This window comes from Lagopus leucura, unplaced genomic scaffold, assembly GCF_019238085.1.
Source record: "Lagopus leucura isolate 7727_CA_CO unplaced genomic scaffold, USGS_WTPT01 Super-Scaffold_73, whole genome shotgun sequence".
Classification (NCBI taxonomy): domain Eukaryota; kingdom Metazoa; phylum Chordata; class Aves; order Galliformes; family Phasianidae; genus Lagopus; species Lagopus leucura.
Genome location: NW_024962252.1, coordinates 69,022,305 through 69,599,020, shown reverse-complemented (window position 1 = coordinate 69,599,020; position 576,716 = coordinate 69,022,305). Strand labels below are relative to the sequence as shown.

The 576,716-nt window shown below is 39.1% G+C and overlaps 4 protein-coding genes across 9 annotated transcripts in view; 2 read left to right on the top strand and 2 right to left on the bottom strand.

The window, feature by feature from the left end:
- SMYD3 (SET and MYND domain containing 3) overlaps positions 1-192,450 on the top strand; it is a 360,402-nt gene extending 167,952 nt beyond the window's left edge. For 3 of the 5 annotated variants that reach the window (XM_042895284.1, XM_042895285.1, XM_042895287.1), the window contains 7 exons: positions 118,179-118,246; positions 119,601-119,703; positions 127,444-127,554; positions 145,433-145,520; positions 148,880-149,054; positions 185,640-185,748; positions 190,973-192,266. In XM_042895284.1, coding sequence (XP_042751218.1) covers positions 118,179-118,246; positions 119,601-119,703; positions 127,444-127,554; positions 145,433-145,520; positions 148,880-149,054; positions 185,640-185,748; positions 190,973-191,074 — 756 coding nt within the window. In that variant the 3' untranslated portion in view covers positions 191,075-192,266. Of the gene's footprint in view, positions 1-118,178; positions 118,247-119,600; positions 119,704-127,443; positions 127,555-145,432; positions 145,521-148,879; positions 149,055-185,639; positions 185,749-190,972; positions 192,267-192,310 lie in introns of those variants that run through there. The other 2 variants (XR_006183097.1, XR_006183096.1) reach the window with 2 other exon arrangements.
- Positions 192,451-208,590: 16,140 nt separating this feature from the next.
- KIF26B (kinesin family member 26B) lies at positions 208,591-492,606 on the bottom strand. The gene is made up of 15 exons (XM_042892546.1): positions 492,544-492,606; positions 492,052-492,453; positions 406,410-406,943; positions 377,742-377,908; positions 310,712-310,895; positions 270,774-270,980; positions 269,419-269,512; positions 267,532-267,794; positions 264,642-264,825; positions 260,487-260,646; positions 229,724-229,886; positions 225,132-228,570; positions 213,335-213,537; positions 211,817-211,967; positions 208,591-210,172 (listed from the first exon to the last, which is right to left on the bottom strand). Exons 1-15 carry the CDS (start codon positions 492,604-492,606, stop codon positions 210,024-210,026), a joined length of 6,363 nt encoding a protein of 2,120 aa, XP_042748480.1. The 3' UTR covers positions 208,591-210,023.
- An 18,314-nt stretch (positions 492,607-510,920) lies between these two features.
- Positions 510,921-534,180, bottom strand: EFCAB2 (EF-hand calcium binding domain 2). 2 transcript variants are annotated; one of them, XM_042885374.1, is made up of 7 exons: positions 534,113-534,180; positions 521,592-521,676; positions 518,594-518,666; positions 513,767-513,846; positions 512,112-512,154; positions 511,950-512,016; positions 510,921-511,170 (listed from the first exon to the last, which is right to left on the bottom strand). In XM_042885374.1, the coding sequence occupies exons 1-7, from the start codon at positions 534,135-534,137 to the stop codon at positions 511,040-511,042; spliced, it is 504 nt and encodes a 167-aa protein (XP_042741308.1). In that variant the 5' UTR covers positions 534,138-534,180; the 3' UTR covers positions 510,921-511,039. The 2 variants fall into 2 exon arrangements, with proteins under 2 accessions (XP_042741308.1, XP_042741315.1); XM_042885381.1 differs by lacking the exon at positions 534,113-534,180 and adding an exon at positions 526,695-526,735.
- Positions 534,181-553,715: 19,535 nt separating this feature from the next.
- Positions 553,716-566,674, top strand: HNRNPU (heterogeneous nuclear ribonucleoprotein U). The gene is made up of 14 exons (XM_042881084.1): positions 553,716-554,482; positions 555,337-555,448; positions 555,579-555,652; positions 557,832-557,971; positions 559,384-559,483; positions 560,540-560,652; positions 561,037-561,300; positions 561,519-561,638; positions 562,057-562,185; positions 562,540-562,708; positions 563,245-563,484; positions 563,976-564,178; positions 565,375-565,446; positions 565,831-566,674. Exons 1-14 carry the CDS (start codon positions 553,750-553,752, stop codon positions 565,882-565,884), a joined length of 2,523 nt encoding a protein of 840 aa, XP_042737018.1. The 5' UTR covers positions 553,716-553,749; the 3' UTR covers positions 565,885-566,674.
- The last annotated feature ends 10,042 nt before the right edge of the window (positions 566,675-576,716 follow it).

Below are 576,716 nucleotides of genomic sequence, written 5' to 3'. Positions count from 1 at the left end.
AATTCCTATTACAGTTGCTTATTTGGACCAGGCAAATTGCCGAATAAAAGGTTTGTAAATTATCTGCTTTATATTTGTGCTGTCCTCAAAGGACTGAAATTTGCTTTGGGGAAAAGCAAAGGACCAAGTAATAACATTTTCTTTTTTAAAGCAGTGCCAGAAACTTAATTTCAGAGAGCTTTTTATTATTAAATTTCCCAGCCTTCCTTTCAAGCACTTTATTAGGAACATGCTCATTTATTTGGGAGCAGGACTAAAGCACTGAGGAAGGGGGAGATGAAGATGAAAAGCAAGCTCATTAATTCATATTGTGATCTAAGTGTGCTGTTCATGTTGGCAACAATTTCATTTTTCTAATGCACAGTCATTGTCAAAGATCAATTTTAATATGGAAACCTTGAAGAATTGGGGAAATCGTTTCTTTTGCACTTTTTTTGGAAGATATTTTATACAGAAATGTTTAAGGAATTTGAAATTTTTAAGTGATTTTCCTACAACAGGTAAAAAAGATAGACCTTTGTTGCTTTACTGGAGGGAACATGAGAAATCAAAGGTTTGATTGCTTTAATTATGAACTAGATTAAGCTAGAAATGTGAAGGGGAGTCTGAATAGTAGGTACAGTGTTAAGAGAAATTGATCCTGCTTATGGGTTGCGTTCTGCGAATGTTCTTTTGTTCATTTAAATCCAAGCCTTAGCAGGTCTCACCTGGATTTTAAGATTTCGTTTCCAGACTGCAAAATAAAGATGTCGTGTTAACATGCAGCAGCAGAAGAGCTCAGTGACTGAATTTTGTTATACAATAAATGCATGAATTTTCTCTGTCAAAGACAGAAGATAAGCTGTGAGCCCGCTTAAAAAAAAAATACAAAAACCTTAGGTGCTGGGAGAATCCAGAGTGTTGGTCAGTCTCACCCATGTATAATTTGAGTCTTGAGAGCAAAATACTGATTCCGTGTCAGTGTGCTGTTTTGACTGTAGATACCAAATTGAGGAGTTTCTTTTGGTGGTGCCTCAGGGAGCTGACTGAAAATGAGAATTACTCTTCCCCAGGAAATCTGTACATTTGGAAATCTTGTATTGTTACAGCTTAAGACCAAGCCTAGCAAGAAAACTATATGATTTAGGATTTCTTTGGTTTGATGAAGGAAGCCTTTCAGCTTTAGTATTTTCTGAAGAAATTAGAACGCTATTTCTGTTTAAATGTTTACCAAGCTTACTATGATTAAATTTTTCAGCAGCAAAACAGCTCTCTTCAGAAGCACCTTCACTATTTGATATTCTGTGAACTGATGGCATGCCTCCTGTGAGAAAAGGCCTTGATCTTCTGCTCTTTGAATTTTACTTTCTATCCTTTCTGCAGCTGTGCGTGCTGGGCTGTGGTTGAGCTCTAAGCCATTCAGCTCTCCTTCTTAGGCAGCTTTTTCTGAAGTGCAAGGTTCTTGTCAAGGAAAATGATGGAATAAATTTCCGCTTCCCTTAGCACCTGTTAATGAGTTGTTTCTAGCATCCTGAAAGTAAGGCATGAGGAGACCTCTGCTAAATCATGTGCGTCTTTGATGCTTTTAGGACTTGAGATGAGGAATGTTCACTTCTACTCTACTTTTCATTCACTTGCTTTAACTCTTTCTCTAAAATAATTGCTACTGCCTCATTATATCACTTGTTAAGCCTCCATTACTTGTTTCTGGTCTTGTCTATCACAGGTTGAGGTTTTTGACTGCGTGATTTGTATTTCACACGCTTCTTCTCTCTGAATGTGAGGAACAGTCCTTCAGCAATTACTGTGGTGCAAGGCTTAAGGGTAGGATTGCCTTACATCTTTTGCTCCCTTGTAATGGGAAAGGATTTATCTACCATGGTATCAAGGTGGAAGTTGCGGTGCAAACGATGTATTTCTTCTATGTGGCACATTGCATTATTTGTAGGCTAGAGAAATGTGACAGGCAGCACAGATATGAAGGAATACACCATACTGTTTTATAAATTACAAAAATAATAGTAGTCAGTTGAGAGGATGCAGCTGGAAAAAAGCAGAGTGGGCACATCTGGTTTCCTGTGTTGCAGAAACCTTATGTGGGACACAGCATGAGATGAGCTGTCAGTAGTACCTTCAGATGTTGGAGCAATATGCCATTACAGTGTTAGTGTGTGACTCGAGAAGCTATTTCACTTTTGCAGGAAACATAGGGGAAAAACTTACTACTGCTCTTCAGAAGGGAGATTATTTTTGATGGATATTTGCTGCAGACAAAAAAAAAATGGATAATAATCTGATGCTAATATGTGGTATATATAGTGTAATTTTCTTACTGTAAATCCAGCCTGTTTCATCAGGTTTACACTCAAAGCCTTTCTATGAACTCTATAAACCCCACCAGATAATTTTGAAGCCTATTTCTGGCCTCATTTTCATTTGAAGGACTTATTATAGAACATGGCTGGTACTGTGCATACAGCTTCAGAGGAGGAGCTTCCAAAGGAGCCTTCACCATGGAAAATAATCTTTCTTTGCTCTTCTGAGAATGTATCACCTGATGGGTTTACTCTTTTCATGGCTGTATCATACTGATGACATGCAGACATCCTGTATTCCACAAATGTACTGCCTTCTATGTCGCTCATCTAGCTGACAGCTTTGTAGTTATAGCAAAAAGTCTCATTATTAGTTCCAAAGCTTATGACCTTGCTCACTACTATTAAATTTCATCCAATTTCTATTACCCCTCCCAATCATCCAGCTCTTTCTGAGTGAGACTCCAATCTTCCTGGTATTGACAAGGCATCCAATCATTTAGACTTGGGGAAACTTGTTAGCTTTTATACTTCTTTTTTTTCCCAATGTCATTAATACAAGTATTAAATGAGACTGGTCCCAACACTTGTCATTAACCAGCCTGGCCTGCACCAGTTTCCCTCCACTTGCAGACCCTGTGCTCCTTCAAAAGGCTACGGCTGGCATGCAGAGGGGAAACCTGCCCAGCCCTTGTGCTTCTGTTTCAGTGGATGCTTTCAGTGGTACCACAGCAGGCTGCCCCATCCCATTCCAAGCACCCCAGCCAGTGGAGGAGGCACACTGGCTGCCACTGGTTAGAGCACATGGTGAGCAGTACAGACAAAGCAAGGTGGAGTTTGCTTCAAGGACATGTAAAGGGATGCAGCCACTCAGCCTTCAGATACTGAAGGCAGAGACATTTGCACTAGGCATCAAGAAAGTTGTTGCAGAATTTGTTTTGATCCAAAAAATAGCTAGATATTGGTCAGCTGAGAGCTGGACTGGAGAAAATGACCTGCCATGGTGATTCAGGAGAGACTTAGTTGTAATGCCACTTGCTTTTTCTCTTCCATTTGACAGAGCTGAGGATATATATTTCTTTTGTTGATATCGTTTAATGTTCTAGCTGCTATTCAAACACAGCTTGCTTTCTGAGATGCTGGAGTATTTATTGGGGACAACATATCTCAGTGTGTCTCCCTAAATCCTTGTGTTGAGATCAGGTCTGCAGTTTTGAAAAGAATTATTCTGAACTGTGGTCTTTTAATCAAATAAACTAAAAAAAAAAAAAAAAAAAAAAAAAAAGTAGATAAATGAGGAATAACCTCCCTGTCACCAGTTATACAATATAAGGCACCTGAAAATGACTGAAGATACTTTAACCAGCACAGCACCTACTTAGCTGGGCAGCTCCAAATGTACAGGTTTTGTGGGTTGAATTTGTCAGCTTGTAGGTGATAGCAGACACTTTGTCTTTTAGAAGAAATGAATAGCTCAGCATTACAGTATCTGCTGCTGGTATCCATTTCTTTCCTGTTTTCAATGGCCACAAATGATGTAGAGAGACAATATGCTAAACGCTGTCGTCCATGGGCATTAATTATTATGATTAAAATGTGTTTTATTTTGTTACAATGCTTGTGAACATGTCAAAGTGGAGAGAGATTGTTGATGCTTGTGTGATACTTAGCACTTTGCTTGTTCACAGCCTTGTACAAACATTAATGAACCAACATAAACAGTCATTTTCATAATGTAGCTTAATATAATACACTATTGTGAACCTTGCTTCACCTTTGTATACTCAAGGGATTGTAATTTATATCCTTCTGCATGTGTAATGAAGGCTGCACCCAGCATTTACCCTTTCCCATTCATCCATTTCCTGTGGCTTTCCTATGAAAAGGGAGAACAGCTTTGATTTTAGACAGAGCTCCAAAAAGCTCAGGCCATAATTTGGCTGGCTGGCTTCCAAGTTCCTCAGTGGTGCCAGTTTGCTCCAGGCTTCCTCTGGTGCTGTTTCATTGCAGCATTTGCTGGATAGAGCAGGGGACAGGAGTGGTAGTTTCTGCACATCTGGAGCTACCACTGGCATTGCACCGGAAGACATAAAAACCCACCTGCATTTCCAAAGCGCAGGCCTGCTACATTGTCTTGCATGCAAAATGCTGTCTGTCTTGTGCTTGCTTTACTTTCAAAAATGCTAAAATGATCCTTTTGCCTTGAGTTAAAATTGTGAGCATCTATTTTGACAGCATGACTTCAAACAGCGGTATTTCAGATGTTAAAAAGTGTGTGCTTTCAGGACTTGCAAGGACCAGAAGCAAGTGAATGTGAAATTAGCAGATTGGAACAAAGACAGCAAAATACTGAAGGACTCGAGTCAGGTTTGAGCAGAGAGTGCAGGGTTAGAGCAGAGAGTGCAGAGTGAGGGCCAGTTCTTCCAGTTGTTGACAGTGTCCTTATAGACAGCTGCAAGAAGAAAAAATCTCCTGCTGCTTTGCCTACTACTGCAAACTAAGGTAGGGAATTGTCAATTTATTTTACTGCTAAGTGACTACAGATTTCTCCATTGGCTAAATGTGATGAATTGAGCAGAAATAATTTAAGCTTTCACCCTACAGTTTGTTGAGGGGAGACGTGTGCCTGACAGCTGATAGAGTTAAACGTTCACAGCTTAAAGGTGTGGATCCTCAACGCTTCTGACAAGCAAATAGGAGTTGAATTATTTACGTTACGGAGTGCAGATGTCTGGCTGTTAGTCTGATTGTTCATCATTGCTCAGTGAGCACCTGTGTTCAGACATTGCATCATAAATACTGCAAAATGAGTATGTAATCTTATATTCCTTGAATATGACTCTGACTCACAACCGCACAATGACGTGCACGACAGCCATATTGTATTAGTTGTCATGTTTAGGGGAATGATGGCTGAACCCAACTATTCCTGTATATGAGAGATTTCTCTACTTAATAGATAGAAAATGTAGATAGTATGTAGGATACTCTGAAAGTAATGCCTTCTATTTATTTCTATGAAAACTATGACAGATACGTAAAGAACCAGATCTTAGAATTGAAAACAGGGACCCTGTATAACAGTATAAAACTGATGGTCATCCTTTTGGATACCTTTACTTTGTCAAGGCTGCAGGTAGCTTGGGAAGGCACAGAATAGGAGAGGAAGTGGAGAAAGCATCACAAAGAAGCAGACAGGTGCACCTGAAAGCCTAGAAGCAATTTGCACATGTGGGGGCATGGGGAGTGGAGCAAACGCTTGCCATGCTTCAAACACACACATGCTGCTACTGTGTCCTCCAGGTAATCCCTGAAACAAGCACTGCATCTTCAATACCTTAAGCCTTTCCTGGCAAGTCAGACCCATTGGTGCCTGCGTGGGCAGAGCTGCCCCACTGCCCCAAGGAGAGCCTTTCTCTCCTTCCAAGAGCTGATCTGGGTTTCAGTGCCTTGTGCTGTGTTCAAAGCAGCACAGCGATGCAGCAGGTGCGTGGATGCTTTCTGATGAGCATACTCTGGGGTTGTGCTGATGACTTTACGGCACTTGCTGCTGCTGGGCCAGCACAAGGCTGCTAGCAGGATGCAGGGCAGGTGCTGCCTGCCTGTATCTCGCTGTGGTCCAGATGGAGCCAGCAGGGGCTGCAGCCTTGCTTCGAAGCACAGTGACAGTGCAACAGAACCCTGCTGCAGAGTTGCTGACAGAAACCACAGTGGAGCACAGCTACACGTGTTCTGTAATTCCTGAGGAAGACCTGTTTACATAAAGGAGTTCTATAACAAGCCCAGGTAAATCTGCAGCAATACATCAACAAAAACATTAATACGGTCAAATTTAAACTGATGGAAGAAGGGCAGAGGGATTTGTTTCCAAACTTCAGAAAGACATGTTGCCATCAGCCTAAGGCTGCTCTAGGGCTATTGCCATTGATCAAGCTCACCAGCAGACAAATGTTCCAAAGGCTATTTTAGCATCTCAACTAGAAAGGATTGCAGTGTCCTAAATCAGCAGAGAAAACTGCATGATATACAGAGAGAGGCTGGTAAGGCAGATGTCATCCTGAGATGCTCCAAGGGAAATGGATGCCTTGGTCTTGATCAGCACTGTGCAGGATAGAGTCATCTGTTGCCAGTCATGCCCCTGATCTGCAGAGACTAACACAGCCCTGGGATGCCAAATTTCGCTGTAGAGGTTCTTCTGCTTCCTCTGCATAGATGTCAGCTACACCTGTACAAGTTTCCACAACATGGTGAATGTCAGCTCCTGCTGAGCTCTGTGTCTGAAGCCTTCTTCTGTAACTAAAGCACATCGAAGAGAGTATTCTACAGCTTCCAAGCTAAAGATGGTACTTCAAGAAAACAGGACGTACATAGATAGGTAGGATTCCATGGAAACTACAACAGATACAAAGAGTACAGTAACGTAGTTTGACAGAGCAAAACCTATAGAAAGCTGTTTTTTCATCATAGTTACCATTAGCTATGTATTTTTGCCACTGAATGAATGATCATTTCTAAGCCAGACATTTGGGTGTTGACAAGAAGCCTACAGCAAATGGAAAACACAGTTTTGTTGTCGAAGGCAGGAAATACAAGAAAAAAATGAAGTTACTCGAGCAGTTTAAATCCTGCAAAAGAAATGTAAGGAGTATCTTACGTATGACAGCATGAACAGTAAATTAACAACTCAGCAGACATGGACCTACTGTATCAAGAAGTGGGTTAGGATTAGGTTTCAGCTTATAATCAAAGTAATGAAGGCTAATATTGAACTGTTGGAATTAGCAAATTTTGTGATGCTTAATGTGGGAATAGAGTTAGTATATTCCCCAGGATGGAAATGGTCACAGTAACTTCAGAGGAGGAAGCATGTAGAACAGTAGATGATGTCCACCCCTTCATTCTGAACAGGCTAGCGCATGACTATTGGCTGCAAATATATTTAATAAAATACTGATTTGTGTGTTCTTAATTATTTGTTAGCAGTGGTTTCAGGAAAGGGAGTGGCAAAATTAAAAGTTACCAGCAAGAGATGGCATTGTTCACCCGTCTGAAGAAACTTGCTCATCAAGTCACTGGAATAGAAGAATGTCACAATAATTTACGTTGAAGGTCATCTCCTGGAGTCCATCTAATTAGATCAGGTTACCCAAGGTTGTGTCCAGTCTGGTCTTGAACAGCTCCAAGGATGGATTATACAACCAGTCTAGACAAACTGTTTCAATATTTAATCATCTTTTGGTAAAGAAAAAAAATTCTTCGATCTAATTGGAATTTTATGTGTTCTGACTTGTCCATGGCCTATTCTCCTACTGTTGTGCACCTCTGAGAAGAGTCCGGCTCTGGCTACTTTGTGGCTTAGGAGAGGAAACAGTTCAAGTTGTTTTGCAGTGGCCAGGGACAGAGATAACAAGTGGAGTGAAAGTCATCAGCTCTGGAGATTTCCAACAATCTGGAAGTGACTGCTCAGTAGGTATACACTGCTCAGCCGTAATATGAATTACCTACATCAATCACTGGTGAGATGCCCCCGTAAGAAGGAAAATGTATTCTTGTAATGTACTGGCACAGGAATTTCCAGGGGTTCTCCTGAAGCGTGATTTAAATCGTACTAAAGGTAGATGAAATTAGAATGGGACAAGAACGAAGAAGGGACATGAAAAAGATTGTGGGGAATAGAGAGGAGTAAGACAGCTTTTTTTTTCTCTCTTTTTTGTCCAGATAGGTGAAATGAAGACTTTGAAAGGCATCTAACCTTTCTTCTCTAAGTACATTAGCGCCATTAGTATAAATGGGAAAGGATAAATGAAGACTTACTTTCATGTTGAAAACATTTTTCTAAGTGAGGCTTTTGAGCAGGCTTGGGTAAAAGCAGTTGTAAAAATATGTGAAAGAAGAACCAATCCTCACTGTGGCATGGGAACTCTACAGTGGTACCCTTTTTCTGAATACACTACTTGTTTTTTCTGGGTAGACATTCTGTTCCGGAGCAGTTAGCCTGGCATTTCAGGACACTTGGTTGCAAGGCAAGCTTGCTCATGAATTTCTATGGAGAGAGTGCAAGATAAAAATATAGTAGCCCACAGCAGGAAACATCTGTGAAAGAAATTGTGTAACATTTACTTAGTTATCCTGGGACTTTGTGCTTTCCAAGCCAGGTCTGTCTTATCCTTAAGCAGTTGCAGTATCATGACTAAATAAAAATAACCATTTTCATAGAATGTAAATTATTGGTTTTTTTTCCCCAATAAGTTGTTTAATTTAGCAACATTCTATGCCCTTACAAGCAATTTAAACCGCATGATGAAACTGTAAGTTGAATTAGTGCTTGTTAATCCCCGTAAGACTTTTGCTTTAGACACCCTGGTTCTAAAACAAGCTCAAATTAAATTGAATTCCAGCTGAGAGTCAGTTCTGATGTTTCTATTTCTGAAGTCATGATTTGAAGTTCTCAGTTGTTACAGCATTTTTGTATTTTATATCTAATTTAGAAACTCTGAATAGAGGTGAAAAATTGGATATAGTGCTGTGAGAACATGCTGAAAAAGAAAGATATTCTGGTGTAAAATAACAGGTTAGTGATAAATGTATCGGGAGTAACAGAGTGGGATTAGATGGAGCACAGAAATAAGCAAATGGATGAGTGGCAGCAGGTGACATTGAAGCTCAAATTAAGCAAAACATGGAAATATTAAAGGGATATTTATGAGTGGGTTTTGTTTTGTTTTTGAATAAGAGAGCATTAAGGTGGTTATCAATAGAATAGTTACTTCTATCATTTAAAAATCAAAAGCGGACAGAAAATAGTAGTGCTAGTGAGAAGTTGCATGAGGAATGATTTGGAGAGGCATATGCTGCTAAAAGAGAAACAGAAGCTGCCTGCTCATAAAGAGGATGTCTGACAGAGAATCAACTGACGTTTACATCAAGGTCAGTCACTGGCAGTGACTGCAGTGTCTAAGTTTTTAGATAAAAAGTCTTTCTCCCTGGATTGATCCTTAAGTGTATTTTCACTGAATTAATGGAACTTCACCCTGGGTTGAATGAGCCCCTGTTGTTTTGATTTAGATCAGATTTTGCCTAGCAAAGCACAGCATTATTGTATTTTGCATCACTGGAAGAATTTCTAATGTGCAAAGGTAAAAATAATGGGATACCTGCTGCATTTCATCTCATCTTTCAGCTTAAACACAGACTTCCAAAAGCTAGTCAGTGATTTTGCTTCTGGAATTATGTGTTGGGATGCATGATGTTGTCCAAAGAACATACTGGATAAATCCGTACATATTTGCCAACTTTCTGAACAAAACTTTCATCATTTTTATGTAATGTAGTTGTGCATATGATCACAGCTACTACTGAACTGTTTCTAATTGCTTTTTCAGCTGGTAACATGTACAAACAAGTGTTTGATGTTTGGAGAAAGGAGTGCTTTTGAAAAATGAAATCTGGAGCTGTAGCATTGTTGTATTGGGAAAAGGTGGAAGCAAGGAGATCAACAGCGCTGCAGCTTTCATGTACCTGCTTTCATCTTCACACTGACGACTTTTGACACAAGGGAAGGGAACCTGTTTATAGGGAAGAGATGCACATTTTCTAAAACTAATTGGCTGAGTTTGTATAATCAGAAATAATTCAGCAATACACGTGAGAACTTATCCAGATTAAGCCAGATGCATAATGCAATATGTTACTTAAAGATCTGTTGGCAGGAGGAATTTCCTTAACCAGCTTTCCTTCTGAATTTGTGGCCCAAATCTGAAGTCCTTAATCCGGTAAAGCTAAATGCATGATTTTTTTGTCTTTGACAAAGCATTATAGGACTTTGCCCTATAAGATAAAGAGATAAAAGGCTTTTTAGTAAAAAGAAAAAGGAAGCTCACTGTTATGATAAATGTTCTGATAAGGTGTATATACTGTTGATCAAGAAAATCATTAGGCTCGATATCTAAGTTTTTACTCAGTGTCAGTATGTGGATAACAGTTGCTGACAGTTTGTAGGTGGATAGAACAATATGAAATCTGTTCTTTGGTATACAATCAGTGTGATTATTCCTCCCTGTGTGTAGGGCTCTATGCTTGCCCCTTTTGAACCTTGTAAGGTTCATCTCTGCTCGACTTTCCAGCCTGTTGTGTTAAGTCAGATCAGGAAGACTCCTGGCTTTTTCTAGAAGGTTTTCCTGTCCTCCAGATGCGTTGTGAATTCAACAAATTCAAAGTTTTCCTGTTCCCTGAAGACTCTTATCTCACCCTATGACATGAGCTGCAGCCCGCTATGCCACCCTTCAGCATCACTTGCTGGCTCCTTACCCAGTCTTCCCAAGCTTTCTGAAGTGCTGGATTGAACGTTATTATAAGTAGCCCCTGGAGCCACAGGGGTGTTGGGCACTGGGATGCATGCTGTTTGCCCAGAACTGGTGTTGTGGCAGAGCTCTTCACAGAGTGAGGCTGAACCCTTTGGGGCGTATTTCTGTTTTTCATGGTGAGATGTCTTTCTGAATGCTAATCACCAACTGTTTTAATGTCTGCTGAGGGACTTAGCTCAAGGGGAGCAAAATGATTACGATAACAGTTTGAAAAGAGTACAAAGGCCACATTTTTAGCAAAGCAGTTGGCTTGTTTTACATTAAACATGCCCTCAAGTTCCATATTTATTTTTAACATATTCCTTCTGCAGCTTTTCATACTCAACAGTGATTTCTCCTTTCTGTATAGCAACCACTCAGGTTTCCTTGTCCCAAGCAGAGCTGTCAATCTTAAAGATTAAATTGGCATCATCCTTTCCCCAGCTCCAGCTGTCCTTGGCTTTCTTCAAGTTTTTGCCAGTGCAATCTCCTTATAGTGCACCATATAAATACAGAATATACGTATTTTAAATCTATACTGGTTTTGTTTCCTTTGGATTGTACCCAGTCTATTACAGTGGTAAAAATTATGGATTGATTGTTGTGGTTTTTTTTTTTTTTTTTTTCGCATCCATGGAGGTATTTGCAGTGTATCAGAATGTTTTAAACTTTACAGTGCATTAATCTGCTTACATCACCAAGGGAATTCTGAATATGGGTTTATAGTTAGAAATCTAAAGACTGCCCTTCTTTTAGAACTTTTTGTCATGATTGATAAACAAATTTGACTTTAAAGAAGAACATGCATAGACCTATACGGGCCTGTTTTGAATTATGAGCAGAGTTGAAATGCAATGAATAAGAATCAGTCTAAGTTAATCAACAAGAATCCTGGAATAATGAATGGCAACACCACTGGGGTGAATGTCTTTCTACTTTTAAGTCTGCATTGCTGATTCTATCTTCACCCCAGTGGGGTTTTTTCCAATTTATATTTCTTCCCAGAATATAACTTTGGTTTCTGACAAGCCTTTCTTTTTTCTTCTTTTTTTCTTTAAACAATTCTTCTATTTTAAATGTTAAAAGTGAAATATGCCAATAGGAGATTGTGACAGATTATATTCCCAGATGTTTTTCTGGCCCACTGGCCCATGTTATGAAAGGACCTCAATATGAAAGCAGAATGGGTTTGTGAATTTAGTCTTAGAACATTGTGTGTATGTTGTAGAAACGTGGATTTGGTACGTGTGTGGCTTGTAGATATATTCCAAAGATTTGTGTCATATTCATGCTATGTTTGAAAAGAAATAAGCTATATTTGACATAGCAGTGCTAAAGAGGTCAGAGTATTCAGATAATTTTCTGTGAACTTTGTGTTTGCATGAAGAACCCGTTACCATCATTAAGCTCAATCCATTGTACACCAAGTACTACGGTAACAGATTGCTTGTTGTAATAGGCTGTGGTGTCTGACTGTAGTCCATATTTAGAACAGCTTAATTACAGGATTGTATCAATAAAACATGGGTTGTCTTCTTATTTAACTTCTTCTTTGTGGTTCTATGTCAAATAACACCAAGCACAAGAATTTCTTTAACTTTATGAAAACACATTTAGTCCTGAAAAGGAATACACTAGAGACTGTATATTTGAAGCTTGCATCCTGTGTTACAGAGGATGTGTGAGCAGAAACAATGTTGACGCAGAGCAAACAGCTTCTTGTGCAAGATCTTGATCTTAGCAGTCTCACCATTACCTTGGGGACAATTCAAGATATATGGCTTTTTTTTTTTTTTCTGAGACTGATGTTTGCATAGCCCATCTGAGTATTCAACCTGAAACTTGTAATTTGTGTTCCTTTTTTTTTTTTTTTTTTTTTAAACTAAATCTTTGTTTTGCTCCATTATTCCATCTAACTCTAGCATTTTGTTTTAAAAATAGGAATGATTACCAAACCAACTAACTGATAGCCACTTTGTGCTTTTAAGTAACTGTTTGTTTTATTTGTTTTTCAGGTAAGTAGTGCTTGCGAGCTGTTTATCAACAGTTTATGGTAAGTGTATTTTATATTTAGGAAAGACTGAGGTTAAATTTGTGTTTTGTTCTGTAAGGGGGGGGATAATATGGTGCACCATAATAATAATAATTTGTGGTGCAGAGTCCGGTTGGAGGCCTGTAACTAGCGGTGTTCCTCAGGGGTCTGTGCTGGGTCCGGTCTTGTTCAACATCTTCATCAATGACCTTGATGAGGGGATAATGGCCACCCTCAGCAAGTTTGCTGATGATACGTAGTTGGGAGGATTGGCTGACACGCCTGAAGGCTGTGTTGCCATTCAGCAAGACCTGGATAGGCTGGAGAGCTGGGCAGAAAAAAACCGGATGAGGTTTAACAAAAGCAAGTGTAGAGTCTTGTATCTGGGGAGGAATAATTCCATGCACCAGTACAGGTTGGGGGATGACCTGCTGGAGGGGAGCTCTGCGGAAAGGGACCTGGGTGTCCTGATGGATGACAGGTTGGCCATGAGCCAGCAGTGTGCCCTTGTGGCCAAAAAGGCCAATGGCTTACTGGGGTGCATTAAAAAGAGCGTGGCCAGCAGGTCAAAGGAGGTGATCCTCCCCCTCTACTCTGCCCTGGTAAGACCTCATCTGGAGTACTGCGTCCAGTTCTGGGCTCCCCAGTACAAAAAAGACAGGGATCTCTTGGAAAGAGTCCAGCGGAGGGCCACGAAGATGGTGAAGGGCCTGGAGCATCTCTCCTATGAGGAAAGGCTGAGTGAACTGGGTCTGTTCAGCCTTGAGAAAAGGAGACTGAGAGGGGACCTGATTCAGGTCTATAAATATCTAAGGTGTGGGGGGCAGAATGGCGAGGCCGGACTCTTTTCAGTGGTGAGTGGAGACAGGACAAGGGGAAACGGCTGGAAACTGCAGCATAGGAAGTTCCGCACAAATGTGCGCAAGAACTTCTTTACAGTGAGGGTGACGGAGCACTGGAACAGGCTGCCCAGGGAGGTGGTGGAGTCTCCTTCTCTGGAGATGTTCAAGACCTGCCTGGATGCCTACCTGTGTGACCTACTGTAGGGAACCTGCTTTGGCAGGGGAGTTGGACTCGATGATCTCTGGAGGTCCCTTCCAACCCCTACAATTCTGTGATTCTGTGATATGGAAGTTACTCATGCAGTAAGATTTGTTTCAGGTGCTAGCCCATGCCCTGAATCCTCACAGATGTGGGTTTACAATGTTTTTCTCCTCGTGGTATTACTCATCTATTGTGGGAAGAAATAAATATAAATAAATACTCAAAGCAGTATTTAAGGAAGTTGATGAAGGGATGTTTACTTCAAACAAAACAAACGTTTCTGTTTTATTTTCAACTCCTCTCAACTATACTAACGTTGGAGATATTTGTAACTAGAATAAATAAGAACCTCACCAGCAAATGCATTACATAAATCTTGGTGTCCTTGTAACTTTTTGAAGCCTTGTCGCAGGACATTTCCTAGACTCTCCTACTTATCCTGTGTCTGTGCCTTGACGAAGATAACATTAATGCTTACTTCTTACCTACCTCATTTAATTAATTGATGTCATTATGCCTCTTGAAAGATGCTAGCGTCATCATCCTTATTGTCCTGTTGGGGAACAAATACAGTGAAGAGACTTGTCCCAGATCGCTAGCAAGTCTCTGACAGGGCTTAGTATCCTCTGTGGGAGCACATACACTCTAAAATAAAACTGATTTTTCTAACATACATCATTTAATATTATCTTTATTTAATATAATAATTAAAAAATAAAAAAATTAATATTTAATATTATCCCATTAGTTTTAAGTCTTAATGTATTTACTTTTTGTCCATGCAGATTTTGATATTTAATTTCTCTATTCATAGCTTTTTTTTTTTTTTTTTTTTTTTTTTTACTTTCCAGCCTCTCCAGAGTATGCTGTTATACTGTTGTACTGTGAGGTGTATAACAGCTTAGTGCTGCAATGTTTGAAATTTAATAAGTGTACAAGGGGTGTTTGTTCTTGTGGGAGGACTGACAGACTCTCAGCATTAGGCACAGTTGCTGTTTGAGCATTTGAAAAAAAAAGTCTTAATGTTTCTGTGTTTTTCCTCCTCATACTTTTAATTTTGTAGCAGGTTGTTGTTGTTGTTATTTCTAGACTGCATGCAATTCTTACTTCTTTTTTTCAACATCTATCTTCTCTTTGTAGGTCCTGTTTCTTGTCCTGGAGCATATTTATTTTGAATTCATATTATTATCTTCAACTGATGAACAATGCAGTCCTCCTTAGTCACAGAGGCTTTTTCCTTACCATACCATGACAACGCCTGTAAGTTTATGATCCAGTCTGTGTTTATTTTAAACTCTGCTCCTTCAAAGGTGTTTGTAATACCATGGCTGATTTAGATGATTTTGCTTGAATATATTTTCTTGTTTTACCACAGCATCTTCTCTAGAGGTTTCTTTTGCTTCTGTTGTTTTCTTTTTGTCATCTTTTGTAAAATGTGTTGCCAGAGGTTTATTACTCTATGTCAACTATCATTTTCTTCCTAAAGATTTTTCTAGTGCATACTTCTGCATGTGCATGCAAAAGCGAAGTGGTTGTATCTAAACCAACAGGGATATAAGATGTTTGTGTCTGGACAGATATAGCAGACCTGGATGCAGAGCTGCATATTCTCTTTAGAGGACAAATCAGAATTCCTTCTGCCCCTTGAGACATCATTATCATATTGCGTCCCTATTCTCTCTGTTCTGTGCAAAGTTGTCTGGATTGCTGTATTTCTGTAATTTAAAGTTTTGACTGCATGTTACAGTGCTGGGGTGGCCAAATAAGGTGGCAGAATGGTTGCTTTTCATTTGGCTTCTCCTTTGTTCTACTCACTCTGGGGTGGGCAGCCCTCTCAGGAGCTTATCTTGTCAGAGTCTTGGCTCATGGTCCAGCTGCAGGGAAAGGCTTCAAGAGGTGATTTCCTAGATCTGATGCCTCAGCCATAGTGTCTCTACATTTACAATGAGTTTTAAAGTATTCAGATGTATCAGGCGATTAGTTGTGAAAAATATGCTGTAGCTCTTCAAAATAATATTCCTTACTGTTGCTGAATATATTTCTGCAGGTTTTCCAAAATACTTATCATTTGAAATGAGATAAAAATAATGCTTAAAAATTTTCAAGAAATTTCTTGCATCTTGAGCTGCTTTTTGTTGTTGCAAATGATCTCAGCTAAAGAGAATGCCTTACATGCATAAAAATTCCCAGAAAAGTAACTAGTGAATAGTTAATGAAAATATTTCTAGAGGTACTCTTATTTCCTTTTAACTAGGAGCTTCTGTGCTGAAGCTGCTAAAAATTACTTCTTCAAACATACTCATAAAGCATTGTCAGCTCTGAAAGTGTTTTTTACTTTCTATTCTGGATAAGCATATTAATTAAGGACAGGCATATTAATCAAGAGCATCTCTGTACTGTGGCCTGATATTGGGCACTGTTATGCATCTTCCTCGGACAGGCTTTCTGGCTGTGACAATGTGGGAGAAGAAGACCAGTCTATTCTAATTTCTGCTGGCAGCAGGAAGCAGCCACAATCACCTGTCCTTTCACTGTAAAATTTTGTGCACTGTTTATCTTTTCCGTTTTTCTTTTATATCTATTTTGCTGTTGTATTTTTTGCTATGGAACAGACATTTGGCTTCACGTTTCTCCCAAAATACTGTCACCATTACTCTTAATGCAGTGAGATTGAACATTAATGGAAATAATGGTCCTGTTTCTTTTGTCCCAGTAGTTTTACAGTACTTTTCTACGCAGTCAAGATTATATCTCCTACTGGCTTTATTTGGCAGGGATTTACTCCAATATAGTAGCAAAAACCATAAGCAGGTTGTTTCAATAGAAATAATTAAACTGAATCCAACACATTCCATTTCACATCTTATCTAAGTAAAGCAGCTAGATTATTAATATATTAAAATAACCATAAAATGCCAGTTCATCTCTGTGTAACTCCCTTTTAATACACATCCATTGTTATGTAATTCTTTCATTACTCTAGTTTCTTCAGTGAAAGAAAGAATAAAAATGGTGGCTGTCTGACTTACATATCCATGACTCTACGTTCTTGATGAGTTACACTGTTACATTTATGTTTGGAAACCATAGTGTTAACTGACATTAAAACATGAACTTCAGTGTATGTGGCCACAAGACTTTTGCTAGCACTAATGTATTAAATAAATTGTATTATTGAATGCCACGGTACATCTGTTTTTTGGTTTTTTTTTTTTTTTTTTTTTTTTTTTTTTGTGGGAGAAAACACAGCATTTCATTAGAGTTTACGTAAAACTCATGTAAACTGTGAAAGACATTTGAACTCATTTATAATAACTTAAAATATACTGACATTTTCTCTCTTGACCTTCAGTGTTTAAATGCAGTTTTTTGTAGTCCACCTTCTCTACTGCTAAGCTTTTCTTGGCAGACTTTTACTAATACCATCAAACTGAAAAAATATCTGTAATAGTCTTGGGGTTTTTCTCAACATTTTTTGCTAGCTGCCGTGATGAATTTACATGAGAATTCATATGCAATCTTGGAAGTGTGAAAGGTGCTAACAGCAAAAGTAAATAACCTGCCTTTCTTAACATGGTTTGGTGGGATCGAGACTGTATTTCAACCTTAGTGTTCATATGACATCTTTGTGTGCTTTGTGATTCTTTTTGAAACTTCATGGTTATTCAGAACTTTCAAAAGGAACTATGAGTTTGCTTATAGTCTGGACAGTCACTAGGGATGAATCTCTCTCAAGCCCCCACTTTCACTGGGCTTTCTGAAAAGTTTGGGAAAAGATATGAGAGCAGAAAAGATATTTTATGTAGCAAGAAGACAAGGTACTAATTTCTAACATCCAAAAATTAAAAATCCTTCTTTCATATAAGAGAGTAACTTTTGGAAAGATTGATCTGATAAATGTTTGTAAATATCTAAAGGGAGGTGGGGTTGGACTCAATGATCTCTTGAGGAGCCTTCCAACCCCTTTGATTCTGTGCTTCTGTTATTGACAGAATGGAAGAAAACAATCAGAGGTTTTGTTGTTCAGTAACTGTGGAAATGTAATAAATTACTAATGTTGTTTTAGTTGTTCCAAGTATTTCATTTGGCAGCCTTTAAAGCTTACATGGTTTTGACTAGCAGAGATAAGCGTGATTGGTTTCCTGAGAGTGGCAGGGTCTCAATCTGATATTTTTAAAGTTCCCAGTCACCAGATTAAAGAACGATGTGCCATTTAAAGGACGGTGCTAGTGGCAATTTCTCTGCTCTTTATCATCATCATGTCTTAGGAAACAGGTCTGAGGGTTCAGATGTGGGTCCGTGAGATGATGTTCCCATTTTATGTCATTCACCCTTCTCACTGTCTGCAAAACCTTTCCAAAAGGTTGCAGATTAATGCTAACATGCTAACTTCAGTAGTGACTTTGATGCTGGGTACTTGTCTACAGGCTGGATAGATACTGCCAAGGTGCATTTAATGAGCAGTCAGGTATTTTGGAATTGTACTGGTGATTAAAATGGCTCATTGGGCCAGATTCACACTAGTACCTTACAGATGACATTTTGAAATTCTGTTCCTTTTTCTTTTTTTTTTTTCCTCATTTATTTATTTATTTATTTTCTGTGTAATTTCTAATGCTTTTGAAACAACAGCCATTTTAGTAACTTTACTTTAAGGCTGAAAGCTACAAGCTGCAAACTAGAACCAACTGGTGTGATGTCTGCAACACTTAGAGTTCTAGGGTTGCCTGGATTCTGGTGCTGCTCAAGTTCTCTCTTCTGCATCAGTATTGCATGAGAGCAGTGTAGACTGGATGTGAGCGGGGATGCTGGTGTCTGTGGTACTCAGCTTGTACCTGATATCCTGTGCCCTTTACTCCATGCCTGAGAGTAATTAATGTGCAAAATTTGGCCATCTTTTGGACAATAAAAATAAGAAGGGTCTTGGAAAGAGGATAAGCGAATTGCAGCATGAATGTACCTGGTGATATGGTAAGCTGTGGTGAAACAAAGTTTGACAATTCAATTTTATGTGGAAGGAAAGAATTCAGCATATATATGCTTTACATTTTGGGGGTTTTAGTCATGATCTTTTCTGGCAACAAAAAATACAAAACCTTTCACTATGGTGAGTTTCCATGTGGTTATTACTGAGATATACTCATTTGTCAAAATCTAATGGGCTGCAAAAAATTGGAGTGTCTTATCAAGTGCATCTGAATTCATGTTCTAATTTAGACTAGGAGAGCACTTCTCAAGTGAATTCCCCTTTGGTTGATTTTGGTTGAGCAGGAGTCATGAAATGCATGATCGTGATGTGTTTTTGATGAAACTCAACTGGAAGATGTGCTCTTGGAGTCCTGAATGCAGTCCAGATGCAAGGTAGCTTCAGGCCAAGGCACTGGAGCAGAGCTAATATGAAGGTTAACTGAAGAAAGACAAATACACAAAGAGGGTGTACAGTAGGGATAATGTATTCTCAGCAGTATTTTTTCTCTATGGAGCTGTTGTTATTTGTCTGTAATACCTGATATGTATATCTAGCCAGTATGACCACATGTCTTAAGGGCCCTTATTACATTGTCGGTTAGAAGCATCTCTGTTTTGGACAAAGATACTGAGTCTACTTTTATGATTTATACTAACACAGTTCCTGTGTAATGTCTAAACACTTTTCTTTGCTTGATACCGATGCAATACCATGGAAATCTGCATCAGTCTTCAGATGGGGAAGATGCCTGTTAAAATGTGTCAAATCTGAGGATTACGAAATGAATGTTTCTGACCAGTGTTTAAATGGATTCAGACATATTTCCATTGAAAAGCCCCCTTGTACATTTTGTCTGCAAAGATTAGTCAGGATCCTTGTACTAACAACAGAGATAAACAAATGTCTTTCTTCAGTTGCACGATGAGTGCTGTGTGTTGGGTACTCCCAGGGAGTGGTCTGTACCTTGTTTATATGTTGTAAAGTATAAGTCCAAAGCGAGAATGACTCTATGGAGTTCATGGCTGATAGGTCAACCCTTGCCTCTGTTTCCTCACAGGTGTCATTAATATTCAGAAAAACTGGAGTAGCTGATTGTGTTACATCATTGTTGCTGTTTCTTTGGATTATTTTTTTTCCTTGTTTGTTTTAGTACTTTGGAGAATTAAATGAGGCTGCTGTAGGTTTTTAGTGATAGCCTTTTCTAGGCACTGTGCAAAGCTTCAACACCTTTCCATATACCAGCTGAGTGTATGCTGACTGACAGCGCAATGACTGAACTCATGACATTCTTGAATGAAGTTGAGCATTACTGAATATTGGGGGAGGATGTCATGAAATTGCCAGTGTGACAAATGTAACCCAGTGTGGTAGTGTTCAGCCGCTGGTGAATGAAAAACTGAAAAAATCATAAGTAAAAAAGCAGAGGAGATAAATGCACTGTAAAAAAAAACAAAAACAAAAAAAAACAAACAAAAAAAAAAAACAAAACCAAAAAACAACAACAAAAACCCCAACAACAAACAACGTGTGTGTGTGTATACATATAACCCATAACAAAGTTTTTTTTTTTAATTAGTAATGCTACAGACAAATTAAAAACTTGTCCCTAAACAATTGTTATTCACATAAGCAATGAAGATGATGAGAATTTAATTACAGCAATAATTATTTTCTCTTATAAATAACAAACTGCTATGCAGAGGAGGTTGCTGCCACTACCCCATTCATTTGTGTGAAGAGATGAGAGGATGAAGGGATGAAATGGCTAGTCTCAGCAGTCGCTCAGCAGATCATCCACGTTGAGCAATAGTTCCCATCCCAGACCAGTGCTCGGTGCTGACAGTATCTAGAAAAAAACAAGCACCAGTTTATGACTCTGCAAAGTAGGACAGGTCTACAAGGGTCTTCTCACCAAGATTCTGGGAGCTACGGCTGTTCTGGTGACTTCAGCCTATGTAGGCTGCATATAACTGGTTTGTGACAGGGAGGAGGAAAACTAGGGTTGGATTCTTCCTTCTCCTTCTCTGATAGTTGGCTACTGCAGTTGAGGTGTGCTACTGGAAGTTATGTGTAGTCATGCAAAATTCATACATAAACAGTCAGCTGTTTTACTTGAGTTACCAGGATGTTCAAAGTTTGATGAGTGGCAGTATTGTTAGCAAGTTGTTCCTCATTACTTTGTGAGTATTAATAAGTTAATTTTATGTTCTTTGACAATGCCTCATTTAAGTTATTTTAAATGGTTGGTCAACTCAGTAAATAGTGGTTCTGATTTAAAAGTATATTCACAGGTGCTTTACTACATTTGCATCCAAGAGGAATATATTCTGAATCCATTGGATCCAATCACATGTGTGAACTATATGGATGTGCAGTTATTTTCAGAAGCACATGTTTCCATCTGCGTACTGATGGATTTCTGCAAGATGAAGTAGAGTCTTCTCTATCAGAGACAAAGGCATTGTCACTGTCAAATTCTTTATTTTTGTAGCTCTCCTTCATCTTCTCTAACCTTTAAATTTGATTCCAAAGTGAGCAAATGACTTCCAGATGTGGAAGGAGGTGATAAACATCTCCAGGAAGCCCTTGTAACTTTGCATCAGGAACATGATCCAAAGATTTCCTTTTGTCAAAGTTAGTGGAAACTGAATAATGTGTGTGTAGCTTACCAAGGAAGTGTCAGGCTTTACATCACTGTTTGTGGTCGTCTTACGACTGAAACTATACTCATGACTTGATGGTGGGCTATATGCCAGCTACCAGTTCACACCTTTAGTCTGGTTATTTTGTAAAGTTGAGAGGTAGGTCACTTTGTTCAGATAGGTGTGTGGAGTGTGAAGGTGAAGTTTGGATATAAGAAGGCAGCTTTACAGGATTTCCTGACAGATCTGACAACTCTTTTTTCAGTCCGGGTGACCATTGCTGGGTCTTGTTTCTCGTCTGCATTTTCCTTCGTGTCCAGTAGATGGTGATGACATGTTTAAAAACACCACATCATCCATATTTTGTTTGGAGGAAATACTGTTTTCATAACCATGATGTACTAGGTTCCAGACATTATATATAACTGATTCATTTTTACTTTTCTTTAGAAATTGTTCTTAGTTTTAAACTTTTTTCTTGTGACTCTTATGAATTAATCGAGCTGCTATGGTAGTAAGGTATTGTTCTTTCAGAATTTGTTGGCTTAGATTTTGTTAATTGCTTTCATAGGTGCCACTGATTCTGTATTATCTGCAAACCTCTTACAAAATATTATGATAAAGGAGGATGAGCTACGTGATTTAGTAGTCCCTTTCAGACTTTACAAATCTTCCTTTTATGATATATTGAAAAGAAAACCAGCTCTTCCTACACTACAAAGGAAGAAAAGAAGATTTTCTCAACTAAAACTTGCAAATGTACATCTCCTTTTTTCACAGAACTGTAACTTGCAGATGTATGACTCCTGATTTCACAACCTTGGAGTCAACAAATTTTGGTAACTGCTTGCTAGAGACAAGCTCTATATATTTACAAGGCATGTCCATCACCTTAGTGAAGCCACAAACGAGCTGCTCTTGGGAATAGCTTCTGACATCTAGCTTTTATATAAGTATCCAAAAATACCAGGATTTTGCAAATGTTAGGATTTTCCATGTACTTTTTAACCACATGAAAATGAGACTACATTTTGCAAGGCTTCTCTACAAACCATTCTTTCCATTCTTTAGAAATATTAACTAATAAAAATGAAAACAAAGCAGACAAAAACTAATAGCACTGAATACATTGAGAGTGAATTTAAAAGTAGAAATAAGCTATAGATAATATCTCCCTGAAATGTCTGTCCATATGTTTATTATTTAGGCTTCTCCAAACTGTCTAAAAGCATAATCTCCAAGTCATTTAATACAAAATCAGCATTATAGGTTTGCTGGACTCTGTCTCTTTCAATGGTCATGTTCTTCTCCTGTAGAAGATATTTATGTAGATATATGCGGTGTTACGAAGATAAGTATTTTTGATTCCACTGACTGCTAGTATTCTTACAAAGCTGTTGAAGTTGTTTTTGTAATGTGGCTCTTTTAAAGCCATTCTGAAAACAGGTCCAGTCACCATTATTAATTCCTGTGTAAATTAAACATAATCACTAGGAGAAGAAACCCTTTATTTAGTGAGTTTAAAGCTCATTATACAATTTTGTAGGGTGAAAATTACCATGCCTGTAAATTAACTGCGTTTCCTAATGAAATAACTTGGCAATTTTTTTTAGCTTCCTTTGATAGGAATAAGAATTACAGTGGTGCTGTGAAGTAAAATCATGCTATTCCTACTGGCAGTTTTCCCAGTTCTAGAAGACATAACTGTGAACACATTTTTGATTCAGATTTATCTCATTTTCTAACAAAAGCATCTTTTGTTCTGGTGTTTTTTCATCTTCTCTTTTCCATCTCTTTTGTTAAAGCCTAAATAAAGCCAGCTCCACCAGCCTTGCTTGTGGCTTGTGACACACATTCTCTGGGGGCATGTGGCTTTCTCAAACAATAAAGTATCATTACACTCCTAATTCCTGAAGATAGTGTATTTCAAGGGATGAAATAGCAGAACTCACTATGCTCTTTTCCAGCAAAAAATGAGGGTTGCACCTTCCCATCAGGCTTGCAAAGGCAGGCATTTTTACAATAGGTCTTTGTGCTTATCTAGTTTTGTGCTGATATACAGTTTTAGATGGCAGCAAATTGATGGTGTTTAAGTGCATTGGATGCAGCCACTACCAACAGGCATGGGAGAAGACAAAGTAATTGTTCTTGAGCAGACTGTCCTCTCCCTCGTGTGTAAATTAACAAGACAGCACAGTGTCTGTAACCCTGCAATGCGCACACAGCTGTCTGTGAAGCCAGTTGTGGCTGCATATCAGCTGCTGATCCATGACCTGCTGTAATTTTAAAAATAATTTTAAGAACTCCTAATAATTCTATTTTCCTGAAATTGGTTATATTTTATAATATGAATAGTAATTATATGTTAATAGATTTTTTTTCTCTCACTTGGGCTAAGAGTAAGTACATTTAGTGACACATGGATTAGAATCCTCAGAGTTCCTTTTCTTCAATACCACTTTGACCAGTTTTCATTAGAGTAAAATAAAGGTTGAGAATAGTTTAGCTTTGGAAAGTAGCATTAAGTCAGACCATAAAGGAGTAGTCAGAAGTAGAAGCCTTTTTTATTTCTTTACACAATTCTGTTCTATGGTAATGGCAAGATGCAGTGGTCCTTGGAGTCTTTTGCAGTGTGTTAAAATTAGTGAAAAATCAAGTGGGCTTGTGTTTCATTTGATCAGGATGAGACTTTCCTTTATATGAATGATATTCTTTCAGCAGCTAGGAGCCGCTAGCTTCATCCTTCAGCTATACTGAAATTCTACTGCTGGCCAATGCTTGCAGGTTGGGATATTTCAGGAGGCTGAGAACTCTCTCTGGACTTGCTCCTGATCAAGCACAGAAAAGCAAGGCTTACTCTTAAACACTTATTCCTTTTACTTTTTTAGAATTAGTCAAATTTAAAATAGATGGCTATCCATTCTTTTCAAACTTGTTGGCAGGGCAAAAAAAAAATATTTCTGTTTGGGATATTGGGATGTAGTTTTTTCAAGTTAGTCAACATAAGTCTGAGTTTTCAGTGCTGTTGTATCTGTACAACTACAACTGTTTTTCAGTGCTCAGTAGTGCTCATCATGTCTCAAAAGTGAAGTAGTTCTGCTTAGCATTTTGGGCATCTGGAAATGAGCTCCTGAGATAGTCTGCTACTAAAACCCATCTTGTTTGAGATGGAGATAAGATGATACAAATTTCCTAAGACATCTATTTTGGGGAAGGAAAAAAAGAGAACAGGAAAAAGGTAAGGCTGAAGTATATATTTTTGAAATGGTCGACAAAATTGCAGGTATTTTTGCATTGATTTTACTCCGGACATACTTTATCTTTTATGAATTGAAAATGAAAATAAGTTCAACTGTTGTGCAGAGCCAGCAATTAACATTAGCCCTGTGAAAAATAGTGCATGTTGCAAAGCACAGAGATTACAAATCAGTATTAGGGAAGGGACAAGGTGGTCTTAGGTTAACAAAGCTTTAGGATGGAGGGATGGAAAAAACAGAAATAAGCAGATTTGAGGTCGAGGGTGCATGATTCCATTGCTACTCTACTAATTAGAGGGGGAAAAAAAATTAATATTTGCCATAAAATATTTTAAATATGAGAGTCTGTTATTAGGTTCTTCCAGAGTGCAATTAATCACTTGCAGCCACACATGCTCTTTGTATAATGGTGTGCAGTGGTAGCACTTTATCAGAAGTGAGTTTAGTAACAAAGGGTCACTTTAGCTGATGCTTTCTTTGAGGAAGGCCTGGAAACTGAAAGTGCATTTCTCCCTCATGCTGTTGTACCTGCTTGCTGAGGTGGGAGGAGGAAGGTGGTGAGAGCCTGGAATTCATGGCCTATTTGGAAATTCCCCAGCCCAAACATGAGTGTTGGTGGGAGCCCCAGGAGTGGTGGGATGAGGTTAGGACAGTGGAATGGCAAACATGCAGTGCTGCAGCTGGGCCAAGCTAGGCCAGGTTCCCTTGTGCTCCTGTCAGGGTCCCAGCCATCCCCGTTGGGCACTGCTGTCAAATGGTGATGGAAAAACAATCACTGGAGCTGCTTGATGATACTTGTTCATTCTTGTGCAACTAGATGCTGAATTCAGTCAGTTTCCTGTACCAGAACACCAAATTAGGCTGCTGAATTGACCTAGCTGTGTGTTGGCTGTGCCACAAAATTATCATGGTCTTGCCTTTCGTAGGTATTTGAAAAAGAGACTGCATGTCACAGTCAAATTCCTATCAGAAGAATGTCTGCTATTATGTAAAAATAAATAAATAAATAAACACCAAACCTGCTAATAATTTAAAATAGATGCAGGTAATCTATAGCTCTTATTCAATTTTTTTGGCTGTAACATTTATTTTAGCAACGATTGTAAAATATACAGCCCTACCTGCGCATTGTATTGGAGAGAACTAGTGGTTGCTCACTATTATCACTCCCTCAAGGACTGAGACGCTAATAAATTTCATGTTACTGCCAAGAGGTGGAATGAAATGTGAAGTGTGAATAAGGGCAAGAAAGTGACTGTAGTGTTCACTAGGACTTGGGAACTGAGAAACACTTTGACAGTGCTCAGTGGCTCAGCTATTACAGGTTACCTGAGGGAAGCCTATCAAAATGTTGTACATTGCTTTGAAAGTATCATCATATGATCCTCACAGGTAATACCACGGTCTCTCATGAAGTAAGCAGTAAATGAAGGATGTTTTCCCATCTATCTAATGGAACTTAAAGCCTCATCCTGCACCATCTTTTACTTCTGAGTTACCTTTCTTTTGAAACATATTTCAATGGCATTACAAGAAAACACATTAAACACCTGAAGTAATATTTGCAATAAATGAAGAACAACACATGTTGTGTAGACACACCCCAACATTTTATATTTTACTTCATGAATTTGTAGCAATTAGCTGTCACTGAAGTCCAAAACTGTTGAACAATGGGAGCAGAGTGTTCTTGACTGGGAGGGAACCTGTCAGTTGCTGAACAAGGATTTATTTTTTTAATCTTAAATATGATTTAATGCTCTGTGAAAAGAATTAAGAATTGCATTTTATACTGAAGCATGCTGTTAATGTGCATATAAAAACCTCAGCAATTTTATTGACAGTTATAAATTCACAGCTGCCACTGGTTTTTTTTTTTAGACTCCTTTCCTTTCTCCATCTCTTTGCAGACTGTTGTCATAGCTTGCTATTAGCTAAGGCAGAGCCTTATTTAGCAGAAATGCATAGGACTTCAATTTCACTGTATACATCTGGAAGAAAAGAAATCAATGTGAAGCCCAGTCTCTGTCTGCTGATGCTAGAGATGACTATCTGTAGAACACAGAAAGGAAAGCAGGCTCAGATCATTTTTTTGTTACACTTTCGATGTTAAAAACGACAGAAGGAGGTTACTGCTAGTGGGAGTTGTTATGACTGTTATCTTACACTGAGATTGGAGGTTAAGCCTGGAGACTGTCACTGTGTGTATCAAATATTTTAAGTACTTACTATTAATTTATGTTCAAGTAAATTGATGGAAAGATGATTATTAACATACAATATGCACATTTGCAGATTTATGTTTGCATTGCTTATGCAGTGTGTATGTGTGTAGATGATTCCCATGCACCCAGGGACGTGTCTGTATGTGTATATATATAAATCATATACATGTTTATATATGTACATATACATCTGTCTAACCTTCTGGTCTATTTATGTGTAAGAACATGGGGGCTAAAAGACTCTAAATTGTGCATCTATGAAAAGTATAAATATCTGAACAAGAAGAGGTGAAGATAATTTTAATTTTAAACAGGATGTTTGAAAACCACAATACTCAGCCTGAGGCCTGTTAAAGCTTCACAAGTGAGCTCTTTGTGTGTTATGTTGCGAACACAACTGTAGCTATACGGTGTGACCTAAACTTGGTGATAACAGCTATTTGTGTGAAGGTTGTGTGTTGCTATTAATTTTTGGTCTCAGTGCAGCTTATGTTAAATTGACTGTTGCTACGAGATATCCTTATAAATGGTGTCCGTAAGGAACAGATTTTGTGAATCTTTAAAAATCTTAGTTGTTCTGTTAGTGGAGTCAAATGGACTTGTTTTCTTTCTGTACAAGAAACATATATATTCTTCTAGTGATTTATTCTCCAGAAATGTCTCTGATGTACTTTCTCAGGTGTACATGTTAATGAAAATTATTCTTCTTAGGAAGAAATTGTGTTTGGTAGTGAATGATGCTCTTCAGTAAAACACTGACAAAAAAATATGAAACTTCAAAAAAATAGGAAGGTAGCAATTTTGCTTTTGAAAAAAAAAAAAAAAGTCTTTTTTTCTTAACTCCTTTTTCTTCTTAATTTTTCCTTAAACTGACATTGCTATTCTGGCCTAATGGAAAGTAGTATTGACTGGTCTTTCCATGAAAGTATGGAGATATTCTTTATGAGTCTTCATCAATGAGAAGTTGAAGCTTCCCAATAAATTATTTTCTACCAATATATTTAACAAAATAAACAATCCTATAGACTTCTCTAATGTTACTTCCAATGTTTATAGTTGATACTCTTCTAATGGTATCAGGACCTGTGTGTCTCATCTACTAACATCTACAATATTTGTAATTTAGAAACTCATTCTATGGTTAGAAAAAGAACTTGGGTTTTCATATATGTTAACTCTGCAGATGTCAGTAATAAACCTGCTTATGATTTCTAATAAAAAAAAATAGTTGGAAACTGAATTTCCAGCTATGCATAGATGTGTATAACTAAACTTGGGAACCCAATTCTGAACTGGAGCTTGGGAGACGCTGATCTTAGACTCAGCTCTAATACTTGCCAGCTGACTCTGACCTCTGTCTCATTTCCTTGAAGTGCCCCAGGATCTCTGTAAAATGTGTGTATATTGTTGTTTGCCTTCTGCGTAAAATTATCTCCTCAAGATGTTGTAGTTTGCCATAGTCCTTCAGATTTTAAGATAAGTCTGAGATATTACACACTTAAGATAACTCTTGTGTGAGAGTTTCTGTAAACTGTTCTCCATTTTAACTTCCTCCATTCCAGTCATGTTTCTTTCCAAAAAAGGAATGCAGAGTTTGATTTTTGAAGGTAAAGGATTTTGAATCGTTTTTTGTCAAATGTAGTTCAACAATATAATTTCACTTTACATCTCCACTGTCTTTCTGGTCAGTTTTTTTCTAACCAGATAGAACTCTGAATTTAGTTCTTCAGCTTTCAAACTGTAATTGTGTTTATGTATTATAGAGCATTCATGATAATGTTTGGACTAGTTTATTTGCAGGATCTCCAACATTTCACGGTTGGACTAGGTGATCTTGTAGGTCGTTTCCAACCTTGTGATTCTATGATTCTATGATTTCCCCATAATCTTCTAAATGAATTTTGATTCTTGCAATGATTACAAAATACTGTAGAAAATTGCTGCAGTAGCATTTACAACAGTTTTATAATAGTGCTAATAATAAGTGCATCATGTTCTGGGCTTTTTGGGATTTCGGAAAGACTTGTTTCATGCACTCATTTTCATTCAGTATTTCATACATGACGACTTTGGATGGAATTTATGGTATTGAATTCTCAATTCTTTACCTGTTTGGTAGAAATAACTTCTTCCCAACAGGATTAGTTGTGAGCACAGTTGTGTCAATTAGGAAATGAATCAAGCTGCTATCTAATCTGTCTGTCAGAGGAATCTGCGTATCCCTCTGAACTCTGAACAAATCCTCAATGCATAGTTTGATAAACCAGAGAGAAGGGATATTTTGGGAACCTAATGCCTTAGATTTTTTTCTGCCTCCTTACTATCCTAGAATCTTAATCTCATAAATGTGCAAGGACCTGACTTACAATGAGGAAATCAGGCAAAGAGAAATGGAGAGCTCTTTGGAAACATTACATGAGAAAGATTTAAAAGTTATTATAGCAACCCTCAACTTGAGGTTAATATAGACCAGAAACGCTCCTAAACAGTGGTTCTGCCAGTTGACTGGTAACATGGGACTCATTCCAAGTCCACAGAAAATACTATATTCAGGCACTGGGCCATGTGAAGTAATTGTGGTCCCACAGTGAAACATATATTTAACTCTGCCACCTGGCCTTCTGTTCTCATTACTTCCAATTTGTGGTAAAATAGCAGAGCACTCTTGTGCTTGTGGAGACCAGGAGAAGCTGGTGGCTGTGCACTGTCAATAACTGTGCTGGCTGATTGCTGGGCTTGCTGTGTTCCTGGGGATGCTGCAGTTCCCCAGGCTGCCCTGGTGCAAACTAGACAGTGCTGAAATTAGGTTGTATGTTCCGTTACTAGCAAGATTTTGCCTCTTCCTCTTCCCGAAGGGGTCACTGTTGGTACAAGCACCAAGTATCTGGCACTTACTCAGCAGTGTGTCTCAGTGGTAACATTGGAGCCCTATAAAATGCCAGGCATTTTTTCTGGATGTTTTTAAGTAGTGTGATTCACTGGCTGAGCACCTTGTGTCTCTGAAGATTTATCTTCTGACATGCTCAATTTCTTATACAGAGCCATTTTTAATAATACTATAAATGAATCATTTAAAAAAAAGCTGTCAAAAGGGATCAGTAGTCTGAGAAACAATAATTTCAAAGTCTTTTAAGGGGCTAAAGAGCAAAATAACTCTTTCCCTCCCATTTTTTATTTTTCTTTCATTTCCTCTTTATTTGCTCTAATGTTCCCAGAACTTTTAAACCCAGTTAATCAATAGTTCATGCTTTTTAATTCTCCTTTCAGAAACTCAGAAATTCCAAAGAAATTGGCCTCAACTTTTCAAATGAGTTTTAGAACTCCCACTCTGTTATTTGAAAATACTTAAAACTCCAGGAGACATCAAATGAAGATTTCCCTTTGTTGTTTTTTGTTGTCTTCAAAAAAACTCCCAAAAACCAAAGGCTCATACTGAACAATATTTCAGGTATTTAGACAATCAATTTGCAAAGAGTTTTTGAATAGTTTTCCATTAATAATTTCCACAAAACCATAGCAATTTATTAAGTTTAAATTATCCGTTTTGCTTGAATTATACAAAAAAAGATGTCATGATGTGATTTTCATGTGAAGTCAGCTATTTATTCTGATCTCAGTGCAGGACTAGTTTTGTGATTACTAATGTTTGAGTAACAAGTGCTGAGAGTTTTAAAGGGCAAAGAAGTATTTGAAAGTGGGTAAAGGGTTGACATCCATGTATTGCACAACAAATCCTGTGATCTGTTGGACACCTCCTTTGCTGCTGTTTACCTTTTCCTTTCACTAATTAAGGATCCAAGCATAGCATTTGCAATAAAGCTTATTATTCAAACTTCAATTTATTGATGGCAACATACTTTCTGAATTTGCAAGCAAGCACCTTTACCCAGTTACAGTGGCATGAAGCATGCTTGCCTGTTGGAAATAATCCAGGGCTTCCTCAGTGTTTCAGATTTCTTCTCTGTTGGATTTCTTTCATTGTTATTTTCATTGTTGATTTTCTTCATTTCCTCTAGTGCAACAAGTTTGAAGAGAGTTGGTTGATTTCTCAATTTGTTAGTTCCCATTTCAAAGCTTGGGTGTTTGCTGATCAACATAACCTTCTTTTCTTGCACAACATTTATTAGAATCTCTTCCCTTTTCCTACCTGTGATACCTCACTACAAGTGTGCTAGTCACATTGTGAGACTCTCAGGAGGAGCCACTATAGAAGCTAGATCAGTAATAATGAGATTGTATTTGAATTTCATAGAGTAAAGGAGTAACTTTAAAGGAGTAACATTTTCTAGCTGTTCTGGAGCTCTGAAGCTATAAGGTGTGGTTGTTCTTCCAGTTGTAATGTCTGGTACTGCTAAGGGGAGTTTGGTGCTGCTGTTGTGAAAACAGCCCTTTAATTAGTTGTAGGCAGTTATTAAATTGCCCTGTGGTTTCCAGCCTGTGTTGACTTCCTCCTGGACTGAGTCTCTGACACTCACTGGCTCATCTATTCCCCACAGCTCTGTCTGAAAAATTGTGTTACCTTCCTATCTCAATGGAGGTCAGTCTGTAAAAGCCTACTGATTAGGTTCATTTCATTTTTATTGTCATAGCTTCCTAAGATTTTCAGCAATGGTTTTAGGAGGAAAAATTTCCATTATCTTCAAGATTATACTCCTGCTTACCTAAAAATGAGGAGGAACTCATGAGTAAACCATAGTTTGGTATTTCATTTCTTATGCAGAAATGAGATTGATATATTTAAGTGAGTGTATGACATTTTAAAATTCACATATGCGTATGGTTTGTTGGTTTTTTTTTTTTTCTCCACCAATGCATTTTCTTTTTGTCATTAATTCACTGTCTGTTTAAACAGTCTTGTCCCTACATTTAGGAATAATTTTTTTTTTTTGAACATGACTTGCTTTGTGTGACAAAGCAGTGAGTTGCATATTGAGAAGGCATCTTCAGGTTAGACCCTCTTTTAGAGATAGAAGACATCTAGTTTCAACATATATGTAGAACTTTGCATTGCTTCTGGCAGTAGTGGGCAGTTTTAGTCTGAACAAGGGAAACTGCTTGAATACTGTTCCATCTTAAAAATGTTTGTAATAAAAATAGGTTTTATATACCCTTGTCTTGTTCTCCAGCCCTGCATTTATTCAGTTGCTTTTTTATTTCATGCAACTTATCAGTTTTCTGGAATCATGAAGAACTTCAAAATCTATTTTACTGTAGCTGATTGCTCTGAATTTTTTTGTACTCCCCTGTTCAAAAGGAAGGAACATTACACAGATGAATATTCGCATTCACGCAACATCATACCAGAATATAATTTAATACTGCTTGGAAGAGTGTTCCTTGGAATCTGACCTTAGAAATAATCTTAGAAGGGTCACAAGGTAACCTTAGAAAACTCAGTCTGATCCTGCAAAACTTTGAAATTTTAGATATTTCCACTATGCAACACGAGGGGTACAAACCTCTAATCTATTGTCTGTTCCACCTACTGAGTCTTTATATGGCATGAATTTGCAAAGGCTAGATCTAAGGAGAAAGTTAAACAAAATAGTTATTTCTAGGTAAGCATGCAACAATTTTTTTGAAAAAAGTACTCCCTACATAACATATTTTTACAAGAAGTGTGTATAAAATATGCAGGGTCCCACATACTAATGCTTGATTGAATTGGCTTAGTTCCAATTTGCAGCATATATTCTTACTTGGTAATACAATACAAAATCTTGTCTGAGGCAAAGGAATGCATCTTTCATTTTTATTTTTTATTTTTTGTGAAATATTGTTTATCACAGATGTTAGCCCCAAGCCAGACACATTTATTAAATTCTTTATATTTGCAAATTTTAATTTAAGCCGGAGAAGAAAACTCTGGCAAAACATGAAAAGCTGCTTTAATCTAATGTATTTGTTTGTTACAGAGTTTTTTTTGTTGTTTAACTCTCATTATTTGAACCCGTTAACCAAATGACCAAGTGCTTCTAACTCCCAGTTTTAAGATAGATGATGGATGTTCTTGTATTATAACCATTATTCTGAAAGAAAGTGTTGCTTTTTACAAGTTAAGAACTGATACTTTTTGACTGAAAAATAATGGTTATACATCATTCAGTGCTCATGGAGCTGGAGGGAAGATGAAGTTCTGTAGAAACCTAGAGGGGGCCTTTCAGGACCCTACAGAGGATCTCTAGGAACTGAGCCCAGTGATGGCCCCTTGCTTACTCTTCCTAGCGACTGCCAGGTTCATCTGAATGGCTAAGGGGGCTTCTGGTCTTGTGTGGAAGATGCATAGTTGTAAAGGGGCTGAAGGGTATCTTTTGGGCAGGAATGGAATTTCTGTGATGGGATTCTACTTTTACTTCAGTTAGAGATCATAATTTCAAGTTAATTCATCAGTAACACTTAATTTACATCTAGACTCATATGCTCAACATACAAATTACCACCAGAGCAAGAAATGCATTCATAAAAGACCTTCCAAGAAATATATTACACTGTGTAAATTTTTGTTTTCTGCCAATATATCAAGCCATAATAGTGGAGACTGTTTAAGTCTGTCCAGTAATGTTAAATAAAATGAAGAAAACTGCAGCTCAGTATACTTCCCAGAACTACAAATACATTACATATCCTACAGGACCACATTAAGAACTGTAATATAATGTATATCTGCATGATTTAAATACCCAGTGTGGGTATTTATGTGTATGTGTGCATTAAAGAAAAACCTAATGTAGGAGTTTTATTATGGTGGAAGATGGCAAGTTGAAGCAGATGGCAGTAATTATCCTTTGGAGTCTAGTTTCATCGTATACAACAAAGTTGTAAAAGCCCAAACCACCTGATGAACATATTGTGTCCTTCCTGGCTAGCAAAATCGACAAAAACAACCATTACTATTAGCTGAGATTGTACATTGTTTATTTCCAGCAAACGTAACCTTCCACACTACTGCAGAGAAAATGGTAGCACGGGCTGTTATTTGAGGAGGAAAGCATTATTCAATCTAGGCTATTTCTCACAGTGATTCTTTTGCCTTCAGCTACTTATTGAGATACACAAAATTATTGAGAAAATAATGGCAAACAGGCTCTGATGGTACACAGATTGTTGACACCAAGGCTTCAAATGAAGTTTAAGTAGGCACGCAGGAGTAAACATAACAGGTAATATGCTCTGGTAACACTGCATAGGCAACATGCTTGGAGTTCAGTACTCTTTCACCTGAAAGTCAGTGCGGTCACACCTGCTGTCTTGAGTGCTAGGGTAAGATATCCAGGTGGTTTCCCTTTTCCTGTACAGGCTAACGCACTTTCCTGGCCATGAAAACAGCATGTTGGCTGCTGGCTGCTTGTTGGCAGTCTGTGATATGCTGTAGTCATATTCACTGCTTTGTGACATTGCTGGTAGTGCCACTGCAATTTATTTTTTCTTTTAATTCAGAAGAATTTTTTATTTTATTCAGTAAGAAAGGACTTACTTTGTAGATTTGTTGTTTAGATTAATATTCTTAAATTGAAATAATTTTTAATTAAATAAAGTTAATAAAATATTTGAGCTTGGTAAAATATTTTGTTTTATGCATTTATAATTAAACACAGGCTAACTTATATAACTGTAAGTTTGCTGATTCCCTGTAGGAAAATGCAAAACCAAATTGGTTTCTTTTGCAAATTCATCCTTTGTGTTTCATGTTTCAGTATTTTCAAACTCTAGCGTCTTATGATAAGCCACTATAAGCACTATTAACAATTGGAAGCCATGTTCTAAAGTAAAAAGCAAATTTTTTGTCTTTGTCAGAGAATCTCCAGAAAAGACCAATGACTGCCATTGCTTTATACCAGTATAAGTGAGGCAAGATATGAGTCCTAACAAATATTAACTTCATACCTTGTGGAAAGTATTGAGATACCTTGGAATTAACTGTGGTATTTCTTTGGATGAACATATGCATGTCTTTTCATAAGATCAAATTCTGTCCTCTAATTTATTTTCCATTCACTGAACTCAAAACAATGCAGACAATATTTTCTAAACAAAGCAGAATAAAACTTCCCTTTAAAATACCCTTCCATAACAGCACTTAGAATAAATTAATTTAATTTCATTCTCAATTAAGACTGAATAGTCTCAAGAACACTAGAAAAAAAAAAACAACGCATGCCATTGTGTTGAAGTGTGGATGGGAAGAAAAGTGAAGTGTTTTTCCAAGAGGCAGTTCTGGGTAGTTCCCACAGAAATGAGAAAGTCGTCTTTTACTTTCTCAAAGATATCTTACTTGAGGATAAGCAGATGTTATTCTCAAGTGTGTCTATAGAAGAATGTAAATTTAATTAGCATGCTGTATGTGTTGCTTATTTTTTGTTACTTAAAGTAACAACTTCAGCTTGCAGACTGTAGATTACACCTATCCATGTGCTCTAGGTACAGAAGAAGGCTTCAGACACAGAGCTCAGCAGGAGCTGACATTCACCATGTTGTGGAAACTTGTACAGGTGTAGCTGACATCTATACAGAGGAAGCAGAAGAACCTCTGCAGCGAAATTTGGCATCCCAGGGCTGTGTTAGTCTCTGCAGATCAGGGGCATGACTGGCAACAGATGACTCTATCCTGCACAGTGCTGATCAAGACCAAGGCATCCATTTCCCTTGGAGCATCTCAGGATGACATCTGCCTTACCAGCCTCTCTCTGTATATCATGCAGTTTTCTCTGCTGATTTAGGACACTGCAATCCTTTCTAGTTGAGATGCTAAAATAGCCTTTGGAACATTTGTCTGCTGGTGAGCTTGATCAATGGCAATAGCCCTAGAGCAGCCTTAGGCTGATGGCAACATGTCTTTCTGAAGTTTGGAAATAAATGCCTCTGCCCTTCTTCCATCAGTTTAAATTTGACCGTATTAATGTTTTTGTTGATGTATTGCTGCAGATTTATGTCAGCCATTTGAATGTGGTGGAAGTGGAACCAGCGTAGGAGTGTTAGCCACAAACCTTGAGGGGATGTGCCTGCTCTTCTGAGATTTCTGGGCTTGTTATGTAAGCAGGTCTTTCTCAGGGATTACAGAACAAGCACAGCTGTGTTCCACTATGGTTTCTGCCAGCAGCCCTGCAGCAGGATGCTGCAGTGATCCTTGTCACAGCTGCAGGGATCCTTGTCAGAGCCAGTGCTGCTGTCACTGTGCTTCAGAGCAAGGCTCCATCTGGGCTGCAGCCACGTGCAGGCAGGTAGCACCAGCCCTGCATCCTGCTAGCAGCCTTGTGCTGGCCCAGCAGCAGTGAGTGCTTTAAGGTCATCAACATAGCCCCAGAGAGTGTGCTGACCAGAAGGCATCCAAACTCCCTGGGTAGCACCTGCTGCATCGCTGTGCTGCTTTGAACACAGCACAAGACACTGAGACCCAGATCAGCTCTTGGTAGGAGTGAAAGGCTCTCCTTGGGGCAGCTCTGCCCACGCAGGCACCAATGGGTCTGATTTGCCAGGAAAGGCTTAAAGTACTGAAGATGCAGTGCTTGTTTCAGGGATTACCTGGAGGACACAGTAGCAACATGCGTGTGTTTGAAGCATGGCAAGTGTTTGCTCTGCTCCCGTGCCCCCACACGTGCAAATTGCTTCTAGGCCTGAAGCCTGAGCCCAGCAGCAATGCTTCACGTGCACCTCTCTGCTTCTTTGTGATGCTTCTTCCTCCATCTCCTCTCTTATCCTGCACCTTCCCAACCTCCCTGTGGCCCTGACAAGGTAAAAGTATACACATTTTTAACTTTGCATTTGTTGTAGTTTTGATGGCAATAGATAGGAGGTATTACTTTCAGAGCAACCTACTTACTATCTGCCCCTCCTGGCAGATGGACTTTTAAGTAAAGAAATCTCTAACAGCTCTAACAAGCTGGGTAGGCTTCAAGTCTATGCTGCTCTATGATTATCTTGAATTTTCAAACCTTGAGAAACTTGAGGAAACAAAAACTGGCGTAATGACTGTTATGTATACATATGACTAGTATTGGATGCCCTTTAAAACTTGCATCTTTCCTTCTGGTACATGGCTGATTATAAAGATCATTAAAATTCTCTTTAAGGTATATTAAATTCTTATCACTGTATCTAGCTGTAAGAACTATTACTAAGTACAAAAGGCTGTCCGTTTTTAATGTTAATAGTGGTAGACATTTGCTTTTCTGTATTGCAGTGTCACATGAGACATGTTTTATTAATTTCAAAGCTAAATGTCCATACAGTGTGCTTGCATTGGAGTTTACAGGAGTTTTGCAGGAAGGTATTTTTGCCTAATGAATCACTGGTGTCTTGTGTTTATCCATGCTTCCCTCGGGATTGTCATGCAAAGCTTAAAATCAGGATGGCAAAAAGTCTCTTGAGAATTAGCAACTGGTGTGCAGCCGGCACATTAGCCACAGATTTTGCTGCCTGGAAATGAACAATAAAAGCAATCTTCATAATCATGATTGCTCAATTTTGCTTTTTTATGCAACTGGAAAAGGTCTTTCTGTTTGATTCCGAGCTAGTAGTTCTATATCTCTTGATAATATTTCCACTTTGGAAATGATTTATTTATTTATTTATTTAAATAATATACTAGCAGCAGTTGTATGTATGTTACTGCAGTTATTATCGGAAAATGAATCCAGCTTTTTTCCTGAAGTCTTCTTTACGGTGGAATTAATCTGATTCCTCTTCCAAAAGATACTTCCAGTTTGAACCTTTTTTTTTTCTTTCTGTGAGAACTAATGTAGTCATGCATGCTTAAGCAGCTCTGAGCTAATCCTGTATTCCCTAGCAACAACTTCCCTTTTATTTCCTTATCTTTTTGAGATAATATAAGAGTTTGATCCGAGGCACTATTAGTAGAAAAGGCACAATGATTTTATCAGCTGATTAGAGACATCTAATGTATTTGCAGGACATCAGTTACTGCTCAGCAAATGATATAGTTCAAAGGAAGAACTGGTGAGTCTGGAAAAGAGAAGTATTATTGTTGAAGTTAGAGAAATGGTACTTTTCTTAGAAGGATGTAGGCAATTTCCCGTGTCCTCTGTGAGAGGTCACAAGTGGAACTGTAGCTTGTCTTTTGGTTTAGCTGTACCCATGTGTTTGGAGTAATTTGTGCAGCTTCCAAGATATAGTTACCCTCTGGATTCTCAGGAGGTGATTACATTGGGATTCTCTTTTCCCAGATTGCATTTGTCTTACTTTGCCAGAGAGATGAGCTGGTGCTTACCGCTATGAATAATACTTAAGGATAACACAGCGCTCACATACTGTAATTGCATCTCTATGCCAGTGTGGAAAGTTGCAAGTCTTGTGGTTTCAAACCTCTTCACAGTAGTAACAAAGGTTTTTCTAGTATTATTTGCTTTGATTTCTGTGGAGCCATATTAATTAATGGCTTATATTTCTTTTTTTTTTTTTCCCTCTGATTTGCTTGTGTTACTTTATTTTTTGGCTCTTGCCAGAATCATTTCCAAACAGCAGTGTAATTTAGTGGAGGAAATCAGCTCAGCTGGACTACGAAAATGTTATTAAAAGGACTGCTCTCTGCATGCAGTGAATATTTAATCACTGCCTTTATTTTCAGCTTCTATTTTCAATTCAGTGAATTCTATAGTTTTTATTTTTATAAAAGAAGATGAAGATATACTCTTCTTTCTCTTTAATGTTCCAAAGATAGTCTGATTTGAATTTGATCCTGAAAACTGTATTTTACTTTGCTTTGATGTTGGTTGTGGAGTCATCCAGAGTCTCAGAATTTTCTATTACGTTCAGTATTTCTAGATTCAGGAAAATACTGAAACCTTAATGCTGTTAAATTCAGTGGGTAATACCATTAACTTAAGTAACGATAGAATTTAATTTGGATTTAGTTGTTTATTTGGAGGTAGTTAATATACCAGCAGAAGTTCATGATAATGTGCAAAAATGATCCTCTCCTATGAGGACATGCTGAGGGAGATGGAGGAGTTAAGCCTGGGGAAGAGAAGGCTTGGGGAAGACTTGGTAGTAGCCTTTCAGTATCTGAAGGGAGGCTATAAGAAGTAAGGGAACAGACTCTTTAGCAATATCTTCTGTGATAGGACATGTGGAAATAATTTCAAACTAAAGGAGAGGAGATTTAGATTGGATATAAGGAAGAAAATTTTTATAATAAGGTTGATGAGGCGCTGGAAGAGGTTGCCCAGAGAGGTGGTGGCTTCCCTGACCCTGGAGACATTCAGGGTCAGACTGAATGTGACTCTGAGCAACCTGATCAATTCTGATCATTGCGGAAGAGTTAGACTTATGATCTTTCAGGGTCCCTTCTAACTCAATCAATTTATGATTCTATGATAATGCAAGATTTGTACTGGAAATTACATAAGGCATATGACTTTTCATTAGTGGATTTATAGGTTGCTATCAAATAAGATAATTTGATTTAGCATCTTAGAAATTTCAAATTCTGGTAGGCACAGTGTAGATTTGGAATATATTTTGGCACCTACCGTTTCCTCATCTCTTACAAGTGGTATGTATAATGTGTGTATATTGTTTTTTTTTTTAAATACTGTGAATTTTATTAAAAAGTTATTGTAAGAGCTGTCGTTCTGCAGTTGCTGGATCTCAATAGTCTCAGCATTTACAATGGCCTTTTGTTCATCCATTGCCTAGCAAACTGAACAAGTAACAAATCTGCTCTGCGCTACAAATGGTGCCTAAATGTTCAAATCCCCCAAATATATACTGCTTATCATTTAGTTTTGGGGTTATCTTAACTGAGGGACTCAAACAATTAGTGCACGCTACACTCATCAGAAAGAGCTTTGTAGTGACTTAAGCACAGGTGTGCTTAAATTGTTGAAGTGATTCCAACTGATGAACATGGTTTTGTGACGTATCCAGAAACAACACTGCATGTGTTGGTGAGAGGAATGGCAGCAGAGGAATTTCAGTTTCTGCTTGATGGTTCCTTCTGCTTGACACGTCTCTAGTGCTTTATTACTACTTTTTTGGTAATCATTTACAAAAAGTGAATTGGAGGATGCAGATGAGGAAGGGAAAATTAGTTATTGAAGCTCCTGCTGAGGCAGTCTTAGTCACACCAGTTGCAAAAGTTTGCCTGCCATCACCTGTTTATAAGGTTCAGGACTTGTAAAGTGATTATTAGGTGGCTGCTAAAAATAGTACTATAAATGAGGGTACATAGGAAGTAGAATGATTTTTATGGATTCTGAGCTAAAGTATGCATAATACATTGGGAAAATTCATAGCTACCTCGGCATCGTAACATTTGCAACATGAAAAGAAAAACTGCGGTTTGCTAGGAAACCAGAAGGCTGAATATTGATTTGCTTTTATTATGAACATTTGTGCTTATATCCCTAGATCACCAATAATTCTGGCAAGTGCTCAGTATTATGAAACTCGATCAATAATTGCTTATTTGCCCCTTCATAATTAATTCAAATTGAGATAACAGAGTTTTGGGATTTTTGTTCTTGTTTTTTTCATTTCCATACATCAGTTTTGTTTTTTTTTTTAACTTGACACAATAGAGTTAGAATTGATCTTGTTTTGAAAGGATGTTGGTATTAACAACCACTGATGATACTGAAGAATGAAAGTTGTCAGTATTGCTTGTAAGTCTCACATGGCCCTAATTGGAGAATAGGATGATGACTTCTTGCTAAATTAAATCTCAGTAATCTTTATCCATGTTAAAGTCAAATTGTTATAGAAAATAACATTTATAAGCTTGAGAACTTTTATGAAAATGTATTTTGTATAACATCTGTACCATGCTAAACCTGGTGACAAATATTATTCCATTGTTTTCTTTACTTTCTCTATTAACATAATACAAGTTGCATTGTGTATTTCATTCTGTGAATAGAAATATTATAAATGCCCAAGTGTGCTGTGCTGATAGTGTTGTAAAAAACATAGAATGTGTAAATACATTTGACAGTATCAATCACAGAGTACTTCGGGATTGCAAGGAACCTCTGGATTAGAGTAGATCTCTCATCCAGAGAACATGAGGTTGTATCCCCTCTCAAAGCAGCATCAAGGAGATTGGGTCGGCCAGGGATTTGCCCAGCTGAGATAGCCTCAAAGGTAGAAATCCTGTATTTGTAATAATTACATTTTGGAAATGCCATTCAGTTTCGTTTATTTGAACATGGTATTTTGCTGAGGCAAAAAATGATGAAGAAAGTCATTGCTTGACTTGAATTAGAACTCGAGTAGCACTGTACTCTTCTTGCTCCTGAGATGGAGCCATGATTTTATGCTAACTAACTCCTTAATGAGAAAGCTTCTGGCATTGCTGGTAGCAATCAGAAAGTGTGTGACTACCTGTAGCACTTTTTGTTAGTTCATTAAAAAGCTCGCCTTCCTAATTATGTTTGCGTGTCTTCCCATAATTTGTACTGACCTCAATAATTAAATGGTTGATAATCTGTCTGCAGAATTGCAGAAAACTTCAACCTTTACGTTTGCAATGCCTCTGGCAGTATTTACAGCTATAGAATGGTATGTTGCATTTCTTACTGGCCATTCTGTGATTCTGTGTCCCCACAACATAACTTCTACAGTTGCAGAGGTGAAGCCTGGAGATTGGTGCTCACCCTCTGAAGGTCAGAGTGCAGACTGAGCTATGGGACTGGAATTACTCAGGGCTTACAAAGCTGCTCCAAGTGCACTCACCTGGTTGCTCTTTCTCTTATATTTTCGTTAGTCTTTTTTTTTTTAGTTGACCTTCAATTTTAGTGTAATTTTACCTTTTCTTTAACACTTCTGTGATTTAAATGCTTTATGTTGGTATTTCTTGCAAGAAATCCCTCTATAAACACTAAATGCAATACTTCAGTGCATTGCTCTCTAAATAATTTAAAGCAAATTTAGCTATCATTAGATACATTTTGTACATGGTATCAGTGCAGAGGCTCTCTTGCTAAAATCTTTCAGACACTCATCCATGAGTCCTATTGCCATCACAGAAGAGTTGGCAGCAGCATCTCTGGTCCATGTGTGCCACCTGCCGTAGCTACTCAGCTCTCCTCTTAATCTTCTCTCAGAGCAATATAGGGTGGTTATCTTTCTTTCTAACCATTTAGATTACATCTTGGAGAGCGAGGTCAGAGCTTTATACCTGCCTCATTATCATGTGAAATTTTTCAAAAGTATACCATTTTAGCACTATATCATACATTCTGTCCCCAGAACAAGAGAACTAAATGGGAGGAAGGAGAAAGGAAGAGAACCACTATGAGGAAGGCACTTGTTGAGGTTGCAAAGACAGATCACAGGCTGAAAGTGACCACCTGTTTAGACAAAGTGATTTCATCTGGGATTTCTGCTACTGGAATTGTCCCTGTGTGTGCAACTATTTGTAACATCCTCTTTAACTTATTTCAGGTTTTGTACCTGTTGTGAATAAAAAATAAGCCAGAATGGGTATTTTCCTTTCCAGAAAAGCATGTAACCTATGACTGATTCCCTCAAAACACTACTTTTCTGTGAAGGGGCAACCATATATTGTACATAACACACAGTAATAACAACATTACTTAGGTAAGGCCTATACATTGAAAAAAAGTACTACAGTTATTACGGTCTGAGAGATTTCATAGTGTGTAAAACCATGTGATTTAAAATTTCAGTGTTTCAATTTTTTAATCACATCTCATTTGACATTGATTATTCTGATTGAAGAGATGCATCTTCTTATTATTACTTATATTTGTCTATTCAACTTTAGTATTGTACTGAACTTCATGTCAGGTTGTACTGTCACATGGATGGAAGTGACCATATCATTGATATATGTAAGAATTTATCTGGTCCATAGCAACATTTTTTCCAGCATCCTGAGAGCTCTGCAGCATCACCTGCAGAAGAGTTGAATGAAATTCAACTTTTATTTCCTATACGCTAATGAAAAATGAACTGCAGAATGTACCAAGCAGCTAACATAACATGATATGTAGACTGTGATATTAGGTGTAAAGACCTGGTTTTGCAGCTCTAAAATATAAATCAAGTGTTTTGTAAGCAGTTGGTCTATGAAATATATTACCTACCTCAGTATTTCTCCCAGTATAGTTCTTGCTCTTCAGTTTAGGAGTTTTGGAAACTTGCCTACCTTTCTACTATCACAAAACCAGCATGAGGAATTAAAATTGGGTGCCAGCATGATGATAGCGTAAAATGGACTGATGATGCTGAGATAGTATGCAGTGGACCATACTTGTTAATGATTTGAGTCAAGGCTAAAAACAAACTTAAAGGCATTAACATTTAAAAGCATGTTATGCTGCTTGCATAAAGGATTTTATTTGATAGTCTGGTGACCCCTAAATTAGATATAATTCAGATCAAGGCTTCAGGAATTAGGCTACTATGGCTTCCATCTATGCCATATTACAGTCTTTTTATAAAATGTTTAGAGCCACTCAAGCTTATTCTTCTATAAATGGCAATAATATTAAATAAATAGTATTAAAGGCAAAGATTTCTGGCACTTCCAATTTTCTGCTATAAATGTCAAATGGAATAAACTTATTTTTCAGCCTTCATAGTAAGTGTTGGTTAAGGTAGAATTAGCTACAGCATTATCTTGATATATTGAAATTTTAACTGTGTGATTTAAGTACAGGCATATCATTAACGTGTTTTTTTTTCCTCCAAGGAAACAGCAAGGCAGTTTACTGTAACTAGAAGCAAAAGCTAAAATGTTGGGGTTTGTACATCAGATTGACTTACAGTACTGGATTATAAATCTTGCCCACATTCAATTTTTTTTTTAATTCTTTTCTCCTTCTTTGGTGAGGCTTGCTTTAGTTTACCAGGTGTTGGCTGAGAAACACTGGTGCAGAATTCCCCATGAGAGCTCCAGTTTTGGTGTCCATTGTTCTGCAACATTGTGTGTCCCACGTGGTCAGTCTGGCCAAGAGTGTTATTGTACCAGTTGTTCTGAGTTTATATAAACTACTTTTTTTCTTTCCTGAATTGAATCCAAGGCATTTCAAAAACTTAGTCTCAAGGGCACAGTTGATTTGTACAAGATTTTTGAAGCAAAAATGGTAATGTGACTAAATTCTGTTGATCTTCTACAGGAATAGGGCACTGAAAGGACTCTGTGCCTTTGAAAGTCCTCTTCCTCTGAGTTCTCAATTTCTTTTTTTTTTTTTATTGCTTAAATATTGCCTGTGTAATATCTGACAATTATAGTTTTTGATTAAATTATGGATTGGGTAAGCTAAGAAAGCATAGTTCTTTATTGTTTCTTTATCTCAGCTGATAGCTCAGAACTGACTTTTGAAATGTATTTTCAAGTTCTTCTTGGAGTTTTATGGCCTCACATTTGTATGTCTAAATGTTCTGATGCAAATAATGATCTGATTCCTTTAAAACGATTAGTCTGCTAAAACAGTAACGTTTTGTATTTTGTCTGTCTGCTATATGCTCAAATTCATTCCAGCATTTTATTTATCTTTGTTTTGAATTATATTATTTTGCTGCATCCTTGAAGGCTCTATTAAACTTTGTACTGGCATATCACCACTGGGAACAGCTGGTCCTTTTGCTGTGTCTGGTACTTTTGGAAGTCTTTTGTTAACTTTGAATAATGTTTCTGTGCCTGGACATTATTTCAGTGTCATGTCATTTGTAGTTACGCAAATACAAATGAAGAGAAGCTTGAGGTGAGATAAAGTTATTGTGAGAAATTAATTCCTGTTGGAACTTCTTTTACCTATATATATGTATTATATATATGTTATATATCAATATAGCCCTCCAGTTTTCTTCATGTCTACATGTAACAAATCATTTCTTTACACCCTGCATATTTACTGCCATGTGCTTCTCCAGGAATGACTCAGAGAAGTTACATGGATTTCATTTTAAGAGTAGTCCCTAAAGATTGTTGCTAGAACAGTCCCTGAAGATTATTGCTTGACAATTGTTTTCAAAACACTACACAGATAAAAGGTGTAAGAATACCCCTTTACAATAGTCAAGTTTTTCATGGCACTAATGGACATGGGTTCAATTCTTTGAAAAGGTAGATAATAGCAGGACAGGGGGAAATGGTTTTAAGTTGAAGGAGGGAAGATTTAGGTTGGATATCAGGGGGAAGTTCTTTAGTATGAGAGTGGTGAGGTGCTGGAACAGGCTGTCCAGAGAGGTTATGGATGCCCCATCCCTGGAGGTATTCAAGGCCAGGTTGGATGGGGCCCTATGAAATGTGGAGGTTGGTGGCCCTGCCTGTGGCAGGGGAGTTGGAACTTCATGATCCTTGAGGTCCCTTCCAACCCAAGCTATTCTATGATTCTGTGATTCTGTGGTTTAATAATGGCACTGGTTGCTGGCAGGACTTGATGATCTTGAAGTTCTTTTCCAACCGAGATTTGATCGATTCTAGGTATATATTGCTTGTCCTCCTACTTCAGCACAGAACAAAAGAAATCATCATGAGATTGCTACCAGTACTAGTGTAATGTGCCTCATCAGAATAGTGCTTCCTGGTTTAATCAGAGTGATCAGTCAAAAATTGAAATCAGGGATTTCAAGGATTTGTATACAGGTAGAAACATGTTTTTTTTACTTTTTTGTTTCTTTTGCACTTCAGTATAAAAGAGTTCATCCAACAATACTGGTAAAAAAAAATTTACTTCAAACACTGACACTGAGATATTGTGCTGGGAACAAAAACAAATGACATCAGAATGAATTAGGTAAATGCAATAATACTTCAATCCATAATAATCTTAAATTAGATATTTTATTAAATGTTAATAACTTTGGGGACTTCATTGGTTTTTACTTAGGTCTTTCAAGTAGAAGTTACTCTGTGTAAAAAGATGCCTGCAATGTAAAGAAGGTGGAATGTGCACCAAGGGTTGTTTCTGACTGCTTAAAACCATTTGAGATTTATTAATTTTCTGGATTTGAGTTAATATGGTTCCATGAATAGGCACAAGGCCTGGAGAGTGGGATTAGGAAGGTTTCCAGAGGCTCTGAACTCATGTCAAGCAAAACTGTCATGCCAAGCAGCTAAGTCAACTGCAAAGGGAAAAGCCTTGAAAGTGCTTTATCGGTGCATAATGTTTGTAAATTTTATTCAATTAATTTACAGCTGCAGGGCTCATGAGGCTGAAATTAAAGTTTTGTAAAGTTTTGATAAGGAAGCAGCCAAAAACAAACAAAAAAGTTTGATTAGCTCTGGATGTTTTTAAACAAGTTGGCAGGGGAACAAAATTTCAAGTGCTGCAAAAAAAAGATGCATTTAGTCTTAGGAAATACTGTAATCAACCAGACTGGTAGAGGAATGCCTACTAGTACCTCATATAAAGGGCCTGCAGGCGTGCTTGCCATTTTTTCCCTTATACTTACAGGTGCCACTAAGAAAAATCATTGTGTCCCAGAGAGAAGCCTTTGAAAGCTAGAGCTATGAAAAATACTTAAGAAATAAACATGCTTAAAATTACTGTTATTTCTTTTACAAGATTAAATGGGTTTAGTTTAGGCAATAAATGATAGTGAAAAAGAGCATATGCCAGAAGACAACCAGAGTACTAAAACACCAGTTTTACCCAAAGTATCAGCGCCTCTTTTGCAGACGTGAAGATGACTAGCTCTTGAGTTGAGGCTAGCCATGCTGCTGCTTCTTCACTTGATTTTCTTTTCATGGGAGGATTAGAGAAACCCTCAATTACTGCAAGAGCCCTTGAAGTACCCCTTGGGAAGATCGGGGCTGGGGCTGCTGCCCTAAGCGTGAGCTTTTTGCAGATGATTTAGGAGGAGTGACGTTGCTTGTTTCTGTCTGGCTCTTGTTCCTCATATGGGATCAGGTCAGAGCAGACTTGTGGAAACAAGCCAAAGTTAGGCTATCCCTCCCACATAGGTCATGGGTCACTCAGGTAGATGTTTCTATTACTTTTAGTCATGTGTTATTTTAAGTTATGTTTGTATTAGTGAAAAAGAGCAGTGTTTTTGTTGTTTTCTTACATGCACATTTTAGACTTGAGATTCCATTTCAAGTATTATTTTTTAAAGTAAGATTAGCAAAGTGGGTTATGCAGTGCGCGCGTTCATTTCCTGTCATTGTGAAGTTTATATTTTACTGGGAACTGTCTGTCAATGTAACTACAATGAAAAGGGGAATTCTGTTAAAACTGAATTTTCGCATGCAAATGAATCCTTTTTTCTGAAATATTTTACTTTGGACAAATCTAAACAAAATTGCCTCTGTTTCAGTCAGGTCATTTATAAATAAGAATCTCAGTTGTTAACAGCATCTTTTAACAACGAGTGGGATAGGTTTGATGCATTCTATTCATGTCGAAGCTGTGTCAGATGCATTTTGACAAGGCTGGTCTGTCTGGAAACAAGCATTTTAACTGAGAATCTCGGACTGTATTTGGGCAATATGTAAACTGCATTTTCTGAGAACAGAGCAGAATCTCAAGGGAAGAAATGTGGCATCATTGTTGCTTGAGTCTCTCCTGCGTTTGCCATTTAAGTACTGTGGTTTTGCAGGGGGCTTACAGACAACGGGAGATTACTGAAGGTTGTGGCCTTCAGAGGTTTTTTGCAGAGGACACAACTGCTGCCCCATTTTCAGTCAGTCACCGCCAGTCATCACCAGTTCACTGGGCTGTTAAAAACTTCTTGCCAAGGTAACTCAGATCATATCCGTACACCAGTGGATTGCTTTCAGAACTTGGATTAGTTTCTGAAATGACAGAAATGATATCAAGTTATGCTCTTTCCCTGCAGTCCTGGTCTGGAAGAACTTGAAATATTCATAGTGGTCAATGGCTCAATGACCTGATGGGGATCAGCAGTGAGTACTATCCCTCATGGGACAGTACTTGGACCGCTGCTCTTTAACATCCTCATCAGTGATATTAACAGTGGGATTGAGTGCACCCTAGCATGATTCTAAGCTATATGCTGTGGTTGAGGTGCTATTCAGAGAGACCTGGACAGGTTTGAGCAGTGTGCTCAGGTGAACCTCAAGAGGTTCAACAAAGCCAAGTGCAAGGTGTTGCACCTGGGTCATGGCAGCTCCTACTATCCATACAAGCTGGGAAATGTAAGGATAGAGAACAGTCCACTTAAAAAAGACTTGGGGTACTGGTGGATGGGAAGCTGGACATGGGCCAATAGTGTGCCCTCATAACCCAGAAGCAAACTTTATCTCAGTATGCATCGAAAGAAGTGTGGCCAGCAAGTAAAGGAGATAATCCTATCCCTCTGTTCTGTCCTGGTGAGGCCTCACCTGGAGTACAGCATCCAGATGTGGAGCCCTTAGTGCAAAAGAGATGTAGACCTGTTAGAGTGCATCCAGAGGAGGGCCACAGAAAAGATCCAAGGGATGGAACATCTCCCTGTGAGGACAGGCTCAGAGAGATGGGATTGTTTAGCCTGGAGAAGAAAAGGCTATGGAGAAACCTGTTAACAGCCTTTCAGTATCTAAAGAGGGGTTGTAAGAAAGAAGAGAATGGACTCTATAGCAGGATCTTCTGTGACAGGGCAAGGAGAAATGGTTTCAATGTAAAGGAGGGGAGATTTAGATTGGGTATAAGGAAGAAGTTTGTTTGTTTGTTTTTTACAATAAGGGTGGTGAGGCACTGGCACAGGTTGCCCAAAGAGGTGGTGAATGACCCATCCTGGAGACTTTCAAGGTCAGTCTGGACAGGACTCTGAGCGACCTGATGTAGCTGTAGGTGTCCCTGTTCACTGCAGGGGAGCTGTACTAGGTGATCTTTTAGGGTCCCTTCCAAATCAAACAATTCTATGATTTTATGCTTTGTAAGTACAAATTTTGGCATACACTATCTCTATTTGACTTAGAACTCATTGTTCATGGTTGGATGCTGCATGTGTTTTGCAATCTCATCTTCATACATACTTGAAAAGAAGCAAGTCTTCTTTTGTGAAGTAATGCTTCCCACAGAAAATCTCTTGACATTCATAGGACTGGAAATGGAAAACAACATGAACAAAATTAAAAACAAACAAACAAACAAAAAAACAGCTTTCAATAATATGTCCTTCTGATCTTAGAATTATAGTGGGATTGAGTGTCCAGATTTTCTGGTGTGGTTTGCATGCCTTCCAGAGATGCTTTTCCACTGAGACTGCTTGTGATAGGCAGCTGGTCTCATGGTTGGAGGTTTTATATACTGTCTCAGAAGACATTTTAAGAAGCTCTACTGACATTTCTTTAATTTTTCCCACGTCCTGTACTCAATTTCATGGTTGTGGTACACGGCATATGGGTGAACATTCATTTGCACTCAACTGTGTAATTTATTTAGATTTCAGAGTGTGTGAGTGGTAGTTAAAATTTAAGCAAGTATATAAAGAAATTTTGTTTCCACAAGACTGCTTCTGGTGTTTCCTTTTGTATAATAGTGATAATCCTCCGGAAGTAAATATATATATGTTATTGATTATCTTTGCCATAGCTTGGGTTTTGGCTGCATTTTTAGAAACCTACTTCAGAAAGGCTGGTGATGTTTTTTTCATTCCAGTCTATATACCTCTGCAGTATGGAATTGATGCACAAAGCCCGTTATCTTCAATAGTTTGGCATGGAAATTTTTGGTTTTATGTACAATTTGCCCTGTTTAATACTGTTTTTCCTTATTTCCTTCTTGAAATCTGTATGTGGATTGGTCCAAAATAGTTTAGAACTTGATAGGTTACTATCTTAATACTGAATCCCGAGAGTTTTCATATATGACAACTTACCCATTGCTCTCTTCTGTCTGTCACCACTAGGAGCAGAATAAACTAGTTATAAAATTGCCTACTTAAAATCTTTTCCTGACTTTATGTGGAGCTGTACATGAACTGGAGTTAAACATATGCCATATCAAACTTCGGACAAGATAGAATTTTTTATATGTTAATAATTCTTAAAGTAGATGCTTTTTCTGAAATCTCTGGAAATATTTGATTCAAGACTATATGTGTACATACAGACAGCTTCAGCACTTGAAAAATGTGCTCTAAAAACTGTATTTCTTTTGGAATCAGTACTCATGACATATTTACTGCTTAATCAAAGTGTTAATTGCAGGTGATTTTTCAGTGTATTGTGGTCAGCCTGTTAACTTATATGTTAAAAAAATAGTTTCCGTGTTATATTCATTAATGATAGGAGAAGTAAAAAACACGCATCTATGATTAAGAATTTCAGAGTATTAAAAGTATTAGAATAATAACCTGTTACAGTAAATCTGTGGTTGATTTAAGTCCTCTTATTTTAGAGGGAAGAAAGCCTTGATTCAGTGTTCAGGAGCAAATTCATGATACAAAAACTAGTTATTTAATATTATATAATGCAGTGATTCTATAAAGAGAATGAATTTTCAAAATTAAAGGTATTTAAAGAAGCCAGTCATGAACCCTTCGAAATACCAGAAGTCATGGGAAAGACTCATAAATAGTGATCTGGTCAGAATTTTAATGAGATCAATTTATAGTCGAAACACTAGAATATTCTATAAATCATGCTGAAAATATTACGAGATGAAAAATGTTATTTGCTTGTACAACGTACCTGCTTTTGATAGTGGTTATAAGATGGCTGACTAGCTCAGAGCTCCCTGGCTCTCTGGTTTACAGTTTGTGTCAGTCTGAAGAGCAGCATGTTTTTGTAGACATGCTTTCTTTTAAACTTTGAGATGCAGGTATGTTGAAACGTGCTGTCTTCATACAATTCTATTTGCTCTGCCTTTATCCTTCTGTTGTACAGATATTGCAGCTCTCTGTAGACTCCATGCTGCATTTAGGATTGCTTTTCACCTGGCTCTGGCCCTCAAACAGCTCAGAAACTCAGGGATGTCAAAAAGCTGCTGTTCATTCTAACCCAGAATCTGTGTCCCCAGCTTGTCAGATTTGGCTGGTGCTGCTTTGAGTGACAGTGTTGCTTGGAAACATTAGTGACTATCAAAGTGCTGTCTGAAAAAAGTGTGTTTGTAAGAAGATATGGAGGTGGACATTGGACAAGGACACTGCTGGCCTCTTTATTTGGTCTTAAGAGGTGTAAGAACAGTATCTGATTGAGGTTGTCTTTCAAAGCACACCTGCTCAGTGGGGAGGTGCTCAGTGAGGCATTCATTTAAGAAATATCCTCCTCAAGGGAAAAGAACAAGATAAACAGCCAGGCTGATGTTGTTTCAGGAAAGTGCTTTATTGATTAATCATGACAATTAAAAATTGTGTTGGGACACAAGCAGTATTTGAGAAAGCTGTTCTTCCAAGGGATCTCTGACAACTGTACTTGGTTGTCTTACAGCTAGGATTTCACCCTATTTTGTAACCTATACTTAAGGAATATTGAGCCTTTTTTTTTTTTCTTGGGATTTCATGAAGTTACTGTGTTCTGCAGCTATCGTTTTCCTTTTTTTTTTTTTTTTTTTTTTTTTTTTTTTTTTTTTTTTTTTTTTTGTGCTTTTACAAAGAATAGGTGTCCATTGGTAGTAGATAGAGTAAGAAAGATAAAGCAGCCTGCAAACTTTTGTCTCTTTTGTCTGGAGAAATATAAATCTCTGTTCAACGAAGTCTGAATGGAAACAAGTCATAGTCAGGGGTGTAATTTTGAGTACAGAGATCTTCCTGCTACAGGGGCACTTGACAGTAACCAGAGAAGGCATGTGAAGAACCAAACACTGCAAGATTGTTTATATCTCTATGAACACTTATCTGCCTAAGCTGAAATCTTTAAATTCTCCACCTTTATTCATCTCCTTGATTTTAAGTAGCTTAATTTAGGATTTCTTATGGTGATTTGCTGTGCCTTTATAGTGTAAAAGTTTCAGTATCTATTTGCTGTGACAGGAGTTTCCCTTACTGAATTATTTTCCTACCTCTGTGTAGCCTTTGTCCTACCTAAAATGGGAACTAAGGAGCAGATCTACCGTATATATGTAGCTTCCTCCAAAAGTAGTGCCTCCTGTTTATTTCCACAGAAATTACAACGAAGAACACCACCATTAGCTGTGCATTTTTGCCAGTAACGAACGAGAGCCTGCATGCCACACTTCTAAAAATCTGCAGAAGTGGAGGTGACCTGCTCTTGCCACTATTGGCATGCATCACCCACCACCTCACTGTGCTCATGTCCACTGTTTGATTTCCATAAATATTCAGCAAGTGTCAGTAAATGTCAACAAGTGCCATTTTTTCTACGTGGAGGAATTCAATGACACACTTTTGCTTCATACACACTTCCATGTCAGGCATGATTTTGCCAGACTGCCCCTCTGCTGCTGTCTGTCACAAGGTGACAACACATAACAGAATATTGCTAGGAAGGTTCAACCACTGCTCCCGAATCACCATCATCTGCTTCTGACATCATGGAACAACATAATAAAATAGGAGGCATTATTTTTGGAGCAACCCTCATAATTTTCCTTTCTGCCCGCAATAGTCTTCTGTTCCGCTTCTGTCTTGAAGTAGTAGTTTAGTCTTATAGCAGTTTATATAGGAAAGAAGGAAGTAAAGATTAACAAAAGCTTTATTCTTAACATTATCCTGTAAACGATGCAGATTGTTGGCATCTATATCAACATTGGAGTTGCATACTGTTGAGAATAAGATCTTCGGCTAAAATCTTTGTCTACCAGCTATAGAGTCACTTGCACTACTTTTTCAGAAATATTAGACAAAAGCTTGTCCCTGAAAGGAATTTTGGAATAAAGGTGTGCTTCATAGCAGCACTGACAGCATGCTGCAGAATTTACTTGCATTCAGTTTAGGAGAACTTTAAGTTCATTACAGAAAAAAGATAAGTAAATAATGTTTGGTAGATCTTTCTATCACTAGATGATCTATGGAATATAGTAATTGAAATGATGAACTGGACTTGCCTCCATTTAATAGTTGGATAAAATAACACAACATCTGCCAAGACGAGGAACTAAAGCATACAGTTTTTGACAAATCTGTCTTTACATGTGATAGCTCATAGACACAGGGTAGGTGAAGGTGCCTGCAGCATGCTGTTCATGATCTGTTCCTCAGGTTGGGACAGTGTGTGCTGTACATCATGTTATTACTGTAACTGACTCAATCAGATTTAAAAGACATAGTAATGGACACGCCAGAAAGAAACGCTGGCGTCCAAGAGGTTAATTAGAGTGGGAAAGAGCAATTAAAGGGACTTGGGGAAGCCTTTACAAAACTGTAACTGAGCACTCTTCATTCCAAGGATCTCATTAAACTGGGCATGGGATTTTTTGTTGTTGTTGTTGAAATTGTGAACCTCTCATTCAGGTTAGCTAATTAGCTTTCTGAAAGAGGAGTTATTACAATACTATAGGTTTTGAAACCTTTTCTTGGTCTCAAAATACTGCTGTGTATGTTTTATGTGGATATGTTTTGCTTTGCCTCAAAATGAGAGAAGTGAAAATATCACTTGGATATGAATGTCACGAGTGTGTCATTTTTATTTGCCCAGCCTATGAGACAAATGAAGATTTAGCTCTTACTTTCAGTAATTGCATAGTTTTATTATGTATGTTGTGTGATAATGTGACTACATGTACAGAATACAAATCAATACCTCAACAGCAAGTAACAGATGGATGGCTTCTGTGAAAGAACTTTGTTGTCCATTTATTGATTGCAGTTAGTAGTTTATGTTAGCAGAGACGTACCATAACTACTGGTGCCAAAATAAACATCAGTCTGAATAGTGGTCCAGTGAGAACAGGTTCTTGCTGGTTTACTCAGCAGTGCTGACTGCCAGACTGTCTCATTGGTCGAACTTAAATGGAGTGCAGGGATCCAGAGAGGAAAATGAAGGACCAGATGCTGTAGGAAAGCTGATGAACATTACATTTGTATTGATATAAAATGCCTTAGCTATTGTGAAGAAGTAAATTACTTAAATCACAACAAATGAAGTTTGTCAAGAAAAAATAGAAATAAAAATAAACAGAGGGCAATACTGCTGATTTAAAACTGAACAAACAATAAGCAATAGCTTCATCCACCAAGTATGCCATTTGTATTACTTCTGTGAATTACTGTGTCAACAATTTCTATTGTTTTTCTTTTCTAACTCTGGATGAAAGACCCACAGAACTGCAGAAGCATAGTGTGCACAAGAATATTGGTGTACATAATGAGCAAAATGTGGAAAAAATGTGTTTCTTTATTTCCCGTACCATGATCTATGGTGCCACGTGCTGCAGTGTCCTCACAGTGATATGAGGATAAATGATTCTTGAGGTTCTCAGTATCCTTTTAAAGCTATTTACACATGTGAGCGTGTGACACGCATCTCCAGATTATGTTGATGGTGTCATTTTGGCTCACTTTGTTTTGTGCCCTGGCCCCAGCTCTCTGATTATTTGGTGTCAGTTATCATCTATCCTTCTCTTGGCTCAAGATCTGTTCCTTCCTTCTTAGAGAAAACCGTAGCTGCTGCACTGATAAGTTGACATATTTTCCACATATCCATGGGGGCCTGCTTTCTACAGAGTAGTGTAAATATAACAAACATGGAACACTGTGGAAGCAGGCCAAAATATGCCATTTGCTGCCAATTTTTCTTCTATATTGCAAAAGCCATCTAGGAGCATCTACACTATATCCTTACTGTAAACAGCATTGCTATGATTAGGCACAGGAATAAGTGCCCATTTTTCTTAAACGACCCTTCAGTGAAGTACTAATTAAATTTAAGGATTTGAGAATCCACATTGTGTTATGTATTTTCTATTACTGACATATGTAATATATTGAAAAAAATGTATATGAATGGGAGAAGAGAGATATGCTGTACATTTTGAAAATGAACAAAAGTAGGTTTTATTCCCAAGCGAACTTCTAGATATAAACAAAGAAGAGACCTGGAGGAAATGTGGCTTTTCCTCTCATGTCAGTATAGGAGATTTGAGGAGGCCTTACATGTGTTTGCTCTTGCCTTTTTGCTTTCAAAGACCAGCAGGATGCCATCACTGCTCAGTTGTGTCCTGGCAGCTGCAGTGGCTGCATTTGCATCCTGAACATTTGGGAAAAATGGCTAATTATAGGGGGAAATACTTGGTGGAAAAGTAAATCAAACTTTTTTTTCTTTTCTTTTAGCATTTATATCTGTTAGCTATTGTCAGTAAATTAGCAAGGAAAGTAGGCATGTATGGACTTGCCCTGAGTAACCGTATGTACTGAAAAGTGGTTGTGGTGAATGCAAACAAAAACCATAGCAAGTCAATTCTTTCACCTTGCCATAGACATGGCTGCCTGTTCAGGCTGCGTCTCTCATTTTCTGGTGAGGATTAGGAAGCTCTGAAACACAACTGAATAGGTGCTCTTCTTTTGTTCCCTTCTTATTGGAGACCTGAGGACATCCATCAGCCACCTTGGTGCTGTGCCAAAATCACGCATAGAAATAATCAGAACCACTCCTCCTGCCAGCCTATGGGATGTACAGTCAGAAATATGGGAGGAAAAAGCAAAGCCCAGACTCTATGATTTGCACCCTCACTACATTGTGTTGTGAATTATTCTCATAGCTGGCTGAATTTGACTTAGAAATTGGCCCTTTTTTATCTTCTGATGAGGAAGAAAGAAACAGCTACTCCATCCTTGAACAGAGATCTTGAATAGGGGAGCCAGAGGCATGCAGCATGTAAAATTGAATGACTATAATAAATAAAACTTGGTACTATTTTTCTGAATGCTTTTGCCGCACACTCTTTCCTGATGCTTTGCCAGCTAATTAGCATCATGTGATAGTAATTTCATTTCTGGGTGATAGCAAAGCTTAATTCGTGCTGTTAATTAACTACTTCCCATCAATTTTCTCATCTATGAATGGACAACATATATATCTATACTACTACTGAATAGAAAAAAAAATCTCTAATGAAGGAAAAAAAAAAAAGCAGTTTGTCTGTTCTCAGTAATTGTAATGTTTTAGAAGAATTATACTGGATTATGAGACATGTAATTTTAAGTATAAAAGCTAATTCAAATTAATTGTAACTTCTAGCAAAAACATAAAGGCAGTATGCAACCGAGAGAAGTATTTCCAAATCAATTTCTGGAATCGTTCAAGATGCAATTAAAATGTTCTAAAACATTAAAAGGTTTTAAGTTGTTTACAAGCAAAAAATATTGGCTCAGAAAAATATTTTTTATTTGATGATTAGCTGGAAAATTTATTTTAAAATATCGAGTTCTGTATAATATGACCTATTAATGATTTCTAATGGAAGTAATTGAGGAGATGGCATAATGAAGTTATTCAGCAAAATCTCTGAAATATATAATGGTCTGAACGAGATGACAAACTGGATAAGTTGGCTGTGTAAGTATAACACAACTTCAGAGCACAGACATATCTGCACACTTCATTGCAGGTTTTGATTTATCTGGACTCGTACTTTATCTGTGCTTATGCTTTCTCGTAGACATAAATGCAGCTCTTTGTGAATATCTCTATTGTGTAAAGGTTTGCCTTGCTTCTTGGCTGTTTGAAAGTGGGGAATTGGGCGCAACTGGTGAATGGAGCAAGGCTGACAAAGTGGTTTGTGTTAGCAGGATCAGCACAGGCCTTATAGAGACTCCTGCTGAGGTGCTACCAGGATAGTTGCTGGAGCCTGTTTATTTTGGGCTGTGTAACTGTGGAAGTTTGTCAGTAGCACTCATAGGTGAGAACCCTGCTTCTGTGCTTTTTTTCTCCATGTATGAATTTGCAAAATGGTTATCCAGCTCCCAATCTGAGGTGACGCTGATTTCTCTGAAGGATGAAGAATGCTGTCTACAGTTTGCTGTTGCTCGACTTGCCAGCAGGGTCCCTCCCAAGGAGGAAATGTGCCTCACCCATCCAAATGGCGGAGGGGTACAGAGGCTTGTGCTTGCTTCTTTCCAAGAGTGTACTGGCAGAGTGTGTTGAGGGGATGGCCAGGCCATTCATCCATGTCCTGCTGCTTTGAACAGTGTCACCAAGAGTTCACAGCAGACTACAGTACTTGTTCAGACTGGTGAAAGCTCCACTCTTGATTTGAGATAGCTTTGGACCAGACTATTAGAGCAAAGTGTGCTTGCTTTTTAAAGGTACACTTGGTATTGTGAGGATCTGCTTCTGGTTTTCTCTAACCCAATTAAAGATATATGTAACCAGAATTGTCTGCGTGTGTACACTGCAAATGCCAAAGTCAAATGAATAACAGCACAGCAGGCAAACTTGGGAAAAACCAAGGCAAGGTATGTTGCTTGGACCAGATTTTGCCTTCCTCATGATGTGAGAATAACTACTTATAATGCAGCTGTTGTGTTAGAGCAAGGCAAGTTATTCATGGTACCTACTCCATAGGCTCTGAGAAATGTATTGTGATGCCATGGGCAGGCTGCCAGTTCCTTCATAGATGACTAAAAGTGCCCCTGAAAAATCCATCTGAATCCTGATGATTCCCTGCAGATGAAGGAATCTGTGGAACCTGCCCTGAGATTGGGTGGGAATTCCTGGGCAAGGTACTTCAGGGGTCCTGTGGGAAGCAAATTTGGGTTGAATGATTGGTTGAGGCTGCTTCGCTGCTAGTTAATATTCACCCAAAACTAGGTGAAGAAAGATGTGGAGGTTAGGTTTCAATGTTATTTATCCTTTGAAGAGTTATAGGTATTGAATGATGGTAAGCGATAGTAAATGAAATTTGCAGGTGACAAAACAAACAAAAGAAAGTAGTTCTGGACTTGATCTGCAGAGCATATTACATGATGGAAATTGCTGCCATGGGACACTGAATATTTAAAGATTACATGAAGTCAAGGTGAGATGTGGCAAATTGAGTATTCAAGATTATTCTCTTGAAAACCAATAAATGCAGAAAAACGTACTTGGCTTAAGAAAAGCTCTAGTTGTAAATGTTTGGAGAACATCTGGCAGAAGTATAGTTCATCCTCGTTATGTATAGCTCTTCCTTGGGTTTTCTCTTACAATCATGAAGAATAATATAGCTATTCTTGTGCTCCCATTAAATGCCTTACCTGCTGGATTTCTCACAAACTTAATTCTGTAGATATTTGCTTTTAGTTTTGGGCATCCAATGATTTCTAGTCGTGAGCAGATGACTATGTTTTTTTTTTCTTTGTTTAAATATGATAATTTCAGAATCTCTTTTCTAGATGAAGTATTGCAGGAAATAAGTAAGAGTTTGGGAGACCTGCTATCTACAAGTATTTTAGAGAAGAAAAGTTTAATAAGAAGAATACAAGAGCAGCAATTGTTTTTACATTCAGAATAGAAGAGGAAAGCCAAGACACATAGGGCTCAAGGGCTCTTGCTCTTGACACTCCTTTCCTCCCACAAGTATACTTACTCATTTCTTGCTCGTATACTTGCCACAGTCTTGCGCTCAATATAAAATCAAACAAATAGACTTTGCAAAGGATAATTACACTTAGAGTATTTTTGAAGTATTCTAAGCATTTTCAAAGCTAGTTTGACCATGCAAAAACAAGCAAACAAACAAAAAATCCAAAAAACTACACCTTAATTTCAGTTTATAGTATGGCAGAATTATATTGGAAGTAGCTGAATAAGTAAAACTGGAATTGTTACACCCTGTGGGCTGCTTACTATTGATTTCATGTTCCCAAATACTATGATCTGGTCACTGTGATGATAGTTAATGTATTTATTTACCATTTCTATCGGCTTAATTTGATTTAAGATTTTTTTAGGAGTTATTTTGCTATGTATTTGTCTTGTAGACTGAGCTATCCCAAAAGGCACACACTTTGATTTATCTGGAATCATTTAAAAAACATTTTGTTGGTTATTCTCCACCCTTTCTTCCCAAGCATGCCACGTTTTCTTAGTTTGTGACAAACAGGCAAGAGAACCTGTAGTGAGTATCATGTCAGTCACTTGTTTTATTTGAATCATCTGCTTTTTAATAATCCAAATGGATAATAAAAACTAGATCATTCTCCTCTTAAAGAATGCATTCACATTGTTAAAATAGATTTCAAAATATCCTGACAAAAATCTAATCAAATGAAGAGTTTATGTGATCTTAGTCCTTGCTATATCTTTTGACTAGTGATTTAAGTCGACAACCAGACTGATTAGGTTTACTTCTAATAGTGAAGATAATATTAAAAGTACCATAGATTAAAATGTTCTGTAGCCAGAGGTACAGTAAAGAATTTCAGTGATACCTTTTATAATATCGGACAGTAAATCACAGAAGTATTTGCTATGTCAGGCCCATGGTTGAGTGTCTGAGTTATAAAACATCGCTGAAAAGATTACCTGCTTTTTTTTAAAGACACCATCAGGTAGTGATAGAACCTCTGCATTTAAGTATGTTGTTGCAGCAGCTCAATTTTGTTTGGCTTCTGCTTCCACTTACGTGAATTGTTGTGAGTTTGTCAGAGGAAAAAGCAAAGAATCACTTCCAGAAGTCACTGCTTGTTGATGGTAATTGGAAAGCACATATAACTTGAGTCTCAGTTGTTGGGACTCATTGGCATAGACAAAGAACGCCCTCAGATTTGCAGGTGTGAATTAATGGTCCCTAAACCTGTGGAAAAGGGAAAGGAGCTTCTCAAAATGGCTCTTTTTCCTAAATATTTTCTGTTGCTGGAGACATCAGCAGCTCTTCTCAGCAAAGTATGGTACACTCATACTGCAAGTCTCAGTCTTCTGACACTTGGAAAGCATAAGACTTAAAGATACAAACATTTTCTTCCTGAATGTTTACCGAAGTTGATATTGCTCTCATGACCCTTTCTGGGTCAAGTGTTTATTTTTCAGTTTTCTTTCTGATCTAATTCCTTCCAAAACTTTATCAATTCTACTTCTAATCTGCTGTGAAATCCTACTCTTTTGTGTTTGTAAAGCCAAGTGGATGATACATCCTTTGTGGTCCAGGCTCACATCCTAGGGAATACTTATCCCATAAGCAGATCTACAAATACCAGTGAGGACATACTGCAAAAGAACCCAAATGACTATTTAGCTATTTCCTGTTTAGTCTTTATCTGATTTAGCTGACATTAAATATTCAAGAGATGGTTCTTACAGTTTTTACCAGCTTTTACCTATGACCAAGGAGCAAATAAAGGAATTATATTTTTTCTGCCTTGATGTAAGGAAAGAATTTTTTACATTTTTATGTGATGCTTGAAAAACATGCCAATTTCTCAGTACATTCCACTGTTCATACTGAAAGGGCAATACGTCACAGTCAGTTTGCAGATCTATGAAAGCTTAGACTGCTTTTGAACTTCTGAGGTATGATGGGTTTGGAGGTCACAATGATTTTATCTGAATCATCTGTCATGTGTATCCTGCAGTCACAGGTAAATTTATCTAGTCTAACCTCACACAAGGAAGAAGAGAAACTAATCTGCTGAAGCTGACATAAAGGGTAGAGATGCAGGGAGTGAGTGATCTTTCCTCTCACCTGTCAGTTGGCTTGATGGAGGACATGTAGCTGTCCGCTTTTCTTGCAGGTCTTTGTAGTGGCCCAAGTGTGGATTAGTGTACTTGTTCTTTGGGTGGATTAATGGACTTTTTGGAGGGGCCGTATCACTTCCTTGCAGCCACTCATGTGGAAAGGAAGAAGTGGCTCTTCCATGTTGGTTCATCTGGGTGGGTTGTCATTGCATTCTACTTCTGTGTATATTTTCATCCGGTTATGTTTGTTAAGTGGAACCTCAGTCTCTTTGTACAATGTGTGGAATAACGTATGTGGCATAGATATTCACGGACATCTGTTAAAATTTGCTGTCTGCAGGAAATTCTGCAGTGTCAATAAATTCTGGAGTATAAATAGATTGTACCCTCCTGGATATGTACTTGCTAAGATCAGCTGTAAGTTTGTGAAACATCTTTGTTTATCATGTTTCCAAATGATATATTTAATTTATATATACACAGTGGAATCTTGGTTTTTATGGATGTTTATCCCACAGGCTGTTGCAAGCAGATCTCTCTGTGCTTTTCACAGCTTTTGTTTCTCGGCATAGCTCACTCCTGCCTAAGTCTCAGCAAAGGAAATTCTGTAAATGCACAGTGCTTTGACAGCTTATGAACTGTTTATCTTTAGATTTGCATTTTTTGTGTCTGGTTTTTATGGCTCAGATCAAAGTGACAGATTCTGTAATTTCATTACCTTTGTGTTCCACAACTTTTATTTGTGCCTGTTCTCAATAGAATAGCACTGGAACCAAAACAGAGATTTGAAAAATCTTTGAAGTTTTGAACATATGGGAGGAAGAATATTCTTGTGACAGAAGACTTTGCTTGAAAGCAAAACAGATAATTTAATGTACAGACAGCATTATGGGCACCACTCATGTTTAAAAGCATCAACAAAGCATCAGTTCTTAAACAAAAACCAAATTCTGTCTTAGATTTGTGCAAACTCTTTGTACTTGTTTTGGCAATGAATGAGCATGGAGTCTCTGTTCAAGACCATCGTGTTCTCCAAGCTTAATTGAATTGTGCTTATTTGGGAGAGTAGAGAGGAGTAAAAGATCTTTGCAGAATCAATTCTTCACAAAGAAAAGCATCTCTTCTACCCACATTAATGAAAATGAACATATGTTACTGATTTGCCTATTTTTCTCAGAAGGATAGAATCAAGGAGGAGCATTGAAAGTGATGAGCAACCCACTCCTATCCACCAATAAGATTTTGGTATATACATATTACCCTAGAACCATCTTCTGAAGTTCCTCATTGCTTTGTATTTTGTGTAGCAGCAAACTAGATATAAAGTGGCCAAGAATTGCTGCTGGCACAGAATCTAAGCTCTGGATTTCATCCTTTTGAACATTTTAAAATGATGCATAGAGAAATGTGCTTTGAATTCAGGTGCATAGTACTAATACACGTAGTGCAGCACAATATATAACATGAAAAGGAATACCACGAAAAGTTTGGTGTGCTTTAAATTCTCCTTGAAATCAGTAATGGAAATTAAAGATCAAGCTTAAAGTTGTCTTGATTTTGTTGGAAAATCAGATCCTCAAATTTGTGGTGGGATTGTTATTTCCAAATTTTTGCACTTTGGACTGTGGTTTTCCTGAAAACTAAGACAAACATAATTAATAAAATTGTATATTGTTTTATGAGTGATTGTAGAAGTATGCGTATTTTAGAAGGACAAATTTTTATTTTAGAGTTCCTAACCGCAAAGTAATCAAATGATCTTTTGTGTGTTTTTTTTCTGAAGACATTTCACAGATTAAGGAGAGACCAAATTATAAAATCAATTAATTTTACTTCAGTTTGTATAGGTATAGATGGTTGAGCAAGAAAACTCCACAGGTAACAGTTTGTTATTGTAAAAACCTTCAAAAATAACTCTTCATGGATCAGTACTTAATCCGTGAAGCTGATTTATCTGGCCGTTTTCAGTGAGACCAAGTATCCTACATTCACTGTGAAAGTTCAGAGAAAACAGGGCTTAAAATGGGGACTGAGTCAAAAGAAAAAAATTGAAAACAACCCTCATATTCTTAATATAAAGTCCTCTGACTGAGGATAAAATTTTATATTCAGATGTGTCTCAGCTATTGCAGTGAGAGCTCTGTATGTCCAGGAAAATTGTGAATATTTGATTGATGAGTAGTGTTGGCCAGAATGTAGTTTTCCATATGAGCTTCTTTTAAATTCAGGAAAAAAAATAAGCATTTTAGTTTTGAGAATATTGAGGCTGGAAATAGATGCAAAATGGTGAATGAGACCCTTATTCTGATCCCATTTCAGATGACATTAAAGTTAACTTTAAAGTCACTGCTTTGGCAGGTGATGTGTTTTGAAAAGAGCAGTTTATGACCGATATGTTTTCTTATTTTGGTGTTTCTGAAAATAGTTACGTGACACACTGCAATAAGGAATTTAGTTGTTTATTTTCAAATTAAGAAACTAAATGTTATGTATTCTTCTGAACTATGGAAAATCGCCTCCCCTGTGCTATAGGAAAATCTACATTAGTTGATTGTTATCTCCTTAAAAATAAGTAGGTATAAAATCAGGCTGTGATTCATTTAGCGTTTAGTGATGTGCAGTGCTTTCTCTTGGTGCTTCCAGCTTCAGCCTCTTCCTGCCTGAAGGATATTATCGCTTTTAGAGCATGTAGCTTCTCTTCACCACCTCTAGGGCACTGTATCACTCTAATAGATACAGACGCAATGCAGCTATGACCATAATTTACCCAAGACACTCATGAAATGTTCTTAGTATTTAACTAAAGGCTACACCTAGAATCGAAAGTAACCTCCATTGTACTCTGTCTGTGGAAACAGAGACCATCCCTAATTCCAGTGGAATAATGAAACCTTGGAATGATGAAATAATGTTGCCTGCTTCTTGTGCAGGGAGTGCTTTCATCCTGTTTCAAAAATCCAGGTGGTCCTGCATCTGCTGTATTTCACAATCTTTCTTCACAAAGCAAATGAAGGTTTGGGTCTTGCTCCCTGACTTTGTGGAAAAGAGTCCTTTTTTTCTTCTCAGGAACTGAGTTAACAGATATATTCTGTCTTCTAAGTCCTCATCTCAGGTCAGTCAATTAGTCAAGCTTCTCAGAGTGCTCTCCCAAGTTGTATCACTCCCTCCTTCTATGCCTGTCTTCTTGATATATATCCAAAGTAACTTCCTATGCCTCCCTAAGACTGTGTGCTCAAAAGATGTGATGCGACTGCTTGTTATTGAGAACCTGCCTCTTTCCACTCATTTTGACACCCAATACTATGGTGCTACAGTCAGCATCATGGAAACAACTTCCTTTCTTGCTGTATCTCCTCAGATGTGTTTCTGAGCTCATATGCGTGTCAATAGATGCACCCTTTCATTTTTACTGGCATAACTGGCATTACAACATACACACAAATGTCCTACAGGGTGGAACTCTGTTTATTTCTAAAAGTCCTATTCATTACTTGCACAGCAGAAAAAATGTGCATATGAAAATTTTTTTTTCCCCCCAGATAATCAGATTTTGATTTAGTCTGAAAATTCTGTGTTTATATCCGAGCTTTTTATTACCGATCTATCCTGACCCCCTGTGCCACTCCACTGTAATGAGATTTTGATGTCTGCAATATTATATTTCATATATATATATTATTTATAACTATATTTTATATATATTATATACATTGTATTTCATAATTATTTCAGATAGAACTGATAAAATCTATACAGCTTATGGATTTGGCCTGTATTTAAGACTTCTTAGATCTCTGAATTCTGAGATTTCGCAGCAGTTTTGTCCTCTGACAATCTAGCCTCCATGAAGGAAAGTGGAGAGTAAGATAAACTTGAGTGTATTTCAAATTTTAACACTTTTTAAATTCTGACTTGTGTCTGAATACAGAACAAGAATACTCTCATGATTCCTACTGGTTCTGAAAGGAGCCCTTTGTGAGCACTGATGTTAACACAGTAAGAATGATCTCCATCAGCTTCATCTATAAATAGTGGAGGGAGAGCCATTTTTCCTCAGCCGAGGGACTCAGAATACTTAAATGAAGCTTCAGTCACAAATGCTTTTTCTCTCCTTTGGCTGTCAAGGCTGGTTGTAGATACATTAGCCACATGGATTTAAATTAGCCTCAATGAGTATTCTTTCTGATGGCTTATCTAATAACTAAGTTCTAGTCATTAGGAAAGCTGATATCCAAACAGCATCTCTGTATCTTAAATGATTTGTTCTAAAGATGGGCAAATTAAATAGCAGAAGTTCTTTGTAGCTGATTTTTATAGAATTGCATATTTCATAATAGATTTCACTCCCTATTCCAGGATTGAAACAGGATGTTTTAAAGGATATGGGAAAAGAGAAATAAGTATTTAAAATAGATGGAAGAGAGAAGGGTCTTTCTTGATTGGTGTCTGAAAAAAGATGTATTTTTTTCTTATTAGTCTAGATGTACATATAACTTTCATTTATTCAGTGAAAATTGGGAGGTAGAGAAAGTGCTCTGATAAATGAAGGAGATGTTTGTGGTGGGAATACTCTCCAACAGTTAGAAAAACTTCAGGTGGAAGCTGCCCAATATCTTGAAAACTGACCCTGCATGGCATCATGGACTAAAAGGGGACTGCTATGAAATAGCCAGGGCCAGAGTGGTGGATGCCAAAGGAATGTTAAATATAAAAAGTTAAATTCTTGCAATGTTACGACTATAATTATAAATTGAAATTGGAAAATGCAATACAAATTATCCATAACATGCATATTATACATTATTTTCATAATTTATTACTTTTGGAGATACAGATGTTTATGTATTATGTTACTAAAGAAAGGCATGCTTTTTCTTATCATATGAATGGGTGGTTCAACTCAGTATTTATATCTGTATTTTCTTACATGAAGATTTATCCATTACATGGAACTTGTAGAATAGAATGTGGATGACACAAAGACTATGTTTCATATCAGTGTAAAAAAAATTGAAGTATGTTGTTTTGCATGATGTGGTTGTTTTTTCTTTTCTTTTCTTTCTTTTTTTTTTTTTTTTTTTACATTCTCTCTGGTATAGAATGACTTTATTTTAAATGTACATGACTTATCTTTCTGAGGGTGTTATGGGAAACCCCTTGCCTGGAGGCTTCCCTGGAGGGGCACTGATGCAGGAAATATGCTTTCTTGCTTGGAAGCCCAACTCGTTTGGAAAATTGAGAATGTCATGTGCTCAAACTGTCACTCCCATGAAAGCAGTGCATCACAACAGAAGAGCAGTACTTGTGCAGTATTCTTAGGTACAAGTCAATGGGAATATTGCGTCAAACCGTGTAACTTTAATATAACATGTAATCCAGCAAACATTACATCTCATGAAACAAAGACATGGAAAGGGCTCCAACATTCTACCCTCAGAGTGCTGTTGTACGAGATTGTCTCCTACAGCACGTACATTTGTGTCTGACGTGGGATTTTATTGTAGTTCTGTGCTTCCCACATACAGACAGGGTAACAGGAAACACTAATACTGACTTCACGTAAAATATTTCGGATTGGCATAAGAAATAAATATGAACTGTTATCACTTTGGGAGTCATAAAATAGGTTTTAATTAGGACTGCTCATATTAAGTACTTGTTACTTGCTGTTTAAAAGTGTTTTGGAGAAAGTATGATGCAAAATATCAGAAATTGTATTTCATATTTGTAATTAAAAGAGGGAAATATATTTCCTCTTTCTGTGTGTGTGTGTGGATATGTATGTATATGAGGCATGTTTGCAATTCAGTGGCCTTAAGACTTTTTCAGGTGGATAGCACTCTAGTGATGCTTCAACTAAGCCCTGAACTCTATGCTAGTTTTTACGGGGATTATAGCACCAGCAATATTTAAACATTTTGCAGATTTGATTTGATTTGATGGTGTTTAGGAGTATTGCATAGAGCCAAATTTGTGTATAATAAGATACTTTTGGGAACGGTGTAGAGACCTTGTCATTCAATGACCTCTATGTAAGTAATATCCCATGAAGATCATGTGAAGCTGATCCATTGACTGATAAGGACTCAGATGAGCAGGATGTTAGCCTCTAACGTGCCTCTTCTCTACTGCTCCACAGTATTCACAAGAATGAATATCTTTTTTCAGCAGTAACAGTGTTTTTTGATTAAAGACCAGAAAGACAGAAAATGAGACAAATACATGGATCCTAGGTCTTACTTTCATGGGAATGTTTCTTGCTTAAGAAAGGACCATTTTTATATTTAAAATATTATTCTCTGACAAGTGGTTCAGAAGAAGAGATAATTAGATGAGGAGATTTACCTAAGCAAATGCTATTTTCTCCTGCTCCTGTCACAAAGAAATACTGATACTGTTGAATTAAAAAAACAAAAACAAAAACAAAAACAGATCCAGAAGTGTCTTTAAAATGTTTGTATCAGCAATTCAACCTACACCGTTCATTTCTCCTACTTTATATGATTGTAGTAATTAAGCAACTCTTTATATATGATAAAATTGCTTTTCCTATAAATATCATGTTAATAAATTGCAAAAGAAATCTATTAAGAAATTTACAATATTTCATCATTTCAATATAGGTTATCATTATCAGAGTGATGTATAGGACAATAGCATTCAGTATACCAAATACATCAGGACAGAAATGGTGAAACTCTTAAGCTTTTGTTATTATATTCTGATTAATTCTGCTGTTGCATCTAGAGGCTTTGAGTCAGATTTAGTACTCTGCTGCCCTAGCACTGTAATTCAGTGCTCAGTCCATTACTCAGTCCGTTACATTGTCTTCCCTCTCATTCCTACTCTTTATTCTGGAGTTCAGTGTTCATTCTAAGAATTGTGATGTTGGCTCAAAACAGCATGAAGTACTTTGGGTGTTGTGTAGAAAAGCTTTACAGCAATTTTATGGATTCACTATATGCAATTTGATACCGAGGCACAACAGATAAGCTGAGGTACTAGCATTTCAGTTTAGCATGTAATAATTCAATTGAATGTGAATGAAATCAATAATATATTACAATCTCACTGAGACAGATGCATATTAAAGCATATAATTATACCATTGGGACAAATTCTGGTTAAATTTCCCCAATACTAATAAAATGACTCCTAAAATCTGTTCTTAGACCTTTATATAGTTTTGTTTATTACTAGAGCAGACAGAAAACCCAGCACTGTGACCCCTGCTGTCACTGCTAGAAGTCAGTTTACACGGTGGCAACTAGTAATCTTCAGGTTCACAAGCTGTTTTTATCAATACTGTCAATCAAATGCATAAGAAAAGGTTAAAAATGAATAAGGACCTGAAATAATGATCTGTGCCTGCTTTGCAAAACCAAGGCAAGTATGTGCAATCTATTCCAGAACATCCTGTTCCTGTCAATATAGAAAAGATGATTTTTCTGTAGTGATAGGACAAGGGGGAATGATTTTAAACTAAGACAGGGAAGGTTTTACACGCACAGGGTGGTGACACATTTTGGAACAGGTTGCCCAAGGAGGTTGTGGATACCCCATCCCTGGAGGCATTCAGTGCCAGGCTTGGATGTGGCTCTGGGCAGCCTGGTCTGGTGGTTGGTGACCCTGCATATATCAAGGGGTTGGAACTAGATGATCTTTGTGGCCTTTTTCAACCCAGGCCATTCTATGGTTCCATAACAAAAGGTAAGGTACCTCTCCAAGGTGTACATCTCGAGTTGGCTTGGCTACCCTTTTATTTTTAGTTACTCATGCTAATTTTCTGAGGTAATGTGCCTTTGTGAAGAAAAAAACCCCAACATTTAGAGGTATTCTTCTGTCTTTGATCTGTAAATCTGGCTTTGATCTCTTTGTGCCTCATAGCCAGTTTGTAAATGCTATAAAACCCTGTTGTCTTTTGTGAAAGTTCTAATGTTACCATTTTTGGCAGTACCATGGTCTGCAGCTTGCAAACAGGCACTGAAAAGTAAGAAACAAGACAATATTTCCATTACCAAGTGTTCAGAAGTCCTGTGGGTTTTTCTGATTGGTATATGTGGGGTTTTTTAATCTCTGCATTATCTGTAGCAGACAATCTGGACTCTCCAGTAGATGTGGTTCATATGACAGTAAGAGAATTGCAGCTCATTCCTACTTCAATTTCCTCCCAGACAGTAGTCTGTATTGCAATTTCTGTCTTTTCCCACCATTTTAAATGCATCTCAAGTCTTTAATTTTTTAATTTACTTTAGGTTCTACTTTGTTACCTTGAGGGCTTTTAGTATTTTGTTCTCTGTGTAACTTTGGACATGGTTTTGCCAATCTCATTAATTTCATACTGTACGTTCTAGCATTGGCCCAGAAAGTTTTCAGTTCTGATCTTACCTAGCATAAAGAACTGTGGTAGGGAATATCGGGTCTCCAATTCACCTAATTCATTCTCTAATTCAGTTATCTTTCCTTTCTGGAGGAAGAAAGCGTCACAATTAAATACTTGCTTGGCATTTACACCCAGGGCTAAAAAGAGATGGGAAGAGATATCCCTAGCTGCTTTATAGGTTTGCCTACAAAGGAATATACCAAATGTCCCATGTCCACTTCCTAGGATCAGTTCTGATGAAAGACCTAGTTATGAAACCACTGTGATTCCTGGTTTGCCATCTGGGGGGATGCAGAAACTTGTGCTCTCAATTCAATTTGAAAATTGGTCAAATCAGGTCATGATGAGTAGCTTGTTAACATCAGAACAGCTTTATAGGTGGTATACAGGAGTATACTCCTCCTCTTCTGGAGAACCGAGAAGATGGAGAATACGTACTCACCATAATTTGTGCCATCACCTAGCCTGAAGTGTACTTCTAGTTGTTGCCTGAGAATTAGTTCACTTCTCTCTGGTCTGGTGCTCAGAGAGCCCTACACCTGCTTCCTAGGTGCTTCTAGACTTGTTTCTAGACATCCAGGACCCAATGTGCCTGTCTCTTTTACTTTCTCCTGTTGCTTTTATCTTCACTTTAAAAAGAGATTCCTGGGAGACCATGGAATCTAACCTTCATAAGAACAGAGGATTTTAACACTGGAAAAATAGGGATAAACACATTTAGTGTCCAACTGTTCTGTCTTTGGTCATTTGCATTCAGAGCTCTCTTCTTGATTGATCTAAAAAGAGCTCACTTGAGAAAGCTTACTTGTGCATTAGAAATTTTTTTCTTGTCACACACTGTCAGGTTGCACATGTTAAGAAGCTTATAATGGCTTCCTGCTTCTGGAAGAGTGCCCCATTGTTTTTTCAGGTCTTTTTCCCTAAACAGTCTGTTTCATTTGCAGAAGTAGTTACCTCTGAAAATGAAATGTCGCTGTTAAATGTGTGTTTCTGTACTGATGGAAAAGAACCCTTTGGAGGACTGTTCACCTTTTTGTGTCTATATTAGGAATATCAGACAAGCCCTTAGTTTCTTCAAATGCATCACTTTTTTATTTTGTTCACAGCATAGCTTTACTAATCCCCATGGACTCCATGGCGCAACTTGCAGGATCCTGGGTGATGCTGTTCACAGAATGGTTGCCCATACAGACAGACATTCAGAAGAGAAGGCTGGGATACTTGCTTGTGTCTCTTCTGTTTTGAAATGTGCCGTGTGCATCTGCAACCTTTCTACATGTTCAAGCTCCCTTGTTGAAAAGTATGATCTGATCTCCAAGTCCTCTGCCTGAGAGGAAGGGTCCCCTCTGCCTCTCTCATTACATCTTGTCATCTACTCTCTACACATGCAGCTGGGACAGAAGCCCTCCAGGTGCCAGATACATGCCCTGTGTGGGAACTGCATGTGGCAGCACATCTGAAAAGAACTGTTAAAAGTCAGCAGCATGTCTTTTTACCTTGGCACCTACCTTTACTTCCAGAGCAGCATCCAGACCGTTTCTGTGCAGAAGCCTTTGTGTGGGTATGAATGCAAAAGTTTGAGTTGTCAGTTCACCTGTAAAATCCCTGAACTACAGCAGGAGTCAGTCGTTAGTTTAGAAAAAAAATGACCACATATGGGTGGCATTAGTAATCTAGGCAGCTGCATAAGATTCATTCTACTTCATTTCAGAAAATAAATCTCCATCTTTTATATCATCAAATGTTCCACAGAAGCAGGTAAAGAATAATTTCACTGACAAGCCCTGGCAGCTTGGCTGAAATTTGAAACAGTAAGCCTATGAGATGTGCCATTTCATAATGTTGTATTCTCATTCCCATTGTTCGCTCATGTGCACACACACACTTGTGCACACACTCACTTGCCCACACATACTTCAAACATGCAGTGAACATCTGCCTGCAGAAAGACTGTACCAATATTTGCTCCCCACAATTTCCACCTGAGAGTGTGGCATCTGCAACCTTTTCTAAACCTAGTGGTATCCTAGGGAAGGCATATGTAGGATACTTGGTTTTCTTTCACACAGCTTATGTTGATCCTTTATTGGAACATTTTTCGTATATGATGCATTTTCCAAAATCCCAGTTGTTTCCTATTTACTCTATTACAGAAGTTCATTATGTACATATGTTTTTTTTTTATTTAAATGAGATAATAAGGGCTGATTTAAATAATATATTTTTTGCAATTTTTTTGTTAATGGAAATTATCTACTTTAAGGAGTTTTGTGGCCAGCAGCAATGTCACCTTCAGTTAGTAATTTGGAGCAAGCTCCTTGTTCAGTTGCCTAGAAGGCCTCAGCACAGAAAAATGTTGCCTAATCTTTAATAGAACTCAGAAGTCTTGCTGAGAAGTTGAAACAGGATTAGAAAACTCAGTATCTGATCCTTTGAGGACAGCTGCTTCAAAGCAACTATGCAAAGCTGGGAAAAGAGAATGAATGAGCAAGCTTGAACCCTTTGAAATATTTACTGTTCAGTGAGTTTGGAGTGAAAGGCAGAACATGATGACACCCTCCCTCTCTTAAAAGTTGAGAGCATCTTCTTGTTTTATTAATAGAAAAAAGTTGATGCTACTACTCTGATGTTTCTTTTGTGGACAAAAACTGAAGACACTAACCTAAGTATTATATGTTGCATATATATATATATAATATACATATTTATACTTAGTAAGTATTATATTGCATGAGTGTAGTTGAAAGAGCTGTAGGAGCCCTATTTGTTCCTAAATAATGTCAGGCTGTTTTGGGATTTTTGTTGTATTTTGTATTTTTTGGTGTTATCATTTTTTTTTGTTTGTTTGTTTGTTTTGGAAGTACTTAAATTCCCAGCAAAACATATTCAATAACTGGATGAATAGCCATCAAAAATCAAATACGAAGCATTTGAATAATCATTTTGGATGATTTGCAGTGTTTGTCAACGTCATGTCAGCAGTTCATAACAATTTCGGCTCAGCCTGATAATGAGTGTCCCAGTAATCATGTACGGCCTTCCTGTGTGCATGGCATTGTTTCTTTTCTTAAGTATAATCAGAGTTTTCTAATAGATTTAGGAAAATAATTATTGAAAAGAGAATGTAATCTTGAGTCAAAAGTTTGTTGATTTTGAGAGAACTGGCAAGAAGTATTTCTGGGTAGGCCTTACATTTTTGAGTGGATCGTTATTTATCTGTGGTTGTGCACATGCTAAATAATGATATTGCATAAATTACTCTCCTGCTGTGTTCTCTAATAAAGCAAAGCCTTCCAGTTATGTAAACAACACCTTATTTTTCCAGAATTATGGAATAAAACAGGGAGAGTTGGCCTTGTGGTTTGACTATTTGAGGTTCATGACTGCATAGTAATTTCCAGAGCTGTGCCTTATTGTGATAAATCTTGCCTTTTTAGCTATGCTCACTCGTGAATTATGGCAACTTTTGAACAACCTGTGCACATTAAATTTCATATTTGGTAAGCCTTATATGTTTCCCATCATGGTGGATGGAGCCTCCAATATTTTAAAAATGCAATTTGTTTTGCCCTCTTTGAATTACCTGGTGCATTAGTAACCCTGTCACCTTTTAAATTAAGCAGGATTTTGTCTGCAGTTTAAGCACTCTGAAGTGTCTTCTTGTTTTTAAATTTTATATGAGTATGGGAAATGCCTTTAGCTCTTTTGCAAATGGGTTTTGTTTAATGATTGCTGTTGTTTCTAAATAGGTCTTGGCATTTTCAGACACTTTACAGTGAAGTAATTATTTTTGCTAATTGAATTTGCAGGGGAATGACTTGGGATAGGGAGCAAACAACGTCACGTTGTCATGGGCACTTTAGGGTTGATAAGGTCATTCAAAATATGGGATAGGAGCCTTTTTATTTCTGCTCATAAATATCTCTGTGTATGAGTAGTTTAAACGTCCATGATCCAAAGCTTCACTACTTCCTCAAAGCAGAAGTGAAATATTCACTTTACGTATGTAAAGCTTGCAGCAGAAGTGTCCTAAATGATGTGCAATGAAACCAGTGTGTTTTGGCAAACTGCTTACTTTCATTAACTGCTCAAAGCCTACATTGGTGGGTGCAAACACTAGAAAGATAGAAATGTTTCAGATCCCTCTGATCACCTGAGCTTTTTCACCAGCAAATCCAGGCAATGGAGGAAAAGATGGCATTGCACCAGACCTGCGAGTCTCAGCTGTTTGCAGCAACAGTAGATGTTCAAACATGTTGGGAATACAGTCCCAGTCTTCCCTTCCAGTTTCTGACTGACTACATCAGCTTTGAGCAGAGTTAAAGATGCTCAACACACCTACTGCAACTCTCTGGGTACGGACTACCAGAAGTTGTGGAACTAAATAAATTCTAGGATTAAGAAAGGGAAGAAAGGAGCTTCCTAATCACACAGCAGTTGAGCAGTGAGATTGCCAAGAAGTGCAGGAAAGATAACAAGATAACCAACCTATCTTTTTTTTTGTGAGAACCTCCTTATACTGCAGTGCTGAAATCTGCTGGGGGAGTATCTAAGCATTGCAGATTGATTATAAAAGACTGATTCTTAGAAACCGCCAGAAAATAACATGAAAGAGAAAGAAAATCCCTTTAAAATATGCTAAACAAATCAAGCAAGGACAAGAATCAGGTGACAGAAATTGCATTTATTTTCATGAACGGGCAAAAATGAAATTTTGCTTCAAGCAAAATGATGCTTTGCCATCACTTAGCACCATTATTGCTGCACTAACATTGCCTGAACAAACTCTCTTTGTGAATGTGTTTCTGTTAATTTGACAGCCTCCAGTAACATTCACATCTCTCTTGGGATGTTAATATATCCTGGGCTGAAATGAATAGTGTGTTTAAGCATAGTTTAGAGCTTGTTTTTAAATAATTTTCTTCTTTGGCAATTAAAGAAAATCTGTGCATGGTTTGAGATCTCCACTATGCAGATGATGAGGAAAGGGACAAACACAAATCAAAATGGGTCAATGTCTGTGTAGTACGGGGTGGGACAATGTGTGGTACTGGGAGGGCTGCTTGAACTCAGCTGTAGCACCCGGTGGGAATGGGGACATTGCTGCGGAGTAAGGCTCCAAGTGGGGCTAGGTCAGTGTGTGTAGAGCTGTGATACAAGTTTTCTTTCATCTGCCCACAAACACTGGTCCCCACATTGTTGGGGGTGAGGTTGTGTACCTAACAGCTGCTTTGAAAATATCAGCCCTTTGAAAATACCATGGCTAAACTGACCAAGTCATTGTGCTCCTAAGTAAGGCAGTGCCAGTAATGATTTTTGTCTTCCACCTGATAGTTGTAGTCTTTCCACATTTCACACCCTTGTGAAAACGAAGCTAGGATGTGTACAGAAATGCTGCCATTCATTTTGTATTCTTTCCAGTGTACTTTTCATCTACACATCATGAAGCAGAAAATGAGAGACATGCACTAACCCAATTCTCACAGGGTATCATTAGGATTCCCCGCTGCTGTCTAATCATGTGCTGTCCTATTGATGTGTAGTCAATTGGTAGGGTAATTGTGTTTTGTGCACCGGATCTTGCCTGAATACAGCAGTGTTTTGGTTTTAGTTATGAAAACACGGTATGATTTTAGACTTTAAAATGAACAGCAGATCTTTCTGTGCTTTACAAAGCATAAGCACAAATTAGGGAGGGATTAAGTAGTGGAAAAAGAAATGCTTCAAATACATATGTTTGCAGATGGGATTTTTGTATTAGAGTCTATCACATGCATGCCTGTTGTGGTTTAACCAGGCAGGTGGCTCAGCACCACACAGTGGTTGCTCACTCTGCCCTTCCCAGTGGGGTGGGGGAGAGAACATGGGGAAAAAAAGTAGGTCTTGTGGGTTGAAATAAAACTATTTATTAAAATACAGAAAAGGATGATAGTTATGCCTATACACACACACACACACACACAGAATGATATGAATATATATAACAAGGCAATTGCTCACCACCCCCCGATGATGTGCAACCAGTCCTAATTCTTTTTCCTCCTAGCTCCTTGGGCCCTTCACTGTGAATGGCTTTGGCTCTGTACAGCATTGCTTATCAACATTGCTTTTCCCCTAAAACCAAAACATAGCATCATACCAGGCACTCCAAAAAGCAGAATTCCATCCCAGCTGAAACTAAGATAATGCTAAATCCAACTGGATTTTCAATTGTCATAATGCTTGGAGGAGTTGGTGAATGAGGCTGTTAGTCAGTTAAGGTGCTTCCAGAAGGCTGAAGTGGGTCTGTTCCCGCAGCCCAGGTGTGTGGGAGCTGAAGGGTCTGCTGCAAGCCTGGAACTTCCAGCCTGAGCCTAGCCATAGTGGGCTGGTGGGCAACAGGGAAGGAGGACATTGTCTGGAGCCTTTTCTTCCTTATGTAGAGTTCATGTTCCAAGCTGCAGAGTATTATCCGACGGGACTGTGAGTAGACAGTGCCACTTATTAACTGTCACTGATTTCAACTTATTATCAGGTTACCATGGGTATTTTCTTGTAGTGACTTTTGAGGTTGTATTTGAGATGAAGGCACAAAGCAGGGCAGAATGTCAGCAATGGCTTGATGTGTTATGATAAGACATGAGCTAGCAATGGCAGAAAAGCAGGCAGATAATTGTTGCTTTCTTGTCTCCTAGTGGTATGTTACTGTGTTTGTGCAAAAGTACATAAGCCAGAATGTTGAGGAGTGCTGATGGGAAGCATGCAAACACTGGCTTCAGTTGTACACAGAGATGCCACAGTAAAGACTATGAAATTTGCTTTTAGCAAGTTTTGCTTCCTGTTATTTTAATGTAGTTTGTATGCTAATGCGTTCTATTATAAAACTCTATTTTCATTTACCATACGTTTTCCTTTGATGTGTGTCACCTTCTCAATCAAAGCAGGCGCTGTGTTTTTTTTCAATTGTTTCTGCAAAAGCAGGGGAAAGCAGTACATGGTGACAGATTTTGGATGCAAAACTGCATCAAAAATTTAGTAGAAATAAGATTTAAATAATAAGTTGCTCAGTTGTAAACAAAAACAGCTTCATTTCATCATAATGTTTATTTCCTTTACCCCTAGTTCTTTTGTCAAGACTGGGAAATTCATAATAGAATATAATTGTGAGAACAGTCTGATTTCTACTGCCCAGGCAAAATCATCATGACATGAAAATGCACAATTGCATCCTTCTGCTGACTTAACTGATTAAAAAAAAAAAAAGTATCACAGATTCAAGGAACTACAAGGGTAACAAGGGTATTATAAGATTAAGAGGCTTGGTTTTTTTGCTGTGGATTTTTTGTTTTTGAAAATTTAATGACTGAATAAACAGGTCTCAAGAAACTGATTGAAACTGACGCCAAATGCTTAATTTAACTATTGAATTCATAATTCCTCAGTGAAGTTTTTTTTACTGCTCTAACAGTAAACTTTACTGTACTTTACTGTTACTTTATTAAACATCAATGACTGTTAAACATGGAGGTAAAAGCAGAGTATTGATGCTTTGTGTAAAGGTGGCGGAGAAATACAAGAGATTCGTGAACATTATTCCATATTTTTATTCCTTAAGAGAGCTGCTGAAGGAATATAGAATTACTATATTGCTTTTTAGTAGAAAATACAGGCAGATATGCCAAATAGAAGTGGTTCTACATTGCTCATTGTGATGTTTTCAAGATATCTTCTAAGCTTGTGTTCCATTCACCACACTCTTACTGCCTGCAGATAATTTTGCTAACATGCAGTGAAGTCATCATCTGTTTTCTTAATTAAAAAATAAACATTCATTTGATGTGAATGAGGCTCTTCCCACCAGGAGAACTCTGTGGTTAGTAGATTTGTCTCTAGCGTACATGTTGTATCTTCAGAATATGGCTTTATATGTTTATGTAAGGATGAAGAATGCAGTCTATTAGTACCTCTTGACAGATAGCAAAACCAACCTGTTGACAGGAATGGTTGTGTGTTTGAGGTAGCCAGCATGCTAATTACCACTTCATCAAATTGGGAATTTCTGCTTGTTCATCACATACAAAATATCAAAGTCTGACATTTAACATTTTCATATTATCATCTCCACTGTTGTGAAACTGGTGTTTTTTTAGGTCATATTTTACATGACTAGCTGCAAACAAGAGCTGGTTTTTGGTGTGCGAACAGCTGGCAACAGCAGATTGGGAATGAAGGAAAGCAGAGACAAATTGCCCAGGCCTATCAGTTGCACACCAGAGGGATACAGGAATTAAAATGTCACTGCTCTGGAGCGGAGGTGATCAGTGTGATTTTCAAGCCCGCCTCCACCTCACTTCAGGTTGACAAAATATTTTTGACATCAGTGTTAAAAAAGAGACATTTCTATTATGCTGTCTGTGAATTGGCTGAAAACATCCTTGTGAGAACCCTTTGACATGTCATCAACTGAAATTGTCATCAGACTTGTAGGAGAACTGCAGTAGTGTTGATACAAGCTCGCTAAGACAGCATTCTATAGCATAGGGAAGAAAATGGAAATCTCAGTGGTAGACTCATACCGCAGGAAAGTCACTAAAGGGTGCCAAGCCACATTGTGCGCCCCAGTACAGAAGCCTAAGTTTACACCCAGAAAGCGGTCATCTGCTGACTGGAAAAATAAAAATGAAAATGTAATAAATTGGGGTTGGTGTAATGCTATGTCAGAATCCCCAGATGTATAATTTTTCCATCTTACCATGTTAGAAGATAAAACAAAATAGAAGAAAAGAGAGAAACGCCAAAAAAGCAAACCAGAAAAAATCTTGCAGTCTTATCAAATGAACTGTTGCTTAGGACAATTCAATTACCCATTATGTATACATAATTAAGTATTTCAAAAATCGTTACAAATCAAGTACATTTTTGTTTCCCTGTTAAATCTTACAGTCAAGATTTCTTTCTTCTATAAGGTGTAGTAAAATTATAAATATAAAACATATAAAACATTGTTTTATATCATTGAATATTCCTTGTAGATGATAGCTGTTTAAGTGATACAATTGACTTGAGTGTATCCATTAAATCCTCATACCTCACGTCTCCTTAACTTAATGAGATTGTGGACATAATGTAAAAGATGCTCATGGATTTCACCGACTGATAGAGGCATTTGACTGTTAAAACAGAAACAAAGACTCTTGGTGCCTGTTCCCTTCATATCCCTCTGTGAGACAAAAACCAATTGTAAAGTAAGGCAGGGTACCTGCTGGCCGATATAAGCTACCTTTGTGATTAGCTATTTTAATGAAACTTACAAGATTTAAGTAGGTTTTAAAAAAAAATTTGAATGACTAATATAGGTGAAAGACTAGTTCAAAGAAATATATTGTTTCTTTCAGTGTACAGGAGGCAGAGTACAAGAGTAAAGTCTTCCAAGTATCACCAGTTGCCTTCTTGATGAGGATAGTGCTTTGCTATTACACAGCTGAGAAGACAAAAACATGTCTAGGCTTGTAAAAAGGAAACCCTGGTCACATATGCCAGTGGATTGGATTGTCTTGAATATCCCATAAAGTACTGGTCAAAGGTCTGCTGCTCCTGAATGACCAGAACAATTTAATTAGAGGTGAATCTGCCATTTCCCAACACTGAGGTGGACACTGTGGTCAGGGGTGCTTGTACATAAACAATCCAGGAGGAACAAGGAAAAGGAACAGTCATGGGTGACTCACCTTAGGTCAGAATATGGTGAGTCTTTGTCAGATTGAGTTGACTTCTCAAAATGTCAGTCAAAAGGCATGCCCCTTCCTGAGGACTTCAGTGAGTCATGAAGCTCGTAAGCATGACCAGCTCTTTTGCCAGTGGTGCTCTGGCTGGAGAGCTGTCCTGAACCAGCTCAGGGGCGACTTGCCCCAGCGCTATCCAAAAACAGAAGAGTTATTTTACTAAATTCATAAGTGTAGTGCAAATCTGAAATTCAAACTGGGCAAAACCACAGACATGCATAAAGGCTTGTTTGTATTGGTATCCTGGTATGCAGAGGCCAAAAAAGAAGGCCTTTGTTCAGCATAAGGCCAGCTTGTTTGTTAAGTCCTAATATATTTGTACCAGTAAAATTTCTCTAGATATCCGTAGGGATGGATTTCTGTGTGAGTAAGGACTGCAAGATATGGTTTACAAATGTCTATACCTTTTGAGATATATCACTGCTTAAGTCTGTGAAGATTTCTCTCCATAAGCCAGATGAACTGTGTACCCTTTAGAATTTATGATGGTTGCAAAGTTTTTTGACCTAAATGTAGTCTCTGCTATGAATTATTAGTTAAAGCCTTCCTAAGTCTCTTGCCTTACATTTGTGTTTCCTAAATTCATGGCAAAAATGCTAGACTTTTTAGGCATCTATATCAAAGGTCAGCATGGAGTTTTGTCTCAGTTCATATATAAGAAAAATAACTGCAAGAAAGTGTTGTTTTCTGTTGTCTTTTCTGTGTATCCTTTTCTTATATTTAGTTCATTTACAGCATAAGTTTTCAGAATGTAAAGCCAAAGGAGAGTATTATATCAGCTTGTCTCACTTGCACGTAACAAGCCCTTAATTTCTCAGTTATCCTTTATTTTGTTCCTTAATATGTATTTGACAAAAGGATTGCTTTGAGTAAGACACTTGAACTCAGTATGAAAGTGTTTGGAGATGAAAAACCTGTCTGATCATTTGTTCCCTGCTCCTCAACATTCCTGTAAAAAATAGGCATGATTTAGATATCTGAGTGGACCTGGTTTTGCCATACAGCTCTAGCTGAACACTCAATTGTGTTCTAGCAAGAGTTTGAAATCATACAAGAATTTAGGCTATAGAGAGTGAAAAACGTAAGTGATATGAATGTTAATGGTGCTTTAGAATTTTAAGACTTCGCACTATAGATGTAATTAACTTTTTACCTTGTTGCATTTCTGTGATCTGAGCTGAGAGAGTGAAATAATTCTGCTAGGAGCAAGTATCTTGGATTTGTGTGTGTGTGTGTTTTTGTTTTGATATTATTGGACTTGTTTGCTTTAAAGACATGTGCATCTAATAACAAGGATGTCATGTGTTCTGATTTCAATACCCATATGTAGTCTCCTATGGATCAGAAGCAATGCACAGCTGCAGATACTTGTGCACATTAAATGTCCTACAGGATCACTGCATGGCTGGGTGAATTTTACGTGCTTTCCTTCTGATATGGATCTTAAGCTGCCAACAATAGCGTGGGAGCAGCAGAACTGAAAAAGAAGAGAGTAATGTTTTCATTAAAACTGACTCCCTTGCAAATTCTAAATGATGGTAAGCATTCCAACTTTGAGGGCTTTCAGTTGGCAGTGTATTCAAAAATATTTAGAGGTAGGGAGAAAAAGACATATGAAAGTAGGGAGGAAAGGACTGTGGCATCACTGGACTTCATTCAGATTTGCAACCAAGACTGTGTGATGACAACTGGGGGTGATGACAACTGTGAACTTGTATTTGTATTAGTTCAAAGTTTCCCAGACATGCTGTCGCCCATATCGCAGTTTGGGGTGCTTCGTAACAGAGGCTTAGGTTCCAGCTATTAGAGAGGCAAGGCCAACCACAGAGTTCAGTGGAGTAGTTGTTCCTCTGGTTTGCAGTTTTTCTCATCTTAACTATGCACAAAAGTAAGTAACAAAGATTGTTTTCATATTGCATCTGCAATAGTGCAAGTGCCTTAGAAGTTTTGATTAACCAGGGAGTTGCATAAGCTTATTTTGTTTTGTTTTTTAAACAATTCCATTGTTGTTTTTTTTTAAACAATCTTCCTTTATTATATGCCAAATACTTGCTCATTTGTATCACATTTCAGCTTCAAATAAGCCTGAAATAAGATTTTGAGTAAGCACCTCTTGTACCTCCACATTTGATCATGAGCTTTAGGGAGCACCTTGTTATTAGCAGAAGAGAATGAGCTCCTGTCTTACACTAAAGCAGTCTCTTAAAGCCTAGCTAACGAAGCAGAGACTGGCCAGGAGCCTCTGTGCTAGCAGTAGTGGGGCAGCCACTGGCCCTTCAAACCAAGCTTTGTTATGTTGTGGGCTGAGGTGGCTACACTGAGGAGCACTGTGTTGTGGAGTATCACTGCCCTCTTTCTGCCTGATTTCTACCATATTTCTGGGAACTCTGTCTTCCTGACTTGACTAAATGAAGTTGGCAGAATATGCTGAAGATTGCTTTATTTATTTACTTGAGCTTGAGGCTTTGGTTGCTGGAGTTGGTGTGGCAGCTGCCTATGGTCTTCTATCTTGCACTTCTGTTAAGGTAGAAACTGCTTGGTTCTTAGAGGTTCTAGAGGTGCTCTGTTTCTTCTAAAGGAGACTTGCTTTTGCCAGAGCTTACCTGAAATCCTAGAGAAAAAAATCCACAGCACACTGGAGTTCTGCCTGATTTGAGTTCCCAAGTATGTTCAACCATGGACCATCATATGAATTTTAACAAGGTCAGGTCAAGCTGACCACTCCAGACGACAGATGAGAGAGGGGTGAGAGAGGGGCTGAATTCATATTCAAGTTTTTCAGTACTTTATCCCAATACAGTCTACCTATCCTAACTGTACTGCATGTCTCACCTGCATAGCACAGCATTTCAGATCCAAGCCGAGATCGTTTTAGTAAATGGTGTTCATTAAGGCTGAGAGAAGTCCAATACAGAAACAGGTGGAGATACAAATGTCTTGAAAGCTGGAATCTATTGCTGAGGCCATTGAGCCAGAAATGATGTATAACAGCAGATACACATATTGGCAGTTTGATAAGAGAAGTCTTTAAAAAGTCCTTTTGTCTTTATTTGCAAACAGGAGGAAACTTATTAAAGAAGCACTTTTAGTCCCCAGGTTTACCAGGTGAACATAATCATTCAGTGTTTTTTTTTGTTGTTGTTGTTTTTTCTCTTCTTTTTTTCTGAATAGTTCTTCAAAATAGTAAACAAAAGAGCTGAAGAGGATGAATAAGATGAGGGATAAAGTTAAAGATGCTGGAACTGGCCATTGTTTTTCATTTCATTCCATTTGACTTGCTGATAAAACTACCGATGATTTATTTAAATTCGCTTGTAGTTGTTGATCAGACCAAAAGTTGCATTTAAATAATAGCTACAGTGATTCATGAAATATAGCATTGAGCAGATTTTAAAGGTATAGTTTACTTTGTTCTTGTTTTTGTAATAAAAAAAAAAATCTAGTCACTTTTCTTTGTAAAAAAAAATCAGGTAGGTCTGTGTAAATGATGTATGTTCTCTATTTTAAGAATACTACGGTCTCACGTTCCCTCATGTTCTGGTGATTAGGTCACACTTAACAGACAGTCGGGCAAGCACAAGTCTGACAGTAGCTGCTTGTGAGGAGTGGTTCATGGGTTTCAGTTTTTTTTTTTTTTTTTTTTTTTTTAGAGCATCATCTTTTTAATGTAGAACAATTTTTTTTTTTCTTCTGATCTTTCAGCGCCCCTCCTAATTGCTAATTAACTGCTGACTCTGGATTAACATAACTCATTCCAATACAGTCTGTTCACCTTAAGATGCAGAGGGAATCAAAATGATCCTATCTTCTGATTACCACTGTATACAATGTGATTTAGTTAAGGGGTGATCCCTTTTGAAATTGGTCATTAACTTTTGCTAGCAATTACTTTCTTTGTTTCAAAAGCTTGATGCTATAACTATGGTAAGCAATAACTAATTTCATGAGGATTTATCACTATTAAAAGTATAATCAATTTGTAATAGCAATATTTTTTTAAAGGCTGTAGGTTGGTTGGTTGAGCGCACTCAAATTACAGTGGGTATTTTTCTGAGAGATGAGTAATTCTCTGCTAGTCAATTCACTTTTGAGCTCTCAGATTTAGCACTTCAATTATGCATTCTTCGTTTGTTTTATTAATTGTTTGGTTATGTTTGACTATGCTGAACTATACATGCATGCATAATATATGACTTATTCATGAAATTTTTCAATATGACAGGCTCTGGCTACTCACGAGTAATACAGTATCTGTCACATAATAAAACAGAGTAAAACTACTTTATATAAGCTTGTTCTAAGCACTTAAACATAATTATCTGAACTATTGAAATAAGTGTTTAAATTACTCTAGTGCACAATGCGGTAATTTGAGGAAAGAAATTCTTATGCATTAGGTAGAACCCTCCTAAATACATTTATGACAAAAACAAATGAGATAAATATAGATAATCTTTATTTAATCCCAAGACTGAAGCTGGCTGAGACTGTCGTGCCAACCCTTGATCTCACTAATTAGCAGTTCATTTTTTTTCTGGGCCAAATTACCTACTGCTGTAAATGTATACGGCTTTATTACCCTTGGTAAAACTGGATTGAATTACATTGGCACAGAATTTAGTTTGTGAAGAAGGAATTACTGCTGAAGTGTGGGGCTGAAGTTCTTGCAGGTTGATAACATCATATCTGTTCCCGTGTGCCTTTTCTGAAGTTAGAAGGTATCAGCTGTATGCCCCATTGGAGTTAGCCTGTTTACACTTGCTGTTTCACTGGAAAAAAAAAAATAAAAAAAAATCATGTAATGTCTTTTCATCTTACTTCTAGCTTTGCTTAAAAGCAAAAGAATATTGAGGATTTGGCTACAGAGCAATCAAGAAAAAGCATTGATTTGCCATGAAGAGTTGCGTCAGTTAATTTCAGGAGGTTATCAGCCAGCTGGTCACAAGCTAGATATAGCCTGGCCATGAGTACTGAGCGTAGTGAGTACTGGTATTCCTTGCTTTGTGGGCAAGATTTGGGGTGCTCCCTGACTCATTTTTCTCTGTAGTATAGGTATACTCCAGAGAGTCACTTCAGCTTCATTGAGAGAAGGCAAACAAAGTAGTGTGTTTCTGAAAGGGAACTAGAGATTTGTATCTGTTCCCTTGTAAATCTTAAAATTTTATCCAGAGATGAAAGCACTAATAAAAATAGATCATTTGTAGGGTAGGTTCTACTTTAGAGAAGTATTCAAACAGGTTTTCTTTATGTGATTTTAGTTTTGGTTCCCCTTTTGGATTGTTGTGTTTAGAGGCAAGCTGATAATCAGGAAAATGAAATTTAGCCCTGCAGTAAACTCTGATGGCTGAAATCCATGTGTGTTCATTAATATTGGAAGTTAATTTTGGAAAGCTTCAAACATAGTGATACATCTTAAAATGCTTCTAATGAATGCTGTTACTTTTGTTCCATTATTTTCTGGTTGTGAAAATTCATTTCATTCATTACAAATGCAAACTACTGATTGTGTTGTTCATTTCCTAGCATGTAGAACTGCAGTTCAGTTGCCACATCTTTTTTTTTTTTTTTTTCCACTCTGGTGCAATACAGAAATCTGATTTCCTTGAATATTTCTTACAAGCAAAGGGAATTTTAGACACTCTAATGGAGTGAATTCAGTGGCTTTTTATAGTCTTTATTATACTCTCCATTCCAGAATTATGCAGAATTGTAGTATTTTTTCTAGACATATTAGTATTTTTCCTAGAAGTAGGTTACACTCATAGAGCAGTGAACCACAGTTTAGTGGGAAATGTTATACATACCAGTTAATTGCAAAGATAAATAGGATTCTCTCTATTGACTCCAGTGGTGTTGTGCATTTCAGGAGTTCAAGCAGTCAACAGTCCAAGAAATCAGTCACACCAACGATGTATAATTTGAGTTAAACTCATTAGATTGGATAAATGATTTAGCTAGTGTATGTACTCTGTTCTTTCACTATGTAATACCTTCACTATGTAATAGTAGTATATCACTTCCATTGACATGTATGTACCCTCCAATTCCTCCAGTATCTTGACTTTTCCAGCACAGGTATGAATGGAGTCACGGCAGGTTCTGTTTCAAAGAGCACATTGTTGCATTAGTCATGAAATTACACAGTAATATAGCATCTATTATTTTACAGAGAAATATGTATGAATGAAATACACTGTTAGCATTGAATAAGAAAGCATCGCTGTAGCAATTTTTATGTATGAGGAGTATGAGAGGGGATTTGTCTTTCTGCAACACCTTGAATAATAATCCCCAAACCTGCCAAATTCCTAGTAGAAATGTGTTTCCTGGAGTGCTAAATATAGTCTTCTGAGATGGAAGCATTAAATCCGCTTTCAAAGAATATTAGTATTAGGGTTGTTAAAAGATTTACTTTCCATTCACTACCAACGTTTTTGCTCTCACATTTTTCATCTGTTTACCTACAGACTCAGCAAAGAGCCTCATTGTGTGCCCTCTTCCTTCACGCCTATGTGCTGGCTAACAGAAAACCCAACATGAACATTACTGCATTGATTTTCTCTCAGGCCTGAAAACCATGAAATTTCCATGATGAATATAAATCAATATTTGTGGTAGAGCAGAGGGTGATCTGCATAACTGCTGATGAAAGAGAGAACATTGAAACTTTCATTCAGCAATTTTTGTTATGTGTAAATATTCATCTTCAGAGAACTTCTGCTGTACCAAGCTTCATACGGTGGATCCTCAGGTTTTTAGTGTGATGCTGGAAGAATTTCTTCTGCTCTGACCCTCTGAAAAGATTTTTGCAAAAAGTAATTAAGAAGTAGAACCTGCCCGAGATGCTCTGCTTTCTCACTGCTTGGTGGAGGGGAGATGTAATGAAGGCCATTAAATCATTTCTTGAAGACTGACAGAATTGTGCACATAGTGATGATGCTGAGCTTTTTGCAGGCTAGAAAATTGCAATCCTAGCTTATCTGGTCTCCTCTCTGATAACGGGAGGCCCCATTCACTGTTATTTCCTTTTCACTTTCCTCATGTGAGGTTTTTTTCAGTCACTTTTTGCCAATCCTCTGCAAAGAGATTGGAAAAGAACATTGGAAAAGAACAACGGTGAGCTTTGAAATTGTCACTAATACAATATTAAACAATCTGTTGAAGGTGTATCATATATTGCATATATAGAAGCAAGCAGTTGCTACACAAGTGATAGAGAATGAATGTGAGATAAACTAGTTATAGGTATTATAGATGTGATTCATAGTTAAGGCTTCAGCTAAGAGTTCACTAGAAGTTTCTTTCTTCCTGTGCCTCTTTTTTTTCAGAAATAAAGACTATTCCTGTGAATTTGGCATATAATCCTTTTAAATGAATGCATACAGATTTTGAAAGCTCTGGTTTTAAAAATGGAAGGACCTCAGGGAGTGGTTATATCCCACTTTTTTTTTTTTGGCTACTTGTGCAAATTCTGGGTGGAAAACTGACCTGCCACACACATGGCATGATGTGTATTAGAAACAGTTTTGCCATACTATGCTTTACTTACTGTTGCTGACTGGTTTCTGTCAACAAATCCACTTTTTAGAAGGTTAATGTGTATATATTTTAAGCACATAAGTGGCTCAGTTAGAACAGGGTTTTTTTATGGGCTGGGAGCTGGGCTTACTGGAGTTAAATATTGGTTCTGTATCTCTTCAAAGTTAGTTGAAAAGTGTATTACAGCTAAGTTTGCTACACTTTACGGATACATGTGTTTTTAATGTATGTATTTAAGGAGCACCGAGTAGCAAATGGACTTATCTGACTGTCACAAGCTGTCTTTTGACCTGGTGAAGCATGTGAAATGTCTGTACTCACAGTGATAAGCTTTGGCAGTTTGTTTTGCAAGAAAAAGTGTCCAATCTTAAACTGCCATTGGTATTGTAACATTTTGTATAGATTCAGCATTTCACTATTTGGATAGATAGTTTTAAATGTGAAGAAATTAATAAGGAGGAGATGGTCGCATTGTCCTTTCTGCAGTACAAACCGTGTATCTAGATCAACCTGGTGTAGGTGTCTTCCCTAATGGGTCTGTGTATCAAAGAAGAATTTGATTCTTTGTTGCTTGCTGATAGAAATGGAAATTTTGTGCAGGAGGGTGCATTATTACTGAAGTCAGACTGCATGTATTTTTTGCTAGAATTATGACTGAGAAATGTGGAAGTTGAATCCTTGCATACTAATGCTGCTAATTGTGTGAATTATTAAATATGCAAATTACATGTTACTGTAGGTAGTGATTTGTTTTTAATGTTTAGGATACTTCTGTGGTAGCTCCTGTACTTCTGTAATTTGTGTGAGAGTTGTAGCAACTAGTGCAGCAATCTTAATGTTAGACTGATTGAGCTATTGCAAAATTGCTGCCCAAGTCAGTGTGTCCAAGGAACAAGTGATTTGCTCAAGATGGAAATGATGTTTCTGCAAGTCCTGCCCATCCGCACCAACAGTTTGATCACAAAGTCTTCTTAAGTTTCACTGCTTTTTTTATTACTCTCTTGTTTTATTTTTCTTTATATTGGTATTTTTATTTTTATTTTTATTTTTATTTTTAAACAGCAGGGACAGGTGGCTGGGTAGTTTCCAATCAAGAAAGAATGCTAATGAATTACACAGAACTTCTGACTTGCATTAAGCAGCACCATGACATGTTATAACAGCCTGTCAAAGCCAGCATCTCCTATAAATCACGTTTCAAGGGTCAAAGAATCAACCTGACATAGCTAAGGTCTATGCAAAAATTGGTGTTTGAGTGTGACATGATTTGCAACATCTTGTAAAGTAGTACTCTTTCGTGATATATAATTACTTTTTTACCAGAAAAAAATATTTTTTATTCCTGCTGCCCAGCCAAGACAGTGGTGTGCACTTCTCTTTTTTCCTGAAAACCCTCTTGTTGTTTCTCAAGAAGAAAATCCATTTCAGGGATGGTTTGAAAACTCATTGGCAACATGCTGAAAATATCGATGCTATCTCTTCAAGTCTCCGTATGTCTGCATGTCCATGCAATGTCTCATCTCACTTAGCAAGAAATTGACTTAATATTTTTTTAAATGCTGACTGTTCCTGCATACTTATCTTAGTGGCCATAGAGAGGAATTGGAGCCTACCAATACCATCGACAGAAACACTTCTAAAACTGATGATTTATATCTTTACAGATAATTTTACGATTTGTAGGTGTAACATATGGATTGCATTCTGCTTTTTCACTAGGCAGTGATATGTACCCAGCAGCATTAAATCAAGCAGATTGGGTGATTTTCTGATGTAAAGCGGGGAGTGTTTGTTCCACAATTTTTCCTCAGGCATTTGGGTAAGGAATTATTAATCATTTTCAGTTTTCAAAGGAACATAGCTATAAATTTTCTTCTGCAATTTGATCTGATTAACAGATTTAGGTACAGAAAAGCTTGTCTTTTCAAAGAGGTCAAGTCATCCAAGAGTTATTTCTGTGTTACAAGTGAAATGAGCAGGAAGGAAGTGTCAGCACTCTGAGGAAATGTTCAGCCATATTAGACTTTTCTACATTTTTTGTTACATAACTGTATAAAAGATCCGTACAGCTCAAAGAGATGTTTGACTTCATAGCAACAAGACAGGTTAAATCCCCAGCTGGTATAAATTATCCTTGTGTTACTCAATCAGTAAAGTTGCTTGCTGTGCAGCAGCAGACAAGCTGGGTGAAAGGGGACAATAGAAAAGGAAGCTTACGTGCGTGGATGTATAGCTTATTTTATCTACTAGTGGTAATTATCGGTAATAAAATGTCAAATGGCTTTGGGAATGCATTAATATACTAAATATGTTAAAATGTAATATAAATTAAAAAAAAACAAAGACAAAAAGAGGATTGAAATAAGGAAGTAAGCCGCAGTAGTGTTCAGCTGCCACTGGAAGCATTTGTACTTTATGTATGACCTGTGCTGTAATTTAATTCAGACTTTGGTGTGGATTAGTTCAAGGCCTAATTTCTATAGGGGTAAATTGCACTCCTGTGCATTTTGATCTACTGTCAAAATGTTTTGGATTCTTCAAAACTGTAATTCTCTATTAGTTCCTGAAGCTGCCTCAGGATTTATTAGAGCAGTGAAAACAGGATGCTGAAGCCATGCTAGGGACACAAAGACATCAGCTTTTTTGGGAATTCCTTCTGCTGAGAGTTCTATCACTTTCAAACAGTGACAAGCTTATCATAAAATAGGTTTGTGCAGAGGATACTGCTCAGAAGCCTCTGGCTTTTGTGAAGGCTTTGAGAAAGCATTAAAACCAAAGGAAAGAAAAAGGAACTGTCATCACCTCCGCTTGTTTTTCACTGTGCCCTGTTGGCTTGCAAGAAAGACAGGGAGCTGTTGGAGAGGGTCCAGAGGAGGGCCCCAAAAATGAGTAGAGGGCTGGAGAACCTCCCCTACGAAGACAGGCTGAGGGAGCTGGGCTTGTTCAGCCTGGAGAAAAGAAGACCTCATTGCAGCCTTCCAATACCAAAAGGGAGCCTATAAACAGGAGGGGAGTCAACTTTTTATAAGGATAGATAACAGCAGGACATGGGAAAATGGTTTTAAGCTGAAGGAGAGAAGATTTAGGTTGGATATTGGGGAAGTTCTTTACAATGAGAGTGATGAGGGGCTGGAACAGGCTGCCCAGAGAGGTTGTGGATGCCCCATCCCTGAAGTTAAAAGCCAGATTGAATGGGGCCCTGGGCAGCCTGGTTTAGAATTAGGTATGGAGGTTGGTGGCCCTGCCTGTGACAGAGAGATTCATGATCCTTGAGGTCCCTTCCAACCCAGGCCATTCTATGATTTTTGTGATTAATCTTGATTCTATTATCTTCATTCTTCCTAAGAACAAGTTGGGGAATTTTGAGAATATCGTGTGCAGGCAAAACGAGATCACTCCTGCCTCCTCTCCTATGTATCCGTCCTCAAAGCACTCACAAGGCACATCTCTTGGCAACATGTACGTTGAATTGACTCATCAAATGATGTTGTCCAGCAGAGAAAGATATCATTAACTGGGTGAATGTAATTTATACCTAGCAGGCTGTTTCCTGAAGTCTCTGTCATTGCCCTACCTTTTGGACTGATGTGTATGTTGATTAACTAGAGAGAGCTGATGTGAGGTGGAGTTCACGGAAAGAACGAGATTGATAGAGTTGCAATAATAAAGAACAGAACACAAAAAAGAAAAAATGTGTGAATACATACATCATAAATTAATGGCAATAAATCTATGCAATGAACTCCATGTGTTTAAAGATGATGAAAAAATGCTTCGAATATTTTTCAGTTTCCCTGTAGAGTTTCGCTTTTCCTGTGTCTAAACTTGATCTACAGTTCTATAAACACTGTGTTAACTAACACTAGTTTCTCTCTCTTTTGTTTTTGTTTTTGAGGGAGAGAGACGAAACAATGAGAAATTCTGAATTTAGGTTCAAAGCCAGTCCCTTTGCCTTTGTTCTGAAAGTTTAGTCTCTTATGGGGAAGAACTGCCTGGTGATATTGTTGAGTACATAAGTCAATGATGAATCACCCACTGAATTAAATGGAGCCACAGTTTCATCACAAGATATCAAAACAGATCTTTATGTATGGCCTCATTTGCTTTCCACAGTAACTGAAATTGAAACCTTGGTATCCTATAATGTTTCTAGATATTGTTGAGGTGTGGATTAATGATTACCATTTGACAGGTACTTTAACTTGAATAGACTGAGCTGTTTAGCTGCTTTCTGGAATGTTTTGAGTTGTATTCTTAGTCTTTTCTGAAATTCGTTTCCTCTAATAAAGATCTGTTTTTCCTACTTCAGGGCAACTTGTTTTGACCTACGTTTCTTCTACTTTACTCCTCAGTAAGCTTAGAGATAGTGCTTGTGTTTATACAAACAACATATAAGATGCATGTGGAACTGAACTCAGGATAATGGCTGTTATTTTCAGCATTCATGAGCTGTGGTGGTGGTGGAAATTCAGAACAATCTAATTCACTCACGCCCAGATGGGGAAAGAGCAAGCAACATATATCATTTGGGAGATAGTATCCAAGTGAAAGAATGTTTGTATATGACAAGCGGGTCTGCACAGGTGTTCAGATCCAGCTGACAGTCACAATATATGCTATGCTGGTATTTCTTTTCAGGAAAGAGAAACAAGTGTTTTACGAGATGCTATTTATATTCTACCTGCTTTGTGAGAATCCTACAAGCCCCTTCCTGTCAACCAAGGTCACTGAGTAAGCATCCCATCCTGTGCATGTATAACACAAAGCACTCTTTATAATGTATCTCTGTGTAGCTCAGATGTGTGCATTGCACCTGTAAATGTGCCCGGGTGGACTTGAGCCATGTAACTGTCATAGTATATTCTCCACTATAGGCAGTAAAGCCTTATCTGGCCATGCCTAGCTGGCCAGCATCACAGTTCAGCTGCTTTGGCTTCTTCTGGAATTGAACTGAATGTTGATTTTTTAAGTTAATCTGACTTGCTTAGATGCATCTGCGTGAATTGCAATCCATTTACTTTGTCAATACGCCATGAAAGGAGCTGAGAGCAGATGTGTTAGGCAACAGTTACAGTAAGGCTGTCTCTCTACTTGCTTGGAGCAATCTTGTAAAACAGTTAACTCAAAATCTCTATCCCTAAACACCATGTTTCAGTCACAGATACAGACAAAATGCTGAAAGTCACTGAAGAGTGCCCTCAGTGTCATTACAACAGTGCAATCTGTTACTGAAATTGGGATTCTAGTTGAGTTTTCCATTTTAGGAACAAATGTTATGACTTACTATTAGAAAGTATGAATATTAGAGTTGCTAAGCCAGCTGTGTACTTAGACAGTGATAGCTGATACTGTGATTAATAATACTATGATAATTAGCAAATTCAACAAATTCAGGATTATTGCTGTAAGTGCAGAACTAGCTATTGTCAAAGATAAGGACAATTCTCTGAAGGTGTATTCTATCTTATCAAAACATTTCCTATATGAAGAAATAACAGAGAAGATAAAGAGATAAAGGCAATATTAAGCAGTACAAAGATGTGATATGCAGACAAAACAACATGTTACGAGGAAGGGTCCCAGTTATGTAAGACATAATTATGATTACTTGGTCCCCTTGGAGTTCATTAAGAAACACTTAGGAGCTCTGATTAGGGCCTGTATCTCTGTGTTTCCAGTGGCATAACAGAAATAATTAATGGTAAAAATGTGAAAAGTTTGACTAAGTCTTTGGTATTAATTTTTGAAGTATGTTCTTAGCATTAAACTAATTAAAGTGAAACTTTGAAAAACTGCTGCACAGGTTCACTCTGATGATCCTCAACAGTTAAAAATATTCTTTTATGTTGTTTGGAGACCATTTAAGAGTATAGATTTCATCTGGGAATAACAAAATGCTTGCTTAATTTACAACAAATGAGTCTTTACTCTTTCCCTTCAGTGTGTATCAGTTGTTCTGATGAAAGGCAGTAGCTTCTTTTACAGTTTTTGTCTCACTAAAACACCTTATCCAGCGAGAATAGAGGGAACGCTACTCCTTGGTCTCTGGACTTACCCTTTTCCGTATTGACTGTGTCTTAATTTTGGCTGGAATGACTTTGTTTGTCCTTGGATTGAAGCTTCTGAGTGAGCTGCGCAGTTACCTCCCTGCCTCAGAGCAGTTTCTACTCGGAGCTTCGCTCCCTTTCTTTCTCTTTTGTTCCTTTTGCCATCCTTCTTTTCAACTTCCTTCCTAGATCTTTTTCAATAGGAAGGCTGCCTGGGGACTTGCACTAAATAGAGATGTGAAGGATCAGTGTTTCCCTCCCCTGATAGCTGCAACTGGGCCTTGGGATATAATATGCATATCTTGCTGAGGGTACACACCCTCCTTCCTTCCTCTTTGGAGCCAGCGTTCTCTCCTCCATATCTGCCTTTTTAAAAGTAGCATTTCACTTGTATTCTTTAATTAGCATATTCCTTCTGGCTTGGCTGGCTTTTTCCTGTTTACAGCATCTCTTCATTGCTACTCAACTTTATAAATCACACATTTAATGAGAAGTGCTCATTGTGCCTAGATTGCTGGCCAGGCTGAGGGAAAAAAATGTATAAGCAATAAAAAAAAAAGGTATAAGCAATAGAAGCAGGGAGACAGGCAACAAGAGTGTACACCCTCCAATAAATGAAAAGGGAGAGCTGCTCTGCTCAGACATGGAGAAGGATGAGGTACTTAATGAGTTCCTTCCCTCAGTCTCCAGAGACATCAGGTTTCTCACACTTCTAATGTCCCTGAATTTTAAATGGGGATTGAGGGAACAAAATCCTTCATGGTGTAAGAGCAGAGCAAGTCCATGACCACCTCATGAGGCTGAATCTGTACGAGTCTGTGGGACCAGATGACATGCTCCTCAGAGTTCTGAAGAAACTGCATCTTAAACACTTTCTTCAGTAGGGAATGTCACCACTTCTTAAAGGTGGAATTTGTCTTGAGTAAGGGGAGTTATGATGAAGCCAATTAAAAGTCTACAAGCAGTAATATAACTTGAGAAATAGAAGGTAGGAAAATGAACGTAGTAGTGTTTTTTCATTTGAGAACAGTGTGACAGCTTGTGATAAAGAAATATGTTCAACATTGGTTGATGCGCTGCTGCCCCAAGAAGTTCTCCTTCAAGAAATTTCAGCACTGAGCAATGGGCATGTGAAAAACCCTCTTTAGTGAATTTTAAAATACTTTAAATAGAAGACTGTACAAATGGTAGATGGATTTTTACTTCTTTAAATGATATGTAAGGATTATGAAGAGGTTCTAATAAAGTCTCTGAAGTCTCTGTACATGAATTAGCAAATCAGAAAACTGGATTACGTCTCAGAGTGGTGGAATGTTTTTGAAAAAGAAGTTAATCTGTGATTTTACTTTTTAAGATACATGTATTACTCGCATAAAATACATTCAAAATGGTATAGTTTCACTGTAAAATACTACTGCACAGGTTGTAACAAAGTCATGGGTATGTTCTTAAAGGTAGAATTTTGCCCATGTTACTTCTGCAACTCAGTTACAAATTGTGTGTTTGTATGAGCAGGAAAATAGGAATAGGCATTGCAGTTTTGAGCTGTGCTTACTATACAGCGTTATGAGAGATTCATAGAATCACCAAGGTTGGAAAAGACCTGAGAATTCTGTATTTAGGAACTGTGTTGTAGGCATGTTGAATGTGTGTAGAAATGTTGAAAGTATTGATGCTTGTAGGCTGAGGTAATGTCTTTTGCTAGATCATTTAATGGGAAAAAATATCAAAAACTTATCAATTTTCCATCTAAAGTCAATCCCCCTTTGAAAAATAATACCTTCTTCCTACGAACCTTTGCTATTCTGTTGCTGAGTGTAAGGGAAATATATTGTCATGCTATATATGAACTTTTTAATATTGATTACTTGGGACCTTGGATATAACAAAGGTAAAAGAAATGAAGAAAGGAGCTTTGGTAGAAGATTAAAACTTGCAGGCTCTCCAGGCTGTGTGTTATACAGCACAGATCCCTGATGTGCACAGACTGCAGTGAAGTAGCTAGAACTGAATTATGCAGTGATATGAAGCTACGTTTTAAAAGATTTAAAGTGAATTTTTCAGATTTTATTTTGAATTAGTTGTCAAAGCTGGAAAAGAGGTCAAAATATTGTTTTGCATGTTCTGAAAATCAGAATACTCAGAGTGATTTTTCAGTTCTTCTTTCTGTGAAACACACTGCAACTTTTTTTCCAAATCCTTCATCAAGAATGATTATTTAAGGCTGAAATAAAACAGCCCTATTTTGGAAAGATACATTGTCTAGATCTAAGAGTGCAAATGCATGAGAACTTATCCACATCCCACAGAACTTTTCCAGTATTGACTCTGCTAACTTGAACTTTAAACCATCTGCATCTTTTCCCCTGCTGTTGAGAGCTTTCTGATAATGAAAGATTTTTGATAAAACAGGTTTGAAGCAATGCCTTAAAATTTCTGTTCTTTGTGTAGCTAGAATTTAGCTCATTATTCTCAATGACTTCAACCTGTACTTGCAATTCCAGCAATAAGCTCCCAAGAATGTACTTTCATACTCCTGATGTTAGTCTTGTTGCGCTACACACGTTTTGAACAACTCTTGTCCTTATGTAATGCCAACTAAATGGGAGCTAGAAATATCTGAAAATGTTGGATTTCAAGCATGCTGTGTCCTGGATCACTGGCTGGACTCTTGTTAATTTTCATGCTTTCCATTGTGTGAAACAATAACTGAAAAATGTGAGTTTTTGGCCTTTTAAGGATAAAATGAAAGATCTGAAATCTGAAGCTTTCACAGCTCAGCTGAATGACTTGTTTGCTTGCTGAGTGAAGTTGAGCAGATTCATCTCCTGTTTTCCATCAAAATTAATTTCAGACCATAGCTAACCTATTAAAATTGTAAGAAACAGGAATAAGCAGGTCATCATTTGAAAGCTTTGAGGAAGAAATGTGTTAATGAGACAATTTAAATAGAAAATGATCAGGTGGTCCTTGACAGTTGGGAAGAGTGACATAAAAATATAGCAAAACCAGAATAAGTCTGTAAAGAAGACTTATTCTGATTTTGAAAGTTGGAAATAAATTTTTAGTACTGAGAGGGAAAGATAGGAAATGGTAGAGAAGACAGACACAGCCAGAGGAAAAGAGGAAGTCTTTCATGTTTTGAAAAGGAGACAAGCAGTAACATTAGACGCCAGTAATTCTATGCACAGAATGCAAAATAAAATTCTAATGATTGGTTGCCTTGATTTAACCAGTATTATAAAATATTGGGCCAAACTTGTCTTCTGTCACTCTTCTGATTTCAAAAGGAATTATATTCGGGATTGGTTTTGCCAATATGGTACCCCAGGAAAATTCACTTTATACAAAGTAAACAAATAAAGAATCAGATTCTTCATTTTTAAAAGTATCTGTATGGGTAGAAAGAGGTATTCAATAAATGCATCTATTTTCATATAACCAATTATTAACTTTTCATTACTCTATTGTGATGCTGTTGAAGTTACTGCTGTTAAAATACTGTGCAGTTAAATGCCAGTGTACAAGTTCTGCCTCATGTTTCAAAATATATGTTTGCACAGTCCAATCAGATTTTCTTCCCATGGAGTTGAATAGGACACAGTCAGAAGTGTTACTTGTGTGTGTGTATGCGTGTGTGCTTGTTTGTTTGTTGTTTCTGTTTGGTTTTGTTTTTGCCTTTTAGCAGAAAGGCTAATTTCGTAATTGTTCAATAATTACACCCTTCCATTGTATCTGCTTGTAGCACTTAGAATTTACTTTCAGGATGACATCGTAAGTGAATCTCTGTCCTTCAGATTATTTAGCTCAATGTACCCATGGAACTGTGAAGTGCAATTTAATCTTTGAGGAACTGTTCTCCACAGGAATAAATAGTCATAAATGTGTGCTCTAAGGTAAAGCAGAAAGAGCAAAGGCACTTGGTGCCACATATAAGATTAGCAGAGGTTATACTGAAGGGTTATTCTTTGTGTAAGAAGAGTCTGTGGAGTCCTGACGTGATGACGGAGCAATTTAGAAGCAAATGGATAACAAACTGAGCACAGTTAGTGAGGCAGAGAAGACCTTGCAGCATAATTCAGAAGATCAGTGCGATTTCATCTCCAGTTTGCAGTTTAGCAAACTTTTCTTCATTTGACTGAGTTTTCTTGTATTTGTTTGATGACTGTTTTGCTGTATACATTCAGTTAGAAAGGGTCTAAAACTTGAAATCACCACCTTAATAAAGTAGGTCTGAACTTCATCAGTCATGGGCAATTCTAGAACTATTTTTTTCCTGTATTAATGAACAAGTTGGCTTCAGTCTGGATGCGACGTTTAAGGAGAGCAAACGTGTGAAATGCAGTTGTGTTGGTCTCAGTAGTTTGTGGCAAGTGGTGGTAGAAGTGGACCTTCAGTCCCTCCTATCCAAACATGGATAGTTTAGAGGAAAAGTCTCTAACAATGGAACAGCTATCTTCTCTTCAAAGCATAGATGTTTCTCTGCCAAAGATCTCTGTAGATAATACTAAGAAAATGCATTCACTTCATTTTCAGCAAAACATCAGCTCTCAGACTTGTATTTGAAAACACTGGATTAATGGACTTTTAAGACCATGAGACTTTTGCATTGACTGCCATGAGCTTTGTGTTTGTCACTTCTGATTTACAGTTTGTGCTGACCTGCTGGGGATGGGGGATGTGTTTCTCTGCTATTCTAATGCTGAAAAGTGGAAAAATATTATTGTTTTTCTTTAGCATAGGATGCAGGATGGAAGATAGCACATTTTGTGCTGATGAGCAAGCTAATAGTTTCATGATGTCTTCTTTCAATTTGTGAAGAAATGAAGTCTGACGTTTGTTATTCTACCTCCAGCACATGATGGTTTTGAATGTTATAGCCTAAATACTGAAGACAGAAAGTTTAGTCACAGCAGAACTGGGCATCTGCCTGCAGCGGCAGCTATTATATTCTTCCCTACTTCTTTTGGTGGCATTGCACTTCATATATGAAAGGACAAAATGGGCCTTAGAGACAGGATTTACTTCTCAGTACTTGAACTGATTTTGCTCAGGGATGCTTAGCACAAATTAGTAAGCAATTACTTGCAGGAAAGAAAATTTGATGCTTATTACCCACACATTACGATACACTAAAAAACATGTGAAGCTGCTTGGTATTTGTGATTTCGTGAATACATCTCCATGATCTACTTAAGGCGAGGGAACTCCTTATTTTAGTAGGTTTCAAGCATGTAAAGATGTAGCAAGGATTTAGGGCCTCTTCAGAGAGCGCTACCCCTCTTACCATTCTTCCTGTAAACCACTGAGAGCTTCTTTAAGCACTTAATGTTTGATGTTTATACTTTTTTTTTTCCTCATGGATGGAAGTATAATTGAGTTAAAACAGTTGTTCACTGATGAATACTTCATTTATAATAGGCACAACTGTAGTAATTTTACTGTCACTCAAGATGCTGCTACCTTGTAAAGCTGCACTTAGGAAAGCCTGCTGTTTTCTTTGCTAATTGAAAATAACAATTGGTTATGAAGCATTACAGAAGGCCAGTGTTCTTGCAAATAAGCAATGGGAGATAGAATTATCCAAAACAGTTGATATCTTTTTCACGTAGGCTTAGATTTTTATGGAACAGTGTTTGAGAAATTGGCAGCTGTGTATCAAACACACAAGGCCGTCTAATCAAAGTCAATAAATTCTGCTTTGCAGCTGAGATACTTTTCAGGCACTAACATTTAGTTTGCTTGTGTTTGTTCCAGATGAACACTTTTGCATTCCAAGTGGCTTGACTCAGAGCTTACTTGCTGCAGAAAACAGTGTGGCAGGGCAAGGTGTAGGAAACAAGATTAATGCTCAGAGAAATGCAGCTCATTTCTCATTCTCTTCTGAAAGACAATATTTGAATTTATTTATTTTTTGCATTTTTTTTTCTCGTAACAACTGAGATTTTTTTTTTTTTTCCTGTGAATTATAGTTTGGTTTGTTTTGTAACACTGCAAAAGAGAAAAATAATTTTGGCAAAGCAGTAACTGGTATTTTTTAATGATGAGCCACTGTCTCTGTAAGTCCTATTTGCATGTTTTATATTCTTCATTCTATTCCACCAGAATAGTGATTTGTGATTGAATGTATAGCCAAGGGCCTGTCCTAATTTGCATTGTTAAAATTTTAACTAATACGGTAATATCCCTGCAGGTCATTTGCAACCTGCATAATCTATTTGCTGAAGCAATGTCATGTAAATTAGAATTATGAGTAGATGATTGTAAGTGATTAAGTTAGCATGTCTTAAGAAGTTACCACCCTTGAGCTGAGATGCAATAACTGACTGCTGCATGCTCCTATTTCATGACAGGTGAATGTTGGCTAATTTAAATCACTGTGTGGTGCATGATCGTCTGATCTTACCATACAATTATTATTTTTTTAATATCTAGGTAATTTTCTTTTTTTTTTTTTTTTTCTTTCTTTCTTTTTTTTTTTTTTTTTCCTTTCTGAAGTTGTTACAAACTATCTGAAACTGTCAATGCAGGGGTGTGTACTTGACTCTTAGAATCTGTTTCTGAAAACAAATTTTGTTTGGAAGGTGTTTATGGCACTGCATGCAGATGTTGTTTTCTTCTGTTTCCAGTGCAAGTGCATGGCAATACAGCAGCCAGGCCAGTGGCTCTGGCGCAGGCGTTGAGCACTCTGCCCGTGGAAGCAGTGTGGCCTCTGCACCCTCTCTACTACCTGTGAATGTTCTGTTTGCTAAAGTCAGTGAAGTGGTAGAGGTTGACATGTTTATATTCTAGTGGGGAACATGATAAAAAAGGCAAACAGCCAAAGAACAGGGGAATTTTCTTATTAAATATTCATAATTAACATTTCTTTGTTAAATTGATCTATGTAATATTGATACACCTTAGAAGAGCAAGGAATGAGCCAGAATGCTCGTGTAGTATTCATTTACCCAATGTGATACATACTATTCAACATAGGCACTGTGTTTTCTTGGAAAACAGTGAACATAGTACATAGCCACAGAACTCTCAACAGAAGAAAGAGATCTGCTGAAGGGGACATGGAAATGTACTGGATGGGCCAGCTTTTGGGACAAGATGGTCTTCCAGGGTACAGAGTGCACTCTGACGTTCAGTCAGTGCTCAGACACTACAGCAAGAGCTGCCGAAGTGGGACTCCAGCTAGACGTTTTAAAAACTTAGACAGAGATTATATCTGGCTTGTGTCTAGAAAATAATTATGCACATTCTTTAGAATATTTAAACTGATGGTGAAAACTGTCATTCATCAGGCATGTTGGTTTAAAAACCAATAGATGTGTTAGTGCCTGAGAACAGCGATGTATCTTACTGAGAGGTTCACAGGCATTTGATTGCATTTATCCACCCGCGCAGACTGAGATAAGCTTAAGAACATCATTCTTAAGTTTCAAGACAGCAAGTTAGCTGGTTGTAAAAGCTATTATGGAAGTCATGGGCCCTCTACGTTTTTTTATTTGATCGTTTTGATGACATTTCTTAAAGACCACATAAGAGCTGCTTAGGTTTATTTTTTAGTTTTCTCAGAGCAGAGAGTTCACATGTTGAGAAATGTGCTACTGCATATTAAAAAAAGATGCCATCATGAATCATTATGAAGTAATGTTCTTATTGCCAATTTCTTTCTTGTGAAAATGTTTAATTCATTCCAACCTTAACAGAGATTCCTGTCAAAATGAGAGTGAGTCTCAGACAAAAAGAATTCAACAAACTAGCTGAGTCTATGTAGAATATTGAATATTACCAATAAAGCAACCAGCTTCCTCCCTAATTATATTAAATTTTTGTTGCTGTCTGGAAGATACTTCTGTTATAAATTGTAACAGAATCATCTGAAATCTGCTTCAAATATACTGATATACCTCAGCTGAGGAACTAGTCATGTACAGCAAGCATGCCAAAACTTTGCACATATGGCTACATTAGTGCTATCTAACTCAAAACACTATCTTTTCATTAAAACTGCACTTTTTTAATAATTAAGATTCTGTTCTGCTAATGTAAATGCTTTTGTACTCTTTCAAATTCATGGCAAAGCAACACATAGAAGTAAGTTATATCATTTGTCCCAACCTGGTCCTTTGAGAGTGGCAAACAGCATTGATTTCATAGTGCACTTTCAGTGACTCCAAGAAAAACAGCTCATATTATTTGTCCTCTGAAAATGAGTAATACTGAATGTTTTCTTACATGCATTATTTTCCCACGTGTGTTATTTTCCTGCATAGCTATTATATGCTCTACACATATACTTCTCTTGCTTTCTAGACTGAGAAGTACTTAATTTCTTTTAAATTTCATTTTATACACTGCTATAGAGACTGCCTCAGGGTCTCCTGATGCCCATTATGGTGAGAGCCCTTCCCAGGAAGTCTCTGCTCCTGGGAACAGATGCATTTATCAGCTCTGTGGAAGACAGAAGTGGACACAAAGCTTTTCAGTTTCCAGTTAGATTGTTCTGAGAACCTGAGTTCTAGCAGGACATGCAAAAGGCATTCTAGCTGTGTTGGCTTCAGTATGAAATTGTAGCCCTGATAACTTCAATGCTGGAAGCCTTCCTGCCCAGACAGAGCTGTTTGTGTTGGAGGATATAGGCTGGGCAGTCCCTACCACTGTGTCTTCCTTGCCCAGTGTGGCCCATGTGGGTTGTTCTGCACAGCAGGCGTCCATTCAACCTCAGAGCTGCAGGTGCTGATCTCCCCGTGCCAAAGCAGGCTGCCAGTTAGGGTGGCTGATGCTCCATAGGAAGAGGGCAATGTGGGCTGGGGAGACAACCTGTGGTAGTTTGATTGCTGTCATCCCTGATTCTACAGGGTTTTCTCTCATGGATTTATGGTTAAGATTTACAAAGAATTCTGGTGCTTTATAAATTTTGGCTGCTGAACAGATTTCTTCCACTACCCTTTTTGTATTATTTTAATTTTTGCTACATGGTGAATGTACTCTTAGCAGTGACAACTAACAACTAGGCTGTAATCAGCATGAATAAAAGCAAATGCACGCTGAATATGTACTAAAGAAGTGCACTGGAGCTACCAGCTGATTTCACAGTGTTATACAGTTAAGACTGAGGATATGAAATATTACGCAGCCCCCTAACTGGCATAACATTACCAACACAGTGCCTGCAGCACGGCAGCATCAGCATCTGCCACAGAGAAATGTAAAGCCAGAAATCCAATTTCAATTGCAGATTTTATGCTTCTGTTACTTTCCAAAGAACGTTGAGCTCATTTGTTTGTTTTCTCCTTTTATCTGCAAACCATTTGAATACAGTCAAAGACACTGAACAAAATTCTTTTGTACAGCAAAGCGCCGTTGGTTTGCTGTGTGGCTGTGGTGTTACATTCAGCCCCTCCATGACTCAGCCCTGTACTTCTTCACTGGCCTGTTACGATGCTTAACTAATTAATGCATATATATTGCTTGATGTCCTCGAGAAAATAGAAATACAAAGCTACAAATATACATGCAAATAATGTTTTATACCTGCTGAACTCTGTTTTCAACTTGTAATTACACAATTGAAGTGCCAAAAGGAGAAGCAGGAAAGAGAAGATTTGAGAGAAGCTGTAATGAGAAAAGGCTTTCCAAGAAGATTCTTTTTTTCCCTCCCTATATAATGCAATATTCTGTTATTTGGCTTTTATGGATTGGATGCATTATTAATTTTTTATTCCAGTCCTACTCAGAAAGCATTTAAGAAGTTGTTATTCCAGTAATGTGAAAATGATGGGAGAAAAATATTCCCCAAAAATACTTGAAATCGTAGTTCTCAGGATTCTTGAATAACAATTTGTGTGAGCTAAAAAATGAAGAATTAACTTTTTCCAACATTTATTGGTCCATTAACCGATACTATTTTAGAGCGAAGCTATCCTCCAGGGATTTCTGTAGTCTTACCTTTGGGATTGTGATCTACATCCAGCATCTGTGTTGCACAGTATCTGTTACAATAACAAACCACCATATTTCCAGCTTTTAAGTCACCCAGTGTGTTTGCAGACTTAGCAATTGCTGCTGTCTGAGTGTATTTTTATTACTTTGTTCACAATTGATTTATTGAGTTCAAAAGTAGTAACAAGAAAGAAAGATTTGAGCTGATTCTGAATAAATTTTGGCAGGTTTATCGTCTAATTTCAGGCATCCAATAGTAGAGGCAGAAGCTGCTTTTGGACAATGAATACTGGAAATGATCTGCTCAGCTTTAATTAGAATATATATATTTTTTTCATGGAAATGAAGGAAATGTATAGATTCATATATTTATTAATTCAAATATGTAGCAAATTCATTTGTGAATAATTTTGAAATGGATAAATACTAATGTTGTTGTGCAGTTACTATGGATTCTTGGTTTGCAAAATGTGTGGCATTGTGGCTAAATAACGACTTTTTAGGCAAACACATGGAATGATGTGATAATATGTTTGGAGTTGTACACAGAGATATGGCAGAGAAAAGTGTTGGTAAATGTAACTGAGCTTTATTTTAGTGCATCTTCTTGGAACAGATTTGTGCGAATTGTTTTTGTTTGTTTTTTAATAAGGCCTTTACGTAGAGGTTCAGTCACCAATTTTGTTTTCACAGAATTTTCCTTACTTCCATCTTCCCACGTTAGCCAGTGCTAATGCAGCTTTCCTAAAGGCCTGACAGCTTTCTAGCCCTTTGCTATTGCTGCATGGTCTCATGGGAGTATTGCAATATAAAGAGATTATTTTTTAGATGCCAAAACTGAGTGTGCTATGCTTGATTTCTCACTTTAACATACTTCCTCTGGTAAATAACTTATACATTCATTTCATTAAATGTTGCCTGATATTACTCAGTGATTCATTTTTCAATGAGCGGTGTGTACAAAAGCCATCTCACATAGTTATTGTTGTTTCATTCCCCATTTCTTGCACAGGTCCTGGGACTCTTATGGATTGGGAATCTTCCCAGTGGACAGATTTAGCATGAAAATGAACTGATTGTTCAATTAAAAACTAAATTTAGTTAATGTTACTTTTATTAGAGTCATCACAATACACGATCTCTAGATACAGTTCATCTCAACCAGAACTTCAATACCCAAGTGAATGAATGAACTTTTTGTAGGACGTATAGTAAAATGCTGTCAGCTTTCTGGCTGATACAAAAAATCCTTTGTTAATAAGAGGCCATTTTTCTGAATTGCTGAACATGACTTGCAGTCTAGGACCTTGAGAACCAGAGGTGGGTGAAGCTTCACAGAGCTTCACAGAGCACAACTTAGCCCTTTTGTTGTCATGCTGGCACCTTTGAGAGCATGACAGCGTGGGCAAATAACATGTCAGAGCTGGCTTAATGCCTGGAACTGCTGAGCAAATTAAGATGTATAGTAATTTTTAAAAATGATTAGCTCATGGAAGTTCAGTGCCATAGAACCCAGTTGCCATTTTATCAGGTCTTCTATACTCCTCCCATAACTGAACTGTTGGTAAATGGTCTATTTTATTATTTATTTTATTATTACAGAATCACAAGGTTGGAAACAATCTGCAAGATCATCCAGTCCAACCACCCTCCCATTCCTATCAGTACCACAAGCACTAAACCATATCTCGTAGCTCCTCATCCAGGCGCCTCTTGAACACTGCCAGGTACGGCGACTCCACCACCTCCCTGGGCAGCCATTCCAGTGCCTGACCACCCTTTGAGAGAAAAAGTTTCTCCTAACATCCAACCTAAATCTCCTCCGGTGTAACTTTCCTCGGGTCCTACTATTTGCCTGGGAGAAGAGGCCAGACCCTTTTGCACCACAACCTTCCTTCAGGAAGTTGTAGAGTGCAGTGAGGTCTCCCTGAGCCTCCTCTTCTCCAGACTATTATCTACTTGAGCTTATATTTTGAAAGTATTATCTTCTGTGGTTCTCTTTTGTTTAAAATAACAAACGTGTAACTGGAGGGTTGGAAATGTAATTTGTGGAAAGGGATTGGGAGTATGAATTTTCCCCTAACGGATAATTTTTGTGTTTTTTGTTTTTTTTTTAATATTGTACACACATTGAATGGTTGATTTATATGATTCAACAAATGATAAAACTCAATAGACTGTTTTATATGGTGCTCTTCACAATGAGAAGGAAATGTAAAGATGTAATAACAATGAAGTTAAAGAAAAGTGGGTTGCTTCATTTGTGGATAGGAGAAAGCTCCACCAGTGAAAAGGGGTATCTTTCATGGTCACTACATAAGTGATCCTATTGACTCTCTATGGGAGAAAAACTTGAACTCAGTGTGGAAAGACTGGTCAGAAACCCTGGGTCATGAATCAGACTTTGTAAATATCTTATGTTTCTATTGGGGTGAGCTCAATATATTTAAAAAGAACAACAACAAAAAAGGAATTCATGGAGCAAATCATTACTTTCTGTCAGAATGTTAAAAAAAGTATTTCTGCATTTGTTGGAGAAGAAAAGTAAAAAGGTAGAAATTTACCTTGTTTTCATATGGAACATATCACAAGAGTAATGGTAAATGAAACCTTACGTAGTGTGATTTATTTTTTGTTTCAACCGCATTTTGGAACATGAATGAAAATTCTGGATTTTAGGAATTACTTTAGGGTTTTACTTCATTCTATTCATGAAAATATAACAAGTTAAAGATAAAATTTTCGTAGGCAGTCAAATCAAATTGGAGACAATCCCAGATGACAGCAAAATGTGTTCCTAATAGTAAGTTCTTGAATTATCATTATGAGAATATTGAATTTTAAAGAATTCAATTAATCAAGTAAGAATATATTTTGGCACGTGACTTTTTGGCATTGTGCTTGTGTACAGAAACTGTATGAACATAAGAACCAACCTGAGCCAAAATGCCAACTGTGTGGAGTAACGTAACAGTCAATCTGAATAATATCATGCCTTGTGGCTCATATTTCTAACCTAGTTTTGCTCTTTCTCTGGTTTGTATTGTTTTTAAGAGAGCTGTGATGTATAAACTTAGACTATTGGATGTGGTGGTGGGGCATTTCTTAGGCTCCACTAATGTAATACTGACTAACAATTAGTATATTCTTTCCTGTCACCCTGGTTTCATCAGCTGAGGTAGAAACACCAGCTACTTTTCTTTGCTTGCTGAAATCACAATTCCTCTAGCTGATTTACTTTTCTTAGGTGTATCTAAAGATCTGCTTTGCCCAAAATAAAAGAAAAACTGAAAGGAAGGGATATGTAAAAAGTAAATAAAGATTTGCTGTGTGTGAATCTATATCAGTAGAAAAAAACACTGTGAAACACTAATGGTGTTGTGAATTAGAGGGATATTTTATAAATCTGTAATTAGTATTTAAAAACCAACACAGTCATATTTCTTGCTTGAAATATGAAATGCTGCACCACTGTAATTTGCTCAGACTGTAGTGAATATTAGGACTTTGAGGTATAAATATTGTGTCTGTTCTCAGAGTTTCCAAATTGATCCAGATTATGAAAACAGTTAAATTGGCTTTAAAAATCACAAGATAAAGAGAATGAAGTGGAAGCATAGTGGCATTCAACTTCTTTCTAGAATTTACTAGTGGTATTCATTTTTCTTGTCTGTGTGTGAGATGGAGATTGAAACAACTTTGCCTGCAAAGAAATGTCCATACTTTTTGGTAGGCAGAAGTCTCAGTTTAACGTGAAAGAATACAAAGTTATGGAAGTCACTTTGTGAGAACTCGGGCATTTTTGGTAAGCGTAGTTTCAGTGCCTTTCAAGGTATCCCAATGTTACTTTTAAAAATGTATGCTCAGACTTCAAGTTTGGCTAGGCACTTTACAATATCATCACAGCTAATGTCTATTAAAAAAAAAAAAAACAGCAAAAAAACAAAAACCAACTTCAGTTTCATTTTGTATTACGTGTGAACTTGAGGCATTGTTGGTGAAGAGCTTAGGTTAAGAATTAAGGAACCTAAAGTTTGCAGCTGTTTAATGGCAAGGATTTGTTTTGTTGGAAATGCACAAAGTGTTAATCATACTGAGTTAGATCACCCAGTTTCAGTGCTCAGAGAAGTTCTAAATCTAGTTTGACTTGTAAACTTACTGTCTAATTATTGTTTACTGTAATTCATCTAATGCCACTAAAGTTACTATCCATTTACACAAATGTAAGTGCAAATGTTGTGTTAAAAGCTTCAAAAAAGGACAAATGGACATTTGTCTAGTAGATGGATCATTCTGTTTCTAGCTTATTTGTATAAAAATGTATTCTTACCTATTAATACTTGCTAAAGTCATGTTTCTGAATAGATGACAGATTCTGTTCCTGGCTGTTAGATTTAGTTCATCTCACACAGACCCAGTTCTGTTCATCACAGAAATGCTCTTAGGAGATGAAATGCTTTTTTGCTAGTGAGTTTGTGGAAGGGCAAAGGTGAAGGAGTGAGGAGAAAATTCTCTTTGGCATAAGTATTTCCTGTAGACAGCAATTACATACAGGTCTGTGAACTTTAGTTAGCTACCCACAAGCATTTGAATGATGAGCTCAACATAGTGTTTATCTAACCTTCCTTTAATACTCTATTTCAAAGGCATGTGGTAAAGACGCTTCAAAATTAAATATTTTTTTTTCTTTTCCCTCTTTAGAGTGAAAGAGCAATTAATGTAAATGTAGAGGTGGAAAGTCTTTTTTCAGCATCACTGTTATTATTTACAAAGCCTAATTTAAGTTTTATTGTTTCAAGTACTCATGCATATCACATTGGGTAGCAAGTGAATTAGAATCTCATGTTATTTCTTTGAATTACGGGAACATAGTTTGTATTTGCACATTACTTTCAGGTATCTTTCTATCTGTTATTTGTACTCTTGCTTTGTACTTCAAAATTATTGTTCTCTAGCTGATTTCCAAGAACCAAAAGAAAGACATGCTGGGATGGTTTTCAGCTTTCATTGCACTGTGATGCATAGCCTGCCAAAAGAAGGATGCCAGGAGCAATAGAAAATCAGTAAATAAATTGTTGGCTGATACTATTGTGAATATAGGTAAGAACTTTGAACTTGCAGAAACCATAGACAATCTGAAAGTTTCCTGATACCTTCTATTTTTTGATTTTCCCAAGAAGAAATATTCTCTACCAACGGATTGTTTAGTTACAAACTTTATGAAGAAAAACTCACAGAAAACGGTAAATCAGTAAGGGTAAATAAACTGCTTCCATTTTTTCCTTCTAAATTGGGCTTTTAATGTTCTAATGAAGACCATACATTTCTTTAAATTAGATAGATATGATATTTATGTTTACATACAAAGAGCCTGAAATATGAATGTGTGAGAAGTCAGTGGAGATGGAGTTACAGGTTGGAAGGAATCTGGGGGTGTCAACTCATTATGTCCTGCTTAAAGATGGGCCAACACTGAATTCAGAGCAGGTTGCTTACAGTTTTGTCTGGTCAGGTCCTGAAAATTGCTAATTCCCAGTGTACCTAAAACCCTAAGGACTTCTGAAAAACTAATTTTTTGCCAGTTAAATGTCTTCCAGTAAATTTCAAGTTGACCTTGCATTCCTGGGAAGCAGGCAACTGGTTGTGCATTTCAAGCAGCATCTCTCTATCTGGAAGTAGAAATGTAGATCATTTTCTCACCAGTTGAAGTTACTATGAGTTCATTATGTAGAAATTATGTATCGGACTGTGGCATTTTTCCTTCTGCAAGTGCTGCTGTTATAAGTTACTGTATGTGTAACTATTTTGCCATTAATCAGCTCATTGTTTGATGTCACACTGACTACGAGTTCTGTGTTTGAACTTAATGTATAAGCTTATTTTGCAGTAAGTCATTATAATTTCTTTAATCTAATTACTACTTTAATGAATGTAGCTTAATGCTGTTTTCAAGTGTTATCTTTCTTCCCAGCTAGTAATAGCATATAGTAACAGTGCAGAAAATCTGCAGTACTAATTTGATACAGTAAAGAAAAAAATGCTGTTTTAAAGGAAAAATCTATAGTATTCAGATATAGGTAGAATAGTATATTGGAGGTTTTTTCTCTTCTGTTGAAGCAGTAGCATTTCTAATAAGGAGTCCAGATGAATTGGACATAGATATTTCCTCCTACTAGTTTTTGGGGCACAGATATTGTGAGTATTTCAAGTCTTGTTCACCCAAAATATGGCCATGGTTCTTCCCGTTGGGGAAATTGAAGAGTTATCTTCTCCCAGTACTTTCAAAAGGAACAAATGGCCCCAAAGAAAATGTGAAATGGAGCTTCCTCTGTAGCCCTTGCTCTGTAGCAGTTATCCAGGTATTTCTGAATGGAAGAGATTTTAGCATCTAGAGCTTCTTTAAGCAAAATCCCCTGCCCTGGCCAACTAATAGGAAAAGAAGCTCTCTGTTGGTCTGGATTAGATCCTTGGTGTCAAATTCACTCTCAGGTCCAAAGAAGTAATGCATTTTTTTCCTGGCTTACTCTCTGTCACTTCCCAATATGGTCACATGTAGCACACAGTGCTAGCAAATTGTCTTCAGTAATGCTAAATGTCATTGGCTGCCTATATTTTATCATCACATAGAATTGTCCAAGAATGCTGGACTAACATTATTATGGGAATGAGGAAACTGGTGGCATAAGCATGAAAGCTATCCTCACAGTAACTAGAAGCGTATGTCCTCTGTTGAGACTAAACATGTCCAGTGTTGTGGAATTCCAAAAATTAAATTATTTAAACTGTTTCCTGAGTAGAGCTGTGTTTGAAATAGCCCAACAGAATAGCGTTGTAAGATAAATACAACAAAAAGTCTGTCTGGAAACCCTTGTGGAATTGATTTTTTTTATATACTAACAAAGAGTTCATGTGTCCTATGAAAACCTGTGAATACTTTGAATGATGAGTACTTCAGATATGCAGGCCTTTGTGTTACTACATGAGTTTTAATTTGCTGTGTATGCATTAAATCTTTACCTTAAATGTAACAGTACTCTCTTTTGACCCAAGAAGGAAATTGAGTTTGACTTACATTTTCTGCCTTTCTGTATCCTGCTAGTCTCTGATACGGTTTCTATGCCAGCACACACACTCAGAGTGCAATCAGTCTTGCCTTTCAATCAGATAGATCTCTGGAACTGTGGTCTGGATTTAACCATCTCTTGAGTGCCTGGATTTCTTAAAATAATCTCTAACAGGCAGTTACCTTTTTTTCCCCCCAGAAAATGTCTGACTAAGGCAATCAGCTGGGTATTTCATCATTTCAGGGTTAAGAACATAGTGAGCGTTTTGTTTCAGTTTTTTTTTGTCCTGTTAAACTTCTCATTGCCACCTGGTCTAAATACATTCAATCAATATAATTTGGCACTCAAGGCCTTTTCACTGGCCACAGGCAACTCTAGCCTGTCTCATGCAGAACACCTTCTGTGGTATGTTATCATCAATTCACTATATATGATAACCCATTCATACATACTTTTTGGAAGAAATTAGTAAGATCGAGCTTACTAGCATTTTGCAGGGAGAATTTACTAATTTTTTACTAATAAATTGCTAGCAAAGTTACAAATGTTGCAAGTGTTTTATGAAATTCTACTTCAGGATTTCATGAGCAGCTTATACAATTTTAAAATTATTGTTTTTTGTGTAATTCAAAATGCCGTTCTCAGCAGATGATTGATCTGCTAGCTATCTGGAAGGAAGATATTTGCAATTGCCTTATGTACTTGATTTGTAAGTCTTTAGTCAGGAAAAAGAGCCTAGGTATCTGACAGAGATGAGTTTACATAGAGTTATATCTAGCCAACCAGTTTTTAAAAGAAGTAATATTAATACTTTGATAGGTAGGACTAGGTTGCAAAGTAAATTATGTATATATTTATGTTTTGGTATGTTTGGTAAGTTTTCTGGTAGCTACAAGCCTGTCAGTATCACCTCCATACCCAGGAAGGTTATGGAACAAATAATCTCAGGAACCATCATGGACCAATTAAAGGTCAACCAGGGGATCAGGCCCCGTCAGTATGGGTTTACGAATGGTAGATCCTGTCTGACAAACCTGATTTCATTCTGTGACAAGGTGACCTGCTTAGTGGATGAGGGTCAGGCTGTCGATGTGGTCTATCTGGACTTCAGTAAGGCCATTGACACTGTCCCCCATAACATTCTCGTGGAGAAGCTGGCCCAGCTCCGCTGGGTGAAGCACTGGCTGGATGGCCAGGCCCTAAGAGTCGTTGTCAATAGAGTTGGATCTAGTTGGCAGCTGGTTATGAGCATTGTGCCCCAAGGCTCAGTACTGGGGCCGCTTCTGTTTAACATCTTCATTGATGATCTTGATGAGGGGATTGAATGCACTCTCAGCAAGTTTGCAGATGACACCAAGTGGGAGGGAGTGTTGATCTGCTAGAGGGGAGAAGGGCGCTGCAGAGGGACCTAGACAGACTGGATCCATTGGCCAAGGTTAACGGCATGAATTTCAATAGGGCCAAGTGTCAGATCCTGCATTTTGGTCACAACAACCCCAGGCAACACTACAGGCTTGGGGAGGTGTGGCTGGAAAGCTGCCTGGTGGAAAGGGACCTTGGTCGGCTGAATATGAGCCAGCAGTGTGCCCTGGTGGCCAAGAAGGCCAATGGCATCCTGGCTTATTTCAGGAATGGTGTGGTGAGCAGGACTAGGGAAGTCATCCTGCCTCTGTACTCTGCATTGGTGACACCTCACCTCGAGTACTGTGTTCAGTTTTGGGCACCTCAGTACAGAAAGGACGTGGAGGTACTGGAGCAGGTCCAGAGAAGGGCAACGAGGCTTGTGAAGGGCTTGGAAAAAACACCCTACGAGGAGAGGCTGAGGGAGCTGGGGCTGTTTAGTCTGGGGAAGAGGCGGCTGAGGGGAGACATTATTACTCTCTTCCAGTACCTGAAAGGTGCTTACAGTGAGAGCAGGGTAGGTCTCTTCTAGCTGGTGACAGGTGACAAGACGAGGGGAAATGGCCTCAAGTTGTGCCAAGGTAAGTTTAGATTGGACATTAGGAAACACTTCTTTACAGAAAGGGTGGTTAAACATTGGAATAGGCTCCCCAGGGAGGTGGTTGAGTCACCGTCCCTAGATGGGTTTAAGAGCTGTTTCGATGTGGTGCTTGGAGATATGATTTAGCAGAGGATTGCTAGAGTTAGGGTACCATGGTTAGGCTGTGGTTGGACTTGATGATCCTTGAGGTCCCTTCCAACCTGAGTAATTCTATGATTCTAATAACAGCAGTACTCCATTTTATAGAACTGTACGTCAACACAAAAGTAGTTTCTAACCTGTTGGGAAAGCATGGAAGGATAATGGAAGGAACTGAATGAACTGGCAGTTATATGAGTATTCTTTTGGGCCTAGGTATCCAAACTTTGCATAAAACTGAGATTTCATTTGCTTAATATGAAACAGAGCAAGTTGTAGTAAGCCTTACTTACTGTGACCGTGGACACATACAAGTTTACAGAGCCATATAGTGGCACTGTAAATTGTTAGTTACTTTCATGCATTTTTCACCCTGATTTAAAAAATAAAATAAAATAAAATAAAAAAAATCAATTCTAAAACTCCCCAGTTTGTGTCTGTTTTGACGTCTAACCGAAGTAGCAAAGTGGAAATAGATCTGGTTAAAATGTTCATGGTGAAGAAGTAAAGAAGAATTCAAAAAAATTGTGGGAATTTCTTAAAAAAGTGCTTACTACATTTCTAAATGGATTCATTTATTTATTGCCCTTTTTGGGAAAAAAAAAAATCAAATTTTAAATATATGTGTTTTTTTAAAATGTTTTAAAAGAATTTAAATATTTAATTTTATGTGGTTGCATTTTGGAAGAGAGGTTTTAATTTGGTTTTCTTCTCATTTTGAATTTTCTCCCTCTTAAAGAATTCTCAAGCTTTTGTGCCTTCAGAAATTTCCTGTTGCAAGTAATTTTAAAGAAATTATATGAAAAGCTTTATCCCCAGGCTTTATCTTCTTCCCACTTCTTTTTTTCCCAGTTCAAAATACATTATTTGCAAAATAGATGAAGACTGCAAGAGGAAATAGAGGCAAAAATCCACCAAGCTCAACAGATCAAATGAACTTTTGGTTAATGAACTTTAAGATAGAAATATAATTGAAGGCCTTGCTCATCAAACACCTCCAGAAAGAAAAGCAATAGTTTGAAAACTGTAAGAGTGTGGTCAGCAAAACCTTGGTTTTTTTCTCAAGAAATAGTAATATTTGCAGAGGTGAGTGAAAGGTAGAATTTCAACAAAAGGAACATGAGATTGCTGATTGTTTTCAGAATAGAGATTTGTGAAAAGACGGGACAGAGAACACAAAATTTTTAATCGAAATTCTACAGTGCTTCAAGTTACTTAATTTTACCCAAAAGGTGCAATGTTTTTCCATGTTTCAGGCTCAATCTTCATTTCTTGAGTTACTAACTGCATCTTCTACACGCTCTACAAAAAAAAAAAAACAAAAAAAAAAAAACGCGCCCATAGCAAACATAACATTTATCTTACTAATGATACCTTTGAAATTCTTAGTAGTCAAATATATTTAGCTAGCTAGCTAAATGTTTTTATTTGAAGATTGGAGAAGTATGTGTCGGGTAAGAAGAGAGAAGGTAATTTGCCATGACCTATTTTCATTCCATTCCAATTGAAATTGCACCATTTAGCTGAGTTCTAAAAAGGGATGCCTGAAGCACTCTTGCATTAAATCATTTGTTAATGTCAGGACAAATTTATCTCATCTACCTGCTTGTAGGTGGTGACATCCTTCTGCAAGGGAAATTGGTGTTCTGCGTGCTCATCAGGAACTTTTATGTGCTAGGACAACAACAGCAACAAGAGCTGATATTTTGACAGTTGATGAGGAGAAAGACTTAAGTTGAAAAACTAAGAAAACAGGTGGAAATACACATCTTTGCCCTTAGTAGCTCTGATGTAGTCATCTCAAATTCAACCAAAACCTTAATGATTTGCTACAAGAGGTAAAAAGGTATTGTTTTTAAAGAAAAATGAAATAATTGCAAATTCCATCCTGACGTAAAAGAAGCATAACTTCTCTGAATTTCATAGTCTTACAGGAAAATTTGGATTCTAAGCATGTGTCACAAACAGTTAACTACTTGTCCCATTTCCTTAGTCTGAAAATCTAAATAAGATAAAGTGTTCTGGAAGCCTTTCTAATGTCTCTCATCCTCTCCAGTACCCTGTCTGCTGGACACAGCTGAAGTTTCAGAGCAAGGGAGTTCTGTGCCTGTCTGGGTGCCATGGACTTTGGCTATGAGCAGCTGAATGAAAGACATCAAAAACAAGCTTAACTGGTCTGTCATTACTGTGGCATGCCATGCATTTGCTGTTGAGCCATGTTGCAGTGTTTGGTACTGTTTCTCTAGCACTCTGTGTGCCAAATACAGTCATTAGGAGATCTGAGATCTGTCAGCCATCTGTGCCTGGTATTTGTTCATCCTCAAATGGGGAAGATATCAGTACAGAGCTACAGTGGGGGATGGTGGTTCTAGGAGGTCTCTGGGGCTTGTCATTTGAGTTATTGTGTCCCTTGCATTTACTGTCCAATCCTTCTACCTGACTAATGTTTGAGTCTCCTGAGAATAATGAATGTCACAGTGTGACAACTGGTTAAAACACCGTTTCTTAAATATTTGCCAATGGTCAGGAATATCCAGACAGCTTTCATGTAAATGAGAAATTTACTAATCCGTGAACTTGGGCTTTTTGTAATTTTAATTTACATTACATTGGGTTCATGAATTAGGGAAAGAAGTTATGGCTTCCTTCCTGGTGGTAGGTTAGACTATACTAGCTTTGACACACCATTTACAGAGGTGGATTCATTGTGCAGCAAAGCTGAAGATGATACTGACCAAATTTGTGCAAAGTACCCTTTATTAATTCTTCTTGTGCAGGTTACTTGCGTATATTATAAGAACTATCTCACTATGTTCTAGTAATGTATGGAAACCTGTGGAGACAAAATGATTGATTATTAGTCCTGATATTTGTAATTTGATTTGTGCAGCAGGCATTAACCAATACTAATTTCTAATTTTCCATGTTCTTAGTTCTGAAATTCCAAATCTAGATGGTCATGCTATCAGATCTGAGTCTGCTTTGTTTAACCCAAGTACGAAGATGTAGTGTAAAGTGATATTAATGAAGACTGTACTGGGGCCCTGGTCACCCACAGTCAGCAGGAGAGCTTCAGATTGGGATAGGCCTAATAATGAACACAAACGTAGTGGAATATGTTGCCAAACTGAATCCTTCATACTCTGTCAAATGGAAACACCAGAATAAATCTTCATGTCTCTCTGCTGGACTGTGGGTTTGGCACAGGGATTGCTCAGACAGTAGCTCCAGATGCCCTGAGAACAGAGACCTCCTTTGAAGTAAGTTACAGAGTTCTCATATTCCATTCAGAGAAGAAATAGAACGTAACAAATTGAAGCAATTTTCATTTGCTGCTGATTAAGTATATTTGGGAATAGTAGCCAGTTGGACTACCCTGTGTCTTTGCTAGTTTGGGAAAAATTGTCTTCTTCCTGGGTTACCTTATGAGTACAGAATGCCTCTCTAAAGCATGCGCAGTCTCTTAAAAGAGCAAATCCTTTTATTTAAATCCACCAGTATATGTGGTATTGTTTGTTGTTTGTCATAGCAGTTCCTTTTAAATAAACTGGCAAGATTTATTGCCACAGTGCAAACTGAGGGAATGATATTTTAAGTTGTCATTGAATTGTATGGCCAATCAGTCTGTGATGTGAAGCCTTGAGAACTCCAGGAGAGACCTAAAAACATGTTGCCCTGTGGAGACTTGAAAAGTCTGTGAATCTGCTGTGAGAATTTTCCCTCAATTCTCATGCTGGGAAATGTGTTATTTCAGAAAATTTAGAAGTGACAGAGGAATTTGACTTTTCAGCTTTGAAGTTCTGAAGCATGTGAACATTTTTCCTTATTTGTGGGCATGACAAACTCTGAACACTCTGTTCTGTCTCTATGTGTGGATATGTACTTACAGTGCTATGGCACTGTACAGAAAAGAATGTTTAGAGGAATCAAAAAGGACAAGTTGAACTACAACACAAATTAAATAACAGAGATAAATGATGCTGCAGGAGTTAAGATGACAAAGGCCATGTGTCTGTAGGGAAGAAATCATATCTTCAAGCAGCAGATTGCCCTGAATTGTTTATTCTTCCTTATTTTTAAATCTGGGTTCACAGAGAATCAGAACCTTGAAGATCATTGTACTGGGACTAAGACGCGTCTGTTAAGATGACCATGAAACCTGATAGAAATACACATGAGAAAGGCATTGTTTGCTTGATTTTTATTTTCATTTTTTTTTTCCCCCCTTGGAAATAGAGTCAATTAACTTTCAGGCACAACAGGTTTTGATCCATAACTGATTTCTTCACCTTATCTTGGAACAGGCAGTGCACCTGTGCTCTTCTCCACTGCTCTTCTGAGCAGTGTAGAATAATGCAGTTCATCTGTCTGAGCAACACTGACCCCCAGGAATCTAGGAAAATGGATTTTTCTTCAGGTCTTGTGTAACAGAAATTCCTTCTTGCTCTTGTTCCATGCAAGGCACTGCCTATGGCCTTAACTCCTCTGGTGGACTGGAACTCCAGCAGTCCCCTTGGCAGGATTCATTTTTAACTTCGGGAGATTGGAAACCTCTTAAAAGTGTATGTGAACAGAAATGTAGGGGATATTCAGAAGATTTTTAGAAACTTTGTAACAAATCTAAAAGGAAAACAACATCCCCACCCTCAGTTGATGAACTATGATAGACATTTTGTTTATTATGTCTGTTACCATTTGCAAACTGTCAGTGGTGGACTGTCAGTATATCAGAATTTCTCGTGTCATAGGTGATATTATTTATCACCACTATGTCTCATCCTCTCTCTCCACTTGCAGACAGAGCAACCATAACAAAGAACAGCATCTGTATTACATTTTGCATGGGCATCACTAGCTAATTTTTTTCCATACCTGAAATTAACAGTGGGGAAAGATTGTCTGTTAGGAAGCTAATCTGGTCAGACTATGAGCAAAATCATGTAGCCTAAAATTCATAGGAGCAGTTAGACTTCTGCCTGTGTTTAGGTACCTTCATACCTCTTTGGATGTGACTCTGAATGCTTCTGACTCCCAGTTGCATATTGGAAACCATAAATAATTAGAAATTAGATGATATCCACTAATTTATTAGGATATTGAGATGCAACTGCATACCATGAAAACATATGAAACAGGATAAGTGCCTCACAGAAAGCTACTATTGAAAAGACACTCTTGGTATCTGAATCTCAAAGCATCCGTTCATTTCACGTTTTTCTTTAAGTATGCCCTATAGAAAGCAAGAAGTAAAAATGTTGTGACTTCTGTGTGTTAAACTTTTCACACAGATAGTAGAGTACATACCTTTACTAGAAAATGATGAAATTGTCTCTATAACTCTACAGTGATAAAAATTCCTTATTGTTAAATATAAACAGTTTTATGGTAATAATAGGAGATTTGCAAGGAAGAGAGATTCATTTACTTCTAAGAAATGTCTGACCTCTGCTACTTCACAACCCATTAGAGAGAGCTAAGGTCCACATAAGCTGGCATTCTTTCTCTTTTACCTGGAAGGTGTTATTTTTTCAATAAATACCTAAATCAAGTCAATATTTTTAGAGCTAGTGTAATTACCACTTGAAATGGTCTAATCTTTGTACTGAAGTTGTCTGATACTTTGTATCCAGTGCCAGTTAGAAAGAAATAATTAAGATGTATTTGGTAATTTAACTGGAACATTTGAATGGGTTACATAAACAATAGACTAATCATAGAATTGTCTAACCATTTAAAATAACATAAACTCTACTGCATATACTTTTATTTGAATTAATGTTGCTGTCAGAATTTATGAGAAATCTTGAAAGAGGATTTCATTCTTACCTTATGGTTAATGCTCTCATAAATAATAATTTGTCAATTCTGTAAGACAATATGTACTATTAAGTTGTTCAGTGCACCTCTTTGAAATAGAGGTGTGCATTTAATGTTCTGTGCAATTACTCTATGGATAAAACTGCAACTTTCAGATCTCATTTTTAGAACTGCCAAATCATACTCTAACTTATCTTTTAGTTCTAAAGAGAATAAATGCCATTAATAATCTAATGCTATATAGAACAGACCTGAGACTCCTCTTGTATATGCAAGTATCGTGCAGTCTTTTTCTGCATTAAGTATTATATGAGTGTATCATTGATAACTGACCAACAAATAATCAAAAATATAAATAAACAACAGTAAAAAAAATAAATCTGTTTTGCCCCCAGAAAAGCAATCTGATATATTAAAGGTCCATTAGGAGTTTGTTCTGGTTTCTGCTTAGACCCATGAAAGTGATAGTAGCTAATCATTCACAAATTGCTGATCTTTCTTAGAGTTGAACATCACTATCCTGTTTGATATTTTGGAGTTTATCTCCTTGCACAGAACTTTTATTCTTTCATTCTTTTCTACTGTTTTGTAAAGCTACTTTAATTTTGTATGAGTGAGAGGGAAGAATGCAATATCTAGTGGAATATTTGAGGTGAAAGTTTATATTTATCTTTAATTATAGTTTCAAAATTATTTTATGTGATCTTGTATATGCAAACCAAAATATCCAGAGAGCAAAAAAATGGGCAATTGTACCATTTTTATATGTATTTTTGCCTTTATCACATTGCCAACAGTCAAGGCTGCTGTCTACCTTAAAACTGACCCAGCTATATTTGTTGGGCTCCAGTAGCACTCATTATAATGTCTGTGACAGCCTGGCATCAGGAGAACATCAGCATGGAAGCAGCCACTTCTTTTCATCTGCTGTCACTGTCATCTGCTCCGTAGTCTCTGGGCTGAGCTTCTCACTCTCTGTGTAGGGTATTTTTTTTCCCTCTGGACAGGAAAGTAAGGCCTCTGCATGTGTTTAACCCCACATTTTTGCAGGATACTATTATTTCTGCTTTTAATTGACTGCAGTTTTACAGGAGAGTGTGTCCCAGATGTGATTACTCCTAAATGAAAGAGCGCTAGTGTTGGACTCATTTCCCATCCAATTACCAGTTGCCCCTTCATTTTATTTTGAAAGTTTTTTTCACTTGAGTATGGGGTTTCCAAGTGAATCTGGTAATCCTGGATTTTTTCCCTTGTTTTTTCAGGTGACCTGTAACTGTTTCACCATCAGTAATGGAGAGATGCAGGATGTTGGTGTTGGCCTATATCCCAGGTACCATGGACACTGTTTCATTCACAGGCAAAATCTGTTAGGTTTTTTTTTCCTCTTTTCCTAGGTTGCTATAAGCACCATCAAAGTAGCAGGTAACATGTTCAAACAAGAAACTGGGAAATGCAAATAAATTAGAAAAGAATAAAAAACAGTCATCAAATTGAAAGCATTCTTAGGAGTTCTGATTACAGAGTTAAAGCAGGCTAAATAGGATGTGTCTCTATTTTTATGGGGATTGTAGTCATTCTTAAGTAAGAATAAATGCTAACATTAGAAATGTGTGACTAAGGCTTCCTAAAAATTTGAAAGAAATTATGTTCTGTGTTGCTTTGAAGGATAAATATTTTACAACCAGGAGCCTTCTAATTTGTCAATTAAAAGAAAAAAAAAATGAGTATGTTTATTAGTAAATTACTATAACTAAGAAAGAAAGGTAAAAAGGTAAACCCCTTGAAAGATGATATTTGAATTCTTGTTTGCATTAGTTAAGAAAGATGTACCAGGTAATGGTATGCGTTCATAGAATTTTGTTACAGTACCTGTCAATGTTGAACATGAATAATTGAACGTTTTATCTTACTCTAATAATTTATTTGTGTGAATATAGGGTTGAATTGTATTGTCAGGATCTAAAGGGGCCTGTTGCTGTTGTTTCTTTTCCTACTAATGCCATACATACGCAATTTGACTGAGGACACAATCTTGAGGCCTGCTTTGTGATAAAGAAAGATAAGGGAAAGACTGCTATGAGGACAGGGAAATTAATATTATGAAAAACACAGGACAGTCATCTGATTTCAGAGTAGAATGGAAATAAATTTTTTCATGTACTTTGGGAAAAATGGAACAGTATTCTGGAGCATTATTATTAGTTAAAAGTTTTCTTTCCATTGAAAAAAGCCCCTGACTGGCAAAGGTAGCTGTGTTCTTTGATGGTGCCCTGCAAAAAAAGATTTTTTCCCAGTTCAATTCAAAGCAGCTTTAATTTTGCTACTTCAAATCACTCTGAGCTGGGAAAATTATGAATTTAAATCTGTAGTTCCCAAATCCTAGGCAAATGTTCTTCCATCCTCTTCCTCCCATGCAGATTTTAAAGAGAGCAAATTCAGGCATGGCTTCTACTTGAAGACAGACATAGCTAAGTGATATTTTTTCTCCCATAAGCATGAGCAGCCCATCTTCAAAGGATTTTATTTATTAATAACTAATAATAATAATAATAATAAATGATAACTTAATTGCTTGATATGTAAGATGCAATATAGTTATTATATTATATACTTCTAAATTATGTCCACAGTAATGACAGTGTACTAAAGATTTTTTCTTTCTCTTGCTCTACAACCCCTCACAGCATGTCTTTGCTGAATCACAGCTGTGACCCAAACTGTGTGATCATTTTTGAAGGATACCAGCTTTTACTTCGCTCCATCCGAGAGATCCAGATTGGCGAAGAGGTAATTAACTTGTCCTCCCTTCCATCACAAACACCTGCAACAATGACATCTCCCTAAATAAATTCCAGACTGCAGGGCCACCAGCTTAATATTTTGATGATATATTGATGCCAATTTTTAGCACGTAGCTATCAGGGAGAAAATGATTAATAGAATCATCTCTTCACACTGCCTGGGCCCCTTAATCATTACTTCCCATAAATCACTAGCGGTCTTGATAAATTCTTGTTCCTCCTTTCCTCCTCTGGGCACTTCATTTTGTTTGTGTTTGAATGTCTTTACCCTGATGGAAACACTTAGAATATTTCTGAGTGGAATGCAGTGTTCACCAAGTCGCTGCAACAATAAGCATTTGTCAGGCTGCAGCTATGCTATAGTAGTAAACCCTTAATTGGTAGTGAAAGTAGCAATGCCAGGTTTGGTTTTTTGTCCTTTCACTAGGAAAGACTTCAAAATATCACTCATAAGAGATTTCAGATTCTAAATTATTCACAGCTTTGTTTTTAAGACAGCATTCGTATTTATTTTGAAAACAATTCATTTGTAGCTAGGTAAGCATTTAGATGTAAATGTCTGTCAGAGAAACACAGTGCAGAATTTGCTTAGTAAAATCTGCGAAGAGAAATGCATAAGTAATTTGGTATGTAACAATGACCTGTGCAGTTCTAGCTCTTGGTTATTTCATAATCATGACCTCGTGTAAATACGGTTCACATCAGTAATTCAATGTCTAGGAAGATCAAGGGCATACACATTATAATTCAGGAGCAGTATCTCTTCCTCCCTTTAAATTGTTGTTGTGCTTTTTTTTTTTTAATGCATCCTTTTTCTACATTCAGAATCTGTAAATGGTAAAATATATGGTTAGGCAAAATGCTGAGGAGAACCAACACCAAAGCTTTTGCATGTTTAATTTTTCTGACGAGAAATCTTATAGGATGCAGTATGCTTCTGTGGAGCCAGTAAGTGTAGCCATTATTGTCTGGCATTCTTATTCAAGTCGAGTTATATGTACTTATACACACTGTTCATTTATCTTGACTTCTTGATTCACAAAGATGGGTTATTTATTTAAAAATACAAGCAGACTGTAGTGTCTTCCCAGGGTATAAGTGTGTTAATCATTAGAGCTCTACATTCTTATTTTTATGTACGAGTCTATTTTTCCAGCAGTGACTCTGTGACACAAATTTTAGACTTTTATGGATCTCTAAAGCACAGAAGTCTCCAGGTCAAAATCAGTGGTGAAGTAGTTATGGTGCAAATTATAAGTCATTTGTAAGGTAATCAAGGAAATAAATATAAATGATAAAGTAGAACAGTTTGAACTAATTTCTTAGCAGTGAATTGGATGGATAGTTGTGTGAATATGGACTTCAAAATGATTACTCCTTGAGGATATCATGTTTTCTAAGAAACTTTGCTTCAGAAAGTCAGAATTTTCTGGAAAGCTTAAGTTCTGTTTTCTTTGATACTTTAATGGCTTCTAGTTTTGGTTCTTAAAGAAAAGCTTGTTTTAATGGACATATAAGACAGTGTGTATAATAATATCATATAAAACAATATAATTAGAATCATAGAATCATAGAATCACAAGGTTGGAAATGACCTGTAAGATCATCTAGTCCTACTGTCTTCTCATTACCATTGCTACCACAAACTAAATCAGATCTCGTAGCTCCTCATCCAGACACCTCTTGAACACTGCCAGGGACGGCGACTCCACCACCTCTCTGGGCAGCCATTCCAGTGCCTGACCACTCTCTGAGAGAAAAAGTTTTTCCTCATGTCTAACCTGAACCTCCTCTGGTGCAACTTGCGGCCATTACCCCATGTCCTCCTCGTTGCCTCTTCACTACAACCTCCCTTCAGGAGGTTGCAGAGCACAATGAGGTCTCCCCTGAGCCTCCTCTTCTCCAGACTGAACAATCCCAGCTCCCTCAGCCACACCTCATAGGACTTGAGCTCCGGACCCCTCACCAGTTTCGTTTTCCTTCTCTGGACATGCTCCAGGGCAACCAGTTTCATATCCATTGAACAGTCCACCCATCAAATCCATACCTTTCCAATTTGGAGAGAAGGATGTTGTGGGGGACTGTGTCAAAGGCCTTATTGAAGTCCAAATAGATGGTATCAGTGGCTCTTCCCTTGTCCATTGACCCAGTTACATCATCATAGAAGGCTACTAGGTTGGTCAGGCAGGACCTGCCCTTAGTGAAGCCATGCTGATTATCCCATATCAATTCCCTGCCTTCCATGTGCCTTAGCATAGCTTCCAGGAGGATTCGCTTTGTGATGTTCCCTAGCACTGAAGTGAGGGTGACAGGTTGGTAGTTCCCTGGGTCATCCTTTCTACTATTCTTTAAAATGGACCCAACATTGCATTTTTCCAGTCACCAGGGTTTCACCTATCTGCCATGACTTTTCAGATATTGTTGAGAGTGTCTTGGCAATTACGTCAGCCAATTCCATGAGAACTCTAGGATGAATCTTGTTGGAACCTGTAGATTATATTGTCTATGGTATTATACTGTATAATGTCAAAAGTTCTGAGATGGTATGATCAACGTTGTGTCAAGTCAACAAGAAATCTCAAGTAATTATGAGCAGTAGAAAACTTGCCTGATGCTGTTCAAGCATAAAGATTTAGAATGAGATCCCATAATGATTAGTAGAAAGTGAATAATCACTAAGATTCATTAGAAATAAGAAGCTTAGTAGCAAGTCAGCATGAGATTAGAAGAGCACTCGGGCATTACTATTCATAGAGGGCAAACTTGATAGGGCTTCTGAGCACTTGCCAGAAAGGTATCAAACTCTGGAATATGATGTATTCACTATGGCAGTGAAAAGTCAAAAATGTTTTTGTGTGTTTTAGTTCTTTCTGTAAAAGAACGCTACAACAATTTACTCATATTTATCAGTTGTTAATCACCTATAATCGCAGGGAAATCAGAGACAGAGTAACTTGAGGCAACTGGTTGTTGTGGTCATCTCACAATTATAAAGAAAGCTCAGGAGATGTTACTTTAATTGTGCACCAGTAGGATACATGGTATTATACTGAATGTGTCTGCTGTGGTGTGTTGCAGACTTATTTTGGAATCAGATTTATGCCTCAGTCATACTTTAGAGGGTTCATGCTGTAAACAGTAATTATACTGATCACCACTGATAAAATGTATGCAAGACCATAAGAACCTGAAAAAATAATAATTTCCTGATGGAAGTTTTCTTGTTTTAGTCTTGTGTCTGTGCAGATGTTGGCCTTGCATGTTTTTCACAGGAGGACATGTAGCATTTCATGGGTTTTAATTTGATTTATGTGTGGGATTTCAAATTTATTTAGGGCCAAAAAATAGGCAATAGGAAATTAGGACTCATAAGGCAGAAGAAAATTTTGGCCTGAATCCCTGTGGAATAAAGGTGCTAAATCTGATGATGTGTATTTGGAAAACCAATCATTTCTAAAATCACATGCAGAAATTCTAGCCTCTTTGGTCCTCTTTTGTGGCAAAGACAGTGTTACCAGTACTACCTGAAGCACTAAGAAAGTGCGAGTCATAACTATTAGTTTTTATAGGAATTTAAATATGTTATTCATGTATAATCACTTGGTTTTCAGAGCTAAAGCTTTAAGAAAGCAAAATGTGCTTCAGGGATCATCATAAATACAGAGAGCTGGGAAGATGGAGAATTGTCTGTTCCTTAGATTTTACTTTGCAAGACAGAAGTTCAGATTTATCATTGGGTATATTGTTCAGATTTCGTACTATGGTTCTATTAAAATGCATGCTTTTTGAAGACAGAAAGTTACTGTTTTAAACAAAAACACACTGTGTTCCCATTGGCTTCCACAAGTAATTTTTATCAATTTTTTTGTTAATTCACTTTGCCTACTCTCCGATCAGAAGTTGCATAGCCATGGTTAGTTTGGTGCGTAGCTCCAATCAATTAGTCATACTCGAGAGACAGGATGTATGAGATGATGTTGAGTTCTGCTCCAAAATGTGTGCGTGGCTTCATGTCTACTTCAGAGTTCAGTATGAGCAAATTTGTGTATTTTCTGTTGAAAGCCACATAATATACAGTCCTCTTAATTTTTAAATGCGTACTAAATAAAATTTGTAATTTCCTATGACCAGCAGTAAATATATTCTTGATGGATTTTCAACGGAGATGTATAAGATTTTCCTGGAATTCAACTCATGTTGATCATAAATGCCAAAACAGAAAAATCACAGCCTCCTCATGACCTACGTAACTCTGTCTTAAGAACAGATGGTTCTACACAACCTTAAGACCCTGAGACTCATTGCAAAACCAAGATGACTTACTTCTTTTTCCCCTGCCATTTGCATTCATTATAATGGAGTTTAAATTCTTACAGAATCCTCGGTCTAAAAATTCTGTGGCTTATATGAAACAAAAACAACAACAAAAAAGACGCCATAAATTAAGTCCACTGCATGGTAGTACTGGAAAGTCTTGTTCATGTAATTTCGCATGAGGAACATGAGGAACTATCCACCATACCCATGGTTAAAGAATTTCTCTGTTGAAGCAAGAAGTATGGCTTAGATGGTATTGCATTTCGAAAGAGAAGGTCTTGAGAGTCAATACATCTTAAGGCTGTTAAGCAATTCCCTGCTTTCATAAATGCAATTTAATATGTATTCTTCAGCTTGGGGAAAAAGACTTACTACATACTTCATAATCACTTCAATAAAGAGGCAAGCTTTGGTCTGCTGAAATAATGTTTTAATTAATGCCACAAATTCCACATGCAAATACCAATAAGGCAACCTTTGATAAATGGGCGCGTATCATAAATATGTACAAGTTAAATGAAAAAGCTTGTATCTAATGAAGAGATCCAAAATTTAAGCAAGTGTAGGAATGAGACCTGAATACAGAATTTTTATGTTTGAACAGTTAAATGATTAGTATAGATTTAGCCACCGTTAGGTTGGTCATGTTTTTAAATATTCTAACTGCATTTTTCCACTCACCAGCTATAAACATTCTTTTCACTTATGGCAGGAGTGGGAATTTGGACTTAGGCTTCTAATGGCAAGAGAAGTCCTAAATAATTAAATTGTTGAAATAAGATATCAATGTGATGAAGCTTTTTGTCCTCCTCCTCCTGCCTAGTCAGATGTTCTAATCCAGAGCAGATTGTCAAGTGGTTCATATCTTCTTTTCTTCAGTAGCCTTTGAGAAAAGAAATTACTGGTTTCAGACTTGTTGCTGCTTTCCAACTTTCTGCAACACACATGGCAAGAGAAAAAAAAAAAAAGAAAAAAGAAAAAAAAAAAAGATTCAGAAATAGAAAGGGAGAAATGATGAAGCCTTGAAGCCTTGAGGTTGAAGATACAACATGTCTGATGCTAGCTGTGGGTTTGCTGTGCAGCATTAAAACTGAACTCTGCCTAATAATGGCATCAGCAGTAACTAAAGTGTTTAAGCCACTCCCTGAAGCAAAAAATACACTAATCTCACATGATTTTTTTTCCCAGAAGATTTCTGATCTTACACTGTGACTGATGTTGATTAAATGCTTCTTTTTTTTTTTTCTTCTGTATGCCACCTAATCCCAGCCCCATAGGGCATAGATCAGAACCAATGATATTTGTGCAAAGTGGATAAGAGACAATGAGCCATTATGGAAAACGATTTTGAGGGAAACCAATTGTGAATTGCAAGAAAGCATGAAGATCAGGGGCTTATGCTGGGAGAGAACAGTTGGGCTTGGAATGGTTGAAGGATGAGGTTAGGCCTACAGCTTGACTGGAAACTGCTTTGTAAGAAAGAAGAGACTGGTCTTTCTTACCACACCAAGGGGGATTCAGAGGAGGACCCTCTAGAGGAAGAAATGAAAACATATCATCATTGGTTCACTGAAGTTGCTTAAAAGACCAGAGTAGGGGAACAAGGATTGTGAATTTGGCATAGTAACAGTGATTAAATGTGAGGAAAATGTGTAGGATGCATGCAGGGAAAGGAGAAGGGCACATCTGAGACTGACTGGATGACTTAAAGCAGTCATTTGTACCAATAAGAGCTATGTAAGGAGCTAGAACCGTGGGCTGGAAGCCAAGCTTAGATTTCTAGGTATGAAGAATAAGACTGGAGAACAATGCTTGTGTCCAAGGGCAGAGAAGAGAGAATGAAAAGAAGAAGAGATTGGAGAGAATGGGACAGAAGAGATCAAACTTGGCAGAGAAGAGTGGAAAAGAAATAGGCAAAGCAATTTCCACCCATGCCCCACAGAGAGATCAAGAGGAAGCCCACTGTTTCTGTGTAAAGGATTAGTACAGACTGTTCTGCTTTCCACCTGCAGCATGAAACAACTCTTCTCTCAGCTGAGAAGTGAACAAGCTTTGGCAGAACATTATTTAGAAAGCAAAATTGAACAAAATTCTTAAACTTTCTGACTTCTGATAATGTGTGGAACTTAATTTGTCTCTTTAATAAACTACACTGTCAATCTTCAATTACATTACCGTATATTTTTTACACAGGTTTTCTGCTTATGGTTGTTTTAAGTGCTTGACTTGACTATCTCAGTAATCTTGTTTTAATACAGTCCTCCTTCAATAAGTAATCAGAGTGCATTGTAATAATAAATGAAACAGAAATGCATGCATTATTTTAGTTGCTTGCTAATTGCTTGTTTAATTAGAGTACTCGCTAATTTGAAAAATGCAGGTTCTTACAGTGGATTTCATAGTGATTAGTAGAAATTGGTCAGGTTTTCCTGTGAGTACTTTGAGTGGACTCTCATGGTTAAACTGAGAACCATGTGAAAATTCTCCCAATTAGTTGAAGTGGGTAGGCTCAGGATGAAATAATATGACCTGATTTTTTAGCTCTGACCTCTCTGGAGTGTTTCAAAGCATGTTGGGTTAGGTGTACAGTGTAATCACTCTGTAGCATTTATTTCTGAATGCTGGTCTGAGATGGGCTGTTATTTCTTTATATTCGTTCCCTTATCATTAGTTTGTGCCCACACAGCACTTTAAACATTTGAAGAACTCTACAGATGGTTAGCCTTGAAAAATTCCTTCTGGCAGATGTCAAAGTCAACAAACAAGTGTTCTCTGTAATTCACTGGAACATGTTATGGAGCACAAGGAGTTTAAAATAGCACAAATTTAAGCATTTTATTCTATTTTTCATTTTAATACATTTTCTTTTCAATAGTTTCAACAATTTTGACTGCAATACTTTTCTGGCTTTTTTGTCATGAAAGAAACATCACAGAGGGATTGGAGACAGGGATGACGTAAGAGAAGCTTAGCGCAGGCTCGTGTATAGCATAAAACATATATTTGCAAGAAAGTGACTGTTTCCAATACATTTTTTTGAGATAATCAGATCTTGTATAACACAGATGTTACATGCACACTTCAACTTTAGAGCTAGACAAAAAAATTAGATTTCATGCACAGAGATTTCGGTTGCTGAAATTCCATTCTTTTTTTCTTTTTTTTTTTTTTCCTCCAAGGTTGGATGAAAATCTGGAATAAGGATGATTTTTTTTTTTTCCAGGATTAAAAATTTCAAACATTATTAATCTGGAAACGTGAAAAAGTGTTCCATTGAACCATTGAATTTATATTTGTAAAAGTTGTCTTTTTTTTCTATAAGAAAAGATGGTGTCAAAAATGTTACTTTAGCTACACGTAAAATTTCTGTAAAACATACCAACTTGGTTTCTGTATCTGCTGCACACAGCTCACCGTCAGCTATATTGAATCACTGATGCCCACCAGTGAACGACAGAAACAGCTGAAGCGCCAGTATTGCTTTGAATGTGACTGTTGTCTCTGCCAAGATCAAGAAAAGGTAGGTTGAGCAAAGAAATCTCTTTTCCAGTGCAGCAGAATTTTCCAGGGGCATTCAGCACCTTCCCTACCTTTATGTGATACTTATATTTTGCTATTAATTGAATCACCAGTATACAGAAGGAAGTAACCCCTGACCTTAGTTATGTTTATGTTGCCACGCAATAACAGCCATGAAGGAAAGCAGGAAATACTGACCACATGATCAGAATTTCTTGTTAAACTGGGCACTGTCCACAAAGCTAGGAACTGCTTTCAGTTCTAAGGTGTGGTTCAATTATTTTGAAATTCAAGGAACTCTGAAAATGAGTTGGTATGATTTTCAGCTAAAAGGAAAGGTTGATTTTTTGTCTATTAAAAAAAAATATATTGGAACAGAAATTGCCTAATGTTAGAGGAAGGCTCTGCTTATCTTCATAATAATGTTAAATTCTGACAAACACAGTAAATTTTCAAGAATTACCACATACATTTAGCAAATGTCAGAGCTAAGTGACACCCATGGTGGTGAATCTCCTTGTAGAACTACTCATAGCTTTTATGCTCTCTTTTGGAAGTTCTTGGAGCAGATGCTGTTGTAGATAAAATTTTGTTCAATAGGACGTAATTGAACCCATTAGGGTTCAAGCTGGCCTTATTTAATCCTTTTTGGTTTGCTTCATATTTAGACAGCTCAAGCAGAATAAGTCTGGCTGCAAGCCTGAGGTGAGATCAAATGGAATATGTAAAATGAGGCTGTAGAATTTATTCATAGCAATTCGTCCACTTTGTCTCTCTAGTTATAGATACACTCGTTCTAATTTTCAGAAATGAATATTTTTGGAAAGTCACATGCCACAGCTTTGTGTGTTCACAGTAGGTCAAATGTGGAAGATTTTAGTGAAATTATGATTCTGAGGAGCATGGTTTGATTCATGAAGTAATCGCTGTATGGCTAAAAGATTAAAAATTAGTCCAGCAACAGCATTTTAAAAGTGTTTGGGGCAGGACAGCTGTGTAATTTTGTTGAAGTCAGAGTATGCTCGTTAAATGCGTAAGGTATCATTTGAATCATAGATAAGCAGTTCAGAAAAGAAATAACAGAAAAGTTTCAGGTATATGACATAGTACTAAATGACTTCCTGTCTGTGTGCAAAGTTGCTGGCATTTTGTGCCTAACAAAGATTGCTGCAATGCTATTTGGATAGAATGAAGAGAAGAAAAAAACTCTATTTAAAGATGCTCATTCAAGTGCCTGCCATGAAATGATTAGCTCTGGGGAATGGCATCCCAATGCAGATGTAGTGATGATTAAGAAACATAAACATGCTAAAGAGTTTTTATGGATCACTTAACAGTCTGTGGAAGGGGAGACAAGTGAAGTAAAGACCATTCAGTATGTCAAATGTTTTAAGGAATAAGATCCACAGATTGGAGTACACTTGCAGTCACTAATACTCAATATACCACATCTACCAATACTGTATTGATGTTATATATATGCACATTTAGAAAAGTAATAACCTCATAAATAAGTTAAAATTAAGTTTTTTTTTTCTCTTTGAATGTTTTTTAAATGTGTTTTGAATTCATCTTCAATAGATATATCTTTTTTATCTTTTGGGAAAATTCCCTGTGAGGGAAAGATCCTTCTGATTGCATTCTGAAATTCTTTTAACTTTCCTCATTGTTACCATGTAAAGACATCTCTGAAGAGCTAAGAATGTCATCTCAACACTGTTGATGTCTAAGAGGACGTCCTCTTTGTCCTTCATTTCAATACAGGATAATTAGGTATAATCTCCAGCAATCTTCATAGTACTGCATTTTTTTTCTTTGCAACAGAAATGTTACTGTTGTAACATTTTTCATGTCTAAATTGGTAACATGGAGACATGCAGCATTGTAGGTACAATGAAAGAGAGAATTTTTGGGAAATTCTGGTTTTTGACATTACAGAATAGCTGGATTGACATACCTAAAACTTTTCAATAGCATCACTTCTGAAATACCCCTGGTACTGGCCAAAATTTACAGGACCTTGGAAAAAAATTTTAAAGGCAAACTTTTAGTCAACAAAGCAGGCAATGGCTGAAGCTCTGTGTGATTTAGGATGGAAGCTTTAATATTGTTATTCAATAAGTAATAATCAGCTAATAGTAAATTTCTGTATTACAACATTGCATGGTTAATGCAATGGGCTTAGTTAAACAGCAATCCAGTTCATAAATCTTCATTATGGGTAACAATGCAAGTTCTAGTTTGCCTGGAAATGCCTCGTACCTTCAAGTTCTTGTTTGGCTTTCTTCTTTTTTCCTCTTTTCTTTTTTCTTCTCCCTCTTCCCTTCTCCAGTTGTACTTATCAAAACTCACTACATTTCCAATTTTAACACTTAGATTGTATTTTCTTGCTGCTCCCAAGTCCTAGTCTTGCGGAGTATCTCTGCCAGCTGCTGAGTTTTTACTAGAGACCAGTGGAAGCTGACAAATCACTCTTGAGATGCACAGATTTATTTACAGTAAAGTCAAATCCTTTTCATTGTACCTTTTTTTCTACATCTTTTATAATTACTTAAAAGTGGTCTCAAGAATCCTGGGGGAAATATCTATTAAAGAGCATGTAAAGCTTATATATAGTTGTACATGCTTACACATCTGCTTATTTATGCTTATTTTTCAAGATACTTTGCAGCATCTCTTCTGGTATGTTTTCTAAAGAGTTCTTCTCCATATCCAAAGAAAAGACAAGTAAATCATTCTTGCTGTCTTGCAATAGGCATGTACTGGAATGGGTTTGAGAGGTTAAGCAAAATCTTAGAGCAAAAACCCACTCTTTAAACAGATAAAGTTAGATGAGATGGATTACATTACTCCACAAAAACAAGAATCTTATGATTACATGTCTCTGTAGTTCTAGATGGCAGGAGTGCAGTTTCAGCTACATAGGTTACACTTCAAATATTTGTCTCTGGTTGCTACTTTAGATACATTTATAATATAGCCAATGTAGCTGCTGCTTCACTGTTATTTGAGCTAAAATTGATTAAACTGGGATGGTGGTTGCATAGTACTTCTTTACTTCAGTTTAACTATGTATACAAAGAAGAGTAGCGTACCAAGGTGCTCCATTGCTGTTCTAGTTTATGTGATTCTACCAGGGCTTTTTCCAGTTTCCAGTTTTTTTTTAGTTTAATGTGGATACATGTAATATTTTATGCAATAGCTATATAAAATAGCAAAATTCCCTCTGACACCATCAGTGGCTTCGACATTCATAGTCACTTTGTCTTTATGGTATGGAGGCTTTATACAGTGTAGCTCTTGTCTCTATTTGTTTCCCAGTTACAGTTCTTTTGCACAATTGTTTGTATCTCAGACTGTTATATGTCGAAGTCTGCATTTTCAAGTATACTTGTCCATATCCCAATCACAGGGACCCTACTCAACTGCTGTTGAGACACAATGACTCACCCAGTGTACGCAGACACATGGTGCTAGGACAAGTGGAGAGGACCATGTCTGTGCAAATGGCCTGGCACTGTGTATTGTATGAGCTAGTATTCTTCTTTGGTCACTGCTCTTCAAAGGAATTCGTGGTGAGTCTCTGCTTGCTGAGCATTTTTCTGTTTGGCTGTCTCACCACCAGGACAGCCATAAGCAAATCCAGGTTCATAGCTGTCATCAAGGATGAGAAAACATGGAAGGTGAACAGTGGCGACTAGCTTTAGCTGTGGATCTCAAATAATTTTTGATGCCTGGATCCCAGTGTCGGCTTCACTTTAATTCTAGAACATCATACCATAATGCTAGCCATTTTATTTCAGCAACTGGTCAAGTGGCCTGGCTACCGATTTAATGTGGGAAGAAAACCACTGGTTAACAAACCAGTGTAAACAGGTTAAGATTGAGGTGATTCTTTTTACAGTACAGCTACTGCCCCATTAAAAAGTACTAACTGCGAATCTATCCAATATTTTTAATTAATTGTGAGCTGAAATGAAAAACAATTCAGTAACTTAGAGAGGGAGAAAGAAGACTTCTTTTTAAGTCACTCTCAGAATGTTTGCTGGCTCTTGATATTTCAAGATTTTGCTGCTGTAATGTCTTCATTGTATCTCTGACGTATTTATACATTATTATTATTTACTCTAGACATTTTTAGAACAATCTCCACTGTAATTCTGAAGTGTATTACTTCCTAAAAGCTGAACTCCTGGCACATAAAAGCCCCTTACATTAATTATAATTAAAGATGGGATTATACTGATGACAACTATTCTAAAAGGAGGATGTTTTTTTTCAGAGTCATGAGCCAGATTATTGTTCACCTTTTCAGCCAAGGATTTACAGGAGATTTGTGCTTATAGAATCACTTCACTATGAGTTGTCTTTCTCCTTGGGAGCCAGGATTTAATATTTTAGTCTAGCTTGGTTTTTGGAATGCTTTTATTTATTACAAGGTCAAAAGCAATGAATTTGAATCATTTTTACGTTTGGCCAGTGTTTGATACTTGCCAAAGCTAATAATAACATAATGCCAGTAAGTACTTTATTCCTTTAATCAGTTTATTGCTCTGCTTAGCATTCAGTCGTGTTGCACACTGAGTTTTGGTACAGAGCATCACAAGTCTACTTTCCAACTTGAAGATTCTCAGAATTAGGTCATCTGAACAGTAGCCAAACCATCTGCTTCCATACGAAAATGTCATCTGCAATTCTTTAGCTGGTATTACTCTTCCATGCACTCACCAACTTTTTTATAAAAGCACTGAACAAGCTCCTGAAGCTACTAGATTTTTGACTTTTTTTTTTTTTTTTTTTTAATATCCTGAGAAATAATGAAACTGTAGTTTATGATTGTCATTAAATGTAAGTGGTCCTTTAACTCACTCAATCAAATTTTTTTGTAGAACATATACCCATGGTTGACTCGTCTCAGAGGTTTCTGAGAGTAATTTGAATATGGTTTTTTACCTTTATGTTTCAAGTCAACAATCATGTTGAAGAATGTGCTTAAATCACAGGGGAATTGTTGCATGGGAAAGAGGAGGCAGAATGGAGACCATATTTCTCTCTTGAAATACCTGAAAAATGATTGAAGCAAGAATGGGGCTTGTCTCTTCTCACTGGTGGCAGGTGACAGGATGAGGGGAAATGTCCTCAAGATGTGCCAGAGGAGGTTTAGGTTGGATATCAGGAAAAACTTCTTTACAGAAAGGGTTGTTAAGCACTGGAATAGGCTCCCCAGGGAGGTGGTTGAGTCACCATCTCTGGATGTGTTTAAAAACCATTTGGATGTGGTGCTCAGGGACATGATTTAGTGGGGGGTTGTCAGACTTAGGGTAGTATGGTTAGGTTGTGGTTGAACTTGGTGATTTTTAAGGTCTTTTCCAACCTGAGTAATTCTATGGTTCTATAGAAAACAGCAGTATTGACTGTTGTGAATTAGCATATGAAGGCTTCATTTGAGATTTCTACTCCCTTCCCTCTGAGAATTTATATTTAGGATACAGGAAATATAAAATAGTGTGATAAGAATTGCCATTTTAATTGGCTGTGTTGCCAAGTTACAGAAGTTTGTTTCTCATCTTCTGCAACATTCATTTATTTTCAGGTGTTTACATTTTCACTTTTCCAAGTATAATATGAAAGATGAGATCTCCAGATTGATTTGCAAAATAAAGTCTAGGAAGCAAAGAGTAAGCGAGATTGTTGAAAACAAGTCTGCTTGTTCAGATAACTGAACATAAAACCCTTTGATCAAAACAGAGTAAAGAGGGAGCATCTGTATCTCTAATGATTGTTCTAAGGCACTTCCTATTTAAGGGTATGTTGAATAAAAGAAACAAAAAGCAACAGATCAGGACTTTGTTCCAACAAAAAGCTCATTTAATAGACTTGCTAGCAAAAGATAGGGTTATCTTACAAAGTAGGATACCTTATTTTGCAAATACTCTGTTCATTCCTCGTCTTTTTGTTTGTTTCCCACTAGAACTGCCTTTAAAGCAAACTACATCTGGAAGTCAAATCAGCTCTACCATATTTCACCCACCCACCCTTTCTGCTGAACATTAGTATTGCCAGTGGCAGTAATTAGCTGCCCACTAAAACACAATGTTAATTCTTTCCATAGGTAGTTGGCTGATTAACTGTTCCTTCCTTCTGGCAAGACATTTGGTAATGAAGTAAATCCTGGATCAAATCCTGAAATCCATCAGTCTTAGAGTCTTCTGTTCCCTTTCAGGGATCTTACTTTCTTCATGCTTCATAACAGCCAAGGACAAATGATTTGGTTTTTTTCTAGTGCCAAAAATGCCACTAAAAACCAAGGCAACTGTTTCTGGACTCTCTTGTTTGTTAACAAAGGCATCCAGCCTTTGTTAACCTCCAGCCTCTTAACATTTCATACCCGACTTCTGAGGCTTCTTCCATCTTTCAAAATTTTAATTGTTTCCCCATCAAAAGGCAGTCCCACAAACAATGTCAGACAGTGACAAATGGTCTGTGATCATTTTTCCGTGACAACTTACCTCTCCTGGTTGCTTCAGGACTGTACTCTGGTCATGACTTGGCAGCAGCAGCTGGAGCTTGCTTAGATTGTCAAAGGTCATGGAAAAGATACTGCTGTTCATAGAAATAAACTGGAGCTCAGAGCTGTCTGCAGTCTCCTTTTTTTTGGGGGGGGCACCCTCAATAGAGAAACCAGAATCAATTTGGGCCAACAGTTTTGTGTTTGGAGCCAACATAAGAGTTAGAGACTTGGGGGGCCAAGTAGTCCAGCTTTCTGCTCATCTGAGGGGAGCAGAACTTCATTCTTTTCAAGCACAGCCATCTAAGTGGAAATATAAATCTTTTGGCAGATGTCTTAAGCAGAAATATTCTATCGCTAAGGGAAGGGAATCTGCTTCCATTGCTGCTACTCACTACAGCATCCACGTTTCAGTGCCCAACTAGTATTCTCCTTTCCAAAGGTCCAGCTTATTTGGAACTGTCATTAGAACTAATTATTGTTAGGTTTTTTGTTTTCTCTTTTTCCAATGGTATCATTCATCTAGCATTCACTTTTTCAATTCTGCTTGTAAGATAAATAGAAATAAGAAACGTCTCATTCTGGATAAGCACTTCAAAATGAGCTTAAAGAAGATAGAATATGCTGAGAGAAACAGCAGTAATTTATAACATAAAACTAGATCAGACAAAAGCCACAAATAAGATCAGAGGGCTGGAGCACCTCCTCTGCAAGGACAGTATGAGAGAGCTCAGGTTCTTCAGTCTGGAGAAGAAAAGGCTCTGGGAGGACCTGACAGCAGCCTTCCAGTACCTGAAGGGGGCCTGCAGGAAGGCTGGGGAATGAATTTTTATAAAGGCATGTAAAGAAGAGAAGGAGAAATGGCTTTAAACTGGAAGAGGGTAGATTTAGACTAGATATTAGAAAGAAATTCTTTACTGTGTGGATGGTGAGACTCTGGAACAGGTTGCCCAGTGAGGTTATGAATGCCCCCTCACTGGAAGCATTCAAGGCCAGGCTGGGTGGAGCTTTGAGCAACCTGGTCTAAATGGAGGTGTCCCTGCCTATAGCAGGGGGTTGAAACTAGATGATGTTAAAGGTCTCTCCCAACCCAAACCATTCTATGATTCTATGAAATCAGACAAATCATATTCCAAACACCTTTTCCGTCAAATTAATGCATCTAAAGTTTCTGCATATGATACTTGACATGGGAAGTTAACTTTGCTCAGGGAAGTTAAATATATGGTTAATGTACTGTTACTGGACAATGTATTACTGCCCAGAAATATGGTGAAGAGACGTTGTTGTGCCCTGAATATAGCAGCCTGAAAACTTTTTTATCTCATTGGGATTCCTAAAATCTCACTGTGAGACAAACCTTGAGTTCTCTTTCAATGAGGATGCTATAATACCTTTTGTATGTGCACCTGTAAAGGTGATTTCTAATATCAGTAGGACCTAGGGGATGTTTTTTCTCTTGATCTGTGTATCAATTCCTTTCATCTTAGATCTGTAGTACTGTTCAAGGTGTTTTCTCTGGAGTGTTTTGTTACTTTTTACACAATTGAAATGACTCTCCAATGTTTTTTTTCCTTGTATTTGTTAAAAATCAGCACATCTCCTCTTTCAATTTGATATTCTTACTATTTATTTGTTCATGTTTCTGTGGACCCTCTGGCAGAGGGCAAGAAACCCAAGACATTTTGTCCTCACAAGATGTTGGAGTCAAGAGCCTCTGAACTCTTAATCTCTCAGTGTTCCCATAAAGAGGATAAAATTTCCAATTTCCTGTGACAAATAGAAGTTGGGGGTGCGTAGAGATGGTTTCAGAGATTTTTTTCTTTCGAGTTTCTGGACAGAACAAAAAGGAATCTGAGTCACTCATTTGCTAGAACACTTAGCAAATCAATTATCTCCATGAATCATTTTGCTTTTAGATAATTTTAAACGACAGTGAAAAGCATTGGTCACATTTAGCAGAAAAATATTGATACTGATCTTCATAAGTCCCATGAAGTAGATGTTATAATTGAAAAACAATAGTTTTTAGTTCAAAAAATACAGTAGTTTTTAATAATTGATATGCAGTAGGTTTTAATTTCCTAAGCATGTCATGTAAGTACTGGGATATGAATTTAAAAAAGAAAGGAATGGAAGGGAAAGTGAGTGAAAATACCTCTTTTTCCTCAGTTATATGGATGTACTCTAAGTCCTTTTCTGTGAAGGAATGAATGACTAAACACATAGACATGCAGGAAACATTACTTTTTAAGCACCAAATATCAACAGTAAAGGTAACAAACATTTTGAATCACACCGATGTAGATAAAAACCAAGGTAGAAACAGGTTCTTTATCAACAATTTTCTAAGTTAATTTCAAATAGCATATGGTTTTATGGTTCACTGATTTTTTTTTTTCTTTTTGCAATAAGTATGTAGCAAACATTGCAATGAAAATGAAACGTAAGTAAAAAGTTATTTTTGAATCATGAGGTATTTGTCAGTCATTGGCTAGCTATACTTAGCAGTAATTAAAACAATGCTAAATTGTTGTTGTTTATATCAGATATCTTGCCTGTAGATAGACAAAGGCAAAAACAGTCCTTTCAGTGCCTAAATCAATTCCAGTCCTTAATTAATATCCTCTAAGGTCTATTAAAGCAAGAGCAATGAGCTCATGTGAATAGCAAGGAAGTCTATAACTTTTGAGATTGTAAAGATACAGACAGGCTGCTTTGGAATGAAAAATTGCTGTGGTAAGCAATGTGCTGGATCAATTTCTTGCCAATAATTTAATTTACATCACAATAGTGTGATAATTGAAGCTGTAATTATAAATGTTTGCATTGGTAAGTTCAGTTTAGACATGAATCAGAACTGTGTGTGTGTGTGTGTGTGTGTGTGTGTGTGTGTGTGTGTAAAAGGCAGCAAGCTTGAAAAGGCTGAATTCACTCTGGCCATGTGAGTTACAGCAGAGGAATGTGTACATTGTTGACCTGCTGCAAGTTCTCCTGTTATTTTCCACAAGATTGCTCAGTAAATTATATTACTCAGCTGTTGATTACATAGCAAACAGTGATTTGAACTGAGGAGCATGGTAGAATAGTGCATCACAACTCACAAGATTACCTAACCACAAACATTAAGTAAAAAGTGCTGCTGCATCATGTTGCTTTAGAAATGATAAGAAAATGTTTCAGGGCTGACAAGTGTTGGTCATAGACTAAAGTTTCTGCTGTTTCTTTGACAATGTCTGGACAACTAGATTTTTACTCTTAAAATGCCTCTGTATATTAGGGTTGAATCATTCTCAGGCACAAAGAGTCTTTCTGAGCTTTGAAAGCTTTTGATGTGATTCCTGCTTCTGCCTAAGTAACAGGGTAGTTTGAACATAGACATTTGTTATAGGGAAGAAATATGCTGTGAAGCTGTGTTACTTAGGACATTGTATTTCATTAATGAAGGTAGGGTTACATGTTCAGAATGCAAAGTAAGCTTTTTCTCCCCAACCCAAACCCTTACCTGCAAAAGAAATATTAAAAAATGAGGTGCTGAGATACCACGCATTTCTGAGGGACAAAACCCATCCATTTGAATGGGAAAAATATTTTAGGAGAACAGTACATCTCTTCTCTAAGCTCTTTGCACTAAGAAATAGTGCAAAGTACTTATCAGGCAACAGAGAAATACATTACTGATACTATGAACTGTTTTAGACAATTGAAAGTCCAATATTGAAGTATCACCGAATAATATTTTTCCAGCAGGTTCCTTACATGTGAGTCAAGACGTCTAATGTTCTGTATATATTTTAGAAACTAGGCTACCTCTCCTTGCTTTGGATCACTGTGGCTGCTCACCACAGATTGCTGAGACAGATAAACTTGTAATAACGGCAGCCAGCTGCTGCTAGGAGCCAACTGCACAGTAGATTTTCAAACAGTAAATAAAGACCCTGAAAATAATTCAAAGGTGTTATAGTAGTTTCCATAACATTATGTCATATTAGATGATGTCCTGTTCACACTTTGGAATATGACCATTTTCCTTTTTTTCACGACAATTACAAAAAAAAAAAAAAAAAAAAAAAAAAAAAAAAGTATTATTGAATCCGGATAACAGACAAGTAGAAAGGTGCTGAAAACAGGTTGTGTCAAGCAATTGCTTGCTTTACAGAGCATTTTTAGCTGCTTCTGTTAAAGACTTTGGATAGCTTCTCCAGTTTAACTTAGATAGTCATTAACAATTCTCCAGAGCAGGAGTGCTTTAAATGACTAAAATGCTGTATGACATCTTTTAAGGGTATTCATATACCTCTCCTTTGATGCTGTAAAACTGATACTCGGCTACGAAGCAGTCAAATTTGTTGGCAAAAAATTCTACACGAGGAAACTCCAGGTACTATCCACTCATAAGAGCTGTAATTGTACAAAATAAATTCAATCTTTTTATTAATGATCTTCAAAAAACTGGTAGACTAGTCAATGTGGATTTGTGCATTGACATTGAATAGACAAGCAGCATGATAGTGATCTAGGCAGTCAATAGCCATCCAGGAATTTACGCTTTCACTTCTGAAATCTGTCTAATATTTTGAGGTATAGGGTAAACGGATAACTGTATATGATCTTGATCACCTTGCATGTGTTTTTCTGAACCCTAAATTCTGTGTATTTCATATCCGTTCATTCAGAAAACAGTGAATTTATGCTCCAGTGAATACTGTCATTTTACATTGCAGTTCATGTTAAAAAACCTAATTACTAAAGCTACCATTTTATCAAGTGATATATCATGCGTTAAAATATTAAATTGTTTTCCTATGAATGTTCAAAATAAATATGTAACTTCATATCAGTATATATGTCTTCAGGTAGAATCAATTATTCAGTGGGCATAAATTCTTCAAATCATTGAAGCATAAATGCAACTTCGATGCAGGAATAACTGAACTCAGCAAAATGTTTAGTCATCTGCACAAATACTAACTTTGATGGAGTTTAAGCGTCACTGAAACTTAAGTGTACTTGTTATTGTGGATTATGTGTCTGAATAACTACATATTCTGAGAATTTTGGACCTGTGTGTCTCATGCTGATGTACCTGTTGCATCTTCATTTGTAGACTCAAGAAACAATGTAGATTTGCCTGACACTTGTCAGTTGAATTGTTGATAGGCCTAGAGATTGCCTTAACAAATGTGCAATTTCTAAGTCTGAAATCCCAACCCCACAGTTGCTATGGATTGGGCTGAACAGTATCCTTCCTCAGGTAACCAAATTACCCATGAGAATTTTTGGTCTGATAGTAGAAATTACAGTGGAATTACAAATGTGCCAAGAATTTTTGGGTGGTCTGGCATTAAACCCTGTTTCTCCAGTGCAAAAGCGTTAATACTTTCATTTTCCTCCCTTCCTGCCATCCTCTGGCTTTTGTAAGTTGATAACTAGTGAACTTCCATTTATTACTCTTCTCATGGTCTAATGTATTTTTATTTCTGCATGTAACTTACGCAGTTTGGGTGGGAATTTTTTGGTGAGAAGCTTTAAGCATCTGCAATTAGGAAGTTTATAATGACAGTGCTGTCACAAACAACAAAGCTTGGTCCTGTTGCTCATGAAATGAACAACTTCCATCACGGGTGCTGGGGTCTTGGACCTGCAAAGAGCCAATCATCCCACGGTGGTGGGGACCTACTAAGTTGGATGTCCCACAAGGGTTTTGTAAAACAGTTTGGAGAAAGAGCAATGAAAAGAACTGGGATAGCCCTTGTGCAATCATGACTGAGTAACCCAATATCCTACAAGTATGCTGCTTTTTGTGTAAAGAAATACTGCCTGCAGTGCAGCTTAGATTTTTTGTCACAAAGAGTGCGTATAAAACGGAAAATATTTCATAATAACACTTGATTTGTGAGTGTCATCAGTATTGAAAAAAATGAGGTGGCCTGTGAGATTCAAGACTACTGAAAAGCTTTCAGCTTTTTTGGTGTCTTTTTTCTTTTCTTATTACAGGATTTTATACATATGCACCCTAATGATTGTTCTGACACCACACTTAAACATCAGATCACCATAATCATCAGTTATATATAATGCTTACCAGGTAACAAGTATGTGTCCATAATGACTCTGTTCCTACAGTACCCAGAATTTTCATGAATGAATTGAAAGAAATTGCAAAATCGTTGCCAGTTATATTTGTGGTTGACAAAGACTGAGAGAGTAATAAACATATATGAGGACAGGTAAATCATACAGAGTAACTGAAATTGCTTACTAAATTAGACCTTGAAAGAAATTATGTCACCACTGTAAAGGTAGGAAACAAGTCCCACATCTGAAATGGAGTTCTAAAACTATGATTTATTTCACCAAATCTTGGATAGCTAGAGAGCATCTGAGCTAGTTACTCTTGCTTTCTGCTGTGGGTAAAATGGAGAAGAAAGGACTCTCTTTGGCTGCTATTCATCTGATGTGTGATGGCTGCTCTGAAAGTAGTGCCTCCTATTTTATTATGTTGGCACATGATGCCAGAGGCAGAGGTTGGTGGTATGGCAGTAGAGGTTGAACCTTCCCAGCAATATTTCATTACATTTTGTTGCCATGTGACAGATGGCAGCAGATGGGCAGTTTGACAGAATAGCATCTGACATGGAAGGACATATGAAGCAAAAGGGTACCACTGAATTCTTCCGTGTGGAAAAAAATGACACCCACTGCCATTCATCTACACTTACTGAATGCTTATAGAGCCCAAATGGTTGATGTGGGCATAGTGAGGAGGTGGGCAGTGCATTTCAGCAGTGGTGAACAGCAACAGTCGATCACCTCTGCTGGTGCCGCTTTTTATGGGCACAGCATGCAGGCTAGTTAATGGTGGTGACTATGTTGAGAAATAGTGTTTTGCAGCTGAGAATTTGCTCTACCAAATAGTGTTATTGTGCTCTTTGTATCTGTTTTTGTTTCCATGGAAATAAATGGGAGACCTTACTTTCAAAGTGACCTATATATTATAGCACTTTGCTTTAGAACAACACAAGTTGCACCCTTGAGAGTGCCTCTCTTTCTCTGTTGAATAGAAAAGTAGTCCAAATATCTACTTTCAGTCGCATGAATCAGCATGGGTATCTGAACAGAAGTGAAAAATGTTGTATTCTGCTCTATCCGAGAAGGCTAAGATTGGATTTACAAGCAGGGTATTCAGTAGGAGGAGATGTTTTACTTCCCCTGTAACACAAAATATGTAGATACAGTGGTCTTTGAAAGTGCAATTTTAAAAAGTGCGTGTTTAAAAAAAATCACAGAAATGAGTAGAAATGGGTTGCAGTAAATAAGAGTGGAATATGATTCTTAAAGAAATGCTGTTTTTTGTGTGTGTGCAGAATTGTGAGTCTGACACACTGGATTTGGAACTAGAAGAGGCTGTGAGCTGTTTCTCTATTTGTTTCTCAAATTTGCGCTTTAAATTTGATTAACTCTGAGGTGTTGCTGGGATAAATTTATCTTAGCCCCATTTCATTTTGTTAGATTAAACTTCTTGAGATGGATGTTGATTTTAATTTTCTCTTTCTTAAAAGCATGTCATTGTAATAAATTTCCTACTGCAGTTTTTGATGCTTCATTTTAAGTTACTGGGGAAACATAATGTGTAGCTAAGTTACACAATGTTAGTGAAATGATATTCATGCAACTATCTGAATGTACTTGTTTTTTTTCCACTGATTGTATGCAGGGTGTGGGGAAACTTTCATCTTGATCTGTTTGCCTAAGTGGAGTCCTTAAACGTAAATGGTGTGAAGGACTGTTAAATATTTCAGTACAATTTGGAGTATTACTAGCCTCAGTTCTTTTGACATTCCAGACACTGGAATCTGTAATGCATGCAGATAAGTGCCATATGAGCAGCCATTATCAATGATGTGAGGTAATGCAGCCTGCCTAATACTGAACAGTGTACTTCACAGTTGCAATATGGCATGCAGCCACAATGTGTCTTATTTTACTTTCAGAATTCTAAAAATAAAATGTACAAATCCATTTTGTTCTGAATTAGGGCTCACCCCTTCTCGACAGTCTTACTGGGAGCAGAACACTTTTTATTCTGTGGAGTAACCTTGGAATCACTACATATCACAGCCACCCTATTCAGAGCTGTATGGCAAAGAATATGAGTCCTTCTCTTTTGCCAGCTCGGCTTTTGGTGAGGACAGCCTTGTACAAGTTGAGCAGGATAGTTGAACTGGCATTTGTGCATCTGGCTTTTTTTTTTTTTTTCCATGGGGCAGAACAGGGGAGCTTTTGAGACTTATGTCACAGGTAAATCTTGGATGTGACAGTTCATTAGGGCCAGCACTGTGCACTGACCCTTTCACATTCGCATAGCTCTTAACAAAGTCATTTTCAAGAGTGAAAGTGGGTGAAAATTTAGGATTCTGTAAAATGCAGTCCACATGAATCATGTAATGCTTTCGTCTTGACACCAGGTCTAAAACTCTAAGTTAATGTGTTTACTACAAACGTGCTATCAGTAGTTGCTGCACTATTGAATAGAATTAGAAAGTTATTATTTGTGCTTTCAGAGTATAACTTTAAAATGTCATGCCACTATTTAAATGTCTGATCTCTTCAGAAACCTTCTCCAAACAAAACCTGAGAAAACCTCGTTGGTTTTTAAGTTGGTCAGAATTGCTCTTTCAGATTCACATCTGTACTTGGCACTTAAATTTTTTAGAAATTAAGCAAATCATAAAGTTGCGGTCTGCTCTCTATTGTGAAATGCTCAGATATTTGAGGTGTACATAGCTTTTAAACTGTTAAAATATTAAGTTTCATAAAGTTTCCTTATAAAGATATTTTAAAAGCTATCATGAAAAGAGACCAGGAGCAGAATTACATGCTGCTGCCTCAGTGGACTATAATTATTTAGTCAGAGATTTTGTGTCCAGAAGAAACCATTGTCATTTAGTGTGGACGGCAGAAGTGACAGTTGTTTTTGGTGGCCTTGCAGCTCTTACTTGACTGCCAGTTTGGAAGCAGCCACTGTGCCTTGAACAAGAGTGTTCAGGAGAGGGCAGGTCTTCTTTGGTATATGAATATCTGATGAAGAATAGGCAAGACCGGGTCTTGCTTTTTCTTACATAAGCCAGTCCCAAAAATCCTCTTCTTGAAAACAAAGAAAATATCTCTTTGAAACTTGTGACTTAAATCCTTCCCAGGGCTGGGCTAGGTGCCCAGCTCCTTCCATCTTACAAAAGGGATAAAGCCCCATGAATCCAGAGAGGGTTTTAAGATTATTTGACCAACAGTCACTCCTTATTCTCTACCTGATATTTTTAAAGCCTGTGATTGCTTTTCCCTATGCTCTAGTGTAAAGGTTAGAGGAAACTCCAACCTTGGACTGCTTTGTGTTGTAAATGAAATTCTAGAAGACAAAGCAACGCAACTGAAAAAGTTGTCAATGAATGTTTTAACTTGATTCATCCATCAGTCCCACAGCGAGCAAATCAAATCCTGCTGGTGCTTCGCATCAGTCATTTGCCTGTGACTTGTTGCATAGGTTTCTTTCTTTGGTTTACAAATCCATCTCATTTCCCTTGTTTCCGAGTTTTTATTTGTGAGGCTTACTACATGCTACAGAAACACTGAGAATTGTATTTGGACTTCAATGAATTTTTGTTTTCCATGTAGCTCCTTAAACCCGATATTTTGCAGACATCGTTATTAATATCTAGATTTATCTTTTAAATCCCAACAGTGAACAGCACTTATCTACAAAGGTGTTTTAAAATTAGATTGCTACATGTTAGCAGGCTGAGCTCAGAAATGGACATATTCCCTCAAAAACTGGGAGAGGTTATGCTAAAGATAACGGATCAGTGTAGGTTTCTTGCAAAGCAGGAACAGAGCTTGTTATGTCCATTAACTGTACTGACATTTCTACAACAAATGATTGCTTCTCCTAAAGTTCACCTTATGCTCTTCTGGTGGCAAATTCAGCTACATGCAGAATTACTTCCAGATGAGCTTTTTTATCAGAGAATTGATTGCGTGGGAAGTACACATGCCAAAGGCATTGAAGTAAGGCTTCCCTGCTTGTAATTTGTGTCATACAGATATGTGGAACAGCTGATAGCAGCCCAATTTAATCTTCCCAGGAATACACAGAGGTCTGGGGTCTTATGGAGTACATGGAAGAACAAAACTGCAAAACTTGAATGGGAAAGTGAGTGCTGATTCTTACTATAAATATTTTCTGCTTTGAATTCAAGGTAAATAAGGAGCAGTGGAGTACGAAAATTATGCTTTTCTAGACAGATTGCAAGCTTTTTAATAAATAAAGGCAGTCCTCTCATAAACAGTGAGCATCTGTTGGTTACAGAGCACTTGGTTAGGTTCTAACGCATGTTCTCTATTAATCTCCAGGCCTCCATCCCTGCTGAAGGCTGATCTTTCAGAACTGTATTTAAAATAGTCCTGAATTTACACTTAGAAAAGTCTTTTGAGAGTAGCAGAGCCTTTTGTAAGGAGAGAGAGATAATGAACTGCAATGTCTTAAAGGCCAGATTTTTAAAGGTATTTAAGTGCTTATAGCAATGGAAATTGAATAGCTAGATGCTTTTGGAAATCCCTCAAGATGCTTAGCTGTGTCTGTGGGATGCTTTAATAAATTTGTTCCGAGTGGTTTGCCTGAGGTGCAGTTAGTCCCTGCTAGAGAGCTGGAAGAGAAACCATTTCCCTTTCTGCTGTAACCATTAATCATTTTTGCCTTTTTTATAACAAAGTGATAGGAAAATGTAACTGTTTATATAATCGGGTGGAATAAAAAAGAAATAACAATGAATTATGAAACAAAACCAAACTTCAGCTTTTTCTGAGTTGTAGACATTTCCTGTAAGCTCATGCTTGCAATCATAGCCTTCCTCTGCTTGTGAAGTCTCAATAATCAGCATGTGGTTAAACAAAATTATTTGCTGAATACCTTCTACAGTGTGGTTAAGAGTCTGTGAAGTATTAGGTATTGGGTTTTTGAGAGAAATTGATCTTCTCAATGTGTTTTGTAGAAAAAGTCACATGCCACTGGTTCTGTTTCCTGAGTGATCGTAGCTCTTGTTGTAAACCTGGTGTCTGGTTTGAGTATTTGATGTTTCCATGTCTGCATTCACTTCCCTTTGCATCTTCTCCTTTGCTTACAAACACTGGCTAAATATGAACATAAAATAAAATTAATTTTTTGTATTCTTCCAGAAAAAAAGTGATCAAATTCTCCAAATTTGCTTTTGTCAGTGTGTGTTTTTGTTGTTTTTTTTTTTTTTAGATTACTTTTCATCATTATTGTATCCTTTCATTTACTGCTTTTCTAATCAAATGCTTACTTTTCTTTAACCAGGATGCCAAGAAATTGGCAGGTGAAGAGCCTGCCTGGAAGGAAGTCAAAGATGCTGTAAATGAGGTGAAATATCCAAAATCAAAAGAAGGTATCCTTTCAGTGATGTGCGACAGTCTGTCATTCTGTTGTGAACACAATCATGAAGTAAAGCAGTTAATCTTTTGAGATTTCTCCCCTACATTTTTTTTCTTTTACGTTGTTTTAAAAAGAATTTTAATTTGCTTGATGTGAGTACACACAAACCATGTAATATTCCCAGTTGTGCAAGTGATAATAGTCTCTGATTTCTTGGAATGGAACTGCTTCATGGCAGGAGTAGCAGGTATGTAGGGTGGAGAAGGTATAATTTGGCTCAAACTTAGACATCTGCCTTCACAGTGTTCATATAAATCCATTTCTAAATGGAATAAAACTCAAACTGAAATGTTGTTTGTCCCATTATGCCTATGGTGAACAATTCAGGTTCTCATTCCTTGCATAGCAATGAACAAAGGCATAATCATAGTCAAGGTAACTGCAAAAAATTATTGAATCATTGTAATAACTTACATAACAGTAAGTGATAATTAAGCAAATTAAATGTAATAACAGGATTGGAGCCTAATGGCCATCACGTATACATTCATTTCAATTAAAACTCCAGTGAATAGTAAAGACCAAAAAAGATAAGTAAAAGAGAAGTTGAGATTTTTTTCTGGAAGAATTTGTCCATATTGATCCATTTCTCATCTTCATCTATTCAATGGAATTTTGCTGACCGTGAATTTCTCTATGTTGTAGTAAGGTGTCTTGCTGTTTTCTGAAACCTGGGCTATCTCTGGAGCCAGAAAGAATGACATCTTTGAGTACTCTGTTTCATCAGCTTAGAGAGCAATTTTGTGCAGTGGTACTCCAAACTGGAAACGAAATTTCTTTTCTCTAACCGTAAATAAATAAATAGATTTTCTCTCTATTCCAAACATACTCAGTCTTCTAGCAAATGGACTGTTGCTAAGGGAAATGATCATCTAAGCTACACTCATACAGTCTGTAAACCGGTTTGAGTTTCTCTGTAGTCACTGACTTGAGATGGGCAATAGTGAACAAGATCTTCAACTGTAATTTAGGGCCCGTGTTTTAACCTGGACTTCAAATAATAAATATACAACGTGAGACTGAAATAATTTTGGTACCAACTGATAAGGAGCCAAAATACCTTAGAATTTAATGCCCTTATATTTAGTTGCTGCAGAAATTGCACCTAATGAATTTTGTTAGGATCTTTAATATTGCTCATTTTGCTAATATTTACAAATTAAACACACCATAGTAAAAGCTATCAGGTCTGGTTGAAAAATTATGCCACTGTTGTCAGTTCAGTTTCTGTTCTCAGATAATGGGAACTATTCCACTGCAGCACAGCGCTGTTCCACTGCTGATTGTCATGAATTAGTGAGCACAGTGCATGAGGAAGGGGCTTGACATCGGTTCAGTTGCCAAGCATGGACAGAATCCTTCTTTGCTGATTGAGCCACATTGTGATTCCTTTCTGCAAATGTATTTTTTTTTTTAAGCAAATTAAATGAATAGTTTGTACAGTTTAGAAAGGCAGTCATTTCCAAAACCAGAGCTACTGATGGAGTGTTGCAATGCTTAATCTGCAGTTAAGAGAACAGGAAACAACCTGCGTGTTTAAAATTGTCTCAAAAAATCCAGTTTAAGCACAAAAATTGGGATATTAAAGCCAAGTACAGGGGGATTATTGTGTGCTGCTCAACAGCAGCAGAGTTGCTTGAAAGCTGCTTCTCCAGTCTTGGACTAGATCTAAGATAGCCAGCTTCCCCTTTTGTCCCAGGGCAGTTGATAGTGAATTTTCTAGTTTGCAATTTATGTACCTGAAAATTTGTTCTCTACAGGTTTTGTGGTATAACGCTTCTGCTATTAGATGCAAGTGAATGAGCGAAGCAACGTAATGAGAAATAAAAGCAGAGCAATACTACATATCAGCTAAAATGGTAATCTTTCAGGAATGTTAGAGCTTCCCACCTTTTTAAAAAAATTGTATCAAGTAGAAATAATATCCCTCAATTCTTCTGATTGTCTGTCCCTAATCAGTTGTGGAGAATACATTAATGTTGTTCAGAGATATAAAGGTTGACATGGAATTTTATAATAATACATTCCTTCCCCTTTAGTTCCTTCAATCCAAGGACATGAGAGCAATTCACAAATAATTAGTTTAGCCTTGTAACAACCATGCTATAAATCTGGCCCAGACACATACTGGTCACATTCTTAAATTTAAGTATGTAAATATTCCCATGTTCAGGAAGGACTAATTACTTTGTCATAGGGTTATCATTGTGCACTTACATCCATTGCTGGATTGGCACGAATAACATTTGCAGTAATGTCATGAAGATAATTGCTGAACGTCCTTGAGTTGATTGTGTAGAAAGGACTCTGATGCAAGCAGTGCTGTTACTTCTCTTACTGTAACTCTTGCTTGTTTGTTTAATTTGTTGCACTTATTACGGTAACAGTTTTTAGTGTTCAGACTGCTTGCATTCTGGGACTCCCATAAGGTCCCAGATGATAGTACTCATTTAAAATCTTGGAAGATCAGTGTTCAATTTAGCTGTGGTCAAAGAGTGAAGAAGCTGGTCAACTGAGAGGCTAAACCACTTTAGAGTATAATAAAAATAAGTGATTTCTGATAAGGCACATCCAACGGATGTGAATGCAGTTCCCAGCTTACTTTTCCTCTCTGCCAAACACAAAAATCTTCTTGTAGCATTGGAGGTAAAAATCGTCTTCTCTGCCAAGATCCCTAAACACGACCCATGCTCAGACATCAGAACTGTGATGCTTCTTTTTCCACTGCAGGAAGCATGCAGCAATACATGGAAAAAAAACAGTGCTTCTTGCAACTATTTCAAGAAAGAAAAAAGATTAATTGCAAAAAAGGTTCTAATTTATGAGAATTTGAAAAAAACCCTGTGCAGCTTGAAAGTGTGTGTCATTATTTTAGTACATATAAAATTAATTTTCTTTTTTTAGTTGCTGAACCGTTTTTTGAAGGCATATTTCCAAGGATTCCTGCTGTTGAGTGTAAGATTTAAAGGATTCACTTCAGTAAATAATGATTCTTCAACAGCTAAAACAAAAGTAACAGAATTTTAGTTTGTTATCTATTAAAGTATCTTGTAATTTTGTTGGTTTTTTTTTTTTTTTTTCATTTACCTCTTATTGCTGAAATTCTGCCCTCCTTATGAATTGTTTTGCTAAGTGTACACAAAGCACAGTTACCTAAGCTGCTACTCACAAGTATGTTTTCAGAAATGGAAGCAGTCTGAAATGATGGCAGCTTTTTTATCTCAATATCCTGTAGCTTCCACTCCTTTTTAACAACATTTAGGACCTGAGTTTTTGCTTTAAGGATATTTCCTTGACTATGGCCAATAATAGAGTGGGAGAAGGTACTCGCAAAATGCCAACATCTCCTGAGCAGCCATACCAGTCGTCTTCCAGATACAAACATCTATCAGCTGAAACTGCTGGACTGTGCCATGGATGCCTGTATTAACCTTGAAGCCTGGGAACAAGCTTTGTCTTATGGCAGCAGGACACTTGGACCATACAGGTAAGAGCTGCAGCAGGTTCGGCTATTTCTGGCTATGAGTGTGCACTGGGGAGTCTCATTGCAGGGTAAGGTTGCTGACTAGATGCTGTTTAGTGGTTTTTACTTCTTGCTGTAAATCTTGCTTCGCTTTCCAGATAAATGGATGAGGCAGAACTTCCATTCTGCTTGCGTAGTCAGGCTAAGAGTAAATAAAATGATAATGGAAAGTATGATAACTGATTATCAAATCCTTGAGATGTTACCCCACCACTCTGATCAGAATCTGGCTTTGTGGTTCAGACCATGTTTTGTGAGGCTATCAGTATTTTATACTGAGCTGTGTTAAGGCTGGGCGGGTAGTGCTGGCTGAAATGTATATTCTCACCGTGCTCTGTACAGAGAGTTTGCAGAAAAAAAAAAGTTCAATCTTGTAAACTGAAATTTCAGCTCAAAGTGAAAAAGACACTGTTATTTTGATAACTTGTCAGTACTTGATCCTATACTGTGTGCTGGCAGAGTTTCTGAGTCCAATGGCCTTTCTTTGGAATTCAGGGATGCTGTAGAAGATTCTACTTCATGCAATAGATCTTGAAATTGATTGGAGCCTGGAGCTGTAATGCAGCTTTGGTCTTCTAGTGGAGATGAGCAGGTATTGCCTTCTCTAGTCTGTGTTTGCCCTGTTTTAAAAGGTCTGTTTTGAAAGTCTTTGGTTCTGAATATCTGGGTTGTTTATAACCTTGAGCTGGGTGTCTGGATATAGTGTCGTTCATACATGAATGTTCCTTTTGGGGAAGGTATTTGTTAGAGCATCCCTTTCTTCACTTAGGTTCTACTGCTCCATGTACATCAATATATGCTGCTGTGAATATCAGCATTTCAGATTTTACAGATTCTGTAATCAAACCAGGCTGCCATCAGCACGCAGTATTTGCCTGAGGCAATTTCATCTGGAAACCTGTTTCTGCATAAAATTCTGGGCAGCAGCTGAGAAACAATGCAGCATTTCAGAGCTTTCGCCGTAATGTAGTTAGTGAGAAATCTGTGTGGTCTGTGCTAAACCAGTACTGCAGAGAAGTGATGTGTTTGTAGTCACTGTTACCTCTCATACAGGTGAGCAGGAGTGCCAACAAGTTCTCGTGTTTCTTTGGGGTGAAGTTCACGTCACACATGCCCCTTTTAGCCTTCTGAACAGGTGCATTACTGCAGCAGGACACATTTCCTGCTGGTCTTCTCCCTGTGCCAGCTCTGGCTGAGCAGAGCAGCCTCCCGTTTTCAGTGCTCTCTCTTGGGTTTTGTTTTATAACTTGTTAACTCGGTTCTTCACAACTGAACATTGAGGATTTTTTTACAGTGAGCAAAGATTACAGGGAGACCAAGAGCGATTGTACCAGATCATGTAACAAAGCTTTCTGTGTTTTGCTTACTGAATCATACTGCAGTTTTCATGCGGTTTAATGCAGGAGATTGGATATGAAGGAAAGGGTTTGACTTTGTTCAATTAGTATCTCCTAGGACATGCCGTTTGCACAAGGTACTTGACCTTTTTATGTAACTTAAAGAACTCATCCTTATTCTTCCTTCATCCAGAAGCTTATTTAAGAGTGATTTTCACTTGTATTTTTTATATATATATACCTTAAAGTCATCACGATAAGCTCTGACACACCTGAAACAAAATCCTCAGTTTCTCATTACAACAAATTGCACCCTAAGCAGCAGGAGAGCAAATCCTAGGAAATCTTTTGGGATGCATTGAATTTTTCCTGTTGAATCAATCTACTGCTTGGCTGCTCCTGCACTTCCATTATAGCTATCTATTTTCCTTTCCTCAGCTCTGGAAAACATATTCATGGTTCTCTCCACAGGGAATCACCTGAGATTTCTAGCAGTCCATATAAATAGGAAATCATTGTTACAACCTTAAAGGCTCAGGAGAATTGGTCTAAAACAATTTTAATTTCTGGTAATCTGTTTATTGTGCATTTTCCATTTCTTTAGCAGCAGGATTAATTTTCAGTGCTGTGTGATGCACTGAATTGCAATGCATGTTTTTATTTTGCTAGTCTCTGACCTTTTATGAATCATCACTTCATGCAACTGGTGGCTAAATGGATGGCTGAACTGCATAAAACTGATTTGTCACAGTGTATACCAACACCTGAGTTTTAGGTAGCGTCAATGACATTTGCCAAGGAACATTGTTCAAGACTTCTCAAATATTTTTAGAACTTCCAAAGGAAGGGAGAATGGTTGCTCTCAAAATGAAAAGATGCCTCCTCTTCTTGTGCTGAACCGTAACTGTCCATTGTTTGTTACAAGATGTACTTTCACTGAATAGCCTAAGCCAAGTGTATCTACACCGCTTTTCTTGTAAATGTCACAGTAATTGCTGTCTGTCTAAGAGCCTTAACAAAAACTGAGGCATTTGTGTAAGTAAAAGCTGTCCCACATCAGAGTCAGCACTCAGCAGCTTGTAAAAATAAACTTCCTTTCAAAAATCCTCTGAACACAGAATAACAAGAGTATCAGCAAGAGGTGTTGCATGGGTTTGTCGTGTCTCAGCACATTTGCACTCTGGGCTGACTGCTGCTTATGAAGGGCCTGCTTCAGAGATACTGCCCTCATCACACTTTTCTTACCTCTGGGGAAGGAGCCTCGTGTTTGATCCTCTGATTGCAGAGAAGGCACATGTGTTCTGGGCATTTGGCTTGGGGTTTTTATTGCTTTTCTCTTCCCTTTGCATCAAGTACTCAGTGTTTGCACTGGAAACAGTGGCAGTATGCATCTGTTATAAAACTCTGCTAGATGTCCTCAGCTGTTGTAGTATGTGAACCAGAGACAGAAGAAATGTCTAGGTGACACTGTGGGGCTTTTTTGTTTAGAAAACAGAACAGATGAGATGAAGCTCTGCTGCTTCTCTGGGCACTTGTGGCATCAGGTCTGGTGAGATTCTGATGCACCTCTGTTTCCCTTCATGCTTCCGCCTCTCCATTCTCCCTCTGCTGAATCAGCAGCAATGCAGGGCTTGTGCTGATGTGGCTGTTTTGATTCATGGCAGGAGGAAGTTGGGGAGATGCGAGCATCGTAGTAGGTGTGCATCATCCCTTCCAGCATCATTCTACAGTATTCTCTTAGCTGACCTTTTTTCAGTGATTGACGTGTTTCAGGAAACAGGGAAAGCAGTCCCAATCAGCAGAAATTCAGATTATTTTGCAAAGGGCTGTGACCAGGATATGCTTACTGCAGACTATTTTGTACTTCCCAGAACGACTACTGTAAATATGGCAGGTCACAACAGGGTTCAGGATATATTTAAGAACATAGTTGATTTCTCATTGTGTGAATGAAGTGTCAGTCAGGAATTTTTGATTTAGAATTTTATTTCAGTAGATATGATGGACAATAGTTTCTAAATCTATGAACTTCTACCAGAAGGCAGATTAAAAATTAATGGTTGCTATAGTAACTTTTCCATGAGTCATGATTTTGTAATAAAAAAAAAAGCCAAAAGTAGGTATAGAACCTAATATTCTGCAAAGAGGCTCTCAACCTCTTTTTAATTCTTCAAATGCAGTGCAATAATGAACCTGATTTTTGTTGTCTAAATTCCCCCCTTTTAAAAATCTCTGATCTTACAGGTCTGTTTTCTAATAGACACCTCCAAGTTTATCTGTGGTATGTAATTCATTTACTGAGTTGAGAGGACTCTTAAGTACTGGTTAATCTGAGGCACTTTTCTTGAATTTACATGTATGTTGAATGTTGGGGTACCTAGAAAAAAAAAAACATACAGACACACATACTCAAATGAGCTGCAGTGATACATGGAACCACTGGGGGATGCTGATGCTTAAGGGTTAAGGTCTAGACTCAGCACCAATTGGCACCTTAGTTATGGGAGATCCCCTAGGGACTAGTGTATGGCTGGCAGATATCTGAACCTATAGATAGGAGTCATTCAGTGACCAAAGTTCAGTGTCTTAATCATAAAAGATCAGTAGTAAACATACCTCTTACCTGTGGGATTACCTGAGAGGGAGACGAAAATGTGAAGGTGGAGAAACGATTTAGAGAAAAAATGGAACAAAGAACAGAAAGAACAACAGCTAGTCCTGCTTTCTTTTGAACAGTTTTAGAAAGTGGCGTTTGTCTCTGAAAATCAGAGAAGTATGTGTGGGAAGAAAAGACAACTGCAAGACATGAAAAACTACAGCTTATGGAATCGTCAGAATAGATGAGGTGGCCTTACTTTGTGATGTCTAAAAACAACCATGAATTGATTTGTGGTTCATCAGTGGTTCCATTGTTTTGTCATCTAGAGATACTAAAAGGCCAAGTAATCGTAAAGAATTTGAGTAAGAAGGAATGAAGTACATTTACAAAATATTTGTGCAAAGGTGTAAAGCTGGGGGCACCACAGCCCCATAAGGAGCTATTGCAAGAAACCAAGTGATGAGCACCATGCATTTCCCTTCAAGGTAGGGAAATGAACAGAGGGAAGAGAGAGCTTGGTAGTGACAAATTGCTAAAGCTGGAGAGATGGTGGGCAGCACTGGGAGTACTTCTCCACTTTCCTTTCCTTCCAGGTTATTGATAGCAGACCACGGATTATGGAGATAGTGTTTGGTGGGTTATACAACGTTAGTTGGCAGTATTAGCATAAATCAGTGGAAGCCAAACTATGTTTAAAAGCTTAAGAAGCAATTAGGTATCCTCAGGAGAGACCATTGTGAGTTACCTTCGTAGTCTAAAAAACATTCTTCACCTTAGTGACCGTTTCTTTATACTTTCTTATACATCTTCATTGAATCATGTCAGAATCATTAAGGTTGGAAAAGGCTTCTAAGATCATCTAGTCCAATTATCACTGCTGCAAAGTTTTCCAACTGATGGCCAGCTAGTAGTTCTATATATGCATACTGATCATCTTCAGCTTCTAGATTCACTTTTAGTTGCTAGTTTCACCTTTCACTTACACAAATATGAAGTGTCTCCTCGTGTAACTTAAGCCTCCCAAATGCACAACGCAATATATATTGCCATCTTACATAAATTTCCAAAACCATGGAGTATATATGAACATTTACATCATGTGTATGAACATTGTCTTTGTTCCTATTTTAAACCCTAAAAAAGGAGGTAACAAAGGGTTCACAGTAAAATTTAATGTTGCATATTTGATATTTGGACTTTACCTTTGGGGTGATCTACATAATTCCTCCAAATGACAATTTTTTTGCAGCTATGTTTGCACAGTTTCTGGCATTTTATACCTATATAAGAGATAAATAGGGAGCATGCTTGTCCCTGGTCAACATCTTTCGAGATCCCTTAGGAGACTTCAGCCACTCATTCCTACCCTTTCTTCCTCCCAACTTCCTCCCAATCCCAATAGCCTTCTCCAAAAATGAAAGAAATGTTTTATGTCTGAGGTCTGGTGCCTAAGCTATCTATGTCTCAATCAACTCATTTCCTTCTTAGGAAATGGATTTTCTGGTTTGCTGCTTGCTTGATATCTGCACAGCGCCACCACCCTTATGCTTTGATTCTTTTCTAGCTGTCTTGTATCCTTCTATTACAACCATTTGTTTTCCCCAAAGTGAAAATAAGGTACATAAACTTAACTGACTTCTGCAAACACAAGTTCCAGTTAGTGCTTTGCTGTCTACTTTTCTCTATTTTCACATATGTGCGTGATTTAACATTTCTTTGCTATTCTCTCCTGTCATACAATCTATTTTTCCAGACATAATTTATGTATTTTTAGGCTGTCCAATATACTGTATCACACATAAGATGTACAGCAACATTCCTGCTAATTCATATAATCATAGAATCATTAGGGTTGGAAAGATCACTAAGATCATCTAGTCCAACCATCAACCCATCACTTTGCTCCCTAGTATGTTTAACTTTTCTAATCAGGTAGTCTGACTAAGAGCATTTCCTAAACAGCTTCATTGCTACAAGTTGTTCCTAACAGTGCTCAGCCAGTAGCTCTATATACACATACTGATTCTTTCAGTTTATGATTCTGGTTTCTGTTTTAGTTTCTTGTTTCACCTTTCATTTGCACAAGAGTTATGTGAACCTGGATGTTACTAGCAGTGATCTCCTACTGAGGTTAGTGAATCACAGAGATTTCCAGTTTCATTTTTCTCTAACTCAAGTGTTTTTCTTCATCTCCCACCTGGCATTTCCAAAGTGTTTTGAGACATTTCTTGAAAGAACTGTGTTCTTTTCCAATGACAACTTCATCTGTGGAGATTTTCTTTTGGCACTGCTCAATCGCTTTCAGATGAAGAATTCTGCCTCCCAGAACTGAAAGATTCAGATTGCTTTTGTAGCCCTCAAGTGGGAATGCTTGATATCTTTGTCTTGTAATGAGAAGATTCCCCTCCCCTCTTCTCCCCCCCCCCCTTTTTTTTTTGTACTTGCAGTATAATTTATGCGGTCCTTCCTTGAACTCCTTTCATTAGACTGCTTGCTGCTACACAAGTAAAGTAAACAGGTGGCAAAAGTAAATGTGAATATTAGGCAATGTAAAAGCACTGAGTGGGTACAAATGTCTACTATACTGACCTACAAATGCACGAGCAGGTGTTACAAGGAATCTGATTGCTGTGAGAAAAATGCAGCTTATTTTTTCACCTGAAACAATTTGGAGAAAGCTGTTTGGGAATTCACAATGTCTGTGTGAACTTTGGCAAGAGGAAAAGGGGAAGCTGATAGCATATAGATTCTCAGCAAAGGTTTGGTTAGAACCTGAGCTGGAGTGGGATTGGGAAGGGAGTAATTAACAGGTAAAAATATATATGCATAGGACACATGCAGTTTTAGATTGTTTTGACAGTAGCTGAGTGTTATTTTGAAACTCATGGTGAAAAATGAAAACAAAGATAAACTTACAATACTATCTTTGATTAAAAAGTTAAAAGAGAGAGGGCACACAGAAAAGGGCAGTAGAGAAATTATAAGGAACAAAGCATTCTCTAGGGAGAAAATTAGGAAGAATCAGTGACTAATCTTCTCCTTACTGCTCTGCACATCTAAAACCTGGATTATGCAATTTAGAGTGAAAGAGATGACAGTGATATGACGTGACCTTATGGTTACTTGCAAAACTCTTTTGTATGTATTCCCTTGATTGCCACTAAAGCTGCTGCTTTCTTCCTTTCCTCTTCATCTTTTGTACAGAAAAATGTATTTGCTTTTGGCTAGAATCCCCAACAATGCTAGTATCTAACCCTGAGATGTCTGCTGAGCAATAGATTATCAATTCCAGGTTAAACAGATGATTTGGTGATTCACTTCTCCCAGCTTCCTCTTTCCAGCCTCCTCCTGCAGGTGCCCTACTCTTCCCTTGAGTATCCTGGGAGCTCTTCTCTCAGATTCAGTTCATCATTTCATTATCATGCAAGACACAGAAGCCTGAACCACCTTCAGTGGTGTGACTTTGAAAACGAAAGTAAGACATAAGAAATGGAAAGCAAATGACTATTGGTAGAAAGCTGAACTAAGACAGTAACTAATTGTAAATGTTGGAAGGGTAACAAAGGACGTAGCACTGCTAAGAAAAAAAGGCTTCAAGAAATAGAAATTAGGTTGCCCAAAGGACCATCTGAACTGTCAAAAGTGAGAGGAAAATAAATATATCAGCGAGTGAAAAATCACCTTGAGAAAACTATGCAAGTCTACTAGAGAATAGTGAAAAAATATTTTATGAACAAAGATCATCTTGAAGGAAAATTGAGGAATGCTCAGCAAGCTTGACCAATACAGGGAGAAAGGGAAGAGTACAGGCAACCAAAGCATAATTAGAAGAAGCATATAAATATCAAAATTTGAGAGGAAAACCCTTCCTTTTAACATCTCCCATAATCACATAAGATAACAGAGAGGATGGATAAAATGGATATTGCCGTGTTTGCTAATAGTTTCCTTAGGAGGAAAATCAGCTTTCTTCAGCAATACCATATGCTCTTGGATCATATGGTTGATGGACTGCCAGAAGTGAAGATTCTGGAATCAAAGTGTGTTCTTTACAACCTTGTCATGAATACATTTCCATATTAATTCAGGTATGTTGAATAATGGGCACCAAGGATTTAATGTGCTTTTAGGGCTGGTCAGCATTTCAGAAGTCTTTTTAAAACAGGGAAAAGTGACAGCCAATAAGTAGAAGCATTCTAAACCAGCTTTTCTACATGATTAATTGTTGATAAACTAGAAAAGAGGAAAAGAAAATATTTTCTTATGGCAGTGTTTTTGGAAGACTTGGAAAAATTTAATTAGAACCTACATTGCTACAATACAAAAGGCTTGCTATATACAGTCATAAATAGTGAAAACATTTAGGAGATTAATTTTATTGTCATAGAGGGAATTTGCAAGATTTACCGTAGAGTTTTCTGGGAAACTTTACTTTAGACAGTGGCTCAAAATACACGTTTTAAAAATGTTTATGTAGATACAGCTGGAGGTCTTGCTTGGAAAGAAGGGAAAATTGTTGTACATTGTACTGCCTGAGGTGTTCTGAAGCACAGGCGTTTTGTCTGATTGAACACAGCATAACTTCTCAAATCTTTCAAAGTTCATACAAAATAAGATATGGTAAGGAGATGTTTTACTAGTTAGTTATTTGCTCTGATGACAATAGCTATAGATAGCCTATCTTAAACATTTGTCTCAGTATTGTGCCAGAGTAAGCCTGTTTATTTTTCAAGATATTTCAAAACATGTAACCAAGTTGGGTAATATTACCTCTACCAATTCAGCATCTCAAAATTTTGAGATGTAAAGCAGGTTTACGTGCTTGCAGTGAGATAACATCCTGAATGCATAGTCAAGCTTTATCTGCCGCTACCCATCTGGAGTCAGTTCATCTGTGTATTGTCTTACTGGCATGTTGCAGTGCAGGTGAGCTCTACCAATACCTAATATTTATCAAGAGATGCTATCAAATTGTGCAAGGTTGCTTATGCCAGTGGAATGGAGGAGTATGTGTGTGTTAAAAAAAAAAAAAAAAAAAAAAAAAAGAAAGGTATTTTTCCAATAACAGAGCACCAATGTTAAGCTGTGAAACAAATAAAAATATATTGCTTCTCAGTAAAAATAGTTAACTTTTCTAAGTACTCCGTTTCAACCCATTGTGCTCTGAGAGCAGCATTGTCCCAGGGTAAATATATCTTCTGATACCTTGAAGAGAATATGAAAGTACAGCGGTTATACACCTGGGCTGTTTTAAACTGTGCCCATCCGTGAGAAAGCAACTCCATATATTTCAGTGGAGCATGACTCTTCCCCTCCTGTTTGCAGTGACAAGGACTGTCACTGTGCCTGAACATTCTGAAAACATAAGGGACAGATTATCTAATGCATCTAGTGATGCTAATGGGGAACTGCAGCAAACTGTGCTCAGATCCTGCTAAACTAAATGATGAATCTGTGACATCAAATTTGCTGATGAACAAAAAGGACAAAGATCCATAGAAATCTGTGTTTGTTTGTAGACCCTTATTTAACAGATCTCAGCAATATACAGTTCAGTGGCATAAGACCTTTGCTATTAGTAGTAATGGTGTGTTGCACATCGCAGGGCAGGGCTTGTCTTGGAAGAGAATCAAGCACTATTTTTTCTTCTGTTCCACGTATTTCATAAGTCAGAACTGGGTTTAATATTTGCCAGATTTCAAGTAGATGAAAAACCATCTGAATGTGGAAGAAAATATACTTAAAATTTTTATTGATACTCATTGTGAATCTTTCTTTTTTTCCCCCCTATATTTAAAATAAAACATGGTCAGGTTCTTGGCTGTTCTGATCTGATCTAACTTGTTCTACACCAGGTAAGGATGTAAAGGATTTTGCGTGAAATTCTGGCTTTCTCCCAGACACAGATCCGGGTACTCAGAATGTACATTCATGTTTGCATATACTCCTTCCATATGTCAGTTTTCCGTACTGTTGTTACTACCTAGCTAGGTAAATTCACAGGATTGCTGATGACTTTAGCAAGATTAGTGGTATTTTACTTCAATTTTATTGGTGTGGATTTTTATATCTGCCTGTTTTCACAGCAGTTTTATCAAAAACTCTTTGTAATGGTTTACTTCAAACAAATGTATGTGCACTTAAGCTATGCAGTGTGCATTCTAGCAAAAGCCTTTGACAACTTCAGAATGTGTCTCAGGTGGCTCATCCCTAGCTGACAGGGCTACCTTTTGGCAAATTTCTGCTTGTTTTTGTTTAACTGAGGTTTATAGAAGTGATCTGATTTGCAGAGTCCTTGGCAGTGCTACAGAGAAATACCTTAGACTGTTTCTGAAACAAAGTTAGCACACTGTATTTAATACAATAACAGTGCCCCAACTTGTGATTAAGTGCTTAGTGAGTTCCATTTCCTTATAAGAACATGTGTAAGAACCCAAGAATGTATGCCACAAGTGAACTAAGCATTAATCTATCAGCGGCTTAAGTGTGTTTGGGATAGTGCAATGGAAATATGCAGTATAATGACATGGTGTTGTTCTCTGGGAAGCATTTAAGAGCAGATGGAACCTGTAAAATAGACTGATTCATGAAACTGTACAGCTCCTATCAGATTTGTTGGATGCTTTCTTGATTTAACCTAAATAAACACAGTTCCGATATGCTTGCGTTATCAGTAAGGTGCCTGTAGCTGCATATAGAATCATAGAATCATAGAATCACAAGGTTTGGAAACGATCTGTAAGATCATCTAGTCCAACCATCTTCTCATTACTATTGCTATCACAAAGTAAATCAGATCTCACAGCTCCTCATCCAGATGCCTTGTGAACACTGCCAGCGATGGCGATTCCACCACCTCCCTGGACAGCCATTCCAGTGCCTGAGAGAAAAATTTTTTCCTCATGTCTAACCTGAACCTCCTCTGATACAATTTGCTGCCATTTCCCCGTGTTCTGCTCATTACCTGGGAGAAGTGGCCATACCCCTCTTCACCACAACCTCCCTTCAGGAAGTTGTAGAGTACATTGAGGTACCCAGTATTAATGGATGCACAGAAATTCATCAGGGAGGGAGTTTTACTGAAAAGGCATGTTTATTTCCTAGAATAGTGAGATGGGTAAACAGTATGGTATCTTTGTGGAATTATCCAGACAAATTGAAAAAAAGATTAAGGGTTCTACAATAACATAAAGGAAAAAGATGCTAGAATCTCACTCCAGCTTAATGAAAAATTAACTCTATAGCAGGCATCTCTTAAAATTCTAGCATTCATTAGCATCTCTAAAAATGAGGTAGGACTCTACAGAGATGACCATACAAGTCTTCAACATTTAATAGAAAAAGATTAAGCATCCTTCCAATCTGCTAAAGCACGCTAAAATTCTGCAGACACTGGATATAGCTGCAAATTTGCATGTGTGTAAAACGTAACACTTGTGTCCCTAAAGGACACTTTCTGAGCAACATCTCTTGCTAATCCAAAGAAATAACAAGCACCATATCAAGATCAGGGAAGACCCCTATATTTGTACTAAGCACTACCAAAGTCACCACGTTATGAATTTTGAGTTACATGCCATTGTTGTCGTTGCAGTGTTTCAGTATTGGTGTTCCAAAATCTGAACCAAGTTGAACCTTGGGGTGGAATTTGCATAAAGCCTGCATTGATGTTTATCTCTCTATTTTATAATGAACTGGATCAATATATTAACTGAATTTAAAAAAAGATTAGATTTTCAAATTCTTAATCTTGTTTGTTTGGAAGCTATCAAATCAATATGTCTCCAAGACAAATGAACAATTAAAAAAAATTGTGGATTTCTGAAGTCTGTGTAGCATAGTATTCCTGTACCCGTAACATAGATCTTCCTTCAGCTGATTTCAAGAACTTTGCATGTGGTGAGTGGAGTCAGAAATAATATAAAAACGTGTCCCTGGAAATAGAATTTTACTCATGTGAATTGTATATGCCATAGCCTTTAGTTGTCTTTAGAACTACGTTTTATGTATAATTGAGAGTATAGTATCTAATTCTGATCATGCTAGTTTGTATGTGTTTGTAGAGTGACACATCAGCACGCTTCTGAAAGGCTCAAAAATGCCATCTCTCTTTAAACATAAGTGAATCTTGACTATGCAAAAACTGTATAGATGTAACAAATAACAAATACCAACAACTATGCCCCGAGTTCTCCATTTTTCCCAATGATCTGTTTATTCTGAAGCCTATGTTCCTCTTAGAAATGATTTCATCAGAGTTTAACATCTACATTTTACAATGGTACTCCATGATTTTACATCTCAGTGAATGCTTTAGATTAACAGAAGTTGCAGTGTCAGTGGGAAACATTTGTTTTTCCTTCTGCTTTGTGCTACAGAACTGCTGTTGATTTTGTTCCTTTGTTTTGTTTCATTTTTAATGTCTGGAGTAAAAAAATAACTATGATAAAACTAATGGGGAAATTTTAAAAGTAACAAAAATCTTGAATCCTGTCTTCAGACAATTTTTTTTCCAAGCAACATGAACATAAGGAGAAAAAGAGTCCTTGCATACACTGCAGTCCTTACTGCACTTTTTGGATGGAGTTGAAAGAATTTGTCAAGTCTGTATTCCTTTATATGTCAAAGTAAATACACTCTTTGGTTTATGTGTTTGGAAAAAATCAAAGTCATGAGGAAGAATCCTTGGCACTGGTGTATTCATTGATAAAATTCTCTTGGCTTCATTAGAGCTAGAGTTTGATCTGTTTGGTTGGTCTTAGATCAGTCAACTGGAGAGTTTGTGGATGAGTCATATGGAAGTTCCCCCAGTATCTTCAGAACTGTCAAGTCTCATAAAGTTGATAGAAAACTCGTTCATCTAACTTCCCCCTCATGCTCTCTATCCCCGGTGCAGTGGCTATTGCTTGTCTCCAGCTCCACGGTTGTCACATTCAACAGTCAGAATCCTGGGAAAAGTTAGCTGAAAGAATTTGTTGCTAGATTATGCACTGTACAGCAGTAATGCAGTGATAGACCCTCTCTTCTCATGCTCCTGAAAGCACAATCACACACTTGTATCTATATCATCTGTTGCGTGATTCTAGTGTCTGCGGATTCTGTAGTGTTTCTCTGATATCTTTTAAGGCTAAGGATGCTTACATAAAATCAAGACCCGGTTCTCTTTTATGATTCTCTTTCATCATTTTTAAACTAGCAAACTTCTCTGGAAGTGAGATTGTTGTGGATCTGACTTTTGTTCACTGTATAGGTTTTTGTTATGATATGTTGACACATGTTTCTAATTCTGCCTGAGTTCCGTGAAGCATCATCTGCTATTTAATTTTAGTGTGTCCATGTTTTGCAATTTTACTTTGTTCTCAATAGTTGAAAAGAACCACTTTTCATAATTTCATAGAGGTTACAGATTATTTTATCATATAACCCAGGCAAAGCTAGGATTTAGAATGCAAAGATAAGATTTCATGGGTATCGGTATTCTTCACTGTATTACACACTCTTCTCTTCTGTTAAGTAAAAGGGTTTTTAATAAAGAAAAATGCATTATCAAGTCTGTTTTATTTATCTCGTTAAGTTAGTAACCATGAAGAAAATACTAAGGAAGAGCTCAGGGAAATAAAAAGAAAACTTACAATAAACAATTTTGAAACTGCCTGACTATTTTAAAGAGCATACTGTGCAGTATAGGAGTTTATCCTAGGTTTTGGACTTTGCTGAAATGGCTGTTTTAATTAAATGATCTGTATATACTTGAGTAACGTTTTTCAGAAACTTTTTTACAGGGAGATTATATGTGGCTAAAACCATCATAAAGTTGTCTGTCAAAATTGGTTAAGAATGGTTCTTATGTGACTTTTGCCTTCTTCTTCACTGTTTCCTAGCTTTTAGCTTTCACTGACTTTAGTGCAGTGACTATTGCTTTCACAGTATTTTAAAAGAGAAGCTGAAGAGATGCTGGTGGATCAGAGAGACTAGAGTTAATGATGGCATCTAACATTGTGATAGAAAAGTGAAGTGTGTGTATAGTCTAAGTATAGGTCTAAATGGTGAAAATAAATCCTACCTCTGGCTGATACTGGGCGATGGATTTGGTAATGAAAGGGTTGGGAATGGCTCATCACAGTCTGAAGAAGCAAGACTAGATTTATGTACTACTTTGTTTTTAATAGCTGCCACCATTGTTCCTTCTCTAGTGTGAAAATATCACTAATTTTGTACATGATCTATCTTCTGTATCACTCTGTGTTGCCCTGTTTCATTCCTGACAACACTTTACGCGTGCCCTTTGGCCAAGCTATCACTGACCTTCAACTCCCCACTGATATAAATCATACCACAACCACAGTCACATGATACCTATATAAGATGTACTTAGTCCTTTAAGTGTCTAATAAGAATAATACCTTATCTTGGGAAAAAAAAATAATTATATAGACATCATAGAATGTTGTCTGGTTTATTCTCTTGAAGACAGCTTGCTAACAACTGTCCCTCAGGAGATCTGTTTTTCTTCTTTACATTTAAATGTTTGCCTTTTGTAAGCAACAGATTTCCCTGAAGTGCTATCCATAAATGTACAAGCATATGGAAAAGTTGGCTTCAGGCATATGCAGTGCACATATTGCAACTTGCTGTCTGTGGTCTCTTCAAATCACAGGGTATCAGAGTCCAGAGCTTAGGGTAGCCCACTGCGTTCTTCATAGCCTATCATTGCTACACGCAGCAGTCTTTCTTACTAGCTGTAGGCAATACCAGGACAGGTTCTGCCCACAGAAGCTTAGGGCAGTGGCCTGCCAGCTCTAAAGGAAAAGTATCACCAACATGCTCTAAAAATTCAGATGTGCTTAGCAGACTCACTCTCTGAGCAAATTCCTATAGAAAATGAGCTTTATTCTACTTTACTACATGTTGACGTCACTATAGAATAACTCCAGTGACTTGTTATGAGTTCATCATTTGTACATTCATAGCCCTAAAGAGCTCTAGGCACAAATGTTATGCAAGTCTTTCCCTGGCCTCTGGAACTAAGGGAGCTATTTTTCCATTAGACTTTTGTTTCTGACTGACTTTTTATGCTGATTGACTGAAGGATAGCTGTGCTTCAGTGTTTCATGCACTGTTTATTACACGTCAGAGAATTCACACCACAGAGAAAACATAGTGACTTTTATCATGCACAAATTAAAGTTTCACATGGTTGGAGAATTTATAGCATTTTTTTCCTGCATTCATTCCCTCAAATCTAACTTGAGGCAATCTTGCACCACATTCCTTACCTTGAGGAAAGTGGTATTGGTATCTGTGTCTTTTTTTGAGAATTGTACTGCGTTCCCAAATTTAGTTGAAAATGGACAGTGAACTCAGAACTTACTAGAGAAGTACTGACAGACAGGTGATGTCCCCATAAATCATGTTATCAGGCTGAAAAAGTTTTTGTTCTTTCTTTTTCCTAAGCTGTCATGGGAGAATATAAAATTAGCATGTCAGGAAAGGAGCCGCTAAAAATAAGATGGAATATGACCAGACCCTTCCAGCCTTGGGCAGCCTGACTGTTGTGGGCATGAGTGATCTCTTAGTAGTTTCTATATGATCTACATTTTATCCAGGAGCTGTGACAAGGAAGAGTTTTAATGAGAGATTTGCTGAAAGCTAATGAAGTAGTTTTATGGCTTCTCATAGGAAGCTTTTCACAAGTATTGGGAAATATAGCAGGTCAAAATGGAAAGTTTAATCTCAGGAGGGTTGCTTCTCCTATTAGTGTAGGCAGGCAATGACTATTGGATGTCACAGTTTGTTAGGTGTCCTGGTGCTCTTTAGATAGCTTTAGCTAATCAGTATACTGATGGCAGTGTAGCATCAACTTCTTTTTTGCAAAGATTGTTTTGCTGCTGAAGAAACCTCCAGCAGTTACTTACTCTGCCACCTTTGGACACTCATTTCTCTATCTCATGTACCAAATGAAATCTTTCTATTTTCCCACTGTCTTTCAGACACTTCTCATTCCTTCCTTGCATTTTCTTTTTCAAATATGAGCCTTTTCTCTTAAAAGTTAGGCTACAAACTACAAGTTTCTAGCCTCTGAATTTACTCAAAAATACTGACTCCACTTCCCGAGTCCAACTTATGCCCTTTTTACAGACAATATTCATCTGCTTTCCCAACTCTTAAAATTGAGGTATTTGATTCAAGAGAAAGACTCTTTCATAACCCAAAACCACCCCCAAGGGACCACACCCTGGGACTTTCTACATTAGCATATATCACCATCTTGTATTTTGTAGTTCCCTGTAACCATTTTTCAGAAGTTTAGTGTGCATCAGCTCCTCACAACATGACCAAACTAAGCCTAAGTCAAGGGCCTCCATCACTGATGCCAGAACTGCGCCATAGCAAAGCAAATTATGACTAGAGCTGAGTAAGCAAGGAATAACAATGAATTTGTTTCCCATATTTCATTTCTGCTTTGCCCTCAGAATATCCAAACAGACTTCTCAAATTTATTTCTATTGGGATTCTTTAAGCAAATGTATCTCAAAATATTTTACTTTGTGACTGTTTTGTGAACATTTTTAATCCTTAGCTCAGGTTTTCTCTCTTGAATAAACTGCTTCCTTCCATACTAGCTTAACACTGAGGCAGTGCCAGCCAAATGCTGGCATTAAAAAATGGAGATAAAACTTCAGCAAGTTTCTGTGCAAGCACAAACCCATCTTGAAGTCCCTGCTAATGGCTTTAATTATGAGAACCAAGCTTAAGCAGTTCACACATATGTCTGGAATATGCGTGCTGTGAATATTTATTCCAGAAGAATTCAAGTTGTTGTGGACTGTGAAACAAAATCAGAAATCTGATAAATTCAGTTAAAAATGCAGGGAAATATGTTCCACTTGTGGAGGACAAAAATATTGTGAAGGACAAAATATTTCTTGCTGTTTCTAGCGCGTTTCTGAAATGAGGAGAAAAAAAAGAAACAATGTGTACATCTCCAGATGGCTTTTTGGATCCAATACTCTCAATGTTTAGTACAAGACTTTGTGACTACAAGTGCACATTATCTGTAGAATAATTTTTTTTTCTTGTCGCTGTGCTCTGGCTTACTATATGGTCTCATTTGCAGAGATTTATGTTTCTTCTGTAGTTTTACAATTCCTGAATTACTGACTTCCCTGACCTAACTAAGAAACTCTTAAGCTATTGGTAAAGGCAGTGTGATTTTTCTACAGTTCCACAGTGAAGGTTCTTCATTTTCTCTTTGTCTCAGCAACTCACATCAGGGAGGTCATTTGGACTAGCCTCCTTCCTCTCCCAAATTCTTACACTCCTTCTTGCCTGACCCCAGCACATTATCTTCATTATTTTTTTTTTTACATCTTTAACATGATAAAGGAACATTTTGGAGAGGGGTGGGTTGTATTTTTGTAATTTCTATCCCTTATCCCCCATCACCTCAAGCCTGAGTGTATACATATCTGTCATCACTAGTTGCTTCTCTTTTTACTGCATTCTTCCTTCCTTTCCCTGCCCAGACAATGTAGGAACGAGGAAAATAATAATTGTGCTAGAGTATGTCTGCTTCATTCCACATGGGCAGATGAGCATCTTGGAATTTCATTACAGTGAAATGAAACTGTGTGAAGATGTGATCCATGGTCCAAACTCATTAATTTCTGTGGGCATTGAATATGGCTGACAGAGGGTTGAACTTCACTATGGCCTGTGCATTCCACACCCAAATTGTTTGCAGATTATCGTAAGCTAGAAGAACAGTTTCAAGAAAGACACTGTTTTGGAGAGTAGGTACCCTTATCTGCATCCACATCTCAACTGCTGTCTCAATGGGGGGTGGGGCGGGAGGCAAGAGAAGTTTAGCATGCATAAAGGTTTCTTATGCTATAACTGCTAGTCCGTTAAATCAAGTTTTGGCCTGTGTTGAAATCTCTGCAGATTGTATGCATTTTTCCCATTTACTTAGGTTCGAACAAGCCATTAGTTCTCATGGAGCTACAAATTCTGGGTCTATATTACAAAGCAATCTTAGGCTGTAGATGATGTAACAAATGCTCATGCCATAGTGCTGCTGTTGGATTACAGCACTTTTCTGTGTGCTTCAGTGGACAGTGGAGTGTTAAAGGTGTTCCCATGGGGCATGTGCTTTCTTATGAGTTTTCAGAGTTTTTTTTATGAAGATGTTTTCCTTTTACTTCTTTCATCTATTTGTTGTGTATGTCTACATGACCTCCTGAAAATACAAACACAGTCTTCTATTTGCAAAGCCCATTATCAGCTTTGTCTTTAGCCTCATGATAAAGGTCAAGTAGATTAGTTAGGGAGGTCCTTGCCTTTCTAAATCCACATTGGTTATCTCCCTTTAGATAATTACTATCATGTACTTCTCTAATGTGCCTCAGGGTATTGTATCCATTCCTTGAATACTGCAAGGTTAAATTCATCTACTTTTGACACATTTCACCAGGCTTCAGCTCTGCTAACTGATTTAATACCAGCTTTTGTGATTAGTCATCTTGGACTGGGGAAATAGAGCAAGTGCTCAGGAAGAGTATTATTCTCTAATGCAAATCCTTTAAGAAACACTTGTGTTAAAGCAACTAATGTTTCTGATTTCTCTTGTAACTGTTCTTCTGTTATCCATGTTTTAATCTCATATTGCTGTGCTGTATTGCCTATGCAAATTCATGTTATGCACAGAAAACCTGTGGGAATAAGGGAGCACAACAATAAGAAAAAGATGACTAATACTAACCTCCCTGTAACCTCTAGTCAGTCTTTAAAATGCCACAGAAACATTGAAGCTTTCCAGGTTCTCATTTTAAAGAATAATATTCTGCTATTAAGAAATCCACATTTCATACCTCTCAAAAAAAGAAAGGAAAGCAAACAAGGAGGTTGGAACTTGATGATCCCTGAGGTCCCTTCCAACCCAAGCCATTCTGTTATTCTGTGAAAATAAAACTGAAGAAAAAGGAGATACCTAGCAGTTTTGGTTATTTTTTCATTTTGCCTTGTCTTTCATTGATATATTTGTTTTCATTGAATAATTACAGCAGAAACTTGGGGACTTTAAACATACCTATATGTGTAAGATGCAGCTCAAAGTTACTTGCCTCTGGTGAATGACCCTTGTCTACTGAATGATCAAGCTCAATAATGGTGTTTTAATAGGTGCTTTATACATAGGTAAGCATATGCCTTTTGCCTGGTTTTTATTATTAACTTTAATAACCACAGGACATTCAAGTGTTACATAGGATAATATAGCAAAAGCAATATGGAGAAAATATGGTCTTCTTTCAAGATCTTTCTTCTTTAATTTTCAAATGAAAATATTTAGTTCTGTTTCATTTACATTTTCAGTATAATATTGATTCCTGATGTGATATTAAAGTGGGAGCACTTTAATATTTCAGCTTTGACAGTTCTCTGTCTTCAGAGGCCAAATGTTTTCCTGTGGGAGGTATCTTTTCAGCAAAGGAGTGATGAAGATTTATCACAATGAGCACCACTGTTTCTTCATCTCCAAATAATTTATAATGGCTACTGTGTGACTATTTCACTGGTTAACTTCTGTTTTAAAAATGAGAAAACTCAATAATAATATATAAAATGATACATATTTTCTAAAGGTAAAATATCTCCATCCCCAGAGTGCACTTTTTACATTTGTAAGCAATGTTCATTTTTAACGAATACATGTATCCTGTGGTCAAACTAATCTATTATGGTAAGAAGCACAAAGCTTCAAACATACACTTTCCTTCCATCCTCATTCCCTGAGAAAGGATGGAGAAATTATTTCTCCCTATCACACACTTTCTATTCTTTCAAATTCCCCAACGATGTGACATAGTGTGCATTGGATTAAATAATTCAACAATACTCTTAAAGTTAAGAAGCTCTCCTGTGCTTGAGGTCAGCATGAACAAAAGACACTGGGGCCAAAATGAAGACCTGTTGTCTTGTCTCAATTTCTCCATTAAATCTAAAGAGAAACCCTTTTTAATGTATTTTTTAAATTAGTTGTGGGAAAATTTAAATGCTACAGAGACTTTGTCAACATATTGCCATCTTGCATGCTGTTCCATTGACACTCTATGTGATGTATTTTAAAAAAGCCAGGCTAGATTGCAATGTATTCAGCTTAAGGTTTTTCACTGGCTATAAATCTGTTTTAAAAAATCCTACTAAATGCTGATATGTTTTTGTTACTAAGGGTTTCCTTATGTAAGGCGTATTCTGTGTTATTCCTGAATGATTACAACTTCTCTGTAGAAGGATATGTAGTATCTATCTACTGCAGTATACAAAATATTTTTCAAATGCTAAAACTCTGACCTTACAAAACAAAGAAGTAACCTTGAGTCAGCCAGACAAGGGCTTTTTATCAGTTTAATGTAGCAGAACTCAACCAAAAGGGCAAATTTTTGTTTTCGCTTGCCACTGATGTGAACACTGCAGCTGTGCTCATGTATCAGTATTCATTATTGCTAGTGTTCCTCTGTGTAATGACTGATCCAGAAGAATTTGAATCTTCATTTGATTTTTTTTTTTTTTTTTTTTTAATTTTGGTGGAATCAGACAGAAATAAAACTCATTTCCACAATTTCCTGGAAGAAGGCAGAAGCTATTAAAAAATGAAGGCATACATATCTCATGCTATTCAGCTCACTGATAATTAAAGTGCAATTATATTTTTCATGGTGTAGATTGTGTCTCTGTTTCAAAGAAATTAGAAGCTGTAGCCCTCTGAGAATTGTCTATAGGCATTTATTACTACAACATTTACTAAATTCAATCACAAAGTTGGAACACCCAGCATAACTAAAGGAGGAATTTTGCGGCTAGTTGGCTTCTCTTTCTGGAGATGTGATGTTCCTATATGAAGGCACTGTCCTCAAGCTTCTGTGTCAAAGATCAGTAAATTACAAGCAAAATTAATCATTTTGTCTCCATTTCAAGTTGGAGAGTCAGTCTGTGGTGCAAATTACCCCCACAGTGAGAAGTCTGAGTCGACATGACAGATAACTCAGCTCTCAATCTCATCTTGAATTATTAATGCTAGGAAATATTCAGCAGAGTGAGTTAGATTTTCAGAATTTCCTTTTCAAGAAGTCTTTGACTCTGCTTTGACCTGTGAACCTGTGAATATTAAGCTACCCATTTGGATATCAAAAGTTTGATACCTGTTTGTGTGAATATCCTATTGGATAAATCTTACTGTCATGTGAAATTTTTCTGAAGTCATGTTCAAGTATAATAGCAGAACTGACTATTTTGTAACTGTGGAGAACCAACAGCAGGTAATTCTAGGAAGGGTTGAGACAGGAGGATAAGGCTCACAAAGGTAAACTAAGCAGTTATTTCAGTAATTCTTTGAAACGCTTTCTTGAATAGAGGTGGAGTTAGAGCTCAAATGTTTAGATGATGCAATGTAATGTATACTAGAATGGCATGAAATGACTGCAGAGGTCAGATTGGAAAATAGATGCCAGAAGACTGTCTCCCAAAAAACTCGAGGCAAGAGTGACTAGAGGATGCCTAAGTTGTAGGAGCTTGGAGGAGTTTCAGACTATGCTTTCTTCAGGCACTGCATAATATGTGAATTCTGAAGAGGGATTTAAATGAGGCGACAGTGATATTTTGGCAATTTGGCATTAGAGGAAAAAAAAAAGAGATACAAAGAAAAATGCACAGAAATGAAGTTGAAAATAAATGGAAAAGGTGTCTCAAAGGTGTCTCAGGTCTGTTACCATCGGATGATCAGGTAGGATCCAACAGGGAAAAGCCTAGTGGAATGCCAAGTGATTTCTGTAGCACTGTCAGTACAACTTCCATGCCTGAAGTATCTTTTTTTTTTTCACAATAAATTACAAGGAAAATTATTTCAGTAGATTTTGTTTGTTTGCAATTTCATATGAGTCCAAGAAATCGGCGACTTGTCAAAATGCTTCATGTCTTGAATAGAAAGTTTGCTTTCAGTTCAGTTGTTGAACTTAGTAGAGATTTCAGATTTTAGAATTTTTCCTTTCATGAATCCTAAATAATTGTTCATCAGGGATCAAATTTGAGCTCCTTAGATCCTTAGGTGCAATTTAATCATGCATTTAAAGTCATATTTACAGGAATAAAATAGATGATTGAAACCTTGTATATATCAGGAGCTCAGTACAGTGTTTGTCTTGCGCTTCATTTCCTTGCGTAAGTTGAGTAACACCAAAACCTGTTCCTGTAAGAGAAAAAGAGAGAAACAGTCTTTTTCTTCAGAGAGTACCATCCATCTTCCTGTTTAAAGCAACTTAAATGAGAAAGTTTAGTACTGAAGCTGCAGTTGCTGGCACTTTCTTTGTGTTATAAGCATTTTGTTTTGCTATAAGAAAGGGAAAATGACAAATAGAATAGTGGGGACAGTGTCTGAGAATTTAGATTTTGATTTGCTAACAACCTCCTTAATGTTCAGATTTCAGCTATTTTTACAGGTGTGAATATGGAGGATGAAATTCACATGCAGACAGACAGCTTATGCACCGCATAAATCCCATCTAAACCTTTAAAATGTCTTTTAAGAGGGCCTAATTGATGCATAGGACCTGTGCTGGCCCCATACACATGGGGCAATTTCTCTCAGATTTTAGGTTTGCAATAATTAACGAATGTACTTTTCTTTAAAAATCTTCTTTTTTGAAATGATTCCATTTTTCCTAGTAAGCTGCTTTCAACACTTTCTTCACTTTAAACATAAGCATTGAGGAATATTTGAGATCACAAAGTATATATTAGATATGAGCAGAAATGAAACGTATATTGGAAAGGTCAGCATTTAATAAAAATTCAAATATACTTGAATTTGATTAGACACCGTGTGATGTGTGCAGTGTGCACATGGGAATTGTGCAGAAAATCCACTAAATGAGGTGATGAGAAAGCATATTTTGTAAAGGACTAAATTCGTCATAGCCCTTAATGATTCTTAAGACCTCGGAGGAGTACAGAATTACTATAGCAACTGACTGTGTGCTTGCTGGTTAGCATTTGCTTGTACATTAAGCATAATCTCCACTTCTAATTAATAGTTCATAATTTACACTTATTGTAACATGAATTTTGAATCAAAAGGTAGCACAAGAGGAGCATTAACCCAATAACACAAAATATATTCTTGTATCTGGTTTGTGCCTTACTTCATTTTATGTAGCATCTGAAAGGCAAAGCTTTTTTTTCTGATCCCACAAACCAATTTTCTAGCTACCTCCTATCCACTTAGAGAAAGAAATCATCAATTATTACTCTGAAGAGGGAGACAATACGTGATCTTTATCATTGGATTTTATCTTTACTTGCTTTTCTTGAGATGTGTGCTTTTTTTTTTTTTTTTAAGGATACTATTTTTCTTTGTCCAGTACTTTCACCTCAGTAGTAAATAACCCAAATAGACTTTAAAGTACTTTAATTAAATCTTTTCAGATACTTATGTTTCTCTTGATTTAATGCGGCATGGCCCAATTCACTTTGGAAATGGTTCAAATTAGATGTGAAATAGCTTTATGTTTGTTTTCCCTGGGAGCATTTACAACATGGCAGAAAGACTCCACCTTTAATTCACACATTACGTAGTCATAATTTCAAATCAAGTCAACTCAGGGTACATTCAGATAGGCACTGTACGATGGCAAGTGTGGAATTGACTTTTGATCAAATACCCTAAAAAGTGTTTGTAAAATCCTCTTTCAGCCTATTCAGCTTATTAACTCATTTAGCTATTTGTTAGAGCTCATTGAGTTTTGAATAAAGTAGTAAATGTGATACAGTAGAGCACATAAGGTGGGTAGTCATTAATAATTTTGCACTCATAAAATGGTTACTGGGTGACAAAGATACTGCGTAAAGTGCTCTACAAGTATGGAAGGCCTGCACTGCTGTCAGTTTGTTCACTGTTTTGATTTACAGAACATATTCTTCACATGGATGGGTATTCACTGCTTTTAAAAATAAAACTGTTACTTGTAGGGTCATGCTACAGATGTGCTGACAATGAAAGCATCTGATATTTTGATACCCTACTCTGTACATAGGGCTTGTGACGCGGATGGCAGGTCTGATGACTGTGGAGGTTGGTGATGTTGTCAGGAGCATTTTCCAGGTAAAGATGTAAGAATGATATTCAGAGAAAGAAGCCTTGGAGGTGATCAAGCTATAGTGAAAGCTAAAGAAGGTTTGCTGGTGAAGGGTTTGGAGGAGGGTTGACTGAGGAAGAGGTTTGAAATAGAAAGACAAAACTGCTAGAAGAGGAGATAAAAGGAATGGATGAGATGAATGTAAGTCCCCTGGAGTATAGACAAAACAAGACATTCCTGTACTCTTTAAGCCAATAATCTCTCCAGTTAGTGCTTCTCTGTTAAGAGGAGAAGCAGATAACCATTTTCATTGTGTTTTTTTCTTGTATAAATATTTGTCCACATGAAACTGGCTTAAAATGTTATCTTGGATGTTGTATAACATTGTATGACATACTGTATGAGATGACTTAATCTATGTTGTATAATGTAGGAATCAAAAAACTGTAGTGTGTTTATATTTAATCCTTTTTCTCATATTTTAAAATGCCAAAGCAATCTGCATATCTGAATGCCTTCATTTTAAATCTACTTATGTCACGGGGGAAATACTTTTGCTATCCAGTAGTGTTCGTGCTATCAGTGTACTTCCTTGCACAGCAAAATTTCATTTTTGACTCATCTCTATTCATAAACAAGTGTCACAAAAAATTAGACTCTGCAGTTTTTTTAAGCATCTACTGTATAATGTCTCAAACTAGCAACAAAAGGAAAGATTCATATTTTGTATAACTTACTTGCATGGTTAGCATTATTTGTACTTTATAGCAACATATAAAGTCTTATTACATGGGTAAATTATCCAAGCCTTCTACTGAATTGTGATTTAGAAACTGTGTGTTTGGAAGTAGATATCATTCATACTGCTGTTCTGGACATGCACTGGTAAAGAGAATGGTAACATCTAGCAATGCATAGTTTTGGTGGGTTTTTTTTCATGGACTTATATTTTAACTTAAAATTTGATTTGTATGAAAATTACCGTAGTAATCTAGGTGCTTTCTGAGGAGACTGGAAGTTAAGTCTCAAAAATGTGGCCTAATCATCAAAGCAGTGGTCATTCAGCTTTAGGACGGCCTCTTAAACATGACTGAAAAAGGTGGACTGGACATGTGGCAAAGCTGCCAAGAAAAATCAAACCAGGAGCACAACTATATATTCATCTTGCTGCATATCCATAGTAGAGCTGGGTGAAAGCAGATCTGATTATTCAAGACTAAGGACAGCAGCTGATGATAGCACCAGCTAAGTAAAGGCTAGAACTGAGACATATACCTTATCATATGAAGGTACAACTCATCAGCTGTTAATCTGATAAGGGGAAATGTAAAGAACTGCCCTAAATATCAAAAACTATGATAGAATAAATCATAGGTTTTATCCACAAAAACCTACAGGAAGCCAGAAAATAATTAGCAGAAACCTTTGAAGTACTAGTCTTTCCTGTCAATCAAAGTTGCTTTGACAGAGTCTTGTTGAAACAGGGAGGGGATGGATCAAGAACATTGCTTGGTGTAACACCATGAGCAGAAAAAGAAATAACATATCTCAGAAGAAGAGCAATGAATCTGTATTCAAAAAGTATGTAGTGGCATTAATATATGGGTGCAAGGTGACCTCAGGAAAGATCTCCGTGTTTCTAGGAAATAAACTGTCGTCTGACAGGAGAGCATCATTTTGCTAGGCAGGTCTTTTGCTGCACTCAGTTGAGATGCATCTGTTTCAGCACAAGATACAAACCACTACAGAAGTCTTGAGATTGGGTGCCATGAAAGCCAAGAGATATCTAAGTCACATTTCAGAGAAATCACAAATTGACAATGAAATGGTGAAATGCCATTGTGCTACAAGCTGAGCCTGTAACATTTTGGTTTTGCTTGAGGCAAGTAAATGCCATTTTTTTTTGATGCCTGCTTCATCCCTCATGGATTCATAGTTAAAAGTGAAGACTAAGTATATGGTTTTCCTATATGTCACAAAAGAGTATTCACAGATTTTTTTCATGTCTGCCTCCTGTACCATTTTAGAAAGATGCCCTTTAGGCAACAGAAATTTATGGACATGTCATAGATCAATGGGTAGTTTCCTGAGGCTTTATGCACAGTACACTGTTGCATGTCTTAACATGCTATAGTTTTTATTGCATACAGAGAGTTTGAAACAGCTTCGGAGGTACGTATTTTGCATGTAACCCAGCCAAGTGATCAATCACCTTCTGTCACTTTGGTTATTTGTAGGTGGACAGGGCCTAGGAATGGAAGAAAAATTATAAGAAAGAAAAGATGACAGAGGAAGTAAGAGGGGGAAAAAGCAACCTGGTGGTATAAAGAATAGAGAAAGAAGGAAATGTAAGGAATAGGGTAAATAGCCAAGGAAAGAATGATACAGCAAATACAGGAGGAAAACTGAGAAGAAAATGGGAGACAGTATTTGGGAAAAGAGGGAAAAGGTCATTCAGAAATTAGAAATGTTAGGCATGATTTGTGAGATAAACTGGAGGTCTTGCCTAAGGAAAGACTGGGATGTGTAATGGCAAACCAATTGTAAATACTGTGTGTTAAAGGGTTTTTGCTGGCAAGGGAGTATGACCTGTGGCGCAGGTTGATGGAGTAGGCCATAACCTGTCTAATCTAGATAGGTTACCCTAGCAGCTTTGCTGCACTTGCACAACAGCTTGCTGGAGCATTTCCCTATGTGCTAGCTGTTAGTTCAGAGCTAGATCTATGAACCTTGTCTTGGAGTGCAGAAATTGTCAGGGAACCATGGGCCAAGTATCACAGTCTTTAGCTCAATGGGACACGACTGACATTTGATAGAAAGAATATACTCGATAAAGTCTACGTCTGTTTCTTTTGCTCATTTCCTCTCCTATGCCATGTCAGTGTGTTAATTGCATCTACAGAATTGACGAAGAGAGAATGTGGTTGCTCAACATTTCGTAATTTTAGGCTGTTATAAGCATCTTATTCATGTGCCTGTATTGCAACTGAAGCTCTTTATTTGTGTCTGCTGCCCTCAGTGAATGGAATGCAAGGTTAATGTTTACCAGATTGTTCCAGATGATTCTTGTCAGAATTGGGCCTGTGAAAGTACCGTCGTAGGGCCTGGGTTGATCCTGTCCCAGTCATATATCTTCTCATAATTTCCTGTGCAGATCAAAGCTTTTTTCTTTGATTATATTTGTTGTTTTTGTAAGTCTAATGGGCTCATGGCCATTTTCTTCCATGTCATGTTTGATCACTGCAATTGTGGTCTGGCCCAAGGGGGTAGCCGGTGTTCTATGGCTCTCCTCTCAGTGACTAGAGTTCCCATAATTTGAGAAAATGTTATTCTCTCAATAGACCCATTATGGATGTTTATATAGGAGCCACTAAGTGAGAGATAAAACAGTTAATTCTTTGGGAGCTGACTTTGGGCATATTGTACCCCATATTTGCAGCCTGCAAACTATTTGTTTCTGTTTAAAGTTGAGAGATTTACTCAGTGTGTACCCAAATGCATTGCACTTCAGCTTAAATGAATGCCTTCATGCCTTGTCATGCCTATAGAAGTAACTTTGTCGCGTTAAGATGCAAACACTAATGCCCTAATCTGCATGTACAGTCTAGAGCCTTGTAGTGAGGAAATTCTTTGCAAAACTCTATTCTGTTGGAAAGTATATTTTATCCTCTTGTCTCACACATCTCTAAACAAGCTCTGGGTCACTAGGCTGCGTAGCTGCAACTCAGTATAATGTTGCAAAACCTCAGGATCTCTTTGAACAACTATGATTATATATGATTACAGAGTGGTTGTCCCAGTGAGCATTGAAGAAAGAAAGCAACATTTGAACAAAAAGTGAAACAAACATCTTTTAATCCAAAATACTACACATTTTGGGCAATGTTTTGGAAATTTGATTTTGATTCTGTGATGCTGACATTAACGTTGTTTTATAGCTCTTACATGCATGGTGTTCCATGTGCTAGCAAAAGCTGATGTCACCACATCAGTGAATGCACCAAGCATTAAAATCAGTGATATTATACCAATTTACATCAGTGGAAGGTTCCTTGAAATGTTCTGCTATCTGTAACATACAGGTTGGATTTAGCCATTGGAGACAGTAGCTCATAAAGTAAACCAGGTACTGATATGAGATACAATGTAAAGCATGAAAGCTTGAAAATTGCTTAAATTTCTGTGAACTGAAATATTTGTTTCATGGGTCCTTTTCTTCCTCAAGCAAACTTCTCTTAAATTTTCTTGCCCCCTGCCTGTTCTTCCAAGATACAAATGTACTCATTAATCAAGTTGTACAGCAAACATGACTTCACTTGAAAAATACTTGCTGCTTCCTATTACAAATAGAGAGTTCAAGCATCCTTGGTCTAGCCTTGGAAGCTCCTGCCTTAGAAGGATTGCACCTTTTTCCACCTATGAAGAGGTGATGTGGCATTGATTGAAAAAATCTGTTCTTTAAATCAACTGGATTTCAGGCAGCCCTTTAGAGCTTTGGAGATTGTTGCTCATGATTGCTATTCATAAAGTTCATAGCCAGTCTCTTTTTTTTTTTATTATTCCTGTAAAGAATGCTGTTTTCCCTCTCCATTTTCTTGCAGATTGTTTTATTTTCTAAGAAACTCTAGAGCAATTTACATGCTTTTTTGGGCAAGAAATTTTCTAGCCAGCTGAGTGATTAGACAGAGGTTAGTGTTCTCCAGTACAGACAGATGGTCTTGTTTAGCTGTCACATTTTAACCGTGTAGCTTCCTGTTGAACTCTCAAAGCTCTTCACAAAAGTCATTGAATTTAACCCCCAATGAGTAGACTGTTTTCCCACCTTAAAGATGGAAAATTTGACATAAAAGAAGTAAAGCCAGGTATATGAATACCTATCTGTTGAGCTCATTTGAAGTGACAGGATCAGAATTGCATGCAATACTCAAGATGTAGGGGTATGGTGTATTTTTACAACACTTTTATGCTTTCCTAAAAAATATCTTAATGTTCTGTTTGGCTTGAATTTTTTTGACCGCAACATTCACAGAACAAATGCTTTTGTAGAAGTATATATTTTAACTCCAAAATCTCTTCCTCAAGTAATAGAGATTACTTCAGAACCACAATTGTATATGTAAATGCTTACAAGAACACCTTTATGGGTAAAAATAATAATAATAAAAACAACAATAATTCTCTCATCTCCAGAACTGGAAAGTAACAGGAACTCAGTGAAAGAACTTGTAATTCTCTCCTGACCCACGGCTGTCATGAGAACAATGTCTCTCCGAACCCCAGCCATCCTGTCTGACATTAGTGTTTGTAATCCTTTATCTGGAGTTATTGCACCACACCTGATAGTTTCTCCACAGAATTATCTGGAGGTATGATAGAAAAAGAAAAAAAAAAAAGATAATTGTTGCTTAAACTACTGATCTAACTCACATTATCAGCCTTCTCTATTACAACACACATCTAAGGTGATCTGAGATACTGATGAGTGGAGAAAAGGCCTTTTGCACTGATGCTGGTGACACTGCCAGATGCATCCTTTGGTGTGCAGTTTGCACCTGCACATGCTCATGCACACTCACATCACCTCTCTGAGGTTTACTAACTGTAGTTACAATTAGATGTGGGTTGCACTAATACTGGGGGGACTCCTTTCATAACAAGGGGACAGGGAACAAATTAGAGTTAAGTTTTCTGCAGTGAGCATAGGAATTATGGTAGCGCTTCTCATTCTTTCCCAGGTTGAGCTCTCATTCTGTGGCTGAAAAGGAAATGTCACACAGACGTGTAGATTCATGATCTTGCAGAACACTGGAGTCTGAACTTGCATTGCTTGTATCTGCATCCAGTCTTGCAGCTGTATTCTAGCCATATGAGATACCAAGGGTAGGACACTTTTCTTAACATCAGTGACTTGCAGTAGATTAATTGCTCAGGGTAGAGTGTGAACACCAAGGTCTTTGTCACAGATTAATATTTCTCTAGTACACGTTTCCCTTCCATATTTTACATCTCTTCCCATGCATGTTCTTAGTAATTATTGTTCTCCCACTCTTCCTTTGCTGTCTTTCTTAGACTTCATGAGTTTTCTGGCTGTAAACATACTCTTTTTCACTTTCTAGTTGTTCTCTGAATAAGTTATTTGAACTAAATTGTTGACCCTGTCCTCTTCTTCCTCTGGCTATGCAAGGACTTAGGCAGTGTATTCCTCTCTGAAGTAACAGTACATCCTACTATCTTTAGATGATGACCTCATGACAAAAATAGCAAGAGCTTCAAGATACTCTGGAGATCAGCCAGGACAAAGGGACAATTTTTGTAAAGTCCTTTCCTTCTTCCATTCCAAAGTAAACACTATTTCTTACCCTAACATTTCCTAACATCAGAAGACAGAACACTTCACATGGACCACTCAGACAGCATCAGCATTTTAAGTTGAGTAGTTTGATCCAGAGCCAAGAAGAAAATAGTGGTTTATACCACTCCATCATTTTATTAAAGTTATCATTCAACAAGCCAACATCTGGAACGAAATCTATTTTGATGTGGCATAGATTGTCACCATAAGGAATACAGCAGAATGATCAGCAGCCAGAGAGAAATGATTTCTTAGATGGATAGCTAACATTTCTTGTGAATTCAGTCAGTTAAGAAGTGTGATTGCTTATTTGATCACATCAGTTAAATTATTGAAACAAATACTAGTAGAAGACTATAAGACATAGATGTGATGAAAAAGATTTTGAACCATGATTTCACAGATCTAAATTCTGAATTGTTTTTAGTGGCAGTTATTTCACAGAGATAAAGGGACATGTCTGGAGTGAGGACAGAATAAAAAAAAATTAAAAAGAAATTGGCTGTCTGTCACAAAAATTTCTAAACTAATACTACTGTTTCTGCATTTTGTTTGTGAAATACAGCATGCCTTTTAAGCCTAAAAAACTGTATTTACTTTCATTTGGCTTGGCAGAAACAGAAAGACAGACAAGACAGCATGACTCTGAGAACCAGGCCCTGCATGAACTATGAAAAAGATAATATTGCCTGAACCTGCACACACAGTTCTTGAGATCCAGGTTCAATTCTTGGCTTTCCCAGGGGTTTTTCTTTTGTAACGTTCAAGAAATCATTTCACTGACCCATGCCTCAGTTTCTCAATTGTGCAGTGCAAGTGCAGTCATGCTGTTCTTTTCAGTATGATGGCGCACTTAAATGAGTTGTGGTCTTTGATGAATCTTTCAATATTTAAGATAACAGAGGATTTTGTTGATAAAGCAGTAATACAGATAGAGAGCACATGTAAATTAAATTGTAAAAATCTACAGCCAAGATGTATTACAGTCAAGAGTATAGAGACTTCCAAAGGAGGTTTGAACAGAGGTGCAATGTCTACGTATCTCTACTGATAGCTGACCATGGCTGACTCAAAGAACAAGGCTGACTTTCTGTTGTTAGCTAGGGATGTGCACTAGCAGTTACCTCCAGGAAATCCTCCATGCTAGTGCTGAAGGATTGATCACACAAGTGACAGAGGTAATATCAGGGGAAAAAAAATAGAAAAAAAATAGAAAAATGAATGTCTGTTTAAACTGTTTTTATTCCAAGAAAAAAACATGTGATAACGTGAGAACAGGGCCAGACTTCCATGGGGGAACTCTAAAGATTATACATCAGTTAATGTAGGTATACTGCCCTGAGAAATTGTACAATTACAATTTGACTTCTAATACTTCGCATGGAAAACAAAGTCATTTATTCCAGTATCAAAAACATCTTCTCATTTCCTCCAGAAGTAACCCTATAGCCTTGTTTTATTTCAGACGAAACTCTTGTGCAGGGCCAGAGATTGTTATAATATTAAACTAATTATTTATAAAAAAGGATATTTTCTATAATATTTCACTGAAGCACTATTTCAGCTTCAGATTCCTGTTTTTGGTATGGGAATGGATAGGTGAAATTTAGAGATCAGAATGAGCAGCTGTAGCACAGTCCCTTTTTTTAAGTATTAAGATGTATGGGCTCCCAGATGAGCACAGGTAGTTTACCTGTTCTGTATTCCCGAGGAATATGATTTCTTTGACTGTTCATAAAGCAACTGGATCATTCTTGGAAATGTCGATAGATACCAAAGATTTTGTACTTTTTAGCATAATTAACAATTTGTCTTAAATTTGTCCTAAAAATCATCCCAGTCACTGTATGGAAAAATAATCATGTGAATTAAATGACCAGTGTCGCATCAATGAATAATGAAAAAAGCAAATAGCTGGACACCATAAAAATAATTCTTAGACTGCAGTCATGTGAACAGCTTTAATGAATGTACTCAAATATTGATTCAATCTGAAATAAAGAATAAGTTAAAAAAAAAAAAAAAGAGGAAGAAGAAGAAAAGAGGGTCACACTTATCAGGTGGTGTATTTGTGTGAACATTTCCATCCTGCATAGCTAGTGTATTTCTGTCTGGAGGCTGATGCTTTCCTCTTTACATTCGGCTCACACCTTTCCTGAAGCCCAGAAGCCTGTTCTTAATTCCTTCTCTGTTGCTGTGGCTCCTAAAACTGCTTTATGTCTTTTATGCTGTCATATTTACTTGTACTAAAAGGTACTACAAAGCAATTTGCAGTCATGTATGGCATCACTTTTCACGTATCACCATATTGAAGAGCCTTGTAACATTTCCATTTGAAACCCTCATTTCAGGTTTTACAAATCCTGCCTGCTTCTAATTACGTCAGGCTAAAGACAAAGGTGCAAATGTTAACCTTGCAGACAGATTTACAGAGACAGAGGAAAGGGTAGGAATTTATTTTAAAATATGAGGTATCAGAAATGACAGTGATTTTGCATATTTTTTTTTTTTAATAGTAGGCTTTAGCTTCTGGGAGAACACAAAATTTCTGATTATTCATGCTCTAATGGGAGATAATTTGAGTAAAATTAGAGGAATCATAGTATTAAGAAGTAGAAGGAGTTGACTAAAATTTGTCAAGTTTGTTTCTGTTACTTTTTTTTTTTTTTTTTACATTGTTGTATATAAAAGAATGCAGATGATTGCTTGAAGGGATTCAGAGCTGAAATAGAGATATAGAATGAAGAAAATTTTTCTTTATGAAGTGTATGAACAGTGACTGCTCTGGAGGTTAATCAAGGCAAATGTCAGGGCTGAACTGCAAATAGGTGCTATCAAATTCGTGGTGCATTAGAAACTACTATGGCTTTACAGAGTGTTGGCCTTATCTTTGTCTACTGAAAATTGATATCTTTCTATTAAGTGAATGAAATGCAGAAATTGATGGTTCCTGGAATAGTGAAACACTGAAGTAAGCTACCTGGAGACTGAGGAATAGTTTTCATTTGAGGTTTTGGATAGTCAGCTAGACAGTGTTTTCTTTGCCTGTGCAGTCTGTCTGGCGCAACCCAGAAAGAGAGTTGATCTGGGGACTTTCTGAGAGAGTATAAACCATACAAACCCATGGGGCTTGATGGCTGCTTCCAGCAAAAGCACTAAGAGAGCTGGCCACGTTACTGACTATCATATATGAAAGGCCATGAGGGTCAAGGATTTGTCATCCAGGTTAGAATATTACAGTGCAGATGAGCAGACTGCTTGATAGGTAACAAAAGGGTTGGATGGTGGAAGTCAGAGGGTTATGGCCAGCATGTTGCTGACTGAATGCCAGCCAGTACCAGTTGGTGCTGCATGGGACTTGTTCAGGACTGGTCCTAACACCTCCACCAATAACCTGGAGGAGGCACTAGAAGTTGCTTTGCTGTTGTTTGCAGGTGACACCAAGCTGGGGACCAGCAGACAGGCAAGGGACAGGCTGGCTTGGGTGCTGTTAGCCAGAGGCTGAAACAGAGTTGTACTGTCTTAGATTAAGTCTGGGTTTTAAAATCTAAAGATTTCTCCAAGCCTCCTCTAGTCCTCTTGTTTACAATGCAGCTTTACTTGATAGTTATTGCAGTCTGTTTAATCTTTCTTTGCAAGTGAATTGCTGTGCATTGACCAGTGCCAAGGGGCAGGAAACATCACGCCACAGAGCTGTCTTCCTTTATTTTGTCTTTCAATTTGATGCTGTTCCCTTCCCATCCCTCAAGCCTTGGTAAATCTCATAAAATCCTTTTCAGATTGAAATCCTACTCTTCCCAAGCTGCACCATGTTTTGCAGGACGTATTCCTCTATAGTTGTGTTATTTTCTTGCTGACAGTCTTTAGGTGTCTTTAGGTACCAGTTTCTCTGGCTGGTAAATGTCTTCCTTAGTATTAAACATATCCATTTGTTTTGTTCAGAGCAACATACAAGGATAACAGATTTGCTCTCAAGTACCTGACACTGCTTCTTAACTCTTTTTGCCATGCCATCTTTACATAATATTGAATCCTGGGGATGCCTGGAAGAAGCGAATGACTTTCTGCCCACTTACATGTCTTCCAGAAGAGCCGCAAGCTGCCTAAATTTCTCTTATAAACTCACTTAATGTAGATGTTTTCATGAAAGGTGTTCCAGTAGTTTAACAGATTTATTCCAGAATATGATAATAAATAGTAGTTTCAAATGTCAATTTTAAGACTTGCAAATGTAACTATATACATGCATAAGATCTGCACATAAATCAGTGCAGTAAAATAGCTTTGTAAATATTTATGAACTCAGAGCTCGTTGTTCCACACTTAGCCCTCCCATGTCCTCATCTTAAATTTTCACTTGCTTTAGTTTATGGTTGGTAGTCTGGACAGAGTACCTGACATTGTTAAATAGCCTCCTGTTTTCTCTGGGCATTGCCCATACCACAGTGGTAAATCTTTACTGACTGCAAGTGAATGTGCGAGCTATAAAGAGAGACCCATCTGCATGCAGGGATGGATTCTGCACTCTGGTGGATCCTTGTGAAGTTCAGCAAGCCACATCTTGCCAGACTGAAGCGCAGCCTGGATTTGTCCATGTGATCTCATGAAGGACGAGACAGAAAAGAATCAGAGCAGGGTGCAGCAAAGTCTGCCAAGGACTGCAGAAAGTTATCCACGGAAAACTCTTTGCTGCTGCTTCTATGGCCATGATCATTGCCCAAGGCTTCCCAATATTTCAGTAGCCCTGAATTAAAGGGGGAATTACCTTTTTACTGCATTCATAGCCACAGTCACAGGTGAGGGCAGAAATATGCACCCATATTGGTATCATTGTTTTGCAAGTTTTAGAAAGTTGCACACGTCATCACTATTCCCATTTGTGACATGCTATCTCTGCAATTCCCATTTACTCTTTGCTAATCCACATCAAAATCTCAGACTTAGTTGCATTTTTTTCTTTAACTAGTAGCAGAAAGCACCATGTTAATTGATACAGTAATCAGAAAAAAAAAGATCTAAAAATAACCCTTCTGATAAATTTCTAGTGCCTATTCATCTGAATCACTGAAATTCCTTAGTGACCAGTTAGGACTGAGACAAGTACTGCCATTTTTCTTTAGCCTACTGACTCTCCTTTTTGGGATGCAACCCCCAAGAGGGCTGAGAACACCGCTGTGCACTGTTTGTAGTTTTGCAGTCTGAACGGTGTGTGCACATGGGAATTTAGGATGAATTCTTCACATGAAGCTGGTTTCTGCTGCCTCTGGAGAGGCCTTTATAGATCAGGGTACAGAGATCCTACTGGGCATGCTTCCCATGTGTTTCTGTGTCTTCACCAAAGTTGTGTGAAATCAGCAGAAAAAGGGATTTGGGGTGTGCAAGCATTTTCCATGATGCTTACTTATTCACATTTTAGACTTACGACATTTCATGAGTGTCTTGAGGGGAATTAATGATGACATTGCCCTCCATCTACGTCCTCAGGAAAAGAGAACACAGTTCTGCTTTCATCTCAACATATGTTGTTCTGAAAGTAACTCCAGTGAGGTTGATGGAAAACTTCTGCATCTGTGAAATTGAGAAAAGGAGTTTTTCCTCATGCTAGCAAATACCTTGCCTATATTCACGAGTCGAATCCAAAATATTTCCTTGTACATGCATTGCCAGTTCTTTCTGCAATAGGGAGCAGCAAGCAAACCTTCAGAAATGATGACACACTTGGTGTCGCCTGCAGTCGTTTTCCTTCATCTTATCGAATCTAGGACAGGTTTTCCTACTGAAGCACCCTTGCAAAAATTATACCTCTTCAGGGATGTAGGATTGTGAACAACCTCTGTTTGCAACACTAAGTACAGTAAATGCTATTGTGCTATCCAACAGTAGCAAATGAAATAATCCCACTCCAGTCACTTTCTAACAGGATAATGTTAAAGGCATTCCTTTGAGATAGAGAGTAATAATTTTCTAATTCCCCTCAGTATTTCATGCTTCTTGGTAGAGCAGCTAATTTTCTCTGAGTACCTTATTAACATTCACAAGGACCTTGCAGTCCCACCCTAATAGCTTTCCACAGAGGCAGTGACTGTGAAGGTGAGAGCCGACCCAGTGACGCATTTCCCTCCCTTTTCTCCGCAGGCTGTATTATCCTGATTTCCATCCACTGAGGGCTGTGCAGCTGATGCGAGTGGGCAAACTGCAGTACAGTCAAGGCATGTTACATCAGGCACTGGAGACCTTGAAACAGGTCAGTACTTTGGACTGCTCCTTCTTTCCCCACTCCTTTGCTAACCCCAAACCCACCGTGGATTCCCTTCCCTCCTGTCCTGATTGTAATTTGTGCCTTTGAATATTTCTCACCACCTTTTCTATCATTGCTGCTGCTTCCTCAAGCTGCAGCTGAATGCAGTGATGGGTCACTGTTGTAGTGTTTCAGGGACTGCTTTTTTTTGGTATCAGTCACTGCTAATTACAGTTTGATAGCTCAGAGGTGGCTGAGTGAAAAATGACTATTAGATCTAAGAGATAAAAATATCTCAGTGCCTTCTGCTCACCTTACCATAGAGTAGAGAATCCGGGACCAATGAAAGTAAAAAGAAGGAGCAGAGCTGTGGTTTCCACCCTCTTTCTTCCCTATAGGTATCTGTGATTTTGGATAGAAGAACTTTGCCTTTTAGTGCTTGTATTTTATCGTGAACAACACCATCAACAGGCATGCTTCTCGATCCCTTCTATTTCTGTATCATTCACATCTTCAGTCTGTTTTTGCAGTCATTTTACAAGTTGCTTTTTGGTTTTAAGCTATCCCTGCTGGACCTAAACTGATTTTGTATTCGTCTCCTCCTACGCTAGACTATTTGTCCTGCCATTATATTGCTGTTACTATCATCTTAAATACATTGAAGAATCCTCTTTCAGGAGTGATGTGTCTTCAGAACATGGGCTCACTCACTTCCCATCTCAAACCCTACATCACTGCTGGGGTATTTTTCTCCTCCTGGACAACATGCTGCTTCAAGAAGTGCCAGGCTCATTCATGTGTGTTACCAACTCCCTTTTGCTGAAGTTAGCCTGAAGACAATACCAGTTCTGTGAGGTTCTCCAGCTCATCTTCCTGCCCACCTCTGGTGCCTGATTGAGGCTTTTTAATGCCTTAGCTCAGTGCTGCAGACAGGAGCAGGCCCCAGGGCTGACAGTTGGATGAAGCTGGTGCCTTGCTTTAAGTTGATGTTCTGCTCTTGTCTGGATCTCCTTTAGATAACATTCATGACTCTATAGATAACTTAGTATTTTGTGCTTGCTTTTTTTAAGCGCCATATCTATTAGGTTTTAACATCTGATCATTTATACAAACTGAATAACTGATAATTTTCACTTATTTAAATAATAAATTTGATTTTTTTTTACTAAATCCCAGTAACTTAAATCTTCACTTGATAGATATTTAGCTTAAATTGCGGCCAATTCTGATGATTAAGAAGCTGATGTGACAGTAATCAATTATATTTCCCATTCATTATTCAGCAATAAGCTATATATCTGTCATGTGCCAGGTAATCTGCTGTTCTATTTCCCCTGTCATATTTATAATTTCCCAACATTCAGACCTTCCTTTTTAGCAAGCAGTGGGCTCCCAGACAGAGGAGAGATCTTCATAGAGATTTCTGCAATACGTCAACAGATGTACTTCTAGTAGCTTTTCTAATGTGATACAGCATTAAATGAAAATGGAGTTAACTCTCCTAGAGCCATCTCTGTCTACATCTACATCTTTGCTGCTGTCAATGAAGGCAGAAGTTGTGATAGCTTTTTGTATGTATCTACTAAGTTGCCCACTGCAATCCAGATTGTTACTGCATTATTCTTCAAGTGCAGAGCGATATTTAACACAGAAACCTTTTTTCAAGCTTTGATATCCTCTGTCTAAAAAAAAGGAAAGGAACATGTTGTTTACTGTTCTTGCCATGGTTGGTGCATCTCTAATCTTGGTCTCCAAGCCAAAAGGATACAGTAAGGGCTTTGCAGCTGGGATGCAGAGCCACTTACAAACTAATTCTATTGCATCTCCGTCTGCTGCCCTTTCCATCTCCCCCTTTCCACCCCTACATGTAAGTCAGGGAGAGCCTTACCTCCCACTCCCACAGCTGAGCAGAAGGGAAAGGTCCCTGTCACCCTGCATTGCTGTGCAACCTGTACACATGGGTCACAGTGCTTCTTTGAGTGGGATCTGAAGCTGATTCCCTTCACTGCTGTCTACACTGAAACAAATTAGAGCAAAATATAATTCCCAGTTTGTTGTGAGTAAAGGATGTGATTCCTAATACAACTCAGATAATGTCCTGGGGTTATATCGCAACACAGTTTGGTCTTTTGTGATTAGATGTGTCAACAGAGCATGCCACACGCTCAGAGCAGAAACTCGATTGCCTTCTCTGCTTCATTACTCTTCTTAATACACTCTGACATTGAATAGCACCCTGTTGGAGCCCTCGTCAGACTAATTTCAGTGTGGCATTAAGGAGAAGGATGTGGAAGTTGCAGAGGAATCGAGATCTGAGTGAAATTCACCTCACTCATATAAATCCTGTTTAATCAGGCACAGCCGCAGAGCTACTGTGGTTTGACAGCCCCTCTGCATCAGATGTGCAAATGTGCAGGACCCATGCACCTTCACACATGGCTGTACAGCCTAGCCTGTACTGCTCTTCTCTCTGCTGCCTGGAAGTGAAGCACTAGCACAGCCACTATAATTGCAGAGCCCTTTGGTTTTGTCCCAAAGTGCGCTCAGTAACACCAATGTTTGGTATGTGTCTTTGTATACCATAATAGAACTGCAAACTCCCTACTTTGATTGCCCATAACCTGAATGCAGCTGGACTCTGTGAGGACAAGTAGGGTAGAGGGGAAGGCTTGGATCTGATTTCTGACCCCTGCTTCCTTGCAGCAAGTGTCTCTATCCTTCTGTGAGCTGATGGGCATGGTTTTTTTGCCTTGTGAAGGCCTGCAGGAGGTATGACATTGTTCCCTTTCTTGTAATTCCTGGCATGAGGGCAAAAAGCGTAGGAAGAGGAGGAAAATCACTCCCAGGTTTCACAGCAAAGAAATTTCCTTCTTCTAGATGTTTGCTTCAAATGCTGAAATGTTTACCAGCCCAGTACTGATTGGCTTTGTTGTAGCTCTGCCTGCATTCATAAGGGCCCCCCTCAACAGGGAGACGAAGAGAAACATTCCCTCTTACGTGTCAGCCTTCGCTTTATGCCATCTCAGCTCATGGCCATTTGCTTTCTGCTTTCACTGTGATGGAGTGGAGCCATCCTGCATCTGCAGGGAGCTGTGACAATGGGCATCCCATCCCATCCCAATGCAAATCAGGAGCAAATGACTGTGCTGCATTTCATTTGCATTCATGGAGCAACAGTCGTACCACTACTCTAATGGGTTTTATATTCTTCAGGGAGACTGTATAGTTGATGATGCCACGGCCTCTGCGGCTGCCTTGCAATCACTATAGTTTTTCATAATTAGAATTGTGGTGTGTGTGGTCTTCCTCTCAGATGCAAGAACAAGACTCTGCTCAGCCTTGGCTCTGCTGGTTAGCTGTAAGATTTAGAAGAGTAAAGGGGTGTCAGAGAGTTGGCTTATTGCTCCATACTTTTTATACACTCTCAGTAACAAAATCTTTGTTTTGGAGGTGAAATTATTCTAAATTTTGTGCTGATTTTTGCAAAAAAAATAGCTACATAACTTCATGCCAATGTACCTTCAGGATTACAGAAGTCATTGTTATTCTGACTTCAGTACAGCCTGGTTCTTACTTGTAGTTCAATGTATGATAGAATATTGTATGATTTTCTCTCTGAAGGAGACAGAACAACAAAGATTGGGTACATTTATCTGCCATACTGAAGAAAGAAAGGAAATGGAAACAAACAGTTGCGGATGAGAGAGAAGTCAGCCATGGCAGTGTTATCTCAAGGTTAGGCAGAAGTTAGGGAATTTTGCCTTACAATAGAGACGTATCATCATGGACATCTCCAGCTGTGCATCAGGCTGCTCAGGACCATAACTACTCGCCAGGCTTTTGTCTTGTAAGTGGGATGAAGATCAAGGTCAGCTGCCCTGGGACCTGGCATGCCTGTCCTGGTGTCCAGACATGTCCAAATGCACAGCTTGTTAACACAGGCCATTCACAATAGGTCCATCAACTTTCTTGACCAGGCCATCCAAATACCAAATGTGTCTGGACCTGTGGCCAATACACCTTGCCATTTTATCCTGGAGTTCTCCAGTCCATACTTTGCCTGAGTGTGGCTACACTGTGCTGCATAGCGGCATGCACAGGCTCCAACCTTCAGCTATTCTGCTCTGCACCATCCTACATTCCTACACCACACCAGCATTCATCTTTCTCTATGCAAACTGTCTCTACCAGGTAAGGACTGGCTCCTACTGCTTTTTATGCTACTTCTTCCATTATTTATATTTATAAAGTTCTTGTGCAGCCTAATACCTTATGCTCAACTATAATACACATAAGGGCCTACTGTTTACAGCATTTCCTTAACATGTTAAATTAGGGAAAACAAACACTAAAAACATTTCAGCAAATCTTCAGGGAATATAATTATGTCTTGAAAATGTTTTGCAAAACATGAAGGGTTTTTTATTTCTCCTAAAACAAAAATTTGCAAAAATTGAAGATTTCAGATTTTGTTTCACATTTCTCAGGCATTTCTAAAGAAAGTGAATGTGGAGAATTTCTTTTGTTCTATTTCACAGTGTTTTACCATGTAGTAGTAAGGCATTGTGCTGCTCAGAAGTTAACTCTGTAGAGCTCTTTGCACATTGATTTGTTTTGACTGCTATTTCAACTAGTTCTTTCAACATTTTGCCACCTACCTCTTCTTCTAAAAAAGTGGCTAAATGGAAACAAAAATAAGTGATGACAGAATTTCCATGTGCTTGCCCATCTCTAGAAGTTTGAATTTCATTCGTTCCTCCAAAGACTCTTTTTGTTTGAAGCTGTGCATCATTTCTCCATTTATAGTCTGAGCACTTAATTCTAGTTGTTAAGCACTAATTCATTTCTACTTATAGGTCTTTGTGGCTACTAAATATCACATAAATATCACAGTCATTTTTGAAATAATGTATCAAAACTTTGGGAGCCATAGGTGATCAATCTTAAAATTGCCTTCATGCCTCAGTGCAAAAGCACCTTCTTCTGCTATGCTATACATCCTTCTGTGCAATACATTAGCGAAGATTTAACATCTAAGAATAATGTGTGAGTTCTTCCTTCTCTGTCAGAGACAAATTGCTATGGGTTTTGAGATACTTAAGATACTCTGCCATGCACTAAAGCCCGCACCTTGAGAGCTGGCACTTACATCCATGCCCCACTGCAGTTACCAACCCCTGAACGTGGTCTGCACAATGTCTAACTTGTCCCCTTCTGTTTTCTTCTCCAGGCCTATGATATTATGAAGGTGACCCATGGGACAGATCACAGCCTGATGCAAGCCTTGATGGACTTAAAGGAACAGTGTGAGGCCATCATGAAAGTACACTGAATAAAACTCCAATCTGGAAAATGAGACATTCAAGGAGAAAGGATACGGAAATCTTTTTGTTATTAGGAAGCTTCCTAATGTGTTCCTAAGTGGTTTTGGTATATTTTCATCAGGTCCTACTTTCTTTACGAAAATGTTTATTGTTTATTAGTTTTTCTCTATTATCTTCTGGATTGAATTAAGGTTTGGAGGAATATGTGATGTTTTCAGAAAGTTTTTAACTTCTACAAGTCAAAATGGCAGTGAGTAAATCTTAATATTTGCTCTTAGACATGCTGATAAAACTACAAACTTAAACATAAAGCAAGGATAAATTTAATTTGTTTATATTTAATAACCAGAACCTCAAATCCAAGTAGCAGTGAATGTAGGAAGAATTGAGAATCGAATTGGAATCCCAGTGATACACAACACAACTTCCTGCTGAGCTTCTCCCACGTGCTTTCTAGGTATTGATATCTGTATCTTTTCTGTTATCTCTGAATGATCACAAAGTCTAACGGTACATCTTATGCTTGTTGACTAGAACACAGCTATACATTTTTTTGTATCAGACACCTTATTTAGATGGTAACACTTGATTATCCATTTACAACACGTAATTTAATTGATAATAAATACTGAGAAACACATACCATCTTCATTTGCTACAAAATGATATAATTTCATTGAGATGACCAGTCAATTCTTTGTGCCAGTTTATGCCAGCACTTCAAGATGTAGTCATAGAAATAAGTAGAGAGATCATGTTTTTCCCTTTGACTTCCCATTAGATGTGGTTTCCAAAAGCCAGATCCACTTATCTTTAAAAGATTCCCAATATTCTAAGTTGCATCTTGAATTTGTAGAGGTGAATTTATATATGCAGTATGTATCTGCATTCAATAAACAATGAGGATGACTTGGTTTCTAGGGTGACTAGGTTGTGAAAGGATCCTTGTGTCACTGTGAAGTTCTTGGGCTGAAGCCAAACCTTTTGCACAGAAGTGCTGCTTGCCTCTGAACCTCCATCATCTACACACTCAGTCAAGTACCTAAAGAAAAGAATGACATCACATTTGCTTCTGCGTAGCAGACAGGTGCACTGAGCACATGCTCAGGAAGCTCATAATGTGGTTTGTAGACCTTTCTGAGCCTTCAGAGTTTGGTTTTACTATGCCCAGTTTCCCCAGATTGTACTTCAAATTCGAGATTATAGACACTGTAGTACACGCTAAGTAGGATTTTCTTCTCAAGCAGGGAAATGCTCACACTGATTGATGCAGCCAGGTGTGGTCACCTCTTCCCAATCCAGAACAGGCAGCGGGCTGAAGACTGGGGCTCAAGCATATGAGCAGTCCAGCATACCAGACCAGGCTCAAAGCAACCTGATCTAGCTGTGGATGTCCCTGTTTAGTGCAGAGGAGTTTGGACTAGATGACTTTTAAAGGTACCTTTCAACTCGAAGGATTCTATGATTCTATGATACTGGTTAACTGTACTTCTAAGAAAATTCACTTCCATGTTTCTGTCAGGCCAACTATATGTCTTTTTCTCTCTTTGCCATCTCCTTTCTTCTACCTCTCACCAAGCACACATGACCTTGTGTTGAAGCTGTAAGACCTATAGACATCTGTTGAACCAGGAGATCAGCCCTGGGGAAGAGGAGCATTTCATGGAAAGCATATGTGCTCCATTTGTCCACACTCATTCACAAGGGAGTTGCTGTTACCAGAGCTGCTGACTTCCACTTTTAATACAGAAACAAATGTTAACAAAAGCCAAATATTTATGAGGAACATTGAAACCTAGATAATTTAAGGCCCCTGGAAATATCGCTCCAGGTGTGTCTCTCCTCTCAACAATTTATTGCTGCTACTCCAGCCATGACTGTTATTTCATTAATCTGTAGTTGTTATAAAGTCAGGCTTTCTTCACACCAGTCACTTGACACCATTAATTATTATGAGACGGGAACACATTTAAAAAGAAAATGAACACTCTGGGCATAATTTACAGCCCCAGCACAAGAATGCCAACACTGAGGAAGATATCTCTTTTCAAGGCATTTGAATGTGTTCCAGCGTATGGAGTGTTCACTTGCCCAGCAGTAATATGCAAGCAATAACGTATGAAATGCAGTGCACTTCTGGAGTATGTAGCGTGGCTTGAGGCCAGAGGCCGAGTCATATCAGCCACTCAAGAAGTGCAATAATCCTGACAGGAATTCACTGCTTGGTTGGGTCTTCTTGCTATTATGAAAAGGAAATGGTCTGGGAGAGAGTTCAGACCTTTGCATTTATTGGGATTTCTGACAAAGCTATGGCACCATTGATGGACAGTGAGGAAATGTGAGAGGTGCTCAGTCTTTAAGAGCTATTTTCTGATTTTAAAGGGACACATTATATTTGAAAATGTGTGTCTTAGTGTAAAGATGATACCTGCATTATCTTATGATTCTGTATTTACTACTAAGACTTGTAAATGAAAAGAACTTCAGTGTGTGAGCTAAGATGGTGCATTGATTTATACAGCAGGAGATACCCACCAGCGCTCACGGATGCAGACAAGTCTGTATATATGAATTGCAGCACCATCTTTTGGTACAGGACACCACAACGGTGCAAGTACAGCAGCGGGGAGTGACAGGTACTAGGAGAGGGTCAGATTTACCTGGCATCGGATGAGAAAGGCTACAGAGGATCCTGAAGGTATGTGTACTACTATGAGTAGAACTGTAGGGGACAGAATCGTAGAATGGCCTGAGTTGAAAAGGACCACAATGATCATCTGTTTTCAACCCCCTTCTATGTGTAAGGTCCCAACCACCAGACCAGGCTGCCCAGAGCCACATCCAGCCTGGCCTTGAATGCCTCCAGGGATGGGGCATCCACAACCTCCTTGGGCAACCTGTTCCAGTGTGTCACCAACCTTTGGGTGAAAAACTTCCTCCTAATATCTAACATAAACCTCCTCTGTCTCAGTTTAAGACCATTCCCCTTGTCCTGTCACTACCCACCCTTGTAAACAGCCATTCCCCTTCCAGTTTATATGCTCCTTCCAAGTACTGGACGGCCACAGTGAGGTCTAATCAGTCAGCATTGCCCCAACAATGCAAGCAGCTTGGTTGGCCTTAGGCTGGTACAAGGCTCATGATTTTGAGTCAGGGTCCTGAGAGCACTGTCTTGTTGCCTGCCTTGCTTCTCTGGGCTGCTCTGCGGATTCCTTAGTGCAGGGGTGTAATTAATGCTTCGCTTTCATTATTGTTGATACAAAACTTTCATTTCTTTCAGCTTGGTCAAGGAAAGAATCAGGTGTTCTGGTTGGTTTCAATCGATTATTGAGTGGTTTCATTTGGAGCCTCCCAGCACTGCCACCAGGGCTGCTAGTGCTGTGGGGAGATGTTGCTGGCAGGTTTTCTCTCACAGCTTCCCCACTCCAGCTTGTCTTCTGCAGATAAAGCTGGCCTGTGAGTGCAGAAAGATATTGAAAGTGCAGTAGAAAGCAAGCGTGCCAGGGATGAAGGCATGTTGGCTAAGCAAGCAGACATTTCTAAACAAGGTTTTTAACTCAAGCTCAAAGTAGTTTGAGTTATCTTTATACAGACATCATGTTTTGGCCCTTAAGAATATCTGGGAAATTTTTCAGGTGGAATCAGCTTGCTAAGATAAAGATGCTAAAGTCAGAAAGAGGCTAAATTATCAGTAATGCTGGCAGGGTTGCTGCTTGCTTCCAGCAGGTCAGGTCAGAGGCTTTTCCAGCACTTTTGGAAAGCAGTGGTGATTTGGTTTTGCCTGAAGGTTCAGAAATACATTTTGAGTTACTTTTGATTCGCTGCTTTCCCTTAAACTAGTCTAGGAGCAACAATGTCAGATTGCCCTTAAAAGAACTGCACTACATTGTATTTTGCGTTTAGAAGAAAGGGTACCAACAAAACAGAAAAGACAGAGGAAATGTTACAGTTTTTCTGAGAATAATTGATAGCAGTGAAACAAAGACTTCTGTCAGAAATGAAATCAGTTCCCTAAACTGTGCTCTTCAAGCGTGGTGCAACTCTTTGTATTTATATGCCCTTAAGGTGTGCTAGTGATGTTAGAAGTAAAAAAAAAAAAATAAATTCTGGGTCCTTAGTGAACAGAATTTGCAGTGCATTGAGGAGATGGTAGGAAGGAAAGAATCTAGTAAGAAACATGGAAAGGCACCATCAGCTTTTCTCATTGCAATTAGAGTTTCTCCAAAACCAAGCTGCTGCACACAGGGAGCACTCTGTGAGCTGCCCTTGCCTAATCTGTGCCTCTGCCGCTTCAAGAGAGTGGTGCAAAAACATCCCAAATGCTTTTGGGCATTTCAGACCAAGCTCAAGTTAGAGAGCCTCTTTTCTCTTTCCCGTTGGCCTTTTCATTTCTTATTTTACAAGGTTAATCGTGCTGAAAATACGCTTGAGATGAATGCTTTGCAAAATGGTCCCTACAAGAACAACTGAGTGTATTTTTCTTGCCACAAGCATAATGAATACACGTTACCTGAAAATCTGCCATCCTCTATTTCCCAGTCCTGTCTTTCAGCACAGTGATTTCTGTTTTTTCCAATAATAGTGATGTGTAAACCATACCTATATGACCCCCATTAGTGTTTCATGGGGTGAGTTCAACATTTTTATTTGCTCTGCACTTGTGATCAACATGGACAATCAATTCTAATTCCATCATTCTTTAGACTTTTGTAGGTTTTAATAAGGACCTTAGAGATTCCCTCCCCCTCCAAAAAGAATAACTTAGGCTCAGTAATTAGGCTTCATACAGTCACAGCTCACACAGAGGAACCTAACAAGTTCTTTATTGCTCCCAGGAGACCAATTAACCTTCTTTTAAATATATGTCTATATAGCTGCAGACACACACACACAGAGGAACACACATATACACAAGCTTTCCAGTAGTCTCAGATGCTGCAGCTCCTTGTTAACCAAATTCTGATGGGGCTTCCAGCAAGAAGCCAAGGCTGAAGCAACCTGCTGAAGTCCTTTAAACTCCATAGATGCCAACACCTAAAAAAAAAAAGCACAGTATCTCCTGCCTCTGGAGGAGGAGGAAGGGGATAACTATATGACTTCATTCCTTAAATTTCTCCTCCATCTCCTGAGCTTGGATAGGCAGCACACAGTGGTCTCCTTCGTTCACAGCTAAGGAGCCTGCTTCCCATCTGCGTTTCAGATAAGGGCTGATAAGGATTTAGAGAAGAGCAATGTTTTCTGCCTCTATCCCTTCAATTCAGTACCTCTGATTCCCTGTCCCCAGAGGCTGTGAATAGGAAGGTGGCAGTTTTACATAGCTCTTGGAGGAAAGCTTCTCTTTAAATCACAGGTGATTCCTCTTGACAATTCCACTTGACTTTCAGAGCAGAAGCCAGAAGGCCGTTATGGAGAAGGGTGTCTGATGAGAAAATTAGCAGATCTCTACTCTTCCCCTCCCCCGGGGTCTTTGCTCTGCTCTTTTCTGTGCTTGCCTGTTGACATTTAATGAAGCTGTTTCTAATGAAGCTGTTTCTAATGAAGCTATTAGAGCGCTGCCTTCCTGCTGTAGGAGGGGCTAAGTGTGGTGTTGAGATGATGGAATAGGCTGAGGTCTGGCCTGTTCCTGCTTGGTGTTGTCCCTTGCACTACGGCCAATTACCCCAGTGGTGTGTGCAAAGTACTTGCTGAGCAACAGAGCAGCCACGCAGAGGATGGAAGGGGCTTCTGTGGTCATCAGATCACATGAGGATGAACTAGCCTTTGTGATACTGAGAGGCAGCTGGCAGCCTGTGAGCTGAGTTCCTGGAGATATCGGGACTAAAGGTGAGTGACCATGGGCCATTGGAATTTGCCTTTGGTTTCTCTTTGGCAATCCAGTTTCTTTCACTTGGTTCCCTGCCTACTCTTTTTTTCAAAATCACTTCCAGCTCTGAAAAAAACTCTTGGACCCAGCTTAAACCCTACATAGAACGGTAATCAAGGTGCCTGTTACTGTGGAGTGATGCTTCTTGTCGTGCTGACAGGAATGCTGACTGAAGGTGATTCCCTATTACAAACTAGGAATGTTAATTTAACATCTGCAGTGGAAGGCACCAGTAAATACTGATATTTTAAAAGGTCAATGTGATGTGGGTATACAAATAATTATTTTCCCTTGCCAAGTGTTTTCAATGGAGACTGTGACATAACTTGTAAAAAAAAAATCTGATTTTGTATTTTCTGCAAGTAGGTCTGTGCTTGATTGCTGGCCTTTCTGGTTTTTGTTTATTTGTTATGGCAACCCGTAGTGCAACAAGAAAATGTGTGAACTGGGAAAGGTACACTAATCTGTCAGTAGAAAGCCTCTGCAAATCAAAAAGACGAGAGGAATGCTGGTTCTAGATCTGGGACAGGGCTGCCTGCCAGCCACCAGACAAGGATACTGTCTTACTTTTATGGCTGGCAGATGGAAGATGGACCTGACCTTGAATGTTTCTAGGGATGGGGTATCAACCACTTCTCTGGGCAACCTGTTCCTGTGCCTCAGCACTTTTATTGTAAAAAAACCATCTTCCCTTATGTTCAACCTCAATCTCCCCTCCTTTATTTTGAAACCATTTTCCTTGTCTTGTCACAGCAGACTCTGCTAAAGAGTCTGTCCCCTTCCTTCTTGTAGCCCCCTTTAGGTATTGAAAGGCTGCTATCAGTTCTCCCTGGAGCCTTTTCTTCTCCAGCCCCAGCTTTCTCAGCCTGTCCTTGCAGAAGAAGTGCTCCTTTTCTTGGATTGCTTTTGTGGCCCTCCTCTGGATGCATCCCAGCAGGTCCACATCTCTCCTGTACTGAAGATGCCAGGTCTGGACACATTACTCCAGGGGAGGTCTTATGAGTGCAGAGCAGAGGAGCAGGATCACCTCCCTCTATCAGCTGGCCATGCTTCTTTTGATGCAGCCTAGGATAATGTTGACTTTGTGTGCTGCAAGGGCACATTGCTGGCTCATGTCCAGCTTCCTATCCACCATTACACCCGAGTTCTCTTTGGCAGGGATGTGCTCCATCCTTACATCCCCCAGCTTGTTCTGATAGCAGGAGTTGCCATGACACAGGTGCAAGACCTTGCACTTAATTAGATTTGTTGAACCACATGAGATTCACCTGTGCCCACTGCTCAGCCTGCCTAGTCTCTCTGAGTGGCATCCTGTCCCTCAGATGTGTCAACTGCACCACTCAACTTGGTGTCATCCTAAAACTTGAGGGTGCACTCAATCCCACTGTCCATGTCATTAGTGAAGATGTTAAAGAGTACCAGTTCCAGTACTGATCCCCGAGGGATGCTGCTTGTTACCATTCTTCATCTGGACATGGAGTCATTGATCTCCATTCTCTGGGTACGATCTCATCCGTCAAACGGTCCACACATCAAATCCATACCTTTCCAATTTGGAGAGAAGGATGTATGAGGTCTGTGTCAGAGTCCTCACTGAAGTCCAAATAGATGACATTAGTGTCTCTTCCCTTGTCCACCGACTCAGTTACACCATTGAACTTGTCCTGCATGTCAGAAAAAGGCTGTTTGCCAACAAGCTCCTGGCTAATGTTTGCAGAACTGCAGAAACAGTGTAGGCATAGACCTCTGGTGATGTACAGACTTAGCTGAGCCTGGCCCACAGCTCAGACAAACCTTCATCTGAGCAGTTACTTCACTTCAGACCAGTCAGATGAGAAGCCAAAGGGGCAAAGGAGGGGATATTGTTACTCCTGCTTGATGTGGTGCCTTTTGCTAACATGTTTCCTTACTTTTGGTAATGCAGTAACATACAAAGACAACTTCAGAACATACTGTGTTTCTCATAGTCCAGAGGAAAGGTGCCCCAAGCCTTTCATAGACGCTGTACCCAGTGTTTTGAGAGCCACCTGAAACTTCTCGCCTCTGCTTCTGCAAGAAACTGGTGCCTTGCTGACTGCGTGCTGGCTGACATGCAAACACTGACTGGGGCCATCACACCAGTAACCATTTTTGAGGTGACACAGAAATGTTTTGCTTGCTGATCTGCACTTGGCAAGTGTAGGAGAAAAAGGCAGAAGGCCACAGCAACTGTACCGGCTTTGCACCACAGCCGTTTCTCTGCACCCATGGCTCTGCAGTGCCATCTGCCATTAGGTTTAAATTCCACATGCCATCTGCAGCTCCTTTGAAAAACCTCAATCACCCTGCCAAACTGAAATGGTGGAAACCCCAGATTGCTTTGGGCCTGCAGATGATCCCAGGCACAGATTTGTTGGCAGGGGAAGGAGATGGCAAGTGATGCTTATTCTTCCTCAGAAATCAGTCTCCATGTCCTGCTAGGCACCATAAACACACTCATCTCAAAACAGCCATTGTGAGTGCCCCCGCCAGAGCAGCAGCTCGGGACAAGAAGAGATCCACAATCTCACCCTTGCCCTGGAAGAGATTCCTCCATCAGCTGGCAGAACATAGCACCAGCTGAGCTATGCCCGTGCCCACTCCTCACCCAACACCAGAGCCATCTGAATTTTCTTGTAGCAAAAGCTTGTGCAGGAGGTAACCCTCTGCATCTGGACCAGCTCCTCAGCAACCTATTTGGCCTCACATCTGAGTAAAATCAGGATGTGCATGTTCGTGTTTCTTAGAAAAATCGATTTGTGGCTTGCCCATCTGAAACACTTTGGTTATTTTGGGTTAAGTTACATCGGTGTGCTCAAAAAAAAACAAAAACAAAAAACAACAAAAAAACAACCCCCAAGGCATCCTCTGCCTTGCCCAGGGAAGAATTTCTGGGGTCATGGAGGCAATTTGAAGCTCAAAGGTTTACAAGCCCAGCGAGATAAGGCGGTGTGATGGCCTCCACGATTTATGGTGGGAGCTTATGGAGAGATCAACATGGCTTAGTGCATGGGTCAATCTTACACAAAGATCCTGTTTGAGCAGGGAAAAAGATAAATCAGTGAATCTTTGTAGCTAGTTTTGACATTGCTTTTGGATGATAGAGGGTTGGTTTGTTTGTTTCTCCCCTGCTCTTAGTCCCAGTGAATTTTCTGCTCTCAGTGTGATGAGATGAATTCCAAAATGAGATGATGTCCCCACTGCAGGCCCTTGGCAGTTCAGTGCCATGGGGCATCTGAGGCTTTTGCAAAGCCCAGCCTTCAGGAGGAGGCTGCCCAGAGAGGTGGTGGCTGTCCTGTCCCTGGAGACATTCAAGGTCAGGTTGGACCAGGGTCTGAGCAATCTGATCTTGCTGTAGGTATCCCTGTTTATTACAGAGGAGTTGGACTAGATGGCCTTTTAAGTTCCCTTCCAACTCAGATGATTTTTTGGCTAATGTCACATGGGAAGCCTGCCTTTTGGACCAGTCTGTGCAAAAATGTGGGTAAAAGTTGGATAGGAAGCTAGTAACAAGATGTACAAGCAAGGTAGGAACTATTCATAATGGCAGTAAATAAATATTTCACAGAATGAGTCAGTCCTAGAACAGTTGTTGTGCTGAACTATTTTAGTACACTATATTACTCTAGCATTAACTGCAGTCCTAAGAGAGAGTAGAGGTGAGAAGCCCTCTTGCTAAGCTGGGTTTTTATTTATTATGCATATTTGTTCCTGCTCTGCAGATCACTTTATGGCACTGCAATGCTAATTGTCACATAAAAACACTAGATAGAACTGGTGCTTCCATTGTTTCATCCTGATCAGCAGAAAGAGTCCGATGACTGTGAAGTGCAAGCTTAGATGCTTTCCAGAAGCTTTTCTATGGATTTCACAGCATCTTAGTGGCTTTATATATAACCTTCAGAAATGTTCTCCAAGCCTTTGGAAACTCATGGCAGGCAGGAGTCCAAACTATTGCCCCCTGGGGCAGCACGAGTCACTAACTGCAGGGTGAGAAGATGAACTGTTATTTTTCAATTATTTGCCTAGTTGCATTGCCTTCCATTGTCCTTGGAAATTAGGAGAGAATTATGTTTACAGTGTTTTGCTTGGCTCCTGAGGTGAAGCTTGCTGGGCATTGTGGGGTTGCCATAACATCCAGTCTAGGAGGAGGCAGCTTGCTCTTTAATAAAAACAGGGTTGTGAATCTTCTGCAGCTGTCCCCACTCTCCATAGTTGTATCCCTGGGCATGCAGCTAAGAGACAGAAGTGAGTGACTTAGTGCTCTTGTTTCAAGCAAGCACCAGGGAAGCTAGCAAAACAGCGTGCTGGGTGGATGGCACAGAGCTGCTGAAGGCACTGCTGTGAAGGAGCACGGCCATGAGCAGCCTGGCTTCCGCGCTTATGCTTTCATTCTCTGCGTTATTGTAACTGCGATGAGGAATTTATCTTTTGAAAAACTAAATAGAGAAATGTTGCTTTTCTCCCCGTTACCTTGGTTTGCAGTCATTCAGAGAATGAAGTGGGGCGGGGATGAGACAAGGACATTTCCTGGTCCCTTTCAAACACATAACAAAGGACCTCCATATTTGGAGGTGTGAGACCTTCTTTCCAAAGCAAGCTCGGGAGTCCTGCACACCACGCTCACGCATCCGGCTGTACTTGGGCTGCTAGGAGCTAGAAATGGGAATATGGATGTGTGCCAAATGCACACAGCTGTATACTTTTGGTTGCCAGTTGGCTGGCGTGGAATCTGCAATCTAATGCAAAGTATGGATGCCAAACCCATGCAATAAGGTTCCATGAAAGAGGCACACGTAAACCTGCATGAAGGTGAATGCAAATCTTTTCCGTTGACAAGCGTTCCATTGGGGACCGACTATTTTTGGACATTTAGGACTGCAACAAGGTTGCCATTTGCCAGAGTTGCTCCTGAAGGGAAAGCAGACGGGACCTCCAAGCTACCTACGCGTTTTTTTTCTGTCTTTGGGCTCTGTAGAGCATTTGCATGGTCATGCCCAGCATAGCGTTGCTCAGTTAAATAGCAGATGTCAGCCTCCAAAACTGCCAAATTGGCAACTGTCATACAGTTATCATAAAACATGAAATCCACTCACAGATGGTCTTGTTCTAGAGGAGATAAACACTAATTTCGTGTTCATATGAGAATCAGTGAGATTAATTTTTTCCTTCCAATTTCAGTGGCTTAAAGTCAGTGCTACCAACCAAAATGAGGTAAGATTCCATGGCCCTGGTGCGTTACGGGCCAGTGTGAGAGAGGAACCAGCTTTAGCTTCTGGTTCTCACCCTGGTTTTCCAGGAGTGAGGAAGTTCGCTCACAACCACCATCAGGAGACAGAGTCCTGTCAGGTTTCCTTGCTAAACCTTCTGCTTTTATCTTCAGATTGGAAAGTTGTTGGCTTCAAAGATTTGGTTGTGGCTGAGATGTTACTTTACAAGAGGTACCAACCATTTAAACCATGCCTCATTAGGGCACCATGTTTTGTCAGGCATATGCCTCTGCTCTTGTTCCATGTCCCAAACCTTTCCTGACAGTCTTGCTTCAGACCAGAGCTGTGTAGCAACAAGCTCTCCAACGCTTCAGAATTGGCTAGCAGTGAATTGATTTTCTTTTCAGCTTGTATAGAGATCACCATCAGTTCTCTTAGACAAAGTCTAGGACTTGTGCTAACCCATTTTTCTCTGGTTTTGTCACTGTAAGGCACGTTGGGCTCTTTAATACTGATATGGCTGCATGATAGCAGCAATGAAGATAAATTACCTCAAAAATAGGCAATAAGCCTTTTAGCTCTTTAGAGCAAATCAAAGCTACTCTGAACAGCCCACAGATGAAAGAATGGCTGTTTATCTTCATTTACAGCTACCATGGAGAGGCACCAGCATGTAAATTCATTGGCCGAGGGGCAACAGCTGAAGTTGTGCTAGAGTCATAGGGTTTGCCACTAGGAGAGGAGAAACCCCCTCCTCCCCTCTGCCAACCCATGTTATGTGCCAGGCACTGTGTCTGTGGCCACCTTGAGATTTTTAGTTAAGAAGTGGCAGTCACCCTAGGTGATGACATCCCCTGCCACTGAGGCTGTAATCTCTGTCACTGAGCTGATATAGTGCTAACTTGTCCCTCCTAGCACAGGGCATATGAGGGAATCATCTGTCAGCATTTGACAGGTCTTAAAGGAGATGTTTAGTTGGTTCCTTTTTTCTCCTCCCCACAAGAAGTATGACTTGTTTTCTTATAATGTGAAGAGGAGAATTTTCTTATTGGAACTTACCCAGTGGTTAACAGGCATTTTAGGTTTGCCCAAAGAGCTAATTCACATCTTGTCTCGCAAGTGAGGCGCTCTTGATTATCCGTAGGGAGTATCGTATACAAGGCAAGCAGAAATTGCAGACACCTTACTGGAAGCTCAGGGAAGGGCTGAACCTGAATATACTATTGCCCCTCTGAGGGACTAACACGTCTGAAGTAACAGACACAAACTCTGTATTACATTCACCTTGTATAGTATGCCTGCATAGTGGCCAAGGGAAGTCTGACATAGATGTGAAAGTGGATAAATAATTATAAACACATTTTTAGAATTTTTTGTCTCAATTTTGTTTCCTTGCTCATAGATAATGGTTGAGCAATGCCTGCTAATATGAGAAAGCACATATCCACAACCACCTTATATACAAAGATAACCAGTTCAGGCCTGCTGACTGTGTTTTCTTTTTATTTCCAGACAGCAGCAGGGGAGAAGTTAATGGTGCTATGCTTGGTTGCAGTGTTTCTGTCATTGCTATCATACTCTGCAATTCCTTATTGTTATTTTCTGGCAAATCTGCTTCTCAGCAATACCTGTTTGGTAGAACCCTTTTGGGTATTTCAGTTTCAAGATTGATCTAATTCACTCTTACTAACAAGACATCACCTTGTGTTAGGTCAAAAGCACCTTCTCTGCCATTTCGTAAATGTTCTTATCCAAAGCGAAATAGGAGGGGGAGGCAGATATATCGGTAAGATAAAAGTAAACATTTAATGCCACTATAGTTTGATTTTTTTTTTTTTCCAGACATCATATTTTTGACAATGTTTCACACCTCAGATACCACAAAAGGGATATTTTTTTTTTAGCCAGCAAACAATAAACTTTACAATTTTAATGGCAAAAGGCTCAATGCATTTGTTGACCAACTTGGAAATGGCTGTGATGTTCAACATTTTAAACCTGTCCTCATGCTGTTCTTTCTTTTTCTTTTTTTCCCATAAAATTTAGTTGATAAAATATATATAAATATATCTACTACTGATACATCCTCTTCTGGAATCACCCATTGGTGGGGCCAGCATATGTTCTGTATCCATCATTTTGTCTCTTCCTTAGCTCCATTTTATACCATTGTTATAATGAGAAAGAACATAGCCACAGACAGAGTGAAATGAATTCAGCAAACATACACTTCAATGCATAGCACTTAGATCAGCATTTCCAACCATGATGTGTAAATAAATTATAAAATACAAGCAACTCTATAAAACAAGAACATCCTGAGTTTACAAATAAATTATATCCTTCATACATAGAATATGATGTGGATGTTAGTAACCAGCAGTTTCAGCTATGGGAGGGGAAAAAAGTAAAACTTTAAAAAGTTAGCATCTATGCATACATAAAATATATATATGTATGTGTGCTATATGTAAATTTTCACACATACATATACAATAGAGGGTGAATACATCCATATCGATAGTATATAGAGATATGTAATATAGCTGAAACTGCCTCAAGCACCATTTTATTACCATTATTATAAAGTTTGCTCAATACTTAAGTAGGACCACTCAAAGTAAGATGGATTGGGTTGGGGATTTTTTTTTCCTGTCTAAGAGAGTTTTGAAGGTGGTTTGAAATATCACGGATGTTACTATTTCACTTTCAGCACCTCCGTTCTTTGTAGAATAATCACTCCTTTTATGAGCTTCAAAATGTTGCATAAGTGAGATTGAGTCTGCTGTTAGTGAGGCTGTTGGTAAAATCCATATTGACTTCAGTAGGGTCAAGATAAGAGTGCTACATTTTCAAGGGAAAATGATTATTTTTCTTTTTTTTTTTTTTTTTTTATGTTGCTTGAAAAGGAGAAAAGATAAAGCCAATAATAAAATGGTTTATAACTTCCAAGAGCAGGTATGGAGGTTTAGATAACCCTGTGATGAGCACATAATAAATGCAAGAGCTAGAGATTATTACCTCTGCATTGACAAATCATTCACAGTTTTGTTTGCCATAGTTATTTGAAAACCTATTTCAAATCTTGTAATAGCTAGCAACATCCAGCCTTGTGTCTCCAAAAAGTGCTGGGTGTTGCCAACACAAAAGGCTATGGAGTAACAAAATAAGGGCTAGAAGGACATCAGGATTAGGCAAAGTATGTCATCTATCCATGGTTTTGAGAAATCTCTTACTCCTATCATTATGCAGTGGTATAAATTCTTTCATCTCTGATGTGAGTTGATGCATCCCTGATACTGTGTGACCATTCTCCCATAGGACTGGGCAGCAGGGGGTTGCTCCACCTCTGGTTTATGAGAGTATTTGCTATAGGCAGTCATCTGCAACACAGAAACTTACACATTACAATTTTTAGAACAATGAGGACTTGACAGCAGCTTTATCTCATATGGGGCTAAGAGGCCTGGCTTTCAGTTGACGCGACCAGGGTATATGCACCATGGTAAAGCACAAATTGTTGTATTTAGCAGCGGTGATTGTGAGATATCTTGCCTTCAACTTGCGACGCTCTGAAATACAGAGTGATTCTTTTGGATTACTTTGACAGACCTTAACATGTCAATGACAGCCTCTGTGTGGGAACTGCAGTAACCTAGCTTTATAGGCTGAAGAACAGCAAGAATAAAGGCCCTTTGAAGGAAGCCTTTAAAAGTGTTTCAAGCATAAGTTTTCCCTGTAGTATGGAATAAGTCAACTTCATCTTGGTGAGTGATAGGAGAAAGGTTTTAAAGGTAAACCTTGGAGGAGCGGAGGAGCAGTGTTGTTACCATTTGTGAACAGTTAAGCAATCTCCTCGCAGTAATGTGTGTAGGGTTTCTCCCTCCGGCTATGCTCATATGCATTTCTTTGTATGTATATACTGCCCTGCCCTTTGGTTTTATCATTAGTTTTAGATCACAAAAAAAAAAAAAAAAAAAAAAAAGCCACAAATGTTTGTAAAAGGCAGTGTTTGTCAGAAAGTCTATTTCCTTCAGCTGTCATAAAATCTGAATCTTGTGCTATGGATAATAATGCTATGTTAAGATAAACCACATTATTGAGATAAATGAAAAAGAATTATTTTTTTTTTAAAAAGGACTAAGTGTATCCTGTGAGCATTCAGCTCTAATAAAGAGCAAAGAAAGGACAGCTTGGGTATCAGTTTGGTGCCTGTCTTTCTGTGAAATAATACTTCTGATTGCTGAGGTCTGAATGAATTGACAATAAGGCATTCTGTAGCAAATACAAGGCATGGATGGTGGGAGAAAAGCCACAGATAACTATGACAATAGGAATTAGGGTTCTTCTACACCCTGAAGGGAAGCAGAGCTGGTGAATGACCCAGGCTTTCTGCCTACTCCCAGCATTTGTGGGGACCAGTGGAATGGGTGAATTCAGATTGCAGCCAAACTCCCAAATCTAGGGTCTCAACTGAATCTGTTGTCATAGAACAAGTTCTGCCCCTTTTAGAAATAACACTGAAGCACATTAAGATGAAAAGCTTTCACAGTCAGGCTCAGACTACTCAAGCAGTAGGTCTGAACATAGCTATGGTAATGCAGACTAATGGCTGCTGCACTACAGCCGTTACAGAACATGATAATAAGGATACGTGGTCCTCTGTTACACGAGGGAACAAAGATTTAACCTTCACTTCTAATTGCATTAACATTGCTGTTTCCCACTAAAGCTGTTCCAGAGAAATAAGATTGATTTCTGAATATGCAAACAATTAAGGACTCTGTTCACATTGCTCTTGTATATTTTGGGTAATTTGAGATGACTTTTAAAGAAATCAGGAAAAAAGCAGCATTATACTGGCAATTGCTAAAAGAATGGGACTTCCCAGGTGACTTGTAGGAGCGTATGGGTCTTCTGTAAAATGCTGGCTACTATAAAATAACAGCAATTTTAGTAAGGTCATGATGTTTTCAATTATCTGTTTTGCAGGTATTTTAAGTACAATAAAAGAAATTCTAAAGCCACCACAATTCTCAAAAATATAGTCATAAATTTTGAAATGCAGTGACAGAAAGTCAAAAAAGAAGAGATGACTATTGATTTTAGGATACAAATGTGACAGAAGTGTTAATGGCCATTATAATTAAGTCCTCAGAAATGAAATATTTGCGAGGAGTGTGATTCTGCTCAGTCACTACATAATTTTCAGTATGCCAAATTCATCCTTGGTGTAATCCATTTGGTTTCAGGGAGAAATTTTGATCCATCCTGATAATAAGGGCAAACGTGTACTATTAATATTTAAAATAATGGCTAGGTAGACACCATTTCTATTATGCTTCTTTGTCAAGTATCTGTTCACTTTACCTGCACCACTTGCCATTTATCATCTCACAGGAGCACCCCAGTGCATGCAACACCCACGTAATTTCCTTCTGCATGACTGAGGTAGGGAATCTAATGTGGAGGAGTGACTAGGGAGGGAAATTGAAGTAAAACAGACACAAGTGACAACCTGGGAAGTCTATAGGGCTACTTGTGGACACAGGTGAGTGAGAGATGGGAGCAGCTGGGAAAGCCTATTTCCTGTGTATGTAGCCTGACAGCATAATTCTGGGACTCTGCAAGACTGAATCCACAAAAGAAGACATACTCCATATCCCAAAGGTAGTAGATCTTCACCCAGCACAGAACTGCAGAGGCAATTGCCATTGCTTGGTAGAACTGTACTGAAATCATGGAGATCTATGCAGTAGAGATGCCCCAACAAAACCCCCCATAACAAGCACCACTAAAATCATTACAAAGAGAAACAAACCAGAGAAAATTGCACTTTTTTTTTTTTTTTTTTTTTTTTTTTTTTTTTTTTGTATTGAGAAAAGGAGAGAGATCAGACCAAATAAGAAAATGCTGTGGAATAGAACAGGAAGGAACTTTCGTGTATGACCTTTTTTCACTCCCAAATAAGCCTATGAAATGTAAGAAGGATTTTCTACAAAACACAGTGATAAAGCTCATAGAATGAATAAGATTTGTTAATATACGTTATAGAGAATTTGAAGAAAATATATAAATTTTTGTTTGTTTGTTTGTTTGTTTTTTTAAGGTAACCAGTAGTAAAAGCTATCAGTATTTTTGTGGATTTTTTTTGTCCACCAGGAAATGGTGCTTGGCATATTGTAAAATGGCATTAGTATTATGAAGCAGGTAAAGAAAGAGCTACATGTAGGAACAGTAAACTGATGAAGTGATGCATACTGAGTATATGCCAAATGCTGATCTTACTTTCTGATAACCAACAGGAAGGTCAGACAAGGGTATGTGAGAGGATTGTTTTGTGAAAGGAATTATTTCAATATAAAAGAAGAAGAAACCTATACAAGAAAAAATTCTTTATGCTCATACATAATTAACATGCAAATTTCACACACTTTTTTAAGTAACACAAAGGATGTTCTTCCCCACATACTGTTTTATAGATAAAGATGCAAACAAGTAGAATATCTGGTTATGCAGTGAGGCCCAGACCCTCATCCTTTTAATCACAGAATCACAGAATGGTTTGGGTTGGAAAGGACCTTAAAGATCATGCAGTTCCAACCCCCTGCCATGAGCAGGATTGCCACCCACTAGATGATGTCATCCATTGATGTCTATGTGACTTTAGTCATAGTTGAAATAAGGGAGTGCTGATTAGGAAAATATCATAATCAGTGTGCCTGAATTACTTACTAGGTCTGCTTACTCATGACTCCTGCTTATTTGTGGACTAGCTGAGCTGAACAGAGACTGCACATCTCAGCACTTTTCAGGTATGTCTGGACCAGGGACATGAAGAAGGCAAAGTTAAATTTTTATCAGTCATGGAATCAAGAAAGGACAAAAGAAATCATTCATTTTTGGACTGATAAGTATGAGAGCCCTCCCCTGAAAAGTGGTTGTCCATTGAGTTATTAGTCCCAGGAAAAGGGATTGGGATAAAAATACCTCCTCATCCATAGCTCTAGCCAGTAAAAAGCTAAAAGGACATGAAAAATAAAGGGGGAGGTTAATTCAAATGGAAAAGATACTTCACCGTAATGTCACCTCTCCTCCCTCACATACTGCAGAACCTGTAAGTTGGGAAAATTACTGTGCCCTCTAACGCTTAAGATTGTACAGAAGAACATATAAGCAAACCTTGCTCACTGATAGAAATATTTGTGTCATCTGGGAAGCTAAATTTCTCTTTGAGTGGCCTTACTCTGTTAACAATAAAAGACAGTTAACATTTATTCATATGTTGTACTGATTAGGAAATATCTCTACAAACACAAGTTACTTAGAAACAGCAAGTCTGAAACAGGAGAAAACACCAAGAGAAAAACAAGCTGTAAGTACATTTCAAAAGTGTTTTGTTTTTTTCCTTTTTCATCTTTTGACTAGCACCATCTGTACACAAGAAAGTATGAACATAAATGTTTGGATAATAAAGATTTGCAAGGCACTTGAACAGTCTTTCTAGATAGGATTTCTTCTAATGAACCTCTCAAGTGAAAGTCCTACAACCACCTTCCCTCCTCCCTCAGCTAATGCAGGGAAAGAAGTCTCTTCTGCCAGCAGTTCTTATTTACAGACATGTCCTTAAGGGTTCCTCAAAGTGCTCTTTTAGGCTAAGAGAATCAACATCCTTCTATCTCCATTTTTTCATGCGTGTCCTGTTATTTTTTAATATTACTCTTCTATAGTAAAGCAAATCTCTCATACACACAGTTGAGACTTGACTCCAACCTTCATCCTCATTCTGCTGTCTTTGGGATGCTATTCAGAAGGGAAAAGGAGGATGGCAGAGATGTGCATTGAAATTCTCTTGAGATTCGCTCTCTATCTGCGTCTGGAGGTGATGTCAAAACAGGTGATCATCATGAGATGAGCCTTGCAGAAGTTGACACGGTTTTCCAAGCGTTCAGTCACACACTCCAGGGCTTCCAGGTACTCCAGAGAATCCAGCTCAAATACCTGCTCCAGATCAACTGTAGAGAAGAAAATACACAGATAGAAAAAGCATACAAAACCCAGCACTAGTTGCTGAGGGATATGGATCCAATTCAAGCCTTCAAAAACATCTGTACTGTGTACAATGTTATCTTTAGCTTCCCACTGTCACTGAAAGTTGTGTCTATTATTTAATGGCTATTAAAATGGCTTGTCGGTGAAAATACTGTTAAGATTGCACGGAATACTTTCTTGAGTGATATGCTCTGCCATCCTCTCTAGAGCAGCAGATAAGTTTTGCCACACTCCATCTTTCCTTAAGAAAAGCCAACAGAACTGCTCCTCCAGCAACCACACAGCTCACTGTAAGGAAACCGGGTGGGCACAAAACACCTGTGGGTTTAAGGTTAACAGGGAACCCACAAGTTGAACGTGATGGAGAAATTCATCAGTGAAGTGTAAAACTGGCCGAGTTGATTTTAATTATTTCCACTGGTTTTGTTTCAAGATCTTGCATTTATATGATATGTATTGACTTTCTCACGCATTCTTCTGACCAAAAAAGAGATTGATGTAAGTTCTCTTCTGAATTCATAACTCAGAAACCATCCTCCAACTTCCTTGCTTGTCACACCTCTCCCTGTTCTGGGCAATTCTCACTAGCTTGTTCAGGAGTGCTAACGGAAGGTGTGTACATCACACTACCATAGGTTCCCTTTTGCTGCCAGAGACAGCTGGCAGCTGCTTCCATGGAAGTTGTGTGGGAACTATGTGATCTTAGCCAACACTTCACATCTCATCTAAGCCCTGTAGTCTGTGCTATCCTTGTGGCTTCCTGCATGTATCACACTGGAATCAGAAGCAAAGGCATCACACATCAGTATGCAGATGGCATACTGGTCTTTAAATCTGTCTCTTTTGCCTTACATTATGGTTGTTTTGTAGGCTGTACAAATCTAGTATTAACTTATGACAGTTGTTGAGGGAAGAGTTAGGACACAGCACCCAACCTCCTTATACCCCATGCAATTATCATGAGAAAAAACCACAAATATATTTTTTGGAGAACTCTTTAACATGAGTTCATCTGTTCACTAACACTAAAAAATGCTTTACAGTTACTGCAGTATGCTTTTAATCTTTTTCCTTTGAGGTGTTGAGGTTCTTCTGCATCTCAATGTGAATGTCCTTTAAGGTCTGAACTTTACACATCGACAGTTATGAAAAATGGGCCAAATTCATTCTTCATGTAAGCCCGCTGGTGCCAAGGGACAAGTTTGATCTGCAGTGTTATTTTGTGGTATAAGAGTAGATTTATAATATTGCTCATATGTCTTAGTGATCTGGGGACAAAATATAAATATCTCATTTTTATAATCTGTGGACTGAAATGTGTGAATGATAATCTACCAATGGCAATATTCACTATTACAATGCTGTACCATTTTAACATTCAGCTCTCAGGCAAAAAGGATTGTTCAGTTCTATCATCGATTTAGGAAGAATTATTGGGACTAGTTCTAGAAATATAGTCAACCTAAATTTTGTCCTTAGGTCATATGTCAGCTCATTTCAGTTTACAGACACAGTAGCACACATCTCACTGTTAGCAAACCTTTCTTCTTCCTCACAGTGAAATAAAGCAAAGGAAACCTATAAGTTCAAGCAATAAACGTTCTTACATTCACTGAGCCATTTGTTAGGATCCAGCATCAGGTACTGTTTGGTCACCTGCAGTTCTCTCATTAACCACTCATACTTGGCCTTGACCTCAGCAATTCTCTGCTGGCGATGCTCCAGGATTTTCAGCTTGGCATTAAAACATATCACTTCCTGCCAACCGGGAAAAATGAGCGGGGAAGGAACAAGTGAAGAGGAGAAGAAATACCCAGATCCATTCAGCGAAATGATCTTCCAATCAATATTACTAACTTACTCTGGAAGCATATAAATTACTGCACAAAATAATCTATCATCTGTTTTATTTTTATTGTATTTTTTTTCTTTAATTATTATTTTGATGCTTTTGATCAGTGAGCTTTGGAGTCTTTGCAATGATATTTAATAATAAACAGTAATAGCACCACACAGCATTTTGAAATGAGATTAACTGTAGCAAAACATTTCTGTTTTTTGTCAACAAAAGTTTGTCTAAGAAAAAACTAAGCTCTTGGAAAAAGAAAATCCAGTGCTTGGTGCATTAAAATGCTAAGTATATCTCTCCTTGGTGTGTAAGTAATGCAGCAGTCACATCATTAAATAAGAAAACTGGTAGCAATATTGAATTCTGAACATTCTTAAACAAAAGGATGATGTTGGTGTGAAAAGTTCTATCAATTCATAATCATTAAAAATGAAAATGCATCTTCTTTAAAGACAAGGGGCGCAGTGACAGCACAGGCTGCAATGCTGTCTGGATGCACTCCTCGTGGCTTCACGTGACTTCTGAGTGACAGTCATCAAGATGTGCAGTAGGTGAAGCCATGATGATGGCTGGCTACCATTAGCAGTCTGGGGGCAGCCCCACTACTGGAATTTAACTCCTCCAAGCCTGTACTAGAGGCTCAGCACTGCTCTATCTTCTGTTCTGTAGGCAAATCTGCTGCGTTAATCAAGTGTGGTAGAAAACACCACCCCAAGAAGTGATGTTTTTCTCCATGTAAAACTGTATCAAATGACACCACAGTGAACAACCTGAGTGACAGGAGCCTAGAAAGGAAAAATGTCTTAAAATAATAATAAAGCTTATATACACATTTATTGTAAAAACACTAACTTCAGATACTCTTCATGATTGTACTTCTCAAGAGCTGATCTTTACAATTCTCCAACTTATTTTTAAGTTTTGAGGGGTGAGGTTGGCAGGAGAAGCTTCGCTATTCTGGAAACAATGTCATCAAAGCACTTGAGGCACCAATGCTGTGTAGAAAGATAGATAGATGTGAAGTGCTGCTGGAGAACAGGAGTCACCAAGACTATTAGCAAGGACCAAAATACAAGAGACCAAAGTCTGTGAGCTGTTCCTGAAGAAGGCATAACTTGAGTTATAACTGGCATTAAACGAGATACAAGTGTTGCTGCCAGTTGAATTGACCATGTACAATACTACACAGTTCTGACCGCTTTCCTATGAATCTGCACTTCCAACCTGGATTCCTCTCTCCAAGAGGAGACAGACAGCACACGAGGATCTCACTCACCTTGCTGTCTCCACCTCGTCGCCGCTGGAGTCTCTCCACATCATCTATCTCATAGACTTTGATCTCAAAGGGCTCCCCCAGCCCCCTCTGTGCACTTCGCAGGGGCCCATCCACCCAGCGGACCCCAGGGCTGTTGGCAGGCTTCCTTGCTGGGGAAGCAGTGTCAAGTGATAAAGCTGGAATCAGCCTCCGTCTCTGGGAGCCTGTAATTGCAGAAATCACCATGTTGTGTTAGCACAGTTAAGATTTGATCCTCAGAGGGCACATGCACCCTACAACTTCTGGAGTTTGGATCTGCTTCCGTTAGCTCAGGTCTCAGTATGTACAGGTATAATGATGAAGGGGCAAAGCATCAGGTGGTCTGGCTTTGCTATCCTCTCTCTTCACTGGTGCTGGCTTTTACAGCCTATGAATAAGGATCAGCCAGCCTCTCCACAGCCCATTCTGGGAGAGGTGTGGTTGTGTTGCTTTCATTGTTGTTGTTGTTGTTTTGTTTTTTTTTTTTTATAGTAGCATGAAAAAACACTTTGATGCCCAAGTTCCTATACTGCACAGGAACTACTATGGCAACACTTAGTCCTTGACACAACGCCACTCTGGAGTGGCTAGGGCAGTAAAATCACTAGCAAGGACAAAATGCCTGTGGTATGTATTTCCAATCTCAGCAATTGCACGGAATTGAATTAGCTTTGTTCCTGCTCAGTACGGTATTTTTCTAAAACATTCCTCACTTACATGCATAACCTAGCAATGGTGAAGAGCAAGACAGCAGCAGTAACAACTGACTGGCAGAAGGGTTAGTCACTGTGTCTGCATCAGTAGCTCTGCTTTATGATACCAGCACAGCGGATGGGAGCACTGCAATAGCAGAATATTTACCATGGTTGATAAAGCCCAGCCATATGGAATGCATCTGCCATGTGAGTTGCCAAGTCTGGGCCTCAGGTAAAGCAAGGGAGGAAAAGCACGCCACTGGCCTGATGGCAGCAGTAGGGAAGTTGAGCATATGGTTTGTTGGGAGAAAGAACAGACACGTGCAAAAAAAGAAAAACAACTGGTTACATTTCCCTGCTCAGTTTAGTTAAATCAGAGCAGTGGCTGGATTACAGACAAAATAAAAGGGTTTGTAGCTGACAAGTTCTGCACCACCTTTCCTAGGAGACACCAGGGATACAGGGGATGGAAGAAACAAAAACAAAAGCCAAAGCCAGCAAGTCCAAATGAGACTATCGATTGACTCTCTTAGCTGCAAGAACAATACTGATGCCAAAAGGGAGGGGATGAGAATGATCATGCAGATTTTATTTTAAAAACAAGATAAAATCATCTAAAGGAATTCTTAGCACTGTATTCATTGAAACTTGAATGTAAATAGCTTCAAAAAGTCTGCCAATTTCACGCGTCAATGAAAACTTAAAAAAAATAATAATCCATTGGTTGCTTAGTTTTTGGATTTGCAACTATCCAGCATCAGTTTCATTCCTGGGTGTCAGCTGACATTTTCTCAGCTGACAACTCTGTGAGCTATCATTGTTTTGCGAATGCAGCAGTCTGTGCTAGAAACCAACATCTAGTAATTGGCAATTAACCTATAAATGCTAACTTTAACATGAAGGAGAATGGTCTGTCTTGCTGCCTATTTGTAAAAAACTTAATCTACAGAGCTTTTATTCCAGTGCATCCAAAATAATTCCCTGCAAGAAAAGGAGGGTAAAGCCAAGTCATGCAAACAGGCAGCCCTTTTGTACCAAATGGCCTCAGCCCTAACCTGCCCATCCTGTCACATCCATCATACTCGTGCTTCTAATCAAACTGCAGCCCAGCAAATGAGCCCATGCCAGAACAAATGAAGCCTTGCAAATACTAGCAAGCACAAGTTTTTTTAGGCCTTTTGAAACACCACTGGAAGTCAATGTCAGCATAGCTAACAATTGGCAACAACAGAGAGGCAGTTTGGGAAGGCACCAACAAAGTGCTGTACTGAGGGTGACTGTCATCAGTGATGCCAGAGAGAGGCAACTGAAGGGCAAGAGCAGCTGTGTATGTGAAGGGAGATGAGATGGGCTGGCAGACCATTACTATTTGCTGCATGCAAGAGATCCTGCAAAGGGCTCAGCCCACCTGGGAAATGAGCCCTCTGCCTGCTTTGCAGCAAATGTCACTGAATTCTCAAGCTGAGATGAGACCAAAAGGATTTAGGCACTAACTACTTCTAAAAGCACTTTTTTTCAGGGTTTTGGTCTTGACCTCTCACAGGAGTAATCTGAGTGTGAAAGCAATCTCCTTCCTACCTTTGCTGCTCCTCAGCTTTTAGAGACAGCAGTTCCCCTGGAGATGCAAATGAATCTGATTCACCTTGCCACGAGGACACCACCAGGCTCTTACTTGGAGCAAAGCTAAACAGATGTCACTGGAATATTAATTACAGTAAATATTTTTGCATTGCATTTCTATTCATACCCATTTAGCTGAACGACAAACAGAAGCCTGGGGTCTAGGAGAACTCCAGCACAAGGCTCTGTCTAATAGGCCATATCCTTCAGTGAAGAGGCAGAGACCACAGCTGTGGCAAGATGTATGCTAACATAAACTCACTGTGCTTTTCGTGTCTGCACAGCCTGTGGGTTACACCCCCATTGCAGCCAGGCAGTACGACAGGGCTGAGCCATCAGGCACAGCATTGCGTGTTTGCTGGGAGTCAAAAATGAATCTAGTTATTTGAAATATGCACTGATCAATAGGCTGCTTTTTAGCCCAGGTACAGTAACTGACAGTGTCTGACAGGAGACTCCTGCCACTGACTTCTCCATTCAGTCCCTGCTTTTTCTGACTTTGCATTACTTGGGATCAGCCAGGAGATACAACCTAAGCAATGCCACAAAGCAGCTGACAGCTTCCTCATCCATATCAACACACAGAGACAACCAACTGCTAAAATGAATGCAGTTTTCCAAGTCTCAAGCTTAGCTTCAGCACAAATAACCACACTGTGAAACAGCCCTGAAAATGCATAGAATACAGCAGATCGGTTTTCTACTTTGAGCAATTGGTTAAGGTCTGGCAGGTTCAGCTCTGCCAAAGACCAGACAGGGTTTAATTAAGATAAAAGGAGCAACAGTGGAGTGAATGTGTACAGTGTGAAAGTGGATCTGGCTGAAGAGCGGCACTGAAGCTACAAGACACTGCAGCGCATATATGTCCAGAGAAGCCTTCATCTTTAAAGTATTAGAAACACAGAACTTCAAGGATAAGACGACTCACTGACCTCAGCAAAACTCCCAACTCCATAAGGGTATGTGCTCATAAAAGCATCTGTTAACCATGGCAGAACCCCTAAGCAAGCTGGTTTTGTTTACCTGCTGTATATTTTGTGGTGTTCCCTTTCTATTACTTTCTAAGAACGCATTCCAGTTGGAGCATCTTTTCTGTGGAAAAGGTAAAAGCAAAAAGTATATAGAATCAAAGAATTGCTCAGGTTGACCTGAAAGATTATCAGGTCCAACTGCAACCTAACCACACTATCCTAACAACCCTCCGCTAAATCACTAAATGCAAAATACCCACAAAAAGGAGCATGATGTATCTCTTCAAAGCAGAGTGCATCTGCATTGGATGCAAAACAATTGCTGCCCCTGGAATTTCAAGTTGTTGAAGATGAAACTATAATTTGATATCGTATAATTCCAGGAGTATAGTGTGATCTTAAAAACAGGATGCACAGCCAAAGCTATTCTCACTGCACTAAAAGCTTTTGGAGGTAAAACTGCTTTTGTGTGCAGATCTTGGTAAGCATTTTGTTGTGGTTGGTTTTTTTTTTTCCTCACCAGAAAGTCCATACAAACTGAAGGTGATTACAAAAACCTAATCTTGGCTAAGGAGAGCAGTACCTCTAAGCCAACATCACTCCTTCTGTGGCTTCATTTCCAAGGAACAATAGCACCAGCCTCCAATCAAATTGTTTGCTGACTGGCAAAGATTGTTTGTCTGTTCCCCCTGCTGCTCTTCCCTGTCCAACAATGGGGCTGCTGCTTTGTTTGAGCTGAAGATGCTATGCTGACTTCTCTCTTTCCCATTTCCTACAGGGTCTGCCCTCATGGGCAATTATCCATGACTGAACCAAGTCCTCCCATTTCCTTTAACCTCCCTCCTCCTAGTTTATTTTACAGTGCCCTTTCCTCAGAGAAGAGAACAGCTACTCATTTTCACACAATTGCTTGGATTTTCACACAATATGTGTAATGCCAAGATCCTCTCCTGGTTCCTCAAGTCATTGCCAGTGCCTTCCAGTGGAAAGTTGCTGTGATAGCATGGAGGCTTCATCAGAAATATTTAGGGTGCCCAGCTTGAGGTTAGTACTACAATCAATAAAGAATCCTGGCATTTATTGCCAGAAAATCTAAACTGCATTTGCTCATCCTGGCAACTCAGATTGCACCTGAAGAGCTGGAGAAAGAAACGCCAATGGGATTTGTCATTAAGAATAGAGTCTTCTATGACCACCTCCCCGTAAAACAATTCAGCCCTTATTCTGAGTTGGCTTGTATGCAATCCTGCCATTGCAAATCAGTAAGGAGTACAAGGACACTTGGGGCTCGAAAGAACTGCTTGCTGTATGCAGGAATAAAGCAACCCTTATTTATAATTTTCCATTCATAGCTATACTAGACATGTTGCTTCTATATATCTAAGGAACCTCTATAGGTATAATTCTATATGTATAATAAACATACCGAGGTACAGCCTACGTCAATTTTATTTCTACCCATCCTGTTCATTTTTAATCATATTTCTTGAATTACCATCTCACTTTAAAAGGAGCCTTTCAGGGCAGTTTAGAGCTGGTGAATGAGCACTGCTGAAACCAGATGAGGAAGCAGCCCTCCTGCAGCGTGGCAGGTTGACAAGTAATCTGGGAGACGCTTCAGGGAAGATGTACATCACGGGGGCTGCACTTTCAGTGCCCGCAATCCCTAGCAAGAAAAAAAAAACAACTAGAGTCTCTTCTACATCTTTATCTCTCCTTGGTCTGGATTTTGGTTTGTCATGCATTTCTCAGCATTGGGGTGTCACTTAAGAAGCTGGTTACTATTACTGCATTACTGCGCTAAATGTCTGTGCTGCTAGTGGCTTGGCCAGCAAAGACAGAGGATGGAGAAGGAAGGGGCTCTGCAGCCCCAGCGTTAGATCATGGTGAGACAGCGGTAGAGGCATTCCAATGAGCTAATTCTGTGGCAGCGTAAGGGGCAGGTTTTATTTACACTCGGCCTAATGGCGTGCGACTCAGTCATGCATGTTACATGGAGCCTTCACTGTGCACAATAGCCTGCTGCCATTTCCTCTATTAAATCATTCCTATGTTCATGTGGCTGAAAGCTCAGTGCTGGCATGCAGTAGTCAAGCGTGTAAAAAATGATTACTCTGATCCCTTTCAACACAGATTTGCTGCATGAAATGGCCTCGCATTGACCTGGGAAAATCAATGCTGTTGTTTTAATGAACAAAAAAAAAGTGGAGCTGAAGCCCACAGTGCCCCTCCTTCTGCTCTCCCAGCCAGCAGTCATATGCATAAAGGGGTCACCTGCAAGCAAACAACGTCTTGCTGTATGGCTCTAACATCCATTGTCTTGGTAAGGGAATAATGCAGGATATCAATTAGCTATCGTCAATTGTAAGCAAGTTAAAGTGGAAATGCTAGAGAAGCCCTACAGCTTTTTGATTTTCAGCTTCCCACAGTGCCTTCAGCAGTCTAAACATGAACCAAACTCCTTTTCACTTGGATTCAGCAAAAAAAAGCTCAGATTCTTTTTGTGGCGTTTTCTTTCAGCATTATCATTTTGGCCGTTTTTCAAAATACGCTGCTTTGTAATATTGGTTGGAGATGGACTTTCATAATTTACAGTCCCCAGATTCAGCCTCTGGCTTTTTCTGCTGCTTTCATGGACTGGGTTAAGTGCTACCAGAGAGGTAATATGTGTGAATATGGAGTTATCAGGGTTTTCCAGGAAATCTGAAATCTCCATCTTTAAAACCAATCCAGCAGAGAAATCCAGAGCACAGAGGCAAGACCAAAACAGGCATTCTAATTGCAGATAATTATTGGCATGTCTTAACAGTCTGTCTTTTTATGAAAGTGTTTAAAATCATGTAGCAATTTGTTCTACTTTGGTAGCAAAACTCAGAACTGCAAAAGAGCCGCAAGGAGTCATGAAACTTTACTGCAAAAGCAATAAAATGCTGCAGCAAGAAACTTTAATTATCTACAGGCAGACAGGTTACCTGTGCAAAGAAGATTAAAGCACAGACACACACACACACACAGAGGCAAATCCTATCCAGGACAGGTAGGAGCACGGTCCTGCAGATGCCAGGAAATACAACTGCAGCTCAGGACACACATTCAAACATCAGGAAGCCAGCATTTGGAGGCCTTAGCTTTCCCCAGTCTTGTTCAGACTTGGCCTTACCAACAACAGCATCCCTTAATTTTTTGTTTCCCAATGCTCTGCTTCCAGTGTTCAGGAAGGCTGAAGTGGCCCAGAGCAACGCTACACAGAAGCCCTTTACAAGAACTCTCTCCTCTGGGCCTTGACTTTTATTGGCACTGCCTGTGTGAGCCACCTCTTCCTCCCATGTCTTTGACCTTCACTGCCACGTTGCACTGCATGTTGGCTGCTTCCCCAGCCTCCCTGGACACAGAGCACAGCCCTGCTTTACCCTGCTGCCATCAGTCAGACTCAGGCTCAGCTCTGACAAACCTCAACTGAAGGGCATAGAAATTAAAGGAGAGAATCTCCCAGGCATAGTAGGCTCTGGGCTCAGCAGAGTGCTGCAGGCAATGACACACAAGAGCCCCTGTGCCTCACCACATGTCACATGTACTGGGAATCTCTCAGGCACCTGAGCCTGCTCCCAAAAGGAACAACAAAGCAAACAACCTTGGGAACATCCCTATATTTTCCTCTGAAAGCTTTATTTTCTACCACCTTGTCCCAGAGCCCCTCCCCTTCTGTCATCCCCAGGGGATGCCTCCCGGCAGATCTGGCAGTCCCGAATCCTCTGCAAGACAGGGCAAAAAGCACAAGCAAGGCATTTGAGCACATTGCATGGGAACGCAAATGGCCTGGCTATGCTGAGTAAATCTAATTAAAGCCTGGGCTCTTGCACAGCTGCTAGCTTAGAGCTGATGGGATCACACACCTGGAAGCAGCAGCAAAGCTGTATGGCTGAAAGCATCCAGTCCTGTTTTGCATTGAGAGCTTTTCCACAAGGCCATGATCTAGTTCTGTGAGCTGGTTACAGACAATAGACATTACACAGGCTGCTCAAGGTGACAGAGCGAACCAGCAGCACCATTGGGAACACAATACAGATCTTGCAAGTCCTTCCCTGCCTCCCTGCCTGCCTCCTGCTCATCCCTGTTGTGTTCCCAGGGTACAAATACAGCTTGGTTAAAATGGAGTTAAGCCTGAATGCACTTCCTGATGACATGAGAGAGTCTGTGCTATAAAAGCATCCTTGTCATTGCCTTTCCATGGAGCAGCATGAGGCCATTGCACTTGAAATTTCTGAGGTATTAAAAAATAATACATAATTGGTGCTAGTGATGACTGTGCTGTAATACCTCAGTGCTCTGCTCAAGACAGCACTGCCTCCCTGAGAGAGAGACTCAGAGCCAAGAAAATGGCTGAAATGTGGATTGTTTCCTACAGAAAAAGCACTAACAGAGTGAGCAAATAAATGGGAGCAAACACGGTTGCACAGATGCATGTGAATGGAGAGGGGGGAGGGACTGCCGCAAAAAATAACAGATAAAGCCCTCCTCTCTGATGTTCAGCAAGGGCAAGGGAGGATGTGCAGCCAAGTCAGTCAGGTTTGAGGTTAGGAGTCAAGGGTGCCTGCAATTTAATCCTGTATCTGGTTGTCGCTTAGTGGAGGCATTGCGTGAGTCAGTGAAGCCCTCTGCCTTGATTTCTGCACCTGTAAAATGGAGTCTAGAGTAATATGTGCAACACAAGGTGGATGAAAGGGTGGCCACACAAATCTTTGAAATATACAGTGATCCATCACGGCTAAATAGCTCTGTTTTCACTATAAGTGGTCACTTAGGGCAGTATCTGCTGATGCTGCATTATAGGACCAATGTTAAAAGCTACAAAGACAGAAATGTTTATGAAAATAAAAGGTTACTTCAGGGGGAAGGCTTAAGTGGCTCATAATATATACATATGATTTTCAGTAGATATCAAAATATATTGGGCTAATAATTGGGGTGGGTTTTTTTGTTTTTTGTTTGTTGTTGTTGTTTGTTTGTTTACTTTTGTTTACACAGCACTGGGCTGTCTGTGAGTTGTACACATACCCATGCAGAGCCCAAAATTTAACCTAGGGCTACACTGAAGGATATAATCTAGCTTTATCTTTCAAAAGCTGTCAGTGTAGGTCTGATGCGTCATGTATGACAATCAGCACAGAAGCACCTACACATAAAAGTAATGCACTTAAAAGCATTGAAAGACAAGATCTTAATCTCAAGAAAAAAATGATGTCTCCCCAATGTGTCAGAACTTCAAAAGTAATTGTGAGATCTGACAGGGCTGCTGGTGATTCTGCTAAAGACTCTTTATAGCTCCTCTTAAAGGGGCCTTGGGCTGATTCATGATGATCGTGTCTGACAGCTAGCATTTCTGCTAATAATAATCATAAATAAAGTGGACAAGGTTGCCTGACCTGAAATGAGCATATCTATAGTGCCATATCCATTACAGCACAGTGGATCTCTGACTGCAAATCAGGAAAGGTCCAATGCTCTTGACACTATGTATTAAAATAATATCCATCTTTCAAGAGCCTCAGAACCTTTGTATGCTATCGTTTTCATTAAAAAGTGTTCCTTGTGAGAGTTCATTCAGATGAGAACAGACTTACAGACAGGAGAAATTACAAAGGATAAAAGATTGCAAACCTTTGCATATTTTTTTGTTTATTATGCAATAAAAATATGTTTGCAAACAACTCTATTCTTCCGTATATCTCAGATCCTCCTTCATGTTCTCCTGCATTGAGGTAATAATCCCAATTTTATGCCATCATAAATCTGCTGACATGTGAAAAATTATACTATTATCAAACACATCAAAACAGAATTATGATATTACTGCTGCAGGATGAAATTCAAACTGGAGCTGGGTTACAAGAAAGTGAAGAATTATGAATTTCTGGGCAGTGGTTGCTGCTACAGATATAGAAAGTAATAAAGATCTTTTTTTTTTTTTTATTTGCATTGAAAGAACTGGTTCCTCTTAGAAACACAACTCTCTCAATATAGGAATTAATTGCAGATATAGGGAATCACTCTCAAAAGCAAAATAACAAAAAAAAAACCAAACACGCTTACAAATTCTCCACATCAGGTGACAGACTCAATTAAGAGAGAAGCTTTGCACATACTTTGAGGGATGTCAACATGCCACGTTTTGCTGTGCGTAACAGAACAGGCATCTTGCAGGGAAGCCTATGCACAGAAAATGCTCCATCACAGAGGTTAAAATCTAGCTGTGGTAAACACCTGCAACACTGCTGACAAGGGAGAGAGGAACTAAGCCACAATAGAAATTAGGCTGAACGCATACGTTTGTCAGTTAGAGAGAAAGCTGTACTTTGAAAAAGTAAAAAAGAAATTGTAATATGAAAAAAGTCGGATTTTAGTTAGCAATAAAACAGTGGCAAAGCTGAGACTGTCCACATTCCTTGCTAAGGAAAGCTTCCTGCTTGACTACCTTTGCATATCTGCACTGCATGACAAATCACCACCACTGCTCGGCCAGGTTCAAAGCTGGCTAGATCCAAGGGAGGGGGGATAATCTCTTGTTTTTGATACGGATGAATCTACACTTCAGTTTTCTATGCTTTCCCTCACCTGCACAGCTGCTCTGCTTTCACAGAAATTGTTATTTTTTTGCATCTATTCCTAGTTCAAATTTTGTTGAAAATCACCATCTGTGGCGTAAGCTAAAGAAAGGGAAAGTGACCCACCCTGACAGAGACTATTGCAGATGGATTTCTCTCAAGAATGGTTACTGGATGCCTTTAACCGTCTCACTATCAAAGCAATGGGAAAGCAAAAGACTCAATTTTTGCTACAGAATCCAAAGAAAAGGAAATGTCCTATGGAAAAAGTGCATATCATATGGGCAGCTTCTCCACAGCACACAGTCAGTTGACAGTACACTCCCAGCGTTCTGTGTGATCAGCTTTGGATTCCTTTTCCACAATATACAAAATCATCCTTCTTTTTCTTGCAAGTTACCATTAAGAAGTTTATATTTGAAAGGAGCCATCAGAAGAGCAGCTCATTAGAAAGAGGAAAATTAAGTTACTGCCACATATGCAGAAAGGACAGAACAGAGTCTTTCTCATAGGATGCAGAGTTAACATCAGGAAGATTATTTCATCACTTGGCCTTTGCTTGCACAATGTAGAGTGACTTTCAGATGTATCCTCAGAACAGGTATTATCAGATGTGTACTTTTGAGTATGGTTTTAATTGTGGTATTCGTTGTGTTCACATCTGTGTTGCACATGTTCTTCCTGCTACTGCAGCAAAAGCTTGAGAAAAGAGAGGGTAATGCCTCACTCATTTCATTCATTCTAAACAAATCCCAGAGGTAAGTAACCCAGCAAGTGAGAATGGCTTTGTGAATTAGGAACTCTATGAGAATTACACATTTCTGCAGCCAGAACTACTGCAGAATATGCAGCCACTGGTATTTTAAATACTGGTATATACCAGTCCCAGTATCTATATGCATTTTTTAAAAAAGGAAGTTGGTTAGGGCAGGACTTACACTTCTGGTTGAGAAAACAGAACCCAGAAAAAAGTGAGGTGACCAGCTGATGGATGTTCCTCATCCCTTTCCTGCAAACCTATGAAACACTATTGTCCTGGTGAGAAGTACGAGCTGCAACACCATGGACTCCTGGCATGGACCAGCAGGCTCTTTCTATCTGATTAAAAAATGTAGTAAGAAAGCTACTAGGCATTCTGATCCTCTCTGTGATGACTAACTGCTCTCAGACTTGCAAGTACTTTAAAGCAACAGTGCCCATATTTATAATATTAATAGTATACCTTATTAATAATAAAATTACTTGGAGAGGAAGGACTGTAACTCAAAAGTTAAAATGCAACAGACTCAGTGGCAGGATATGATCTTTCAACAGCATGGGCATAACTTTGTTCCATCTTCTAAAACAGGTGGGAAGAAAGAAGTGACAGATCCAGTAGCAAGGCATCTTGCACCTTTTGGGCATTCAGAGTGCATAAGGAGCAAAAGGGAGCTCCCAGCAGTTACTGCTGTTGAGCAGGACTCTGGCCTTGTGCTGCTGAACCACACATGTACCAAGAGAGGAGTCTTTGTCCAAAGTGCTTGAAATTACATTTCACCACCTCATAAAGGCATCTTTTTGGAATCAAATCAGAAGAATATTTGTATAAATAAGTACTTAATTGCAACTAGCAGCATGAAATTACTGTAGAGATAAGCGTTCTGTTAATGTGAAATAAACCTAAGTGAAATGGGTGGGAGAGAGACTCCACTGCATATGCAGTGCAAACACAGACATTTGTGCATGTTGCTCAGAAGAAGCCTGGGGCCTGGGACACTTACCCTGGCCTCTCATCTCTGCTGCAAACACAGCTGGCTCTGATCTACTAGCCTATCTTCAGGAAAGGCCTCTCCACCATGAAGCAGTTAGCTGCTTTGGTCTGTTTTCTCCTTTCACATCCCTTCAAGCTTACCTGTGGTTGATCGTTTCTTCGGTGTTTTGAGACTCCGGCACCTGCCGCTGGCTGAGCTGCTGTTCTCGCTCATGGAATCTTGTGCAGAAGAGGCGCTCCCTGTTGCCTCGCTGTCCCTCATCATGCTCTCATAGCCGCTGCTGCCTCCGCTGTGGTAGAACAGGGCAGTCTTCCCCATGGCGGGGGGCAGCTCCCCACTCAGGACACTGCTGTTGTCGCTCCCATGACCACTGCTGCAGCGATGAGGCTTCCGAGGAGGAGTGATCTTGCTGTAAGGAGATGGCAGCACATGAACTGCTGGCTTCTCCTCTCCATGAAGGCCACCGCGCTCATCTGCTTCCACGTTTCCTCGGGGCTGCAAGCCTCTGGAGCTGGCACTGCCTTGGAGCAGCTCTGAAATCCGTCCATTGACAGCCCGAAGAGGCAATTTAGAAGCAAGGCTAGAGCCTCGGTTTCTGCTGAGGGACTGTGTTGACCAGGACATATTCTTCCCACTTGGAGGCAGACTGGAACTCTGCCCAACAGACTGAGGCAGAGACTTGGTTGAAAAGCTGAGTGTTTTGGTAGCAGAGGCAGACAGGCTTCGGGCCTTGGGACTTGCCAACAGGAGCTTGCTGACTGCTGAGATCTTTGAATGTCCAGCTTTTGGCGATGCTCCTGCAGACTGGGAGAGAGCTGAGTTGGTTGGTGAGGACATGACACTGCGGCTGATGCTCCTTCCAGTCCGAGGCATGGTGGTGTCTTTGCTAGGGTTCATTTTGGAGTTCACGGAGGACAGGCTTTCTGCTCTCTCCAGTGACAGACACTCGTAGTGACTTCCTGTGGATCTTCCAAGGGAGTTGGTCCTGCTGGCAAGCTGCTCCAGCTTGGCACTGAACAGCTTGCTGCTGCTGTTGTTGCTGCTGTTGTCAATGCCAGGGCCTTTTGGTTTGGCATTCAGCTCCTCGGGGAAGCTGGCCTGGAAAGGCACGAACTGGCCAGAGGGACTGCTGGTGGTGCTGCTGGTAGCACTGTGCTGGGGGCTGGCTCTGTTCTTCTGATCCAAACTTGATTTTCTCACTGGAGGCAGAGGAGGTGTCCCTTTGGGGCGAGTGAGGACACAATGTTTGGGAGAGGCCACCTTTTTGTCTAGACTGGCCTTTGAAAATTGGGTGTGGGCAGGAGAAACAACTCCATTGCTGTCAGAGGCAGCAGAATGGAAGTGACTATCAGACTCCTCTGGCTTGCTTGCCTTTGGAGGCAGCCCTCGAGGGAGGCTGCCACCCTTCAAGCCATCACTGGAATGAATGGGACTCTGGGTTGCAGAGCCAGACGCTGCCATCTCACACCCATCCACAATTCTCTTCAGACTATCACATCCTGGGGAGACAGAGGCATCCCCACTGCTGCTACTGCTGCTAAACCTGTCTGCTGGAGACTGCTTTGTGCTGTGCTCAGATTTGGCTGAAATCGTGGTCATGTCAGAACTCAAACCATCACTGCTCCCAGAGCTGTCATTTTTTACATCGTCTTGTCTCTTCAGCCAAGGATCTTCAAATTTGATATCTTTTTTAGCATTGGGTTCTTTCCCCTCATGGGGATGAGCAACCTTTGGGTCTGCATTTACCGATACAGCATCATCAGTGTCTTGTGCTTTGAAGGAATTAACAGCAATACATGGATAAACAGTAATGTTTGTCTTCATTGGGAAGTAGCCCTCACAGCTGTTGAGGCTAGCAGTGTTTTTAATTGTGACAGTAGTTTTCCCTAAAGCTGATATTTTACAGCCTTTGATGGGTGGCACTTTGCTGAAAGCTTGTTCCCCCATTTCTGACAATATAAGCATGTTGTCGGTTACTGGCTTCTGTTTGTCACCTACACAAATCATGCTGGCGCTTTGTATGGTGCTTGCAAAGTCAGAGACAGGAGGTTCTGCCATTGCTTCTCCATGCCCATAGCATGCCTGGGCAATGAAACTGTGGCATGACTGCTCACCGTCACTCCCCGTGCTCATTTCACTCAACCATGAGCTGATAGATGAGCGTCTGCTGCCATCATCCTGGGACTTGTCATCCAGGCCCAGCTTTGGAAGTGGAAGGAACTGTGTGATGCTGACCTCAGACACAGGAGCTGCACTGGAGTAACATTCAAGATCTTCAGATATGCTGCTGATAATACTGACTGGCCTAGACCCAGAGGCCAAAGCCTGCACAGAGCAGTCACTGTTAAAACTGATGATACTGGTTGGGCGCCCATTGTCAAGGACCCCACTAATGGTTAGCTCTTCTACAAGGGTGAACACCAGCTCGTCCTCCCCATTCAGTTCCAGTGGCTGCTGCACAGTCACCATAGTAGTGCTTAGAATCTCCTTCTTGGATTCAGGAGAATGGTTTTGTTGCTGGTCTTCATTGAGAATGGTCTCTTCAAAATCCCCATTGCTGGAAGACACTGACTTCTTCATGATCTGAGGGCTCATTCCTGCAGGTGGAGTCCGTATTTCTGGCTGTAACAAAGATTCAGTAGATGTCATCTCATTGTCCTTACTCAGGGAAGCTGGTGGGGGTGTGGTGCTGGGAAGAACTCCTTTCTGTGTATAGACTTTGCACCTCTGGGAAGGAGAAGTTGGTGGCTTGTACTCAGATGTCTTGGAGAGGCTCGCAATGCCAAGCCGGGGTGAACCCATTGGCCTTGGTTTCCCTTCCACAAAGCCACAGGTGTTGAGACCTTCTCTGCTGCTCTGCAAGCTGGTGCTGTGTGCTAACTGGCAAGAGCTAAGCTCTTTACTAGAGCTGCCTGTCACGCTCCTGGGAGAAGGAGGGGTAGAAATATTAGTAAGAGCTCCAGAAGGAATGGGGGAGTGATTTCTCTTAGTTTTGCTGGGGGTAGCATTTATATTTTCCTTGGCTTCTCTATCAAGATGCTGACATTCTGGCATCGTATCTTCCTTATCTGACTCTGGTAAGTGACTAAGCTCTGCAAGTTGGCTTGAGACAGAGCACTTAGACATCTGGTCTGAGCTAAACTGAGCAGGCATCTCTTCAAAGGGGAATTTGTTAGTCTCTTCACTGCCATCTATACAATCCAGCCTCTCCTGGAGCTCTGCAAAGGTGTTGCACTTCAGGCAATCTCTTTCAGATGTGCTGGGCCCCGATTCACTACCTTCCTCCATCCTGCCCTCATTTTTGGTCTTCTGCAGTGCAGGAACTATAGGAACAAAGTCAGGAGGACCTTCATTATCTGTCAGCTCCTTATCAGAAAGTGCAGTGCCATTGGGGCCAACATAAATCACTGTGTCACAGGACTGCTCACTGCTGGATGAATAATCAGGATCACTTGATAAATGCAAAATAGGGAAGTCTGGGTCAACGGTGTTTCTAGAATGGAAGGGCCTCAGCTGGGTCGGCCGACGCATCCTACCCTCCTCACAAGAGCTCTCTCCTCCAGAAGAACTCGATGTGTACTGCAACGTCAGAGAGACAGAGATCATGACATTTCAGAATTGCAAACAGCTCCTTGCACAAACTGTATGCATACACAAAAAATGATATATCTAAACTGGGAAATCTCTAAACAAAGGCACAGAACTCTGAAGATCCTTATATCCAGTCTTACAGCAAACATACAGCAGTGTTCAACAGAGTACCCAATGCCCCAAATCTAAATGTTCCACACTCAGTCATGAGGCTTCCAAAAAAATAATATACTGAATAAATAGATCAGGAGCCCTCACCTAATTTAGACCAACCAAATAAACTGGTTATTTGCCAAAGGCATTCCTATTTTTGTGTGTGAACAGGAACAAGAAAACTCATTACAGAAATAAGGCGCAGAAAATAAAGACGGTCCCTTTTGGTCGTAATGCCAATGTGTGAAGTTGTATAATATGTTTAAGGGAGTCCTTGGGTACACACTGCAGGGACGGTGTGTGAAATGAATCCCTTCACGGGGACACATTGCTGTAATGGTGTGTGGAACTAATCCCTTCAGTTGTCTCTCTTCAAAGTTTTTTTCAATCCGTAGACTGTCAGTTTAAATCAAACATTCACTGGTTGTACGCAGTTCACATTGCAAGCTATACAGAAGGAACCAGGACTCCATAAGCATGGAATTAGATATAGCCCACCATCACTTTACTTCTTGGAAAATCTATCACTCATATTTACAGGCAGTCAGAATAAACGAGGCATCAGTGCAGGCACTGGACACAATGCTTTGCATTCATTTTGCTCCTACTCTGTGAGAAGCAAAGAGAATCTAATTCTTCATTAAACCCAATTTACTGTACAGTGGCTTCATTCCTTATTATTTCATTAGCACTAAGAACATAACTGAAGATTTACACTCTCAGCTATATCATTAAATGAGGCCAGCTTAAAAACCTGTTAAGACAGATATGTTTGAAAGCGCTCCTCTATTTGATGCTGAAGCGTTTACATTCCCCTGTCTCTGCTATGTGCTCTGAGCCACTCGCCTAGGACAAGGAACATACAATCTTTGCACTTTGGAATTGGTTACTGATTTTGCTATATGCCTCGCTGCCCCATCAAGGATCTTTTGGGGTCCTTCCTGCTCCCTCTTCCAGCACTACAAGAAAGAAGTTATATGTGTCTTACCTTAGTTTTCTTTTTCTTCATCCTGAGGACTCTGGATGCAATCTGGATGGTGGACAGCGTCTCAGCGTAGTTCCCCGCAGTGGCTGAAATGTGAGCTATCATTGTGGTGCGGCAGTTCATATTCCCCAGGGACTCTCGAAGCAACATGGTGAGCTTGCTGTCTCTGCAAAATAAAATGAATTAAGGCTGCATTAGCCAGCGAGGTTTCACTTCGACCACCGTGATGTGACTTGGGTCTCGGCGAAATTTTTTCTCCTCTTTTTAATGGAATTCTAATTAGTTCTGTTCCTCAGGTTTGCACTATCCTGTATCTGCAGCTGAGCATGCTGAAAGACTCTGGACTACAACTTAAACTTCTTTTATGTTCCCAGTTCCTGTTCTACGTCTTCATCTGGTCTCATTCCTTCAGCACTGTTACCACTGGTGAATACAGAACAGCAGACCAGCGTTGCAGACTAAAGAGTCACTGCAGCAGATGGCAAAGTGCTGCCTTTTTCCAGTGTACAAGCAGACTCTGAACGAGCTCCAGTAGACAAGAGTGTAGTGGATTAGATTAGAGGACCCAAAGTTTCTCTTGCCTGCTGGGGCACTGTGTAATTCAATAACGCTGCTACTTAAATCACTAAAATAACTTTGGATGATATTGGTGAAATACAAGCCAGTCAAGCCTTAAGACTTCTCACAACTGTTCTTTCATATTAGAGCTTTTTTTCTGCTGAAGTGGGAATCAAATTTTCTGTTCTTGCAGTTTATTGTTCAGAACAGGATAGTTTTTGAAATGCAGATGCCTTACTGTGGGGCTGTCTGTGACTAGACTAAGAATTGGAATCCTCAAGCACAACAATTCTAACAGCATGATGATGCATATGTAACTTTTGTGCGGTATTCATCTAATCCTGCAGTCAAAAATGCACAATATATACTTTTAAGGGATCTTTAACCATGAGGAGCACAAATAAAATAGCTGACCAGCTGGGAAATGGTATCTTCTTGAAGAGAGCCTCTCCTGTACTAGAGGTTGTGGATAATAGTTACACATGGCTCAAAGCAAAGACAACATTCTGATATTTATTTGTGCTTGATAAACTGCATACAGCAATTGTTTCCTGTCAGTAATACTATCAATGGCTTGGGATTATTTTTTTGTGGGTCACTGTTCAATCTCTGCTAATACTTATGGTGCATGTGTGCCCTTAGTCTTGCATTTAACATTCCCAGCTCATGGGAATTCTGCATAAAGCTGCAACCTGTGGGAAATTAAACTATATCCACTGGATAGGACTGCTAGACAAAGATCAGAATTCTTGATTTTCTCTTTTTAATTGGGTAAATCACAGAAGTCAGGATTGCATATTTTATTGCATTTAGCGTTTAGGTGAGGCATATAGCTCTAGGAAAGCCACACCACAGTGAGCTGATGCTGACTCATAAAATGTGCTACTCCTGAGCTTTATAGTACTTGTGATTTCAGCTAGGCTAGCAATACTAGATGGAAAATATTTTCTATTCCACGATTTCTGCTTCCTTCTGCTCCAGACACACTGAAGACAATCTGGCAGCTTTGAGAAGCAAGCAAACATCCACAAAGACTACAGTGAGACAGTCTCACTCATTTCTCTTGTGACCTAAGGCTGCTTTGAATCCACAGATCCCGAGTTAATAGGCTGCTGTACCTTAGGTTAGTGGCCCTCCTTTCCATCAAGGAATAATTAAGATGTCAAATTTTGTACATCAGTTACTGCCACTCCGATGCAGAGTTACATGGAAATTATAAACATCTGTACAGAAATCAATAACAAGCCTTTCATTTGCTAGTGCTTCTATCCCAGCAAAACAGGAGTCGACGGGGGAAAGGGCAAAAGAATGCATTCTGAACATGTAGATCTCCTGAGAATACATAACCCATGCAGCCATAACCCATCAACACACTGCGGTGCAGCTCTCCTAAACCTATATGCATTATGTATATGAAATAATCTGTCCCATCTGCCTTGCATTGAAATACATGCATGCGAGAAGAATGATGATACCGAGAAAATTCTTATTCTGTAATTCAAATGCTGTGACATCTATTAGAAAGAAAGTAAAGGATGGATATTTTTTTTTAAGAATTAAATCAAGAAAATTAGCAGCAAAAAAGTCCAGCCAATGCTGATTTCTAATGTCAGAGTTTCCTCCAATACTGCCTGTATCTGGACTATCAGTGTAACTTTGGACATAGAAAAAATAACTTGCCTCCTGTCAGTATTGTACATTGAGGAATAAAACAAAGATGAAAAAAATTAATGATCGTATATTTTTGACAATTTTAGACATTGTCTTAAAACATTCACCTGCTCATGGTTCACTGATGTCTCACTAAAGCCCCTCCTGACTCCTAAGGAAAGACTAAAAATCAAAGGGAACATAATAACACAGATGTGCGGCTTAGTAACTATTAATTTTTAACTCATGCTAGCCTCAGCAAATAAAATTATTGGTATTTTGGATATCTCACTGAAATTAGCTTGTCATACTAGACATACATATCTCACAGTGTGAGACATGAAGTTAAATGCTTTGCTCTTGTGTGAGTGCTGACATGGCATTTCTGCATGAAAAAGAAAATTATTTCATTAAGTGATTTGTGAGCTGGTACTTGCAAAAAGCAGAATTTCCTGTGGAGCCACAAGCTTTACAAAGGGAAGGTCTGGACTAAAAGAGCTTTGAGAGGAAAGAACATTTTTTTATCTTCTGCCCATGCAAAACAAACTTAGGCATAGGAAACGGAAGAGCTACTGTTCCTGGGTGCATGCTGCTCATGCACCAATTTCTTCATAGCAAATAGGAGATCTTCAGAGATGCATTACAAATAGAAATGATCCATTTGTGTTCTGCTCTAAGAGAAATGAAGTGGTATGTCAGAGCAGCGCACCGACCCCATTTTATACATCTTTCTTCTTCTTAAATGTAGTTCTATCCCATCCACTAATGTTTTTATAGTTTAGGAAATTTATTGTAACTCCTTGTGAATTTAGGAATAAAAAACACAGAGAACAGCGCATGAAGGTGAGGACAGAAAAGTACCACACTTCAGATGCCAAAGCCTTTATATCCGCAAACCCATTCTGCAGCCTTTTCAGTACTTAAAGGTTATTTGATTTTTCTACCTGAAGCATTTGGCCAAACAAAATACATTGCCCCTACTTGTAAACCCTTCCTAGCCATGGTCCTTATATCACCATGGCTACACTAAAACACTGCTATTTCCTATATTCCACACAGACTAAACTCCAAAATAAACTACACAAAGCTCTATCTTTGGAAAAATCCAGAGCCAGGAACCCTGGGGAAAGAAAGCTACACTCACATCTCTAAAAAGAGTGTCAGTAGTTATGGTACAAAGAAGAAAGAAAGGAAGAACTGTGCAGATGCTAGGCAGAAAGGTTCACTTCATCCCATGAAGTAGCAGCTGTCTGTGCTGAAAGGACAAGAGGGAAAGTTGTCTCTTTTCCAGGCTACTCTCTTATCCTCAGCCTCTCACATTACAGCTGACCCTAGAAGACCCATATTACTGTCTTCTGTGTCTCTTAGTAGCTACTATTAAGGATCCCTAAAATATATTAAATCTCCTAAAAAGAGATATGCGCTGCAGTGTGCACAGTGTTTTCCATTTCTTGTCTTCTGAGACAATCATGCAAACTGGGATCAATGTAAATTACTATTTTCATCTGCTCAGCAAGAGGGAAAAAAGAAACATATACCTCAATGCTCCTCATAAGTATATTCGTATTTTCCTTCTTCACAATTGGTTAATTATACTCAGATTCAAACAAAATAGAATTGTATATCAGAAGAATGAAATACTCAAGATCATGATAAGTTTGTGTGGACAATGCCTAAATCCCACTTGACTGTGTGCATTAAGACTGTGTCTTTTAATTTCACAACTGGATACCAATCTTCCACTAGACTCCTGCCTCAATCCCTGCACAGGATAAACAGTGCTCACTGAACAAGAAGTCATTCAGTCTTTCATTTAATCTCTCTCTTTTAATGTGTGGACTTGTGCTTTGCCTACTGTTAGGACTAAACAAACGCAGCTCTGCATCCAGAATGACTTATTTCTTCAAAGGCCATTCCTTTTTCTTTCTTGTGGAGCTCATCAATGCAGTTTTTGATGAATGCCTCTGAGGTGAGTATATAATCCCCTGTTAACACCTGCTGCACTAAGTATAGGTGTTTGGTTTGAAGCACTGATCTTTCAGAGTATTAAGCATTATACAGTCTTTCATATTCAAGGTACATCTTCCTTTGGCTTCTGGTGCAGAGAAAATGGGAAAGCTGTTTCTCAGTCTGGTCACTTAGCAAACCAAAAACACAGTTAACAGTCCACCTACAAACACTAGGAATGCATTGGCAGAACCAGTTCTGATGGCAGTACCAGCTCCCATTGTAATACCGCTCCCTTCTCTTCCATGTCTCCTTCCACACTTCCGTACGCCTTTCAGCTCCTGTTACAAGTCAGGGTGGAGTTTATTGATGACAACCACATCCCAGTACTGTCCTGATTCATCTCCAAAGCAGGTCCTTCATTTGCCTTTATAAGATGCTAATTTTACAAGGAATAAGTGTCCTGCAAAAGAAAGCACCCATACACATAGCTCATGAGGCCAAAGTAGGTCTGCTAACACAACCTTATTTCTGGCATTTCCTGGCACTGTAGTACTTAATTTCACAATCTCAATGTTCTTATATATTTTATGTAATTTTATGGGGATTTATGTTTACACTTCACTAAGATATCAACAGGCTCAGAGCCTTTATGTGTATTAAAAAGCCTCAAGTGCTGAACTAGCCAACCAGCTGGCAGCAGCAGCCAGCTGCCACTTTTGTACAGACAAGCAATAGAGCAGGAGGAAGTGGCTCACAATTTACCTTGAGGTATTGCTAGCATTTGCTGCTGGTGAGGGATGGTGAAGTTCCAGAGTACTGCAATCCTTTCCTGCGCTACAGAATTTTGCTCTCACATACTCACATCCTTTTTGCCTTTTTGTTATCAGACAATCCTTTTCCCTCCTGTCAGCATTTTCTTGCGGCTTCCCTGATTCATTCTTCAGTCTAAGTCCCACAATATGATTCTCACCATGAGCTCCCTACTGAAGTAGTCCAGCACTGCTCCATTTTATCTTACTTTGACCTAACTATCTGCACCTGTCTTTGCTAGTGTCCAGCATCATTCCTAGCTCATCTCCCAGTACTGATCTTCTCTTTCCTCAACTCTTGCTCCTATTAATGTCCTTCACTGGTACTGTATAACCATCAGGGCCTTTATCTCCACTTACATCCCCTCAGCTTCTCACTGATACCCATCGAAGGCACCCTATAACCCCCACATAATTTGGTATGCTCACTGCACTACTCTGCATGTGTTCAGGCTGGATGAGGGGGTACAGTTTGGACAGAGCCTTCTGACATACTTCCACTGAATGACATGAAGAATCCGTGCTGGTAACGTGTTCCAAATGTGTTACACAGAGCAGAGGCAAACAATAATTGCTTTTGTTTAGGGCTTCAAAATAGAATTCGTGAATGGAAATGAATCAGGAAGAAAATTTTATGCTCAGCAAATTTGAAGGAATTTGCATTGCCCAGCATCTCTTTCTTAGCATGGGAGTGACAAGTACAGGGCTTTTCCACAAATGGAGGGATTGCTGGAAAGGAAGATCCAGCTCAAGTCTTGGAATCCCGATTTTGCTGTGGAGTTATTTAACCAATCCTATTATACACTTCACAAGTTTCTTTTTTTTTTTTTCCTTTTTCAACTACCTTAAAGAAAATATTTTCTTCATCTTCCCCTTCATCTCACCCCACTATATAAGGATTTTGGATATTTAATGACAAAAGCAGAACTATCAGGAATAAAAATAACACTCTCAAGAGGTAGAATGCAATATTATAAATAAGCATTGGGACATACAAAGGTGTGTGCTTGAGCTCTCTATTAATCATACACCTTGGTGTCTTCCTAGGCACTTGGCCAAAAGAAAAATGTTGTCAACTCTCTCAAGGTGTTATTGTTACAGAATAAGACGATGTATGCCCTCAGGTGTCTTGTAATCTAATTATTTATAGAGGTATGTCAAAGGAAAAATCTCTGGAAGTATGGCAGTTAGTTTTGATCATAATGTCTTAACTCTGCTCCCTTGTGCTAATGCAGTGCTTTGTTCATAGTAATAAATGCTTGCATAATGAGAGAACCACATAAATACTCCATTTGGTTTTGGCTCTTATTGCACAGAAATAATCTCTACAGAGGACAGTTCACAGCTTAAAAGGTACAAAACCAAAACGGTATGTTACTAATGGCTGAATTCAGGAAGAACCAGTATTGTTTGCTTAGCTAAATCCTTCCTTTCTGTTAATAATTTTGATAGTAGGAATGAGGAAATTAGAGCAGTGTGTGTAGGCACAAGCAGAGTGAGGCCAAGGGGACTAATAAAGCTCACAGTGGAAATTTCATGTTGCAGAACAATCTTTGTGCATGTGATAGATGCACAAGACAGCATCTTTTCGTTCCTTTCACCAAAAACTGAAAAATAGAAAGATCATCCAAACAGCTCCAGCTGCTCTAACATCTTAAACAGACTGTCCCTCTGACCATAAATGGACTTGTATAGAAGTTGCTCCCAGAGCTTCATGAAACAGGCAAGGATTAGCTTGTTACCCAAAAATGACATAGAAGTGCCCCAGACTAGAGGTTCTGCTGACTACTCTCAGCAGGTCAACTTTACTCCTACACTAGACCTATCTCACAATAAAGCAGTTACTATCACAAAAGTTGCTGCTCTTTTACCTGTGTGAATTAGAGAACTCTCAGTTTCTGATACTTTCAGCCCAGGTCTGAGCTGCACATCTCTATATCAGCCCCAGGAAAGCACAGAGAAAGATGGCCCCACCGACTTCTCATTTCTGCCTTGTGCCAGCAGTAGCGCTGAACCAGCATGGGCTTCAATTAAATAATTAATCCAGTGTGAGAAAGAAGTTCCTCACAGTCTTCACCACAGCTACATGAATGTCTGTGGTTTGGTACAGAAGAACTTCTCACTTTGGGAATACTGAACAAAGACATAACCCCTTATTTACAGGTCAACATGCTTCTTAGATTAGATGAGAGCTTAGAGATGCGAATGTCTTTGACACCACAACCAGAGCACATCTAAGGGGTGGGCAGTAGGGGAAGGCCTGCAAGGCAGCTCTGCAGAGACCACTGGCGGTGTCAGAGAGAGGACAGCACTTAAAATGGACTCCATCTCCAACTCCGAGCACAGAGCCAAACTTCATTCATGAGGAACCATTAAAAACGTGCAAACAAAGCACGAAGATAAAAAGGATCCTACTGCTCTGTCTCATTACAGTGCCAGCTCCTCATAAATTCTCAGCTGAAAAACGAAGCTCAATTAATCTAGGGAGCTAATTAGGCTCTGCAACTCTATGCTGAAGTTAAAGCCAGATTCCCCCTAAACCATCAATGCCAGTGGTTAGGAAAACCTGAACAGTAAACAGACTGTTATTTACAGGAGAAAAAAAGATCCGCACAGTTAAAAACCAGCATTGATACAGATTTTAAATAATTTAAAGATTTTGCATGTGACAAGGCTCTGCTCTAACCTGCACGGAGGCACACTCACAAAGGGAAAGAAAAAGCCTTCCTTCTTATGTGCCCTTTCTTGTTTGCCTCTCCTATCTGGAAGCATTGCAAGTACAAGTTTGCCTTGACTTATCTCATTGAAGCCAATGAGATAAGTCGTAAGCCAAGCCATTTGTTTGCTTTAAATGAGAAAACAACAGTCATAGCCACTGCTGAATAGCCCCTGGGGGAGCTGAGGAGCCTGCCTGCCTCTCCTGGGCTGCTCGTCCTGGGTACAGACAGCATGGAGAGTGGCTGGCCAATATCTGGTGGTATAGGGAAGTGACAGAGGAATAGGGATCCTTTCTTCCACAGCAAGAAAATATAGTGAGGACTTGTCTCATCTCCATCCTCTGAGGACAGGATCCACAAGCCACCTTCACACCAGTCCCAGTGGGGACCAACTGGGCAGATGATGGCCTGAGCACAGCAAAGAGACATCCAGGAAGTGCACTGGGATCTCTTCCCACCACTCAGCATCTTTGCTGTCAGCACTGCTTCCTCCCAGCACCCACAGCCCTGCAGGATTGAGCAGTGGTTTGCAGTATGTGCCCTTACCAAAGGCTGCAATTTTCATGCATGACCAATTAATGCAAGGCTCTCCTCTCTGTATTCAAGAGGCTAAACAAGAGGGGTGTTTTTTAGAAAGCTTCAGATCCTGCAGCTCAGCTGCTGCTACTGCCATCAGCAGACGTGACATATGCTGAAGAGCTACCAGTGGTGACAGCCCCTGCAGAGAGGGCAGGGCAGCAGCCACCTCAGCTCTCATCTCAGTGCAAGCAACAAGCACGTGCCCATCCAACCGACACGACCCTGTGTTATGCATGCCTCACACAGCTAGGGAAACATTTTGGCCAACACAGCATGACCATTTGAAAGGGGTCAGAAAGGCTGCTTGCTGCTGCATACAGCGCTACCTGTTAGCCTGAGGAGCAAGCTACAGCACTGTGCCCTTTTCTTTCAAGGAGCATTATGATTTCATATGTAGTGAGTGGAATACCAGAGTTATTCCCTCACACTAAAACGAACTTCAAATGTTTGTACTTGAACCATGAATATTCATGATATTTTAAGGAGGATTTCATAATTACTTCATTCTGGTTAGGCTCATTTGATCTGCAGCAGTGACAGCAGTAGTTTACACTCCTTCATCAAGATGCCACCATTTGGCAGCATAAGCTTCCTGGTTTCCTGTGCTGGAGAGCAGCTCTAGTTATCTTAATTGCAATCCCAAATGGAGTTGTACCTGAAAATAAACTGACTGTTGTTCAGTTTTAGAAACCATTCCACTTGGAGCTACTCATAGCATAAACAGATGACATCTCCAGGAAACTGGAAGGTCACCTACCAAAATATCTCTCATTTTGATTAGGAAGATTTTATATGCCAGCCTCCTGCAGCCTTCAACCCACAGCATTATTGTAGAGTGTGCACATTCCTGCACAGAATAGAAAGAAAACAAACAGCAGGTTTCACCTGTCACTAATACTATAAAATTTACACAATCCACCTATGCTACTCACTAGAGATATTCCAGAAGAAAGTTAAATGCAAAGTTAATTCTGCCCACGTTTCTGTACATAAGCTTACCTCATAGCAATAAATGTTAAGCTTGTTGGCCAATTTCAAGAAACTCTGAGAAAGCAGTTTAAAAGCTTCAAAGATACTACATCTCTGTAAGCTCTGCAAGAATTGGTGGTTGTGTGGATGGGTAAACTTACGTGTGCTTCCACAGTGACAAGACTGAGACTCTTTAAATCTAGCCTTGAACATACCAGAGAGGGCACACACGTAAGAGAAATTTCTAAAATTTCTAACTACAGGGCCACTCAGCCAGTATTTATAACTTTTTGGATTTCAAAACTAAGAGAGAAATTGTTAGAAATGTGATTTACTTGATGGTGATGATCTCAAAATCATTCATTTAGATCAACAGACTAGAAAATATGCACTCTCGTGAAAGCGGGTTCTAGCTATAAACTTTCAAAACATGAAATAATGCAGAATGTAGTAAAAATATTGAATTAACAACATTAGCAAAATATACAGTCGGAGGCCTCAAGGCTTACTATCATCCCTGGTAATCAATTTATTAGCTCTTTAAAGTTTCACTTCACCTACAACTCTAAACATTCCACAGAGAAGGCTGAAACTGTTAAGCGCTGCTAAAAGAAGCAGTCTCTCTTCATTAGCAGGGATGATGGACTTTGTTACAGCCAAATGACGCTCTTAGGATAGGAATAAAGAAGGTGAAACAAGTTCCAAAACAGGAAATTTCATGTACCATTTTCCATTTCTCAGTTGGGGAAAAATGCATGCAAGTTGCTCAACTCCAAATCATCTAGGAGTTCAGGATTGATAATTTGGAATACTGTATTGGCATGTACAAGTAGTAAGTGCAGATACTAGACACCTGCAAAATTCTACCAAAGGCAGCAGTTTGTGTGTGCCATTTTCCAAAAATCTGGGTAAATAACAAGGTGACTAAGTCTGGACTTAGAGACCTCATCAGAATTGAAAGGTGGGCCCAAGTGAGCCTAATGAAGTTCAACTCAGCAAAGTGCAAGGTTTTGAACTTGGGCCGGAGGAATCCCAGGCATCTATACAGACTGGACGAAGCAGTCCTTGAGAGCAGCCCTGCAGAGAAGGACCTGGGCGTCCTGATGGATGAAGAACATAACATGAGCCAGCAGTGTGCTCTTGCAGCTCAGAAAGCAAATGGTATCCTGGCCTCCATCAGAGGAGGGATGGCCAGCAGGGACAGGGAGGTGATTGTCCACCTCTACTCTGCTCTTGTGAGGCCCCATCTAGAGTACTGTGACCAGGTCTGGAGCCCCCAGTACAAAAAAGACAGGGAGCTGTTGGAGAGGGTCCAGAGGAGAGCCACAAAGATGATCAGGAGGCTGGAGCACCTCCCCTATGAAGATAGGCTGAGGGAGCTGGGCTTGTTCAGACTGGAGAAAAGAAGGTAGTGGGGTGACCTCATTGCAGCCTTTCAGTACCTAAAGGGAGCCTACAAACAGGAGGGGAATCAACTCTTTGAATGGGTAGATAACAGCAGGACAAGGGGAAATGGTTTGAAGTTGAGGAAGGAAAGATGTAGGTTAGATGTCAGGGGAAAGTTCTTTACTGTGAGAATGGTGAGGTGCTGGAACAGGCTGCCCAGAGGTTGTGAAAGCTCCATCCCTGGAAGTGTTCAAGGCCAGGTTGGATGGGGCCCTGGGCAGCCTGGTCTAGTATTAAATGTGGAGGTTGGTGGCCCTGCCTGTGGCAGAGGGGTTGAAGATTCATGATCCTTGAGGCCCCTTCCAACCCTGGCTATTCTGTGATTCTGTGGACTTGGTTGTTTACTTTACATTCTTTCTCTGGCCTAGAAACCTGCAACTTCCATATTTGTACTGCCAACAGCCAGTTGGGATGGAGTGAGCTTCTTAAGAACTGGAGAGAGACCAAAAACTCATTTAAAAAAAAAATTAATGGCTGTCAGTCAGCAACTTCTGCCCAAGATGGGTTGAGCTACTCTCATAATTGGCTGATTTAGAGATGTGATGAAACAGACTGTATAACAACCAGTGAGGATGGTATCATGAACTTCAACTAATGATCACAGATTTTAAAAAAAAATCTCTACCCTTGCCTGGTTTTGGTGATGTCTGAAAACAAGCTCCAATTTTGAGATTTTATGAGCTGAAAGCCACGGGCAGTGTGGTCCAAACCCAGCTGTCACTGAAGTCAACAGAAAGGCTCCCATAAGCTTCAGCAGGATTTATACCGGGCTTCTACAGATTTAGTGACAGGATGCATGAGATGATTAATAGAGTAATCCCTTCTTGAAGTCAAATACATGAGAATGAAGTTAAACCATGGAACCACAGGCAGTTTTATGATGTGCTTAGAAAGTTTTGGCAGGATGGGGCAAAATCTAGCAGCTGCTGCAGGCAGTGGGAATTTTCTCATCTATAAACATGGGCAAAAGAAAAGTACGTGTTTGGTTCTTAGACGCCTCCTAATACTTCATCATACTTCATTCACAGAGGACTCCAAATAAAACCCAAGGGGCCCCAGCCTCCATGCAAATACTTCCTATTCTAAAAGTAGACAAATCAATATGTAATGATTTTAAATGTATATAGATTTATCATGTAAACCATTTGGAGATCATCTGTACCAAACACATTTATCTTCATCTATGCAACAATTTAAAATATTAATGATGCGCATACATTTTTCATATCACAGAGTTTTTTCCTCCCCTTTAAAATGAATTCTTTATTTTAGTGGGATTTATTTTGCCCACTATAATACCATTAATTAGACAAGCTCTTCCATAGACTCTCATATCTCTAACACTTCAGAGATCTCTTAGTAGCCTGTGACAGAAAAGGAATTCTTTTAAACTTGCCTTGTAGCAACTGCTAAATACCTTGCAGTTTTACTTGAGGTAACCAGAGCATGCTTTGGCATTCAATAGGCATCTATTACACCCAAAAAATCAACTGTGAATTCAAGTATTTCCATGCTAATAGCTACCTCTCCACAAGATTGGCAGTCAGAGCAGGCTTGTGAGTGCCAGACAGCAAATTTCAACTACTGCTGTTTGTATGTATTTAGCTTTAAATGGTAAGAAAAAGATACCTATTGAAGAGTTAGCAGTTCAAAATCCCAGAAGCATTAAAATAAAATTTCAAACACAAGCTAAATCAGTCTTTCATAAAAAGCTCCTTTTAACCTTCAACGCTGTTCAGAAAGCCTCAAACTGGACTCATTTACACTGTGCCTGGAAGGTCCCTCTCCTGTTTACAGAACTGCTGCTGAAGCTCAGTAATTCCTGCAGCTGAAACTAGTTGATGTTGCAAGAATATTTTGGCAAATTTCTAATTTTACACTCTCTCCTTGGCATCTGCTATTGAATTTAGTCAGACAGGATACTAGGGGACATTTGGTCTGAATCAGTATGGCCTTTATTTTATTCTTAGTGCTGTGCCATTGTGGTTTACAGCATAGCTCTACAGCCTCCCTTCTGCATCCTCTCTGCATGCCTGCTGTGCTCTCCTAAGGATGAGCAAATGTGTTCCTCAGAATCCCATCAATTCCTGGTCAGTGCATTTGGAGACATAAGAAGCCAAGAGGAATTGTAATCGTTCTGTTAAAAGAGAACATATGGACAACAACCACAGAAGAAGAAGAAGGGAAGAGGAATGCATCGCTTGTTTCTGTGAGCATGGATTCCTGTCACTGTTTTCCAGTGCTCTCCCTCCCCAGGGATGGGAATGTTCCTGCTGCAATTACAGACATGCTGCTGCTCACTCTCTAACCCCTCACTCTATTTGAGTATGCAAGACAAATTCATTTAATCTTCTCTCACAAGAAGAGTTATCTTGCTTCCTTTGCTAGTCTGTCTTGTACTTGTTTCAGACTGAATTCATACTTTAATAATTAATATTTTTATATTGTCATTCCTAATGCCTCTGCAGACTTCATTGCAACATTCTCACTGTTACATCACCTGTGAACATCTGTCATTCTTAACCAATACACTTAAATTGGCATGCACATCCCACTCTTGTGAGTAGCTGATGAGCTCCCAGATCTCAGTAGAAATTGTTAGTAGTCTGTCAAGGCAAGCCCTTGCTCAGACCATTATTGCCTCTTCTCCAACCCTAAAGTCCCACAGCTGCTCCCATCTGATGCTCTTCTTTTGTACAGAGGATGGCTTTAGCTTTGTGCAACCAGCCAGGGTGATTAGCATGCTTCTGCTTTATGCATAGAGGCTGCTGATAATAGCACTAAATAAAATCTCTCCCAAAACTGATCCTTGTGGATCTTCCTTGGCAGTCCACTGATAGCTCCCACTTCAATGCAAGCTACTGCTGTCTCATCAGTCTTTACTATCAGATACATTTTACAGCTCCCCGTCTTCTTCAGCTTAACAAATAATTTCTCATGGGACACCAATTCAGTTATTTACTCAGATCTAGACAGATGACATTTACCACCTTTCTTTCACCTAGAAAAACAAACGTTAGGTATCATTATGCGTAAAAGAGAGTGAGAGTTATATCCAGGGTTGTCACAAAGGAGTGCTGAATGCAATGCATAAATGGCTATTTTATATTTCTGTATCTTGGGAACAGTCTTTTCAAGGCTCCTTCTCCAAGAAGACAATATCTGGCATCTGTATTTACTCCACAGTGAGTTTCAACTCATTCAGGCCTTCAGGACTTCTTCCTCCAACATCTGAATGCTAATATTGAATTTGTATGGTAGCAGGACTTAAGTTTCAGTGCTAACTTTTGCAGCTATTGCAATAGCAAAAATCAATCATTTAATTCAGACAATTCTACAGTGAACTCATTTCAGCATCTCTCTTCTCTCTATCCTCCTATACACACTGATGAGCAAATCATTTAGAGAGGGGTTTGTCTGCTGGCTGTATGGATTTTACTCGGCAGGAAAATACATTCATCTAATTGCACTTCAAATGGTGAGGCTCTGAATAAATGAACAAGTCATACTGTGAATAGAGGAATTAAAGAAGAATGGTTTCTACTGGGTTTGTGACTTATGTTTCTCCATTTCCTACACTTCCGCTGTTCCCTTTTCTCCATACTCCCTATGACCTCTCCTTGTTGCATTCCAGCCTGACTCATCTCCTCCAATTTCAACTCCTTGTGTGATCTTGCACACAATGCATCACATAAATGCTGCCTCATGCCTTCAAGGCCCAGCCTGAGCGGGCACCTGCTTCTGCAGTGTTCCTTGCCCAGTCCCAGAAGCATAGGCTTCAAAGATCTGAAGGTCTATCCCCATATTAAATTTGATTGGAAATGGTCAATTAAACAGCCAATTAAAAAATCTATTGGGATGACTGGAAAAGAGATGGTGCGATGATGTTATGCTTCAGTCACTTAGAAAGTGGATAAAAATCCCTGCAGCATGTATTTCAGAGCCAGCCCCACTCTTGGAGCTTCTCAGACTCCACAGTTATAAAAGATTGCATTGTGCAGAGAAGTCATTTCCAGCGCCAGCTACTGAGGACAGACAGGACATTTCCCATATTAGCATTATGGGAGTGATTAGATATATGGGAGTGATATAGATGTGCAGTGACAAAAATCTCAACTCACAGAGGTCAAGTTAGCCAAGCTTTTAAGTCCATCATGCCCTGTGGCTTAAATTATTCCTGCTTTATAATTTTTCAGATCCATATTATGATTTTATGTCCAATTAATTCTGTGGGAGGATAGCAGTTCTCAAATGAACATGGAGTAAATACAGTCAATAACAAATGGGCTGTTATGAGAGTTTAAGTCATTATTGCCTTGTTAATATTTTCCAGTAGCCCAGATTTAGGGTTTGCATGTATGTGATTTATGACACATTAAAAACATAGTAAATGGTTTAAAGGTCCTGTTCTGTTTTTTGCAAAGATGACACTGTATCACTTTCAAAGAAAAGTAAATTACGATACAAAAGGGACCAAAGATGTTTTGATGACCCACGAATACTTCCTTAGAGCAACAGATTTGCATACAGTTTAGCTAAGAGGTGTATTTAACCTAAGTGTTTATAATTAACTCTTGTCATACATAAAGAGAAGCCTTATTTTAATTTCAATATTTTTGTTACAATGTAATTCCAAGGAACACCAATTAGCTATCAAATGCTGACAACTTGCACTTATCACTGATTAGGGCTAGATATGAACCATAAACCTAGCACTATAGTGCAACAGCTCATTACCAGTATAGCTTTCTGAGCTAATCTTTTCTACTAATTTTTATTTAGGGACCTTCTGGCTAGCTCATCTGAAAATTATACGCTAATGATCTGAGAAGAATTGAGAGCTTTAAATTGTAACAGAGGAGAAAAAAGAATTCTGTTTGATCTCTTACGTTATGATAGATGCCATTTAATCAATTAGCACAGCAGTACACATCATCCCATTTCAGACCTAGCAAACGTAAAAGAAAACATAAAAGGATGAGAGCTTTACACATCTCTAGACTTTCTCCACCATGTAAAAGAGCATCATATGTAACAGGGAATGTTTAGGAGTGTAATCTCTGAGGCAGCAGTCAAGACACTATCTACATTAGGTCTCCTTGTATGGTAACTGCTGGGTCACGGCCTGAACCACTGATTGAGCACCTGGGGAAAGGACCCGGTCAGCCCTGGGAGCACAGGTGAAGGCAATTCAGCTGTGTGACTAGAATGGGTGGAGCATAGCTGCACCTCTGTTAGACCTCATTTAAGGGCTGACTGCTGCTAGGAATGGATCTCTCTCTTCCTGGAGGCTCCTCCTTGGTGAAGCTTTTCTCTGTGAACCTGGAATCTTCTGGTACAGGTGAGCAATCTTCTTCCCTTTCTTTATAGCACCTCTCTATTGTGCCAGTTCTTTCATCATCACACCTTTGTGGTAATGCCTTTCCCATTGTATTGATCTGTCCAATTGCTATGCTCATGCAAGTCTAGCATAGGAGATTGCCAAGGATATGACTGCAGATAGCAGATGGAAAACGTCAGATAAGTTTGTGGCACTGTGTCCCACAGAGACGCCAGATGGGAGGGAGGCCCAACAAGTATGCTGGAGTATCTGCTGCTCCTAGTTAAACCTCCAGAAGGCTATAATTGGGATACTGGGCCCCTGGAATGGCTCTGAATCAGGAACATGGTTGTTTGCTTCGTTCTTTCCCAATACTTCTTGAGGTTATGTAAGTATTTGAGAAACTGGATCTAGAACTTGGATTCTGGACAACTATGGATTACAGATGCTGCAGCAGTGACGGTGATCCTTCATTGTTATTTTCTAGAGTTATATTCCAGAATTATTTAAAAACTATATGATAAATTAGAATTACTTCTGAAATATATTTGAGATAAAGAAGGAAATAAGACTTGCTTATTCATAATTCTTACCACTTTTAATGAGTGCAAAAGTTTAAGGATGGTAAGATGTGGGTAGGAAAAAGTGTCTGATCCATATTCTCTAAAGCCTATGTAAATTAAGGGTATGATGGGATATAAATTTTCTATTTCTAATAATATAAACAGATGAGAGCAGTGACAAAAATGAGAAGTAGCATAAGATTACATTCAGAGGCATCTCATTCCACTCTAGCTGTGTTGGAGTTTACTTTCTAAAAAGAATGAGATTCACCCAACAACACCAATATTGTGACAGTGTTTATAGGATTCTAAACAAGTTAAATATAGAGATGGTCAAAATGCATAGTAATGCACAATGTACTTGGGGAAAACAAAAGTCTAATTCAACCATTCAGAGTCTTCCACTGCAGATATCTACTTGTGCAATTCATAACTTTGGTAATAGCTGACAGCCAGTAAGCAAGTTTTTGAAGCTGACAACACTCATCTAGGCCTGACTTTAAGATAAGAGCATAATAGTTGATCTGGAAGAAGCCAGACCTTTTCCCTGAATAGTGATCCTTTTAGGTCCTGAATAGAGACCTTTTCTTCATTCTGTGGTTAAAAGAGAAAACATTTCTCAAGGCTTCATTTAATGGATTCTACACAGTAAGAGGAATGAAAACTCCCAGTTCTCTTCCCATTTTTTTCTAGACTTCTGAAAAGAATGTTCTCTATACAGCGAGAAACTTCTCAATATGAACGTAATCAGACCACAGGGCACACAGATATTCATTTACTATAAAAAGAGGAGCTTGAAGAAAAAAGCACTGTACATATCTCACAATAGGCAAGAGGAATAACAGAAGATGAGAAGAACTTATTCCTGCAGTCAGGTATTGCAAAATTCCATGAAATGTGATATCTGCAGCATATCATCTATAATGTCTGCACAGGACACAAACTCAGTCCCTTTTTATTGTAATATTTACAATATTTTATTGATAAGTAAATAATAAAATTAAAAAGTAACACTACTAGTTAGCTTCTGGCAGAACAGAACTCTACTTCCAAATTGTGAAGGGAACTAACTGATCTGACACTCCAGTTAGTGGCATAAATAATATGCAGAGAAGAATACAGAATTCATTAGATTACAGAATTATATTTTAATATGAAGAACTTTGATTTTTATATTTCTGGGAGATGCATTAACGTAAAAGAAAACTACACTGGTAATAATTATGAAACGTGCAGTTACTGATTTTTATATCTGTATGGTTAGGAACATAAAACTATGACAAAAGGTTTTATGCTTTGAACTTAGAGCAGGCTTCAATATAGAAAATAATATAAAATATAATAATTAAACTGTTCAATGCTTAAAAGAGATGTATAATTGCCAGTCAGAACGATTCTCACTTATCCACGCCATTACTGTTAGATTGATTACCTTACTATAACATCAGACACAGCCTGAAACATTCCTAACACTCAAATAAACATCAAAAGGATGTGCAGTTTTTTTGTTCTCTTAGTTACCTGCTGTTCTCTGGTCTTTAGCTAGAGGGATATATTTAGCAACAGGACAGTGGCTCTCTGATTAGGCATCTGGATGGTTATTAGTGTGTAGCTGAGGTTCCTAAAACAATCAGGTATCACTTTACATAAGAGCAACACTAATGGACAGAACATAGACAGTGGAATTAAAAATATATTTTCAAGGCTTATACTATGTTTTAGATGGGTGTGAGATAATAACATCATAAAAGAAAATTCAAAATCTTACTTATCAAACAATGTAGCCTCTTTAATCAAAAGAGCCAGTTTGTAAAGAAAGCCTTATTGTGATATCTGTTTCCAGTAGCAAGCACTGTCAGAGAAACAGTGTTGTGCTTATAATTTGTCTTCATTTTATTTTTGCTTTAAGAAAAAAAGACATTTGGTAGATAGTATGAGCTGAAGTATGAATTTTCTTGGGAAGATGAAAAAAATCCATTTCAATTTTTTACAGTATGCCTAGCAAGTGTGTTTGATACCAGTCAAGAGGCTAAGGAAGTTCTGCTATGCTGCAGAACAAGATTGTGACCCTACTGGGAACACAAGTGACAGTCCCTGGTGGTGTATCCAGGATCCAAAGCATCACATTCAGAGCCACAGAAGCAACAGCCTTTCCCCAGGCAGCACCTTCAATGCTATGGGGCTTGCTATGCTGAGAGGAATGTTAGAGGACCTGACATAGCACCTACAAACAGCCACTGAGGACTAGTTGTGTGTAACCTGCTTGAATCATCTAAGAATGCAATATATAGCTTTATGTAGAACTCATGTTTAGGACATTAGGACATTCTGATGCACACAGAAATAATATTGGGTGAAGGAACTCATAAAGGACTGCAACCACATGCATCTTAAGACCATCAAATGTTGCTACACAACATTTAGGCATCTAAAATGGCAACAGTCAGCCAACAAGAAAAAAGAAAAGCCTGTTAAACTGATAGCTTATAATTTTATATTCTGTATGATGAAAAAATCTTAAGGGTTACCAAAGCACATCTTCGCTTTGTATGTAAAACACACTCCACAGTTGTAGGCAAATGCGGGACCCCCCCCCCACAGGATGTTATGTGATAGGCCCTCTCCCAGCTCTATGATTGATGCGTGGCATGTGCCCTTAGGGGCGTAGATGAGGCACATAAGGTATATAAGCTAGAGTTCATGTGTAATAAACGCCATTTTGCTGTTCATCATATTGGTGTATACGTGCAGTTATTTGGTCCTGACCTGGTTAGGGTTAGTAGCGTAGGAGGCAATGCAACAAATGGTGTCCCGTGTGAGGAACCTAGATGTGTGAGAAGAGCCTACATGTGTGAGGAACCCGGTTGTGAGGGTACCCCTCGATCTGAAAGACATCACATGCCTGACAGATTGTGCAGAGAAACGGGTTGAAATCGCTCCTCACTTTAAATGCATTAGAAGCCCTGACAGCATCAGGTCTTCTCTTTCCCCATGATGTAACAAATCTGATGTGCATGGCACTTAAGCCAGTGCAGTATACATTGTGGGCATCAGAATGGGTTCCCTTCAGGGACAGGTGGCCAGATTGAGGCCTGGAGAACAAGCAACAAGGATTTGTTTGTGAGAGCAATGCTCTCAAAGCTCGAGACATCTGCCTTGATATTGATTAAAACGTTTGTCATTTTTGAAGTACGCTCCAACAGGTACCTGAGACAATGTTGGTATATATTGGGAAAGGATGTGTTTGTATAAGGATCCTTTGTAATTCCTTTGTAGTTTCATACTCATAGATAGTGCCACTAGAGCTATCAGCAGTCACTCTAATCAGTAATCTCTAATCTCTCTGTCTATAACTTTACCAGTATCGTAGGATGTGGCTTTAATTATTAAGCATCGGTGACATCACATCAGTTATTGCAGGCTAATTGCACGCTGATTAAAGACCTATCACCTGCTCCAATGGGAATGAATCTTGCTTTGGCTTACAAAGGAAGGAACTTGGTCAGGAAGCTTAAGTTAAATTGTTAGGGTAGGATTATTTTGCGGATCGCAATGTATGGGTAGACTGTACTGAGCTTGGAGAGGGGGAGATGTTGTAGGCAAATGCGGGACCCCCCCACGGGATGTTACGCGATAGGCCCTCTCCCAGCTCTGTGATTGATGTGTGGCATGTGCCCTTAGGGGTGTAGATGAGGCACATAAGGTATATAAGCTAGAGTTCACGTGTAATAAACGCCATTTTGCTGTTCCTCATATTGGTGTATACGTGCAGTTATTTGGTCCTGACCTGGTTAGGGTTAGTAGCGTAGGAGGCAATGCAACACACAGTAAGCAACCTCAACTCTTGGTTAAAAAAAAACAGGGCAGCGTTTCACAAATCTCACTGGAGCAAAAAAACACCATTGCCTGGCTCTCTTTCACAGACATGCATTTTCGGAGTCAAATCCTGTTCAGCTTTGGTACTCCACCAGCCCCTCTTTCACCTGAGTGAAAAATACATGCTATAAATAAAATAAATACTATGTAAAGGTATTCTGTGTGTGGCAACTATAGCACAGTTGCCCTGGGTTCCCTTTGGCACAGGAATAACCATCTTCCACTGCTCCAGAAGTGCCCACACATGAGAGTGAGCAGGACTCAGGAGATGCATATTGGTGTGGTCTGAGCAAATACAAAGAGCTTCTAGCATACTGTCTTTCTGCAGAAGTACAGTTATTTCTGTAACACCATACCTTAGAAAACATGTTTTTTCCCATGTAGTAACACTACCTAGGTAGCAGACCTGGACACTGCATCTAATTCCTCTTGTGCAGGTGTATAACTTCAAAGCATATCACAAGGAGCCATGAAAATCCTTGTTTGCGATAGAGAGAAAATGTGGTCTAGGAACAGAAAAGATTCTTCTACTGTGTTTATATCTGGAGGCAGACATGAAAATTGTGTTTTGTCCTTAAAAGACTATTCTGGGAGCTAGAGGTCCCAGGTAGAGAAATGATTAGGTGCTTTTAGTAGCTTCTGCTGTAAGTGGTGGTCCTTGTTTGCTGTCCAGGTACAGGAGCCGACTGCAGCCTGAACTGCCCTCAGCACAAGGAGCTGTGAGAGATCCCTGTCCTCTGGTACTGCTGCTGCTTTAGGCAGGTGGGATACCTGGGAGTGCTATAAGCTGTGACATATGCCTGTGGCGCAGGCAGTGGGACAATCTCAGTCAGGGAGAGCCCCTGCTGCTGCAGAGAATAGAATACATCATACTTTCTCTCCTGAGCCCTGGAATCCCTTTGTATCTCCTACAGCTCCCAATTTCTCCTTTTGTTCTGATTACAGAGATTGGAGGCTGTGTCTGTATAGGTCCCAGATTGTAACGACATCAGCCACTGACATGGTCCTGCTAGCCCAACTCTCTGATCTGCAGAGCAAGAAACCAAAGAGAGGCAGAAAAGCTGATATTTTTGCCAGTACTGGTATACATTTTATCACTGATTTGCAAAATGAGAAAAGCTCTTTTTCTGCACGATAGAACAAACTAAGGAATAGGGAGAGAAATCACTCAGTATCTCCAGTCTCCTTAGAAATAATCCATGATTATAAATACAGCAGGTAGTTGTTTTGTTGGTAGTATAAAACGGGATGAGACAAAATGCATCTCAAATAGTTAAGCCTGCTGTCTGAAATTAATTCTAGCAAATCTCATCACATATTGCTGGAAAACATGTTTGATAGCCTGTACAAACAAACAAAAAATTAAAAATTAAAATAATCTAACAAGTTTGATTCTGCAGCAGGAGAGGGAACTAATTTTAATATTTCAGAAGTTAGAACTAACCAGCCTGCTTAACTCTGAAAAGTCAATGCATATTTTAAAAAACTCACTTCACATCTGTTCACTGTGCACAGGCCCAGAGGCAACCACTATCCAGAAAACTTTGATCATCAAGCAGAAGCTGGTTGGTATCTGAAGGGCAGTGAGGGGATTGTTGTCAATGCTTTCCTCTAAAACATGTTACAAAAATAAGAACATCAGTATAAGTTTGTATGGGGGGGGGGGGGGGAACTTGAGTGCAATGCTGTTCCAATGCTTCTGAAGCAATCTGAAAAACTGGTTGATGTATTCAGCATTTGCCATTATATTATTCTTCTGAAAGCTTCTAAGGCCTGCCACTCCACTGAGGGGGTTCAGTTAAGCTTTATAATGGATAAATAAGTATCAGAGAAAAAAAACAGTCTGAAGAAACATTGTTCAACTATTTGCCTAGAGAATGCAAGTGGCATTTTATTTATTTTGTAAGTTAAGGTCACAAATACCATTTATATGTATTTCTGACTTTAAAGAGGAAAATCACGTAGTCCTGCTTGTGCCACTTGTGTCATAAATCCCAATTTATGTGGTAAGTTCCTGTATAACCTGCTTGAGTTCCAAATTCATGGTTGTAGGCTCATTTGCAACAAGTCATCAGATGACTACATTTCCAGTCTTCATATTTACCCATTCACTCTGTGGGACTCATTCCTTGCAATCCCAAACAATCTCATCACTAGGCAACACTTATCTACACTCTACCTTGCTCAAAAAGTAAGCCATTAGTCATAAAATACTGAACATGAACTACTGTCTACAATATCCCCTAGCAAGGATTTGAGGATTATCTCATCTAATTAGATATAAGCATGTTTTCTAATCTCCTGGTTTAAGTCAAAGCCCAGTAGAAAGACTTCCATTGACTTACCCTGTTTTGGATTAAGTGCTGTGAGAACTTGATCAAGAGTGTCAAAGAGAAAGAGACCTTAATAAAAGTATAACTAAACAACTGAGGGGGGGAAAAAAAAAAAACAACAGTTGAGTTAAGTCACCTAGTACAGAAATGATCTAGATATCTCATGTCAGTAGGGCACAAGTCTTGAAAAGAAATCACTGAAAATTTCTAGATGTCATGCACACGTAACAGCCAACTGCTAGTTTTTGGACTCCTACAAGCAGGAGGACAGACTCAAAAATGCTTTAATATCTATTATTTGTATAACTGCCCACCATATGCAAGCAGGTTCATTCTGCCATTGAAGTATTCACTCGAGAATTCTGGGAATGTATTCCATTGACTCACAGATACCACTGTTAACATGCATTCAAGTTTATATCCTACTGTCCTATTATTTAAGGATAAGAAATGATTCTTCCACTTTGTCTCATAAGAAGCAGCTTTCTCCTCCTGTGTCTATTTATACCCTTGAAATACTACAGGGCAATTGTCATCTCCTCTCTCAGAAATCTTCCCCTTGCAAGCTCTTAAGCTTTATTTCTGTTACAGTTTCTTCCAGGTAAGCAACTCTCAGGCCTTTCATAATCCTTGCTTCTCCTTTAAATTCTCTCCGGCCTGTAACCTCTTTATATAGGTGAGCTGCCCAAATCTGAACAAGACATTGTAGGGGAAAAAATATTATCTTTGGTTGTCTGTAGAAGATGTCTATGCTTTCTTGCCAGAAGTCATACCAGTTTTGTGTAGGGAAAGGATCAGTAGGGAAATGAAAGTTAATTTCACAGATCATATTTGTATGTAACTGTTCATGGAACCGGATATAACCAAAACAAAAAATGGGAACTAGGACTAATTAAAATTACTACTACATGCTTTTTAATAATTTGCTACACTGCAAAAGATCTAGTTATTCCAAGAATATGGCTATTTAAAAATTGTTCAATTATACATGAAATGAATTAGCACCACATTGCCATGGGAGAAAATGTATTAGTGTTCAATTGAGCCTATACCAGTCATGGATCAGGTGGGAATAAACTGCTGGATACCCTTAGTGAAGCAATATCAAGGTTCAAAATGGCATTTTAATGAATTAAGTATAGATTCATTTGTATCTGAAATCATCACAACTGCCTATTTGGGTCCTAATCAAGTTATATTTCAGCAATAACTGTGTGCTCCTGGATTGCTTGTTCACTACCAGTCAGGGTTTTGCTGGCCCCGGACCAACATGGTGTCCTTCACTGATACAGCTATTTGCTGCTGATAGGAATGGCTATTTAACACAATTAGTAAATGCTATTAAATCTTGCTATAAACCATAAGCACTTCCCTTTCCATTTCATTGTGCAGTCCATCATTATTTTCTTATTACAGTATCTGTAAAGAAGTAATTCACTGAGTAGCAGAAAGAGAATTATAAGAGCTAACTCGTAAGGCCTGATTCTTCCCACATGAACACTTCTGCAAAATGGAGCCAAGTTAACTGAGGTCTGCTGTGAAAGCTACACACTCACTTGCATCCTTGCATCCTCCATGCACACGTACAGACACTTCTACTCCAATAATTATCATATTGCCAGTCTGAGAGAACTGAGTTGAAAATATGAAGCTGGGGAATGGAATGTTGTGACTTTGTGATCCACTGAAGCTTTCCTTGAGAATTTTGTCTCCTGCCTCTCATTAACCTGTATCACAGTACTGTAAGACATGTGCAGATGAAGCTCAAATCTACACTATCAGCTGTACAAACTGTCCTACAGTAAAGTACATTGGTGATCAACACTACAACAGTGATTGCTGGAGCATGCAAAATCCTTTACCCTCCTACTCCAGAGCTGTAGATTAAATTGGTCTAATAAAATGTAAAAAGTTTTCCTACATTCACAGACTGCACATCTCTGATTCCATCTATTTTACACAGGTCCCTAGAATATAGAAGAAAACTGACAGATATTCAGCCTAGTAAAACTATCAACTACAGAAAACCCCCAAAGGTGAAAATAATTGCCAGATGCTCCAAATCCTCATTATCTCTGTGTTGACAGTGTTTCAGCACACACCTCTTACTAGCAACTGCATTGCTATTGCAAGTTGCCAAGGTACTCTGGCTAGTGTCAAAGAGCATGCACCTAAGGCTAGGTCCTCAGCTGGTGTGACATGGCAATGCTCCAGTGGCTTCATTGCCTTTTAGCCAAGGCTCTGGCCCATATGATCTGGCTGCCAGCATCACAGAAAACTGCTTTTGTTTCTGAGCAGCTCACGGTTTTGGTAGCTAATTAGGAACTATTTCACATTAAACAAAATCTCTATTGACAGCTCTCCTACAACTGGATCACTTGAGGGTACTTCTTAGGCTTATTCCTCTTTTTGAATGGGCTCATTTCATTTTCTCCTTTGCTTCCCAGTTCTCCTCTGAAAATTGGTGCCTCCTCTATGCCTTATCTCCCAGTGCCTCTTGAGCTCTTCCATCTATTTTGGACTAATTCCCAGCCCTGGGGTTCTGTTTCAGTTGTCACTCATGTCCTCATTTTCCCTTTTTATTCCTCCATTTATCTGCTTTCACATTTTTTTGAAGTAAAGCAGCAAAAATGTTCTTCCCCTGCTTCTAATACATTAACTATTAAAACAGAAAGATTGCAGATTCCAAAGACAGAAAAACTTTTTTTTTTTTTTTTCTTCTTCTTCTTTCTGAGGCTTTTTGTGACTTTTTGTGACTTTTGTGCTGTGTTCTTATTGGGAAAAGCAAAAACAAGCAATAGAAAATAGTAATGCAGCAGTAGAAAGCTTAAGTAACTGGAATCACTCAAATAAAAACATGTAATTTTTGGTCTAAACTCAGGTGAAGTAACCAATAAATAGATTTTCCATTGAGGATATAGTTCAATTTTGCCATTAACTTCTTGCAGCCAGTAAGCAGACTCAGTTGTATGAATCCCATAAAACTAAGAGCTAGTATAAACTTGTAACTAAGGATAAAATCTTCAGTACTAATACCAATAAATGTCCAGGAGTTTTCCTGGAAATAAGAACTCCAATAGGCAGCAATGCTGGCCACTAAAAATCATTTCACATACACAGAATACTCTTCCATATATTGTTACAGCCAATTCTTTCATCAGCAGCTGCTCAATTTGCTCTACAGAGAAATTCTTCAAGAATTGCTTTAGTAGGAGCAACTACTGGCAGAGAGAAACTCATGATGCTACAGTATGCTTAGAAGCAGGCATACTGGAAGTACTGTCAGAATCTTCCACTGTTGTACACTGCATACTGTCTGATTGTCATGTCCCACCAGCATCATTTTATTATTTTTTTTTGTGCTTCAATTCCATTGATGCCAATGAAACCATTCCTGATTCACACAGGGATGAAAGAAAGCATAAGAAAATTACCACTACTGTATGAGTTTGCTTGCTGTAATGGACTCTCTTCTTCAAACATTTTCTACACATCAGCTTAATACATGGTCTATTTTTACAACTTCACTTTGCCCCAGTAGACATCACATCCATGAAAGAAACCCTAGTTCACACTTTTTTTAGTATAACAGAGGAAACAATGTCAAAGCTGCAAGTAGGGTTTGAAATGCACAGCATACATGCTATTATCAGTTAATTCCAGGTGTTGCATTCAGTTTTCTTTAAATTTATTTTGAAGAGGTTTTTAGCTTTTCTTATCTCTTCCTGAAAAAGTTTTCACTGACATTCTGTCTGAGAAAAATATTTTAGTTCATGCTATCCATGTAAAAGCAAGATGTGTAAACAAAAGATACCTCAGTTCTTTTTCCATGCAATTCTTCAGAAAGTTTTAACAATGTCAGATAGGTAGATATACACATTTAACCAATAAGGTAATCTGACTTTCTGGATTCAGATTCATCCAAACTTCAATTCTGTTTTTATCCCAGTAATCAACTAACAATTTAAAGAAAATACCTGACATAAAGCATATTCTTTAAGCTCATTTTTTATTCAAAAATACTGTAATCCAGCACTTCCCCCTTTCTCCTCTCTTCTTAAAAGTAGTAATAGTCTACCACTCCTCCTTTGAGCATAAAAAAGCCATTTCCCATGCCATTAGAACCACCTGTGCGAGCCCTTAACTCTAAAAACATCCAGAGTTCTAACATTTAAAATGTCAACTGTGTTTTTCACTGAATTTGAAGGTTCTTTACAAAGTTCTGATTGACTTTTTTTTTCTCTGCGTTATAAATGGGGATAAATAAATAAGTACATAAGTAGATGATTTTCCAAAGGCTAGGCAGAAAAACAAACAAACAAAAAAAACAAACTTTGCCCACTGTTTAAGAAACACATTAGATTTTAAAACTGGTGGTTCTGCCTCTTGTGTAACCTTGTATCAGTCACTTAATATCTTTCATTCTCTACAGACAGGATGAGGGGAAGAAAAAAAAAAAAAAAGCAAAAGCAAAGCACGCCAATACCATGGCACACCATGTTAGATATGTGAGGACCTGCAAACATCTGAGAGAGAAGCAGAAATACAGAATAAAAAATCATGCTTCCAGCTCACTCCTATTTACCTTACGAAGAAGACTTCCTCTCTGGATAAGGTTGAGCATCCTCAAAATACAGGATGCCTCCAGAAACACAAACACATTGTGAATGCACATTAAGAGGAAAGTCTATTAGGTAGAACAAGCAACAATTTCTGAAAAAGGAATTCATACAGCTTTGCAGTTTTCTAAACAGTTTTCTTTCATTCTCATAGCCATTAAAATGTATAAAAATGATTATTTCCAAAACAGCATTACCATGAATTATCACCACTCCTGTTGCCTAGCAACTGGAGTAATTTTTGAATAGTGAGCTGTATAAACCAGTAGTTGGAGTTTGTGCAAATGTGTATTCATTTGAGGGTTTAAAACACATTCTTCTTAGAAATCAGAGGCAGAAAATTCAGCACTAACATAAAGCAGAAACATTAAAAAAATACAAAATGGCATCAGTAATTACTACAGCTTAGCAAAATCTCCTTTAGCAGACTTGTGCTCAGGGCCAAGTTCCTTGCTCTTCCTTGGGATTGCAAATATTTTTATAAAAATTGGGAAGTTATTTTAAATTCCTGTGGAGGAAATCATTTTTGCCCAGCCTCCTGACAGACTTGCTTCTAACTCAAGAGCAATGGAAACTGGTGACATGAAATGGTGTTGTAGTAGGTCAAATAAATAATTCTATTTTTATAAGACGTATCTTGCGCTAGTAGAACTCACTGGTTCATACTACAACAGAATGATGTGCTTTGGAAGGTTCAAAACTGGTCTTGACATTATTAGTGACAAATAGGTAGCCCACTGATATATTAGAGAGGGCATATAATTACATAAATGAAAGATACAATCTCCCATAAACTACGGCAGTCACTTATTAGTGGTTGCCTGTTACAGGGCTTCTTGCCCATTCCTTGGACCTAAGTGGAACTTAACTTGATTGCAGGACAAGATCTCAACCTGTATTATTTGATGTTTGAGAATTTCTATGTTACTTTCTTGCAGCTTTAATGACAAGTTAGAGTCAATCTGTATCAATGTTCCCAAATGTTTTCCCAAGGGAGAAAAAGAGAAAGGAGAAAGATTCCAACTCTGTGGCTTTCCAGGCTCCCTAGCCTTGAAACAAATCAGAAGGAAAAAAAAAAAAAAAGTGCAAAACATACAGCATATGTTTTCCAGAGAGATTACAAACAAAGAGGCAAATTAATCCCTGGTATAAACACACTGCCCACTGAAGGCAATGTAGCAGCATCTGCTTATACCAACAATAAATCTGAAGAAGCTTTTCCCTACAACTGATACCTGTGGAGAAAGGCCAGATACAGCAAAGAATAGGGTTTAAGAGAACGCAGCTCGGGAAACCACATTTCTCTAGGGGAAAAAACAAACAAACAAACAAAAAAACTATATTTTCAGATGTTGTTTCTGGGCTCCCAGGAAGCCATACACTGCCTACTGAGAGGCTGCCACAAAATTCTTAACGGCTGTTTAATAGCTGTGATAGAGAAAAGATGCTTCATTTTCTCAGCTATTCTGTGGAAATTAGCTGAGACCACACACACAATGCACAGTGCATTCGCATAAGGAAACACTTTTCTACTTTTCCTTCAGCATCATTCACAAATATTCAACAAAGTTTTAATTTTATCCTCAGTGATGAAAGAGAACGCTCCTACAGGAAGGGAAATTATCTCAACTAGATAGGCAAGTTGTTGCTTTAAACAAGGGGTGCTACTTAACATGCATTGCACCAGTCTAAGGGATCAGCTTCTACAATGCAGCACACACACCCCTCCTTCCTCACTTCTCCACCTGCACCTGCCCTTCCATTCATACAAACTACCAAGAAGAAGACTTTTGATAAGCATAGGCTGAACTGTATTTTGTGAATTGTAGAGTTCAAGCTCAATTTGCACACTACAACCAGGTGAATGAACCACAACACACTTTATGAATGTTTATATGCACAAATTTGGTTGACCCTAAATTTCAGTCTGATTAAATTCCAGAAACAGGAATATTTCTGAAGAGCATGTTTTGAGACCAAACTGCCAATTAATTTTGGAAAATAAACATTAAAATTAAAATTACAAACAAACTCATTTCATCTTTGTTTTCCAAAATAAAGACAAAACCAAAGAAGTAAAACTAGTCAATATCTTAAGATTTTGAATGAATTTGAGAAATAACCATATTTACAGCCTTCAATATGGTTAAAAAGGGTAAATTTGAGGAAAAAATATATTCTGTGAATGATTTTCTTGGTTCACTCTCCATGTCATCCTACTGTTCCCAATTCCAGGTCTGATACACATCTTCCATGAATGGTGACATTAAATGACAGTTTGATTAGAAGAGGCTACTGTAAGCCATTCCTGTAAGGCTGGCTGTTACTCCCTCGGATTTAGGCTAGAGAAGAGCAGTACCTTCCACAATATCAGACATCTCTCTGAAAGAAAAGCTCTGTGACTGTCTAGACTGGGTAATGTAGTCCAAACTTGCTTTCAGTCCTATATACATGACAAATAGTTCGAGACAACAATAAAGAGAAATGAGTACAAAATTTATCTACTAAGTGAGTATTTCTTCTGATTTCCCAGAAGATATCTGCAATATCTGCAATAGTGGCAAAGGACACTTGTCTAATGTGACATATAGGGCCTAATTCTTTTTTTTCAAGTGAAAGGCTAATAGATTCAAAGCACATACAAGTAAAGCGTAAAGTATCTTTGCATCACAAAGATGCATGTTTATTGTGATATTTTTGAGATACTAAAATCTGCATCAGGAGCAGTAAAATAATGTCCCCTATAATTATTTCTCTCCTCCATAGGAGCAAATTTTGTCTTCATAGAGCTAATACAAAACTGGATCTCAAATGCTTTGAAGCATTTGAAGGACGAGGGGAAATGGCCTTAAGTTGTGCCAGGGTAAGTTTAGGATATCAGGAAACACTTTTTTACAGAAGGGGTTATTATGCTCTGGAATAGGCTCCCCAGGAAGGTGATTGAGTCACCATCCCTAGATGTGTTTAAAAACTTTTTGGATTTGGTGCTCAGGGACATGATTTAGTAGGGGGTTGTAAGAGTTAGGATGGTATAGTTAGGTCACAATTGGACTTGATGATCTTTAAGGTCTTTTCCAACCTGAGCGATTCTGTGATTCCATGATTAAAATGCTTTTGAACAATCCTATAAAACAAAACTCTCATGTGTTGAACTTTGATCCTCGAGATCTTTAAGACAATCCTAACATGAAATACAGTGTAGATACCAGACTTAAGGTTAGATCAGGGTTCACTGAACCTTCAGGAGGTTTTGTCAACTGCCTCAAGAGGACTGCACTGACCCCAGGAGTCTCTCTGCTTACCACAAATTTGCCTCAGGGCCAGACAAGCAACTGCTTGCAAACATTCACTCATTAAGTGCACAGAATATCACTTACTTGTACGGGATATGTTTGCTTCCATTGACGAGGGCAAGGATGACATTGCCCAGAGCTGACAACGAGAGACAGAGGCCAGAGCTTCCCTCCCGGTTTTTGCTGAGCACTTTCACACAGCTCCCCAGGTCAATAAGGTGCAAGCGGCTGCGACCTCCAGACACTACCATAAGCAAAGAAAGTGGATGGTTAGCATGTGCCTCCAACAGCAGTTTCCCAGGAAAGCAAAAGACTCGCCATGACTCGCAAAGAGGAGACAACCCAGAAACTCCTCTTAATTCATGGCAGCAGTAACAAACCATAAGGATCCTGTTAGTTCACCTTCAGACTGTATTGCTGTTCACTGCTGACTCATTTGAAAATTGCTGAGGTTTTCACAACTCATGCAAGTTTAACTCTGGGACAGGCAGTCACCACAGTTGTTTTTTTTATTCTCTAACATAGCTGTATTCGCCTATATCTGAGCTGGCTCTCTTTCCATCTCTGTGATTACTGTACTCACAGGAAAACTAGAGGTTGGGAATTGCTTGGCCAGCACTGGTTTTGTAGCAGCTTTTCCCTTATCTTTCACAACTTGAGTAACGGAGATTCAGAGGAACCATGAGACCTGCAGGATATTTAACTTTCCTTTAAGCTGTTTTAATGCACAGTGTAGTGTTAAAAAGTTGTTCTGATCTGAAAGTAGTTTCTATAAAACTGGGAGCAAATCCTGGTTTTCCCTCTTGTTTACTCTGTATGAATACCACTACACTTAAAATGAAAGGATGTTAAATTTGAAACAACAAGCTTAACAGAGATTTGCTCTCGTGAGAAACCTATGGTTACTTTATGAACTCAGGGATGGGGACTACGCAGACTTTACAGAAGCGTTTCTAATTCCCTATTTTCTTAAGAAAATGTCCTAGATGTTTTTTAATTTTTTTTATTTTTTTTTTTCAAATCTGATCTATGACCAGTTCTCCCTGTTCTCAAGAATTAATTCAGAAGCAACCTATAGGAAAAACTTAAATGTTAAGAGCACTGGCACTATTCGAGATTCTGAATATAAACAGAAGCAAAAATATTTTCACATCTGTAGACAAATAAATTCACAGCCATTTCAACACAGCACCTTAACTTATGCACCTTGCCCCCAGATAAATAAATAAATTAGAATTGGGGGAGATCTGTTATCAAGAAAATACAACACTGGGAGCAACTATATGCTCCATGGCGGAGACCTTAGAAGTTTCCAGATACATTTCTTTGCATTGGTAATCCCTTAACAATCAGAAATATGTTTTTATTGACAAAAAACGTGATACATCATATTATTTTGCAGATTTGCTCCTAAAAGTATATGAAACAACTAGCTGTAACAAAGATGTTAACCTACATCCAAAAAACAAGGACAGAGAGAGATTTTGTTTTACAAATACTGCAAAACACAAAGCTCGCTGCTTATTAGCACTAGCTTGTACTCTCTTTAAAAATACAAAGCCTTTCTGTGGAATGTGTTCTACACAATTCTATAATTCTCATTCAGTTGTAGGTGACAGCTAATTAAGATAAACAAATGGAAATGGAGTTTTATGAAAAGAAATATGAACAACGAGAGGGAAGTACAAATAAACTAGGGAAAAAAAAGAAAGAAGAGAAAAAAATAAAGAAGAGATACATAATGAAAAAAGAGCAAAAAAAAGAAAGAGAAGAGAAGAAAAAGGAAGATTTTTTTCTGTGAGGGTGGTTTATGCAGTGGAATTTGAGAATTATATTCCAACAGTGTAGCCAGCGTCTGTCAACAGCTGACATAATGAAGTACTTCTTTTAGGCTTTGTTAGTTTTTCAGCTGCATCAAGTATTAGGAAATAGAGAACTTCCATACATCAGACTGCAATAATGGTAAAGTCATGCAGAGTATCATGAAAAAGAAGAGACAAATAAGTATCTGATTATAACTAATACTAGTGGCCAAACATTAGAAATGCTGTCCCTAGACCACATTACCATCTAATAAAGATGCCTGCAGGCATTTCATCACCATGCTCTCCAAGGTTCTCACGGGGAAGTAACCCTAACCTACTTATGCACCAAATGCCTGAGTTCACTGAAGAAAGTCAGGCTTCCCTGCCATGCATGCAGCTGCACCTTCACTGCTTCTGAATCTTTGTCTCTCCTTTAAGTGTCTTCCTCTAAGACCACTACCTTCAGAAGGCTGATGTTACTTTTTGTGAGAAACCTCCAATGATTTTACTTAGAAAAACAAGTTTAGTTGCTAATGAAAATGACTGCAGATGACTTCACTGAATTATATTTAATAAATACTTCCATTGCTAGGATTACCAGGCATTGAGGAAACAAAAATAAATGAAAGCAATCACTGCCTTTTGAACTTCAGTTACTCTGATTGCACTCATAGTCCTACTGCACAGGCTGAGGAAACCCAGAACAAGAGAAACGACAGGATCTTTTGCTCTTATTTAGTTTACAAATCAAAATAAGACCTGTGTTTAGGACAGTCAGTCCACTTGCTGAAAATGAAGTTATTTATTAGGCAAGTTCTCCACTAATGTGCCTGGCACTATAGAGAGAAGTGTAACATCCTAGCACTTGCTTTCATCCGTGGCCATAGAGACTTTGGAGAGCTGAAACTGAAACATGATGGCCAGTTTTGCCACAGTTCCAATTCTTTCAATGGTGCTAAGCCTGCTTCATGACATTCCAGGTAATTAATCCAACCAGGAGGTAAGTACAGTACTTATGCATTAATCTAGCTGTCATTGTTTTGTCAAAATCAAGCATCAGCCAGCTTTTTAATCTCATCCTTTAGATGCAGTGTTTCTTTTTCTTTTTTTTTTTTCTCCTAGCCTTTTTAATCCTTTTACTGGAATCTGTATATCTCCACTGTCTGCATGCTGTTTTCTGAGAAGTACTTCATTACAGCAGGAGACACTGCTAATCACTAGGTGCCGTTTATGAGAAGCTGGAATTCCCCTTCATTCAATTATCAGCCAGATCTGACCCTGCCTGGCTTGAGAGGCCAGTCAGATATGGAAACCTGAAGACAGGAGTTGGTATGGCCAGAAGATGAAAATGTAAGTGCAGACAGTGGGCAAAACATGTTATATTGGAATTTTAAAGGATAGTGTTGTCTTCTTTTTTTTTTTTCTTAGTGAGTCATTATAGCCACAGGAAAATATTCTTTCCCGTTTTATTAATCGCATTTGAAAATAGTAGCAAAGGACTGTATGTAGGTGTATTTGCCTGTAGTAAAAAGCAGGGAGTATTAAATAACTTTAATAATAATTCCCTTAAAATCAGCCATCTTTATTCCTGCACACCAGTCCGTTAGAGCATTCACAGTTTTCCTTTCCACCGCAGGGTGGTTAATTAATAAACCTTTAGTTAATTGAGTTTTCTGCCAGCCAGTTCCACTGGGGTTATTACTTAAACACATGCAAACTGTATTTCCATTTAGAGCAACTTTCTGGTTTTCGCTCTCACATTTTAAGTACAGTAAATATAAATTTTCTGCATTCATACATTAGACATTAATGCTTCAGCAATGTTCACCCGTTACACATAATTGCATGCAATCTACTCCTTAATACAAATAATCAGTGCAGAGACAGAAGCTGAAATATGCATATCTGCAGAACTACCTAAGCCCATCAATTCAAAAAGCAAAGGTGTCTTTCAAACAAATACTACTTCTCTGCTATACTGCTATATCTCCAGGAAAAGCTGCAGTTCATGTATTGCCTAAATCAGCTCCCACATGCTTCTGTACTGAGGTGCTGGACTGGAATAGCCAATATGAGGGTGGCAGGGAATCCCCATGGCTACAATATTTTATCAGTGATCTCAACCCTGGAGCTATCAGTAAAGATAATTCTAAAAGCTAACCCGAAGAACACTTTTGCATGTAAACACAGTGCTGAGAACTAACTTTTAATATCTCCAGAAAGACAGCACAACTGACAACTGATGGCAATGATCCCTAGTGGCCTTTCACAGCCTTTGCTAGATCTTCACCAGGCGGGCAAGCAGTCTGCTGGACCCACCCCGCTGCAGACCACTGCTAATCCTTACCACTAGAGAACACTGCTTAAAAGCCGACTCAAAGCCCATCTGTAGGCAAGTTTGGAGGAAAGAGAAGGGAGTGAGGGAGCAGCTTACTTCCGCCTTTGCCGCTCTTCTCCATGCGGTACTGGTAGATGTGCAGGGTGAAGAGCATGTGGGAGTTGCGGTGATCCTCCTCGTCGCAGTCCCGCTGGCTGCCACGCCGCGAGGCGATAGCGGCATCCAGGAAGAAGGCGGCCTTCTCTGCTGTAGGAGCACGGAGCTCGCTCTGGTTCTGGAGCTAAGAGTTAACACAGGGAAGAAATTACCCAGAGGCTCCCACAGGAGTCAGTGCTATCAGACACCCACTGCAGTCAACTCATACTGTAGAAAAGCCATGTTCTGATGGGACTGGGAAGGAGGAAGTGGCTTGTTGAATGAGACCCTCCCAGCACTGGCAGGAAACAGTCCTATGGGCTGGATAGATACATAAATCTGTTCCATCACTTTCCCTGAATTTTAGGCCATTTATTAAAGTTTATTATTTTTGCTACATCCTTTTTCCTGCACTGGCAATCACTGTGTCCTCCTGACAGTTAAAAGAAAAATAAGCTATTGTGGATGACACATCAAACCCAAGAGTTGGTGAAGATTAGCAGGGGCGGCCTGCATGTTACCCATCAGAAGGTGCTAGAAGGGAGAAATCTGCAGCTAAAACTGTGAGATAACAGGACTGAATCACGTGCTCAGCCCCACAGCAAGTGAAGAGAGGCCACTTTCATGTCCCTTCACACTACACACCCATGCACCTGCACAAAAGACAGGACAAACCATTAACCAGAGCAAGACAAGTAGTGTGCATACATTCCCATTTGCTGGACCTCAGTCACTGCCACCAGTCTGCTCGTATCTCTCCGAAGCAATAGACAGCATAGGAGGGCAGATATAATTAACCCACCATGATGTTAAGGAATGCATGTGTGTTTCACATCAACTAAGATTTGCCTGCCTATGGAAGGCACTTGTAACAGTGCAAACTGATGGCATCAGTTTTAACAGTACGCAGAATTGGCCCTCAGCTCACAGGATAGACTTGTTTTGTCTGGCATAAATACAGTGATGAATTCTCATTCTCAGAGTTTTCTTCCCCCTACTGGCTAATAGTGCTAAAAGTTCTCCCTAAGGAAGACAGTGCTTCTGTCTCCCTTTGTGGTCATTAATCAACCTGGGGCAGGATAATACCAAAGCTTCTCACAGGATGAAGTAACAGAGCTGCAGGCTGAAGGGCAAGAAGGAGTTAACACAGCAAGCAGAAGGTAGGCCATTCTGTGGATGGATCTCACTTATGTAAGCAACAAGAGAATGTGCATACTTGGGAAGGCCCAATGACAAACAGTATGACATATGGTGATTATTCATTTGCTATACACACTGCTGATTTTGCGTATCTGTATGGTTATAACGTCTTCCCTTTGTTGCAGGATTTTGAAAATTCAGGTGTAGGACATGACTACAGAACATCACTTGTCTTACAAACACACACAAAGATAGGTCCTATTTTAATGCAGTATTTTATGCTGCAGAGAAACAAAGACCTCTCATGAAGCTACCTTTTCTCCAGTGATGTAAAATAATTAACTTAGTCTATGGCTCCTCTTTAAATATGTATGCAAAAATAGGCTACTAATATCATATAATTATATATAATGGAATATTTCTCATTAATAATGTTATTGTGCTTAAATACCTTTGTGAAGAATTTAGCTGTAAGAAAGGGTCACACAGTTATGAAACATATTAGTATTCTATGCTAATTCAGACCTAAATTAGTCATCTGTCACCCCAGTGGGAAATGTGAAGAACTTGAGTATTCCTCTGTATACTCTCTGTACTGCACCCATTACGGGATACCAGGGAGTGAGATCTCTTGTGACAATGTAAGCATTTCATAACACACTAAAACCAGGAGTCAAGTGAGGATGAGAATTCTAATTGTCATTTAAAATGACAAAAAACTTTCCAGTCCTTGAGTAAAATGGGAAGTTTTGCTGTGGCTTCACCACAAAGAGATAAAACACAAACTTTATTATTTGATGTTTAAAGTCTCATAATCTACAACTTAAGGGATGTGAATCACGACTGCTGCTAGAAACAGGGTGCAGACAGAGTCTGTTCCTTCCTCCCTTGATTTTCCTATACTTGGAGAGAATTGCTTTGCAGTTTCTGGATGGAAGCAGCCATTACATTTAAGGCTAAAATAATGCACTCGTGTTCCACCCTGCTATTTTGCCTTCTGTCCATCTGGTCATACAAAAATCAGATTCACTCCATCACAGACAGCAAGTTGAAAGCACAGGACTTTTTTGTCTTCTAAATCAAAATTAAACATAAAGGGCTGCTGAGCCTGTCTTATGGTTACCCGGGAAATACACGAGCCAGATACTCATTCCTGATAAACCTCCAAACCTGAGAAGAGTTGGAGTTATTCTTGGCTTGCCCAACTCAGGAATTTATGTCTTGGCAGCAATTAATAAGTAGCGATTAATGCTTCCTACAACACTGCTAATGCAAGTGCTATAAATAATGTTTATAAAGAGATAAACAGCCATATTAATGGCCTCCAGCTATTTGTGCAGTTCTGTAAATATTTTATCTTGTTGTTTTACAAAAGAAAGATCACACTTACTTTTTCTTTTTTTTTCTTTTTCTTTTTCTTTTTTTTTTTTTTTTAAGAATGAGGTGAATTTTTGCTTGCACTAATGCTTTCACATTTTATTGCAAACACAAGGCCCTGCTCAACATCAGTTATACCAGAGGTACAAATATTTAGGCCAGGAGAGCAGATGGCCATGCAGCTGCAGGTCATAAAGTTCTTGCATGCTTTAAAGTAAACACTTTCAACTCTATAAACTTTACATTCTGGGTAGTTCTTGAATTTGAACCATCTCAATAGATGAAAATAAAAATCATAATGCTTGTTTTCATGTAAATTGAAGACTGCATTCACCTGCATGCCACAGATGGGGTCCTCACAAAGGTAGACACCTGGGGACTGGCCATCCTGCAGGCTTCCTGTAGCCACTTCAGATAACAGGTCTCTAAGATTTTCTTCTTTCCCCCACACTTCCACTGCGGAAATTCGGACTGAGAAGCGCGCTCCTGTCTTCTCTTTGCGTTCATTAATCAACTTGAAGAGCCAGGAGATGGCACAAGGGATTATGCCGAGGTTTTGCATGGAATCATCCTTGCCAATCATGGTGTACGACTTCCCTGTCAGGAATGGGAAGTCAGAGAAAGTCTTTCATAGCCTTCTGCAAAGTGATCTTATCATACACAGCCTCATGAAAACAATTTCTTCATTACAAAAAGGACATTCAGAAAAGGGAGATAGACAGACAGACAAATAATTTGTGGAAGATGGAGAACGTTTCAAACTGACAGATTAAATCTTGAGTTTCTTTCAACAAACTGTTATCTCACATATTCCTATGACATGCCCTATGTCCTACACAGGGTACGGCAGGTCCCTACCACTCAGCACAGCAGCTAGTACCGTGGCTGAACAGTGATGTAAACTGAGCAGAGCAGGAATGCCATGGTCTCTAAAACGCCCTGTTTTCAACACTGTGAGTGCACTGTATCCTGAATGCCATTTTAAAATCATAGAATCCTTAGAGTTGGAAGGGACCTTTGAAGATCATCTAGTCAAACCTCTCTGCAATGAACAGAGACATCCACAGCTAGATCAGGTTGCCCAGGACCTGATCCACCCTCACCTTAAGTCTCCAGGAATGGGGCATCAACCACATCACTAGGCAACCTGCTCCAATTTACTGCAGAGCTCTACATTATCCTTTATACACTGCGTCTGGGACTGATAAAACCTTGGTCCCAGCAACACAAAGATGTAACTTTATATAGAAGAAGAAAAACCACAAAAATTACAGGCACATGTGATCATTTGGCGCACAAGTGGGTGCACAGCAAGAAATACTGTATCAGGGTGTAAAGTTTCCGCTGTTTCATTATTATTTGACTCTGTAAGTATAGCTTAGCTCTGGCTTCTCAGCTGTACATGTTTGTTCACTGAGAACAAAAACAGTTCTATCTTGTGCTGTCTACATATCAGTATACACCGACAAGTTCAAAAACAGTCCTAAATTTGTAATACAAATAATAAAGATATACATAATTTTGGGCAAGTATTTGTGGTTTCTTTGATTTGTTTTATTTCATGCGTTGAATCTAAGTGGAAAAAGACCAGTGAAAAGGATATTTTATATATGCATCACACCAGCAACAGCTGGGTGTGTTCAAGGTTGGTGGACTGGTGAGGACAACAAAACAACTGCAGAGACTCAACTCAAGCTCCAGCAAAGTCCTAGCTGGGTCACCTCTCTGGACACATAGCACTTGTGAGATACCACTATCTGGTGGCCTTATTTTCCATCTCACCTGCCACCTAGACTTTGGGAAGTCAAAAACATTAAACATCCAAGTGCTCATTCTGCTGCTACTTTTGCTTGGTCCAGAGGCATCCTGGGGATAGCTGTATAAGTGGTCTTGAATCTAGGCACACCTGTAAAATTATAGGTCCCTGCTGGATCATTAATTAAGAAGATACTAGAATACTAAGAATTGCTATAGTACTAAGAGGACTGAATGAAGCAACAACTCAAGACAATCTCTGCTTCAAAGAGCATGTTGTTCAACATTTATGCCAAATTGATAGACGTGTAAATGAGAAGCAAAGGTGTGATGTAAGGTCATGCATACAATTTATCAGGAATGCAAAGATAAATGAAGGTTTGCTTTCCCTAATCTAAAGTATTAACAATCTTGGGTTACAAATATTCACTTTGCTGCTCAGATAAAGACATTTAACAATACCAACCAAGTTTGGCATGGCCAAAGCAGAACACGCAGCCATCTGCACCGTTGACCACTGACTGGATCACCTCAGCCACAGTCCCAGCACATACTTCAGCCTGTCATAGGTACAAAGAAAAAAAAAAAAAAAAAAAAAAAAAAGGAGAAAGAAAGAAAACTATCAACAATAATAAGAAAATTCAAGAGTGTTTTCAATATAAATGGTCATAATTACTTATGTAAGTACATGAAACAGGACTTTTGTTCTGTCAAGGAAGTTTCATTTCATCAACATACTTTCTGGAGTTAAACAAAAAACACATCCTGTAACAAGACAGAGGGATGCAATTGGTTTGTTAGAACTGCCTATTAAGAGGCTTTCTTTTTTTTAATTCAAAGGGAAATACTGAGAAATATTAATAGGCTCTGTTACTTTCCCAGTTATGGATTTCATTTTCACTAGCAGGTAGGTAGGGAATATAAGGGGAAAACAACAGCCTCTGGTACTAGCTAGGTGACATTTCTTAGTTTTTTTCTACATTTTTATGAGTCTTCGTTGCCTTTAGCAGGAGTAGATTCCATCCCAAAGACTATAGCAGTATTTTAAGAAGTAAAACATAAATTTACGCTGTGCATTCTTAGATTTAAGGTTCAGGCACTCTCTAAAGTCTTCTGCAGTAACTAGCTATCATTACAGGATTGAACAAAATCAGAAATAGCGGTTTAGGGTTCTCTGCGAAGCATTTGGTTGGGATGGAACTACTGATCTGATCATCTCTGGTTCTTCTGCTGGCCCTATGTCCTAGTTCTGTTTAGTTCATAGATACAGAAGCAGCATTGCAGTATTGTTTTCTAATTATACTCTGAAATGTTACTTTATTCTTTTACTGTCTTCCTCGTGGCATTTGGGTAACATGGTTCATCAAATCAAGGTCTAATAAAAAACAAGAAATCAATATATACATGATTAGAGATTTGTGGACTAAAATTCCAATCCTTCTACTGTGAACTGTTCAAGTAATCCTTGACTTCATAATGAATAGAGCATTGCATCAAAGAACCACAGTTCTGATCAGATTGCTGGATACACCAAATAATCAATTTAAAATATGCAAGTTACTAATATTCAGGATTTGCATTCTAGGCAACAATTAGCACTTTCATTGCACATATGCTTTTAGGAGCAATTGTTTATAGCAAGAAATAAAGAAAGCAAATGATTATTTAGATATAATCTAATAAATTTATTTCATTATTAATGACATTGACAAAATTCAACTCTAGCTAACTCCAATGAAAGTATGGCTATCACAGCTGCAATCAGTTTGGCTCTGGTGCACATTATTGTTTAGATAACTGTTTTGATCATATTTTGCCTACCTGTGATGCATCTTGGGGAAAAACTGCATCAAAAGCAAACATCTTGGGTGGAACCTGGTTGCCCCTTTTCTGGAAAGCATTCTGACCTCCACAGGTTACTGGGTCGTAGAGCGTGATTTGCTTCTTACGGGGGTCAACTTTTAGGAAAGAGCTGGACTCAGATGTGTCTCTGGCAAGCGTGGAAGAAATGCGCACCATGACTTTGACCTGTTAGCAAACACAAGAAGATGACCTCATTTGATGAGCTAGACTCTTGACGTGTTGAATGAACTTACCATAACACTCAACCAAATCTTACTAACTTTACTGTATCCCCATGGAAGTCAGTGTAAGAAACAAGAGTGATTACACACAGAATTTGGTATAAAATGCCTACTGCATAAAGCCAGAACTTGTCTCTATCTAAATCAACAAGCAGCCTGTGCGTACAGAATTTATGAGGAATCTCATGGTGCTTTAGTGTCCATATTACTCAAGAACAATGAAGAGGTATTACATCACCTTGTCTTACTCTCAATATAAATTGAAAAGTAACTGTACCCTAATGGGCCAATTAAGAAGGCTGGAAAGTAATCTAGACTGTTAAGCTACTGGAATTGCTCTGAAGGAGTTTGATCAATAAAACAAGCACATAAAAGCCAGATTTGTAATTTACACCTTTCAAATTCTACCCAAATTCAAAAAGGATGAACTGATCAGTTTTAAGTGTCATTATCAAAGAGTTGTGAAAAGAGTCCTGTTTTAATGGCCAGATTTTGAAATCATTGTCAAGGGAGTGGAAAGTAATACGCAATAAAAGATTTGTTAAAACATGTTAGCTCACAAAACATTAAATGACTACCTAATAAGATATTTCTATGACAAAAATAGTTCTTCATGGATTTAATGAGATTATACTGCATTCTTAGCCCAGTTAGTAAGCAATTTAGATGTAAATAATATGGATGATTATCATTCTGGCTTTAGTTCTCCCCATAAATTCACTACCTGCAGACAAATCTGCTTCTGAACTTTACAAGGCAAACATCACCTCTCTGCCAGGCCTTGCCTTCTATTCACAGCTGCATTTATTTTGCTCTATAGCAGACTGTCACATAAGCCAGACAGAACTTTTATATAAATGTTCTTTAACTGTCAGTTGTATCACATCCACAAACAGCCAGCATGCAAGTGACCACAAAGAGACACTTCAACACAGACTTGGTACAAAGCCACTGTTGAGATGGCAGAAGCACACTGGGAGGAGGCTATAGCTCTGAAAGCTAGACAAAAAGCTGAAGTTCCTGATGGCCTCATTGAAACTGGTGTTTTCTGTATGTAGACCTCATTTACTGCTTGTCTGAGTTCATTCCACATTTAAGTAAAGCATCGATGTGGAGAGGTCAAATCTGAGCATGTATTTTTTACACAAGTCGTCTGAAGACAATGGAATGAGACTAGAAAATAATCTATCTTGTTCAGTACTTTTGTATTGTCATCCTTACATGTCTATGAGTCAGTGATAATTTGAATCCTATTTTAAACCACAAAACCAAGATGTCACATGATGTCATCAGATGGTGAAATGGTTAAGAACAGTCTGTGTACGTGACTCCAGTTTTACAGGATTATTTGTGAGGAAAGAAGAATACTCCTTGAGTGTGAATTTCTTATTTTCAATTTTTGATGAGCTGGATTTTCCTACTATATACTACTTTTTTTAAACAGATGTCACTTATTAAGAGTACTACACTGATCTGCTGAAAACCAAAATAACTGTCATTCTCCAATTACTTTAAATAAAATTCTTGTTCTGCTTTAGAAATCCATTTACTTATAAGTTTACGTGCATTTTGGCTGCTACGAATCCATGCCCTCCAGATCCTTGATCATTATGTGAAAGAATCACAGAATCACAGAGTGGCCAGGGTTGGAAGGGACCTCAAGGATCATGAATCTCCAACCCCCCTGCCACATGCAGGGCCACCAACCTCCACGTTTAATGCTAAACCAGCATTAGAAAGATAAGTGAACGCACTGAGGATAAGTTTCTTCAGGCTTCATACAACGAAAACTAGGCAAAATTTACCAACATTTCATACAGAGGCAGTCTAAGAGTCCTAGCCTCCAACTGCACAGGCATTTCATTTCAACTTCAGCTATCAGTCTTGTACCACAATAGCATCACCAACTCAGGTCCTAATTAAGCCTCTTCACACAAAACCAGAGTAATAGCTGTCACATACAACTCCAGTATTACTGAAAATCCTCCTAACTTCTAGCAGCTATAGTCACAGAAGCTCAGGAATCATATTTGACTTTCCCTGGAGTAAAAGACCGACTTAACTGAAATCCTAAAAATTTACTAGCATCAGATAAACTGAATGAATCGCTATAAAAAAAAGGAACTCATCTCAGAAGCCCCAGGAGATGTCTAACAGCATAAACTGACCAGTCAGCTTTTCAACTCTGACAAATAGAGACATTTCTGAAGAAAAATATTCTATTAGCATGAACCTTTCTATTTCCTGTGCATTGGGGATTTTTGTTTTCAGATCTAATTTTTCCTGTTTGCTATGGCAGAGGAATACTACAATGACTATCTGTGGGTATCCTGACCACTGGATCACTTGTTCTGAAGCTAGTTGTATGCAGCTGGTACAAAGAGAGGTATGCACCCAGGCTCAAAGAAGATGCAGTTGCAATTAGACACTTCATTATTAAATACCAATACGCACATTACCTACACCCAAGGATTCACACAAACATTTCCCAATAACGGCTAGAATGACAGTAAATCAACTAAACAACAGCATTAGAAACAATGGAAAAAGATAGACTCCTGCTCAGCCATTACATAGTCTTTCATGCAATTTATGACTGGGGGTAGCGGGGTGAGGGGTTTGAAGTCCATGCTGGCCGCCACAATCCCTGCCATTGGGAAGGCAGTGCAAGTGAGGGAGCATGTGAGTTCAGTCAGGTATGGGGATAGCACAGGAACCTAATGGACTTTATAAAAGACTTCAATTAAAGGAATAGGCAGGTTGAAGATCACAGTGCTGCTCTGGGGAAGGCAGAAGTACAGTACGGTTAATTTGAAGCTAACTGAACAGTGAAGTTTAAGAACTCTAATACGTTATGCTTGCAATTTATATTTAAATAAACCGTAAATTGAACTTCTTCTTAAGAAGAAAGCAGGTTTTCTGCTTCACTTCCTATGTGTCATTACTGTTTTAGCCTAATGCTACAGTTCTCCACTAATCTCTTGTAATTGAAGGGTTTAAGAGATACCACTTGTGATTAACGGGACCACTCTGTCTGCCAGAAATTCTTACTTGAATCCCAGTGATCAGGCCTTGGCAGCGCCCAGCCTTAGATGCACCTCTGACTGTTTCTGCAGGGAAAGATGAAAGCACTCTCTCGAGACATGTGCTGAAGATAAAACAAACAACCTGGGCCTAATTTTGATCTAAGCTTACAATCTTGTAAATCTAGCTGAACTCAGCTAGAATTAACCTCGCTTAAGAGTGGAGAGAGAATAAAAGAGAAGGTCACTTGTTTTGCATCATTATTGTGCCTCTTCTAAGACATAAATTCACTTCTTAATTCTGCTCACACTGAAAAATTACTGTATTTTCTCCTGTGAGTTCACAGGGACTGATTTGACAGCTATTCAATCCAGCAGTACCTGCATTTCCTCCAGTGGACTACCAGGTTCTACCTGCAAAGAATTGTCCTGTTCTTGAAATCTGTAGTCATTTACTCCACAGTATTACTCCTGAGCTGAGTTTTTTCATATTAACATATATATATAACGTACATATTTAAATTACATAAACTGTTTTTCAAAAAATGCACAGATAATTTCTGTATCTGTATAAGAAACTTTATATACACACTTTTATTTTGTATATGGTAATTGTTAGCATTCAAAATTACTGTTTCTTCCTGGCTATCCCTCAGTAGCATCAAGGGAGCACTGACGTGATACCACAGTGCTTCTCTACCATAAAAATAAATGCAGAGCTTTTAATTGCTTCTATTGCAATTTCTGACACATTAACCGTATTTGTTTGCTTCCTCCTTTTATATCTCGCACATCTCTATGAACACATCAACTATTTCTTGAAGATGGTATTTGCTAATTGCAAAACTTTTTCCCGGTAAACACAATTTGTGACCTACCGTGTACGTTTTGTTATGTTCCTTCTCTGAGGAGGACAAAGGTTCAGCAGGCTCTGCAAATTTGAGCAAGTGGTGCCACTGGAAGGAAGGAAGAAAGGAAGGAAGGAAGGAAGAGAGACAGAAAGAAAGAAAACAGAGCCCAGCCTCAGCAACTGACACTCCTGTGTCTCCAGTGCCTGCAGGGGTCTGTCTGCAGGACCAGCAGTGAAGCGAATGTGGAAGAGGGGACAGGTAAGAGGTGTCAAATCTGTACCAAAGACGGATAACTACAAACAGAGGCTGGAATGAGGCAACAGAAGCAATGGGGATATTATCATTTCCTTCTACTCTTGCCTGTAAGATTTCATTTGGGGTTCATTTATCTAATTACTGCAGGGATAGGGCTAGACAGCTGTTGCTTTGGGCACTGTGCTTGCCTTTATGAGCTGTTTTTCTCATCAATCATTTGAGCCGCTTCTGCTGGATGTGTGCTGGGTAGTGGTGGGAGGCAGGAGCTGCGATACAGTCACGGGTGAGACAGGCCAACCGGGGCTATTGAGCTGTATTAGCACTCCATCAATGTAATAGCAATCACTAGCTGCAAAAACAGCCTTATTGGAGGTTAATGAAGAGTGGGTTTTGTAATTTCTCACTGTTACAGTTGTAAATAATGGTGGCAGGCATGCATTTTTGTCTTAGCAGCCACGAAATACTACAGCACAAGAAAATCTATGGCATCCCAAGTGGTTAAGCACATACATTTTTAGTGTGATGGATGTAAAGCTAGAAATCTGTCTACAGTGTCCAGAGAATATAGAAACGGTCTGTTAAGTATTTTAAAGGGTGTGTCTTACGGATCATGAGACAATTAACTGATTGTGCTAAAATGAAATGTGGACCTTTGAGATAAAAAGACTAAGCAAGAATGAGACAAATAGATTGCACGAGTGGACACAGTATTAATGAAAGTCCTCTGGACACATCTGGCAAAAAAAAAAAAAAAAAAAAAAAAGCTTAGGGTAGATTATGCTGATGTAAATTGATCAGGAATGTACGTGCACAAGCCTCATTCTCAGTGCTACATTCGGCATGGAATTGGCATGGAAAGGCTGTTACTGTTACTGCGAGCAGCAAAATATTGCCTTGGAAAAGCAGTGGAAGCAACTAAAAAAAAAAATTCATTAAGGCTCACAGGTCTCTCTCTTTTTTTTTTTTTTTTTTTTTTTTTTTTTAACAATTGTGCCTCTGTTTTTTTCTCATGATTGCTGAAACTAGCAATTAAACATTTCCTTTACTAGCTCATTAACCCCATCCTGCATGGCAGTAAAACTGATTTGCACTTCCAGCAATAATGGAACGTAGTTTAAGTGTATTGTAACCAAACACCAATAATATTGTTCTTATCTTGAGAACATAACCTTATCAAATGCATGATGCATCTTTATTAATAAACTCAGTAAAATCTGGTGTGAAATATGTTCAGGTCACAGGGCATGGCTCAGTGACCTCTGTCTTGTTTATGTCAGCAGTAGCTTTCAGTTTTCATCCCGTAATTCAATGTAGTTACGTGCCCTGCCTGAAACCAGTGTCTATGTCCCATCAGCCCAGTCGCTCAGCTGTCACATTGCTACTTCAGCATTTGTTAGATTACCAAATTACCATAAGGCACTGCAATTTTGTTCTGTTCCTAAAAAGAAGTCATAAGAATCATCCTGTCACAGAAGCAACCTCTCCCTAAATTTCCCCATGTGCCACAGACACTGTGTGTTCCTTGTTTTCCTTTACCTTGTTTCTGATATATTCAAGGAAAGTCTGCACCTCAGACCTGCACAACTGGAACAATCTGTGTTTTCATAGAATCATAGGCTGGGTTGAAAAGAACCACAATGATCACCTAGTTTCAACCACCAGACCAGGCTGCCCAGAGCCACATCCAGCCTGGCCTTGAAGGCCTCCAAGGATGGTGCATCAATCAAGACTTTTTTGCCTCAGGTTTTGCCTCAAGCAGGAGGAGTTTTCCCAGCTTCCAATGCTCTCCACATGCATTCAGAGAACTGCATCTGCAACTACAATGGGGTCAACAACAGCCTAACTCAGATGATATACGGGGGTAAATGTCACCTTTTTTTGGAGAATATCCTTAAGTGGCACTGTTACTGGTACATTCTTAGGAACAACAACAACAAACCAAAAAAAAAAAAAAAAAAAAAAAAAAAGTCTACCACCAAAACACACAACACCAAAGAGTTTTCAACAATCCCAAATGAAAACACAGGATCCGCTGGCAAATCTTGTCTTCCCTGCTGTGGATCTGCAGATATGTAAGTATAAACATACTGGTAAAGATAGCAAATGCTTTACCTAAGCCTCTAACATACTACTACTGAAAAAAAATTTGCTCTGCTTCTCTCACTCTGGTAAGAATTTATTTTTCTGAGTTGAGTAGCAAGTACAGCTGGCTGCCATGAATTTCAAGTGCTTGGCATCAGACAGATTAAAATCAAACAGATATTTTGCTTTACTTCAGTAACCTTTTACAGTAGAACTTCCTGCCTCCTTCTCTCTACTTAATACAACCATTTCACAAGACTCTTCAGGTACAGAGTGCCTATCTAGCAAATTAAACATGACAATAACTGTCCTTAGGCATTTTGTGTTCTCTGGCACAAAATGGCTAACACCTTTTCCTGTAACTCTCATTCTCTGATATGGTAAAACTACATCAAATGGTCAATTAAGATGATCTTGAAAAAGCAATCTAGTGGCCGGGGACCTTGTTATCAATGCACAAAGATGACTGAAGATGACTGAATGCAGTTGCACAGGAATGCTTCCTGCTCCTTTTTAATTTACATTACACTCCCAGCCACAGCATACTGCCCAGCTTGTCCATACTTTCTTTAAATACAAGAAACTCAGGTGGTACAGTACTGATTTCCTAAGCAAGTGATTTGTCAAGTGTTGTTCTGTTCATATTCCAGCCTGGTTTGGCATCTGCAGATTCTACAAGACGATCAATAAAACCAGAAAGCACATCTATGGCACCAGTGAGACAAACCATCCTAAAGCAACTTCTTTCCTCTGTCTCCTGATCAGAGACAAGGCTGCATTGTTCTTGCTGCCTACACAGGGCTATGATTGGCCCCCAGAGCACACAGGAGCAGGCAGTGCAAGTCACTTGGCTTTTTCTTATAGGCAATGTTCATATCCTGCTGCAGTACAGAAAGACTATAGGAATTTTTGCTTCAACCACTCAGAGTTTCCTGTAAGAAATCTACCAACATACTAGAACTATGCTGACTCCATTGCCACAACAACTGGTGTGGACAGAATACAGCAGCAACATCAACAGTAGCATACCTCATCCATGCTACTGATAATTAGGTTTGCTACATTACTTCTAAGAGACCCAGTTCTCCTTTCTGTGAAGCTATGGAAAAGGTGAAAGAATGTGGCTCAGCAATTTTAAGCATGTAGGCTATCTCATGTCTAATTAGAGAGAGGGTGGCACTGAGGGCTTCACATTATATGCTTTCCCACGAGAATAAGAACTCCCAGGTGAACAAGGCTCTCTGTTTTTTGTCTCAGGAAACAAGAATTTCTGTGGTGAGAACTCAGATAAAAGACAAAGTTTCTCTTCCACATGCCTTTGAGACGTCTTTTCAGTGCTACAGGGACGAAGTATATACAAGTATTGCACAGAAGATGTACAACCACAATTGTAGGCTTTTCCATTATTTATAAAGATGATCCCCATGACTGCATACAAAAGATTTGCCAGTCTGCGCATAATGCTATACGGCATAGCACCATAAATAATGAGTCGCAGTGCAATCAAATAAGGATTTACATTATTTAAGCCAAGCTGAAGGAGGTGACAAATTGGACTTTAATGCAGATAAATGTGGAAAAAGATGTGAAGAGCTTGGGAGTGGCAGTTGGTAGTGACAGCCAGTATACAGAAGGGATGGTTTATGGTACTGACTAGGAAAAATATTTGGGAATTCATGGGGAGAAAAAAAAAAACCTAAGGAAAGCAAGGGGCTGACATTACTGAAGAGAGTCCACATAAATGGATACAGTTATCATATTAGATGACATATCTAATATACACTTAAGTATTCAAAGTAGAAACCTTGTTTCTAGAAGGGGAGTATAACCATACAGTGGTGCCGTGAGGCATGAAACATCCAGTCAAGACTTCAAGGATTAGAACTAGATACTTTAGCAAGGATTACTACAGTATAACATCATTTATTTCAACAATAATTCCTTACTTACCTGGAATTATATGTGATCTGAATTTGAACTTTGTTAGGAAAAAGCATGAAAAAAAAGGAAACTCAAAAAAGGAGGAAACAATAAAACCACATTTCTGACTTCAAGCAATGAAAATTATTTATCTTATTAGTAAACCTTCCACCTGAAGACCCTGCAGGGCTTTGCAAAGGCTTTTGACAGAATTATGACCTATTTACAATTGCACTCATTTTCCAACTATAGAAATAAAGCGTAAGAATAAAGGAATCATCCAAGATCCCATCCTATATATGAACTCTATTTCTTCCTCTTCCTATGCCATAATCATAGGCTATAATGTTTCCCAGGGTGTAAATATTGCATTAAATATAACTTCTCTTCCACATTATATCCTGTTTAATTCTGCCTGCGTTGCTTCCATTTTGGCAGTGGTAAAGGAGGTCACAATAGCTACAGAGCCTAAACAGCCAGGCACTTAGAATTAATGAGATCCATTTGTAACATTATATATTACCTATAATTAGAAATACATTTATTGAACCTTATAAGAAATCTGTGGAACAGATTTTTATGCTGGGCTTGATTCTGCATGCCTCCAAAATGAAAAGGATTATTTACTGCGCTTGGGACAAGAGAACAAAAGACAAGACTCTACAAGCTGAGTCTAAAAGCTTATGTAAATCTGTAACATACCATCTCCAAAAGGGATAAATTCTGTGAGCCTCCCACTGCTGCAGACTGCGTTGACATCCCACTGGTCCTCTGCTGGCTGTGCCAGGCCAATACTCCCATGGCTCACCATGTTACTTGTTCCACTTCCTTCATTCTGTGCCACACAAAGACACAAACTGGGGGCAACTCATGCTTTCAGGGGAAAGCCACAGGCCATGATGACCCACCTTGTGGATCTTGTGCTCTGCACCAAATCTACAGTCTGTTGTGGACATTACTGTGATTTGTGGGATGCTGCAATTTCTTTTAGGCCTGGAGAGAGGAATACTCCCCAAAAGTCTCCACTGGGCACATACAGCTTATCAAGGTGCTTTCCTCAGCTCCTCCAGATTCCCTTTCTGATGCTCTCTTCCTCAACTATTTTTCTTAAAAACCTTCACCAGCTGAAGCCTCACTCAGACATGGGATTTCTCCATGATCTTGCTTCTGTCTGCAGCTAGATAAGCTAGCCATGAATATGAAAGAGGAAGTCTGAGGGAGAGATTCTAGTGACTGAGAGATTTATTTCTGGTCCCTCATCTTATCACACCCATGAGTGTGCATCCTTAGGCAGCATTCACACCTTCAGGAAGTAACAGAAAAACATCAGACTTCTATTTTTAGTGTTTCTCTTTGTTCCATGTTTTTTCTCTTTAATTTCCCACTCTCCCTTCTTCCACTTGGTGCCCTCATAATCACTGCTTTTCCCTCTTTCCTACACCATCCACATTTGAAGCTTTAAGCATTGGGAACAACAGTAAGAACAGCAGCCAGTGATAAATTTCAGGAAAATAATGAAAGAGACAGCTACCTTGAATTGATATTAGGGTTAGAGAACTCTCCTAGCCATCAGCAGTTTGTGAGCAGGAATCTTCACCTTTAGTGACTCTCAATGACTTCCACTTCCCTGAATTCCTTGTTATTTTTTTGAGTCTACATCAGCTTCTAGCACTCTCAGCATCTTCTGCCAAGGATTCCCATGCTTTATCTACATCTTTCTCTCTCTCTTTTTGTTTAGTCTACTACTTGCTTACTTTTTCTGATGTTGCCCAATTCTTTCTATTGGGAAATAGAACTGCCTTTGGCTGTCTGGATCACTATGAGCTGCACAGCGCTCCATAATGTTTCCCTTCACCTATCTATGATGTAATCAAAAGCTCTCATGAAAAAGTCCTCCATATATGTTATTATTTCTACTGCTCTGTATCTCTTTCAGTTCCACTCCGTTCTTTTTGGCATGGCACACAACTTCTGTGGTACAAATGTTCAACAGATTTGTTAATAACAAAGCAGCACACAGAGCCTTTTTACTTTGTTCTTTATTCCTTTTTAACTAGTCCTACCATTTAATTGCTTTCTGATCAGTAGAGAACACAAGAGTTGAAATTCTCCATGCCAGTACAAGGCACAACAACCTGACTCTTATCCCTAAAGGGAAGTAAAGCAGAAAAATAATGCCTGAGAAAATTAGTTTCTAATACCTGAGAATCAGTAAACACAACTTCTGGTGGCACAAAAATCCAAGGACACGTTAGCTAGGTCTACACTGCCAGTGCAAATGATCCTGGCATGCAGTTCCTGGGCATGCACCTGATTACAGTCAGGTAGGTGCAAGAAAAGAAATCCAGGTACACAGTCAAGGAGTATGCCCATCACTGATTCCAGTCCATCTGATTACACAGCCAAGGTATTAGGGCTAGCAAGAAACAGCCAACAAAGCACCAGTGTTGCCTGATGACTCTTGGCACTAATGATCTCATCCACTGCTTTCTGCCTTGTTAAATGTATTGCCAAATAAATAATGGTAGTGTTTGTGAATGAACTGGATAACTATAACCACTTGCCCTACTATGAATATCTAGTGCTTGTTTGCAGTCTTTGTACATGCCCTTAGAAGACATTCTGCAACCTTAATTCAAGCAAAACTTCCATTGTTTTCAACTTAAATGCTATTTCCTGATGCTCGCACACTTAACCATGCAACCTTAACATTGCTTTAATGCTGACGTTCACCAACAGAGTAATTCATTGTTATGTTTAGGTTAAGGACTGTGTAATTCTTCCTAGCAAGTAGCAGCTCTTAATGAATGGCACTTGATCAATAATGCAGAATTCAACATTTGAGAATAAAAAAAAACCCTTTTTCATGAGGGGTGTCTGTACAAAATGTCAAAATCATTTGTCAAGGGCCCAGACTGATAGCCTGCAGCTGCTGTTCACAAGAACTGTAAAAAAAATAATTTTGCTGGGACCTGCAAATATGTTTTTTTTTTTTTTTATATTGAGCATAATTAGCTTTTTCCATAACCAAAACACAAAATAAGGACTTATTGAGTGTGAACACTGTGGTCATTATCAGAGGGTTTTAAAGCAAAACTTTGCCATACCACTACTCTGTCTCTTAAGTTGCTAGTCATAAAGGATCAATCTGTCTTGGTTTCCAGGTGCAGCTTCAAAACAGTCCTCACTGTAGCCGACAGACTGAACTGCTTAATAAAAATGCAAAAACACACTCATATTCAGGTTTCAAAACCTTGGATTAATAAGGCAATTGGACAAACATTTCAAACCAAGAGAATGGTAAAAATGCTTCCTCTTCCTGATATCTAGGTGAAACGTGTCTCAATGGAGTACGTAGTTTTGACTGTTATGAAAAGCTTATGTTTTTTCTAATAAATGATCTAACAGAGAAGCACATGGCAGCTTCACTTTCTTTGATAATGTACATCCAGCAATAGCAACAGTTAAGGGTCATAGCCACCACTGATAAACATGAGCAAGATGATGAACGCAGAGGTTCACTGAAGTTTGCTTCAGTCCTGCAGAGCATAAAGAATGTAGTCATAGGTGCCAAAGTGATCCTGTCTTGTCAAATCCTAAGACTAGTCTGATCAGTTTCCTAGATATCTTACTGACTTGAATAGCTAAGACTGTAATGTCACTCTGGACTCACTGAACCCAAGCAAGGTCCCCCACATTGCAACTATTGCCAGCATGGGGACTGCATCACCCAAGGATAGTTTCTAAAGATCACTTAGGAATCACTCAGGAAGCCTTTGTCTTTAGCTAGCCTGAACTACACTGATGATTTATTTCTTCCTGATGCAAACAGAAAGAATTATCTGGTGGTACAAGTACAAGAACTCAGTGAAACTGGGCAGGCAGCACTTCTATGACTCCCTCCTCCTTCTTGGAGATGGGAGACAGAGCTGGCTACTTAATCTCCTCTGTGCTCTTATCAATTCCAGTCTGGTCACAGTGATGTCACCATGAGACAACAATGAGGCCGCACAATTCTCAGAATTGAGTTCCCTTGATTTAGAAACCTTGGTGCCTTTGGTGGGTAACAATTCCTGCAGAGACACCTCATCTCTACTGATACTAGCGGAGATATCCCAGCTATTACACAGAAGAATTTGTTCCTAAATCCATCTCTTTAAAAAGCCCTTTTTCACCAGCTATAAAATCTTCTATGGTAACACAGCTATTTGTCATGGGTGGCACCGCATGCCAGACAATGGCTATGAAAGTAACAGTCAGTGCACAGGTTTCACAAATGATGGAAGCAACTAGTCTTCTCTCAAGCAATAAAAGGATCTTTCATTTTAAGATAATTCATCTTCCATGCCTGTCACTGTTGTAGCTTAGTATCAAGGAAGAAATGATCTTTGATGCCTTGTAACATTTTGTCATTCGGCACAAAGTAGAGAGATTAATGAAGACAAAAAAAGGTTGCTTTTTTTTTTTTTTTTTAAGAGCCATCTTCCCACAATAGATTAGGGGATAGACAGAACAAACAAGCAAGGTGAAATACATCAGAAAGATAAAAGGGAGAAGATATTGTAACAGCACACAGTGATTTCTAATGCACAGCATAAAATGAATCTTGATGAAATATTCACACACCAAATCTAAATGTGATCCTCAGTCAGCTCTGTATGGTAGGCAGTGAGACAGCTCTACTGCCTGCACATCCGGTGAAGGATAGTTTTATACCACAAAGCCAGAACAAGGTCTGTCTTGAAGTAAGTGACATTGCCTGAGTACAGACTGGTCGTATACATCAGCATCAAGTGTGAGAAACACAGAAAGAGAGCATGGCCAGGTTTGGGACAAGATCCAAACGAGAGCCATGCCAACCACAACAATATTCAGATTTTTCACTGGTGGTGCCAAAGCCAAAACTTGGATCAACTTAGATTTTCCTCATTTCTTTCGCTACATAAAATCCTTCCAAATAGTTCCTGGAATTGGCAATACCACATTTAGACTGAATGGACAAAATATTTGTCCAGCTGGAAAGCCTGAGATACTGTCGCAGACACAAGGGCAAGTGTTATAATGAAAAATTAACAATCTGAATTTTTAATTGGAGCCTCTTGTCTGCATCCCTTGTAATGCTGATGTACAGCATTATAGCAGTACATCAGTCCTTTTTTTAAAAAAAAAAAACTGTCATCACAGCACTCACCTGGGAGGCAAACTATGCATCACTGTACTTTTTTCTTTAATAGTCCCATGTTTTTTATTCTTATGTAGTATTTTTGCTATACAAGGTAAAATAAGGACACATGCAGATCTTATTTTGGAAAGAGAGCATCTCTACTCTTGATATAATTATATCTGCATTTGATTCAGATGCTCACTAACACAGATCCTAATAAATGGTAATCTATCATGGTTGATACAATCTTGTGTATACCACTATTCTTACTGTATTTCTGTTAAATGCTACATGTCTTACTTGACTGCATGTGATTTTTCATTAGCTAATATTGAGTACAATTTATGATAAGAATATCTCATGCAACATCATCGAACCAAAGGAAACTCGCTGTCATTAATTCTCACCAGTTTTCCTAGATGTTGCAAGAAATGTGTTCTCCATCAAGATGCTGGAGGACATCCATTCACTGCATAATACAGGGTAAATTTCAGTGGACTGACTAACTCTGGATGTCCTTGTAGAGTAGGATTCGGTAAACCTCTCAATATTATTTTAATTAAGCTGTTATAGTCTGTCATGTCAAAACATAAAAATAGAGATTATATGAAACTACATTAGGAAACCTCACAAAGCCCTGATTAATGGTCTGATAGGTTGTAAAATGAAGCCAAACTGTAAATTTATACTGAGGGCTTTTCTAAAATGTGAGTTATTGACTTGACAGATTGTAATAACTCTCCAAACTGTTTTGGTCTCTGGTTCAAATCTTTTCTGTACAGCTCACTGACACACAGTAAGTCTAATTTACTATGTCTCTTACTGCATGAACATCCATAGACCATAATATACTTTAGAATATATCCTAAAATATTGCAAGTGACCAAAGAGACAAAAGCATGAGAAAGAAGTCATTTATCTACAACAAATTCCAAATAAGGATAACTCAGTATCACTCCTGATAGCTCACCTGGCAGAAAGCTTTCTAACATTAATAAGATACCAACACCAGAATATGACACATGGAATTTGTTCTACACATCTACTACCTTGGTTCTCCAGTGAGAACCTCCAACCCAAATCATTCTACAATTTGCTATTTCAGTAAGTCATTACTTTCCATAGACCTCACACAGGAGAAGTACCTAGCAGATTACATTTAAAATGTTATATTAACATATATCTCAAAAAAACACTGGAGTCCACAAACTTCTTCTATCTGGACATATTTTAATCACCTTTAAAATACCTCTGTAGAAAGGATTAAACCTCTGCTTATCATGTAGGAAACACTGCAGGGGAAAACATATTTCGGATTGCATGGTGCTCAGCCCCTATAGCCAGTACAGATGAAACTCAATCTACTCAGCTCTGCCATCTGACCTGGTAGCAAATAATTACAAAGGGCATTAAAATGCAGTATGCTGTCTCCTAGTAGGAGGGATGGATCTCAAAGCCTATCTTGCCAAACCTCTGCAACGTGGCATTTATTTTCCTGAAACTCAGATCTTCTGGGCTTTTTTGTTGTCGTTTCTTTTCTTTTCAGAGCAGAGGCTTTGACCAAAATACAGCTTTATTTTGCACAGAAATAAAAGCCTCCATGACTGAAATTTTTTGAGAAATGCTAAAATTATTTTGGACAAATTTAAAATGAATGGTATGATAAAACAAATTACTTTTCTCTTACTGAATTTAATTTTCCATTATAAATCATAATGCAGACTATATCTTCATAAATAAAGCATAATTTTGAAATAAAAGTACTCTTTACCTGTAGAATCCTGTAAATGTGTTAAAAAAAAAAACAAAAAAACCAATCTGCTATTCCTAGCTCAATCATTACTCCAAATTTCAATCAATCCAATCCATTTTTAAATAATCTGATTTGATGATTACTGAGGACTAGCATGAAATGACAGTGAAGAGCTATTCAGAAATATTGCAACTAATGTAAAAGATGATGCAGAATAATTAGTAGAACTGGATCTATTAACTGGACATGTATTAAAAACATAAATACCAGAAGCGTAAAGCAAAACTCAGGAGAAAAAAAATACTAGTTTTTAAAGCTTTATATTAAACTTAATAAAAATTGAGGAAAATAAGACTGAGCAAGTTCATAAAGAGAGTACTACGCACATAATTATGTCTTTTTGAAGTAATATTACATGTGTTTTGTAGAGCTAATCTATACTTTGTCACTCTCTGGAGATGCATATTCAAACTGCACATATATCTAACACATTTCCCCATTCAGAAAACCAATTTATCATCTTTGGATGAAACAACATGAGCTAAATAAAAACTATCCTCAAAATCCAGCCTAAAAGCCAATATATTTTTTTGTGCAGAAAACTTTGAATAGGAACTGGCATACGTGATACATTAATCCAAACCTACATTTTCCAGGGGGTCTGAAAATAGGCATGTTTTTCATATGTAAACCTAGAAAAGCATATTAAAATCTGTATCATATAGCCTTTCCAAAGACTGCACAAAAAGGAACTGAGGTTGTTCAGCCTGGAAAAGAAAAGACTGTGGGGAGAACACCTTGCAGCCTTCCAGTATAAACATGAGGGAAATCAACTTCTTGCATGGGTAAATACTTGCAGGACAAAGTAGAATGGTTTTAAATTAAAGGAAGGGAGATTTAAATTAGATGGCAGGGGAAATTCTTTACTGAGACAGTGGTGAGGTGCTGGAAAAGGCTGCCCAGAAAGGTTGTAGATGCTCCATCCCTGGGGGTGTTTAAGGCCAGGTTGAATGGGGCACTGGGCAGTCTAACATAGTACTTGATCCAGCAGCTGGCAGTCCTGCCTGTGGCAGGGGTTTGGAACCTGATGGTCCTTGAGGTCTCTTCCAACCGAAGCCATTCCATGATGCTATGATAAGAATAAAAATGTAGGAGCATACAGAACTGTTATAAACAAAAATGACAGATACTTACAATCTTTTAAAAATATCAGTTAGTATTTATGCACAGACAAGCCAAAATACACAAGATGAAATCCTTGCCACACTGATTTTAACTACAGGCAAGATAGATAATCATTGGATTTCATTAATGTAACTCTTGAAGACTAGCAGGGTCTTTTCAGACCAGGAAGAAGAGATTCCGCTACAAATAATGATAAAAAAAAAAAAAAAAGGAAGATTACGATCAGAATATTCCCTCAAAAATGGGTTCCTCTCAATGGAAGAAAAGCATATAAGACCAATCAAACTCTTCAGAAAGAGAAGAGTATCTGGAGATGGGGACTGAAGGCTGGACTTGGCCTGAGTCTCCTCCATCTCATCCACCACTTTTCTTCCTCACAAAAAAAGAGGAAGGGCTAGCTAGAGATCATCATGCCCCAAGGCTTGAATACAGCCAATTGCTGTAAGCCTGCTGATGACCTAGGAGAAAGGAAGGATGAAAGCCTATGCATTGCTAAACACTTGGAACATCCTCTGCATCAGTATGGCCAGTACGAATCGCCAAAATGGGAAATAATCCCCATGCCTAAGCTCAGCTAGTTTCCATTCATTGGGAACTCTGCTTCTGCGTGACTGAGGACTACAGCAAGGGAAAGGTTTGCAAGTGACAGTGATGAAGATGTCTTTTTCTTTTTCCCCTAATATCCCATGGATAAATGGTGGAATAAGAAATTCACTTTGAATTCTTAAGCAACTCCAAGAGTGATAATGCCAAGCACTTCTCTTCAGTGTGCAGTATTCCCTACTGCATAAGGCTAATAACATAAACACTGTAACTGGATTTAGTATCCAGTTATGATAATATGACCTTAACAGAATTTGCTCTTCAGTTATGGTTCCAAGAGGGTGTTAGGAAGAATCAAGCATCCTGCCACATCATGTCACCTAATTGTCCACAGGTGTTAGTAAATAATCTGTCCTTGCATCTTCAGCACTGCTGTCTTCTAGAATAGGTTTTCTCCACATTCCCTCTACTCCATTATATAGTCATATACAAAACAATTGTTCAGGCCTTACTACTATGACTCACTAGCTGTACGCTCTTAATTACTTTACAAGATACACTAATATTTTGAGGATGAAAGATCAGCTCTTTGCTTTGAGCATTTAGCAGTCAACAAATCCAACTCTCAGTCAGACCAAGTGCTACTCTCTCCTGATTAATTCTGCAGAATGAAATTTTTAAAAGCAAGGCAGTATACACACCCTGAAATTTCAAAAACTGCGTCTAAATTACCAAGAGCGTAAGTGCTAGATAGCTCATTAACTTGCAGAACCTTCTTTACAGTATCATTCATGTTCACAAGGAAAACATAAAAATACAGACTGTAACTGTCTGGACCAAATGGCATGAAGTATCCATACAATTACCAGAAATTCTGCACCAAATATGTGGAATAACTATCCATTTGCCAGACTCTGAACAATTTTCTTGAAATTCTCTATCAGCACTCTTCATTTCTCACCTGAAAAAGCTCTATAGCTATTCCAATCCCTAGCCTCTTCTGGCCAGAGATGGAAACCTGCCAAAACACGCAGGAGTACTGTGAATGAGGTGTGCTAAAGCATCTGCTGGGAATACAGATTCATTTTTACACAAGGTCTGAGCACATGTAGTGAACCCAGATGTCTAGAGATAGACTATGGCATTAACTTACTGTGCTATTTGTCTGCTTTCATGACAAACTCATGCTGTATCAACTAGGCTGCACTTCATTTCAGTGAAAAAAGCAGCGTTGTAATAGTAAATTGCACTTAAAACAAAATAAATGTTCCGCATTGGGCTGTCTTTTGCACAACATACCTTCCACTGATACCACAGGGAACAGTCATCAGACATCAAGGAGGATTTTCCAAATGTCTTCAGAGAACAAATTAGGCTGATACTAAAGCCAAGTATGGGTGCAGAAGTAGACCCTTGCCATGCTCTTCTGTTCTCTCACCCATATGTTATGCCACAGTTCAGACTCTTTTCCTCTATTTGAACCTTGTCTATATCTTGGTCCTACATGTAATCTGTTTTCTTAGACTGATTTAGAAAACAGGATCATTGAATCAGCACTGAACACATTGATGGCAAAGATAAAAATGACAACAATAACTGCTACTGAATGTCGGTTTTTCAGTGCATAATGGAACAGAAATCTGTCTCATCTGAGAGCTGTAGAGAAGTACTGCTCTAAAAATATGGAGACTGACCACTGGTTGAGTGCTTCTTGTTTACCACTCTTATTGTGACCAGCTGGAAAATAAATTTATTGAGTGGATTTATTGCCATGAACTTTAAAAAATAATAGATTTTTTTTTTTTTTAACAATTTCAGTCCACAATAAATTCCTCTTTTTATTATACCAGGTCTTTCACATTGTATTAACAGAACTTTTATGAAGTGCTTGCGAGGCAAAAGGCTAATTTAATTACATCGAATCTCTGGATCAGAATCATTTATTATAGACTGTTACAGTGAGTTAGCTTCTGTCTGTAAACATATACATCTACATAAAATGATAAAATCAATCTTAACTCTACCAAGCTGTGAATCTTCAAAAGTTTTACATACAGCCCCTTCTCAGATGGTTTCAAATGTATGAAAAAGGGGGAAAAGAAATGGGGAGTTTATTTTCTAGTGTGAGTTCATTTGAAATGATCATTTACACTATGAAATTACTGTGCATCAATTAAATATTGCCCTTCACCCAATAAAGAGTTTTTGAATTTCCATACAGATATATGTAACTTCCTTTTCCCTCTTCTCTATTCTTCCTTCCTCTGAGTCTGGGCTGCCCAAACCTCACAGCTCTGTGACGGAGCCAAATTCACAAATTCTATGGAAGACTGGTGAAAGACTGTAAAGTAAATATGTGCTGAAAGAGTTAAGAGAAAATCTACATGGGTCTATCCATGAGGAATAAAATGTCTGTTGAGGGAGTCAAAAACCAGATGTCTGGTTAATTCTGCTTTCTTCCATCTCAATGCATGTAGTTCTACATCTCAAGTCACATACCGGCACTCTGTGCACACAGAACAGCATGGATGAACATCTACTCATACAAGAGCCCAGAGTCAGACCATGAAATGTGTACGTCTCAGCCCCATCTCTCACACCTTGGCCCACCGCACTGGGAACCGCAAATTAGCACTCCAGTCTGCAGGACAGAAAGCTGGAAGGAGGCTTCGCTTGGCTTCAGAACCAGGAGATAAAGCCCTGGCCACAGGGGAGCTTGAGAAGAGGTTCAGCTGCAGTTGGTCTCACACACTCTTTGAGACTTGACAAGCTTCCTTAGATCTTAAGCCGTGTTAAAATTGTTTGGCACACCTCTGGCAGTGCAACCACATTTAGGTGCTATGTGACCAGATGTAGATTCTTCCAAAGTGTGGAAAGTCTCTGGAACTGTAAACATGGATTTCTGGGAAGAGCACCAAGATTAAAAGCATTGCAAATTTTCAAATACACATTGAAAATCCTAACAAGTTCAAGCACCTAGTACTTAGGAGACACCTCTAGACGGTCTTGAGAACTCATTAGCTAACCCCAGCCCCAGCTAGAATAGAGGCTTTTCAGGCATCTATGTTCAGAGGCAGTCCTTTGCTTTGTTACAAGATGATTTCAGTGAAGTTATTCAGCTACCAACCTGCCTATATTCTATGAAAGTAGCTTACTACTGCTTCTTCTGTTCAATCTCTTCTTCCTCTCCCTCTCCTTCCCACCAATCACTAACAATTTTGCTATAAATTTGGAGACCAAAAGGGGCAGAAGATTGCAAAGGTGACATTACCAGACAGAGGAGTGGTTAGTTGTTGAAAATTATAATGATATCTGGGGAAGAATGATTGCACAGAGTACGAGAAAGCCTGACTTCTAAGACTGTCACTTTTAATACTTTCTTTCCAGTTTTTTTGTTAAAATGTGAAGATGAAACCTTTCAATTCAGATGGCTGCTAGCAGTCTGTCTGCCTGTCAACCTCAGAAAGTAGTTCAGTTTCTCCATTTCACTGCAGCAGCCTGACAAAGTCATTGAGCTGCTGAATCCAATCTTCACATAATAGCCACAAAGTATGGGTCTCCCAAGGTACAGCAGCATATCTGAGAAATCTGTTCTGAACGCCCAGCCCCAGATGGGATCACTGTGTTAAAGGCATGTCATGAGAAAAGAAAATGCTGAAAAAGTACGTGCCGCTCTCTCAGGCAAAAAGCAAAGGCTGCAGGAAGGGGCACTGAAAGAACACCAGAGCAGTCCTGCATCTGTACTGCTCTTGCAACTGTGAACAAACCACGTGCAAGAGGAAGGTCAGGATCCACCTAGAGCCCCTGTTATCCCTCACATCATTCCTGTATAAAGTGAAGCACATGAGGGACTAAGATTGTGGCACAGTAGACTTTCAAGTCTGCAGACTTTCAAGTCTAAGGAGTAATATTGTTCCTAGTACCTTCCAAATTCTTCCAGTCCAAATCTTGTCCCTAAGGACAGGCATCCAACTCCAACATCCCAACATAAACTCTGCACAGATGTTCCCAGGCATTATTCAGGTAACAGATTGAAATATTACTTTGAACTCCATAAAGCTGAGAAGTGATTTCTGAGAAACCAAAGAACATTCAGAGGAGAAACCAAAATATTCTAATTAAGGCCTTCTCCTGTTGTCAGAGGACACTGGGTTAGTGCAAGCCACATCACAGGAAAATAGTTAATCCATATTTGTTTGGTTCGTACATCAGAGAGACCTAAAGAGTTTAGCAGTATTGTTACTTACAGTAGCTGTAACATCCTGTCAGTTTAATGACAGAAAATCCACTACTACTCTTTTGGCTTTGGAATGATGAAGATTGTTTTTTTGTTGTTGTTTTCTGGTTTTGTTCCAAATATGTATAAATTTCTATCTGACTTCCAAACCAATATTATAAATAAATTCTGATCTGTGATGTGATATCAACTCCAACAATATCCACAACACATGAATTAACTGTGCTGATAACCTCTGGAGAGTTGCAATAGAAGCCATGATTTACTTCAATTCTGCATGACAACAGTTCTCTTGATGTGGAAGGGTAGGCTGGGAAAAGTCAAGATTTGCCTGAATTATTCTCTAGAATTATTATCGTACAGCCTGACACAACATCTACAGTTATGTACAACTGGAAAAGCATGAGAACTCTGCTGTGTCCCACTGTGTATATAAGCCAGAAGAGCCTATTCAGCTTTTGTTGCTTTCTGAAAAAACCAGCACACTCTCTGTAGAAGTGAAAATGAGGTTCTCCATTTGTAGTCTCAAAGTCTCCACATTCCAGGTGGGTTATTTCTGGCCTTTTTCTCCTTGGCACACTGTTTAGACAAAGAAGTGTCCGTATACTTCACTAACCCCGACAATGTACTAATTCTAGGCTTTAACTTTCAGACTAGGTGATATTTTTTCCTTTTTCTAAATGAATGCCTTGTTGAACAGTTTGTTGATATAAGGCTGAAAAGAGGTATATTATACCATAAGGGACCAGTTTATATACAGCAATATACTGGTATACTTTATTATTGCAATCCATCATTTACCCAATCCTCTATGAACAAAACAAAAGGTTTAAATTTATATGTAGCTGCCCAACACAGAGATTTTTGTAAGGCTTGTTTATGAAAAGAGAAACCAGTGTGGGAGTTAAATGTAATTTGTAACATATAAATATCACCCTAAAGGTACAGTAAAGATCATGGCACCAGCCGAAATAAAAAGTGTTATGGGAGAAATGGTAGCCCATCCTCACATAAGATGACAATAGAGAGGTCAGGAAGGGAGGTAATGAGGAGCTGGTAGCATCACCCTGGTTGCATAGAAAGAACAGCAACATTAGCTGAGCAGGTGGGAAGTTTCTGTCTCTGATAAGTCCATTAATACACTGTTTCTAGCAAGTCATATCTCAAGTAGAAGATAATACAGACATTTGTTACTGCATCAATGGCATCTGAGCCAATTACAATTCTTCTGTGTATCTCTTTTCACATAACAAGGGTGAAACCAAATATTTGTCTGTTTGTCCTATCTAGTCATAAAGAAAATGAGACATGGTGAACCAGACTCAAGCATCTAAGATATTAGTACCAGATCTTTACCAGACGTAAGTAGGTATTGATCAGCAGTTGCTCTCACAGAGCTCTACCCTGATCTACTCAATCACAGTTTTCAGCTATGGCTCAGACACCTTCCTCTCATAACAGAGTAATGTCAGCAGGTTGCACTGGGAAAGCTGGATGGGAGTAAAGACACTGATTGGTGTAAGAGGAAATGGCAGATTCCAAAAAAAAAAAAAAAAAAAAAAAAAAGGAAGACAACATAGATAGAAGTTCTGAGGGGAATGGGGGAGAGGGGAAAAGTGGCATTGAGAAAAATATTGTGGATGGACTGTATTTCTGGAAGCCAAGGCATAAGGCACAAAACAAGATGTAGTCAGGGGATGTGTTATGTACAGAGAGAGCGATACTGCATCCTGAAAACTAGGCACAGACAGCAAAAGGGCAGGGTGGAAGACCTAAATATCACAGTCATTAAGGAAGTGAAATTAGATTATAAATCCTTTGGGATCTGTCACCTACTGTGGTAATGACATGCTGCCCTGTCTCTCCATTTTATTGCAGAGACCATTCTGCTTATGATACCATAAGCAATTAGAACGAGAGCCCTAACCATTATCAGAAGAACAGCTCACCACGAGCTATATACTTCTGTTGCAGCTACTACAAAGTCTATGAGAAATGCCATGAAATATGATGGTTTCAGCAGCTGCACTCTGCTTTCATCGAAAGCGAGAAATATAAAAAGCAAGCAAACTAGAGGGTGGGAGGCTGCACAGACAACATTTCTGTAACAGAAATTGAATGGAAGGGAGACAATAGTGCCCTACTTTAGTAAATCAAGAGTTGATCACTTCTGCCCCTGCTGGTATAATAACAAGCATTTCTCATCAGGAACACTTGGTTCTGTTCAGTTTTCACGTACTCTGGGCCTCCCAAACTTCTTGGCCCTCTGAAAACAAGCCTTCTGAGAAAATAAACAAAGAGTTGAGGGGAAAAAAAAAGGGGGGGGGTAGGATACTTTCTACAGCATTTTCTACAACAGCTTTGGAGCATTGCTGCACTGTGGGCTGGCAGCTTTCAGAAAGAGAAGCCTCTAGGTCTGGGGTTTGTAAGCAATTTGCCACACTTGTCATCCTTGCTGTATAAAAGCCTTTCCTGAAGGTTATTGTTCTAACAAAATTATCCACTGTAAAGGCCAGCAGAATGCTCATCGTGTCTCAATCAAGTCAGCATAAAGAGGAAAGTCAACCATGCATGTCTATCATTTAGACGATTAGCCTTTCTGACAGAAGACACTATTCTAAAAGGCTTGTCCGCAGAAGCACCTAATTTCTCAGCTGGAAATTATTTTTCTTTGTCTGTCAAAGGCACAGAGCAATGAATGTCCTCTGAGAACAATATTCAGGGGCTTAAAGCAGAATCAATGCAAATATATCAGAAATATCCTTGTAACTTCTGTCGGACCAAACAAAAAAAACCCTTGGATATTTGTGATATGGAGCAGCTGAAAACAACAACAGAAGAAAGCATTTGAGTACAGGACCTTAGTCCTTAAGACACCTCCATTTACACTTTTGATACTTCAGTTGTCAGTCTCCTTTGCTCGTGACATCTTTTTTTCTGCATCTCATCATCTGCACTAATTACAACTATTTTTAAAGACAAAAAGCAGACAGGAAGAATTATTTCCAAGGAACACTTTATAATTACACTTTGCTGCTTTCATCTCTGACCTGTACTCTGTATCTAATTCAGATTCAATTACACTACCTTCTATTATCTGTGATTTTTTTTTTGTATTGTCTCATCTGCTTCTGCTCCCTGATAATTTAGATGACAGTAAACCCAAGAACTGTAAGTTAAAATCCACAAATTAAAGGTCTGATGAACATCAGCAGTGAAATGAAGCAATTCACTCAACAACATAAAAAGTATTCCTTAGTCTGTGATAATGATTTAACTGTCACCTTGTATACTTTCTGCTAAGGCAAAGTACTAAGCCAGGCAAGGTCTAAGAATTTTCCGTTCATTCTTTACCTTCTTTCTATTGTGACATTTTTAATGGTGACTCAAAGAAATTCTTCAAAGGAATCAGGTCTGAATCACAACGACGAAGGCATGTCTAACTGGAGCTAAGGGTAAGGCTGTTCTTTTTTTCAGTTTGAATTGAGAGGAAGGTTTGATTCTTTCCCTATCTGTCTTACCCCTAAGATCAGTAAAACAAAGACAAATTGGATTCCTAGTACGGGGGAAAAAAAGCAGAAGCAAAAGTAAAAATTAAGTATATTATGGAGTTGCAAAAGCCTTTATTTCCAAACTCAACTAAATATCAGCAAATGCAAATTAACATCTCAATTAACATGAAGCTCTTCCTGCCAGACTATAATCCCTTCATCCTTCCTCCTCCTCCCTGTTACTCTTGAACTTGATGTGGTCTCTGGCAGCTGTTTGGGTTATGTAAATTAAAAGGTAGCTCTGTACGACAGTATGACAGAGGTGTTTTTGTTCGACTTCTGCAAGCACAGGTTAGGATTTGAGCTGAAGGCACAATTGCTGGGACACCCCACCCAACATGCACGAAGCAAGATTTATTTTTATAATATTTTGTAATGAAGTAAATTAAATGCTATAGAAGATGCCATGCTGACAGTTTTGGAGGCCAAAATGTTTCTCTAAACAGACCAGGTACCAAGCATAACCTGTATTAAGATCGATTTACCGATTAACATACCTCAGCTCTATTTAGCCGGGGCCATTTCAAGGGGCAAGAGGATTGTTTAGTGTCTCTGCCTGTTTAATCTTAGGCTCTCAGTCAAGACTGCTTATTCATATTATGGTTTTTCTGATCTATTTGTCAATTCAGGGAAAGACCACCAACAGCCTTCCCTCCACTGCTCTCAATCTTGAGCTGCCAGAATTTTGAAAATATCAGAGTCTAAAACTCTCCTCTACCATTTTCTTTTGAGAAAGTATCTTTCCATTCTGTTTCCATCTGGGGATGTGAAAAAAAAATAAATATTGAAATAAAATGCTCCCATGGTCTCCCTGAAAAATTTGTTTCCAGCATAACATCTCTCTGAGGATCCAAAGAACAGAATTCCTGCACAACGCCACACAAGAAAGGGCAGCTGACTGAGGGTCCCTTGATCACTATGGGGTGACTGCTGTCCCATGTACTCCTTGAACTTCAGTTACCACACACGATGCTACCGTGAGTGGAGGGCAGCAGATCTGCCAGCAATCTGCAATGCTTGCATAGCCAGGCAAAGCAAGCTACAATTTACCTTTCCATTCTTCAAGTCTCAGTAGCTGGAGCACACTGTGATCAGGAAGCACTCATTGCAACATTTGCTTTCTACCTGTGAGAACTGCAGTTGAATTGGGTTCATATTGGTTCAGAAAGCCTTACACAGGTATAAAAGCCTTTATATTCCACTCAGAAGACTGTTTTGACATCTAATCTTAAAAGAAAGTGACTTCAAATGATAACACTTGCATGACAAATACTCAATTTAGCTTCCAGTTCAGAAATAAAACTTGTTGCATTTCCACAATTTATTGAAAATACTGCTTGCTATGAAGTATGAAAGGTTAGTATCCTGAAAGTATGAAAATCAGTTGCCAGCTTTTAACTATTCATGGCTTGATTTTCTGATCAGTTGGACTTGATTCACTTGCTTCAAAACAAGGAAGTGCGCTGCAGTGTAAGGTGTGCACTTTGACCCTGCTGTTTAAGGAAGAATGCTAACCTTCCTCCAAGGAGATGAATGAAGGGTATGGATGGGCAGCAGTGTTTTAGGATTAAGGTGGAGGGAGAAGGGAGGGAGAGAGCGTGTTATCTCAGCTTTATCTGTCTTTTGAGGTCATTTGATCCTGAACTAAGTAACGGACGTGTTTACTTAGTTGCATATTTTCAGAAGTTTTCCAACAGGGGGCAGGGAATTTGTTGAATATTCTATCTTACAGTAGTAAACTGAAAATAAAAGTGGAAAAAAAATAATTGGACCATGAGGGAAAAAGTTAAACATAAGTGGAAAGATGCTTGAGAGAGATAAAAGTAAGTGTAACTTGCAGAGAAAGGAAATCTGAGCTTTGTACCTCATCTTTTAGACAGGACATAGCCTCTCTAGCCATATGCTCTAGGTCAAATTGATATACATCATTGTGTAACAGGCATGCAAAACTGGAAAATCACAGAAACAAAAACAAACAAACAAACAGAAACCACCCACAACCCACTGAGAGACAAAAGCTTCACTGAGCGAAAACAGCATGAGAAAACAATATATATTTCTATATACATATCTGCAGGCTAGGCACCCACCCATATTAGCTGTCTAGACAGTAACTGGAAATTTTTTAAAAAGAAATATTAATGACCTCATTCTTTGGTACAGTCTGCAGGTCTGACCGAATCTCCACAGTCTGTCCTCAAGAGACAGCAGAGGATGTCAATACCTTGCAACAAGGAATGTTTGATTAACTGTTGTTTTGGGATGATTGTCTGAGAATTTACAGACCGAGCATATGAGAAAAGCAGCTTCAATTTGCATGCTTTATCTCCAGTTTTTGGTGACTGACTATGCATTTCCATTTTCCACCCTCCAGATGCATGAAAAAAAAGAAAACTTTCATTGATGCATATGTAAATCACATAGGGGGAATAAGGAGGGGAAGAGGCTGAAATGATAAGGAGCATCAATATTTAAGATGCATTCCTCAGACTGGAACAGACACAGGTAGAAAGAGCACTGAGGATGCAGTGATGGCCAGAACAATGTCCCAGTCAGTAGAGCTGCAACAGCCAAACTGAGATCAGCAAGCGACATCAGAGGCGGTTAGTGGCAATAAGATGTGCATCAGACAAGTGGATGGCTAGATGGAAAACATCTGTGAATCATTCCCCCTTCCTGGGGAGGAAATGAAAGGAAGAGAGTCTGGATTTGGATTGGTGGACTGTGTCAGCAGCTATCTTCACACAGACACTCAGCTTATTTGTAGGCTATGATCCCTAAAAATTTTACCACCCACCTTAATTCATACGCTCAGTGTTTCAGTCATCTAGTTAGCAATAAGAAAGCATTCCACACGTTTTTTCAAGAGTAAGCACAGGTGAATGGAGTCTGCCCACTTCTCATTTGGCCAGTATAGTTTACCTCCTTGCACTGCATCACCTTAAGCTTTGGACCACTAGAATCATGGTAAAAGCAAGACAACAAAAGATGTATAGTCTTTGACACTGAGCTTCAATATTGCTAGTTTCACAAATTTCCAGAAAAATGGTAGAGTAACATTTGCGCTGCAGTCCTTTGCTAAGCTTCTGCTCCATCACCACATCAGGCACTTAATCAAATGGGCTTGTTAGCCTTATCTCATTGGGTCAGCATTGCTTGCACGAAGCTGTGCAAAGCAGCTGTACATTTGCACTTGCTCCATCACCTATCCTATTGTAAAGCAAAATTAGAGTATATTGAAAATAGGACTTGAAATCAAAGCAATGGTAGTTTTAAGCCTTAAGAAAAAGCACATTTTGGTACCCAGCAGGTGACCAAATGAAGGTTACTAGTCATTATTTTAATAATATTGAAAGGTATGCTGCAGAGTCCTAAAATCAGGTAAAGCCCTGCCAGGCCAGCAGCAGACAGACATGCGCTGCACAAGAAAGGACAGAGGGAGACCACAGTCACCAGGTGCTGGATAACCGATTGCTCACATTTCTCTCTTCTCAGCCCAACTATTCTGACCCAAGAGAGTTGAGGACGCCAGGGATTTCATGCTGCTGTGATTCAAAAGGAGCTTACAGACCTCCAGGGAACAGTCAATTCATTCCAAAGCCTGAATATTTCACATTTGTAACGTCTTGTCTGCCTTTATGTTGTGGGCTGGAAGTGGGAGGAGAAAATGATAAGCGGTTTATGTAGAGGAAGGCTAATAATCAGAATACTCTTCTTATTCAGCATTATTAGTCTCTGCTGAATTAGATGGATCAGCAAAAGATACTTCATTTCTTTGGAGATAAAAAAAAGAATAGTCTAAAATTGGGAGGAAATAGTGCGCCTATTTGTCTCTTTGTAAAAGCCCCTGAAATAATGCTTGCAGAGATAAAATGAAGAGTAAGAAAAAAAATAAAGGCAAAATAGCTAATGCAAATTCCCTCTGTGTTGATCTGCAATTAACTGTTTGAAGCAATTCCCGATCCCCTTAATCACAAGAATTCTGCTTATCTGCCCATCCAGTTATTTTTAATTTGTGCTTCTATTATTACTGCTGCATTATTAATACACCCTGATAAGATAGGAAATCGCACGATGGTGTTCCATTTCAGCAATGCCCCACATGGCATAATAGTCGTTATGATGAATAACGCCTTTCCATCCAAAGAGATTCATGACTTCCACTGCTCACCAAGCACGAGCCCTGGGGGAGTCCCACGTCCTCGTCTGTGTTGCTGTTCAGCTTCCCAAAAAGCAGTCTGGGCCTCCTCACATTTATCACATCTGCACATGCTGTTATCAATCAGGGTGCATGCCTTCTCCTTCTGTGTGTGGCCAAGCAACCCACAGCCTCGGTGCCTCTGTCAGATCTCTTGCCAGCACATACCTTAGCACTGCTCCTCAGAGCTGACAGAATTTTAAAGACAAAAATGCAATCTTTGAGGTATTTTCCTGGGGAGAGAGAGAAGGAGGCAGCTACTTTGGCCGTGCTGCTTCTAGAATCTGGGCTGGGGTGCTGAGCTAGTAAAAAAAAAATTCTGCTGCAAATCAAGATCTGTATTTGGCTAATCCCCCAGCAATACAAAATGGTCGAAGAAGGGGGCAAGACATTAATTACAGCAAAGATAGTTAGGCTTACATTGTACAGTTGGAAATACCTGTGTTATATTTTCTGTGGGAAAAAAAGGAGATAAGAAAGGATCAACAATTTTCAAGTTTTCCCACATCTCTGTTTCTGTAACAGAATATGTGCTGCTATGAATGTACAGAATTTCTCCTGGCCTTTTAATACACACGGCATTTCAACACCACATCTTTTTCTAACTAAGCATCTGCCCTTCAGAACAAATATTATAAATTGAGCTGATCTGTGAAAAAATCCAGCAGCTATTAATATGGATGAGGCCAACTGAAATCTACAGAAGGGTAATAGAGCCTCACAGATACCTAGAGAATGTAATATAAAATGCTGCCATTTGTATGAGAATTTTCAATCACCACATAAGAGAAAAATCATGCAATGTAGAGGAGGACTGACCTAAGCAAGAAGGGTAACATTATTGGTTAAAATGTATGAGAAATTACTGGGAATATCTTAAAAGAGAACATCAAACTCTTCCTCTTAAAACAATCCACTAGCTAATAAACAAATGCAAATCTATAGCTAGTTATTCTCTCAACTTTTAAGGTAACTTGTTAACCACACAGAGATCATTGCAATACTTTCCCATTGTGCTGAGGGAAGGTAGAGATGAATATCTACATGCATATATGCACACTTATGTATGTTACAAGGTGCATCTATACACCCCGTGTCTATAGTGTGTATTGCACGCATAACATCCCCATCCATCCCTCTTGCTCAATTTATCACTTCTGAGATCCACAGACGTTTTAAGTGACAGAGACCTTAAAAATTGTTCTAATCTCCTTTTGATTAGGTCAATGATTTTAAATTGTGTTTTACCTTTATTATGTATAACTGAAATACTGTTACATATCAAAAATAAGACAACCAGTTTTACAGGTCCATCCTGGCAGAAATAAATTTCTGCAAGTATCTTCCTATTACTTCTCCTGGTATCTGTTTTCACGTTGAAGTTAAAGCTTGAGAGCAGAACACAAGACATGTTCATAATAGTGACTCTTTTCACCTTATTTAAGGGAGTAAAAATAGTTATTCTAAAGTTAGTCTAAAGTCACCCTTGCAATCAATTGCAAAATAAAGCAAGCATCCTGTAGGCAAGTCTGCCCATCCTAACAGAGGCAGCATTTTTCTCCATTCATCCATAGGAGGAGTTTATACGACTGGCTTCGATCAGAAATGCAGTAATCAATTTACTTAACCTAGCACCACGAATCCCAGCCTAAGAAAGTGGAATAATTGAGGCTCTAAACAGTGAGGAAAAAGAGAGATAATGACTTAGAGCATGAAGAAAGAGCTTTCTATAAAAAAATAAAAATAATAATAATAAAGAGGTAAATAAGGTAAATGTATCCAATGAGATATTTCCCCAAATTGGTTTGATTCTTAAACAAAGAGGTGAAAAAGACAGTAAATTAAAAAAGCTCTATCTAATGGTATTTCCAGTATTACAATAGAGTTCACACTAGACTCTTTCTCACTTGGGCTGGTTATCTATTTAAGTCAATGTCTTATCTGATAAATGAGATAAAACCCAGCCTTTTAGGATAATGGAAAGCAGAACAACCTTGCAGCTGAATCAGGAGGCTCAGCCCAATCATTAATCCACGATGCTACATCAGTGCTGCAGCAGAGCCTCTGCAGTGTCCCCACTGAGCTCTACTTTTGGACACATGCTGAGAGGAGACAAATACAAAAGGAAAAGTGGGGAGGAGAAGAGTTTTAGGAAATTTTAAGAGAAAAAAAAATGTAGTAAGGTCTACAGTTGAGAATTTAGAGTACACTGCCTGCAGTTTGCATAAGATCTAAGAAAACTTAACTGCGATCCAGATTTAAGCAATTTGTTCAGCACTTAGCTTCCTTGCTCAGCACTGACTGAGAAACACCTTTGTAATTTTAAATTTCTTTCACCTTGACTTTCCTGATTTATATTAACCTCTTCTTCATGGATTTAAACAGCAATTTAATGGGGTGAGATATTTTGGAGGGGGGAAGGGCAGAGGACGTTTCAGAAAGCATTACTGAGTCTTTGAAATGAAGCCCAAAATTATCAACAGGCAGTATAAGTGAAATTGAAAAGCAGAGAAAACGGAAACGCAATACCTCAGAAAACAATTGAAAAAATCAGTCTTTAAAAAAAAAGTTTTTATTCCAGAAAAAATCCAGTAGTTTTCACTCCAATTATATAAACACTAATGTTTAAGAGATTTTTAAGTGTGGCAACTGTGCTGTGATAGTTTTCAACAGCATGAATACATGTTTAAAGTGCACTTAGCATGTGATCAATGTTAAAGATTTTTGCAGCTAATGAAGGTTCACAACAATGGAAAAGCCAAAACTAATTGAGCCATCTGAACGTGCTTCAAAGCTCCTAATAAATTGTGATCATTCATAACAAGTGACTTTGATATAAGAACAAAGTTGCCAAAAAGTCAAGTACTGTTATGCATAAAATCATACATCCATGACAATGCAGGGGGCACTGTATACATACAGTCACTCAGGAATGTGCAAAACTTTGTGCCACCAGCCTGAATTGATTTAAGCAATCTCTTTTTCTTTTGATACTCAATGTTTACAAAAAAATTCAGCAAAACACGCCAATGCAAACATTACACAATTAAGTTTTTACAGCTCTTTCCCCGTGTGAAGCGTACTATAGTGAAGTACTATAAAACAACCACAGAAAGGATTGATTCTTCTAACAAACAAGCAGATAAAATCAGAGAAAATCTGTACCCCATTTTGGTATTATTTTCTCTTTCAATTCCATCTGGCAACATCCGCCATCTCTTGTGCTCACAAGCTCACCTATAACTACGATTTCTAAACAGATATAGAAAGCTGTCACTAAAAATAACATTTTCTTAATTACTTTTTGAGGCAAAAATAAGTTTACTGAGCAACACTGTTACCCATATTCATTATCTCTCACAGCTGATGCTCAAATAAGAGTACTAGTTCTGCTACAATAACATATGGAAATAGATACGTTTTTTTCAATAACCAAGGAGCTTCGTTTAAGGGCTGTAGGTTTCTCTCAAGAAAAAAACCTTTCTTTCTTGCTCATTTAATTCTCCCAGCGAAAAGAGAAATGTTTATTTTATGGAAGATGACCAGAGGCAAAGAAACAAAGAAAGAAATAGCAGAATCTAAGTACAGTACTTGACTTGGTTGAGCGTATAACCATTCCACCATATAACAGAACTGCTCCACTTGTGGACTGAGATGTAAGGACAGCATGTGGATCCTGCCTCCAACTTCCCCAATGCAGATATAAGCATATTCCTTGGTGTCAGCTCCACTCCCTTCCATGCCACATGCAATGCTCTAGAAAACCATCTTTACAGGATCTGCTCCTCACCAACTAACCTCGGCAGTCCTGCTACCTGGAGTGACAAGTTGCCAGGCCACTTCTCAAGCTTTCAACAGCTTGCATGTAGGTGGGCCAAAATGAATTGCTTGTCCACAGGCTGTCTCATTAATGGGCTGAGACCTAATCCCCTCCCAAACAGGACAGACTATGTGGCAGAAATGCAGCCCTGCTTTTCCACACAAGATTTCTGTCTGTTATGGACAGAGGGATGGGTTTTCCCATACCAAGCTTGGTTGATATGTACTCCTTGTTTCCCATGAAGCAGCAGCTTCTATGCTTTGCAAAGAGAAGGAACAGCAATTACTCTCTAAAGTGTGAAAACGTGACAGGGTGGAAATTTCTTCAAAAACCTTTCTTTCAACCTCACAGCCAACCTAAATGTAATCTGACAGATTCCTGCAATGGCACTTGCACAACCACAACTGACTTTACATTAGAGAAAGACAAAATAACTGCATTAAAAATATGAGGTAAACAATTATTTTTTATAGTAATTCCTGCAGGTTCTATTAATCTCATCTTTCTCTTACAGCAGCCTGAGGTGCTCAAACTCCTCTGAAAAAAAGGATACCTAGCGGAAATCTAATTGAAGTGCAAAAAGGCCTCTGCCTGGATCTGCTGAAACATTTGAAGAGGAAAATTCCCAGTTCTGAGCAACTCTGTCTGAATGGCAAAAGGCTATCTGGATTTAATTCCAAGTGGAACTAACTAACTAATTTATACAACAATCATGTTGACAAGAATGATGAACACATATGTCTCCTTTAAAAGCCTCAAGGGATCATTCTTTTTTTCCCCCTTTCAGTAACCATGGTAACTTTGGACAAAAACAGCTTCCACCTCAGAAATTGCTTTTTGTAATAAAGGGTTTATCATGTAACAGTTAACTTTTTCTTCCTATACACCTGAGTGATAAAGGAGAGAGAACCTCTACTTTGCAAAGGGAAGAGAACTGCTTCTCTCTGAAAAAGCTTCAAGATGGATGGCAGTAAAGTGAGCTGCAGAATGCATCTTGCAATAAGTTGCGTTGGCTTTTTTGCTGACCACAACACAGGTTTTCATAGACATCTATTTAATGTATACAGTAATGTTGCAAAAATAATCCTAACATCTGCATCACATGGTCAAAATGCAAACTCTCAGAATAAAAAGGGATGTCTCCTGTTTCTTGTGAGCTTAGTCAAAACACACACCAATTTTGCTCCCTTCAAGTCATCTTTGCAATCATGATTCACTGAACTGATACAAAGATTGAACACAGCTATGAAAACACATTTTGACAAATATTGTTCAAATTATGATTCATACAGACTATGGCCAATAGAATAATTACTATTAACATACGTACTGTACTGTTAAAACTTGGATTAAAGCATGTCAAGGCCAGTGCAATAATTGTTGCCCTATTTAGTGAAAAGTCCAATAAATTATTTTAAAGCAGTCACTAGATGAGAAAAAAAAAGTTTGCAAAGTCAGAGAATTGGCATTTACTTCTGTTCCTCCAAAGACAGTTTTGAACCTACTCAGAAACCAGGATGGCTTGAGCAGTGAAGCTTTGTTCACTGTTACCTTTGGCACTGACAAAAGAAAGACACAGAAATTCAAGTGGAGAAGCAGAAAGAAAACCCTGAGCAAGAAAATCTTGGTACTGTAGAATCAAGAAAAGCCCTAAAACAGATGAAGGACTCAAAGTCCTGCCTGAAAGATCATGGTGGTGCAAAAGAGAAAACTAACGTTGGTTGGTTCTGTCCATCTGCATGCAAGAATTTGTATTACTTTGTAAAGGAGTTGAATAGTATTAAAAATACTTGATCCATTCCTTTTATAATCACTTTACTTAAATGGAGCAACTGCAAAGCACTGCTTCTTCATTAGCCACTTGGATCAAAAGAATAATAGTATGTTATTCAATATGCAAAGTGGCATGGTATGACATAAGACCATCTTTTGATTTTTAACACAATACTACTTAATGGAACATTAAATTCTTACAGGCCAAGCACTAAAAAAATATATATTTTTAATTGGATCTTCTTTAGTATGTCATCAATAGACATCAGAGAAAGAAGCACAGTTCAGTAGTGTCTATCACATTGCCAGCTCACCTGCCAACATTTTGCAAGCATCCCTGGCATTTGGCCACAGTTGCTGTTCACCTCCCACTCACGGCCCTTCCTAGATAGGATAGGCTCCATGCTCAGTCCCTGCCAGAACAATGGCTCCTGCATCTCTCACTCAGTAGATTATCAAAACAGCTCTGTCTGTGCTGCCTCCTAACCCTGCCCTACACACTCAGAAAGAGCTCCTCAGAAGTATCTGCAGTGTAACCTATTACCCCCTTTCAAAGGTTTTAATCATCTCTCTTCTACAATGCCAACCAAAACTCAGCAAGAGGTATCTAATATTAGACTGTTGACGGGTTGAGGACACCACTATGAAGATGAACAATAATATCTCTTTGTTTCTTCTTGCCTTCCGTTTCTGTCTGTCTGGTCTTCCTCCCTGCAGAAACTCTTTTTTCACAGTTGGCTTTGTTTGTTTGTTTTTTTCCTGTCTGAATTTATACATTACCTAGCACAATGGGACTAGGCTCTTTAAAAATGATTCCCATTGCTACAGAAAAATAAGAAGCAAACACAGTATTGCAAATTTCAGTCCATTTTGCTAATAGGTTGGAAGTGACTTGCCAAAGAAACCTCAGTGATGACTTGCTTCTCCCCCTAACATCCATTGCAGAGGGGTGATTTTTATGGGCAAACATTGCTGTTTTATTTTCTGATTAACAAGCACCAACAAGTAATTCACAGAGAAGAATAATATGTAACTGAAGTTCAGTTATTCTCTGCCCAAACATATCAAATACCTTTCAGTGGCAGAGTTCCGTAATAGTATGCATAGGAAAATAATAAATGAAAGAAAGCACAGAGACCACATCCATTCATCCTAAACTCTGTGCCACCTGAAAACAACCCATTTACTAAGGCTGGCAGCAAAATTCTTCATTTGAGCTGTTTTTTTACAGGGAATGGGAGAGTCAGCAAAACATGGTTTCAGACAGAAAGAACATTTCAGGTTTTCATTAAAAAAAAAAATCTGGTTTAGTTTACTTTTTGTTTAACATAACATGGGGGTTGGGAGAAAGAGGGAAGCAGCTTGGGGAGCAAATCCAAGGAAACTTGAGTCATGGAATAATTTGTTTTTCCTGCATGGAAAGCCTGCTTTTTCTCCCCTCTATTTCTTGGCCCATTGTCAGAAAGAACAAAACAGGCTTGAGTATGTTCTAGAAAATGAGGGGACTTGGGGAAATAGCATGTACAGTCATCCAGAATAGTGCCACTCCGTCTAAGTCCAGCAAAAGCAATCTGCCACTCTCCTTTACACAATAGCTCAGAATTCAATAACTCAAAGGCAGCATAGAGAGAAGAAAAAGTGATGCTTAGGCTGTGGTAGCTTACGGAGCAGGAGCATCATTCAGCCCAAAAGAAAACAGAGCTATGAAAAAAAAAACCTGTAAGGAACAACAGACTGTTTCCCTGGGGATCAGCTCCCTTTGCCAGGAAATGCAAAGCCAAAGCAAATGTGTATGTCACAACTTGTACAAGCACCACTGCTAATTTATTTGCAATATGGTCACAAATGTTTACTTTGGGGAGAGATTCTAGAAATTAGATCCTTTACTACTTTGCTTTGACAATGCTGTATTTCCACTAGGGTCAAAGGTGTATCTAACATCAAAGTGAGATGCCGATTTTCATTATTTCATCCTCCTCCTCCTCTTGCAAAGCTGAATGCTAGCATTCCCTATGCATTTCCTCCAGCAAATAACAAAAGCCTGTATACTATACTTGTAAAAACCTGCACTTGCAGAACTGACTACAGTCTCCACTGCTGAAATGCACAACCTTCCACCTCATTGTGCTCACATCCACTGTTTGAGCTCCAGAAACATTCAGCAAGTGTTGATAAATGTCACTGGGTACCATTTTTTTCCCCATGGAGGAATTCAATGACACACCTTTGCGTCATTTGCACTTCTATGTCAGACGCCATTCTGTCAGACTGCCCCTCTGCTGCCCTTTGTCACACAGCAACAACACGTAATGGAATACTGGTAAAAGGTTCAAAACCTACTGTCATACCACCATCTGCCTCTGACATCGTGTACCAACATAATAAAACAGTAGACATTACTTTCAGAGCAGCCCTTGTATTCTCTTTGCCACTTCAGACTTTTCAGTTTTATCCTTATCCATACTAACTGAGCTGGCTAATTAACTTTTAAAAATTTTGTTGATAGTAGAGTCTTCCTGCTCAAAAAAATGTCTGTACAAGACAGTTGATCCATTCCTAAGCAACTTTAGAACTTTATGTGAATCGTTGTCATCAATTTTGAAACAAGAGTAGAATCTTTGTAAATTGTACTAATAGAAGATCTATGCTTCAAAGTCCCCAACTTTCTGTTGTGCAGCTTCTTTGATATCCACCAACCCTGGCAAACAGAGAGGTCTCAAGCTGAAGGCAAGTCAGTAACATATCACTTCTGTGCTGGGGTCCCTGCCCCACAGCTAAGACCCTGCCTTCCTGGAAGCCCAGTTCAGGGGTTCTTTGTTGAATGCTGGCATTCCTGGGAACACTGGAAACATAGGACTTTGGCAAGTCCTAGCCTTCCAACTCTGTTGAGCCAGGATTTCCAGTAACGAACTTTCCTGCTAGAGAATTCCCAGTCCGTTCAAACCCAAAGTGAACCAGAATTTTATCACACTGGGACTGTTGGCAACATGTTATTTCAATAGAAATTTAAAAAAAAAAAAAAAAAAAAAAAAAAAAGTTAATGAAAATAAATATTAGCTTTCCTAAACCCAGTTCTTCCTCATGGGTCCACAAATGACAGACTTATAAACTTAGAGAAAACATTATATGAAAGGAATTGCTGAGAAAATTAACAGATTTTTGCACGTTCATATCAAAACATATGCCCAAGTTGAACATAAGACACATAACAAACCACAAAAATTTAAAGCAATTAAAAGCAAACAAGCCAAGATTTCCACTGCTTCATCTGAAGTTTTCCCACTCAGACAGTTATGTTACATTGTTATCCAGCAGTTACTCACTTACTAAGTCTCACACCTAACTCAGACATATTAAAATGTAAATTATGCTACATATGATGGGGAACTGATGAAACTATATGAAATTTAGATCATAATTACAGAATTACATAAATACAGAATTACTAGAAGAAATCAGAGAGGTAAAAAATGGAACAGAACTTACACTGCAGGCTAGACATACTATTGCTAATGAGAACACTGTGGGGAAATTTTGGAGTTGGACTTGCTGATCTCTAGAGGTCCCTTCCAACCCCTACAATTCTGTGATTCTGTGAAAGAAGGAACTTCCTCTATTATGGTTACATGAACTAATCCAATTTGGTTTCCTACTTTGGATAAGGTTTTGTTAAAACATTTTGTTTAAACTCTTAACTATTTCTTAAATACTTTGATAGCTCTTTCTTTTGCTGGAATGCAAAATTTCTGTTTTACTTTTACATCTGAAAAGCCTGGACCCTGTTCTGGCATATGGTGTTGGTGGAGGAACAAATTGGGCATACTGTAAAACTGGTTTCTAAGACTTGTTTGCTAGAAATCAAAGATAAGAGGAGCAAGAAAAGTCCAGGATAAGCTTATAGTCCTTCCACAAATTTCCATGTGTGCAGGAATATAAACCCTTTTCTCAGGAAGGATGAAAACCAACTGGAAACGTATCCATGCTTTTCAACAAGGAAAATTAGTCCCTTGTTTTGCTGAATACATCTTCCATGATTGTTCAATCAAAATTTTATTTGTATTCAGATATTGCAAGACTCAAGCACAGAAATTTAAGAATTCTCAGAGGAGATGTTCTGTTGTAACTATTTTCCTTTGCAGGTTCTTACACCAACAGGTCCAAGCTTATTCCTCTTCCCGCTGAAATCAGAGTAGCCATCACTATTTTTATCACATTGTGACAGATATGTACTTTTGTGCAGGCCAGAGGAAAGAAAGGGAACCTGCAGGAAGGGAACCCTATATACTCTTTTCAAATGGGCACAGAGCAGCTATAAAAGTAATACCACTGTTCTATGAAAAAATGAGAACCATGCAATTTCCCAAAGTTCACGTCCAAAATCAGCAACAGAAATGCTGAAGCACATCCTATGCTCAGTACTCCTAAATTATGCATTACAGTTTCTCTTCTAAACAAAAAGATTCGCAACAAACTCATTGTCTCTGCTTTGTATCCAATGAATATGGAAAAGCCATGTACACAGATGCTTGCATAAGAAAATCCCTTGATTAAAAAAACTGCTGTCCTCAGCAATTATACGCACTCATTCCCAGATGTAATGCACCAAGCTCTCCATTTGTGACAGGGAATAAAGGCCATTCAGACAAATTAGATAGTAATAGCAAAATACACAGGCACCTTCTCCATTGCTTCAACCATTTTCCATCGCAAGTATGCACCTAAACAGTATCTTTAGAGGACACAATCCTAGACAATGGAAGGAAGTAAAATGACAGAAGGGAAAAAGGAGTAATTAATCATTATTAGCATAGGCTTTGTTCAGGTATGTGACCAAGCCTTGTCCTGACTGTATTGGAAGAAAGCCAGTGATGAGTCAAACATGAGTCAGAAGTAAATTACAGTTGTTCAGTCAAGATACCAGCCTGAACAACAAGGGCATCAGGAACCTGGAATATGCCATGGCAAGCACCTTCTACACAGTTACAACACAGCCACAGGGACCAACCCACACCACAAACGCTAACAGAATGGACATCGTCACCACTAGGTAACATAGAGGCTCCAGTGCAACTGCACTTTGTGTAACTAGGAGCTCAAAATTTACTGCTGCACAATTAGGGCTGCCTGTGTTCAAGACCAACTTCAACCCAATCACAAGCTCACACATTTAAGTAATTAATATTGCCAGTTCTTTGTCCATGTGCAGGGACCAATTGTATACTTCATGCAAGAAAGGACACGCTCCTCTAATTCACTGGATGTTTTACCCGAAGAAAGGAAAATTATCTCCCATAGATAATAAGAGTTTTGAGATGCCTACCTTGCCCACACCAGGGGTGTCTTTCACTTTGCTGACTGCTCTCAACAAACAAGGTGGTGCAGGGGGTGGAGAAGCCTGAAGGATACTGCTGAAGCTGGTAGTGAAGAGAGGAGACTCAGGAACAGATGATGCAGAAGGCCTGTGCTTCTTCTTTTTGGAGGACAGGTTCAATTTCTGAGCGGCTCTGTGGGAAAAATGACAAGAGTAAGATAAATCATTCCAAAACTCATCAACACAAGCAGTCAAGAATAAACAAAGGTTATTACCAGGTTACCATCCACTTAGGATATATCTCAATGTTGACCACTCTGATTCCAACACTTTTATTATTCTGATTATATTCTGGTATAATTTGCATTATGTAGGGTCTGAACCAGGCCTCTGTCACTGTCTCATCTGTTTAAATAAGTCAGCTTGCAAGAAAGCTCCTGAACCTCCAATTAAATCAATGAGCTATATGTCAATTTCTATTATAAAATTCATTTCAGTCACCAAGTGGTTGACACAGAACTGTTTGTCATTCATAAATCTCCAGTTGAAAATTGAATACCTGTGCAGTGTTTGGATATAAGCAGTCATTGTTAATGCTAATTAGTATTAAATGCTCAGGTAGATTTCTGAGGCATAAGAAGTGCACAAGCACACAATTTTAAATTTATAGCAATTCTTAAAATACAAGACAATCTAAACACTGAACAAATGGTGACCAATGAAAATATTACTCTTTGCAATGAGATTGAGGCAATCATACCAACTGCATTAACCACTAAATAGGGAAAACAACAAAGACTGTTTTTAAACTACAATATTAGATAGGAAAACCGAAGTTTGTATAGATTACAGGTTTGTTTAAGAACAGAAACATTCAGTACAATTCAACACAGTCTTTGTTGCAGCTGTTTTGTCCCAACACAAATTCATTCTGCATTACCCAGAGATAGTGTTGATATTAACAGTGCTGCCCCAGGGATTCCCTTTTGCAAAATGGACACTTTAAACAGTGCAGATCAACTAAAGCATAATTTCCAAGGAAAGCTGGATATAATAATTCATGAGGCTACTTTCATGCCTTGTTTTGGCAGACAGATCGTGACTTGAGACAGGTATAAAAGAAGTCTATATTGACAGTACCTCTCCTTATCCTGCTAAAGTGTGACAGTCAAGACCAGTAATATAAAATCCTACTAGGTTTTAAGAAACTTTTGCCTCATTATGGTGATATCAGTATATGTTACCCAATTCTGAACTTCTAAAAGTGATTATTTTGTCTCAAGAAGCTAGGGAAAAAAGACTGAATATATGTATATATATATGTGTGTGTATATATGTGTGTATATAATTTTTTTTCATTCTGGTACATAAATACTTCGTGTTTGTATCAGATGTCTCAAACACGTGAACAAATTACTTCTGGGCATGAAGCTGCCATATGTCAGCTGATCGTGAGTGCACTGCATGCATTCCCAGTGTGTACTCTTGTAGCCAATGGCAAATGAAAAGCGGTTCCAGACAGATTAGGTTTTAATAAAAGAAAAGTAGGGGATTTTAATTTACTTGACAAAGAATTACAACTCAGAAGTTTCTCTATTATCTCCTTGTCTTTGCCCTTGTCCCTTTCTGCTTTATTAAGACACTGGTATTCATAACTTGGTATTCTCTGTTAAGATTGCCTGTTTTCTTTTCTTTTTTTTTTTAAAGTATAATCAGAATGAGTAGGTCAAAACCAAATGGAAAAAAAGAAAATGTTCCTCTTCCTAGTAATATTTAAATAACTGGAAAGGGTTCAGTGATCTCAGCTTTCACATATTTATAAAGCTGCCCATGCTGAATAAAGATCTTTCGTGTGCCTTGGTTCCAGTAGAATATTTAAAGCAAAATCTTTTACTGTGTGCAACAACTGAACATACAAGTATTAAAAAAACACAGTGAAAAATTTACTATGGCTTTTTACATTGTCAAGCTCATTAATTCAGGTGTGAATAAGGGCTCTACCCACTATGGTCTTGCTGACTCACCCCTGGTGAATATGCATTTCCTAGAAAATATTTTCTAGGTTGCCTGAGCCTTACCTCTCTTTCATCACTAAATGCTTCTGTACATTATGCTGCTCCTTTTACAAAGCTGATAGTTTAATACAAACTACTTATTGAACCAATCAAGCCCATAGGTAGCATTTTTCTTAAAGAAAAGATACCAGTCTATTCAAAACCTTGAAGCTATGCTCTAGTTTGACATCTACAACCTTTGAGATTGCATTCAAATAGAAGAACCTGCATTTTACTTCATATTTTTGGTCTTCAACTGGTAAAACATACGAGAAAAAAAAGCAATGAACTATCTCTCTCCACTTTGTAGGGTTTTCTGTTTTTCCCCGAGGAGAGAAAAATCAATGAATGGAGGGCAAGAAAATCATTTATAAGCCATATTAGACTTCACTGAATTTTGAAAGAGATCAAAAAGGCAATAAGCCTCAGGTAATTCCCAGAGCATTTAACTAGAAAGGAAAGTATATCTTAACCAGATGTAGACTGCAAAGCAGCACAGTATGGCTTTCTTGTAAGCATATTTCCATGAATAAAAGCATTCAGATTGGGCAGCTAGCATTACTCTGAATGCTGCTGGTCACACAAGCTGCAGCTGATTTGGCCACTTCATCTAGCATAGATTAGAAATTGTCACATTTTTTTCTTCCAGGCAAGTCAGAGGCCTGGCTCTCCCAGTCTGGACCATGGGAGCGCCAATATTCCTGCAGCTCACTGCCAGCCCAGCCTAGCTAGCAGCTGTTAATACTCTGCTCACTGTACAAGAGCCAGCTAATTTGTTTTCATTTAGTCTCTATTATAATAGGACTCTGATTTCTGCTTGAGACTATGCATACTGCTGCAGTAATGGCGATGATGGCAGCCTGGCTTCATGTACTGGCAATAACTGGTTATACTCTTAGTTACTTTACATCTCACTTGAGCCAAGAAATATCAGCTGTGAACTACACAGGGGTGCACAGTGGGCTCTTGTATGATGTGGGCTGATATACTACGTGGGGTACAACAGGGAGAGGGACAGTGCCCGCAGAAGCACCGAGGAAACTTGATCCAAATTAAACTTCTTAAGTGGGTAATTTAAACAGTATTGAACCATGGTGTGGACACACTCATTCACAACAGAAGTGTCTTTAATGTATTTAACTGAGCTGTCTTCCAAAGGAAGACTGATTTAAAGCCCTTCAGCGTCACTGCAGTAGTCACTACTTCAGTTAATTTGTAATGTTTTTTCTGAAAGTCTCTGTATAAACAAGCAGATGGAGACTTTTTGACAGCTTAGAAGATTTGTGGAAAAAAAAAATAAATCACAAGATCAAGATTTAAGATTGCAGGAGGATGTTAGAAACCTGATTAAAGTTCACTCCAAGTCAAATTGACAGGTAAGGGGAAGTGGTTCCAACGTTCATCTGGTTCACTGAAAAGACTGAGTTTATTTCTCAAAGGAACATTCTTTGCTTTTTTTTTTTTTTTTTCTTGCAAAATACAAGTTTAATAGGGTATATCTTGAGGCAGCTAAAATTCTTTGCACCTCCCACCTATGTAGAAATGGGGACGTATTTTTTTCTCTCAAAATTCCATGGGTGTGTTGGGATTGTCAGACACACACTGTAGAGCTATCTCCCTTAGGGTGGAAGCCAATTCAAGATTGATGAAAACTTTCTGAAAACTGAAGATCATCTGTGGTATTTATAGAAGAAATGGAAGTACTCTAGATAAAGTTTCCAAAGAGTACACTTTATCTCTAAACTCTCAGATACCTTGCAGCAAGTCTAGAGAGATAAATTAACAGAAATTCATTAAATAATCAATTTTTAACATAGAAGAAAGGCACTGCTATGGAAGACTCAAGCATCTCTACTAAGAAAATTATTCTACTGCTTGTAGTAATAAATGAATGAACTATGAAGATGATGAAACTCTTCAGACAAAATAAAAGGCATTGTGGAAAATTGTAAATACATTGTTTGGAAAGGCATCTGGGTAATACACTACAGCATTTACAAGGAAACAGGGTGGAAGTAGCAGCTTGAACATTCATGGTTTCTAAATTAACTTTGGCTGCTCTCAAAAAGCAGTTTCAAGAAGCTGAGGACAACTCCATATACCATTTTTTTGCTAAGCAATAGTCATGGGAGAAAAAAAAGTGAGAACAAAAATTTCTGTTACACTGCTTAAAGAAAATAATGCCTCCCTGCAATACATAATGCTCACATACATTCAGCTTGAACAGAGTACTGCAGGCATAATTGCATGTAAGATATGAACTTTGTGGGACTTGGCTGTGACAGCTCATAGCATATTTGTTTCCTCTCATTTAATAAGAAAGAAGGTACTGCTAATAAAATTCAAGAGACACTTTTCAAGTTTTCAGTTACACATCATCCAAGGCAAAATTAAAACTCTGGAACTCGCTGTCAAAGTGGAGGTCAGTCAGGCCAACAGATTTGTTAGATTCAGAGGAGATTAGACACCTAGGTGAATAATTAAAATACTATTCACATTTGTGTCAGCGGAGATCATCACAGACAAGTAAAACTGACTCATACTTCAGTGCCTGACAAACCCTTTACCACTGACATGTGAAATTTCCTTAGGTGCATATCTCTGTATAATTATTCATTAGTGGAGTTTTATATTATACTATGTTGCATCCAGTATTTATTATTCTTGGAAACAGAATTTGAGATAAGAGTCCAGTGAGCTGATATATCAGTTTTTCTATGACAAAACAAAAATTGAAATTATGTTCACTTATATATTTTATTTTCCACAGAGAAAAAGGCACTTGAGGGAGGCTAAATAATCATGCACTAGCTAACTTCGATTTCAACATTTGCACTATAGCTGAAAATCTCTTTCTCTCTCTCTCTCTCTCTCTCTGTTTTTGTTTGGAGGCATACATTTCATTTCATAAGCAGAACACTCTCTGCTAGGTGCAGTTCTCAAGAAGCAAGGCATGAACTTCATATGTGGAAGGATGTCTTACTTCAAGATGATCTGGTTTTATAACCTCAAAAGAGATTAATCGTCTGCTCTAGTATAATTAAAACCTTACCTTTAATAATGGAAAACTATTTTTCCTTATGTATCTTTCCGCTGAGTTGAAAAACAGACATAAGTTTACTTTGGAAATCAGTCTCCTGAATGAAGTCCCTAAGCATATATGTATGAATACACCACTAGAGGTAACAAATCTGTGACCAACGGTGTTGGTTACACAGAGTGAAATGTTTATATATATCAATTTCTATGGTCTCTGATTTGTCACCTACCAGTGAAAGAAAACATTGTTCAACCTCATCCTCAACACATAAGCCCTGCTGATAACATGTAAACAAAAAAACCTGGCCATAATTCTTCCTGGAGAAAAAGTAGAAATTGTTGACTGCCACCTACTAAGTAAATTGTAGTCTGCTTAGAATCCTAACTAACCGATGGAATGTAAAACAAGAACATTCTGGAACTCTGCCAGTATTTTTTACTACTTCCAACTGACATGTTTACAAACATGGGTTCATGGTGTATTTTCTGTTTCTAGTAAACAGATTTATTTAAATGAGTCATCATATCATGTAGGTCCTCATGTAGCTATATCATCAGAACCGACGTGATATAGCAAAATTACAATCATATAAAGCCTTTTTCTATGAAAAATGACAGTCTTGATTTTTGGCTACACGGGGTCAATCTACAGCTGCCTCTTGAGGATCTTTAGATACTTAATTTTATCAGTTACGTATGGCCTTTACAAACTGGATACTGATAGTGATATGCACATTTTCCAATTACAGAGACATAATCTACCCCAAACTGATTCTGGTTCTCCCAGTCATCTATATAGAACATACAGGCTCACTGAGGTGACATTACAGCTGAGATGAACTAGGTACTATTGCGAAAATGGGAGGTTCCATATGCTCCACTGTCCTGTCTGTATCATTCTTTCCCCTCCTTTTCTTATTTCCTCAAACTTATTTAAGGCTGGCTGCTACTGATTTAACTTACTGAACTACTTCACACTACTGAGTGCTCTAAATCATATCTACTTGACTTGGCTAATATATCTGAATTACTATGGCAAGCACTTTGCCAACCTTAAAATCTAAGGCATGTGATACTAAATATGGTCTCACGCAAAATCTCATCTCATTCAGCCAAGCGTTAACCAATGCCCCTAGGTCCATTTTCTCTACGCAGTCTTCCAGTCACTCTACCCCAAGTCTGTAACTTTGCCTGGGGTTGTTGTGGCCAAAGCGCAGGACTCAGCAGTTGTTCTTGCAGAACTTCATCCCACTGGCTTCAACCCAGTGATCCAGCCTGTCCAGATTGCTCTGTAGGGCCTTGCTACCCCTAGGCAGATCAGATCAACACTTCCAGCAAACTTGGTGTCATCTGCAAACTAACTGAGGGTACACTCAATGCCTTCATCCAGGTCATCAGTAAAGATATTGAACAGGACAGGCTCCAGTACCGACCCTTGGGGAACACACCATTCATGACTGGTCGCCAGCTGGATTTAACTCCATTCACCACCACTCTCTGGGCCTGTTCCATCCAGCCAGTTCTTTATCCAGCAAAGACTGTACCCATCCAAGCCAGTACCTGGCAGTACTAGCTTCTTCAGGAGATGCTTCACAGGATGTTTAACTAACAAGTGAATGGTGTTTTGGTGCAGGGTGCCTATTCATCATCTGCTACAAACAGATGTTATCGCCTGAGAAGCTTGCTACAGGAGCAGAGAAAGAATGATCTCAAAGGCTTTTATCCTATCCTTCCATGAGTTTTTATCATCCAAACTGAAAGGAAAATGACAGAGCTACAAAACTTGCAGTCAACTTGCCATGTCCCAACCCACAGACCCTGCCCTCCAACAGGAATTATAAGCTAAGAATGAAAATCAGGGCAACTTCACACCACTGTAATTCTCTGTGTGGCTAATCCAGGGCTGTGGTATTGCAGCTTAGTGAGCAATATAAAGAATGAAATAAGAATCCTCAGAGGAACATTTTCTAGATTTGTAGTTCCAGGAAGATCCTTAGTATTTGTGTTTAATTATTTTACAATGCCTTTAAAATCTGGAGATAATTTGCACTTTCTGCTTATGCTGTAGAAGGTATAATAAACATCTCTCTAATGCCCAGTAAACACTTGCCCCTTATTGTTCTCATTATTTGTATGCATGCCTTCAATTTCATAGCAACAATAAAGCTATCCCAGGCTGCTGTCTTTTACTTCTTGGGTGGTTAATTCAGATGTTTTGACCAGAATGCCTTAGCAACTGTGCTCTCCCCCGGAACTGTATTAAAACTGTCCAGAAATTCATTATTTTTAACTTATTATTTAATTCACTCAAAATAGGGCTTATTCAGAACATGCCTTATAAAATATGAGGCTTGTTGTACATAGGTAATCTCAGTGGAATTAACAGCTCAGCCTTGCTCTTATATTAAGCTCAAATTTGTGTAAACCAGAACTACTCTTAGTTCCTACAAGATGAAGAAAAATCAATATGCTTGAAAATCTATAGCTTAATAGGAACCTCGAGTCTTACACAAATACATACTGCTGGACAGAGGACTCTGTTCAATACTACTATTATTTGGGTGAAACTCACATTTATACAAGGACACAACAAGATACTAAAACTGTTTGTCATGCCATTACTGTTTGATCCAAAAAAACACCAAATGAAAGAAACAACTCTTAAGAAAATGCTCAGCACCAAAACACAGGAAAAAAAAATCACAAGTTGCTTAATTTATTCTAAAGGCTACACAGAGGATGTTTTTATGATTAATCTAATTTTTTTTTAATCTGAAAACTACTTTTATAAAAAATAGTAGTCACACAAACAACTAATCACAGCATTATCCCATTCCTGGAAAACCTTAAGGATGAGTTGAATAAGTGTCCACCGCACACTTAATGCATGAGGCAGACTGAATCATTATACTCAGATAAAATAAAATCAGATGTTTAGCCCTAGTTTAATACAGGAAGAAAAACAGCTACATATACTGTAACTCAAAGAAATTCAAATATAAGTAGTTATCAATTACTGTCACAGTTACTTGGCAATGTATTATCAAGCCGCATGGGAAAAACTGCACAAGCAGGAGCTGATAGCCACGGACCAGAGTAGCCCTAATTTCTATCTCACATTGCTGAAGAAGAGGGCAGTAGTATCTTGCAAGGAAAGGCCCTAAACAAGCTCTATTCCAGCTCACGTTTTGGGTGTTAAGCACTCTTGCCTGTATACACATAAGATTTAGATAATAAGATGTTACCATTGCCCCTAAGTATTAAAACTGATGTGCACTGTTTTATATTTGCACTGTTATTTTGTAAAACGAGAAACATACGCAGATCTGTCAGTCTTCAAGCATTAGCTGGAAAATATTAGGGGCACAGATGAACTGTTACACTGTTCTCTGCTGGAAGTACCACCAGGGTTGGCTGGCAAACAGCTGTCCCTCATGTCTGAGATCACCCACCAAACCTCAACCCCTGGGACAGAACTTCTGGTTAGCCAGTCCACAGCTGACTCTCCTCACCATCAAGAAATAATTACAGTTATTGCCGTAACTCAGAAACATGACTAAGAGCAGCTTTGCAACAAGAGGCCGACAAACCATTGGCCATTTAATAACAGTCCTTAAAATCACATAAAGCCATTCTTTTAATTTTAAGTTTTACGAGCCTTATAAGATTGAGGTTATTTTATTACCTTCATTGCTAAAACCTGGACACACACTGTGAAGGAAACTATTCTGCTTTATTTCTGGCCCATCCAGCAAAACCCTTTCATGATACCAGGAAGTAAAGCAGCCAGCACACAGATTCACAGCCCAATTTGTCATTGTTTAACTTTCTGGTTGGCAGAACAATTAAAGAGATACATGAAAAGGCCAAACGGCAGGTAAGCTTTATCATTTTCTTTGCCTCGTTAATATTTCCAAGGCCAGTGTATTTAAAGTAACACCTGAATACAAATGATAAAATATCCTGACAATGTTGATGCACTGAAATTCAATACACTTAAGCCCAGCTCTGACAAGCAATCAATCTTCTGTTATAGTCAGAAATATTTCGTTTGAGAGTTCCTTAAAGTCCTGTCTAGTCCTAGATCACTACCTAGAAATGATAATTCTTCAAGAGGCTTTTTTTCTTCCTCCTCAGCAGTGGCATAAAACAAGCACCACTATAATGAAGTGTTCTGAAATACATCCATATTTCAATTACTGAGTGATATTTTTTTCCATCTCTAGCATGTAGCCAAGACTTGCATTTCTTCTCAGCTTTCTCTTGGCCCTTCCAAATTCACCTTTCTTCTACTGAGCCCAACAGAAGCACACTGGAAAGATACATACAGCACACAATTTGAGAAGGTATGAGCTTAAAGCACAACATGGGTTTTGCAATGTATAATTTGTTTTGGGCATGTTTTGAAGAAGCTCCAGCTTATTAAATAAGTCACCTTGTACATCTTTTCCTAAAGTAATTTAGTTCTTTAGCTACTGGAGCCCACATATAATACATTAAGGTCCAAGACTGAGGTCCTGCTATTAACAGGCTGCACACTTGTCAACAGCTTATACACAAAGCAGAGAAAACAAAATATTATGACCCCACTTTTACTCTGCTGAAGCGTAATTCATGAACTATGGCAAATAGTAATTTAATCTAGATCTCCTCAGCAGAATCACACAACTGCTTGCTCTGCCTTTGGGGAGGCTGAGAGCATGCCCAAAGTACCTACAAGAAGGGCATAAAGATGATGGAGTCAGGCACTTCAGAGTGGTGCACTGTGGGAGGACAGAAGGTAATAAGAATATGCTGAAAAATTAGAGTAAGATGGGGTTTAAGAAAATGGTACTATATTTTGTGGACAGACAAGCAAAACTGTCCATTCTCCGTCCTAGGGGGTGGGTTAAAACTCAAACAAATCAAGCTCTAGGCAACCATCTGATCTCAGATATGAGCTTGCCCTGAGCAGACTCTGAAGGAGTGGGACTTGAAAGATCCTGAAGTCCCTTCCAGTTTACTTGATCCAGCAGAACTCTAAAACACATTAGCACATTTCTGAGACCAGAATAATAAAAATACTATGCCTCTTCTGTCTTACAAAATATCTTATTTCTGAAAGTTTTCAATTAAATCATTCAGCATCAGTCTCAGCAATTTTTTCAATCTAAAACGAAAGGTTTTGCTTTCAGAATATTAATTCAAATATAACAAACAGATTTCCAGCTACAAATGGAAAAAAAAATTGCAAATGTATAACCAAAATATGTTTTTAAAAGTCTTGATTCTTGATCTGGGAAAAAAGTAAACTAAATCATCAGAAGACAATTAAATAATTTGACTGAAATCTACATTTCTTAGGGGAAAAGTTTGGTAAAAAGTTCACCCATACCACTTCCAGTGCTTTAAGACCTTCGCTCTTTAACTACTGAAGCCTCAGAAATCATTACTACAAGGAATCAAATGTTCTCATCTTACAAGGCACACATGCCCAGCCTCTTGCTTTGCATTCTGCTGGCTCCTCTGTGAGCTGACCTTAACATTTAGCCTTAATCATGCTCCAGAATGAAAAAAATTATGAAACTGGAAAACACTAGTAATAGTAGGCAATTATTGTTACTACTTAAGCAACACTTTTGTACTTCTCTTTTCCTACTTCCAGTCAAGTGAAATGAAAAACATGGAATTAAACACAAAGTAGTAAGTCATTGCCAGGAAGAAGTGAACAGTAGAGAGGTGTGGTACTGACATAGAATCATGGAATGGCCTGGGTTGAAAAGAACCATAATCATCTAGTTTCAACTCCCCTGCTACAGGCAGGGTCACCAACCACTAGACCAGTAAGAGAAAGACTTTAATCTGCAGCTTTTTTTTTATTACCTTTACAAATATCAGTGAAAGCCAATTTATTTTCAGTTCTGAAGGTACTTCTCATGCAAACTGCTACACAAACAAGCATTTGGCATTTTTTTTTTGTTTTGTTTCTTAGCAAAAGTATTTATAAAAATATCTCTTTTTAAACATTATTTATGATGGTTCAGAATTTTAGGCAAAAAAAAAGGTATCTTCTAAATGCATCCTATCATAGATAAAGAAGAATTTGTTTGATTTCATTTGAACATCAGCCTCTACTGATCAATTCATACCCACATGCAATCCTCTATTCTACATGAATTTATTGTCACTAGGTCATGTTAAATATTTATAAAATACAGCTAAAACTGATTCTGGAGGTAGGGAATCAGACAAATTAAGCCAGGGTCTTGTTGGCTCTTCTAGACTGTTAAAGGGCTGCAGCCTCTAAGTCCCAAAGGCCCATGGCAAACGCACACCAGAAAAATCTTTTCTCTCAAGATGAAAACTAAAAATTTACTTTCTTCTGTGACAAATCTTGCTGTTGTGATATACTTTTGTGATATATTTTTGTCATCCACATGCTGGAGTGTTGCATTTTGCTCTAATGAGAACTAGGTGTGAATGTTTCATGCAGCACAGTCAGAATGAAAGCCCATTCTCCAACCATGAATCCATGGGAAATCCACTACCAAGGAGGTGTTTATTCAAACATTTTAAATGATTTTATGCAGCTACCAAAAAAAAAACAAACAAACAAAAAAACACTTTTGCACAATTTGTTTTACTGTTGATTTTTAAAACTGAAGCATTCTCTTCCTATTTTCAACAGGCATATGGATACAATCATGTTCCAGAATTGTCTATCTCCTAAACTGGTTGCCTCATCTTTCCACAGACAGGGCTTTCTTGTCATCACAAATTCTCACAAGAATTCTGATTCATCTTCTTTGTATGTTTTTCCAGGATATGGGCTCTGTGGAAGAAGGACTAGAGTATACAGTGCGCAGAGAACTACAAGGTATCAGTTCAGTCCTGGGGAAGGACCCTGAAATCCATCAGCTGGAATTAGAGTTGTTTGATAACCCATTTCATAATGGCAAATTAAACATGTTGGATGATAAATATATGCAGTGGATTTTTTTTCCATCTTTTTGAAAAAATTGATTGTTTACATTGACACCTTGCAGCTTGTGTTATTGGTAAGTTGGAAGATCAAATCCTGCATGCAAAAAGATCTGAGTACTCTTTAATTTTTCCAAACAAAAAGATAACATAGAGTCACATTCTTCCTTTTTGTTCTACCGTAGCTACAGCAAGGCACAAGCAATCCAAATGCTTCTCCACTCTGTGTTTACCCCCTTTTTTCCATTCTGAAAATCTGATCATCCCTGATACACTTGGCATATTGGTCATTTTAACTAAATGTAAACCCCTATACACAATAGCTAGCCAGAAGTTAAAACAGAGAATTCAGTTTCCAATGTCATGAGACTCTGCTCTCAACTGATTTTTTTTATCCGATGTAAACAAGAGAGGACAGCAACCTTATTGAATGGGCAGTGTAGTTAAAATGATGCAACCCAATGGTGATCTGACACATCTGGGGTCTCCTCTTTGCATTAAACTCTCCATCTCCTCTGTAGTAAAACATTCTCCTGTTGAAGTTTAAGATCAAAATGAAAAAGTCATTACATCTGTAAGGTATCCATTTGAGACTTATTTAGGCTGCCTAGCTTTATCAGTTTAGGCCTCCTGGGCTCAGAACAAAATAGTGCAGAACCTTGAGGAGCTCCAGGCAGGCTCCCCCTTCATCCTCCCTCTTGATTCTTCCATGTCCTCAGACCCAGCAAACAGAGATTACAATCAGCCCTTTCCAAAACTGTTAGCAGATACCAGAATATTATAACACTTTCCCTTCTCACGACCTAAAAAAAGCACTCTCAACAAGCCACAGAGTTTAAAAACTAAACTTAAGTTACACCACTTTCAGCAGTATGGTTATAGCAAACAAGCCTCTTAGTGTGAAGGTATTTATTCTGGCACACAGTTTATTCTCATTCAGCAAGTGGAATAGCAGAATATAATGTAAAGTACCAACTAATGATAAAATTGCAGTTATGCAAGAGGATGTTGTACTGACACAATTGCTTTGGCAGGAAGAAATACACCTCCCAACAAAAATGTCCTTACTATGTTATGTCTGAACACACAAACACGATGGAAACCATCTTACTTTTCCCTGAACACATCTCCATCCAAGCCAGTCCTGCTTGCGGAGACTGAAGAGCAATAACACAGAAGAACACGGTACGGGCAATGGGTCTTGTTAGCTTGGACAAACATCACCTCCCTGCTTCACACTTAAGCTGGGATAGAACAGCACCATGTCAGACAAAGCTACCAGCCGACAGATCTTTCTGACTCATCAATATCAGTGGCTTCTTTTTCCTATCATTTGATTAGATGATCTTTTCTGTTGAAAAGCTATGAGGTTTTTGTTTGTTTTTTTGGGTTTTTTTGTTGTTGTTTGTTTTTTGTTTTGTTTTACTTTTTCCCATTATCGTCCTATCAAGTCATTTAATCACACAATACTGGAAACTCGGCAGGTGGATAAAATGCACTTGGCCCATCACTAACACACACCTGTGGCCACTCAAGAGTGATGCTGCAGTCCTTTACCCTATTATCAGATTCTGCTTACTACATAAAGTCAGACTTTCATTTGCCATTTTCTCCAGGCTAGAGCTCATTTATACTCCCCTCCAGATTTATTTGAATATCATTCTAGATAACAGTCTCTGAAAATGAAGATACAGAAAGAAAAACTATGGACTGTGTGACACATAATTAGACAGCATGTTGTACCAGGAGAAACGGTATATCCACAGGGGCTTTTTATACCTTTATATTTCACATCTTTACTGCTGCATGGAGGTGCACATCACGTTAAATGCAAATCAATACCAATAGGGGCAGTTTCAATGAATCTTGGGAGACAGCAATGTGCTTTGAAGCTCACTGAGGCCAATCTTAGATTCACTTGTTTCTGAACGTACAATAAATCTGCTGCACAAGTTCAGTTTTGCAAGGACCTCAACTCTTGTGATGTGCTTAGCTCCCACTGAGACTAATGGGATCAACATTTCAGGAACAACACATTTCAGGAACAGGCATTTTCTGAGTTACGAAAGAAATTCCTTTTTGTGGGCCCCATTCCGCACACTGATGTGTATCCCTGTTGCTACTGAAGGAAGTAGAAAACTCAGTAGCCTGTAGGGGGAGATTACAGTAACGCTAAGACTAGAAGAGAAGACAACGGGGCAGTGAATTACATCAACTCCTAAGTACCTGGATGGGAGTAAAAGTGGCTTGCAAGCACACACAGGCTGGCTGAACAGATTTGGGAACCAAGGGTGTATGAAGGGCATATGACTACACCATCTCTCTCTCTGATAATGCAAGAAAAAGTCAAATTACAAAAAAGAAAAAGCTTATTTTCATGTTTTTTTCCATCAAGATTAAATAAGATTTCAGCAGAAGGGCAGTCACAATGGCTTATTAAATAAGGACAATTTTCTGATATTCTGAAGCTCGCTGAGTAGTAAAAAAAGCTCAAACAGAAATTGTCTCAGTAGTCTATTTTAAGGATTCATCTTATGTAACAGGAAGCAGGCACAGTTATTCTGGATGCTTGAACACCGTCTGTCACATTGCCACAAGCTAAGGAAGAATAAATAACTATGTGCGGACACTTGAAGATTATTAGTTTTAATTAGTCTGTAATAATATTGGTTACATAAATCCTCGTAGGCTGAATTAGTGGAAGAAAGCGTCAAGGAGATTAAGCCTCCACAATATCTGAATTATTCCAAAGCTGAGGGACAGACAGGTCTGTGTTTCAAATGACAAGCCAGGAGAGGGACAACAGTCAGTGTGTTGTACACACTGGTCTGAATACCTTAGGACAGAATGACAACATTTTCAATGAGGTATGAGGCTGATTCTTGGTGAAGGTGGACCTTCCCATCCAAAAGCTAACAAGTAAAGAATCACCTTAGCCTGTGAGTGCTACAGTTCTGCCCAGTGTTGCTGGTGGAGAGACAATGCTCCCTCTCTACTGATACAGAGGAGCAACATAGGGCATGATATGGTGCTCAGTTTCCTAAGCTTCTAGGTTAGGGGTTCTTTTACGTCGCTTATTGTGATGACTTACTTTTACCACTCAGTCAACAGCTTAAAACCTGACATTTTTGAGCACAAGGCATCTTTTAGCATTTACCAAAGAAGCTGAAATATCTTCATATTTTGGACAAATAGCCAAGCAAAACACAATTTGGCATGTGGCTTTGGTCACAAGAAGAGACTCATTAAGGTTGGAAAAGACATCTAAGATCATCTAGTGCAACTATCAACTCATCGCCACTATGGCCATTAAATGTGAAGGAAAAAGAGATGTACTGGAACTTTGCAAAGTTCGGTGAAACGTCTCAGTGCCTTAAAGCTACATATGCATAACCTTTTAAGCTTCAGCATACATGAAAAGAGAAACAAAATAATCCATTCTGTGGACACTACCTAGGGTTGTGGAGCTTACCTCCTGCAAACCACTGCTGCTTCTCCCCAGACTGCTCAGGTGTACAGCTCAGAAGTACTAACTTACACAGAAAGGCAGTGCCACCAAGAAACTTTACAAAACTCAGGAAAAAAGAAAAAAATATTTTATGCACTAACATAACTATACACAGTACATCTGGGGCAAATTTTGAGGAAATCTAAGTTGCTGTCACTTCACATACTTCTGCATGATTTCATAGCAGCTGGTTCATGGTGTCCTTAAAATTTGTCCCACTCTTTATCCTGAATTACTATGAAATTGCCTCTTCTGATGTGCAACTAAAACCCTTCTAATTCATAAATGACTGTTAAAGTAGGAGGGAAAAAAACAAAGGATGAAAGTTAGGTCAACTAATAAAAATAAAAATAGCAAGTTAAAATATCCATGAGTATTATTAATGGCTAATGTAATGTTCAACTATTTTGATCCAATCAGTTCTTGCTATGCTGAACCAAAAAGAGAATGACTCATGTAGGCACATCTTTTACACACAAAAATCTTCTGCATAGCTCCATGCTAGCAACTTCTCATAATAACTAACGCATAAACCAAGAAAGCAGGCTGTTTCGATTACACTTTAAAATGGGCCTACTGGAAGTTATTAAAAAAATAGCAAAGAACATACTGGAACTTCTTTGATTCACCATCCAAATAACTACAATGCATTACTGACATTGCTTTCCAATCCATCATTATCATTACTACATTATGGCTAGATAATCAAATGCAAGTAACTTTTCTTCATGTGTGATAATAAAACATTTTGTTCAGATGTTCCTGGCTGGACCTGCAGCTTTCCTCAAAGGCAATAGTACCGAGATAACAAAAGACAGCCGCATAGATCTCCAAATCCACAGGGATGGTGCAAAGCCAGAAGGAATGGAAGAGCTTAAACTCCCTTGGCACATGCTGCCAGTGCTGAAAAGACTTCATCCAAGAACACAGCCCCACTGAATTTCACAGTAACTTCCCATCACTCACCCGATACCTGCTCCTGCTATACATTTCTCATGTGGAAGCAGGTTTTGAACAGCACTTTGCAAACTTCTCCCTTCAGCTTCTTAAAAGAAGCTGCATCTGTTTCTCTCTTCCCACCTATCTAATGTGTGAACATGGATGTGAAGTACCGAGGCGCACAAAACACGTGACTGGAGAAGCAGGGAAAGAAAGGCATGCTGGAACTCCATTTAACTTGTAACTCGAGAATTCCTTTGCAGACAGCTCAAGAGGTTACATTTTTAAAATATACACGATTCTGATACACACATACACATAATATAATTTCTACCTCTGCAGCTAAATGAGTTAAGCATAATTTACATAGCAAAGAATACATAATATACCTGGCTGCAGCACATATTTATCTTATATACTTTCAAATCTGGGCTGTCAGAAAGGTGGCTATGAAGGGCAAATCCAATCACTTGGGTGCAAAAGCCAATGCTCCCAGGTCCCAGTGAAACTGAGCCACAGGTGCCCAGCTGCCCTGCTGGCAGCACAGACAGGACACCGCTGTGGAGCAGAGGAGCAGTGAGCACAGCACAGACAGCTGCCGTTCGTCCCAATGATCCAGCACACATCACAGACCTGCACAGAGTTATGTCCGTACAGCAGGGGGAAGAAAAAGGGAGATGGGTCAGCACACTGTGGCATGAACTCAAGGGGCAGCCAGAAGCAGCATGAGAGATGAGTTCCTGTGCTCCTTCTGTGCCACTGGGGCTCTTTCTTTTGTCTCTACCCACCCCCCTCCAGCCTGTTACTTTGCTCCCAGCTGTTGCCAGGACATATCTTTCAATTTCAGTCTTCAAAATGCAGTTTGATTTAAGAGTGTTCACAAAAAAAAATAAAAATCCACTGAGAGTTCAAAAATCACTGTTGCATGTCTCCTCATTCACATACCAGCAGCGTCTGCTCAGGGCTGATGACACACCGTGCAGGGCTGAGGATCTGAGGCCTGATTTTTCACTGCCTTGCAAACTCATTGTTTATACCTGCGTAAAATTCAGATGTTAAAGCAATTTATCCTCAGCTGGTCTGGGTATAATGGTAGCACAAGAAGCAGAATGTCAGAGCAAGTGAAGCACGATCTCCTACTAGCAAAGAGATGCTCTGTGCAGCACTGCACCATCTCTCTACATGTGTGCAGAAGCCCAGAGAGACGGCATTTGCATAAGCTGCCAGCAGAATGGCATCTCATACAGCCTGCACAGCCAGCACACAGCAACTCGCCTGGAAGAAAGGCACTGCCAGCAGCATCACCAGCACAGAGGGGATGTGAGTGAGAACAGAAGCAGGAATATGTCATCAAGGGAACACCAGAACAGTGGGACACCACACACCAGTGACACATGCATGGCTTAGACAAACAGAACTGCCTCAAGGATTCGATGCTGTTTACACTATTTTTGCATCAGTTTTCTTTCTTTCCCAGGAAAAATCATTTATCATCGTATAGCCCAATGGCACGGGTTCTGTACAAAGTAAAAACATGAAGACCTCATTAACAAGAAAAAAAACCATCAGAACGGGCCTTATACCAGTAAATTTCTTCACTCTCTTCCTAAGCTCGTACATTAATTCATACTTTACTGCAAGACAAACTGGAACGAATCATCCTAAGAAAAACTTCTGAAGGTTATCTGATGTGCACTACTGGCACCCAGCAAAACCAAACTAATGCTGCGTAAGACCTCAGGACAATTCAGTAGGAAGGGTGGTCTCTGTCTATCCCCCTGCTCAACCCAGTGGTGCCCCACTGAGCTTTCTCCACCTTCTCCATGCATCTTGTACTGTGTGCCTCAAAGTTGGACACAGTGCCCAAACACAGTCATAGGGGATAACTGCTCCCCTTGACCCACAGCTGTCAGCACAGCCCAGGGTGCAGGTGTTCTCCATTGCTGCCAGGTCACACTGTGACCCATGTCTGCTCACATTTATAGCTGCTGATGTACTGTGAAATTTGAAATGATTTCTTAGGAGAAAAAAAAAAAAATCTGGAAGAAAAATATGCCCAGGAATGTTTCATTCCTTCAGAGAATCAAGGGGCAGTAAGCCCATGGTGATACCACCCTCTCTCTTCCCACTTGCAAGAGTTAAGACAGTTCCCACTGAATATTTGTGTTATTTTTCAGCCAAGTGTTTAATACAGGGAGAAGCCAGGTTCCCACGCTTCTTTGGGCTTATTGTTCCAGGGAGCAACAACAGGGCTCTCATTCAGGAAATTGTTCTCAATATTCAGATTAAGTTTTTTTTTATTTCTTCATTTTACTTATAACTAGAACTCATCCTTTGTGCTAAATAATTCTTCTTCTCTCCCTCTTCGAGAGGAGTTCCATCCCTCAAGTATCTGTGGGCTGTTCTTTCCCCTCAGGCCACATTAGTCACCATTTAACCCAACTATACATATTTAGTTCTTTTTATTAGATCTCATTAATTACTTTTAATCCCCTCCTCTGAACTCCCCAAATTCTTCAGTTGCTCTCAAAACAATGCAGTCAGTATTCCCCATGTTCCTGTATCACACCACTGGAGAGAGGAACTCTCCTTTCTACATCCCAGTGTTTCTAGAAATGCAGAATATAGCTTAGCTGTTGCATCCTCCATCTCTCTGTGCCTATGCCTTCTCAGCATTCTTGCTTCCAAATCCTGCTTCCCTTACCCACATGGCTAGCCCAACTGGAGCCAAGCCCACAAACAGGATTAAGAATTGGCTTTCTCCATCATCTGAAACTGTGTTCATTTCTCATAGTCCTTTTTTTTAAAAAAAATGCATTGCTCTCTCTTTCAAGATGTAATACAATGTTTGCAATAATAAAAAGGCCAAATGTTGAAGATTTTCTACACGATTTCAGTAACATCTAAAATGCCTGAATATTAAATGTCTAAATACACAGTACCTGACTTACGTACTGTTAACCACATATTGTGATTTACGAATCAATTTCCTTTCCATTACTGTATTTTCAGTGCTGCTCTAACATGAAGATAGGCGTAATTATCTCCCACTACCATCCTACTTTATTTTTAGCAATTCAACTATTCTGTCACCACAGATGCTTTCCTTAAATGTTGGTTGTAAAAATAAACTGACTTCTGAAAAACAGCAGCAATATGCTTCTGCAAGTAATAATCCTAATAATCATCAAGGATAATAATAAAAATAGTGATTTTAAGCATTACATAATTACAGAGGCACTGCCTCAGTGAAACAAGGGGATTCACTGCCAGAATCATAGATTGGGCACGTTTATTAAGAGCTCTGAAATACTAAGGAGATAGTTCTCAACCTCTTGGGAGCTGGGTAGAGAAACCAAGACTGAGGAGCAGGTATGGCACATCCCTATGCATTACATCTTACCTCACACAGAATCAATTCTCCTCAGTGGATGACAGCATATGTCAGGAGAGTGAAAGAACTTACCTTTATCCCTTTTTCCACCTCTTGGATAATTTGTACCCCTTGAAGAGGCAAAGAGAGAGGAGAGGAAGCAAGTTCTTCTGTCTTTCCAATGCATGAGGCAGAGGATGCTCTGTCTCATTACTCTCACAGCCTCTAAACACACCTACATAAATAAGGCCTGAGCAGACTACTACACAATTTAAGTAACAAGAAAAGGTACAAGCCTGGCAAGATGAGATGACCACAGCACAGCTACACAGCACTAATGATTAATGGAAAACATTTATCACTAAAACAATTTGCCAATCCTACTGAGCAGCTTTGAGTATAGGAGTTGTACCTTGTTCACCGGTGTCCACAGATACTAAAATAACAGTCTCTGACAAAGATGACATTATGAAGCAGTGTCTAAGGATAAACTTCACCAAGTCCAAATTCAGATGTCAAATCAAGAGATTTTCAGGTGCTGCCACATGTCAGAGTATGCCAAAGACATGAAAAAATTTGGAAAAGCCTTAATTACTACACCAGCAAAGGACCTTTTTTACTGACATCTGTAATATTTTCATTACTATTTAATAAGAGGTCAAATTATTAACCAAATATTCTTATCTACTGATATAACACGTAATTCTCTAGCAGAAACCTGACTGTTCTGACCACAAAGTCCAAATGTTAGCTACATATGCTGTCTGTGCTCGCTGTCAAAAACCTCTAAACTTCGCTTGAGATTTATGCCACACTTTGTCTTTTGTGTCTTTCTTTCATGCTCACACTACTCTGTTACTGCAAAAAAAAAAAAAAAAGAAAAAATAAATAAATCTAATAGAAAAAAGAAAAAATAAATAAATAAATCTAGAATTTTTTAGATTCTTCTCGCTATGTCTACAAATGCTTTGTACAAGTATGAGGTGTCAGACTGTAATATATAACGCTGATATATTCCAGCATTCATTAGGAAGGCTGTTCTATTGTAACTGCATGCAGCTGCAGAAGTCCTTCTGACAAAAGGACTTGGGCTTCTTTGTTGCTAAAAGAAATTCCTTTTTCCAAAAGGAAAATCTTCATTCCACCTAATGTTTACTCTTTTATTTTTCTCCAAACGTTTCTTTTTTCTTTTTTTTTTTTCTGAAAATCTAATGTAGACTGGAATCTTGGATAATGAAGGCTAAGACATAAAAAAAAAACTAAATGAAAGAAAAACAACAAGAAGAAAGGCTTTTAGATCCTGTCAATATGTTCTCTAAAGCTGAGCAACTGAACTAGCAGACCTTTGTACCAAATCCCTATCACTGAGTAAATGCCACCGTAACCCAGCTGAGAACTTGGATACACAGTATTTCCCTTATTTCTCCAGGATATTTCTTTTCTTTACTTCTCCTGTTAGAGAATATTCTCTGTGTAATTTCTGTTCTGCAACAACTGCTGCTTAATGCACCAGTTCAACACCCGGTTACATGCCGACTTACAGTCTTCCACTTGAATGGGAACACCACTGATATTGCTTTCTCTCTGCCTACTGCAATGGGTTGGCCTTTGCTTCATTAGCACATGTCATTTTTGTTTCTTAAGAGTGTAGTCTTATTTGGCAGGCACGGCCACAGAAATATCTACTCAATGACAGTGACACCACCACCTGACTCCTCAGACCTGCTGCTCTAAACCACAGTTCATAGCGGAGCTACGACATTGGTGTTGTTGCATGGGGAAACAGACAGCGTTTCATGTTCAATAGTCAGGCCAGTTAAAGTTAACATGCAGGGATATTTATCTTTTACAGAAAGAGGTTTTTATATTCCTTCTCCTCAATGACATGACCAGGACACAGGTAGGAAAACTGCAGAGCTAGGAGGATGTCAACGAGAAATACCACAGGGAATCTATCACAGGGGCAAGAAAGGAATTTCATGGCAAGAACAGGATCCACGAATAATTACATTAGAATTTTCTGCTGACAATCCCTATGAAAGATAAAAGAGGCAAAAAGACAGAAAAATGCAAAGCAGTATTCAAAGGAAATTAGGAAAACAAACAGAAATGCAACCTAAGGCAGTACAAGATATCTAATTGCCGCTTTCAAAGCAATAATACTATTCCACCTTTCCTCATTTTTAATCGGCAAAATCTGAGGCAAATGATAATAACCTAGATTAATTTACACTATGAATAGAATGCAGGAAAAGAAAGCAGTCTTACAGTAAGCCATGTAGCAGCAATCAGTGAAAACACTGTTTAGAGGCAACTAGTCTAACTACAACTGTGGAGATTATTTAAGAGCTTTCATTAAAATTGATAATATTTGGGAGTGTCTATGATTTAAAACAGCAGCTATACTGTATGACTAGATGGGGCTTAGCAACTACTTGTTGGTTAGCCCATCGCTAGTGAATTCACCAGACCCATTAAGTTTACGACAGTGTCAGAGCTTAAAAGCATGAAAGTTCTTCTCTGGCAAGAGCCCTGTGTATTACTAGAAGAGTGCTAGGGTGTCCCTCAGACAGTACTGATGTACAGACTACATTAGAAAGGTGTCCAAGAGCAGAAGTCACAGCTAGGATCCTCTCAGAAAGGTTTTTCTGACAGCAGTAACAAATAATTGGAGTGCCAAACGCTGAATCAGTAACTTTCTTCCCTCTTCCTAGATCTGCACTTAAATTCACATTTATGTCATCTCCACTGAGACAAAGAGCATAGAAAAGAAGTGAGTGTATACATAATGCTGAAGCATGTGAACCTTATTTAACTTCTCACGTAGTACCTCTAGCATCTATGCAGTCTACAGAGAGAGATCAACTCCTCCAAAAGACAACTGAGAGCACCTTTATGAGATTCTTATGCTAAGTTAAAACCTGTCGGAATTCAACTTCTCCAGACATTGAGATTTTTATCAGCTGGTTAATCCTCCATTACGTATAATTTAATACTTCAACACGCAATTAATACTGCCTACTCAGGAGAGTTGCAGAAAATACAAAACTATTCCTTCCTTCCTGAGTTGCACATGCAATTTGTGTTCATGTCTTCAACTTCAGAAGCACCTCTATGTGTCTGCTGTTCTTTATAATCATATTCCATAAATATGTCTTCCAAGAAATCAGTTTTCTTTTCCTGACTCAGAATGAATTTTTCTTCCATACCGGCTCCTTTAGTCAAACATCTGCCCACATCTCAAGAAGTAAACTACTCAGTTTTCACAATAAGACAAGCAGTACATTAGTGTATCCACCGGGAACATATACAATCACTACTTTCCATTCCTGACTGAGAGCTCTCTATAATTTCAAAATGTCAGAAAAAACAAGAGGTAGTCTTCACATGGTATGGTTTTCAGCAGCCTGATCCTGTTAGAACTGTGGGTGCTAGCACTGCAATCATAGAATCACAGAATGGCCTGGGTTGAAAAGGACCACAATGATCATCTAGTTTCAACCCCCCTGCTCTGTGCAGGCCCACCAACCACCAGACCAGGCTGCTCAGAGCCACATCCAGGCTGGCCTTGAACGCCTCCAGGGATGGGGCATCCACAACCTCCTTGGGCAACCTGTTCCAGTGTGTCACCACCCTCTGCATGAAAACTTCCTCCTAATATCTAATCTAAACTTCCTCTGTCTTAATTTATAACCATTCTCCCTTGTTCTATTACTAAAAACCCACGTAAACAGTCATTTCCCCTCCTGTTTATATGCTTCCTTCAAGCAGTATCAATCAAGCGGTATTCAGAGGAAACATGGGAAGAGAAGGGACATCATGGCACCTGGTATGTCAGTGATTACTACACAGGGGACAAGGAAAAGAAATAAACGCAAGGAGAGAATAATGCATGAAGAGAATTTTGTGAATTATAAATCACAGTACAGGCAAACGGAAGCAACTGGTAATCACGAAGGAGCACTGAAAATGTGTCAGAATGCAATATATAGTTGAGCACCCTGCAGTCCAATGGAGCTGGTGTTACCTGCCTGATCCAGAATGATTTCTCTGCTGCAATTCTAATGCATATTTGCATTCACAGTCAACACAGTCAGTGCACTGTCAGAAGATACTTTCTGTACAGAGTTGTCCCAAAACAGAAAAAATAGAGCAGCCCCTCTGTATAAAGTCCTTCACAGAGAAATCTTTCATCATAAACTCCCTTTGCACACAGAAAAACCATTCAGCAGCAGAACCCAGTCACGGTGAATGAACAGATTTGCCCAAAGTTCGCAGAAAATTCCATTTGCAATTATCTGCACCATCTAAATCATTCTTTGTCGACAGCCACAGTGTAAAACCACTCAAAGCCAAATAAAAACTGCAGTGATATTATTTTTAAACAAGTTTCCCCCAGATATATCTTCCTATTCCACTCATTTCTGTACAGAAATAACAGTTTCAGTTTCTGTAGACAGAAACAATTGATTTACTCTGTATCATGAAAACTTGTCTCAAAAATTTTGAACCGTTCTGATAGACCCAAATCTTCTCATCACAGCTGACTACGCCCATGCCATTTGTGGAAGATGTTTGTCCACTCCCATTTTAAAGACATCTAATGGTGTCAGCTTCACAATCTTCCTAAGTAATTCACTACAGTTCTCCTATTAAGAAATTTTCTAAATGTCCAATCTGAAACATCCTTGCTACGTAATTTGTCCCATCCTTCACAAACACAGGAAATGTTCTCTTCTTTTTTCCTCTTCTCAGTCTTCATTTTAAACAGCCCTGATTCTTTCAGCATACCTTTTGAGATTGTGTTTCCTGTATGTGAAGTAAAAGGCCTAGATACAAAATCTTTCTCACCACAGCCAAAAGTTTGATTGTAACTATTATTTGTTTCTGTTCCTTTACGGCACTCCAGACACACAGAAAGGAAACACAACTCTCATCACTAAATTAAAAAGAAATTAAAAGTCCCTGGCACTAAAAAGAAGTGGTAAGCTGCATGGCTAGATGGTTTTTGTTTTTGTTTTTTAATAAATGTTTAAGCAGGCAAGGCACACTTGTATGCACCTTTAATTTGCTTCTTTAAGTACCTAAAAACAGGTCTTTAGAAATCCATTCTTTCAGTATTAAGTGAAGCATTCTGTCAGCCAAATGACATTTTGTTGATCAACAACATCCACCAACACTCAGATGTTTTTCCTGCACATGACTACTGAAGAACCCTCCTTTGGAACTTAAAAAAAAAAAAAAAAAAAAAAACCTCTTCTAGTAATAAGCATAACACACAAGGGTGCTAGTTCTGAGCAAAAGCCTCCTCCTGCAACATGTGTGAGGAAAGTGCACCAGGATAAGCCTTACAGTGCCACCAGTACTAACTGAATCCATTGCTATACCTATGCTCACACCCAAAATGGGCAAGGAAAACCAGCTGGTATGGAATTTAGATAAATTCTCAGCCCTCAAAACAGGGTCTCTGTAAGTGAACACAGCTCCTGGGGACAACCTCTGCTCCACGTTATATCTGTTGATCTTTTCTCAGAGTTTCAAATAGCCATGCTAACTCTTAAAAAGCACAAGCAACTGCTTATTTCATGTCCATCCACATTACAGTCAAGTCCATAAGTGAACAACAGACTGTGAGAGATGGAGACAAGAACGGGTTTTAAGGATTTGGTAAGGTATGCATAAAAATAGAAAGACCAACAAGTGGGTAAGCACATGGAAATACCACTTTCATCTATTCATATCAGTTCAGCATGGCCTCAGCTGGTCACTCAGAGAGAAAATTCAGCTTGGGGTACAGAAAAAAATCACTGAAGGCTGCTGCTTTTGGGACAGAAATAGGAAAGCTGCTCCTGCTGGAAGGAATTGGAAAGGACAAGAAGGAAGAAGACAGGCGCAGCTGCTCTGTAAAGTCCCTCACCACTAGCACCCACCTGCTCCCTGTCCTCGTAGGCAAGGACTGTCAAAGGAGACTCAGTGAAGGAAGGAGAAATCATAAGACTATAATCAGCCCTTACGTTTCACATGCAACTAAGCAAAGTTCTGAAGTCTTCTTTCTTCGGTGCTTTTTTTTTTTTTCCCCCCCTTTGTTTTTCTTCTTATTCCCTCTTCTGAAATGCTCTTATAGTCTTTCAGGCTGGAAGCTTTCACTCTGTAAATACTACCTGCAGTATCCTGAGCTTTAAAGCAGTGAATCATAGAAGCTGAACACATCTTCTCCTCAAAAAATTGAAAAAAAACTGCATCTTTTCCCTTGAAAATGTGCGTATGATGCTTAGTGAGTTTATTCTGTATCATGACCTATAGTATTAAAATCTCAGTGTAACTTCCTTGGATTACAAACTATTTTGTTTCAAATAAATTTTATATATATATATATATATGTATGTTTCAAATAAGTTGTTATGCTACATTTTCTACTTTTTTCTTTAAATGGGCAGACTCAGCCGTGTCAAATGCATTGTTTGTAAACAGAAAACTCATTCCTACTTATGACCTGTAAGCAGACACTCAGCAGCCCTCAAGCAAGTTGCGAGCCAAATCAGAAAGCCTTTACATTCAGTTTGTAGCTTTACTTTTCCTCCTGGACTTGTAACTGTAGAAACCAATTTAGGATGAGAATGATCAGAATCCTGAGAGCTGCCACTAGCATGGCTGTGCAAAGCAGAACTCCACTTGATAGAGACCACACACAAAGAAAATACTGTACTCATCTCCCCAGCCTTGGCTTTCCCAGTCATCTTCTCATGTAGTGCTCTCTGGTTCCCTCTTCTTTCATTTCCAATTATTCTTCTCATATTGTGCTTGATGAACAGCACAACCAAATGTATTTTAGACAGAAAACTAAGGGAACCAACTGGAGGAATGCACCTCATCGTCTATTTGATCACTTCTGATCTTTTTCTTCAAATATCTGTTTTGTTAACTTGAGCTGGAATCTCTGAAGCAGGATCAACAGCTTCTATTTCTTATACTCAGTACAAGGAGTCCAGTGTAGTAGACACTCAGAGCTCATAGAGTACATGCCATAATAAAACCAGAAAGACTGGAAAAAAAAAAAAAAATCAACTAAACATTTATTTAATCTGTTTTACTTAATTTTTCAGATTTTAAAATATCCTGATTTATGTTGAAATGATTGGTGAAGTAATTTTTTGGGAGAATCTTCAGACATAAAACTGAGAAGATCTTTTCTGCTTCAGAATATAATAAGACCGACCTGCTTCACTATTAATTTTTATCAAGCAGCCAATCTAGTCACTTAGAGAATCTATCATATCAGGACTCAATGTTATAATCCTACAAGTATCTGAAATTACATTATATCTAAATGGAATAACCAATTAAAAATGTCACTCTGCTCTGATTCATTTTAAGGATGACACTAATTCATGTTTCCAGAATTCCAATTACATCACTAGACCACAGTTAACCAATGCAGTTGAATGATCCATAACATGCATATGGAAAAATGATCTCAAACTTCCTCATTATAGATCCTGTTCCTCTGAGCAATACTGGCAGGATTCTTATCAGTTATCACAGAGTAGAGGCTCTCCAGAACAGGCTATGCGTGCTGAGAATGTCTATAGGGTCAAGGACTGTCAAGGGCACCACATCTACAAGCCTCTGAAGTGTTCAAGAGGCTCTATCCATAGATAAGGCTCTTTACTCCTTCCTTGCAATTGTGCGCTGCTTCATATGATGCTTTCAGCTCTCCTTGCAGTCAGGGACTGCTTGAGAAATTCTTCCCAAGAGTACTTATTTTTATTTCCTGTGTCTTAGCAGCATGACTGGTTAAAACCAATTACTGTAGAAGGGATATAACAGAAAGTTTTGATTTAAGAATATAGAAATAGTTGGGATACTGGACAATCTTTCCTTCACAGAAGGCGCACACAGCTTTGTGCCATCAGCAACACCTTGTCTTATAGAAAACTTAGCTCACATAAAATCAAAAACAGCTTTTTTTAAGGGAGAGGAGAAGGGTTACTTCTTCCATAAAAAGCTTAATGTAAAATGCAATATAAAATGTAGACAACAATAAAATGTTTTAAATTCCCATAAAAAGTATCTACACACTTTGTATTCCAGTTAAACCCTATTCACAACTGCTTTGTAAGTAAAGACACGCTACAAAAGTTTAAAGTGAGATCTTTTACATGCAATCATTGCGTTAATGCAGATTATCTTCTTCCTATGGCTGAACTGATGAAGTATTAAAGTATTAAAAGCTACTTATATGCAGTTACAGAACTGATTCCTTCAGCTCAAGTAACAAAACAGGCTGAGACCAAATTCTCATAAGTTTAGTCAGTCTTCCTGTACTTCCAAACAATTCAGCCATCTCTGTCCTGCCTCTCCAGGACCTGCCAGAGCTACAAGCCCTGGTGCTCCACTAAACACACAACACCAACCACGAGAGCCCTTGAAACAGAGCCCAAGAAATTAGTTCCTGCTGAATCCAGTCACAGAGGGACACATTGATGTGTGCTGCAAATGCATCTGAATAGCTCTGCATGGGGCCAGGCTGGGTTTTGCATGGGCAGTATCCACCTGCAGCTAACAAGACAAGCCAGACCCAAACTGACATCCCCCCAACACGAGCAACTCAGGCAACATTTCCTCAGTCTGTAGGTTTTTGGAAATCAGCTGCAATGAAGAGCAGCACAGATGGATGCACTGGGTGAGCAAATAATCCTGGTCTCCTGTCTGATCAGCAGAAGTCAGCATTAGATTAGTAGCTCCAGCCCATTGCTAGCCAAACTGTCAAAATGTTGGCTTAGTATAGTGGCCACTCAGCTGTCTCTCCTCAATAGTGCATTAGCTGGGTTTTTCAGCTTATTTCAGCTCCCCACTTCTCTTGAAATCAACTGTACAATTGGACAATCAACTGTAATGTGGAATTATGGTAAATACTGGTAAAAGTTTTCATGAGCCAGGCAATAACTTTTGACATAATATGGGGATAGTTTCCAAATGCAAGAAAATTTAATCCTTTAAAATTACACATGCACAAAGTAGCAGACAAATTCACTGAATTTATGTTTGAAATTGGATATTTGGAACAGAAGGACAGGTATAAATGATTGTGTTGGCATGCATGTGTGTGTATTAGCTTGTATGCACCTACTCATGTGCTGCAGCAAGTGAAGTTTCTCAAAAATAGTTCATTAAGTTATAAACTGAACAATAGTGATAATAATTACCGTGGCAATAGTCAAGCGTATAAAATGCATACAAACACTCTTCAATGTACAACCTCTGTGTGAATCTGCCTTTTTAAAGCTCCTATGAAGACAGCAGGATGCAACAATACCAGCTTAATTTGTGAAATTCTGCACAAGGGAAGAGTAGAGCAAGTTTCTGAATAAGCTATATTATAGAAGAGACTTTTTGGTATTAAAGTCATAAGTATTGTCCTACAATCCTTCCTGACCCACATAACACAAGCCACAGAAACTCACTTAGCAAGTACTGCACTGAGCTTATACCTTCTGTTTAGGTATTGCATATCGTTTAAGTACATTAAATAAATAACATAGTGAAATAACATTCACTGTACAGATCTCTTCCAGTTTTCACAGGCTAACAGTTTTAAGCTTTTTTTTTTTCCCCCCCCCCATACATTACTGCCAATTCTGATGGGGTACATTTCTGGCCAAGCAGTTAACCATTAAGTATGTAAACCAAATCAGTAACAATATGACACTACCAACAAACACAGGTACTGTATAGTCCAATACAGAAGATGACTGTGGAAAACAATTCTACTGTGCATGAACCATAAAATGCACTATGCATTCATTTAAGCATATTCAAACACTTGCCTAAGATGGTTTGCATGACAAAAGATCATAATTGTACTAACAAACAAAAATCCATTTGTGACATCTCTGTATGGTCCATAATAAAGCATACTGAATATGTTCACCAAGGGAATGTTTTTCTTTTTCTACGTGGAGTCTTTTTCATTAAGTGGAAAAACTGAAAAAAACTTGCCAATGGGCAGAGAAGACTTCAATTCAAAGTTTAATTCCAGAACTTGCCTTCATGGCTAAGTCAAAGGTAAATGGCTATTAGTCCCAGCTGCTGTATACATATTACGCAGCATACAGTAACAACTATAAAATTAGAAGTAAACAAATAAATAAAGGGAGAGGTATGCAAGCAAAGTTAATGTCTCTGGCATCCACTGGAGAGATTCTTACAAAGCATGAATTGCCTTCACTGTCACGTGGAGCTAGAGCATCTTTATGCTTGTTCCTAGCTCTCAGAGAGTATTCCATCTTAGCTTTTCTCATTCAGTATAGTCTCAGGGCTGGACAGGAGCCTGTCTCTATTTGGTAGACTTAGAGGATCACCAGATTCCCTTTGAGATTTTTCTAGGGGTTCTAAACGAAAATGAAGTCAGTTTTGACAAGTTGCTGGCAATAGTACCTATAAGTACTACCAAGATGCCCGAGGCATTCAACATCTTGGCAGGCAGCAGACCAGGTGCCACACACATTGCTTTTGTTGAACTTATGTTTAACTTCATTAGGAGTCCAGCAAGAAATACTCTCCACTCACTGGCATCATAATCACTGTCATCAATACATCACTGCTACCAATCCAGAAAGCTCAAAAAGCCTAAGAATGGAATGATCCCCAGGCATCAGAATATGCCTGACTCACAGAGCACAGACAAGACCCTCTGTCAAGGCAATTCATCCACCTACAAATGATTACCCAACACTCCTACCTTCCTGTCTGGTCTTTGTCCAGGGGCTGGGAGAAAGCTGTAGGAAGACAAATTGTTCTAGCGTCATCAGCTAGCTCCTGGCTGCTTTGCTACCTCTCCTTGATTCATGGCCCGAAGCACATTCATTACACAAACAAGACACAGGTCAGCACTGGGAAGTGATAGGTGTAACCTACAGGCTGATTTGGAGGGTGGTATAAACATACTGAGCAAAACGTGATATGATACTTTAGCTTTCTTCTAAAGGCCTTTGACTACTTGGTTCAAAGCCATCTCGATACATTTGTAATCACGGCTCTCCCTGGGAACAGAAAACAGCAAAGAAGGACTTCTTCATACAACTATCAAGTCCACCTGCTCAAATTAGTTATGGGAAGAAAAAGTTGAAGCTTGGATCTCCGCAGTGCCAAGGATAATACTTTCCTGTTTTGGGAATAGGCAATCCCCAAATAGGGCTGGACAACATATATTTGTCTCTTTGGGGTAACCTTTGTTAATTGTAACCCCAGTAGTACTCAGGCAAAAGGCTGACTTCTGAGAACAAGCAACAATGAGTAAGGCCATTATTTCTTGCTGCCTAATAAAACTATCCAGCATTTGCTCAAAGAACACTGCAGCAAGACTTTGTTCACCTGTACTGCTCCATTCAGAAGAAACACCTTAGCTCCTCTTTTTCAGTTTATACTAAGATGTTCCCACTGAAGCTAGTAGCAGCACTAGCGTTAAGAGCAGAATAGAAATCCAAATCAGATATGTAACTCTTGCCTCTTAGTATTTGAAAGGATATCTCTCATTGTTTAGAATTCTTTCACTATTGCATAGTCTGCATTAAAGGTAAATGAGAACTTTTTGCTGTTGCTACACCAGCCACCAGCAACAGGTAGATACACCACTTATCTACCATAGACAAAGAAACACTAGAAAACACAGAGAAAACTGTTCTTGCATTACACCTCTTTTGCATCCAATGATTAATGATTTTAACTGAAATGTTGAACTTCTTTACCCACAAATCTCACTCTGCTCACCTAAGCTATTGCAGATTTCTTAGTGACTGCTCCTCACCTGTCTGTTAGCTCTGTTTAAGTAGGCTATCTGATGTGAAAGTACTAGAGTAAATCAGCAGCTGAGGGTGAAAATGCAAATGCAGTGGTTGTCAGACTTAACAGAGCCACTCTGTGTACAAGACTTCACATGCACATAGGAATGACTTTGCTCACTGAGGCTTGGAAAGGCTCCATCATGGTAAGCCCACACACCCCACCAACATTCACACAACAGTGAAGTGTGCAATTAAAGCTCTTTTCTTTTTTTTTTTTTAAGCTAATTCGAAATTACCTGAGCAGGTATTTGCAGCTCACTATCTGCCAGGTATGAATAAGATACAGGGAGTTACTGGCAGCTGGAGTTTTGAATAAGGGCTCAGAAATGACATAGCATCCCTGTAGTGAGGAAAGACACCTAAATCCACTGTTGGTTCACAGACCCAGAACATTATTCCCCTTAACCTCACTACTTTTATCCGGGTACTGGTCTACATTGGGCTCTTCTTGTTTGTCCTTAAATCATTTGGTTTAAGTATGAAGGAAAAGGCATCAATCAATAGGTATAAAGACTTGCAAACTCTCCCTTCTCCCAGCCCCCACACCATAAAAGTGTTGTTTCAACAGCTCCCCAGAAGTATGAACTTAAATTCACTATTTTATTCACCCAGAGTACGCCTGCCTCAGCATTTCTTTCTTCTCATTCTTTCCAGTCATTGCCCAGATAAACAGACCTTAGTCATGGTTCATAGATTCTGTTCAGTACATGCTCCTCTTCATCACAGTTTCATTTCTAATGAAGGTTTTGACACCAGTAAAGTAAATGATAATCTGCTACTCAACTTCTAATTAAGCATACCAAGCTGATAGTGATAACCTTTGTATCTCTGGCTGACTTTTCACTTTAGAGACCCTTGAGGTTTCCAATTCAATTTCTAGCTTCTTCAATCATACAAAAATAATTAGGTTGAAAGCACAAGTAGTGCAATATGGCCAACGCCCTGAGTTGTACTGTAATACTGATTGTAAGCCTTAGATGGCAGAAACAAAATCCCTGTGAGTAAGAAAATCTGAAACACAGGAACTTCAACCAACAGAATAAAGATAAATTTTCATTTCAGTTTTCTATTTAACCCATGACAAAGTATGAGTAGACTTGCAATCACTGCTTTCTCTTTGTTTAGAGGCCTTGTTTCCCATTAAAGACGTGGTTTAAATTGAGCTGCTAATTTTTGTTTGGTTGATCCATGTAGGATCTAAACAAAACTGCCACATATTTACTGAATTAGCATCCAACATGTTTAGAAATATAAACATTCTCCTGTAACTGTAGATTTTGTGAAGTTTAATCATGTTAAATATTCTCTAATTTTGTTCATTTCCCTTACAGGTTAACTGGCTATAAAGTACAAGAGTGTTATTTGATGGGAGCGTAAATTATGTGAAAATAGCATCTATACATCATACAAAAAGTATATTCAGAAGGGTAGGATTTGGAGTCTCAACATAAATAGAAAACACAAGGAAGAAACAAAGTTGGTGTCCTTTCTGTCTACAGAATAATAGAACAATTTGAGTTGTAAAATGCCTCAAAGATCACATAGTTCCAACCTACATGCATCTTCCAACAGACCAAACTGCCCAAAGTGCCATCCAACGTGGTCTTGAACACTTCCAAGGATGGGGCATCCACAGTTTTTTCCAGGCAACCTGTTTTTACTGCTTCACCACCTTCTGAGTAAAGAATTTCTTATATCTGATCTCAATTAACTGGCACACAATTTAAAAACATTAACTCTTTTCCTGCCACTATAATTCCTTGTAAAAAGTCTCTCTTCATCTTTTGTATAAGCTCCCTTCTAGTATTGAAAGGCCGCAACGAGATCTCCCCCAGTGCCTCCTTCCCAGGCTGAACAACTTCAACTCCCTCAGTCTGCCTTCTGAGGAGAGAATAATCAGAGGGCTGGAGCACCCCATGACTGCCCTCTGGTCTCCAGCAGATCCATGTCTTTCTTAGAACAGAGGCCCCAGAGCAGAATGCACTACAGCAGGTGTGGTCTCACGAAAGTAGAGTAGAGTTGGACAATCACTTTCCTTGACTTACTGGCCACTCTTCTTCTGATGCAGCCTTGGACATGGCTGGCTTTCTGGCTGCAAGGGAACATTATCAACTCACGTTGACTTTTTCATTGACCAATACTCCCAAGCTCTAAGCCCCAGGGGTGCTCTCAGCCCATTCTCCACCAAGTCTGTATTTGTGCTTGAGATTGCTCCAGCCCAAGTGCAGGACTTTGGCTTTGTACAGCTTTACAAGGTTTGCACTGTCCCACCAATCAAGCCCATCAAGGTCCCTCTGGATGACACCGGTTCCCTTCAGTGTATTGACATGACCACAGACCTTGGTATCACCTTCAAAACTAATGAGGGTGCACTCAATCTCACTGTCCATGTTACCAAAGAAATTAAATAGTGATAGCCCCAATATTAACCCCCAGGAACACAATTCATCATTGTTCTTCATTTGGACATCAAGCCATTGACAGCAACTCTTTGAGTGTGAGCATCTAGCCAATTTTCTTATCATCAAGTAGTCCATGTACATTTCCATACAGCATCAAAAACTTTGTCTTGAGTCACTGGAGTGCAGAGCTCAAGAATACCTTGGAAATTCTCAACCTGTATGGGAATGCGAGACCTAGAGCTAAAATCGTATCCGCATATTCATTGCTAATTCATCTCCTATGCACAGTTGGATAGCTGACTCTGGAAAGGTCCGGATCACAAATGAAGTTACAGCAACCCTAGATTGTACTCTTACCAAGACAGCAAAAAGACATAATAGCTTAAAACTGAATGGAAAACCACATGCTATCCTTTTAGAATTTTGGAATAAAGTACAACAGAAAACAAAATTCAAATCCTGTAAAACACACACTGACTGTATTTACAAGGGCTGTTCCAAAAGTAATGCCTCCTATTTTATTTTGTTGGCCCATGACATCAAAGGCAGATGTTGGCAGCTTGGAAGTAGAGGCTGAATCTTCCCACCGATATTCCATTACATTTTCTTGCTGCAAGACAGACGGCAGCAGAGAGACACTCTGACAATGGTGTCTGACATGGAAATATGTATGGAAATATGTATGAAGCAAAGGTCATAGAATTTTGGTGGCAAAAATAGCACCCATTGACATTCACTGACACTTGCTGAATGTTTCTGAAGCCCAAACAGATGTGAGCACAGTGATACAGTGGGAGGTATATTTCAACAGTGGTGATAAATCATATTCTGAATGGACATATAGATTTGTACAAGCATAGTATGTAGGCTCTTGTTAATCACTAGGGAAAATGCATAGTGAGTAGCACTGACTATGTAAAAAAAAATAGTTATTCGTAGTGAAGAATTTGCTCTATCAAATAGTGTGACTGCTCTTTGTATCTGTTGTAGTTTCCATGGAAATAAACAGAAGATAGTACTTACAGAGCAACTCTTCTAAATATATATAACAACAGTGGTGTCTTTTTCAAGTTGCAAATTATGTTGTATATATTTCAATATATATTGAAAAGCACAGGAAGTAGTAAGATTCACTACAGTCCCAGTGATAGAGTCTGTATTTTTATTCTCCCTCTCATTTACTCTGACACTATGTTTTACCTTACAAAGTACATATTGTATGTAATACTGCATATTTTATATCATAATGTAAATTTGACATTCGGAGGTAGAGGAAATTAGTGAAGCACATCTGTGCTACATTATGATTTTTTTTTTTTTTTTTTTACGTTTTACTCAACCTTATAGTAAGCTTTTTATAATTCAAAAATGCTTGCAATTTCACATTTTTTCCCCAAATGAAAATTGAGAATGCAGGCAGATAAATCAATTTATTATGTTACCAATTAAAAACACAGTTCTACATTTCTTCTACAAAGAATGTATACAACTAGAGGGTATTTTTTTTTTTCAAGTCATACTTCATTGGATTTTTACCCTCGTCTCATGGGAAATTCCTATCAAATATAATAAGGAAGAAACCAATAAAAGTCTGAAATAAATTAAACTCTATAGAAATTACTCCAAACTACATATGGGTCATAGGAGAGTTCAGAGAGATATTTTTGTAACTAATCGAGTTCTACAGCACAGTGGCATTACTCTTTCAAATCCTATAAGCTGCTTTAAGAAGTCTATCAGTAGGAGATAGCCCTCAACCAAGTTCTACTGGACTTTTTAATAAAACAAACACCTTAGCTCTCATCAGGAGCAATCTAAAAGGAAAATGTCTAAAAACTTTCCTCTGCACTTTCCTCCAAGTAAGCTTCATACTATTGCATGTTGCTGTTAGCAGCAGTGCAAGTAAAGGCAGGAGGGCAGCACGCAGGAAAAGACAATCACAAAAGCTCACTTCTTACATCTTAGTAGCTGTCAGGAAATGGTGAAATGCAAAGCAAATTAAAGAATAATTTAAAATGTTACAATAGAGCACAGGATAGAAAGCTATCAGTGAAAAGGACTCAATAAGAGATGAGGCATATTAGCATAAGAAAATACTAAACTGGGAAAAACAAGAACAAACAAAAACAAGAGGCATACTGGTTCTTATTCTATGGGCTCAGTCAGAAAACTTTCCAAAAAAAAAAAATCAGCAGTGTTACTTAGTTGGTTGTTTTTTTCCTTTTTTTTTTTTTTTTTTAGACAAACAGTGGAAGGGAGTAGGAAATGAAATTTTTAGTTTCCTTTTTTAGCTAGAAATATATGACAAACCAGCAGTAAGTCAACAACACCAAAAGGATATTTTAAAAGCCAAGAATTCAAACATACTAGAAAAATAAGAAATGTAGAAGTGGAGCTTTCTGAACAAACATTTCTGAAGGCTTTCTTGCTTCATTTAAAATGCAAGTCGCTTCTCTTGGAAATGATAAATTGAGACAATATTTTCAGGCTCCCTTGGTGCCATTACACCCAATCACACAGGGTGACATTTCTCTGATTTCCACTCTAAAACTTCATAATATCTTGTATAATTTCCCACCAAAAAGAACTCAGAAGGAAATAGTTCAGTTAGTGTACAAGTATATTTCCCTATGTCTAAATCTCTGTTCCATGTATATTAATAATCGACATGCTCATGTAAATTGACAAAATTATTAAGCATTCTCATTCAAGTTTGACTTTGGAATTCAAGCTGCAGCCTTCTTTATTTATGTTTTAAATAATCTGTGAATAAAATTATTTACCATAGCTTTAAAAGAAAAAAAATGTATCATCTTGTGCTTTTGGTTCTGATGCTTAAAACACTGCTAACATAACACTCAACCACCTCTGTCAGTTTCTGACCTAGCCCACACAAACCATCAGTGCTGAGTACCAGAAAATCCACCTGCCAGTACAGGCACTTTCTCATGGTCATATTCAGAATTAATTTACTTATTAAGAGGCTCCCCAGTCAAACAGCCACCATGAATTACCAGAAGTAGAGGACTGTGTAAAATGGGTCTGATGGCAATACAAATCTTAGTGCTATCGTATTATTCTCATTCTTCTAGACAACTCTCAGAAATGCATTTGAACAGATCTCGTCCATTTATCCACTAAACGTCTTTCCTGCCTGCCTGAACACTTCATTGCCCTTTGCATCCACAATACAGGGTTGTATAGCTGTGAAGAAGAAAAAAAAAAAAGAATTGTTATCCATCTTCAAAAGGTTTTGCTGCGTTGTTCAAAATCCAGTGAAGCGTTATGTTACAATGGAAAAAATGTAAACCAAGAGCAGGGAGCTAACCACCAACACAGTAGGGCTGCAATTCAGAGAGGATTAACAATTCCTTAATACTGTGTTTGCAGTCACTGTCAGTTACAGCATGTTGGGGAGATTGTTCTGAAACCATTACAATTGAAAGTAGACATCATCCTGGAAGTAAGCTGCAAGTTAGTTTTTGTCTCACCTAATGTATGTCTCAGTGTATTGACTGTTCTGCTACTCTGTTCTAACATCCATTCAAATCTGCACAGCTGCCTCCACATACATACACACTTCTCTTTTACTGGGACTTGTTAAACACCCCTACTGTGATAGCAGCAGACCATGACCCACACCAAAGAAAAGCAAAACAATACATGAAAGTTCATCACACCAGCAAATATCCATGACAGTCTTGGTTTTCTCACTTTTTTTTTCCCCTAGAAAAGCTTTACAGATATTTCCTCATCCCACAAGAGTCATGCCGCTGATTCATCAGCATCCTTTTACCCCTGCATCCTTCCTGCTGCTTCCTGCAGTGCCATGTAAAGCCCAACTAATGCAACCAGCTGATTTATCAGCCTGGACTTCACTACATACCTATCATCTCCATGTGGGTGGGTTTTGCCAGAACAGCATGCAGACCCTGCTAGGAAATGATAAGTAACAGACACATTCGAATCAACTCATCAATTTAATGTTGTTTATGACTTCTGTCATAATTGAGCCTCCATGCTTTCTTACGCTAATCCTCAAAAATTACCATCATGGCTACACAACTGTTAATTCCACATCTGCTTAATCTCAATTTACCTGGCAGTACAACTTGCTCTGATTAGGAGAAAAACATGCGATCACATTTCTCTTGATCCAGCTAAATCATTAGAAGGAGCATTCCATGCTGTGTTTTCTGAGAATGGAAGGAGAATAGATATTATGTTATCTAGCCAAAAAAGCTTGCAAGGGCAAATAAACCTTTTACATACCTTAAATAAGCATCAACTTGTAGGGCATCTTACTGCTGTTTTAGTGATTTGTACCACTTTGGTGTAGTTTTCATGTATTTCCAGATGGCCTCAAGATGAATTTACCCATTCATGAAATCAGTACCTGGCTATCTTTATTAGTTGATGCTCCCCCTTGAAAGAAACACCACGATATTGAAATACCTCAGTTCAAAAATCACTGACGTACATCCTCAACATTTTGCAGTTTCACTACAAACTCCAACAGGTGGTGAAAATAAGTACATGCCTGTAATGCTACAATGGGATGATAACAACAGGGTGGCAAAGTCTTTGGCTACATCAAATGAGAACGAGCTCAAATACTGCAGTCATGGATGCAGAAATGAAGCAAAAGAGCTGCTGACCTTTGGAAGGCCTCAAATATGCAGGGATCTCCAGCAAACGATGCTCTCACCTCCTCTGCCAACCCTTAAACGAGGTCTGGGAAGGGAAGGATCCTGGCTCCACCCCCTTCTAGTCACTCAAGCGCACTGCTTGTACTTGAGCCCTGCCTTCCCACCAGTTGCTCAATCACTGGTTCAGGCCGTGACTTAGCATTTCCACTACAATGCCTTAGTAGGCTAAGGTGCCTTACTCAAACATGCAGAGACTACGTCAGTAAGAAAATACTATAAAAGCAACTGGCTTTTATTCCTATATTTCTCATACACGCTTATGTTAAGTAGAGAATGGGAACACCAGGAACACAGATGCTTCAGAATGAAACTGATAAAGAGATCCAAAATAGGAAAATTCTAAATGCAGTCCATACGTATCTGTAATTTCATTTATTCAATGGAAACTGAAAATATGAACTCACGCTCACGTATACAGAAATGCAAGTGCTTTAGTTTGAATACAATTCCACCAAAACGTGTAAAGGTACCACCTTGCATCAGGCAAGATAATCAAGACAATCACTTATTGCATCTGCTGAACTGTCTTGGGAATCTTACACACCGTTGGCATTAAGAAAGATGCTAGAAACGAAACCATATCTAGCTCTGAAAGTAATGCCTATTTATTTCCACGGAAACAACATTAGACACAAGAAGTACAATAACATTGATATAGCAAAATGTCAATTACAAAATACTGTTTTCCAAATCATCACCATCATTAGCTGTGCATTTTTGCACAGCCTGAATGGATGTCTGTTTGGAATGTGGCTTGCCTTTCACTTCACTTTCACCACTGCTGAAACACTCCACATCACCTCACTGTGCTCACATCCACTCGTTGGTCTCCATCAACATTCAGCAAGTACTGATGAATGTCAACTGGCACCATTTTTTTCCACATGGGAAAACTCGCTCCCATTCCTTTGCTTTACATGTGCTGCCATGACAGACTGCACTTCTGGTCATCTGTCACACGGCAACAACACGTAATGGATCATTGGTGGGAAAGTTTAACCACTACTGCCACACCACCATCATCCATACCACCAAACAGGAGGCATTACATTCAGTGAAGACCCTGGAGAACCATAGAGTGTTTTGTGTTGGATGGGACCTTAAAATCCACCCAGTTCCAACACCCTGTCTTGATAAGGGCTGCCACCCACCAGCTCAGGCTGCCCAGGGCCCCATTGAGCACGTCCAGAGATGGGGCACCCACAGCTTCTCTGGGCAGTAGTGGCAGTGCCTCAACACTTTCATAGTAAAGAATTTCCTCCTAACATCTAACTATTCCTTCTTCTATTTTAAAGCCACTCCCCTTTGTCCTGTCACCATTAAGTTGTGTAAAAAGTCAGTCCCCATCCTGTCTGTAAGTTCCCTTCAAGTACAGGAAGGCTGCAATGAGGTCTTCCCAGAACCTTCTCATCTCCAAGCTAAATAAGTCCAGTTACTCAACCCGTGTTCATAACTCTTGATCATCTTTGCGGCCCTTCTCTGAACCCTCTTCAACTGTTCCATACCTTTCTTGTGCTGGCACCCCATTCTTGTACACATTACTCCACACAGAGCCTCACAAGGGCAGAGTAAGGGGGAAAATCACCTCCATTGCCCTGCTGGCCACCTCTCTTTTGATGTAATCCAGGATACTGCACAGTTTCTGCTATAATTGCAGCATTCTCTTCAGATGCAATAGAATAGGTCTTAACATAACCCTCCGTCTAACTTTTTCTCTTCTCCAGAAACCACATTTCTATTTCTCACAAAGTAGCAACACCCTAGTCTGATTATTTCATGTTAAGCTTTGTCATGTTTAGAGATAAGGAACGTTTAATTTGCCAATAGCTTCTCGATGCTGTTTCTTTCCAGCTGATACGTAATTTGCACTAGAATTATTAATTAGTTTAATAGCCCTGCCAGAACTAGAGAATCCAGTAAGTTTTACCCAACCATCTGCAACACTGCTTAGGAATTTAATTTCCAAAAGGGATTTCTTGTTCCCTTCAAGAAATACTAATGTAAGTAATTTTTGAGTGAGGACTGAAACAGCTGGAGAAGGAAGCTCAGTAATAACCTCCAAACAAATATCCTGCACAGTAAAAAGAGAAGCTAACCATAGTGTCTCAAGCACCATTTAATTTTCTTAGCATGTTATTCAGGTTGGTAAGCCCTGAACCCTCCAGCTGTTTCCACTCCGAAATGTTGCTAAGAGGCAGCATGAGGTTCCTTTTCCACTGTCTTTCAATTATCCTCAGCAAATTAACTCTGGCTTTAAATTCACAAGATGTTTCTTCTCCTACTGCCAGCCCAAAACACTCAAATCAAAAGAAAATTGTGCCATTTCTGGCTCACATGTTCACTTCCAATGGGAGCTCTGGTATAGGTGAGTTGCCTTGGGTTGCCTGCCTTCATGCCTCAGAGGAGGCACATACAACCCCATGCCTCCTGAAGGAAAATAATGGATGAGACAAAGAAACCCTCTTTTCTCATGGTTTTATGGGTTCTGTAATGCTAATAGTTATATTCTTTTGCTAATTTTAAAACTTATCTTTATAGCTAAGGATTCTAATTTGGAATGTGAAGGGCAAACTGAAGAAGAGGGGGAAAAACCCACAAGAATAAAGTTACTTAAATGTAAAGCACAGTTGACTTTATTTATAAGGTAGCCAAAAAGAAGTGATAATCACATATAACAATTGTACTCTGTCTCAATCTGTGTTTAAAATTTGACATTTGGTGTAAGCTACAATCTTTTAAGAGCATCGTAAACTTCAAGGTTCACAATTACAAAAATTTTCTGTGCATTTATAAGTTGATACAGGAGCCAAAAAGCCTTTTTCAGCAGTGATCTCCTACTTGGCCACCTGTAAACCTGTTGATTATGAGAAGAAAAATGACTTAAAATAACAAGGTACTGGCCCAAGTTCTCATGCTTCACTTTTATTTCTGTTTCAGCTTACTAAACAAGCCTGGCCCATAGAACTGGAACTGAGTTTCCAATGCAGCAGAAAACTGCAAATAGTTTTAGCCTTAATTCCAAGATACCTCTTGTTTAAAAAGCAAGTCATGTCCAACTATTCTGGCCATGCTACTCTCAGTTAGTCATGTCCCCGGTGCAAGGGAAGCTCCACTGAAGCTGATACACATAGGGCTATCTAGCTAAGTCTCCAGAGTGCATCGTAGAAGTCAAGTAGAAGTCTGTCAGTTAGTAGAGCAATGATGCACAATTAATATATTAGCAACAAGAGTACAACTATATAATTGCATATAAATATCACTCCACGTTTACCACACACTGAGCCCATAGGCAGACACGTGGCAATAAATATACTCAGAATTTTTCAGATCTTATCCACATAACTAGAAAGCACACAGGAAGACCCCAAAATTTATAGTGAAAAGATAGAAACATGAATTAGTAAAAATCCTTATTTCAACAATAAAAAGATGAGTAAATCAATAGCAAATAGATAAAAAGTCACACCAGATCAGAACAATACTAGCCAAAGCACTATTATATGTAAATACACACACACATAAATACATATTTTAGTTTAGTTTTTAAAAGGTAAAACATCTAAGAGATGTTAGGGCTGAGATTCTTCAATGCTGAGCTAATGCCAAATCCAGAAAAAAATTAAGAATGTCCTTGTACAAGTGAATGGGCAAATGATGCTCATTAACAACCAGCAATCTTGGAGGCAACTTAACATACAGTGAGCAAGGGTTACCATGGCCACTGGTTCAGGGACATTTAGGAGACACATTAGAACAGTAAAGGGAATTGTGCTGAAAGCAAATATACGTGATGAAAATCACACATTAAGAAAACATTGAGCTAACATTTATTTAATGGAGAAAAGCCTCTCCATGGATGCTATTCAGAACTGCTTCGTGTGCAGAAGCAGTGATCTTAGGTAACGCAATGGCTTTGTGTACAAGTGGTGCCAGAAAACTCCATGGCAGATTGATTTTCTCTTTTTCTTACTGACAGATTACGTCAACTGAAATACCTCTTTATAATTTTAATTAGTTTCTTCCTTTTTTTGGGTCAATTGAAATTTAATTAAAATTATCTCTGTAAAGGAATGAGGCTTGCTTAGGACTGTTCAGTATCATTTATTCAGAGCAAGCCACACTCAGATGACTGTCCAGTGGCCCATGACACAGTGTACAATTTATAATCCAAATGCCAAAAAGAAAAGAGAGAGAAAATAAATTTGATTTTAATAGGAATATGAAGTTAATGAGTATGCATTCTTCTTATGTTACTATCTAAACTACCTTGACTGGCACCCAGTTAATTATCAGCTATAGCTTCAAACAGAGTTTCTGTACAAAGTTTCTGAAAAGTTAAAGCTTTCTTCCTCTGGAAAAAAAAAAAAAAAAAGAGAGAAAGAAAAATGAAAAACAAACAAAAAAACCCACCTTATTCCATGTAGATTAGAATATAAAATTAAAGAAGACAAAACACTCAACTAAGAGGTTACTTCTGAGATTAAAACGGCCACAAGATCTTCACACCGAGCAGTTTAAAGAATTCGTGGTACACTAATTAAAATCATACAATTTCTAGCATAAACTGTCTTTTTTCTGATACGAATGGAAGAATCAGCCCTTTTATGCCAAGTTACAGAAGTTCTGAAAGGCTGAGAAATGAAGAAGCAGAAGAGAGCCATGTCAAGATCCCTTTGTGTAATTATCTCTGGGACAGAGACAGAAAGGGACATGGCAACACCCCTGAATTGGAGGCCAGCCAGATACGCTGACTTTGAGGTCAGATCCATTTGGCAGTGCTATATAAAGCAGTCAGATGACAGCAAACGGGAAGACATGGTCGAAGTTGTGTATGCAGGGGTTGTAATTTATCAACAAAAACTTTAAAGACAGTGTAGATATATGATAGATAGATGATAGAAAACTGTCTGTTTATGGAACAGTTTGTCACTGCTAAAAGCCAGACAGACTTTCCTCTAGAGCACTGTAGACTTAGTCTGTGCCTTCACCTCACAAAAAGCGATACATACAGACTGCAATCTCAGTCTCCCTTGGCATAAGAAAAACTCCACTCTTTCAATCCCAGCTACAGTAAACAAATCCAGTAGACAAAAACTACTCAGCATAGACTTACACCAAATCTCAATGGCTGCATTATTTCTGATCAGATTGTTCCCTTGGTTCATTCCTTGAGCTTGTTAACTACTCCTTCTTGCTCATCACACTGGAAAGACTCTTACAAGAAAACCCAAAGGTGGAATGGGAATTTCTTCATACCTAGCTTGTCGGTGCAGATCCAGGTTGTTTTGATAGGGAGATCTGAATTTATATATAAACGTTTATATATAAAGTTCATCCTATGACCCAAACTTGCCAAACCTCTGAAATAACTAGGTTATTACAAATATCTTCCTTAATTGAGCCTACTTAAAAGCATGCTTTTGCAGACAGATAGATAATTGAAAATTTATCATTGCTCGTTCTCAACAAGAAAAAAGGAATCGATTGGCAAAACAAATTACATAATGTAAATTTTGCCTCCTGTCTGACTCTCAGACAAGCAAGGAATATTTTCAGAATACCCACTTCAGCTGCAAACACACATCAGCAGACACTTGTTTCTTCAAGTTTTGCTGACAAGATCTGTTTGTATAAGTATTTATGGAAATCAAAGTTGTTTCCACTAGAATTTAAAAAAAAATTATATATAAAATTTTAATCCAAAATAATGCAGTATCTATTATTAGTGTTATTTTAAACGTAATAAATACCACCAAGCAGATTTATGATATCTTATGAAGAACGTGAACCCAATTTTCTTAATATAAAAGAGTTTTAGTTTGATCAATGGGAACTAGATCAGTCTCTACAACCTCTACTGCCTAAAATATTTTGTGATATTTCTTCAATCAAAAGCTCTGAATTTCTTCTATTAAATGAAACAATTAATTTCCAAAGAAGCAAAATGCATTTGTTTACACTCACTGTGTATGCACATATATAAACACGTATGCCCAAATAGATTTTATTGCCATAAGTTTAACATAAAAGGCTTCTGAGGTGATGTTCATCTAGGCCAAAGAGCAGAAGAAATACTTGAACACAGAAAACACTTGAGGGCTTCCACACTGAATCAGCCTCTTCATCCTGATGACCAAAACTCAAGGATGATGATTCAGATCTAATACTTGCATTTGCACAAACACATTATGCAGATATATGTGAACACGAAGTGGTAGTAAAGCTGATGATAAAAACAATGTCATCAGTGACAGGACTCAAGGGGTTGGCTGAAATCCTAGTTATTTAATTACCCTGACATCAGACGTCTAGAGCCACACTTGTGGAGTGACTCAGAAAGTTTCAAATAAAAAAAAAAAATACAAAACACAGTGATACCTTTTTCTTCCATAGAAAAATATAAAACACATTCCTATGCTAAACAATTGTTTATCAATACTAACTAGAGTGTGCGTTTAAAAAAACACAACATTCAGCATTTTCTTATATTTTAGTACAGTGTAGCTAAATCAGCTGTCAGGTTTATCTCTATATGTATATACTGCTAAAAGGTTTAAAGGAATATATTTAGAATGGCTACAGGGTACATTTCTTTCTTCAGGTTGAGTTCAAAATAATTTTTAATTGCAACTCTTACAGTATAGAGCAGAATCCAGATACAACATCTCTGCTCCTTTCTTTTGGAAACAACTACAAAATACTATTGGACAAACTGTATATTTATTACAGAAGTTTGATTTTGTCCATTTCTGTATTTGAAATAAAGAAATCTGTTTACCACATATACCTGTCTTCCTGATTTTACTTAGGAAACTAAGGAAGACTTACAATGATTAAAGATTTCAGTACAACTAATTTCAAGGTTTGAGCCAAATACAGATATTTTAATCCATTCAGTTGAAGAGACAGATACCATACTGGTAACCAGGAGCTGGCAAAATAATCAAAAACATCTCAGAACTGTTTTGACCAACTACTGTATCTCACATATTTCTAAATTCACAAAACCCGTATCTATAGGAGGTCTTATGAACCATGAACAACTCTAAACAAAGAAATAATGGTAACAACGCAAGATTAATATAAGCTCAGCAGCAAGAGAGACGTGTAACTTGGCATGTGAATTAAGGTAGCGCCAAGGAAGGACTCCTCATTTCACCAACTTTTCACTGATCCCAGTAGAAGAGACCATGACATGGTGAATGAGCCATAACAATAAACTGCATTTTACTATACCTTTCTACTGTTAGCTGCTGCTTAAAGATTAAGAAAGAGAAGGCAAGCAGGGCTGGCCCCTTATTAGGATAAAGCTTGATGAGCAAAGCTGATAGGCAAAACTCCCACTGATTTAAAAATAGGGAACATTTTAACTGATAATTATTATTCCTAATTATGCATAGTCGGCATCTTCGTCAGCCTCTACTCTAACTACAACTCTCAGTAAGAAATGAGGATAGCTTCGATAGTCTGACACAAGCTTATTATCATGCTGTCACTTATCTGATGAGGTTCTTGTAGAAGGCACTCTAACAACTGGGTAATAGAAGCTGCAATGGAGGCAGGGCAAGTGAGGGACATGTGGGAACGTAACAGGAGTATGAGAGCCTTGCTAAAGGTGGGCTTGATACTTTCCAGATACTTTACCCAGTAGATTAAAACCAGAAAGTTAAAAAAGTTGTGCACTGTAAATAGCTTTAAATTATTTAAGCTGCTTGACAGAACCACAGAAAAATACACTTCTATCTCTGAACCTTTGAATGAGGTTAGCATTACACTTGGCTAGAAGAGAGATTTGCTATCACAGTAGAGGAAAAAAACACAAGCAAAAGCTTCCCCCCCATCACCCTGAGAGATGCATCACTGAGATGCTGAGCTTGCTGAAAGCAAAGGGCACACCTAGCTGTCATTCCTCCCTCAGAACCTTTCATAAAGGCAATCACATCGAGCAAAAACCACAGCAAGTCTATCCATTTGCACTTTTACTCATTGCAGTTTTGTGTCTCAAGAAAATGAGTCAGTCTGCAATGTTTGGTTTCCAACCATTACAAACCCAGTTTCTTCTTGGCAGGCAATCATAGTAGATTGGTGCAAAAAAATTTTGTGCAGGAGAACTTTGTTAGCAAAGCTTTCAATTAAAAAAAATAATATTTCAGTCAGAATTGACCCTTTTGTGCCAGACCAAGAAGGTTAGGACTGGACAGAAAGGTGAAAGAAAGGTATTATTTCCCCGAAGTTTTATCCCTTTTGTGTTTGCAGGTGCAATTGAAATGCTTAATAAACATTAAAACATGATGATGACAGAGGTTAGTTAGAAATAAATTACAAGCTTTTAAATCTAACCTACAATAAAGACATAGAAAATAAGAAATTGTGCCCTGAAGCACAAAAGAGCTCCATAGCTATTTAAGCTCAATTTCACTCAAGTTTCAATCCTCAGGTAAAACACTCCTTGTGGCTCTTCTCAAATACCCATATCCTGCTCAGACAGATATCTTTCCACAGACTTAAATAGTACCTTCACAGTATTACTTACTGTAAATAATAAGTAGCAATAACCAATCATTTAGATTATTCTATTTTTCAGCAACTTGTATGACCTTCACATCAACAGAAAATTTTATACAAAATACAAAAGAAAAAAAATTAGATACCAATCACAGTGCATCATAACAAAAGGTGGAAGAGACTCAAAATTTAGTAACAGGGAATTTGCTTGACTAATAGACGTTTAGGAAAACACTTTTGCAGACTAAATATTTCATTAACTGTAACACAATTACTTATTCTTTAAAAAGCACACATGCTGCTTCCCATGTTTCGCACTATTCCTTGAAGTACACTGCTTCTGAGCTTGTCTCTTTCATTCCTATCCCTGCCTTGGTTACAATTTCCTTGCCACTTCTTTTTTCAAAGCTACACCTGCCACCCTCTTCTAAGAGCTCTTCCATTTTGAAATATGTTGGTTTATACAACAAGAAAAGGGTTACAACATCACCATGTTTCCCTTCTTACATTACAGGCCACAGAACTCCGCCTTAAATTTTTAGAAATCATCCTTAAAAAGAGTTACTATTCTTTCAACTGCAATAGTTAAAACTGTCTTATAGCATAGACATTACTTTAACTCTGAGCTTTTCTTCCTTCATCTCTTAGCCATTGCCTCCTTTTACACACCGAGTAGACTTAAGAGTCCTCAACTGCCAAATTTCACATCAATGCAATTATATTTAATCAACTCCACTTGATATTTCTTTCTGATGAGATTACAAGTCATTTTGACAAGAGCTATTTTCTGTAAGTTCATGTTGATTGGCATTAATTATCTTTCATTCTTTTAATTCTTTACTAATTAATCTTTATTAATTTGAATATGGTGCTCTGTTTTGCAGGGTACATATCTGGATTGGCATGAGCAACAGGGTGCTTTCAAAACGCTGAAGGAGGTTGAAAAAAACAGCAGAGAATTAATCACATCACAGCAGCTAGGTAGCTGCTCAAAACCAAATATAATGTATCTTTAAGTTCATAGTTCAGTCCTAAAAAAAGCAACTGAAATGCACAGTGCAGAGCAGATAGTTTCTTGCAGGAAAAGCTACTGGATGGCCAGAGCTGAGGGAAGACACAGTAGAAAACTGGGAATCCTCACGCACAAGTAACAGGTGAATGACTATTACCAGGACAAAGGAATGAATATCTGCCTCACTGCAGAATACCTGATGTGCACTGACATCCCCAAAACCTTTGAGACACCAGCCTAAAATGCTATTCCCCTGGTTGTAACCCTACAGCAAGAAACTCCATCATCGCACTGTGCACTCACAATTTATACTAAGAAATCTGCTGCCATATACATGGTCTCCGTCACCTTATAATGAGGCTTTGCTATTACTCTGGTCACCAAATGACCTGAGATGTTCCTTATACTCCTTCACCATCTTTGTTGCACTCCTTCGGCCACTCTCTCATAGTTTTCTATTGTGGCATCCAAACCTGCACCCAGTAATCAAGGTGAGGTGGCACAGCACAGAGCAGAGTAGGACAATCCCTCCCCCTACTTGGTGGCAAGTTCAACTTCCCATGAACCAGAAACCCTGGTCCCTTTCTTATAGGGCAGCTATTCAGCCTCTTGTCCCCCACTCTGAACATACATCCAAGGTTGCCCCATTTCAGGAACATAATCAACACAACCAAAAGGAAAATGTAGTCAAACCAGGGAACGAATAGGTGTCTAGTGGAAGATGAAGAAGAGGAATATTTTAACTTTATTTCACCCACAACATTGCTTTTTAGTGTCTGCTATGGTTTTGGCTGGGATACAGTCAGTTTCCTTCATAAAGGCTTGTATCATACTGTGTTTTGAATATTCAGTGAAAATAGTGGTGCTAATCCACTGATATTTTTATTCATTGTAGAGCAGTACTTACAGAGTGTGAAAGACTTTTCTACATCTCGTGCTACCCTGCCAGCCAAGAGGCTGGGGGAGCAGTAAAGCTTTGGAGAGGATACACCAATACAGCTGAGCAGGGCTGACTGAAGGGATATATTCCATATCATATGTCATCATGCCCAGCAATAAAAGTTGAGGTTGTCATGGTTTTATAATTTTTGGTTATCGGTCTTCCACATCATAACACCATGTAATGCACTGGGGGTTTGACTACTGATGCACAAGTTCCAAGAGCCTGCCCGGAGGAGAAGAAGAACTACATTTCCCCAGGGGGCTTTGCAGTCAGTGAGAAGATATAACTCCTGGCAAGGTCACCTGATGCTCTCTTCTTCACCTGTTCTTCTCCGTCTGTTTTTCTTTATCAGCTCAACTGGACTGCACTTCTCACCTCAGCATTGTGACGAGGCCTATCCACCTTTCAGACACACTCTCATTATTTTTTTGCTGGTACTATATTTAGTATATTAGTTTGTTTCACCTCAGATCGTTGCTGCTGTTTTCAATTATTTTGGGGTCCCCTGTTTCCCTTTTCTGGAGGCGCAGATCCATGGATCCCTCCGTCTCGCTGTTCACGGAACTGGGCCAAACCCACCCGTAAACCATTGACAGAGGTAAAGCTGGATGAAGGGGGATGTTCTTAAGTGATGGCATTTGTCTTTCCATGAAACCATTATGTGAGATGAACACTGCTTTCCTTCCTGTGTCAGAATATGTCTTCCAACAGAAAGTAGTGAATGAATTTCTTGTTTTGCTTTCCTTGTGTGCGCTGCTTTTGCTTTACCCAATTATTGTTTTTACCTCAAGCCATGAGTTTTCACACTTTTACCTTTCTGATTCTCTCTCCCATCCCACCTCAGGAGAGTGAGCAAACAGCTCTGTGGTACTTAACTTCCAGGGTTAACAACAACAGTGTTCTAACATTCATGAACAAAGAGCAGCATGAAATCAAATGCAATATGAAAAAGAGCCAAGAGAAGGCAATAAGAGTGCTTGGAATATGTAGTAAGAAAATTTAGGAGAGATAACTGGGAACCATAAAAGGCTAAAGAATCTCAGCAGGCCATAGGAAGTCTTCAAAGGTGAGAAAGACTTTCAGAGGATGAAGATGTATATAATGGGAGTATCATTCAAATCTGAAATTATCAAATCATTAGACAGTTGTACTGCATTGCAATGAAATGCTATTGGCAACATCATTACAAACACTGAACTTCAGGCCAATGAACTTAAAGTGGTGCAGAAGCACCAAGGGAAAAAGAAATCATTTTCATATTAAAGCACATGGGAAGAAGTTGGATATAGCACTTGACCACTTCAGATTTATATTCCTATGCTTGCCAGGTCAGAAAGTGTTCGTTAAATCTAGGTAGATCCTGCTTGTCAAGGCAGATCATCTGACCAAGCTAGACAATCTCCTGTTTTGATGGTCATATAAAGGAGAAAACAAGCTTATAGAAAAAAATGTATTTGCATGCTCCAGTATCTTTTCTGTGTATCCAACATGTGGGTGTGGAGGGAATTTGCTGTTTGGAAACAGACACAAAGAAGAAACTTTTCAACTTGAAATCTGTAGTTAGCACTTGCTGCTCTTTTTCTATGACTTGTGTGAAAAATGAATAGTACCTGGGCTGAATTTCTCCACCCCCTATTTTGCTAATAGCTGAAGCAATGAGAAAATGAGGGCTGTAGTAGTTACTTCTGTAGTAGTTACTACTAATACAATAAGGTTCACGGAAACAAATATCAATACTATACACATCTTTGATGACTCTCCACAGTGGGAGTCAAAATAAGTATGAAATCACGCTGGTTGTAGTGCACAAATAAAGATTTCTAAGCAAACTAAATAGTCCAATGAAAATTACAGTGCATGCATGTCTTGTTGTTAGTCTTTCATAGGCTACAGACATAGGACTGACACCAGCACTGAGAAATTGATAGATGCTTACACTAGCAATTTTGCAGACAACACAGCAATTCCACCCTCTACTGTATTAACTGACTCAGTCAAATTACTTTGTAGGTCATCAAGGGAAAAATTCAGAGGGAGAAATGTTTTGCAGCCTATTCTGTCATTTTCCAATCTCTTGTCAGCCTCATGCCAGAAGCAGCTCAGTGTTCTTCCCATCTCATCCCAACCGTAGGCCTTAGCCAAACGTTAGCACCTCAGCACCAGAGCCATGCCCTGCATGAACAAGCTGTCAAAGAATAAATCTTTTCACAGCTTGCACTGTTGCACTGCACCCCTTTTCCCAGCCTCACACCCACTGCTAGTCCAGGGTTCACCCCTGCTCCTCCTAGTTCTGGTTCCAAGTCTACAAAGTCCTCAAAGGCTCTCACAGACCTTACATGTCCTTCTCTGGTCTCCTGGACCTGACTCCAAACCTGCCCAGGCTCAGGAGCCCATTTAAGCCTCTGGGACCCTATTCTAGCAAGGTCGCACCAAGGCCAGCTCCCCACAGTCCCCCACCCTTGCAGTGTCCTGACAAGACCCCAGCTCTGCCTGAGCCTTTTAACCCCTCCAATCTGCAGCAAGAGCACCAGCAAGCATGCATAAGCTTTCCACGGAGAAATCCTGTTGTGGCCTACAAGTCATCTGATGTCCAAATCAACACAATCTGGGGTGATGGCTTTTTCCATGAATGTCAATGTTTAATGATTCCTGAGGTTATGAAACAGAGGCTGAGGCTGTCAATGCTGTTTGATTCTCAGCCAAAGACTCTGCAAATGTGAATGAACTGCCATGAACAGCAGAGAAAATATTAGCTGTAGAAATGATGACATCTGAAATCTTACATCTTGCCAAGTCTCAGAAAAAACTGATTGAGTTGTACCACAGGTTTCCTACATAAGTTTCTATCTCTAGAACATTATCTCAACTGAAGGTATATTTCCATTACCTTCTCTCCAACGCAAATTATTTCTTTGTCCACAGAGACAAATGCCTAGTGGGCTGCAGCATGTAAAATACAAGGATATGTTGAGACATCTGGGTTTACTCAGTCCTGAACAGGTACATAGGAGATCTGAGAGTTGTCTACAGCTGATGAAAGGATTTAAAGAAAACCACGCCAGATACATTCCTGAAGATACCTCAGGACAAAAGAAGAGGCAAAAGACAAGTTGCAACGTGGGAAATGCCACTCATATATAAAGATCTTGTTTTCACCATGAATGTGTGGGCAACCAACAGAATAGGGACCCTGGGAATTTGTCCAATCTTCATCCAGACACATTCAAAGCTTCATGAGACACAACTGTAAGCAATCTGATGCAACTGGGCCTGCTTTGAACAGGGAGTAGGACTAGAAAACCTGGAGGGGTTCCTTCCAACCTGAATTATTTTGTAATTTTATAAACATCAGTTTTTAAGGGGCATACAAAAGACTACTGTAGCATAGTTGAGTATAAGGCTTTAAACATTTGTATGTTTGACAAATGCAAAGCCAGCAAGGGATAAAAACCAGATTCTGCTGTAAATTAAGGAGGAATTTTGTTCCCAGGAACACCTGGAATATGTGTGTGCAATTGCCATACTACTAAACAAAGAGTTGGCATGAAGAAAAAGAAAAGGATCTGTTTCCATTTAAGATATTGTCCTTTGGAGCGAGCATATTCTATAATGTGTTTGGAGTTTTACTATATTTTTTACTGTATTTATTTGTTAGGAATTAAAAATAATTTTCAAATACAGGAATGGTATTTTATGACAGAACCAGAGATAGATCTGAATCAGAGCACAACTATAAAATCTGTCTCGTGGAAGGAATGAAAAAGTTGTAATCATCACAGGTACAGTTTTCAGAGGTTACCTATAATTTCAGGAGTCTGGATTTTAGTAATAGCCACTGTTACTTAAGCTCACAAGCACTCTATTTTTAAAACTGGGACCTAGATTTTCAAATCATTCTCACTTCAGTATTCTTGTAAACTTGATCTCTTCAGCAATTTTGAACATTTTACTCTAGTAATTTGCAGTTCTTGTATTCATACTGTAGTTATTTGTAACACAAATTAAAACTGAAACTTTTAGTCTGAACATATTCTTCAAATTTAAACTTCAGCCTCAGTCCATAAAAAGCCTTAATTACAGGGATTTCCTAGCAGCTCAGACAATGATAAAGTCGTGAACTCATTTGAGGAACCTAATTTTACATACAGGATATAGGAAGAGTTAAGAACTTCACTCAGCAACAGTCCAGCTTTGCACACCAGAAACACAAGCTGATCCATAACTAACGCTGAAGAAAGACATTTCTGAAATAGCACCTCTTTCCTTGACCACAGCATTTTTGTAGCACAGCTAGGGACCTGCGTGAAATATGGAGTCACAGCCCCAGCTTTCTTCTTGGGACTGAGTTACAATTCACACACAGTGGCTGGCACTTCTTTCTTCTAGAGGTGGCAGCTGAAGGAGGCAAACAGCAGCTACAGCCTGCCTGATCTTGCTCTCTGAGCCTAGTGAAAGGACTCTCCCTCCTTGTCAGCAGACCTGTAGATCTGCCACTCCTTTCTACATTACTGGAGCAATGGTAAGGCATTCCTTTGGGTAGCATGAGTTTTCTTTTAAAAGAACAAAAAACAAAAAACAACACATTTCAGGTTCAAAGGAGACTAGAATCCAGTTCTGCAGTGCCCTGGACAAATGCACAAAACTCTAGGTTACTATACAAAATAAAGAATGTTCACACAGCACAATGGTGGCCCTCTGGGGATTACAAGGTATTTTCCATCATCTCTTCTTAATATATGCGCATAAGCAGGTGCCCTAGAATGAATGTAGTGCTTCATTCAAGTACAGAGGTATTTTTAAATGCAATTCATATTTGACTTTTACTGGGGTTGAGTTCATCTCCACCCATAAGCGAAGCACAAGATCTACATGGCCTCTCACAGAATAGGCAGGGTTGGAAGGGACCTCAAGGATCATGAATCTTCAACCCCTCTGCCACTGGAAGGGCCACCAACCTCCCCATTTAATCCTAGACCAGGCTGCCCAGGGCCCCATCCAACCTGGCCTTGAACACTTCCAGGGATGGGGCATCCACAACCTCTGGGCAGCCTGTTCCGGCACTTCACCACTCTCTCTGTAAAGAATTCCCCCCTGACATCCACCCTAAATCTCCCCTTCCTCAACTTCAAACCATTTCCCCTTGTCCTGCTGTTATCTACCCATTCAAAGAGTTGATTCCCCTCCTGTTTGTAGGCTCCCTTTAGGTACTGAAAAGCTGCAATGATGTCACCCCGCAGCCTTCTTTTCTCCAGGCTGAACAATCCCAGCTCCCTCAGCCTGTCCTCACAGGGGAGGTGCTCCAATCCCCTGATCATCCTCGTGGCCCTCCTCTGGACCCTCTCCAACAGCTCTATGTCTTTCTTGTACTGGGCGCTCCAGACCTGGACACAGTACTCCAGATTGAGCCTCACAAGAGGGGACAATAGACAAGAGGGGACAATAGTAGAGGGGGGACAATCACCTCCCCGTCCTTGCTGGCCACCCCTCTTTTGATGGAGCCCAGGATACCATTTGCCTTTCGAGCGACAAGAGCACACTGTTGGCTCTTGTTAAGCTTTTCATCCATCAGGACGCCCAGGTCCTTCTCTGCAGGGGAGGACCGCTCCTTCCAGTCTGTATGGATGCTTTGGATTCCTCTGGCCGAAGTGCAAAACTTTGCACTTTCCCATGTTGAACCTCATCAGGTTCACCCAGGCCCACCTTTCCAGCCTGTTGAGGTCCCTCTGAATTTCATCCCTTCCTTCAACCGTATTAACCGCTCCACTCAGCTTGGTGTCGTCAGCAAACCTGCTGAGGGTGCACTCGATTCCTTCATCGATGTCATTGATAGAGATGTTAAAGAGCACTGGTCCCAAGAGAGACCCCTGGGGGATGCTGCTCATTACCAGCCTCCATCCGGACATAGAGCCATTGATGACCACCCTCTGTCTGCAGCCTTTCAACTAGTTCCTTATCCATCAAGTGGTCCACCCATCAAATCACATCCCTCCAATTTGGAGATCAGGATGTGGTGGGGGACCATGTCAAAGGCCTTGCTCAAGTCCAGGTAAATTACATCAGTCACCTTTCCCTTGTCCACCAATGCCATCACTCCATCATAAAAGGCCACCAGATTGATCAAGCATGACCTTCCCCTGGTGAAGCTGTGCTGGCTGTCTCAGATCACACTCTCATTCCTCATGTGATCAAGCATGTCATCCACAATGTCTGTTCCATGATCTTCGCAGGCACAGAGGTGAGACTCACCAGCCTGTAGTTCCCAGGGTCCTCCTTGCTCCCCTTCTTGTAAATGGGAAGGACGTGACCCTTCCTCCTTCTGGGACCTCACCTGACAGCCACTTTTCAAATATGATGAAGAGCTGCTCAGCAACCACCTCAGCCAGCTACTTCAGAACCCTGGGATGCATGCCATCTGGCCCCATAGACTTGTACACATTCAGTCTCTCCATTACCTGTAGCATATTAGTAATTAAGCAACAGCACACTGAACACACCGAATATGGACAAGAAAATGAGTGCTGTATCCATGCTCATATTCATGGCATCCTGAAGATTTTGCTTTATGTGACACCAGATGTCAATAACATGTAACAAACTCTTACCCTAAGGTAACAATTTCATGTAAGATAACAGTATGATTACTACTTATACATAAATTCTGTTTATAGAAAGGATAAGGCATTAGAATGAAAAATGTGATAAACCAGAAACAACTAAGACAAATTCATAATTCAACAGTAACTAAACCCAGTGTCATTATTCATAAAAGGGCCCTTATATTTCAGGCTCAAAATCTGTTAACACTTAGTTTATCCATTCCATTGTTTGAACCCTCCGTGAAGGATACAGCCTCAGTAAAAAGCCACCAAGTCCTCTTGCTACCTTCTCCAGCTGATTAATCTTACTGACTCAGGTGTTGCTATCTTATCAGTCCCCTCCTTACAGATGAACAAAAGAAGTTTTATGCGAGGTCCGCTCTTATTGCTTATGTCACTGATTTAGATTTCACCTCTTCCCAGCAAACAACGACATCTTTCCAGCTTGCAGACAATTATATTACATATCGAGCACTTGTCTATGTTGTAGAGCTTCTCTGAAGCAGACAGCATGTCGGTGCCTGTGGATTCTCTGAATTCCCAGAGATGGGAAACAGATGCTGCTGTAACTATACACAAAAAAAAGTCTCTCACTATATATATAAAAAAAAAAAAAAAGCCCTTGAAGGACTTTATTCAGATTTTATGATCCATCAACTAAAACAGCTGGATTTGTGTTGTTTTTTTTTTTTTTTTTTAAACATCGGTTTCATCCCAGTAATTTTCAAGTACATACATTCACCCCAAAGTCTTTGACTTCAGATACGGTACGTTTTTTATTTCAGCTTTGTCTGCTAACTCCTCATCTTAATTTTGATGAGAAAATATTAAGATATTCTTTTCTCACTCACATGATTTAGATTAATATGCTTATCTTTGCTGACTTGTATCCTTAATCCAAATGCAAAGAAAGAAGCAAAGAATTAATAACTTTTTAGAGTTTTTTCATTTTGTTTTTGAGGTTTTTTTTATTTTAAGATACACACTGATACACTTTCTGAAACAAACAAGAGATGGCAGGATGAGGAAAACAATGCATTACTAAGCCAGATGTTTGCCCAGGAAGATATGAAAGAAAACAGATTCCCACATCTTCTTGCATATAAGGTGAAAATGAAAATTCTACACACTGATATCTAAAAACATAACAAGCCCTCTGAAGTTCAATTACAAAAAAGAAAAAATCTGACATAACCTATTTGCCAATCACTCCTAGCTAAATTAAAAAAAAAAAAAAAAGAATACCTCGTTCTTCATGGCAATTATATCTTTAGTTTCATTACAGCATTTTTGGCTGATAGAGGAACAGAAATAGTACTCTTTGGTGCTGTATCTTGAACACTGATGAATACGTCTTCCCAGATCGTTAAATGAGGTTATTATGATTCTTTAATGTAACTTCCTGCATAGAAAAAGCAATGGATCTTCCCAACATTGAATCTCTTAAAAACCACAAACTGTGGTTAACAACAGTCTTTTTTTTTCTTGTTCAAATATCTTTTTTAATTGAAAAAACACACACTAAAAGCAAATGCACTGCTACTCTTGTTCATTTCAATGGGTCATTGCCCTTTCTTAACTACGCACATCTCATTACAGCACCGAGTTTGTCTAGATTCAACTTCCTGCTATTACATCTTGACAAGCTTTTGTCTGCTGGACTCAAGTCCTTTAGTATCATGTTTCTGTTCCATACTGGGGTTTCCTGTGCACTGCCACATCTCTCCCTAAGTCTGTTTGATAATCTAAAGAAGTCAAGCTGCTGGAAGGCATGTTTTCCAAATTTCAAACAATTTCAGTGTCTTTTCTACAGCCTCTTCATTTTTTCAGCATCTTTCTTGAGCTGCACACATCAGAATTAAAGAGAATATCCTAGCAGTGCTAGAATATCTATTCAAAAAGCAGAGTTAAAGTAACGTCCCAATCTCTTTTCATATCTTCTTATTCTTGCAGATATTGAAAAGATACATTAGCCTTCTTGGCCACAGTGGCCCTTTGTGCACTCATAATGCAACTAATTAACCACAATGTACAAATCCTTTCCAGTAAGTGCTTCTCAGTACACAGACTCCTAATCTGTAAATATAGTCTATATTCTTTATTCCTGAATTCATGGTATTACATTTGACAGTGGTATATAACACAGGCCCGGATAACAATCTTCCCAACACCACATTTTGAGCATCACCTGAAAGGTGTAATATTTTTCCAGTTAACATCCTGCAACATCCTCTATCTCTAGAAAATCCCAACATGAGTAATTTAACATAGTACTTAGTTTCATCTATTTTTTTTTCTATTAAATGCATTCCAAATTTCATTTGCTTACTCTAATTAAGAGACCATAGAGTATTAATCCAAATAGCTCAGTGAAATCCACATGCATTGTACCAGTTGTGCTTAACTAACATCATAGTAACCTCAAGAGAAACCTTTCCAAACAGTATGACCAACATGTACTTTCCATAATCCTAAACTCATTGTCATTTATTTATTCATTTATTTTTGTTATTGTATCCCGTTACAGGTATTCTCACCTACTTGCATTCTCTACTATGCAGTATCTTGTGGAGACACCCAAGATGACTCAAAATAAGCAAGATTCAAATCTTAAGTCCAAAGCTAATTAACTGTCCCAAACCAAAGGTCATTGTGCTCTTAGGAATCTCCTGACAGTGCTGTCCTACACATAGTTGGACATAACTCAAGCAAGATCACATCGATGAACTGAAGTAGTTTTGTCATAATAAAGGACAATATCACCACAGAAAGGCAAAAGCATGGTAATAGAGAAGAACTGGAAATGAAACAGCTCTTGAAAAAGATTAGATTTATAGTTTCCACTTCAGTAATAAAAAAAAAAAAAAAAAAACAGAAGTAGGCAACTTCGAAATTTTGTACAGTGTTGATATGCTCTGTCCTGGACAGATTAGCAACTCAGCTTGCTTACAGATAGCCTGAACAAAAGACACAATGCTGTTCAATTTCTATGTACTTTTTCCTTTCTGAAAGGAAGATGAAAGAAATGAAATGATGTCTGATTTTACCCTGTATTTGCATACAAAGAGATATTCTGACAGGAAATGGAAGTAACTTCTATTTTTTTTCTCTCTTTGTCTAGATTTCTACAGATTTCACTTAACCATCATTCTTTATTAAATTCAAAGAGACTATTGATGTAACTAGCACAATAGAGTAACTTGGTCTCTTTCTCTCATAACTGCTGAGATAGTAAAACAAACAATTGTCTTACTAGTTACCAGTACCAGTTTTTAGTCTGGTTACTCAAATGAGGATGATTAATACACAGTCTAAGTGAATTTCTTTGTCTGTACCCTAAATGGACATTTATATCCATGGAAGAAATTTAACCAGAAAAACAGAGATTTTAAATAAACTGAATATTTACTCATCTCCTTAAAATAGGCAACTGAATAGAAGAGGCAGATTACATCAACATTTCAACTGAATCTTTGAGCAGCTGAGTGAAGAACTCTGCAGACAGAGTTTCAAGGCTACTCAGAACTGTAACAGTACTTCTTGAAACAGGAAATTAGTAAGTAGAATAAAAAGTTTGCTGCTCTGAACTTCCAGGTGTTTAGGAAAAAGTCTTGTTACTATGGATTTATGATATCTTTGAGAGAACGTTAGTCTCGTGTGTTAAAAAACAGAGAGAAAATAACTGGCACTGCCCATAATTTTCTTCTATAGACAGTGCAACTACATTCATTCATCTTTCTCTCTCTGCAAACCAAGACAGAGACACCATAAATCAGATCTCCTGATTTAGCAAGAAATATGCAAAACAGTAAATCAAAATGAAGCTGCATCTACTACAGTTGGCAGTCACAGCTACAGTACAAGTCAGAAGATTAATGATGTCCATTTTTATTTCCAATGCCCTAAAAGCAAAAAGCCAAGATTAAACACCAGGAGTCTTTGGTAACAGGTGCTGCAGGATTACTGCATATGCTAAAAGCAATTATTCTCAATGTTCATGTCAGGTGAAGCAAAAGGCAGCGCTGAGGAGTTGTGAGAGAAGGAAATAGCTTCATTTTCTTGTAAGTTTTCCTAAAATCAACAGGGAACAGATGTTCACACTGCAAATAGCCTAGTACTCAAAAGCTCTTAGAAATTAGAAGGCCAAACCATCTTTAGTCATCCTCCCCCTTTGAAATTTATTGAAATCAGCAGGAACTCACACTGGTTATCACTAAACTAAAGGAATTACCACTGTTCCAACATAAGGTATGGAAAGCAGAGTTAATTTAACCTTCATACACTTTAGTACTGAATGCTCAAAATCACTCATGAGAATTAAGAATGCAAGTCTATGAAAACAGCCTCCTTCCTTATCAAGCCACAAAGATAATCAGTGCCTCAGTGACATATCATGGTATCCAAAATTCTCCTCTCTAATACAAAGCATTTATCAGTTCACATCACTTAAGACTTGGCTTGAAACAAGAATGTGGCCCCACACTGTGATTTGCAGATCTGAAGCTTCTTATCTGTAACAGCAGTACTCAGTGAAGCACTAACAGAGAAAGCCACCATAACAGAGACATTAGTCAAAGGCCACTGCCAACTACCAAGGAGAGAAAGTATTGGTTGTCTTCTGCTTTGAGAAGGGCTACAAAACACTTAGATAAAATTGAGGCAAAATTTATGTACATACTCTAACGCTGTAACATGGTGGAAAGTATAGCACCAACAGCGTAGTAGAAAGTCCTAGGCTGCAACAAGTGAGGATATGCTCAAATGTGGCAGACGAGGACAGAGAAATAAAAGAAAGAATCTGCTTACCCTTGAAAGGCCTCATGTAGGCAGGGATCTCCAGCAAGATGCCCTTGCCTCCACTGCTAAACTTTAAATGAGATCTGGGAAGGGGTGGCTCCATTCTTTCTGGTCACTCAAGCGCATTGCATGCACCTGAGCTGCCCTGGGTTGGCCCTGCCTTCTTACCAGGTGCTCAATCACTGTTTCAAGCTATGACTTAGCATTTTCACTGTATATATATAGTGAAAATATAAAAATGTATTATATTGGTCTCCCCAAGTTATTTTTTTGTTTGTTTTAATTTTAAAATGAAATCATATTAAAAAAATCATATAAAGTTAATAGGGCAAATGAATACTGAACAAGCATCCACAAACTTATATACATAAAAATATAAAAAATAATGCAAGGCACTCACACATTTACAGGGAAAAAGAGATGTTACTAAGCACCACATATACTTACAGGGATCAGAAAAAATGTTAATATTCTCGTTTTCAGGCAATATATATCAGAATCAATGAATATAACGAAGTACACTTAAGAGAGTGTTTTAAAACAATCTCAGAACAAGAAAAAGTTTCATGGTACTTGCTCTTTCCTTTGCAGAACCAGAAATTCATTAAATGAAATGGGATTGCATCACAGAGAAGTAGTCTCAAAAGAAAAAGATGGGAATTGAGAGCTTTATTGAGTACATTATCAAGATTTCTAAAAACTGTGAAAGACATGTTACATAAGAAACTCCAAATCTTGATGGACACTTCAATAATGTTATTCAGTAAATAACATTATTCAGTGATTACTTCACTGCCATCACCATCAATATAATACATTCTAGATCTGGCGCAAGTATGGATGAGAAAACACTCATCTCATGCAGTGCACAGAAGCAGGTGCAGCATATTTTGATACAGGCATAACATCAAAGAGAGCTTTCATGGGTTGGAATTCCAATTTCTCTGTATAGTTATCTTTTACTTTACATTATGTACAAGTTCTAAATAATTATTAATAAAACAGTCTAGAAAATTATACTTGTTAAGTTACAGTAAACCTCCCTGTAAATCTGAAGTGTCTTCTTTCGATATAAGAATACAAGGAGGAATTAGGTCCTTTTATCAGTTACGTGCTTTGAGGCCAAAGAGAGAACGTAACTCCACAAGTATAGGGTTCTGATAATTTAAGAGTAACTTCAGCTTATTTCTTTTCATGGTTCCGTGGATTATTCCCAAAATCCTGTTTAAAATCCAAGGTCCATTAGCTGAATTTTAAGCTCTGAATAACATCTATTAACCTGCCACCAATAAAAAGTACATCTAATTAGCATGAAGTTTCAAACCATTTCTGTTTATAGCCAATGTCAAATTAAACATATCACAAACATATCTCCAACCCAAGGCTAAAATGAATATAGATTCTTAAATCTTTGTTTCAGTAAGATAAAGCAGCCATGCAAAACCAGACATTATTCAAATATCTTTGCTTTCCCTCATCCAGATGTGACAATTAACTCTTTTTTTCAACATAGGAGATCACTGATTCAACCACTAGGCTAGGTTTGTACTAGGCTTACAAACATAGATGTCCTACATTACTAATAAATACCAAGCAAGTGTGAAAAACCAGCCCCCAAAATGGTACGCCCTAACTTAGATGCCTATTTAAAATATTTTTTCATGGTCTTTCAGGTTGACTGAGATCACTGACACTGAAATTTTCCTGACTAGTCAGGCCCAATACAGTCTTCAAAGGCAGCAATATTTGTAAAAATTATTTACTGATGTTTTAAAAATCGTTGCCAGAATTCCTGCTGACAGCTCACGGACCTTTAACCTTAACAACATATTCTTTACTCATTTATTATCAAGTATGTTATGAGGATAAGGGAAAAGAATAGAAATTCTGATCAGATTTATTAAAATCATGACAAATACATACTCCTTAAAAATATCTGAGAGCGTGACCATAATTTAATCATTTACCCTGCTTGTTGTGTTAATGAAAGAGTCTAAACAGCAAGAAACCAAAATAAGTTTTCACATAAGTCTCAGAAAATAGTACTCTCTCAAGGAGACTGAGGGCAGCACTATCTGACCTCTAAAACTTCTCAAGCAGTGTTTAAGCCAGTGAATTACTGCCTAGCTTGCTGCATGGCTTGAAAAAGCAGCTGTGTCCTCCACTCTTTGGGGTTATCTGCAGTCACACCATTCTAAAATATTCAAAATCTTATCAGAGCTTTCTACAGAAAAGATACAGAAAAGCAGCGTAGCCACTGTCTCTGTTTCTTACATACATTTTGCTGCACATATATAAGCCCATGCTCATATGTCATTTCTGTGAATATTTCTGTGAATATTCACTAGACTCTGAAAAATTCAAGCCTGGACTTCAAATGGAAGAATTTGTTTAAAGCACTTCCTAACCTTCGATGAAAAGAGTAAACCCTGATGTTCCTCAATTCAGAGCCTTCAGGCTTCAAAGGCTTTTTTTTTTCCCCATAGGAAGAAAGATCGTTCAGACTTCAACAAAAGCCTTGTAATACTGCATCTATAAGAAAAATATAGTGAAAATCAGAAGGTATGTGACCAGCTGATAACTTATCACGTGTGTGAAAAATCCAGTATGCATCAGTCTCAATGTTTTGGGGTGTCTGGAGTGCTAGGTCAAAGAATGTAATAAATCAATTAATTAATTTAAAAAGCATTTGCATGAATGGAAAGCAAATTCATGGAGCAATTAGCAGCATTTTGAACGCAACACTCACAATATCCCTTTCTAATACAGCACTGCCTCAACTCCCCCAGCTGTCAAACTAACAGTGATGGGAATTGAGTGTGAAAAGGGTCACCAGCATTCTTTCAGGAATGGAGAGTCATCTCAGTGTAGATTATCTCATGCTGAGCAGCTACATGTCAGCTAGATACAAAGCTAAAGATTTATATTCTTATTCCTTCTCAAAATAAGACATAACTCAAAATTCCAGATACTTCTGTACCGGATTTCAAAAACACGTACATGCCTTGGGGCATCTACAAGAGTAGCATCATGTACACGACTTCTAGGTCCTGCTTTGTGTTACCATGCTTTGAGAGACTCCACAGGTTAGATCAACAGAAAAGTTTAATTCAGAAAGGCAAGTTTATTTACAGGATAGCCAGGTCAAAGCTGAAGTCCGTGTCCCAGAAGTTTTCCCCATGCAGAAACTAGCAGAGATAAGAGCAAGATTTTGTACAAAACTCCTTGTCCTGCTAGATCTCCACAGAGACCAGCAATAGAATGTCCTTTCTAAAGTAACATTAACAATAGAACACACTTCTTCCTTAGCAGGTGGTGACACACTCTTACCATTTGCTCAGAAGATACAAGGCTACTTTACTTCAAGCTGCAATAGTTCAAAGATGCAGTGCTTCTTACAACAAAGATTCAAAATGGAAGCAAAAGTTAACTCATGTACCAATCTTAAATGCTCTATATCCTAAATTATTCTTTTATTGTAAATAATCTTAACATATACCACACTCATTAAATTAATCTTTATCACAAATATAGTACTTATTAGAAGACAATACTAAATTGAGACTAAAATAAACTACAGCCCTTAAAAGGAAGGTATATTTGTCGCTTGTCATTGAAAGGACCATTGATTGGATTCAGTATCTGCACCCAAATCACCATTAGAATTTAATTATTCGTATCAGTATCATCTAATATTCATAAACCTGCCAGCACAGTACTTTGGACAGTTCTCACTGTTCCGTTAAAACATAGAATTCCCATGGGACAGTATACGTGTGTGTGTGTATATATAGATTATTTTGCAGCAATATCCCAACAAATGACAATTCACAGAAGTTGCCATCTTTTTAAATGGTTGGGCAATCTGTTAGGTATCAATCATGATACATGGCAATTAAGTATTGAGATAAATGAGAAGTCTCCCAAGGCCTTCAGAAATTTTTCCATAGCTCATTGCCAGCTGTAGGCTAGCCAGTGTGTAGCACTATTGGACCAGCAGTACCTGAGAACAGAAAAACAGTAAGCTCCTAGTTCTCAGTCTTTTTCACTCCTGATGTTTCTCAAGTAATTACAACGAGAAGTTCTCATGAATGCCTTGGCATTTCCTTCATACTATAACATTTTAGTTAATTGCTTTTTTTTTCCAAGATGATGGATGACTTATATCCGAGGCTCATTTGAAGTTCACTTTGCTGTTAAGGACCAGAATGAAATGCTGTGTTACATGATTCAAATTCCAAAAGAATATTTTCCATTTTTCCATTTCCAGCCTCAACTACAAATTAGCTAACTTTTGTATGTAATCAATTCTTACTTATTGACCATAACGTCACATACAACATGCATACAAACAGGAAGTCACTACTCCCCTTGGCATATCCAAAAAAGCTTAGGATTCATAATCTGGAATGAATGACTTTTTTTATTATAACACAGCACCATTGTAATGAGTCTCCTAATCATTGCCTTCTACTTCATATTTTATAACACATATAACATGCAGATTCTTATCCTTTCTACCAAAACTTCACCAAAATGCAATACACATGAGATAAAAAGAAAAATTAACAGGAGGGGTCACATTTTGAAAGCAAGTTGTGGACTTTCTTGTTAAAATGTTATGCACTAAAGATTTTCTTTAGATTTTCTTCTTGAACTATCAGCAGATGAAATAATATGAAGTCCAGAGCTAAACAGACCTATATAAATGATACTAATTAAATATAATAATCCAAACTAAATTAGTCCCTTCCATCTTGCTAGGTACAGTTAAAAAATAAACAGCCTAAATGTGGGATCTCACTTCTGAGACAATGATAGCCAAGAATTCACATCATCAGCTAGAAACTAAGAGTACTGAAAATGATGGGATTCTCATGATGGATTTTGAGTACATTTAGTTTCCTGCATTCCAGCTGTGTATATTTAGAGAAAATGAATTCTATCAGCATAAACAACGCAACAATGAAGAGCAAATGAGTTAAGCAATCTTCATAACCAATTCATGCTAATATTTGCACTAATCCCACACTGCACTCAAGTTAGATATTACCATGTGAGCTAGACATTACATTCAACACTTTTTATTTAAACTGCCTGAAGTTGAATAGAAAATGATAGCAAATCATGACTACTGTCCTCATTCATATTTGCTACTGCAGCATCACACCTGTACAGAAGAACATCAGAGCTGTCCCGAACAACATTCACTGGCTCCTCTGAAAATTCATCTCTTAACCCTCTTACATGATACATTTATCACGCTACACTGGTTGAATGCGTGCAGTCCTCACATGAGAAAAAAAAAAACAGAAGAGGAATACCTTCATTCCAGACTTACAATCTTCAAAATTCAGCAACTTTGTAATTTTTCCATTTAGCTTGATAATGAAATAGAATTGTGTGAAATTACTAATAGTTAGCCTTGTAAAGGGAAAGAGGCTAACTTGAATATGCCTGGGGCAGTTACTCATAAATTCACTCAGTGTTTTGAAATTCATTATTTGAAAATAGTTTATTTTCTTGTTATTTCATTATTTCCACAACTCTTCCCAAGTCAATCTTCTAATTATTGAAGAGTATTAGAAGACAAAGATTATTTCAACTTCGTCAGTTACATCAGAATTCAAGTGGGCTGAAAAGAGTGCTCTTTAGAAAGCATATTTCTGCACAGAAAAAAATATTTCCATTGTTGAAAGTGAATTTTTCACTTATTACCTGTTATGCCTATTTAACAAATTATTTTACCAACAAATTAATAGAGATAACCATAATATTCCTCAATTGGAAACACTGACTCAGTACTCAACAGAAAGGGTATTCTGAGGCTGAGTTTTAGTCTGTCAGGTCAATTTAAAAGCATGGCAGAAACAGAAACTGAAATAAAAACATTAAATGATCCATCTGTAGGTATAAGTCATGATAATTTGCCTAGACGGAAATAAAATTCACTACAGAAATCAGAAGATTGTCTGCCAAAGAGAACTACCCCCCTCCAGACAGCAATATAATTTATTGCCTGTCTCAAAAACTAACTCTGATGCACCCTTCTCTATCAGAGAGTCCCCACCAAAAAAAATCACACTAAATCTGGTATTGTTCTGCAAATGCAATCACATTTTTACTCAAATTAAGAGTTTAAGTGTTATTTTAAAGAAAAGGGTAGAAGCATCATCCCCATCTTAGAGACAAATGCACACAAGTGCATTAAATATTTTCATGGTAATTCAGCAAGATTGCGATAGAGTTGTCATCTCTTGACACGTGCTGTAGTTAGTCAACCCCATGTCTTCACTACAGAATTTTCTTTGAAATAAATCATATTTCCAGAGAAGTAAAATCTGAGAGGTCTTTCTTACCTGGCAAAAAAAGATGCTGCCACCGAGGTGCCTGTGGATACATCAGCAGCAACATATGTGCTCTGGGAAGCAGGGAAGCTGTACAAGGAGGGTTTATCTGCATTGTAGCGGTTCAATGCTGCTTCAGTCAGGCCCTCTCGACTAGTCTCTGTCATAAGCTGAGATATCTGAAGACAGAAAAAAAAAGCAGTGAGTGTAACCAGCTAAAGCTCACTAGCTGACCCACTCCTCATCCAGAAGTGCCTCTGGGTTGCAGATGAAGTGGGAGAGGAATTTAATTCACTAAATCTCTGCATATCTGTGAACAAGTTTATTGCATCTGTCATGCTAATCTACATTACTTTGTCTCAGACCTAACCTTGTTTGCATTAATTTTAATGGGATAAATTAATCCCATCATTACAAATGCCAATAATGTCAATGGATTTCCATCTATACGGAAAGAGTAAACCATAATCTTTTTTGGGTTTCACAATAAGGTAACCAAAAGAGCCTTGAAATGTGTAAGGTATTTATATTTGACTTCAGGAAATAGAAAACACAAATTTATTTGCCTTTGTAAAATAACAGTGCTAGCACATAACTATTTTTGTTGACCTTTCTTCAGGAAAGCCAGTATAGCACAGGAAGGAGTCCCTTGGGAACCTAGATTATTTATCATTACCATTCATTTTCATTGGCTTCCCTGAAAGGTTTTAAACACCCCATGATTTCATACTTCTGATGGCCAGTCAGCATTTTGTCTCTGTTACGAAAACTCATCTCAGCCTTTCTCTGACTGGGAAAAACAGATAATGTTAGCAATACTCCAAGGCATATAGCTTCCTTCCACCAGCAAAGAGTTTGCTAGAACCAGTCTTCTGCATTCTATTTCATTTCTTGTGCCTATCTTTATCACCACAATAAGGAGGTGATATCACCACAATAACAAGAAGATATCTCTGTGAGGCACATCAAGAAAATTATTTGAGATCACCCTGTAGTTCACTCATTTTCCAGTTAAGCTTGCTTTAGTTTAGCTGTTATCCATTTTACTACAGCCAGAAGATAGTCTAAAAGTTCATCCATATTTTACATATTTGAGGTCAATTAACTGTGATGCCTCATGGAGTACTACACTTGATACTGTATTTTATGAGGAACCAGTAAAAGTGCCCTAATCACGCTTCTTTCCCACTGCCCCTTTCTGATTCACAGGTTCACTACAATGACTGAGCAGTTCTCTCAGAAGCTACCAAGACAGTGGACTTAAAATCATCTCATACTACTGGCAAAACTCAGGAATTTAGGCTACCTGCCAATACCTCCCCTTATTTCTAGCACACAGGTAACCAGACTCTTCAATGCTATACTAACCTATGTAAGTCCACTTGAGGCATCCAATACACTTGAATTCACTAAGCAATGAATTGCCAAAGCCTGCATAATTTTTGTTAACTCAATTATTTGTATTTGCAGGGAATTAACTAGGGATGGTCGTGGTTGGACTCGATGATCTTTAAGGTTTTTTCCAACCGGAGCAATTCTATGACTATATGGGCCATGGCAGAGGCACTGGAATTAGAAAACGTTTAAAGGTCCCTTCCAACCTGAATCCTTCTATCGTTCTGTGATCATTATTCAATTCAGACAGTGCTGAGCGTTAACAGGAAGTGACACTCACTCCAAAGGAACCTGATAGCAATTAAGCTAACGAGGTGTCTTATCTCAATTGCAGTCATAGTTCAGTCATAGACAGTCTCAATTGCAATCATGACTTCCCCATCTATTGCCAAATATAAATTTCCACAGCCACTGCAGCATATTTCTATTGCTGTCAGCAGATTCCCTGAAAGTGCAAGATGGCAAAGCTTGGAAGAGGTACTTCAGCCAACTGTATAACGGGAAAGGACTTGAGATATCCAAGACATACCATGCCATAGTCATAAAAGGAATAATTAAATAGCTTTGGAGAATTTTAGATGATCCAAACTCATATCCACAAATGCTATTACCAAGAACACCACAGAACAAACATGGGCCGGAAGAACCCCAGGCACCTGTACAGGCTGGGAGGAGCGGTCCTTGAGAGCAGCTCGGCAGAGAAGGACCTGGGGGTCCTGATGGATGAGAGACTGAATATGAGCCAGCAGTGCGCTCTGGCAGCTCGAAAGGCAAATGGGATCCTGGGCTCCATCAGGAGAGGGGTGGCCAGCAGGGACAGGGAGGTGATTGTCCCTCTCTACTCGGCTCTTGTGAGGCCCCATCTGGAGTACTGTGTCCAGGTGTGGAGCCCTCAGTACAAGAAAGACATTGAGATTTTGGAAAGGGTCCAGAGGAGGGCGACTAAGATGATCAGGGGGCTGGAGCACCTCCCCTATGGGGACAGGCTGAGGGAGTTGGGCTTGTTCAGCCTGGAGAAGAGAAGGCTGCGGGGTGACCTCATTGCAGCCTATCAATACCTGAAGGGAACCTACACCCAGGAGGGGAGTAAACTCTTCAAAAGGGCTGATAACAGCAGGACTAGGGGAAATGGTTTTAAGTTGAAGGAGGGAAGATTTAGGTTGGATGTTAGGGGGAAGTTCTTTACTAGGAGAGTGGTTAGGCCCTGGAACAGGCTGCCCAGGGAGGTTGTGGATGCCCCGTCCTTGGACGTGTTTAAGGCCAGGTTGGACGGGGTCCTGGGCAACCTGATCTGAATGTGTATGTTTGGTGGCCCTGCTAGGCAGGGGGGTTGGAACTACATGATCCTTGGGGTCCCTTCCAACCCGGGTGATTCTGTGATTCTGTGAAAAATAAAGAACCACTAACTGAGTGTGAACATTTCCTGAAGACTACTATACTCAAGTTTCTTCAAAAGCTGATTAGATGCATTAACACAGTCCAAAATCAAATACTGTCTTACCTAGGAGACATGAGATTATTTCAGAAAAATACATACATAGACCATTCCTTCTCACCTATGCACTCAAACAGGAATAGATATTATCCAGGAAAACATACAATTATGCCTTTTAATAAATGGGGTTGAGTATCTTAAAAAAAGACTGTACTTAGGCCATACTTTCTTGTATTGAAAAATGCAAAAGAACTGAACAAGAAACAGGAAATAAATATCTTTACAGATTCTGCATTTGTGGAGTACCATGCAACCTGTAGGACAGAAAATGTATGAATAATACTCATTTGAGAAATAACATATTTCTCAACACGTGTGGGGATGTTTCTATGATCTGTCAGTAGTACTACTATTTTTAGTAGTATTACTATTTTTTATCACACAATAGTCTAAATACAAGGATGGCAAAGTTGCTCAAACTGCAGGCTATGAAACATCTGTATGGTACTGACCACAAGAGTCTATTGGAAAGGCAGCAATTCCTTGGAGCTCTCCCTCTTTTTCATTCGCACAACTTGCTTTGGTGCAGAAAGCTATTGCTGACGTTGACAGTGATGCATCAATCATGAAAAACAGCATTCCAGTGTAAACAACTATGGATAGAGAGCCCTCCCAGAACTGCACTAGATGGACACTCACAATGGGGCAAATTGGTCTTAAATACTTCTTAGGTCCTGAGGGTCTGGCACCATTGTGTGACTTTCTTACCCACAGTGACATACTTTCTGGGCAAAACTCTATTTCTCAGTGTGAGCTTTCACAGAATCAAACTCCCAAACGTATACACTAAAAGATACCAAAATGGAACTGTATTTTATTTTGCTTAAAACAAGGTGTAGATAAATTAAGACAACAGAATTTGAGTAAGCTACAGTCCAGGATCTCCTAAACTAGGAAAGGTTTCCAGTTTCCTTTGCCTGCCAAAGCTGAATTTTCAACAGTCTCCAGAAGTGATGAAAGTTGAAATATTTCCCTAAATTTCAAAAATTTTACTGTTTCTCATCTAGGAAGTGTGCAACACTACTCTCTTCTATACAAGTCAAAACACCCGAAAGTACCTAGTGAAACAGTAATACCCAGCCTCAAATGGAACAGTGGTTTTGCTTGAATAAGCTTCTCAAGTTACCATGTTGCTATCTTTTACTTATATGAAGACAAGTACAGGAGAACAGACTATGATATCTTATTAAGGAATTGTCCCTTTGGAAACTCAGCTAGTGGAGATGAAACACAAAGTGTGATGCCAAACCTTGGCCAGGATGGGAGCCTTTTTGATGTCCAATGCTCATTACAGCACTGCTTATACTGCAGGAGTTTCAACCTCTGGGTCAATACACAGACTAAGCACTACACCTGAAACCTAGACATACACAATGTCTGTAAAATCTTCATGTTTTCCAAGAATTCAATATATATACACAAGACAGTGGACAGAAATAAGTTCAGATCATTCATACCCAAGTATCGAGAGACTACCAACTAATTCTACTACATTTCTTTCTTTTACTTCATATGCCAGGGAGTATGGAAGTAATTTAAACTGTTGTACCAAACTGAAGAGCGGGCTTGTGAAGTATCTCTCCATCTCACTTCTTTTGTCCTCCAGCTGTAGTATCAAAAAATCCCTTTCTCCTCTGACACTTTGCAGAAGTTCATGCATATACAGATGTGACTAAAATAAAATAGTAAAATTTTTTAAATCTCAGAAAATTTTTTTTTCTCTATCCTACTTCAAAAGACATAGTTGAAAATCATGTTTTGATTGTTAGCAAACACAATTCTTCGGGAGCTGTTTACTTGATTCTTGAGGCGGGGGGTGTGGTGAAGAGTAAATAACGCATGCCTGGCAAGGACGCTTCCCAAATCTGACCCTTAAGCATCGCTGCCTCTCTCACTAGATACAGTTTCTGGATTTAAGGGGGAAAAGAAAAACAGATTCCTTAACTCTCTTTTTCTTGCTTTTTGATTACCCACATACCACATACATGAGGTTTAAGATAAATTAATAGGATATATTTTAAGAAATTCGTTTATTGAATTATTGGCAGCACATCAGTGAACAGATAAGCAACAAAAGGACAAAGCACAGAACAACGCAACCTTTCATGCCTTAATAAAAACCTTTTAAGTGCACATGGAACAAGACAGATGTCCCTCCTCAGGCCCCATTTTTTCTCCTGTCTCATAAAAGTGAGGCAGCCATTAACCTCTTCTTTCTCTGCTTTCTGACAGCATACAGCAAGAGCTGGAGATAAGTCACAATTTAAATTCTCAATTTCATAGGAAACAGAGTTAAATGACAGGGGTTAGCCAGGCTAGAGTCTCTTCCTATTCCAATTAAGGAGAGATTCTGTGAATAAAACTTGCCATCTGCAGTATGAGGTTAATTATATTTATCTAAGGGCATTTTACAGCCAAGCTCATTAATGTTTCTAAAGCTCCTTACTGAAGACTCCAACTGGAAGTGCCATTGAAATTGAACATTTATGAAAGAAGTGAAACATTCTTTGCTTTGGAGAATGTGAAGTACCCTGAACATTCCTGAAATCTAGTACACTTCAGTGATTGCTGAATGAACTAAATGTACAGAAATGTATGAAATGTATCCATATCTGAAGCCAAATTCAAGATAAACATCTGAGAGGTGTTTCACAGTGACATTGGAGACCGTGTAGAAGATCATGCTCTCAGAAGAGAAGCCCATTAGCAAGAAGAAACTGACAATAACTTTCATAAAAAAGCAGGCTCATGAATTCCTTCTTTGGCAGCCCGCTCTTGATTCAGAGCAGCACTCTGATTTTTTCACATGATAAATCTTGAAGAAATAACTTCCAGATTTATTTTAGAAAGAAAATGTCTGGATGTCTAAATGTCAAGAAACAGATTCTTGTGAAAAATTTCCCTTTATAAGATGGGAGGGAAGCTATAAAAAAAAAATACCTCTCCAAAAGCTTCAACACTCCAAAACCATCATCAATTCTTATATGTCTGCTTAGAACACAAATTTACTAGCTTAACTGTAAGTCTTCCATTATGCACAACCAGGTATTCTAGCTCTTTTTCTGTTCAGCTTTTACTATCTGTCCAAGTCCATTTGGCTCATCAGAATTTTGAGTCATAACAAGATATAGTTTTTATTCTTGTTTGGCCCAAATACTCTAGATGATGGTCTGTGGGAGCGACAAAGCAGGCAATAGGAAAGGCATCTCACAGTACCTCATTCACTTGTCCAAGAAAAATCAAGTAAATGCAGAAAGACATCTCTCAACAAGAGAATAATAAATTAACAGTGTGTACTCTTTCTACAATATTTTTATCTGAGCCCTTCTTGAAATACTGACGTTTTACCAAACACATAAGTTTGCATACAAAGACACAGTAAGTTCTGCATGATAATTTTCAGCTGCATTCTTTTGTTCTTTATCATAGTATTCAAGGAAGAAGGTAACAGCTAGGTTCAACTGTGCTCAGTGCCACAAAGAGAAAAGTGGATAATTTGACATTTTATATATTTCATTTTTCTAACTCTAGTGTGTTACTGGGACCAGTTATCATGTGAAAATAGCTGACTTTAGCATCAGTCAGCTTTACAGATCACCACTGAACAGAGATCCAAACACTTTGAGGTAAATCTGATAGTTTACTGAAACTGAAATGGAGCTTTGGGAGTGGGGAAATAGAGCAATCTTTTACTACCTACACAACTCACAAATTAATTTTTACGCATCTGACACAAGGCAAAAAGGAACAATGGCATAATTCAATCAAAACAACCTGAAAGCAGCAGTGATTTGCAAAGTCAGTCGTCTTTAACATACCACGGAGTAGGAGGGACATGCTCTGTATCTACCACAAACCACTCTCTACAACAAATAACATTCAGGACAAAATCCACCTATAAAAGAAATCATTTTTGAACAGCAACAAATTCCTGTAGCTAAGGGCACTGATGCAGCCTCATAGCATCTTGTCATTTTATTATGACCTTTTTCTCACATGGCAGAATACTAAGCTGCTACAGTGGGAGATCACTAACTGCTGATACAGAGACTGAGAGAACAAGAGCAAGATAGCAATTCTTGACAGTCCTTTCCTATCAAAAGAATAAGACTGAAAAAAGACATGCACAATATCTGCTACATTCATGATCTTAGTTGCAGTATGTGATGGAGACATACCAAATGTTGCTTATCAAACACACTGTGAAAACTGAAACTGAGAAGGTCCTCAGGCATGCTTTGCTCCTGCTTTATTAATACTTTCACACAAGATCTGAAATATTTTTGAATATGTCAATATTTTGTATTGAAAGACAAAACAGTGCACACTTAGAATAAAGTTTTAGGAATCACTGGGATAGCAAGAATGCTAATTATGGAACTGGTGAGGCCCAACCTCGCGTACTGTGTTCTGTTTTGGTCACCTCAATACAGAAAGAAAATTGAGGTGTGGAGCAGGTCCAAAGAAGGGCAACAAGGCTTGGAGAATATGCCCTACAAGGAGAGACTGAAGAAACTTGGGCTGTTTAGTCTGAGGAAGAGGAGGCTGAGGAGAGACCTTATTGCTCTCTTCCAGTACCGGAAAGGTGCTTAAAGTGAGAGCAGGGTTGGTTTCTTCTCACTGGAGACAGGTGTCAGGACAAGGGGAAATGAACTCAAGTTGCCAGGGTAAATTTAGGTTGGATATTAGGAAATGCTTCTTTACAGAAAGGGTTGTTAAGCACTGGAATAGGCTCCTCAGGGAGGTGGTAGAGTCACCGTCTCTGGATGCGTTTAAAAACTGTTTGGATGTGGTGCTCAGGCACATGATCTAGCAGAGGGTTGTAACAGTTAGGGTGGTATGGTTAGGTTGTGGTTGGACTCAGTCTTTAAGGTCTTTTCCAACCTGAGCAATTCTAAGATTCTATGATTTTATTCTGTTTCGCTTCTAAAGAAGAGTCAGACTGCATCTAGCATAAACTATTTTTACTAAAATATTACTACTTAGTAACCATGACAGCACCTAGAGCTTAACTGCAGTCTCCAGCTTCCCACTGTCCAGAAGAAAGGTGACCTTTGACTGTGGCAGACACTTCTTATGTCCTTCTATAAACAAGATTGCTATTTAACACAGATCTAATACAGTCCTCAGCACTGATAAAATCACAGTTTTTGCAGACATCGAAACATCCTCCCATCAAAATTTTTATGATACAGTTATATCTCACACTCAGGAGCCCATAACATTAAGTATATTGCAGCAAATCGCTGAATGTCTTAAGGTTAATTACTTACCAGCTGATCTCACTAATCCTGGGTTTATCCCTCCTGAAAGACATATCCCTCCGACTCCTCACCCCAAGAGTTCTGCCTCATGAAATAGTATTTCTGAAGTTTTATTTATACCCTGTTTTTTCCATAATAAATAATGACAGCACCTGGTACTCTCCTTATTTCCACTTACTCATTCTGTGTACTTTCTTGCCCTAGCTTTTGTACTGATAAAAAAAAAAAAAGAAAAAAAGTAAAACAATAAAAAAAAAAAGAACATACAAAGCAGTGGTGCAGTCTCTTCAAAAACAATACCTAGCAAACATTACTGGTAAGTTTTGGGGGTTTTTTTGTTTTCTGAAAACAGCTGCTCTATTAAGTCTATGGCAATAGTTCATTTGCTTGATCAGCAAATTTCCATACAGAACTTAACCCTGCAAATATAAATCAGTGCACATTCCCAACCAACCTCCAGCACTGAGGCATAAGGTACTAAATTGGTTTGGCTTAACAATGGTGATTTGGCTTAGCAATGAACTCAGTGCTCCCAGATTGCCAGTGCTCTCCAAAGCTAACTATACCATGGAAAGAATGGTTAGAATTCTACCTACGTTAAAAGGAATCTCTATACGGAATATGAAAATATATTGGCCAAGCTTGCTTCTTGCTCTCTCATTTTTTACTGATACATTTATTGAGTAAAAAGGAAAACAAAAATGTAAAAATATCATAGGAGGTAAATTGTGTGGTTTTAAGTATTCAGAACAGTAAATGTCCACCTACAGTAAATATATCCTTGTATGGAAGTTGCAGACTCCAGCCTATAGTACTCCTATAGCACAATATGCATGCCATATCCTGCACGTTTTATTTATTGGTTCCTACTTCTTGGTAGGAACTTCCTGGTATTGGTTCCTACTTGTCAACATTTTTTGTTAAAGGTAAGGCCTCCACCATGTTACCAAAAAAAAAAAAACCTAACAACAGTTACCATAGTTTACCTTCCTCTGTATTCTACATTGTATGACATCCATTTAGGATTGCATCAGCCTCTACTGTTACCCTCAAAGGAAGCCATTGGAAGGACAGCTGCCCCAAGGTGCAGATCTTCTCACTCTTTAAACTGCAGAGAAGCAGACTACCCATGGACAGACACTTGGAAACTGCAAACTGTCCCTTACAAGTAAGGCAGTAAAGTACTAACAGCTATATCCAAACATCCCCCTCATTCATTAAGCTCCACAGGTCAAGCCTCTGTGAACAGAACAGCAACACAAGGCTTCCAAGCTAGCATATTCCCATAATCACTCTGCAAACAACAACAACAAAAAAATTGGAGCAACAGACTAATAAAGAGAGTTCTAGTCCCAGTTTTGGGTGGCTAGGCATTTCAGCAATGCAAAAAATAATACTGTGCACATACACAATAAAATCTGCTTGCTTTCCCATCAAGGAGATAACATGGCAATCTGTGAGAAAGCAAAGGCTGCCCCTAGCTTTCAGAATTTCTTTTTTTAATTTTTTTTTTTTTAAGTCTACTTCATTAAAGTTTGCAATTCTTTTAATATGGCTGCTGCCTTATGTACACCTGGAAATTAATTGGATTTTTTTCTACTGTGACTTTTATTTGCTATCAGATTTCTAATATATCATAAAAGAAAGCATCTTACATAATAAAAGGACACTCTTTGTGTGTCTCATTTAAAGTTGATTGCATACATGTAGATAGAGCGGTCACACGGTCACACTGCAAACCTTTTCTGCATCAGCTACCTTTCAAGACATCAGTGACCAGGCTAATTGTGCTAAAATAACTAGGGCAGAAGCGCGTGTGTGGACAGTGAAAGGTGACCACACCTGACTTCCACCTGTACACATAACGCAGCAGTCAAGTGAACTGGCTGTACCCTCGCAGCTGAGGCAGAATCCTTTCAAGTTCACAGTGTGCAGGAGCAATACATTTGCTATGAAAGCAAACTTTCATTTCTCTGATCAGTTACTATCATGACAGCAATGTCAACGCATTATAAGGAGTTCAAATCTTACCATAGAGGTTTCTCTATCACAAACAGCAATCTGTAAGACACTGACCTTTCACTATCAGTTGACAAGAGCAGCTCTAGAAGCTATCAGAGTGCGTCAGCATGCGGGCCTAACTTAAATGGCATTATCGACTCAGAAAGCAACCTCTTTCTACAGCTAACAAGGAAGTAAGCAATAAAAAACACCATTACTTTTCCCACAGATAGATGTGAGAATCAGATCATCAGTCTTTATTTAAAAGATATATAATAAATTCTACCATTAAAATGTGGGGGAAAAAAATACTTCATTTCCAATGTGGAAAGAAAAAATCTGACAGGCACAGAGATTCCCATACTGATTGCTTCATAAAAATGTGGCATTACGAAGTAAGGCAATACACACAATCACCACGAAAGCTCACATTTTGGGGGAATAGGATCAGTGAAAGCCTGACACATCTCTTATCCAGCTACTCACAGAAGACTGAGTGAGTTTGATCTAGCTCTAGCAAATGTCTTGAATTTGTTTGAAACTTGGATTCTCCACTGCAAAGAATTACAAATGTCAGTTTTTCTGTAAACTGCAGCCAAAGTTTTAACTAAAGCAGTACTTACAGATAGTAGCACAGTAATACACAATGTCTCTGTGCATTAACTAATATGATCATTCATAAAGTACTTTACAGTAACCAGAGGACTTGAATCTTGCATCTAAGGCATAAACTTTTGCACAAGCAAAAAATAAACTAATTTCTCAGTGACATTAATTTTCTTAGTTACTATTTTTCCCCAGCTCATATGAATTTTGTATCCTATTTTATTATGTTGGCCTATGACATCACACATACCATCATATTGGTGGTATGGCAGAAGAGGTTGAACCTTCCCACCAGTATTTAGTTACTTGTTGTTGCTGTGTGACAGATGGCAGCAGAGGGGCAGTCTGACAAAATGGCATCTGGCATGGAAGTGTGTATAAAGCAAAGATGTGGGACTGAATTCCTCCATGCAGAAAAGTGGCACCAGCTGACATTCATCAATGCTTGCTGAATGTTAATAAAGACCAAACAGTGGACACGAGCAAAATGAGGCAGTGGGTGATGCTTTTCAGCAACAACATTGTCATAGCAGCTGTGAAACAGCGTGTCACTTCCACTAGAACAGCTTCTTACAAGCACATCATGTAGGCTCTCATTCATTGCTGGCCAAAATGCATAGCTACTGATGGTAGAGGTTTTGAAAAACAGCATCTCATAGATGAGATTTTGCCTTATCAAATAGTGTCGTTACACTCTTTGTATTTGTTGTCGTTTTTATGGAGGTAAGTAGGAGGCATTACTTTTGGAGCAACCTGTGTAGTTAATAATTTAGAGGTACAACTCCCATAAATTCACTAATTAATCTTGGAAAAGTTTAAAAACCAAACTGCCCTTACCATGGAAAGCTACAGCCCTAAAAGGTATTTTGCCTTATTTCAACAGCAGAGACCTTATCCCTACACAAGAGTATACTAAGTTCAAACTGGATTTCTGTAGAAACAAAAAAAAAATCATTTTGGGAAGTGTATTATGAAGACTCAAACCCTTCCAGGAGACTCCTATCTCCCAAAGTCTGTAGAAACTTCAGCCCAAGACATAGAATGCAGCAAGTTTGTAACTATTTTTTTAAAGTAAACAGTCAACTCACTTGGAAGCCAGGTATATTTTGGACAAAGCAATACAGGTGTTTAGGAAGTTTAAGCTGAGAGACTGAAAATCCTTCTCGATTCAAAGATTTTAAGTTGGAAGATACACTTTGTAGTATCGTTTTCCATGCACTTTCCTAAATCATCTCTATGTAGAAGTACATTTTTAAAAGCTGATTATATAAAAGTTAACCTCTGACACTACTGATTATCAATACTGTTCATGCAGCTCTCTCTTTCACTGCTGCTATGAAAAATTAACCACTCATCATTTGAAAGGATTCCAAGGAGAGTCTTGTATGTTCTATTCCAGCACTTAGTAAAATAAAAATTAAAATGCATATTTCAATTCTATGTTTACTTCAGGACAGATCTAAGGTTCCGAATGTTCTCAGTTCTTTTAGAAAACTACATTGAAACCTACAGGAGGATAAAAAACTGAAATATTGTGTTGAAACCTTGCTGTCTGGCCATTATGTTGACATATTCCTTCTCAGCATTTCAGTTTAGCTTGATCAATACTGCAACATGTCTTCCAGTGCGCACCTGCATTGGAGTAAGATCTCTCATCTTAAAAAGAGAAATTTGTCTCATTCCTGAAGGAGAAAGCAATTTTACTGTTTTTGTTTGAGCTCAGTTCCACATGAACAATTTGTAAAGGAAATGTAGCCACTCTCCTGCATGAGATTTAGTTGTTGAAATGCTTCTATATCCATTTAAGTACTCAAAATAAAATCAGCATCACTGAAGTTGCACATATTCACATGACCCATTCAGCTTATCATTTGTAATATTGTCCAAGGAGCCAGTTGGCTTTCTGAGAGCCTCCCATCTCATCAAAAGGTTATAATGTGGAATTTTTTTTTACTGCATCATGACAGCTGCCCACATGCTGTACACAGCCTGTGGCAAGTGCAAGGTAGTCTGGTTTATTTTGCAATCATTTTTTTTAGAGTTAAGAAACAAAGTCTACTCATCTTGAATTTGCTAAAACCAGGCATTCACATCTATTATGTATTAGCAAACTTGCTAGAAACTAAGCTACTTGTGTGTCAGAACCCTACAACTGGATTAAAGTAATATTACAATGGCATTGGGATGAAACTATTTTGAAGCTGATGCTGTGACATATACTTTTCATTCAAAATTGTTATTTTCTGATGTAGTCTTGGATACCCAAATAGGAGCCATTATTCGAGGTTGCATACAGAGCTGATCAAAAATTATACCCTTTGTACAGAAGGGTTCAGTGGGTCAAAATATAAATACAGGGAACTGGGTATTACTTAGTCAAAAAAATGCACAGACATTGTGTAGAAGTGGAAACAAGAAGCACCAACAGTCTGGTGTTGCAGGAGAGGGTTGGACTCGATGATCTCTGGAGGTCCCTTCCAACCCCTACAATTCTGTGATTCTGTGAGAGGCACTCTTAGGGGCTAGATTTCATCTGGAAAAGGCTTGCGTTTGCCTAGGAAACATTTATATTTCCTTCCCAAAAGTAGAGATGCTGATACAATCTTTCGAAGTCAAGAGCATATCCCTTCAGTGCAAATTTCCTTGCAAGACCTTGATCCCAGCCAACCTCTCAAGTCAAAAAGCATAACAATATTGTGTTCCTCTGTCTCCACAGGGAAATAGCATTTAGCTTCAACTTCCATGCTGAAAAATTCCACCTTCTGGTAGATGCACAAACCACAGACTAATCTACCGTCTCAAAGCATAAGTCATGCTGAATCGCATTGCCCTTTGGCTTTGTGTAGCTACCTCACCCTTCTGTGTTGTCAAAACTGAGTTGAAGCAATAGTTAATTTCACAGTTATTGGTGCTAATAGGAGCTGCCATGAAATTATCTCATTTCCGAAGGAGTCAGTATGCAGTTGATATTTAAAAAGTCAACTCTACAAAGCTATGCATCAGCAGGAGTGACCTCTCAATTTAACAAGGTTCGTTCTTCTAATCTTTGTCACAATACCTGAACACCTGTCTTACTTTCATGTTAATAATAAAAATGTCCTGCTGAGGTCTTAATATTATTTTATGACAGCAGCAGCCAACAGTTTTAACAGGAATACATGAAAAAGATTCAAAAGGTGTCAGAAGAGCCTTCAAACAAAACCACTAGCCAGACAGAAACAGCTCCTTCCTGGCCGTGAAGATGAATGCCTTAAGGCACAGGTTTGATTGCCTTATTACCTTCGTTTGCATAGTGCTACAGCTATTATTAGCTATCATAAAAATCACTCAACTAAGTATTTGACTTAGAGGCCTCTTCCTGCAGTGAATTCTATAGGCATGACTAGGTGCTGAGTTACGTCACTCTCTTCTGTTTACTCTAGATTTACTGCTGTCTCAGCTAATGAGAGCAAAAAGAAGGAACACATCCTCAACACCAAATTAAGCTCTCTGTGTGTGCTGTAAACTGCCAGGGACTGTGCCTCCTTCCGTCCCGGTCCCCTTTCAGCAGCTCTGGAGAGGTCAACTTGTGAGCTTCAGGCTATGCACTTGCAGTGATATTCCACCAAATGGAATGGATATTCCCTACACAACACCAAATGCATCGTCAGGCTTTTACATGCACTTCTAGTTTACTTCTGTTTTCCAAGCTACTTGTGTTTTTGCAACCTGTTGTTGCATGCAACTTCTGTCACAATTTCAAACATGTTTGTTTCAGTTGGCTATTTTCAATTCACAAGTTTTTTTTTTTTTTTTTTTTTTAAGGGAACCAACCTGGACATCACATTAGCCAAAGCTGGCCTAACATTTAATTCAAATCCATGCAATGATATTTTTCCCCAGTACATTTTGGTCTGCAGGAACCATCATAATCTATCTTCACTGTGATAGCTTTACAGTAAGGAAACCACACTCCCACTTTTCCCTGTAGGTCCCTGTTAATCTGAGAACTTTAAGCGTGCTATCAGTTCTCAAGTAGAATTTAGTGCACATTCACTTGCAGACTGGGCAATTGATACCATTCTTCATCTCTCCTGACCAGTTAAATAATATCAGATTAACAAAATTTTCTTCTCACCACAGACTTAAGATTTAGGTTGCAACTCCTTTACTTTCCTCAGACAGCATTCAGAAAATCAGTAATCAATTTGGAAAATACAAACTACAGACATTTTTAAACTTGCATGGTCCTGAAAAGCAAATGATAGAAGGAAAGGGGCCACTGGCTGTAGTTTGGCCGTGTTCTGCAGCGCTTTCTGAAAAGGCAGGAGGAGAAACAGTTTAACATTCTTAACCTGCAACACTAGAACTGAAAATCCCTCAAAGAAGATATTCTTTCAAATTCAGTCAGTATAAACTGTTATGAGAACTTGGATGAACAAATAATAACCACTTAATTCCTACAGGATAATTTTTCAGTAAAACAGAATTCAGATCAACTCAAGGGTAGCTTCCATACAGCTTGAATGAAGCTGATCTCATATCAGCCACTTGCTATCTAGAAGAAGGACAAAAGACAAATAAATTACTTTCATGTGCAAAGTCTTATGCATCTTCCTAGTTACTGTGTTTAACTTCAGAATGCAGTGCTCACACTCACTGCCAATTATTTACTCTTTCTTTCATAGGCACAGTTGGTGTGCATTTTCATGGCAGCTCACAGTACATGGACAGCTTGTTTTTCCAGTTCTTGATATTAATTATTGCCTCACTGCAGCCTAACTTTTACCATTAACATCTGCTAACATTTATTGTTTATACTTTACATACCCTGGTCACTTTTTCCACTGCCAGCCTAAGAGACAGGAGTACACAATAACATTTAAATTTAAACAGTTAAACAAATAAATTTAATGGAAAACTTAACAATAAAAACCCAGAAGCTTAAGAGTAAATATCAGCTTATGAAAATTATCTGAAAGTGTATAGTCATGTCTTATAGCTACATTTATTTCTTCCTCATAAAAGTCACCCTAAATAATCTTCAACAAGTTATTTCTCTACCTTTTACTCACAGCAGCAATGAGTATCTTTCTTCTACATATCAAAAAGTCACGGCCCCAAGGAGCTTGCACAATAACCTAAAGTGACAAAGCACACTCCACTAGGGCCTAAAGATAAACACTGATTAAAATTAGTGCAGGAAATGTTGGTTGATATTTTTTATAAGCAAACACTGAAATTACATTAACTGGCCCACTAGGAATAAAACAGATTTACAATAGATTTAATTAAATGCATTTAATGAAGTCCAAATATAACAACAGCAAACAAGCTAATCATCTGAAATATAGGAAACCATGCTGAACTGTAATAAATGCCTTATGGTTATCTTCCATTTTCATTTTGGCTTTCAGCACCCCACAGAGAATTTGTATTTGCTCATGAAATGTTCTGAATTTTTCCTCTTCAGCTTGTTTACTCAATTTGTAACATGAAAGTTTCAGAAGTTACTTTAAAATCAGTTTTTGAAAGGAAGCCTTTATTTTAATTAAATTTTAATAGACCATCATGAACTGATTTTCTGCTCCACAGTGACATGCCTAAAGAAAGATCACCAACTCAAGGTCAGTAGGAGTGCAGTGATGTAATCTGTATACATGAGGAAAAAGGTCTCTGTCATTTTGTAAAATATTCTGCAGACATATTTAACAGTAAATTATTTTGCACAGTTATTATTTTGACAAATTATATTTTGACACCAGGACAAAGGGAATATAAGATGGACATGAATCAGCTCCATACAGGAGAAGACCATTCAATGCACAGGATAATAAAGAACCACTCTTGAAAAACTTTCTAGAACCACTGCTTAATAAGTACTCTTAAGAGGGGCTGAAACATTCCCCATTACATAATATTAACTTTTAAATCTCACTGCTCTCTGACTCTTTGATCTTCTTAACATCAGCAGGATGGCATAATATTACTAAAAGCATAAAAGCATAATTGCTGTTCTATAATACACAGAAGCAAACTTGATTTCACATTGATTTTACAACAGAATCTATCCTGAAGTTTCTCTTTTCCTTTGGAAGCAGAAAAGGAGTCTCACTAAGAAGAAATTCAGAGAAAAGATATACTTGTGTCTGTATAAGCAGAAATACGTGCGTACACAAAGAAAACAAACCAAGGATGCCCAAAAGATGAGAGGCAGAATCAATATATGTATACATTAACTAAAACGTTCACAGAGTTCTAGAAGACTTTCCACCACTGAGTTGCTCTGCTCACCACAGCCTTTGCAGCTGTAGAAAACAGGCAGTGTAACCCTTTCACTAACCCAGACAGTATGAACTGAAATACTCACTCCTGCATATCACCCCTACCTACAATGGATTTCATGCATACAGCATCCAATCCTATCCAACAGGTGATTATGAAAGGTTAGGGGAAAAAAAGCTTACAGTTTCAGCTCCTGATTTTTTCAGCAGATTATCATTATGGAATGCTCCCTAGGAGAAATCAGAGCATCATTTGAGGGTGACAGGATTGTAGCATTTGCTGGAACTACTTTTTTTTTTTTTTTTTTTCTTTTCAAAAAAAAAAAAAAAAAAAAAAAAAACAACCTTTTATAAGGAGCTAAATTAAGTAAACAGTGGGAGAGACATACACTGGACTCAGAAGCTTGTTGAAATAATGTTTCAATAATGCTAAAATCTAAACATTTCATAGGTCAATTTAAAACTTCTAAAACCTTGATCTTCCCAAGAGTATACATTCAAGTAAATTCTTTATAAAACAAAGCCTTTCTTTCCTTTTTTTTTTTTTTTTTCCCTTTCCTTTTCAGAAAACAAAGGAACACCTTGATGTAAATGCTGAAGTGCACAAACTCTGCACAGATGATAAAAAAATCCACCCAGGTTTTATTTCAAGATTGAAACCAATCAACCCCAGTTTCTCAGCACTGACTGTGATATTTTTGGCCACTCTCATTTCTAAACATTTAGAAATCTTTGTCATCTTTAGAGGCCCTAGAACCAGCAGCCTCCTTGTCCTAGTGCAGATCATCCCAGTGGAACAAACCACTGAGGAAGCAGCAAGAGACAAACACTTCTAATATATAATTAAAGCATAATATATGATGGAGTTGGAAGAGGAAGCAAAGAAACCCACATCTCTAAGCCTGGAAAATCTCCTAATCTATGTAACCTGCCACAATATATTTTCATGGTACAACTGAGAATTGTGTTGTCTCCATTTCTTACTTCCTGTGTGTTGGCAGTGAACTACAGGGATCAGAGAAACTGATCAATTTAAAATTGATGAATTCTCACTACTTCACATTTTCTTCAGATGTGTTCTGTATAATTTCTTTAATAATGATTGAACTATTTTCTGTTTTCTGTATTTCACCACAATTGAGAAAATACACAGAAACAAAGCACAGAGATGATTGTGTGCACAGATTACATTTAAAACACAGCAATCTCCAGTGGCCTAAAGTTTGCCAGGATTGGAAAAGAAAGAAAAAAAAAAGTAATAAAGCCTTGCAATTTTTTTTCCTGACACTAGTTACATCTTTAGAAACTAATACAAAGATGGAAGATTTAAATAAATCCACCTGCAAAATTCACAGTGATTATCAATCCTTTCCTGTACTTCAACTGGCATTATATTTCCCTCTGACTCCATGAGAATATTATCTTCAGTCCTTCAAACTGTTTGCATAGGTATTGACAACTGGACATTCTGACCCGACCAAAAGTATCTGAGGCCAAAAAGCAAAACAGTTATCTTATGAAAATAGAACATTCACTAAAAATCTTTTCTTTCTCTTATTCTAAATGAAATAAATTCAGTGACAGAAATCTAATTCTCAAATTGGCTTATATTTAATTATTAGCTATATCTTCCTTACAGGGAAGAAAATATCACATTACACAATTACAAAAAAAAACCTTTTTCAATAAAAGCAGAGTTTAGGCTGATTTTTAATAGCCAATAGATCTTCTTAAAAAGCAGTAGGTAGAGCAGTAAAAGATACAACGAATTGCAGAATTCACATTACAGGACTGCATTACAACTATCCAGTGAGACACCAAATCATGCTCACTGGAGATCAATGCATCTACCATGAAGCTAGAGGAACAAAAGCAATGTCCTTAAGTATAGTTCTAACCCATAATTCTTTTTCCATCTTTCGAATTAGTCAAAAGCCTGTGCATAAATTTATCCAGCTATGTAGCAAACACACTTATATGCCATTTTCAATAATTTAAAAAGAACCAAGTAATTTGAAACCCACTTGTGACAGACGTTTACTTGATTCAAAGAGCTATCACAATAGGAACACCTCATTTGCACCCCTACCTACGCTACTAATACCTTGCAATTGTTGCAGAACAGTCTTTGGATGTTCCTGTTTACCAGTCAGGTTATCTTTTTTTTTATGTATAAAACCAAAGTCCTCAAGTACCTTAATGAAATGAGTGATGGTGACTGCTGTGTTCCCATGAAAGCAGAACTACAGATGGTTCTCCTGAGATTTCCTAGTAACAAAGTGAGAACAGACCAATGTCTTGGAAGATGAACACTCATTACTTTCCCTTCCCTTCGATCTTTGGAGCAGTTCTAAGTCAGTTAGAAGGGTTAGTTGGGTGAAGTGAAGTGAAATTTCATATCTCCTCAGAAGACATTGCAGAATTTTTAAAAAGATGGGCTCATTAGGTGAGAGTGTTGTTTTTCCTCACCCCTGTATGGATGCAATCTTTCCTTGCTCTCCACTGAATAGCATTATACAAAAGTTGCTGTGTGATCAGCTTTCATTTGTCAAGAGAGCAATTCCAACAGACTCTTCAACTTAGGGATAGATCAAAGGCATGTGGAAGAAAAAAGCCTTTCCATCCACCAGCACAAAGGGAAGCCAAGACTGCTTGGAGTACAAAATTCTATGTCCGCTTACATCACCACTGCTATTCTCACACTCCAGCTGACCAGGTATTATAGAGTGGACATTGATCTCATTCTTATCTCTACTACATTGATGTCATACCAGCTGCAAGACAATTATCCTGGAGTCAGAGAAAATAGAGTTAGGCCTCAAATGTATTGTATCTGACAACACTCATCTCTGAAGTTTATAATGCTTCAGAACATAGAATAGTCCAGTTGGAAAGGACCTACAAAGAGCAATGAGTCCAACCACCTGACCACTTCAGGAATAATCAAAAGTTAAAGTATATTATTTAGAGCGTTATCCAAATGCCTTTTGAACACTGACAGGCATGGGTCATCAAACACCTCCCTCAGAAACCTATTACAGAGTTTGACCACCTTCACAGTAAATACATTTTTCCTAATGCTAAGTCTGAATCTCTCCTGAGGTAACTTTATGCTGTTACCACAATGTTTATTGGTTACCTGGGAGAAGCTAGGGAAACATAAGTGAAGCACTTTCCTCCCTACTTCCAAGCCTCAAGAAGCTGCAGGGAGTGATGAGGTTACCTCTCAGCTTCTTTTTTCTACAGACTGGACAACTCAAGTGTCCTTAGACTCCCCTCATAAGATATGCCTTTCAGCCCTCATTTATCAGCTTTGTTAGAGTCATAGAATCACTCGGGTTGGAAAAGATCTTAAGGATCATCAAATCCAATCACTACCTAACCATACTACCTTAACTCTAACAACCCTCCACTAAATCATGTCCCTGAGCACCACATCCAAATGGTTTTTAAACACATCCAGGGATGGTGACTCAACCACCTCCCTGGGGAGCCTTATTCCAGTGCTTAACAAATTTCTATAAAGACATTTTTCCTGATATCCAACCTAAACTTACTCTAGCATAACTTGAGGCCATTTCCCTTTGTTCTGTCACCTGTCATCAGTGAGAACTGCTCTAGATGCTTTCAAGGACTTAACATCTTTTTTATATTGTGAAGCCCAGGTATTCAACATTCAAGACCACACCACTGCTAAATAGTGGGACTATCACCTGTTTTGACTGGCTATGTTGTGGTTTAATGCACCCCAAAATGCAATTTGCCATCTTGGCTGCCAGGGCACAATGCTGATCCATGTTAAACCTATTATCAATCATCATCCCTGGGTCTTTATCTGCAAGGGCTGCTCTCCAGCCATGCATCTCCCAGTCCGTACCTCTAGTCTGGCATCACTCCAGAATGACAATTCTATTGACCTTTTTTCTCATTACACCAAAAATTTTCATCTCAACTATTTCATGACAGAGGAAAAACCAATTGCTTTATTTCAAATCTACTGAATTAAAAGAAGATTATGCCAGCGGTGAATTTGATGCTCCATTTCAAATACTGTTTCAGAAACAGTTCAGAGAAAAGGAAACAATGGCTTTACATAATAACTGTGCGGAATCACATTTTAGATTTATATCAGCCCCTATTTGTTCCTTACTTCTCAAAAGCATAGCATCAAAGAAAAAAAAAACTGTTGGTTTATTTTTTGCACAATAATATAATTCTTCATAATTAAAAGCCCAGCTCCTAATTCCTAAGCAAAATCAAAGGAACAACACATTTATTATGATGTCCCTAAATCTTATCTTAATTCCATGCATCAATGTGAGAAACAAATCCGTCTATCGTGGAGACAAGACACTGATTTGCATCTCTTTGTGTGAAGGCTGAATCCCCTTAGGAATCTAAAGGAAAACGACTAAAAATTTTTTAATTCTTTTGTCAACCTTTCTTCTTCCTACATCTCAGATGGAATGAGTTACACTTGAGCAAACATCTCTGTTTCCTTTGTTTTTGCAACAGTTGTAGAACAACAGCAAGACACACAAGTAATATCGGTCTCTGGACTGAATCGTTATGCAGCTTTTAAGATCAGCACATTGCTCATACTAATGATTCAACTCAAGAAAGTTTTTAGAAGTAATGAATCTTCACATACTGCAGTAGGAACAAAATAGAAAAGTATGAAATGTACAACTACACTGAGCCCCAGCAATATTGTTGAAATTTTATGAAAGACTCTAATCTGTTTGTTACAGGGATACATCCAAAACACAGCACTCTTGTCATGTGGTGCTTATCCTTCTCTAGATTCGTTCTCTAGTCTAGGCTCTCTCTCCAGCTGCCACTCAAGGGCCACTTCTAGAACAAAGAGACAAAGAGCATAAGCGCTAACTAAGCACATCCCTCTCCCAGGCAGCCTAGTTGCACCTGTATTGGAAAGCTTCCATGGTGGTTTCAAGAATACTAGTCCTTAGCTACATATTTAAAGGAAACCTTCTCTCGAGAATATAAGATATCAATCACCTTATGTTATATGGAAACTTATTATTATTATTACTCAAGTAACAGAAAGATTTTGATGGTGGTTTTAGCTGCTCATGTAAGCACGTCTTTTATGTTCTTTCCTAAGCTTTTGGCATCAACACTATTTCTATGTTAATAGGTTCCACGGAATTGTATATCACTTGAAAAGCATGTTTCTTCTTCTCATTTCTGAATACGCTGTCTTAATTTTTGAATCTCTATGTTCTTGAACTATAAAATTAAGTATAAGGAGGAGCTGACTATTTTTGGTCACTGGTTCTGTGCCACCTTATTTACAATAGAGGAAACAAAGAGAAATGTGTAATGAATCAGTTTGTCGTCTAACTCCATCCCATTTCTGCATAATTTATCCTCACTGTTAAACCATATCTTCTCTCAGTTTATTCTTTTGTTCAGTGATGCAAGCAATGAGCACAGATATTATTTCAGAAACGAAACTGGTCTCATACTTGGAAAAAATTCTTAATCTATAAAGTAGGGAAGAAAACCAAAAGTCCAAATCCTCCTTAATTGTGTGATCTCCTGGCTTTCACTAAGTTACAGGATTAACTCACTCTTGTAATAGTCCACAGATTTCTTCCTCACATCACATCAGAGTCATGGGGTTTTCATACTCATAGGATAAGCCTACTTAGCTCTTTTCAGTCCATGGGATACATTCTACTTCTTTCTTCCCTTCATCATCCTGGTATCATGAAGGCGGAAAGTAACAATTTTAAGGTCATTAAGTCAGGCATAAAAATGCCGTACAAGATCAAATCACCCCAGAGCAATGCAAAAAAGAAACCCCTCCATCAGTTAGTGAGGACTTCAGTTTCACCTCCTGATGGTGTTAGAGAATCCACAATTGGGCTGTTAGTTGAGGGGATGGATGGAATGAAATACAAATAACCAGTGTGTCTAACATACAAATTGAATGATCAAACAATCATGGCAAAACGTTAGCTGATGACATACTGTGACTTTAGTAGGGTCATATTTTATTACTAATGATGTGGATTAAAAAGGCTTTTTACTCAGAAGCAAGCTACTTCAGAGATAACAACTAATGCATGAAGAATAAGGGCAACTGAGATATTAAAGTGAGGATGTTAATTTGAGTGTCAATGAATTTGTTTGACAATCTGTTTCTTGGACCAGTCAAACAAGCTTCGGAAACAAAATTCCTGCACTCCCAGTCTACAGTCTCTCTCTGAGTTAGTTCACTGCTAGAGTCCAGGTGACTGAATATAAAAATCAAAAAATAAGTGCAAAAGTTTCTCAGCATTGTCATTTACGATCAGTCAGTAAGAGGAACAAAATTTTCTACATTGTTCAGGGAGCCACCACACTCAAATGTAGATCTCACACATTCAGTGACTGAAAATAAGCCAACAAATTCTGGACCAAAACCAAACTGCACACAGACAAAAAAAAAAAAACCCTCCTGTATTACAGATCTTGTGCAGAATCATGTGTGGTCATGTAAGAATACAGTATTAGAAAAGGCAGTATATAGATCTCCTTTTCTTTTGTTGTTAAGATGCTTTGGCAAAATGGGTCTGGCTCTAGGAAGACACTTGTCAACCTTGAGATGGAACAAGTAATATGATTTCTGTATCTTGCACTATATGTTTCAAAAGCTACTGTGGCAGTGTTGTAGCAATCACTAACATTTTAGCTTTATCACATTGAACACTTGAAGAAGCAACAGCAGCAGCAAGTGGAAAAGAAAGAAATTAGACAGTAGAGACTAAGAAAAAAGCTTGAAATCAAAATCCTGGATGAGAACACCCCACACATAGGCTTTGGCTCTGTATCTGAACTCTTCATCTTGTGCCCAAATCTAATCATTACCAGTTTCTTTTTAAAAGTCCGTGCCTGAAAGAACTGATGTGTTATGGGACAGCCATGACCTAAGTAAACTCCAAACAAATCATTCATCACTGCAGAACTCCATAAAAAGCTGGTTCTTTCTCAGAGAACAGTGTTCTTCTAAACACATATTTTAAATAAAAAGGAAACAGAAAGCACAGTAGGCTTTCATCAACTGTACACAAACAAAGCCTTTGATAATTTTCTCAATAGACTTGAGATCATTATGCCTGAGGCCAGGAGGCACTATGCAGTTTAAGATTTCATTTTACAAACTTTTGGTCAAAAGAGTCTTCTCAAGTGCAGTAAAGAAAGAAGCACTTTTTCACTGACTATCATTATGACCACAATATCCCCACTCAAAGCCTTACATATACATCTTTTTCTGTACCAAATTCAAACTTTACAACCTCAAGGTCAGAAGCAGGAGGTACTCACCGTACCCACACCAACAGCCATGTTATCTGTTCCCCATCCTTCCCTTCCACAGCCTACGCTGTTCCTGAAGCTGTTGGCGCTTCCTAGATCTATTTATTCTCTTACCTTCCTGTCACTCAGATCTACAAACATGCTGTTGCTGATTTTATATTGAATTTTAATAATCTACTTAGAACCTAGAACATTAAAAGATGAAGTTTTAGTAAGATAACCAGAGGTGTCCTGGGGACCAAGGAAATTTAACATTCTGCAATTCAAACCACAAAGCATCCATTGCCACACTTTAGAGGTTTAGAGGTACACCAACAGAGGAGAACTATGAAGTTAATTTAGGCTAACAGAGGATGCTGATTGTAAAGAAGAATGACTACTGCAAAACAGAGCTGCACTTTTACTTTGAAGCATTTTACTGCAACCACTTCAATCTACTCACCTATTGTCTACTCATTTCCCCTCAACAGCAAAGTCTACATAAGTCTGAACTACTAAAGACTCAAATCTATGTCATTAATCTATTAATGTATTTAATCTGTTCTTTAATGTGGTGGTAAAATAGCTGAACCAGCAGATTTTTAGCAGCTTTGGATAACAAAGTAATAGAAAAGTTATGCATTCAATTTAGAATCACAGTCTGTATAAAAATAGTCTGTATAAAAATAAGTAGCAGCAGTCATCTCATCAAGGTATTCATGGCTCCTGCAACACCATCCCAAACTCAATAGTTTCTCATTCTTTAAAAGCATTATATGATAACTGGTAAGCAAGAGAAGTGTACTTAACACTGTGATTTCACATTTGCAGTTGCACAAATAATTACAGGTAAAACCTCAACAACTTCAACAATTTTCTCTCAGCAGAGAAGGACTGAAATCACTTTGAGATATAAAGAGATCAACAGAAGCCTTTACAAGTGTTAAATCATAGCCAGATCCCCGTGGTATTTATTCAAATGCTCTCCTCTGATGATCAGACTCTATTCATTGTACTGAATTTTGGCTGGTATTTTCTGAGACACATTCAACAGAAATGGCTTACAGTTACCCTCACAAAGTAACCGTTTTAGCATTCCAGTGTTAATAGGAGATTCTTAATGGGTTATACAATTTAAGATTAATCAGTTCTTTTCTCTGGATGTGATTCTCCGTTTCATAAGAGAACCACCTGCCAGTGAAGTTTGATTCAACTCCTTGGAGAAATCTGCATCAGCTGTTCATTTGTGAGCCGGGTTTAGGGAGGATCACAAGTTTTTGGAAGTAGATCTTTAGGTCTAGTCAAAGTGTAGCTAAATGTGGAATTACATAAAACAAGACTGGTGGGGACCAAGGGGATCATTTGGAGTAATCACCAAGTAGGGTCAGTTTTGCCTAAACAATTGTGAGCAGATAATGCTCTGACTTATTCTAAAGGGGTACCAACAGTGAGTTCCCAACATGCTTCCAGAAAATTTATTCCAGTGTTGAACTGTCTGTATCATGACAGCAGTTCTTTTACATCTGACAAAGATCTCCAGTTAGACATTATTACTTCTATTTCTCAGGCTGTAAACATATGCTAAATTACTAATCCATAAATTTGCATTTGTTTTACTCCTGATGGCAATTACTTTTTCTGCAGAAATGATTGAATAGTGGGTATCATTTAAGATTTACCCTATGCTATTGCAGCATCTGAGCCCTACAATATCAAAACACTTTTATTCCAGCAGAATTGAAACCAAAGCTGCAATTTGTTCATCCCAAAGCAGTCTGGAGAAGATCCTAAGAAACAACCAACATCCTAAAAATTACAATAATGGGAATATTTTTAGTGAGTAAAATTGTAATGAATCAGTTCTGAGGCACTGCCTATTCCAGTCTAATGTATTTCACTTTTTGCTGATAATGCAGGAAGAAAATAAGGTCATGTTTCAAGGTACTCAACCATTTCTGTCAAGTTATCTGGACTGTCTAACAGAAGCTAATTTACAATGGGAGGTGCCTACAAACAGGCGCCATTAAGTCTAAAGCAATGAGACTGATTTCTCCCTGAACATCAGTTTGACAAAATTATAATGCAGAAAGAAGATCACTGTACTTCTGTGCGAGGTGCAAGGCTTTCTATCCCAATAGATTCTCTCCATTATTTTCTATTCTTCTAAACTAACACACAGTGAAGCTTAATTAATCACTATTCTTAAGGAAAGAAAAAAATGAATATATATATGAATTATATATATGTTTAAAAATAACTAGTGTTTTTTTTTTTTTTAATTCTTCTTTGAATAAATAAAATTGGGGTTCTAATTAAGATAGGATAACAGATTCATCCTCACAGTGCTCTTCTCCAGCAGGATTTTGTAACTGCAATAATAAGAAAATAATGAAACATATACATACAGGGGAGAGAGAACTTAAGTGTTCAAAAAAAAAAAAAAAATGTAGCAAATAAAGTCATTTTCTGCATTTAAGAGCAGAAAAAAATAAATCAAAGCTTGCATCTCCTTACTACCTCAAGTTACAAAGAGATCACTTGTTACTCTTATTTGATTAATTTTCAGTCCAACACAGGTACTACATAACCAAACAAAATCGTTGCAAGGTGTTTAAGAAGATCGTTATAATTCCCTGACTGGACAATTAAATATGACATTTGAGTAAAGAGAGAATTTCAGTATGTGAAGGCTTTAATTCCTACAGAGATTATGAAATTTACTCTCAACCCTTCCATCACAAACCAGCACTGCTGGGGTAGTAGGGTTTTTGGTGGGTTTTTTTGTTGTTCGGTTTGGGGGAAGGTGTTGAACCTGATAGCAGACTGCAGCTACTATCCTTTCTATTTCAAGTTTAGCTAAAGGAGAGGAAAATGCTAAGGAACAGTTTTTGTGCTAAGTAGAGTCAAATGGTATCCAGAAAATTTTGAGTATTAGATTCTCCTTAGTGAGTATTTTTAAGACAAAATAAACTGCCTAGGAATAATGAACGTTATTAAAAGATAAAGACATTTTCATAGAAGATGAGTTAAACAATCATGAATGCAATGAGACCCAACTAATTTTCCTAATAAAAATTATTACTCAGTTTTCTTAACGTGTATTCTTTTTTTTTTTTTTTTTTCTTAGATCAAAGTGTGACTACATAGAAACCTGCCCAAATGTGATTCAAGTTCACTAGAGCATAGATCCACAAAACTATAAAGTCATATATTTTCCAGGTAAAATAATTGTAATGCATTACTAGTTTTTCCACATCTTCTTTGGTGCATAGCAACAACTTAATGCTTATGAATAACATTGTTTTATTTCAGGCAATGTTATTAGTCACTCTCATACCAAGAAACTTTTAAGTATTAACTTAGGGACCTATGTTGTAGTTGGTTCATAACTTAATAGAAAGACCAACTTCCAAAGATGCTTATTCATGCCCAACAGGGATGGCTGGGAGAGTTGAAGAAGAATAGGCTTCTGTTGCAATCTGTAAGTGCTTGGGCACACTAAAATTCCCACAACCTACAACTAAGTATTTTGCAAAACCTTCTTCCCCCTTCTGTGTGAGTTAGTGTGGGTGGGTTCTACGGGTACCTATGAATGCGGATGGTTAACAAAAGTAGCAGATCAGAAAAGATCAGAAGAACATGCTGATAAATACAAGACTATCTTCCTCAAACATTTAAGCTCCTCAAACACTTGAGGAAATTACTGGTCCTTCTGAATTCATGAGAACTACTACAAATCAAAACATCAAGAATCAGTTTAATCTGTAGAAGGCCACCAGCACACACTAGCAAAAATAATAATATAGGTATAACTTTGAGCTACATCAACATATGTGGTAGCTGCTACCCAAGGACAATAGGACCATAAATGCAAATGATGAACCAGAAAGACACTATGAATACTTCACGAATACCCAGCCAGAAATACAGGTACATCAGCACTGCTTCCCATAAACAAACAAGCGTGGTTGGCCTCCCAGCCATAAGCTCAATCTCCAACCAAGTATTATGAGTAAGATGCATGATCTGAGTGAAGGAACAAATGAATGCACTGCGTGACTAGTTATCGGTTATTAACAACAACAGTTTGGCTCTATTATTAATAACAGCTGCATTAATAAAAGTAGTTCTAATGAATATTGGTCATGATCTCTGTCTCTCACAATTCCATTCCCTACCAGGTAAAAGAGAATTTAAAACCCTTCTTGTTCCAGTCCTTTGTATAGGAATGGCTCTACTTCTCCTCAACAGGTCCAAGCAGTGTTAGCATGCCCCTGCAAGCTTCTACGGGAGAAAAAAAAAAAAAAAAAAAAAAAGAAAGAAAGAAAAAGCACTGTTGTTTAAAACTACTTACTTGGTAGGGATATAGAGTAACGCCATTCGTTCTTGACAAAGACCAAGTGCCATCGAGGTATTGATGAGCTTGGATAGCCACAGAATTGAGAACGTTACCATTGCTGGGGCTGGTGGCCATTTGAAAGCTGACCTTGGCTTGGTGTCCAGGAGAGCCATTTTTCTTCTCCACCCCATTAACAATTCCTAGACTGTTGGGTTTTCCACTGTGTTTGTTGGCAACGAAGCCTGTATAATTAGATGTAGCATAAGGTGCAGGCATGTATGCCCAGTCCCTGGGCTGTAAGCTGCCCACGTGCCGGGAGCTGACTAGTGCGGGAATATTAGAGAGGGGTGGGGGTGATCCTGGAGAGGCATCGTAATGTTCTGAGTTGGCAGCCTGCTCTAAGGTCAGCACCATCTGAATGGCCTCTTGCTTCAGCTGGTTCAAGTGTGTGGCACAAACGTCGCATCTGTTGTCCTTCTCATTCCATGCCTTCCGAATAGTATTGGGAACTTGGAGTTTGTCATGAATCACTGAAGAGAATCCTGGGTCCTAAAAAACAGACAAGGATGGGGAAACAGACGAGAAATATTTAACTACTGTCAGTGCAGCAAAGCATTATTACTGCTGATTGTGCATTTCAGAAGCCAATTAATGAGATCAACTTAGCAAGCAAACAGAAGTCATTAGATACAGTTAATATATGCCAGCAGGTTAAACAAAATGAAAAACTAGCTTATGTTGAAAAGAAATACTTTTTACTTTTACTGATAAATTACAAGTATTATAATTCCACTACAAAATCCGCTGCATGGCAGGGAAAATGAATTAACTTGCTTCACACCACTGCACTTAATTTCTAACTTGAATGAAATCTACTCTTAGTTACACAGGTAAGATCAAGAGCAACTCCAGTGAAATCAGGAAGGTTCACTGTCTTTTCACCATTTGTAATGAACAATTTCCTCCTTGGAAAATGTATTTTGGAGGCCAAATCATGTGACTGGATTGCCTCTTGCCTCATATCCTTAACTAATGAATAGATTTTTAAATATGCCATTCTAATCTGACTACAGTTATTGACTGCTGGCTCAAACTGCACAGCGCTTCAGTAAATCATGAAGCCAAACTGCATTCATAGCAGGGCTTCCCAAACTTGATTAGTTCTTACAGTATCTTGCAGTCTTACAAACGCAGAGCAATTATGTGTGTGTTAAACAGAACAAACAATAACAGCTATGTAATGGAAACTAATATTTTTATGCACTAGTCTGAAGTTATCTCTTTTTTTCCAAAAAAAAAAAAAAAAAACAAAAACAGGAGTTCTCGATCAGCATGTGTAAAGTAGATGAAGGAATAAAGCTTCATATTTAGTTTATTGTTAGGGAAATTGCACTCAATTGAGTGCGTTTACAGGCCAGGCTTCCCCTCCTTAAGTTTTGGAGACACAAAGGTAGACTTTATTATAACTGTGAAAAAGATTTACAGGCAGTAGTATGAGAGCCTATTTTTCTTTTTCTGCTTTGAAGCTTTATCAGATTTGGCAGTAAACTGAAATCAAACCAGAAGATTCAAAAAAAAAAAAAAAAAATCATGGAAATAAAGACCACTTTTTTCAAGAAATTGGATGAACTCATTGCCATCAAAGACAAACATTTCATATACCGATAGTTTAGCAGTATTGGGATAAAGTAGAGGAAGAGAATTCAGCAGTAGAGGGCCATATTCATTATGATCCATCTTTATTATATACTCAAGCATCTTATTTTCACTGTTTAACTACCGTGAACAACCCCTCAGCATGCAGTGATTAATTGATTCATAAATCACAGCACCTCTTTATGCACAGCAGCAAAAGAGCAGTTTTAGCCCCAGAAGCCCAAGAGAGTCATATAAGCTGATGGGAAACAACAGGAGGCTGAGATCTGATCAGGTCTCAAAGTGGATGTTACTGTTCCATGTACAAAGCGGGTCAGAGCATCACAGTGTATCAGAAAGGCAGGAACTGAATTCTGCACCAACCTCCCCACCCTTAACCATCAGAAAAAAAAGACTGATGGAGATCAGGAGGGAAAAAGCAGGAAGGAAGAGATGTCAAATTTATTTTCTATTCAAGACCATAACTAGGTCAACAGATCACATCAGATATCACATCATCGCCACCGATGGTGCCAGGTATGCGGGGAGAGGCTTCTCTAATTTTCCCCTAATACATCAGACAAAGCTATCCATACACATGAAATGAGGTATAAATCTTTGTTTCCAGGCTGCTCAATGTCAGTCCAAGAAAAATCTTTGCCAGCTCTTACTTCAGCTAGCTAATGCCACAGAGCTGGTTCTGTTCTTTGAAAATCGACTTCCCTTAGGCAACTGGCCTTGAACCTAGGTAATTATATACAACATTCAGATCCAGCAGCAGTTTAACATGGAAATTCCTAGATACTATGATAAATATTCCAAGGAAATAAAGCTTTCTCTAAAGTAAGCAAATGTCAGTATGATATAAATATTCAAGTAGCACACCAGTTCTAAGGAGTGCTGGACAGCAGTGAATTCAGCGTCATCTCGTTGTTAAAACAAACATCAGATCATTCTTTGATACAACAATAAACAGAGAGAGAGGAAGGAATACAGTTCCTCCTTGGGAATAGAAAGGAGGAAAACGGACACCACCTGAATTGATTATTCCTATAATTGGCTCTACTAATCAGACTCTACTAGATGGATTGCTCAAAACTGGTTCCAAGAATGGAATGTAAAACCATGAAACCTTCTCAACAGCAAATAAATTTGGAGAAACCTAGGTTCCAGAAACATACTAGTCATATTTTGTAAAATATAGAGTCCAAAAGACAGTTTACTTTGTTATTCTGCACCTAGACAGCTCCAGCATAATTTCATAGAAGAATTAGGTAACAGATTTGCAACATGTATGAGAGAAAGGTCAAGTCAAGATGGTCCTTGTGTGAAAGCAGGAAAATGTAGCTACATGACATTTACGTTCTAGTATTTCATCCATAAGCAATCATTTGCACACATTTCCCCAAAAGAATGCTTATTATTTCAAAAAAATAGCATCTTGTTCCATAGGCATATTATGACATAGTGATGGGCAAACCCCATTGGGCAAGCTGCACTAAGCAGCAGGAGTTAGAAAGCTCACTACCTGAAGCTTGTGAGGTCTGAAACTCCATAAACTCTCTCATGACAGTAGATTTGCTTGTGAAATCTGAGGCTGACACTGGAAATTTATACCATTTATATTTTGGCACTTGTTTCAAGTCCTGACAGAATGAAGTACAGTGACACTGAACACTGAAACAGGACTTTAAAGTCACAAAGTTTGATTTGAGTTCAGGGCAAAGGTTCACGATGATCTCTCCACTTGCTATAATGGTTCACCCATCTTTAGTATAAACAGCATTACTATAAACTCCCATTCCTAGAATAAACAGATGAAACCATGTAAGAGGTCTGAAAGTTTTAGGAGATCAGTAACAACACGGACTGCAGCACAAATGCACAAGGCAAAAAACGAACTAAACTGAGCACGCACTGTATTTGGTTGCAAGGAGCATTCTCACAAACTTTAAGTTTTCAAGCCTACATAAATTCAAACGCCAGCTAAGTTTGGTTCATCTTTTCCACTCTGACCATTTATTAATAATCCCCCATATTTGGTCCTAAACTAAAAAGCAACACTGGAAATACAGAAGAGGAAAGGAAGTTTTGATCTTTAGAAACTGGTCACAAACAGGGATGCTGAGGAATTCTTGATTTGCCCAGTAAAAGTGTTCCCAGTGAGCAGGCACTAATTAAAAAACATTGAAGTACACAGCTGTACCATGGTAAATTCAGTCCTGATCTCACAGAGAATGGACAGCTACAATTGTACAAAGTTGTACTTTGCTGTACAATTTCCACGACACTGTAAATTTATCACTAAGAAAGCAGATCAGAAACAAAATATTTCTTTCCTTTCTGTTATCCACCTAGGTGCCCATTTTCCTCTTCAGAGAAACAATCACTTTTAGTACAGATGTTTGTTTCACACACATGATTCAAGTTCATAAGGAGACTGAATATAAGCAGTGAGAGCTAACCTAGTAGAAAGCATAATGGGCAAAAAGTAGGATGAGTAATTTGCACTTTTATATGTTACAATGGCTGCTCTGAAAGTAATGCCTCCTATTTTACTGTGTTGGCCTATGACTACAGAGGTAGATGTTGGTATGGCAGCAGAGGTTGAAACTTCCTGCCAATATTCCACTGTATTTTGTTGCCACGTAACAGATGTCAGCAAAGGGACAGTCTGGCAAAATGATGTCTGACAGGGAAGGGCATATAAAGCAAAGGTGTGTCACTGAATTCCTCCACATGAAAAAACTGCATCCGTTGACATTTGTCAATACTTGATGAATGTTCATAGAGACCAATCAGTGGCTGTGAGCACAGTGAGGCGGTGGGGAAATGTAGTTCTTCTCCTCCGGACAGGCACCCGGAACTTGAGCATCAGCAGTCAAACCCTGTCACGTGATGTTATGATGTGGAATACCGATAACCAAAATCATAAAACCACGACATCTATGCTGAAGGCTCAAATATACAGGGTCAGGCCAGAGAAGACTTCTCTCTTACAACTATAACACCACGCCCCATTCTTGTCTGAAGACTGTGGAGCATACTGCCAGTCTTGACCAGACTTTCCTACCACCGCCACTGTCTGGATTTGGCTTTTTTACTTCCATCTACCTGAGCTGACACTTTCCTAGCAACAATATCATTGCAGGAGCTGCAGAACAGTGGGTCACTTCTGCGCGTGCAGATTTTTATGCAGGCTTCTGTTCATCACAGGTAAAAATGCATAGCCAGTGGTGATGACTATGGGGAAACAATGCTTTGTATCTGAGAACTATCAGTGTTATTGTGCTCTTTGTACTTTTTTCAGTTTCCAAGTAAAAGGCATTACTTACTTAGTGACCTACATACACGGAACTTGGATGAGAAGAGATTAATAAGTAAAAACTTTCTATGCAAACTACCTGTTTCACAAAGTAAGCCAACAGTAATATAGGATATGCAGTTTTGTGCTAAATCTTAAAAGAGTATTTGATTCAAACACAGGGTACACAAGTTATCCATTGTAATTTTGTTATTACTTCAGAGAAAACTCAACTCTACAACGAATCTCAAGACCTTCCTACCAAATTTTAATTTTTAGCACCACTATTATTCACGGCTCCCCAGGGGAAAAAAAGCAGCCAACACTAGCTACATAACACAGGTCAGCTTTTGCTTGGAGATGCTCACAGAAAATTCATGGATTTCTTTTGCTCCTGAGAGAGTACAGGCATCAATGACTGCTGGTATATAATACACCTCACAAGGTAAGGGGAGAAGCAGAGGGAAAGCAATGAACTTCTACCCTAGAAGAGGTGTTTCCAGACACACCAGAAGGCTGTGCTGCCATTCAGTGAGATCTGGACAGACTGGGGTGCTGGGTGGAAAGGAACCTTATGAGTCATCTTCTGGTCTCTTGAGAATGAACATTCTAATCTAATAAAAAGACTATATGTACAAATTTACTTTCCAGAGGCATTTGGACTGTTTTCCAAATGATCTACACCCTAATTTAAGCGTATCCTCTCATTGTCCAGTCTACATTTCAGATTTGCTGCTTTCAGCATCCCACAACAATAACAGTTGAAAAAAAATCTTCTTCACGTTTACAACAGCACCACTTCTTTAAAGAAAATCTTTGTTCAAATAAGCTGAAGTCAGTAGGACTTTTCCTCAAGTAAGCATGACATGGTAAATACTGACTATAAATTAGTAGTACCATACCACTGATAAAGTAGTACCACCTTCAGATAAAAGTCAGTTGGTTTTGCTAAGACTGAATAATCTGAATTATCTAAGGAGGCAGGAACTCTGCTAGCACAAGCAGTGCTTTGCTAAGTAAAAGCACAAGTTCTGCACAAGCAAGGCTAACAGGACAGTGAGATAGCCTCCCTTTTTCTTTTGCTTCATACATAGCAACTGACACCTTCTCTGCACGAGACCACTGCCTTACCCCCTCTATTATAAGAGATTTACCTTACTCCCATAATCTGTCATATTCACATAAACTATGCATTACCACCATGTCAGCTGAGCAAATGAAACTCTCTCAGATAATTTGCTAGCAAGGGAGACCATTTCCCTCTTGTCCTTCTGAAACAATCTCCTTTCTCCAGCAGAAAAATCCCCCTGTAAGCATTGTTACTGTACTGAAGAGTTGTAAGTAGATCAGAAGGACACAAAGTTCATAAGGAAAGTGTAAGAGAATAAGACAGACCTTTAACATCAGCCTGTTTTCAAAAAGCCTTGCAAAGAGAGCTGCAGTAAAACCTCCAGTGTTACTATACCCTGCCTCTGTAGCTATTACCATTTGTGTCCCTCAAGTTTGAGGAACTGCTTTTTCCTGCTGATTCAAGCGTTAACCTTCACAAAAGCCACAAGACTGCTTCCCATTCTACAACAAGTCTCTCTACAACATTTTTGCATCCCACAGTATAATTTTTCTCATAGAGGTGAGGGAAGAAAATTATAATCCTGCCTGGTGTAACTCTCACAGTACTGTTTTTCAAGGAGTTTTTCATGCGCTAGCATGTAATACTGACTTTAATTTATCATTAGTCAGTACAAACCAGTCACTCGGCAGCCAGAAAAAAAAAAAAAAGTACTCTTATGGTTTAGGTTCTTTGTTTTATTATCTGAGAGACAGATAAAGTCTGAGCAAGACTCATCCCACAAACTTGCTGCAGCAGGAAGCAGTAGAGAGTAAACACTAAGAAAACAAGAGGATTAAAAATGGGCAGGAGGGACAGAAAAAAAGGAAAAACAAATTGTTTTCTAACTGCCCAATGAATCAGCTTGTAGCTCTGATGATGGATCAGCACTGACAGTCTTACAGCTGTACACATCTGGTTCACAGGTGTTTGTATTAACATTCGATAGAGAGACAGCAGCCAGATTTTTAATTGGGTTGGGAAGAAGAAATGGAATAGCAGCAGGAAAATCTAAATATACACTCAATGGTGCAGATCCAAGCCTTCCCAATCAGCTCTGCAGACCAAGCTGAATCTGTGGCCTATGCAAAAGGTGTCATGCAGAGACACGTCTACAGGTATGTGGTAGACAAACTCAGCCCTTGCTGTAGGGGCAGAATTTTTCAGCTGCTTCTTTATGCACAAAGAAGAGAAACAAAAATAGCACTAACCTCTCCAGTTGTAGCATAAAAAACAGTAGCTCCATTTTCTTCTTCCTATCTAGTACTTTCCAGTCTGAATGCTGAAGGATTGCATTTGCTTTCTTAACCACCAGAGCACACTCTGAGCTTGCATTCAATTGATTATTCACCTTGACCTAATACTTTCCTGCATCATTGCCACAGGTAGTCTTCCATCATTCATCAAAACTAAATGCATCATGGATGCATTTTTGCTCAAATTTCCAGCCACCTCACAGAGCTCACTTGCTATTGTTGCCTCTTCATTGAACTAGGGGCTGGCTACAAATTTGATCAATTATTGTTAGAATTAGATTATTCAGACACTCTTAAAAACTTAGGGACTATTAGCATTATCAAGTAGATATTTAGACTCTTTCATCACCAGAATAGCAAATGTAAACATACTTTCTTTTCTCTTCTTCCCCCAAAAAACCATCAGAGTTCCATTCACAAAGACACTGCCTTTATGTTATCCCATACCCCACCCTTTCAAATCCATCTGGGTCAATCATGAAACATGACTGACCTATATGAGTCAGATCTTTAAAATACTGTAATAATCTGTTTTATTTTGGCCTTTTCAAACTTTCCCATTATTTCAAGCTTTGATGATCGTCAAACAGATTGCGTGAACCTCCAACCAGGCTATGGCAACAATTGCTCTTATAAAACATCTCCATATTTTCAAAACTTAGCTTGTTTTTCCTGTGACAAGAGCTTTACAGTTCTTTGATGAACTCCAGTACTGAGCAGCTATTGACACTGTAACCAGCGATTTCTGAAATAACTCTTGTACCTGAAGAATGCTAACTAAACATCACAAGCGTGGAGGTCAGGACAGTGTTCACAACACCTATGTGCTTACTCTATTCCTGATTCATAAACGGATTTGCAGCAAGCTGAAATCTCTTGTAAATGCTATTCAAACATAACAATCATATCCTTTTTAAGCAAACAATAATTAGCAGAATTATTTCAAAGCTTTCTCATTTTCAGACGCATATAGTTTTATCATATCTTTTTTTCAGATTCAGCACATGCATAATTGACATTCATCAGAAAATCACAAGATTTGTCCTATTCTGCTTACCTTCATATCATGTTTTTTTTTAAAACTATCCCTGCATGCTCTTTAATGTACTTTTCTCTCCACACTAAGAAGAAAACAATATCTTCAAACTGAAGGCAAATTAACTGAAATCATTGTTTTGAAGAAAAAAAGCAATAGACTGATAGAGGATATTGATAATTTTTATAATGGGTATAGAGATTCACCTTTGCATCACCACTTGGTGTTGTTTCTGAAAGCTGAGTGAATTTTTTATTTTTTTTTTTTCAATCAGCACTTAACTGCATTTCATGCAGAGATTCCAAGCTGAGCTACTCTTTGTTCATTTTGGATATGCTCTCCTCAAGCAAGGATCACTTTCTCCTTACTCAGAATCATTTTCATAGTTTCTTTTATGCTGCTATCAAATTTCTATCCTTCACAGCATGGCTGGTGAGGAGTTGGGAAGGCCAAAGGTATGAAACAATTGGAATCAGCTCATCACAAGCCTTATTGCAACTCCTACTAAGGTCAGATAAAATCTGAGGTTTTTCTATACGCAGAGTTTTGCTGCAGTTTAACAAAGCCATTTGAAATTCACACTTTAATTTAGCTTTCTTTTGTGTCCTTGAATATAAAAACACCAGACAACTCGAGTAATCTTAATCTTTGCAAAATTTCAAGTAAAAGCCTGCCAATTTTATTCAAATCAGATAGAGTTCATCTCTGTGCCATCTAGGAAGAGATGAATTTTCTTCCTAACCTCTTTGAAAGTGCATTACAAAGAAAAGAGTCACTTCATAGCAATAATGAAGTTTCTCCCACGCAAGCTCACTGTCAGAGATGCATGAAAATTTGAAATATATCTGCTTCTCCACTGTTTTCAGTTTGCATTTGATAGATAACATTAAAAACATAATTTGGAAAGAGGAACAAGTCTCCCTTCTGAAATGTTTTTCAAATCATTGCATACATGGAGCATTCTAAGCTGCACACAAATCTGTTCTTATCACTCAGCAGCAGTCATATCTCATACGAGTCCTGACTGGGGATTTCCAACAGCTTTTTTTTTTATCCCAACTGAACTAAAGAACATAAATCTCAGCAACCGCAGAGGTGTGACATGCCTTCCTTAACAGCTATTTCCTTCACATGACAAGACCCAAGATCAAGCAAGCAGGCAGTGTGAAAGCTAGAGGGCTAGGTAAGATTGTGGAGAACGGTCCCAAGATCATTATACAATTTAAGATGTGATACCTACTTGAAGCTGATGGTGAGAAAGAGGGGAGGGAAAAGCAAAGAAATGCATTTTTTTTTTTTCAGCTGATTTCTAATACAAACAATTTGAAGGGCTAACTGACAGGGTCAGCAAAGGTCCAGAAGTGCAGACTTAGAAGGAAGATCACATCTGTTAGGGTGTTGTACCCTACTCCACTTTCCCAAAAGCTTTCATACTGCATTTCAGTTGGAAAGAACTTGCATAAGAGCATCCCACAATCAGCTCTGAGGTTTGACAGCACCTGTTCAAAACATCCTCCTTGACACATACCAGGCCTGCAGCAGGCTTCTGCTTTACATAGTAGCCACATACCATGTGTTGACAGCAACTATCCCCATGGGCAGCTAGTATCCCCTGCTGCCTAGCCATGCCAGCTCTCACTGTCCCCACTTCCATCTGTTAAATTTTTTCCCCCCCATAGTATTTGGCCAGTTACCATTTTCAACCTCCTTCTTACTTCGAGTTATCCACCCATAAAAGGACTGCCCTGCTTGGTCCCGCCTTGGGATTTTTCAGACTCCCATTGTATCCAACATCAAACTACATTTCAGTGACAGCATCTTGGAAATCTTTTCTCTTCAGAGAAGGGCACACCACCATCCTACTTCTTTCCTTCAAGCAAAACAATATCTACGTTCTCCCCTCTGGCTTGCACAGCCTCTTGCAGTCCTGCTCTAGGCTACCTAGGGCTATTAGAGGTACAGAAGCCCGAGACCAGGCAAACACCTTCTGCCCTTGCCACTTTGAGTCTGCCAACCTGTTTCACCCTATGCTTTACTAATCCCACATTCAGGCTAATCAATTCCATACCAATGCACTGGATGTGTATTTACTATTATTACTGATATTTGGTTTTGTTTTCATTAGTAATGTGAAATGAGCAAAGAAGAATCCCAGTGCAAGACTTTGAAATTTTATATTATATTTGCACATGAAAGCTTCCCATCTTTGATATAATACCAGAGAGTAACCAGATATAGCTTTGTATTTATAGCTGTTTCCATTAACACAATTATATTAACAGCTTGTTAATGATCTAATTATCAAGTTATCTAATCTAATTTTTGCTTAATTCCTTCTGTGAGCATGGAGTAACTTGTAATTATTGCCTGTGATCCCTGGAACCTCTTAAATGAGATGTAACATATCAAAGACGTTTTTCTTTAGAAGTGAAATTCAGCATGTAAATATACTTCTCTAGGATTTTATCACTTCCAATGGTTCCAATGAGATGCAAGAGACTCCTATATAGTACTCATTTCTCATGTAAAGTATTTCAGGTATATTTATAACTGTATAAAAACATTACAAACACATGAAAACAAACTAAAAACAAGAAAAAACACCACGCAAAAGTTAAAATCTATCTTACAGGGTGCTCCATGCACAGTAACCCTAGGGAATTACAGCAATCCTGAAAGGACATTTATTTCACTTAGTATACAGGGCAGGAAGTAAAAGCACAGCTCAGCTTTTCAGCTGGGAATAATTTCTGGAGAAAAGTTGCAGATTTCCATTTTGGTTGCAAGATCAGCTTCTGTTTTGTTAGCACAGTATATATATTTGGGGTACACAAAGGGGAAAGAGAAGAAAAACCAACAACATGAAAAAAAAGTAGTAAGAATCTGCCAACTCTCTCAATTGAAAAACACTACACTGTCATGACTGTTTCATATACGATATGAGAATGGGACATCTTAGCATCAGGCAAAGCTCTGTTCTCCAACCATGGGCAGTTATACTATTTTAAATATGTCAGCATAGCTTAAGTGGTAGAACGAGTGTTATGACAAGTCCTCAACACAGTCTTTTTCTCTGAAGCCTGCTGCAAACATGCCTGCTAAATTTCAGTAAGTTGTGTGCGTATGCATGTGTAACTCTCTACACAAACTAGTTTGTATGCTTTGGCATATGCTTTAGTTCTAATTCACCAGACTGCATCTGCTACAGTGGAGCTGGGAGAAGGGGTTGCACAGGATTTGACAGTTTGTGCCAAGGGTAGGTGACGGAGACGTGCTGAGGGGCTAATGAGTGCAGGAAAATTCATGGAGCAGACAAGAAGTTGTGATCAGGATGGAATCTGTTGGGCTGCTGAGTGTAGCTGTATGTGAGAAGAGCTCCAATGCCACTCACTGTGGCTTTTAAAGATGCCTAAGGTCCTGCCTGTGGCTGCTTCCTCCCAGAGTGATCCAGAAGGCACTTACCACACCAGCACTGAGCCAAGCATCCAGCTGTCCCCACACAAGAAGGTACTGGCATGGTTTCAGATAGGTCACTTGGCTACCAGGCAGCTCATGCCACGAGTACCTTTGTGGATCTGAAGCCTGACTGAAAAAGCAACCATGTGGACAGAGCTGCCAAGGACAAGAGGGCAGCATATGAATCATGAAACCTTTGTTAGCTATTGGCAACTCACCTGACCACCTTCCACAGATAAATCATATAATTGTAGAATGGCTTGGATTTCAAGGGATCTCAACAAACTTCAACCCCCCCCTGCCACAGACAGGGCCAATCTCACATCTAATGCTAGCCCAGGCTATCCAGGGCCCCATCCAACTTCTATACACCTCCATAAAGGTTATGTCCCTTAAGTTACTAGCAATTGGCAGCTCTATGGGTTAGAGGATGGAACTTTTATAAGCAGCTTTCTCAAAGATGTATTCCTGTAACTATTCTGAACCCTACCCATGCCATTACTACACAGCATAGGGTGCAGTAAAATTCTGTGGGCCTCAATGAGTCCTCTGGGAACACTGCTGCTTCTGACTTACAGCAAGGAGTCAGCAACACTAACATCTACTACAGCACTTCTCCAGGCTGGTAAATGTTCTGCTTCAGTATATATCTTCACAGCCAGACAAGTGACAATAAGGGAGCACTGGAGTAGTTAATAATCTCTGTTGTTGTTGTTACCAATTTAAAAAACCAACAACTTTAACTCAGAAGATAGACGTGGCATCAATTCAGGACTATTACATTTGTTCAAAAGGACCCACATTGAGCAGATCCAGGCTGTCACACCCTCCAGAGCCTGTATTCCATTCTCTGCGCCCTCACATAATCCCAAGACATTCCAAGGGTGAAGGATGCAATGGGCTCAGCTGGAAAGCGTTCTCATCAGGGTCTCAATGAAAGCATTCAGAGCCAAAAGAGGCCAAGCATTCCCCTTCCCTCCTTGCAGGCATTCACTGAGAACAGAAGCCTCAAGCCCTTGCTGTGGGACCACAGGGGACAGTTACATAATGAGCCCTCGCTGCTTAACAGCACGGTGTTGCTGGCCCCCCATGACACTGATCTACAAGTGTGGGCTAAAAACACAGCTCTCCCACTCCCATCACAGCTCACATTCAGTACTGAATAAGCTGACTGCTGACAAGCCCAAGAGGGGATCAGCCTCTTGACTTGTGTGGTCTGATGAAGGCTAAGATTACAAATCTTTTTTCCAAATAGTCCCCAAGTGAGACACGCATAAGGAAGAAAAAAAAAAGGGGGGGGAGAAAGGGGAAAGAAAAAGCTTCCAGTAGAGCCTGGTAACACTACCCAGCCTCAAACCAACATACAATGTTCATCAGGTTACAGTGTCAACTGAAAAGCTCGCTAACCAGCAGGGAGGAGAATGGACTTCCAACCTTTATAAAGATTAAAGATATGATCATGACTTCAGTCTAATACAAGGCTCCTTGTGTACCAGGCCACAGCATAATCAATAGGGAAATGGGATTGGGATCTGAAAGAATGAAGCTGCTAGCTCTAGAGGCAGCCATTGTGGCGCTGCTCTTGAAATGCACTGATAAAACCTATCTACCCTTTTTCTTCTATCAAAGTGTACCTACTGCAATTAACTTATTGCTTTGAGACATTCTCTGTAAAATCAGGCTCCAGCTTCTCCTCTACTGAATCAGCTCTATAGGTACAGACATGAAACCCAATTGAAGAAAAAATTGACATACTTCCCAACATAAAAATGGATTTAGAACCAGTAGAGTAAACCAGTGGCCCCCTAAAAGACCTTGTTAGTTGTTTCAGGAATTCTTATTAGTAAAGAAGTACTAAAATCTACATATGTACAGAATTAAGCCTACATGAGAAAATACACTTTTTTTTTATTGACAGACAAGATTATATTTCTCATTATAAAGCCCCAGAGCTGTGTTCAAGTCATTAAAGCCATCCCAGCTGCTAAGGTTAGTGCACTATTCCCTCCAGGAATCAGTAAGGCTGTACCCCTAAAGGGGAACAGACCATGACAAAGCAGCTTTCTAGAGTTTTAAAACCTCTATCCCTTCAGAAGTATCACTGATTGTCTAGAGGCACAGCAAGATAAGACATTCTCTATTTCTATCGCAGAAGCTGTGCTACTGAGCAGCCATCACCGTACTACTTGTGGACCCAAAGTCCACTTCACCAAAAGCAGCTGCAGACACAGAGAAGTTGTGGGTGAAGCTAAGTCAGTGCTGTCAATATCTCCCCTTTTTCACACCCCGCAGCTCCCTTTTTGGCAATCAGGGCACTCACCCTACTCACTGCTGGTCTTCCTGAGGGACCTAAGTCCATGAGGTACATTCTGCCCTAGGTAGCTCTCATTGGAGCAAGTCAACTGTGAGGGCAGGTACAGGGATTATAGAGGAAGAATGCAGTACCAGGAAGATGCGAAAGAAATCACTCTCTGCATGACCTGATGCTGTGGCATTAGCCCACCTGACCAGTAGAAAGCCCTCTTCCATGATGAGGGCACTGACCTGAACTGGCAGCCTGAGCTCCTGCAGGCCCTTCTAGACACCATCACACAAGCTGTTTTATGACAAGGCTGCTTAGTGCAGGGCCACCAGACAGAACGTCAAATCTCCCTTTCTTGACTCAAGTTACTACTTAATGACTTGTCTTGCAAAGAAAACGATCAATACAATCATAGACAAGTCCCCTAATTCAATTGGCTGAATCTAAGAAACCCAAGAATAGACTTGTAGGTCAGATTGTCATCTTATGCAGTTTCTTGAAATTCACTGCAGCTACCTCCAAATCTGAGGCCTAACATTAGACATTCCAAGTGTTAAATTAGAAGAGAAAAATATACCTCTAACACCATCTGAGGGAAGGGGACAAAGTTTGGGGGATGGGAGTAGTAAAGAAGCCAAGCAATCAAAATTCTCCCCCTCAAAAAACATGAATAGAACGTCTGTTGTCAGTTCTTTGAACCAGGACAAAGGATAGGAACGGCTCTACAACAACCCATTCACTATTTTGTGTTTGTTTTTTCAATGAATGAACTAACGTGAGAACAAGAGTCCTAGGACATTGCACTGCTTAAGCGAACAAGAACACTTCACATATTCCATAAGAAAAAAAAAATCATTTACACTCCAGAAGCTATAAGGACATAGATCACTTTAAAAACATACTGTGGTCCTGATTATTATGGTTAAAGTACAGGGGATTTTTGTTACCCCATACTTCAAGTTTCTGTGTTAAAAAAAAAAAAAAAAAAAAAAAACAGCTACACTGCACAAATCACTAGATTTTAATTTATTACAAGCATTTTAGTTAGTTTTCCACACATTCACAGTTTCTTATCAGAACAGTTTTTCCAGCTCGCAGGCTCTGTCTGAAATTATTTTACATATTTTACCAGTGCTACACAAGCTACATGTATGGCTTTTCCAGAAGTGATGCTAGAACACTAATAATACAAAAAGATCCTAATGTTTACACAGTCTGCATTGAGGACTGCACCGATTACTACTGGGACCAGTAGGCTGGAGTTGCTGGGAAGTCAACCTACTTCTCCCCACTCCTTTTGACCCCCATTTTAAGTGCTTTTGATCCTCTCAAATAAACCGCACATTAAAGACTGTAAGTTAACTTATTCCCCCATGTCACTATTCAGAGAATGCTTTATGGCATGCTCCCAAAATTCCACCAGATACCTTTGTATTTTTAGCATCCACTTCTATAGCATTTTGTGAATTTACTATGTGAAACTTAAGAGACACAGAAAGAGAAGGATTACAGAGCCATCACTTGGTAGGCAGTGCAAATATAACTGTAATAAACCCTGAATGTGTCTACATGTACATTCAGAGTTTGTATGACTTCTATATACATACACTGTATACAGTACTGCATATTAAGGTCATTTTATTTCTATGGACAGCTTACAGAAACCTCTGGCATCCCACCTTATCTTCTGCACCTGTATTCCCAGCTAGGCTTTATATGCAATTGCTTTCACATTTACTTTTAGCAACAAATGTCAGATATGTCAGATGGGCAAGGTAGGCCAAGCACTCTAATACACACATTAAACCCTGAAATGTTTCTGTCCTGAATCATTGTGTCTAGTTTTCTCATATCAAAGTTAGCATTTTAAAATTTGCCAGAGATCTCCTTTGCTACTTAAACAACATAGAAAGTCAGCTCTCAGAGGAAAATGTGAAAATAAATCTAAAAAGTTTGAATTCAGTGTATGTTACACTCCTTAATTACATGTGTAACTGTGTTTAACATCAAGAATTTATCATTCAGTGAATAAAGAATAACTGCCTCCTTCTTGACAAAATCAGACTCAGAAAATGCAGGAAGTGTACTCCTTGCCCTATCTCCCCATTCTGACCAAGCCAAGGAGGGCTGGTTGAATTTGAGTGAGGGAATCAAAGCAACAGAATCACAGAAGGTTTAAGGCTGAAACCTCTGGAAGTCACCTGATCTGCTCAAGCAGGGCCACCCAGAGAAGGCAGCACTTAGGACCACTTTTGAGTGACCTTGAATATCTCCACGGAAGGAGACTCCACAACCTCTCCAGAAAGCCTATGCCACTGATCAGTCATCCTTACAGTGAAAAAGTGCTTAGTGATGCTCAGATGGAACCTGCTAACACATTTTTTTTTCATTTCTTTTAGAGCATTCTAGCTTCCTGGCTGGCAACAGTACTCAAAAGAGCATACGTAGCAAACTAAGCAAGGTGCCAAACGCTGAGTCAAACCCATTACTTAGGACAAGAGATTCCACTTTTAGGCATGCACCTGGGAAATGAATGTGAAGACTCATCAAAGCAATGAAAAGTCATTCTCCCTTCCTTCTCTGGAAGGAGGAAATCCCCTGGCTTCCTGTACGGCAACAGTGCAGAGATCACTGACTGAACATGTACAAATGGTGACAGAACAGATACGATCACATCTAACGTGAAACGTTATGGCACATTTCAAAGAGGGAGAAAATGTGGAAACTGGCATAGTGCAACTCTTTGGTAAATACGCAGGTGGAAAATAGCTATCACTGTTGAGAGATCCCACTAGGTTTCAGCCAATACGTTAAGTCTTTAGCTGATGTCTTCATTCAATGTTAAAATACCTTTCAGGTCCCAACCCAGAAAGTAATTCCTGTGTTACATTTCATTTGCAGCTTTTAGCACATCAGATTAATCCAGAAACAGGCTGCCTAGACCAGTAGGCGCAATCAAAAAGGAATTTTAGGGTAAATCAAGGAACCTAAAGTCATATGGCTCCTCATGTAGCTATACAAGGCTGCAAAGGGCTTCTACAGGTAGGGACACATATGTAATGGCTCAATGTGCAGTAATCTACAGAAATTAGGTGACAAGACAACATCTGTAAGTAGAGTCACAACAGTCCTGTGTGGAAAGTCCCACAGAAGGGAAATGGGTGTCAGACCTGTCACTAAACTGTGGAAAGGCTCTGCCAAGACACGTGCTGCAGACCCACTGCACAACCAAGGAGCTCCCCGACTTAGACCACCAAGGACACCTCACTGAGCCTTTACCCCAGTACAAATTTAGTTTTCAAAAACATATTCTCTGTATCATTCTCCCAGTTCTGCTCTCACAGACCACAGAGGTATGTGAGCAAACAGAAAGGGGTGCTGGACTTCCCATTCTTCCTTCAGTGCCCTGTTTTCACCATGGATGCCTTCCTGGTCACTCTGAACTCCCCAAAGTTTTCAGCTACTGAAGTCTTTTCAGAAGTCAAAATAATGCTTCAACATGTACGTGGCAGAGAAAAAGACAACTATGAAGTTAAAAATAACTGTAGATTATTCACACATTGGTTTGGTGAGACAGGGAACAAAGAACATTAGCAAACCCAGATATTACACAACTTACCCCAATGAATAAATTTTCTTGATTATGTTTATTAGAGAGCTCCTATCCAAAAACCCAAACTACCTTAATTTGAAACACTTTAGGCTCTTCTAATACAAAATACTAACCAAAAGTAACTAAATTTTGCAAGAACCAGGAAGTGGCATTTTCCCTTGGCCTCTAACTATAAACAGCTTGCTTTGGTGTCTGGCACAAAGAGCGTGTCTTTTAGTCTTTAAAGTGTTCTATATCCTTGTAACAGTTCAGGGCTAGTCATGCTCACAATAATTCAGTTAGGACCAAATTCTAAGACAGCTGTATCTCTCGCCATTTTTCCCCACATGAAGTCCCCCAGTTTTTCTTTACTTTCCTATCTCCTAGAAGTACTTCACAAATATGCAACAATACTTCTTTTCTTTCCAATCCTTCATCAATTCAAAAAACCTCCCATAAAACATATCATTGCTTAATATATATTTCAAGCTTCTTTTATCAGTGAAAACAACACAACAATCGCCGCAAAGGAAATGCTAGAGGATGGTAAGAATGAACTTCCCCTTTCTCACATTTGCAAACAAAGTAGAAAGTCATGCTGTAATTTCAAATTAGAGAAATTTACGTTAAGAAAACGGAAGTGATTTTTTTTTTTTTATATTATGTTCCCCTTATCCAGAAGTAAATTAAAAAAAAGCAAACTCTTGAGGCTTTTTTCCACTATATAAGCGACCTTTGATCAGATACCTGAGCAAATATGAACTAATATGCATATTGTTTCCTCAGCGTCTGCTTCTTCAAAAAACACAAACCCAACAAAACAAATTTACAGACTAACAAGACTGTCATGCAAGTTGTTCTCTCTCATGTTACTGTACAGATCTTTACTACATTTGACAAATGACCAAAGCCCAGTCATCAGGAATCAGAAATAGGGACCATTGTAAACACCGATTTCAAAACTTCCAGATCAAATATTCTAAAGCAATTGTATTTCACTTAAAAGACAGATTTTGCAAAAATTTTTGTGAGGAAAGAATTTTTTTTTCTCCCCTGCCAAGATTACCTCAATGAACTGATGAGATACCCATTCCTCTCCATCCAGAGAAATGTTTGTGGTGTCTTATAAGGCAAGCTGTTAATAAGACCAGAAGCTCAACGTACAGAGGGGAAAAAAAAAAGAGTGCAAATGGAATTGGTGTAGGAAGCTGAAATAAATTGAATAGAAAATGAAAATAGCCAACAAGGTGAAACTTTTATTTGCTAAGGTTTGTTCATCACATAGAAAGTTCAGCATAGGAACTATTAGTCTTCCTAGCCTGTGATACAATCATTTTAAGAGATCCCTAGATGACAATACAATTTTATCAGTGCTTCTAGAAGACAAATACCTGGAACTTGTTTCAACTGGTTTTAGCAGATTGTTTGCATTTAAGGAATACACAGAATCTATGAGAACCAAACCTTTGTAGCACAGAAGTCCACACATTGCACATTGAGGCACAATCATAAGTTGAATTATTTGGTGATATATAGTTCTGTAGGCAAAGTTTTCACCTCTCCTGGAAGGCCATCAACTACACATATCCCCAAAAGCTACAGTTATTAGTATTAGCAGTTTCTCAGTCGCACAGCACTGTAACCAAGAACTCTTACAGGTAAATATGAGACATGTGCAGGAAGGATGGTCAGGCACTGGAACAAGCTCCTGAAGGTAGTGGTCATAGGCCCAATATGCCAGAGCTCAAAAAATGCTCAGACAACACTCTCAGACATAGGTTTTAATTTTGAGCAGTCCTACACAGAGTGAGGAGCTAGATGCTATGATCTTCATGGGCCCCTTCCAACTCAGGATATTCTACAGTTCAAAATGTCAGTATAACTCCAAAAACTAAATGCAATTTATATCTGAATGGCATTTGAACAGCATCATAAGGCTATTTAAAAAAAAAAAAAAAAAAAAACACAGCCACACAAAGATGGGATACTCTAATATCACTTGAACCTTAGTAAGCCACATAGTCTAAGATGGAAGACAGGTTACTTAAAATAGTTGGTCTGAGTTCGTAAGATTTGCCTGCTTTGAATCACCTCTGGTGGGCTGCGTCTTTCCCTGATGATCATAAAAACACCCGAAACCCACTGGTTTGAACGGACCTGAAGGATGTTCCAAAAGCTATATTCATCAAGGTGTTCCAAATCATCAACAACTGAAATGGTATAGCAACCCTGATGCCTGTGGAAAGAGGCAATGACATCAGTCTTGGACTTTCCTTAGGCAAAAGAGCAGATGATAAAGCATGGTCAAGTACCCTTGCCCTTCTGGCCCAAGTAAGTAGTGACAAGTACTGAAGAAGAAACACAGTCTTTGTCATCAGAGGACAAACACATAACTGCTATGACAAGCTTTATTTATATCCAAGAAACATCTCAAGATAATAATCAAATCACACTCAGAGCCTGGACAGAGCCTGCAACTAAATCAATATGTTCTAATTCCAATAAAAACCTCATTGGCTGTCTTCAGCTAAACTAGGAAGATGTCTTCAACATTACTGTGTTTATACTGAACAAGAAAATTGTTTCTGTTCTGTTCTCCCTCAGCTGCTGTTCATTAAAGCTATTTAATTTACTAAAATATAGCAATCACTGTGAAAACAGTAGAAATCTGCGTTTAAGCTTAAATGTATCTGAATTTTGAAATGAACAATACTCTCACAGCAAATACGATGCATTAAATATGTATGGTTCCCTGGGATGTAGAAGCACAAGACCAAGTTATATATATGTTACATGGGCAAAACAACAAAGTAAAAGAAAAAAACACAGTAACTAAAAAAAAAAGTAAACAGCACAGGTACATAAAAATCACCAATAAAAATGAATTGTTGCAATAATTTACAGTCCAATGTACCTAAAACTTCTAGGATAAACTAATTTCTATACAACACAGAGAGGTTTTTGCTAGCTGTAAATTCATTTTGCTCTGTCTTATCCTCAAAAGCAACACATCTGCCTGAACGGATCTGTCTTTCTCAGCTGTCCTCAAGTGTAGTGGTTTAACAGTCCCTTCAGGTTCTGTGGCACAATGAACCAATTATTAGTATCATTCATAGTACAGGCCCTACAAATGTCAAGAATTAAACATATACTCAGCACAGACATGAGTACAACTAGCATTTTGACTTGAAATTTGCTGATCAACTGGCTTCTCCTCATTAACCTTAAAAACAAAAATTCAATGACCACCTCTAATTCCTCTAATTCAGTTGTAGAATGTGAAGCCATTTGCACAACTGTTTATAAAAATATAGGCAGATCTATTTCATAATACACATACCCTACCACTTATTATTCACATAGCAATAAAGGGGAAATATTTATGTTGCCCTAATGCTAACTGCACTGGCCTTCTCTCTGACAAAGATGTGGCAGCACAAACTCAATGAGGTTCACAAGTCTAAATTCACTCTGTTGAATTTGGGCTTATGAAGTGAAGCACAAAACAGGTCATTTTGTTGCCAACAGTCACACTCCTCCACATTAACTGCATGTTTTCCTTCCTTTCAATACAATTGCTGAATCTGCAAACTTGGCTGGGAGCCACGTGGCCCGTGAACCTCACAAGTGGATGTCAGCACTTCTGTGTCTATGCTGCAGGGATACCACCATGTGCTGATGTCCTTCAGAATACAGGCTTGTTGCATCCTAATATCAGAAGCTTTCTAAAAGACGGATATCCATAATTTCAGACACCACAGCACTGACAGAGATTAGAGGAAAAGTTTAGGTCATGAGAGGATTAGATCACCCTCAAAGGAGAATGCCAAAGTAGGAATCCACATGACAGGAGAAATCAGACTAAGACCAAGCCTCAATTTAGGATCAAGGGAATGAGAGAAAAGAGGTAAAATAACTAGCTCTAAAAACTCATCCGTACTCTTCCTTGGTATCACACTTCTGACTCATCGGCATTTCCCACTCAGTCGCTAACCATTTCTGCTATCTACTTTATCAGCTTCCAGATACATGAAACACTTCCTGGACAACATTAGGATTTTTTTCTCTATCTGCACCATTATATTGACTGAGTAAATTTTCCATGTTCTCACTCTTATTTATAAATACTGACACACTTCAGTGCAAATCTGATATAGAGATTAGTAATTGGATATGATGTAAACAGAGAAATCTCTTATTTTGTGGCAAGTATGTAGTGGCAGAGGAAACCCATGTCACCCTGGATAAATTGGTACAGCTTTATTAAAACTCAATGAGATTGCAGAAATAAGAAGCAAGCTAGCCTTCCCATATCCCACATAAATTGAGGACACGTTCAGTACTCCATTACAAGAATATGTACCTTCTGTCTATCAGATCTTAGAAACAGAAGAGGCCTAGCTAACACTTGCATGAGAAATAACTTGGAAATTCATGGAAAGTACTGAAAAAATGAACTTCTGAATGTTGATGCTGCGACCGCAGAACTAACAAAAAGGGTATGAAACTGAAAAGCCCTGTGCAATGGCTTCATATTTGACTTCAAACACATTACAACAGAAGCCCACCAATTCCATCACACTTGAACAGAAATAGTACCTTTAAAGAGTAGGAGACCCACAGCAATAGTAAGAATCAAGACTCAACTCATTTTCACAAGCCTTCACAAACAGAAGGTATGGCCAGAAAAAGCACGAAGTTAAAATTATTAGCCCCCGCATTTTTTCCAAAGTGGCACAAGGGCAATCAGAATGGTGCTGAGAATGGTGAGGATGACAAGCTTCGAGTGAAAAATAAACTACCAATCTGCACAACTTTCCTAAGGAAAAAAAGACTACTGTCAGTTAAATAACCCAAGGTCCTATAGGATTAGTTGCAGAGCTCCCCTCTTTTAAGGAGGGGAGCACGATATCTAGCAACAGCAGGTCCTTCACAGAGCTTAGATACTTTAAAAAAAAAAAAAAAAGAAAGAAAAAGGTGGGAGGCACACCACTTCCACAGCTGAACACAAAGATGACTGACCTTCAGCTCTTATCCTGAAAAGCTGGAGGAGCTAGAGCAAGCTGATTTTAGTGGTTGCTTTACGAGCAAAGTAGTTGATACACAGTCTGACATATAAAAAGGAAGATATTCAAAAAAATAAGAACAAATACTAGAATAGATTCTTACAACTATCTAATATGTCTACGCAATGAATACACCACATTATCTTTTCAATTTGCTCCAGTGCCCTGCCTTCTTAGTAGTAGCACATGGTAGCTAAAATGCACTGGTAGCACACAAGAGTAAGACGTGACTAATTTACAGGATTTGCAGAATTAGGCTGCAGTCTAAAAATAATATGGCAAAGTAAAAGGACGATGGACCTCCTCTGGTATATACAGAGATCTAGAAAATGAAGAAAAGGTCAATCACTGAAATCATTATGTGCCATGAAGAGTGCTTTAATGAGGCTCTATCAGAGTAGAGTTGCTGCCCGTGTTTGTATGTTACTTTAAAGTGATAGGTATCTAGGTGCCAAAAAAAAAAAAAAAAAAAAAAAAAAAAAAAAAGAGCAGTAGGGAAGGGGACACAAAGAAGCAGCAGCAAAGAAATAGTTCCCACTTGGAAAATGCCCAAATCAGCCTCTTATACTGCAGTTTTTCTCAAATCATTTCTTTTGGTTTCAGCAATACCTACCACGGTGGACTTTCAAATTGTTCACGAATTCCAGCTAGATGTGGCAATAACAGCAAATATCTGGGGAGATGGAGGGAGGGAAAAAGGGAGAAAAGTAGGGATAAAAATGAAACTAGAAATTCATTTGTTTCAAGTTGTCCTCTTACACAGAGGTGGAAACTCAGCAGCTGACTTTAGAAACATGAGCTTATTTCTGGGGAGCAATTTCTGCAGGGCAGAAATCAGGCTCCTTTTCAACAGGGAACTGCTTTGCAGGAGGTCACAACACAGGTCTCAGTAGGAGTGTATGGAGCCTTGTAGATGTTCTTTAATTCGTGTTCCCTGAGTGGGCAGTGAGGCAGGCTAATAAGAGTGCTTTCAGGCACAAAAAGAAAGTCTTCTTGCTTCTTGTAATCCTTTTAAAAGGAGCCACTGTGTCAATATTCTTTTTTTTGTTTTTTCTTAAATAAAAAAAAAAAAAGTATAGCAATTACCTTACAAAGGATATTATAGTAAAGAAACCTTAAAGTGCTGTGGGTGAGAGTGGGAAAGAAGAAAAAACCCTCAGACCTTGTTGTCAAGCTGCTTTCAAGGCTGGATGTTATTCCTGCCATATGACCTAAAAAAGGAGGGGTTTGAGGGTTCCCGGGTTCACCCCCCCCCATGGTAGTGGTTGCTTGGTTGTTTCTTGTTCGTTTTATTTCTCCCCTGTGAAAGCTGAGCGGCTACTAACTGCCTCTGAAGCAGGTGATAAAATGGGCACAGAAACGAAAAGAATAGGTGGTTTGATTTTCTTTGTTTTGCTTTGTTGTTTGTTTTGTTGTTGTTGTTGTTGTTGTTTGTTTGTTTTGTTACTGCTGTGCTGTTTGTAGTTTTGCTTGTTTTCAGTTTTTGCTGTGTGTTTTGTTTTTGTTTTGTTTTGTTTTTTGTTTTTTTGTTTTTTTTTTTCAAATGAGAGGGAGTTGTTAACTTAAAACCAGTCTCCCAAGCTTCTTCTGTAAATTTAACTGGGAAAAGATTTCTACTGTAGGAAACAGTAGCAAATTACTATCAACTCAGAGTTAAGGCAGGAACTTTGCAAGCAGTACTGCAACGGCCAGAGAATCTCTTTCCTTTCACATGTAAAACACATCCCAGCCACCTATGGAAATGTCTCAGCTTCAGGAGGCAAGGCATCTCGCCCTAGTCCTAGAGCAACACCAAGCAGCAAAATCATAGGGAAAAATCAACAGGTTCACCAAGCTGCAATTTCATCCCCAGCTATCACTCTGCAAACATCTCACAATTCAGCCACAGCTCCTTTAAAACCGTGCCTACGTTTATGTTTCACACGCTCTGGTCTTGCTCTGCGATGCTTGCCAAAATTGTCAAATGTCTGAGAATAACTGTTGTCCCAGTGCAGAATAACCATAACAACAAGCTTACGATGCACAGGTCAGGACTCAAATGGGTATGAGACTAAATCTTCTTAGACTGCATTTATCAGGTGAAATTTTAAAGAGAATATCAATAATGAGAAGTGGGATTTAATTCATAAATAAATGCTTTCCTCTAATGCAGGTATTGCAGAAAAACACTAGATGCAAATAGAAGGAACTCTGAGGGAAATAATACAGACTACTTTGTCATATGTACGTGTTATATGTTGAGTATGTCTCAAATAACACTGTCTCTGAACAGGTATTGGAAAAAGTTACTCTGACTATGTTTCAGGCATTCTTACTAGCACATTGCTTCAAAAAAAAAAAAAAAAAAATTGTAAACCCAATGCAACTGGTCACTTAAACTTAGCTCACAGTAATGCATTAGAAGAACAGTGCAAATGTGACCAGAGCTAGAGAGAAATCTAGGCTGCTATCCTTCTCAAGAAGGAGACTTTCAAAAGAACATAGCCAATCAAAGCCAGTGATAAAATTCACATTGATGTCAGTGATCAATAAATCAAAATAATTTGTTGCTCACTCAGGGAGAAGTTATTATCCTCCTAATACAAAAAAACTCTAAAAAGAGAATCTTTTCTCTGATGTCTGACAGTAGATAGTATGCCTTCCTCAGGCTAGGCAAGTTGAACTTATGTTTGTAACAAACATAGCTGAATATCCTGACATGTCTGATTCTATAGTACTTTGTCTCATTTTCCTCAGATGTCGCACCACAGATTCCACAAAATAATTTCCCTTGTGGAAGTTGTGTGGCTACTTCCCACAGCAAATTGATTCTGATGATGGCACTGTCCCACAGAAAGTTCACTCAAAAATCACTTGACACTTCTGACTGTATAGAGAGGTGGTGAATTAAATCAGCAGTTCCCAAGTGTGGAAGCGTGCATGAATAATTTGCTGTCTCATGCTACAAAAGCAATAGGATGATGGACAGTTTAAGGGCTGGTGAGTACTTACACACTCTTACACAGTGAGGTACGTTGCCCTTTCACTAACAGCAGCAGTACATATGGAGTACACTTATCTGCACATACGAACATTTCATAGAATCATGGATTCACTTAGGCTGCAAAAGACCACTACGATCATCTATTCCACCCATCAACCCATCACCACCATGCACACTAATCCATGTCCCTCAGTGACACTCCTACCCCTTACTTGAAAACTTCCAGGGATGGTGACTCCATACCTCCGTAGACAGCCTGTTCCAATATCTCATTATTTGCTGAATCAGGTCTTTCATATCCAAGATAAACAATTTTATCTATCTCTTCTTATTTCACCTTAAGACGCAATTTTGTTTTGAAAGCAGAAGATGAAAATTAATATTAGTTTTTATCTCTTTTTGCCAATCCTCCCAAAAGTTTACTCTAAAATGAGAAAAAGTACACCATAACAGGATTTGATATCACTTCCTTTGATATGTGAAACAAAAACTGTGACTCCAGGAGACTGAGAAATGTTAATGGAAAATTAAGAGTGATGAATAGCCCACAGGAAGCCTCACTTATTTCCCTGAATGCAAGACTAAGAATCAAAATAATAATAGAAAAGAAAGGCTACAAGATCAAATCACATTTTGGTTCCTACCGAAGCATATATTAATTCCACATCCCATAACACTTTCCATCTGTTAGTTCTAAGCTCTGCTTCATCACGTACAAAAAAAAATTCTGAGGAATCCATAAGATCTGATACTCTATTTCTGCTCAAGCTGTAAGTATTTGTTACAAATTCAAAGAACAAGTCCTGTTTGCCTGGCTCACAAATACTGTTCTGCTGTTTTCCCTTGGAGTAGTCATGTGAATACAGAAAACAATACTTTTCTACAAGAAATATACAACTGGTACTATAAATATCCTACCAAGTTTAATCCCATAAGAAAATAATTTCTTCTTATTATTAATAGAAGACCTTTTTGCTTTTCTCAGAGAAGAGAGTATTAAAATTTTTACTGAACTACTGCAAGACAAGGACAACTGTTAACTGTTTTAATTACCTGACACTTGCCTTTCACCCTGATTGAAAAGGAACAGATTTAGGGGGGCAACTTCTGTGTTCCAACTACAACAATAGCACAACTTAAAAATGGTAGGGAGTTAGGGGAAAAAAATTGAAAATTCTCACCACCCCTCACTTTCATTTGATCAATCTTAGAAAAAAAATAAAAGGGGGGGGGGAGAAATGGGGTGAGGGGGAAGTATTGTGCCATGTCTGCATCTGCTCACAAAAGGAAACTGAGTCTCTATCCTGCTGAAGACCTCTCATAGCACAGGATCTCTGGAGGCATTACATCACTGCTGATCAAGGAACACCATTGCACACATCCCAGTATTGCCTTTCATCTTACTTTTAGTGCTCCAGCTCCCTGCTATGTTGAGATTATTCTTGTTGGCATGCTTCAATTTTGGGTCTACATCAGTAAATATAATTTAGGTTGATCTTGGCTGAGATTACAAGCAGTGAAGCATCAAGATTCCTGTAATTCAGGCCTACACTGAGCACCTAGAAAACTAGAATCATTAGGCACAGAATAGCATATATTCCGCTAAATCCCCTAAAAAGCCAGCACTTCAGTAAGATAAAAATGCACCTGAAGTGTTTCTTTCTTATTTTTTAAAAACACGACGAAGAGACAAAGCAGTGCCTGCTCCAACAGCCCAGATTTCTTCAGTGTGCAATTTAAGATGGCTACCACTGAGAAACATTAAGTAGCCCCACTCCACTTCCCATTCTTCAGAAGTGGATCGCTCAGTACAACAGAATAGCAGGGCTTTACTAAAAGTAGTAAATTCACAAGTCTCTCTTTTTGGTTTCCAGTCAAGAATTTTCTTGTCAATAGATAAATGAAAATCCAGATATAATTAGATGAATTTAAGGCATTAAATTATTGCATTTTTGTGTTGCATAATAATGGGGGTGTTGTACATACTTCCAGTGCATCTGCCCTCATTAAATAATCAGATGAAGGACTATGTAAAAGTATTCCCACTACTACAGAACAAAAATCCTAGAGAAACCATTTGTTCAAGTCATACATCATTTGCTTATAACAGATCCAGTATAACATCCAGACACAGTCATCTGTTACCATCTTGTACTGAAGACTTCAGGGATCACTTTCATCACAGCAGTTAACAGCTCAAATAAATCTTGTGGTGAAATCCATGGATTTTTTTTTTTTTTTTTTTAAGCCTCCATGTCATAAGAAACAAAATTCAGCAATTTAGTGTCCAGAAAGGCTTTCATCAGACAGTTCATGGCTTACCAGAAAAATCATGAGGGCAGAAGACCTACAAGTTCCCCTGTACAAAGCCTCTCTCTCCAAGTCATAGTTTTCTAACAGCCCAGTGATGATGGGAGCCAGAAACTGAAATTAGGCAAGTGTTTCCTACTTGTGGCTTTCTCTTAATGTGAACAGCAGCTGGAGACAGACAGTACCACAGAATTGTACTGCCCCCCTCAAACCACTAACAAGCACGCTGTAAGCCCAGTTTAGGAACCACTATCAAATTTTGAGCTTAGAAAAGCGAAGACATAAAAGAATGTATTAAGATTACCTGTCACATTAAGCATATTCCATATGTTTAAGACCTCCTGTGATCTTATGACAGTGAACTAATGCATTGCATAGATCTAAATAAAAATAATCAACTCAGTTTAGAACTAATTTGTGCCTGTACATTTGGCTGAAGTCTAGTTACAGGATACATAAAATAAAAATCAGGCATCTAAACATTCCTTTGGCTACCTTTGATTATTTTGTTCCCACATCTCTTCATATTACTGCTGCCTTCATTCTCACTAGCCCTAGTGCAGCTCTTAACTAGCACTGCCAAACTACCACAAGTAAACTCAAAGCTGAAAGAAACTAAAATGCAGAGACAAATGTGAATTATAGAACAAAACCGGCTTTGCTCAAGACATTTTAGTTCCACTGCGAGTCCAAAGTAAAAGTCATCCTCTTTTGAGTATGACTTAACATTGAGATTTGTTAATGTCACTTCGCTTTTATCACAAACCCAAACAGTTTGTGAACATTTGAGAGATAGATATTTACCAGTTCTCTATCTGTCTTTACTTGAAGTTTTGGCCATAGTAAACAGACAACAGAGTTGTCTTAATTAAAAAAAAAAAAAAAAACAAAACCAGAATGCTATTAAAAGAACAAAAAAGCACAAAACCTAGATCTACTCTCCCTCCATAAAAGAATTGTTTCCTGGTTTCACAGGCTCTCCTGTCTGATACCCTACTGCCAAGTTACAGAAGTAGAACACACACTTCAACATTCAGTTTCCATTACAGAAGAAACCAGAAAGCCTCAGACACATATGCATGAACACAAAGGCTATTTCATTTTACTTGAGTTGTAGCTTTGTACTGTGGATTTATAAACAGTGAGCAAAATCCCACAGAGACAGTACACTATCCACATGAAATTTTATGCAGCTTTAAAATGATAGTCTGTTGCCTGAAGAAAACAAAACACATGTCCCTTTAAAGGTAAGTTATATACAAGGTTTACCTTAAATGCAATTTTTTTTTTTTTTTTTTTAAAACATGCTACTTTAGCTTTAAAAACTAAAAACATTACAAGCCAGTTTTCAATCTATAATGGGCAAATTCTCTTCTAACACAAAAAAAATGCCAAAACTTCCTGACTGGCATTGTTTTTAAAAAAAACAGTTACCTTCATTCTTACTAATGATTCAAGATCTAAATCTATCACATCCATCTCTTTTCCTGGCCCTAATTAAAGTCAGAACTAAAACTGGTATCAGTATAGCAAAGACTGCCAGTTATCACTATGGACAACTCAAAGGTATTTTGACAATTTATCTCGCTCAGAACTTCCCTCTCAAAAGAGGAGTGATGAAATCAGAGATACAATTCTTAAATTGCAGTGCTAATAATCATTTGCTATCTGTGATTAGATTCAGTTCCCTAGTAAAAAACTCATGGCTTGGAGAATACCTCAACAGAAAGATGCTACAAGACAGAAATCAGGATACAGTAAGCCACACGCAAGCTTACTCTTGACCTAAGCTCTTAGATCAAACTTCTTCACAACACCTCCCACCAACTCACAATTTCACTGAAGACTCTTTGCTTCTCATTCCATGCCATTCAAGCTGGCCATCAGGGTCCTGAGTAATAGCCACCCATTAAAACACCAACTGCATAGTTATGGAGAGAATTCTCAGAAAGATCAGCTGTCTTGGTTGATAACGTAACACAAAAGGTTAAAAAAAAAAAAAAAAAAAACCTTAAGGGTAAGGCATGGAAACAGCAGCGCTACTTCAAACAGCTGCAGGACACATAGAATGGCATTGCCATCTCCATCTTACAGCAAAGGACAGGACAAAAACTGAAACAAATTGCGACTAAGGCTATGGTGTTGTGGTTTCATTACAAGATCAGTGGATATAAACAAATACCAGAACATCTTAAGTGAAACATGGACTTATCACTGCCTTATTTAATTTGCTGCAAGATAGAGCTCTCTTTACTCATGTCCCTAACCTCAATCTCCCCACATCCTCCCAGTATTGAGTCAGGATTGAACCAGAGGCTCTTCTCACTGGCACGTTTCCAAACACTATTGCTCTTAGTCAGATGCAACTTCCAGTTATACAGGCTAGTAGCTAACCACAAAAGTATACATAAGCTGTAAAGTCACGCTCTCATTTTTGCAACATTTTCTCTTTTACAGTAAGAAGCAACATTTGGTCCTTGGAATTTCAGATAACTGTTTTTCAAGCTAGGAAAATAAGAAACATTTAACTAGCGCTGATGAGTAGCAAGCACGCTTTTATAAGGAAAGAGATACTTAACAGACTAAATTTGACACTGCATCAACAAGTGTCATCCAACTAACAGTTTCTGGATAATTTTCTCTTATTAATTCAACCCAAGATACCAATTCATAATAGGCGTAATTTCATAAATCTACTTTGTATTTTTCTACAGCAAATTGACTAGGATTTTCTCTTCAGATTTACTCTGTAGTTCTTTATCAGGCTTTTTACTTGTACATGACTGGACTGATTTTTAAGCATTTTCAGAAAGAATAATCATGCTTAGAAATTCCAGACAGGATTTCTGAAAACTGATGCAGATGCTATTCTGAAACTGAAGTTACACTTGAGCACTGAGAACTTCTACTGAATTATTTCAACATCCAGAGACAACACCACTCTGGTATTATTAAAACAGGACCAAGTTTAAGTTTTACGTGTAATACTGGGAAGAAATTCAGTAAAGGAATGGAGCAGATTTCCATATATTCATCTGCCTGTTTTTGAATTGGGTCTGCTTTATCAGAACTCTGGGAAAGAGAGGCATTTCCCACAGAGAATCCAAATCCATTCAGGTGTTGTTGTTTCTCTTAGAACTATTTACATGAAGAAATGTCCTGAGGTAAGACAGCTGAAGAAGATTGTGAGAAGACATCGAAGATAAACAGCAAAACAAAATTAAAAGTCTATCCAATATTATGAAAATGTAAATGTCAGTAAAGCAACCAAAGAGAACAGTTTAGCAAATAAGTCAATGTTACTCTGAAGTGCTCAAAAAACAAGGACCTCAATTCAGAGACACCTCCCACCAATACTTGCAGGAGTGGAAAAACATTATTTAAGTATGAAACTGCAGAGCAAGGAACCGTCATTGTCACTGCTAGTTTAAAATAATAATATTTTTTGAGACACTGCATTCAACTATTTCTGAGAAATCCATCTGCAGCCAGAAAACTCCCATATAAGATTAGTAGAAATGACAGGACTACACTGCCCTTTCCAAGGCATAGACATTTGTGAGAAATCTTATTTGCCTCAAATTCCATTGCTCTTCTACCTTCCAAGTTTGACAGTCTTGCTCCCTTCTGGTGGGACAGCCAGAACAAGTTATGTGTCATCACTAGAGAACACAGCCAAAGGAAAAGGTACAAAAGCAGTAAACAGCAGATCCACACCCCTGCCCCTCTCGCCCAATGAAGTCACTCCAAAAAAAAACAACCATTTGGTTCTCTGAACACAAAAGGCTTTCTTATTTTTCCATGTTTCCACTACCTCTATTTGTGCACCTAACTGTAACCTCCTGTCAGATTTGTTTCAAGCCCATATCAAAAGTATAATATAGTCCTGTCCCCTGTAATTCATCGAATCTTAAAATTTTAGCAGGACTGTTACAATCACAGTCCAACACAATAGCCACTCTCTGTGCTGCAGCAGCACTTCGCACAACAGCTATACTACAAGAGAAAGAGTTCTTGGATGTTTCTATAGAAATAGCTGAACGGAGCAGACCTACATGTAGAGGCCATCCAGGCAGATGATGTATTACTCTGCAAGAAGCCCCAAAAGGCACAGACAAAATAGAAGGAATAAAATAAACAAGATTTTCTGTGACCCTAAGGATGAGATTATAACGTTTTTATTTATTTATTTATTAAAGCTTGAGCAGGAAGCCTTTCTAAATTGCATTTCTTGGATTTTATCGTATTATCTTCATGGCACAGTTATTACACATTAAAGGTAATGACTCTCTTATGTGAGTAACCTAATATTGAACATGATTGATAACCCCTCTCTGGGCTTTGGAGAACACCAAATTTCCTAAATGGAAGGAGGGAGCAGAGTCAGCTGAGGAGAACAGGGAACAGCTTGAGTGAATTATGTGCATGCATATGGAAAAACAACTGCTAAGATTTCACTAGAACATGGCATTCTTTTGAAAGCACCCATTAATGGCAAATAGAAAAAAAAAAATCCTCAGCTCTTCCATTTTTAAGTAATTCTGTTGAAACTACAAACCAATATGTTTTTGTAGTTTTTAGACACATGGTACGTAGACATAGTCACATCAGTGATCAGGAGTTTATGGAAGAAAACGCATATTCCAACCTCGAATCTCAAGGGAAATGTAGCTATTATGATTCAAATTACCGGTATGGGTTGAACTCACTGAACAGATTACTGCTGCCCAGTTAGCTTGGGTCACTCTAGAGCATGTTTTATTCAGGCACAGAAGAAAACACAATGAGACAGCCCAACCAGTGTGTGGAACCACAATGGAAACTGTGACAGAATCTGATCCACCTGCCTCGAACAAAGTGCCCACATTGAAATCAAAATGAATTTCCTTCAGATATTCAACAGAAACATGACCATGGGAAAATAAAACACATTCCAGCAATATTTCCTGTAGAAAAAAAAATTCAGAACACCTACTGGAAAATCTCACTGGCTAGCTCCAGCAAAGCCAGCACCACTCATTTTAAAAAACTCTCACTCTTAAAAACTGTAGCGTGACAGGGAAATTCATAGCATCCTACAATAGTTTCTTAATGATTCAGAAGATCACCCATTTCGTCTTTGTGGACTTGCATAAAACTGGCTTATACTTTTGACTTTGCTGGGTCTGATGACCTCTGCCCTTTTAAGATGGGGATAAGCATTATCTCCAGAAAATAAAAACAAACCCTAGTCCTAGGTCTAGAAAGGATCTGCTCTTTTAGAGATAGGTTTTCCTCTCAATTGCTATTAATAAAACAGGATTTCTTTGTATTCATGTACTTGTTCATTCCCCCTGTAATCTACTGACTCTTTAGCCCACCACCTTGTTAATTAATTATCACACTGCTTAAGCAAGCCTAGCTACCATCGTTATTTCTTCGGAACTGCAGAAGTGAAATCAATGAGCAAGAAAATGATTTTTAAAAACAACGTTTGGTTTTAGCAAACTATCCCTAATAGATGCATTCATTGTAGAAGAGAAAAAAAGTGTTTTTATTTTGGGGTGTTTTTCGCAAACATGAGTTTGATCAGAGATCAAATAACTCTCAAAAAGCACTAACCCATCATCCAGTAGCTTCTAATCATATAACTAGAGCAAGCCATAGACAAGGAACAGTCTCTGACATACCCGTAAAGCAAAATACAGTGTTTGTTGACAGACTTATTTGGCACAGTTGTGCAGTAATTCAATCGTTCATGTTGTTAAGAGTAAGTCCCCTAAACTTATTAAGTCAACAGGAACACTAATCCAGCAGAACAATTTGATTGCTTGTCAAAATTTTGGGAAGTGCATTTGTCCCTTCTTGCAGGCAGGAAAAATGTGCTCTCCTTTTCCACCTAGTGGAGCAGGCCTGGTGAAGTAAAACAGCAGAAAAATCACTGGATATGATTTTCCTCATCGCCACCATTTACCAAAGAAGGAGCTGTCAGTAGCTGCTTGCTCCACCTGAGAAGGTCCAAACAAGTTGGGGAGCAGGGGACAACAGCATTTGTTAGAGCTTGCATGGGGTCCAGTGTAGTGATACCAACAGTTGGACATCATCAGGAAGTGGCAAGAGCTATTTCAGAGTCACTGTATCAAAATTCTAGAACAAAGCACTATTCTCACCCCTCCTCCTCTTATGTGTGCACTACCACATGCTAGTAAGCTTCAAAATTTCAAGAGATTTGAAAAGAGATTTAAAAGCAGCCATATTATGAATGGCATCATGTCAGCCATTTGATTTTTGATGACAAGACAACTTTAATCACAATCGTTACATCAATTTGTGGAAGAATTTTGTCAACTTATAGACTCCTTCCAGTAATAATTTCCTAAAATAGGCAATCAATAGTAGCCCATAATATTTCTCTTATTACAAAACCCAAGGCATTATTTCTCCTTTACTCTTAAATTTTTGTCAGGAACAAATACGGGCATCTAAACTATGACACAGGACATTTTCCAAATTCAACAGTTTATCGATGGAAGAAGTTCATGTGTTCAAATACTAAAGAAAGGCAACAACGACAAATAAAAACAAACAGAAGCAACTGCTTGGAACTATGGAGAAGGAAATCACGTCAGAAGCTGCTGCAACAATTACTTGTTCTCTCACTATGTTACAAGGGAGAACACTGCAAAAGGAGTTAAACAACAACCTATGAACTTCAGTTTGACAGTCAGAGAAGTTTTGTCCCATGCAAGCTCTGTTGTTTGTCCATTTTCACAGATATTGCCTCCTATCTTCTGGCAGATGTTTGAACTTTTAATTGTGACTTTTCCAATAGTGTCTTCAAACATTATTACGTCTTATTACATATTACATCTTCTGAAACAGAGCAGTTCATTTTATTACTTTGAATAAGTAAACCTCAAGCTGCTTCTCACACCCAGAAGTAGGTGCCTCCATTTATATTTAAAATATACATACACACACACACACAGAACGCTCATTCACTTCATTATTTTCGTCCCATTTAGTACATCAGAGAAAGTCCCAGGTCTGAAATTTGAAATTGAGTACGCCAGGCTTACCTACAGCAGTAGGTACAAGTAATGTGCAAGTCAATTCAATGAAATCAGTATTGCATGAAGCATGCAAGAGATATCATGAACCGTGCAGTTTGCTGTTCATCTGTGAGGCAGCGTGGAACTCTGTATTTGAAAGCAAGTGAAATGAACTGAGAATTGTTATCCCATGATAATGAAATCAACTTGGGTGACAGAGAAGCTGTCCAAGGTAAATGATATGATGAATGTGCCACTAAAATTTACACATAAAGCCTACTATCATGGACTACATTTCAGTCTAAGAAATTACTCTAACTTCTTGGGGTTTATTTTTCCCCTTTGGAACTGCTCCTAGAATCATTTTACCAAATACCATCTTCTTTTCAGACTTAAATAGTCTCACTTTTCTTATGAATTGCCTTTCCAGGCTTCCTTTCTGATACATAAAAAGAGCAACGCATGAGCATGGCAAGAGTTTGACCAAAACATGCTGTCATCACTCAAGTTAGAAACAAATACATTCGTGTTAAATTTGAGACTTGATTTTCTTCTTACTCTGTATTTAATATAACTTCCCACATATTTAAGCATTGTTATTTTCAGCATCCTTGTGTATTAGCTAAGAAATAGCAAGTGACACAGGGAAGAACAAAGCCACTCCTGACTTGTCTCCTTACCAGAGGAGCAAGCGCACAGAACTGCACCTTCATACACGCGTACTATTGAAATGTAAAGAGTAAGAAACAGCCCATAATAAGAGGGAGATCTCAACTAACAACTAAAACTCTGCTGGAAATTAACCTGAAGGAGTAAGCTTATGCAGTATGCAAAAAAAAAAAAAAAAAAAAAAAGACCAAAACCTAAAACATGTGTCATAATAAAGAAAAAAAGAAAAAGGAAGCCACCTGCACCCAATCCTGGTTCACAACAAACCTAAGCAGTACACAGTCCCAAAAAAAAAAAAAAAAAAAAAGCCATTCTTGAATGCAACACATTTCCAATAAAATTGAAGGAGTGGAAATAGGAACAGTTAAATACAGTGAAATTGTTTTCACTCTACTTCAGTCACAAACTACATTAACAAGAGCCTGCAGTTACCAATCATGGACACTCAACCAGCTATGGAACTTAACAAGGTATTTCCATTACTAGGTCTATTATTAGCCTTAGGGTGTGCAGGAATATAATATGGAACTACAATCTCCAGTGAGTAAATTTAATTTTGCTTGACATATAATGAATTCAGGTTAAGAAGCACTGTAACATTTTAGTAAATTGAGATATTGTAAATAGCTTGTAAATTTGAGTTAAAAGACTCAGTTTTAAAGCTAACTAAAAGACTATCAAAAGTAATTTTAATCTTTTAGCTTTCATTTCCACAATCATTTAGCAAATGCTTCCTTATCATACGCAGGCAGTGTGTTTGAAGGTAACTGAAAGTGAGCTCTTGAGTTCTCAGACCAAACCAGAAGTGATAAATGATAAAGATTTTGGAAAGGGGTAAATCCGTCTTCTTGACAGCTGAGTTAAGATAGGGGTCATTGAACTCTCCCTCAATGCTACAAATTATTTTTATGTTCTCAGACACAAAAATTCAAGGTTAATTCTAGTAAAGCCATTGCAATAACAGCTCCATAGAATCCTTTACTGAGGTTTAAGTATATTTTCTACAGTGCATGCAGAGCTCACTGACTAATAAGAATAGTTTTGACTGGATTCTCATGGTAGCACAACCTTCTCCAAGCTTTGCTATCCCAACCAGGGGACTTTCAACATGCCCACTTCAAGCCAATTTATTTCCTACGGATCTTAACTTCTGAACATCAGCTTGGAAACTTAGTCAAGTTTCCCATATTAAGGTTGAACTAGATATTACAATTCAAACAGAAGCTCAAAACAGAAATTGCCTGGTACACACAAACAGGGATTCAGAGCTTGGAAGCAGAAATCACAGTAACTTGGGAAACACAGGCCAGGAGATAACTGTCCCTGCAATAAATAGTCACTTGTGGATCAATTTGTTTGGGACAAAAAACTAACAATAAATTGTTCAAAAACTCTGAATCCCTGAGGAAGAAATAACAGAAATCCAAACATTTGCAGCTATGGTCAGAGAACTAAAAACCAAAATCTGAAACAATCATTTATGTAACTTGGCTTTCTCAGGTTTAAAATTTTGTTGTATTCAGACTTTTCCTATATAAAAGGCATCACAAATTAGTGGAGACAGGGAGGAATACTGCTAAAGGATAAGACTGGAGTGGCCAGAAATCAAGTCTCCAATAATCTCACCTCATACAAGTATTCTTACCTTACACTTCTAGATTTAACTTACCCCCTACCTGCACTCTTTATAAGACAGATGCATGGGTAAAAGCATTTGCAAAATCACTGCAGAGTACGTGAAATGTAGTAACTTACTAATGAATCAAACACTTGGTAACTGGAATTATTAACGTTAAGATATGGCACCAAAATAAAAAGAATTTCTTAAAAAAAAAAAAAAAAAAGAAAGAAAAAAAAAAGAAGATCTTAACTAGTACATTTGAGATTTAATCTAGAGGACAGTTTTCTCCAGTACAGTGTTCACGTGATTTATTGAGTGGATCAGGAGCTATATCTAATGAATCGTGATGTAGAAGAAAACTTATTTCTACACTAAAAACTCTTTATTAGTTTGTTTCCTCTCCTCAAACGAAGGTTTTACTATGGTAATAAACATGGCATCTGTAGTTCAAAGCAAAGCTCCAGCAGACTTTGAGTGATTAAAGAAACTACTAGAAAATCCACTTTCTGTATTTGATCTTTAGACAGCATACACCTCACTATGCTGCTGCTAGCAGCTCCTTGCCAGTTAAATGAAAAGAATACAAGCCATAACGGTAGGTTTGAAACCCAAACTCTGCTCAGGCCACCAATACATGTTCAAATGTTAAAACTGACAACCAAGATCTGAGAGTTTGTTGGGAAATAAATGCCTAAAAATCTCTGAGAATCCATCACAGCAAGCTTGAGCAGATTTAACTTTTTAATTAGAGGAGACCATCCCTTACACAAACTTAGCTCATGACCTGAAAGGTTATTATTCTGTAGAGAAAATATGCTCTCTCAGATTTCATTTCTATTATTTATAAGAGTAGAGGAATGCCTTTTCTCAAGTGTTGAAAGTAAGCAACCAAGACATATAAAGATACATCCAGTAGAAATACATCCTTTTACTGTGTGATCAGTACTTACGATAAGTTTCTTTTGAATAACTGAATGTTTTCCACACTGCTTGCTATCCTTCCTTCTGCTCCACATTGTTACTTACAGTAATCAGTACAGCATTGTAACAACACACAATGTCCAATATATCTTACTTGCATTAAATTTATCTCAAGAATATTCTGAGCTCCTGAATCCTATAGAAAGAATGCAGTTAAATAATTGACTTCAAAACAACTTTTTATCTTTTTTTTTTTTTGTCATCCCAGCAGTTACGTTGAAGAGAATCAGCATTGGCAAGTACTTACTGTACTTAAAAAAAAAAAAAAAATCAAACAGATCTAACTGGAAGCTCCATGCAAGTAGGCATGTGCAGTAAATAGCATAATTCCTTCAGTGTACTCTGATTTAAAAAAAAAAAAAAAAAAAAAAAAATGAGATACACAGTATCTCACACACAAGTTAATCAAAACATCAGACCTCCAGGATATTTTCTTTTACTTCCTTCGCTCTCAAAGGTTATGAACAGCAACTCTTCCAAACAAATAGCAATCCATAAAATATTCACATAAGTCGTATTTTTAATTGGCTATTTCTTTTCTGTGAAAGGCATTGCCACCACTAGGTAAGTATCTCTGAACAACTGTGAGCTCACTTAAAACTTGCAAAGCCCAAGTATTTCATGGTTGTCCTGTAAATCAGCCTTCAGATCTCTACATTTTCCTTCAGAAAACCAAATCTATCTTCAGGTTTTGTTTGAATGCACATGTAAGGAAATACAAGATCCATCAGTTGCATTTCCCACTGGATTATAATCTAGTAGTTACATTTGACATGTATCTCTTTACTCCTCTCTGAAAACTAGTGTAGAAGTGTACAAGTGAAAGAAAATACATTCAAAGCCATCTCTTCCTGTTACGATCTTACCTCTATCTGCTAATCAAGGCCAAAATATCTTACTTACTTTAGAACAGGGTGCTCTAGAGGCTTGAAAACTGCTGCAGAGTAGTTTCCTTTTTCAAATGACAGAAAGTAAGCTTTTGGGATACTAACTAGGTTCCTGATTCCCTCCAGTAACAGACGATGAACTGGTTAAAGGAGATAAAATAGTTAAGTTTAAAAAAACACAAATCTTTGCATTAAAACATGTGCTTAGTGTCACCACTAGTGTTTCTAATGCAGGAGGGACTAATTTTTTTCCTATATAATCAAAGGTCAACTGAACATTAGAATCTATACTTAGTGCCAATAGGTTACAAAAAAAGAAATCTACAGACTGGACTTACACAAGATGTATAGATTCCTCAAAGGTAGAAGGTATGCCAAGTTTGCCTCAGAAAAAGGGCCAACAAGACCATACAGGTTTTCGTTTGTTTGGCAATTTTCCCCTCCGTAATTTTAAGAAAGAAAAAGATGAGGGGATAAAAACACCATGAAAGTACAGATCTTCAAATCAGTGCTCCAGTGGTTCTAGGGTTTGGCTGGAAGAAGTGTAGGCTAATGCCAAAACAAGCTTGGAGAGCCCACAAAAACTCCATCATTACCACAGAAGGAACTCTACAATGGAGTTGCTTTGTGCAGTTTAACCTGTGGCATGTAGTATTTCTTTTTAAGAGGGAAACAGAAGTCAGTGCATGAAGCTTTACCTGCAGGTTTCACACATTACCACAGGGCATCATCCTGGCTTCAGTGCTGTGTGTGACTTTACCCAGAGGCTTGCTATAGGTGCTATGTGACTTTCACAGCTTCCATCCTACTGACAGCCTTGTCCTAAGATTCATCAGTGGGAGGCTGCACTGCACATCTGTACTGCACACATACCTCAGATCAAGGCAGTTTGCAAACAGGGAAATGCCTTCTGCTAGCAGCCAGAAGCAGAAGTCTCCACTCACACAGGAAAAAAATCCCTCACTGGTTTGCTGCACCTGAGCATGTGCCATTACCATTTATTCTGTAGCAGGTGGAAGACTACAGGAAAGCTCTTTCCACACAACAAAACATGCTGGTCAATTCAGACCATTCAGTTGTCATCTGTTCAAATTCCTCAGCATACAAACAAAGTAGTGAATGGATTGCGAGCAGTTTCTTATTTCTACTTCTAGAAACAATGTCAGGAAAATTTCCCAGAAGAAACCAAATCATTGAGTAAGAAGCAAAATATCTTGCATCAGCAGTCAGCCAAGAGACAAAAAGAAGGCAGAAATAAAGTTAATTCCTCAGTGCAGCAAAAAAAAAAATCACCTGGGAGTTTTGAACAAGTAATTTGGCTTATTTTAAGGTATATTTTCATTCAAATGAATCCCTAGAATAATATTTGCTGAATAGTCTTTTACTTTCCTAAAAATTCAACTGCAGAACCTGCAGGCCTTACAGTTTGGTAGCTCCACGTCTAAGAGGTGCAGTCTGGAAAGAGGACTGCTGCTAATCACACAGACATGAAATGAATGTTAATCTCTAGTCACTGACCTGTTCATTCGTTAGCCATTTAAAACACAGCCAAAAAAAAAAAAAAAAAAAAAAAATCCAACTCAAATACTGCTGTTTACATATAGTGCAATAGTGCTCAATATGTTGAACGCTGATCTGGAATTATTTCAGAGATTGACCGCATATTTTGTGACTTCTTCTTATTAGCACACAAGACTCTCCTGGTTCAGAAACGCTAGACTTCATTTCTCACAGGTAAACATTTATTTACCTGTAAGAAAAAGTGTACTTTAACAGTTGCTGCTATGTCTATTGAAAACACTTGTAAGAATAACCTCTCCAGAGGCATAAAGAGTGCAAAGACAGGACTGGCACCAGGGACTTTTAGAAAGTATTTCAGTATTACAGATTAAAAAAAAGGAGTGGTCTTGGTGCCTACTGTTTGTAAAGCTGTATTGGAACAGTTGTGTGGTTTTCTTTCATTCAATGAAACATACAATAAACTTTGATGGAAATACAGATTCTGAAGGCAAAAGTAGCTATGTCTTAAAGCGCAGCTGGAAGGAGGTAAATATTTTACCATATAGTTTTTGACTTGGTGTGGCAGCTTTGAACATACTTCGGATAGGAATCACATGAAGGCTCAATGTCTACTATCAACAGCTGTTTTCTTTTTAGCCAGAACATTTTTTAACATGGGCAGTGAGATTCCCCTTGTATATTTAATCTAAACCGAAACATTTCATACAGTACTTGCTAAAGAGGGGAAAGTACTTCCCAAAAACAATCCTTGCTTCAGATGACAGATGAAAAACTAATAGCAAGAGAACAAACAAAACCTGCTCCCTAAAGAGAAGGTGTTTTCAGTTGCAGTAATTGGTTATTGAGGGAAGAGCGAGGAATATTTTAGAAGATATCTGAGACTAGAAAAGGTATCGTGAAATAGATTAAGCTGAAGTAATCAGAAAAAAATAAGACTAACAGTGCTTAAAGAATAAAAGGCACTTGTAGTAAGAGTCCAAACTGCATATGGGAGAGAGAGAAAAAAAAACAACAGGGATTATAAAGTTCTCAGTATATTTAACATATGTTATTGATTTTACAAGTGAGACAGAGTGGATAACACTGCAACTGATACCACTGAGGGACTCTTAAATAAGATCAAAAGAGAGAGAAACAAGTAGAAGTTTTTCAAGAAAGACAAAATGTTCACCAAATGCAAGTACACTTTATTTACTTTCCATTATTCATTCCAGAAAGGAAGGACTGATGTCTGCTATCTTCACAGAAGTTCAGTGGCTTGGGTCCATAATTTGCAAAATCACCTAGAGATCGTTCCAATCCCCTGACATGTTTGCCACTGCAGCCACTGTCATTTGTTCATGTGAAAGACACTTCATTCCCCACCCGAAAAGCATGTAGAAGGGCTTTTTTATGTACTTTTGTCATTGCTCTTTTTTTTTTTTCCTTCCTGAAAAAAATTCCAATAACCGCAGTGTGAACTGAAGCAAAGATCCTGCGCAGAACAGTCTTCACCCAGAAATGCCCTCAAGGACAAACAAGCCTAATGTAAGCACTGGGTGTCCCAGCACTACAATTGGACACCAGCAACACCTCTTCCAATTCCCTGAAACAATCTTTAAGCCTCTTTCTAGACAAAGAAACCCAGCAGATATTTCAGAGAACAAGGTTCCCAGGTTGGGTGATAAAATTTACTTTGATTAGCTAAAGCAATCTTGTGTGCCAAAGGACTGCATACTCCACAGAGATCAGACATAAGCTGATAAAACCTAGCCTTTCCGTATCTAAAGAACCTCTTGAGGAGCTAACCATTACAGAAAGATGGACACAACAGCAGCTTCAGATAGCAGAGATTTCCAGCAGCAAGGGTGCCCCTCTGGGAATGGACCTGCACTTTTCCAGGACTTGTCAGTCAGATCCCACAGCAACACAAATCTCCAGTCTTGAGTCAGGCAACATCAGCCTTTTCCCTCCCTCACAACACACACAAGCCTTGGCAACAGCACTGCTGGAGACCGGCTTGCACTAGGACAACTGCTCTGCAGAAATGCATCTCTTCCCTGAAACACAGCTTCTGCACTCACCCCAGGCTTTAAGGGCCAGGCTTATAGCTAAGCACTAGCAGCCAAGTGAAGAAAAGGCTAAGAAAATTGTCCAGAACTCCTTATCTGACCACAAGTCTTTCTTTTGTAAAGTTTATTCGTAGCGAGAAAAAGCTCTCAAGTTTCACTAGAACAAAACAAATCAGCAAAAATCCAACTATTTGCCACCACTTATTTGCAGCTAGCACTTCACCTCCCGAAATCCTCCATTAGAAATCTCTTCCTATTGCTTCTTATTTCACCACTTAAAAAAAAAAAAAAAAAAAAAAATCATTACCACATCTTCCATCTCTCCTGTATGCCAAATTTGTATCTTGCCACCTATTCTGACAGCTGTAGATAACTGTTAGGAACAGAAGATGTTTGGGGTCAGAGTACTTCAGAAGACATTTTAATTTACATTCATTTATTATGACTTCACAATTAAAATTTCGGATAAATCACCTTCAGCTAGTATTAAATACCTTCACTTAAGGCAACCTCTTTCCACCCTGGGACATGCAGTCTTGAGCTTAGCTTTGATAAGAGAGCTTTTAGGTTTCATAGAATGGCTTGGGTTGGAAAGGACCTCAAGGATCATCAGGCAGGGCCACCAACCTCTATGTCTAATACTTCTGATACAACCTAAGAGTACAGACACAGCTGAGAATGGAGCAAGTTTAAAAATTTGTACTTGAAAACGGAAATAAGTAAATAAATGGCACATGTTCAAATAAAAATCCATGCTTAGTGACAGGCATTCAGGCATGGTAAGGAAACATTCAATACTCTCATTCTCAATGCCTGTGTCACCGAACTACTTAAGGTTTTAAGAAAAGCTGCTGAATTTGCGAGTTTAACTTTTCAGTTAATTCCTAAAAGGATGGAGGTCAATGAGAATTTAAACTTTTAAGAAAACAAAAGGCCATGCCAACTTCTTATACTTCTCCAGCCAAACACAGAATGTCTCTTAGATTAGCTAAAAGGCATGATGCTTGTTAAGAACACACTATTTTAACACAACATGCTTTTATTGTGTGGTAAATACTTAATAGCAAGTGTGCATCACAAGACACAGTGGAAGAGCTCCCCTACTGGGCTGATTGCTCACCATTCAAAAGCTTAGTAACCACTTGAATTAACTGCCAAATAAATCAGTCTAGCTCCCCTTTCTCTTGCCTCCCACAGTATTGTAGCCCTCAGACGCTGGCAGTAATCCAAGCCAGAGCTTGAATTACTGCATAGCCCAAGAACCTCTTCAGTTCATACCCACTCACTCTCCTCTCCATTCCTTCACCTCAACTTACACCTGGGTCCTTTTGCTGGGGATGTGGGCTGTTGCTAACAAATGGTTGCTGTTTCTCTCTCTCTCTCTTTTTTTTTTTTTTTTGCAGTTCCAGACAAGAATTGGAGAGAGGGAAAGTATCTAGAACTGGGAAGCAACGAGCATCAAGTGCATTTGGAACGCCATAGCTGGGGAGAAATGATCCCCTTCTTGGCACTTTTTCAATTTCCTCTTGGAATTTTAGTTAAATACAAAGGTATCAAGAGAGTGTAATACAGTGCAGCGAATTTTTTGTTGTTGTTGCTGTTTTGTCTTTTGGGGTTTTTTTTTTGCAAAGTTGGTGCCATTTAACCAATCAAAACCATACTAGGTATTGAAGCTGTGCAATATTTCCCCCTTGCACTGAATCAAAATCTCAGAAGTCCCACTGCTTTCCTTCAAGTTAGTCATAGTACATGAAATAAAGCATATGTTTCAGTATTTTTAGGACTGAAGGCTAAAATTTCTAATAATTCTGTCACTATCTGATGTCTACTCAGATCTTTCTCTTCCTTCTGCTTTCACACTAGCCCCCTGTAGCTTTACACAAGGCATACCTGGCAGCAGTTGAGGCCAACTCACATTACAACTTGTAGAGGAACATGACGAGGATGGAAAAAAAAAAAAAAAAAAAAGCCTGCTATGCCAGTCATTGAGTCTCCAGAAACATGCTCTGAACAACAAGCAGCTCTTCTGAGGATGACACAAAACTCTTAAAATGCAGCCTGGTGTGTATAGCATACCACAAATGACTTCTTCCCTTTCCCCACTCCAGTGACTAGCCTGTCTCTTTAAAAAAAAAAAAAAAAAAAACCATTTGGCTGATCTGAGACATTTCTACCCTGACTACTGCCAACACAGTAGCAGTGGTTCAAGAAAGTGTATCTTGAGAGATTGTTTCAGAATTATATCCTTACAGCATGTTCCATAAGTCACCTATATCTGGCTGCTTTTTTTTTTTTTTTTTTTTTTAATTGCAGATTTCCTCTCATTTGTCCCTTTCATGGTTCAATGGTTTGGGAGCTCAAAAGGTAGGTTTTGCTTCTGCACGCATTCAGAAAAATACCAGCAACACAGCATAACGTAAAAATTAGGAATGTAGATGCAAATCAACAGTCAGAAACAGTACCACTTTGTTCTTTACTTTTTTTCCCATTAAAATAAGAATACTGGAAGATTCCCTGTTTCTGCAAGGCTCCTGCTCATCAACTTTTCAGCACACAAAAACATTGCTGAGACTTCTAGCTGCAACCAGATTGGAAAAGCAACAAGTTTAAGGAGGCTGTAAGAACAATACAGGCAAGGTTAGCTCCCTTACAAATCAAAATCCACCTTACTACCTAAAAGCCCCAGCAAGTGAGGACATTCAGGCTCAGAAAACTGACCAGTTTCTACACTTCATAATCGGTCATAATTAAGATTTGTATGACACTTAGTAAAGCTCAAACAGGAACAAATTCAATTTTTGTCTGTGAATCCCAATTTATAACACAAAAATTCTAGCAGCACAAAATCATGAATTTTATCAAAAGCCAGGTCAAGTTTTACCTCTCTTTACTTACAGCACGAGACTACTGATATACAGAAATAATCTTCCCAATGTCCTCAGATGATATGGATTTAGTCCATATTACATGTATGGTGGCAATGTGCCAGAACAGATCATCAGCAGATGGCAGAGTTGACTGCAGTCTATTTTGAACTTAAACCAAATGGCAGCATCTGCATCTTCTGAGGGAATGAGACTTTTGAAAGAAAAAAAGATTGGATTCAGAAGGCTCTAGAGATTATTGCTTCTCCCCTCCTTCAAAGGAGCAAAACAAATATAAATTACATATAGACTACAGAGAAGCTTCCTGGATGGGAAGCTTAAATGCAAAGAACTACTCACTATAAAGTTTGTTCCTGACTTCTATGCAATTACTGTGGACATATTCCCGGCCAACCAAACTATTCATGCTTTATCTCTATTTGCTCAGGTGTCTAGAGGTGATTACAGAACAAGACACCCAACAAAGACAGGGTCAGAATTAGCAAATTCCCACATACAGCACAGTCATAGCGCCAACTTTGGCCCAGGATTTAGAAATATCTGTTAACAATATTTGAGGTGGCTATATTACCAGCAAGTTCTAAATCTAATCCCACCCCCTCGATGATCCTTGTTTCTAGGTAGCTATCCACCATTATTTGGTTGCGGTTTAGAGATATCAACTTAAATCAAGGGCACAAGCACTATGTGCTGTTCAAGTGCCCTGCTAAAGACTAAACATTTCCTGAGCACCTTGCAATCCCTGAAAAACATGGCAGCTATCATTCACATAATTTATTCCACTGTTTCTTCCGCTTTTCAAAGACAGAGAAAGCGAGGCTGATCATCACTGTGACTTTCTTAGCTTCAAAGCCTGTCAGAGGTTTTACTCCCAAATCTCACTCTCATAACCGAGTCAGAAAGCCATGCCTAAAGTAAACTCAAAAAGTCCAGAGGACCAAGCTCAAGCTGACAGAACAGAATGAAAAATTATCAGTTTGAGTGAGCTAAAAGCTACAGTGTGCATAAAAGTGCACATAGCAGAGGAGAATTAAGTGAAAAAGAGGAAGAATAAGGGGAGTGGGAAGGAGTAATCATTAGCAACATTACTGCTGGCTTTCCTTAAACCATTTCCCAAAAGCCTTAGACGTGATTGTCTAAGAGTTGATGTTTTTCAGATGAGGTAACAAAACTTTGCAAAGCTAGGGATCATAAACAGTCTACCACTAGCCAGCTAATTTATATCATTATTTGCAGTTTTTAAGCTTAATCAGCACCATGTGTCCCCATGAGATGACTGAGTAGCACTGCACAAGGTTAGACCATCTGGTGCTGGGTTTTACTTTCTTTTCATTTTAACTGTTACTGCTAATTCTTGCCTGCCCACTGCCTCCCTTAACTTTAGTCTCTTCTTTTGCCAGATCAAGATCTCAGGTGTGGCTGTAAATGCAGACACAGAACATTTTTGCCTACCACTTCCACATTCATGCACAAGCACATAATTTCTTAAACACTTCCATGCCTTATACACAATTTCTTTGCTTTGTAACATTCACCTTCTTACCCTTTGTTTCTTCTGTTCCGTCAGTGAAGTAACTGATACCACTCCGTGGAAATGCATGCCATGTCTTCTAATGACAGTCCATGTTGACCACATGACCCTTACTGAGAGTAAATAAGCAGAATCTGGCTTAAAAGTTCAACATGACCAGGTCTGTCTTTTTTCCCCAGAAGAAAATCCAGTGCCTGTTTAAGAATACCGAGTATTTTCCTACTCAGTTTAAGAGCTTGAATGGAGGTGATATGTGCACAGTGCTCATCTCTCATGCTTACTCCCTGCAAGCATCTGTGTTCAGAATCTCTCATTAACTACCACCATAATAAGTGTTTAAAAACAATGCATTACATATTACAGAGCAGGACAGGATTCTTCATCCCACCGCTTCTGTCAAAATATTAAAACAAAGTCTAAAACTAATTTCACTAGACATAAAGCATCTACTACCAAATAGTGGTGATAAATCCTTTTTCCCTGTGTGCTTTGCAATCTGGATTTAGCTACTTAGTTCATATTAATAAACAAGTTACTCTTTCAAAGGAAAATAAATGAAGTGCTTTGCCTTGAGGGACAGTTTTACTTAATAGTTTGGTGTTACAATGACAAAACATATGATCTGCCCGTATGAACATCTTTTGTTCTCTGGAACATTTTGAAGATGGGTGGACTGTGTCCCTCACAGTAAGACTGTGTTTAAAAAGCACAACATCCCTTCCTCCACAGAAATGCCCTTAAAAACATGGGGGGGGGGGAAACCATTTTGTTAATTGGTAAGGAAATCAGACAAATCCCAGAACAAACAAAGCGTGTTCCTGGGGAAAGCAATTTGCTAGTTTTTGAAGCCTAATGTGCACTACATACCAAGTGACAGACTATCAAAAAAATTAAAAACACTCAAAATGTTGAGACAAAGCCTGTTAAGGGAACGTGATTTAAGCAGTATTAAAAACAAAAAAGTACTAGTAGTCCTTGAGGTGCTTTTTAAGCAGAACGTCAGAGTGATGTTATGGATGAAGTCTCCATTGCTGTTTGCCATGCTCTTGACTAACACAGACACAGCACCAGTATAGGAGGCTGAGTTTCTGTGCTTCAAGTAGTCAAGCACCTGAAGGTGTCCATGGAAAGAATACAACTGAACGGACAATAAGCATGGAGCCAGTTGCGATAGCTAACACTGAAGGAACGTGTCACATACCAGCTATGATGTTAGAACTACAGCATCCTTAAATATCTTTAAAGAAACTATTTCTGTGCCTGCATATATACACATTCTAGAAATAACTGTTTAAGTTGGTCACTTCAAAATTAATGCCTCTATTTATTCCATGGAAACCAGAACAGATGCAAAGAGTACAGTAACACTAGTTAATACAGCAAATTCTCAGCAACAAAACACTATTTTTAAACAGTCACCACCAGTAGCTGTGCATTTTCCCTAGCAGTGACCAAGAGCCTGCATGCTGCACTCCTAACAACCTGCACTGGTGGAGGTAACTAATTGCCATTCTTGCCATTGCTGAAACACACTACCTCACTGTGCCCACATGCACTGTTTGGGCTTCAGAAACATTCAGCAAGCATTGATGAACATCAATTGGAGCCATTTTTTCCTGCATGGAGGAATTCAGTTCCACATCTTTGCTTCATATATCCTTCCATGCCAGACATCATTTTGTCAGGCCACCCCTGTTGCACAGCAACAACATGTAATGGAATATTGATGTGGGGGTCGAGCCTCTGCTGCCATACCACCAACATTTGCCTCTGACATTGTGAGCCAGCATAATAAAATAGGAGGCATTACTTTCAAAGTAACCCCCATTTTTATTTCATTTATAAGCAAATTAATTGCTATAAGATTAGGTTTAAAGCAACTCCACCAGCCCTGAAAGAAATTCCTCTGGAAAGAGGCCACCATTAGATATACTGGCATCTAATCCCATATATAGCTCACACATACACAGACAAAGTGATTCCCTACTGCAGCCAGTAGAAAAATTGACATTTATTATGATTATTTAATCCTTATCCAGAAACACACACATATTGACAGGCACTGGAAACAGCAGTTGTTTTCACCCTTCTTTCTGACAGCCCATACACCAATCTTCCACCCCTCAGGTTATCAGCAAAGCACAGAAATAGCTATATCTGATCACAGTAATGGTCCATCCATCTCTTCTACCAGTTCATTTAGGGGTTCATTTATGCCCTGATACATGAGAGTGTCTCCCCTTCTAGATATTTAATCTGATTGTGAGAGCCCTTCTGGAGTCAGGTTTCCCTCAGCTTCCAGTCACTCTAGTTTGTCAATTATATCAAAATTAGCGATCGCACTTGTAACACTCTTTGCCACAGATTCCACTAGTTGCCTGACTCCAGGCATAAAAGGTATTTTAGATTTAAGACTGGAATGATCCTGAAAGAATGAGCAAGAAAGGGTGAGGAGAAGGTAGGAGAATTTGTCTTCCCATAAGAAGCAAATTAGAAGGGAAAGAGAAAAGCAGCTCTTTTCTATAGGAGGGTAACATTAAAAGCTCCAAAAGCAAAAAGTTCTTCTGGGAATGAAAGTCAAGACACATAACAAAAGCTCAAAGCTTCATCAAGAGCTCTTTCAGAATCTTAAAAGTCAAAAAAGGAGTGGTACAAAAATGCAAACAAAGATACATTGGTAAGGGTGAATATAAAGAGGCTAGTACAAGCATAGAGAAATGAAAGTCAGAAAGGCTAAGGCTATGAATTGCAATTACCAAGGGAAATTAAAGAAGTGACTACAAGGAACTTAGCTTAATATTTAGAATTAAATTAAAGAGTGCAGAATACACTGATCCATTAGTGTAAGAAAGTCTTTTGTTAACCAACAGAGAAGGTGGAGAAATACCTGAAGGCACAGCACAGTCTTAGATTTCACTACTTTTGCCTTAGTCTTGTGTTTTCTTTTTTAAATCAGAATTAAGAACTAGGGAAAAAAGAGGAAAAAAAGAAAATATAGGTAGGTACACAACATATTTAGGCTGACATGGTTTAATGAGAAGTACCACGAGCACAAAGAATAAAGTAGTTTTTAAAAATTCCTGTAGGAAAGGTGGGAATCCCCAAAGGACAAACCTTATCAGACAAGACTAACATGCAATACCATTTGTCCATTTTCAAATAAAGGTATTTAATTGTTTCTCCAAACAACAGTGATTAACCCAGTAAATGGAGAAGGAAAACTCTCAAATTCAAGAAGGAGCATGAGTACTTGAGCAGTAGCAGCATTCTGAAAGGAAGGAATCTGAGGTTCTCTTCTTCATTCTGCAAGTTTGAGGCTATTTCTAAAGCTCCTCTCGCTAAGAAACACAACATTTGATTCTGCAGGCTGAACCTCAAGCTTGGAAATCATTCTGTCAGGCAACAATTAACATCAACCGGATGTAAGCACTGAGTAATTATTTTTTTTTTTAATGGAAGCCTGAATATACAAGTTTCCAAAAGTTAATAATAGCTGAACCTATTGACAAATAGATTAACTGCCTAGGCCCAAGCATGTTTATTAAGAGAGCTGTTATCTGCCTGAACAGAAATACTCAGAGATTGCTAGCTCCATCACAATTGTGAAGTTGTGAGAGTTTCAAGACTCCAAAAATATCCAGGCATTAAGCACCGTGAAGTGTCTGAAACTGGCATCAAAACTCAGAGGGACACATAAAAGAATGCTTTAAAAAAAAAAAATTCTTATCCATGTTCCCACAAACAGCACTGACCTTGGGCAGGGAGGATTACATCACTGACCACTTGAGGTCGATGTCAAAGCTTCATATGAAGCATCAACTATGTCTAGATAACAGTTAGAGATCCGTAAATGCCTCATTTCTCAGGCACAAGCAGCAACTGTATGCATTCCCATACCTCATAAAATGCATCACTGATCATACAGCTACAGGAGAGGAAGCAGAATAACAGGATAGGTTTTGGAAAGAAGGTTGCTGCAATACTCAGAGCTCAAGATTGTAAGCTGTCAAACCAGCTGCAACCAAAAGAGCCCAGCATGAAATGTCACTTTATGGAAAGGTTTTGGAAAGGCTTCTTTCCTATTACTGTGCCTTCCACATCACTTACTGTTCCTGAAATAAAACAGCAGAAACAAAACCTTTAAGCTCCTTTCAGAGAAGGCAGTAGTTGAGAGCAAGTGTTTTGCCTAAGCAAGATTTGCACATCTCTCTCACCCAATATATGCTTAAACCATACAATTTTTAATTCAATCAAATAAATCCCTACAATTGCAGAAGCTACAACCTCTGAAGGTCAGTTTCTCCTTCAATCTTGTAATCAAATCTTGTATTAAATCAGAGGAAGAAGGGAGAGGAGATGCTCTTTGTTTGCAATATCATGGCTCTAAGACAAACACGTAACACTACTCCTAAATAGGGAACTACCTATTCAACCACAGACTCAGGCTCTTAAAAAAAAAAAAACTCGTCATTTAAGATTTTAGGGAAGGGGCATATTTACTTCATAGCAATCCCAACAGCAATCCCAATCCTTTACAGAACCTGCAGTTTGAGGGAAAAAAAAAACAAAAAAACACACACAAAAAAAAAACACAAAAAAACCTCTACAATAAAAAAAAAGTATAGAATGTATGGCACACAAAATGACTGAAGTTTTTGAAGTTCAACTCCACTACTTTATACTGTTCAAACAGAAGAATCAGAAGACATGTACCAGATAGCACAGTAGGTGTCTTACTGCTCATTCTACAGATTCCTAGTTTCTTGGGACAAGTCCATCTTTGGAACAGCCAACTTCAATAGAGCTTCTATCCAGTGCTGTTCATTTGGATTCAGATGTGTATTTCCTGCCCAGTACCAACACTCTTAAAATTTACAAGCATATAATTGTCACAATAAGAATAGTAATTGGAATAATCAGCACACCAGTACTTGTAAACAAGTTATCAATCTCTCCCCCAAAGAGAATAGAATTATCTGAGAGAAAGCCTGCCTTTATGTGGATGTGTGAGACAGTAAGCCTAAGTCTAAGTACAGTATATTCTCTCAGTCCCCTACTCACTCTCTTGCTTTGCTCCAACTTAAATCCAAGCACATCCCACATGCACAAAAAAAAAAAAAAAAAAAAAAAAAAACGTGTACTGCGAAATGAATGATGCATAACTGTCTAAGAGGAATTAAATTCCACTTTATTTCTGGTTTTTCCTCATATTCCCATTCAATCACTATAGAAACAGAACCATTTTGCAAATAAAAAGATGATTCTTTCTTTAATAATGGAAACACTTCTCAACTTTGAGAAGGAGATGTCACACCAAATGACTGAAAATCTTATTTTTGGAAAGAGGAAAGAATTAATGATTTTCTATGAAAAAGCACAGACTTATGTTTTACCTGCTAGTTGATTCTTGTTTGACACAAGCCTTTTTGTTGTATGCAGGCCTCCTGAGAATATGCATAATAAAGATTATTTTTAAAATAAGTATATACTACATGACTACAGATTGAAAGGCTCCAGCCCATCCAACCCATGCTTCACAGGAAAATCAGAACAAAGAGGTACCTCTGCACAAGACAACCATTTTCTCCTGCAAGTAACACTACCTGTGCATTTACTATATATATAGCCTTTGATGTTTGTTAACAAAAATATTTAAGGGCCTGCTTGACAGACAGATATTCCTTCTGTGAATGAGTCACCTGGGCGCAATCCTCACATCAAAAATTTTAAGAGTACTCCAAAATATCAAAGGCAGACCTACACAGAAAATAAAAATGAGAATTCTACAGTAAGCATGGAGAGAAAAAAAATACAGTGGTTTGTATTTTGTTATTGTTTTGTTTTTAAATAGGAGCTAATCACTCTGCTCTCCTGCCCTAAGATCTCATCTCCAGCCATCACAAAAGGTGTGTTTTAGCTACAGGGTTCAATTAGATATTCCCTGTGCTTGAAAAAGACCATAATTTCTCACCCAGTGATTACTATTGTGATTACTATTTGCAGGGCTGTGTTGATTATACACCTGTTTAATAGCACTTCCTTCAAAGCTAACCCAACAAATCTGCAAGATTGAAAACCATTTATTTTATGATTATGCATATCTGATTATTATGTTATACGCAGCCTTCTAGAAAAACTAAAGGAAACTGTGATTAAGTCAATAAGTTCAGTTTAATCAGTTTAATCAACAGTTCCCAACTGTCATATCTGCAAGCTTTTCATGCTTTAGTGCATTCTTAGCACCAGTTCAGTCCCCTGCAAGAGCTATGTTTTTTGCTCATTCAAGATCCACTTGTTTCTCTAGTCCTCTTTAAAGAGGAGGGGAAGAGTCAAGAGGTGTTAAAACTCACTGTTGGGAGACACTGCAAGCAAGAAATTCAAAGAATCACAGCAGTGTTTAGGTTAGCAGGGACCTCAGGTCATTCAGTTCAGGACATTGCTCAAGCACGGCCGCTTAGAGCAGATTGTACAGCACCACAACCGGGTCACTTCTGAAGATCCCCAAGGAGGAAGACTCCACAACCTCTATGAGCTAATAAGAGATGCTCTAGTCCCTTTGTCATGCCAGTAGCCCTCCCTTGGACTCTTTCCAGTACATCACTCTTGTATTGCGAGCCTAAAGCTGGACACAGTACTTTAGGTGAGGCCTCACAAATGCACACTAGAGAGAAAGGATCAACATCTTCAGCTTGCTGGAAACACTGCAGCCCAAGGACACCTTGTTGTCTCATGGTCATCTTGGTGTCTACCAGGAACTCCAATTCCTTCTCTGCAAAACTACTATCCAGTTGGCCAGACCCCAGCACGTACTGGTACATGGGATCGTTTCTTTTCCTCACGTGCAACACTTTGCACTTTTCCCTGTTGAACTTCATGCCAGTTATTGCAAGAAATTATTCATAAGTTTGCAAGCAAAACAAGCCACAGCAAATATTTCCTCATCAGCTTCACAGATGTAACACCTGCGTGGAATGCTTTTATTTTGAGCATACATTTCCGTATACCATATTTCTGTTTCTCTTGAGCAAGCCAGCACAAAGGCAGAGCTAGCAGCAGTAAATTGAGAGTGGAGAAAATAGAGGGAAGATGTACCCTCCGTATTTAATTGCATTAGTTAGCATCTGCAAAGTATTTCCTTAAGTCAGCAGGTAAGAAAGAATTTCAATTGTCTGCATAGCTGTTTTCTAGAACTGCAGTGACACATCTTATTTACACATTTTTTTTAGGAACTGAGGACACTTTTTCCCCTCAGCCTACACTCCCCAGCTTATGAATACACAGAGTGAAAAAGATATCAGTTCCTGCAACAGAGGCTGAGAAATCAGAAGATCATAGCTTTCCTGCTAAAAAAAAAAAAACACTTCGATTAACATAGACAAGATGTATAGAAACATACATAATTTGATTTACCTAAAGACACAGAAGTCTGACAAAGGCTCGGCAATTGAGATAGACCTGTCAGAAGTTTGCAGAATTCTCTTTCCTATAGAAGGTAATAGTAAGGCTGTGGATGGAGTTCCTGTAGCACCAGTTAGGTGAAGACCTGAAGTTGACTGATGCAACTGAAAAATTAATGCAATTTCTCTCCATCCTCCCCTGCAGTTGGATAAATCATCTTTATATAACACTTAACACCACCTACAGGAAACCGGCAGTAATACCTCTCAGAGTAGATAATTTGGGACAAAAAAAGAAAAAAAATCAGAAATCTCTCAGCTGTATGTACTTCTATAGAACCTGACAAGTGGGGGAGACACAAAATGTAGGTTAGCTTCAGTGTTTCCCCATCACGAAACAAAGCGCTGATGATCAAAACCAAAAATTAAGTGAAAATATGAAAAAATAATCTATAACAGGAACGTTAAAGGAATAGATACATCCAAAATATTCCTGAAGATGTAGTGGAAGAGCTGATGCACATAAAAGCCTGCTTTATTGAGAGAAGGCCTCTGACCCTAAAGAAGTGCCCACTTGTAGGAATACACTCAGCTGAACTGATTTCATTATGGCTGATTAGCATTGCCTGTACCCAGTTTGGTAGCTACTATTCCCAGAATGTAAGGAAACAGATGCATTGTAAAATCTTCTACTTACACTCCGGATAAGATTGATCAATACAGCTCTAAATTATGTGTTTATATCCACTTCTTTTATGGGAAACAGCAACTAAAAAGCAACAACTTGTATCTGAAAGATGGGTAATTAGGGACAGCAAGTGTCATTTCAATATAAATAGGGAAAATAAACGCAAATTATACAACACTTAACTCTTTACGAATTGGCTGTTAAATGCGACAATAGCCTACAAGATGTTGTTTGGAGTATCTCATTAATAAAATAAAAAATTGTTTTCAGCAATTATGTACAATCATTGTCATTTTGTCGCTAGCCAAAAATAGTCCCTCACTGCATGATTCAACATAATTGTATCAGAGATTGCCAAGAAAATCATCCTGTCTATAGGGAGAGAATTAGACCCATGCCATGCCAACACAGAAACATCACACTAGCAAGAGGAAATAAATGTTTGTTTGGAAATGACTTGCTGCTAAAAAAAGTGTTCAATAGAAGACCAAGTGAAGCACTTTACATCAACAGCGCCTGCTCCATCTGAGGCCACCCAAAGCTCGAGTGCAATAATGTAGGTGCCTACACCTGGCAAATCTGATGAATGTTTACTTCAGACCCAATTTTGCCTAACATTTTTTTCCATGTTTTGCTGAATCTTTTATTCCTTGCAACGTAATCTACCATAATCTGCCCCTCTCTACGCAGCTCAGAACAGAAACTTCATATCACTGAATTAAACATGCATTTTATTTTCAGGAAAAAGCATTTTGCTTTTCACAGATGGTAAGCGTAATTTCTAGGCAAATAGGTGGACAGAGTATATCTGTAATAGAATGGTAAAGCTCTCAAGTTTGTGAGTGATTTCCTAGAACAATCAGTAAACGTTGTCTGTGATCGCTACTTTCTGCACCCATTTTTTTCCATCAGCAGTACAACTCTCACAGATGCCACCCTCCATATAGATACAACCTGACACACGAAAGAATAGAAGCTGTCTCTGTCAACTGTCACTTGCTAATTATGAGAAAAAATTGATCTTATAAAATAAATGAGAACGTCTTTGCAAGCATGAATTCAAATTCTAAAAAAAAAAAAAAAAACACATTAAAAATCCCCTACATTCAAGAATATTTCCTAATCAAACCAAAAGCACTAAAATTGTTGTTTGTTTTTTAAACAAAAGCATAAAGTGCTTTTACAAAAGAATGGAAAAAAGTTAGAAAGAATAAAAAGATTCAAAGGGACATATGAAATGAATGGATACGTTCATCTCCCATCTTAACTCAATTAACTCAAAGTTAATAGAATCGTTCAAGTAAAGAAAGCATCATCAGCATTCTTCCATGGGTTCAAGAACACTTCTACCAGCGCTACAAACACTCCCACCAAAAGTCAATTGATGCATTTTGGAAGGGACAATTTTAAGCAACAGTTGCTACTGAAATCCAAGTCAGCTGTGCTGTGCTTCCCTAGGCAAAGAGAGCAGACCAAAGCAGCAAGTCAAAATACCAGCCTTACAGGGGGATAATGACAGGTAGTTTGACAAACACCATACTGACTTTATAGAACATTCCACACACAGGAATTATGCAATGCAGCTAACAATGTGGCAGGGGTGGAATGAGGCTGGAAAAGCAGAACATTGCTAATTCATTCTGATGCCATGTTGTTCATACATTACAGAAACGCCTGTCTGTGTTTTGACAACCTGCCAGTCCATCACTACCTAAAGCACAAGACTTGCTGTAGGCAATGTGACCCTTTTCTTCCTTTCCTACGCCCTCTTGCTTATTCTAAAGAATATAGGCTCTCCAGTAATAGTATTTGATGTTTTTAAAGGCAGGCTATAGGTTAGGGTTATTTTCCATGTTGAGAAGAGCCTTAAGGCACAAAGTATTTTCCATGCAATTGCAGCTAGCTCTCTTTTACAAGGAAGAATGCCAATTACAAGTCATTATTCAGACATTATTCAAACTTAGGACTCAGATGAGAGTGGGTCCAGAACTTCATCAAAAACTTGATATCTTTAAGTAGCTTGAGGTAAGTAGATTAACTGCATGTGGACTTTGGCCTTATTTTTTCAACTTCTACTGGCTCATGTTTTGCAAGATAAAAAAAGAAATTCCTCCAAATGTAAGTGCAGTATGCATTATTTTTTCTACAAGTAGTAGCATCCAAGCAGACTGACAGATAAAGATGTGTATCTGTACCAAGACTTTCAATTGACATTCTACAGCAAGGATTAGAAATATGAGTGAGCTACATGAGTTACAAAACCTAAAATAAAGAAGGGGTAAATCTCTTAATCTAATATTTGAAAGGGGAAAGGAGAAGAAAGGGGAAGTATGCTTTCTCCCTCTACCTCGGGTATAAATCAGGTATCCATAATTTGCAGCCACAGCTAATTCCAAATAAAATACACTACAGAAAACAAAACAAACAGCAACAAAAACCATACACAGAGCCTCACTTTCCTCTCCATCTCTTAGACCTGCTTAGGTATTTAGTATATAAACTACTCTCTGTTTTGCTAATTTAAAGAAAAACATAGTCATACAGAAAGAAAACTTAGAAGGAAGCATACTTTGGACAGCATGGCAATCTTGACTATTGAGGTTTCTTCTCTTCTTCCCTCCCAAGGTTAAGTCTCAGCTAAACCATCAAGTTACTGCACTGTAAAATCCAGCATTTATCCTGTTACTCTCGCAGTGAGACTATACTGGGTTTGTCTAAGATGGAGATAATTTTCTTAATAAATGCACACAAAGTGCTGTGTTTTAGCTCGCTGCTTAAAAGTGTTGACAAGATGCCAATGTTATTGCTATTGCTGACCAGCACCAAGGCCTTCTGTGCCTCACACTGCTGCCCCAGTGAGCAGGCTGGGGATGGACAGGAAGCTGGGAGCAGACACAGCTAGGACAGATGAGGTACCACCCAAAAGAACATCCTATGCCATACACTGTCATGCTCAGCAGTGCGTGATAAGCAGACCAGCATCACAGTCGCTCAGGATCGGGCAACTCATTGCTTTTTTACATTTGTTTGTTATAGGGGCTTTTTAGTGTCCATTCCCCCCCATCACCTTTATCTCCCTTATGTTGTTTTTATCTTTTCGTGCTCCGATTCCCTTCCTCATCCCACTAGGGTGGAGAAAGAATGAGCAAGTACACAGGGGTAGGGTCAGCCCAGCACAAATAGCGTTGCAGCTCTGCTGAATCTTTTCTGGACGCTTGATGAAAACAAACAGGTAATTATATTACCCATCCATTCTACTTCCAATCTTTCCTGAACCAGCCAACTCAAAGTTCTCTTCCAGTAGGTCTGTGATTTCTTTCTACTACTGCCCATGCAACAGCACCAACAAAGCACTCAATGCTTTCAACACAACACATTAAATCTGAAATACTTTTAAGTAGCACAGATAATGGCAACATATCTCCTACTGATGTGACCTCCCCTCCAAAACATTTTATAGCCATATCCTTCAGACTAAACTGATATTATCAGTCAAACTGAACTTATTCTGAAGTTATGAGAATTTCTCCAGACATTATTTGAACAGCAGACTAGGCATTAAGCTCAGCACAATGCTGATCATAGTCCAGAAATTCTGTAGGTTTTTTTAAGAAAGAAGAGAGCACAGAAAAGCCTGCAGGTACAAGTATTCAGATGTGCATTCATTTTCCTCGAGCCCATGGTGACCGTGAAGGATTAAGGACCAGGGAGTGTGCGTGTCTGCATCCATACAAACTGTTCTGATTCACTAATCAAGGATTTCCTCCTTCAGTCACCATACTGTTGCTTCTTAAAGACTGAAGAGTCATATACGTGCAATCATGGAATATATGATTTTATCTGAGACTTCCTGCACTAGATCACACGATGGCAAGGAGCAGGAAAGGGGGCTTGTGCATTTACCTTAGTAATGTATCAAGCAACAAAACAGATGCCATAATGCTATGCTGCCTTTGAGCACAGGTTACCAATTTGGAATACATAAGTGAAATACAGATCAGCACCACAGTTCTGGGGAGCCTGTTACAGACAGCTGTGGGACTGCTGCAACAGAACTACACTGCACTAATTGTGTAAGCTCCAGGTCCCACCTATCCCAACTACCATTGCAATAGAGAGAGGGCTGGCCAGGTAAGTGCTTGCCAATGTATCTGGCTTAGTTGCACTCACAACAGAACTTCTTACACCCAGGCACCGTTACTGACATGTATGGACACACTGACACAGAACCAGCCTGCAAGTTTAAGCACTTGCAGATCAGACCCTTATTGAAGAACAATCCTCAGAAAAAGGCTGTCATGATGTGCACGGTTTTCATTGCTTTGCTGTTTTGAGGTAATCTGAAAGTATGGTAAGAATCTGTGAGAGTATTTCACTGCTTTTGATTTCTCAGTCTAATGGCCTCCCCACATCCATAGGCACAGTGAAAAGCAACAACACAGGGCAAAGTGAAAGACCTAAGACCTCAAATTACAAACCATTTACCAAAGTTATCTCCTTTTACCTCTGGGTAGAAACATCCTAAAGCATTATTATAGCGTTATATAATCCAGGTGGTGAACAACCCTTGCACAATAGTTTCCCTACAGTCATAAAAGCAGCTGCCCAGAGAAGGAGAAAAAGGAGTGGAGAGATTTGAGAAGATGTTTTCTTCCCCTTCACTACCAAAGCCATCAAAAGTTCAGGGACTTCGGCAAAAGTTTATATCAATAAAACAACATTTTCTCTCCTTTGCTTCTGCAATAAAAGCAGAACAGGCAGCTGCGTTTACAGTTTGCAGCCTAAATTTGATATTTTTTTTAATTAACATCAAATTTGTCATGGTGACTTAATCATGAACTCCATTTAAACTATTACAATTATGGTGATAGGTTAGAGCAATAATAGTGTTAAACCACAGAGTGTTGAAGCTTCCCAACACTTTTCACCTGAAGATTTCCATAGAAAACAATAATACTAAAATCTCCTGTGGCCCCTGCATAATAAGCTCTTTACTTGCAGTACTTGGATAGAGAAACTCAGGCATTGGTATTTGCAGTGTTACATAGTAAGTATGTTAAAATTCTCTCTCTCCAGTTCATGGTCTGAAATCTTTTACAGCTCTTGCTGCCTTCTCTGGAAATGCTGGGAGACTATAGCTTGGGCTTGGTAACCGCATTCTCTGGGACTACATGGTATTTCAGGTAGGATATTAGGAAAAATAATTACTCAGAAAGAGTGGTGATGCATTGGAAAAGGCTGCCCAGGGAGGTGGTGAAGTCCCTAACCCTGAAAGTTTTCAAGAACTGTAGAGATACTGTACTCAGGAACATGGGTTAGAGGGCATGGTGATAAGGCGATCGTTGGACTACATGATCTCCGTGGTCTTTTCCAGCCTTAATGATTCTAATGACTTACAGGTGTTAAAAAATGCAATCTTAACCTACCACAATACAAAGCTTTCTATATTAGATGACTACAGCTTTAATTAGATTAATCAGTATTCTCATGTTATAAGCAGGAGAATAAATCCTGGCAGCTACATCCTCAGACTTAAAAGCTTTTGCTGTTGACAGTGGTCCCTATTGCGTACAAAACACATCCATAATAGAACCCTGCTTCCACAGGCTCCTAGGTTTTACTGTAAAACAGACACAATAAGGTGCAACAGTCAACATGATAGAGGCGGAGAGACATGCAATAGCAAAACAAAGCAGAAGACAACTCAGCTAGTGCTAATGAAGCAAGAAAGAACATGACATTGTGTACAAACAGTAAACAATTTCACTGAGCTGTATTTTTTGCACTCCTAACCTGCCTTATTATATGACAACTGAGTATAACATACTAGAAAATGTTAGGATTGGCCTTGAAAAAATTGCATTGTTAAGGAGTCCATCATTTCCCTTTAATTAATGCCCTACTGTTTCTGACAGGCAGCAAGTGTTCATAGCTCACATCAGTGAACTTCAGCTTTGAATGCCAAGTAGGTGTCAACAAATACTGATTTTTAATAGCAAACAAATCAAAGGAGAAACTTTAAGTGAATCAAAAAAGCTTGAAAGCTCAGCAATGGCTACAGATTAGAAAACATCTAGTGGAAATCTAAGTATATATCAGAAAAGATAACAATTCTGTCATCTGTTCCACTTAAAGATTTCAGAAGAAGGTAGGTCCAAACAGTGTGAACATCATTCCAATGTGCAACCAGCATAAGATTGAGTCCTGTCAAGCAGAGGCCTCAGTCTCATGAAGTATTTCATTTTCTGCCACTGAGGATTTCTCACTTGCCCACTTTCACTTGGGGCCAGAAAAAGAGCAAACTGCCACTAGCCCAAGGAAAATGCAGTTACAGTCCAAACCTGTTGTGTTAATAGTCAAAGCACAATTTGAAATGCAAGTGGTGATTGAATCACAGCAGCAGAAAGCAGTATGTTCCCTGCAATAGCAGGTCCTCCTAGTGCCACAGAACAGCAGCAGCTATTGAACAGTGGATATGACACTCATGCAGTCTGTTGATGCCAAATTATTATTTCATGTTTCAATATTACAAATAACAACACATAGCAATCGTAACACGGATGCCTTAGAACCAATTAATCAGAGAATTGCAGTGGTGACTGGGAGTCTGCTATCCACTCAAAAGACAGGGAAAATTCTCCATTTGCAGTTAACAAAGCCCCTTAATGTCTATCCAAGATACCTAATTATTGTAGTTTTCTCCAGACAGCATTATTCTCTACACCAACGTTAGAAGAACTTAAGCAAAGACATGCTGCATTCTACGTGGTATGTTTGTGCAATGTGTAGCAGATTTGAATCACAAGGTTGACTACAGAGAAACAGAACAAGGATGGGAAATCTACCTTGCTAGCAAAAGTCCTGAATTTTGCTGGTTGTTCTGCTCTAAGAAACTTGGTACTCAGCTATATTTGTAGCTAAATAACTTGCTGGTAGAACAAACATGTTATTAACTTCCAGGATGTAGCAACCTATTAGAGCACACAAAAGAGTGCAACTAGCCCTAAGATGATGAATAACGATCCACTAGCCTTTCACAGCCTGCAATACAACATTATGATTTCATTACACTTTTCCCCAAAAGTATCTTGACTCTTGTTTAGTGAAGAGGATCTGGAATTAATGCATCAGAATACATTGTAGGTCCATCACATTATGGATGGCTTGTCAGGTGAAACTGTTTATTTGGTTATTATTTCTCACAAGCAAGAAGACTACTATATCATTAGATTGAGTTAAACAGCAGAGACTGCAGAGGAAGCAGTGGGTGTTCTTTTTCCAACGTACTTCACTGAAATGTTGCCCATCCCTCCCCCACTCGGAATGCTTCTGATACTTCTTGTTAGGGGTGTAGGCAATATCAGAGTGCTGGAAGATCATAAACAGATTTGGACTGGGCTACAGACAGGCCTGCTGGAATTAATATTTCTCTGCAAGGTACATAATTTGCAGGAGGCTGGATGGTTTAGGAGACAGGCAGGCCTGCAGAGAGTTTTCCACACCTCTTATAAAAAGCAATAGAGACATTTCCATGTTTTTAAAGTAACATACAAAGAAACATTGTTTCTAATCTATGCAGAAAGCCTATTCATTAGTTGTGTTTATTAGTTATTCTTCAAATGGTTTGAAGTTCAAACTTGGATCGAGTCCCATTATTGTAATTAAGTACTAGAGAACAGCTCTGCTCAAAATGGCATGCATAGGTAAGCACTGCTCTGTTGCTTTGAGGTTCACATAATTTTAAAGTGTTTAGAATTGTCATCAAAACCAATTATAACTGGGGGGGAGGGAAGAAAAATAACCATTCACTGCTTCCTGCACTGCCCTTTCATTTACAGAGCTCATTTTTCAGTCAGGTGTGGAAGACAATGCAAAAAGACCAGCGACCTCACTGTTATTTGGTCCACACACCATCTAGTTCCCTCAGATCCGTTCAACCCATTCACAGAAAAAAGTTATATGGCTCTGGGATAAAAAAAGTCTTATTACAACAAATAAAGTCGCTTGCATATTAAAGATCTGAGTTTTAAACATTGCTTAATAATGATCTTCTCCCTGCACAGAGAAGAATCTCACATTCTCACTTAAAACTCCCAAATAAAGACATCACGGATAAAGAGTTATATGAGTAGTTCACCACACCAATGAATAACTGCAGTTTCTCTGAAAAATAAAAGCATCAACTCATTTATGTTTATGGGCAAAATATGTTTATTCTGTTTCCTAAACACACAGCACTCACACCACTAAACAAGCAGTCCAATATGTGCTCCACTGATAGCCAGCACAAGGGGATGGCTCTGCCTCACCATCCTGATATCAGGTTACACTAAAGTCTCATGTTAGCCCTTCAAAAACAGCAATAGATCTTCATACATATATATATATATATATATATATATATATATTTAAAAACTCTTTGAAACTCATCACACTCCATTACCAAACAGTTCCTTCTCAACATAAAATTCAGGCAATTTATTGTATGAAGGCGACTCCAAAAGTAATGCTTCCTACTTTATTATGTTAGCCCACAACATCAGATGTAGATGGTGGTGGCACAGCAGTAGAAATTGAACCTACCCACCAGTATTTAATTACATGTTGTTGCTGCATGACAGATGGCAGCAGAGAGACAGCATGACAAAATGGTGTCTGACGTGAGAGCATGTATGAAAGCAAAGGGGCGCCCCTGAATTCCTCCATGTGGAAAAAAAAATGACACCCACTGACATTTATCAATGCTTGTTGAGTGTTTCTGGAGCCCAAACAGTGGGCATGAGCACAATGCGGCAGTGAATGGTGCATTTCAGCAGTGGCAGCAGCAAGAGTGGATCACCTTCACCAGTGCAGATTATTATGTGCACAGCCAACAAAAACGTTCACAGCTACTGGTTGTGACTTTGTTTAAAAAGTGTTTCAAAGTTGAGAACTCGCTCTATGAAATAACGCTATTGTGCTCTTCATTTCTGTTGTAGTATTCATGAAAATAAAGATGAGGCATTACTAGATCAACCTACGATTTCTCACTATTGTACAGAGACCTACAGCAGATAGTAAAATATCACATGGGGCAGGAAAGTTTCCACACAAGTACAACAATCTGATGCTCAAAATACATTTCTCTTCAAAGTTACCAAAGACTGCATGAGAATTTCTTTTCTACATTTGAGATGTTCTGTAGCACCCTTTTATGTAGAAGCATTGCTTACTTAGCCTTAGTTAACATCTAAAACATCTTGCACAGTTCAAGCTATCAGATAGTTAATGCGCTTATAGAACAACTCTTACTGGTTTGTAGGATTTTTTGCCTCCTATTCCTGTGATAACTGCCACAATTTGCCATACAGTTACAAGGATGTAGAAAGTAGCTTTTCGTTTCTTGGTCACAAATGCGTGCTGTTTAAATTATTCAGAGGGAGTTCCTTCTAATCTCATGAAGGAAAACCCATGACACTAAAATGCACATTAATGAATTTGTCCTTAATGTTGTTATTAAAATGAAATTGTTAGTGAGCCAAAAAGTCATCCTCTGTATCCAAAAGAACCGTTTCCCTTATTTGTTCCCCAACAGGAATTATGGCCTTATGAACTCCCAGAAGCAGGGCCAATACACCACCCAGGAGGCAAATGTCTCTCCTGACAATATTTTGCAGGCATGCAAAACAAAGCCTCTAATTAAAATACACAAACAAAGACAAGTTTAAAAGTGTGAGAAGAGAGCAGTAGAGGCCTCAATGTTCTTTTAGCATACCATTTCTTTTAAGAAAAGAATATCAACGTCATGAAGAAAGTGAGATTATTTTAGGAAAAAGAAGAAAGAAAAGAGTACGAAGCTATAGCAGTCATAATGGATGCCTCTAACCATCTCTGGTTTGAACCCTAGAGCAAAGCAAAACACTAAACATGGGCTGAGATACTGCTATCATAGCTGGGGCAACATGGAGCAAGGCACAGGGCAGTTATAAAGAACACTAGTCCAATTAGGGAAGTTTGAGTGTCAGGCTGTTGAGTTCCCTATCATTTCCTGGCACCACTGCCTTTAATTAGGCCTCAGATTGATTACTGCCTTTGTTCTCCACTGACCCACCACTGGCTCTGACTGGGGTTGTGTTTTCCCCTGCTACAATTAGAAGGCAAAGTTCTGAGTGTCAAAAAGCACTACGCAGGCAATCAGCCAGCTTGAAACTGCTGAGCTTTTAGAGAAGAGATGTGTTTGTGACATTAGCACGCACACTTTTTCTTTACAGAATACCAAAGGCTAGAGTCAGTCTTGGTCCATCAATAAATCACATTCAAAGTTAAAGCCCGATGCTGTCATTGTAGTACATTGCTGTGACAGCTGATGCTGTTATTTGTAGTGTATTACAAGAAACAGAGCACGACAGCATTATGCAACTCACCTGGTTTCTGTAATCCAACAATGTTGAGAAGGTAAGACTGGAAGAATACAAGCACACTTTCAGACTGCTCCTTGCTGTAAACAGCAGCAGGACCAGAAAAAATTAATTCTGCGTGTAGGGTATAAAACTTCATGACAACCTAGAGCACTAGGGACTTTTGCAGAGCTAAAGAAAGGCAAGAACACATTAAAGAAATTAAAGCTTGGAAGATCTCTTTCCACATTCTTATGTTCATATTGTGGTAGTACTTAAGAGTAACAGCTAATTTTTTTTTTTTATTTATTTAGCAAAGAAAAACTATATAAGAACTCTCACTCTCATGCTACACCCTGTATGAAGACAGCTTTCTCCCCCAAATGCAAACATACGGTCTTAGAGAGCAAAAGTAATCAGTGTGAATAAAAAAACTAAAAACAGCAGACAGGTAACATCATTTGTTCAAGGCCATATAGCTTGTCTATGATACCACAGGAAAGAATTCTTATTTCCACATACAAACAGGACCTGGGAATCAAACTATCAAGACCCCTTTGACTATGATGAGTCATTTTGCTCCTTCATATCTTTGATCTCTAGTCATGTATTTCCCCAGTGTAGACAAAAGGCTGGAAGATAATACATATCTGTGAATTATTTTGGTGGATTTTCAAAACTGAACTACTGTAGTTATTACTAGAACTGAGTCCAGATACTAAAAGATGTCTTAATGTATTTTGACTAATTAAACTGTCTGAACATGAGAAGGCTCCTATTAAGGATGTTTTCTTTGATTTCTTTGTTACAAGCAGAAATCTCAGAAAACATGAGCTACTGAGGGCAACGACAAAAAAAGTGATTTGCATTTTTTTTATTTTTATTTTGTTGTTGTGATTTTTCTTTCCTTCTCATCATCCCCTATATCACTGGACATTACAAGATTCAGCAGAAAAATCTTTGCCTACAGGACCACAAAATCAGGTTAAGGGTTGTGGTTACTGAAAAGCTATAACAAAACTGAGTGTCTGCAGCACTACAAACTGCCCAGGATATAATTTTGAGAAGTGCAGTGGCAGCCCACAGTAAACTAACAAACCAAGGAGAAACTAGTATTACAAGGAGGTTGTACTTTGTGCCTAAAAGGTTGGGGTTTTGTTTGTTTTCCAGAAAAACCCTGTAATCAAATTGCAGATGAGTTAAATACATCTCATTGTGCTTTAGGAAGAGTCCTTGTCTTCTATAATACATCTGTCCATATTTTGAACAGAAATTGTTCCATCACTGATACTTTCCAGTTAATAATTCAGATCTTGCAGATCTGCTGAGCATCAGGTATCTTTTGGTGACTGTAGATTAATAAGTGATGCTGAATTTGTTATAATTGCAAGAGCTTAGTGAAATTCACTCCACTGCAACACAGATGCATTATTTGATCCATCATCCAGATGCTCCTCTTTGCTCATAGGTACAGCATGGGGCAATTAAAGGAGATGGCACATATCTCAGAGGAGCTGGGGGGCTCATTGTCTATACTGACCAGAAGTACAGAATCAAGGGCTCCTTGCACTTGGTGTCACAGCTCCTTTCAAAAGGGGCAAATGCTGCAGCAGATTGTTTGAGCCACTCTTACTGAGTGACAAAGTAGAAGGTCTTCACATCCTACAGCTGCAGAAAAGAAGTCTGCAACTTGCTGGTTGTTAAGGAGACACTGAGACAGCTCAGTACAAACACTTCAGTATCAGCAGAGTTAAATCAGATGTTTTCATAGTCTGCCTCCTTCCATTAGGAGGTATTTAATTTGCTATTTGTAACTCATTTGTGGACACACCAGGAGACCACAAAACACTATATTTAGACTTACTATCATCAATACAATACTTGCCTGTCTTACACTGCCATACTACACTCACGTACCTCCAGACCAGTTCTAAGTATAAGCATTATGATAATCAGATGGGCACCTCTGCCCATTTTTCTACCACCTACCAAAGAAAAAATGTAAAAAAGGCCAACAAAAGGGTAATAAGACTGATGTCTGAAATGTCTAATTTACTTTTCCCTCTAGTTATAAGTACATTTTTTCATGATGTAGTCAAACTAAGGGTAAAAATTCCTTTGCCTGTAGCTATGTGTAGTCACACTGTTTACAAATACTCTGATGTCAGATGAGCAGTTAATGTCTTAATCACTCAGCTAGGAGTAGATATTTGACTCTAGGAAACAACTGTCTCCAGACTGAAAGAGAACAAAGGCGAAATAAAATCTACTGAGTAACACCATAGGCACTGATCCTCCTTTTTGCTAGTACTAGGGACTTTGGGTGGGATGCTGGTTTTGTAACGCCAGCTCACCAGCAAGTTGACCATGAGATCAGACAGGTAAGCATTAGCAGAAGCATACACTTGGTCAGACATTGCAGAGGCAAGGCAACAGCCCAGAGAGGCTGCGCAATCTCTTTCCTTGGGGATGCTCATAATCTGGCTGCCTAAGCCCACAAGCAAACTGATTCTGGGAGTACAAAAAAATACATTGCAGCTTTACTCTGCTGGTTCGTTGGCTGCATGAGATGGTAGGTCTGCCTATTTTGGAGGTTGCTGTTAACCCAATAAAGTTCAAACTATGCCACATAGGCCCAGTTCAGACCACTTGTTTGCTAGTTTGAGAGGGTCTCACTGAGATCACCTGGTACCAAGTGCAAGGCTTGCTTTGAGATACCTGTATATGTACTGCTTACCTTCATTTTGTTCAACATTCAGAGCTTTTAATTACATGCCTGCTGTCAGTTAAGTATGAGCAAGCCTTCCAAAGCAAGTAATATCCTCTAAAGGCCTTAATTTCATTTTAAGTTGTATTTTAATTTCTCTACTATCAAATGAGGAACGCTACTAACACTTGACAAAACCAAAGCAAAATCAAATCAAACATGCAGAAGAGATTGTTACAGCAGTGATTCTGGTTGTAGTCCTCAATTCCATTACAACAGGCTTAGGAAGGCCCTACCAGAGCCCTTGCAGTTTTGCTAGAAACTGTAAGGAATTCACAGCAACTCTAGAAGAAAGGCAACAGATTTAGCAATAATCTTAGCCAATATGAAAATTGATGAAATCCTCCAGATGTTCCTTTCCATGCTAATTATCAGAAAAATTAAAATGAAGAAAACGTGAAGTCTGATGTATTATTAGCTCCTGTAGAATCTGGCTGCCAAGAAACACAACAAGCTCTTTTCTTAGGTTTAGAGTTAGTTGCTATAATCAGGGCCAGCAGCAACCCTCTCCAAATAAGTCATTAGTTACAGAAAACAAAACTACCAGAAGCAGAAAATGGGGCAGAGAGAATAAAAGTTTTTGTTTTAAAGGGAAGGGATATATGCAGGGTGTTTGGTGGTTACAGGAAGAGAAACAGCAGCGTGTAAAGAAAGCACGGGATTGTAGCCAATTAGCAACTCCATGTTTTGAGTGATCTAACAAGACTCAGACTGCCTGACAGGGTCTTTCAACACAATAACAAAGGAAAACAAACTCCGTTAATCCTTCACCAAACACACGGGAAGCCTGTGGTGTAACAAACACCAAAGTACCAACGTAAGTTTTACCTTTTTTTACACCCTGCAACTTTACAGGAGTCCCTACAGTTCCCAGAATAAAAACCGAGTGTGGTTCAGGATGTACAATTTATAATGAACACAATGATTTTCTAATTAATTGTACATCCACTGCAATATGTTGCTAATGTTGCTTTTTTTTTTTTTTAACCTTAATTCTCATGCTGGTCTCCAGATCACTCACAGCATGCAGCTGAAAGTCTGACATAAAAGCACTATTGTAACAGAGCACACAGGTCACCACAGATGGTTCAAATTAAAGGCAGCCTAATAAGCCATTCCACAGACAAAGAAAAAGTACATCCAGTGCTGCCCATAGTGAACAGCATCTCCAAACATGCCTGCTTTGAAACACATTGCAGAGCATGAAGCATAGGTGACATCCAGTCTCAAAATCCACATTGCTTTCCATGGCTTACATCTAGGAATGAGAGCTAGAAGACTGGACTCTCCAGGCATCAGCATCTCAAAACAAGCACACACATGTAAATCCAGCCACCCAGCAACAGCATGGTCAGCCTCCTATGAAGTTACTCATCTACTTCAGGTCTGTTTCCTAAGAGACAGGTAACAAGTAGATACCAGGGCAAATACATGACTGTGAGACAGCAGCTCTTGCCAAGCATGGAGGTCAAAGGCATCTATAAACCTCCTCTCTTCAGCCTTACACTTACAGAAAAGATACTGCCCTGCAACATCTTGCTTTTAGTAGATACACCCCCGATAAGCGTTCATCTCAGGAGCCACGAACTCACACTTCCATCCTTGAGTTCCTCCAAGACAGCAGTTGGAGCATTCCTCATAGAAGAAGAGGTCAGCCAGTGAGATCTGACAAAGGGAGGGTATAGAATAGTGCCTTCCTCTGCTACATAAACCCAGCAATCTTGTTGCAGCAGTTGCTCCTTCCCAGCCATTTCTAGCTTGAGTTGAACATCCACTCTTTAAGGGAACAATTTCCGCGAGGTTGAGGTGACATACAGAAACCCAGTTAAATAGATTTGGCAGAAGTTAAGACACAATGTGCATTCAGCTTCAGAAGCACTTCGCATAGCCCTGCAGTCAGCAGAGCATCTTGAAACATTTTAAGAGGCCTAGAAATACATAATGGGCTCTGGAAGCCTACAAGAAACAAGGGAATAAACATAGCTGAAAGACTACTCTCAGCTCAGAGACTGAGCAGCTTTGCCAAAGTATCTACAGAAATGGAGATTGTAAGAGCAGCAGCATGCATTTAAGTACAGTGCACTCAATGAGAGAATCAGGGACAATGAAAAACATCAGTGTTACCCCTCTTAAGAAGTTACTACTAACATAACGCCTGCTTTCTTGCTAGACATTAAGTGATTTACCCACAAGAGCAAATCATTTCTTTTTCTTAACATGATGCATCTAAAGAATGAAACTGTCTCAGAAGGGACATTCATGACTGAGATTACTCTCTAGAGAAGCACAGTAAAGCATTAGCCTGGTTTCTCCTTCACCTGGCAAAACCTCAGGCAACAGGGTAGCTTGGGGTGTGTTTTCTGCCTACTGATCTCAGAGTCTCAGCCTAAGCATCACAAGAACTACAAACAGGGTCTAAACAAGTGTTTGAAATACTAGTAGAGATGCTTATGTTTGGATCAGAAAGGAGATAAAAATATTTAAGTGGTTCTGGGTAAGCAAAGAAGATCATAACAAAAGATATTTGAGCAGAACGATACTCAGTGAAAAATTAAAAATAGAAGATGGGTATTTCTGCTATTTCAACCTTACGAAAAAATATTAACAAAGAATGTTCAGGGCTAGGAAACCAAGGGAATACATGTAAGGTATCTTACAAGCCAGAACATGATGACCACATTCAAAACAAACTTTTTATAAAGTAGAGAAATGCATTTAAACAGTTATTTCTGCACTAGAGGAAAAAAAGTGAACAACCTGTACCAATTAATATTGTAACTAATGAAATGACAAAGGCCCCCTTTCTGTGCTCCAAATACAGTTTTACAGCATTTACTTCACTTTGGGAAGTCTTGCATCATCCATTTGATCTCAGCAAAGGCAGAGGCAGACAGAACGCAAAACAAACATTAACAAACACCACATGAATACGGGATGCTTAACAGCATGCCATTCACAACAGCAGACAACAAAGGACAATGAAATTATTCATAGATATGAACTGTCCAAGGTGGGAGAAAAAGAGAAGAAAATAAAAACTCTTAAAAAAAAAAAAAAGCTATGCTACAAAACACCCAACCCATTAGCAATTTTTTTTTTCCTTTGTTGAACTAGGAGGTAGCTTCTCTTAGCAATCACAGAATCAGAAACCAAGATCTTTTAAAAAGCTTTCTCAATGTAAATTAATTACTACATGTTTAACTGCCATATTCCAATCCCTTCAAGGCTGACAGCTTTTAAATAAAAACTCCTTTCTTCCTCTCTGCACGCAGTTACAAGAACCAATGCATAGCCAGTATATAAGAGCTGCTGCAGAACAAGATGCCAATATTAGTGAAAGGGAAAAAAAAAAAAAAAAAACATTTTTCCTATCTACAGAATAAGTGTGTAAGAATCAGACTTGGTTTTATACAACTAGTTCATCAAGTTGTTCTGCATCTCTCCTCCTCAGCTGTAAAAACAGGAGCTGCCCTGATTTTAATTAGATGATCCGTACAGGTGTACTCCAGTAATAGGTACATCAGCATGAGTATTTGCAGCTGTGTAGAGTCCTGTGGCTTCCATGAACATGAGCACTACAAAAGACCTGAATTTAGCAGGAGACAATGCACTCTAGATAAGTGAAGAAAAAGTTTCTTTCTGTGCAAAGTTCAATCCCAAATCACAAACACTAAAAGATTTTTACAAAAAGCCAGTAAAGCAGATGAGAACAGCCTGAGCTGCACGCAGACTCCCTCCTTGAATTATTTATCGCGCAGTGAAGGCAAGCTTCAACTAAAGTGCTTGTTACTGAAATCTGGTAACTAAATTACATCTGCATGATGTGCTTTTCTATCCTGACACAGTGTTACATTTCTGTTGCTCTGTCAGAGGTACAATCTTACATACTTGGCAGTTAAACACAGAGAAGTTAATTTCTCAGAGCCACGTGGTTGATGCATTAGCTACAACTAAGAGGAGCAAGGAACTTCTCTTTTTGATAATTTCCAAATATTGAGTAACCTCAAAATTGTTTTCTAGGTTAGTTAGAAATTCCTGATCCCAGAAATCTTTCCATCAAAGCTTAAGTTATCTGAATTTTAGTTTCAACGAGTTGTTCTAAAAACCACCTTAAGGCTTCAAGTCTAAAGAATACACATAGAAGCAAACAGCAACTCCAACTCTCCTCACGCATCAGTGGTGTGAAGCAATGGAAAACAACGATAGCACCTTCTCCCATAATAGCAGCATGCTTGTAAAGGTATTCATCAAGATTTAGTTCAGATAGCAACACAGAAAAAGTGGCTCACCTTTCCACAAGCCAGTGGAGTCTTGAGAAGGGCACCATCTTCAAATGGAGGTGCTGCTCTCTCAGCTGCTAACCCTTAAATAAAGGCGAGGAAGGGCGGACCCTGGCTCCCTTTTAGTCACTCCAGTACATTGCTTGCACCTGAGCTCCCTTGATTATCCATGCCTCCTCACCTGGTGCTCAATCACTGGTTCTGGCTGTGACTTGCAATGCCCATGCAAGAGGTAACAGAAAAAAAATGAGAGGCAGAAAGGAAATTTCTAGACTATCTCCCTGCCTTTTGAAGAGAGCAATCAGGATTCTTAAATAATAATAATAATAATAATAATCCAACTTTCCTCTTTCTCCCCCAGCCACCACACACTCTACCAAAATCACAATAAAAATAAATCATCCTTGTTACTTGCCTTAATTGTGCATGTGTTTAGTCAAAGAATAGAATATGTAGAAGTTATTTTTAGCTTCTAGAAATAAAAGACCTGTACTTTACTCTGAAAGTAACTTTGTTACCTATTTTTAAGAGCTGAACAGCTTGTCAGCAGAAGGATATTGGAAGTTCTGCAGCCATCATTGCCAAAAATGCAGCAGAAAAAAGAATATATACAAACTTACACATGTGCATAAAGAGAGCAGAATTGCATGAAAACTGCACTGAAGTAATGAATCCTATCCTCTCATTTCACATGGAGGTGGGTAAGTAATGGCACAACAGAGATTTCATTCATACAGAGGTTCAGGGTATGCTGGGAAGTCTCAGTCTGGCAATTTGCTGCAGATGCTTGCTTAGAGGAGCCATTTATCAGTGTCACCCATGCACATTACTATACACTGCTTCCTCAGCAGCATGATTCCACACAAGCTTCCCACATAGAACGCTCTGGTCCCTGATATTTCAGGCACCAAAATAATCCTTATCTGGGCCTTACCACTGTGTGCTCATTGAAACGATTCCTATTATCCAGCATGTGTGCATTTGTAGTGGAAACAGGAAAGAATTTATTTCCTTTACTGATAAAACGAACAGCAAATTAGGAGAAGTCACAACAGTTTCCCTTCTTCTCCCCCTCCTCTTTATATCCATGTTTAGTTCATTGCTTATAAACAGCTAACATAAGTATTCACATACATCAGTAGAGCTGACTCCTGGAGGATACAGGCATCTTGGATATTTCATCTCTTATTATACTTAAGTGGAATATTAAACAGGCAAGACAGAGGCAGGCCTGCCTAGAAAGAACTAAGTAACTAACTAGGAGTGACAAAGAAAACGAGCAATTTAAAGCACTCCGATCTGCAAAACGCTTCATTTAGAGCCATCCCTGACAGTGCACTCAGTCCTCAAGAATAACACACTCCCTTTCTTCAATCCTCCTTTCACACCTTAAGTCTTTTATATTCTGCTTCTAAAGTATTTGGAACTATTATTATTTAATAGCATGCCCTTAGAGTGTCTGCTATAATATTACTATAAAATTTGTGAACTCAATACCTTAAGAATTCAAATTAATGTGAAAGTCAAACCTTTCCTTTAGAGAGTGTTAAAAGGAAAGGAGAAAAAACTGAATTCCTAACGACATCCTGGAACATCCTATCCTAATACTGATGCAGTAAGACATACCAGTTATTTGTTAAGTTGGGCAAAGCTGTTAATGCAATGGGTCAAGTCCCTATTTTATAGCAAGTCTCATACTGAGAATATGGAATGCATGGGACTTTGAGAGTGGAAAGCAGAAGAGAAACAGGTGAATTAGATGGAAGAAAATCCAGTTATATCTTTAGATCACAGGATGCACCAGGATCTTAACCTTTGAAGAAGCCAGTTCAGAATTAAAATACTGAAGTGCATTAAACCAAAGGCAGCTCCCTCAAATTGCTCTCAGTTCCTCCAGCTGCTTGCTGACTCCTGTACTGTTTAGTAGCTCAAAGAATAAGAGGAAAAGCGATAAAGAAAACAAAACCTTTATATGCAGTTCTTCTGTAAAGCTTTAAAAGACACCTGGAAAGTACCCTGGTGACGAGCTCAGCTTTTTAAAGTATCTGTGTTTGTCATCCATTACTTCTCATTTCCTCAGTGGGAAACTTTCCCGTGGAAACACTGCTCCTTTGCTGCTTGTCCCTTCCAAAGTACAGTTTGTTTCCCACCGTCTTCATAATCTGACTTCTTCCTCTCAAAATTCTGCACTTCTTGCAGCATGCCTTTCCTATTCTCACCTCAGTTTACTCCTCACACCGGAGGAACAAATTCCACAGCTTCAAAAGCCAGGCCATGGCCCATGTGAGCAGTTGCTGGTTTTTCTTGTACCCACCACCATTATCAGGCCTGTTGGTGTGTGGTTGCTATTCCTTTAGTCTGTTTCAGTTTTCCCTTCTGCTTTCTCTGTTGGGTAATTAGCTGTTTCAGGCTGTAAAGTATCCAGAACAATCATGAGAGGCCACCATCTGCTATTTCTGTCCTGCGGTACCTGTGTTTGCCATGCATTTCCATCATCAAGAGTTATAAGCTTTCATTCTGCAACTACCATGACTAGAAGAAAAACCATACAAAACACCCAAATGAAAACAACATCAGAATTCCTTTAGGATGCCAAAATGTTTTGCACCATTTGCTGCAAGTGCTTATCTTTACCCTTTGGAGCTTTTAAAGTTATTCACGTTAAAGCCAAAAACCCAACAATACTCCAGGCAGGCAAAGGACAGATAAGAGATGTGACTGATACTTCTAACAACTAAAAATGATTGCACTGGGCAAGGAAATTCTGAAGACTTTTTCAGAATACCAGTGTCATAACTCTTACCAGAAATTTATGAGAATCAAATACCAACTCCTCATTTAAAATGAAAAAGCATTTTTAATAAGCTACTTGTCCCATCATATAATCTTATTCCACATCAGCCAAATTCTTTGCAGGAATACCAATCAATGACTTCTCAAAAAGCCAGTCTTGTTTTCATGGCTGTGGGAAAACATATTCAAAACCTCCCTTAAGCCAGCTTCCTCTCTTTTTTTCTCACCTAAAACTTTTCTCCAACCTCAAAACCTAAACCAAAATCCACACAATTTGTCAAATCCATTATTCAAAACGGATTTGACACAGGAAAAATAGGCAGTCTTATTAAGCATGCTAAAAGAGCAGCTCTGGATTTAGGTTTACCACCCATGCTGCAAAACTGCTTACAAAGCCATCAGTAATGGCCTTCCAGCTACCCATCATTTCCCCAGGTTCAGCCTGCCCAGACAGCTAGCTATTCCTTTCTAACAAATACCATTTTAATTGCATCTCCCACTTTGTTAGCCTTCTCGACCTCTAGCAAAAGCCATCTACAGTCTAACAATCTCTTAAATCTGACACTTGCACCAACTAGCACACCAGCACACTTGTATGCCTTCCTGCTAGGTTCACGTGTGTGCAGGCTTACTGTCAAGAATTTCTATTAGAAATCTAATGTATATGAACTGAAATGACAGCTTTAGGACTACTAGGGAGAGAATAGGAAAGAATACATATATGTATTGCAAACATCCCTTGTCACCAAAGACTTCATTGTGCCTTTACAGCATCAGGGCTTTTCCAGTTTCAACACCTCCCCCCCCAAGCAGCAAACGCAAGGTACCAGCCCCAGCAAACTCTTAACTCTTCCTGTGGGAATGCTGCCAGCAATTTCAGCAATATTAACACTGGGAATACCAACATGATTAAGGTGACTTGTTAAATTTTAATGATACCCATTAGAAAAGAGGAAAACACACAAGTCACAACTCCCAGTTTGGTGCATTTGGCTGCTGAATAGGATATTAATGTTTTTCTTTGGCCAGCACTATTAAATGAGCAGTGAAGCTAATAGAGAAATGAAGAGTAATGACTTCTCTTCTTGCTGATCAGAGCCTGCTTAAAGCCAAGACAGCCTTATTGCCCACTGGGCTTTCTGCTGGAATCCATCAGGTAGATGGAGTCAGAGGATAATTCTTTCAGCATTTGGCACTTAGCAGGTCAGAAGTTCATTTAGCTATGAGGCACAGAAAAATAAAACTGTCCAATCGAAATAATAGCATACAAATGCTGGCTAGGAGGCAAAAGCCCACAGTCCAAAGAAGTCCAATGTAATAAAGTCTGAATTTGCCTTTAGTAAGACAGAATTTTGCCCAAGTGATTCTTCAGGAGCCAGGACAGAAAGAGGCAAAGGCCAAGTTCCGCCTCACTTTTAGCAAAGGTCTGCAGAACAACCATTCTCTTCAGCACTGCAGGAACCTCTTTTTCGTCTCAAAGTACACCTGTGGTGATCAAAGGAATAAGCACTTCCCAACAGAACCACACAGGGGCCCACAGAAATAGAAGAGCTCTATCCCTGAATCCTTATTTATCTTCAGTTTACCGTGAGGTTGAGGGAGAGAGAGGGAATGAAACAACTTTGGGAAAATAAATTCCATTGTTGGGGAGATATGCTCAGATAATTATGAACAAAGCTGAACACTCAAAATGCTGAATTTTCTTTTTTTTTCTTCAGAAAAAGAATATTAACTGTGGTGGATATCAAAATCTCCTTTCATTTTCTTCTCCCCTGGCATTCATATGAGCATAGTTTTCTTCCTGTGTAAGTCAATGGCATAAGGAAGCTGTTGTTAATACTCTAGAACAAATAAATGGTTGTGTCAAAGTACTCATGATTTGGGGGGCATGGCAAAATACAAACTACAGTGTGTTATTAATAGAACAGGTTGAAACATTTGTAAATGGCAGATGTATACAAAGCTAATCCCACTTGAAGTTATTTTGAAAATTAAATGTTTAAGTAATTCTATCCCCAACTAAAGATTTTCCTACAGATACTAGATCTCAATTGCTTCACATCAGTCATCTGTGCCCAGCACTACCTATCTCCAAAGGACATAGTTCCTCTGATACACACCACCATTTAAGATGTTCTCCAGAGCCACTCTCACAGCAGGTTAGTATTGTTGGTCTGGTTTGGTGTTTTATTTTACTAGAAAAAAAATAATTTTAAAAAAGGCATTTGATGCCCCTTCTGAAACATCAAATCCATCGACAAAGATCACTCATTAGCCCCTAATAAAACATACGCTGTACGGTCTTTAAGTAAAATTATCAACTTGCAGGGCAGCAAAGTGAGGAGACTCAAACCTTCTTTGTTGGAGGAGAGCATTACAAGTTTAAATATGCAATATAAAAGTATTCTACCAATTCTGGATTCTCATAAGTAAATCCTGAAGCATCCAATTCCTTCTTAAAAAGAGAGTTGTCTTCTGTTTTCCTCATGAATTGTAAACCAAGATCAGTTTAAGACCCTATTAACTCCCTCAGGTCTCTCAAACTTCCTTTGCATTTTCTTTCCCTTCTACAAAGAATACTACTGAATACCGCTTCAAGGGAAAGCTGAGAAGAAACAGCCTGAAGGGTTCTCAGATCAAAATCTGTTTTTCTTCCCTTTCAGAAAATGCCAAATATTTGATAACTAAAGAAATGCAAAATAAACCATTGAACAGAACAGCAGGTCCAATATGGAAACAGAATTTAAGAAGCTCAGTAACGTTGGAACAACACGTAGCTCTTAGCCTTACTATACTGTATTTAGTACACAGGAAAACCAGTAAGTTTAACTTACATCCAAAGTGCAAATGAATACACCATTTTCTTATAACTGATGCCTTTACATAGGTAGCATCACATTTCTCTTCTGTAAAGACAAAATACTCCCATATTCTGTAATTGTTACAGCTGAAGTTAAGTGCTGCTCTCATCACTAGGGGGGTTGGAACTACATGATCCTTGAGGTCCCTTCCAACCCGGGTGATTCTGTGATTCCCTGACCTTTCAATAGAAAGGATCTGAGTTGAGAAAGTAGCACTATTGAAGATGTTTGAATTCTCTACCATTTTGATAAGAACCAAGACAGGGAGCGACCACCATGTATTCACAGAGATCTGCAGGGGTGGCTAACTTGTGACCAGCATGTGGAGAGGAAAAACAAAGCATGTTAGGAAGCCCACGTGGGGCCAGGACTTCTTGGCCCTGCTCAGCCTGAGCATCATTTCACTGCTACTTTAAGGGCATGCAAATATTTCCTGATAAAGTATGCAGTAGGCAGAGCTGCAGCCTAAATACAATCTTGTTGATTTCAGCAAAGATAGAATCCACTCACTAGTGCCAATTTCATAGGAGCCAAAATATGAGGTTCAGATGTTCTTCTCTCCACCTCCCCCCTCCCCTCCCCCCCCCATCAGCTTCTTTGCTCTTAAGCAAGTAAGTACTCAGAGCTCATATTTTTAAAAGATAGCATACAATATTCAACATTTCTCGGATGATCTTCTCAAAAGCCGCCATCTGAAGCTCAGAACAGTCCAGTCAACTTTATGAAAACATCATGGCTTTGTGCTTTTACTTGGAAACCTAAAAAAATTGCCCTCAAAGCATCGCTAAACTATACTGTGGTATCAGCTAAAAAGGGGAGAGGGAGGAAATAAACATAAGCATGACATATTCTGGTTGAAGACATTACCTTCTTGGTACAACCAATACCTAAAATATGTAATCAGACATAAAATATTATAAAACAGGAAATCTAAAAACAGTTCTTGGTCTAATTATGTTCACTCATCTCTTAAACCCTGCTTTAATGTAGAAAGGTTGCATAGAACGCCATTGAAAATGAAACCAGGCAAAGAGCCACTGAGCATTTGAGTCCTACAAACCCATAAATTAGGTTGCAGCTGTAGTATGATCATCTAAAACTTCACGTTGCTACAACAAGCAAGCTCTTGTTAAGAAACTGCTAAATGAAACTGTCATCTCTTTCAAAGCTGTAAGCTAAAGCTTTCAAAGAAAAGAAGCTTTTCAGCATGTGACCACAGCAGACAGTTTGCAGTTACTGCCATGTCACTGCTTTCTAGAAGAGCTTTATTAATGCCTTAATTAATGGTTGTGGCTTCAATCGGTGTCACAGCGCAACCAAAGTCTGGACCAGTAATAGGAAAGATTTTAGAAGGCACTTTTCAAACTTCTCATGCTTGGGTTTATTATTCTGCTTACAGGTCGCTGTTGCACACTACAGCTAGCTTAATACAAAGTAAACTTGTAAACTGCTTTTCTACAGTTAGGGATAGGCTCCTGAATTGCAGCTTCAGCAACAAGTGACATAGACCAGGAATTACTCATCCAGTTGCAGAGGGGAAGCCCACATGCTTGTATTTCCAACACTTCACTAACATATAGCACTAACATACCTCCCAAGCTACAGCACGACGTTTCACTGAGATCTAAGCTGGTATTTTAAGTCAAAAAATCCCTCACACTTTTGACATGCAGACCACACATCACAAGATGCTGCAGCTCCTACTACATCATTACATAGATCATGATAGTCAAGTTTATTGCAGAGGCAAGCTGCAAGTTCAGTGCTTGGAAGCACCCCAGTGGAATGATGTCAAAGCCTATGTACTGCTGATGCGGCAAAACTGCAGATGACTTTCAACCCTATATAAACAGCATTACAGCTTTCTACTGATCTGCTGGCATCAGCATGAATCCCCTGTTAAATGCCAGTGGCTGTACCAGTGACACGTGACACCTTCTCTAATGCTGTCTGGGGAATTCAGAATGGTCTTACCACCTTCCCCTTCCCTTCCAAAGCTATACACAAAAAATACTAAGCTCACTGAACAAGATTGCTACCAATGCTACAACTTACACTTCCGGGGATATAAAACTACCTACAAATGAAAGATGATTTTAGATATCAGCACAGCTTTATTAGCACGTGTAAAGCACCTCAAAGGAACTTTAATACGTGCCATTAAAAGGCCCACTACACACTAAGTACTGACTATTGGTTAATGTAATGCTTTTATATGTACAGACAAGTGGAGAAAGAGCCATCTGGCTAAAATTTTGCACCTCCTTACATATTTACTTGAGGAAAAATTTGATTATTTTTTCTGTCCTAATAGCTCAGTCTGTGATCTCTTAAAAGTATTTTCTTTTCTGATAGGAAAAACACTAAAGTCTCATTTCACTAGATACAATCATGAGTCCATTCCTAAATTCAAAAGCACTCTGTAAAAGCCCGGAGAGAAAGCTGCAGAGCTAACAGTTCCCTAGAAAACAGTCTTTAACATACAGCATCTTCACCTCTAAGACATTTGCAAAGAAACATTTACATCATTTCAGACATTGACAGTAAGACAGGTGACCTCCAGCTGCTTCTAGAAGAGTTTACATTCATTTCTCAGAGGTGAAGGTATACCTCTTTGTCTCCTCTGGACCTCCTTAAGCAGCTGTAATTCCAGGGCAAACAAAGTAGCCTATGTTTTCCCAACTTAGCAGCAAACATTCAATTGCAAAAAAAAGGATTCACAGATGAGTTATGCTAAATGATTGGTACTGTGACCTGTGATGTAACACAAAAGAATGGTTGTTGTTGCCTAAACGTTAATGGAGTTAATCCTTCCAAATGCTGACAAATTACTGCCTCGGGCCATTTAAAATCACATTTCTAATGCAATAATCCTATCTGCATTGCAATGAGTTGGGATGAAATGATTAGGTGCCTGAGATTTTTGCACAGTGAATTAAGTCACCATACAGCCTAGCTGTGCTTGTTCACAAATGAAAGGCCTGAACAGAACTGAAATTCCGTTATTCTGCCACTTGCTCAGCTTTGAGGAAGGGTTCATTACTGTCCAGTCTACTGAGATTGCTTCTGAAGCAGCTATGAGCTAGCAAGAACCATTAGTAATTAGGCCAGCTTCAGGGCTTTCTTCATTACTAATAATTATTGGTCAAACCTTTGACTACCAAACAGCCCTTAAACAGAAAAGACTAATTCAACAGCACGCATTCAAGAAAACATGAGATAGAGTTTCAGTAAATTGTGGGGAAAAAAGGACCAACCTGCATCCCTCAACACAATTTCTCCCCCATTCACAGCCAGACTGCTAAACCAGAGTTCAGCCACTCCCAATACCCCAAAGCATAGGCTTTTTAGCTAGGAGAGGGTCCAGAATACATCACCTAACAACATCAACCTAGCACTTACGTTAGTATCCTTACTTTTGGAACCCATCACAGCACACCAAAGCAGATATTCACATCTACACAACCAATTTACCTCTTGCTTTAAAGTCTGCATCTGTGATTTTTTTCAATCTTACACTAACAAAGCATAATCACCAGTTTGGGACTGCTCATTCTTAGTATTCAATTGATTGGTTACACATGATATAATTTGATATGCATAGACATAACTATTTTTTGATCACACTTACGATCACTTCTTTGTTGGAGCCACAAGGTCAGTGTTCCAATGAAGAAAGAAGATATCACAAGTTTGAATTCAAGGCAAACAATTTTTTGCTCAAATTCTAATAAGCATAGAGTGTGATGCCATTAGTTTCCATGCTAAAACTTTGAGGGACGCTCTTCTGAAAATATAGCTTGAGAAAAAGCTTAAGATAGCAATTTAAGACAGCTTTTATTACCATACAAAAATTTGTAACAAAAAGACTCAATGGTCATCAAACTTTCTAAGGCTCTTTCAGTTACCGACTGCAGTGTGCATCTACAACAGCTTCTTGTATCTGTCACTCGCCACAGGCGCACTTCATATGAGAATTAAATCTCGTGAAGCCCATAATACAAGCCCTTGTATGCAGATGATTGCTGCACATCAGTTGGGCACAACTGTATCACAGAAGAGGAAAAAGGAACAAGATTCCAACTTTTTTTTTCCCCTTTGTTAAGGAATGTTGCATTTTAAACAGTTAAAATAAAGAAGCACAGCTATAATCATATATTCCTCATCTTTTTGTCAATCTCCCATATTCTTCTCAAAAAAAAAAAGCCCAACAACACACCAATGTTTTCATTCTGCTGTTGTATTGGTAGAAAATGCTTCTATTTAAAACTGAAAAGCTCCACACCTGGGCACTAACAATGAGCTACTCAGCAGCAGTTTGCTACAGGTTAAGAGCTGGTTTTCCATATGAAATGAAAAGCTTCAGTACGTAGCTTCATGCATAAAGCATGGTCTGTTTACACAGCACTGAAGTGTACTGTTGCACTTTGCAGACATATATACAAACCTTTAATCGATAACACACTGTAGAAAGCATCAACCTAAGTTCACATTCAGATAAACTTACTGCATACTCCAATGTTTGCTATGACAAACTCAGATGCCCTCATATTCTGCTTGTTCTGCAATACACTGTTCCCAAAATTATGTGCCATTCTAAATACAATGTAAATGTGAAACAGGTGCCACTGATGATATTTATTATGCTAATGACTCTAGGCTGTCTTCAACAACATCAAGAATTGCCATACAAGTCAGCTAGATCTGGCAGACTAGAAGATGACTGATGTTAAATATTCCATTAGGAATAATAAAGATAGACACACAGAATCGATAATAATGCTGGACACCACAGTCTTGAGCTGTAAAATGCTTTGCAAGTTTGGAGGGAACAGCCTGACTCCGGAATAGGACAAGTTTCCTTTTCCACTCCACTCAATGGTTGGATCAAACCCACTCCTAAAACCTATTTCTGCAGCAGAAATCAAGAACATACTTTGCTGCGCCCTGAAGAAAAGGCCAGCCTTAAGCCAAACAGAAATAATTTTTCCCAAGATACGTGACCATTCCCACTCCTATAAGAGGCTTTATATCCTCCACCCTCAGAGAGAAACGTCTGTGTGTTACTGTTGGCACCCACAGAGGCAGTGCACAAGCCCTGGCTGAGCTGGCAGAGCCCTCACCAACATCCCACTGTCACCTCAGATACGGTTAAGGCTCCCAAGTGCAGGCCAGCAACAACAAACTTGAATATCTGGTCCTAAAAAGTCAACGATCCTAGCCACAGTATTTGTATCCTACGTTCCCTAAACTAAAGCCTCACTGTCTTGAGCTGTGTTTGCTGAAGGCAGAATTCACAAGCCCAAAAAGTTCATAAGAGTTGTAAAGACAGAAAGGAATGTTTCTGCAAATAGACATAGCCAGGTAGCAATCAGAAGGGAGCTGCATAAGAAAGACTGGAGAACCAGAACAGGATTGAACCTGCAAGCACTGTTAAGTATAGCGAGCAAGGGAGAGGGTCTCTGCAACCCTCAAAGATCTCCTTACTTGTGTCTCTCTCCTCCCCCTAACTTTACACCTACACATCAGATAGCAACAGTTTTGTAACTAGCAACCCTACAGAACTGGAAGGTTTAGAAAGGAGGTGTCAGAAAATGGAAAAAGCATAAGGTAAGGGAGGCTGAAAATGGATTAGTACTGTCGTGAATGAAGATTGGCCCGGAAAATACCATCAGCTAAACTCTGAGAACGTTTAACAACAGGAACAGGAGGGGAACATCTCTGGAAGGCTAAGACAGGCCATGACTATCACTAAGAGAACACTTCACAAATCTTTATCACTGCAAAAGTGTCTTGCAAGACTTACATCTCCAATCTGTTATTCTGGTGGTTCTCACATCTGAGCCCATAATTTATCATCTATATCCACAGCTGGTAAGAACTGCCAAATCACACAGCTTGAAATTTTTTAAGATTTTGGTACAGAGCTGCTTTCCAGAGAACCAATTGCGTGTTAACAACCAATTAAACCATACTAACTGTTGTGGTTCCGCCTTTTCCTTTTCATGAATAATTCAGTTAAGCCAGCCCTTGAGAACCTACCTTTTGTTCAAGATGGCACCAATTCCCTGGCAAATAGCACACAAATAAATAATGGAGAGCACAACACAACAGCAATAGCAGGGACCTTTTCTGAGCAGTCGGCTCTTTTCCACGATGCCTCCTTATCGTAACTGCTAATGAACTCTTTGAAGTGGAAGAGTAAATATTATCGTTTGATAGTACCTGAACCAACAGGGCAAACGAAATTGCATTGTGTTACATTGTGGGAGCTGTAGACCAATTCACAATACAACACTCACCAGGTTGCTATGGAGGAGCTCACTGCTCTCTATTTTGGTAGCAAGGGGTCAGCCAAGGGCTGCTGGGGACTCTTGGAGGGCCCTTAGTCTTAATCTTTACATGCAAATCAAACAAGAAAGAAAAAGAAAAAAAAAAATGCAAAACAAAATAAAAGCAGGGAATTCCAGAGTATGCCAGCTTTTGGCCTCTGGTGAGAACCTGGTCCTTCCAGCCTCTACTAGTGATCACTTAGCTCCAAGGCCAGATTTCAGAAGTGCTTGCATGCTTTGGATTATTCAACAACAGCTCAGAGGTTTTTTTTAAGATCTACTTCGATAAAAAGGAAATCTAGCGCTTCTTTGTAAGAGAACACCACCACCAAGTTGTCCTGATGTCTAACAACATCCTGGATTCAATGCAAAGGTCTGTCACAGCCTCCTGTGTGACCTTCAGGCTCATGCTGCATTTCAGTGTCTCATCTTGGAAGTGCGGGAGGATCTCTGCCACGCTTGGCCTCTCAATGGAAACACAAGGCACAGACATGAGATCGCAGTACCTGACGGCTAAAGTTGGCTGCCGAATCTCGGGCCATTTTGTAAAGTCATGCTGTAGGATCAAAGAGAGCAAAAGGGGATGGGACCACCGACTCCCGCGTGGCGTTGCCACCCTTTCCTGCTCTTCGTCGGGCTCAAAAACAAGAACAAGGGAAATCACAACGCAAAGCCACCACAGCCATAAGGAAAGAGGGAGGCAAGGAGCAAGCAGAAGGTGCTGTCACAGACACCCCGGAAGCCGAGCAGCCCTCCAGAAACAGAAGCAAGAGGAAGAAATAAGAAAGAAAAACAATACCAAGAAAGAACCAGCACAAACAAACCCTAAAAACGTCAGCGGAGGCACCGGCAAAGGCGAGTACCAGCCAAAGCCGCCCCAAGCCGGCGCGGCTGCAGCACACGGCGCGCCCGGACCCCCGGCGCGGCCCCCGGCTCACCTTGCTGCTGACGGGCCCGGGGATGAGCAGCTTCAGCGCCTGCCTCTTCAGCTCCGCCAGGCGGGCGTTGCAGTGCTCGCACCAGATGCCGCGGTCGGAGCCCGGTGAGGAGCCGCCGCCGCTACCGGAACCCGGAGAGCCGGTGCCGAAGCCCGGCGAGCCGCCCAGAGAGCCGGGGGAGCTGGTGCCGATGCCGGGCGAGGCTGGCCCAGGGGAGCCCGTGAAGGAGCCCGGCGAGGAGGTGCCGGAGCCGGGGGACGGGGTGCCGGAGGAGCCGAGCGCCGAGCCGGCTCCCTCCGGGACCGGGCGACTCCCGGCGCGGGACTCCTCGTAAGCCTTGCGGTACCAGCTCTCGGGGGAGAAGGGCGCGGCGGGCTTGGTGGGTGAGCAGGGCTCGGTCACCTGCAGCGGGAGAAGGAGCAGCGGTCAGGGCAGCCCGCACCCGGACGCCCCGCAACCCGAGCGCCCCCCGCTCCTATCGCACGCACTCACCCCGTATTTTCTGCTCCGCGCCGTGACCGCGACCCTGTCCTTGCTCCCGGCCACCGAATTCATGGTGGCTCCGCGGGTGGGCTCCCCCGGTCAGCAGCCGAAGGGAACCGTCGGTCCCGGCGAGCCCCCGCGCTGGGCGCTGCCGGCCGCCTCAACGCTCAGCGCCGAACGCCGTCAGTCCTCGGGAGAATGCCGGGGAGCGGGGCGCTCGGCCGGCCGGCTTTCCCTCATTGTCTTCCTGCCCGGTCCCTTCCAGCCGATGCTTTCACAGAAACAGCCACATCCAGAGCGGGAGCGCTCCCTCCGGCAGCAGCCCTTCTCCGCGAGCGAAACATCCGAGGCGGCTGCAGGGAGGTGCACGCGCGCCGTAACCTCCGCTACGACGGCAACTTGTTTCCCTCAGTCAGGTTTGGAAGTGAGTTACAAGAAATCCTCCCAAAATCTCGGCGGTCGGGCTCTGGGAGGAGCCTCCGCGCCCTCTCAGCCAATATCCTCCCGCCCGGCCGCGCCTGGCGGCCCCGCGGCCCCCCGTCTCCCGTCGGCGCGGGGCTCTGCCCGCTCCCGGGGCCACGCCGGCTGCGGGGAGGGCCCCGCTGTTTTGCGGTGCTCCTGATTGACACCGCCGATTTTCCCCTTTTTCTTGAAGCTGGCAGGCGGGGCTGGGGGGAACCTTGTTGCTTCCACCGCAGTTATTGGTTAGTTGCCTCCGTTCAGGGCTTTAATGGACATGACTTCACAAGGGTCCTAATCGGGAGAGAAAAGCGAGCTGCGTCTCCGATCGTCACAAGCGTCTCTTCTCCGCGTGTAATTGTACGTGTATTAATTTAAGTTTGCAATCAAGGGCATAGTAAATTGATCTCTTAACAATAACAACCCGCAGACTTGTTTTCCCGTTGATCTTTCCGTTCTAACCGCGATTTTTGCTTTCCAGTTGTGGCTTAGGCACACCTGGTTACAGCTCCTTTCTGATATCTAGCCCTGCAGATAGCACGCTCATTCCTGACAAATCCTCCTCAAATCAAATTGGCGACGTTCTCAGAAAAGGCTGCAGTAAGGAGCTGGGTGCCAGTTCCCCCGATACAGCCAAACTGCAAAGGCGAGGAGGATGCAGCTAGGAGGGCAGCACGGACAGGGGTTGCATCAACCTTCCCGCTCTCCCCTCGTTACCTCATTGTACCCCCACTGTGTCGGGGCTGTGTGGGCCACGGGGACCCAGAGCATCTTGGACCACTGAGACATTCCTGCCGGCAGCGCGATGCCGTGCTGTGCTTTAACTTCACCAGGCTGTTGCTCCGATAGCAGAGCAGCCATTCCTGACAAGAAAGCCTTCATTTCGGCCGACACCAGGTAGCCGGGCTGCATCAGCTGCGCCCTGTGCACCCACCTACGTGCCCAAACACCTGGCACACAAAGGCTCCCGCCGCGCACCGCTCTGCCCCGCGCTCCGTTCCGTAGGCAGACGTGACCGGGATGCCAACGCGCTGCTCGACGCGCCGAGCGGTGTGTGATGCCCCGTGGGCGCCTAACTTCTGCTTTTCCACGCTCAGCGATTCTGGCGGCGAACAGGCAGGTTGCTTTGTTTCTCAGCAGACCTGTTCCTACCAAGCAGCCGCTGTCACAGCTCGCACCTCGGCAGCAGCGCGCCCACCAGGCGCCGGTGCCCGCACTGAGGCACGGGGCAGCCGCGAGCAGACAACTTTGAGAGCGGCGGAGCCCTGCACGGGCCCGGCGTCCGCTTTTCCTCAGTCCCTGTCGGGCGGTAGCGGCTGCCGGAGGCGGGGGACACGGCACTGCGGGGCGGAGGGGCCGCTCCCCCGCAGCCCAGCGCGGGCGCTTTGGGGCGGCGGCAGGTCGGGCGGGGCTGGCGCATCCTTTTGCGGACGGCGGGCGCCCTCTGCTGGCGGCGAGCGGCAGCGCGGCCGCGAGGACGGTTGGGCGGCTGTTGGCGGCGCGCGGCCGAGGCGGGCTCCGCCGTGGCAGCTTCCTGCTGGCTGCTATCAGCGCTCGTGGTTGTTTGAGTCAGTTACAAAAGGCTTCTATTGAAGTGTGCGAACTTCTGGGAGCAGAGATGCACCAAATTCTCCAACTGAAGATGTTTTGCTGCTAAAAGCTCTGCAGTTCTTGTTATTTTGTGCTAGCCTGAGTATCACTCCAGCAAGAAACTCTACCAAGCGCCCATTCTCTGAGTTAATGCCTGCTCTGGAGAGGGCTGATGTGCAGTGCTTTCTCCCTTTCTTTGAGCTCCCCCGTGTTGAAGTTCATGAGGTTTCCTCTTACGGCTCCTTGTGCAGTCAGGTTTCGCACCTTAGCATCAGACAGCCCAGCAGCTCAGAACAGCCCTCAGAGGTGATGTCCACCATCTCTGGTGGTGCCCAAACTTCTCTCTTCTGCTGCAGTCTCCAGTACTCGTCCCACATAGGAGCCCTCCCTTGGTACATCTGTTCTCATTCAGGAAGCTGAGCTTCAGCTGGGTGATTTAGCAGCTGTGTGATCCCAGGTGCAGGCTGATACAACGCCATTTATTTTAAAAATTCAGGAGCAGTCGCTGCAGAAGATATTGTGGTGGGTTAATGGAGAAGGACTATGCAAACAATTTTACATTTGTTCTCCACCTAGGGGTGTTTGTTCTTGATTCTAGATGCAAAACTGAAAAAAATGTGGTTGTTCAGACATTTATAGGTAGGCGAACAGAAGCAAAAGCCCTGGATATATTCATTGCTTGAGAGGTTCAGACAAAAGCCAGTTTCAAAGCAATGAGTATGGATTCTGATCTCAAGCTATACATTACAAGCTCTAATAATAACCTGTTTTTCAGCTAGTATGCAAATTTCCGGTTTCTCCATCATACAGCAACATTTGCTGTGTTGTGCTACAACTGCTGCTTTTCTTTGGACTTTGTCTGCGTATATCACACTGTGTGGGTGCAACTGAACATAACCCAGAAGTTCAGCTTCATCACTCAAATCTGAGGTTCTGGCACAAGCCCAGTTCTATCAATAAACAGCAGTTTATGAGAGCTGGAAATGTTGGTTGCATCAAATAAATTCTTTGAGATACTCACATTTATAATAAATCTCAGGATTCAAAAGGTGACAGTAACTGTAACTTGAAGAGTCATCACCGCCTGCCCAGAAAATTTGTTTCCAAGTTTGGTGCTAATAAGTCTCAGTATCAGGTCTTATTTAAAATTTTAAACAGCTTCCTTGGGGAGATTTGAAATGCATGACATCTCTGATACTTGCTTAAAGAAGAATATTAATGACTTGGAGGCCATTGGGGGACAGAGGGAATTGAAGGCATTTGTAGTAATAGTGACAAAGAATCAATAGACATAGCTAACTACTGAGGTCCGCAAACAAAACCACCAGGACTTCTCAAGTTTAATGCATTTATTTTCTAAAAATCTTTCCAGTTCTTGTTTCCATTTCCTTGTCAAACTATTGGATCATTTCAGTGAAAAGCTCTGCTAAGAACATTTTGAATCCTTTATCTTTTCTTACAGCAGCAGCACATATCCACAGCTTATGTATTCTGCAGGATTTAAGGATTCGTGCAGTACGGGAGGATGTCAGACATAGGGACTGCAGCTGTAATTCTGATGTTGTGCGTAATGCTCTTTTATATGCTCCTGGGATATGCCAGACTGCTGGAGAGTGTTTTTCTACTTGCTCTTGACAACTGTTGAGTATGATACAATGGAGAATTAAGACTGGGCATTTCCTCTGTATGGCTTACCTCGTGTGTCAGCATAAGAGGTTCTGACACTGGAAGGCATGTACATCTTGAGCCCTGTTACAGTGTCTAGTTCTGGAAGATGTAACAGATAAAGGACACTCTAAATGGTCCTTATTACAACTTCCACTTCTTGCTGTTACCGACAGATCTGCATCACTACACTTTAAATGCTTTTCCTTACTCTGAACACTACCAGAATACTTTATTGTCTACCTGACAGGGGCACGTCTCCCTGTTAGCTTAGCTTAGCCCTTTTGCCTCAGGGTTCTTGCACAGGTGTTTAGCCTGTAGTTCCCTCGGTCCACTGGGAGCTTCCTTGAAACTCTCCATAATATAAAAGGAAGCCATTTGTGTTCAGATTTGGACCAAGATTCACAGTCTGTTGCAAATTAAGTGCCCTTAAATCTTGCCTTTGCTCAATACTGAAAACAAATTTATTACTCACAAAAGACTTTTCTATTTGGATTTATTTGGAATGGAATTTTTTTTCTGTATTTCAAATATAAAGCATTTCATAGATTTTCTGGAAACCTCTTTCGTAGTTTCTGCCATGCTGCACTGCCTACTTTTATAAATCTTTATGTTCTCAGTAGAAAATCAATGCCTACTTATTAATACAGTATTGATATATGTTTCATAAGTAATAAAGGATGCATAAGCATATACTCACAAAGCAGGACTGCATGGAGAAGTTTACAGTCATTCTATGCAGTGGGATGCATTGCAGTCTGCAGCCAATTTCTGTCAAGTTCATAAATTCAAATACTGAAATATGACAGAATCCCATTTTCTGTTACTCAGACACAATCAGCATTCTCCGAACTAAAGACATGTCTGAAAAATGAAACCAACAGTGAGTACCTGAGACTCTCAAAGCACCAAGCCCTACCAATACCAATTTTTAAACAAAACAACAATGGTGCAGGAAAGTACTGAAGTAACAACAACCAGACAGAGTCGCAGTATTAAAAGGAAAAAGATGTAAGCCTTTTCTCAACTCTTGTTGCCTCTGAGGCACTCTGAACAGCTATCAGCTGCTTGCTGTGCTGGGCTTGGTGCAGTCACTTCCCAGATACTGCTGTAGCTGCATCCTGCATCCGTGGGCTGTGTCCAAAGTCCCCAGTGAAGCTGGCTGCTGGCTGCTTTGCCCAGAGGAGCCATGAAGAGGGGGTCCGTGGCATCCTGAGCTGCTAGACTCAGCCCTAGCACAATGCCAGCAGTGCTTTCTTAAATGCCAAAGGCTGGCTGGAGATTTCAGGGGGTAAAGGAGCCCTTTCAAACATTCTTCAAAGACTCTCCTGTCTCAGGAGCCAAGGAAAAATGTGTCTTCTGAAAGATCACTCAGTGATCTTCTTTGGATAGAAAGAAGATGGCATTCATGGTATTAACAAATAATGTTATTACCAGGAGGAATATATACAAAAATGTGCCAAAGTTAAAAAACTGGCAAAGTAGTTGTTGGAGGGAAGCATGTACAAAAATACTGCATGTGCTTCCTTTGCTCTAGGAGCCAGGGACTCAGGCAAGTGGTGCAGATGGTGTGGAAGAAAGGTAAGCAGAGATAACACAGTGAAGTGAACAGGCAGCCCTGGGAAATAAACACTGCAGTGTTTATATCATCACATCTTTATGTTAAATCCTTTCTTGCTGCAGGAATAATTTATAGCAGAACAGACCAATAAAGAGCTGGCATCACAGGCCCTAGCCTGTCATAGTACTGAATATGTAAATGCCTTAAAAGAAACACTGCATAAGAGGCAGCAGGTATTTCTTTTCTGCCTCTCAGCAAAACTGCGGTGAATATATCAGCGCTTGAATAACAGAGAATTACATAAATGATAAGTAAAGACAAAGGTCTCACCCCAGTGTGTTCCTGAGACTTTCCTGACGGTAGGCACACCAGATCTGTGAGCTTTTTCATCTGAAACTCTTTTTCAATACTTTTTCAAACACTTCATACATTTCCTTTACCACCGAGTTTGGGATTAAAAGTGAGCCTTACAGCATGCAGATTTCCAAAAAATTTAATGTTTCATTTTTCTCTTTGCTGTACCACACTTCATGCTGATTTTACTCTTTAAAGAGAAACTGGAAAGGGATGATGGTGGACTGACTCATCTGCCAGCAGTTTCTCTTTACCTCTTTGTTACCTGCTTCTGGTTTCCTATTGCCTTGAAAGTCACAGGCTGGTCTCTGCATCACTCTCTTCATCTTGCTAGCAGCAGAAGAGGCAGAGCCATGGCTAGAGCTGGCATCTCTGTGAATGCAAGTTAGTGGCTAAGAAAGGTACAGAGCCACTCTCTTTGCCCTTTCTTGTCCACCACAATGAATTTTCATGTAGCTTTTCCATGTTCCTCTGCTCTGACTACACAAATTACTCATTGGTAGAGTCCAAAAGGATTCATCACTAGACCCAGAGGACTGCAGTGTTTCTATCTGTTCACCAAGGGATGTTTAGACTTGAGAGCACAAGTCTGAGTGTTCAGTGCAGAATAATAGTAAGGCATGCCTGTTCCTCAGAGGGACACCATGAGGCTGGTGCTCCTCGTGAGCTTGGTTTGCTCTGCAAAGAGCTTCACTCAGGTTAAAACAGATGAGTGGTTTTGTCACTGAGCACAGAAGTCAGTGTGGAGTAGATGACTCCAAGCTCCACAGCCTGACTGCATATCCAGGCTTGGCTAAAGCATTGCTGCACTGTGTCAGGACAGGCTTTAGGGAGTCTCAGGCTGTACTCCAGGCTGTGCTCTGTCCCTGGAAGCAGCACAAGCAAGGAGCAGCTGCGCTCAGCAGCATGTCCTTGCTCACTGCCTTCATGACGTGGCTCTTTTCTGAGCAATAATTATTCTGTCAAATACCATGACAGAAGGAAAACAATCCCATACCTTGGCAGCTACCAATACAAACATGGTTTCTGAGTCTGGCTGGCAGCAACTGACAGGCAATTTTTCCTACTTGCTGGAAAGCTTTGGCAAGGTGGAATACATTTTACTGTGCTACCAAGTTTAATAGAAATGGGTTCTTTCATTCTTTAGAGATGGCTTGTCTACTTGTGAAAGTTCTATCAATTTAAAATAAATAGAAGTTTAAACTGATTTAATAAAATCAGTATGACCTTCTTGGATGGTTATTTTGATTTAAAGCTGCCTTGTAGTCCTTCAGCCTGTGTCCATTTAGCTTGTACTTCTGTGTGAGCAGGTGCAAGTTCAACTAGAGTGAGCCAGTTTTAGGCTGGTGGCAACGTTCAGACATAAAGCTGCATTAGTTTGACAAGATCAATTTAATATAACAGTCATGACTGCAGTGTAGAAAGATGAATGCTTGGCAAAAAAAAAAAAAACTGTGCTGGTGGAAGAGGATGCAGATCCTCTTAGTCTGCCCTAGTGCCCCATTGCTCCTTATTCACTCTTTCCCAGAGATTTATCTCACTTCTGACTCATCTGGATGTCTTTTATGCATAGAAAGTTCTTCAGAGTATTTAAAATCTCTTTAATTTTAATTTGGTTATTTCACTTGTCCATGTTAAAGAAATGTTCACCCAAGCAATTAGTCAAATGGGCCATTTTAACCAATGTTAAGTCTCATTGTTGTCTTCATCACACAATATCTGACCTGCACTGATGTACTACATCAATTTAAAACAAATAATTTTGTCCAAACCTCCTAGCACAGGCAAAGTGAGGGTCTGGATAGTGATTAATGCTGCAGGAATTCCTAAAGTCACAGTGCCAGAGAATGACCAAAAAGTTTTGAATGTCAGTGAGGTATTCAGTACAAAATGATGCAGGGACACCCAAGGCTGTTCTCTTCTGAAAATACAGAGCAATATTCCAGGATGAACATTGCTAGGTAAGGACCAGGTGTCATAACTGTAATGCTTACTTAGAAGCTTTACGTGCCAATGAGTCCACATAGTTACTTCCATAATGAGACTGCAAACTGAAATAGGCTTTTGGTTGGGCAGAGTTGGAATCTGCGCCCTGGAGCTGTAAGATTCTGTGTCTGTGAGCATGCATGGAAGGGCATCGTGCACTGCTGGGAACAGCTGGGGCTTCATTATTCTCTAGCAGTGTCAGAGCAGAGCTGGGGAGGCAGCTGGAGGACAGGATGCCTTTGGGTCCCAGAGGCCCAGGTGATTTTGTATGGATCCATGTTCTTGTTGCCAGTGGGAGGCGGATGTTTGCTGCATTGTTATTCACTTGTGAGTGTATGACAACTGTATCTTTGCTAGGTGGAGGAGATGCTGTAAGCCTCTCAACTTTCCAGGCTGTTTACATACAAATAAATGAATGAACTAGTACCAGTGAGTGGAATATGTCAGGAGAAATGGAGCATTTCTGGAGCATAACAAGCTTTTAATCAGAAAAAGGAAGAGCGTAACGTTTCTGGTTTTTTGTTGTTGTTGCTGTTGTTGTTGTTTTTCTAGGAAAAGCTGCATTCTGCCTCTCAGAGTGATTTTGATAGTAGATGTAAGGATCTCTGGGAAGGAATATATGCAAGGATGTTTTGTTCAGGGAACCTTCACTGTATTTGGGCTTCAAGATGATGTAGTTATCAGAAAGAAAATATTTTCATTGCTAAAAAGAATGAAGAAGGCTCCAGAGGGCCTGGAAGAAGTATTGCCAAAATTACTAACATTGAAACTGTCCTGCTGTTTGATTCAATCTGGAAAAGGATGGGCAGCCAGGCCCATATGGCAACTTCAGAACTACTAATTGCCACACAAATAACAACGTACAATCGCAATGGAATGAAGGCTACAAGCTTGTAGGCTTCTCCAAGGGAAGGTCCTGATGGCATTCAGAAACCTGGCAAAAGGTGTGTGTGTTTCCTTGTGTGTTTCTGTATTTACCATTTTCAGTGCTGAAATAAAAAGACATATTTCTTCTCCTAAGTTGAACTGTTTACTATTAAGGAGTGCACACCTGCCTAGACACCTAATTCTCTTTTTTTGTCTACAGCATACTAATGAAACAAAACTGGGATTAATTAGGCACTACAGTCATATTCAGATTCACTAAGGAGATATTAAAACTTTCAGAAGTGAAACAAAAAATCATTACAGATAAGTACAGTCATTATTTTACACATCTCTTAATTTTAAGCACTACAGATGATGATTCTGTAAACCAATCTTGAATAATGGTCCACTCACACTCCTTTGCACAAATGGGCCAAAGAGATGTTTTTTTAATGGGCACATAATAGAAGTCAACTAAGCACACTCAAAACTCTATATATTCAAGACAGTTCTCTCTCAGACATATTCTCTCTGAGCTTTGGTTACGTGGAATAGTGTTAACAGCAATCCTTAAAACTCAAGAGCCTTACCACTCTTGTCTTCACAAATGAGGATCACTTGCACACATCACAATCACAAAGTTTTTTTGTTTTTTTTTTTTTCTGGAACAGAAGTCTTCTGAAAAATTCTTCTGAATGCCATCACCAAGCAGGTATGTAGTTGCTTTCTTTTAAATAGGTCTTCGTTTTCTAATTCATGATAATTGCCAAAAAGCTAGGACCAGGACATGACATTTTAATACCACTTGTTTGCAGGTGCACTTTGACATCACATCTGTAGCAAGAAAGGGCATCTTTCAGACTCATTTTCTTTTTAGGGTCTTAAAAATGTCAGTAAGAGGAATAAATATGAAGGATCTGTCCTAAGGAACTCTGCTTACAAGGAAGTAACTTTCTTTGACCCCTGGATTAGCAAACACAGACCTTACCAAGAAAGTGGAACACAAAGCCCCAATTAATGAGTAATTGAAGGACTGTTCTGTAAAAGTGGAAACTATTTCTAATCTATGTATGTAGCAGTGCGTGGCGGCTCTACAGACTTTTGTAATTAGCAGGCATCCAAAGTATGCTGTTGACGCCACCAGAACTCCTGCAGAGTGTGGCATTTTGTCCAGGAGGAAGATGGCAGTCAAAGGTATGTGCATGCATGTGAGCTTTTGACCCAAACAAGTACCTGCTGAAGAAGGCACAGCTTGCTCCTTGCTCTTTCAGTATAGGAAATAACAATGTCCTTTGAATTGAACCAGTGTGATACAGATCAGATATGCTGAGACACCAGTTTGGCATTGCAAGTTTGCTAATTGCATGGGTCTGGAACATCACAGCAATCAGGATAGGCAAAGACAAAGAAACAGAAGTACCAAAAGCTGAGGTTTTCATGGCAGTGGAGAGAGAGATGTACACAATATCATGAAAGTTGGCAGGTTAACCATACTGCCCTGTTGTGCCTCTGGTAGAGAATTTGTCTCCAGAAATCTGCTTTCCTTGATCAGCTGCGATCAACGATGGCCATTTCTGAACAAAGTCATTTAATCCACCTGCTACCTGAAAAATGTCATGCAAACAGAATCTTATCTGTTGTTTGAAACAACTATTGTAAGGCTTGAAAATTTCATCAACAGAACAGACTTTTAGTGCACAACTTTCTACCTTATGGTCTATATCTAGCATAACAAAAGGAAAGTGAAGTCAATGGTCTCAGCTCGGTGCACATAAGTGCTGGACAAACAGCAACTTATTCCAATAAAGAAAGGAGAAGAATGTTCCTCTGTTGCCCTTTTTATTATCCTTGTTATGAATTTTCATTGCCGAAAGGTAAGTTACAAAGTTAAATTTTAGCAGTGATGAATGCATTGTTTCTTCTCATGCTTCTTGATATACATTCATTGGCTGATTCATAGATCTGGTTCTCTGCCAGCTGTTCAAAAGGCCAGGCAAGCTGTATGTGAGTGTGTGTAGACACCTGTCTTTTCCCCATCACTGTTCATCTGCCTTTTCTGATTATATACCTCATACACCTCACTGATTATGGAAATGTGAATCATGTTTGAATAGCAGAAATAAGAATTTGGCTTCCAACAAATGTCAATATGACACACATTAACTGTGATTGGAAAGGCACACTGTAGCCCTCCAGTGCTAGCTTTCAGATTGTTCTTACTATTTTGTAAGCTATTACCAGAAGTGAGGAAGGCAGATTATTTCTTTTTTCTTATCTAAATGAGAACTGAGTGCAAGTTTGACTGTAAGTTCTAAAACCAAAAACAAAAAACATGGCAACACTGTAAGAGATATTACAAATTCTTTAACCCAGATAGTTTCTCATAGATGTCAGTGACAACATATTTTGTAAAATAAAATAAAAAATTGTTTGTACAATAAATGTCTGTGGACTGAGTAATACATATATTTTCGCCCCTGAAGAGTTCTCCAGTTAACATTTTTCCCCTCTTATCTGAATTTCCTTACAGACTCATTCCTTTTACTGACATTTCCATGGCTACTCATCTCTAAAAGGATGCAACAGTAGGCCAGGAAGGCACTGTTTCTCTGCATGCCTGACTTTGAACGTAGATGTTGGTTCTTCCCATTTTGCACAGATCTTTTTCTACAAGTTCTTGCCACTTAATTGGACATTACTCCCCATCTTGATTTGTGTATGAAGAACTTGTTCTCTGAATTTAAATATTTTTCCTGAGCTCATCTCTTTGTAAACTGTGATTGATAACAGCTCTGCTGGGAGTAAACTCTGCATGTAAAAGAAGTAAAGGTTCAACATATCCACCGTAGATCTTTTTCCAACTTCTACATTTTTCTCAAAATGTCCAGAATTATTATTCATCATTTCCCCATTGTGACTCTATAGCTGTAAAGCCTTTGCTTCTTCAGAGAGAACTACTAGAGGAGATCGAGAAATTGCAACTTTATGATACAATACTTTGCCAGAAGGCAGCGTATCTCTTCTTGTTTGAGAAGGTACAAAGAAAAATAAATTTTTAATAAAAGATAAATACAAATTTTAATAAAGAAAAATAAAAGTTATTTATATAAGAAACAGCAATGTTTCAGTCATTTATGTGAGGAAAAAAAAAACACATTTCCGCATGTCCCCTTTCTTTATGGTCTCAGTTCTACCCAGATGGACCAGAAGAGTCCTGTGAAAACACAAATGTTGCCAGTAGGAAATGAAGAGGAAGAACCTCAGCCTTCACTTGGTGTAAAAGCAATGGTTATGTGCTATGAACAGTTCCTTATATCTGTTTTCAGCACGTTTTTGTAGATGCTATCAGTATATGTACTATGTGTCACATCAAAAACAAACTTGTCTAGGTAAAGGAGCAACAGAGGAAACTCATAACTTGTTTATAGAAATTGTAAGCAACTACAATTAAATAAAATGATAGAACTACAGAAAAAGAGTATGTACGTGGTTTTATCAACACCCTACTCTACCTTGCATTTTATGTGTTCTTAAATCAGATACCAATTGTTGTTAGAGCACACACTGTCATGAAGCTACTCCCAATCTGAGCTTCATAGTGCTTCTGTAATAGAAAAGGAGGAAGAGAGTAGCAATGCATTCTGCCTCTAGATGAGGATGTACCAGAGGAAATTCTCAATAAAAACAAACTGCATTCAAACAACTAAACCTCAGAATCAAGACAGCCTTTGTAAATCAAATGAAAGCTATCTTGAGCAGCTACGTCTTGCAATGTCCTCTGACTGGTGGAGCAGGACAGCTTGCTCTCTCTCTCTCCTTCCCTTTCTCCCTCTCTCCTTCCCTCCCTCCCTCTGGAGGAGGCAAAGCTCTCTATTTTTAGTGTTCATCTTCCCACCAGTCATAAAACTTTGTCAGGTAGTTTTTCCCTGACAGTCTCATCAGTTGACAGTAAAACACTGCATCTAGCTTAAACTCTGAGAGTTTGATGAAGCCTAAAGAACTGGAGATAGGTTCTCAACTTTCAATCAAATTTGAGCTGAATTTTAGTGCAACTCTCAGTTGGAGGGGGGGAAGGGAGGCACTGAAAATGACATTGCTTCTCAAGGCAATAACTGGGTTTCTCAGTTTCGTCTCTGCAACATTAAGTGCAGCTTCATTGCGCAAACAGAAACCGATGATTTTTTTCTTCAGCGTGCTTCTATAAATTAAAATGAAGCTAAAATTCAGCCTTTGCTACTAGCTTCCACCTGGATTCTACCACATCCTTAGTATTCCATCTCTGTAAAACTTAAACTACTGTAATGCATAAAACTTGGGCAACTTGCAAACGTCAGAGACCTCAGACAGCTTTAAATGCTGCAGGTCCATTCTAAGATTGTATCTCTGGGAGCCTGAGAACTCCACTCAAGTTATGTTAATCACAAGGCTGGTCTCTAGGGGAAGTTATGGCTACAAACCTTAGCATGAAGCTTAGGGCTCATTCGGCACTGAAGGATACTGCTACCTTGACAGGAAAGAGACTGCTTTTGGCAGGAAATAATACAAGCCTTTCCTCAGCTTGAAAGAATTTTTAGAATTTAAGAACTTTTAGTGAGAACTATTGGTGATAGGTGGATGGTTGGACTGGATGATCTTTAGGCCTTTTCCAACCTTGGTGTTTCTGTGATTCTGTGAACCTTATTTCATATTGCCTCCTTTCATGCTACCGTTAGGGCAGGTATTTCGAACAGGAGGGCCTGTTCTAAAACAGTTTCTGAAAGGAATAATCACTGTCTAGAATAAAAGAAATTCTTTAATATATGAAGTCACAGAAACAATATGTGTGTGTTCTTACGGCTGCAGTGTTTCCAAAATAATGGCAGGAAAAAGTAACTTTAAGCCTCCAGTAGCAGTAGCATCCCTCCATTTGACCTTTTGTAGTCTGAAAAACATGGGAAAGTTCTGTCTCCTGACTTGCTGAATTTTGTTTACATTAATACAGACAAGAATTAACTACCCACTCCCATGGTTTTATGGTCATTTCAGTGATACAACTTGCATGCTGATCGTATATCTGTTAGATCTTCCACAGATGAGACTTCTTTTACAGAGACTAAAAGGGTTTTACAGTGCCTTGTGAGCCAGTACATCACTATTTCTGAAGCTCTTCGTCAGACAGAACTCCCTTTGAAATCAAAGGGAGTTCTGTCTGAATAAGGACTTCAGGATTCAGGCCTCAGGATATAAATGCTGTGATCAATCTTTTAAGCATGATGAATAACATTTTCTTGGCTTCCAGAACTATATTAAGCCAAATAATAGCCCCACGATTCTAGATGAGTTAAACAGGAGAATCTGCTTTGTTTCAACTTACATCTTTCTTTAGCTTTTAAATCACTAGTTCCCATATCTCATACTGATGTTGCCCAAAACTCCTCCAACAGTAAGACCAAATGTTTCAACAGTTACTTTTACAATCAAGCCTATCACAGCATGAGGCACTATGAAACAGAGCTGTGTTCAATGAAAACAAACATACTTGCTGCACACTGACCTGTTTAAAAGTTGTGACCCGAGTGTACAGTCTGAAACAAAAGGCCTGAAGGCTGAGAACTTTGTGATATGGCAGAGAGGTTTGTAGGCACTGATTCTGATCAGAACATCACAGTAACAGACATTGCACAAACATCAGAGTTAGTGATACAAAAAGTTGACAGTTCAGGTAGATAAAATAGGTATTCCGTGTCCTCCGTAATTACTCTGGCTTTATAGATGGAAAGTTCAGCTAGGGAGTGATTATATGACCTACCCAATATCTCTTGGAGGTATTGGGCACAATCACAGTTGATGCTTTACTATTGAGACACTTACACAATGGTAACAGTATGTTACAGAACTTAAAAAAAAAATCACAGCTTCCCCTTTCCAGCCCCAGCCCTGGCTGGCCTCCAGCATTCCCAGCCAAGCTTGCCCTGAAACTAAACGCCTCAGTCCTTCTCCTTACTATTGACAAGTTTTGCCAGTGTTGATTTCAGGGGCAACAAATCCAGTCATAAATGACACCCTGAGATCAGCAGCTGATACTGTCTTAATAATTGTTGCCAGACAAGCAGTAAGGCATTAGCTGTGTGAAGGAGAGCAAAAGGCAGCAGATCTCCCCATGGGTCAGGATTGGTCAGCATATCAGGCTCTCTACTCCTCTCAGAAGGGACTCATCCATGACAACAACCCATATTTAATTAGAAGGATCTGACAAATGGCTCCACAGATTATAAGATCGTGTCACAATTCAGGTTGGAAGGGAGTTCACGAGGTCCCTTGTCCAACCCCTGTTCAACGCAGGGTCAGCTCTGCAATCAGACTGGGGTGCTCAGGGCTTTGTACTTTTCAATCTTAAAAACATCCACAGATAGAGACTACGTAACCTCCCTGGGCAGCTTGTTCCACTACCTGTCTGTCCTCAGAGTAAAAAAGCTTTCTCTGTCCCTTGCTCTCATCTTCTCCCCTACCAGACCCAGATGCCCGAAAACATGCTTCCCCTTCCACAACAGCTACTTGCTGCATCTCTCAGTCCCTAACTCCAAATACCATCCTGGTATATATTACAGTGAGAGAATGTTGAAGCCCTCTGCTGCAAGCAGACAAAAAGCACTGCAAACAAACAGCTATGAAGCTGACGATGGAAACATGAGAAACAATATACTACCCAGAATACAAGCAACTGGACTCCAAACTATCAGTTCAACTTCTAGAAGAGTTCCTCTGCACTATCAGTAAGACTAGGGAGAAGGTCACCCTATATGCAAGATCTGCTCTGACACAGCTGAACCTACTTCATGTTTTGAACAAGCAGGGTCCTGTCCAGTTTGTAACTTGCAGCAGTGGTGTAAACAGCCTGCTGATTCAGTTATATTTGTAGATGGTTTCCAGCATTTGCTTCTTTGATTTCTTGCTCTTCTCTACTTCTTTTTTCCTCTTTTCCATATCCAATGAGTTCCCCCTCCCTCTCACAATTAGGTCAAAAAGCCTCTGACTTCCTCAGTTGCTGCAAAGCTTTGGCTCTACTACTTCCTTCTGTGGATCTAGTCCAGGTGCTAGGCTGGTTTCTCCCTAGAGGCTTCCTGGCACAATCCACTCCTCTATCCTGGTTCCTGATCTTGAGGGAAGAGGGAAAACAGCCAGCACAAACAGGCAGACGTGTAGCAAGAGACAGCTCACAACCACTCAGCAGCATGAAGTTACATTTGTCTACCTCAAAGATGAGGATGAATTTCTCTCCCTGAATTTAAAATTTAAAAACAAATTGTTCATTTAGAGAGAGCAAAATGGTTCCCTAAGCCTCTCTCTGACCAGCAGTCCCTAGGGTACAGGAACCTGCTCATCCCCAGGATGCACAGAGAGTCCAACGTGGGGCTTTCAGGCAGCCCAGCATTACTAGGGGGAGCAGCTGGGCACAGCATGGGCTGGGACAGCATCAAAGACAAGTGCAATGGAAGAATTAATACTAATTGGCTACTCTCCAGGGAACCCATGGGGCAGCTCCTCTACAAGTCAATCAGGCTAGGTGATCCTAGCTGACAGGAAGTGCTCTGCTCTTAGGACCTTACAGAGATTGAGACTGTTTTTGGACCCTTTCTTCATCTACAGTTTGGAAACTGCAGGTTACTGAATTTGGTTGCTTACGCTCAAAGTCAAGACTGCAATTTGCTTCTATTTGCTGTACTCACACATTATCTTTTTGGAGGAGTAATACCCTTCAAAAAGACCAGAGGAGTACCCACTTCCTTTGCATTTGAGATTGTATGATAAAAGATACATATATATCATCAAAGGAGGTATGTTAGGATCCTGTCTTTGCTAGGAATTGTAACTGTGTTGCACATGGGCATTCTGATTTGATGCAGCTGTAGTTGAGGTGGCCTCTGGGGTAGCACCACCATACACAAATTGTGCTCTCTGCAGCACTGTGAGCTACAAAAATCATTTCCTGAAATGAGCATCTTTCTGCTGACATCTAAGATGAGGCTGACAGTGGCTCCCAGACTGCAGAATATGAATGAAACTTGTATTCATGCCAGCTGTGTTAGAGATCTAGTACAAAACAACATGTATCAAATGGAAGAAGGATTCACCTAGGGAAAATAACTGCAGCTTCCAAAGAGAGATTAACAAAGACTAATTTTTTTAATGGATCTTTGCTGCTCTTTTATCTTCAAAAATCTTCACACATTATAACCCTGTGATTACCTTTGTTTTTCATTCTTACTAAGAAAGAAATGAAATACATAGTAAATGTATTAACAAGAGTGTATTGCATAGTGCCATAGTGATTCCCACTAAGGAAATAAAGCTAAGATCTAGGCAAATGTTTACTTGTATTAACACTCTGCTGTCATACTGTTTAAGAAGAGGTCAGTGGAATACAACTCAGGATACAGAAATAAAAAGAGAATTTAAAGATTCTCTTTCTGACTGCCATCACCACACTGAATTAAGCTAATTTCTTCCTTATGAAGCATAGCAGCTCTCTTGCTCATGTCTGAGAACCCTGAGTTTCTAGCTCACAAGGATAGAACAAAAGACAAAAAATGAACACTCCATTGTAACTGTGTTGCACATGGGCATTCTGATTTGATGCAGCTGTAGTTGAGGTGGCCTCTGGGGTAGCACCACCATACACAAATTGTGCTCTCTGCAGCACTGTGAGCTACAAAATCATTTCCTGAAATCCTGAAACGAGCATCTTTCTGCTGACATCTAAGATGAGGCTGACAGTGGCTCCCAGACTGCAGAATATGAATGAAACTTGTATTCATGCCAGCTGTGTTAGAGATCTCAGCTCTGCCACAAGAAGAATATAAAGGGGAGAAGATGTTTGTCTGTGTGTCAGTTTCCCCCAGTTTTTATCAGCTGATGAAGTCTGATGACACAGAATTGGGATACAGAGTATATGCAGGAGTGATAAACATGACAAATTAGAAGAACAGAAATGGGGCAGAAGGTGTGGAGCACAAAGCACAAGATGCTGCCCTAGGGGACCAGACCACAGATCTTCTCCAACAAGCTAAGAACTTCTGCAGCAAATGCTCATCAGTTGTTAGAACACAAAGTACACAGAAGGAACTCAAGGGGAAAGAAGTGAAAGTCATGTTAAAGGACAACAGTACAGTAACAATCAAGAAAATGCTAAAGAGCAGCAGTGAGGTCTGCAGCCATCTTCCAGGAAAAGCACTGGAGAAAAAGTATTCTACACTAACATCTTTCAAATGATGATTCTTCATCCATTTATGAAAATTAAATTCCAGTCCTATGTTCCTAAATTTTTAACAATTCAAGCTCCTGATTTTCAAATTGATTGTGAAACAGGTCTGTTTGTTGCATATAGTAACAGAAATGTCCTCAAGTATTATTTTGTTTGAAAGTGTGATCTAGTGATGGTTTGAGGGTTAACTACATGTTTAAAATAGAAGCACTGTATGCCAGTGGATAAGTAACACACAATGGGACTAACTGGTCCAGTTTAATTGCCTATGGTGAACAAAACGCAAGTGCATTTGGTAAGACCTACAAACTGCAGAAAATTTAATTCACCTGTAATATCATTTCAAATGTAGCAATCAATGCGTCATTTGTTAAAACACAAACAGGGATTGCATTTAAATACAAAAGCTTTATCATAGTAGCATGCCCTCACTATTCAAGTTGTATTAAAATACTCACCTACTTATCGTCCGTTTTCCCAGTCTCACTTTTCCATAACTTTTGCAGCAGCAATTGTAAAGTCATTTCTGGACTCCATTATTTTTCCTGTTGTTTTTCAAACCAAATTCCATAATTTCTTTTCCAGATCTTACATACTATTTCTGTCAAGAACTCCTTTTCCAAGTGTGAATAGATTTAAATATATAGACAGAATCTAAGGAAATATAACTACACAGATTTGAATTTAATTATAAGCACAAGGTCACACACTGTGTTTTGTTATACTCAGAATTTCAACCAACTGCTAAGCTGCATTGCTGTTACCAAAAGGCACCTCAGAGTCTACTGTGGAAGATGATCAGTTTCATCTACTATCATCATTGAAATGTAGTCTCTGTAATGAACTGCATTTGTTTCTGGATCTAGAGCACTGGAGAGCATCTCTTCCATTTCTTCCTCAGTAAACGGTTCACCTGAAAAAGAAAGGAAAGTAACACTTTGTCTTGGTAATTATTCTTTTCAGGGCTTACAAATCACCATTTCTCTCCCGCAAGGATATTTTTTCCGTGTTTATGTGCAGAAAAAAGAATCCAGTTCCTTCACTTCTGCAAATGCAGAAGTCCTGCATGCCAAGCCAGCTAGTTTAAAAAAGAAGACAGAGGGCTTGGATCTTTTGATTCACATTTAATTCACAAGCTCCAGAACACCCAGTCTTGCACAAGGCATGCTTGTCATTTTGTACTTGAGGCAGGCAGGCATGACTCAGCCATGCAAGAAAAGCAGGCTCTTCAAGGGATATTGAAAATTACATGATATGCAACTTAAATCTGGTCTTTGGATCTTTGTTTGCAAAGGGCACTAGAATAAGATCAAGATAATGCAGGAATGAATGAGTACTGGAATTGCCTGAAACGTTTCAAAATCTAAACTGAGGTTTTAGAGGGAGGAAAAAAAAGAAGTCACATCCTTAGGAAGCACAAAAATGTGCACGGAATCACAAAATATTCACAAGACTAGATTATGACTCTTTAAGATCTTATAATATCTGCAAAAAGGCAGATACATGTTAATTCCCTGCATTATTCACCAGGGAAATGTTCCACTCTATACACACTCATGAAGGCAACAGGATTGCCTGAAGATGGTGTACCTATTCCTGCAAGTTTCAGCTTCAAGAATTAGGACTGCAAGGTGCCATATACACATGTAATGTTTATTTACATAAACAGTGATATTATAAAAATCATATTACCTTCTTCAGTCATATGTTTCACCAGATCCTCTTTAGTAATGTATCCACTTTTATTCTCATCTAAAGCCTTTAAATAAAAGGGATAAACTGTTGTGTTTTCATCATACTACATCAGCTACTTTTTCCCCCAGCAATTAGGTACCTGAATATTTAGTTACAGACCTCAAACGCATGTAGAAGAACATCTTCTGGAATAGGCCTGTAGCTGAAACCATTGAATCAGAGAAGAGTTAAGTTTGTAAGGCTGCTGTACCATTCTGAAATAATAAAATATGAGTAGTAGAAAGGAAAAACCTATTTCCTAGTTTGTCTCTTAAACATTTAAGTCCAGTTTGACTTTATGGAACTTTCCATATCTTCACCCCGTGTCCTTCATTGTATTCCTGTTTCATTCTCTTTGTGCTAAGAAGCCAAATGAGTTGCTTTTGCATGCCTGAGCAGGCTGAGTGAGTTACTAGGAATCAATAGTTGCTGAATCACTCCACATAGCAAATGCAGGGAACAGAAAATTGCCAAACCAAGAAAACAAAGTTTTGTCCAGGTAGGCTGGTAGCTAAGCAACAGATCACCTAGTGGGACTTTGACAGTCTATTGAGCTGACAACAGGCAACAGTTCCACAGAGCACAGCACTGGGTGTATGTGTGTGCCGATAGTGCACCTGATTTCACAGCTTTCATTTTAAAATGCTTGGTTGTTTCATCCAGACTCACTTCACTCTTTTACTATCTAAAAACCAAATTGTTCTTTATGATTCAGATCTCAAGTGCCCTTGGATAAAGTGAACTATAGACACGGCATTAGAAGATAAACGTGAGTCTCGACAAGCCTGAGCTAGCCTGGAAAAATGTGTGTTCTTGTGTGTGTGTTTGTGTCAATGGGGTGGAGGAGGAGAGAGCCTGGGGCAGCAAGGCATCGCTTTGTGAAGGGTTGAACATCAGTGTTAACCCAGAAACAGGCCATGAAGGCCAGAGAAGGCAAAGGTGCAGAAGTGCAGAAGACTGGGAAGGCAACGCACTCGTGCCAGCGTGCTGGAACCAAACATCATTGATTGGTCCCTGTCCAGGCACAGGCACAAGGACTCAACACAGCCTCAGGGAGTGCCCCATACTGCAGGATGCTGTGAGACATTTGAGGGAAATCCCATAGCTATTTCATGTGTAGAACACCAAAAGAGCTCCATGTACGAAATAGCTTCTGAGTTTTGGGCAAGACTAAACCCCTGGTTACTGCCTTTAAAGAGATAAACTCCCTATAGTTAAGACTACTTTTTGTGCAAAATATCAAAATAGCACAAGTTCCTGCGTACATCCAAACATTTGTATGTACCTTTCAATAATGAACAGCACTCTTTTTCCAGACTTGTAGATCAGCAAATATTTTAGATCAGCAGAGTGCTGGTTGTGTATATTCAACAGTACCTGGCAGTCACTTTGAGACATGAACGTGAAGCTGATTTATACAACTTATTAAAAATACACTTTTACAGACCATGCTTCTCAAGCAACTGTAACTCAGATAAAGTAATGGCTGTGACCTTATTTGTATATAAAATATTTTCAGAGTTGAAACAGCAAAGTAATTCTGATTCACGTTAAAAATACAATAGCTAGATGTTACCACAATTATTATAAGCTGATGTACTATTGGTACAAATAATAACATAATTTTATGTAGACATATAATTATGAACTAGAAGTCTCACTACCTAACAATTTAAAAAAAAAAAATCTGTATTCCTTCGAGTTAAATAAAATTACTGCAGATAAATTCATTCAGAATCAACCATGAAGTAAACTAAAGACCCAGTTTACATTACCTTCTGTCCAGTAATACTTTTGTCATCACTGGAAGAAATTTTTCTAGATGAACATATCCAGTTGGTGGTTCTTCTTCTACCTAAAAATAAGACTTCAGCATGGTAGGTTATATGAATCATTAGCAAACTAATAGAACAATCAGAAAATTGAGGTCAGGTGAGCCCTGCAATAATTACAGATTTAGACTTTTGAGTATTTATATGAAGTTTATGTGTGAAGTTAATGTCACATGGCACCATAACATATGCCTGAAATACTTCTGCTCAAATAGAATTCAAGGAAGAAATAATCTCCCAGACAAAACATATGCCTGCTACTTCAGAAACTTTCAACAACTCAATATTGCCCTCTTGTGCTTAGAAGCCATTTATGCAGCAGAACTGGACACCTAACTGATCTCCCACAAAAACTCAACAGTGGTTTTAAAATTCAGACCACAATTATATTAGTGAAGGCAGGTATGACCTGGAGCATCCCCAGGATGTGCAACATGATCATCCGTCACAGCACACTGTCACCACATTCCCCAGCGTGGTTTTGGCCTATGCCATCAAAAACTTTTGCCCAACAGCTACCAGGTCCAGTTTGGGCATTGGGTCTGTGGGCACTTCTCCCCAGCAGCCATTTAGAACAGCCACCTAGCATAAAACATTTACTATCATAAATATGGGCTGCTCTGTGCCAGCTGGCTCCAGTTCCCAAGGATATTTCTGAGCACATTAAATGTGCCAATTTGGACAAAGACCCTGTCTAGTACATCTCAAGGATGGAATTTATTGCCTCCATAAGTTTTGTAGCCAGAGAGTCACAAAGAGAAGGTCCAGAGAAGCAGACAGATGGAGTCAGGGCAGTCTGAAACAGTCATAAGTCAGTCCATAAATTACTGCATTGTTGCATTGCCTCCTATGCTACTAACCCTAACCAGGTCAGGACCAAATAACTGCACGTATACACCAATATGATGGACAGCAAAATGGCATTTATTACACGTGAACCCTAGCTTATATACCTTATGTGCTTCGTCTACACCCCTAAAGCATGTGCCACACATCAATCATAGAGCTGGGGAGGTCCTGCTGCATCACATCCTGAGGCGGGGGGGAGCGTGTCTCACAGTCGCCTAGAAGAAAAGCTTCCCTTTGCCTCTCAAATAAATTAACAGATTAGTCCCAAAACATCATGGACTTCTAGTAGCATTCTGATGGCATTACATGGTAAAAGACTGCTCCCTACAACTTGAATGCATCTTCTCCCTAAAAGTTCAAAGTTTTATCTCCAAACAGAGCTCTTAATGGAGCCAGTTTGCTTCTGTGTTGAAACTGGATGCTTGAATTGTAGTCTCACAGTCACATCCTGCCAGGCTCTTTACAGACACAGCTCAGGTTGAAAGAAGACTCAAATAGGCACTGATTTGAAATGTCTAACTGGGCCAGGGAGATCTAATGCTATAAACCTTCCTCCTGGGAGCTGGGTCAGAGAGTAGGGTGTTGTCTAAATCATTAAGTTGCTTAAATGTAGATCTGCATCACAACTTTGAGAGCTATCTGTACACAGAATGTTTTAGGGAACATCTGTGCTTCAACTTGTATTAGTTCAACAGTTCCCAGATCAAAAATGAAATATAATAGCTATATATAACATATGACAAATGTCATCCAGATTTGACTCTTTTTGGTGTGCTGTTTGTACTTTGCATCCAGAATGCAGTTTATGAAGAACTTCCTGACAACAGACCTAGCCCTTTGAGGTAGTAAGAAACCTCAACTCCCTCTGACCTTCTAGAATAGCTGCCATTCCAGTGGCTGTACAGGCCTAGCAAAGTCCTCAACTGCTAAAATTAATCCTATTTCTAATATTAAGTAGATGTGAGAGTAAACTGAATGTATGAATTTTACCCAAGTCTATAAGTACCTAGATTTACTTCCCCTCTCCCCCCCCAGTGGCTGTTAAAATAACAGTACTTGTTCAAGCTCCATGGATGTTGCTCTGTTCCCTTCTTTGGTTACATCCACAGCTCCTATAACAGATGTACTGTAGCATTCATTCTGTTTCATATCTCCACCACCTCCCTGGGCAAATTGTTCCAATTCCTCATCAGACTTTCTGAGAAAAAAAAATTCTTCTTAATATCCAACCTGAACCTCCTCTGGCACAGCATGAGGCCAATCACTCTCCTCCTATTGCTGTTACCTGGGAGAAGAGGCTGACACCCATCTGAATACAACCTCCTTTCAGGAGTTGCAGAGAGGTAGTGAAAAACAGAAATAATCCGCAGCTTAAAAAGGGCAAAAATATTGGAGAAATAGTTTGATGAGAAACTGACCACCAGAAAAAATTTTTACTTTATCTAGATTAAGTGGTATTACCGTAGTCAATGGTAATTGTACCTTATTGTACCTCACATAAATTTAGATAACTTGATATTAGTGATTAGCATAATACACTGAGGATTCCACAAGGCAGTCTTCTTCTGGTACTGAACCTATATCAGGGTTTCATTTATGAACACTTGAAAACCTTAATTCCCTACTCATACAAACAAACAAATTGCATATATCATATGTCACAAATGTGCGCAGGAACTTCTTTACAGTGAGGTGACGGAGCACTGGAACAGGCTGCCCAGGGAGGTGGCGGAGTCTCCTTCTCTGGAGATGTTCAAGACCTGCCTGGATGCCTACCTGTGCGACCTGGTATAGGTCAAGACCTGCTTTGGCAGGGGGGTTGGACTCGATCTCTGGAAGTCCCTTCCAACCCCTACAATTCTTGAGATGCAATCACAGAATCACAGAACTTCCCATCTCATAGCTGCATTACACTGTACTTTGTTACATTACTTATCTCAAATTTTCAATTATGCTAAAAACAGAGGGGGGAAAAAAGTTGGTAGGAAGAGGCAGGACTTTAACTGTCCAGGTTCCTCTGGTCTGGAGGGGAGATGTTCACTGCAGAAGAGTTGGACTAGATGACCAAAGGTTCCCTTCAGCTCTAAAGCTAAGATTCTGTAATTCTATGTCAAAGCATCTCCTTCTTAAATCTGTATCGTGAGTCAATTATATTGCCTATTTACTGTAATCAAAAAAATCTGTTGGACAGTAAAAAATATCTTTACTAAGCATCATAATCTTTCCATTTTATCTTGTTTGTCAGTGGAAGCTAGAATAATCTACTACTGACAGTAGAGAATGACAGCAGACAGAATGCAGCATCACATTAAAAGATCTTTCCCCTACAATTGTTACTTGCACTTCATCATCTGAAGCAGTTAGCACTGCTAGACCTAAGACTTTGCACAAGGTTTCTCTCGTTAAATTCTGATCTACAAGAGATGGAGCAAGTACTGATGAGAGACAGGCACATAATCATACAAAGAAAAGAGAGAGACTCTCAGCACCCTGACTGTCCTGGTTTTACCTGGACTAGAGTGAATTTGATGCCACGTTTTGTCTTTAGGAGAAAAAGAAAGTTGATAACACACCAATGTTGCACTTGCTGCTGAGCAGTACTGCACATAGCCAAGTATGTTGCAGCTTCTTCAATGATAGGGCTTTGGATGTACAAGGAGCTGTGAAGGGACAGAATAAGGACAGCAGACCTAAACTGGCCAAAGGGATATTCCATATCATATGATATCATGCTGAACAATAAAAGTGGGGAAGTTGGCCAGAGGAGCAGAGTCTAGCTGGGGACTGGCTGGGCATCAGTCGGTTAGTGGTGAGCAACTGACTGTGCATTACCTGTTTAGTAAATATTGATAGTTATTATCATCATCATTATTATTTTTCCCTTCTTTTTCTGTATTAGTTTTTAATCTCAACCCACAAGTTCTACTTTTTTATTATTCTCTCCCACATCCCACTGGACAGTTGTGTGGTGCTTAGCTGCCTGATGGGTTAAACCATGACACTAGTGTATACATGGAAAAAAAAAAGAAAAGATTCCTCTCCCACTTCTCAGCTCCAGAACTGCCCACTCTTTAAGGTATACTACTTTTCAAAAACTATGCAAATTCTTTTTCCCCACTACTTCGCCCCATGCATTAACCCCACCCTGCCATGGCACCATAACTCCAGCCTTTCCATTACATATGGAAAGCATATGTTGAGGAGATAAAAATTGCAGCACAGGTGAAAAACTGTAGAGAAAGACAGCAGAAGTTCCTTATCTCTCCACATCATCAGGAGGACCTCTGAGAGTCTTTATGTTTGAATTCTGACTTGCAGACTTAAGTAATCAAGAAAGAAAAGACTACCTAACTGAGAAATCTCAAGACTGGGATAGGCCTCAGGACTGAAAATTGAGCAGGCTGGCTATAAGATGCAGTGGTAACAGAATCTGTTGGAGACAAACTGCCATGTCTTTTCTCTGCATATTTTTGGATTTTTATGTATAATTTTAATACCTGTTCAAGAATAATTTTTATTATTTAGTCATCCAGAATTTGTCTATGGCATGTCCAGAGCAGGTAGATAGTTAGGGTTTGGATATCCAATCTAATTGCAGTTTAAGGCAATCTTTTTCAACAGCCAAAAACATTCTATCCCTCCATTTTCTACAGACAGCCCTCCACCATGGCTCAGTGTCACAGTGGCCTTCTGTAGTAAATGACAGTCAAAATCCCCAATTTAAGCCATCAGTGTTGTTCTCTCAACAGCATAAAGGTTTGTTTCACAGCAACCTGAGAGACTGCCTAGTTCACTTCCATGACATATGGCAATTTCTCTTCTCACCTGTGGAAAAGAACTCAGCTCTCCATACAGCAAGGCAGAAGGGTCAAACTTGTGCAAGTTCAAGACAAGATAAAAGAAAATATGTAAATCCTTTACCTTTGCAAGCAGTTCATGTAGCTCCGCCTCAGTCGGGAAGCAACCAAGTGACCTGACAATTGAACCAATCTCTCTGAAAGAAAGTAAAACATCTGTGTCAGTGATTCTGCAAAACAAGAGTGGCTGTGGCAAATATAGCTATCAGTTCAGAACGAGCATACAGGAGCATGCATGTATGAGTAACCTGCATGCATAAGCACACCTATATGACTTTTAAGATAATGCCTCAGAAAGCAATGCCTACTTTTACAGGTGTTACATATCTTGCAGCTTTTGGAAGGGTATAATTATACCTGTCAGTTTCCCCAAAAATTCCTTATTACTCTTGTGTTCATTACTGTGTGCAAGATAATTTTCAATTGATCTCCTGTAATTATTAGGCTTAACTGCAATAAAGCCTACATTCGCATAGTTAAAACACTTTGAAGTCTATTGAGATGAAAGGTCACAAAAACATAGGTTTAATTAAATGCTATAAAGATACAAATTCTAACTTCAGAAGACAATTACAAAAGTGAGGTGACCTTGTGTTCCCGCTGTGTTCCTGCTGCGTTCCTGCTGCACAGATAGATAATTCTAGTTTCCTCCTGACTGTCATTTAGTTCAGCAGCTTCAGTTTCTGCTGTGTAGTTCCCAACATACAAAAATACAGTTCAAATTAGCTTATGTTCATATAGGTTTTGTAGATCAGACACAATGACAATTTTGTGTCATGGTTTTCATCTTAGATGTCATACTCTCAGTGGCAACATTTGCAAAATCACAGATGCCACTGACATAGGATATATTCTAAGCAGAAATGAAACACTATCCTCCTCAAGCTTGATTACTTACTAATTCTTGTATTTGCATTACGAGTTACCCAGCACTCGTGTTATTCTGTCAAAGCAGTGTAGCTTTGCATATTCTTCACATATACCTAATATCTCAGGAAATAACACTCATACTTCTACAATCAAGGCTAAGAATTGTGCTGTGCTGCCACCTTCTGATATAAGATAATCAGACATTAATAGTCACACTACTGTGACACAGCCCTGCAATAAAAACATAAGGCAATAAACAAGGTAATAAGTTGTTTTTCACTGTCATAACTGTTCTTTGATTAAAATTAGTTGTGAAATAGTACATTTACAGTGTTACATAGACTTTGAATGTCCCTTTTCACATGTTACAACTTACTGGCTGAATGAAAACATTAAAAAGAAAATTATATTTGAATCATTTAATTGTTGTAACACTTTTCTCAAGCTCTATAGCCACTGCAGAGCGTAGAAACTTTACACCTATGCAGACAAGACTGCAGATGTAAATTACAAACAAATAAACAAGTATGACATGGTACAGTGAGGGTCAGGGGTTCCTTGGTGCCACCAATCCAGCCAGGAGCAGGCAGCTGACGGGACACCAGAGCAGCTCCAGCAATGAGCACCTCCTTGAGGATGGAGATAAACCAATAGGTTTAAGGAAATAATCTTTAAAAAAAAAAAAAAAACTTGAGGGAGGATGGAACAGAATTGAACCAAATGTGGAGACTTGTCCTGAAATTCCCCTACCAACTAAAACTGAAAAGTCATTTCACATGTGAGTTCCTCACACATCCTGTCTAGTGACAAAAAAATTTCATCAGCTCTGCACCTCCTTTGTAGAGTTTAACTAATCGAATTATAATTAAAAGATCTGGTGAAATTCTTGTGAAAACAGTAGTTTGAAATATGCAGAATTCCTTTGGTAATCTTCAATGACAACAGCTTGTAAAAATTCAAGGAGACATAAGCATGTTTAATTTTTTATGACAAAAGTAATGTTGTTACATGTTATGAATATTTATGTTAAAATGAAATTGAAGTAGCATTGTCAAATATTCAAACTTGAAATATATCACTATTAACATTGAGAACTTTTAAATTTGACATCCATTAGCTATGTATTGTGTATCCTGTTATGCCTTGATGAGTCTAACAGTCCATGACCTTTTTACTCCCTGAAATGTGTATTTTGTTTCTATTTCCACAACACTGCAGGCCTTAGCAGGTACAGTTCCTGACTCTCTTGGCCATCCCAGTTCCCCAGTTCTGGTCATGCCAAAAAAAGAGACAGCCCTTTAAGAAGCATCACAAAAATGAATGACTAGAGTAATGGAACAGTTTCTTATTAAAAATTAAACATATCTAGACTCTCCAGCATCGAACTTCAATGATGGAGGAGGGATTTGATAGAGAGCTATGAAATCATCAACGGTGTTCAGAAGATAAATAGAGAACAATGATTCACTATCTAACATAAAGTACAACATCAGGAGTCACTCAAATCCACGTGACACATATACAGTAAAGAAGAAATACTGTGTATTTGCTCAATTCCTTATTCCTTCCCCAACTAACTACTAGCTCAGATGAAGATACTTGACTACATGGACTCTTAGTACAACTGTGTTCATCCTTATGTTCATTGTTACATACTGTTATTGTATGGTTATATAATACACCTACACGTGAGCTTCCTAAAACACTTCCTCATGAGAGCAATAGCCACATGTCGCAGTACCCCAGAGAAGGAGGGATGTGTGCACTGCACTGAAGTAGGGATGACCTACTGAGAGCATGTAATCATGGCAGAGACCAGCAGGGACACTCCTTGATGTGCTGACATTATTTTGAAAGTGAAGGTATCCATTCAGTACCCAGGACATAGAGCCAAATGAGCTATTAGAGCAGAGATTTGCTAGCAGTAACTGCTAGCCTTAGACTTCCTAACTGGATTCACCCTCTTCTTGCTTCTTGGCCCCACCAGTCTTGCACCCCTTTCTTAAGGGAGTCTCAACCTCCAACCACTGAACAATGCAAAATGTTTATTAAACCAACAAAGAAATACTTGTCTGATCAGTGTCAAAAGGACTGTTTAAATTACATTTTCTGGTAAGGCAGATGCAAGTTGGGAGAGTTACTTATCTCTGTACTACAGCCTGTAATATCTCTATGTGAAGATATTTACAAACCTGACATCCACAGTTTCACTTCCTTCGTGATCAAATGCCTCAAAAGCTTCTGTAATCTTTCTCTCAATTTCAGCTACCACACAATCTGCAAAAAAAAAAAAAAAAAAAACACAGGGATAACATTCCACTTTTTAATGCTGATAAACTCATTCAAATTCTTGTCAGTTGTTTTGGTTTTTTTTTGCATTTATTTCTCTATCACATGAGGTATGAGAATAAACGTCTTGAAAGCCGTCCTTTAGAAGCATTAACTGAAAATGGTATTCAGTATCAGTTTCCTTCACCATACTACCCTTTTCTACTTTTCCCAGTTCTAGCAGGAACTAGATACAGCTCTAGGCACTGCTAGTTAAGTAAGACTGGCAGGGAATCAGCCTTAAGTCTTCTGGTTCCTTCAGAACAATTATTTCCTCTTCAGGTTATCCAGACTGTTCACCAGCACTTGATGCTCATCTGAAGACAGCCCATAAGCAGCACGCCTGTCCCAGCTGTGACATTTCTTCTTCACAGACCGCAGCTTCAGTCTTTGTATGGAACAGAAGCAATTAAATAGATGTGATTCTGCTAGACTTTTAAGCAATGAGCATTTTAAAAAAGCTATTTCCAATTAATACAATTTGCGAGATGCTACCATTCATTTAACCATATGAGCTTCCTTTTCTTCCCTGGGGCCAATTGCTCTGTTAGTTCAAAAAGTCCTTTCACGGAAGAGAAATTATATGCAGAAAAAAGCAGCATCAAAAGAATACAACCTTAAACAGCCACTTAAAATGCTAGAGAGCAGTATTTGCTGCCTACCAGAAAAGATTTAGTTCCAAGGCAGCCTTATTAACTCATTTACACAATATGATACCCTGAAACTCTTTTAAAGCTATGTAAAGACTAAGATTAAGGTTTTATTGATGGACACATCCATGGACTTCATTTTATTATTTGATGTTACTGCTCAACACACCTGAAACAGTCTTCATAAACATTAGTCCAGGTATACTTTAATAAATACAGTCAATTTTATATTTAAATTCCTACATGCATGTAGGCATCTCATTAATTACTTAATCCTCTCTTTGTAGTACCGCATTATGGTTAAAAGCAGGTGTACTGAAACCCTGAGGTCTCTGGGGACCTCTGGTGAATCTTTTCTCACATGGGGCTGCCTCTGAATGGGTCAGTCCAAAAGGACAAGAGATACAGCTTATATCCAGTGATAGCCAGATCTGGAGTCATTTACATCTTGTTCTATTTTCAGTAGAACAGATTCTTATCAACAGCTCTTTTGTAGATCTCTCCATCCACTTATCATGGCTCACCAGCAGAAAGTACTGAATCCTATCAGTGACTACACTTAGAAGCCCTGGCTATTCTAGTATCATTTAATATCTATCCTACCTGCCATTATTTCAACCAAAAAGATAGGAAGTCACTTTGGTCCCATAGGCTGAAATATTCAGAATGAGATACCCCCTGCCATATCCATTCAACTTCAACAAACCTCCTCCTCCTGCTTATGGATCCAAGCTATAGGATTTATAATCACCCTGCTAAGACCACTCCAACATTTTTCTGTAAGACCCCTACAACTAACCTTTACAAATTCCAGCTCTCCCCATCACCCCCACAACTACAAGCAGTACTCTCTCACCACGCAATGCCAAGCAAACAAGAGAGATGAGAAGGTGGTTGGGCTATTGGGAATATCTGAGCCAGCTGGAGATGAACAAGGTACCAAAAAAAGTGTGAAGGCTCTGCTTAAGATCTGAACTGCATGCTCTAGAAAAGGGTTTGGCCAACAAGCAGAAATAACTAATGAAGTTCTTACTCCTCTGACAATCAACAGCTTTAATATGGAGTTAAAATCCTATAAACGTGTCTAGAAGCAGTAAAAGTTCTCCAATGGAACAGGAGAGTGGTGCTGTTCACAAAGATGTGAAGCCTGTACCACGTTCCCCTCAACAGCAATTCCCAATTTATTAGGTAGGTGTGCAAGGCAAATGAATGAAAGAAATGAACTAAAAGGCAAAAACAACTGGTCTTTGATGTTTGCAGCCATTCTTTCATTTGAACTCTACAAAAGTACATCACAACAGAATTATTAGTGAAATTAGAGCACAAAAATTATATATATAAATCTCTCTATATATGGCTGTAGTTCTAATTAAAAGACATTTATAACATTTACTTCCTCAAATGTGTGGCAAGAAAAAGCAGCTTCACAATCGCAGCTCACAGGAGGTTGTCAATTAGCTCTTACAAGATCTAATCAGGCTTTTAAGCAACTGTTTACTGAATCACTACCTAAAGATACTAAAGAGCAGTTGTAATACTAAGCACCGGTGAAATCTCAGACTCCGAACTAAGCACGTCACTTTTATTAAGATATTTTGTTTTCAGAGCAAGAAGGGAAAGACAGCCTAGTTTCCTAAGATTCATTCTTGGTGATGTGATAGCAAGGTGTTGTCATACTACTATTTCTCTTTCCTAACTCTAAAGCAAAGTATACCACTCCTTAAATTATTTCACCACGAATGTTTGGATTGCCCTTGTGAAGTTTGTTCAGGAACCTGACTTAAAAGCAATGCAGAAAGCTCTCCCCACTCCAAAGATGACAGCCTTACAGTATTTAACTTATTCAGTTTTAAAGAAATTACTAACGGAAAGGAACACAGAGAAAGTCTTGAAGCCTTTTGAATCTGACTTATTGGCAAAACCTTTCTGCTCATTGGAAGAAAACGCATGCATTAGATTTTGTCTAGTGACCTCAATTCCAGAGGAAGTGTAAAGTACAGTCAACTCAGTATGCTGAAGCATTAATTTTATGTTAAGCTCTAGAAATAATGGGACAAGAAAAATATTGTCTTCTCCACTCTGAACATCCAATAGTATGCAAAACACAAATATAGCAGATATCAGAAAAGGAAAGAACAATATGATTAAGCTGTAAGCTTGTGAAATATGAAATGATTGAACTGAAGTCTTTGCAGTGGTACAGTCCTATTAGGGGTCCAAGCTACAGTCTGCAGAGTTAGAAAAGGCATAACGCTCTCTGTTCTAGATGTTATCATCAAATAATCTGTAGGCAAACTGAGTTTTAGCCTTTCTCTTAGAAGAAGAAAGGAGTTTAACTGGTTTCTGTAGAAGTCACTTTCAAGCATTCACAAAGAAGTAAAAATTACATCCCACTGAGATGCAGCCCTTCACGATTAGACTCATTTTGCACTAAGAAGGTGATTAGTTTCTCCCTTTCACTATAGGCAAGAAAATCTTTCCTTCCTGCTGTTCAAAGCAGCTCCTGAGCAGCTGATTGCTGATGACAAGCTAGCTCTGGGACATACAGAGGAATGACGCCAAAGTTCTGTGGTACACCAGAGAAAACGCCGCTCCCTGGTAGGCAGTTAGTCTGAGTGGTGAATACAGGCATATATCAATGCACACAAAAAACACTTCATGTAACTCAGGAAATGCACCAAAAATACACCCTGATGCTTTTACTGTATGCAATCTGTGCACCTATGTTATATCTACATAGATATCTATATATATTGAAGCACCAATCTTCATAAGCATCAGCAGAGAAGCCTATAATCCTGGGAAATGATCATGGAGTATCACCTAATCATATTCAGCTGGAGTTCAATTTTCTCAAATCTGAAGCACCTGCTGAAGTTTGATGAGTGATTAGTTTTTATACACCTATATATATATATATATATATTTTTGTTGAATGATTCTGTGGGAACAACCCTCTCCACTTTCACTTTACAAAACAAATTTGTGACTGCATCTATAGAGGAGAAAAGGAGATGCAGAGGCTGGTTTGTATGACAGGGCCGCATGTTGGGAAGTACAGCATACCACATTCCCACCCAAAGCAATTTAATGCAAGACAGACTCTGGAAGAAAGAAGGCATTCCTCATCTAGGGAGAACCCTGATAGCAACCCATAGCAGAATCCAGCCAAGAGCAACAAGTGTGAGCCATAGAAATGCAGGTGTGCAGACTGGAGCCAGGACTTGCTACTGCACTGGATCCTCCTGCTGATAAAGTGTTCTGTACCGAGCAGTACGTCCAGAAAAGAAGAAAACCACAAGACCAACTAATCCAGGTTAAAACTGCTAGAGATTCAGGCATTTTCTAGTGAGTAATTTGTAACCTATACTACAGCCTTCCTTTTATACCCGCTAGGAAAATGGCCCAGTGGAGACAGCCTCTGCCACACTGGTGTTACTAGGCAGCAGATCTTCCCTTCAGAAATAATCATGCAAGCTGGATCCCCCCATATACAGCACAGGAGGCAGGTTCTCTGCTTCCTGCTTTGACCAGTCAGGATGATACTGTGCAGCAGGACCACTACCTCTAAACAGCAGGAAAGTGCACAAGCAAGTGAACAATCAGCCCCCAGCCCCCTCCATGGTCCAGTCTATTGCTGTGAGGCTGCTGCTCTGCAGACTGTGCACAGCTCCACCTCACCAAAGCCCTGGCTGCCTCTGTCATCTCCTGCTATCTCACTGGCTTCTGGGATGCTGCAGTCAGGTGTGTAGAGTAGCACTCTGCCTGGCTCCTTTCCCTGGAGCTACAGCTTACAGATTTTTATCATCTTAGCACTAAGCCCTCTGGACTCTGAAATGGTCAATAGTGAGAGCTAATGCTCTGACCTGGCCTCCATAAGCACCTTACTCCTTCTATCTTAACCCATCATTGACCCCGATTTAAGGAGTTGAGGGCTGCGAGCAGTAACACAGAGCTTACTGCCTTGTCTTCTGAATAAAGCACAGTATTGGGAACAAAAAGAAACACATGATGGATATGTCCCACGTATGTCCAAACCTCTAGACAGAAAGTAGCAATATTCTCTTAGAGTTTCAAAGAATCTGGAGTCCTCATTACGTACACCAGAAATGCCTGAGCAACTTTCAAAACACAACAGCACCTATCATGACCTTAAACAAGCTGGTTTCTCCAGCTTTCACACAAGTCAGTTCTTGCACACTGTACAATCAATGAATGTACAGATGTTACAGTTACAAGGTATACCAGAGAGCTTGGCTACATAGTTATCTTGGCTATATAGTTATTACACCAAAGCAGAAAAGACAGGACACTTACCCATATCCTGGGCTCACTTACGAAACTCCAGCAGAGTAGATCTCCAGAAGAGATCCTTCCCTGCTGGCAGTCAGCTCTTCAATGGGTCTAGGAGAGGTGCAGCCAGGCTCCACCCCTTCCAGCAGCACAGGTGAATTGCCTTCACCTGTGCTCCGTGGCTGACTCATGGCTCGCCTCAGGTGATCCATCAGAGGTTCAGGCCATGATTCAGCAGTTCCCATACACACACTTTGCGTATTTGTTGTTGCAGCCTTTACAAAAAAGCCACTTTCTTTTTCTTCCTCATATTCTGTCATGTGTTAAAACTGTATCACCCCATCACTACTTTGTCTTTCTGCATTTCTTGAAGAGAAGGGTTGAGCGAGACAGTTTGCCAAACTCTGAAGTGAGACACTTACAGTGACCTTACATCACACAAAAGGTTTCTAAGTCCTGGATCATAATGACACGCATTTTCATTGGATAAGCTGTCAAGTGGTTTATGTCAGGAGCAGCTGCGGCATTTTTAGAATGGCTATCAGAACATAGCATGAAATATTCAGCTATAGTTCCCAGAATTTGGCCTCACCTGTCTCCTCCAGCAGTCGGCCTTGTTTGCTACCTTCTGCTCCCAAACCTCAGCTGGATGTTCACAACAGCTGCACATTATTATTTTGGAAACAGCACCAATAAGAATTCTCAAGGAGAAACACATGTACAAATTAAACCTAACAGGTCTCAGTTCTGATCTGGTTTTTCAGCCAGCCAGGCTCATCATCTATTCTGCAGCTACTCAAGTGGTAGTTGAGTTTGTCTTCATGAAGGCAAGCACTCTGTGAGCCAAAAATGCAAGCTCTGAGTATACTGCTCATCCTAACCATTTGCACAGGTCTAGCTCTAGGAGTAAAACATTCCCTCTGCTATCTGGTGTCTGCAGACGAGTTGCCAAATACCTGTCACTGTATACAAGCGGCAATGAGGGCAATGAAATGACACACTTTGCCACAGTGACCTGAATAACGACTGGGGCAAATGTTTCTCTTTTAATATGAAAATCTTCATTGTCTGCTGAGCAGAATATGTGGAAATAGCTTGCTGACATTGAAAGAGAGCAAAAAAGACCTTTGCATAGATGTGGACTGCCTCCTGTATAAGTGATTCACAGGTAATATACAATTACTATCTTCTACTTCTCTTGAGGAAAGTCTTAACGTTATCCTTCCTAGACAGAACTGAAAAAAATGACAGCACTTGAGGTTTGTTAGCCTGCAAAAAATAATTGCTATACTTTCTTTGAAGTCAATACCAGCTTCGTGCGGTCTCCCTTTTCATCAGGCAGAGATAAGCTCAGCATAAATCTCCATTAGCGGTGTCCTGTGCATCCCTAAATTCCCAACTCTGGCAGTTGTACCAGGCAATACTCCTATTGCAGCTCAGAGCTGGCAAAAACTCTAATCTCCACTGCTGCAATTTGTTCCATATCTTTCATCCCAGTTACACCTGGGAGCTAATGAAAGAGTTATGTCTAGCTCGTACTTATATTCTCTTTCATCACGAGTGGCAAACTGCCCTGCAAGGATATATAGCTCTTCTGGCAACGCTGGGAGTTGTGTTATACCTTCAGCTGCTGCTGAAAGGTAAGAGTCAACACAGTCTGCCACAGGGCCAGAAAGCAGCCTGTGCTGTTGTAATGTGTGCCCTCTGAAGGCAGAGCCTCCATTCCTCCTGGACTTTACATAGCCACAAGGGACAACTCCAGCACTCCCAGCCTTACGCACTCCCCCAAGCTGCCCAAAAGGCAGTGTGCTGTGGTGCACCCTGAGACACGGGTTGTGCTGCTGAGCACTGGGGATGATGGCCCTGGTAGGGCACACTGACCTGTCACCAACAGCACACACGTTCACCTGCCTGAACATGTGTCAGCACAGAGCATCTCATAAATGTGCTATGCTCAGTAAACTGCCACTGGGTGATGAAGTCATCAATCAGAGATCAGCATAAAGTGGATATTAAAGCTCTTAGAAGTTATTTATTACAAACATAAAGTAGCGTGAAGTTTAACTCTAGCAGTAGCTAGAATACAGCAGTTAAACTTCCTTCATTTGAAAGACATATAATTGTCTAGAATATTGTGGGAGAAGGAGAGCTTTTCAGTATGACTTCTAATACACGCTGCCACTATATAACATATCACAAGTTGCCTGAAAGGGTCTTAAATGGGCTTACAAAAATACAGCCTCTGTACTGGTTGCCATCCTATCTGCACTGCTCTGGCCTGAGGACTTGGACCAACCAAAGCAGCTTCAAAGAGAAATAAAACAGCAAGGGATTAGTTGCAGCTACGTGCTTCTTAAGGAGCTGTCTTGAAAGCATCACATGTAGGGCTAAACCCATTTCTTTACACATTATGAATGCATACGAACTTCCAATTATCTTTTTGTTTGCATAAGGATCATAGTTGAAATTTGAACAGTATTTTAGCTGACAAATTTAAGACATTTACATTTATTGTCAATATGGTATAAGACATTTCTATAACCATTTGAGGCAGAAAAAAGAACATATGCTGCTCATGGAGAAATTTCACAACTCACGTCTCATTGTAACCTAACCACCAGTAAACAAGGTCCAGGTCCAGAACCTCTTGCCAAGTTAAACCAGCAGCACAAAAATCCTTACCATATTGAATATGGAACTTCTTCAAAAAACTTCAAATCTGGTAAGTTTTTGAAAGTGATGGCTGTATGCAGCAGCAGGCTGAACTAGAGGAAATTCTATCCAATCTCACATCTGCACAACTTCTGCACAGCACCCACACCTATGTAACATCGGGCAGGAAATATTTCATATTTCCAAAGAGCTGAAATCTGTATTTAATTTTAAAGATTGACATTCACAGTTAAAGGTCATTTATAAAAACATCCCATGGGACCAACACACAGTGCACCCTCAAAACCCTTGCTGGCCAGGTTTGGTTTTGGGAAACCCCTGCCTTTCACACCGCAGCAGGTCCCTGCAGGCTCACACGGTAGCCACAGCTACTGCCCCTTACCCTCACCCTGCCAAATCCCACCATAAATAGCAACAAAGCAGTATCTGCTCACACAAATTAAGGTTGCTTGAAAATAAAGAAATAAATCCTCAGATCTCAGAATAATTAGTATGCAGACATGGAAATTCTTAATAACATGTTAACTGCTGCTAGAGAGAATTCGTGGGTGTTCTCCAGCTCCCTGTCAGTGCTGCGTATCTGCTGGTTAGCATTGTTTAAAAGACAAAAAAAAGTTTAAACCCTTTCTGCAAACCAGTTAATTTTGTACTCGGTAAGTCAGTTAGAATTACAGCCACACTGAATAACTTCTGCTATTTTATGTGCCATGGAAACAAGAAATCTGCCAATCTGCAACTACCTCTTCTACATGCATTTGAGATAACTTCTAGTGCAGGACTATAGCCAAGAGGATCAGATGTCTACAGCCTGTGCTGATCTATAAAAGATGGGCACAATTTATTCTTTGTCTCAGTCTCAAGTACAAATATTAAAACATAACTCAAAGTGATGTCAAGGCGCATGTAAAACCGCATTACGACCTAATAAAAGATATCAACTTTCCTCCTCAAACAATTTCTCACAGCGATGTCAACAAGAGGAAGTAGTATTTATCTCTAAATCCTCAGGTGGTAAGACTACACACTGATTTTTTAAGGGATCTCATATATTCAGGTTTTCTTCTACAGCTGAAATAGTCCTTGCTTGAGCCCTATGAAAGCTATTTGTTTTAACAACGTATGCTAATGTTGTATTTTTTTCCTCAAAAGAAACACTGCTTCTTTTACAATTAGAGATAACTCACCCGATGAAATACGTTAGCCTGAAGGTTTATCGCAAGTGTTTAGTCTACAGCTTTTGTACTTTGCATGCTGACGCTTAACCCCTGAAAACCCCCCCAAAACCAATTTAAAATCCTTAGTACAGCAAAATATTTAAATGGACTCGTGTACTTCACATCATATGCATCATATTATCACCTTCAATGGGATTCTCCAAAGCCGTACACAGCTTAAGCACTTTGCTGCATTAGGTTTGAAACTCTCCTGCCTGTTAAGTGAGCTGTGAGCACAATTAATGGTTACAAATGCCTACAGCACTCATGGCAGCCACCAGGCTCGCTAATGTTGGACTCACAACTCAAAATACAGCGAACAGCAACAGAGCACTTTTAATTTCTGTAATGAATACAGACTCAAAGCAGACCAAGGCAATGTGAAGAACATTTAGATCCCACTCACAGATGTAGGAAGACTCAGAGGGGCAAATGAAGCAGTGGCAACTCCACTTTTTCACAGGAGGCAACAGTTAAATGGGGTGTGCAGCCTCTTCTTAACAGAAGTAAACTGCAGTGCATCTCTACTTTCACCAGCACGCCAGGTAGCAAAGCAGGTCAGCTAAAGAGCAGGTGTGTGTACGGCTCAACCATTGGTACTACATTTACATAAGGCTATAAAACAGAGGTAAAAACTCTTTCCCATCTTCACTAACAACCTCAATGTGAGTTTCTCACAAGTTGGGAAAAGGATCTGTGAGGACTAATTACATATTGCAGCAGTAAATTGAACCCCAGAACCACTACTATTTACTAGAGAAAATCATCATCAGAGAAAGGCTATTGTCCATGTCCTTAAGTCTTCACATCAGAATCAGGTATGTTTCTAGAAGACCTTTGCTACCCAGAATCAGTTGTTCAGTTCCATACGGGTGTGCAACAAGAGCTCAGAATTTAATTTACTTTTAATTTACTTTTAATTTTTAGATTTTAATTTAATCTACTTCCTTTTGGATTCAAATTATTGACTTATTAATTGCATTTTAAATATGCTAATATGCTTTGTGCTAACTAGCACAAAGAATATGGTGTGTGTAAAACTCTCACACTGATCACATACACAACATTACCATAATGATAAAGCCACACTGAACGTTCTCTCTTTTATGTACTTCCATGTAATTTCTTAAATCCCAACTGGAGAAAAATATGTCTTGTCTTCCATCTAGTTTTACTTCAGGCACTACTGGTCTGACACTTTACTTTCAGGTTCTAGTAACATCAGCATTGAGATCAGAGATATGAAAACTTAGAAAATCTGACACGTTCTGTCAAATTATAAAGAAAGTACCTGAGAACAAACTGGAGAACAGACAGATTGAATTAAGTAGCAAAAAAGGGGAGAGAAACAGAATAATGGAAAGAAAGATATGGACGAACATGCAAAAGAGAAAGATGCAGCAGTCTAATGTAATGAGATGGGCATAAAGAAAAAAAAAAAAAACATTAAACAACATTGAAAGCACAAATCTAGGAATATAAATTCATGCACAAAACATACAGCTCCATATACTGTGGGCATGATATTAACACACACACATGCAAGATTTTATTCACAATTATGTATGCTAGAGGGTAACAAGTTAGCAGTGTCATGCAAAAAAGGCTGCAGGCCTTGGCCTTGCACTGTTTTTTCTTGTGTACATCCAGTATATCTGCTAAACATTAAAGTAAGCATTTTAACTTTGAAGAAGACAAACTTGAAAATAATAGGACCTAAGGGAAACTTTTACCACAAAAGCAGGTGGAACTACAGTACTACCAAGAACCAAGGGGAATACCCTAAAGACTAATTATTTGACAGTGCAACTAACGCTTTTCTTCTGTTTGAGACACAATAAAGTAAAAGCTGCAGTTTGTGTTTATGTAGAATGCTTGTCAAAAGCATAATTGCTGCAGGAATCCAGGATTCGGGAATTTTAATTAACTCCCAAACAGCTATCTGCAGGAGGTCTAAGAGCAACTCCAACATGGAGATAAGCCACCTTCTCTTATGGGATGCTTTTGCACTTCAGTGAGACACTATTAGTTTGCCTCAGTGATGAAACACTCTATGAGGCAATAAGCAACTCATCTGCTCAGTAAGAGCATGTTCTCATGAGTGACCAAAGGGAAGCTAGATGCCTTGCCTTTGCACTATCCATGAGATACAAGTCGTTGTCTTCTTTCTACAGACAGGAAACCAAAGCCCAGCTTGCCACCTTCCTGCAATCTGACAGGAAGGGCCAAGAATGGAATTCTTGACAGCACAGTTTTCCCCTAGAAGATAACATGCGGTCGTCTCCTGGGAACAGTTCTTTACAGGATGATAAAATACCCATAGTAGTTAAAAAACAATCAACAAAAGGGTGTGTCTTTGGGAATACAGTGCTTCCACTTTTTTTAAAATTAATTAGAACTAAAAAAATGCATTAGAAGCTATTAATCAAGCAATCAAAAAAACAACAAAATCCATCACTACTACCAAAGCTTCCTTCTCCAATAGTTTCTGCCAACGGATTAACAAATTGGTGCAAAAACTCAATACCATAAGAGTGGCTGCCCAAAATATATATGGAGCCAGAGCTTCCCAATACACCAGACTGCCTCTTCTCAAATGTGCGCAAGAACTTCTTTACAGTGAGGTGACGGAGCACTGGAACAGGCTGCCCAGGGAGGTTTGTGGAGTCTCCTTCTCTGGAGATGTTCAAGACCCGCCTGGACGCCTACCTGTGTGACCTGGTATAGGGAAGCTGCTTTGGCAGGGGGGTTGGACTCGATGATCTCTGGAGGTCCCTTCCAACCCCTACAATTCTGTGATTCTGTGATTCTCCAAAGGTTCAGATTTCCAAACCCTTATCCTTTCATCTCCAGCTTCCTCTGCCAGCACAGTGCCTGTTTCTGTGGCAAAAATGGAATGATGAAGGAACACATCTTTTCAAGACTAAACAGAAATGAAAAACAGATGGTCAGAGCAGACCTCACTGCTGTGCCATTGGTCCTACCTCTGATTGTATGCAATGCATCCAAACGACTCTTACAATACCACCAAAATCAAACTCCTCACTCAGCGTTACCCACAACAGCTATTTATACTTTTCCACAGAAAATCCCACTTTTACTCATTAATACGAAACAATCTATTCTTTACACTATTTCTCTTACAGTGTTCGCAATCTCCAAGGCACTACCACGTCCATGTGTTTATTTACACAAAAGACGGCATTCAGAAGCGACACTGTGGCGAGCTGCACACAAAGTGCAACCTTCTGGAAACGACACTCGGACACCAGTGCGGCAGGAATTACCTTTCGCCTTTAAATCACACTTTCTGGCAGCTCTTCCCGAAGCACAACATGCCCGCCTCTAAAAATAAGCCCCGGTGCCCCCAGCGGCACGGATCACTTTTCCTTGGCGGAGGGCTAGCAGCTGGCACCGCCCCACGCCGTCACCCAACTCTGGGCCCCTCGCTCCCCGCGCCCAGGCCCGCTGAGTCTCGCAGGCAGCAGCACGCCTCCGGGGAGGCCCCGTCCGCCTCGGGCGCGTGGCCCCGCATGGAGGACCTGCCGGCCTTACCCTCACGGCTCCCCTCCTCCGCCATGGCCGGGCCCCGAGCCGTCGCCGTGGCGACGCGGGGCACAGCGGCCCGGCGGGCGCTCCCCTCCCTCCGCCCGTTCCGCCGCCACCGCGGCTTCCCCGTGCCCCCAGCGCCATGCGAAAGCAACAGAACGCACCACTGAAGTCACACCTGGCGCATGTGGCAGCGGCAGGCACGAGCACCGCCGTCCTGGCCGGGAGACTTGGACGAGTCCCAGAAATCTGCCGTTTCACAATGTTCCTTTTTTTTTTTTTTTTTAATAAACAGTCTTCCCAGCAATTGCAGAGATTTCTCCATCTCAGCTTTAGAAAGTGAAAGAACATGTTATCCTAAATATCGTCGCTCTGAAGCAGCTAAAATATTCTCAGTGATATTAAATGAAACACGGTTTAAATATAGCTGTGTATTTTAGCAGACGTACTTGCAATGTGCAGTTCTTCCGACCAAATGATTGTGGAAGTGGGGAAAATACAAATATGAACATTCCAGTAAGATGCAACCATATATTCATAGGAACTAATTTTTTTTTTTTTTAAAGGAATTTCCTACAACCAAAGCACTGTCTTCCCCACAGTTGGTATTATTTGTGAAATGTTAAAATATTGCAAACCTTATCTGGAGAATGCCTCTTCAAATGCTCAGACATACTTCCCGAACAAACACGAGATGTTAACTATTCGTGGAAGCCTGGAATACAAAAAAAATCCCACCAGTGTTGAACAGAAATAGGGCTTCTTTGCTCTACAAAATCACTTACTTATAACATTTGCTATTTGCAGGAAATAGCAATCAACAATGCCTTTCAAACACATATTTCTGTTTTTATTGAACGTAGCTCAGAGTAAAGAGGGTATAATATATACCCAAGAGAATGTAAAGTGTTAGTCTGTTGGGAAAACAGCTAATCATGCTCTCTAACAAAGCTGATCCCTCCGAATGGTTACCTATAGATTTTACCAGTTTGTTAAAGTAACCGAATACTTCAAAATACGTGTTTTGACTACATGAGTAACATGGATTTGTTTCCTCTCAAGTAGATAACAGAAGTTTCAATGAGAACAGTGCAAAAGCCAAATCTAGAGAATGTAGCAGAAACAGAAGGAAAGGCCGTTATCTTTCAGTGTGATGCAGTCCCATTTCTTGTTCCCTCAATGTCTCCAAATACAAAACCTTCATCTTTGGTGGTTGTTGATCTGTTGTGGCAGATCAGCTGTGTATTTGAAACCGAAGAACAAAATACATGGTTTGATGAGCACAGAGCTTTTTCATTACTTCTCTCAGCTTCTCAGTGTGAAATTTCTTGTTCTTAAGTATAGTGCCCAAGGATTATATTCCCTATGTCATTTTCCAGATCACCTGATTCATCACAAGATGTTCAGAGCCATTTTACAAATGCTGAGTTAAAGTGTTTACCAGATACCCCTAATGAATGCTTTAAAAAATGCTTTCCCACTCATTCAGATTTTCATGCTCAGCCCATGCCCAAAATAAGGACAACATTGCTTGCTGTGGAAATTTGAGAATCTTGTGTTTCTACAGCAGTTTTTGTGTAGATCTGAGCCATTGTGAACATGAAGTGGTAAGACAGTCATTCCACTCAGGCCACTTTATTTTCACATCTTCCCAGCAATCTCAGCAGTATTTGGGCTCAGCTTTCCTCACACACTATATCTGACACACACTTATCTCAGTTTCCTCCAAGAGTTATGGTAATTGAACAATAATGTGTAAAATCCAGAAAGAAAGGGGAAATTGTGAAGTCTGCAACAGGTACTACATGTTGTGTTTGCCATACTTGGACCTGCTGTAGCAGCTGACTCAGGCCCTCATTAGCTGCCACAATAGCTCATTTGGGAGAACATTATTCCAAGCATATAATAGTACTGGTGAAATCCTGGATATTTTTTTCTGTAAGTTTGGCACCCTTAGCCTAGGTGCAAAATCTTTTGTCACCTGCAGCTATTATTAATTTCAGCAAACAGTATTTCACAATCTCTTGCCCATGTTATTGAGATTCCACTCAGGACAATTACTGTAAGTTGGCATCTCCTGCTCCAACCTGAAGTTTCCTTTTGCTTTGAACAGTTTGCAGCCAAATGTCAGCACCTGTTTCTCTTTCTTCCCCCAGTTCCTGACATACAGGGTTTCGGTGTCTTGTCTGTCTGCAGGAACAGAATAAAATACAGAATGAGAAAGCACTTCAAAATGAGAACTCACCACTTTAAAATCTCCTGGCAACATGTAGGAAAGAAATGTTAACAATTATAATGCAGATCAAATATTGGACCTGAACCACATGACTATTTCCCTTCTAACTTAATGCACAGACATCTCAAACCAAGGGTATGAGTGGGCTGAAACAACTAATCGCATTTGGCACAGGCAAGTACAAAAGGAAACCCAGAACTACTAATTCAACAGCTTGAAATATCAGCTGCTGCATGCAAGATCCTTAAAGAGCTCCTCTGAAGAGAACATACCCTTTTAAGCTTGTAATTTTTCATTTTAAAAATGTCAAAAAATATCTCAGGGAAAAAATATGTACAGAACAAGTGTTGATTTAAAGCCTGAATCCACTGACATCTAATAGAGGTAAGGTACCTTTGCCTCTGTATTTTAATTACATATATTCCTCTCAGCTATCACAGACTTATCTCTCGTTTTGTATATTTTCCATGCGTAATTTTGCTCAGCATAAAAGTATCTCTAAAATGGGAGAAGTGACATAAAAAATAGAGAAATTGAAGGAGTGATGGTAATGTCCCACAAATCACTGCCCCCATGTTTCAGGTCTGTAGCGTTTGGGCACATCTTTGCTCTGACCACTTGCTGAAGACCTTCACTGTGGAACTCTCTCTGTGGGTCCATGGGACCATGAAAATGAAGACATAAATAAGTGTATTTGCTTGCTCTTCACAGATAAAGTAATTAAAGGCTATGATTCCATGACATGAGTCTGCTTTTAACTCCTTTGTAGCTAAAAGTGTACAGCCCTACCAATCAGGTTCTGTGTTGCAGAACCATTTTTCACCCAAACAGTATGAATGACTCAATCTCATTTGACTTTACCATTCTTCTCTTTCTCTGGGGTCAGCTGCTGATTTGAGTGATTTGGAAACAACTTCTTTAAAAGTATTATCTAAGCACATCTGCTCACCCAAATTATACACAGCAAGCCAATAAAAATGAGAAAAAGACTCCACCATGCCTTGCCTAAGCTGCATCTCTTTTCAAATTTTGGGTAGATGACACTAAGAGCAGCTACCTTGTTCCTTGCAACTTCTCTTCTGTCTTCTTTACTCAAAGGTTTGCCCAAAATCTGATCTTTTAAATACTACATCAAAATATATGATTCCATGGGACATGGAGAGTGCATTGGTGCTGAAAAGGGGAGGATCCAGCTGTTTCTTCAGTTTTTGTCCTTCTTTCTTTACTGGTGGCTACACAATCTTCTACCTCATGCTGGCTGTGCCATTCCTTGAGAGTAAGTGTGAGTCACTGAAGTAGTAGAAGAACAATCCATCAAAAAGTGAATAGGCTTCTGCCATGTTAAGAAATTTGGCACTAGGGTCTGTCAAGCATCTGAACTGGCACAAGCAGGAAGTTGAATCATGCAATTAGAAGTGAGAGAGAAATAGGGATGAGGGCAGCAAGGGTAAATTGTTGTTTTGGAGCTAGTAAGTTCCATTTTTTGCTAAGTCTAAAACTTGGAAGGAAGGGAAATTTAGGTTCAAAATCTGCTTGTAGTGGCAGCATCTGAAATCATTCCACTGTATGGCATCATCATCAACTGTCCTGGCAAATACCACTTGCCAGTTTCTGGAAAGCTGCATTTGGGGAAAAGTGGGTGAACGTGCATTTTTCAGCAATATTCCTCAATGGCAAGAAACTACTGACAGTGCTTAGCCCCTGGGACTGTGCCTGAGGAGTTGCAGCAGAAAAAACTCTCACTTTTATATGCAAGTGCAAGGTTGCTGTTCCCCATCCCACCCAGGAGCAGAAATGGCCTTAGAGATCCATATATTTTAACCTTCAGTCTTCATTACCATTGATTCTATCTAGAAATGGAGCCAGGATCTCTGAGAACACTGTAGCAGGAACAAAACACAGTAAATAATCCATCTGTCTAGCAACACAGGTTGCCATGAGTACTTCTCCCCATGCTCCATGCTCATCAGTGGCTTGCCTCTGAACACTGAAACAAGTTCAAGGGCCTTATACTGGTGAAGTAAACCATCTTCCTCCACTGGAGACCTTGCAAGACACTTGCATTCCCCTGGAGCCTAGAAGGTGCCAGCTAGCAGAATGAGGAGACATGACTTTCAAAGCAGCAAGATTTGGTCAGTGGGACTATGGGAGACAAAAGTAAGAGCAGTGGTAACCCTGAATGAAAACAAACACTGATTTTCATTTGTTTCTTTTGACAGACTCCTTCACATTTGGGCTGCATGTTAGTACTACTTTTCTGAAAGAGTGGTCAAGTACTGAATGAGCTGCCCAGGGAGGTGGTGGAGTCACCGACCCTGGAAGTGTTCAAGGAATGGTTGGCTTTTGTGTTTACGGATATGGTTTAGTGAGTACTATTGGTGATTGGTGGGTGGTTGGACTGGATGATCTTGAAGGTCTTTTCCAACCTTGGTAATTCTGTGATTCAATGCCCTACCAAAACATTCTCAGATAAAAGACTATTAAATCAATAAATTAACGTTATTAGGAAGAAAAAAATAAATTAATATATGAATATATTAACATATTAATATACCCATAGCTCAGGAAGTCTTTGAGCCACTCATAGGAGGCTGAGAAAGATTATTCAAGTTAGCCATTTGTCTTGTTCACTACATAGAGAAATACTCAAAGATAAGGTCCTTTGATCTGACCTAGGAAGCTTGGTTTTCTGTACTTACAGGAGAGACATTCTTTGATTATAATGTCATATTTAAGGGAGGCCCTCTAATAATGCAGTCTTCTAGAAGCTGTGTAAAAATAGAAATATATGAGAAAAAGAGAAAATCACAGGTTTCTGGCTGACATTTGAAGAATCATAATCGAATGAGCATATTGAACACTGCAGTTATGATTACATTATCAATACTTTGAATACAATCTTTTTAAAAGATTGATTTCATTGTTTGTTATATGATAACATTCAATTTAAGGATGTAAAGGCCATTGCTTGTGTAAATAGGCCCAATGTATATTTTGCAAAGCCATCAGCCACAACACAGCTTTCAGAGAAAGAACTTAGGTTACACGTCTAAATGAGCATAGCACTTGATTGAGATGATACAAAATCTTCCAAGCATATAGGTAGTAGAACTACTGTTTTTTAGATCTTTTACTAAGATTATGTAGGCAGGGAGATATTGCTGTACTCCCTAGGTTAGTAGTAATAAAAATTAATATAAGAAGGCCCATCAATTTAAGCACTTAACATTTTTCTGTATTCTTCAGAATGCAAGTTTTCATTAAAAAAAAGAAAAATCTAGCCCATCTGCTTGTGAAGATAATGTATTGAGAACTGATGTAGCATTATTCTTTTAAGTCTACAGCAGGAGAGTAAGGGAGAAAATTGTAACACGTGGCAATAACTAAATGTGCTTAGGATTTCACTTCATAAATCTGCCCCTCTACCTGCTCATACCAACTTCAGAATTTGGGAATAAGGCTGAGGTCTCTGGGATTGTTTTTAATTTGATTCACAATTTATTCATCTCTATCGAAATAAATGGCACAAGATTAAGTCTAATTTCATAGAATAAGCATCATCTCAATGCTCATTCATCTTAGCAATTGTCTTTTTTTTTTAATTCAGAGGGCTAATTGCATGGTTAGCTCAATTGTTCCAGATTCCTGACATTTTCTTATTACTTAAAAATAAGCCTTCACTTTGCAGGGATTAACTCATTTCCATATTTAAATGATGTTAACTCCAACTTAACTAGAAGTACTTACTGCACAGAATATGTTTTGTAAACTTTTCTGTATAGACTTTCAATTGTAAGATGTGTCAGTTCAAAATAAAAGTACACTTTGTGCCTGTTTTACAGGAGGGAAAAAATAGAACACAACTAAGACACTTCTAATGAATATTATCTCTATCTTTAGAATAAGAAAGAAATTGAACTCCAATTTGATTCCCTTGTGAGTAACAGGGGTTTGATGCACTGTGGCCAAGAGATATATAACTATATTAATGAAAATCTAATCTGTGCTCAGAGACTTTGCGTGCTGGCTATGAATGTAAAATAGTCATACCACAATAGACTGCAATACTGTCACAAGCTGAAGTTCAGCCAATTTTACTAGGAAGAATTGACATTTTGCTGTATTCTTCATCCTAGGGAACAGGAAAACTGTTTTTCCAGTTTTTATTCTTGTCATTATAGCTATTTAGATATATCATTAATCTAGAAATAAAAAGCCTTTGTCTACTGAGCCGCTTAAACACAGTAGCTCAAGCTGAGAGAAATAACAAATGCTTAGGGTTGGCCAGGAACTCTTAGTGGCACTGTGCTAGGGCAAGCAGAGGCATCATCTGTTTTGGACTGTGCAATCTGCTATGCTCCAGGGCATGGCCATCATAGGGCCTGAGTCGGAAACTGATTCAGCTAAAAAAATACCCTTTTCTGTTGTTGTGGTAGCCTGGCCATAGAAGCAGAAGGGGTAGTGTATGAAAAACTGACTGAGGCTGAGGTTATTTCATGCCTGCCACCAAGCACTGTCCTGGGCCTTTGGACACAATCGTTCATCAGTTGGTGGAAGGAGCTTTTGATCCATTGCTGGCTTTCTTCTAACTCAGGTGCAGGAATCCTGAGCTTACATCAGTCATGCTGTGTACATAGAGATCCACAGAGGAAGAAAATGCAGGCATCATCATTTATTAGACTAGGAGAAAAAAATAAAGTTGCTTTTGGACATTTGAACCTTTTTGAGCTCTGAAACATAGTGTGGCAATTGCTTTCAAACAAATTAATTATGTCATTATGTTAAAACATTTGGACCATTGAAGTGAAATGGCTAGTTGGTACCTGCAAGGTAGAGGTGCATGATTGCAAAGGAAGATACAATAAGGACATTAACCTTTAGGGACAGTATGACGAGCAGTTATTACCCTCAGAGCCCTGAGGAACAAGAGAAACTGCAACAGATGGAACTGATTCTACGAGATACAGCAGATAAATACAAATAATGGAGAGTTAACAGTAAGAGACACTTAAATATCCTGATAAAGCCATTTAAATTTGCTTAGGATTGGACATTCAGTGTTGCATCACTTCAGCAGTTATGGGGCAGTGCAGTGAACCACATCAGGGAAATTAGAAACAACCTGAAAAATAACTCAGGAAAAACAATAGACAACAAAATACTAATGGGTTATTTCTCCATGAGATGAGTTCTCATTTGCTGAATGGCCACATAAATACTTGCACAGAATGCAGGGCGAGACAGCTGCGTAAGCCACTGTTGCTAAACAGGCATAGTGACTGTCAGTGTGTATGATTACTCCAAAATGTAAAGATTTGCAACATTATGATAGCTGTGATCAATCACCTGCTCACATAAGGAAGTTCTGCCTAAGATCATGCAGATCAGTGCAAATGAGCTACTACTATGCACAAGTTTTAACTTTAAGTTCAGCTGCTAACTGAAATTTACAAAGTGGAAAGTTTAATAATCCATCTTAAACTGAGGATCAGTAAGCCCTACACCAGTGACCTCTTCCCAGTTTTATGTCATTAGCACCATGGTTTACCATCAAGAATAGGTTAAAATGTAAATAAATATAAAAGTGGCATCATTTGCAGTGTGAGTGTATTCACTGAATAATTTTCTTAGAATTTTCTTAGAATTGCTCACGGCAGTATATAATCAGAACATATATTTTCTCTGTTTTATATATCCTCCTGTGATACAGCAATTTTTATTGATGTTGCAGTGGCCATCATCACTACCTTGAGATGTATAGTTACTGCCAGCATAGGTTCAGCCAAGCGTGGAACCTGAGAGGGAGCGTAGTTCTGGAACACATCTGGAAGCCTGAGGACCAAACTTGCTGCAGTGATTTGAACCAAAGCTTGGCCAGCTGCCATCTGTATTATGAAGCAGAGCTTGGCCATCTCTCCCTCTGTATTAGAAGAATCAGGTTGGAATGGCTGTGGATGCCCTGGGTACACATCCTTCTACCTTTTTTCACTTCACCCCGGCTGTTCTGCAAAGCACAGCATAGTTGATCCTTTAGATTGATAAACTAATCTGTGACCCAGGAGTGCTCACACGTCCCATTTTGTCACTTCTCAAGTACTGCAACTGCTGGAACAATAAGCTCTTCTACTACTGTAGCTAAAGTAGACAGAGTTTGTCACTTAAATTATTAAGTGCTGTCTCTGTTACTAGACCTCAGCTGTGACCCCAGGTAAGTCTTTTAACCCTCGTTTTTCTAACACTAACACATGTAAGTGACTTTCTATCTGTAATTATTTACAGGACTAAGATCAAACCTCAAAAAATTACATTTGTCATCTTAAAATATATATATATTACTATTGCACATGGGCTGGATAAGTAGTGTTAGCACTGTATATTGTATAATACATAGCATTTGTTAGCATTTGTACCTCTCTCCACCCTCTTTGCAAGTGTTATGTGTCTTCAGACATAGTGTGGAACATCGAAGACATGTTGAAGGTACATGATTGAAAAGAGAAATAAGATTAATTATTCAATAAGTGAAGCTGAAGTTAATTTGTAGCCAAAGAAACAAGAAAATGTAGAGCACGTAGCACAAAGGGAGGCATATGTGAGCAATGTGGGATCTAGGGCAGACAACACACCCAGGTGCTGAGCCTTTTGAAGAGCTTATCATTTTCTGTCCTCTGCTTCCACACAGATTCAAAGATGACCCTGAAAGCAGACACATGCTTGGTGCCTGCCCTTTGATGGCACTGCTCCACTTCCCCATAGTGAAATAGTTGCATGCTAGAAGTCTATATTGCACAAAGATGTAGACAAGGCCATGATTCCCAGGTCACAAAACACTAATGGGCCATCTCGGCGATCTTTAACTCTGCCATCAGCAGGTTCAACAAGGTGAAAGAACAAGGTGATACAGTAATGTCCTCCATTTTGACTGCTGGTCACATATATACAGCCTGGGTCTCACAGGTAAACCAGCACGGCTATGCAGTTTATATATGAAACTTTCCAAAATGGCTACCAGAAACCTTCTAGGATGCTCTCAGACTGATCTGGTAGCCATGGAGATCCACATAATTTTTCTGATCTAAAATTTTAGAAGTCTGAGAATCTCATGTTCTCCTAAACAACTCTAGCAGCCAAAATTTTCAGCATGTTTTCAGTAATCTGGTTTCCAGAGTGACTGAAGACTTCTTCAGTAAATAGTACAGTCCCAGACAGGTCAACAGGAGGTTTTCTGTCTTTGTGGCATTACTTTGCTTCAACAATAGAAGGAATAAGCTGCTTTCTAGAGCTCTGTTTTTATCCCTTTCCAACTTACATTCATTGTCATAAAATATGAATGCATAAAGTTATCAGCCTAGAGCTATTGTCTTCCCCATAGACTTGAGAAATGAGAAATACAGAAGAGAATCTCTGATTCCAGACTTTAGAAGAAGTAAATACTCATCTCATTTTTCTCAGCAGGGATGATCTTCAATAATATCAAATTTGCAATGAGGAAAAACAAACAAACAAACAAAAAACCCCGCAATCTTCTCCATAAACTCACAGATCACTCAAAGCCTCAAACCTGGCATTTCAATCTGCATAAGACATGACTGGTTATGAAAGAGCCAGTGCCACCAACAGCAGTTCTATGGTTCTTGATTTTGGGAAGATGCATTCTGTTTTTATGACAGTTATCTCCATCCGCCCAACAACATCTTCAATAATCTAGTAGATTGCAGCAGATAAGAGATAATTTTATGTTAAGCATGAGTTTTCAGAGACAATCCTTGCTTGTAAGGTTCCTTTTTGATCACAACTAATTGCATGAAATTAATCACTTCTGTTGTCACTTGAAAATCAAGAATAAATGTGCTAATATCTGGAAGCTGGAGAGAGAGAATATATGTTACCCGTTGAGAAAGACAGACGATATGCACTGGGAAGAGGAAAGATCTGTGAGTTAACTGTTAGAAGAAGAATTAGAATGAAACCTACACAAGAGGATTTCAAAATAGAACAAAAATGAGGAACAGAAGTGAGAAAGCAATCAAATGCTTGAACAGAAAAGCATCCAAAAGAATGAAAGAAAAATTGATTATAGATAATTAGAAAAGTTGCATTTATTAGCATCATATAAAAAGGAGATTTATGTTTTGGGGAAAAAAAAAAGAGGGGAGGGAAGGGGGGGAGGGAAACACCTGAAGAGTGATAGAAAATACTAGCAAACCTAAATTGCTAATGGAAAAATCCCAGTCTTGGGGCATGAAGCATAAAATCCCAGTCCTAGCCATGAAGCATATATGTAAGCTTAGCTTCACCTCACACAAGTAATACCAGTGAATTCAGTACCAACCTACACCAGTGTAAATCACACTTCTCCTTCTCTCCACCCCCACTTTCAGCAGATGCAGCCACAGTGAAGACTTAGAAAAGGGAGGGAAAAAATGGAAAAGAAGACAGAAATGAGATGCAATTTCCAATTCAGATAAAACATCAGACTGTGAAAAAACTGAAAGAAAATACTTTTCCTTTATAATTACACTAGAACTAGAAGATCTTTAAGGTCCCTTCCAACCTGAGGCATCGTGCAGTTCTATGGTTCTATGATGCTGTGATTCTATGATTTTCAGTGTTACACAGTTTTCATCTCTGTATTGTCTTCTGTGGATGTTACCTGTTTACAGCCCCTCCAAAAAAGTGGAAAGAGAATTAGGACCCACTTTCACTTTACCCTCTGGCTGTCAGTTTGGGGGTTATGTGGAGTAGTTCTCCAAAGCAGCCCTTGTTAACTTGGAAGAAGACTGAGATCTACAACTTATTTCACTCAAGTGGTCTGCCACACTCTGTGATCCACAATGTGTGTGTGTCAGGTTCAAGCCAAGCTTTTCAGCAGAGTGAAATTCTGTGGGAATATTATAAACTTGAAGTATTTGAAGTATATGGAAGTATTTGAAATACAAATGGGGGTAGGAATATAGAGAAAGTTATAACCAGTAAACAAAAAGTGCAGAGTGAAAAAAAAAAAAATTAGGGAGTGGGGAGAGAGTGGAAAGGAAAGTGAAAGAACGAAAGAATAACAAAAGTAAATGCTAACAGAAACATCTCCTCATAATAAGGGCTGTTCAAATAAACAATAGACTAAATTTCCTAAAGCTGGTTTCTGATTTATTCCTGGTTGCTAAAGCATGGTGTTAAGCACAAGCACTGGTATTGTCTAGCCCAGGAATTTGGATAGGGATCGCTAAGGCTGGTTACTATGGAGTTAAAAAACCTGTTGGCTTTTGTGATGAGTCCAGCTTCTCCCTCCCTACCGTGAGAGAAATAGAGGATTAGGAGAAACAGTTGATTTTAAGCATTCATCTAAAGACTTGCCATCTGAACATTGGGCATTCGTATCATTTAAAGCTGATAAGTTATAACATTAATTATTTCCTTATGTAGTTGCTTCTTTTTCAAGACTTTCATGTGGGTTTTCTATGTATTGCTTTTAACTGCCTTTTTTGTGTCAGTATATTAGAATGTCACAGTGCTGCCCATAGCTAAACTAGCTGAACCTTTTCTATGCAAAATACAATGGCAATTTTAAAAAAAATCTAGATTATTTGTGGACATCCAGATTTCTTTTTCTGTTTTGAAGGTGCAAGAGCTGCATCTGTGCTTTTTTCCTTTCTATTTTTCCTTTTAGTTTTAAGTTTTGAGTTTGTAAATGTTAGGATAGACAAGCACACTGTTGTCACTTAGCAACCAGCCCTTATTTAATGCAGAAACACTGTCCTGTCTATGCTAATAGGAATTCTAAGGCAATTCCTTGCAACAACCAGCACGCTGTGCTCACCTTGCTTGGTATTTACTTGGTTTTGTGTTAATTTTGGCTGTTGGTGAATGGAGGGGGGGGGCAGCAGGACCAAGCACAGATGCCGTGTCTCACAGAGCAATTGCCAGGCATCTCTTTCATACAAAAAAACAACTCATACAATCCAGAATCTCATTTAGGCCCTGACCCTCTGATGAACTCAGCAGAGTAGCAGGGGTCCCAGGACATAGGAAAAGCTGCCTGATAGAAAGCCTTGAATTGTAAACAGTAGTAATTTGGGGTGCTGCACAAAGGATGTTGGTCTGATGTTAGTAAAAAAGCCACTTTGCTTTACTGGTTGACATCAGAAAATTGCAACTGGAGAGTTCAGGTGCTTGTTAACTATTGGTTTAGCTGCTTTACTGAGAACAAAGAAACAAACAAATGAAAAACAAAAAACAAAACAAAACAAAACAAAAAAAGCAAAAAAAAAAAAAAAAAAACAAGGCCACTAAGAACACCTTCATTCTTCCCTTCACAGCTCTTCTCCTTTAAAGTAGCTGCTGAGGGGCCACCTGGCCCTGGTCTAACACAGCTAAGACCTGTGGTAGGGCTGCTCTCCAGGTGTGGAGTGTCATTCAGGGCTGCTGTGGGCAATGGCTGAGGAGCAGCAAGGTCAGGGCAGTGCCTTCCTTCTTTCTGTGGGTGGAGGAGTGCTCCTTGGTCTGATGGGGCTCACAAGGGGTTGGGTGCCTTCCTAGGAAATATCATGGGGCCGTTTGATAGCAGGTACTGTTACTGTTTGGTCAGAAGGCTCTCGGTTGCTGCCAGTCTGTTATATGGAATAATGCTATTTTACCTTATCTTGAAAATAAAGGAAAGCAGAATAGGTTTGCTCTAGCAGAGTAATTTAGAGAGCAGTCTGTGAAAAGTTATCCTAATGCAAACTGGCTTTTCTTCCCAGGTAGCATTTTTCAATGAGGTAAACTGAGGTAATCCTTTTAAAAAAACAAATTCTAATATCTTGCTTCCTTATACTTCCTTTCTTGACGATAATATAGTGATGCTTGTGTGCTGCTTACTAATACATAATGTGATGTTTGTTTTGCTTTCTGAGTCAATACATTTGCGATGGGAGATGAGAGGGTGGGAAGGATAAGGTTGCTTTCATCTTTCACCAATTATGCTGAGTGTTCTATTCTTTTGTGCTGGCTGGTTCTGGGCTATGTAACAGACAAGCAGCCAGGCTTCAGGATGCTGCTTCCAAAGGTATGAGTGGAGAGACAAGAGGCCAGGACACTTGGGAAAGGCAGTTTTGCACTTTCTCAGTTAATTTCTGGTGCTTTTTTACTTCAGCAGACATCAGAACTTTGTAACATCAATCTTGTAGGAATGCCAGATGAGTGCCTGGAGAGGAGAAACCTCCCTAGCATCTATTTACTTATTTCTTTTTCCTGTTTTTTTTTTTTTTTTTTTTTTTTTTTTCTTCCTCTCTCTCTCTCCCAGTCAGGCAAGTTTCCTATGTAGGAAACACCTCTGGGGAGAAGTCTGGGGAAACTGCCTCTGTCTGCCCATATGTCTCCTGAGGCTGTTCAACTTAAAAGCAAAGAAATCAACAGCTTCAGGAAGAAGAAAACAGAACTTCCTGTTGGTGAGGCATTGAAAGCCTGCAAACGTGGGTTAATGAATATTCAAAAACAGGTTGCTTACTGTTCTTTCTGCCTGTTTTAGATTTAATGTATGTGGCTTGACCGTAGTAGTATCCTTTGTCAGCAAACAATATTCTTTTACGCTTTAGGGTTTTCATGTGGGTTATGTGTGTGTGTGTGTGTATATATATATATCTGAAATGGTATGTTGGAAATAGAATAGATAACCTGACACCTCACAGGGCTCAGGTGCCACAAAAGGTGTTTGGCTGGTTCACCTTTTGGGGAGGGAGAAAGGTGTATTAAAAGAAGAAAAAATCGCACAAGCGATGGAGAGAAGAAAGGAAGGAAAACCTAATAAGGAAGTCTCTGGAATGTTCAGTGTGGGTTGTTTCTCCTGTATGAAAATTAGGTTGAAGAGACAAGTGGCATTAGGAAGAGGTGGTCTGTTGGCTGCCAGCTGAATTGGCCCACTTAGGGTTGTTGCTCCTGAGATCCTGCAGTTTCAGTTACATACACTGACCATTCATTTCTTCAGGTATGTGAGCAAGAAGGTACAGTGGAGCTGACCTCAACTACCTCCTGTTCCACTGTCTGACTCAGAGTGGCTTAGTTGATCTATTTTTCCAAATTCATAGCTGCACTGCAGTAACTGTCTGTATGTGGCAGGTTACAAGCAGACCCTAAAAAACCTGCAGATGACTTTTCTGAGTTGCGTACCTTATGAATTAGTTCACATGTAACACTTGGTATGCACGTGGTCAGTAAGTTTTGGAATGACTCCAAATAAGGCCAAAATGACTTCTGTTCTCTATGTTGGAAGATGCAGCCTTTTTTTTTTTTTTTCCAAGGCTTGGAAACTGTGTGTTTATTAAAATGCTCTAAATTAAGAAGCTGTTTATCAGACTTCTGATGTTTTGTTGGTCAATTATTTTCATTTATTTATTTTTTAACCAACAGAAGCTACTCCCTGAAAATGGGGAAGGGGGAATCTTGTTTCTGCAGGGTATGGGGATTCTTGAATGCTGAAGGGTGACAACATGGGCTGGAGTTAACCTATGCCATGAAATTCAGGTTCTTTAGTCAATGTGAAGCATTCCTGCTGACACCGTGGAGTACTTCCTCATTATTTATTACAAACACAGCCTTATTCCTTGTTTAGCATCGCTATTAATTCTCTTCCATCTTCCATCTTTTTTTGCTTTGTTGATTCATGCTGTGGAGGGTGAGTGTAGACAGTAAATATATGGAAAGACTGAGGGGTAACTGGTGGTCCCAGCACAATTTTGCAGCCCCTCATTGTGCTCAGTGGGACTGCTGGAGCGTTACACAAACAGACCCACATTTAAGCCTAGCACAAGTGAACACAATTGTGTTAGGACTTAAAAAGCAATTGTGAATTGAACCTTAACTGTGAAACTACCTGGAGGCCCAAAGAGTATTGTGGTAGAAGGGGAACATTATGCAGAAGTGTAAGAGGAGAGATGCTATCAAGGAGAAAAAGGTTAGCCAAGCCAATGCCAGAAACTTCCATTTTGAAGTCTTGAACTTCCATCTTGAACGCTAGCTACTAGCCCTAGTTGTAATTGGGCATTAAACATCCTTAGGTATGAAATAAGGATCTAGCTCCTGTACAGTTAACAGGTCTTAGTATGGCAGATGGCCTTTCTGTTTCCAAGATTACTTGGACCTCATTGGGTATTAAAATATCATGAAGAGATTAGAGATAGTACAAGGTGAGACCAGTCTAGTTCAGCATCCTGATTCTGGCAGTGGTAGCGAATGCCAAAGGAAAAGGAGAACAGGGCAAGTATATAGTGGTATTTCTCAAAGCAGGCTCCTGTCCTCCTGGTAGTGTCTATAGATATGTATCTATATAAATAGAGCCTGGTATTTTATGGCTGAGAAATCATCAGAACTGATTCTTTATCAAGCAACCCCGCTTGTGACAAATTAGTGCTTAAAAAAGTCTGAATTTATGGCTGGCTGTAATAATGATTAATGAGGTTTTCACGAGAGGAGATTAAAAGAGAGAAAGCAGGGAGCATGTGGAGCAAGTCTTTCTATCATAAAAGGCAGCAGAGTATTTTGAGAATGATATTCTCCTTTAAAGTAATGGTGTGTTGAATACAGAACTCTGAAGGCAGTGTTAATTGAGGGTAGATGGGTTGAGGACATACAGAAGAAACCAGGAACATATTGTGATGGTCAGAAGTAGGGTAAAGCATGAGAAGAACAATGAGAGAAGGACAAGGCAAGGCAGTAAGAGATATAGCTAGGCAACGAAAAGTGTGTGGGTCTTCCTGCAATACTGACGATGCAAGGGAAGGTACAAATGCCTCTCTCATTGATGGGGAATTGTCATTATTTTAAGAGTAGTGTGATCTGTACAATGCAATTTTGCATGGGAAATTATCTCCAACATAGGACCAGCCTAAACACGACTGACCCTCACTGCAGCTGGTACAACTGGTACAGTTGCAGTAGATATCCCTCAGAACACAAAGCTTCTCTCAGCAAGGAGCAGGTCCTATGTGATGCATTCCTAAAATCAAGTGTAGAAAAGTCCAGATGGGTAGGAGTCCCAAGACTGCCATATCATATTTAAAAGCCTGCTCTTCTTTTTGTCACTCCTTGTGAAGACTGCCATTCCTCTGTCTGTGCTCTTGGCAAGTGGAAGAAGAGGGATTTTGAAGGACTAAGGGTAAATAACGGAATGAACGCTAGGAAGGGGCATAGGAGACAATCTAAGTAATATCTGAAGAAGTACAAAAACTAGATAAATTAGAATAACCAATTTGTTGAAGGACAGAGCTGTAGGATGGGAATCTCAAATTGAACTTCACAGGGGGAAAATTATTTAGAGAAGAAACCTTCTAGCCCTCCAAACTTAAAAGGTAACACAGTTGCAAAGAAAATGCTTTATGATGAATAAATGAAGTGCAAGAAATTGCATCTCTTACTTATGGGTGGATGTCACGTGTCATTTTTCTCTTAAATAAAGGGAAAATTCGATTTTTATATTTTGAGACCAAATCCTCTAATGGCGGAATATTTGTGGTTATCAGCATTAATATTACATTTTTCATGTAGCTATCACTATCGTAGAAGTAAAAGTGTTCTCCTCTGGAACTTTGTTTCAGGAATTTGCATTATCAAACACTAATTGTTGATGTAGGTGGTATCTGAATGATCTGGGAAATGCTGAGTTAAAGGATCTACTGTTTGAAATGAGAGAGGGTCCAATAATGAGGAGGCGATAACCCCTTAATTTTTTTACTCCTCTAACTTTGGGTAGGGAAGAGGCAAACTTCTTAGCCCACATGTCCCCTCTGAGTTCTGTGAATATCTTAGAGGTTTTCCCAAAGGCAGATGTGTTAGAAAAATATTTAAAAGAGAAAAAAACTAATTTGTATTTTAGATTGTGAGGTGTCATAAAGTACACAAAACTGAAAACCTTAAGTACTTAGCTTTACACTTTGCTCTTCTTACCACAACTAAATCACCTGGCATCTGAAATATCAGCTGAGATTTCTTACTTTTATAATGACATGTAGCAACATATTGTAGTCAGAAAACATGGTACTGCTACGCATGGCTCACTGTTTGATAGTGTAACTGTCATTGGATGGTACCTTTGCTACTGTTGTGTGGATTAATCTACATTTTTAAAAAGTTCAGCCTATATTTGTGGTTAGCAGCTTTGGAAGCAACAAAACCACCACTTTTCAGGTTGGTGTTATTTTTAGTTTATGTACTTGAACCTCTATGTACAGGTTTGAATGCTTTAGGGTAAGTTATCTCTTGATGTGCCTCAAAGCTGTTAGCTGTTTTGTTTCTCCATGGTAACAGAAGTATAAAGCCGTTCAAGCATGCTACTGAAGCAGGCAGGCATGGCATTGTTTAGGAATGGGATTACATGTGAAGGCTGCAACTCTGATATGATTCTGAATAAGGCCATTTTTTAACAGGTGCTGTGAATGTGCACAGATGCACTAATTTAAGGCATTTTTCAAGGCACTAAAAATGGCTTAAAGCAATCTACCAATCCATAAAGTTTTCTGTAGTGAGAGGGATTATCAGACTATTCTAATGGAGCTTTTCTAGAAACATCATTCAACACGTGACAAGGGCTGGCTGGGCCAGATCAAGGTTTCAACGTAAGGCTCTGAGATGCAGATAAAAAAGAAAGCCATAAAGACTTGGCAGTGTATGTTCTTAATTTTTTTTTTTATGTTCAAAACTTGAAACCTGAATGTTGGACAGATAGATGATGGCTAAATTTAATGCAGTTTTCTGTATTCTGTAAGTTTCAGTAGGAAATTATCTTGCAGCATTAACCAGGTAGACTCTTATTTTTACTCCCATCTTGACAGAATTGTTATTCAGACAAGTTTAGATGGCCCTTTTGCAAAGAAAGGAAAATGGTAATGATTTATATCTGTTCAGCTTGATTGTGCACTGATCTTTCTGGTATTCATGCACACTATTCTTTTCTTCCTCTGCTTAAAAGGCTCTAACCTAGCGGAGTGCAATAGAACCTACTAACTTGCATTCATACTAGGGAAAACTTATAATCTGGACAGATTGCATGAGGCAACTCTTCCTGTCTCTGTTCCAGCAAGACTTTGTGTAGTTGGGTTGAGCTAACCTTGCAGAGTGAGTCATGTTTCCTCCAAAAGCAATCAATCCAGCCTGACTGAAAACAGAGCTCTGTGTGTGTGTGAGCACTTTCCTTTTACATTTAGAACAAAGAGACTTCCTCATCTCTTCTCCCTTTTGCTACCCATAAGTAAAGTGTTTTAGTTCAGAAGGCCATGTGACCTGTATACCTGTATAAGGCACCTGCATGCCTTCAGTAGGACTTCTTTCTGCTACACTTCATTGTTTGGCTTGCCTCTTTTGTGAACTTTTTAAATGCAAGTGAAAACTAGCTTTTTCTTCAGCCTCCCTAAGAATTGCACATTGAACATTCTGTTCATTGGTAGCCTTCTCTAGCGTGGTTGTATTTTTTTTTCAAGTAACTTTTGATCAAATTGTGTATATTGATAAATTATTAAATCCCCACCATACAACTTGGTGGCTGAGGAGAGATCCAAGTAGTGTTGTGCAGAGGGGAAGATGGGCATGCATAAGCTGTTTAGCTCTGTACTGAGCTCCAGACTGGTGCTTGTTGTGTGTGGAAGAGTTAATGTGCTTGAAGTGCTTTTGTTGGCCCAGTGGCTTGCTGAAAACATTGCCTGAACATCAGGTCAACGCATGCCTCTTACTGCTGCAGCCTGTAGGAAGATGGATGTCTGGCCCTACTGCTGTCCTTATGTAACTTTTCAGCAGGTTGTGTCTGGGCAGCTATTTCGAAGTGCAGTCTTTGCTGTCGAACCCCCGATGGGCCCAAGCGTGAGAGGAGGAGGCAGCTGTACCGCGCTGCGGCCTACACGCAGGCACGGGTTGCCCGGCCGGGTTAAGGCGGCAGCGCGGCGTGTCGGGGCCGGGCCTCCAACCGCGCGTGCGGCGGATTCCCGCCGCCTCCTGCCCAACATGGCGCAGGTACGGCCGCGGAGCGGGGCGAGGGGCGCTCGTCCCTCGGCTGCGCCACGGCCGGCTACACTCGGCTAGGCCCGGCGGAGCCGCCACGCGACTGAAGGCGGCGAGAGCCGCGCGGCGCGCTGCGCTCGGACGGGTATTTACGGTACGGGCGCGCGCGGGCGGCCGTTACGGTAGCGGGGGGGAGGGGGAGGAGGGACTACGTGCGCGGGGGCGGGGCGGGCAGTGCTGCGTGCTCGGCCCCGCGAGGCGCGTCTCCCTCGCGAGCTCGGTGAAAGGATTTGGCGCCAGGCGGGTCCGCTCTGCAGCTGCCGCAGCCGCACGAACCAGCCGCGCCACCCGCCCACCGCCTCCCGCCGGGGCCTCGACCCAGAGCCGCCGACGCCCGCCCGAGCCCAGAGCCGCCCGCGCGCCGCCCAGGGATCGAGCCGCCGCCGCCGCCATGAGCTGCTCGCCCGTCAACGTGAAGAAGCTGAAGGTGTCGGAGCTGAAGGAGGAGTTGAAAAAGCGGCGCCTCTCCGACAAGGGCCTCAAGGCCGACCTGATGGAGCGGCTCCAGGCCGCGCTGGACCAGGAGGCCGGCGGGGGGGGCCCCGCCAGCAGCGCGGCTGAGCCTGGCAACGGCAGCATGGAGGGGGAGGCGGCCGAGAGCGGCGGCGGCGCCGCGCAGCTCCGCCAGGGGGGAGGCCTCGACCAGGCCGCGGCCTCGGCGGCGGAGGACGACGACGAGGAAGGGCTGGAGGCCGCCGATGGCGACCCCATGGAGCTGGGCGAAGAGAACGGCGAGCGGGCGGGGGCCGGGGGCGGCCCGATGGAAGAGGAGGCGGGCGGCGAGGAGGAGGAAGAGGAGGAGGAGGAGGACGAAAACGGAGACGACCAGGGCTTCCAGGAGGGGGAGGACGAGCTGGCCGACGAGGAGGAGGCCGCGGCCGGGGACGCCAACGGGCACGGGGAGCAGCAGCCCCAGGCCCAGCAACCGCCCCAGCAGCAGCCTCCGCCGCTCCTCGCCCCGCGCGCCGCCGCCAAGGAGGCCCCGGGCAAGAGCACTGCCGGCGCCTCGGGACCCGCGGCGGCTGCCTCTGCCGGCCCGGCCGGCCCCGCCAAGCAGCAGCAGCAGCAGAAGAAAGCGGAAGGCGGCGGCGGCGGAGGCCGCCCCGGAGCCCAGGCCGCCGGGGGTGAGTGTGCGCGGCGGGAAGGGGGGAGGGAGCCGTTAATCCCCCCCGGCCGCGAGGAGCGGGGCAACGGGCGGCAGGGCGGTTTCCGGGGCGCGAGCGGGCGCCTCGGGAGAGAGGGCGAAGGGGATGGGGGGGAGGCTTTTACCGCCCATTCGCCGCGTGGTCCCCTCGAGGCCGCGCGGGGTCTGGAGCCCCGCGGGGGGCGGGGGTCTAGGGAGCGGGGCCGTTCGCGGGGCGGGGGGAGGAGGGGCGGGAGCGGGGAAGGGACCGGCGGGGGGAGGGGCGGGCGCCGAGGGGCCGCTGGGGCGCGCTGTATTGTGCTAAGGAGCGCCGGGCGGCGTGACGTCACTTCCGGCCGGGGCTCCGCGGGATGGCGCTGGGAAGGCTTGGTACAATGGAGGCGGGCGGAGGCGGAATCCCTGCCCCGCAGGCGGCCTGGCGGCCCCGCGCGGAGCTCCCGCCGCGCACGGCGGCCGAGAGGCGGCGCCGTCGTGCTCTGGCGCGCCGCGCCCCTGCGGGCGGCCTGGAGGCGGCGGGGTGCGGGCCGGGTGGCGCCGCGCCGCTTTGTGTCCGCTCCTCGGCGCTGCGCACGGCTGCGGGCCGGGCTTTCGCTCGGCCTCGCGGTGCTTCGGTGGTCGCGGTTCGGGGTGGTTTAGCGGATGGGTTTTGAGTCCCCGGAGAAAACTTGATACGATGTTATTATTATTATAGTGAAAAACGGGATTCTTCCGTGGGCTGCTATTGTTTTGCCGTAGGTGCTCTTGCGCTTTCCGAAGTCGAAAGCGTTGTTATCAGATTTTATTTCCAACTGAAGAGTTCCTTCCTGGTGTTAAAGATCATTGATTTTGTTACAGGAGATGGCAAAACAGAACAAAAACCTGGTGAGAAAAAGAGGGGCGTCAAGAGACCACGTGAAGACCACGGCCGAGGATATTTTGAATACATTGAAGAAAATAAGTACAGCAGGTAAATAAGTTTTCCATGCTGGGCACCATTTTATCAATGAGGAGAGGTAAGATGGGCTTACTCTAAAAAACTCTTCTCTTGCCCTGGGAGAATGCCTGGCTTCAGTCTTCGCTTTTTTTTTTTTCCTTAGGGCCAAGTCCCCTCAACCACCCGTTGAAGAAGAAGATGAACACTTTGATGACACAGTGGTGTGTCTTGATACCTGTGAGTACCCGTGCTTTCCTTTGGTCTGCAAAGATACAGTATTGTCTTTAATCTTAGAGCCCCATATTTCAGAAATGTAGAGTAAAATGTTTGGTGACTTGCATTACTAAGCAGCATAGAGATGTTTGTTCCTTCAGTCTTAGCATACAAAAGGGTACACGAGCCTTCATATTAACAATATGCAGCTAAATTTTTATATAATAATTTGCTGAAGAAATTTTAAATGAAATACTAGTCTTGCATATGGAAAAATTGACTGAGTGTTCAGTATGTATAGATGATGCTTGAAACAACTTGAGAAATTGATAACGATGTACATCATCTTCTCCCTTAAAGTACCAATAGTAGTTATGCTAGTCTTATTTATGTGTCAGCAAGTTATGAGTTTCTTCTGCTGTTTTCTGAGAAATTTAACAATCAATCAGCTTAAGTCTTCTAGAAAAAATAAATGACCCATTCATGTATTCTGAGAGTTGGAGGTGGTGTGGAGGTGATTTGTGTAAGTACTACTGTGGTATACCATGACCAGGGTAAAATCTTGTTCTTTTGGGTAAGTATGAGAAGTTAGTGCAGAATTAAAAACTTCAGGTAATGCACTGACTTGCTGGATTCTTAAAATGCCGTGAAATGAGACCTTAAGTTTTGGCTTCATTTGGCATATTTGCTAGTAGTTTCAGGTTTTCTCTTCCTGAGAAATGTTTTGAAATGGAAGGAGGCATTAGTTTACAGCCACGTATTTTGCTGAATGTGCCATTATCTTCTAGCTGCTAACTTGGTGAGTAGCCATCTTTGTGGGAGTTCTTAGCTCTCCCAATAACTGACTAGTTGCTACTTGTGATTATTGTATCTAGTAGAAAGTTCTGTTATGGACATACTGTAACTGAAAGTATCAGCAGGCTGTTGGAAGCACCCAGTCAACCACAGCCTTAAAGAGTGAATTGTGTAACAGCTTGGCTCTCTTTTTTGACTGTCACAATCCAGACCTATAAGAGGTTTAGTGCTCTGAAGTGCTGCTTTTACTTGTGTCTCTGAAGAGCATTTTGACCAGAAATTCTTTTCTTGTGTGTTGCTTTAAAAGTAACCTACGCTGTTTTATTCTTCAGATCTTTTTTGTTTGGTTTTCCTGCAACAATTAGAAGTATTAACAGGAATGCTCAAGACCTAACTATAGCTGCAGATGGCTTTGTGCAAACAAGATCTCCTGTTTGAGAATTGCCAGTAATAAAATGCAGGGACAACTGCATTTTGGTGTGCTTGGGCATCATACAGACTTTCTGCTAGGGCAGAAGATAACTCTGGTTGCTAATTTTACACCTTTCCTGTAACTGTTAAATAGGTTCAGAGTTTCTTCTGTGGATTCCTTACTCTGGGGAATTCAAGTGCCATATCCTGCACCTCATGTTACCACTTTAAGTTGTCATTTTTAAAGCTACTGGAAGATAAACTTGAAACTTTACAGTGCAGCAGCCCTGAAGGATGTCTATGTAACAAAGGTTCCATTTAAAGTTCCTAGGGTTCTCTCAAAATGATAGTTGAGTTCATGCTGAGATTGTGATTGGTTGGGTTGTTTTTTGTTGTTTTTCTTTACACAAAATGAGCTCACTTATCCCGCGCTGTGTGCTTATCTGCACTTAACTGACTTTATTTTATTGGCTTAATCTAATTGGACTTGCTAAAGGACTGTATGTCTCCTGAAGACCACGGTACTACTTGCAGTACTTAAACAAAAATACCTGTGTTTGCATTTAACTGCTTTCAGACACAAGGAGTAAGGCTTTGCAAAAAGGTATCTAGCAAGTAGCTCAAAGAGCATCATGTGTATTCCAGATATTCTGCGTTGAGTAACTGACAAAAAAAGGTTGAGATAAGTGAGATGGAAGCCAAGTGTTCAGGCAGATGGGGGGGGAAAAAAAGCCTGGGAACTTAATGGTGGAAGATGGCACCTTGCAAATCATCTTTGCTATTAGTTGTGTTGTCCTCAGTTTTTTGACATGTGTTCAGTTCCTTTCCTAAAAGATGGTTAGCATTTGCCAAATGGCAGCTATTTGTCCTAAAATCACATTGGAAAACTGAAATGACTTTTAATGCATGAAATTGGAAAGTTGTGTTTTGTTGTTTTTTGGTGGTGTGTTTTGTTTTGTTTTTCTTAACTGAAGTACACAACGGTTTTTGTCAACAGATAACTGTGACCTGCATTTTAAAATCTCAAGAGACCGGTTTAGTGCTTCCTCACTGACCATGGAAAGCTTTGCTTTCCTTTGGGCTGGGGGGAGAGCTTCCTATGGAGTTTCTAAAGGCAAAGTCTGCTTTGAGATGAAGGTAAGACTTAAATTTTTTGTGGGAGGCTGTTTTGGGTAGCTAAATATTTTACTCTTTATGCTTTGTTTCAGTCTTGCATCTTAAAGAAAGCATTCTGTAACGAGGCTGAGAAATGGCTCTCAATGAGAGATGTCTTAATTTGTGAATCTGCTTTTTTTAAGAACTTGATGTGAAAAGAAAGTTGCACATGACATGAACGTATAACTTCATGTAGTTTTGAACCAAGAATTTTAGATGGCACTTCAATGCACCAAAACATATAGAATTAAAATAATAGTCAGAAGCTCACTTGTGTGTACTTTGTGAAGATTACAGGAAGTTCAGATCTTCCAAAAATAATGACAGAAACAAAATATTGAGGGAGTTTGGTAGCTGACCTGCAGAAGTCCCTTCCAACCTGAATAATTTTGCCTTATTTACACAGAAGTGTGAGTATTTAGCTGGGCTCTTGAATTTAGAGGGCTGGAATGGAGAAGAGAATCAGCCTTACAAGAAACAGATTCCCCCCACTTGTAAGGGAAGAAAATCAGGAGTCACAAAGCCAAATATTTTTATTTTGAAGGGCATTAAAGCCTTATTTGGTTAGGATGTATGTGGGTATGTGCTTATTCTGTTCACTTCTTCCACTGCTTCCAAATCTAACTGGTAACATTAAGTTGGTGGTGATCCCATTCCTTGGTGACTATAACTTTGGGAGGACAATAACATGAAACATTGTATTTAATGCCCTGTTTCTTTTTAAGCTTTTCCTTGGTCACGTGACTCAAATATTTGTGAAAAGTGGTGGCGTAACGGCCATGTAATTTTTTTTTCCCACTTCATTTTGGTGATGTTTTATAAAATGCAATTAGAGGAAGAGCTGGTTGCCTTCAGCTTGCAATGCTCTTGGGTGAGATTTTTGAATCTGGTTATGTTGTTTGGTAGTTGGCAACTTGCCCAGGATCTCTGCTTTCTCTGGGAAAGGGATGAGTGTAGTATTTCCCCAGCTCTGTCCAGAACGGTGTTTTCATCTCATACCACACTTCACTGGCAAAGAAATTTGTTGTTAATCCCAAAGTTGTAGCAGAGCTTCTAATTGATAAGGATATATTCCTTGTAGGCTGTAATTTTAATATGCTATCAAGGGGGTTGATATTTGTGACTACCAAGAGAGTGCTATGATTAAATGCTCTGAAGGTATACGATGTCTTGCATCTCTATCAGTCAGAGACTTGAATGTTTAGTGACTGGTTTGTGATTTCACAGATGTGCTTCACTCTTGTATTTAAGCAAAAATAATAATAATAATAATAAAAATAGTTCAGACTTGTAAAGATGTAACCAGAGAATAAAGGTTCTGGATGTTATGTTGATTCTTTCTTGTCGGAGTCTTAAAAAACACAACATAACTTTAATGAATAATTTAAAACTAGGTTACAGAAAAGATTCCTGTTAAACACCTGTATACAAAAGACATTGATATACATGAGGTGCGAGTTGGCTGGTCACTGAACACAAGTGGAATGTTGCTTGGTAAGACCTCAAGTATTTATTTCATTCTGTGTTATGTATTGTCTGTGTGGTTGAAGTTTTCCTTCTGGCTTAGAGAAAAGTGGCTGTGAAACTCAATGATTGTAGTCCATGTGTTTTGGAAAGGGGTCTTGAGTTATTCACTGGACATTGTGGGAATTTATTATTGGGACAAACAAGCTTAACTGTTCAAGATTTTTAGAAATATGTGATTTGAGAATTAATTCTCTCTATGTGGGTTGTGAAAAACATTCCTTAAAACTTTAAGGAAGTCTTTAAGGATTTACGTGTAGTGTCATAAATTGCAATGGCTTTTTTATTACTTCTGTTTTGTGATTATAAGGCTTACTCAAGCAAGAAAAATTTGCAGATAATTACTATTCTCTTGGAGTTGATGGGCAGAAATCTTTTTTCTAAAAGGAGCTGGAACAACAAACAACAACTTCAGTAGATAAAGGGGAGAAAATTATGGTATTCTTAACTAATAGCTGCTGATGAGATATGTCTGTGGAAAATGTGTATGAATATGGACATTCTGATACCAGCAACTTTCTAGTTATAAGTACTTAAATTCCATCTGAGTTCTTGTGTTTGACACTTGCTGTTAGCTTGTTCCTTGCAGCTTCATCCTCAGCTGTCGCATAGGCTGAATGTCTGCTAAACTCCCTTTAAAATGGGGAGGGGTAAGTGCTGCTGGAGACTTAATTCAGAAGTGCCCTTCTGACTAACTGCGTTACAGGTATACTGATGCACAGGTCTTCAGAGTTTAAGAATACTTACTCGTGTCTTTAGCTAGAGTTTCAGCATTTTGTCACCAAGAATCTAGAACCAGTAGCATAAAGCTTTTAAGGTTAGGGTGAGGAAAATGCTGCTGTTCAATTTTAAATGAGAGTATTGAATTCTTCAATGCAAGAAACAGCTGTAGCTATTCTGGGGGTGATAGCTTGTTTTGGCATCAATGGAAATATTCTGAACAGCAGTTCACTTAAGTAATTGTAAAATGATTGCATTTCTCAACAGAAAATACATATTTTTAATAAGTTGAAATTTCTTCTTCAGGTGAAGAAGAATTTTCTTACGGATATTCTCTAAAAGGAATAAAGACATGCAATTGTGAGACTGAAGACTTTGGTGAGAAGTTTGATGAAAATGATGTGATTGGATGTTTTGCTGTAAGTTTTCTCTTAAGTATTCTCTTGAGGAAAAACATCCTTTAATTTTCAGGCTGCTTTGATGTGAGAAGCAGTAGATCAAATCCAGGAAAACTTGAAGACAGACAAGTTGTTTAGTACATTGAGAAGGTAGAAGTAGCGTGTATGATCAGCAGTGGCTGCTGTCAACCTTTTTCATGTTTTTCAAGGCTTTAAAAAAAAACGATCACACCTTAACATGATCATTGACATTTAAAGACTGTCTCCCAGTGTAAGGAATTACTTTGTTTAATAGTGGTATTATAAAAGCTAAATAAACGCAGTTAATATGGTGAAACAGTTAATGCACCTTAACAATGCAACGTGAATATTTTTACACAAACTAATGCTTTGTCTGTAAAACAGAATTTTGATGGTGATGAAGTGGAGCTCTCATATTCCAAGAACGGACAAGAGCTTGGTGTTGCATTCAAAATTAGTAAGGAAGTTCTTGATGGGCGCCCGCTCTTTCCACATGTTCTCTGCCATAACTGTGCAGTTGAGTTCAACTTTGGTCAGAAAGATGAACCTTACTTTCCTGTACCTGAAGAGTATACCTTCATCCAGAAGGTCCCCCTGGAAGATCGGGTTCGAGGACCAAAGGGACCTGAGCAAAAGAAAGATTGTGAGGTAAGATTCCTGGTTATCTCAGAAGTTGTTGAGGGGAGATGAATGGAATCGTTGGATTTTTAAGCCGTTATAGAAAATTCACCTTTTTGTTTGAAGACTTTAATACTGAGTAACGTGTGACTCTCTCCATATTAGATTTCTATTGGGTTTGCTAGGCTAAGTTGCTTACTAAATATTATCTTGAGCTAGCATCTCAAATATGGAACATGTTGTAATAGGTGGTGATGATGATTGGATTGCCTGGAGCTGGCAAGACTACATGGGTAACTAAACATGCAGCAGCAAATCCTGGGAAATACAACATTCTTGGGACTAATACTATTATGGACAAAATGATGGTAAGTAGATTGTTTGAAGACTTGCTGTAAATCCAAGGTCTGTGGGTGCCAGGGAGTTCCCTTCAATCTAAGTAATCTAAGAAACACATGATCATTATTTGATTGTGACTGTTAAAGATGTTACCGGACTGAGCTACTTGTTATGCACAGCACAGCCAGATTCTGAAGTTTCTTTTGTAATAAGTATCAATAAGTCATTGATGTTTACCCATTTGTTGTCCTCAGTACAGCAGCTTTGAATCAGTAGTACAATGAGCATACCTTAGATTCAGCTGTGTCAATTCACACAAATTCCTTGTTAGTAAAGAAATTGAATCAGAAGCTTGTATTTGTGGTCTTGAAGCCACTGGAAGATAAATTCGTTGAAGCAAAATGTCAGTTGTATGGGTTGGATCTGCTATAACTCCAATTTCTATAGGTTGCAGGTTTTAAACGGCAGATGGCAGACACTGGGAAACTGAACACACTGTTGCAGCGAGCTCCACAGTGTCTTGGAAAATTCATTGAGATTGCAGCTCGTAAGAAGCGGAATTTCATTTTGGATCAGGTAGAAGCTTCAGTAAAAACTTGTTAAGGAATTTTGCTCTAGGCTGTAATGTAGTATTTAAGTGGGATTAAAGTTATATTTTAATAGCGGTTGTTTCACTTGCTGACTTAATGCGCAAAGTTGAGATGCTACTACAAATGCTTTTCTGAACTTCTTTGGGATGTGGGAGGAATAGTGTAACACTTTGATATGAGCTCGTTCGTTCGTAACTTTGCATTATGCAGCTTCTTTATATCCAGTTATTTGTAAACTTCAATGCAAGCTCTTGTAGAGGTGAAGTCTATACACCATAAGTTGACTTCCTTAACTCTTACAATGACAGCTACGTGTAGTAAGTTACTGCATTTTTTTCAGACAAATGTGTCTGCAGCTGCGCAGAGGAGAAAAATGTGCCTGTTTGCAGGCTTCCAGCGCAAAGCAGTTGTTGTTTGCCCAAAAGATGAAGACTACAAGCAAAGAACACAAAAGAAGGCAGAGGTGGAGGGAAAAGATCTTCCAGAGCATGCAGTTCTCAAAATGAAAGGCATGGAACATAATCCTATACTGTGTTTTAGGATGCTGAATATCTGCTTAAAGGATTAAGTAAACCTGAAATCTAAAAATCTACGTTATCTTAAACAGCTGTACTTAAACAAAACTGGAAGACTATTGTAACTTGTAGGACAACACTATATTGTGTTCCCTCTGCTGCAGTCCTTAACACTACTCATTTATGCTGATATGCTTCATGCAGATGCACAAAGCTGTCTTGGCATAAAGTGCCCTATTTAAGTGACATATTTGGCAGAAACTGATGTTGTGAGTGGAGGCTTATAAAAGAAAAAAAAAAAGCATAGGCAGAATGCTTTCAAGGTTTGGAACAGTACTGGTAACTCCATGGAGACCCTTTTATTTCTTTTGTCACTCTTACCTTTCTTTACTGCTCAAATTACGTAATTTTGTCCCTATGCTGAGAGAATGTTGGGGGTGGGAGGAAGAATGAGAGAAAGGTATTTAAAAATACAGCTTGAATTGTAGCTGAATGGAGATGCTGAATACTCAGTGTTTTTGCAATTATAGGGAACTTCACACTGCCAGAGGTAGCAGAATGTTTTGATGAAATAATCTATGTAGAGTTGCAAAAAGAAGAAGCTCAGAAACTCTTGGAACAATATAAAGAAGAAAGTAAGAAATCTCTTCCGCCAGAAAAGAAGCAGAACACTGGCTCAAAGAAAAACAAGAAGAGCAATAAAAATCAGTTTAATAGAGGGCAGAGGGGGCGTGGAGGATTCAACATGCGTGGCAACTTCAGAGGAGGAGGTGAGCCTAGAAATAAGTGTATGAATTTTGGGGACAACAGATACTTTGCAAAAATAAGAAAAAGAAAAGCTTGTCCTAGTTGAATTGCAACCATTATGTGACAGTAATGTAGATTTTTGGCTCCGGTAAGTTTTTAATAGCCTGACCTTTAGTGCAAAGCTAATTTTCTGATGTGTTACAACTGAGGATCACAAAAAATTACATTGTGTAGTTTGAGGTACAGTTTAAGTTCTTACTGTAGATTTAGTGCTTCCCTGTGTCAAATGCCATTTTATGAGGGTATTTTGTACCCTTACATCACTTGGTGAAAGTGATCCATCATCATGGAAAAAAGGTTATGTTGAAATCTTTGCATCGGAACTTTTGCAATGAATGTTGGCATCTTGTTTTTTCACCTTCATTAAGAGTCTCTGTTTTGAGCTATTTTTTTCTATGTGAGAAATACTTAAGACCTGACAGTTACTTGAATCAAGCAAACGTTTTCTCTGCAGTCCCAGGCAATCGAGGTGGATACAACAGGAGGGGAGGCAATATGCCACAGCGTGGTGGTGGAGGAGGTGGTGGCGGTGGCGGCAGCAGCGGTGCCATTGGCTATCCTTATCCTCGTGGCCCTGTCTTTCCTAGCAGAGGTGGCTACTCAAACAGAGGAAACTATAACAGAGGTGGAATGCCCAACAGGGGAAACTACAACCAGGTAATGCTTTTGATGGGGGAGTTACTAGTTGATATGCAGTACTCTGGATTAATGTTCTCTTGCTGAAAGACTTGTTAGCTGTGGATAATGGCAAGCTTAGTACACTTAGTTCCATAGCAAAAGATCTAACTTTCCAGCTAAGAGTACATGCCTAGAGCCCTAAGAAGAGCTAACACTGATGCAGTGGTTTCCTAGTAAGACTTAGTCCTGCTAAAGCTGAAGATTGTTAGGGTTTCTGTTCCATGGTAAAGCAGTTCGTAGTCTGAGTTTCTGTGACAGACTGTAGAGTTGCCCCATGCAGTTCATGCTTAAGTCTGGTTTATAGTCCAACAGTTTGAGTTTAACTTAGAGCTGGGCATTGCTTTTGATACTGCAAAGGTGTGCAAAAGTCCATATAGGAACAGCTATGCTAATAAGTTGTTTCATTCCCCTGTGGCTTCTGACCTACAACATCAGTAAGCGTTGTTTGACCTTAAGGTCAGAGTGCATCAGTGTTGAAGGTGAAGTCATTTAAAGAATTTTCTGAAAATAGCTCTGTAGAGTCTTTGTTGTGACATCTTATGTCAAACTATCAAAGACATACTAGTCTCAGTCTTAAACTGTCACAGTATCAGTGAAAGTACTTGAAAACAGTAAATTTGATTACAGAAGAGCCAGCAGATGGAGCCCAAGCTAATAAACATGGCACAGGTTTGTCTAATACAAACAGGAAATGCAGTATTCTATCTACCAATATCAAGGAGTCTCTTATACTGTAGGTTTTATTTAAAGTTTTGTGACTTAACTCTTCTATTTTAAGTTGTATGACCCATATCCTTTTGTCCGATCAGATAACATCCTTGTAGCAACTACAGTCTTTCCTAACTAAAAATAGGCAAGCTCTAGTATTTTTAGTTGTCCTAGTGGCAGTTTAGTAGCTGGATATAGGGTGAGTCAAAACTGGATTAGCCAGCTTTCCGGACCATTGGCAACAGTAGTCTGAGTCTGGGGTAAATCCACCAGCACGGAACAGCCAAGTTTTAAGCAGCAGCTTAAAGAGACGGGCGTTTGGTATTACGTTGTTGTTTTAACCCAGACCTGATACTGGTATTTGAAAGATTGGGTATAACATGATGTTTTGGTGGCAGTAGAAGAATTGTTGTATTTCTGAAAAGTCTGCATGGATGAGGTGGCTCAAAACTGTTGTCCTCTTGCAGAACTTCAGAGGAAGGGGGAATAATCGTGGCTACAAAAACCAATCTCAGGGCTACAACCAGTGGCAGCAGGGTGTAAGTAGTAATAACCGCACTTCTTCCTCTTAATTTGACCGTCGGATGTTTGAGAATGCTTAGAAATAAATGTGTAACCAACACCAGATAGCAGCATCTTCTAATGCCAAGTAATATTATAAATAGTTCTCTCTGCAAAGCTTAATCTGGCTTGATGTATCAGGTATCGGCTATGGCTTATCGGTCTTAATGGCAAGAAGTGTTTGGCTCCGTGATGCTACTGTGAAGTGAGTGTAACTGCCTCCAGTTGTTTTGGAATTTGCTGCTATTTGAGAGGATTTTAATCTCAGGTTCCTGGAGTTAGATATCTGTATAAAAACTTTTTCTGTAAGGAGTGTGTTATGTGATAACACGTTAAACTAACTATTTATCCATTTATTGCAGCAATTCTGGGGTCAGAAGCCATGGAGTCAGCATTATCACCAAGGATATTATTGAATACCCAAATAAATGAACTGATACATATTTCTCCCAAACCTTCACAAGAAGTCGACTGTTTTCTTTAGTAGGCTAACTTTTTAAACATTCCACAAGAGGAAGTGCCTGCGGGTTCCTTTTTTAGAAGCTTTGTGGGTTGATTTTTTTTTTTCTTTTTTTTGTACATTTTTAATTGCAGTTTTAAAGTGATTCGTAAGAGAACCTCAGCATTGTGCACGATAAGAGAATGTGTCAGTATTTCAGGGTTCTACATTTTATCTGTAAAATGTGACTTTTTTTTTTACCACAACAAAAGTAAAACGTTGCTTTGTACCTGGTGTCTTTTTATTAAAGAATTTTCTCCTTTTTCCCCACTTACCCCGATTTCTAAGAAACAGTCGTGAGTCGTGTCACAATACGATCGAAATATGAGCAACCAGATTCGTGTGGAGGCTCCTTCGTAGCCCTCATGAATATATAATGTAAAGCTCCATATTACACTCCATCCTCTCTATAGTGCTTTTGGGTGGGGAGGAGGGAAGGGGGAGGTAAAAGTTTCTGGCAATAAACTAGGACTTTTTTGTAACATTTGGAATTCAATAAGATGGGGGTGAAGAGGAAACCTGGAGCTAAATAGTGAAGGTGGAGTGTATGTAGAAGCTCTTAAAGTTGTAAAACTTGGTTGCGTTACTTGTGGAGGCTCAAACTTGTGAAGGTACACCACCATAATTTCTTTTCCATTTGTTCTGCATTTTGATTCTGAAAAGAAGCTGGCTTTGCCCATTTCTTATTAAACAAAACTTGTTGTAAATCCAGTTGTCTAATGGGATCTATATGAAGTTAGCTGTGTGTCTGTATAACTTCCCCACAAAATACTGTATACCTAGTGTGCTTGTAGTAGTTACTCCACCATTTTGTAAGCTAATGAAACTGTGAGTCACCCATTTTATATCTAATTTTTAATCATGTCGATTCTCAAATGGGTGTATCTCCTTAGCCTGCTGATTCCTTTTCTCTTTAAAGAAAGTGGGTGGAGAAATTTAACTCTAGACGTTTGTTTGCAATAAAATAAATTCATTTTACTCTTGTTTTGGGATTGTTGCCATCAAGGTCTAAATCCCTTTAAGGCTATAAAGAGGAAGAGAATGTATGGAAGTGACAATGTTGGACAGTTCTGAACTCATTACTTTGTACATGCTGAAATACTTGTGTTTCTTTAAAAAAGTTTCTTTAATAATCTAAACCAGTGGTTGCTCTGTTAGAGGTGTATCACGTGTATAATCTCACAGCTTAACGGTTACATGTGTAGGGCAGAAGACTTCTGAGTTTCACTTGCATCATGTAAATCCACTTAATCTATTTATTGTAAAATAGAAACTAGGGAAGGAGTAGAGGAGGAAACCGCAGGGAATAGAGAAGGCGAGTTGTCACAGAATTATTCCTGGAGTCAAACAGAGCGCTTTAACTGCTGTTTTGTTCAGACCTATGCTTTTGTAAAACTGTAGTGATAATGTTAGCTAATAACTTACTGCATCTTAATGCCATGAGTCAGGGAAGAAACATAACTGTTCTAAGTTGGCCTGACAGTGTACATGTGAAAACATTGCTGCCAGCAGCTGGGAGTTGGGATTTGTGTGCTGAGTTCCTGTTAGCAGTGTACAGACTGCAGAGGCTTACCAGCAGCAGCATAGACCTAGAGGCAGTGTAGTGTGCTTGAAACTTTCCTCAAATGTTAGTCAATTTCTAATAGTCCTTGAAAGTAATGATAAAGTTGTGTTGCTCTTCTAGCCTTTATAGCAGATGACATTGCATATTGACATTAAACATTAACAGCACCACCTCCTTGTTAATACTGCTTTAAATCATCCCTTTACTTTGAACAAGAACAATGTAAGTTGTCTTTAAAGAAACATTATTTAATGAACTAGAAATACGAGAAGTATAAACCCAACTCTGTTTTTGCTGAAATGGAATTTTCTTCAGACTTGCAAAGAAAATCTTAGTGTAATTAAATTCCATCTCCCTCCTACCTTCCTCCTAAGAACCTAACACTTTGTATGGAGTGCTGATCCTTTGCTTATTTTGGTACTCTATAAAATTATATAGTCTTAAACTGAAATATAAGAGCCTACACTTACTATGTGCTTGTAAAGTTTGTATTTTAATGCAAAAGTCTGGGCTGTTTTCTTCTGTTCAACATGCGGTGTTAATGCCACAGTGGAGAGGAAGGGCTTTAAGTGGCTTACAATTGAAATAGGAGTACATTTCAACTGAAAATACTCCTAGATGAGGAATGTTGCCTTAAGGTACTCAGCACTAACTGCTGTGTGTTTTCAGGTACAGAAACCTAAAGCTTCTGCCATAAGTACCATTGAGGTACAGTTAGTTCAGAAATGTGATATGTGAATCTAAATACTTGCCTTGCTTGTGGCAGAGGAGACCTTCACTTGTGTGAGGCCTTGTTCAGCCTGGGTTCATCCACAAGGGAAAACTTCCTTTGGTTTATCTTAGCAGTAGTTATTGCTAAAAGGGAGATTTATTTTTACGTGAAAATAATTTGTTTACCTAGAACATCACTACTCTTTCAAAAAACTTCAGTTTCCATTTATTTCCCTGAAAAGGTCTGGTGACTTAGTAGCATCAGTGCAAAGAAAGCACAGCTGCATGTTGTCAACATGGGAGGGCTGAACCATCTGTTATATTGAGTAACTTCACAGCTTATAAGGACTTGTTTACAGGAGGAGAGGTGCCTGTGTTCTAGCAGCGTGGTGCTGGCAGGGGTGTAGCACATTGCTTGTGGCATATAACACTGTGGCAGGAGGGTGGTGAGGATGTGGCCTCCTTGTAATGCAGCCCAAACCTGGAGTGTCTGGGCTATGGCTCCACGACAGCAGCATGGTGGATGCTGTCTGTGTGGGCCTCAGCAGCAGGGCTGTGCTTCTGCCTGTGTCCTGCAGTCCAGCCTGAGGTCTGCTCATCTTGCTGCTGCTGCAGCTATGGCTGCTGGCTGCTCTACTGTGGAGCTATGTGTACGAGGCTGTGCAGGAGACTAGGCAGAAAGCTTCCCTTCGGAAAGCAAGGCCAACAAATACTTGTGTTGTCTTTGAGCCTCTGCGCACAGCAGTCGCTATGACACACAGGATAACACAGGCACTCCCCTCATGCCCTGCTATTGGCACAAGGCTGTGTCCTTGGGGCTCCGCGAGTACCTCAAGCCTGGCACCGAAGCATTCTCAGGTCACCTGAGGACGGGCCCTTACCTGTGGGATGTCAGATTCTAGCTTACTCTCTGGATTTCCTTATGAGAGCCCTGCCCTCAGTGCCGGACCCTGCTGCAAGGAGCCCCCTGCTCATGTGCTGGACTGCCTACAGAGTACTGGGCAGTGGGGGGCAGTGGGGTCTCCATGTGGTGGAGCATACATGCCTCGTGCCTATGGCAGAATAATTTCTAATTGGCTAAAACATTCCAAACTTGCTGTTATCCCTCAACACTGCCCCATTTTTTCTGATGGCGGAATGCACTAAAACAGAATTCTGGCAGTGCTGTGTACAGTCCATGCCACTGAGATTAAAAAAAGTATTGGTGTTTTTAGACACCACAGACTGCTGTTTTTTAAAATGTCCTTCTATGACACTATGTTTTGAATAGAAACAGCTGATGAAGTCATCTTTTACAATGTGGAGGTTTCCTTCTCCATGACCCTTTGGAAAACTAGGCCGATCCTTTGTGAAAGTGCAGCTGCAGGCTGAGCCCTGAGCTGTTCAGCTGAATTACAGATGGAGGTACTGAAGGACTTGCACAGATATTCCACAGCCACATCTGAGACTCACAAGCAAAAAAGTGCACGCACGCACACAGTGATGCAGCTTGCACTGCTTTGGCCCTGAAATGCCGCAGAGGGTGGTGACAGATGCGGGACAACCCGAAACTTAGATTGCATAACTGAGACTACTGTCCAAATGTGTCTTAAATTCTGGGTGGGCCATGCCCACCGTGCTCTGGTGCAGAGCCTGTCCCTAACCCCCACTGCCTCCCCCCTGACAGCTCCATGCCGTTCCCTCGGGCCCTGTCGCTGTCACACAGAGCAGAGCTGCCCCTCTGCTCCCTGTGAGGAGCTGCAGCCACCTCCCCTCAGCTCCTCTGCTCTGGGTTGAACCGAAGGGCCTCAGCCGTTCCTCACACGCCATGCCCTACAGACCTTACATCTTCGTAGCCCCTCCTTTGGACACACTCTCATAGTTTTATGTCCTTCTTATCCTGTGGCATCCAAACCTGCACCCAGTGCTGGAGGCTGCAGGAGGCAGCCAGGAAAGCAGGGCCTGGCCAGCATCGGACCGTGTGTGACTCCCGCCTTCATTTGCCTTTCTGCCAGTGCTGGGAGTGGCAGGAAGTTTCAGCCATCAGTGAACTGCTGCATAAACTCAGAAGCAGCTTGAAAAGATAGCTGCTAAATGCTTAACACATTGTAAACTCCATGAGGGAACAAACAAAGGCAAGTGCAGAAAACCTGTAATGCAGTCATTCACGCTGCTGCTTTCTGTCCTTGCACACAAGCTACCTTACAGCAGGTTTTTGTTCCGTTTCCTGCTGCAGTAGATAATCTTTGATCTGCAGAATCACTTAGGTGCTAAGTTACTGAAGTAGAAACAATTTTCACAAACAAAAAAATATTATGACATGGTAGTCCAGAGAAGATGTGTTTTACACCAAACAGTGATGGTGGATCAGACCCTCGGGCCCTCACTGGGACACCATTGACATAGGATACAAAAGCAGGTCTTTCTTTTCTGATCTGTACCTGGCCTTAGTTGATGTTGCATTAGCCCACACTAGCACTTCTAAAGCTCTTTGCTTACAGTTTCCCCTAAGTTCTAACAAAAACTCTTACTGGATGTGTGGAGATGTTTGCCTGGGGGGAGCAGTGTGGAGTGCTAGCTCTGAAACAGTGTGGATGCCTGAGACAAGTCAAAAGTAAGAAGGTTCAGCAGTACCAAGAACTCCCAGAGAGAAGTCCTTAGTTGTAATCACGTGCTTGAAGTACTACTAATTGCATACAAGGTGAGAGACACAGGAAGATAAGGTTTTCTTTTCTTCCAGCCTTCCTGTATGTCACTTATGGCACAGGCTGGACTTGCATTTGGGCCACACTGAACTTTCAGCTCTGCGGGGCTGGTGAGTGAAGTTGATAAGATAAGCTCTTGTGTTATAAAAGGACTTTTGCCTTTGTGGTAAGAAGGTAGTAAAAGAGGAGGGGGAGAGGTAATTAGTAGGGCTTGCAATATTTTTTCTGAGGGACTTGCAGCTCGTTCACATCATGCTGAGAAAAAAAACAGACTGGAAAATCGTGGAGTTAGCTGAGGTGGGGTCACACACAGCAGCTCATGCAGGGTGTGAATGGTGGAGCTACATAACCAAAGCCCGATCTGCACTGCGCACGTTTGTCTGCTCTGCTGTGTAGTCCCTGCTGCTGTCAGCACATCACGGGGTCCTGGGGCCTCCAGCACAGCCTGGGGCCTCTGAGGATTTGATTCTCTGAAGTAGAACTGGGCATTCTTTGGGTGAGTGGTCCCCTGTGCTGCCTCAGGCTTTGTGGGTTCTCTTGAGTTGCAAAAAATGTTCACAAGAGCCCTCTAGAGATGCTGTCCATCCATCCATTGAAGCTGCACAGGTAGCAGTACTCAGTCAAGGCAGATGGGGCTTCATCTAGCAGAATCTTGAAAACCTCCAAGGACAGAGACCACACAACCTGTCTAAGCAACCCATTCACATCCTGTGCTACCCTTAGTAAATATGTTCATCCTATTGCCTGGCCTGAAGCCCCTGCTACATCATCTGCCACTACCAAGAGGGGTGTGACTGCCCTACCAATAATTCTGGGCAGTTACTAGATCACTCCATAGTCTGTTCCTCCTCAGACTAATCCCACACTTTCAACAACCTCATCGATCAGGAGGCCCCGAAATGGACAGCAATATTGCACGCAGCATCATGCACTGCGAGATAATCATAGAATCACAGAATGCTTTGGCTTGGATCTCAAAGCCCACCCAGCCCCAACCCTCTGCTGTGGGCAGGGCTGCCCCCCACCAACTCAGGCTGCCCAGGGCCACATCCAACCTGGCCCTGTGTACCTCCAGGAATGGGGCACCCACAGCTTATCTGGGCAGCAGTGCCAGCGCCTCACCACTCTCTGAGTAAACAATTTCTTCCTAACACCTAACCTGAATCTTTCCTCTTTTAGCTTCAAGCCATTCCGCCTTGTCCTATCACTATCAGACCGTGTAAAAAGCTGGTCCCCCTCCTTTTTATAATTTCCCTTCAAGTTCTGGAATGCCGCCATGAGGTCTCCTTCGGACCTTCTCCAGGCTGAACAAGCCCAGCTCCTTCAACCTTTCTTTGTAGGAGGGAGAGGTGCTCCAGCCCTCTCATCATCTTCATGGCAACCTCTGGATCTGCTCTAACAGCTCTATCTTTCTTGTGCTGGGGCCTCAGACCTGGATGCAGTACTCCAGATGGGGCCTTACAAGGGCAGAGTAGATGAGGACATTGATCTCTCTCACCCTTGCTGGCCCCCTCCTCTTTTGATGTAGCCCCTTGATTTGTTGGCCACCTGCTTCCTGACATAACCCAGCCTGTGATCTGCCCTGTTTGCAACAAGAACACTGTTTGCCCATATCCAACTTGGCATCCACACTAAGCACTATCCATACAGCAGGGCTGCTGTACACAGCAACCTCTGTTGTACACTCTCATATAAGCAGCTTTCCTGTAATAATAATAATATTAACAGTAATTTGTATTCATTAAGTCATTAAATAGTAAGTCGAGGATCTAAGAAATAAATATTAGACGTAACTTGTGCAAGTTAAATGTCTTGTGTATTTTCTCTGCTCTGGGAGACCTCAGAGGAAGAGGCTACGATAGAGCAATAAAAACTATTTTGGTACTTACATATCAAAGACTGTAACAGTTAAACGTTACAAAATGCATTTGGGCTCCAGAAGGCATTCTTTCAGGCACAGCCTTTGCAGGAAATTGCCTGTTCACAGGGAAGGGGAGGATCTCAGAGGATCACAAGGTGGGATTTCAGTGCGAGAGCCGAAGGGCTCACTGTGATACCTGGCTGCCACAGCAGCCACTTTCTCCAAAGCAGTGAGGTGAAGTGGGTGGCGGTAACCTGGCACTCAGGTCTGCTGGACACTGAGGGACCGAGGAAAACCTGTGACCTGCTAGTGGTGGAGCCAGGCGTGGAGGCCATGTGGTAGGAACAGGAGGCGGACAGACTGCAAAGTCTCTGGCAACTCCAGGACATTCCTCAGGCAGGGGCTGCTACTATTGCTTCAGCAGCAGCTTGGCTCAGCCCTGGGATACTTATGTGGCTCCATGGCTTGGCAGCCTGCCACTGCTTTTCTATTTTTTTTTAAAGAAACGGCCATGAAAGGGAAATGATAGATTCCAAGAGTTTCTTTCAGCAGACTATTGAAGCAAATGAAAAGTTTTCAGGAATTAGCTTGCTTTTATATCTAGTTACTGCCTTGGAAAGTACACTACGTGACATCGAATACAAGCATCACTATCTTGTTCCAAAACAAAACGTGAAAATCACACTACTGAAAGCAACTGAAAGGCTGGTGGGGGAAGGGTGCAAATGGTCCCCCCCAAACAGCGGCTGTGTCTTCTGAGTTGCAGCTAGTATGCACCCCACTGGCAATGCCTGTTAGATGGAAGACATTGCTGATGTACTGGTAATGGAACTCTCCTGCGTTCTGTCAGTTTTGCCACCACACCAAGAGCATGCAACGCAATAAAAATCTGTCATTTGTTGCATGCCATAGCCTTGCAGTTCTCAGGAACTGGAGGCATGGACTCAGGTGTGCTTATGGACACAGCCAGAGAAGCAAACACATCAAAATGCTCAGTCTTGATTAGGCTATTAAGAGCATGGTGTCTGCCACATAGAGAATGTGAGGATTCCTTTTTCCTTGTATCAGGTGGACCCTGAAGACGACGACTCACTGCATCATCAACAATGTTAGATGGAGGTCTCAAGAATGCTTGCAAAGGTGATAGAGGCAATAGAGGCATACTAGAGGAAGCACGGTGTTCCCAATGGGAGGATGGTGACGTAGAAAATGATGACTAGAAATAGTGAATGGGTTTTTGGGTTAAGAGGACTGTTGTGCATGTCAGCAGGGGTATGAAGCCCTCTATGGTAGTGGTTCAAAGGCACATTCTGAAGTTTAGAAAGAAAGGGCTGAGCTCTTGGTGAGTCTGACAAGAAGATTACCAAAGAACACTCTGTTAGTCAGTATCAGCTCTAAGAAACCAAGTAAAACAAGTTCTGTCACAGTCTCCCAACACTGCCGCAGGGTTACCCTCAACAGCTTTAAGTGTTGGATGAACATGCCATAAGAAAAGCAGTAATCATTAGTAGTTGCAGATTTCTTTAGGGTGCCTGAGCAGATTATCTCCTTTTCTGAGGAACTGATCATTGGAAATCACTGCTAAGAACAGTCTTAGCCAGGGTTTTGCTAGCCATCAGTCTGCAATTTACTTGCAGGATCATCTCATCCAAGGCTCTGTCTTTATCTACCTGCCCCAGCTTGAAGGTTTAAGCTTAGTGTAATGTTTTCAGTTTAAGAATGATGTATAGTCCAAGGCCCTGAGTTGTATTAACTAAACTCAGCTCCATTTCTGACTTATTAGTTCTCTGTTCAGATTAAAAAAAAAAAAAAAAAAATCAGAAGCTCATCATTTTCATCTTCTGAACTGCAAAACCTTGTTTTGATCAGTTTTCCAAGGTGATTTTACTGTATCTGCTTCAAACTTTCATTAGTAATCACTGAGCTCCTGACATAAGCTACAGAATACAGGTATGAGAGAAGCATGGGAATTAATCTACTGAGCTGGGGTAATTCTTTCACTTGGGAGCTCACTAACTTGTTATCTACTTGAAAAAGTCATCCTACCAAAAGCCAGAGTCATTTATTAATGACACCAAGTGACCTTTCCTTCACAGTGCTCTAGGTCTTGGGTTGGGTGGTAACAAACAAAACAGCCTGGAAATCTGCAAAGTGAACGGAGAAATCAAAGCCATCATCTCCTAAAAGTCTGCTTGGGTAAAGCTGTAATTGACAACTTTGGGACGACAGTTGTAACTGCCTCTGTTGTCAACTAAAACATCTTAATTCTTGGCTTTTGAGTCTTTCACAATTTTTGGTGGCTAAAGCATTACCTCTGCTATAGAGAAGGGTGCTGGAGAGTAGAGGCAATCTGATCACGCACAACTCTATTACAGAGCTGGCAATTCACCTTACTTAGATTGCCATATTTCTGCCTGCTGCCTTGACTCCTTCCTGGAAGGCTTGGAGGGTATGACCCCTTGTGTGGTGTGCTCCTGTCGCTGCCAGGAGCTCTGAATGCAATCCTGCTGGAAGAGGGCTGGTGAACACCAAGAGTGTCAGTAGCACAAGCAGCACAATGAGTAAGGCATGCAGGAACTGAAGATGCCACAGGCCCATTTATGTACTTTGATGGCACTTTAGATTGCCTTGAAGTAGGGAGTCTTTGTGCACGGTTAACTCTCAGTGCATTCCTTCCCTGCTGTTGCAGACCCCTCCCTTTCACATCAGCTAAATCCTTCTCAGCTTCCTTTTCTACCCCCCCTCTCCATTCAGCAAAGGCTCCAACTTTTTATGAGCTCCATTTTACCCCAGCTTTAAATAATGAAACTCAAACATGTTGGCCAGACTGTTGCATATTACCACTTATTCCACTTTTTCTGCTAACATTTGTGTGAAACAAACTCATTTTATATTTTGTACAGTGAAGTAGCATTAGGCTGGTGATCTAAGCAATGCAGATAAATCCATGTAGAATTCAACAGTTATTGGCCAGAATTACTAATACTGCAGCTAAGCAGCCAGAGGTAGTAGTTGTAACTACAGTAGCACAAAACAAGAGCCAAATAATACTGGAGATAATCTAATCCTGCTGTTTACTCCTCATCGTGGTCACAGTACTCAATCATTTTAAAAGATGCCCTTACATGCATGCTACCTTCTTTCCTGTCAGCACAAAACCGCATTCTCCTCTTTCTCAACAACTGATTTTTGCCAAAGATTAAACTTTAATCCAGACATTTTTGTCTTCTGACCTCCCCAGCTGAATTGTGACCTCACAGCAAGAAGATCCCTGCTTAGGTTGCAGTTCCTTTTCTTACGTCAGATAGGAAAGAACTCAACCACGTATTAAAATAGGAGTGTGCGCTAAGTACTCGCTCAGTTTCCTATAGTCACTCCAGGGGCTTTGAGGCAACAATTCCTACCCGATCCAAAGAGAAGGAGCACCTTTCCCCTCGCAGCACAAAATTAGGAGTAACATTTTTTTCCTGTGAATTAGAGCTAAATGTGAGTCAAATTCCAAGGTTGAATTCTCTGGTGAAGGTAATGTTTCGTTGTGATAACTGCAGGTCTCTGGGGGTTTTTTTTAATATCAATTTCTGAACTGAAAGTTCTCCATAAAACTTATCTTCATTCTTTCACTTCCTCCAGAAGAAACAAGAGGAACAGGGTACAAATAGAAATGGTAAAGAATGCAGATTTGTTTTCTTCTTGTACGAGGCAAATCCATAAAGTGTAAAAGTTGAACTATCTTTGTATCAGCAGCATGTTGGTTTAGTGCTTTGATGTACACTTCCAAATTAATAGAGCCATGCTGCTGCTTACAGCTGGACATCCCCACACCCACCAACCTGAGTCACAAACTCTCTCAAACTAAGCCCAGGGTAGAGAGAAAGGACTGTTTTTGCTCATTTAATGCCTTCAGACCAGAAATGCTTATAACGTAATAT

Bases quoted from the DNA above. Each gene is read 5' to 3' on its own strand.
- KIF26B (XM_042892546.1), bottom strand. From the start codon at position 492,606: ATGAATTCGGTGGCCGGGAGCAAGGACAGGGTCGCGGTCACGGCGCGG. The intron at 406,944-492,051 runs GTGAGCCGGGGG...TCTGTTTTTTAG, and splicing joins CCGGGCCCGTCAGCAGCAAG to GACCCAGGATTCTCTTCAGT. The intron at 213,538-225,131 runs GTAAGCTTGAAG...CTGCAATTACAG, and splicing joins GAAGAAACGATCAACCACAG to GCTCCCAGAGACGGAGGCTG.
- EFCAB2 (XM_042885374.1), bottom strand. From the start codon at position 534,137: ATGGCGGAGGAGGGGAGCCGTGAGG. The intron at 512,017-512,111 runs GTCTGTAACTAA...TTTTATTTAAAG, and splicing joins TTCTTCTACATGCGTTTGAG to GCTTTAGATGAGAATAAAAG. The intron at 511,171-511,949 runs GTAATATGATTT...TTTCTTTTTCAG, and splicing joins GAAACATATGACTGAAGAAG to GTGAACCGTTTACTGAGGAA.
- HNRNPU (XM_042881084.1), top strand. From the start codon at position 553,750: ATGAGCTGCTCGCCCGTCAACGTGAAGAAGCTGAAGGTGTCGGAGCTG. The intron at 554,483-555,336 runs GTGAGTGTGCGC...ATTTTGTTACAG, and splicing joins CGGAGCCCAGGCCGCCGGGG to GAGATGGCAAAACAGAACAA. The intron at 555,653-557,831 runs GTGAGTACCCGT...TTTTGTCAACAG, and splicing joins AGTGGTGTGTCTTGATACCT to ATAACTGTGACCTGCATTTT.